General features: G+C 43.8%; 1 protein-coding gene and 1 long non-coding RNA gene across 2 annotated transcripts; both read right to left on the reverse strand.

Moving 5' to 3' along the window:
- Nucleotides 1-23,818: 23,818 nt before the first annotated feature.
- On the reverse strand, nt 23,819-256,854 carry XPR1 (xenotropic and polytropic retrovirus receptor 1). Its single transcript, XM_068239712.1, has 15 exons — nt 256,461-256,854; nt 190,595-190,646; nt 81,205-81,306; nt 80,778-80,995; nt 68,382-68,531; nt 65,465-65,548; nt 60,315-60,396; nt 57,967-58,154; nt 54,495-54,674; nt 51,877-52,039; nt 50,318-50,515; nt 43,936-44,102; nt 43,711-43,850; nt 30,952-31,173; nt 23,819-26,782 (listed from the first exon to the last, which is right to left on the reverse strand). Exons 1-15 carry the CDS (start codon nt 256,527-256,529, stop codon nt 26,722-26,724), a joined length of 2,076 nt encoding a protein of 691 aa, XP_068095813.1. The 5' UTR covers nt 256,530-256,854; the 3' UTR covers nt 23,819-26,721.
- A 47,465-nt stretch (nt 256,855-304,319) lies between these two features.
- Nucleotides 304,320-309,249, reverse strand: LOC137521014 (uncharacterized). The gene is made up of 2 exons (XR_011021992.1): nt 308,976-309,249; nt 304,320-304,854 (listed from the first exon to the last, which is right to left on the reverse strand). It is a non-coding gene; the product is annotated as an uncharacterized lncRNA (long non-coding RNA).
- Between the last annotated feature and the right edge of the window lie 109,594 nt (nt 309,250-418,843).

Below are 418,843 nucleotides of genomic sequence, written 5' to 3' on the forward strand. Positions count from 1 at the left end.
CTTCAAGAAGCTCTGTAGTGACATATAGTAGAATGCAGTAACCTTTTCAGGATACCCACTTATACAGTAATTTTTCTTGTTTCAGCATCAGAAACACTTCCTATATCTATACATAGCTGCATATTGGCATGCAGCCCTGCCAACCAAATGATGTTCAGCCTAGGCTTTTTATCTATGTGAAGTCTTCTCCCAGTGCATTCTGGGAGACCAGGCATTTTCACAAGCCTCAGAATTCTCAGTAAACAAACATTCCGCAGAGCTGCACCTGACAGGACTAAAGATGTCACCATCAGTGAGAAATTTCAGAATGCAAGTCAGGGTTAGAAGATTTTACAATGGGCAACCACTATATAAAATATTTATAAATGAATATTGTATAGCAATAAGCAATTTTATACATTGTTATTTTCACTACTTATCCTTATTAAAGGATAACTGCACTTTTGTATTTCTTAATAAGACCGTTTTTAATAGTCCCTGATCAGCATTTCATATAGACTGGATTTTGATTGTGCTTCTGTGACAACATACATAAAGACAGCAGCAGCTGCTCACTGTTGGCATGGGGCTAGCTGCTAAACCGTGTACCTAACTCAACTCCCATCCACACTCCTCCTACAGTTGTCTTGTATAGATGCGCTCCCTGATATATAATTGCTTCCCACTGGAATAACTCACGTGTTCATGTGTGCCAGAAGCTAAAGTCCTCCAGCTCCAGGTCTTCATTGAGGAGTCAGCTGCTGCAGCAGTGTGCTGGCCCAGAGCGAGGGGGGTCAGCCATGGAAGGAGAGAGCTGTGGTCTCACGCATACTAAATATCATGCTGCCTTCTTAAAAACAGAAAGTATCTGCAATGATTCAGCTTTACATGAGTAAGGTGTTCCCATGATGTCTCACTTCAGCTCAGTGAGTGAATATGCAGTCTTTCTTTTATGACCCTGGAAAGCCAGTCACACATCTAGAGGTGTTGGTGTATAGTATGCTTATAGCTATTAATTTTTGCAGCATATAATCTAGCTTGCAGAAAGCTATTTCAGGCTTAGGCTGGCCTTCATCAGTGTGAAGCATGGATAAAAATAGTTCTATGGGGAGTACTTGGGAATTAGGAATTCCAGAGTACCCATTAAAAGGACACCTCAAGTGAGAGGGATATGGAGGCGGCCATTTTTATTTCCTTGTAACCAGTAACAGTTTCCTGGCATGCTACCAATATTTCATGCATTAATAGTGTCTGAATCACACACCTGGAACAAGCATTCAGCAAACACAGTAAAACATCTGATCTGCATGCTTGTAAATGATGTATGTCTAAGTATTAGAGGCAGTGGATCAGCAAGCCAGCCAGGCAATGCGTATTGTTTAAAAGGTAATAAATATGGCAGCCTCCATATCCTCACTTCAGTTCTTTAAAGGGAACCTGATGTGAGAAGATTACGGAGGGCTGCCATCTTCATTTCCTTATTAACAATACCAGTTGCCTGGCTGTCTTGCTGAGCTTTTATCTTTGGTCGTTTTTGAGTCACACACCAGCAAAAAGCATGCAGCCAGAGGAGTCAGACCCCAAGTCAAAGTATCTGATCTGCAGAAGGAAGAGACACCGAGAGCCCAATATAGTGCAGCAAGTTCTGGATAGGGATGTACAATGTAGGTAAGTCAAATAATGCTCACAAACCAGGGTTACCCTCTAGGCAACCACTGTGAATGCAGGTGGGGAGATTTGTGACCTGTCCCCACTCAGGATTAAGAAGTCGCTCTGTAGATCGGAAAGAAGGCGGTATATCACCCCTCCACCAGGTGTGGACACAAGTATAGTTGAGAATAAACAAAGGCAATCAGCAAGATAAAAAAAAATACTAGTATCTTTAAAATTGCTGTGGAGGCAATGGTGGACTTACCTCCCCTAAGCAGACATGAAACTGTCAGTTTTCAAAAAACCGATTAACATACTCCAAACAGTGCTGCAACGCATTTCACAGGTATATTCCTGCTTCATCAGGCAATAAACAACAGAGTATTTATTAGTCAGCTGTCTTAATAACACCAAGCACCTCAACACAGAGGCGCTTGGTGATGACAGCTGACTGTTAACCACTTCGCATCCAGACCTTGTTTTCAACATATTGACCAGAGCAGTTTTGACAGTTTAGCTATGTCCCTATTTAATCAGAAATAACTTTGTCCCTACTTATGACACAGAAATGAAATATATATTGTTTTTTTCAAGACAAACTAGGCTTTCATAGTATGCCATTTTTTTCCTCAAACAATTTTGTTTTCTATGAATTTTAATGGTAAAACAAAGAAAAAAATAGAAAAAACATGTATTTCTCAGTTTTACCAATTCCCGTTTAAAAATAAAAAGTGCTACTGTAGATAAAAAACACACATTTTGTTTGGCTGTTTCTACTGTTTATCACAAAACTTAGATTATGTTCCTGTCACAATTTATGGTGAAGATATTTGATTCTGAAATAATGCTACAAAGTGTGTTTTTCACTATGAATGAGAAAATAAAAGTATTTTTAATGGTAAAAATCAATCTCATTAGCTCAGGAAACTTATATTCCCGTTCACCAATTAGTCCTGCATCAGATAGTGCCAGAAATGTGCACAGGAGCAAGCCCAATCCTGCACAGCACTGCTTCAATACACGTCAGTAGATTCTACTGACCTGTGGCTTAGATGAAGTCCCAGAGGACGTATATCTACTGACCTGTGGACGAAGTGGTTAAATACCCCGTTGTTTATTGCCCTATGAAGCAGGAATATACCTGTTGCAGCACTGTTTTTCGGAGTATATTAATAAATCTATGTTTTTGAAAACTGACAGTTTCATGTCTGCTTCGGGGAGGTAAGTCCACCATTGCCTCCATAGCAATTTTTATCCTGCTGGCGTCTCTGTTTATTCTCTACAATATCTGATCTCCAGGCTCATTCTGGGCCAGTGACTTCTTTAGAGCATCAACACAGAAATCAGGCAACTAGCATTGTTAATAAGACAATGAAGATGGCAGCCTCCATATTCCTCTCACTTCAGGTTTCCTTTAAGCCATGGTGAACCATAACCACTACAATTGAATGAAGTCCTACCAGAAGGCTGGAGATAACAAGAGAAAATCCAAAGACATAACGGCAAAAGTTGTTTAGGTGATACCTTTAATACTAACTATACACTATTCCTTTGGAAGCTTTCAAAACTTGAAGATTCTTCAGGCATGTTTCAGAACTGGATCAGAACCATACAAAGTACTGTCACATACACAGGCTTTATATATGATTTTGTATGAGTCTCCTGCAATCCCTCTTTTTTGAGAAAAAAGAGGGATTGCAGGAGACTCTACAAAATCATATATAAAGCCTGTGTATGTGACAGTATTTTGTATGGTTCTGATCCAGTTCTGTCACTTCTGTGTCCACGCTTCGATCCTGGCACTTTGACTGGGTCTTTATGTCCTTGGCTGGGGACGTGTGCATGCGTTCACATGCAGACACAACAAGGCCTCACAATCAAATGACTGCAGCTCCCTATTTAAAGCCCCCTTGATCAGCACACCGTGATTGTACTGTCAGCATGTGGTAAGCCTGCCCTAGGTGGTTCACAGACCTCACTTGTTTGACCATTGTTGATGTGACCTCAATACTGCTTGTTAGCTTCCTACCCTAAACCAGCTTATGACCTTGACTCTTCTTGTCGTCTGCCTACCCAATCTCAGCTTGTAACCTCAATTATGAATGTCTGCTTCCTTCCCAGGTTTCTGGACTGTTCACCAATTATGATTAATCTGCTGCTAGCTCCGATTTTACCACCTTCTATCAAATCATCTTGTCTAACCATCAGAGCCTCTTTGACATTGCAGCATCATCGGTTTTCTTTTGTGAATGGGTGGGGCAATCTCAGGGGTTGGGACCTTGTGGCTACTAGGCAGCACATTAGTCAGTCTAGAAGTAAGGATTGCTGCCCATCATCCCTAGCTGGGTGCACTGGTGAAGACCTGTAGCCACTTAATGACTTAATGCATTGAGAGAGCCTGCACTTAATACTAGTGAGTCAACAGAGGGCTTCCATCTCACAACACTGCAGCTTTGTGACCCAGATCACTTATTTGTAGACATTCTCAGATCATACATGTGCAGTGTAACATGAGCTACCCATAGCAATTAAAGGCCCTATGTTTCATGCCTCCTAGAGCTCTGCTTATGTACAGTATGTGCTATCGGTACCTCTAGGTCAGGTATGTATAAAGTCTGAAAGCTCTGTACAGTTAATTCCTCGTAGCCTGCAGGGCGTAGCTGTGGTACTGCATGCAGGGGCCACCTTACGTGGCAGTTCTGCCTCTTTCCTTTACTCACCTGTAGGTTATCAGTCACCACTGTAGCAGCAGCAGCCGCCGCCATTCTGCCAGTAGCACTATGCCTGCTTTCAGCAAGGAACATGTTAACTGCACATGGTATACAATAGAGTGACCAGACGTCCCAGGTTGTCCAGGACGCGTCCCGGATTCAGGGTCCGCTGTCCCAGGCTGCATGAGGTCCCGGGAAACGTCCCGCTTTCAGCAGCGGGACGTCCCGGCCTCGGGACTCTGGCCACTCTATCCCTCATGAACTGGCAGCGGCGTCTATAGACGCCGTGCCAGTTCATTGCCCACAGCCCCGCTCCAGCCTCCTTCTTCCGGTGTCTGTTCCGACACCGGCAGGCGAGCAGGGCTACGGCAAGATGGCTGCCGAAGCCCTGTACTGGAGACTATTTGTGTCTCCAGTACAGGGCTTCGGGCGCCATCTTGCCGTAGCCCTGTCAGTGCGGGAGACGAGCAGGAGGAAGGTGGTCCCGGGAGCAGCGCGCCAGAGGCCAGAGACTTCTGCCAGGTGAGTAAATGCTTTCTTTTCCCGGTGAAAAGTTTGCCCGCATTGCGCTTCTTTTCCAGGTGAAATGTTTACCCGCATTGCATTTCATTTCTGGGGAAATGTTTGCCCGCATTGCGTTTCTTTTCTGGTGAAATTTTTGCCCGCATTGCGTTTCTTTTCTGGTGAAATGTTTGCCCGCATTGCGTTTCTTTTCTGGGGAAATGTTTGCCCGCATGGTGTTTACTTTCTAGTGAAATGTTTGCCCGCATTGCGTTTATGTTCTGGTGAAATGTTTGCCCGCATTACGTTTCTTTTCTGGGGAAATGTTTGCCCGCATTGCGTTTCTTTTCTAGGGAAATGTTTGCCCGCATGGCGTTTCTTTTCTGGGGAAATGTTTGCCCGCATGGCGTTAATTTTCTGGTGAAATGTTTGCCCGCATTACGTTTCTTTTCTGGTGAAATGTTTGCCCGTATTGCGTTTACTTTCTAGTGAAATGTTTGCCCGCATTGCGTTTACTTTCTGGGGAAATGTTTGCCCGCATTGCGTTTACGTTCTGGTGAAATGTTTGCCCGCATTGCGTTTCTTTTCTGGGGAAAGGTTTGCCCGCATTGCGTTTCTTTTCTGGTGAAATGTTTGCCCGCATTGCGTTTCTTTTCTGGTGAAATGTTTGCCCGCATTGCGTTTACTTTCTAGTGAAATGTTTGCCCGCATTGCGTTTACTTTCTGGGGAAATGTTTGCCTGCATTGCGTTTACTTTCTGGTGAAATGTTTGCCCGCATTGCGTTTCTTTTCTGGGGAAATGTTTGCCCGCATGGCGTTTCTTTTCTGGTGAAATGTTTGCCCGCATTACGTTAATTTTCTGGTGAAATGTTTGCTCGCATTGCGTTAATTTTCTGGTGAAATGTTTGCTCGCATTGCAGTAATTTTCTGGTGAAATGTTTGCCCGCATTGCAGTAATTTTCTGGTGAAATGTTTGCCCGCATTGCATTAATTTTATGGTGAAATGTTTGCCTGCACTGCGTTTATTTTGTACTGACATGTTGCCCGCATTGCATTTATTTTGTACTGACATGTTGCCCGCATTGCGTTTATTTCGTACTGACCTGTTTGCCCGCATTGCATTTATTTTCTGGTGTCCGGGGTAACTGTTACTGCATTTATTATTTAATGGTCATAGATGGCTATGTTTTACTGCTTTGTGGTTACGGTATACTATTAGCATCACACAGTTTCTGCACACCCATGATGCAAAGTCTCGTTTGTCCACATCATGGCGTAAACACTGCTTTCTTATGCCTCGCTGTTACATCATTACGTTAGCTCTGCCCATACAATGTCATGGCCACGCCCATTTTTCACCACGGCACGCTCCCCCCGGTCTTCATCGCTGCGCGCTCCTCAGTCCTCCCCACTTTTCGCCGCGGCGCACTGCACGCCCCCCCCCCTCCTTGTCCCAGGTTGGACCCACAAAAATCTGGTCACTCTATATACAATAGAGGCCTGCGCGGGTCTAATTTTCAGACTCGCAGCCCCACTACCTGCACCCGACCCGCAACCTGCTTTCTGGAGAATCTGATAACCGTACCCAACCCGATTAACCACTTGAAGACTGCAGTGCTAAACCCCCCCCCCCCCCCTCCTAAAGACCAAGCCATTTTTTACAATTCAGACCACTGCAGTTATAACTGTTTATTACTCGGTCATACAACTTATGACCCAAACAAATTTTACGTCCTTTTCTTCTCACTAACACAGCTTTCTTTTGGTGCTATTTGATTGCTGCTGCGATTTTTAGTGTTTATTATATTCATCCAAAAAGCCATGAATTGTCAAAAAAAATGTTTTTTTTTTAACTTTCTGTGCTGACATTTTTAAAATAAAGTAAAATTTCTATATACATTTTTGTCCAAATTTATTGTGCTACATGTTTTTGATTAAAAAAAAAAATCCAATAAGTGTATATTTATTGGTTTGGGTAAAAGTTATAGCGTTTACAAACTATGGTGCCAAAAGTGAATTTTCCCATTTTGAAGCATCTCTGACTTTTCTGAAGACCTGTCCGGTTTCATAAGGTGCTAAAATTCCAGGATGTTATAAATACCCCTAAAATGACCCCATTTTGGAAAGAAGACACCCCAATGTATTTGCTATGGGGCATGGTGAGTTCATAACAGATTTTATTTTTTGTCACTAGTTAGCAGAAAATGACTTTGTGACAAATTTTGTTTTTTAACCACTTCAGGACCACAGTCTTTTCGCCCCTTAAAGAGGATCTGTAACATAAAAAGATCCCCTGGGGGGTACTCACCTCGGGTGGGGGAAGCCTCCGGATCCTAATGAGGCTTCCCACGCCGTCCTCCATCCGTCAGGGGTCTCGCTGCAGCCCTCCGTGGAGTCCGGGCAGCGGTGACGTCATTATTTACCTTCCTGGCTCCAGCGCAGGCGCTCTGACGGCTGTCGGCTCCGAACTACACGGAAATACCCGATCGCCGTCGGGTCTGCTCTACTGCGCAGGCGCAAGTTTCCGGCGCCTGCGCAGTAGAGCGGACCCGACTGAGATCGGGTATTTCCGTGTAGTTCGGAACGGAAAGCCTCCACAGCGCCCCCCGCTGGAGCCAGCAAAGGTAAATATGAAACTAACAGTCGGCACAGTCGCCGGCTGTTCGGAGGGCTGCGGAGAGACCCCCGTGGGACAGAGGACGGCGTGGGAAGCCTCATTAGGATCCGGAGGCTTCCCCCACCCGAGGTGAGTACCCCCCAGGGGATCTTTTTAATGTTACAGAGTCTCTTTAAGGACCAGAGCCTTTTTCTCCATTCAGACCACTGCAGCTTTCACGGTTTATTGCTCGGTCATACAACCTACCACCTAAATGAATTTTACCTCCTTTTCTTGTCACTAATACAGCTTTCTTTTGATGCTATTTGATTGCTGCTGCGAGTTTTACTTTTTATTATATTCATCAAAAAAGACATGAATTTTGTCAAAAAAATGACTTTTTTAACTTTCTGTGCTGACATTTTTCAAATAAAGTAAAATTTCCTATACATTTGAGCGCGAAAGTTATTCTGCTACATGTCTTTGATAAAAAAAAAACCATTCAGTGTATATTTATTGGATTGGGTAAAAGTTATAGCGTTTACAAACTATGGTGCCAAAAGTGAATTTTCCCATTTTCAAGCATCTCTGACTTTTCTGCGCACCTGTCATGTTTCATGAGGGGCTAAAATTCCAGGATAGTACAAATACCCCCCAAATGACCCCATTTTGGAAAGAAGACATCCCAAAGTATTCAGTGAGAGGCATGGTGAGTTCATAGAAGATTTTATTTTTTGTCACAAGTTAGCGGAAAATGACAGTTTGTGACAAAAAAAAAAAAAAAAAAAGTTTCCATTTCTTCTAACTTGCGACAAAAAAAAAATGAAATCTGCCACAGACTCACTATGCTCCTCTCTGAATACCTTGAAGTGTCTACTTTCCAGAATGGGGTCATTTGTGGGGTGTGTTTACTGTCCTGGCATTTGGGGGGTGCCTAATTGTAAGCACCCCTGTAAAGCCTAAAGATGCTCATTGGACTTTGGGCCCCTTAGCGCAGTTAGGCCGCAAAAAAGTGCCACACATGTGGTATTGCCGTACTCAGGAAAAGTAGTATAATGTGTTTTGGGGTGTATTTTTACACATACACATGCTGGGTGGGAGAAATATCTCCGTAAATGACAATTTTTTTATTTTTTTTACACACAATTGTCTATTTATAGAGATATTTCTCCCACTCAGCATGGGTATGTGGAAAAATACACCCCAAAACACATTATACTACTTCTCCTGAGTACGGCGATACCACATGTGTGGCACTTTTTTGCACCCTAACTGCGCTAAGGGGCCCAAAGTCCAATGAGTACCTTTAGGATTTCACAGGTCATTTTGAGAAATTTCGTTTCAAGACTACTCCTCACGGTTTAGGGCCCCTAAAATGCCAGGACAGTATAGGAACCCCACAAATTACCCCATTTTAGAAAGAAGACACCCCAAGGTATTCCGTTAGATGTATGGTGAGTTCATAGAAGATTTTTTTTTTTTGTCACAAGTTAGCGGAAATTGATTTTAATTGTTTTTTTTTCACAAAGTGTCATTTTCCGCTAACTTGTGACAAAAAATAAAATCTTCTATGAACTCGCCATTCTCCTAACGGAATACCTTGGGGTGTCTTCTTTCTAAAATGGAGTCATTTGTGGGGTTCCTATACTGCCCTGGTATTTTAGGGGCCCTAAACCGTGAGGAGTAGTCTTGAAACCAAATGTGGCAAAATGACCTGTGAAATCCTAAAGGTACTCATTGGACTTTGGGCCCCTTAGCGCACTTAGGGTGCAAAAAAGTGCCACACATGTGGTACCGCCGTACTCAGGAGAAGTAGTATAATGTGTTTTGGGGTGTATTTTTACACATACCCATGCTGGGTGGGAGAAATATCTCTGTAAATGACAATTATTTGATTTTTTTTACACACAATTGTCCATTTACAGAGAGATTTCTCCCACCCAGCATGGGTATGTATAAAAATACACCCCAAAACACATTATACTACTTCTTCTGAGTACGGCGATACCACATGTGTGACACTTTTTTGCAACCTAGGTGCGCTAAGGGGCCTAACGTCCTATTCACAGGTCATTTTGAGGCATTTGGATTCTAGACTACTCCTCACGGTTTAGGGCCCCTAAAATGCCAGGGCAGTATAGGAACCCCACAAGTGACCCCATTTTAGAAAGAAGACACCCCAAGGTATTCTGTTAGGAGTATGGTGAGTTCATAGAAGATTTTTTTTTTGTCACAAGTTAGCGGAAAATGACACTTTGTGAAAAAAAAAAACAATACATATCAATTTCCGCTAACTTGTGACAAAAAATAAAATCTTCTATGAACTCATCATACACCTAAAAGAATACCTTGGGGTGTCTTCTTTCTAAAATGGGGTCACTTGTGGGGTTCCTATACTGCCCTGGCATTTTAGGGGCCCTAAACCGTGAGGAGTAGTCTTGAACCCAAATGTCTCAAAATGACCTGTGAAATCCTAAAGGTACTCATTGGACTTTGGGCCCCTTAGCACAGTTAGGCTGCAAAAAAGTGTCACACATGTGGTATCGCCGTACTCAGAAGAAGTAGTATAATGTGTTTTGTGGTGTATTTTTACATATAACCATGCTGGGTGGGAGAAATATCTCTGTAAATGACACATTTTTTTATTTGTTTTACACACAATTGTCCATTTACAGAGAGATTTCTCCCACCCAGCATGGGTATGTGTAAAAATACACCACAAAACACATTATACTACTTCTCCTGAGTATGGCGATACCACATGTGTGACACTTTTTTGCAGCCTAGGTGCGCTAAGGGGCCCAACGTCCTATTCACAGGTCATTTTGAGGCATTTGTTTTCTAGACTACTCCTCACGGTTTAGGGCCCCTAAAATGCCAGGGCAGTATAGGAACCCCACAAGTGACCCCATTTTAGAAAGAAGACACCCCAAGGTATTCCGTTAGGGGTATGGTGAGTTCATAGAAGATTTTATTTTTTCTCACAAGTTAGTGAAAAATGACACTTTGTGAAAAAAACAATAACAATCCAATTTCCGCTAACTTGACAAAAAATAAAATATTCTATGAACCCATCATACACCTAACAGAATACCTTGGGGTGTCTTCTTTCTAAAATGGGGTCACTTGTGGGGTTCCTATACTGCCCTGGCATTTTACGGGCCCAAAACTGTGAGTAGTCTGGAAACCAAATTTCTCAAAATGACTGTTCAGGGGTATAAGCATCTGCAAATTTTGATGACAGGTGGTCTATGAGGGGGCAAATTTTGTGGAATCGGTCATAAGCAGGGTGGCCTCTTAGATGACAGGATGTATTGGGCCTGATCTGATGGATAGGAGTGCTAGGGGGGTGACAGGAGGTGATTGATGGGTGTCTCAGGGGGCGGTTAGAGGGGAAAATAGATGCAATCAATGCACTGGGGAGGTGATCGGAAGGGGGTCTGAGGGGGATCTGAGGGTTTGGCCGAGTGATCAGGAGCCCACACGGGGCAAATTAGGGCCTGATCTGATGGGTAGGTGTGCTAGGGGGTGACAGGAGGTGATTGATGGGTGTCTCAAGGTGTGATTAGAGGGGGGAAATAGATGCAAGCAATGCACTGGCGAGGTGATCAGGGCTGGGGTCTGAGGGCGTTCTGAGGTGTGGGCGGGTGATTGGGTGCCCGCAAGGGGCAGATTAGGGTCTAATCTGATGGGTAACAGTGACAGGTGGTGATAGGGGGTGATTGATGGGTAATTAGTGGGTGTTTAGAGGAGAGAATAGATGTAAACAATGGATTTGGGAGGTGATCTGATGTCGGATCTGCGGGCGATCTATTGGTGTGGGTGGGTGATCAGATTGCCCGCAAGGGGCAGGTTAGGGGCTGATTGATGGGTGGCAGTGACAGGGGGTGATTGATGGGTGGCAGTGACAGGGGGTGATTGATGGGTGATTGACAGGTGATCAGTGGGTTATTACCCGGAATAACAGATGTAAATATTGCACGGGCGAATTGATAAGGGGGGGGGGTCTGAGGGCAAACTGAGCGTGTGGGCAGGTGATTGGGTGCCCGCAAGGGGCAGATTAGGGTCTAATCTGATGGGTAACAGTGACAGGTGGTGATAGGGGGTGATTGATGGGTAATTAGTGGGTGTTTAGAGGAGAGAATAGATGTAAACAATGGATTTGGGAGGTGATCTGATGTCGGATCTGCGGGCGATCTATTGGTGTGGGGGGGTGATCAGATTGCCCGCAAGGGGCAGGTTAGGGGCTGATTGATGGGTGGCAGTGACAGGGGGTGATTGATGGGTGGCAGTGACAGGGGGTGATTGATGGGTGATTGACAGGTGATCAGTGGGTTATTACCCGGAATAACAGATGTAAATATTGCACGGGCGAATTGATAAGGGGGGGGTCTGAGGGCAATCTGAGCGTGTGGGCAGGTGATTGGGTGCCCGCAAGGGGCAGATTAGGGTCTAATCTGATGGGTAACAGTGACAGGTGGTGATAGGGGGTGATTGATGGGTAATTAGTGGGTGTTTAGAGGAGAGAATAGATGTAAACAATGGATTTGGGAGGTGATCTGATGTCGGATCTGCGGGCGATCTATTGGTGTGGGGGGGTGATCAGATTGCCCGCAAGGGGCAGATCAGGGGCTGATTGATGGGTGGCAGTGACAGGGGGTGATTGACGGGTGATTGACAGGTGATTGACAGGTGATTGACAGGTGATCAGGGGGGATAGATGCATACAGTACACGGGGGGGGGGGTCTGGGGGGGGTCTGGGGAGAATCTGAGGGGTGGGGGGGTGATCAGGAGGGAGTAGGGGGCAGATTAGGGACTTAAAAAAAAAATAGCGTTGACAGATAGTGACAGGGAGTGATTGATGGGTGATTAGGAGGGTGACTGGGTGCAAACAGTGGTCTGGGGGGTGGGCAGGGGGGGGTCTGAGGGGTGCTGTGGGCGATCAGGGGGCAGGGGGGGGGGAAATCAGTGTGTTTGGTGCAGACTAGGGTGGCTGCAGCCTGCCCTGGTGGTCCCTCGGACACTGGGACCACCAGGGCAGGAGGCAGCCAGTATAATAGGCTTTGTATACATTACAAAGCCTATTATACACTGTTGCAGCGGCGATCCGGATGCCAGTAACCCGCCGGCGCTTCCGAACGGCCGGCGGGTTACGGCGAACGGGGGGCGGAGCCAGTCCCCGGCGGCTGATCGCGTCACGAATGACGCGATCGCCGCATAGCCACTCCCGCAGCCGCCCCCGCCGATGGGCGTATTGCGGTCGTTTGGGCCCGGACTTTGCCGCCGCCCATCGGCTGGGGGCGGTCGTTAAGTGGTTAAAAAGTGTTTCCATTTCTGCTAACTTGTGACAAAATAAAATCTTCCACGGACTCACCATGCCCCTCAGTAAATACCTTGGGTTGTCTTCTTTCCAAAATGGGGTCACATGTGGGGTACTTATACTGCCCTGGCATTTTGGGAGGGGGGGCTAAATTGTTCATTGGACTTTGGGCCCCTGTGCGCAGCTAGGTAGCAAAAAAAAGTGTCACACTTGTGGTATCGCCGTACTCAGGAGGCATAGTATAATGTGTTTTGGGGTGTCTTGTCACACATACCCATGCTGGGTGGGAGAAATATCTCTGTAAATGACAACTTTTCCCATTTTTTTACACTAAATTATCCATTTACAGAGATCTTTCTCCCACCCAGCATGGATATGTGTGGAAAGACACCCCAAAAACACATTATACTACTTCTCCTGAGTATGGTGATACCACGTGACACTTTTTTTCAGCCTAGCTGTGCAAAGGGGCCCAAAGTCCAAGGAGTCCAATGAGCTGCAAAAAAAAGTGTCACACGTGGTATCACTGTACTCAGGAGAAGTAATATAATGTATTTTAAGGTGTCTTTCCACACATATCCATGCTGGGTGGGAGAAAGATCTCTGTAAAGGACAACTTTTTCCATTTCTTTACACTAAATTGTCAATTTACAGAGATATTTCTCCCACCCCGCATGGCTATGTGTAAAAATACACCCCAAAACACATTGTACTACTTCTCCCGAGCACGGGAATACCACACGTGTGACCCTTTTTTGTAGCCCAGCTGTGCAAAGTGGCCCAAAGTCCAATGAGTACCTTCAGGATTTCACAGGTCAATTTTACTCATTTGGTTTTTAGACTACGCCACACGGTTTAGGGCCCCTAAAATGCCAGGGCAGTATAGGAACCCCACAAATGACCCCATTTTGGAAAGAAGACACCCCAAGGTATTCTGTGAGGGGTATGGTAAGTTCATAAAATATTTTATTTTTTGTCACAAGTTAGGGGGGATTGATTTTTTTTAGTGTTTTCTCAAAGTGTCATTTTCCACTGACTTGTGAAAAAAATAAAATCTTCTATGAACTCACCATACCCCTCATGGAATACCCTTGGGAGTCATCTTTCTAGAATGGGGTCACTTGTGGGGTTCCTATACTGCCCTGGCATTTTAGGGGCCCTAAACCGCGAGGAGTAGTCTGGGGGGGGGGGGAGTAAAATTGACCTGTGAAATCCTAAAGGTACTCATTGGACTTTGGGCCCCTTTGCACAGCTAGGCTGCAAAAAAGTGTCACACGTGTGGTATCGCTGTACTCAGGAAAAGTAGTATAATGTGTTTTGGGGTGTATTTTCACACATAACCAATCATGTGTGTGAGAAATATCTCTGTAAATGACAATTTTTTTTACACTAAATTGTCATTTACAGAGATATTTCTCCCACCCAGCATGGGTATGTGTGGAAAGACACCCCAAAACACATTATACTACTACTCCTGAGAATGGCAATACCACATATGTGACACTTTTTGCAGGCTAGCTGCGCAAACTTGCCCAAAGTCCAATGAACACCTTTAGGCTTTACAGGGGTGCTCACAATTTAGGCCCCCACCAAACAATTCCAGGACAGTAAAACACCCCAGAAATTACCCCATTTTGGAAAGAAGAGACCCCAAGGTATTCCACGAGGGGCATAGTGAGTTCATATAAAATTTTATTTTTTGTCACAAGTTAGCGGAAAATGACACACTGTGGGAATAAAATCAATTTCTGCTAACTTATGACAAAAAATAAAATCTTCTATGAACTCACCATGCCCCTCAGTGAATACCTTGGGGTGTCTTCTTTCCAAAATGGGGTCACTTGTGGGGGTCTGTCCTGGCATTTTAGCGTCTCCACAATCATTACATGTATGGCCAGTATTAGGAGTTTCTGCTATACTCCTTATATTTGGCATACGGGTGATGCACTTTTTTCTCCATAAAAGGAAAAATGAACAGCAAAGATTCTCACATTCGCATTGATCAATGTGGATGAAAAAATATCTGCCGAAATATGTGAAAAAAGATGGCCAGGACATAGGAGCACCGCCCACAAAATTTTCCAAACCCACTTTGCTCCTATGCCCTGGCAAACCCGATTAATCCATTCACATCGATCGATGTGGATAAAAAAACCTTTGCCAGTTTTGATACAAAGTGCTTGCCAAAGCATAGGAGCTCCAACACCACCCCTCAGCTCATATGCCTTGGCAAACGTATCTTACTGCGGAGGAGAAATCTCGTCCTGCAGCGCTGTATGCACCGACTTGTGTGTAATCTGACAGACGCGCAATGCTTCTGTCAGGATGCACCATCAGTGCTGCAGCTGGTTGGTCAATCAGTCGTTTGCTCGATCCACCTGGAAGGGTAAAGGATGGAAAAAGAGAGAGAGGAAAAAAACATACAAAAAAAAAACAAGCAAGCAGCAATGCAAGAAATTCATTAACATTAACTCTCGTAAACGTTATTAAACCTTTTTAACCAAACAATAACATTTGGAACTTTTGCTTACCTGTTTTTTTTGTTTGTTTTTTTTTAACTTACCTTCCGAGGACAAACTTCTCCTTCCCCATGGGACAGTGTGCAAAGCGCAAATCGCACAGAGATGTAGCAAAGTACACTATGCACTTTGTCCCAAGTGAAAGGAGAGGTTTCTGGCAGCCCTGTGTATTTGGGTCTCTCAAAAGCAGATGTCTGGTTTCACACACAGGAGCCGTGCAGTAGCGTAGGTATGCACTAGCTTTAAGTCGAACACTTCCGGCGTAAGGGGGGACCGCAAAGTGGGACTTTCGCTAGGCAATATGCTGCAACACATCGCTCCAGTGTGAAAGAGCCTTAAGAGACTACTACCGTGTCTCACGTTCCCTACTCCAATAGCGAATGTGTTCGTGGAACTTTTCAAAACACTCCCCTATGCATAGGGCAGGCTGGTCAGGACAGTAGGGACAATAAAAAGTGGTGTCACGCCTCATTCTATCCCTCTTACAGACACGACAATGTTTTCTTGGGGTGCGTTGACCTGGGGTACTCGGAAAGACATAAGCATATTGTCTTTCATGTAGCCGGCTAACTACATTAGGGGGATAGGCCACGGCCCCTCCTGGATACAGGAGTCTCGAAATGACCTCTTCCTGAAATTTAAGGAAGGATCCTGTTCTCCCAGTCTTACTGTAGAGAACAAAGCTGTTGGTACATTGCCAATTGAATCAAGTAAATAGCCACTTTCTTATACCAGCGGATGGTCCTTCGGGAAACTAAATAGGGAGCCAACATCTGGTCATTGAAGTCCACCCCTCCCATGTTTAAATTATAGTCGTGGACGGCGAGGGGTTTTTCAACAACCTCAGTTGCTCGCTGAATTTGGACTGTCATGTATCCGTAAATGGTCGACAGAAAGTAAATGTCCCTCTTGTCCTTCCATTTCACTGCAAGAAGGTCGTCATTACACAAGGCAGCCCTCTCCCCCCGTGCAAGTCGGGTAGCAATGAGCCATTGGGGGAAGCCCCGGCGACTAGGCCGCACAGTGCCACAGCAGGGAATTCCGAGTATCTTCAAATGCTGATAGAGGGCCACACTTGTGTAGTAGTTGTCCACATAGAGATGGTACCCCTTGTGGAATAAGGGTGACACCAAGTCCCACACAATCTTGCCACTGCACCCCAGGTAGTCAGGGCATCCGACCGTCTCTAATTTTGTGTCTTTTCCCTCATAGACCCTAAAGCGATATGTATAGCCTGTGGCCCTTTCACAGAGCTTATACAGCTTGACCCCGGGCGCGCTTGGTTGGGATGTACTGCTTAATGCCAAGGCGCCCGGTAAAATGTACGAGGGACTCGTCTATACAGATGTTCTGTTCAGGGGTGTAAGCATCTGCAAATTTGGATGACAGGTGGTCTATGAGGGGCCGAAATTTGTGGAGCCGGTCCTAGTCAGCGTGGCCTTTTTCATGACAGGTTGTATCATCACTTAAGTGCAGGAAGCGCAGGATGTCCTCAAACGTGACCTGGACATGGCAGCAGAGTACATGGGCATGTGATGTATTGGGTGCGTAGACCAATAGGACCACAATACATTTTTTTTAGTTAGACCCATGTTACGGAGAAGGCCGAAAAATATTTTAAATTCGGAAACTGTGACCTGTTTCCACCGAAAAGGCTGGGCATGGGAGCTGTTCGGATTGGCGGTGATAAATTGTGTGGCCTTACGGTTGGTCTCTGCCACGACTAAGTCGTAGAGATCCTCGGTGAAGATCAGATGAAAAGCGTCTAGGGCCGATCCTAGATGATCTGTCTCCACCTGGACTCCAGACTGGGCAGTAAAAGGGGGCACTACGGGTGCGGCGGAATTAGGGAACTTCCAATGAGGGTTTGCCAGCACCTCTGGTAGCCTAGGGGTACTACGGGCCCGTGTTTCTGGTGGCTGCGACTGGGGTCTTACTGCACGTACCACTGAACCAGTTTCAACTGCCATGCTGGTGCTCGCCACTTCACCAGGGTCTACGGCAGTACTGGTTTCAAGTCCAGGATGTGCTGCGCTGTTGGTGCATGCCTCACCATCAAAATCTGGATCAGCGCTAGCACCACTCTGCTGCCCTTGAGGTTGATCCTGCGCAACCTGTGGTCCACTGACATGGGGTCGGGTACGGCTGGCGCTAGCAGGGACCACAACCTCGTCATCAGAACTATCGGTCAGAAAGTCACTGTCCTCTACAGGTTCATATTCTGAGCCGGATGATTCGTCGGATGAGAAGTCCCAATCACTCTCACCCGACTCGGCCATAATACTGTAGGACTCTTGCAGGGAATACATCCTTTTTGCCATTTTGGGCTGCTAAATTTAGGGGGTATTCCTCTGAGACTACCAAGGAAAAAAAATGCACCTGTCTAGCAAATGGGAGTATTTGTTAAGTAAACAGCTGCAATCACTCAGTTTTGAGCATCGCAGCTATGGTGTTGGTTTTTTGCAGTGATCAGAAAACAAAAATTTCTTTCACTTGGGGCGGGCTGAACGCAAGTGCGGCAGAACGATCAGGCCTGATCGGGCAAACACTGCGTTTTTAGTGGAGCCTACTCTAAGGTGACCCTAACGTACTTATATAGATCTGACTGCGATCAGTACTGATCACTTACAGATACTATATAGTACCAATGCTGATTAGCGACAGTGATGATGCTAATCAGCGACTTATTAGTGATTGCGGTGTAGTGGGCTGGGCGCTAACTACCTAACAAAGGGGCCTAGCTAACTCACTGGCCAAAATTCAGTGCACAGGCAATAGATGTCACTCAGACCTCGATCAGAGCTGTGACAGGTGACCAGATATCAATCACAGCGCCGCTGTCAGATGCCAACCAATGTAAACCAATGTGGCGTGACGCGGGCGGCAGCTGGTTAAATCAAAGCAGGTACCCGAATCCGACCCGCATTTCGTGTAACCCGCGAGTACCCCGACCCGATGCCCTGTGTGGGTCTAATTTTTCAAACCCGCACCCCCGCTATCCACACCAAAACCCACTTTCTGGTTAATCTGGTACTTGTACCCGACCTGCTACCGGATTAAAATCAAAACAGGTACCTGAACCTGACCTGCATTTCGGGTAACCCGCGGGGACCAGGCCTCTAGTACATGGGTTATTTTACATGGAAAGGTTTCATTTGACAAAATGTCACAGGCTTAGTGTACCTAATTGCAATCACAAAAACTGTTTTTTTTGCTAGTTAAGCACCTTAGCACTCTCAAGAACGTCGATATGGCCCCTTGGCCTAAAAAGTTTGAGCACCCCTGCTCTAGGTAGAGTCAGAATTGTTACTTTAAAGCCAATACAGGTTAATTTTAATGGAAGTGACAGTATTTTCTTGATAAAAACAAAGCAAAACTATGTATGAAGATTTTAGGTTTGATTTTGTGTTTAGAAGGTTCTTTAAATGCATATAAATGCCTGCCTCGTGCTTGCTTTTATATGACTGCAAGGCCACTTCCCAGAGAGAACACAAAGTAATCCAGTCCTGACCCCAACATGGTAGGCCCAACATTTTACCTTGAGTAAATCTTTCAAGTGGAGACCTAAAGAATACCTTTTATGGGCGCTACAACATTTTTATGCATGTTAATGAAAGTTTTACTTGGATAAGTGCCCTGTGTTGACAGTGTAAAGGAACAAAGGGCCAGATTTATCAAAGCATTAACAACAGCTTTTTTCTTCTAAACCGTTCTAACAAACAGGGTATACAGTACTGGAAGGAAAAAACAAAGACAAACAGGAGCCAAAATGGTGCAGTATGTCACGAGTATTGAGTATTAAAAATTACTTCTATAGAAATGTACTCACAAAGGTGGGTTGCACCAGGGGGCAACTGACCACTTCAGGCAAGTGTAGTGTTTTAAAACCTGACTCCACTCAGGTTTCCCAGAAGTCCTGGACTCGGTCGCTCTCTTAGCAAAAAACTTGCGCTCCTCGGAAAGTGCGCAAAGCCCCCCTCCAAGGAGGACGGGGGGAATTGAGGAACAGTAGAGGGTAAAGAGGCGCCCAATGTATATAAAACACTTTTTAACCATTTACCGCCATCCTAACGTATTAAAACGTCATGCTTACCGCTATTAACAGCAACATGACGTTTTAATACGTCGCGCATTCCCGCCGCTGCTACCGCCGTGTGTCCGCCGCTACCGCCGCCATTATCGTCGGGATCCCGTGCTGGGTGATTGGGGAAGAGGACCGAACAGTCCTCTACCCAATCGCAGTGCCTGGAGTGAATGGACGTGACCGCGAACAGCGGCTACGTCCATTCACATAAACAGGAAATGTAACAGTTTAACCAGTTCACCCCCAAGGGTTTTTATCCTAACGGACCAGAGCAATTTTCAGTTGTCAGCGCTCCTCCCTTTTATTCCCTAATAACTTTATTACTACTTATCACAAGAAAATGATCTATACCTCGTTTTTTTCGCCACCAATTAGGCTTTCTGTGGATAGTACATTTTGCTAAGAATTATTTTATTCTAAATGCATTTTAATGAGAAAAACAGAAAAAAAAAGAAAAAAAATCATTATTTCTCAGTGTTCAGCCTTTATAGTTTTAAAATTAAACATTCTCCTGTGGATAAAACAAACACGTTTTATTTGCCCAGTGGTCCCGATAATTAAACCGTTTAGATTATGTCCCTACCACAATGTATGGCGACAGTATATTATTTTGAAATATAAGTGGTTATTTTTCTGTTTGTTCTGGCCATAATTACAAGCCCCTATGTAATAAATTAAAATTAATTTTCCCCCATAAAATATAGAATAAAAAAAGCTGAGTCCCTAAGGCAACTATTTTTTTTTTTTTTAAGCTGATTTTTTTTTTTTTACAAGTGTTTTTTTTGGGGGGGAGGGTTGGAAGTGTAATTTTATTAATGATGTGTATATACTTGAAAATGTATGTATTTTGTAAGTGTAATATACTTTTTGGCCACAAGATGGCGCTGGTGAACACTCATAGGACGTGTTCATTTTTTTTTTTTTTTTTTACACACTTTATTAAACTGTTACATTTCCTGTTTATGTGAATGGACGTAGCCGCTGTTCGCGGTCACATCCATTCACTCCAGGCACTGCGATTGGGTAGAGGACTGTTCAGTCCTCTTCCCCAATCGCCCAGCACGGGATCCCGACGGTAATGGCGGCGGTAGCGGCGGACACACGGCGGTAGCAGCGGCGGGAATGCGCGACGTATTAAAACGTCATGTTGCTGTTAATAGCGGTAAGCATGACGTTTTAATACGTTAGGATGGCGGTAAATGGTTAATAAAGTGTAAAAAAAAAAAAAAAAAAAATGAACACGTCCTATGAGTGTTCACTAGCGCCATCTTGTGGCCAAAAAGTATATTACACCTGCAAAATACATACATTTTCAAGTATATACACATCATTAATAAAATTACACTTCCAACCCTCCCCCCCAAAAAAACCACTTGTAAAAGAAAAAAATCAGCTTAAAAAAAAAAAATAGTTGCCTTAGGGACTCAGCTTTTTTTTATTCTATATTTTATGGGGGAAAATTAATTTTAATTTATTACATAGGGGCTTGTAATTATGGCCAGAACAAACAGAAAAATAACCACTTATATTTCAAAATAATATACTGTCGCCATACATTGTGGTAGGGACATAATCTAAACGGTTTAATTATCGGGACCACTGGGAAAATAAAACGTGTTTGTTTTATCCACAGGAGAATGTTTAATTTTAAAACTATAAAGGCTGAACACTGAGAAATAATGATTTTTTTTTTCTTTTTTTTCTGTTTTTCTCATTAAAATGCATTTAGAATAAAAAAATTCTTAGCAAAATGTACTATCCACAGAAAGCCTAATTGGTGGCGAAAAAAACGAGGTATAGATCTTTTTCTTGTGATAAGTAGTAATAAAGTTATTAGGGAATAAAAGGGAGGAGCGCTGACAACTGAAAATTGCTCTGGTCCGTTAGGATAAAAACCCTTGGGGGTGAACTGGTTAAAATAGAAAAATTTAAACGATTGAGGTGACCCACCTCAGACGACAAACCCACTTTAGGTAAGGAAGTTGAATGATAAGCACAGGCAACGCGCCTCATGGGTCCACGCCCACCTCCCCAGGCCAAATATAGTGCCTTAGCAGTCTATATGCCGCACTTGGGGCGCCCCAAGTGCGGCATATAGACTGCTAAGGCACTATATTTGGCCTGGGGAGGTGGGCGTGGACCCATGATGCGCGTTGCTTGTGCTTATCATTCTATTAAACTTCCTTACCTAAAGTGGGTTTGTCGTCTATGAGGTGGGCCACCTCAATCTTTTTCATTTTTTTTAATTTAAAAAGTGTTTTATATACATTGGGCGCCTCTTTACCCTCTACTGTTCCTAACAAAGAGGGGGCAATAGTTCTGTATAATTAGACAATTCTTAAATCCTACTTAACGGCAGTTTAGCATGAATTTGTAGATCCGCACTACAGTTAAGTAAACAGAAAATCCATCCCTAAACTGCTGCAGATTAAGAAGTGCTCAATAACTTCTACACAGCTTGTGCAGTGCAAGCTAGACATGATTTGTGAAGCGTTCCTTCCCCCTGCTGAATCCTGTGAAGCTGTTCTGTGCTTAGCCCTTCCAGTGCTGGGCATTGATGCAATACAGCAGAGTATTGGTTACCTCACCAACAGCAATTTCCCTCACATACTGTAATGTCTGATAAACCCTCCTAACTCCTCCTATTTAAGAACTGTTTAAGAAGGAAACTCTACTATTTGGTGATTTCTTAATACATCTGAGACAGTTCTGCACGGATTTCTAAAAACCTACCAATATTTTATCTCAGACACTCTTGACAAATGTCCCCCAAAGAAACAGTGATCTAATTCTAGCAGGCCTAAAGTGTAAGAATAAACTCCACTGTCAGTACAGTCCACGGAATTTATGAGTAGCATGAATAAATGTTTTAAAAGTGACATTTCGTGCCAGAAAATACAGGTTTTGCTGTTTAGCTACACCCTTGCCTGAAAACCTGCCCTTGCCGTAGAGGACAGGAAGTACCAACTCTCTTACAGCAGCCAAGGTATGCCCTGTGCCAATCAAAGAGGAGGGTGAAGAGAAAAAAGTTTACTGCCAATGTAAGTATTCCAAGTGACAGATGCACTATGGCACATACCAGAGCTGCCCAAGAGCTCCCCTCCTGCTTTAAACAGAAACAGGGGCGTAGCAATAGGGGGTGCAGAGGTAGCGACCGCATCGGGGCCCTTGGGCCAGAGGGGCCCCGAAGTGTCCACCATCTATCACAGTATTAGCTCTCTGTTGGTCCTGTGCTGGTAATAATCACTTCTATAGATGCTTTGAATAGTAGTAATTATTAACAAACTGTTCCCCATTCCCTTCTTGCAACTCTGACACTGTGGTTGTCCTTAGCAGGTTTTGGTGCGCCGTATCAATTGTTATGTATAGAGTGCTTGGGGGGGCCCCATGTAAAACTTGCACCGGGGCCCACAGCTCCTTAGCTACGCCACTAAACAGAAATCAACTGCTGCTGCATTGCATATAAAAAAAAAAGGGGGGGGGGGGGGGAGTCATAGTCACACTTTTTACCTATTACACTTAAAGAGAAATTGTAACCAAGAATTTAACTTTATCCCGATCATTAGCTGATGCCCCTTTATCCTCAAGAAATCTTTACCTTTTCTCAAATGGACCATCAGGCGGGTCTGTACGCCTAATATTGTGGTGAAACCCCTCCCACAGTGTGATGTCAGGACTATGGTCCTGACAGTTTCCTGCCTGAACTTCATTGCATTGTGGGAAATAACAGCTGTTTACAGCTGCCAACTGCCAAAAAAGGTAGCAGCATCTCCTTCCACTATCACCACCTGCCAGCAGTAAAAATTTCACCAAGTGATGTCAGAATGTAAGTCAGGGAGAGGAAAGATTTTACAATGGGCAAACACTGACTAAATCATTTATACACAATTATTGAACAAATGAAGCACTTTACAAAAAACGTAAATATTTCTCAAAAAAAAAAAAAAAAAAAATTAAGCACTTTTGTTCATTCTGTTATTTTCACTGGATCTCCTCTAATCAGTTGCTCTCTGTTATAACTGAAAGACAACTGATTTTCAGAGTAATGCCCATATTTTCCTATGACTCAGTTCCCATTATACACGTTTTAACAAAGCTTTTTCACAATGCTCTGCTATGGAGAAAAAAATAAAACGCATACTAATGCAGTGTAAAAGGGCCCTAAGTATCATTATGGCTGTTTGGAGTCCACTTGCTCCTGGGCCACTAGCAGATGCTATGGCTATTATTATGCCACTGGAAGCATCCAGATTTCGAACTTACCCAAGAGAATTCATTGGTTGTTCCTGCAAAATACCCAAAATAAGAAAATCTTGTTGGTATCCAAGACGGTGCAGTATTTTACCTTACCCATACATGTGTCCTACATAAAATCGCCAATATAGTTTTCTTCATCTTCTGAGTAGCACCTCATTTCCATGACTAGGTAGTTTAAAAATAAACAAGCAGACACATGGTAAGTTTTCTTTTTTTCTTTTACGAAAAAAGACAAACAAAAAAAATAATAAACACATAAAGCCACATAAATTTGTTTTTATACAATCTACAAAGCACTTTGTGCCAAATGTTTCCTACTGACCAGAAAGTACTCCACAGTATTAAAAAAAAGAATTACGCTTATATTCATCGAAAGGGAACGAAAATCTATTAGCACAGCCACAGAGAAGAGCAAGCAAGAAGGAGCCTCTGCTCTCTGTTATCAGAGAGGACAGACTCTAGAAGTGGAGGGGAAGGAGCAAGCATTGGGTGTAGGGGAGATAAAGAAAAGTAAGGTAAGAAAAGAAGTAAGACTAGATTGTGGGGTGCAGGGACACGAGATAGGAATGCACCAACAAGTCACAGTGCTGATACTGAAGACATCTAGCAGAAAGAGAGTTTCACAGTGGGGACAGATAGCTGGAGAGGGGAGCAGGGCGGGACGGAGTGTGCTTTAATTCCCCTTTATTCCCTGGCGTTTCATGTCCCTCATCCAGGCACGATTCCCTTGCTGTACAGACTTACATCACATCTTACACAAGAAGAACACGTTGGTTACATCACAGCTACCAAGCTTGAGCCGGTTCTGAGGCAGGGAGAGAGCTCCTGTTAGCCGTGTCCTTCAACAATATGAGTCCGTTCTCTCTTCTATGGTGAGCATTCCCTTCCGCCACCATCCAGATAACCAAGATTGTCCACAGCGGCACCAGCAAAAGACCGGAGTTACAGCTGCATACTCTCAAAGCGCCTTAAGAGCTCACCTTGTATACACCAGCTATTCCTCCCATAAGAACAGTGTTTGCCAAGTAAACAACTGAGACATATTTAGGGAATGTGAGTATCAAAGCCTGAACTGGCTAGATTACTAACTATATACAAGTTCGGCAGTAAAGTAGATGGCTCCTAAACCCTGTAAAAAGTGTAACAATATGCCTTGAAGCTGACCATTTAGTGGGCTATGCCAAAATTCCATCGGTTCGCTTTGGACTAGCTACGCTGTTGTAGCAATATCGCTGTCACAGGTGCCAATGATACTAACCCCTGTAAACAGATATGTTTAACCCTAGTGAACAGATTGGTTGTGTTCTCTGAAACAGTAGTCAATGCTTCAAAATGGCAAATGTCACAACACACCTGATTAGCTCCTTCTCGGAAATCCATTTCATATATTTCTAAGGAGCACATGTGATTCAGGCCGACACAGGAATGACCAGTTCCCACTGGAGATATATGATAAGATTCTCAGTGTCGATAAGTGGTTCACATCCCAGCCTATCAGGCTTTAGAATTGCAACTGGTGCCCACTCCCTATACTCAGCATTTGAGCTCTGTTCTAAAAAAACACTAATGATTCTTCCCATAACGTGGAAGAAAGGAACACGGCATGCACACAGACAAGAGAAGCTAAGCCGAACGGCAATGCACATATACAGCAACAGCGAAGACAAAGCAGCGGTCACGAACCTCATAATCTCTTAGCATGGCCCCTTCACTTAAGCCAGTTCTAGAACTGGAGGAGGGAACCATGCTGAGAAAGGCAGACTCCTGTAGAGGTATATTGTCACCAAGCAGAGGTCTAGTTTATAAGATTGTCCTTGCACTATCTGGAGAAAGCAAACCGGTGGGAAAGGAGGGGGCAGCCCCATTAAACATCTAGACCTGTCTCATGGAGAAGGTGAGGATGGAATCTTCAAAGCCAACATTGTCTTTCGAGTGTAGATGACGGTAGTACTGTGCTGCCCCCTTCCCAATTACTGCATTGTGCATCTGCTGCAGTGCTGGGTAAGGAGGGAGATTAAGACTGGTTCCCTATTGGTCAGCCCTTGTGGGAAGGTCTGCTGGCAAATGCGGGTAGAACCCAGAAAGGCAGCAATGAGACAGTTGACAGCCATGTATGAACCTGCAATTGTAGAAGTCACAGAAAATACTTGAGACATACATTGCACCTCAATATGCAATGTCCACATGTCTTTTATCTGGCAGTAAAAGGGAAAAAAGCTTCAACCTTACCTGCTCTGTTACAGGAGGCCAGTGAACCATTCAATTCCCCTAAAGCTACCAGTGCTCAGCAGCCAAATGGTTCACTATAGCTCTCTCAGTGCAGGCTGTTGAGGCTATGGAAAGGAAGGAGTGCTCAGCTCTTACAAAGAGCAGAATACAGGCCCTTGGCAGGACTGGCTTTTATCAGATGCCAAAGTGGCTGCACACACTCAGATGAGCATAGAGGATTAAATATGCCCAGCAAGACGATTGGAGAGAATAGGGAGAAAATAGGTTAGATAAGAGAAAACAAAACTTTGGTTTAAAACAATGGATAGATGAAGGTTTAAATAGAGGGAGGTTAATCCCTCAAAGCTCGGTCACTCCCCCAGCCCCTTTTTCATTGGGACCCCTTCCAGCACTGCTGGGGGGTGGGAACACAAAATGTCTATAATGCTCTGCAAACAAACATATGAACGGAGGTCAAAGTACGGGCAGTAACCAGATGGGCTTGTAGGGCAACAAAAAGATCAGCTGTGAGCAGAACAATGGCCCTAGCACAGGGTGTTATGTCTGGCAACACAGCACGAGAAATCAATATTTAAATCAAGTCTGTTTGTTGTCAAGCAGGCAGAAGGGTGGGGAAATTGATGGTAGTGGGGTGGAATTGCCAATAAACTTCATGCCAGTCCTTTTTCATCCCAACAGCCTTGCATGTAGAGAGGTCTTTCCTTGGCTTCTTTGCCTCTGTCTGTGAACTGGGCAGGGAAGGGTGATCACGTAGAGAGGGGTTGGCAGGCGTGCAGAAGGCCTGCCCTGTGTGTGGACAGATAGAGGCCTGGAGTGGGGATGAAGGCTGGAAAGAGATGGTTGAAGAAAGTGGACTTTGGAAGCAGCAAGTGCCTCAAGTGTTGGCTTCATCATCAGTGTCATCAATCAGGACCTTCGATTCACGAGTCTTGCTCCTACAGGATGAAGAGAAAACAGGCATTAATCACACAATGCTACAATCAATGTCCCTATAACATTCAATCATTCAGTTCATCCTATATCTGTTTAGCGGGCATTTAGAAAAGGTAAAAGTGTGTCTCAGAGTTATAGTAAAACAAAACCCTTAAAGGAAACCTGTAGAAAGAGGAATAGAGACGGTAAATACTGTAAGATGCAATTTTTTTTTAAGTTTATGCAAATCTATAGTTTTGAATCAGGCTAAATCCTCATGAGCACACACCTCCTTTGTGTCACCTGTTGCAGTCATCAGTTACTGCATTTAATTGGTCTAATACAAATCTTGCACAACATTAATTGGTCTAATTCAAAACTTAAAATTAAATATAACCCCCTTGGGTGGTAATCCCGAGTGTTGCTCAAGGTTACTTTTAGCAGGAATTAGCGGTAACCCCAAGCTACACTCGTGCATACTGCTGGGAGGCCCCCTGCAGAGTTCACAGCAAAGCTCTCGATCACTCACCCTGCGATCCAGCCGCAGCAGTCCATCTTCTCAGTGGCTTCCATCTCTAAGCTGAGATCACTTGTCTGTCACATGACAACAAGGCATCTCATCTTAGAGTTAGAGCACCAACTGGATGACAGGAGGAAGTCTGTCAGCATGTGGCCAGCCAATCAGCTAATTTTGGCACAGCTCCGATCATTTGGGTGCTGCCATAGGCCATAATGAGAATGACAGTATTTCATGCCGTATAAGACGCTCTGGAATATAAGACGCACCTAGGTTTAGAGGGAAAAAACAGGGAAAAAAATATATAAACTAAACCTGGTGCGTCCATATTTCAGGAGCGTCTTGTACATGACCTCCCCCAAATGGTGCCCTCCTGCGTCCCCATGTCTCCCCCAGGTGTCCCCCTGTCACCCCCAGGTGCCAGTGCTGTACCCCCAGGTGTCAGTGCTGTACCCCCATGTGTCCTGTCATGTCCATGTGTCCTGTCCCCCTCTAAGTGTCCCCCTGTCTCCCCCAAGGGGCCCCCCTGTCTCCCCCAAGTGTCTTCCTGTCTCCCCCAAGTGTCCTCCTCTCTCCTCCAAGTGTCCTCCTCTCTCCTCCAAGTGTCCTCCTCTCTCCTCCAAGTGTCCTCCTCTCTCCTCCAAGTGTCCTCCTCTCTCCTCCAAGTGTCCTCCTCTCTCCTCCAAGTGTCCTCCTCTCTCCTCCAAGTGTCCTCCTCTCTCCTCCAAGTGTCCTCCTCCACTCTGTCCCGCTGTGAGTCATCTCACCCCGCTTGTCTATACCCCCTCCTGTGTCGCCGCCGCCCCCCCCCCCCCCCCCCCCCCCCCCGCGTGAGAAGCGGCAGCGGCAGAAGCTTACCTCCTCCATCTTGCCCGCGGTGATTGAAGACATCCGGCTCCTGTGTGCGGCTTCCTCTAGTGCCGGCTTGTAATGACACATAACTGATGACGCGTCGTTACAAGCCAGCACTAGAGAAAGCCGCACATAGGAGCTGGATGTCTTCAATCGCCGCGGGCAAGATGGAGGAGGTAAGCTTCTGCCGCTTCTCACTCGGGGGGGGGGGGGGGGGGGGGGGGGGGGGGACCCGGCGACACAGGAGGAGGTATAGACAAGCGGGCGCAAGGGGGAACGCAGCCACAGCAGACACACAGGCAAGGCAGGGAATTCCCGATGATGGCGGGTCGGCGGTTCGTATCGGCGGGCGTCCATAAGTCGGGGATTCCCTACCTTTGCCGTATAAGACGCAGGGACTTTTTCTCCCCATTTTTGGGGGAGAAAAAGTGCGTCTTATACGGCGGAAAATACGGTACATCTATTGCAGTGCTCAGTCACCAACTTGCAGGGGGAAAAGTATTTGAAGCAGGCAGGAGATTTAGGAGGGGTAGGGTGAGCGTTTCAGATTAACCGTGCACACAAATGTGCCCACGCAATTTTTAAATGTATGCGTGGCAGGATCCCGAGGAGGTGAGTAATGTGCATTCTTTACTAGGGGGTTGGGAGGGCACTTGGGAGACCTATACTAGGGAAGGGGGAACCCTCTGGCTATATACTCTGAAGGGATGGGGAGGGGGAAGGATCACTCCTGGGCTACCTATAAAATTGACCTGAACTCTTGCACAAGACAGAAGAAAAACAGAGAAAAGCACCCTGTATGTGTATAGAGAGTTTAGCCAGTCTAAGGCTCCCTTGCACACTGCAAATCCGTTTTCAGATTCGGATTTTCAATTCCGATTTTCCCCGAATACATTTAACAGAAAAACGGATCAAAAAATGCAGCATGCAGTAAAGATTAAAAATCAGAATCGGATGTAAAAACAGATTAAAAAGCGGAATCGGAAATGCATGCAGTGTGCAGGGAGCCTAAAGCCTCATTCAATTCTGATTTTTTATTCTGATTAAAAAAACATAGCAGCATGCAGTACTTTTTAAAATCGGAATCACAAATCGTATAAAACAAAAAATCAAAATCGCACGTAGTGTGCAAGAGGCATAATTCCCCCTCATCTGTGACTAATAACATGTGTAATTTGATCTGTCAGCTGTCTGCCTCGGCAGAACAGCCAATTTATAAACACAGGATGTTAACCCTATGTTTACTTCTATGAAAGCAGGAAGTAGACACACTGGAGATTTATAGCAGAAGTTCTGTAAGCTGTAACAAAGAAATGTCTAACTACCTGGAGACTGCTCCACGCCCATGGGCGTGGCGACAGCCCCACGACCGCCTAACGCCGATTGGCGTCAAGTCCTGGGGCTGCATTTTGCAGATCGCGCGCAGGCTGCTTGCGCATCTCCTGCTCGGGGAGCAGAGCTCCGCCCCGCCTTCAGTCTCCGAGCGGCTATTGCCGCTCGGGAGACTGTTAGACTGCTTTACTGTTAGTACAGCGCTGCGATCAGCAGCAGCGCTGTACTGGGGACAGCCGTGTGACACGGTTGTCCCCCTGCGGGACAAGAGAGCGATCGGCTCTCATAGTCAGAAGCCTATGACAGCCGATCGGCTCTCATAGTCAGAAGCCTATGACAGCCGATCGCCGTGATTGGCTGGCTGGGGGGGAGGGGATTGAAAAATAAATAAATAAAAAAAAAATGTCAAAAACAGTAAAAAAAACCAAACAAATATTTATAAAAAAAAATAAAAAAAATTAACTTGGGGGCGATTAGACCCCACCAACAGAGAGCTGTTCGTGGGGGGAAAAGAGGGGCGGGAGGTTTGGGGGGGGGGGGGGAAGAATCACTCGTGTGATGTGGCCATTTTAAGCTGCAGTGGCCATTTTAGAGAAAATGTGCCTGTTCTTTAGGGGGGTTACCACTGTGGTCCTCAAGTGGTTAAAGATGATACTGTTTATCTTTTAGAGCAGAGGAAGTTCTGAATTCATATCTGCTTTAACAAGGGGAGCAATTTCTGGCTACCTAAACTGGGGGGGGACCTCTCTGGCTGTCTATACTTGGGGAGGGGAGAACTCCCTAGCTACGCATAACGGGAGGCAAACTATGTAACTGTACAGGGGTCACTCTCTGGCTACCTACACTCAAGGGTCACTCTCTGACTGACTAAACGGGAGGCCTCTCTGGCTGCCAAAAGTTAGCAGTATGATTCTCTCCAGAGAAATCATTGTACCGCTTTTTTAAACAAAAAACCTGGAAAGAATCATACTGCTAAGGAGGTTAATGAGGTGGTACCAATTTTAAGTTGATGCAATTTTTCAAGTCAGATAGTCTGATTATTCGATAATTTCCAGCACGTCCGATGTGCTTCCAATTGAGAAAGGGATCACATTTTTTGCAGTGCTGATCTCAAAATCAAACTCTTTTTTGATTGAAAATGCTGGAAATTATCATACAATCAATCTATCTGACGTGAAAATTACATTGTGTGTATCCAGCATAAAGGTAGCCATACAAAGTTATTTGGCAAAATCAATCACTTTTACTGAATCTACCAGTGATGTGTTTTAGATCATCTTGGTAATTGATAAACTATCGAGTGGCTTGCATCTGCACAGTCTCTGCCCTGTAATGTTGCCCAAAGGATTGGGTTCTAATCGTCATCGGGTAACTTTGAGCATGTGTACAGGCCTTAACGTATTTCTCAAATCAGGTTGCCATTGACTCATACATCAGTTTCCCATCACTGAGGTGTGTTAATAAGGTTTCTGGTCCTGTCAGGCCACTCACTGGGAGGACAGGCGTGGTCTGCGGAGAGAAATACTCTGGGAGCGTTTCCAAGTCTTGCTCTTGGCTCGGTTCTTGACTCCGTCGTCCTGATCCATCATCTGCTCCAGCAGTGTTTGGTCGTCGGCATTCATTGGTGCCACAGAGATGTCGCGTACGGCACGGAATTCACCACAGTTATTCAGATGCTCGTTCTCCAGACGGAAGAAGTTCCACACAAAGCGGCTGTGGGGTGAGAAGAGGGACATTCAGAGCAGGTGCATAAAGACACAGGTGGAATAGCAAAGTGTAATGAAACATGAAAGGTCTTATTTTAATTGTCTCATATGAAAGTAAAATGTAGAGGTTATGGCAAAACTAAGACAAAGTTTTTGTACTTGAGCCCATCACTGCCATGTTATTCCTACATGAATAACATTGCTTTACTAGTACACAATGACTTCTTGTCTTGCTGGCCAGGGCTGCAGAATCTGTTTTTTATGTTTTATGGGATGTTATGTTGCTTTTTGGAGATCCCCTTTTGTGCAGAGCTGATATTCATGAGTGATATTCGAAAACTGCTCTTCGGTTATCTACCTGTCAGACGTTTGTTTACACTAGAAAGGCAATGTTGACTCCACAGAGAATAACAGAGCGACTGGGCAGTGAAAGAATAATTTCTCATGAACAAGGCTGCTGTTGTGCAATCAGATTTATAAGGGGTGCTAAAGAGCATCTGTTTATTAACATGTACCTGTGCTCAGGATATCTATTGCAAAGACAGTCTTGTCTTACTTGTTTCATTTTTGTATTTTTAATAATGGCAGTACAGAGGAGGAGCAGCAGTCCACTGTAATGATATCAGCGTTAGAGTGGGTAAAAAAAAGTAATAATTTCAAGTTGATGTATATTTCATGCAAATTCATGGAGCTTGGATTTAGATCAATCGAAATCATTAACTACTGCACATGATTGGTAATATTTCAAGCTGTATGAATTTGAATAAAATGAACATTAAATTTGAAATATCTTCAGTTTGCAGTGATTGCCTTACAGATCTGCACAATTGGTGTTGTGCTACTAAAGGCCTGTGTATGTGATTTCTACAATGATTTTTCCAACTGCCGATTTTTTTTTTTAGTGTCTAGCAGAAATGGGCTTCTGAGTCGCTACGAGTTCATAGCTACTTTGATTCAAAATCTTTCTTAATGAATGCAGGTGTGACCGTGGGAGACCGGGATGGGGGGTTAATTTACCCAGAAGTCCATGGGATCCTACGCATATCATTCCCATCACATGCGACGTATGTGACGTGTTCCACCACTCACTGCCGCACTTCCTCCTTCCGGCTTGAAGAAGGAAGTGTAGTAGCGAGTCGTGGAACGCGTCACATATGTTGCATGTGACGGGAATGATACGCGTAGGAACCCACAGACCTCTGTGTGTAAGATAACCCCAGTCTCTAGCGGTCACACCTGCATTCATTAGGATTAATTACCATTTTATATCAGAGTATCTACGAACTTGTAGCTACTCGGAAGTCCATCCCTGGTGTTGAGCGATCGTTTCTGCAATCTCGTGACTTGGGTACAGGCTTGCAGTTACACGGACAATTGGCGACGCGTGGTGTTAACGACAGTCAAGGCAGATCAGATCTTTAAGGTCCCTGATGACTCCGTGCAAAGTACCGGGATCAATTGACTTCCCGTTTGCACCCGTTGTGTGCCATCGCGTATACCCGCCGGCAGGAGGATGGATTGGGGAACGTTTGTTGGACGGGGGACGTTGCTGGGATCCATCTTACTACATCGTCAGGTGGGTATTCAGCTTGAGAGGAGAGAGGAACAGGAAGCATCCTGCTGTGAGTAAATGTAATAGCCATGGACTTAAGCCTCATCTACACGATACAATTTTCCATCAGATCCGGATCTATTAGATGGAACTATTAGATAATTTCCAACCGGTCCAATCAGATTGCATTAGATTTTGCAATAGATTTTGGGTACTTATGAAAGCAAAATCTATCGCAAAATTGATCTGAAACAAATTGGATGTCTACACACAATGCAATTTCTTATTAGATCTATCCAATAGATCCATCTATCTGATGGAAAAATTATATTGCGTAGATGAGGCTTAAAACAGCCAGTGTAGTAAACAGATATTCCCTCTGGGAGGGTCAGGCACAGGTTACCTGTTCAGACACTAAACTGTCAGCTGAAACTATCACAAACAAATGTTGCTGGCAATAAAAGACTAATAAAATTAATCTTGGATATGACCGTTGTGAGAGGAAAAACACAGGGAAATGGAGAGAGAGACAGAAAATGAGAGAGAGAGAGAAAGAGGAGAGGGAATGTCTGGAATTGACCTGAGCAGTGTTGTTTTGGTCTGCAGTTCTTTACAGAGTTCCTTTACACACCCTGATAAAGGTCAGAGGACTAAATGTAGTTCTTACAGCTGGCACAGCACAGTGATGTTCCACAATAAAACTGTTCTTTTATTAGGTGTTCAGGAACATCACAAACAAATAGCTGCTCTTCTCTGCACAGCTATTTCGGGTGAGAAAACCCAAACAGATAATGCCATACCCAAGCATGAAGTGTCCAATTATTGTATCTGGTGTCTGTGACATTCAGGCCCGAATCTACCTCACAGGAGCCTATAGGCACAGATGTCCTGGTGCCTAATGGCCCATACACACGGGCTACAACTGTTGCTGGAAACACATGGCGTGCGCATGTTGCAGGAGACAGGTCCTCCGTGTGTATGAGGCGCGTGCAAGGAAATGTTGCTAATCAGAGCTGTCGCCAGGCGATTGACTTGGCCAATCGCCGGTAACAGCTGTTGCAGGAACCGTCGCTAGTCTCAAGTCGGTGCGGTCGTGTGTATGCTAGTCTCTAGCAACTCTTATGAGTCCGACAGTTCAATGAACCTGTGACAGAAGCTGCTGAGCAACAGTTTCCGCTATGTTGCAGACAGGTTGTTTCTGCGTGTATACAATCGTCGCTTGTATACAACTGTCGTTGCTGGAGACTTTCAACTGTTGCTTGTCTCCATGCAACTGCAGACATCCGTGCCTCGTGTGTATGTAGCATTAGACTTCACCCTCCATGAACAAACCCCTGCTGAACCACACCGCAAGTGTGCTCGCTAGCCCAGCTGTCACTTCTCCCTTATGGCCCCATACTCAAGGGCTACATTTGTGGCCTGTCGCTAGCACACAGGAGCGTGTGCACGACAGGCCGACGACAGCTCGTCGCCAGGTCCCTCCGCATACACACGGCGGAGGGACCTGGCAACTGATGCGGCGCAAGCGGTCGTTGTTGTTCCTCCCCCCGCCGGAAGCTCAAGGTATTCCCTGTTTGTTGCTGTCGCTAGTCCGCATACCCACGCGGACTAGCGACAGTTGCAGCGGAATTGCGGCGGCAACTGTCGCCAGGCGATTGACCGCGCCAATCGCCTGGCGACAGCAGCGACGAGCGACAGTTCGGGGTGCACGCCCGTGTTGCGCCTCATACTCACGGGCGACCTGTTGCCGCAACGCGCGCGCCGCGGCGACAATTGTAGCCCGTGGGTATGGGCCATTACTTCCCTTGCCTGTCATAGTTAGCTACAGGTATCTCTTAGCATTAGGTAGCCAGAGGTACCCTCAATATTAAGTAGATAGAGGTGTACCCAACTAAAGGGAGATCTTGTCAGTGGAATGCCAAGACCTGGGTGAGTAGCCTCACATTTACGATCTGCTTGGGACTTTGCATTGGGAAGGAGGGAGGTAGTCGCTAAGGGAGGAGTGTGAGACGCCTTTCTATCATGAGGCGCCTGTAGGCACGTGCCTTATGGTAAATTCGGCCCTGGTGACATTCCCAGTCATTTATAGTGGATGACCTCTGCCTTTGCTTGAATTGGTAAATCTGCACTGTTTTATTTCATTAGTGCAGTACTAGGAAGCGATATAGGTAAAAAGCAAGGTGTCTGGTGGTATTTAACTACCTCATTAACGTGAGATACAAGGTAACTAGTGTTGGTCCACTAATGTCATGGTTTGAGTCCAACACTGCCGAGAACTTTTGTACTTGCCATCTAGTGTAATGCATCGTCAGAGCATTTCCTTTAGGGAGATAAATGCACTTAAAGCCAATGGGTACCACTTTAAAAATAAAAAAGTCAGATACTCACCTAAGGAGAGGGAAGGCTCGGTCCTAATGAGCCTTCCCTCTCCTCTCCCAATGCCCTCGGTGCTGCGCTGGCTCCCCCGCCGCAGGGACTTCGGAGGTCTTCGGGAGCACTCGGGCTTATAGTGCTTATAGCTTATAGTGCGTCATAGATAACGCTCGCGCATGCATAGTATGGAGCGGCCCGTCTTCGGAAGCCCGAGTGCTCCCGAAAGCTCCCTTCGGCTGCGGAAGTGGCAGTATTTGACCGAACTGGTCGAATACTGCTACGGGGGATCGTGCGCGGGACCGGGCACCGGGAGAGGAGAGGGAAGAAGGCTCATTAGGACCGAGCCTTCCCTCTCCTCAGGTGAGTATCTGACTTTTTGATTTTTAAAGTGGTAAACATTCACTTTAATAGGTGACAAGTAATTCTCATGACAGACTACACTATCAGCCATTACTCTGTTTGCAATTTATTAGTAGACTTTTTTCGAAATAACACAACAGAATAAACAAGACATGCTACGCATTGGTTATTTAAGAGACCAAGAGCAGTTTGCAAAGGAAGAGTGGTACAAAATTCCAGGTGAGCGTTGTAAGAAGCTTCTGATGCTTATAGGAAGCGACTGATTTCAGCTATTTTTTCCAAAGGGCGTGCAACCAAATATTACGGTAAAGGTGTCAATAACTTTGTCCAGCCCATTTTTGGTGTTTTGCGTGGCATTATGTCCAATTTGCTTCTTTTGCCCTCCGTTTTTTTGTTTTGTTCCAATACACAAAAAGAGAAAAAACGTGTGTAGCAGAACAAGTTACTGAAATACTTTTCTGTGAGAAAAACGTATTACCTGGAAAAATGTCTGGGGTTCCAACAATTTCGGCCATGACAAGATCACCTCACCAGTGTAATCCAGCAAACATGGGAAAATATCCAAAAACTGTAAAAGTTGTCCTCTGCAATATTTTATAATCTATCTATATTGTCACCCAAATAAAGATAAGTGCAGCACAAACAAACACAGCTTCAATCAAAAGCATGACATGTTTGCAAAAAAGTGACGGCACCTGTCCATTTCAGGTCCTTTATCAAAGCTCATTACAAAAGGGTAGTTCATAGTTTAGAAAGCAAAGTTACTGTATGATGCAAGTTAACAGAGGCTTATACAGACACTAGAGGTTTTTACACTTTCCTACTGAGGGTTTTTTTTTTTATAGTTCAGCGTGGCTCTGGTTACTGTAATAACCTGATCACTAATTACCACAACTAAATGATCTATATATTGTTTTTTTCAGGACAAATTAGGCTTTTTGTGGCTGATATTCGTTTTTTAATTACTTTATTTTCTATGCATTTTAAAAGAAAATAAGGAAAAAAGTGAAAGAAATACTCAATTTATCCACTTTCATACATTATATCTTTAATGTAAACAGTTCTATTGCACATTAAACCCACACATTTTATTTGTCTATCTCTCCTGTTTATTTTAACAGTTCATTTGTTTTCATCATGCATTAGGAACAGATTCTATACCCTGCTCACTTGTTGCATCTGTCTTCTCCTGCAATGTTTATTTTACACTTGTTTACTCACTAGTCCTGTCATTGAATTCCCTGGGGGAAGGAGGGGGTTTGCGGTCATTCCTTTTCAATTCTGTAGACTTTTTATCAGCTCAGAGATAAACAGTGTTATCTAGGATTTTGTAGAGAGGAGAGTGCAGTAACTTATTTTTACTTCCTCTGGCAGGAAGCGGTTAAGCCGAGGTGGTTGGTTAGGGACAACTCTGCCCAGAATCTAGAGTGTAGGAAATCTCCAACCAGCCTCAGCCGAGAACCCTTTAGTGTGTTTATGAAACTTTTGAGTGGAACCATAGTACTGTCTGACTACAAATTCAAATGTATGTTGAACTGACACGACTCATGCCAAATCGGGTCTTCAGTCAAAATTGCTATAAGAAAAATATTTCATAAGTAGAACCAAAGCGCTTTCTCAGCCAAAACCTGATGTTCCCAGATGGATATTTATGGCTGAGAGCTGGATAGCACTGTATTTCTGTAGCGATGCTGTCTGGTTGTAAAATTATGACTGTTTACAGCTACATGGACAAACCATTCAACCCAAATGTTTTATCTTTAACAGGGAATACAGGCCCTCAATTGTCAGACTATGCTCTGCAATGCCTTTGGGCCAGATGGCAGACAGTAATCTGAGGGCAGCTGCTTGTCTGCCTTCTATCTGTAGACTAAAATGTCATGTCCATGGCCAGCTGAGGTCAGCAGCATGCATGGACCAATTGTGTTAGCGGACTTCACTGCCTGACTTAGAAAGGAAGGAAGGCTTTTTGGTAGGTGGGATAAAACATTATGGGTGGGTAAGGTATAGGAAGCACATGGTTCAGGCTGCGTCATACAAGGTTCGGCCCTGAGGCCACCTATCCAGCTCTCGGGTACACAGACATTGCAGAGCTAGGCTTTGGGGGTCTAGGAACAAGACTCACCTAGTACCATGCATGCATCAAGTTAGAGTACTGTAAATACGTGGCAAGGAACTCCTTCGGGTGACCAGCAGAGGGCATAATTGTCATGCAATAACACTACATTCCAGTGAAAAATCAATACAGTGCAGAAGCAAAACACAACAGTTCACTAAGGTCATAATTAGGTTCCTAATTTGATCAGAAATACACACCGAAATATTTCAAGAGTTTGGGGTTGCAAAATAATGCATTTATTAGAAGATCGCTGTCAAGTAAATTGTATTTAAAGATGTGAAGGTCAAATCAATGTCCTTGGAAGACAAAAAGCAGACTCCGCAAAAGGAAACCTCAGACAAGAGGCAAAAAAACACACGTGACAGGGGAGGATGGAAAAACTATGTGTTCCAAGCCAGTCATTTTAAAGTAGACCTGAACTCTTGCACTGAACAGAAGGAAAACATATAGACATGTACCCTATATAGAGAGTTTAGCCTAATTTCCCCTCATCTGTGTCTAAGCACACTTTGTAATTTGATCCCTTAGCTGAGTCAGCTGACAGCCACGGCAGAGAGGCACTTGGTAAACAGAGGATACCTGCTTCCATGAAAGCAGGAAGTAGAAACTCTGCAGATTTATTTCGGGATTTGTATCAGCTGTAACGAAGAAATGTTTTTCGTTAAAGGTTATTATGCTGTTGCGTATCTTATAGAGCAGAGAAGACGTTCTGAGTTCAAGTCAGCTTTACAGCATTGGATAGGATGGGAAAGTGTTAAAACTGTTGTCCTCAAAAACATGACCATACCAGCACTGATGGCATTTAGCAATAATAAAAAAGAAACAGTACTGAGGACCAAAATGTTCAAGGCTTTTTATAGATTGCTGCAAACTTATGGCTGGAAAAAGCAACTTCATCTACTGCTTACTATAGTTTGCACTAAAGCTCACCAAAGGGTATTGGACAAGTCTCTGTCATCAAAATCAAGAACAAAGGATGTATTATCTTTGCAACAGAAGACAAGTATTTTACAGCAACAACTATAGTCAGAGTTTATGACAATTATGGATTATTGATCTCTGTGGGCAAGCTAACTACGGTATCTTTCTCAGCCTGCGGAATGAACAGCCTACGTAAGCAGTAATTTCTCTTTTCCACAGGTGGCTGAACTGCTCATTTGTTGTGGGCAGTTCAGACTCCTGGCTGCCAGGTACAAGTGGCATTTGGCTGCAATTACATGGAATGGCAGCGTTTGGCAACACTGCATGTCACGCGGTGGTGTTAGCCAGCGGTGAAAAGCCTCACAGCTCATGTCACGTCTCAACGGCAACTTCATAAGGGCGCCACCTGTCCACCTTCCGCATGGGGGTAAGCAAGCCCCTGGACAGTGGACAGCAGCAGCTGACAGGCAGTGAATTCACTGCCTTCAGCTCACCATAGAAAATAGGCCTTAAAATTAGAGACTACTGCCGATACGTTAACGTGCATTCAATTGTAATTTATTGAACACATTACCGAGCTTACAGTGGCTTGCAAAAGTATTCGGCCCCCTTGAAGTTTTCCACATTTTGTCACATTACTGCCTCAAACATGAATCAATTTTATTGGAATTCCACGTGAAAGAATGCCTCTGCGATTTGTAAACTGATCTTTTTTTATACTTCGTGTTAATGTTGGCGATGTATGCTGTGCTGCCTTATCTCCTCACAGGAATAGAATCAACAGTGTCATATACTGTATTTATCTACTTTCCTGTGGAGTTACAGTGGCTTGCAAAAGTATTTGGCCCCCTTGAAGTTTTTCACATTTTGTCACATTACTGCCACAAACATGAATCAATTTTATTGAAATTTCAAGTGAAAGACCAATACAAAGTGGTGTACACGTGAGAAGTGGAACGAAAATCATACATTATTCCAAACATTTTTTTACAAATCAATAACTGCAAAGTGGGGTGTGCGTAATTATTTAGCCCCCTGAGTCAATACTTTGTAGAACCACCTTTTGCTGCAATTACTGCTGCCAGTCTTTTAGGGTATGTCTCTACCAGCTTTGCACATCTAGAGACTGAAATCCTTGCCCATTCTTCTTTGCCAAACAGCTCCAGCTCAGTCAGATTAGATAGACAGCATTTGTGAACAGCAGTTTTCAGATCTTGCCACAGATTCTCGATTGGATTTAGATCTGGACTTTGACTGGGCCATTCTAACACATGGATATGTTTTGTTTTAAACCATTCCATTGTTGCCCTGGCTTTATGTTTAGGGTCGTTGTCCTGCTGGAAGGTGAACCTCCGCCCCAGTGTCAAGTCTTTTGCAGACTCCTAGAGGTTTTCTTCCAAGATTGCCCTGTATTTGGCTCCATCCATCTTCCTATCAACTTTGACCAGCCTCCCTGTCCCTGCTAAAGAGAAGCAACCCCAGAGCATGATGCTGCCACCACCATATTTGACAGTCGGGATGGTGTGTTCAGAGTGATGTGCAGTGTTAGTTTTCTGCCATACATAGAGTTTTGCATTTTGGCCAAAAAGTTCCATTTTGGTCTCATCTGACCAGAGCACCTTCTTCCACATGTTTGCTGTGTCCCCCACATGGCTTGTGGCAAACTGCAAACGGGACTTCTTACGCTTTTCTGCTAATAATGGCTTACTTCTTGTCACTCTTCCATAAAAGCCAACTTTGTGTAGTGCACGACTAATAGTTGTCCTATGGACAGATTCCCCCACCTGAGCTGTAGATCTCTGCAGCTCGTCCAGAGTCACCATGGGCCTCTTGACTGCATTTCTGATTAGCGCTCTCCTTGTTCGGCCTGTGAGTTTAAGTGGACGGCCTTGTCTTGGTAGGTTTACAGCTGTGCCATACTCCTTCCATTTCTGAATGATCGCTTGAACAGTGCTCCGTGGGATGTTCAAGGATTTGGAAATCTTTTTGTAGCCTAAGCCTGCTTTAAATTTCTCAATAACTTTATCCCTGACCTGTCTGGTGTGTTCTTTGGACTTCATGGTGTTGTTGCTCCCAATATTCTCTTAGACAACCTCTGAGGCCCTCACAGAGCAGCTGTATTTGTACTGACATTAGATTACACACAGGTGCACTCTATTTAGTCATTAGCACTCATCAGTCAATGTCTATGGGCAACTGAATGCACTCAGACCAAAGGGGGCTGAATAATTACGCACACCCCACTTTGCAGTTATTGATTTGTAAAAAATGTTTGGAATTATGTATGATTTTCGTTCCACTTCTCACATGTACACCACTTTGTATTGGTCTTTCCCGTGAAATTCCAATAAAATTGATTCAGGTTTGTGGCAGTAATGTGACAAAATGTGGAAAACTTTAAGGGGGCCGAATACTTTTGCAAGCCACTGTAACTCCACAGAAAAGTAGATAAATACAGTATATGACACTGTTGATTCTATTCCTGTGAGGCGATAAGGCAGCACAGCATACATCGCCAACATTAACACGAAGTATAAAAAAAGATCAGTTTACAAATCGCAGAGGCATTCTTTCACGTGGAATTCCAATAAAATTGATTCATGTTTGAGGCAGTAATGTGACAAAATGTGGAAAACTTCAAGGGGGCCGAATACTTTTGCAAGCCACTGTAAGCTCGGTAAAAAAGATCAGTTTACAAATCACAGAGGCATTCTAGAAGCGCTACTGCTGCTTCAACTATTCTGTGTGCTCAGAGAAACATTCTATACTAATAACTATAGAATATGTAAAGCTATTAAATATAGGTGGTCACCTGAATCCAGAGCCGGGACAAGGTTCTCCAGCACCCAAGGCTGAGACACCAAAGTGCGTCCCTCCATCCCTCCCACTTCAGCCATCACACACTGATTGCTATTAGACTAAGAGGTGCCCCAAGGCCCCCAACACCTCAGTCTCTAGTTATCTGGCTTGTAGTCACTGCCATGCATCCCCTTTTCTTATTTCTCTCTGCTTCAAACACAAGAGGGGAATGATAGCTGAGTGAGTTGTGTGCCCCCTTCTACACTGCGCCCTGAGGCTAGTGCCTCTCTTGCCTCTGCCTCGGCCCGGCCCTGCCTGAATCTATCATTCATGATGATCTTGGTCAAAAATCTTCAATAAATGTAGATGTCCAATGAGTCATTAGTGGTCCATCAAGTTGGAAACCTAAAAACCAACCTTCTACTTCTGAAATTCTATTGAAATTCCCACAGTGGGTAATGTAGGCAGACATAACTTCCTTATAAACAATACCAGTTACCTGGCAGTCCTGACGATCATTCTGCTGTGTAGTGTCTGAATCACACACTAAAAACAAGCACGAGGCTCATCCAGTCAGAAACACCTGATCTGCATACTTGTTCAGGGTCTATGGTTAAAAGGTATTAGAGGCATAGGACCAGCAGGACAGCCAGGCCATCTGCATTGTTTAACCCTTTAGTAGCCAATTTATTTAGAGTCTTACAGGTGCTCCAGGCCAATTTTAGCCTTTTTTTTTTTTTTTTAATTTCTCATTTGTTACATAACTCCCTGCTTCTAAATAATGCTGCTGCAACGTGTATTTAATGGCCACTAGTCACTGGGGGCAGTGTGAAACAATAAAGACTTCTGCTTTCAGATTCTTTATTTTCTGCTAGTAAAGAGAGATCAAAGCATTCCAAGAATTTACAGCATGACGCGTTCTGCCAACTGAGGTTAAAAGCAGTGCACTATCTCAAACGAGATAACTATTGAAGTTGCTAATGGGTTAAAAGGAATTAAATATCTCAGCCTCCATAGCCTAACTTCAGGTGTACTTATAATGCTGTGAGTAATTTGTATTGCTTATCAATGTAAATTCTTACATAGTTACATAGTTATTTGGGTTGAAAAAAAGACATATGTCCATCGACTTCAACCAGATGATAAAGTACAACACCAGCCTGCTCCCTCATATATCATTGTTGATCCAGAGGAAGGCGAAAAAACCCTCACAAGGCATGGTCCAATTAGCCCCAAAAGGGAAAAAATTCCTTCCCAACTCTAGATGGCAATCAGATAAAATCCCTGGATCAACATCACTGAGCATTACCTAGTAATTACAGCCATGGATGTCTTTCAACGCAAGGAAAGGATCTAAAGCCACCTTTAAATGCAGGTATAGAATTTGCCATAACGACTTCCTGTGGCAATGCATTCCACATCTTAATCACTCTTACTGTAAAGAACCCTTTCCTAAATAAATGGCTAAACCGTTTTTCCTCCATGCGCAGATCATGTCCTCCAGTCCTTTGAGAAGACCTAGAGACAAAAAGCTCATCCAACAAGCTTTTATATTGCCCTCTGATGTATTTATACATGTTAATTAGATCCCCTCTAAGGGGTCTTTTCTCTAGACTAAAACAACCCAGTTTATCTAACCTTTCTTGGTGAGACCTTCCATCCCACGTATCAATTTTGCTGCTCTAAAACTGCAATATCTTTTTTTGTAATGTGGTGCCCAGAACTGAATTCCATATTCCAGATGTGGCCTTACTAGAGAGTTAAACAGGGGCAATATTATGCTAGTATCTCGAGTTTTTATTTCCCTTTTAATGCTTCCCAACATTTTATTAGCTTTAGTTGCAGCAGATTGGTATTGAATACGATTATTTAACTTGTTGTCGATGAGTACTCCTAAGTCCTTATCCAAGTTTGATGTCCCCATCTGTATCCCATTTATTTTGTATGGTGCTAGACCATTGGTACGACCAAAATGCATGACTTTACATTTTTCCACATTGAATTTCCTCTGCCATGTATGTGCCCATATAGCCATCCTATCCAGATCCTGTTGCAATATGACACTATCTTCCTGAGAGTTGATGATTCTCACAAGAAAGAATAAATCATGCACATTATTTTAAAGGGTGATGCTGCTTCCCTAGTATCAAGGTCTCCTATGAGGCTGAAAAGGCTTTGGAGTTCTACTGCTGACAGACTGGACATTTTGACTCCAGTTATCTGTTAATATTTACATATGTAACCTGCTTTTTCTTTTAACTTTGTTTTGCCCTCCATTAGTTTAGCAGTCAGCTGGGATGCTTGCATCCAAATTATTTTTTGTTGTTGAAAACAATGAACTGTTAAAATTATATAGAACAGACTAGTCATCTCTGACAAATTTACGATGGGTTTGGCTAGGAATTACTACATGTACTTACCGGAACACTTCCAGTGGAGCGAGGACAGTGGATATTATATCTGAAATATTGTTATGCAGTTGCAGTGTTGTGAGAGAGATCTGGATGGTCCAGGCAAAGCGTAGAATGACATCCTGTATAATCGCACAATAGTAATAGGCCTGGAAGAGGAGAGGGGGAGATGGCGTCAGAAAACGTGCTGCCACAATGAACACTAGCCAAGCAGAAGACAATCAGAGCTCTCACCTTCTGGGGGTAGACAATCTCTTCTCGCAGGAAAGTATTCTCCCCGGCATTCTTGTCAAACAACCCCCAGTCCATCTTCAAGTCCCAGATAAGAGTATACATTGAACTGACCACATAACTAACGATCCACAGGTAGAAGAATACTTGAGCGTCTGTATGTTTCTGGGCTAGAGACAAAAGGTGGAACGAACTCAATGTACTTGGATGAAATTATACTTTCTAACGCAGACATAATATTTTAATTATTATTTAGTATTTATATACTGCCGACATCTTCCACAGCGCTGTACAGACTATATAATCTTGTCACTAACTGTCCTTCAGAGGGGCTCACAATCTAACCCCTACCATAGTCAAATATCTATGCATGTATGGTGCAGTGTATGTATCCTAGTCTAGGGCCAATTTTAGGGGGAAGCCAATTAACTTATCTGTATGTTTTTGAGATGTGGGAGGAAACTGGAGTGCCCAGAGGAAACCCACACAGAAACAGGGATAACATACTAACTCTGTGCAGATAGTGACCTGGCTGGGAAACAAACTGGGTCCTGTCCACTGTGTATAATCTCTCTAGACTGTAAAATCACAAGGGCCGGGACATCCTCTTATTGTTTCTTATTTTGCTGTATTTTATCATATGAACGTGCACCAATTTTAGTGATATCTCAATTCACATGTTAACGATGTATGTATTTGTAGTTGTATTGCTGGATGTCATGATTGTACAGTGTCTTGAACGTCTCATGTATATATGTTCCCCAATATTTGTTTTGCACTATGTACAGTACTACAGAAGATACTGGCATTATAAAAATAAAAAATAAACTCCATTTTCTACAGAGATAACCAGAAGAAATATATATGAACAGGTACCCTCCACCTAAATAGATCACATAAAGAGTCTGCTCCTCTCAAAGTTGTCCTGGAAAGGTTGGGAAATGATTCTCTTGTGCGAACAATAATCTGATTACTGAAGAATAGCAGTTCCTAATAACTTTAAAGGGAACCTGAAGCAAGAAGTATATGGACACAGCCATATTTGTTTCTATTTTAAACAATACCGGTTGCCTGGCAGCCCTGCTGATCTCTTTGGTAGCAGTAGTGTCTGAATCACAGCAGAAACAAGCATGCAGCTAATCGTCAGATCTGACAATAATGTCTGAAACGCCTGATCTGCTGAATGCTTGTTCAGGGTCTGTGGCTAAAAGTATTAAGAGTCAGAGAACCAGCAGGATAGCCAGGCAACTGGCATTGTTTAAAAGTAAATAAAAATGGCAGCCTCCATATACCTCTTGCTTCAGGTTCCCTTTAATGTGATGGCTGCACCAGCTCATCAAATTCTACCAGGAGTTGGGTTATGGGGGAAATGTGTAGCATTCTATCCAGAGAAAAGCTGCGCCTTCCAGCACATAACTACAATGATAACCCAGCAGGTGAATGTTATGTACCCGCCCAGCACAAGGACTCTACACTGACAAGCTTAATCTGAGCAGTAACTGCAGTTAGCAAATGAGCTTCAAAAACGGATGCACCTGCCATGAAAGCAACAGGTTATGCTATAGTGTTTTCTAAGGGTTTAAGCTGAACTTGTCACTGATGTAGAGGTTGTGAGGCTGGGGAGCTGCAATAAGCTTACCCCTACAACTGGAGCTGCAGGAAATTGCCATTTACTAGAACACATACAAATCAGTGGTTTTCACATTCTGTAGAACCATTTTTTTTTTTTTGGGTGCTAAAAGAAGAAATTCTGATACTCTGATACATTCTGGATAAACTCTGGCAGGCTAACAAATCGCCCTGAATGACTGGTAGTTATGGCAACACAGGCACTTATCATTCTGCACTTTGCAGCAATCAGAACAAGATGACAAGTGCTACTGTATTGAATTCCAAACGGCAGACTTTTTATACACTAATTCATGTGCATTACAAACACCAGACAGCAAAAAGGAAAGGATAGCTGAATGATTAAGTGGAAAACTTAACTGCTCCTCTTACCAGTAATGCAAATGCAAAGTCTTATTGATTGATGTGACCTTGTGATGAGGCACACCCAGGCATCACAGCTCTATGTACATGCAGCACTGCATAGAGTAGAAAGGAGTGGAGGAGAAGAGGAGTGTGCAAGTTAAGTCATACTTGACCATTATTAAAAATACGCCTTCCGAAAAGCACAATTTCAGGCCTTTTAAATTACCTTCTAGTGCAGAGGACTGATGTGCTGTATAATAGCAGTGTAATCACTCATAGGCTTTCATGGGGATGAGTGCTTCTAGGACACACTGCACAGCAGTGCTCTGAGACTGGTAGGACACAGTGGATTAGAGGCTGATAGTGTCACAAGGGTGATTTTTCGTAAAGGCTGCTGCAGAGGTCAGAGTACCCCCATAAGTACCACACTATAATAATGCACTTACTCCAAAGAGGTGTAAATGCAGGGGCGGGACTACAAATGATGGGTCCCCCCAGCAAAACAGCGCTTTGAAAAGAACTGGCGATCTTAAACCCTATGAGGGTGTTCCCACAGCAAGGTTGTCATTTTTCGAAAAATCGCAAACATGGTGCATGTAGCCTTTTTTGGAGTGATTCAGGTAGAATGATCAAAACAGCTCATTCATTGAAAAATCGCCCTGAAAATTGCTTCACAAAATTGCTATCACAAAATCGCTAGCGATTGCAATTGCGAGTTTGGTGTGCACTAGCCCTCAATGGTAGATACCATATCTCTGTATTAGCATTAGCATCGGAGGCACTCACACCTGTCTGGACTTTTTACAAGCTCCTTGTATTGCCTGATGAAGTTGGATGTTACATGTGAAATGCGTTGCATATTTGTGGGATATCCTTGAATACTTTTTTTCAGTGAAAACTGACTGTTGAGACTAGTTGGGGGAAGGTAAGTCCACCACCTCCCTTTTTAAACTGTTTTAAATAATTTTATCCTTACGTGGCGCCTCTGTTTAAAGTGAACCAGAGACTAAACACCCTCATGTATTTTATCATATATATATATCAGTGGGAACATTAGAGAAAACACCCACCCTGCTCTCTGTTTCATTGTTAACTGTTCAGCTTGCTTCTTATCAGCCCTGATAAAATCCCTGACTGAGCATTTGCTCAGGAATCATTATAGCCAAGTCTGTTTTCTCTTATGTCTTTTCAAGCCCAAGCCTGCCCCCTTGTGGGTCTGCTATAATGACTCAGCTATAAAGATTCCTGAGCAAAGCCAGACAATGCTCAGTCTGGGATTTTATCAGGGCTGATAAGAAGAGAGCTGAACAGTTAAAGATGAAACAGAGCAGGGTAGGTATTTTCTCTAATGTTCCCACTGATATATATGGTAAAATACATGAGGGTGCTTAGTCTCTGGTTCACGTTAAAAATGTGTTTATCTACAGTATATTAGCATGCTCACTTCATTTTAAACCTCATGTTGCCAGCCATACTCTGTGACCACTTGAGGGCAGCAAATAGCTAATTCACACTGTACAACACCAGACTGCAGTGTTCTTGTTTACATTTTCTTTGCATTGTGAATGATGACCATCTTTACAAGACACAGTAATAACACAATAGTGGTAAGGTTTAATATAAAAGAACCACTAACAAGAAAACTTTGGGGGAACTGATTCAGTGCTGAAAACTGTGAATCTAGAAGCCATGCCCTTCCAGTTTATAGCAATGTCATACCCACAGGTAGAGCTACAGACAAATTGATGAGCAGAGATAGGAGTAGGAATGAGTGAGAACGGTCACGAAAAGCCATAGCGTCCTGCAGTGTGGGAGGGAAGAGCAGGATATGCAGGGTTAACTTACCTGGCTATCATCTGCATTCCAGCGTTCCATTCACGCACGCTTCCATATTCAAAGCCAAAACTTCCGGAGTGTATGCCGAAGGAACGCATCGGAATGCAGGTGAAAGCCCGGTGAGTTAACGCTGCATGTCCTGCTCTCGCCTCCCACACTCTGCAAGACATTATTTTCGCAGGAGTGTTCTTGCTCATCCCTGATAACGAGAGGCTATTTTTTTTTTTAACGTGATGCTAATTTTGTTGCTGTTGGAATTGGACCAATTCACTCTGGAGGCAAATGCTTCGGATTGGCCTAATTTCAAGCTGCATGCAGTTCGCAAAAAAATCTGAATCAGCTCGGAAAATTTGTATCTCACTGATCATCTCTAATGAGGATTTAAGAAGAATCTTCAAAAAAAATGGGAGGGGTACAGAAATAAAGTTAAGTCCAATCTGGTGAGGTATACTAGATTCCAAATCAGACATGTTATGAGATATCAGATGCCATGGAGATCCCGGATGCTACTAATTCCTTTCAGGTAGCCCCTAAAAGGAAGTCACTGTATGTACTGAAGGAGAATATGGAATTGTCCGATCTTAGATCTGTCACTGGCATCTGTACTGACAACATCAAGGTGTGGTCACACTTGTAAAATGTTCTGCGGACATCCTATGGTGCCTTGAAGTGGAGGTTAAGATAAGGAATACTAGACAGAATGAGGTGTCATAATGACACACATTCTCCTAGTGGTTCTGGGTCACCCTGAGCTACCTGAGTACTCTGTAAAGATTAAAAATAAGACTCCATTCCAGCTAAAAGTTTTTCTGCTCAACTGGCCCCCGTTTAGAACAAAAATGTTGTGTGCCAGCTGCCAACATATCAGAACTCCATTCCATGCCTGGCTCCCATATCTTTCTACCTGCAGCACAATCCATGCTGATTAGCTGTACAGGATCTTCTCAAAAAATTTGCATATTGTGATAAAGTTCATTATTTTGCTGAAAAGCTTTATGAAGATGAAGATTTCATTTTTTAGCACGACCTGGCACCTGCTCACAGTGCCAAAACCACTGGTAAATGGTTTACTGACCATGGTATTACTGTGCTCAATTGGCCTGCCAACTCTCCTGACCTGAACCCCATAGAGAATTTGTGGGATATTGAGAAGAGAAAGTTGAGAGACGCAAGACCCAACACTCTGGATGAGCTTAAGGCCGCTATTGAAGCATCCTGGGCCTCCATAACACCTGAGCAGTGCCACAGGCCGATTGCCTCCATGCCACGCCGCATTGAAGCAGTCATTTCTGCAAAAGGATTCCCGACCAAGTATTGAGTGCATAACTAAAAATAATTATTTGAAGGTTGACTTTTTGTTTTAAAAACACCTTTCTTTTATTGGTTGGATGAAATATGCTAATTTTTTTAGATAGGAAATTTGGGTTTTCATGAGCTGTATGCCAAAATCATCAATATTAAAACAATAAAAGGCTTGAATTACTTCAGTTGTGTGTATTTGAATCTAAAATATATGAAAGTCTAATGTTTATCAGTACATTACAGAAAATAATGAACTTTATCACAATATGCTAATTTTTTGATAAGATCCTGTATATGACGTAAGCATGCAACTCCTTCTAGGGCCAGATCTATACACAAATGGCTATATGTATAGAACAAGAGCCAGGAAATTCTGTGTTTATTTACACACTGCCCACACAACAGCCAGAAGATTCAGCACGTTAGGCTTCCAGCCACCAAATGTTTGGAAGGACATAGGAGTGGATACATTTCCACTTTTTCTCTCCCCCAGAGCTGCTACAACTTATGCCAAAATGTCTATCACCTGCGGGTTGAAATAGACACTGCATACAATTGCAATAAAGCTTGCATCCGCTGGGAAAATCACCATCACATTAATCATTTACTTCTGATACCTACAGAGAGAATGTAAGAATCTTGTTACCAGTCCTATGAACCCACAGTATTATTGCCATTTCAATTTCTAAATTTCAACAAGCAACTTGTTACAGCTCTTATAAAAGTCATCATCAAGAGGGGAAGAGAAAGGCACTGATTAGTACAATGAAAAGCTGTAGCTTCAGGAGGTGAGGCAGCTTATCCATCATGGAGACATCGGAATACATGTCGTGAATCCCAGCACTGACATTTCACAGTTATTCAACCACACAGATGTCTAGTCCTACAGACACTAAAGGTGCCCAAACACTCGTCAAGATTGGCAGCAGATAGATAAGAAATGCATCTGATGATCTATCTGATGCGTTTTTAGAACATTTTTTACCAGGATAGAATTCCAATAGATTTCAGTTTGAAATCTATTGAAATTCGATCTGATGGCATTTTTTTGCCATCAGATTTCCATTAAGGCCAATGCAAACTGATAAGCAATCTCATCAGATCGACCTAAATTTTCCACCCTGCAAGTTCGATGGAAATCCATCGAAATCGATCGAAATCGGCCATCGATCGGTCGATTGGCCAACCGATTTGCAATCGATCGATCGATCGGCCAGAAAATCGGCTGAGTGTATGGGCTGCTTAACACTCACACAGCATGCAGGACTCTTACCTTTGTGGGTTTGGTAAAGAGCTGCAAACGTAACCATGAAGAACGTAGTGGAGTATTTGCCGGCATTCACCAGGTGAGGAAAAGCTCGCTTAGTGTCTCGGTATCGTCTCAGGCACTGGATAAACCGCAGCCAGGCAGGAATACACTGTACCACAGCTCGCACCCCATAGGAATACGTATTGCAACTTCCATCAGTTGCTATTTAAAGAGTAAAGGAAGACAAAAAAAATCAAGAGTCAATGAGGCAGATTTATGAAACAGCCTAGTCATATCTACCAATACATGATGACACCTTTACATGTTCATATACTAAACTAACTAGACAATGGCCCCGATTCATAAAGCATTACCGCATGCGGTAATGCTGAAAACAGCTGACTTTTCCGTCAAAAAGTTAGAACGTGATAACAAGCCGAAAAATTACCGGCTGGCGATAGGAGAGTGATAGGAGAGCGGTAACACTGTGGAAGCCACAAGCAGAGGGATATAAGCTGTGACTGACAGGAGCAGAGCTAATAGACACCGCTCCTGTCTGCTTCAGGTCCTGCTGATCGGATTCTGATAGGAAGCGCAGGCTACGTGGGTGGAACAAAAGTTTCTACCACCCACTAGTGAGTAGAGAGAAAGGAACAAATAAAGTTTCCCTTGCAGCCCTTCAGAAGTGTTTAACCTCTTCCGTTTCTGTTAGAAGCCGCTGTATCCTGTAGAGGCTTCGCACAGCGTCTTCCAGTCCCCTGTTGCCGCTTGGGGATCCTCCAAAGCAAGGGCGCCCAATTGCGTCAATCGCGATCTACCAGTAGATCACAAAGTACTTTTAAAAATAGTGCACCGGATGCTGACTGTGCAGCACCGGCGTACCATCTAATGGAGCTGCTTCGCTGCCCTATGCAGAGTAGCACGCAGCCAGCCAGAGGAGGTGCGGCAAGAGAGCCACGGGCGGACCTTTAACCTCTTCCTTCCCGGCCCACCCATCTTTCTTCATGGATGCTGCACAGCTGCCCTCCTCCACCACATTGGGAACCCCTTCGTTGGCGCAACATGCTCGCGCACAGACTTTATATCAGCGGCGATCCACAGTGGAGAGGAGAGTGGTGTAAAAGTAGCTTGTGAGTTGAAAAAGTGTGGGCACCTCTGCTCCAAAGACTTCCAACAAGGGCTAGTGGGTCTAGAGGCTTCCTTATCCTTAGGCAAGTATGATTTCTCACCCAAGCTTCAGCTCAGATTTGCTTTAACATGGGTGCCCTGGGGCAAAGCTCTTCATAGCTGTATTCAGTTCATCAGTTTTTCACCACCTTATCAGATAATGTTAAGTTAAAGCAGAGGAAAATATCCGCTTAGCTGAATATGGGTGTGAAAAGTTTAGTCTCATCTGTTCCCATGTTATCCTCTTCTAGGCAGTCATTCAATACAGTTACACAATGATACAGCTATCTTATAGAGATGGGCATTATCCATGTCCTTAGTTTTCAGATTGGATTACTGGCTATAATCTCACAATGGGGTGGGGACGTCCTCCTGGCATTTTGAGAACACTGGAAAATGAATCTTGTTGTTCTTACCTCCAGTGATTAGCCCATTTTGACTTGTCCAGTCGAGTTCAAAGCTGTAGAAGCAGATCATGAACTCCAGGTCCATGAGGATCACTGCCAGACTGTTCAGTTGGTCAGCCAGCCAGAAGTCTGCAAAGCCCACCTTATGGAAGGGAGCAGTGAAAACTCGAAACTAGGTACAAAGAACAAAAAAAAAAAAAAAAAGTAAAAAAATCAACAGTGCAAAAGAAAGTGGTGAGTGAACTACACATGATTAAATGTACAAATAGAATAATTAAGCCGGTAACACTTAAGCTCTATACACATGCCAGATGAAACTTGGCCGAGGTGGTCAATAACGACAGTCTCTGCTGAGAATCCGGCGTGTGTACAGCAGCCCCAGACACCTCAACTGCTTCAGCTGGGCTACGACTGAGAACATTGTTCTCTCCACTCACCCTGCCGCCCCATCGTCCCTTCCCCCGTATAGCAATAGAACACGCCTCTAACTTGCAAGCTAGTGATATGTCTGTCAGACTTGACCAGGTGGCATTGATTTCACAGGGCTTTAGATGTGAGGTCTGCAAATCAAATCAGAGAACAGGTGTGGCCTGAAGATGTTTAGTGTACAGCACTTTCTTTTACAACCGAAGTCTGGTATCGTGGATAACCGGAAATGTTTTTATAAGTAGAGCTGATTAAGAGCTGAAGGGAGAAGAATATGAAAGCGGCCATATTAATTTTCTTTCAAACAATGCCAGTTGCCTGGCAACCCTGCTGCTCTATTTGGCAGCAGTAGTGTCTGAATAACATCAGAAACAAGCATGCAGCTAATCCAGTCAGATCTGACAATGTCAGAAACGCCTGATCTGTGTGTGCTTGTTCAGGGTCTATGGCTAAAAGTATTAAAGGCAGAGGATCAGCAGGACAGACAGGCAATTTGCATTATTATAAGGAAATAAATATAGCAGCCTCCATATCCCTCTCACTTCAGTTGTCCTTTAAACATGTCCCACCACTTCATTGTTACACTGTGCCAACAGTCTGCATGACCAACACACAGAAGACTATGGGAAGCTTCAACAACCAGGGGAGGCGTGTTCATACAAAATATCTATTTTTTTTTTTTAAAGGTAGAGAAAGGGGGATACCATTTATGGAAAATGTTTTATTCTGGAGTCACTTCTACCCAGTACTGGGTTATCCACTTCCATAAGGTGCTGAAGTTAGATTTTAGTTAAAGTGGAATATAACCCTGCATTTCAACTTTGCTCTAAAACATTATTTACAGCATATTATATGCAAAAAGCATTTTTTTTTTACTAGACCAGCATTGGAAGGAGGTTTAAGGTTCCGGGAGAGATATGCAGAAGTTCAGATTGTTACATTCTATTTAGTTATATGTATCTATTGAGAAATGTTACACACTCTTTGGCTGTCCTCCAGCTCCTTCTCAGTCAGAGAGATGAGTCACTTAGATACATTTATGTAAACAAAATGTATCTATGTCAGCTTCGGATGCGTCTGCAGAAATCTCCAGGAACTTTAAAGCTGTGTGTAACCCTTTCAATGCTGGTCTAGTAAAAAAAAAATGCTGGTTGCATGTAATATACTGTAAATAATGTTTTAGAGCAAAGTTGAAATGCAGGGTTATATTCCACTTTAAGGATAATCTTTAAATTGCAAGCCAGTTATCTATTGCTCCCCACAGAGCCACGAAATTCTCAATGGCACTCCCTACCTCGGAGGTATCAACTGTTAGATAACAGCATGGCCATTGGATCCCCAGTAATCTGGCATGTGAGCACATACTGAGATTCTGTAATGGCATTTGCAAAGATACGGTAAAGTGTGGCCAGGAACATTATGTGAGTCACATGACAGTTCTGAATAAATGGCGCTTGAGACGCAAAAAAATAGCACACAGATGGTGTACCTGTCTGGTAAGCACATACCAACCTAATAATACAATACGTGCAGTATTCATTTCATTTCCTTTTAAGTAATACCAGTTGCCTGGATATTCTGCTGAACCTCTGCCTGTAACACTTTTAGCCACAGACCCCGAACAAGCATGCAGCAGATCACATATTTCTGACAGTGTCAGATCTGACAAGATTAGCTGCATGCTTGTTTCTGGTGTGATTCACACACTACTGCAGCCAAATAGACCAGCAGGGCTGCCAGGCAACTGGTATTTTTTAAAAGGAAATAAATATGGCAGTCTCCATATTCTTTTCACTTCAGTCAGAGCCGGGACAAGGTCCTCCAGCACCCAAGTCTGAGACACCAAAGTGCCCCCCCCCATTCATCACACACTGATTACTATTAGAGTAAGAGGTGTCCCAGGGCCCCCAAAACCCTAATCTCTAGTTATCTGGCTTGCAGTCACTGCCATGTATCTCCTTTTCTTATTTCTCTCTGCTACAAACACAATAGGGGAATAATAGCTGAGTGAGTTGTGCGTCCCCTCCTACACATCGCCCTGAGGCTGGAGCCTTTCCTGCCTCTGCCCGGCCCTGACTTCAGTTGTCCATTAAAAGCAAACCTGTGAATGTCATAGCTAGCAAGCACAAAAGAACACATACTGTCAGAAGACTGGAACGGGAAGAATCATGGGAGGTGAAGAAAGTAGCAATATCACTTACCAATAGCTTAAGAAGCCAGAATCGAGACTTGTAGTAGAAAGTCTTAGTGGGATTGATGAGGAAAAGCAGCATGAAGCCATACAAGACCAGTGGATTCACCTGCATTGGCAAATAGATATGATGTCCGAAGACACAGGCAAATAGACTGAGGCACCAGAGCATGCCAAGGAATCCTGCAAGCTAAAGAAACCGCATTCTGTTATTCAATAAATCATATACCAGACAATCTGACACCAGAATATAATGCCTGTTTGCTTCTATATGAATAATAGTCACTGCTGAATGGCTACAGTACATTCTGTATTTTAGCTAATTATATATACAGTCACACACTGAACATGAAGGAATGCAAGGAGTACAATACAGTGCCAGTACAGTGATGATATACGAGCAAGGGCATCCTAAGGTAAAACATTTTCTAAATTTTTGGTTGTGCATGAGAAAAAATATTTTTATATTAAAACATTAAAGTCTAGACAGCAGTCAGTCAGCTGTACAAACTCCTCCCCCTACTGGTATCCTTTTGAACGGGAATCACAAGCGCAAATCACGCTGAATCGCAAGATCTTGCCCGCTGAAATTCAGTCGTGGACCTGAACGCGATCGCTGGGAAGCGGCCCTCACCCACACAACAACCATGCCAACATCAGCTGGAATATGTCACCACAACGTCTGTCAGATTACCCAAATACAAGTCATGATTCACAGTTCTGGCCAGGGCTGTGGAGTTGGTACAAAAATCTTCCGACTCAGACTCCTCAGTTTATGAAACCACGACTCCGACTCCAACTCCGGGTACCCAAAATGACTCAGACTCCTTAGTCTAATACTTAACAGGGCTGTGGATTTTGTACAAAATCATCCGACTCCAACTCCTCAGTTTATGAAATCAACGACTACGACTCCAACTCCGGGTGCCCAAAATTGCTCCGACTCCACAGCCCTGGTTCTGGCTATGCCATCCCTCTCCGTCTACATCACTGAAGCGCCCAAGTAAGAGCAGTGATGCAGCCATCTGCTGGCACACTAGCATGGTATTACTTACTAATCTTTGTGCACACATGAAGTTGCAGTGGTGCTATCCACTCTCCAGTTTCGTGCACCCCAGACGCAGGCACTGTGCTATAAGGTTTGCAAAAGTCTACTTAACCTTTTAATGTGAAAAAGTGCAAGTCATACATTTGAAGTTGGAAGAGTTTGCAACACACCAAGTGGGAAAGAAGATCCACGTTTATCGAGACATTAATGAGGTAGATAAAATCTGCCATTTCATCTACTTTTTTAATGCCTCAAATTTTGATTTTACTTCCAACTACAAACTTTGCTGCACTACCCCCAACACCGCTGTCTGGGAGGGAGAGGCATCATAGTACATTCCCACTTTTTAATCCTAAATTTAGAAAAAAAATATCCCTTAAAATGATTAAAGATTCAAACCTGACATTAGTAATCTGAAGAAAATGATTAAACAAAAAGGTAACTTTCATCATTAAATTACAAACAGGCTTGCACAGCACAGAAACATAATGCATCAATATTCTACGAAGAGTGATGTTACAATCGAAAATGATCAACCGTGTGACAATCTTCTCCTAAAGAAGGGAGGAAAGCGCCAGAAGTCCTTATATTATATACAGTATGTATAGAGGAGGAGTCAGAAATTACATTTTATAAATTGTGTGTTTTTATATATTGTTGTGCTCAAGCACTGAGCTCCTTGTGATTGATGTTTCTAGGGACTTTTATTTGGGCTGATGAAGTGGGTGCAGACCGAAAAAATGCGTTGCCTGTTATTAAAATTCATATTTACATGAATTTATTATTGAGGTAAGCCATCACTTTTTTCTATTTTTAGTTTTTAACCCAGTTTTTTCTACCACTGGGAGCCTCTTACCACCTTTGTCCTTCCCTTTACAAAGTACCAAGTCAGAAAACTATTTGGCAACTTCAGAAGTCCTCTTGAAGCATATCTGGAGACTGTTAGTTCAGAAATTCAGTATATTGAAAAGATATATCTAACTATGCAACATTTTTTTTTCTCTTTTGCTTGCTTGCTAAACTACACTACAAATTCTGTGTAATGTGTCTACAGAAAATAAAAGCTGTATGGTCAGCGTTGCATATGTAAATCTAAAACTGCAAACACGCCATTTAATAAATACAATCTGAAATGGCAATATAAGGCAGAATGATAAAGCACAGCAAAGCAGCCAGGCTGAAAAAAATGGCAATATGTGTATTCTAATGCAGCCATTAATCATACAGAGAGACACTTTAATGTATATATATGGAAGTAGACACTGTATTATACCTGGAGCAGTCAGTGTGTGACCAAGTGAAACCGTACATTTCAGAAACAAGCTTCAGCCATCACTCACATGTTTTATTACAAATTTAGAGAAGCAACCAAACAGAACAGGGTTTAAGGCCTCATCTGCTTTGAAATTTGGTCCAAGGCATACCCACCTTTATCCCCTTCCAATAAAAAAAACCCCACCCTCCACTGGTGGAGATACCAGCTGCCACATAAGGCATTTAACCTGGTGGCATACCTAAAAGTTTTCTTTTTTGTGGCACTCTCTTGCTCCAGCTGTCAATACTAAAGGACATCAGACTAAATATAACAGCAAAAAGACTGTCACACTTTCAGCCTATCTACTGCAGCAATATCAGTCACTACAAAAGGTATTCTAGGCAACTATAACTTGGGAACTGGTATACTAAGGCTATCGGGGAAACACTGGACAACACAAGTGATGAGGAAAACCCAGGCTTGATGTATTAAAAGACTGCTATTAGGCAGCAAACTATTGCAGACTCCAACTGTGTCATATTAGACTGCTGAAAAGTAAGTGGGCTAGTTGTAGAAGTTATATTGTACAACAAAGCAGCAAGAACTGTTCTTAAATAAACAAAGTCTTCAATCTGTCCTTGATCTATATAATAATAAAGATTTCAAAAAGAATCCCAAATGCCAATTCATTACACTTTCAACCATGGTTGTGGAGTCGGAGTAATGCAATTTTTGGGTAGGTGGAGTAGGAGTCTGTTTCATAAAATGAGGAGTCGGAATCAGTTGAATGTTGTGCCAACTTCACAGCCCCGGTAGGTATTAGACTAAGGGGGCAGAGTTAGTGAGTTGGAGTAATTTTGGGTACCAGGAGTCAGAGACTGAGTCAATGAATTTATTTTATTTTTTTTATAACTGAGAAGAGTCTGATGACTTTTGTACTGACTCCACATACCTGCTTTCAATTGTGCTTATTTTCCTACATGACTCGAGTAGGGTTGTAAACAGCTGCCACCTGACAAAAAATCCAGACCAGGCAGGATTACGTATCTTCAGCAAAGCTTGGGAGACCCACAGTGAATCTGTTCCTTTCTGAAGGAGGCAGAATAGACTCACTGTACACAGGACATGTGTGGTGTGTTATTTCTACTCTCTGAAGCCAGTACAAGGACTAACTCTTACCTCAAAGAGATGCTGATGTGACAAGTTGTTCCGGGGGTTAAGTTCAAATATAAGGACATGATTGACTCCAGCTTGTCTCCAGCCATACGTATTGATTCCCAAAAGAAAGAGGAATTCCACCAATAGGAAACCACCCCTGTAAATTCGCACCAAAGGCCAGACATCCCCAATGTTGTATCTCTCGTAACCTGTATGAAGACAGAAGGGTAATTTTAAGAGCTTGTTACTGCACACATTGAACTAGTTATACAATATCTGTGCTAGGGTGGCAGGAAAGGAGTGGTGGAGGATCGATGGACCATAATGTTCCAATGCATTGAGCAGTACAATGTTTGCAATTTAAAGTGAACCTCCAGACTAAAAATCTACTCAGCAGCACTGAAAAGGCTTGGTGTTTCTTTAACAGTTTCACAGCATCAGAAATTAGTTTTTCTTATCCAAAACTCATTTTTAAAAACTGCCCGGGCATTTATCCCGATGCTGTGCAAAGCATGATGACATTTCTGATATTAATGTTCTCGTTCTGCTGTTTTGGTGCAATTTTTTTAATTTTAGATTTGAAGCCTAGCGCCGCAGCTGGGAGGGGTGATCAGGACACAAGACAGTTGGAACTGTGTCTCAGCTCCCTGTCACCTCCTTTCAACCAAAAATATGGCTGCCCTCATGAGCAAGATGGCTGCCCCCATGAAATCACAAACATTTGCCTGTTCTTTTAAAACAGGGTGTGTAAGAGATTATATTACCTATCTATTTTAATGAATATAGCTAATGTAACTTAATGACAATATGTTTGTTAAGGCTGAAGTTCCCCTTTAATCAGTGCTTGACAGAGCTCAGCTGATATGGAAAGGAAGGGGTCAAGGGCGAAGTTGGTTATTGCATCCCCCCATGCAGCTGGTGGCACTTTCAGCAATGCTTTATACATCTTTTTAGAAGCTAAAAGAGAATGATTCAAACTGTATTATTATTAAAGCTTCTTGTAAAGAGAACCAAAGTTTTTCTATGGATGTTTCTTCTCCCGTGAAGAGTTCAGATCTAAGAAAAACAGGTGAAATCCACAAAGAATGCTTTTATGTCCTTGTTGACCACATTTTGATTGAGATCATTTAAAAGTATTTAAGACTTAATAAAATGATCAAACCTACGCAAAACTGATCTGACAAGTACCACTGATCAAGTGTACCGTAATCATTATCGATCAAATCAAATAAAATGTTATTAAATGTGGGAGATGGAAAGTTCTGGTAGAGGTGAATCAAACTGAACTTTATAAAGCAATTATTTTACTACCGAAAGTATAAGATATTAAGGTAAAAATCTGTTTTCAGTTCAAAAGATGCCAGTATTGAGGTCTCAATCCATAATTCTTTATCATGTTAGTAGCAAGAATCTGATCTAATATTGATTGCACTCAGAGCTATGATTTGCAGCAATGGGAGTGTATTAGGCGCCTCCCTTCACCCAAATTTCCTTCCATTGATTTGATGCAAATCACGGCTTTTACAATGGGAGCCTATGGTGGCGCCCTTTTTTCCGGTTTCGGTCTTCACTCTATCTCATCTATGATCTAAAGTGGTCTCCTGCAGATTCTTTTTTTCAGCGATGGATTCATTAAAATTTAGACTGGTATACATTTTCAGGTTAAATTCAGGGCGACATCAGTTCAGGTCACAGCTATACAAGGGAATGGAAAACTTGAGTCAACCAGAGGTCTGCATGACCTATGCCTGAAAGTGAACTGAAGATAAACTAATACAGCTGCAACAATACTGACATCAAACTGAACTCAAAGGCCTGTGAACACTAGCCCTAAAGCTGTATAAGCCTATGTATGTAGATCAAGCTTCCCAAAACAACAACTCAGACCTTTCCCAGCAGATTAACGCCCTGAGTGTGAACATGACTGTGTAGGGATTTTTTACACAGAAAAGGATCAGTATATGGAATTGAATTAGGTTACGTTGCTCCTAGTAATATATATTATTCAGCAGTGTTCTTTAACAATCTAGTGTGGTTGAACACTATAATTATCCATACATCTTTATGCAATGCTGCAGCATGAAATAATACATATCTATAAAGCTGCTAATAAAAACACAGTACTTTCCACAGCAACCAATAGGATCCGATCATTCTTTTTCACATACAAAAATGACAGATGGAACGTGGTTCATTGCCATGGAAACGTCAATTTTCCTTTGTGGCAGGATTCAAACACATGATTTTCTGCCCTAATGTGGTTCACATCTCATCTGCAACTGAATGCGGCATCACGTAGCGAGATATACAGGTTACCATTCTCACATGTGAAGAAATGTAGGAGCGGGAGATAGAACATGTCTGCTTACCAGTATACACAACCGCACAGTTCAACACAATAAATATCCCACAGTACAAGCCCACTCTGAAAGTCGTCCAGGCTGGTGCAGGCTGCAATGCAAAGAGAAACGAGTCAATCGCACTGAGAAGAACTGAGATACAATCTGCTTCACATGGAAATAATAAGTCTCGTATATGAAAGCGCTCAATCTTGTGGCCCCGGATCATTACAGACAACATACAGGACACCATCCCCAGAAACCAATATAAGGTCTTATCTGTGATATCTGCAGCAAATTAAAATAAGGGGACAACTGGCAGCAGATAGGTGTTGGCTTCCATCTTCTAATCTTATCACAGCACAGCGGATAGTGGAAGGCTTTGACAGCATATTTTACTGAGACCTTTATAAATGAAGTCCTATTGTGCCACTGGTAACAAAGACATACAAGAGCAAACTTTAATAAAAGGTGCTTCCAGTTACAAATCATTCTGTAGTGCAGGGAAACTTTATGCTGCAAATAAGAGTAAGAGAGGAAGCCAGTGTCCTTTTGTTTTCTGTTAGCAGTACATTTTGTTTTTCAGGTACAAATACATTTAAAAAAGTGAAGTGAGAGGTATATGGAAACTGCTAACTACCTTTAAAAATGGTTGGTTCTAGCCTGGCTTCAGGTCCAATCCTCTTCCTTTCCCAGTCACTGAATCAGGACATCCATGCAGATCTGCTCACGTTAAACTTTAGGACTGCTTCGACATTTGTTGTACTTTAAAGAGGAACTGTAACTAAGGACTGAACTTCATCCTAATCAGTACCTGATACCTCTTTTCCAACGAGAAAACTTTTCTTATCTCAAATTGATCAGCAGGGGGGAGTGTATGGCTGACATTGTGGAGAAACCCCTCCCACAGTGTGATGTCAGGACCCAGGGCATGACAGTTTCCAGTCTGTAAGCCTTGCTGCATTGTGGGAAATAAAGGCTATTTCCAGCTGCCAAGCAACCAGTATCTCCCTCTGTGCATATATGCATTATATATATATACACATATTATATATATATATATATATATATATATATATATATATATATATATATATATATATATATATATATATATATATATATACATACATACATACATATATATATATATATATACACATATATATATATATATATACACATATACATATATACATATATATATATACACATATATATATATATACACATATACATATATACATATATATATATATATATATATATATACACATATACATATATACATATATACACATATATATATATATATATATATATATATATATATATATATATATATATATATATATATATATATATATATACATATACATATACATATATACATATATACATATATATATATATATATATATATATATATATATATATATATATATATATATATATATATATATATATATATATATACATACATATATATCTCAAAACAAACATTTAGCAAACATTTAGCAAATCGCATTGTTGGGGATGTGGTTCTAGATAATGGCAGTTGGTGCTGTATATCAAATAATATGAACAAAGTACACATAGAATATCAATTTCTGATGTCTTCTATTTTTTAACTTCTCACTCTGCAATGCATTTTTTTCCCCCTTTTCGCTAAAGTTCCTCTTTAAAGGATACCCGAAGTGACATGTGACATGATGAGATACACGTGTATGTACAGTGCCTAGCATACAAATAACTATGCTTTGTTCCTTTTTTTCTTTCTCTGCCTGAAAGAGTTAAATATCAGGTATGTAAGTGGCTGACTCAGTCCTGACTCAGACAGGAAGTGATTAGTGTGACCCTTACTGATAAGAAATGCCAACTATAAAACACTTTCCTAGCAGAAAATGGCTTCTGAGAGTAAAAAAGAGGTAAAAAGGGGAATTTCTTATCAGTGAGGGTCACACTGTAGTCACATCAGTCAGGACTGAGTCAGCCACATACATACCTTCATATTTCACTCTTTCAGGCAGACAAAGAAAAAAAAGGAACACAGCATCATTATTTGTGTGCTAGGCACTGTACAAACACATGTCTATCTCATCATGTCACTTGCCACTTCGGGTATCCTTTAACATTTAGAAATAAGGTTAAATTCCACCCATTTATACTTTGTTTGACTAAAAACAACAACTTGCATGCTTGCTTGTTGTGTTATTCAGAAACTACTGCAGCCAAACAGAACAGGGCTGCCAGGCAACTCGTATTGTTTAAAAGGAAAAAAATATGGCAGCCTCCATATACCTATTGGTTCAGTTGTCCTTTAAAAGGCTTTTCCCTGAGTAAATTGTGCTATAAATTACTTATCTCCTATGTTACGGGTTTTTACAGAAGGTAAAAAGTTGAAAGATCTGACAGATTTTGAGGTAGTCCATCTCATGGGAGACTTTCAGTATTATCTTTCTTCTTCACAAAAGGAATGCCTGGAAAGGATCTATACACAGATGTCAGCCAGTTCCTCTACTACATTGCACACTATTTAGGCAAGCAGTTGGACTGAGCAACTCAGTTAGTGCTTTTGTAAATAAAGAAATAATGGAGAATCCCCCATTAGGAGACTGACTAGGCCAAAATCAGATTTTCACTACCTACTGTAACAGGGATATAGAAAAAAATATATATACCGGTAAATGCATCTAAATCTGCAAGGAATGTACATTTATGTGCACAATATGCATTTTAAATTTTACCATTTTCACGATAGATGTTCTTTAAAGAACCACCCACTGTACTCTAGATATATTGCTACCCTAATGTTTTGCAATGTAACATGTCTGTCACCAGAAAATTCAGGGGCCATTAACAGTTGGTGTCGAAAGTGTGAAAGTGTGGATCAGGTTAAATTTTACATTTTGGTAAATCTTGATGAAATTATTTAGATCTTTATAAGCCAAAAAAAATGACGCTGTTGACAATAAAAAACATACATTTCATATTTGACATTTTCTTTTTGCCTTGTATTGGTTTTAAAGGGAACCTTAACTTAGAGGGATATGGATGTTTCCTTTTAAACAATACCAGTTGCTTGTCAGTCCTGTTGATCTCTTTAGCTGCAGTAATGGATGAATCACACACAACTAAAACAAGCATGCAGCTAATCCAGTCTGACTACAGTCAGAGCACCTGATCTGCATGCTTGTTGAGGGGCTGTGGCTAAAAGTATTAGAGACACAGGATCAGCAGGAGAGTCAGGCAACTGGTATTATTTTAAAAGGAAAAATCCATATCCTTCTCAGTTTAGGTTCCCTTTAAGTAATATGTTTCCCAGTTCCACGGCAATTTACTCAGCATTTGGGAATACAAACCATTGCAAAGCTTATCAAAAGACATTTTAAAGCATTCAATCAATGCACGAACCCATAAACAGATTTAATACTGATTAGAACTACTGATAAGAAGTTTCAGCGCTGGGTAAGGTTTCTGAGGAGCATTAATTGCATTTTTCTCTTATCTGCATATTTTCTCCCATGATTAATTGTGTTTTATTACATTTCTTAATACATTTTTCTTTCTTGTCGCTGGAGTACGGGAATTATTTTTTCTACATTACTAACATTTAGAGATAACAGCGGGTACAGTGTAAAAATAGAAACCATATTTTAATATTAATAAATGAAGAGCTATATATTTAGATGATCTAGGTGAATACTGTAACATGTAGTATATGCTTTATCATCCACAGCCAGGTCAATACATTTTCATTGAAATCCCCTTCAGGGATCTGTCAGGTCTGATCGCCTTGCCCAATGACTCTTTTGGCCCTGCAGGAGTTTTCAAAGAAGTTCTGGCAGGCTGGTACCAGCTGCACGTGTGCCTCCTTCCAAAGCAGGATATGATGTAAGCTGGGAGCCAAGCAACGTGTCTTTATGCACTCATTCTAAAACTGCTGTCCAAAAAGATCTGTAAACAGTTGTTCTGGGGCCACAAACATTTAAAAGTGTGTAGCAGGTTTTTGTTTTTTTCATTTTCAGAAAAATATTATGTAGTTGGTGGAAACGGTCTAAATGTTGCTAATGCCAGCTTACATGCTGTATGTACCTTGGGTTTGTGTCAAACTAATGCATTTCCTGCAGATCTGGAAAGGCCTAATTTCACGTTACATGCAAATTGCATTAAAGAGGTTCTATGGGGTGTTACAAAAACCAAAAAGCGTCACTTACTTTGGGCTTCTACCAGCCCCCTGCAGCTTTACACCAGCGGCACGGTGACCTGCTAATTATTCGTCTAACTAGATAGTACTGTGGCAGCGCATGTCCTCAGGACCTTAATGCGCAGTACAAGAAAACTTCGTACTGCGCCTGCGCAGTAAGCTCCCGATGAAACATGCAGCCACAGTGCTATTCATCTATTTAGACAATAATTAGCAGGTCACCGGCAGCGGCGAATGGCGGAGGCTTCTGTGACGGTGTGGGACTTAATAGCTGCAGGGGGCCGGTAGAAGCCCCAGGTGACGCCTTTTGTTTTTCGTAACATCCCACCGAACCCCTTTAAGCCTCTCATTTACGTTATCTACTATCTGATAAAACATATAGTAACAACAAATGAGTAATGGTCCAAAAACTACTAACAATACAAAAATTCATGGTGAACTAAACAGGTATTCACAGAGAAAATAAGATGCACTTCCTCCAGCCAACATAAGAGGCAACGCGCTTTTTACATAAGGTACCAGCTTTTCCTGTTTGCGTAAATGTGTTTGATTCCGCTGTCTAATGCAGCATCCAGGTTTGGCTAAGGTTGGGTACTTTCATGCCCCCCTCTAGGGAGCTCAAGATGTGACGCAACAACTCAACGACATTTGGCCATCGGCTAAATGAGATGTCCCCAAATGCCAAATGAACTGGCCATAAATCTAATTTCAAATATTAACCTAGAGATCACAAAAAGTAAAAGAGGAAGTCGCTTAATGCACTGCATCTGTACTTCATGCATCAAGCAGATTTTTCATTCGGGTTTACTCAAAGCAGCTTGGAAACAAGCACTGAAAACAGTAGAATTGGCTGAAAGAAGTCCGGCACCTGCTGTGATTTCTAGGTACAAATGGCTCCCTGGTTCTGGGGATATATTTAACCCACACATTGCATACAGGTAGGAATGCATAAAGTGGAACCCTAATTCATCACCTGAGCAGCTCCAAGCGGCGGCACACGCAGGCGCTTCATGGCTTTCTGTCTGTCCCCATCTTCTAGTTCATTCGTCACTACAGCCTGGTGACAAGAGAAATAAAGTAAGAGTTACTTGACAAATAGTTCTCAATATAGCAATGAAGCCAGATCTCCTTATTACACTAACTGACAGACATATGTAGAATTAAAGTGAATCCGAGGTGAGAGTAACATGGAGGCTGCCATATTTATTTCCTTTTAAAGAATACCAGTTGCCTGGCAGCCCTGATGATCTATTTGGCTGCAGTAGTGTCTGAATAACACCAAAAACAAGCATGCAGCTAATCTTGTCAGTTCTAACAATATTGTTAGAAACACCTGATCTACATGCTTGTTCAGTGGCTATGGTTGAAAGTATTAGAGGCAGAGGATCAGCAGAATGCCAAGCAACTGGTATTGCTTAAAAGGAAATAAATATGTCAGCCTACATATAATTCTCACCTCGGGTTCACTTAATGAGAAGTTACCGCTGCCGCCGTCAGTCTTCCCGCAGCTCCGATACTGGGTCCCATCACTTCAGCCAGTCGGGGCCAGTCTACGCATGACAAGTGCGCTCTTTGCATCTCTCTCCAGCAGCCACTAGAGAGATACGCAAAGAGCGCACTTCTCTTATGTCAGACTGGCTCCGACTGTCGGAAGTGACGGGACCAGATATCGGAGCTGTGGGAAGACTGAGGACGGCGGCGTGGGAGCGATCCCTGGGTATGGGGCTGGAGGAAGCCCCAGGTATGTATAAAACGTTTCCTATACACCAGCTCTGGTTTCCTTTAAATGAGCCAGCTGGGTGCAACAATGGAAGAGGCAGATGGGTGGTATTTTAAAATGTCAGATGGTTTGTAATCAGCTATAACTTGTCTCTATTCTGAATGGTGCACCCAGTTGTTTTTTAGCGTGAGGAAATGATCTCTTGGTTATTTTGCATCAGATTAACCCTGGCCAAAAAATCTCTTCCAATGTGCCCACTGCTGGTGTGTAATGTTAAGCAGGTCTTACCTACTGCTGACGCTTTTTTAACTTAAAGGATACCCGAACTGACATGTGACATGATGAGATAGACATATGTATGTACAGTGCCTAGCACACAAATAACTATGCTGTGTTCCTTTTTTTCTGATAGAGTTCAATATCAGGTATGTAAGTGGCTGATTCCATCCTGACTCGGACAGGAAGTGACTACAGTGTGACCCTCACTGATAAGCAATTCCAACTATAAAACACGTTCCTAGCAGTAAATGGCTTCTGAGAGCAAGAAAGATAAAAAGAGGAATTTCTTATCAGTGAGAGTCACACTGTAGTCACTTCCTATCTAAGTCAGGACTGAGTCAGCCACTTACATACCTGAATATTAACTCTTTCAGGCAGAGAAAGAAAAAAAGGAACACAGCATAGTTATTTGTGTGCTAGGCACTGTACAAATACATGTCTATCTCATCATGTCACATGTCAGTTCAGGTATCCTTTAACACCACAGCTGGTGGCAAACCATGGCAGAAATTTTGACGACAGGGATTAATGGAGCTTTAAAAATTACACTACAGCAACCATTTAACAACATTTTTCTTAACATGTAAGTAAAGTCAAGAACACTTAGGAAGGATAAAAGCTATAGGTAAGTCACCCTTACAAAGATCATTCCACACATCAGTATTATTTGCATATCTCAAGCTGTTTTAAGAATCACTGTTGACTTCAGTAAAGAGCTGCAGTAAAGAGCTGTGGATGCAGATAGTACTAACTGCTTGCTTCACCTTGCTTTGCCCTTCTAGTAAAAGGACTCTCCTCTGAGAGGAGCTTAAAGGCAGGGATCATCCTTTAGTGTCTGAACCAAGTGTCAAAAATAATGGAGAATAAGCAGCTCAGCAGGTAATATCTCCAGAATTTGCAGAAAATAAGATGGAAACACACCATGAAGCAGCAAACACATCCTGCAGCTCCTGGTTGGACAATTTAGTCTCCAGGGTTATTATAAAGCAAATCTAGCACATGAATAAACAGGGAAACTAACGAGATCCTGCTGTGCTCACAATAACCAAACTGACTTCTGTGCACCTGGTAACCATTTACAAGCTATAGAAGATGCCATTGATTTTCATGATTCCCAGCTTTGCAGTCCAATAGCAAGATGAGGTACTGGCCTAGAAAGTGGCATGAAAATAGAGTTTATTCTGAGGAGACTAAGATGGGATGCAGAGACCCCAGTTCGAATCCCAGCCAGGGAACTACTTTCACTGAGTTTGTATGTTCTCCCCATGTCTGTGAGGGTTTCCCCCATGCACTCAAGATTTCCTCCCACACCCCAAAAACATACAGATAACTTAATTGGCTTCCCCCTAAAATTGGCCCTAAACTATAATAGACATAACTATGGCAGGGGTTACATTGCAAGTCCCTTTTAGTAACAGTTAGTGCCAAGACTGTAAAGCGCCGTGGAAGATGTCGGCGCTATATAAATACTAAATAATAATAAACCCCCCTAGAACTTGCGGGAAGCACCACTGTGAATTAGGTAGTATTTTGTGATATGACAGGTTTTAATATGGTAAACTAAGCGAGTAACCAGAATGAAGTTTTCAGCCGATTTCTAAAGGTTTTTTTAATTTCTTTTTAAAGAATGCCTGATGTTGCTTTGTCCAACGCTCCCCACTGGCTCTTCCATAGTGAGGAACAAGCATGCTAGGCTGCACTGAAATGTCAGTTCAAACCTGACTCATCGACAGTAGCTGCAGGCCTGACCAATCAAGTATGTATGACCGTCCACGTTTGTATAAGGCTTTACACAGTCTATGACCTTCCAAATATAGTGGCATGATCACACAAGCCAGAGGCCTCAATTCTTTACAGCAAATGAGAAAAAGAAAAAAGTGCATAGCAATACCTCAGTCTCAGAAATCAGCTGATTAATTTTCTTGCAGGTGTAGAATGGTGCCACTTCCACATGCGCCACCCTCCAGTCCGCACCACGGCTCGTTTCCAAGATCTTGTCATGTTTCTTTAGGATCTTACGGAACCCTGTGAAGTTCAGATTCTAACAAAATAGGAAAAAAGGGTATTGAACAAAAATTAAAACCATCACAGTCCAACATCACTTCTTATTACATTATATTTCTATCCTGGCATGCAGCAGTTTCATGATAGCTAGTGTAAAAACAAAGATTAGTATTTAAGTCATCTTGTTCATCAGTTTGATGAGGACATCTCTAGTCTTTTGCACTTGCCAAAAATGTCTACATCCAAAGCAAACTCCTTCCTCAGAGCCAGCTAGCTTGTTTCCCTTCAACAAAGAAAAGAGCTGGCACATCCAAAGTTAATCTTTATTGGTTCCATGTAAAAGAATATGGCCAATGTTTCGGAGCCACGTAGGACCCCTTTATCAAGGCAATGCTTGCTCGGAGGCAAATATCTGTCTGCCGCTGTACAAAAGTTCCTGTAGAGGAAGTGGGAGTCTCTCTCTCCTGTAGACACTTGCAGGGAAGCAATGTGTATTCATCTGGGATCAGCAGCAGCCTGTTTCTCGTTTGAAACAAGCAAAACTATCACGACTGAAGCCTCATCTACACGGTACAATTTTCCATCAGATAAGGAATCTATTAGATAGATCTAATAAGAAATTGCATCGTGTGTAGACGTCGAAATTGTTCCAGATCAATTTTGCTTTGATAAGTACCCCAAATCTAGGGTATAAAAGAGGGACTCAACTCACTAGTAGATAAACTCCTCACAAACTGTTTAATCTATGAATAACAGAGGGTCAATGACCCTTACACTGATTATTGGACAGCTCACACAGAGTTTTTGGGAAAGCGGGGTCTGTCAAACCTTTACAGAGTACACCCAACAGATTCTCAGATGTATCAAAACTGATCAATAATTGGAGGCAGTAAAATGTTTCTCCAGGTTGGTAGCATTATAGGACTTGTTTCAATGTTAAAGATTCTTACTTTGAAAAAGGCCAGATGTAAGTAGGAAATGTAGACAGGGCTGTGGAGTCGAAGTTGGAAAAATTTGGGAGTACTTTGAGTCGGAGATTTCATAAACTGAGGAGTCGGATGATTTTTGTACACACTCCATAAGCCATATAAGTGCTGTGGTGTAGGAGTTGGAGCAATTTTGGGTTAAGTTAAGGTCAGTGGTGTTATAAACTGAGGAGTCCGAGTCGGATGATTTTTGTACCAACTCTACAGGCCTGAATGTAGATTCAATTTTTCAGACGCAGAAAGCAACCCAACGTGTCTGCCAATACAAGGCAGGTCTGGTCACATCTAGAGTCTGGGTCATGTCACAGCTAGTAATGCAAAGCATGAATGCCAGCTGCAATAGCATATTTTGAAATCAAAAAGGTAAATAGGCCAGTAGCTGAGAGGTTAGCAAAGGAAGATGGATTAAAAAGGAAAAGCAAATGCTAAGCTACCTGCAGGAAACTTTTATTAAAAAGTAATTACATTAATTCATGGAGTCTACGTACCTTACTCCAATCACCCCTATCAACACATTAACACCCATACGCAGCCACACGTAACCCATGCATGCCGAGTGCCTGCAGAGTGCAGATAATACTCGAGTTGTAGGAAGGTTTTACGCAACAGCAAGCTACAGCTGGCCACGAGAAAGGAATTGTCCAGAGAAAGGAGGAGACTTGCCGCATGAGCCATCCCCGCCTAGTGAGACAAAGCGATTCTGCTGACACACCTAAAAGGGTTATCCAGTCAACACTTAAGGTGAAATTATTCCATGACCGGCCTCATTTCCTTAACATTTAGTGCGCTCTCTCCTGTCTCCCTATCTTGTAGTTTTAATTTGTGAGCAAGGCTAGGGTCAGAGGTAAGTTAACCAGGAGGTTAAAGGCCCATGACAAGAAACCCCTCGCCAACCATGTGCTGTTATACTATTTGGGACGTTAGGAGTAAGCAAAGTTTCAAGACAAAGTTAGGGATAAGTTTACTGGATAGGTGATGGTTAATGCTAGGCATAAGGTTGTGTTAAAGGGAAGGTTCAAGCAAAATAAAAAAATGAGTTTCACTTACCTGGGGCTTCTACCAGCCTCATGCAGCCATCCTGTGCCCTCCTAGTCACTCACTGCTGCTCCAGTCCCCTGCTGGCAGCTTGCCGACCTTGGAGGTCGGCGGGCCGCATTGCGTACATTTTTACGCATTCCCGCTAGTGCAGGAACATTAACACATACAATTTTACGCGTTACTGGTTCAATGCGTAAATTTTTACGCATTAAACCAGTAATGCGTAAACTTTTTTGTGTTAATGTTCCTGCACTAGCAGGAATGCGTAAAAATGTACGCAATGCGGCCCGCCGACTTCCGAGGTCGGCAAGCTGCCAGCAGGGGACTGGAGCAGGTGTGAGTGACTAGGAGGGCACAGGATGGCTGCATGGGGCTGGTAGAAGCCCCAGGTAAGTGAAACTCATTTTATTTTGCTTGGACATTCCCTTTAAAGCTGTTATACACGTAGCTATCCGATTGTTCAATCAATCTTCTCATTGAGCAAAGAAAGTCAGATCTGGCAACCATCGCCTGAAATTTAAAATGTCATTCCACAGCTAATGATCGATGCATTTAATTATTATTTGGTCGAGGTTAGTTTCATGCAGAAGTCGACAACCTAATTAGTGTCATACCTACGAAACTGTGATGGATTATGTGCCGTGTCAGTTCAGGTATGCTTTAAAGAGACTGTGCAGTGCGTCACCATTTCCCTATCTGGCTGTAGGGCTGTATAGTATGCAGCCTGAAAACTTACGCATCCCAGGCTTCTTTCATCACCGAACTCAGTTCAGAATCGGACTATGAATGATGCATTGTATTTCTTCCACTTCCCCATATCATCGCTGCCTGGCATCAGTATTCCTGCCAAGGCCAGGTGATTACATCAACAGAGGTCCAGAGGGTGTGTGGCCAGCATGAGAAGTGTGTGACAGGAAGATACCGTATATGGCATGGGTGGAATGGACATGGCTGTATTTCAAATTCAGAAAGTGTAGGTGACTCCAGGAACTCATTAATTAGGGATGGTAAGTTTGGCACGGTGAGCTTCAATCCTGTATTGCCCAGCGCCACACTCTAGCCCAGTGGTCCCCAAACGTTTTGGGTCAAGGGCCGGGTCAACATACTTCAGACTGCTGGGGGGTCGGAGTATACATAAAATGATGTGGAAGTCTTTGTGGGCCAGACAGTGAAGCATACCCAGGTGACAACCTACAATCCAATTGGACAGCAGTGTCACCTGATGTGGAATTTGACTGGAAGCCAGCAAATTACTGCTTTCTGGCTTCCATGTGAATGGGTGGTGCCAGCACTGCTATTCTAAATGCAGACCACCAATATTTAAAGGTGTAGCTGACCACATCTATAAGTAATCTATAAGTAATACATTTTGCGTGTGGGGGGCAGTAAAAAAGCCTCAAAGGGCAACATTCGGCCCGCGGGCCTTAGTTTGAGGACCACTGCTCTAGCCTGAAGTCAGTCAGCCAGCAGGGATGGACTTCTCCGTGGTGAATGCAATTGTGTGTCTGAGCACGGTCACCGTAACCAACTCCATGTCTATCGGCCAGCTGACTTCAAGCAAAAAGCTATGCAGGGCATTAAGGAATGGAACCATGCTACGGTGAGCTACCATCTCCATTTACAAGGGATAATCAGAGCTTCATTAGGCTGAGGTAACATTGCAACCATGGATGGTGATGGCGAATACACTCCTCTCACCTCTCCGCAGGACAGAATGAGCAGTTCATCTGAAAGCCATCTTGAATGATTACTACAAGTGCCAGGCATTGTACAGGTGTGAGGCTTTAGGGTACAAATATTAACGGGCTGCAATACAGTTGCAATAATCTTGAAATTACACAGGCCATATGATTAAGAACCAGGCTCCAGCCTGAAACATGTAAGCCTGTTATGTCAGTTATTTGCATTTTTGCACAATAAGAAGAATTTTTGGCATTAACAGTGTGTTGTGGACTTCTCTCGTTTATGGACAGGGCATGCAAAAATAAAATAAAATTATTGTCAGAACCTATAGTGAATACTGTATATACTCCTGTTATAATACCACTTATGCTTGAAGAATTTTTTTAAACCTATATTACCCCTTTAAGATAAAGCTATATGATAATCCCTTGTGAAGTCAGTGACCCCACAGCACGAGGACACAATACTGCGCAGATCACCATTTCCACAAAGGTTTACATGAATAAGCATTTTCCACTTCCATAATTAGTCACATGTTTATGATGTGAGCTCCTTTCCTACAGCATTAAATGTAGCATATATATGCCTCTTTATCATTGGGATGACAGTGCTGATGCAAGATTTTTGCTTAACAAGTACGGTAACCAGAATGATTTTCAAACATTATTAGAAAGGTGTGTCGCACACTCACAACAGGTAATCCCCGGTTAACAAACGAGATAGGGACTGTAGGTTCGTTCTTAACCTGAATCTGTTCTTAAGTCAGAACACTGTGCTATCTCTGTCCCCTGTGCCTCCTCTGTGCCTCCAGTGCCCCCCCTCTGTGTCACCTCTGCCCTCTGTACCTACTTATACAAGTTTAAAAGGAATTTTTTCTTAGAATTTTTTAAAATCGATTTTCTCAAAAACTACAAGTCCAATTTGGGAAAAAAATGTTTGACTTGTTCCCATGGAAACACAGAATCCATGCCGTTCGTATCGGCGGGTCGTTCGTAATTCGGGGACTACCTGTATTGGTAAGGCCACAGTACATACTGCATGTAAGAGTACTCAGGAAAACCAGGAGGAAGGATGTCTTAAACCATCAACAATTTGAATGAGGACTGGCATTTCCTTCCAAATGTTAATTGTATTTCAAACAAACCAAGAAGCCAATGTTTCAAGACCACGCCCAGTTTCTTTATCAAGGCACAATGCTGTAAAGCCTGGTACACACCATACAATTTCCTGTCAGATAGATGGGTCTAATAGATAATTTCCGATCTGATTTCCGATAGTTTTTCTTATGGATTTGCATAAAAGTAATCAGAAAAACTATTGAAAATCCGATCAGATCTGTCGGAAATTATCTATCGACCAATCTATCTGATGGGAAATTGCATGGTGTGTACCAGGCATAATGGCACAGTCTGTCCACTGCTCTAATGGCACATCAGACCTACAGAAGTCAGGGGTGGGTAAAGTCACCTTTTCATTCTCACTCTTTAGTGATGTGTGGCAGAGGCGCAAATTCACCACAGACTTTTTAGGTCTGAGGATTTTAACGCGACTTTAGCAGCAAAAACACACTTTAATAGAGCTAAGAACAGTTAGAATCTCTGTCACATTTTTACTGTATAGATATAGGAAAAAAAACTGTGCAGGCGCTCAACATAAACAAATAGTCCACAGTCTCAAAAAAGTCTATGTTCACAGGGACAACAATGGCATCAGAAAAGTTCATAAAAATGGATAAATCCACCAGGTACTCTCACCAGATCAGGTGGCTGACTGAATCACAGATCAGCTAAAACAGCATGTACATAAACTCCAGCGATTTCCTACAAACATCCACACAGCAACACACAGCAGAAGTTATCATAACTTCTGCTGTGTGTTGCTGTGTGGATGTTTGTAGGAAATCTGAGTCCTGACACCCACACTATGGTGTGGGGGAAACAAGGACAAGTGACAGAATAGCATTAGCTAGAAAAAAAGCTAGACAAATTCATTTGTGTATGGCCAAGGGGGAGTGTTTCAAGTTGTCTGGATGAGAGATGCGACATATGTCCAGCACCAGTCTCAAAGTTCTGTGCCCCCAGGGTCCCCGTTCTAGTCAGGGCTGTGGATTTTGTACAAAAATCATCAGACTCCGACTCCTCAGTTTATAAAACCACAACTCCGACCAACTCATACTCCGGGTGCCCAAAATTGCCCCAACTCCTCGACTCCGACTCCACAGCCCTGGTTCTAGTCAGCTGAAATTTTCGACTGGACTAAAACGTCGAATATGGATGGGGAAGACATGGCAGCTATCCTGCCAGATAATGCTCCTTTGTGCTGTCCTTTAAAGACCTGTTACATAGTTATTTTGGTTGAAAAAAGACATAAGTCCATCGAGTTCAACCAGAGAATAAAGTGCAACACCAGCCTGCTCCCTCACATATCCCTGTTGATCCAGAGGAAGGCGAAAAAACCCATACAAGGCATGGTCCAATTAGCCCCAAAAGGGAAAAAAATTCCTTCCCGACTCCAGATGGCAATCAGATAAAATCCCTGGATCAACATCATTAGGCATTACCTAGTAATTGTAGCCATGGATGTCTTTCAACGCAAGGAAAGCATCTAAGCCCCCTTTAAATGCAGGCATAGAGTTTGCCATAACGACTTCCTGTGGCAATGCATTCCACATCTTAATCACTCTTACTGTAAAGAACCCTTTCCTAAATAAATAGCTAAAACGTTTTTCCTCCATGCGCAGATCATGTCCTCTAGTCCTTTGAGAAGGCCTAGGGACAAAAAGCTCATCCGCCAAGCTTTTATATTGCCCTCTGATGTATTTATACATGTTAATTAGATCCCCTCTAAGGCGTCTTTCCTCTAGACTAAATAAACCCAGTTTATCTAACCTTTCTTGGTAAGTGAGACCTTCCATCCCACGTATCAATTTTGTTGCTAGTCTCTGCACCTGCTTTAAAACTGCAATATCTTTTTTTTGTAATGTGGTGCCCAGAACTGAATTCCATATTCCAGATGTGGCCTTACTAGAGAGTTAAACAGGGGCAATATTATGCTAGCATCTCAAGTTTTTATTTCTCTTTTAATGCATCCCAAAATTTTGTTAGCTTTAGCTGCAGCGGCTTGGCATTGAGTACGATTATTTAACTTGTTGTCGATGAGTACTCCTAAGTCCTTCTCCAAGTTTGATGTCCCCAACTGTATCCCATTTATTTTGTATGGTGCTAGACCATTGGTACAACCAAAATGCATGACTTTACATTTTTCAACATTGAATTTCATCTGCCATGTATGTGCCCATATAGCCATCCTATCCAGATCCTGTTGCAATAGGACACTATCTTCCTGAGAGTTAATGATTCTGCACAATTTTGTATCATCTGCAAAAATAGCAACATTGCTCACTACTGCATCTACTAGGTCATTAATAAATAAATTGAAGCGCACTGGACCCAGTACAGACCCCTGTGGGACCCCACTGCTAACAGTCTCCCATTTTGAGTATGAACCATTGACCACAACTCTTTGTTTTCTGTCCATTAGCCAGTTCCCTATCCATGCACACAGACTCTTCCCCAGTCCTTGAATTCTCAACTTTTGCACCAGACTTTTGCGGGGAACAGTGTCGAAAGGCCTTTGCAAAGTCCAAGTATATCACATCTACAGCATTCCCAATATCCATATTAGCATTCACTACCTCATAAAAGCTGAGCATGTTAGTCAAACAGGACCTGTCTTTAGTAAACCCATGTTGATGCTGAGAAATAGGATTATTTTCTACTATGAAGTCATGTTGGGGAAAAAAAAAAAGAAAGCGCCACCACAAAACTAACCTACTCCTGGATCCGATCACTGCCTTTTGCGCTTTGTCAGCTCTACCGTTCTGCCGCCGTGTCCCCTGTATCTGACGGCATCTTCACTGTAATGACGCTGACCTGGAAGTACTTTCAGGTTACTTCTGGGTCAGCGCGAAGAAGATGCCAACAGATACGGGGGACAAATCGGCAGACCAGGAGAGCTGACAAGGTGCAAAAGGCAGCGATCGGATCCAAGAGTAAGGGAGTTGTGCTTTTTTTTTTTTTTTTAACAGGTCCAAAACAAAGTACAGGTTCCCTTTAACCACTTGCCGACCGGCAAGTGGATCCCGAAAGGACCGCCGCATGCAGAGGCGGCGGTCCTTGTACGGGCATTGGCGGAGCGATCGCGTCATTCGTGACGCGATCCTCCGCCGGGGACTGGCTCCGCCCCCCCCCTCGCGCTGTAACCCGCCGGCCGCTCGGAAGCGCCGGCGGGTTACTAGCACCCGGATCGCCGCATACAAAGTGTATAATACACTTTGTAATGTTTACAAAGTGTATTATACAAGCTGCCCCCTGCCCTGGTGGTCCCAGTGTCCGAGGGACCACCAGGGTAGGCTGCAGCCACCCTAGTCTGCACCCAAGCACACTGATTTCCCCCCCCTGCCCCCTGATAGCCCACAGCACCCTCAGGCACTCCCCCCCCCCCCGCCCACCCCCCAGACCACTGTTTGCACCTAATCACCCATCAATCACTCCCTGTCACTATCTGTAAACTCTATTTTTTTTTTATGCCCTAAACTGCCCCCTGCTCCCTCCTGATCACCCCCCCCCACCCCTCAGATTCTCCCCAGACCCCCCCCCCCCCCCCCCCCCGTGTACTGTATACATCTATCCCCCTGATCACCTGTCATTCACCTATCAATCACTCATCAATCAACCATCAATCACCCCCTGTCACTGCCACCCATCAATCAGCCCCTAACCTGCCCCTTGCGGGCAATCTGATCACCCACACCAATAGATCGCCCGCAGATCCGACGTCAGATCACCTCCCAAGTGCAGTGTTTACATCTGTTCTCTACCCTAAACACCCACTAATTACCCATCAATCACCCCCTTTCACCACCTGTCACTGTTACCCATCAGATCAGACCCTAATCTGCCCCTTGCGGGAACCCAATCACCCGCCTACACGCTCAGATTTCCCTCAGAACCCCCCCCTTATCAATTCGCCAGTGCAATATTTACATCTTTTCTTCCCTGTAATAACCCACTGATCACCTGTCAATCACCCATCAATCACCCCCTGTCACTGCCACCCATCAATCAGCCCCTAACCTGCCCCTTGCGGGCAATCTGATCACCCACCCACAACAATAGATCGCCCGCAGATCCGACGTCAGATCACCTCCCAAGTGCATTGTTTACATCTGTTCTCTACCCTAAACACCCACTAATTACCCATCAATCACCCCCTGTCACTGCTACCCATCAGATTAGACCCCTATCTGCCCCTAGTGCACTCAATCACCCGCCCACACCCTCAGAACGCCCTCAGACCCCAGCCCTGATCACCTCGCCAGTGCATTGCTTGCATCTATTCCCCCCTCTAATCACACCTTGAGACACCCATCAATCACCTCCTGTCACCCCCTAGCACACCTACCCATCAAATCAGGCCCTAATTTGCCCCGTGTGGGCTCCTGATCACTCGGCCAAAAACCCTCAGATCCCCCTCAGACCCCCTTCCGATCACCTCCCCAGTGCATTGATTGCATCTATTTTCCCCTCTAACCACCCCCTGAGACACCCATCAATCACCTCCTGTCACCCCCCTAGCACTCCTATCCATCAGATCAGGCCCAATACAACCTGTCATCTAAAAGGCCATCCTGCTTATGACCGGTTCCACAAAATTCGCCCCCTCATAGACCACTGGTCATCAAAATTTGCAGATGCTTATACCCCTGAACAGTCATTTTGAGACATTTGGTTTCCAGACTACTCAAGGTTTTAGGCCCGTAAAATGCCAGGGCGGTATAGGAACCCCACAAGTGACCCCATTTTAGAAAAAAGACACCCCAAGGTATTCTGTTAGGTGTATGACGAGTTCAGAGAAGATTTTATTTTTTCTCAAAAGTTAGTGGAAATTGATTTTTATTGTTTTTTTTTCAAAGTGTCATTTTTCACTAACTTGTGACAAAAAATAAAATCTTCTATGAACTCGCCATACACCTAACGGAATACCTTGGGGTGTCTTCTTTCTAAAATGGGGTCACTTGTTGGGTTCCTATACTGTCCTGGCATTTTAGGGGCCCTAAACCGTGAGGAGTAGTCTAGAAAACAAATGCCTCAAAATGACCGGTGAATAGGACGTTGGGCCCCTTAGCGCACCTAGGCTGCAAAAAAAGTGTCACACATGTGGTACCGCCATACTCAGAAGAAGTAGTATAATGTGTTTTGGGGTGTATTTTTACACATACCCATGCTGGGTGGGAGAAATTTCTCTGTAAATGGACAATTGTGTGTAAAAAAAATATTCAAACAATTGTCATTTACAGAGATATTTCTCCCACCCAGCATGGGTATGTGTAAAAATACTCCCCAAAACACATTATACTACTTCTCCTGAGTACGGCGGTACCACGTGTGGCACTTTCTTACACCCTAAGTGCGCTAAGGGGCCCAAAGTCCAATGAGTACCTTTAGGATTTCACAGGTCATTTTGCGACATTTGGTTTCAAGACTACTCCTCGCGGTTTAGGGCCCCTAAAATGCCAGGGCAGTATAGGAACCCCACAAATGACCCCATTCCTAGAAAGAAGACACCCAAAGGTATTCCGTTAGGAGTATAGGGAGTTCATAGAAGATTTTATTTTTTGTCACAAGTTAGCGGAAAATGACACTTTGTGAAAAAAAAAACAATTAAAATCAATTTCCGCTAACTTGTGACAAAAAATAAAATCTTCTATGAACTCACCATACTCCTAACGGAATACCTTGGGGTGTCTTCTTTCTAAATGGGGTCATTAGTGGGGTTCCTATACTGCCCTGGCATTTTAGGGGTCCTAAACCGTGAGGAGTAGTCTTGATACAAAAATGACCTGTGAAATCCTAAAGGTACTCATTGGACTTTGGGCCCTTAGCGCAGTAAGGGTGCAAAAAAAGTGCCACACATGTGGCATCGCCGTACTCAGGAGAAATAGTATAATGTGTTTTGGTGTGTATTTTTACACATACCCATGCTGAGTGGGAGAAATCTCTCTGTAAATGGACAATTCTGTGTAAAAAAAAACAAAACAAAACAATTGTCATTTAGAGATATTTCTCCCACCCAGCATGGGTATGTGTAAAAATACACCCCAAAACACATTATACTACTTCTCCTGAGTACGGCAATACCAATGTGGCACTTTTTTGCAGCCTAACTGCGCTAAGGGGCCCAAAGTCCAACGAGCACCTTTAGGCTTTACAGGGGTGCTTACAATTAGGCACCCCTCAAAATGCCAGGACAGTAAACACACCCCACAAATTACCCCATTTTGAAAAGTAGACACTTCAAGGTATTCAGAGAGGAGCATAGTGAGTCCGTGCCGGATTTCATTTTTTTTTTTTGTCGCAAGTTAGCAGAAATGGAAACTTTTTTTTTTTTTCTTTTTTGTCACAAAGTGTCATTTTCCGCTAACTTGTGACAAAAAATAAAATCTATGAACTCACCATGCCTCTCAGTGAATACTTTGGGATGTCTTCTTTCCAAAATGGGGTCATTTGGGGGGGTATTTATACTATCCTGGAATTCTAGCCCCTCATGAAACATGACAGGTGGTCAGAAAAGTCATAGATGCTTCAAAATGGGAAAAATCACTTTTTGCACCATAGTTTGTAAACGCTATAACTTTTACCCAAACCAATCAATATAGGCTGAATGGGTTTTTTTTAATGAAAAACATGTTTGTACACATTTTTCGTGCTGCATGTATACAGAAATTTTACTTTATTTGAAAAATGTCAGCACAGAAAGTTAAAAAACATTTTTTTGACAAAATTCATGTCTTTTTTGATGAATATAATAAAAAGTAAAAATCGCAGCAGCAATCAAATAGCACCAAAAGAAAGCTTTATTAGTGACAAGAAAAGGAGCCAAAATTCATTTAGGTGGTAGGTTGTATGAGCGAGCAATAAACCGTGAAACCTGCAGTGGTCTGAATGGAAAAAAAGGGTCTGGTCCTTAAGGGGGTAAAGCCCACGGTCCTCAAGTGGTTAAGCACGGTGCCTGCGGTAACGGGCTGCAGCCCTTACGCCGCAATGGAAACTTCCGGTGCACAGCAACTGACCACAATTAGTGAGCAAGGCTCCATATACTTGTGTTGCTTTTGCGGATCTTTGTGGTAAAAACAAAAAGGGTAAGGCAAGCAGGTTTACCCTGCAAGTATAAAAGGGGCCTCAAGCATAATTTAAAAGATTGTTCTACTAAGGCCATATTAAAGATTTGTGCTTTAACTGGGGCATAAAGGTAAAAATTGCCCCATCCAACGCCTAATTCTGACTTGTATTCTATAAACATTGAATGTTCAACTGAACTTTAAATCAACCTCAATGCTATGCAGTTAAGTACAGATCTGTTCTTACCTACAATTCTCTGTACACTTCCACATACATTACCAAAAATATGAATGTGCCATTTTTCTTATAAGTACATAAAGTTTTTGATTATGTCTTGATAAAAAAAAGGCAAATGCATAACAGCTATTATAATATTCTACACTTGGCAGGACGTACCTGGTAGTTCTGCAGCAGAATCAGGCTGAGATAGAACTCGCTGAATGCCAGTTTCAAGTCCCTAATATTTCTGTGCTGGACGCGCTCCTCGTGTGACAGAGTGAACACCGCTTTTCTACGTTGCCGGATGGTTGGCACATTTTCCTTTTGTGCATCCAATGAGGACTGCAACTCATTTTGTAGAGTGGCTGAGCGTCGCTGAGCTTCTGCTAACTTTTCTGCAATGAAAGACAGGAGAGTCAGTAATTGAGCGATACAGCTGAGGCAATTAAGCTTTGCTGCCGAGATCAGACACAGACGATGGTTGGCTGCGGCAGTTGTGAAGACACCATAGCCTGCAGGCTGGGACTGGAGGTTTCAGAACAGCTGGAGAGCCACAGGTTGCCCGTGTCTGATCCAGATCTCTTGGTATTCACCGTTCAATTACCTGAATAAAATGTGTTGATTTTGGCAAGTTCTTTCTCGCACGTCTGAAAGAATTTTTCTTCAAACTTGGCATAATATCGTTTTACGTTGTCCTCATCTGTGACTGCAAGACAAAAAAGGGAAAGAGGCTGTCAGATGACACAGCGTGTTCACACATTTTACAGATTATACACATTAAAGGACAGTTCCAGAAAAATTATTCTCAGCTTTGGAGAGGGTGAAGAAAGATAAAAATCACTGTCTATTTTTTTTCTGTGGACTACGTACCCAATGTGGAAGTCTAACTTAACTTCCTGTTTTTGTGAACCAGACAGGAAGTTGAAAAAAAATCCCTCAAACAGTGCATCTCTAGAGACAAATTTAAATATACCATCTAATAACCTAATATTTCTTTTGGTGTGAAATTGGGTTTTGACAACTTCGTAGCCTGTTGTAAAAAATGTGGTCACATGATATATAAGCAGGCTAAGGATTAATTCCCACTATAAGAGCTTTTCTATGTGCTTTGTGATTTTAAAAGCTCTTGTGGATTTCCTATGTGTGTGTTCACACTGGAGCGATGTGATGTAAAAATCCCCCATAGCATTGCATTAGCAAGAGCTTTTAAAATCTCTAACGCTTAAACAGCTTTTGTAGTGTGAATCAGCCCTAAGTCAAAGCTATGTGGGAGTGGTTACCTCAGTATTGCGAGGGTGTAGTACAGACTGAACTCTCTGAAAAGACTGCAGGCTGCAGCAATGGAGGTCTGGCTAGGGACGTAGGAATTAGCTGGTGAAAGAGCTTCTGACCGGTATTTGCGTAAAAAAATAATATATTCCAAATAAGATAAACAAGGAACCACAGAAATTAAAACAAGCTTTATGTGAGGGTGTACACAGGGCTAGGAAAAACACTGCCAGGAGTTGAGCATCCTAGTTCTCTTACCTACAGTGGCTATGTGGCCCCTATGTGCTTCAGTTACCTATCATCAAGGACAGCACTTTTACATCTATAATGTAGAGGGTACCTGGCATCCACCCAAAGCTGGTTCTAATGTGTGTGCACATTTATGATGGTGGTAAGGACATAAAGATGTGACACTTTCCACAGCGACTGAACAGTAATGTCTTATGTAAATATCAGTGTTTGAAAATACGTTCTGTCTGGACTCCAAGCAAATATTTAAACTCAAAAGGTGTTTTGTTACGTATTGCTTATTCAGGAAAAAAAATGAGTCAGCAACCAGCACCCCACACAGTTCCATTTCAACTGTGCTATATTAAGTAATGCACCGCACACACCATTACTTTCAGCCAGGAAGAGCAAGTGCGTGATGATCACAGCTTCACCAAAACCCCTGGTACCAGTACCAGCTAAAGAAAAACAGTCACCAGAAGCCTTAGTGCTGAGCATCAGCATACATAAACTGTGTCTCCTGTACAGACTGTAATGCAACAGCTACCTGATTTCATGAAAGCAATTACCATCCATACACAAATTTTGTGGAATCAGCACCATCTGCCACTGTTTTGAAGTCTTGGGACTAGTTCACAGTGCTCGTTTGTGTTGCAGATACATACTGCATGTCAACTCACTGCCCATGCAATTCCATTGACCTGCTCTCGGTACTACATTGTAATGGATCGCGTTATTCTAACTCGCTTTATGCAGGCTTTGGATTTGTATTAAAATCTACATCCAGTCTGCATTGCAGTTCACACTCATAATGTGTGCTTTATGCAACTCTGACCTAGGAGACCAGAGTCTGAATCTCGGCTATACCTATTCAGTAAGCCAGCACCTATTCAGTAGGGAGTCCTTGGGCAAGATTCTTTAACACTGCTACTGCGCCCCTAGTGGCTGCCTCACAGGTTCTTAGAGTCCGATAGGAGAAAACGTGATACAAATGTTTTTGTTTGTTTGGTTTTTTAACAAAATATGTCGACAATAAAAGACCAAAGGCCTGTACATAGTTGCAATGTCACCTTAAACGATCATTTCCGTTAACAAATGATTGCAATGTGTGGAGGCTCCATAGTGTAGGGAATAGGGATAGTGTCAGGAAGCCAAACACAAACTATGAACAAGTATCTTTATAACCCTCATATGTTCAGCTTATAAGTGCATAAGCATAAGGTTTTAGTCCTTATTACACAGCCCAGCGCCATCTCGCACATTGCATGTGTGAGTCTCACTTGCCTAATGTGTCTATTATCACAACTGGCCATGCCCATAGCCTTGCCAAAAGACGTCAACGTTTTCACATTCGTTGGAGACGCACAGCCTGCAACCCCCATCTAGCGCTAAACAAGCCAACTCTTCAAAGCTGCCACACAATATCGCAAAACAGTATACTAAAGCAATGTATTAGCTGAATATGTGTATTTTGACTGCTTTGTGCTGTTTGCAGCAATCGCTATGACAACCCCCAAGCCGAACAAAGAGCTTGAGTGTGCCAGTAATATCCCAAGGCCAGTCATTCGTAAAGGTAAGAACAGGTGCAGGGACCATGGGTGGCCTTGGTTATACATATACCATGACAACAGAATGTAGATGGGGTACCTATAGAAATGATGGTGTTGCCAGGGGAAGACAGAAAAATCTTGTTCACATAGAAACCGAATCAATTCACTAAAAACATAATGTATGAATACACACAGCGCTTTACAATGCATGAAGTATATATCAATCCAGAGACTACTTAAGAGTCAAAAAAGAGAACAAAGAGCACATTAAGAACCTCAACAGAGAACTGCATTATAATCCCGTAAGATTTAGTATGAATACATTAAAAAGAAATAAGAAAAAAATAATTACAGTTTAAACTACAAAGGTCGTGCTTCTCAAATACTTAGGATAATAACTGCGCATAGCTTTTCATCAAACTGAGAAGACAGGCCGACAATCACCTCTATTCTGAAATTAGAAATTTTTGACGAACAATTTTAAACACAAACTTAATTTTACAAAAAAAAAAAAAAAAAAGAAGAAGCTATTTTGCAGTGTATTTTCCACTGGAGAGATTTCCCCAGAAAACTGGTAGCATCAGGGACAGAATATGTGGCACAGCCCTATTATCTAGCTGGGGATTCTAACTCCCCCAGTCTACAAAAAAGAAAAAAAATGCTTTGTTTTTCTTGGAGAGATTATTATTATTTAGTATTTACATATAACTAACATCTTACGCAGCGCTGTACAGAGTATCTCGTCTTATCACTTAACTGTCCCTCAGAGGGGTTTTACAATCGAATGTCTACCAGAGTCATACATCAATGTATGTATCGTGTTGTGTATGTATTGCAGTTTAGGGCCAATTTTAGGGGAAATCCAATTAACTGATTGACATTTTTGGGATGTGGGAGGAAACCGGAGTGCCAGGAGGAACCCACACAGACACGGGAAGAACATACAAACTCAGCGCAGATAGGGTCCTGGCTGGGATTCAAATCGGGGACCCAGCGCTGCAAGGCAAGAGTTCTAACCAATATGCCACCGTGCCTCACTACCTCTGGGCCAAAAATGATAAAAATTCTCCCTGAAATGCACACAGGAGGGCAATAAAAATAAAAAAAAGAGGTTCTAGAAGCCATGTACAAACACTATAGCTTTTCCTCAGCAGAAATCACTTGTGTAAAAAATGTAGAGTGCGCAGGTGTCCGCCAGTGTTGCTGGCCTCCTCTGCAGTGCTCTATAAGGACACATTATTCTCACCTGTTGTCCTGTGTACATATAGGAACTTCAAATGAAGATCCCTTAGCAGGGTGTTATTCACACACATCTCTCTCCATAGAACAGTACATGTTTAGACACACTGTTTGGCTACCATACACCATTTGCAACTAAACTGCAGCCCAAAACAATGCCTTTTATTTCAAGTGAGAACTAGAATAAAACTGTCTACTTCCCAAACCCTTTATTTCACCATCTAAAGCCCCATCTACACGATACGATTCTATTACAATTCAATTACGATTCTATTTACGATCCAATTAAATCCGACATGTCCGATTGGGATTCGATTCGATTCAATTTGATTTTCCATTGTTTTGCAATGACAAATCGAATCGAATCCCGGTCGGACATGTCGGATTTAATCGGATCGTAAATAGAATCATAATCGAATCGCACAAAGAATCGTATCATGTAGATTGGGCTTAAAGTCATGGAATTGGGCTTTTACTTAATTATAGTTACAGAAGATGGAGAAACCACTTTACATTTTTCTGGGCAGGACAGCAAACACTTTGTGTATTATTCTCCTGCTAGTTGACCTCCATTCTCCCCATAAATGTGGGTGGGGCTGAGGCAGGCTCAATGGTTTTTCAGGCACAGATCCAAATCGCTACAAATTCTATTCAAGGAAAACCCTGGTCAAAAGATGGATATGAGGATGGAAATATGACCCACTTAGCAGGTAGGCCACGTCCCCTGAGTCGCCACACAGAAGCGTTTCACGTCTAGCTGCAGTTGTTTTCCTAAGCATTGTTCCACATGAGCGGATAAACGTACTCGCGCAGCCACTACAGCAATAGGCATAGCTGTTCTGCATTCGGGTAATCCTCACCCTCCACTTGCTGCTAGCACTGCACATACACCTGCCAATCTTGTATTGCCTTTTTTAATATCCGGACGAGCCCGTGGCTGCTCAGGATAATAAAATACTGAAACAACAAGTGTACTCACAGGAAGACTATCTGATAATTGGTCAGCTATCTCCCGTGGCTCTGACAGCTCCTGGTATAGCAAGTGTGACCTCTATTACAGCTCTCACTGGGGGTTCTGTGTACTGACGGTCTGTTATAAAAGAATACTGAGTGCTGCTTCCTCTGAAACAATGTGATGCTCCATTGGGGCTGCATTGTAGAGGTTAAAACCCACATAAAATATGCAGCTACTCGCCTCAAAATAAATGCACGTTGCAAATCATATCCTAGTGTGGAGCTGCAGACGAGACGTATGGCTGATCTTCAGTGAGAAATATAGCATGTTTAAAAACGTCTGTGGAGCACGCCGTGTCTACAAGTGGCGAGCACAGTGTGGATCGCATTCATTTTTATTGCCTTAAATGTAATGGTTATAAAGCTGCCACATAAAGCGGGCTTTCTATTAAACAACAATAATATTTACAGTTCTCAGGAGTCAAGCGGTCACCACAAACGGCATTCTCGTCATGGAGCTGGCTGCAGGCAAAACGGAGAGCCGTAACGCTATACATTCATTCTGCTTCACAGAGGTGAGCCGCAGCTTGGAACAAGCAATTTTCAAAGTGTTACACAAGTGACAAAGCTACCATTTGGTGAAATATATTTTGTTAAAGCACACAGTGACCTGGCTTCCACGCATGTTTTAGAGCAGGGGTCTCAAACTCGCAGCCCGCGGGCCATTTGCGGCCCTCGGTACAATATTTTATGGCCCGCGCCAGCAAAAGAGACACAGAAGCTAACTATTTTACCTTATAGTTCGCTTTAGTGCTCCCAAGTAATCCGCAGCATCCCGCCGCTAAACGAGGGCTGCAGAGCCTCCAAATCCCCCGGGCAAACATCCACGACTGCGCTGAGGGGCAGAGCTTCCAGCTGTAGCTCTGCCCCTCCTGACGTCAATCTTCGCACGGATCGCCACCTCTCCCCGCCCCTCTCTGTGAAGGAAGAGTGAGAGGGGCGGGCAGAGGCGGCGATCCGCCGCGATTGATGTCAGGAGGGGCAGAGCTGAAGCTGAAAGCTCTGCCCCTTCCAGAAAATGCCGGCGGATTGCCCCCCGGGCGATTTGGGGGCTCTGCAGCCCTCGTTTTGCGGCGGGGACACGGCGGATTACTTGTAATGGGAGCACTGAAGCTATAAGGTAGGACACTTCATGTTCAGAAGAAATAATTAAAACTGTTAATAATAATATTTGAGGACTTTGTGAAATCCCTTATGCGGCCCAGCCTCCTCCTGACTTTGCCTCCTGCGGCCCCCAGGTAAATTGAGTTTGAGAACCGTTTTAGAGGGTGTTAACCAGTGGCGTTTCAAAATCCTCTAAAAGTGTTCTGTTGGCCTATGGAAACCGCCTGACTCCTACCCACATATGCAGTGTAGGGCCTTCCTAAAGGTACTGCATGCTCACTTTGAGGATCCTGGGTTGGCCTCAGCCATGGTGCGAGTACAGTATCCCAGTGGTTTAGTCACTTAAGTCACTGTATAGAGGGCTGCTATTATAGCTAACATATAAAGTAAAAATTTGTGCTGCCTCACAGTCCACTAACGGATGGGAACAAACAACAGTTCTTGGCCGGGTAGCCACCAAAAGCAAAGCTGTTCGTCTTCAGTCAACCTCAAACAGAAAAACACAGGAAAAATGTCATCGCATAGACCAGCAGTTCAAACTTGATCCTCCACCAGCTAGGACCCGTGTGATATTTAGGGGCAACACCTTTCTCCTGTGCTCCACCACCCACAGGGATTGCCCTCACCTTTGGCTATAGCTGCCCAGACCTTACAGACAGCAATCAGCACATATAGGTAATCACCAAATCCTGGCTTCTCCTTGCTTCAGACCAGTAGGATTGCTCACAACTATTCCAGATTAAAAAAGATAAATACATATCATTGCGTAGGCTGCTAAAAGAATCTTCTGGGGGGAAACAGACCCCCAGACTCAGGGGCTGATCAGGGGCTGATGAGTCGTAAGACGAAACGCGTAGGGCGTGGCTAAGCGGACTGGAGGTGGCAGTGCACGGAGGAGACGTCCTCAAGAGTTTTATGATAAGCCTGAATCTTTTTTTATGTTTGTGAGTAGTACTCTTATTACTGTTCTTAATAAATGATTTTACACTATATCAAGATTGTTTAGTTGCAGTGGGCTGCATTTTTTCTGTTGTGGAAGAAGTATACACCAAGCAACTTTATCGTGTGGAGGACCGCTCATCAATACGCTGAGTAGCTGTCTGTGATTGGGGCAGCATACACTATAGGTGAGCGCGGTCCTGCTGGGTGTTGGGACACTTGTTGGTGTGGAGAGGTGGCCCCCATAGATCCATAGGCACGGTGCCATAGTGGACAGTGGGTCTGTTTCCCCCCAGAAGATTCTTTTAGCACCCTACGCAATGATATGTATTTATCTTTTTTAATCTGGAATCGTTGTGAGCAATCCTACTGGTCTGAAGCAAGGAGAAGCCAGGATTTGATGATTACCTATATGTGCTGATTGCTGTCTGTAAGGTCTGGGCAGCTATAGCCAAAAGGTGAGGGCAATCCCTGTGGGTGGTGGAGCACAGGAGAAAGGTGTTGCCCCTAAATATCACACGGGTCCTAGCTGGTGGAGGATCAAGTTTGAACTGCTGGTCTATGCGATGAAATTTTTCCTGTGTTTTTCTGTTTGAGGTTGACTGAAGACGAACAGCTTCGCTTTTGGTGGCTACCCGGCCAAGAACTGTTGTTTGTTCCCATCCGTTAGTGGACTGTGAGGCAGCGCAAATTTTTACTTTATATATTGTATATGTTGGTGTGACATTTGAATTTGCAGCATACCCACGGTAAATGTTAGGTGCACTAGGGGTGAAGCTCGCTAAGATACTACTACTATAACAATAATTATAGCTAACAGCAGGGTGTAAGCAGGTGCATGTTGCAATAGCCACTAAAACGCCTTAGAGCTGCCTGCAAACAAGGTTTAAAACTCAAAACTGAAAGCAGATCTGCCTGCACGTATCAAATGCAATAGCATAAGTTTTAGTAGTTCTGACCGCATAATTATCCTAAATGGGCATCAAAATAATTCCCATTGCTTTACACAGCGGTACTCTGCACTTCATGTTTAACACTATTTAGTTATGCATATGCTCAGGCAAGCCCTAAATGGGCTTTATATTGGGAGTTATACCCCAAAATCACCTTCGATGGTACCGTACTCCAGATATACTTGACAGATTTGATCATTCAAGGTCTAATTTTTTTGATGTTGGGAGACCAACAAACAGGATCACTTAGACATTTGGTGGGACTACCCTAAAAGTGGCCAATAATGATGCAATATTTTCATCAGATGCGATCCTTTGACTAGATTTGCATGATCAAAAGTGATTGGAAAGTAAATATGGACTGCTTGCATAAACCGGACTGTCTCTTCAGATACAATCACAAAATCAGACAATCGGATTGACTAAATTTTCTATTCCAAACGACTATAGAATTATTTTTCATTGATTTTCTCCACATACAGTTTGTCCATCTGTAAATTATAGCATTATTAATCAGGAGGCAACATGTCAGAATGTTTCACAATTACACTATTAAACAATTTATCCAGCTTGAGGCTTTCCTTTTTGTTTTGTTTTTTTTGGCCAAAATTATTACACTTTTATATTAGTAGTCGCAGAGGAAAACATAATAGCCGTCGAAAAAGTGAACCAAAAATCTCATCAGCAGATAAATGTCTGCACAGATCTCTCTGATTTGAGACACCATTTCACATTACAGAAATAATATATTGTGTGACCAGATGATTGGCACCTACAAAGCTTCTCTGCAAAATACAATCTGCTGCCCAACTTTTAAGCTCCAGTGCTTAGCGGGCAATGAGATGGAGTCAGCTTGGCAAAAACAGTAGCCTGGTCTGGCAGCTGCCTAGAGACAGATTCCAGGCCTCCCGCTTTCCCCGTCAGAGATTTCTGGGCTCCGTCTCAAAGGAATAGCAGGATGAGAAATCAGCTCAGAACAAAGCGCTCATTGGATTAAGCCCATAGAGATGATGGGCAGTACTCCATTAACAGATCAGACAGGTAATGGGACGGTTCAAAGGCGGAAGCACTTCCTGAGTCTTGGAGAGCCTTGGCGGTCTGCCTGTCAAATTAGATTTCGTTACAACGTTTCTAAAAGGATATTAGCAAAATGAATACACTTAAGAACAGAAAAAGACAGAAATCTGAGAGCAAGTCAATATTAAACAGGCACCATAAAAGATGGTTACCTAAGCCATTGCATTACAAGCATAGCGATGTGAGGGTTGGGCAACACTTGGATTTATTTGCTTGTACTGAGAGCCTCCGTTGTACAGCAGGTTTTTAAGCAGGTCACATGGCCGGATCTGCGCTAGTCATACATGAACACATTTTGAAGTAATTGTTTCATGCAATTACATTTACAGGAAACACACAAAAAAACAATCAAAATTAAATTATTATAGATTCATCTGGCTGGCAGGTCTGCAGTTTAAAATTACTTTGGCAAACAAACAAACTAGAGAGACAATTACATGATTGTAATTCGGGTAACAGCAATAGTACACAAAATACCAGGTAGGAGATACATTGCAGCAAGTCAAGACAATAGCAATACTATAACACAATCTAAGGAGCAGCACTGTCTATAACTGCCTACAGTCTAACGCAGGGGTCCCTAAACTTTTTCGGTCAAGGGCCGGGTCAACATACTTCAGACTGCTGGAGGGGCCAGAACATACAAAAATGTTGAACATTCCATTGAATCTAGGTATTGACAGCCATTCAGTTATGTGGCGTCCGAAGAACGACATTGTGCACCAGACAGTGAAGCATACTCAGTGACAACCTGCTGTCCAGTTGGACAGCAGTGTCTCCTGATGCAGAATTGGATTGGAAGCCAGCAAATTACTGCTCGCTGGCTTCTACAGTATGTGGATGGGTTGGGCCAGCACTGCTATCCTATATGTGGGCCACCGATATTTCAAATTGCAGTGGGCCACATCTATAAGTTATACATTGTGTTTGGGGGCCAGTGGTAAAGCCTTGGGGGCCTCACTCGGCCCACGGGCCGTAGTTTGAAGATCACTGGTCTACAGGAAGGAGGGGTTAAAAACAGGGCAAAGGGAGTAGGTAGGATGTGGTGCTCTGACTACATAGACAATGAAACTGAAGGTGCCCATACATCTAGTGATGTATGGGCAGATCGACCAAGAGACAGATTTCTCCCTTATGGATTCTGATCAAAGAGAGATCTGTTGGCAGCCCATACACCGCAGGCCAATAAAAGCTCTCTGGAATCGGCCTTGTAGCACCACATACGCCACCTCAGTGGCTGTCCCCTAAATGTTATTTCCCCCAACCAACACACCCCCCTTAAGCCCTCCACCACAGGTGCCTGTGCATTAAAATTTCTCACCTGTCCAACTTGCTATGCATTGCAGCCACGTGGGACAGGAATGAGGAAGAAGCAGCAGCAGGACTCGTGGCAGCCGGGCAGGTGAGAGATTGCAATTAACGGTCACAACATTTGAGGGGACAGCGGAGGGGAGATCCGTTGCATGTCCCGATATTGTGCACCACTACCGCTGTGCACTCGATCAACAAAGTCGGCTCTAGTTTCTAGCTTTCTTGATTGATACACTCGACTGATTTTGTAACAAAAAATGTGGCCATCAGGCATGCTTCTTGCGGCACAGATTTTCATCCAATTCCGTAATCTAGTCAGATAGTTGAGCAGCTGCAAAATCGCTAGATGTATGGCCATCTTAATAGAGTCCACTAATGTTACAATCTTGTTTGTCTAAGCTTATCAAATTTATGTAGTAGAGAGGTAAACTGAGTGAATATATTTTGAATGTATATTTTAGGTAGTGTCCCATATCACCAAAAAAAAAAAAAAAAATGGCATCTTTGGTGTACACCTTAAAACCAAGCCCATTTTTACACAGATCTCAAGCAATTTTTAGTCCAACAAACAGCTTTTTTTTTTTTTTTTGTACAAAATACTATTTTACAAATAGGTCACTTTTTTATACCATTTAATCACAACTAATCTGGAGTTTGCCTGTGTTTGTAAGAAAAAGCATACTTTAATACCACTTCACCTCCAAGGGGCGTAGATATTCGTCCATGCAAGTTAATGAGAAATGAATGGCCGGATAAAATTGCTCTGTTGCTTAACTGTTTAAAAGGCAACTGAAGAGAGAGGTATGTGGAGGCTGCCATGTTTATTTCCTTTTAGGCTCCCTGCACACTGCAAATCCGTTTTCCGATTCCGATTCCGTTTCCGATTTTCCTTGAATACATTCAACAGAAAAACGGATCAAAAAACGCAGCATGCAGTTAAGATTAAAAATCTGAATCGGAATCGGATGTAAAAACAGATTAAAAATCTGAATCTGATTTGCTTGCAGTGTGCAAGAGGCCTTAAGCAATACCCGTTGCCTGGCAGCCCTGCTGACCCTCTGCCTCTAATACTTTCAGCCATAGACCCCGAACAAGCATGCAGCAGATCAGGTGTTTCTGACATTATTGTCAGATCTGACAGATTAGCTGCATGCTTGTTTCTGGTGTTAAACACTTCTGCACCCAGACCAGCAAGGCTGCAACTGGTATTGTGTAAAAGGAAATAAACATGGCAGCCTCCATAGTCTTCTTACTTCAGTTGCCCTTTAAAGTAAACCTGAGTAAACTCATCAGTCCCTCCCCATCCTCCCAGGCCGCATGGATCCTCCAGAAATTCAGCAAGTTGGGGGAACTGTGCATGAGTGTCTCAGCTGCGCGCACCCCATCGCCAGAAGCATTCGGCGCCAACTGGCTTAACTACAGAGCCAAAATAACAAATAAATATGTGAATATCTCAAATTGCAGCAGTAAAACTTTCAGAAACGGATTATTCTATAGGTTTTCAATGCAGAGATGTGAAAATAATGCACTCACAAAACAGGTGGAAATTAAGATTTCACTATGATTTACCTTAAAAGCAGGGTTAAGTTGGAGAAACATTACTAAATTGGGAGTCTGCGTGTACTAATGGCTGATGGTCCAGGCTGGCAACTGGGAGGGTTGGGGAACTTAGAAAATATTGATTCAAGCTGTATTTATGGCTTATAACACTATATTGTGTGTTTCTGGTGGCATTACAGAGCAATACAAAACTGGGCATCAAAATAATTCCCATTGCTTTACACAGCGGTATTCTGCAGTTCATGTTTAACACTATTTAGTTATCCATATGTTCAGGCAATTTCATACACTGTATCTGTAAAGACAATTTAACCATGTATGAAAGATATGTACAAAGCCGTTTCATAGATACTTAGGGTAGAGTGTAACGAAGGCTATTTATATAGCTCAAGCTGGAAATACTTCTATTACAGAATAAGAATGTTAATTTGTCCCTCTAATCTCAGCAGAGGATTAGTATAGTCTCCAGTATTAAAAAGGTTATAAAGCATGCTTGGTATGTCAGAAGCTACTGATGCCATTAAGAGGAGTTGCATGCTTTCCAAAATGTTGTCTTTGTCTTGATTGGTGGCTCAGAAAAGAAAATACTGATGGCTAATAAAAAGTAAGGTATGTAAACCAATGGAGAGACCCGGGCAATACAGAAATGTACAGTGGGATGCGAAAGTTTGGGCAACCTTGTTAAAAGTCATGATTTTCCTGTACAAATCGTTGGTTATTATGATAAAAATGTCAGTTAAATATATCATATAGGAGACACACACAGTGATATTTGAGAAGTGAAATGAAGTTTATTGGATTTACAGAAAGTGTGCAGTAATTGTTTAAACAAAATTAGGCAGGTGCATAAATTTGGGCACCACAAAAAAGAAATGAAATCAATATTTTGTAGATCCTCCTTTTGCAGAAATTACAGCCTCTAAACGCTTCCTGTATGTTCCAATGAGAGTCTGGATCCTGCTTGAAGGTATTTTGGACCATTCCTCTTTACAAAACACCTCTAGTTCCATCAGGTTTGATGGCTTCCGAGCATGGACAGCTCTCTAACTCACACCACAGATTTTCAATTATATTCTGGTCAGGGGATGAGATGGCCATTCCAGAATATTGTACTTGTTCCTCTGCATAAATGCCTTAGTGGATTTTGAGCAGTGTTTAGGGTCATTGTCTTGTTGAAAGAAGCAGCCCCGGGGCAGCTTTAGCTTTGTCACTGATTCCTGGACATTGGTCTCCAGAATCTGCTGATACTGAGTGGAATCCATGCATCCCTCAACTTTGACAAGTTTCTCAGTCCCTGCACTGCCCACAGTCCCACAGCATGATGGAACCCAGGGCTGTGGAGTCAGAGTTGGAGTCGGGTGATTTTTGAACAAAATCCACAGTTCTGTTAAATATTAGACTAAGGAGTCGGCGTTGAGGAGTCGGGGCCATTTTTGTTACTCGGAGTCGGAGTCGTGGTTTCATAACCTGAGGAGTCGGAAGATTTTTGTACCGACTCCACAGCACTGATGGAACCACCACCATATTTTACTGTAGGTAGCAGGTGTTTTTCTTGGAATGCGGTGTTTTTCCTCCATGCATAACGCCTCTTGTTATGCCCAAATAATTAAATTTTACTTTCATCAGTCCACAGCACCTTATTCCAAAATTAAGCTGGCTTGTTCAAATGTGCTTTAGCATACCTTAAGTGGCTCTGTTTGTGCTGTGGGTGGAGAAAAGGCTGCCTCTGCATCAATCTCGCATACAGCATCTCTTTGTGTAAAGTGCACCGAATGGTTAAACGATGCACAGGGACTCCATCTGCAGCAAAATTATGTTGTAGGTCTTTGGTGCTGGTCTGTGGGTTGACTGACTGTTCTCACCATTCGTCGCTTCTGTCTAGCCGAGATTTTTCTTGGTCTGCCACTTCGAGCCTCAACTTGAGCTTGAACTTAACTGAGCCTGTGGACAGTCTTCCATTTCCTCAATATGTTCCTAACTGTGGAAACAGACAGCTGAAATCTCCGAGACAGCTTTCTGTATCCTTCCCCTAAACCATGATGGTGAACAATCTTTCTCTTCAGGTCATTTGATAGTTTTGAGAACCCCATGTTGCTACTCTTCAGAGAAAATTAAAGGAGGAGGGAAACTTACAACTGACCCCCTTAAATACTCTTTCTCATAACTGGATTCACCTATGTATGCAGGTCAGGGGTCACTGAGCTTACAAAGCCAATTTAAGTTCCAATAATTAGTTCTAAAGGTTTTGGAATCAATACAATGACAATAGTGGCAACATTTATGCACCTGCCTAATTTTATTTAAACAATTAATAATATACTGTAAATCCAATAAACTTAAAGAGATACTGTAGGGGGGGGGGGGGGGGGGGGTCGGGGGAAAATGAGCTGAACTTACCCGGGGCTTCTAATGGTCCCCAGAGACATCCTGTGTCCGCGCAGCCGCTCACCGATGCTCCGGCCCCCCGCCTCCGATTCACTTCTGGAATTTCAGACTTTAAAGTTTGAAAACCAGTGCGCCTGCATTGCCGTGACCTTGCTCCCGCTGATGTCACCAGGAGCGTACTGCGCAGGCCCAGTATGGTCTGTGCCTGCGCAGTACGCTCCTGGTGACATCAGCGGGAGCGAGGAAGCAGTGACATCAGCGGGCGCAACAAAGGCGCAGTGGTTTTCAGACTTTAAAGTCTGACATTCCAGAGGTGAACCAGAGGCGGGGCCGGAGCATCGGTAAGTGGCTGTGTGGGCACAGGATGTCTGCGGGGGACCATTAGAAGCCCCGGGTAAGTTCAACTCATTTTCCCCCGACCCCCCTACAGTATCCCTTTAATTTCACTTCTCAAATATCACTGTGTGTGTCTCCTATACGATATATTTAACTGACATTTTTTTACCCTAACAACCAACGATTTATACAGGAAAATCATCACAATTAAAGGTTGCCCAAACTTTCGCATCCCACTGTATTTGCAGTTAGCTCAAGAGCTATTTGTGTACAGATTTCCAAGTAGGTAGACTTGTTTATTTACAGGCTAATATTCAAGATACTGTTTACATGAATACTTTTTCTAAAGAGCAATTAACTACCTAATGCTATGTAGTATGGCCAGGCACAAACGCGAGAACAGTCAGGCGCAATACAATAGCCCTTGGGGGGAGAAAACCCAAGGACATCTGATAATTGAGCTATGAAAATGTACATGTTTATTCCTGTGGAGGCAGGAGGGAGAGTGCCGAGCAGACAGTACCCGAATGTCTTCAGAAAAACAACAGCAACAGGATATGAAGAACCAAGCTGACTTTTTTCACTCATGGCATAGCAACAAGATCAAGAATTTCGGGTATATCCATACAGTCATCACACAGGTGACCTGTAAATAGTAAAGACTATCCGATGATGGGTGATACATTTGTTTACAGCCTACCAAAGAAAAAAACATTTTGGTAGTGTGGAAACTTATCTGAACACATTTGAGGATTTTACTGCTGTCTGAATGACAACTAAAAAGATGTTCCTCATTTCCTCCTCCAGTTTAAGGGTCACCTAGAACAGAAGCCAAGGGAAAACGTCCTCAAGCTCCACAAAGCAAGTAATAAAATCTGACATTCTAATTTTTTTTTATATTCAAACCAAAAATATAAAATGTACATAAGCTACTTTCACTAAAACAAAAAACTGCATACGTATAGTATGTAATATATACATATACTGTGTACACTACAAACTATAAACCTACTTATTTATCAGTAAACGTGTATTTCGCACAGATTTCAAAAATGTATTACTATCTGCATCTTGAAGATGCTGACCACACACTAACTCCACCATAGCCATTTTCCCATAGTGGAGATCGCTCCTTGCCTACACCCAGATCCTGCTCGGGATGCCAGCACTTCGCACAGTAGCTTGGGAAATCCTGTACACGTTCTGTGTACCAGAGAAAGGGGAAAGGAGGCCTGTGCAAATGAAGAGGACTACTTCAGCACATGATGGGGCTGCAGATGGAGGATGGAAAAAGTTGGCATAAAGTATAAGTCTTACCTGCTTATACGCTTCTCTACATTTACTACACAAGATGAAAACACATAGTACCTATTGGACTTTTCTGCAAACAAGCAGCGAAGCATTTGCCATTGGCTCCTGCCATTTGGTTGTCATGTTTTGAGACCCCTAGAGGGGCAGGGAAAGGGCAAATTTAGACAATCCTGGGGGCAACATGTAGAGTTCAGGTCAAGACAGGGGATTGAAAGTAGCGTTTACAATAAGTACAGGAAAAGCAATGTACATTCATTTGAATGCAGTGACAGCGCGTTTAACATCCGCGTGAACCGACCCTAGGTCAGTAGCTCAGAATGGCCATGCAGATCAGATGCTTTGTCTGGTCTGACTGTACTGGCTACATGCTTGTAGCAGGTGTGTGACTCAAACACACCTGAAGCCAAAAGCTCAGCATGACAGCTAGGCAACAGGCATTGTGTATAAGGGAATTAAGATGGTAGCCTCCGTATTTCACTCACTTCCAGTTCCCTTTAAATAAAAAGCAATTAGGTTTACAAATTGCTAGCAATTTAAAGTGGATATTGGGCTTTATTCACTAACCATGATCTAATAACTCTACTCCTATTATGGACTGTACAATACAGATTAAACACTTATTATGAGTATCTGATGAAAAACTGAGATTTCTCCGTGCTTTGCTCATGGCTTGCGGCTCCGACATTTCACTCTAACACAGGTAGCAGCGATCCAAGCGCTCTGCACAGCCGGCAGCCCCAGGCCACGTAGGTAATTATCAACAGAGCAGATGTGGTCTCAGAAATATTGGAAAATGAAAATGTGCTCTTTATATTAAAGAAACAGAAGCTATTAGTGACTACCGTGGGACTACCGACGGAAGACTGAGACGGGTGATTTGCTGAAGCAAGGGCATCAAGTAAAGCAGACATTTGATGGGGGCAAAGTGAGGAATCATTAGCACTACTGAGGTCCCCTGGGATAATATTTAGATGTGGAACAGCTCAGATTTATTCTACAATTTACGTGGTGTTAGCTGCACAGACCAAGCATGTCTAATGGTGGAGAGAGGAATAATAGAAGCAAAACATTTCAGAGTTAGAGCAAGTGCACACCAAAAAGCGCTAGTGTAATCGCAAACGCTCAGCGTTTTGAAGCGATTTTTAAGAGCGATTCTACGCATGTGCCTAGCAATTTTCTAATCATGCCTAGCGATTTTTGGAGCATTTTACTTTGCCTTTTTTTTATTTTTTGTTACAGTAGAGCTGGAAGTGTACAGCTTCTGTAACACAAAAGCTTGGAAAATCGCTCTGATCTAGTGCTTTTCAGAGCGATTTTCCGCTTTCCTATACTTATCATTGAGGGTCAATTGCCTCAGAAAAGTGCAGGATTGCTGCAGGACCAGAGTTTGTGTTTGGGAGAAAAATCACATTGCTCTGGTGTGATCCATCCCATTCAAATACATTAGCCGAACGCTTTTCAAAGCACTGGCATTTTTTTAAATTGCTCGGAAGAGCTCTTGGTGTGCACCAGCCCTGAAATGTGGGCAGCTTCAGCTCTGCTTCCACTGAGGATACTCATTACCTTCCGGGTACTGGATAATCTGACTTGGTACTCAGTAACACAACAAATCATCAGGTTCAAAGTCTATCCAAGAGCGTGGATTGTTTAGAACCATTGCCAGGTTTCTATCACTTTATGCGCCCTCATCCCAGAGACATTCTTTCACTTCCTGTTTTCAGCAACCCTATTACTGTATCTATGCGCTTTTCACCAAGGACACAGATACCAATAAAAACCAATCAAGTAAAAACAAGAGGGATTCTAAATCTTTCCCACACTACAGAAAATTATGTTTTGCTGCTAGCCTTGTTGTCATATCCAGCCTCCTGTTCTTGGTGACCAGATTACTTAAATATAGAATCCTGGTTCGTTTACATCTAAGCGGGAATTGCGCGATTCCCGCTAACCTCAAACCGCTAGCGTTTTTTAAAACCACTAGTCCTATTATACTTTATGGCAGTGTTCTCACTGCCACAAACGCGGGCGTTTTGCGATTAGCGATAATTGCAAACGTGTAACATGCAGCTTTTTGGCAGCGATTCTGGAGCGATCACTATTAGCATGTATAGAACCTCTAATCGTGATCGCTCCCAAAATGCTACTTTGTCCAGTTCTTATTCTGTGTTAATCGCGGAAAAATCACTCCGGCAAAACGCTAGCGGTGATCGCTAGCGTTTTGCGATTTTAGGTGTGAGCGGGACCTAAGAACTATTCCTAAAAAGATGAAAAGGGGGGGGAGGTTGCGCATCCCTAAAAACATGCTGCAATTGACTGGTTAATCGCTCAGGCATGCACCACCTCTATTAGGCTGAAAATGCATGCCCTGCGTCCAAAACAAATGCTACATTTATTATACTATGGAGGAACTTTGGCTTCCACTATAGTCTGCATGCAAAGTATAATATACTGGACACTTGCACCACGGTGAGGCAGAACTCCGGGCAAGTGGCCTAACCTAACTTCCGTTTGCATGGTAAGTAATAGTAGTTATGCATATGATCTGCATCTGAATTGAATGTGAAGTGTGCAGATTGCTTATTATAGGTGCTGCACATGTGAGCTGTTGGTCATTTCAGATAGAGACTTTGTGGTATGCGCTGGCCCTCTCCTTGCTATTTCTAAAAAAGACCTGCAAAGCAAAAATAAATTTCACCCTTTACACCATGCAGGAATAAAAATAAACTTTGGCCTGAATTAAGGTGTGTACGTAACTAGAAGTGTAGTCAAATTCATGTCACCCACCCATCCTGTAGATGACACTTTTGGGCCGAAGTGCCATACAGACACGCAACTAGGCAAAAGCATAGTAATGCACTCCCTATGGAGAAGGAGGAGGGAGAGCGCATAATAGACTACCTTTTAATGGGTGGGCTAAACAGGAGAATGAAGGACAAACACTTTGAAAAATGCAGTCCACATTTGTGGAATCACTTAGGTTCTCCAATAGAGGATTGTCAAGAAGATGCAAATAATTCCAAGCTGATGCATAACTAGTCAATTAGTCCGCTTATTTACATTGTAATAGATCATCTATATGGCTGCAGTTTAAGGTGGCCATACACTTATCAATTTTCTTGTTTTATTCTTAAAAGCCAGCCATTCTGATCGAATTTGGAGGCAGTGTTGGTGGGTTTTCTGGATGTGAGAGGTCCAGAGCCTGGGTGTGAGAGGTCCAGGCCCACCTGCACTCCCCTCCAGGTATCGCGCATTGGCCTTGGGGCCCCGGCCAGTGAGAGAGGTCCGGGGCCCCTGGCCATCGTGCGAACCAATCATGTGTTTTTAAACGTTTTTTTTCAGCTCTAGGACATGGCGGACAGGTGAGTGGTTAGGGAGGGACCCCTGTGGGAGGGATGCCTGCACGGGGCGGTCCTGCTAGCGACGCAATCTTGCGATTTGCGTCCAACTGAAGCCTCCCACCTGAATGCTAATGGCTGCTAGATGTGGTATGGCAGGTAAAGGGTGTATGACAGTGCATCCTGATTGGCTGACGAGCACCTGCTGACGACTCAAATGTAGCTGCATGCATGTATTGCTGTGTTCTATTGCTTGTGTGTGTCGAATTTAGCATTCAGTATGGAGGCAGTGTTGGTGGGTTTTCTGGATGGGAGAGGTCCAGAGCCTGGGTGTGAGAGGTCCAGGCCCACCTGCACTCCCCTCCAGGTATCGCGCATTGGCCTTGGGGCCCCGGCCAGTGAGAGAGGTCCGGGGCCCCTGGCCATCGTGCGAACCAATCGTGTTATTAAACGTTTTTTTTCAGCTCTAGGACATGGCGGACAGGTGAGCGGTTAGGGAGGGACCCCTGTGGGAGGGATGCCTGCACGGGGCGGTCCTGCTAGCGACGCAATCTTGCGATTTGCGTCCAACTGAAGCCTCCCACCTGAATGCTAATGGCTGCTAGATGTGGTATGGCAGGTAAAGAGTGTATGACATTGCATCCTGATTGGCTGACGAGCACCTGCTGACGACTCAAATGTAGCTGCATGCATGTATTGCTGTGTTCTATTGCTTGTGTGTGTCGAATTTAGCATTCAGTATGGAGGCAGTGTTGGTGGGTTTTCTGGATGTGAGAGGTCCAGAGCATGGGTGTGAGAGGTCCAGGCCCACCTGCACTCCCCTCCAGGTATCGCGCATTGGCCTTGGGGCCCCGGCCAGTGAGAGAGGTCCGGGGCCCCTGGCCATCGTGCGAACCAATCATGTGTTTTTATTAGTAATCTATTGCCCCAAGATGTTTGATCGATCAATCATCGATTTTGACCTAAAGTTGATCAATCGGATAGGATGAAAAAATCTCTGTTGATCGGTAGCTGGGCGCAACGCTGCTGTTCCATCAATTTTCAATAGTCTTCATATTGTGCACATAATTTCTGGGCAGTTGGAGCAGTGTAGTCACAGCATCAGTGGGACTCGTTTGCTGCATTGTATCGTGCACTGAGCAGTTATCCAATCAAAGAGCATTTTGCTTGCAGTTTCCATGTCACCCCAGAAACCATCTGATTTTCACACAAAGGAAACCGCCTCCCATCCACATTACATTCTGTGCCAGCCTCTGCTCCCCCATCACAGTGCAACCACCTCCAGCCTCAGTGTGACCACTTGCAGCTACCTGCTGTCACCCAAGTGTAAGTATAGGGCTGTGAAGCTATCCAAGCAGGAAGGTGTTGATGGACTGGCGCTTAGCAAGAGACACGTGTCAAATGAAGAACTCCGCAGGTCTTCAAACCTACACAGATTAAAAAGACACACTCGACAAGGTCAAGAGCTTCATGCAGAAATCTCTGTTGAAGCCGGTGACAAATTGACAATTACAGATATGCAAAGGGTGAGATAATTGTTTGTAAAATGAGGAGGGAAAAAAGGAAGTATTTAGTACCGTAATTAAGCAAGAGATTCCAAGCCGTTACATATTTAATTCTTGAGCCGTAGCTGACTTTAAGGGATTTTGACGCTCTTTCTAAAACTGTCCCAGATTTTAAGCTTAGACTAGATGTACTGTACATTTCATATATTTGCAGCACATTAGACTAAAAATGCAAAAAAAAAAAAAAAATGTGAACGTGCAATAAGAGTTCGATGGCACTTTAAGGCATTTCTGAAAACGGCTAATGAGGACATTACACGGTGCAATGCTTAGCGTTGATGCTACAGACTCAAGGGCACCATACGACAATGTGTCTAGGATAAACCTATGCAGGGCCTCACATTTTGACTTTCCTAGAAAATGTATAAATCATGTCTCAATTCTTCGGTTTTCTTTAAAGGTTATAAAAAATACATATGAGCTGATGGAGAGCACTAGGAATTTCTGGGAGAAGATTGAGACACTGACACTGAGTCCAGAATGGACAAACCCTTTGGGTACAAAGACAGAGTATGGTCACTCATACATAAATACTAAATAGTTAAAAAAGAGTCCGAATACAGTCCTCTTAACAATGGAAGCGGTATATTGAATCATAAGTGGAGGTCTTCGCTTATCCCCCACAATGGCAATTGTGCCAGGGTGGTGTAGCTATTCCACATATGTGTTGTACATATATATACGCCGCTCCCACAGATACAGGGAAGGTTGCAGTGGTCATGCAAGGTCAATGTATTGTAGTAACTGTGACCCGCATGAGACCAAGTGGAACCGCAACCAACACTGTAAACGCTGGGGTGGTATAGAAATGTGCTCAGGTGCTATTTACAAAGTGATTGTATATTGTTAATCTGACATGTTTCACCCCATCGGCTTTCTCAAAGATTGCTATACATATATACAATGAAATCAGTGCACCCTCCACCCAACAAAATTCCCCCCAGCAGCAATAGCCCCAGTCAGAGCTGAAGCACCAGTTCTGGTGCGTGTTTAAATACTACTGAGGATGTGCGGAACACCCCTGTGGGGTGTGTCCGTTATGTATTGCTCATACCTGTTACATGGTGGCACAGCAGAAAACGGTGCGCTTTCATACGCGCTGGGGGGAGTAGCTATGTGCCCCCGAACAAGCGCCGTCTATTCAGAGCGGCATCCTTAGTGACGCCGCCGCACTTCCGGTTGGCGGCGACGTCACTTCCGGTAATCATGTTACCTTGGTTACTAGGGACGCCCGTATAGTAAACAGAACGTCCTATTCACAGGCAGCGGCGGCGGAAACGATAAGTGATCGGCTGGTGGAATTTGTGAACAAACCCACATGCGCTCGTATATCAGCAAATAAATTTGATGCAGACACATGGCGGGGGAATTATTATGCACAGTAGCCGCAGATGGTATTAACCACCTCCCCACAGGCATAGTTGCGACCTCCTGTATGTAGGCAAGACCACTCGTGCATTAAAGGAGAGGGTCCTTGAACATATAGGTGACATTAAGCACATAAATGATACAGCGGTGGCTAGACACATGAATCTAGTTCACCCTCAATCGCGTTTTGACATTTCATTTTGGGGGATCCAACATTGGCAGAGAAGTATTAGGGGAGGTAATCTGGACAAGAGATTGACGCAAATCGAATCCCAGTGGATATACCGCCTGGACACGATTGCTCCAGGCGGTCTGAATGAGGATTTTAATTTGGCGTGTTTTCTGTAATCATCATGTCCCTGCACCAATGGTGTAATTTACCAACGTTTATTATTAGGCGCAGCATGTACTTACCTAGGAGCGGCGGGTCAACAAGCTGACCTAATTTAGGGCTGACAACTTACAACACAGGACGTCAATTAATGTGTCTATACGAATGCGGCACTGCAGCAGTTGGCAGGCGTTTGTGCGCAGTCCCTGATGCGGTCTCCCATGCATCTGCATAACTGTCCCGATGGAGGGGCATCGCCGGACGCATGATGGCATGCGACATTTAGATGGCTAATGAGCCAGGTGTCCTATATATACTCAAGCCTATGTATGGGGGTAGGTTGCTCTAGAACACTAGTCACACAGGTGACCTGGAGATTGCCCCTATAGACCGCATCATTTGGATGCCTGTGGGGAGGTGGTTAATACCATCTGCGGCTACTGTGCATAATAATTCCCCCGCCATGTGTCTGCATCAAATTTATTTGCTGATATACGAGCGCATGTGGGTTTGTTCACAAATTCCACCAGCCGATCACTTATCGTTTCCGCCGCCGCTGCCTGTGAATAGGACGTTCTGTTTACTATACGGGCGTCCCTAGTAACCAAGGTAACATGATTACCGGAAGTGACGTCGCCGCCAACCGGAAGTGCGGCGGCGTCACTAAGGATGCCGCTCTGAATAGACGGCGCTTGTTCGGGGGCACATAGCTACTCCCCCCAGCGCGTATGAAAGCGCACCGTTTTCTGCTGTGCCACCATGTAACAGGTATGAGCAATACATAACGGACACACCCCACAGGGGTGTTCCGCACATCCTCAGTAGTATTTAAACACGCACCAGAACTGGTGCTTCAGCTCTGACTGGGGCTATTGCTGCTGGGGGGAATTTTGTTGGGTGGAGGGTGCACTGATTTCATTGTATATATGTATAGCAATCTTTGAGAAAGCCGATGGGGTGAAACATGTCAGATTAACAATATACAATCACTTTGTAAATAGCACCTGAGCACATTTCTATACCACCCCAGCGTTTACAGTGTTGGTTGCGGTTCCACTTGGGTCTCATGCGGGTCACAGTTACTACAATACATTGACCTTGCATGACCACTGCAACCTTCCCTGTATCTGTGGGAGCGGCGTATATGTATGTACAACACATATGTGGAATAGCTACACCACCCTGGCACAATTGCCATTGTGGGGGATAAGCGAAGACCTCCACTTATGATTCAATATACCGCTTCCATTGTTAAGAGGACTGTATTCGGACTCTTTTTTAACTATTTAGTATTTATGTATGAGTGACCATACTCTGTCTTTGTACCCAAAGGGTTTGTCCATTCTGGACTCAGTGTCAGTGATTCATTTCCCTGGTACACATTTCTCGGCAAGTGTTTGGCATTTTTGTATGTTAGGTGTTACCGAGCACCTCCCAACTGGGTATGGCCTATCTATCTGAGGGTCTCCCAACCATTGAATCCCTGACTAGTGCAGCGAGGGATGCCTTCATAACCAATCCTACTGATGATGATGATGACAGCACTTATAGTGCAGACACGGACGTAGAACCTGTTTTTAGGGACATATTCAAAACGTACAAAGAGTTCACACGATCCACATGGGAAGTGGCCAGTTATAGTGTTTACCTCAAGGAACAAATTACAGTGCGTGGTTTACGCATTCTAACCAAACTCCATTCACACAATCAAGATCCCGATTTCATGCAAGGGTGGGATGAACTAAAAACGAAACAGACGTTAGAACAAATGAAATACTTACATGATTACGAATTAAAATATTCTGAAAAATTACGTAACAAATTGCAAAGTGAACAAAAAATACTACTTGAATTGTCTGGACACCCAGAATTTGAAAAATTTGAGGATAAACTGCAAAGAAAGGTCAATCTATACACTGAGGAAATTAAAAATAGAAAACAAAGGAAGTTTCTACGTGACAGCCTTGATTTTAAAAATAATAAGGTTTACACCTGGTCTGAGAAACCAAGGGGTGAGGGTGAACAGGGGAGCCCACGAGTCAGCGCTTCTGATACAGAAACACAATCAGAAAGCGAAGCGGGATCTGGAACACAAGGACCCCAACCACATAAATATAAGAATAAAAATAGAAATAAAAAGAAACCTTATATCCCGAGGCGACAACAACCCCCCAATCGTCATCCTAACCCAGAAAACCCACAAGGGAGTGGTTTTTTAGACAAGCCACCCAGTATACCCAACCCACAATGTGTAAACACGCCAAATATCGCACCGACCCCTCAACAACTGGGATTACGAGACAGAAAGAAATGGGGGTATACAGGCCAAAAGAGAGGCAGGCGGAATCACCAGTGGTAAATGATACACCGTCTGTGGAGAATATAAACAGCTCCATGAGGGTTGTGAATCTCTCCACTTATCCGTTATCTATCACACAAATAACACTACTTACCAAAGGCCTTTCATATGTACCGACAGCACGTTACAATGCCTTTGAGTGGGTAAAAGATATAAACATGTTTGCACGCAAACTTGCCCTTATTAAAGTCTTTGAATCAAAGGAGGCAAAAGATAGAAAGAGTAAAAAGTCTGAAAGGGAAGCCCTAGAGGCCTTAGAGCAGTTACTCCAGGAGAATAATGAAGGGACAGTGGAACTTATACCACCAAGTGGTGACAAGAAAAAGAGTACATTCTGCCCGTCCTTATCACAATATCCTCAAATTAGCACCTTTGTTGAGATGGTTACGCGAGCACTCAGACAGTTGGAAGTTGACACCTACCGCTTCCCTATACGAGACAATTTGGACAAAAAGGAAAGACAGGCCTTAGATGATCTCAGAAGAAACGATCATATAGTGATCAAACCCGCTGATAAGGGGGGCAATATTGTGGTGATGGATGTAGCATCTTATGAAAATATGTGTATGGAGTTGCTCGGTGACCAATCACAATATGAAAAACTACCTAAAAACCCACTGTCTGAGCATCAGAAAGAACTACAGGAGCTATTAAAGGATAGATATGACAATGGAGGGTTAGACATTGATGATTATGAACGTCTCAAAAAATCTACAGAACACCCGGTAATGGCTGTTTTTTATGCCCTCCCCAAGATACATAAAAAGAGATTCCCACCACCAGGGAGACCTATTGTATCAGGACGGGAGAGTCTGACTGATGCAACTAGCCAGTATGTTGATAAATTCCTCCGTCCTTTTGTAGAAACTTTACCTTCCTATCTCAAAGACACGAAGGACGTACTGACCAATCTACAAGATCTTGTAGTGGCCCCACACACTTTACTGGCTAGTATCGATGTTGAGGCCCTCTATAGTAACATTCAGCATGATCTGGGTCTTAGAGCAGTACAGCACTTCCTGTCGACCAGGGGCACGCACCTACAACAGCACAATGTGACCATTATAAGTCTATTGTCATTCATACTGACTCACAATATATTCTGGTTTGGAGGTAAGACCTACCACCAGCTCAGGGGCAGTGCTATGGGGACGGCGTGTGCCCCCTCATTTGCAAATCTGTTCCTGGGCTGGTGGGAGGACACCATTGTCTTTGTTGAAGATCTCGAGTTTTATACAGCACACATCACCTACTGGGGGCGTTTTATTGATGACATCTTGATCCTCTGGGAGGGCCCTCGTGATCTGTTCATCGACTTTGTGACTATACTCAACACAAATAAAATTGGGATGAGATTCACTTATGAAGTGAGCGACACGCAAATCAATTTTTTAGATTTAAACATTAGGAAAGATGCACAGGGTCAGATAGAGACATGCATTTTCCGAAAACCCACCGCAACAAACTCTTTACTCAAATGGGACAGTTCACATCCTAGGTCCCTGAGAAAAAGCATCCCAATTGGACAGTTCCTGCGAGCCCGCAGGAATTGTTCCCATGAACAAGCATTTGAGGAGGAAAGTAAGCTATTGACTGACAGATTTTTACAAAGAGGTTTCCCAGAATCAGTGATCAGAAATGCATATGATCGGGCTAAACGTACCCCCAGACAAGAGACTCTAACGAATACCCCAGCCAGAAACCGTTCGGATCTATTAAGTAGGATGCCACAACGTTCACCACCAAGGCTTGTGGGTACCTACACTGAACACTCACATACGGTGTTCGAAATAGTAAAACACTATTGGCCAATCCTCACAAAAGACAAAGATCTGTCCAGATTTCTGACCCCCTACCCGTCCATCACGTATAGAAGGGCGTTGAACCTTAAGGATATATTAGTTCACAGCACATTCTCCAAAACCCCTACACCAGTGCAAACATGGCTACCTACCAAACCTAATGGGTCCTTTCACTGTGGCAGGTGTAAAGCGTGTAAGTACATGCCCACGGTGAAAAGTTTTGTAGCCCCAAGAATCGGTAGATCATTTGAAATCAGGTCATTTATCACCTGTAACACTAAGGCGGTAGTCTATGCAGCAAGATGTAGTTGCGACCTCCTGTATGTAGGCAAGACCACTCGTGCATTAAAGGAGAGGGTCCTTGAACATATAGGTGACATTAAGCACAAAAATGATACAGCGGTGGCTAGACACATGAATCTAGTTCACCCTCAATCGCGTTTTGACATTTCATTTTGGGGGATCCAACATTGGCAGAGAAGTATTAGGGGAGGTAATCTGGACAAGAGATTGACGCAAATCGAATCCCAGTGGATATACCGCCTGGACACGATTGCTCCAGGCGGTCTGAATGAGGATTTTAATTTGGCGTGTTTTCTGTAATCATCATGTCCCTGCACCAATGGTGTAATTTACCAACGTTTATTATTAGGCGCAGCATGTACTTACCTAGGAGCGGCGGGTCAACAAGCTGACCTAATTTAGGGCTGACAACTTACAACACAGGACGTCAATTAATGTGTCTATACGAATGCGGCACTGCAGCAGTTGGCAGGCGTTTGTGCGCAGTCCCTGATGCGGTCTCCCATGCATCTGCATAACTGTCCCGATGGAGGGGCATCGCCGGACGCATGATGGCATGCGACATTTAGATGGCTATTGAGCCAGGTGTCCTATATATACTCAAGCCTATGTATGGGGGTAGGTTGCTCTAGAACACTAGTCACACAGGTGACCTGGAGATTGCCCCTATAGACCGCATCATTTGGATGCCTGTGGGGAGGTGGTTAATACCATCTGCGGCTACTGTGCATAATAATTCCCCCCGCCATGTGTCTGCATCAAATTTATTTGCTGATATACGAGCGCATGTGGGTTTGTTCACAAATTCCACCAGCCGATCACTTATCGTTTCCGCCGCCGCTGCCTGTGAATAGGACGTTCTGTTTACTATACGGGCGTCCCTAGTAACCAAGGTAACATGATTACCGGAAGTGACGTCGCCGCCAACCGGAAGTGCGGCGGCGTCACTAAGGATGCCGCTCTGAATAGACGGCGCTTGTTCGGGGGCACATAGCTACTCCCCCCAGCGCGTATGAAAGCGCACCGTTTTCTGCTGTGCCACCATGTAACAGGTATGAGCAATACATAACGGACACACCCCACAGGGGTGTTCCGCACATCCTCAGTAGTATTTAAACACGCACCAGAACTGGTGCTTCAGCTCTGACTGGGGCTATTGCTGCTGGGGGGAATTTTGTTGGGTGGAGGGTGCACTGATTTCATTGTATATATGTATAGCAATCTTTGAGAAAGCCGATGGGGTGAAACATGTCAGATTAACAATATACAATCACTTTGTAAATAGCACCTGAGCACATTTCTATACCACCCCAGCGTTTACAGTGTTGGTTGCGGTTCCACTTGGTCTCATGCGGGTCACAGTTACTACAATACATTGACCTTGCATGACCACTGCAACCTTCCCTGTATCTGTGGGAGCGGCGTATATATATGTACAACACATATGTGGAATAGCTACACCACCCTGGCACAATTGCCATTGTGGGGGATAAGCGAAGACCTCCACTTATGATTCAATATACCGCTTCCATTGTTAAGAGGACTGTATTCGGACTCTTTTTTAACTATTTAGTATTTATGTATGAGTGACCATACTCTGTCTTTGTACCCAAAGGGTTTGTCCATTCTGGACTCAGTGTCAGTGATTCATTTCCCTGGTACACATTTCTCGGCAAGTGTTTAGAAGATTGAGACACTCAGAGAATGTCCGAGGGACCGGCTGAATCCTCTTTTGCACTCAGCACTTTGACAGCCAGTCGGGGCTTCAGCCTTATTATATTGTACATTGAAGGTGGGACATAGCTACAAGTAAGGAGGAAGCTGGTGTTCTTTGTCTGGCATGCATACAGGATCCAAGACTTTCCAAGACACAAAAAATCAATTTGAAGAACAACAGATACAAGCACCACAAACTACTTCACTGTTGGTAACATTTTTATTTTGGTCACTGGAGACCTAATCAGATCAATTTAGTATCATGTTATACAACACATAGCCAAAATATACAACCACTTTAACCATCTCTGTTCATCAAAATGGTACATGGACACTGTTGTTAACGTAAAGAACTGTACTAGGCTGCAAGCACAAACCCCCCAGTGCCGGTGTACTGGTGCAGTTGTGCACTGTGTGTCTATTAGATAAACACTGTGCTGTAAGTGAGCAGCGATTTCACATCGCTGCAAAAGTGTAATGGGGTGCTCCAACAAATAACCTACACCGTCAAACTAACCTACATCCCATAGACTTTACTATCCCCTCCCTAACCCTCCTGCCTATACGTGTGTCAGTGAATGAAGGAAGATTTCATGGGCAGGTTATTTTGTCGGGGCAGGGGGACCTATTTGGCACTGATGGACTGAGTGTCTAAGATTAATGTGTTCAACACTAGACGCCGAAGGCTACTTTTATGCTATATCCAGTGTGCATGAAGTTAAGTAGGATTGCAATGCAAAGATGATGGGAAGTCACATTGCACATATTCAATGCGACACATACAGTGCAGCATACAGTCCATAAGCTTATGCATGCACCACACCCAGAACCGTGCATATTGCCCAGTAACGTACTGCATGCAGTAAATAATCCCAACAGAACGTGTCTCCCCACACAAACATGCCAGTTAATTTCACGCTTCGATGCGCTTATATTGTCTGTTGCACTGTGACGCAGCACGGAACATAGTGTGAAAGGAGCATAACACAAATGTAAATGGACACTGAAAATAAACATTTTCACAGACCATGAAAATCCCTCCTTATGAATCTGGTGCAGCACAGAAAAGGGTTCTGTGGATGCAGAGGCATTGGACCTGTGACCCGCATGCCATACTGTAGGAGGGGGAAGAGTTTAAAGAGGAAATGTTGGATTGCGATCTACAGGTTCCACTCGGGGAGGAGGGTACACAGGAGAAATGACTGCCTATGTAAGAGTTAGAGGGTTAATGCACAGAAGCCATCTCAAGCTGAGAAGAGGTTAATGAAGTTGTAAGAAAAATTGATAAAGAGCATGCGACCTCCCCCCTCCCTGGAGTGCGCAGCAATCAGAGTTCTTATGCACATAATATGCAGCCGGGAGGGAAGGCTGGTGGGGGGAGACTGAAAGAGATGGAATCTGTGACCCCACTGACACATTTCAAGCGTGTTTAAAATGGCAGCAAATAGCTGCTTTAGAGAAAATTGTATTTTTTGTTCCAGAGAACGAGGAAGGAAAGGGGGGGGGGGGGGGGGTGCTGGGAGTGGGGGGAGGGGTTGTTGTGCGTTGGAGTGAGTGGAAGCGATAATGCACAGTCGCTAATCCTACAGCAGCACCTGCCAAGCCCATCATGTCTTCTGTCTTTACAGAAACCATTATACCATTCCCAGGAGGGCTCATTTCACAAAAAAAACAGAATAAAAGGAGGCCATAAAGTCAGATCCCTGAAAATAATTCTTATTGACAAACACGTGGTGGTGTACGCCCTAAAAAAAATTAAAAAAACACACGTTAACGAACGAGATAGGGACTGTAGGTTCGTTCTTAGCCTGAATCTTTTCTTAAGTCGGACAATGTGCCATCTCTGCCCCCCGTACCGCCTCTGTGCCCCCTGTGCCTTCAGTGTCCCCCCTCTGTCACCTCTACCCTTTGTGCCTTCTTATACAAGTTCAAAAGCCATTTTTTCTTAGAATTTTTTTTAAATCAATTTTATCAAAAACTACAAGTCCAATTTGAAAATTTTGGGGGGGGGCTTGTTCCCATGGAAACACTGAATCCACGACGTTCGTATCGGCAGGACGTTCGTAAGTCGGAGACGATAGAGATAGAGATATATATATTGCATAATATCTATATCTATCTATCTATCTATCTATCTATCTATCTATCTATCTATCTATCTATATCTAAGGTCCTGAGTAGCTCCACTTTTTACTGAACACCAAGGAACGTAAGCCTGAACTTTCCAACCCAGTTTCTGCAGAGCTTTACAGGGAATGGTAAATGGACCCCATTGCATTCTGGACCAGTGCAGCTTCCATACACCAGAGTTTTCCTGAACAACCTTTTCACACCTGATGGAAACAGACTCTTCCCAGTGCCAGATTGCTTGCCACACTAAAGACCAACTAGCTGATCGCAAATCTCCAGAGACAAAGAATGAAGTAGACAAATGTTCCAATTTGTCTAATGAATCAAAAGCTTTTTCACCACAAACACACAGATTGTTAAGCGGTTGTTCTGAAACAATATCACATACTAGGCCTGGTCTTTTGATGTTCACCCAGGCTTGATATCAATGCAGAACATGAATGATCCTGGATTTATTAGAATAGGTCTGCTATTAGGTAGGGAAGGTTGACAATCATTATGGATCATAGCAAGGATTGCTGAAAGGATACTTCATCAGCATTTGTGCTGTACAATTACATGCAGCAACAAGTAGAAAACAAATAGCCAACAAAACCCCGGCCCCCATTTATGAAGAAATGGTGTTTCAGCTCAGGAATACCAGTAATTTACTGTTTTTGCCTTCCTCCCATTACTTCCCTGAATACCACTACAGTAATACCTTGGATTGCAAGTAACTTTGTTTAAGTGCTTTGCAAGGATTTTAAGTAAATGTTGACTTTATAAGCAAGCAACATCTTGATATACAAACACAGAACATTCACACGCGTGACATCACAACTGAGCCGATGGTTCTTCTCCCTTTGATGCGGCAGGATTGTACTTAATCTGTAGGGATTATATACGTCACATTTCTGTGAAAAGCTCAAAAGTAGGCAAAAGCAACAGTCACTGGATAAATACCTTGTTGAAGCCACACACAAAAAAAGTTGGGGTGAGCCAACAGATGGCAATGGTTCTGATACACAGTAGTGAAAGTCTATTTTTGCATTTACACTTTATACATTACGTTACATTGCATTAATTATTTTCCTATAAAAGTTTTTGGATTGTAGAACAAATCATCTGAATTTCCATTAATCCTTATCGGGTAATTAGCTTTGATAAGAGTACCAAAAATGAGAAAAAGTATGATGCACTCCTCCACATCAGCGTACAGTACTTCCATATTAGACACAGACAGTGCAGCCCCCAGATTCCATGAATTGCAGTCCAGTACACATAACAAAAGAGTGATAAAGACAGTCATGAGAAAGCCCTACAGGCAAAATGATCATCGACCATCCTCCACACCTCTTCATCATACTCCATGTGCCTGATAAGCATCATTGGTTTTTTTATCCACTGTCTATTGCAATATGCATTTTTTACCTTAAGTGGATTGATTAAAGTGTTGGAACTTTGCACGTGTGTTCGTGGATTCACCACTCTCTTGTTATTTGATATGAGTGCTTTGGATAACAAGCATGTTTCTGGAATGAATTATGCTCACAAATAAAGGTTCCACTGTATTACAGAAATTAAGAGATTAGGTGTTATTACTAAGGATCGGCTTTATTACTAGGTAACTAGCTGTTTCAAAGAGATCAGTAGCTTCTACAGTATCCTCAGTTCTGGATGAGACCTAAGCGAGTACGGAATGCATACAGACCATGAGATGGAATGGATAGGGGTCATACAGCCAGGACATCTCCCATAGCCGTAGCAACAGAAGCTGATCATGTGATCATTTTAAGCAACTGTCTAGACTAAAATGTTTTGCTTCCTTTAACAGATGTATGCTATTTTTTATTGTACACTTTCTAAGAACACGGAGACAGAATAAACACTCTGCCTGCTAGCTAGAGAGCGTCGAGGAAACTGAAGCAGAGCATTATCATCAGTTTATTGAGCAGACAAGGAAAATGGCACTCTGTAGAAAATTACGTTGCCCAATCACTGGAAAATAAATGAACACGGTATGAAACATGTACACAGTTATAAGTACAAGGTATCTCCTAACAGATATCCTATATAAATAATAATAATAACAGCTGCAACCATGATGTGTTGTGCTGGACATGAGCGAAGTACAAATGCCAATAATCCTTGATATGGTGGCGCTGCAACAACATTATCTTTATGACACGAGAATTCAAGACTGGAAGAATAGAACCTGCAAGAAAGGACATTAAAAGAGCCTCCCTGCTCACTGTACACTATTTTGGCAGTTGGGCGGAGCAACTGCCATTCACTAAGTGCTTTTAAAAATAAAGAAAACCCTGAGAACCCCTCTCCACCCCCATGAGAAGATGGGTTAGTCCAAAATCTGTCGGTAATGTCAGATTTCTACTAATTACTGTAAGTGACAGCAACATAGAAGAAAAGTCATTTATGGCTAATTTTACTCTGGGAGAAATGTACTTATTTGTATATGTTTACATGTATTTAATATTTTAAGATTTGCGCGACAGATGTCCTTAAAACGAATGCTGTTGACAAAAGCGATCTATGACAAGATTACTACAAGCATATAGTAGCTGGATGTGTCAAACTGTCGTTATATACCAGCTATTAATTCACTATCTTACCCTACAAGATATTAGATCAATTCTCAGCAGAGAGGCAATCTTACAATCCCCTCCCAGGCACATAATCTTTGATCAAGAAAACTATTGATTGAGCGGGACGGCTTTTTTGATACATCTTTCATTAGATCAAATATTTATATTGAAACTAAGATCTGATCTACTAACAATATCTTATATAGTATCTGCCTCCTCCACCCAATAATAATAAAAATGAGAAATTTGTATTTTCCTGCCATCTTACCAGCAGTAATATGATCATATAGTCACTTGGATCCGCAGCTTTATTATTGTTGCTGAGAAGTCATTCTAACACTACAATCTTTACCTTATTTTGCCCAGTGACTCACGCTTTCCTACACTCGTTCTTCAGCATTGACAATTAATTTGGGAGGATAATTACACACCTACAGAAGGTGTTCCAGACAGCCGTGCTAAATCATCCTATGCACGTGTCACCGTCATTTCATAGGTGTCTTGGTTAAATCGCTGCATTGTCAAACTCGCACTCCCATTTCAGCACCAGCACAAAGCACTGAAACACTGTGGTGCGCACAGCTCATCGGCAGAGAGTTATGTATATATTACTACAGTAATCAACAGCAGGGGGAAAAATGCAAATTTCTGCTGGCCCAGTAAAGGAGAAAAAATAAAAGACTACAGCATCAGCTACCAATTAAATAACTGCTAATCTGATGATCAACAGTTTTGTTAAAAACAGCTGAATTACTCATCTGACTCGATCAATGAAGATTTGCATATTTTATTTTCTAACTCTGTATTGCAGAAGTTTTTGAAAGATATACAAAACAAAAACTCAATATGCCATAATGTATTTAAAGTAAAACAAACACAAAAACGCACAGCATGTAAAGCAGTGTGACGCCACTAGTTGTTTAGATTATGCATGCTCTGCATTAAAGTGGCCACACACAATACAATAAAATTATCCAATTTTACAGCAATTTGATAAAAATGATGTTAACCCGAAAAATCAAAAGCTTTTTTTGTTTTTGTTTTAAGTTTATACGAGCGAGAAATCCGAAAGTATTCACTTAGAGCGTAGCAGTTATCAGTTGCCAGTGACAACCCAGCCGAAAAGTGCCCCCTAATGATAAAATCCCGACTGTACCATCTTACCACAACTTACGCAGCGCTGTAGAGTGTGAGAGTGTGTGTGTGTGTGAGAGTGTGTGTGTGTGAGAGTGTGAGAGTGTGTGTGTGTGTGAGAGTGTGAGAGTGTGAGAGTGTGTGTGTGTGTGTGAGAGTGTGAGAGTGTGTGTGTGTGTGAGTGTGTGAGAGTGTGAGAGTGTGTGTGTGTGTGAGAGTGTGAGAGTGTGTGTGTGTGTGAGAGTGTGTGTGTGTGAGAGTGTGTGTGTGTGTGTGTGTGTGTGAGAGTGTGTGTGTGTGTGTGTGTGTGTGTGTGAGAGTGTGTGTGTGTGTGAGAGTGTGTGTGTGAGAGTGTGTGTGTGTGTGTGTGTGTGTGTGTGTGTGTGTGTGTGAGAGAGAGAGAGAGAGTGTGAGAGAGAGAGTGTGAGAGTGTGAGAGTGTGTGTGTGTGTGAGAGAGAGTGTGAGAGTGAGAGAGTGTGAGAGTGAGAGAGAGAGAGAGAGTGTGAGAGAGAGAGTGTGAGAGTGTGTGTGTGTGAGAGAGAGTGTGAGAGTGAGAGAGTGTGAGAGTGAGAGAGTGAGAGAGTGAGAGAGTGAGAGAGTGAGAGAGTGAGAGAGTGAGAGAGTGAGAGAGTGAGAGAGTGAGAGAGTGAGAGAGTGAGAGAGTGAGAGAGTGTGAGTGTGTGTGTGTGTGTGTGTGTATTTAGTCTGGTCACTAACTGTCCCTCAAAGGAGCGCACAATCTAATCCCTTCCATAGTCATATGTCTATATCATGTAGTGTATGTATTGTAGTCTAGGGCCAATTTAGGGAGGAGCAAAGTAACTTATCTGTATGTTTTTGGGATGTGAGAGGAAACCGGAGTGCCAGGAGGAACCCAGGAACCCACACAGGCACGGGAAGTACATACAAACTCTTTCATATAGTGCCCTGGTTGGGATTCGACCCGGGAACCAGCGCTGCAAGGCGAGAGTGCTAACCACTGCGCCACCGTGCCGCCCATAACCATTGAAGTGGAAAGTATTTTTGTACCTCATGTTACAAAGAAACGGCGATCTATAAAACGTATATTTGCTGTCCAGCCAATTCATACATTTTCTATGATTATGTTACAATATATTACCACACACTCCCATCTTGGCAACATACAGATTAATCTAAAAAATAAGCGTGATCATCATCACAGTCTATGTCCAGTCTCCATTGCAGTTCACATACATTTTAACACCAGTATTATGCAGCTGACCACTGTGAATCCAGCCTTAAGGCCATAAAAGTAGAGAATGCAATACATGGCTATTTCAGCAAATTCACCACAAAGTCACCACAGCAGATATGGACCATGTATTACATTTTTCTTATATTACATTTTCTAGATATAATTTTGGGAATTCAACTTTTAACGTATACACACACACACAAATACTTTTAGAGCCTGTACACACTGCTGTGCTTGAGCTGCGCTTATAAAATCACACAAGTTTTTTAATTACAAAATCATAAAAATCACAAAGACCTGTACACACTGGTGTGATGCGTTTTTTCTATTTTCATGAAGGCTTTGCGATTTAAAAATCGCATGCAATTTTAAAAGCGCAGCAGTGTGTACAGGTCCTTCGTTGTTTCTGATTATTTGACTCAGAAAAGAAAAGACAACACATTTTTACCAGCTTGTAACCACAAAGCTGAACATGCTGAGCTACCATTAATAGCTAATGCTGGCTGTACATTGTCAGATAGCAGTCAGAAGAATAGAATTTATAAACACGTGTGACCCTTGAAATAAACCTACAGTTAAGATCTGTAGTCATGTGCACTAAACATTGTTTTATTTTACTATTTGTTGTTGTTGAAGTTCCAAGAAGATGACTGGATGTTTAAAATCAACACAGTGAAACTTCATTCATTACATTTTTTCAACCAGTTTCATCACATTGAGGAGTGGCAGATAACAATACACTGCACTAAATGGTAAAATCTTGGCGGTTTAATCGATGCTCAAAATCAGGTGTGTGGTTATTAGGCTCCCTGCACACTGCATGCGATTCTGATTTTTAATTGGTTTTTACATCAGATTCCGATTTTTAATCGTTACTGCATGCTGGGTTTTTTTCCTCCATTTTTCTGTTGATTGTATCAGGGAAAATTGGAATAGTAAGTCGGAATCACAAAATGAATTTGCAGTGTGCAGGGAGCCTAAATTGGGGAGGCGGTCATATTCATTCTCTTATAAAACAATGCCATTACCAACAAGCATGAAACAGAGTCAGACCACAGTCAAACCATCTCATCTGCATGCGCATTCTGGGCCAGTGACTTAAAGGGCACCTGAAATAAGAGGGATACCAGTTGCCTGACGTCCTGATCTCTTTGTCTGCAGCAGTATCTGGATCACACATCTGAAACAAGCATGTAGCTCTCAACTGAAGTACGACTAGATTAAATTGGACTTCAGTCAGTCAGAAACCTCTGATTTCCATGCTTGTTCTAGGTCTGTGGCTAAAAGTTTTAAAGGCAGAGGCTGACCAGGAAAGCCAGGCAACTGGCATTGTTCCAAATGAAATATCGGTAAACATAGCAGCCTCTATATCCCTCTCAGTTCAGGTGAACCTTAAGGGCCCGTTTCTACTAGAGTGAATCTGCATGCGTTTCCTGCATGCAGATTCGCATAGACAATACAAGTGGATGGGACTGTTTCCACTTGTGCGGGATTCTGTGCGGTTTGTCGTGCAGAAAAAAATCTGCACGGCAGACCCATCAGAATTCGCACGCCGCACGTGATTTGTCGGTAATGCAACTAAATAGAAAAAACGCAAGCGTTTTAGTCTTGCGTTTTTTTTCCGGCGTTAACTCTTAAAAATCCATGGCATCATTGACATGGTTAAAATCACATTGTGCAAACCGCTGGCGATTCCGCGTGAAAATCCGCATAGAAAGGCCAACGAAACCGCAACCGCATGTGGATTTGTTGCCGCGATTTTCCCATCGAAATTGCGCTGCAGTAGTGGAAACGGGCCCTTAGCCTTGAACACATGGCAGATAAAAGTTGTTAAAACCTCATATACCTTTTGTTGGACAATTGGTATGAAAAAGTTAACTAAACAACAACGAATGATCAATATTGCGTATCCATCCCATCCAACTGGCGGGTCAATTCTGACGAGTATTGAGCAGATAACATTTAGTCTGACAGTGTGGTCAATGTCGTTGAAACATTTCATTGTACTAGTTTCAAGCATGTGTGCACATGTCATGTGCAATGTCACTTTCGGCTGCACCCACAGTAGTCAAACATGTTTTGGAATATTGGTGTGCGTATGTATACAAAGTCCTCTAATGGACTTATTTCCTTTTGCTAAATCACATCATTTGGTTGACGTTGCCCTTTTGTGAGTGATGATTTAAATATAGAGTGTGTATGGACCTTCAGGCTAGGATCACAGTGCTACGTTGCATAACCCCGGTACGTATTAGAATGAGTGTGAACGGCAAAGGGGACTGCACATAGACTTTACAACAAAGCCTGTATGCAGCAAGTTAGGATAATACAATCAGTTACAACACAGTACTGCGAACAGGCCCATAGAAATGTATGGGCAGTGAGTTGACATGCAGAATTGTTCTGCAATGCAACTGAGCACTGTAAACTAGCCCTCAAAGTATTGGAGGAAAATTATCAGCATAGAAGTCAGGCAACTGGCATTATTTATTAGCAAATGAAGTTGGCAGTCTCTATATTCTTCTTACTCCAGACTGTCTTTCAGCTAATGCTACTATAATAAAAAAAAAAAAAAACTTGCCCAAACACATTACAATAAGCACGGGAAATGTCTGGTAGAAAATCGTGGATTTGCTCATTTGAAACAGGATTTACAATCAGATCAGTGATCTTAAACCCACTAACGAGAGAGAAGATGGTAAATAATATGCAAATAATTCTTAGTTGATGCAGGACGATGCAAATTTAGGCACCTTGAAAATGGACCAATCAAATTCAATCTTTATTTTTAAGCTGCATACATTTGCATACAAAATTTGTAAAAAAAAAAAAAAAACCTGCAGCAACTGAATTATTGCATCTACTTGACTATCCCTCAAAAGATCCATTCAGTTAAGTGCTAAGACGACCTTCAATATCTTTTCTAAGGCAAGGTTCACAATTATTACATTTTACATGGGAATTGGGGAATTGAAAAAGTGCAAAAACGCATCCAATGAAAGCTATGGAAAAATTGCACTTCTACTAAAAGTCACAAAATTGCGTTTGCATCAGGGCTGTGAAGTCAGAGTTGGAGTAATCCTCAGTTTATGAAACCGCCAACTCAGACTCCAGGTCCCCAAAATTTCTCTGACTCAGACTCCCCGACTCCTTAGTCTAATTTTTACAAAGGCTATGGATTTGGTACAAAAATCATCTGACTCAGACTGCGAAGTTTACTGAAACTACTGACTGACTCCAGGTACATAAACGTTGATCTGACTCCACAGCTCTGCTCGAAAATTTGCATATGAACAGGACCACAAAAAAAGGCATACAAAAACAATTTTTTTCCTAAGTGTGAACCCTTCTTAAAGGGAACCTAAAGTAATAAAAAAAAAAGCCAGTTTAACTTACCTGGGGCTTCTACTGGCCCCCTGCAGCCATTCTGTGTTTGCGCCATGACAAACCAATCCTGCAGTGCCTCCCTTTTGTTTCTGGTGACTCAGCAAGTCAATAGCCACTGCGACTGGATCGCGTTCGAGGACGCCCATGGCCATCGACTCGCTGAGTCGCTGGAAACAAATGTGAAGTTTCAGGTGACCGGAGGATCGGATTGTCATGGTGCGGGCACAGGGCGGCTGCAGGAAGGAGGGGAATGGGGGTTGGATGGGCCAGTAGTAGAAGCCCCAGGTAAGTTAAACTGGCTTTTTTATTTTTTTTCATTAAATTACTTTAGGTTCCCTTTAAGTTAAATTCTCAGCTGGCCAATGGAAGTGTAAATCTAGCAACATCCAATATGCCAGCATTACACCCACTGTGATGTTTAAGACTGTTCACCTCTTTTCATCCCAGAATGATCTAACAGGATGCAGAAAATTTAAAAAAAGAGAGAGAGGGGACAGTATTAACATAAGATTAAATACAAATTGAGATAATGATATTCAAGCAAAAAAAAGGGGGTAATATAAATAAATAAAATCACAGCTCAGCCTGGATATCAAAGCAATAAAGGCTGGAACAATATGATAAATAATTAAAAGGATGAAAAAACAATCTTGTTCTCAGAAACAGAGCGGCTGTTTGCTTTGATGGACATTTGCAGCTCCATCGCTGGCTAGGTGAGCAGAATTCTAATTAATTTCATTCATTTGATAAAAAGTGATAAATGAGAGGAGATTGCACCAGCTGTGCCCAGGTTAAATGTTACCATTAGAAATAGATATTGTTAAATGGATTGCAACAGTAAATACCAAACGCTAATTAGGAGGATAAAGGAAAATGGTAGTAAAACATGAAGGCTATAATGACACTTTATGGGGAACAGTAGAACGCTGGGTGAATTAACTCTTATGTACTTTTTAAGACTGTACAACACAAAGGCAAGATCAAAGAATGAATGAAATGAAATGGTTCGTTATAAATGTCTTTGCATATTTCCAGCATTTAACAGTCTGCAGGAAACATACAGCAAGGTTTCTCATCATTACTAGAGTTTGTACCCCTATATTAAAGAGAATGTTAGCCAAGTATTCTGTACTATGGTAGCAGCAGCATCTCACTTAAAGTGGATCCGAGATAAACTTTTACTCATTGCATAATTGTGTTCCTTTCATATAGTTTATAGGGCATTCCTCAAGCCAAATACTTTTTTTGTTTTGTTTTAAAACTAATTCCCTAAAACCCGGCAGATTTTTTCGAAAGATAATCGTTCAATCGTTGCAGTGTGTACAAAGATCTTCCGATAATGATTATCTGTGGAGTAGTACGCATGTTCTTATTGCCTGTCATAACGTCACTTCCGATTGCGCACGCATTTTTTTATCGTTCGTCGTTCAGTACTTTATACTTATATCGTTCACGTGTGTACACAACCGTTCATTACGAACAATCTTTTCGGTCTAATTTGAATATCGTGTAAACGTCACGAATCGTTCGTAACGAACGATCTTTATCGGACGTGTATACGAACCTTTAGTGGTACTCCATAATTGTGTAGGAATGTTGTTCACACATTCCTTTTAACCAACAATAGCTTATTTAGAATTATTTATATGATTCAGGCTAGGTTCACAGTAGGAAGTTGCAGTACTGCGTTATAAAGTCTTAGAACTTATTAAAACTCTATGCGACATTCACAGTGCGACAGAGCTGGCGAATATAACCTGTAGCGTTATGGTAACACACTACTGCTGCAGTGCATTACCTCTAAACATACACGTTACCAGGTACAGGAAAGCATACTTTAATTGCCTGTATGCTTTACTGTACCTACTTTATGCGGCGGGTAACGCGGCGTTAATCTACATTACCACTTTTTTGTTGTGTTGCGTTGCAATGCTGCATTGCAACTTTACAACGCAATGTCCCACTGTGAACCTAGCCTCACACTTTTTAAGCACATATATATACCCCAATAGGATTGGCTGTGACAACAAAGTATTTCATGAGAGCAAACAAGAGCTGTGTAGCTGACGACATGCTATATAGCTATGCAGGGTGGCTGAGGAGCGCATCACGTTAAGTGGTGGGCAGGTGTGCGGCACGAACTAGGAAGTTGCTGGAGGTGAGTCGATCCGCCGGTTGGGCACCTCTGTACACACCCTTGATTATGGTCGATATCAGTCGACTTGCGTCAGGCATGTATACGGGCCTTGAGGAACTTAGGTTACAAAGACTTGGCCATCAATTGCTCATATGGCAGGTGAAACCTGGGTACAAGTGAGCAACTAAATAGTGTTGCACACTATAAGCAATTAACAGTATCAGTTACAAAAATACACAGAGAAAAAATAAACAAAAATGTTCTCAAGTTTAAAGTCCCGTGATTAGTACTGCTACAATCCTAGGAACAATACACATACATAACTAAAAGCCATACACAACCAGTTAATGTATCAAACAGCGGTGCAGGACATGGACACAGATTGCATTGAAAATGTAGAAAGTGTATACTGAAGTTACACAGACCAGCTGACTGGCACAAAACTGGAAAGCATAATGTTAGATACTTACCTCAGGACTGGGAAGCCTTAGGACCCTCAACAGGTTTCCCCAGTCTCCCGCTACCGTGCCATTCCAGCTCTGGGTCCTCCCAGTGCTCATAGCTATGCTACAATACAAGAACAAGCGCGGCCGCAAAGCGCTTGCACAGTAGCACGGATGCGCTATCGTAAAGTAATCCAACTTTGGTTGATTGTGTGAGGGGGAGAAAAAACTTGCTAGTCAATTTTTTGATCGATATTAGCTCTTAATATTAAAAAGGCGCGATTTATCAATAACAAGAGTTATTCACTCCACTTCAATTTACAATCAGACATTTTGTCTAATCAGGTACAAAATTGTACAATGTACCTTTAGACAATGGTAGGGATATTAGACTAAAGGTGGCATACACTTATAGATTTTCAGCAGATTCGACCAGATAGATTTCTGTCAGATGCCTGTCAAGTCGAATCTGACATGAATCTGTGTGATGTGTGCCACACACCAGGAACAGATTTCCAATAGATTTCAGAATTAAATCTATTGGAAATCGATCTACAGTAGATGCATTGTTGGACCATTAGATCCAATGCAACTCTATAGGCCATCGAAATGCTGCAAGCAGCAGATCGACCTAGATTTTCCATGGAAATCGGCCGCAAATTGATCGATCGATTTGATAGAATCGATTTCCGATCGATTCTGTAGAAATCGATCTATCAATCGATGGCTGAAACCAACCAGTGTATGGGACCCTTATGACAATGGTGGGGATTATAATGCAAGTTCCTCCGAAGGACAGTTCGTGACATGACTATGTACATTGTACAATGATGTAGATGTCAGAGCAATTTAAATGCAGAACTGCGCACAACCAATGTCCCTTTAAAATTTGCTCTATATGTGAAATACCAACAATAAAATAACACTGCAAGCCAGTAGAAAATGTAAGTGATATAAGAAAAAATAAAATACCTATAGGTAACTTAATATAACAAAATCTACACCAAAAAAAACATTTTTGCATAAAAACCCTGCTTGCCAATCACCTCCTATTTACTTATGTACAGGGCAACAATGTATTAGGAAGATATTTAAAGTCTGAAAACAGCTGTACAGATATGAAGCCTACAGAACTACCTCGGTAAGGAATGTGTATTTGTAGAGTGATCTGCCTTTCACTTGTTGCTATAGTTATATCTGATGGACAGAGCAGATCACCAGGTGTCTCTGCAGCTACATTATGTTTCGGTTCAGAGCTTCAGAAGATTCAACCCATCTTCACTGAAAATCATATCCAGCTCATTGGGCAAGCCATTCCAGCACAGACCCCGCAGACAGCTTGGACAAAGGAAGACACAACAGGCTGTACAGACCCCCTCCTTTCGCCACACAAGAGAATGCTTAATTGCCACGATCAATGCTGGGGTGTTTGCTGCAGTCTGCCAGCGCGTGCTTCTGCATTTCAAAATGGGTTTTATATTGACCAGCATCCTGCCCAATAACTGATTATAGCTGTGTGAATACAGGCAACTGTGTTACCCAGATGTGTGCCAGCTATGTAAACATCTTTAGGACGTGCAGAATTACCAGGAAATGCTGGTCACACAAGCAAAATGGTTTTGTTGATTTATTATGCCAATGAATTTAATGCAACAATTAAAACCCTAGGTCAGGCTCCTGTGTTAGGGCATACTGTGTGGAATATATTATAATTTGCAATGCAAAAAGTTGTTTAGTGTGGTTTCAATTCATGGGGTTGCACATGTCAAACCTGAATACATAACAAAACAAAAAATATTCTATAATACAGGATAAGTGGGGAACCCTGCTCAATCCAGCTTACAGTCACAGAGAGAGAGAGAGAGAGAGAGAGAGAGAGTGCGCGGGCATGTTGGAGCTTTAACACGTAACTGTCAGGCATATAGTTAAAATCAATTTTTTTTTTTTTTTTTTATTTTTTAGCGGGTAAACAATAAGGATGCTAACCAGTCCATCCAAAAGTTAAATTCACTATTACTTTTCTTCTCCATGAAATATTCCCCAGTTTCCCTGGCTCTTTTTTGGTACATCTGCCACACAAAGGAAGTTGCAGGGCATGCTGGGTTTTCTTTTTTCATCTGTATTTCTCCCTCAGACATCACATAACTAATTCAGCCTGATTGGCTGAAGCCTCTTTCCCTCATGTTTTCCCCTCCCACACCTCTGTTCCTCTCTGATTGGCCAATATGTCTCATGCTGAAAAACTGGGTGGGAGTGTCTGAAGACTGGGAGGAGGGTGGACAATGATAGACAGAGTAAGGGAGGAAATGATGTCAGGATTGGCTTCAAGATAGACAGTCAAAATAGAAGATCCTAAGAAAGATTTTCTCTCTTTTTACTATAGAAAAGTAACTAAAATCAAAATGTGGACAGTGCAATACATATGTTATGTAAGTAGAGAAAGTATTTATCTACTTATATATGTTGTTGTTTTTTTCTGAGATAGGATGGCTGGCAGTTCTTTAAAAATAAAGCACACCTGAAGGTGGGGGCTGCCATATTTATTTCATTTTGAACAATGCAAATGGTCTGTCCTGCTGATCATCTGCCTCTAATACTTTGAGGCTACGTTACCGCTATAATGTGAAATTTTCACTTCCCAAAAATCATATAAGATTTTTCTGATTGGTGAAAATTCACACGTAAATTTGTACACATTTTTATGCAAATTTTCGTATGACAAAATTTGAATTGGTAAAATTTAACATACTCTGCCTAGTAACAGCTTAGTCTTGACTGCTCCCTGTAACCATGCATTTAATGTGAATTTCAGCGCAAATAACATGAACATTCGTGTTGCCTATGCAAAGCATTGTACACGAATTGTACGCAATGTACGAAAAATGCTAAAGGATCTCAGATTTTTTTCACGCATACGAAAATTCGGTTGCATCGAAACAGCCCCATTCACTACCATTAGTTGCCAAATCAATGCAAACTTTCTGAGAAAAAAATCTGACACAAAACGCAACAAGTGGAAACTTAGCCTTAGGGATTATTTCCACTAGGGGTGATTCTCCCCAATTTCACACGCACAAATCCAGAATCGTAGGCCATTGAACTAAATAGGCTGCTACTGAATTTGCATGTGTAAAAAAAAATTAAAGCGCTGCTTTAAAACTTCAGACAGCACATCTGAATCCATATAGCCATGCGTTTAGGATGCATAATCGTGCTGCACAAGACGGTATCCGTCTCAAAGACCGACGCTTCGCCTTAGACCCTGAACAAGCATGCAGAATTGTAAATCAGGCGCTCTAACTAAAGTCGACTAAAGTCCGGACCTTAATCCAATAGAAAACCTATGGAGGGAGCTCAAGCTCAGAGTTGCACAGAGACAGCCTCGAAACCTTAGGGATTTAGAGATGATCTGCAAAGAGGAGTGGACCAACATTCCTCCTAAAACGTGTGCAAACAAGGGTTTTTCCACTAAGTATTAAGTCTTTTATTGTTAGAGGGTTCAAAAACTTATTTCACTCAATGAAATGCAAATCAGTTGCTATCTTTTATTTAAGGTTATTTTTTCGATTTTCCTTTTGATGTGCTATCTGCCACTGTTAAAATAAACCTACCATTGAAATGATACTGTTCTGAGACTTCATTTCTTTGTCATTGGACAAATCTACAAAATCAGTGAGGGGTCAAATAATTATTTCCTCCACTGTGTGTGTATGTATATGTATATATATGTGTGTGTGTGTGTGTGTGTGTATGTATATGTATATATATGTGTGTGTGTGTGTGTGTGTGTATGTATATGTATATATATGTGTGTGTGTGTGTGTGTGTGTATGTATATGTATATATATGTGTGTGTGTGTGTGTGTGTGTATGTATATGTATATATATGTGTGTGTGTGTGTGTGTGTGTATGTATATGTATATATATGTGTGTGTGTGTGTGTGTGTGTATGTATATGTATATATATGTGTGTGTGTGTGTGTGTGTATGTATATGTGTGTGTGTGTGTGTGTGTGTGTGTGTGTGTGTGTGTGTGTGTGTGTGTGTGTGTGTGTGTGTGTGTGTGTGTGTGTGTGTGTGTGTGTGTGTGTGTGTGTGTGTGTGTGTGTGTGTGTGTGTGTGTGTGTGTGTGTGTGTGTGTGTGTGTGTGTGTGTGTGTGTGTGTGTGTGTGTGTGTGTGTGTGTGTGTGTGTGTGTGTGTATATACACACACTTGTTCTATGTACATATTTATATACATATACTTGTTCTATGTACATATTTATTGCACTGTCCACGTTTTGGTTTTAGTGATTTTCTACAGTAAAAAGAAAAAAAAAAAAGAAAAAAAGAAAATCCTTAGCAGTTCACATTTTAAGTGTGGCTATACTGAAGCCAATCCTGATGTCATTTCCTCCCTTACGCTCCTCTGCCTGATTGTGTTTGCATTGCTCACCCTCCACTATAGAAAGTGCATTGTCTCAGCGTGAGAAATATTGGCCAATCAGAGAGGAACAAAGGTGTGGGAGGGGAAACCGGAGGTAAAGAGGCTTCAGCCAATCAGGCTGCATTAGTTAAGTCTGAGGGGGGAGTAGAGAAGCAAAACAGGACAACCCAGCATGCCCTGCAACTTCCTTTTTGCGTACCAAATTTTGTGTGTACCAAATAAGAGTCAGGTAAACTGGGGAATGATCATTTATCAACAAGAAAAGTAATAGTGATTTTAACGTTTGGATTACCTGGATAGCATCCTTATTACTTGTTTACCAGATACAAATAAAGAACAGATTTCTGATTTTATGCCGGACAGTTACAATTAAAAAATATATAAATGTATGTCTAGCTTTGCAAAGCCTCTTGCCTCTGGTTCACACTAGGTCCAGAAACATATCGGTGGCTCCGTTTTTCATCCCTGATTAAAAAACGGAGCCGCGGATAGCAATATTAAAAATAGTAGCTACCTTCACCCAATAAAAAAAAAAAAAGGATCCGTCTGCGTTTGCAGGGATCCGTTTTCAAAACCTGAACGGAAGGTCCGGATCAGCTGCATTTTCATGCAACGGATCTGGACCCTGATACACACAGGGGTAGTTGCAAGCAATGGGAAAACGGATTTCCCTCTACAAAGGCAAATTTTGACACAAAAACTGATCTGTTTCTGTGTCAAAGCCTGGGGGGGTGGGAAAGGGGGCCGCCATGCTGGAGGGAGCTAGCAGGCAGGACAGGGGTGGCAGCAATCAGCAGGGAGGGGGGGACGTACCCACCTCCCTAACCTGGGTCCCCCCGTCCCCACTATCCCTCAAGCTAGTTTTGCAAAATTTGTTGCAATGTATAGTGGGGCGCTTATCTACTCCTTCGGTTCACGATCCAGTTCTTTTTAATGAATCGATTCAAATGAATCCATTCATTGAAAAGAGCCAAACTTCCCATCACTACCAGCCACTGCCTGCTATTCCGCCCTCTGAAGTAGTGACTCGTAGTGATGGGAAGGTTGGCTATTTTCAAGGAATCAATTCATTAAAAAGAGCCGAATCGTGAACTCGAAGAAGTAGGTAAGTAGGTAAGCTCCCTGCTCCACATTGTAACAAGTTTTGCGGAAACTAGCTGGAGGGGTAGCGGGGACAAGGGACCCAAGTGCGGGAAGGGGGGGGGGGGGACAGACGTCCCTCCTCCCTGCTGACCGCTGCCACCCCATCCTGCCTGCTATACCCCTCCAGCATGGCGGCTGCCTCTCCCCCATGGCTGGGCATACGTTTCCACGGACTGGAAACGTATGCTGCAAAAGTATAATTTTTAGGAAACCAGGGGGGGGGGGGGGGGGTAAAACGAGTGTGGACCTAGCCCTAATCTAATTAGTCCGGCAAGGTGGAGATCTCTACACAGCCTTATAGCAACAGTGCTCCTAATAGAGTACACAAATTAGTGCTGCTAAAGGCTAGTACACACTAGCAATTTTGATTGACCAATGATTGCTCAATTTTACCACCTCCATGTAGTATGAGGGCCAAACAGATTTTCAATTCTATGCAGATTATATAGGTAAATGGTCATACTACATGGAAGTGGTAAAATTGAGCAATCATTGGTCAATCAAAATTGCTAGTGTGTACTAGCCTTAAGTCTGCCAGTGAGGAGCAATTTACTGTCTGATTTTGGAAATTCGTTAGCTGCACACTGAAATGGAAAGGTCATTTTGAAGTTGCTTGTGCAGCACCCATTTATGTTTATGTCAATACTTGAAAAGTAGAATTTCCCTTTAAATCATGCAAGAGTTATCTGAGGAGGTTCTGGATGTGAAATGACAGTATCATTACAGGGTGACAATCATAGGGAAGTAGCAGCGGCAAAGTGCTCAGTTTATCATAGTGTGCTTATTTCTAGTTGCCAACATTGCGGCTGCCATGGCAACATTTAAAGAGATGTTGGGCTATGCTTTACTAGCTGGGGTTAGTGGATGGAACTCATTGGGAAGGGCACCGTCACAGTGTGCATTTCACACTGGTGCAATTAGATGCAAAAGATACCGTAGCACTTGCTGCAATTCTTCCTTCATTTCTGTTTTGGTTAAGTCACTATGGGAGCAAGAAAATTGCAAATGCTTTTTTCTAGCCATATTCAATTTTAACATTCTGCCAGCATATTTTAAATACCATCAGAAATCACAGTGAAAGCCTATGAGATTGCACAATAATTGTGCAGAAAACAAAGAAAAAAAATTGGAAATGGCACAAATGCAGTGCTGACCACAAATTTGTAGTGTGAAGAGCCCCAAAAGCCTGTACACACAGTACAGTGATGTTACCAGTCACAGATTACTGGGCCGAGGCTGTACAGATGCAGAGTAGGCTGTAAAGCTGCCGACACTTTCTCTTGCTATGTTGGGGGCGACAGAGCAGAGCAGATGTGTCATGCAGCAGGGCGAGCTGCATCACAAAGACACTGGCCATTACTTGGCCAAGTTCATCCATTTGGCAGATCACTTGAAGGGGGTTGGTTGGGGGCTACTGTACACACGCCAGATTTATCAGTCATTATCTCAACAGACTTTAATCAGGCATGTGTACTGAAGCTCAATGCTAGGTACACACGATGGAATTTTCTGACAGACTTACTGTCAGTTTAACTATTTCCAACATGGCCGATTCGATTTCTAATCCATTTTCCGTTCACTTCTATGGAAAATTGATCAGAAATCAGATTGGACCTGTTGGAAATAATCGATCTGACTGTAAATATGTCAGAAAGTTGTATCATGTGTACCTAGCATTACAGTCCAAAGCTGATAAATACATATTTTTCTCCTATTAAACCAGGCACAAGGCTTGGCTGTCCTGCTGATCCTCTGCTTCTAATACGGTGGGGGTGGGGGGGCTTTGGCATTTAGGAGGAGCTGCCCTGATTGTCACCGCTCCCCCGTTCTCCACAGACACCACTCTTTCTCACCTAAAGACACCCCCCCCCCCCGCCCCCTTCACAGATCTACTTTTTAAGTTTTAACTTTATTGTTTTTCCTCAATGACACATTCATTGAAGTATGCCAGAGCTACAATCTATGAAGTATTGACACCTTTGTATCTCTTCCCTGCTCTCAAAAGCCATTTTCTGCTAGGAAAGTGTTTTATAGTTGGAATTTCTTATCAGTGAGGGTCCCACTGTAGTCACTTCCTGTCTGAGTCAGGACTGAGTCAGCCACTTACATACCTGATATTTCTCTTTCAGGCACAGAGAAAAAAAAAAAGAACAATAGTTATTTGTGTACTAGGCACTGTGCATACCTATGTCTATCTCATCATGTTACCTCGGGTACCCTTTAAGCATCAATTATGGTACTATCAAACTCCCCAATGTCTTCCACTCATTCGGCCCTCCTTAATTTAAAATTTTGTTTCATTTTATTTTCCCTAACCTGAAGCAGTTTATCTGCTTGTTATTATTTGTAATGACAGAACCCGTGCCACATTTAAAAAATATAACAAATAAATAACAGTAATCAGAACTGATAGAAACTTCATTGTTCTGCCATTCAAGAGAGACTTAATTGATCAAAGCAAGCCTTTCAACTCCAGACCCGTAAATAAAATTGTATTAGCACAAGCTGTGCCTCATTTTATCTCAGGTAATGTTTCTTGATACTGCTGAGTCGCCCCATAGACAACTGACAGCGGGATCTCGTAATTTAGAAGCTCAGGTAATTGAATTAGGTTTTCTACCCGTGTAAACCGCTTGCAATTCTTCCCATTACAACCACTTTAACAGACAGAGGTGATCCAAGTTCAAGCAGTTAATCTGCAATGTTTCCTGGGTCTGATATCTCTGCTTATTGTGATCTATCTACCCTCTGGTAAGGCAGTGTGTTTCAGCAGTAATCTGGGAGCATAATTCAGCTGCTTGTTCATGTCATATTGTCCCAAGGCCTTTCCCTCCCAGCACTGGCTGCCCTAAATATCCTGATAAGCTGTGATGAGAAATATACATTTCGTGGCACAAGCTGGGAAGGGAAATCAGGCCTTCCAAGGGCACCAATTAAACCCATTTGATGTTTACTCATTTCAGAATTCCCTTTTGTATGTGATTACGATGTGGAAAACTATTACTCACAAAGGGAAAATTCCTTGAATGAATCACATTTCTTACTGGTAAGAAGTCGCAAACTAAAGGAAAAACCTTTTGAAATGAAATGTTAACTCAATTTTTTGGTGATAAATTTTAATAAACGACCATTGTTAAGAATACCAAATTCTTCTCTATCCGTCAGAGATTTTGAGACAGGCAATCTGAGTAAACCCCTCAAAAGAAATAGTTTGTGGGAGCGGCTGCATATAATCAGACCAGGTTTATAAAAACAAAATACCTTGCCAACATTCTAACACCTCTTTAGATGCGTTTCCTCAATTCTCGTTTTAGCCAAGTACTTAAAAGTACCACAAAAAAACCTACCTGCCCGAGGATTCTAACATTTCTTGGTCTCTGCTCTAATGTACAGACTAGTATAAATCACACATGAATATGGGAATCTGAGTCTTTTCTGAGCACCAAACATGGCTGCAAAGTAACAAAATTTGGGCTAACTGGCAGTTGTAAAACCAGTTGCTTTCCTTTCTGATACTGTCCTTTAATTACTTCAGCATCAACACAGCAGCAAAGTGACTCCCCGATGTTCAGAAGGATTTTAAGCGCCAGTTCTGTGATCAACGTTAAGATTTTGGTGTGTTTTAGGTTGTTAGTGGATAAATGGACAAACAATGAATACCAGATTCTGTAAAAAGCAGCTGTAACAACACCATTACGTCCTTTGGTCTTCTAAGTCAGTCTACGAATAATGTATTTGCATTATTGACCAGGCATCGTTAGAATTTTCCAAATATCCAGTAAAAGCTGAGTGGCACGGTTTCCTATTCTGTTCTTGGTCTAATCTCATTTTCTGTCTGGTTAATGAAGTGAACACATGTGTAGGCTGCATAAAGCCCATGCACAGACCTAAAAAAAATTTTTTTTTAAAAATCCATGCGACCAACAATTTTTTTTCAGCGTCGAGCAGTTTTTTTCCGCGATATCGCGACGTGGGTACAGTCACACGACCACGCAAACGTTGCTTGCCGTTGTGCCGCAATAATGACCATTACGGCAGATCGAATCACTAAGATTCGACAAATCCAACGCAAAGTACCGCGATCACATGAAGTTTTGTTCGCTGCCGTCATGTAGCGTCGCGTGACGTCGTGCATACCCGCCGGCAGGAAGAAGAGTCGCTTGACAACCGTCATCAAGGGGACATCGCAAGACCCATCAGGCGGTGAGCTTTAGACTTTAGAGGCCCCAAATGTTCCTTTTATTGCGTGAAATGGGGCTTCTGGCAAATGAAAATCAAGCCCTAAAAATGTTATTACCTGATCAGAAGCTTTTGAGCTAAAGGATGAGCTTCAGATTCTAATGGGATGCTGCCTGCCTGGACTGCATTCATACTGTTCTTCAGAATTCCAAGGTTGTGAAGCACAGACTGAACCTCTCTGAGGAGATTGAAGCATATAGCTATCACAATCTGTGATGCAGGAAGACATTCCAGATTTCCATTTTAAGTGTTATATGAAGAAAATACAAAGGAAAGTGTAAAAGATGACCTAGTAAAGTGTTCTGCTTTTATCAGTGTAATTAATGCTAGAAAATATGGCTAGGCAAAATTTCAATTCTCAACTGAAAGAGATAATAGTGTTTCATATCTACCTGGAGGAGAATATGCGTGGACAATGCCTTTAGGCTTATAACATGTCCAACTGCAAGTCAGTGGAAATTACAAAAATATTTAGGAACTGTGGTCCATAAGCATATTAACTACTTCTCCTAGGAGATAATTTTCCATATTCTCTTTAAAATAAAATAACTTTTCAGCATTTTGTTTCAAAAACTGTGTTTTATTACAGTTCTCTTGTGGTCAACTATACATTTTTAAGCAATTTGTTTTAAATTAATTTTCTGTGAAATAAGAAACAAGACTAGACAGGCTAGCCTTGACTCCCTATGTGCCTCAGCAGGCTTTGGACCCCTATTACCCTATCACTAGTGGTCATTACTTTGGCTTCGTTGGTAGGTACTAACCATTTAATAATGGGAGCATGCCACAAGACCCATTATTTTGGATATCCTAGGTATCTACTTTTCACAATTTAGTCCTTGCCAAAGCTGCACAGATTCTTAAAGAGAACCCGAGCCGAAGTATGGGTGCAGAAACACATACTTACCTAAGGGGAGGGAAGCCTCTGGATCCTAATGAGGCTTTCCTTGCTGTACTCCGGTCTCATGTTGCCGCTTGCAGACCCTCCAGCTGAGGAAGGCTTTGCTGTAGCTGCATGAGCAATTCAGGCTTTCTACGCAAGCACAAACATGCTTACGCCAGAAGAGGAGCACAGCCCCGATCACATTACAGACAAGTCTTTGTCAGTAATCTTTGGCGAGTCCGGGCTCTGTGATGAAGGACCAAAGGACAGTGAGGAAAGCCTCATTAGGATCCAGAGGCCTCCCTTACTAACCACCCAACACATTCCACCTCTTGGCAGGCACTGCTTTGGTACTGCCACTTCATAACTATTCCTACAGCAACCCATAAGCCAGAGTCAAGATGCACTCTGAATCCAACCACTACTGTGTGTGTGTGTGTGTGTGTGTGTGTGTGTGTGTGTGTGTGTGTGTGTGTGTGTGTGTGTGTGTGTGTGTGTGTGTGTGTGGTGTGTGGTGTGTGGTGTGTGGTGTGTGGTGTGTGGTGTGTGGTGTGTGGTGTGTGGTGTGTGGTGTGTGGTGTGTGGTGTGTGGTGTGTGTGTGTGTGTGTGTGTGTGTGTGCGTGCCTTATTCTGCTGGCAAAAATTCTTGCTATAAAATGTCAGCATATTAGATAAGCAGAAAAAAGCTAAGGAAATATATGAAAAGGTTAAATGTCAATAGCAGCAGGACCCCAAGAGTAGCAAGGGATCTGTAAAGCAGAAATGGATATAGTAGCACAAGACTACAGAGTAGAATATCCTGGCAATTTGCTGTTCATTTTCCATCCCACTCTAATTGATTTTTCTGGGAGTGTTTTCAGCCAAGAGCAGCTGCGCCAGAATAAAAATACAAATCAATGCTAAGCAGATACAGGTCTCCGACCCAGAAATAGCAGATCGAAGTGCTGGGCAAAACCTGCATTGGTAATGAAGAGCCAAGTCCAATGTGATGTGAGACTGTTGCCAGCACTGAGGGCACAGACATTGGCACGTAGTACTGAGGGGGAAAAGGTGCTGGGTTGTTTATATATAAAAGGCTACTGATCCAAAAGGCACATCAGCTGACATACATGGACAGCTGGACTAGGAATTATTAGCTGCTCACTCCTGTTATAAAACAATTCCAGGTTATAAGTGAAATCAATCAGGGATCTGATAATAGTAACCAAGAAACATTGCAACTCTGCAACTCATTGTGGCCAGACTGATCATGCTTCTCACTGAACTGCCAGAAATAACTTTACTAAAGCAATACACAACCAAACAAACTCATTTTTTCCTATGAAGGGAACTCCTTAATTCACTTAACTATCATAAAGTAATAGCTTGCCAGCCATTAGCACAGTAGCCAATAAGACTTTGTCAAGCGTGCTAATATGCACAGTATTATAAACTATGCAAATAGACTGCGGAGCCTCAAGCGACATAATGATACAAGCACAAGTTTTCAGTTGCCTGAAAGGAACGATAGTTCATCTCCATTGGCATTAATTTTTCACAAAACGCCTAAGAAAATCAAACAGGATTTATTAGACATTTATACAGCATTACAAAATACCAAACACTTGCAAGAGGCTCAAGTAAGGCTGGGATATGCAAGTTAACCTATTGTGAACACCAGTGCTTACCAAATGCTAGACCATCTGCCATTAAATGCTACCCTAAAGACGAGTAGGCAGTTATTTAGCATTTCAAGTCAAAGCCGTGTAAGACTACGGCTCAATAACTGACTATTGAACATATAGACATCGTATTTGTAAGCAATTTATTGATCAGTAAGGGAAGTCTGACAGAGTCTGGTACATCCAGGGATACTGCTGCCTTACAACTAAAGGCCAGTAAACATGTTGGGGAGCTCTTGGCCAAGGTGGCCAGTCAGGCCATCTCTGCAAAGAATCTAGCAAATGTACAAACTGATAGATCGATGAAAAGGTGCTGTATAACCTTAGCGCATTGTTTCCCTCTTTACCCCACTTGCAGGAAGCCGGGCTCTTGTGCAATGTGCTTCATCCTTATTCCTCCTTCCCATAGCAAGAGAGCATGTCACAAGGCTGCAGCCTCATGATGCATTTGTACAGCACCTGGGAACTAAACTGTCACACAAAAGGCATTGAGTCCAGAACCCTGTGGAGAACAAACATGTGTATGTAGGTACCATTGGACTGGCAAAAATAATAATACAAAATTATAGTTTCAATTTTATTTTTAATAATTCAAAAATGTATACAAAATACAGTTGCCTTCAAATTTTATATTTAAAGGTTTTAAAAAAGGTTGATTATAAAACCCTGCCCTGCTTTCTTAAAGGGGAACTGAAGAGAGAGGTATATGGAGGCTGTCATGTTTATTTCCTTTTAGACAATACCAGTTGCCTGGCAGCCCTGCTGATCCTCTGCCTCTAATACTATTAGCCATAGCCCCTGAACAAGCATGCAGCAGATCAGGTGTTTCAGTGGTTCAGACTTATAAGTCTGATCTGACAAGACTAGCTGCATGCTTGTTTCTGGTTTTAATCAGATACTACTGCAGAGAAGTAGACCAGCAGGGCTGCCAGGCAACTGGTATTGATTAAAAGGAAATAAACATGACAGCCTCCATATACCTCTCTCTTCAGTTCCCCTTTAAGCTATCGTTTCTTACATGGTTTTGAAATTGATAAAAACTGGCATGCTGCCTATATGTCCCAGCTACAAAGTAGTTTATGTGCACAGTGCCAATTATCCGTGCTTCAGTATGTCAAAACTTCTATATGGTAAATGCTTTCCATTTCTATGGGCTGCACTGCAGAGGAGCATGGATTCACTGCTACCAGTGAGATTGCTGACCTTTGATAAACCCCAGTGCCAATTGCAGCCACATATTTAATAACTAAGCAAGACCGTCTCTCTCGCCATCACTGGCAAATAGTTCACCTGATAAGCCAACATTACATGACAAAGAGTCAATACAGAGCTGGCAGTCATAGGATAAGCATCATCATTGCTCACGACAGCAATACTCCATTGGAAAAGACCTTGAAACAGGGAATGTTTTTTTCTTGTAAACCACAACAAACCAAGGTTGAGATTCAGAAACTAAAGGACATTATAAATCTATCCTCAGTCATGTTTCTCTACAATGCTGGATTATAGCATTGGGCCAATAAAATCTATAATACATTCAAGCTTTCTAGCTCAGGTTGGCCAGTGGATTCAGAAGCTAGAACATATTTTTAGGCGCAAGCTCCAATGAGAACAGCGGAGGGAATGTTAAAGGACCACTATCGAGAAAAAAGTAGGCAGTTAAAAAATGTGACAGATGACAGGTTTTGGGCCAGTCCATCTTTTTAAGGGGGATTCTCAGGGCTTTCTTTGTTTTCAACAGCATATCCTGAACAGCAGTTTAACTGCCAAAATAGCAAGATACCAGCCGGCCTCCCTAATCACTTTCACACAATTATGTCAGTTAGATTTTGCAACAGTTGTTCAGGAAATGCTGTTGAAAACAAAGAAAGCCCTGAGAATCCCCCTTAAAAAGATGGACTGGCCCAAAACCTGTCATCTGTCACATTTTTTAACTGCCTACTTTTTTCGCAATAGTGGTCCTTTAAGCGTCAGTTGGGAACAGAGTTGAAAATAAATCTTTGGGGAGAAAACAGTAACTTCCCCAGGGAGGCTTCCACTTCTACTTGGCTTCACTGATTGAGAGTCCTCTCCAAGAATGCTGCTGTGTTCCTGCAAAGATCATCAGGCTGTCACCTCCAAGATGGCTGCCCTGCCCCACCTCTTATAGGCACTTTGGTAAAGCAATGGGTAGGGCCTTGAATGATACGGGGGTTTCCCCAATTACACTGTGGTGTCCAGCAGATGCAAGGTGGACAGTGAAGAAAACAGGGTGCAGGAATGAAAGCAGTACACATCAAAAAAGGAAGATCAGGGACCAAAGGGATGCTCACGGGGCGGGAAGTATAACATTTCCTCCCCAAGGATTACATTTCATATGTTGCCCAGAGATAGCTAGGGGCTCCTGGAATTTATTCAGCCCCATTCCATACTATATGTGTCTTCTAAGAACTTTTCTTGCCTCCGTGTGTTCTTTGTTTCACATTGGCAGACTTTGATCTCACTTTGCAGAAGTTCCTCAGTTTGTTGCACTTTTGTCAGCACAGGATTACTGTTGCTTGCTTAGATTCCTTCACCCTCCCCTACTCATGATTCCCGCTTCCCAAGAGCGCCTGTGTGTGTTTATCTCTCTTCACAGCCAGCTCCTTCTAAAGCCTTTTCCCCAGTATGATCTTCAAAAGTGCCTGCTCCTTTTACGGATGTTATCTCCTTGTGCCAGCTGTAGGGGACAGGTTCTCTGGGGTCAGCATCTTTTGGGTGGTATGGAAGTACAGACACTTCCTTATAATCACTTACTTAGATTGTTTGCATGCGACAGGGAGGTCAAACAGATGGAAAAGCAACCCTTTTGAGCTTGTTGTACCACAGAAGGTACCAAGCAATCATACAGCTCTGGTGTGCGCTGCTTATCCTCTGCATGCATGCGCTATTAGACACAGCAGAGGATTATGGGGATCAGCCTGTACTGGGAAATTCTCCTTTTGTTTTAGTGTTCTTTCATAAAATCCCTGATGTCTGTGTGAAAATACACCAAGACAGAGTTCTTGGCGGTGTTTTGAGTACGATGTATTTTCTGTCTCAAGGGAGCCTCCTTTTCCATAATAATCCTCATAAAGTAAGGCAGTGTCCTCATTTCCTTATTTGTTCTTATTTATAAACTGTTTTTTCGATAGAAACTATGAATACAGAAACAATGTATACAAGGTCACGGAGAGAGACAAGTTCACGAGTACCATCGCAAAGGTGTGTGTTATAAATGTCCCTGAACACTGTTTAATAAAAGGAATTTGCATGCTTTTCCTCTGAAGCAAGATGCATACTTTAGATTGTCTTGGGCTATCGTTGTGGATATCTGAGGATCTGGAACTATAGCTGCCCTATCCAATCTAATAGCACCAAGAAACGCCACCACCCTCCACAGACCCTCTGCAAGAGAGGTTGAATAGCATTGCTGTCCATGTCTCCCTCACATTCCCTGAGAGAAACAGGCAGGCATATACTACGGTATCACCTGACCTGATGCACACCGCTCCCCCTGTTCTCCTGTCTAGCCCCCCATCATAACTAAGAGCCCCCTGGACCCTCTTCCGAGTCGCCGGAGTCTGGCTTTGCTATGCAGGCGCTGGCCAGGTTTTGTGCGTCTAACACCGTGCCCACGGCCAGGAGCGCACTGCGCATGCATATGACGTCATGTGCATGATGTAGTGACATCATACGCATGCATAGAGCACTCCCGGCCATGGGTGCGCACTGTGTGACAGTAAAGTAGTAGTAGAGTCCAATTCTGGTAAGGGGGGGGGGGGGGTACAGAGAACGGGAAATCGGTGGACATCAGGTCAGGTGATAGTATATGCCTGCTGCCCCTGTTTCTCTATCATTCCTTGCATCTGGTATCCTTTAAGGAAAACCTCTACTATTAGAACTATAGTCTTTCATAAAGGATGCCAGAGTCATACTTCTTATGCTTGCCTGGGGCTTCTTCCATCCCCAGTAGATTTGTAGGTCTGTTGCTGTTCTCCCGGTCCCTTTCCTTGATCTGCTGTGTGGGCCGGTAAAGTCCGCACCACTGCACATGCGCTGACCCAGCAGCTCAACTCCTAGATTCCCCCTGTTGCCTGGGAGCATTATGCAGTTTGCTTTAGACTCGTAACTGTGCATGCGCAGAGCAATCAAAAAGGTGCGCCGCAGGGTGCAGTAGTACATGATTTGGCTACATTGCAAACTTAAGTGGGCCGCACAGCGTATTGAAGAAGGGGATCAGGAGGACACAGAGGGACCTACAAGTCTATGGGGACTGGAAAAAGTTGCAGTTCAGTAAAAGAACACTCTAAGTATTTCTCTGGTATCCTTTAATTTTTTTACAAATATTCTTGACTCCAGTTTATAAACCTAATATTGATGCAGGAACAAGTTATTATTTTAGTATAGTTATTTAGTATTATAGATCTAGTTGCACGGTTACTCCGCTTAGTCGGAATATAGTGAAGTCAGATCAGGCTGACCGACTTGGTACTATTTACAAAAATGGCAGCTTCATTAATTCTCCAGAGTACAATATTCCTTTAATATGAATGCAGTTCTCATAAAGTACACTGCATATTAAGGCTTATTAGTCATGGCTAACCCAGCCTGTTTTCTTCTCAACCAAACAAGTCTCAAATTTCCCATTGCAGCACTAACGTCAAACAGATGGGATTTATGATAAATGAGATATCGGTAGAACACTTGGCTGGTTACAGTACAGATGAATTGTGCTTCTGTAAGCTCATTGGGGTATGATATATTGTGCACATTTTTGTTTTTATTACTTTGGGAACATTTCTAAATTCTCATGTCCTGCATTATCAGTCTTTTGTGCCTTAGTAAAGTTTTGTGCATTTCTAGACACTTTACCTCATCTTTACTGATCATCGCCTAGACTAGGGGACACACAGAAAGAACGTTTATATCGTGTTTTTCTCCTGGCAGACTCAAAACACCAGAGCTGCAGCCACTAGGACGCGCTCTATAGGCAGTAGCAGTGTAAGGGAATCTTGCCCAGGGTCTCCCACTGAATAGGTGCTGGCTTACTAAACGGGAAGAGCCGAGATTTGAACTCTGGTCTCCTCTGTCAGAGCCCTTAACCAGTACACTTTCCAGCCACTCTGGATAGCGTTCCAAGTGTAGGCGCCAAAATCTAAACGCTAGTCTAAGTTGCGGGCTAAATTGTTTATTAAGATTTAACATTTATTGAACACTTATTTAAACTTAGTGGCGTAAATATAGCAAACATGGGGGTTGGCTCTTCCCCCATCTGCAGAGTAGCGCAGAGGAAAAGTTTAATATTTATCTGACCCAGTGCTGCTTCGATAGAAAACCTTCAAGATAACATGTGGCCCAAGGCAAGATACTAGCCCCATGAGGGGGGTTGGATGCCAAGAAGGGGCTCTATGGTAATTTTGCTGAGGGGATCCGTGGGTTGTTGCTACACCCCACCTCAAACTGACAACGTTTCATCCAGAAACACTGTCACTGGTGTGCACCTCTGCATGGGAAGGCAGTGCGCTGTCATTTTACTGCTTACAATGATGCACATTGGAAGGTCTGGAGGGCCATACAAAATGGCAAGGAGGGCCACATTTGGCCCACGGGCCTGGTGTTTGACATCTGTGGCCTGGACCTTCTCTGCACTGCTGGATGAGTCCTGTTTCTAGAAATCACACCTGGCATTGTATAATGAGTAGATGCAGTTTGGAATGGAGTGTAGAGCAATCAGGCTGAAGTATCAATTTATTGTGAGGTTGGAAGTTATAAAAGCAAACTAGACAGATTGAAAACTGAATTTCCAGCAACTAACATGTGTGAGTTTAAAAAGTCAAAAGATAGGAAGGCAGTTAACGTAAAGCAGACATACCAGACACACAGATTGCCATATCGTTTAAACCATCAGCCTCTGATTGCTCGTTCTTAAGAGTAATAATAAAACCTAAGCCCCATCTACACACTACAATTCTTTGCGCGATACGATTAAATCCGACATGTCCGTTCGGGATTAGATTTGCCATTGTTTTGCAATGGCAAATCGAATTGAATCGAATCCCGATCGGACATGTTTGATTTAATCAGATCTTAAATAGAATCATAATCGAATCGCACAAAGAATCTTATCGTGTAGATGGGGCTTAAGGTAGCTTCAGCTGGTTTCCTCACTGCATCAAATAACAGCTTTGTGATCTAATCAGTGAAAGCAGAGCCGGATTTACCACCAAGGCACTGTAGGCTCGTGCCTACAGGCACCTGATAATGGAAAGGCGACTCACTCCACTCCCCTTATACCACCCTCCCTCCTTCCCTATGCAGAGTCCTGATGAGAAAGTGTAAATGAGAGGTTACTCGCCCTGCTCTCTGCATTCCCTTTGGTCAAGGGCACCTCTAGCTATTTAATACTGAGGTTCATCTAGCTAATACTTCGGGCACCTCTAGCTACTTAACCTGTTGACGACTGCTCCACGCCGATCGGCGTGAGCAGTGTGGCAGCCCCAGGACGACTCCACGCCAATTAGCGTGAAGTGCTAGGGGCGGAGATTGCAGGGGGATCGTACACGCCGAGGCGTGCGCATCCCCGCTGGAATGACGGAGCTCCGCTCCGCCATCAGTCTCCCAGCAGTGATCGCCACTAGGACACTGTTAGCTGGCATTTGCGATCTACGGCAGCGTTGGACTGGGTACAGCCTATGACAGCCTATGACAGCCAAATGCACTGATTGGCTAAAGCCTATGACAGCCAAATGCACTGATTGGCTGTCGGGGGGGAGGGAGGGATAATTAAATTTTAAAAAAAATGTTATTTTAATAAAATAAATTTATGTAAAAAAAACCATCTGGGGAGAAATCAGACCCCACCAACAGAAAGCCCTGTTGGTGTGCAGAAAGGTGGGGATGGGGGGATCACTTGTGTGCAAGTTGTATGGCCCTGCAGCGAGCCCTTAAAGCTGCAGTGGCCTATTTTGTAAAACATGGTCTGGTCACTAGGGGGTTTAACACCACGGTCCTTAAGTGGTTAATACTAGGGGTACCTCTGGTTACCTAATACTAAGGGACACCTGTAGCTACCTATGACAGGCATGGGAAGTAGAAGAGAGGTAATAGCTGGGAAAGCCAACACACTTAAGGTGCAGTTTAGTGGAGGTTTGTAGGTTCATGGAGGACAAAGTCTAAGGTGCCAGGACATCTGTGCCTATAGGCTCCTGTGAGGTAAATGCGGTGGGCACAGGGCAAGTGATAAGACAACAGTGCAGTTGACACATTAAGTGACAAGACAACTTACTCAGTACAGCGCTGCGGAAGAGGTCAGCACTATATAAATACTATGAATAATTATAAAAGTAATGTGTATGTAACATAAAAAATATTTGTATGACAGACACTGATGATGGAGTGTAAAGTATAACTGCAATTAACACTGCAATGTCTTGTAGTATGAAAGCTTCAATGACAGGCTGAGGTCTCTCCATCGGTCAATCGCCAGAACATCTCCTTCCCTCTGTGTTGGATTAAACAGCCATCTACAAACAGCACTGTAGACTTAGCTTATCTCAATATATGTAGTGCTGCTTTTCTGAAGCTTGGTTAGTCATGGATTGTTTGCAGTTAGCGATAAGGTTGGTGCTTGAACAATGGCCTCTATCGAAACCTCATAACGTACTGTTGACACTTAAAAGTTTTCAGATTGATTAGTAATGGTTTAAATCTCTAGCGAGAAAAAGTGCCGTCTCCTGCCAGAAATATCCTGTCCTGCCCTGTAGCAGACAGTAATGTGCTGAGTGTACCAAGGCTTGTATGATTATTTGCAGAGGAAGAAAGAGTAAGAGCAGAAATATTCTCTATTCAGCAGAGTTTTATGTAAACAAGAATGCTTTTTTATGTGGACCTTTTCTGAGTGACATTTTCATGCTCATATCATGCAGTTAGCGGTTACTGCAGGCCACGTTCCCTGGGAAAAAAAGTCAGCTCTCTGTAAACAGATAAAAGTTTAGCAGACATCATAAAAACATTTTTTTTTTTTAAATTACAGCTGTAGGTGAAAGCAGCTTGGTCAAGATGATCATGCTCTAACATTTATTAAACCTGAGACGATCGGTTATGCATAGCTTCTTATTCTTTATGTCAGACAAATAGTGGCCTTTTGAAGCTCATACATACAGAGAGAAAAAAAAATAGTTAAAAATAAGATAGCCATACATCAGGTAATGATGGGCAGATTCAGCCAAGAGACAAATCGCTCTCTAACGGAATCTGATTAGAGATAGATCTGTCGACTGGCCGATTCCCGATCAATTTCATGCTAAGATCGGCCTTGTGACGCTGCCCGACGCTGTCCCCATAACGTCCAATGTGCGCCCCCTCCAGTGCCCAGTGCAGTATACATTACCTGTCCGTGTTCGCTGCTGGCTCCAGGCTCTATGCTCCGCCCATACATGCGTCCCACGTGGTTGTGGAAGTAACATGGGCGCATGTGTGACCTCAGCCAGCAACGGACAGGTAATGTATACTGCACTGGGCATGATTAGGGAGGGGGGTTCATGCACATTGGACATTATGGGGGGCGCGTCAGGGGTTTCGTTGCTCGCCCCAATATGGCTTGACCTTACCGCCGTGCACCCGTTCAACCACGACGGCCCGACATCTTGCAGCATGTCCGATCGACATGCTCGGCGACATTCGCCGATCAGGCATGTACTTGGCGGCACAGTTTTTCGCCTGATTCGATAACTATCGGATGGTCAATCAGCAAAGTTGATGTATGGGTACCTTAATGAACGACTCATCTTTCAGATATCATTTAAAAATTCAAAGCACAAATGATGGCTTAAGGGAAGGATAAACATGATGTTTGGGCATTCTGAACAACTGACATGACAGATCACTCCGGCAGATAGTTGCTCACTGTCAGCAAGGTGTACAGAACTACAAACAATTTTTAAATGATACGTCAACGAAGTCTTAACATCTTCTAAATTTATCGTGAACCAGCCGTTCCACACGATTTTACCTTGCAGTGTGTATGTAGCTTTAAAGGAAACCTAAACCCCCCAAAAAATGAGTTTCACTTACCTGGGGCATCTACCAGCCCCCTGCAGCCATCCTGTGCCCTCGCAGCCACTCATGGCTCCTCTGGTCCCCCGCTGCCAGCTAATTTCGTTTTTGCCGACTGGGAGTCAGCCGGCCGCCATGCGTACCTTTTTACGCATTCCCGCTGGTGCAGGAAGCTATCGTAGACATTTTACGCGTTACGGGTGCAATGCATAAAATTTTACGCATTGCACCCGTAACGCATAAAAATGTACGTGTTAATGTCCACGATAGCTTCCTGCACCAATGGGAATGCGTAAAAAGGTACGCATGGCGGTGGCTGACTCCCAGTCGGCAAAAACAAAACCAGCTGGCAGCGGGGAACCAGAGGAGCCATGAATGACTGCAAAGGGCACAGGATGGCTGCAGGAGGCTGGTAGATGCCCCAGGTAAGTGAAACTCAATTTTTTTTTTCGGTTTAGGTTTCCTTTAACGTGCCCAGCATCCAAACCCTGACTAGAATTAACAGAAAAATGTAATTTTCTAAAATACATATAAAAATTCCTATCTCGCAGAGTGAAACGCACTATAATTCACACATACTATTTTCCTATGTCAGTGTCCCTTACAGCAAGTAGTAAAAATCTTGCAGATTTGGCAGGTTTTGGACTAATTCATCTCCTCATAGGGGATTTCTCAAAGTACCGTATTTATTTACAAAAGCACTTACTGAACTGCAGCTGCTCAGTCCAACTGGCAAAATAGTACGCAGATGAGTAAGGAAGCTAACTGACATCTTTTTTTAGATCTTCACCAGGGAGTGCTTTAGTAAAGGTAATACTAATAGTCCCCATGAAGAGATGGACTAGTCCAAAGTCATTTTTTAACTACCTACTGTAGGTGACAGCAACATAGGAAACAATTTATAGCGCATTCTGCTCTGGGAGAAATTGAATTTTTAAATTTTAACTTTTTGTGATAATGCTCCTTTAAAAGGTCTGTTACAACTATTTAATCTTTAGCACAGTATTAGCTTTAGTTGGTTAGAGCTCTTCCACTGAGAGCTTTTACTACTGGATTTTCAGAATATCTTTGTACTTACAATCTTCTGACTAGTTCAATACAATGTTTTATTATTTATATATTGGCTTTCTCATACATGTATTTTTTTCTTTGATATGTTTGTATTTGCAATTATTTATTTATTGGAGTTGCCAGATATCTAGTCTTTGACTAGAGTCTGATCTCTTTTAGGCACGATATTGAACTGATGAAGTGGGATATTTCCCCTGAGACGTATGGTCTCTTTTTTTTTTTTACTAATAAACGTTACAGACTTTCATGGATGTAAGCCAATAGTTGCCTCTTTAAATTTTTTTATATCATTTTACACATAGTGGGTGCCTCTTACTGCTTTCAGTTGTACAAACCTCTGCTGCAAGGTTGACCTTTTACGTCCTCATAAATCAGTTTCCTTTGGAGCGTAACTTTCTGGCCCCTACCAAGGGATTCCCATATACTCTGGGACAGGCATTCACCAAGAACATTTTTAAACGTTATGCATACCTGACTGCATAATTTGTAAGGTTAAAAAACACTACATGACCCATTGTTGTGCTTCACATCCCTTCTATGCTGCTGCTATAGCCCTGGTTCTCAGCTCCAGCAGAAGCTCAAGGGTCTGCCCACTCTGCACTCCCTCTATGGGTGCAATCCCACACAGCCGTGTGCAGCAGCTGCAGTCTGGTGCTGTTCTGGGCATTTACACTGCCAAATGTTCCCAAACAATGCATACACAGGACACTCTTGGCCATGGCTGCCTAGCACAGACTGTCAGGAGCCCAGAGTGGACAGTGCAAGTGCCCTGTTGTGACGGGAACTAGTATGAGCGGAGAATGGGCCTACAGCGGCAGCTCGGAGGGATGGCCATGTCAGAGAGTCTGGGGACCTTACAAATTATGCAGTTATCCATAACGTTTACAATTCTAAACTCAGACACACTATACTAGACTCCCCAGTGCTGTTCCTCCAGAAGGATCAAAACAGTCTGGGTCCTTTTTCAATTAGCTTTTCAAGACCAATATGTGTGGGGGAAAAAAACTGCAGATGTGTAGTTTAATCGCTTAATGTAAAATAGACATTTATAAACGTCCCATTTGTGCACCAATTAGTGCAAGTAGGACATTTAAACGCCCATTTTGCCGAAATGCACTGCTGCACCCAATTTAACGCCTCAATAGCTGTGGTTAAATTGCACCTGTATAGTGTTGGAGAAGCCAGTGACAATGCAGGTGCTTACAGCTGAAATGCTCTCTTCACATAGGTTACTGTATACTAATGCTGGGAATACACCATACAAGGCACATAACATTTATATCGCGCTTTTCTCCTGGCGGACTCAAAGCGCCAGAGCTGCAGCCACGAGGACGCGCTCTATAGGCAGTAGCAGTGTTAGGGAGACTTGCCTAAGGTCTCCTACTGAATAGGTGCTGACTTACTGAACTTCCAGCCACTGTAGATGGTTCGATAGATAATTTCTGACATGTCCAATCTTATTTTCGATTGTTTTTCTGATCGATTTCTCATAGAAGGGAATGAAAATAGATAAGAAAAGATGAGAATCGAGTGGGAAATTTAGAGGAAAAGCATCAAAAATCGATCGGACGGATAAATCAATCGAAAAATGCATTGTGTATTCCCAGCATAAGGGACTACAGAGCAAAACACTTCAAAACCAGCAATTCCACTACAACCTACAGGATACTATAGTACGCAAGCCATGGCTAACATTATAATCCAGGACTCTTAGCATGTCGAGCTCTATCTTCCCACTTCACATAATCACTTTCCTCAAGTATGGCTTTTCCACAACCAGAATACACTATAACAGTCTGTCTTCCTGCAGAATGTTCCGGTGCTCTGTGAAAAGCACGGTGCACACATGACTGCATGATTGACTGCATGACTCACAGGTGGAGACTTTCAGGTGGGCATAGATTGATAGATGTGTGGTCAAACTGGGATGCTTGTGATATTTCCCTGATTAAAAAACTGATGGACCTTACATGGATTTAATCAGAAATTGATAACTGATCAGACCACCACTATTGATAAGTTTTGTAGTGCTTGATACATTACAAACCTATGCAGAAGCTGACTGGAAGCTACCGCCATACGGACAAAAATGCAAATGTGAGATTTTTCTTTTTTTACTATTATTAAAAATAGATTGATAAAGATTGCTTTTATTCATTAAGATTATTTATTGTAATCTATGAACAATACTGCACAGTGTATGCCTACCGGCGCCCAACTGCAGACTACAATCACCTGAAAGTAGGAGGGTTCAGACACTACTGCAGCCAAGGTGATCAGCAGGATACCAGGCAACTTGCATAGTTTAAAAGGAAATAAATATGGCAGCCTCCATATCCCTCACAGTTCAGGTGTGCTTTATTCAGTCTCCTCATTTCCCCAAAAGAGATGTTTTCTCATCCAATGTACTTTTTCAGCACCTAGAAACTGAGCAGGGGTCCCCAACCCCTGGCCAGTGGGCCTGGCATCTCTGTAGTTTTATTCATGCACAGCAGTGTGCAGCACAGCATCATCAGGTGACACCATCCTCTTCTCACAGCTGTATGCAGCATTATGCCATCCGAAGTATGGTGCTCGATGCGAACATGCATCAGAACCGCACGAAGTACCCTGCAACACAATTGACACAGTAAGAAGAACAATGCTACCTGGTGACTCTGTGCTGCACGCTGCTGTGCATGCCTAAAACTACAAAGGCGCCAGACCCATGGAGCAGCACACCTTATATTAGGACTTCTCTGTTTGCTGCTTGTTGTCCGTACCTAAATACAGCGCACAGTGTTTTTTTTTGTTTTTTTTTTTTTTTAGGGGGGGGGGGGGAGAAGCAGGAGAGACCCTGGCTCAGTAAGGGCTTGTTCACACTATAAGAGCTTTTCTAAGCACTTTGTGGTTTTAAAAGTTCTTGCTAATGTTATCCTATGTGTGTTCACACTGTAGTGATATGATTTTGTACAAATCCTCCATAGCATTGCATTAGCAAGAGCTTTTCAAAATCACTAGCGTTTAAAAAGCTCTTGTAGTGTGAACACGCCCTTAAACTGGCAGCTGTGTGGCAGAACAGTGGCGTAGTGGTTAGCGCTCTCGCCTTGCAGCGCTGAGTCCCCGGTTAGAATCCCAGCCAGGTCAACATCTGCAAGGAGTTTGTATGTTCTCACCGTGTCTGTGAGCATCCTCCGGGCACTCCGGCTTCCTCCCACATTCCAAAAAACATACAGATAAGTTAATTGGCTTCCTCCTAAAAATTGGCCCTAAACTACGATACATACACTACACAATACATGCATAGATATATGACTATAGTAAGGACTAAATTGTGAGCTTCTCCGAGGGACAATAATAATAATAATAATAATAATAATGTGTTTGTGTGAGGTGGGGGCCCTATTCTATGCACCTGCACCCAACTAGCATGGCCCCAGAGACTAAAAGGCCATTTAAACCACCTGCAGCCCACTCCCAGCAAAATGTCTCATCAACCCCAAACCACCACCCCCAAAGCAGGCCAAAAAAACAAAGGTTTGGGACCCCTGCCATAGAGTAAACATTTGTAAAATAGGAAGCGCGAGTAATGGGGATGTACATGAAATCAGCCAGGAGTCTTTCAAACTCTACAGGGGGACAAAACTAATGATACTTTACACTTGCATTACTAGGGGTCAATCTGTTAGTGATTCTCAATATTTGAGTTGAATTATTATTTTTGCTGGGTTCATTTCAATAAAAACTACAGTATATGTTTATGCTTTGGAATGATAGCAGGCAGGTTTACCTTGGCAGAAGTTTGAACCTGCTGACCCATATAGTCATTGTTATTAATAGTATTCAGCATGTTGCAAAACGTGCTCCCAGGAACATAATCCAGACAGAAGAAGGTAATCTGCTGACTCAGGCTGTGACCTGCAGCTGCTATCGCTACATTGTGGACTTTGTAGCAGAGAAAGTAAAAGGTTAGCTAAACCTACTGCCTTCCCTACATGTGGAGTCTGTCAACACCGCTTTATTTGCTTGTAATACATAACCAAAATGCTAATTCATTCCTGGTAAGGTCACTGATTTTTTTTTGTGTGTGTGAATTACCTGTCTGACTGAATGACTACTTGAAAGCAGAGGTAAAATTAAATAAACCTCTAAATCTAGAGGCGACTACACTTTATCCCCTATGCTATCAAGGCATTTTGCATTGACCTGAGGAAGTAGGCCATGACCCGTGAAACATATTGTCAGATTGCTTTTTGAATAAAAACATTTTTCCAGTTGAACTGGTGTCTATATAATGTCTGAATAGCGTTCTGGTTAAGGGTTAGTGTGTATATAGTGGGTGAATAGAATACTGGTTAAGGACTCTGCCTCTGGCACAAGTGACCATGACCCATTTTCTCCTAAGTGATATTTTCACAACTTATCATAAAATGCATTTGAACCAACAAAAATAAATTTGGTAGTACTTATTCATACATTTTTTGGGTACTTTTTAATTTTTAAAATGTTGAAAAGTTAGTTTAAAGAGAAGATGAAAATTATCTCCTAGGAGATAACTCAGGTGAAAAAGTTAATTGCATATGGGCCCATGGTTCGAATCTCGGCTCTGCCTCTTCAGTAAGCGGCACCTATTCAGCAAGGAGTTTCTTGGGCAAGTCTCCCTAACCCTGCTACTGCCTACTGTGTGCGCTCTTGTGGCTGCCTTACAAGCGCTTCGAATCCGATTGGAGAAAATCGCTATACAAATACTGGAATAATATCTTCTGGAGAGGTAAGCAATTATCTCTTCTTTTTTAAAAGACTAAAATAAAACACACATTGGGTGCCTCCATGCTACCCATTACCAAGCTGAAAACGCTGGATATGCATAACCTAGAATATTCAAATCTCACCGATCATCGTTTACTGGTAAACTATAGAAAAATGTAGGTGTAAAGCAAGACCCCACTATCTGGTGATAGATTTATTTGGAACAAGATATTGCTTTGCATTCGCTTTTCAGCACCTACGCTCAACTTCCAGATTGGAGAACATTTACTGCTGCACTGCTAATCCTGGACCACCTGCAGTGGCATTCGTGTATACAAACTGAGCTAGGAGAACAGTATGCTCTAATGGTTTTCTTTGCCTATCGCCATCTGATGTTACATGACATCTCATTTCTGCATAGTGTCTTCTACAGCTGTCCCAGGCCTGATCCTTCCCAGCTTATATAGCCCTGCTACCCTATCTGCTGTGAGCTAGTTATCTGGTATCTTGGGCCAACACTTCTAGATGAGCTAATGAGGTAGCAGTTTCAACGCCTCGGTATAATTACCAGTAATGTGACGGGCATATTTTCGCTCAATAAAATTGAAAAAAATAAATAAATCAGTTGCATCGAGGAGTATACTGCTGACAAAGTTCCAACAGACTTGATGTATAAGCACTTGATGAAGGGGGAGTGTCAGTTTCTATGGCAACCAGTCTGATATTGCCTTCTATTTTCTAACCTGCACTAATAAGCGACAGCTGAAGTCTGGTTGCTAGGTGAAAACACCTACACTTCGATTTTCTTTTATGGGTCATCGCCATTACTTTTACTCAAGTGCTGTGCGTATTTTCTCTGTTCTCTTAATTATTTGGCCATATTCTAGGGGTTGCTGCAAAATTCACCCTTGGTGCAGATTTAAGTTTGACGGCAGAAAGAAATGTAAAGGGAATAACCAGAATCAAGAGCTTGCAATCAAATAAATGGCAGGTAATAAAATGACGCAGCTGCTGGTTAACCGAACAATAGTTACTGATTTTGATTAGCCCTTGTACATTTCTGTTTCCTATCAAAAGAGATTGGCACCAAAGGGGGATTCTTCACCAATCTCTAGAGAAGTGCCTGCTGAGGCCATTACTATCTTAGGTGATTTGATGGCAGGGTCTCTGAACTTCACTGAGGATCTTCAATATGACTGTGCTATAATCAGCTTCTAGCAGTGGAACATATGATTACATTCAGACATGTTTGCTATGTCCATCCCATGTGCTTGATGGATACCTGCCAACGCCAAACACAGGATACGAGATACAGGTATAACTTTTCTGGCCAATAAGCCAACCGACACTCAAGTGCTGGAATTCCAAGACTCCTGCATGACGCCTGTTCTGTGGTCATTTCTAATTCTGGGCACCGATGGGGGTTGGAACAGCCAAACCTGATCGCAATATCTAAGTCACTGTAAAAGTTTCTCGCATAATAAAAGTTAACCCTAGGGATGACGCCTTCACAAGACTCCCCTTATGCTGGGAATAAACAGTGAGGTTTGATTTTTTTATTTTTTTTTTTGTTGGGGGGGGGGGGGGGGGGGGGGCAGATTTACTGGCGATCGATTTTTTGATCGATTTCCATTTACTTCTATGAGAAAATCGATTAAAAAATTATCATCATCAGGTTGGACCTGTCGGAAATCATCTATCGAGCTGTGTCTCTGCCCAAAAAAAAACTCATGTTGTATTCCCAGCATTACTGTGGTCTAGTATGGTATCATCAAGCCATGTGCGGCACAACTGGATAAGACAGTTGGTGGACTACAGTTGTGGATGGTTTTATCCACCTCCATGATGACTGTTAGATATGAATAAGATCCTGTTTCTAGTCAACAGCTAAATGTTTTATATGTCAACTTCAACCATGTTTAAGTCCCTAGCCACCTTTAAATGTGTTTATACTAATCTTTAGCCTCCCTTTCCTATTATTAATGCTTAAAAATCCTGCCTTAAAGGGTACCTAAAGTGAAATATAGGTAACGAGTTTAACTTACCTGGGGGTTCTTCCAGCCCCTGCAGTCCTACAGGTTACTCACAGTCATTCCACTCGGCTTCATTCAGCAGTTGTGATCCTCTGAAAGCTGGCCAAGTGAGCCAGTTGTAGGCTATTGCGCATGCGTGGCTCTGGACGCGTGCCTTTCTTATTCACACTTCCGTGGCCGAGTAAGTTCCACGCATGCAAAATCAGGAGGCATGTGGCCCAGGGCTGCGCATGCAGTTATCGGAGGGGCACAGTTGCTAATTGGAGTAGAGCAGAATAACTTCAAGGGACCACAATGACTGCAGGGGCTGGAAGACGCCTCCGGAAAGTTAAACTCACCACCTATATTTCACTTTAGGACTCCTTTAAGAGACAGAAGCAGATATGTGACTGCTGCTGCACCATGACAGAGATACTTTGTGTCCAAGCTGCACTGTTTACTGGGAAAGGAGGATTAGCCGAGTTGCTGCCCCCCCTAATTGGTTTGCAGGAGGGAGCGTGGCCAACATACCACTGACTTTAACCTATCTCTCATAGGAAGGTAAACAAGGAAGGGGTAGGGGAGAGCAAGGTTGTGTCATGGCCAGCTGGGGCAGGAGCTTGGATAGCTCAGCTCTGATTAAGATTTCCAATCCAGAGCTGAGCTGACCCTGAGGGACGATCAGGGGTGGTCTAATGACTGCATCTGTGCAATTACCACTTCAAATTAAAGTTAGTTATTACCACAGAATTTTCTTATGAGACTAGTGGTGATGTGTGTTAAATATATGAGGTTGACCATGTGATTTAAAAAGAAATTCTTTAGTCCTTAATATAAATGTAGTTAACAGTACAAAGTTGAAGTTTGAAATGAAAGAAAAGACTTCCACTGACCCCCACTAAATGTGCATCTACACTACAGAGAATGATCATGCACTGAGAATGTGGACAGCGAGACACCCTTCCAGAATGTACTACATCATTTAACACAACATACTTCAGAGTCTATGGAGTGTGCAGAAGGGCTTATTGATGCATGCTTAAGCTTTGTAATACAGCAACACATTTACCTTAAAAGTAGGGTCAGCTGAAAGCTCCCATCCCCTGATCAAAGGCACAACATTTATAATAGATGGGTTAAGAAAGGGGTCCCTTTAATCAGGTCTAAAGAAGTAGCAGTTTTCCTTTAGGGATTTTCATCTTCAAACTAAGTGCCCAAAAGCCTATAACTGTAGTACAATAAAATAACTATACTTTGATCACCTCTTAAGTCAGATGGAGACATTATGAATAAGGAGAGAATACCAGTGCCCAGAGCAATCAATTGGAATTCTTGAATCATCTTCAAGCCTGGACTGTAAGTGCCCATTAATGGCACAATCTTTTCATCAGATGTGATCTTTCGACCATATTCTTATGATCTAATTGTACAGAAAACTGCAGTGTGTGGCGAAAATCAATGTAAAACTATTGTATAGTTGGTTGGATTAGAAATCGAATTGGAAGAGAAAAATGCCCTAATCGACCCATTATGGAAACTATCGATAATTACCTCCCGGTTACTTTCAATTGTAAAAACTGCTTCGAAAGATAGCATCAGATGAAAAAACTGTAGCAATAATGGCCACCTTAAAACTGTGACCAACAGATGGGAGCCGATTAGTAGATATTAAGAATTTAAAATGTCAGACAGACCATTTATATCGAGCTTTTTTCCTGGCAGACTCAAATCACCAGAGCTGCAGCCACTAGGATGCGCTCTATAGGCAGTAGCAGTGTTAGGGAGTTTTGCCCAACGTCTCCTACTGAATAGATTCTGGCTCACTGAACAGGAAGAGCTGAGATTCGAACCCAGATCTTCTGTGTCAGAGGCAGAGCCCTTAACTCCGTACCCTATCCAGCCACTGCTGGATATTATATCATGCAGAATATTATTATTAATATAAAATGTCCTGACTACACTCCAATCAGTTTATACCCAGAGCTACTTCTGGGAAGATGAGGAAAAGATCCTGTTAACATTTATAGAAATACTAAGATAATTTCAAAAGAAAATATTCAAAGACTTCTTAGTGTGCTTATTTGAGGTCCTGTAATCCTGGTGTAAGACACTGCAGGTAGCCTGAAATACACGAGATGATAAAGTAAAATAGACTTCAGGCAAATTAAACAGCATATGCTGAGCTGCCAACACTAAAGCACATGCCCTACACATGTCCCAATGTGTTCATACCGGCTTTATGTGGCTGCCAGGCATGGGCTCACAAGTAGTTACGAGTCCCTAAGGACTCGAATTCGTGATTTAAATGAGGCTTATTTGCCTCAGGTGTGCGGATGGATGAGAAGGGGTTAGTTACCCATAAGTCCATCATCCTCCCTGCGCTCCAAACAGCTTGCACGCGTCCTATTGGATGCGTTGCACGCCTCACCACCGCGCACTTCCTCTTTCTGGCTTGTCCTTTCTAGCCCTTTCCCTTGACTTTCTGCATAAGTCCAGAAAATGCAACGTTCTCAAACGCTACACACTGAAAGCCATTACAATCCTTAAAAAAAAAAAAAAAAAAAAAAAAACACAAATCTTAGCTTTTAAACGCTGGTGTTCTGGAAAAAAACATGGCTTTTTAACGAGACGCTGAGCAGAAGCTCGACAGAAGCCCATGCGAACCAGCCCTTAGTTCAGTGTGCCTTTAACAGCAGCAGGCACGTGGCTGACACAGGAAAAGCCAATTTATGTAGCAATGTTCTTGGCTTTTGTGCCGTTTCCAAGTCTCCCTCCCATTCCTGTGTTTAAATAACGGGAGGTCACAGCACATTTGCAGCAGCTTTGTTTGGTTAGCAACAGCCCCCCTCCTGCCATTAATGGTAATCGGGAAATAATTTCTGTCATTAATCACTTTAATGATTTGATGGGAGCAAATTATTGCAATGAACTCTTCACAGCTCTCACACTGCTTGACAAGCTTTGCCGCGGCTCACCTCCCGATAAGGTCACAAAACAACCATGCAAAGGTGAAGAATCAAAACAACTTGTATAACAAACATGCCAAAAGTGCTGGGCTGATTGCGTTACCAAGGCACAGACAGGTCATTACTAAAGTGAGCCAGCTCCAGCCAAGAGACACAACACATCGGAGTGTTACATATCTCTGCAATGAATCAGCTGGTATTTTTAAAAGAGGAACTTGAAGCTCCAAGTTAGTTTCTACAGGACTGCTTCTAAAATAAGTTATGCCACAGAATATGCCACCATTTAAAGCCTAAACATTTACCAAAGTTACAAGAGAGGTTAGAAACGCTTTGACTGCTGGGGTTGGGTAATTCTGCGTTTGTCAGTGGCTTGATTAAGGCTCAGTCCATACTTGTCCGGTTGCAGATTAGAATGCGTTTTAATAGGATCCATTTTGCAAAATAGCAGCATCAGTTTCTGCTCTGTTTTTTACTCACCCTGCCCCCCCCGCATCCGAATGCCCGGGAGCAGTCAGAGTAGCGTGGCCCGCAGTAATGATGAGGGAGGTGGGTGGTGTATACAGTATACTTCCTGTATACGCGCCATCACCGCTCGCCTCCCTCATCACTGCCGACCACGCTAATCTAAATGCAGAGTATTCCGGGCACTGGGAAGTAGAGCGGGGGAACCAGCCTGATGATCTGCAAGTGCTGGGCGCTGGGAAGCGGAGCAGGTCTACAGACAGCAAGCTAGCGGGCAGCACACCTGGCGGGGTCCAGCAGTGGCGGCGGGGATCTGGGTACCTGAAGGGGTGTGGGGTGTTTAATGCAGCAATTTTTGGCCAATAGGATGGAAGCAGGAAGTTTAGGCATTCCATTTTGGAATCGGTGCCCTGCGCAAAGTTCTGTGTGGAAACGGCAGTCCGTTTGTGTGTTGCCTTTTATTGCCTCCGTGGGGATCCACGCCGCAGGAAAAAGTGCAAAATCCGTTCAGTTTTCATGAACCGATCCCATGGATCCATTTTTTGACCAGAGTGAAGATGGCCGCTATTAAACATTGGGATCCGTGGCTCATTTTTGTTCATTTCAAAAAAAACGTGCAACATGGATACAGTTCCTGAACAAGTGTAAACCGGCCCTTAAAGGACACCTAAGTGAAATGGAGGCTGACATTTATTTCCTTTTAAACAATGTAACTTGCCTGGCTGACCTGCTTATCCTCTGCATCTAATGCTGGGAACACACCATGAGGTTATTTTTTTGCCAGATTGATGGTTCGATAGATCATTTCTGACACGTCCGATCTGATTTGGATAGTTTTTCTGATGGATTTTCACATAGAAATAAATGGAAATTGTTGGGATAAGCTGGAAAAAGCCCCAGGTAAGTAAAAATGTATTAAATTTCATTCACCTCGATTGTCCTTTACGAAGTGTTTCTGGCACTGAAACCTGGAAAATATGGGAGTAAAAATTGTTATTTTGAATAATTACATTCTACTATATGTCATTACTGAATATTGGCACAGCTGTTTCTTTTGTTGTGCCAATATTCAGCTGAAGAATAAAATACCGCATAGATAACAATGCCAAGCATTCCCACAAAGCATTGCAGGAACACTGTGGACTTTATACTGTCAAACACTAAGGGAACAGGATCAACAACAGGTGCTCCTCTGTCCACTTCCTCCAGTTCTAAAAGTCACTGCCATTTGTCCTTGCCAATCCACAATGGCTGCCTCCTTGGACTCTGGCAATCACAGAAGACATAATGTTCTTGATGAGAGAACTAATTTGCATTTATTGTAAACAGGGATTATCTACAGCCCAGTTACGCTAACAATTTACATGTTGAGCGTTGCTAATGAAATCTAATGGATGTCTAGAAATAACAGTCCATCTACCGAATTAAACAAGGTACTTGCTGCAGCGGATGGTGTTTACTGAGAAATCTGCTCTAGAATAATGACCTTACCAAATAACCTGGTCTGTGGTGGCTGCAACAGCTATAGCGCCTAGTGAAAGAAACATCCTCAAGAGACACAATCATTGCAGATCATACAGTAGCTGGGACGCTCTACAAACAAGTCATTAAGGCGATACAGAAAAGGAAACCCTTGTTTCTTTTTATAACCCTAACAACCCCCACTTTACTTCAGATATATTACAAAATAACTGACCAGGCAGAAAAATGTCAAAATATTTGAAGAGTTACATTTAGTCAAGTGACTGAAAATCAGCTCAGAGTCAAAGCGGAGCTCTTTCATTTAGGCACAGTTATTGACCAGCAGAAGTGAAAGCAAACCCTCAAAACATGTTACAGTTTGAGCTAATGTTATAATTTGAGCAAATTGAGCTAACAAACGTATTTTCCAGCTTATACTGTTATAGTGTGAAAGGCTCCGACATCTACATCAGTTGCTGTCTAATAATTGAAAGGACAACTGACGTGTGGGCCAGGTGAAGGTAATGTCCTGGTTTCCTTTTAGCTCAGTTCACATTATACACATTTTAACTCGATGCTTTTTTACAATGCACAGCTATGAAACAACTGATCAGTTAAAATGCACCAGTTTTTCAGCATACGGTGTTAAAGAGGCCTAAGTCAACATCATCTCATTTTAATGTTATTTTAAGCACCTCCTCCACCAATACTTTTTACAATGGAAACTCATTTAAATGATGCTTGAAACCATGGTAAAAGTTAGCTTGTTGCACAGAAGGAACTCAAGTTCTCATTTCCGTGTTTGCATTTAGAAAAACTCTGCTCTTTTTGAGTGGAAGAGCCTAATATGTCTGGAGAAGAAGCGTGTAGTATGTCAAAAATCTATCAATTTATCTACAACTCTATATAGATAAAAAGAGAGAGAGGCAGTTGCTTACCTCTCTAGATTTGACACCAATTCAACTGGAAAAAATGTCTATCCAAGCATAAATTAGGACAGACAATGCATTTCGCGGGGACTCGGACGCTTCCTCAGGTCATGTAAACAGGACTGTGCCTAAGGATTCACTGGTTAAGAGCCTGAGCGCCTCTTTTTCAAACTATCAGAGCAGGGCTTTACATGGAAATAAGTCATCACTGTAAGAAAGGGCATAATGCTGATAGCTTGCATCAGCCCCCTAGATGTCTGCATCATGTGAGTCAATAACCACTGTATAATCACCAGTATGTTCACAAGGACAACACATGAGCACTGGGGCCTCTTGTCATCTATAAAAATAAGAAGATTTAGATGGTTGTTAAGAAAGTAGCTCTCAAACCAATCACATAAACAAGGACATAGGATTAGGAGGAGTGTCTTGACCTTCAGTATTTTCACAAAAATCCACAAAAAATACTTGGGGAACAGGTCATTACTTTAATCAGTACACCAACAACCCCGAAGCAAGCCTGCCTGTGCTTAAGATCCATTTCGGTTGCTTTATAGAGGCATTTTTTAAAAGCAATTCTCATCTTCATAAACATCGCTCAACATTGCGCTGACCTTTCTTAAAGTGGTAATCATGATGCAAATGTTTCTGCCTGGTGCAGTTTGGAAATTAATGAGCTCAGCTCACAAAGCAGCCCCCATGCAAGCCTGAGAGGGAGCAGGGCTGCCTGCAAGCTACGATGGGGGATGTCGGCACCGGGAGTTGTTAATAGCGTGGAGCAATTAATCAGAACAGGGGATAATGGTGTGGAATTAAAACACGGCTTCCTTGATCCTCCTGTGCCGCTCACCTGGGAATCCCTCATTATCCGTCAGGTTTTTTTGGCTTGCGCACATCTTATCCCAAGCATCACTAATTTGCCCTATTTTACAGGAAATCGTATTTAACGGAGGAGAAGATTTTACACCTAATTTTCTTCTAAAGCCACATATATTAATATCGTCAAAATGAAATAACAGGCCACAGCGATTACAACTGGACAATCCTCAGCCAAGACCACTTCCTAAACACTACACAAGAGTCATGTTGCATTTGCACAGGTGTCTGGTTTAGAATGGATTTAATATAGAGGCTGCAGCTACCCCCTCCATACAGGGATTATAGCATAATATTTCACACAACTGTATGATAAAAAAAAATGCATAGAACCTGAATAACCAGAACATGACTAATGTCTGCGATGATAAAGATTAGTTAGGTTTGTGCAGTATCTTCTTCACTTCCACTAACAGCGGCAAACTAAATCATCCAGAGAAAATGCACAGAAACATAACTCAATAAAATTAGGCTCGCTTCACAGTAAGAGTAGCAACGTGTTAATAAATTACGAATACGTGGTACCAATAAAAAGCATCACGGCAATGTGTTGCACTCGATAGCCATTGCATGGGATGAATGGCAAAGTATCTGATATCTCAAGAAGCTCTGCAGCTCAGATTCGAGTGTTGCAGAAACGTCATGGATAAGCCTGGACATAACAGAGGAACAAGTGTGAACAGATTCATAATTTGCTACAGAACAAAGAAACAAAGAAAGCATCCATACTGTATGTGGTCTGCTGCCATCCACTCTGGGAAGCAGTTTGGTTGAGGACCTAGTATGAACAGGCCCCTTATGTCAGGAATACACGGGTCGACCGGCGGCTCGATTAGCCGCCGGATGGACCCCAGCTGCGTACCCGCTCATTGATTACCATTCACCCCCGTCGGCGCTTCCTTATCAGCGCTCGATTCCCTGCCATTGTGAGCGGGCAGGGATCGAGCGGCTTGATCGGGCCAGCTGAATATTATCAGCTGGCCGGATCAGCTGGTCGATACACGGTACAGAAACGTACAGTGTATCCCAAGCATTAGGCTTTGTTCACATCTTAAATCGAAATGGCTGACGCCAGCGATTTTCACTTTTTTTTTGCGTGTTTTTCCCCTCCCGGCGCTCCACTGTGAGCTACGATTTTGTACAAAGCGTTTTGTAAGCGCTTTTGCAGAGCGATTGCAGTAACGTCAGGAAGTGAACCCTTTCACCCGGAAATGAATACAATGTATTTATTCATAAAAGCGCGATCGCCAGATAAAGGGATTTGTGAGCATTGTGCAGTTTTCCTATACTTTCCATTGTGCGAAATCGCCCCGAAAATGGTACATGCAGCGCTTTGCTGAGCGGAAAGCAGACAAAATGCACTGATATGAACTATCCCATAAGGATTCATTGCACTAGCGATTTCAGGGCGTTTTTAAAAATCGCTGGCCCTCAAAAAAAAAAAAAAACACAAAACGCCCTAGGTGTGAACAAGCCCTCAGTGTCACAGGCAGATATCAGGCTCATCACTGACAAAGCAAAGTATTTTGTCTGATATTTTGGTAAAACCTCTCCCATAGTGTGATGTCATAACAGTTTCCTATCTGTGAACGTAGTTGCTCTTTCCAAATGCCAAACAACCAGTATCTCCCTCTGTGCATACATATATGTAAGTAAAAAAGAAACTTTAACCTATCGCATTGTTATTGGGTGTGGTTATACATACTGTAACTGCAGTTGGTGCTGTCTAGTTTTTTTTCCTGGTCTGCCAGTACTAAAGATGATGATGTATACACTCATTGTGGATCAAACAATACAGCAAATATCAATCATTTTTTATCCCTCTTCTATTTTTCAACTTCTCACTTTGCAATGTATTCATTTTTTTTCCTCCCTTACTACTATTTTTTGGTACGGTTTCTCTTTAAATGCATTTCAATCCGTACAGGTTTACTATCAAATCAACATACATGACTTCTACAACATCCATTACTTTCTAAATCAACAGAGTAAAGGTTCGTATACACGTCCGATAAAGATCGTTCGTTACGAACGATTCGTGACGTTTACACGATATTCAAATTAGACCGAAAAGATCGTTCGTAATGAACGATTGTGTACACACGTGAACGATATAAGTATAAAGTACTGAACGGCGAACGATTAAAAAATGCGTGCGCAAACGGAAGTGACGTTATGACAGGCAATAAGAACATGCGTTATCGGACGATCTTTGTACACACTGCAACGATTGAACGATTATCTTTCGAAAAAATCCGCCGGGTTGGATCGGTCCGATTGAACGATAACGATCGTTATCGTTCACAAAAACGTTCGTTCACACTTTTTGAACGCACGATTATCGTTCCGATTGTCGTTATCGTTCGTTTTTGAACGATCGTTATCGTACGTGTGTACTCAGCTTAACCAACCAGCTCAGGGTGACCCAAACCACAAGGAATGTATAGGGGGATAAGAGACCGAAAAGGCCTCCTGCTAATAAGCAAAGCTTGGTGAAAGCATAAAATGATAGGGGAGAAAGAAGCAGAGAAGGTGCACTAAGACCCTTTGTGTACATATTCTGTTAGCTGCAGGCGTGTATACCTGCTTTTTAATAAGGCAGCCCAAGGACAAGCAGATCAATCATGAAGAATGACAGGCACTGAGAACGCTGTCAGTCATTCTTCAAACTGCATGCCGGTGAGACCCTCCACAACTAGTCTCACTTGCATACGATTGTGACAGATGATATGTGAAAGGACATGCCCTCTTCATTTTATTCATTGATTGATCACATAGACTTTCCAAAATATTGGAAATCTTTTGGTAATCAGCCATTTTTGCAGCTTGCTGATGGTCTGAGGCTTTTCCACTTTTCTGATCTCTCTGTATATAAATTCCTCCTAAGAACCCCCACCACTGCACCAGGGTTATCCATATAAACCAAGAATATATCCCTACCCTAAATGGTTTGATGACAGTGGAGGGGTCACATGCAGGCTGACATATTTTATATCTCAAATCCTTCAGACCACAATACTGATGTAGACTAAATACAATTTGCATTTGCTAATTTTAACTACTGAAAAAAGGACAGAAACTTAACCGGTGATTAAATCTATTGAAAATCTGTGATTAGTGTGAATAAGGAATAGATCCCTCTCTGATTAGATTTTAATCAGAAAGGGATCTGATGGTCAGTCTGGTGGCCATCTATAATTGTATGGCCACCTTTCTTATTCTTCTTTGATACTAACAACAGTAACATCTGCAGCTCTTTGATGGTTAAAACTTCCATACCCTAAATTTGGTCCTCTGCTAAACTTATCGGCTCCTCTCCCCTTGGCTTTGTCACTAAGGATAGGTGTTTTGAGAGCATTCCCGCTACTGCTCCCATCTACAGAGCGATCATTCATGTCTTTTGCCAAACCTTTTGCTTATAGCCCTTATGAAGCATCACTAAAACTGACTACCACTGTACAATATCCACAGTACTTATTCTGCCTGCCTTAAGCCTCCCCATGTTCTCCAGTCTGCCAGCTTCTACACCCTCCTGCTTGCTTTTGCCGAACTTTCAGCCAACCCAGGTCTTTGTCATAGCACCTCTATCTGTCTCTCCTTTTACCAAGACTTCCAAAGCATCTAACCTCATACCAATCTACTCAACCTACAAAAAGTTACAATTGTATCATGTGCTCTGTGGAAGGCCAGATTTGTCGCTAAAATTGCATTCATAACCTTATCTTAGCTAATTCTTAATACCTTGGCTCTCATTAAAACCTTGCTTTCAGTTCAAAGGAAGCCAACTGGTGGTGTACGTGTCTCTGCTTCTTCAGTCATTGTGCCTCCAAAGGTCTTTCTCCCCTTCTCTGCTCTTGAGCTATACTCAGGGCTGGATTTACCATAAGGCACTGGCACCTGATGATGGAATAGAGGCTCACTATGCTGCTTGAGTGCCTTCCTCCCTCCTTCCCTATGTAGCGTAATAATGAGGGTACCTCTGGCTACCTAATACTTGGGGGCACTTCTAGCTACTTAATATTGAGGTTCTTTTAGCTAATATTTGAGGCACCTCTAGCTCTAAATATTGAGCATACCTCTGGCTACCTAATACTAAGGGGCACTTGTAGATACAAAACATGTAGATAGTAGATGAGGCAACTGTTGATGCAATTAGGATTTATTGTGGAACATGCAGTATAGGTACAAGATAAACGTTAGGTGCAAGACACCAGCCTTACAGCTGTTTTGCGGAGAGTCTGCTTCCTCAGAGACCAATCAGTGTGCCACCTGTACACTGTTGCACCTGTAGCTAACTATGATGGGCAAGGGAAGTAAGGGAGATAAGAGCAGCTGGGCCAGCCAGCACACTTGCTGCCTGTGTTCGGCGTGTGTTTGTAGGTTCATGGAGAGCAAAGCTCAGGGTGTCAGGACATCAGTACCTATAGGCTCCTGTGAGGTAAATCTGGGCCTGGCTATACTACAAGTAATCAGTCACCTTTTCTTTTTTGCCCCATCCATTCATACTTGCTGCTATTGTCTTTTTGACCCACGCTTCCTCTCGGACAGGACCAGGCTCGTCACAATGGCGAGCTTGGTCCCGCCCGAGAGATGTTCGGCTGCAATCACAAACGGAGCAGCAGGAGGATCAAATACAAGCCTGGAAGGAGGGGACAGCGGAAACAGCATTTTGCTTCATGAGGTATCTTGCTGTAGTGCATAGTGGAAACCGGGGGACACGGAGAGGACACAGGGAAAGACGTGACAGAGGAGGACAGGGTAAGCCGGGGGACAGAGGAGCTGGACACAGATGAAGACTGAGACAAACTTTTCCATGCTGCTCTGCTCCCTCTCCGCAGCATTGTCCCAGGCGCTGGTCCGAATTGTAGTATTCTTTCCATAAGACACTGACTTTCTTCCCACTTTTGGGGGAGATAAAGTGCATCTTATGGTCTGAAAAAATACAGTATTTTAAGTGATGTTCAACTCAATCGCATCCCTGGTAAGGCAATGTATTTCTGACCTTATGCTCTGTACAAAACCTTGATTTCCCCCACACAAGACACGAAAGTTGACAGTATTGTTAGCCTCACCTTCAGTAATCTGGTACAGTAGAGCACACTCACCTCTTATCCCAATTTTGTAGTGCCCACAGCTAGGAACTCACAAGTAATACTCCCAAGGCTCTACAGAAACTGTTCCCAAACAGTCATCCCAAATCATGATAATGATCATTTCGGGCAACAGCAACTAAGTGTTTGTACAGAGCTTTAGGCTAGATATATTTCAAAAGCAAAGTTCTTTTCAAAGCACACTGTTCCCATTTACAAAAATACATAAAAGAAAATAAACCCTTAATTCCCAACCAGCTTTAATGCTAGTTCTACTGCAGTCACTTGGGAGGTATGTTGACATAAGAAAGCTTCATTTATTATTAACAAAAATGTAATGCCACTAGAACATAAAAAATTTTAAATTGTGCTCATGCTTTAAAGTTTTGTCTAAAAATGAAGTATACTGGCTTTATGCTGTCCTATTAAACAATAGTCTACAGCTAGTAATTCTAAAGAACAGCAGGAGATAATGTAAAACGGCTTGTTCAACCACCTACAAGCAGTATAAATTCCTGGCACACACCATGCAATTTCTCGTCACGTCGACGGGTCAAATCAATAATTTCCGACAGGTCTGATCGATTTTCTGATCACTTCTGCACAAAATCAATTAGAAAATCAATCGGAAACCTGATCAGACCTGTCAAAAATTATCTATTTGACCTGTCGATCTGACAGGAAGTTGCATGGGGTGCACCAGGCATAAGACTTCCAGGTGTTTATGTGGATATACTGGGGGGATAAGACTCTACTTCAGCTTCTTAATGCCTCAGTGTCATCTGACCAAGACGCAAAATTCATCAGTAAATGGTTAACACTATCCAGGTAAGAAATGGTAGCAGTCTTGGAACCAGATTTACTAAAGTGAGGTATTGCACGTCACAATCCATTGCCTTAATGCTGTTGCTGGCGAATCCGGCAAAACTGGTGTCAGAACTGTTGGTGCCACCATAGGCTGTAATGTGAATTACAGTCATAGCAGCACTTGATCAGTAATCTGGGCACGGTCAAAAGACAGAGGCTAAACTACGATAAAAACAGTGGAATTCTACAGTCAGAAATAACTGGAAACCGAATTACAAATTTTACCAGTGTCAATGGCGGCCTGGAGGGGGAAGGGGGAGGGGGGCTAAGTAATGCCTGTCACTTCTCACCCTAAACAGCACACACTAATAAAGCTACATACACATGGGTCACAATTGTCCCCCGTTGCATGGCTACAAGAGACCAGGGAGCGACAGTTCCCTGGCGGCGACAGCTATCTACACGTCTCGCCAGAAGCGGTCTGTGAATGGAGCATCCCCCAGCCGGATGCTCCATTCACTTGCATTGGGTCTCCTGTCGCTAGTCCGCATACACACGCGGACTAGCGTCAGTTGCGGAGAAGTTGCGGCGACAGCTGTTGCCGGCAATTGAACAAGTCAATCGCCTGGCGACAGCTCTGAGAAACGACGGTTCGGGGCGCGCGTCATACACAAGGGCGACCTGTCACCGCAACACGCGCGTGCCACATGGTTGCAGCGACAGCCGTACCAAGTGTGTATAAGCCATTAATCAGGCATACAGGTTGACCATTTAAAATGGTCCATAAGATATTTCTGAAGTATTCCCTCCAGCCATAAAGATACATAATCAATGCAAGGTATTTATTTCAACTGCTTACTAAATGCCAAAAGCATTTCCCATGGTCAGTTTTGATTGCACTTACCCACTCAAAAGCTGGATTTAAAGAAGAAAGAAAGCACAGCGTGCAGATGTTCCAAGCACATTTATCCTATCAAAAAGTATTTGGCCACAGTATTTGCTTCTACAGGCTGCTTATATTCACAACTGTACTGCTGTAAGATCTAGTAAATGTCATTAGTCTTATTAGATAGATAGATAGATAGATAGATAGATAGATAGATAGATAGATAGATAGATAGGATGGATAGATATTAGTCTTATATTGGCAGATCCATTGGAGTCTCTTGTATAACGATCACACAGTCTCTTGTATAGCGATCATACAGCACCCTAACTTTCCAGAGTACGATTCAGAGTAAACTGGTGCTGGGCAGTGACCAGAAGCTGTAGCACAATCAATACATAGGAAACTCCGGCTGTCAGCAATATGGGGCAGAGTGTCCATTTACTAGCATGTAGACTGCAGCCATCTCCCTGACAGATGCTTATTTTTAACTGGGATCCACTATAAAAGCTCAGAGACTGACATTTTCCATATAAAACTAGTTGTAAGTAGATAATTTAATAAATGACTCATACAGCACAGCATGTTTAATTATTTCTACACACAGACGGGTGGCCATGTGCCATTCTTGTTACCAGGTCAATAGGGAGACTTCTAATTATCATGTACTGAGCACATCCTGAGCTTCCTGCTCCACTTTGTCACATAGCAGAAATCTTGTGATGGTTGAGATGGAAACGGCTTAATGGCAGTGAAAGAGAAGCTGCCACCTCTACAGCCCCGGAGACAGAGGTCAAAGAGACGTGGTGCCAGCAAACTATGGAGGCCGGACGCAGTCACTGGCACTCTGACAATCCGTGAACACCCTCCCCCCTCGCGTATCTAGCAGCCTATTGATTTGGTATCATTTCTGAGGACTTTGGCTTTCTAAGCATGACATTTGCAGCACCCTCAAGGGACAGTCACATAAAGGACACCCCCGAAGCAGGAGCTTGGCAGGTTTTAATTAAACAGTAGGTACGATAAATGGAAATGACTCAAATATAAGATATAACAGAGAGAAAAAAAAGACTGCAATATCTTCTGGACACAAGGAAACAATCAGCTGTAACCTACTTTACAGAGACAATTTAAGCAACACCTGTCATAGATGAGGGGCTTCAAAAATGATCACTGAGCTTTGTGGGCTCTCTGCTCTGCTAGAAAGCTTGATATCCCCTTGACTGCTCAATAATTGTGTGAAATCAGGAGCCCTAACAAGACACATGGTTAATGATTCCACATTAGGAGTTGAAAGACTGACTAAGCCTCATATAATCCAAGTAGAGGCAAGGTACAAGGAATGGAATGAAATCTACAGCTAGCATCCCTTAACACATTAATTATACATGCAGTGTCCTAACAGGGAGCAAGGTCCAGGAGAAAGAGGCACACAGAATACACAAATAACCCTCCAACAGCTGGTTATAGTGAAATGCAACAAGCCAAGAACAAGATCTATGAAATGTATTGTGCATTAAAAGTTGTAGCATAAATACACAAGCAATATATAATAAACACCAAAACTTCTGATATTACTTTAAGTAGATCTATTCCAGAAACGCATCTAAATATAGAACTTGGTTTGGTGAGCACAGCGCCCACGTGTGAAGTGCTGTGTCTAAGCAACCTTTTGTAGGTAGAAATCCTTCACAGAAAATGTAACGAAAGGACCTCAAGCAGTCCATCTACTGAAGTTGGAATGAAAAGTACAAGTTGCAATTTTGGACAGTGGCATGGAGGGGCTTAGGGGGTAACATTCATTGGGGGGTCATATTTAGATGTAATGAATTTTCTTTTCTTTGTGGCTCCTGCCCCTCCTTTCCTGGTCCTGCATGTTTACCTTCAAAAATGACCCCATTACCTGCCCAGCCCCTCCCAACAGCTACAACATGCACGTGCCCTCTCCTGGAAAGATAAGGACTGAGTGGTGGCAGTTCTAAGCTGTCCTCCCTATGCTGGGAGTGTGACAAATGACAGATGGGAATTGCAAGAGGATGAAGCACAGGCAGATCTCTTTGCAGAGAATCCCGACTTCCAGCTGTGTAAGGCTGGGAAGCAGGACATGGATGGCTGAGGATATACTTATGGCCCATACTCACGGGCTACAAATGTCGCCGCAACATTCGGCGCGCGTGTTGCGGCGACAGGTCGCCCGTGAGTATGGGCCGTTAAACGGGCGCGCACCCTGAACTGTCGCCCGTCGCTAATGTCGCCAGGCGATTGAAATGTTCAATCGCCTGGCGACAGTCGCCGCCGCAACTCCGCCACAGCTGTCGCTAGTCCGCGTGAGTACGCGGACTAGCGACAGCAACCTCCATTGAGGTATGCAGAGCTTCCGGCGGGGGGAGGAGGAACGTCGGCGACAGCTTCCGTCGAGCCCCTGGTCCCTCTTCCGCGTTTGTACGCGGAGGGACCTGGCGAGGTGCTGTCGCCGGCCTGTCGCCCGCACGCTCACGTGTGCTGGCGACGGGCCACTTTTGCTGCCCGTGAGTATGGGCCATTACAGTGGGGTACTTTTAAAGTTACTCACTTGAAAAACTAATCAAGGAGATCCTACACAGAAAAAAATCTGCCTTTGAGTATCTACACCTGGGCTAAAATAAAAAGGCCGCCACCACCACCAAAAGGCATGCACAGTTGTGGGTGGTGCCTCCTAAATAATAAAAAAAAAAAAAAAAAAAAAAAGAGGTCGCATATATTTATTTATTGTATTTATAAAGCGCCAACATATTACGCAGCGCTGAACATTAATTTAGGTTACAGACAATATTTAGGGGTGACATACAGCAATATGACAATACAGGAATACAAGAAAACTAGATCACACAGCACAGTATGAGTACAAGGTAATGCTTAGTCAGTCACTGGATGGAGCATGGAGAATAGGCAAGTTATGTTCACTCAGATGCATAGCATGGGTTCACAGTAATGGAGGTGCATGATCAGATAGGACACAAAAGGAGGAGGACCCTGCCCAAAGGCTTACAATCTAGAGGGAGAGGTAAGGACACGAATGGTAGGGGACCAGGGTTCAGCTGTAGGTTTAGAGCACTTGTGAGGGGTAGTAGGCCAGAGTGAAAAGGTGAGTTTTGAGGGCTTTCTTGAAGATGTTGAAGGAGGGGGCTGCCCTAATGGGTGGAGGTAGGGAGTTCCATAGTGTTGGAGCAGCTCTTGAGAAGTCCTGGAGGCGTGCATGGGACTGGGTGATGCGGGGGCGGTTAGGCGAAGTTCATTGGAAGAGCGGAGTGAGCGGCTAGGTGTGTTACTTGGGGGACTGAGCCCCTTGTTCTTTCATCTCCCATATAACTATATCTCATGGACCTTTGCACTAGCCTAGGCATATTTAAAAAGCCAGGAAAATATTAAATATCAAAGTATGTAAAAGATGATACAGAAAACTTGTCTTGTTCCAGACAAAATCTGCAAAAGCAGATTCATGACATGATTGTGTCAGCTTTCCGGCATATACTGAAATCCTGGCCAAGTATGACTTACTGTGGCCTCTGTATGTGTGTGCAGTAGTGACAGTTTATACACTGTATTGTCTGCATGAAGTAGAGGTATGAATAGGAAGGAATGGGGTGATGCAGGAAAGGCATATGCCTTCACTTTAACATGACTCACTCAGAATACGAAATTATCAGTCACGACAAAAAGCAGTCCTGGAGCTGCACAGAGGAGTGCACAAGAACGCAGAGTCCTAGGACACTTCCTTCATTATCCTGCATCTGAACTAGCCTCAAACACTGGAAAACTGGGTCAGAACACCTGGCACGTCCATAAATCAGGCTGAATAAAACTGGGACCTATAAAGCAACCTTCACAAAATGTTAATGCAAACCTACCTACCTCCAGTCACAGTTCCAAACATTCCCTCTAAGAAGAGGTCTAAATATGTGTCTTTTGTTTCTGCGTTTGTAGCAAGCAAATTTAGTCCTGTCCAGTCTCCAGGTGCCCATTCACAGTACAATTTATCAGATATCCCCATAAATCAGTCGATTCAGGAAAGTTCTCTCTCCCAATTTGATCCTAAAATCCAACCTTATGTTTGATTACATTTACTAATCCAATCAACCATAGAATTGTTTTATTTTGATTTTCGACCCACACTCTGCAGCTTTTTGTACAATTTAATCGTAAAAACTACATCGAAAGATCGCATTTGATGAAAAAACCTGTAGCCTTAATGGGCACCTTAACACAGTCCTGCCAAATATAGGAACAGCAGGCTCTACCAGCAGGACCGATGGTTCAGGATTAATAATGGTGTTCAAATTCAGAAACCCAAATTCGCTCATCACCACACTTTAGCACCCAAACATGTGGACAGGGTCATGGGGGAGGTTGCGCTTCACGCGAGTCACTTGAAGTGCAAACAAGTTAAGTCCCCCGGACCCTGTCCTCATGCCTCGGTGCTCAAGTGTGGTGACGGGGGAATTCAGGTTTTGTCGAATTTCAACACAATATCCACATAGCACAGCAGCTTTTCTTTTTTTTTTTTGGTCCTTCGAACTTCCGGTTCCAGTTGCACACACAGACTTGCAGTTTCACAGCAAGAGCATTTTTCAGCATTTGTCCAATAGATAGCGGTTTGAAAAGTGCTTGGATAATGTATTCCTGTGGCTTTCCTGTGATTCGATTTTGTAGAGATCACAAAACCGATGCATGTAGAATTTGTGAATCGATTGATATTCTGTAGAGAGTATAGAAAAGCATAAGCACGATAAAAAACACTTTGAAATCACTTGCTAAAAAATCTCTATAAAATCACGCCAAAATTGCTAGTGCTTTTTATGTGAAACAACCCTAAAAACAAGCTGAAACACAGAGTGCCTAGAAAAGACTAGGGAGGGCCTGGAGTGGGGCTTTAATCTTCTCCGCAGGGACTACTGCAGCATTTTTATTTAAAAGAGAAAAAAAAGCAGGCGTGTATAACCTGATATTATGCAAATTAACAGGCATTTTTTCCTGAAACAATTTTTTCTTTGATATACAAATCTGCATTTCTCATTTCAGTACCTGAAACGTATGAACAGATTTCTCACCAAGCTACCCATTACAAAATGACAGGGTTCAGGTCATTACAAATGCAGATTATAAATCCTCGGAATATACCAGGGCAACTGGTTTGCTGTGCACCAACAGCCAATCAGCCATAAATACGGCCCTACACAGCCTGTACTGCAACAGAACGTCCAATCTGTCACTAGGCACAATGCGACACATCAATACACTCGTAAATACATGGCTTGTACACTGCCAGCAAGCTTCAATAACTCCAACAGCGTAATGAAATTAGTCGGAGATTCAGACAGGGAGAGACCAGGAGAGATGAAGAACTGTCAACAGAACGGGAGAAAGGGGCAGCAGGAAAGAGAACAAATGTTTATAGGCACCAATAAAAATGGCTTTTTTCCATACAGGGGGAATGTGACTCTTGTGCTGTCTGCAGCAGTTCCCTGGTCTCTCATTCATACTTTGTGCTTATTACAGTGCAAAGGAAGGAAATGCACATTAATAGGATTAGGTTTGTACTCTTGCTTCTATTACTCTTGGTGTTTGTCAGAGGATGACAGGCATCTGGGATCTCGCCATTACTGACCCTAGATTGGTCTGCTAGCGAGGCTAAAGGGAGCATCATCAGGATTAATGTATACACTACCTCTCTCAAGAGAGGAACAGGACTGCAAAGCAAATCAGGTAATGAGGACAATGGTAATGTGGTTAATAATGATTCTCTATAAATGCCAGCATTTCCAAATGTCACTGTAACCATCTATCTGTATCCATGCCAAAGGTAAACTTTTTGTGCAAAGCATCTCCAGAGTTCCATTGCCCTGACTTTCTGTCAAGAGCTCACTGGAACCACCAGCTCCTTAAAGTGAGTCTGAAGCCACGGAAAAAAATAAAGTAAACCAGATACTCACCTAAGGAGAGGGAAGACTCTAGGTCCTATAGAGCTTTCCTATTCCTCTCACAGTCCGCTTGTTCCAGCGTAGGATTCCCCATTCAAATCCGCTGCAGGAGGCAGGAATGTGTGCTTGGGCAGGCGCAGCATGGAGCGGCCCATCTTCAGTAGTACTCGGGCTCCAGAAGCCCCCCGCAGTGGCAGAGAACATTCTGCGACCCATCAGTCAGAGACTGCTAATAGGGGGTCCAGCGCTGGAACGCGGGGACCGCGAGAGGAGCGGGAAGGCTCTATAGGACCCAGAGCCTTCCCTCTCCTTAGGTGGAGTATTTGTTTTTTTTAATGGTGTCAGACTCCCTTTAGGGAATGTGCTGAAAGCTTTGCAATAAATATAGTTTAGGCCCCTAGCGCACTAAAACATAACTTTTATTAGTTCTATTAAAATCAGGTATATCAGAAGTACAGCATTTATAAAACAAAAAACAGCTGCGTTGATGTTTGACACTCTTGTATCATATATGTATCATATCACTGGGATGGATCACTTTCAGGCAGATAACGATTGTACATCTATGTGCATGTGTCGTGGAGAGGAAAGGGATCTCCTCTCCAGCACCTATGCACAGCTAGTACATGCACAAATAGGACCTGCTGATCACACCCTCTTGCACCAAACACAGGTCTAACGGACAGTAGGGGATCACACCATGCAAACCGTGTACAAAATTACAAATAACTCGACATGTTTCGGCTAAACGCCTTCGTCCAGAGTGAATACATATATACAGTGCTGTGCATTAAACATATACAGTGCCCCACATAACTGTCAGCATATTTAGCCCCCATCAGAGCTGTGAACACGTATCCTATACAAATCCCCCGAGTACTCTATTAAGTATTTGCTAATAAATATAGTTTCTCAAGGCTTGATTTAGTTAGAGTATAAAAAAAGGGGGGGGGGGGGGGGGAAGACCCATTGGGCCATACTGCATACATGTAACTGGCTAACTGAATTGCAAATTTAACTCTTGAGATGATAATGCTGCAATTAGAGAGTTAAAATATTCAGCTCAAGCATTACAGAAGGTTTTGCTTTCTTCTCCTTATGGACCAAGTGGGGTTTCATCTTTGGAGGTTCTCAATTCCACCAGTAAATACCAGCATGCATAAGAAAGAAGGTTTTAAAGGCTGAGGGTCTGAAGGTGGGCACTTTTTTTTTTAAGTTAGTAATAACTAATATCTTTGCTGACCTCATTTTTTAACTAATTTTTGAGGATGAAGAAAGCCTTCAGCACTTCCAGACCAGGTTAATTGAAATCTACACCGTTTGAGACCCGTTATCCCTTCCAGGGCATAGACTTCAATTAGCGTGCCGCACAGACCAGAGAATCATGCCGCTCCCCCACCGCTGCAGCCCACTCAGGGCGAGTGTCGCTGTCGCTATGACAGCAAAGCTCCGTGAGTCGGTCAGGAGGTGATTTCACTGGCTCCTGACCCTGTGGTCACTGCAAGTCAATCACATTGGCTCATAGTGATCACAGGGTCAGGAGCCAATGAAACTGACTCTTTACCGGCTCACGGAGCTCTGCTGCCATAGTGACGGCAGGGTGAGTGGGCTTCAGTGACAGGTGAAGGGCGTGGACGGCGAGGGATCCGTGCGGCGAGATGTTGGTGAGAACAATTTTTTTTCACCAGCAGTCTTTGGTCTTTAAGGGGCCAGAGACTGCTGGTACTTAAGTGGTTAAAGCAAACCCTGTCACAAGTAAGAGGACAGGGAAGGGGAACCATATAGGCCTGGGCCCCAATGGCAGCAGTTCTGCTGTAACAGTGAAATCCTATGGGAGTGGACCTATGGGCGTTGCGATCGCAAAGTGCTGTATGCAGCATTACGGAAGAAATACCAATTATATCACATTAAACAGCTACAGAGCCAGCTGCCAGCAGGTCCCAGGCCTAAGGGACAAGAAGGCTCCTGAGATGCAGCTTTACAGTCCCTGGAAGTTCTTTCCGGGGAGGGAGTAGCGAAACCAAAACAAAAAAAAGTTGGATACTTACCTAAGAAAAGGAAAGGCTCTGGATCCTCAAGAGGCTTCCCACATCCTCCTGGAGACCACCGTTGCCATGCAAACCCCCAGAACATAAGTGGTGGCACACGAGATTGGGAGGCCTGCACAATAAACAAGCGGCTGGCAGAACCGTACTCACTCAGGCACAGTTCAGAGGAGCTGGTGCACGAAGGGGAGCAGAGTAACAATATATAAGACAGTCCCAGAAGCGGTAGTGTTGAGGGGGACACAGGAGGCCTCTGAAGGATCCAGAAACATCCCTCTTCATAGGTTTAAAAAAAAAAAAAAAATGTAAAAATTGTAACACGACCAAAAAGCAAATCTTATATCGACCAATCTTTCCACTGCCTATTTGTGCTTTGGACAAAGATTTTTGCTGGTAGTACAAGAAGCCTTCAAAGGCTGCTTCATGTTTCAACAACCAACAATAGACTACACAAACGCACACGAAAAACTATAATATATAATAAATTAGTCTGTTTCCAACTGCTAAAAACGGCCATCTCTGGCAGGAATGTGAGGGGGCCTGTCTGCCCAGCTCCTCAGCACATTACTACTGATGGCACAAGTCCTGGGTGTAATGCACGCATCACTTCTCATACCATGTCAAATTGATCATGCATGAAGATTACCTTTAATGTATATCAGCATGGTAACATCAAAGTGGTTTCTATTCATAGTTTCATGCATAATGGGGCTAACTGCCATCATACTGCAAGAACCATATATTTCATTAACCCTTTCTCATCCGGATCAGACATTATTCCACAGAGGACTTTCATTCCCTCCAGCTTCTTTACCAAAGTGTCATAAAGACAACAGGCAGAGCATTCAAACTTGGATAGGTTTCACACCTTGAGGATTAAAGCGGAATATAACCCTGCATTTCAACTTTGCTCTAAAACATTATTTACAGCATATTATATGCAAAAAGCATTTTTTTTTTTACTAGACCAGCATTGGAAGGGTTAAACACAGAGGTTTTAAGTTCCGTGCAGACATTCAGATAGTTACATTCTATTTAGTTAGTGTGTAACTGTTTATCAATAGATACATCTCTTTGGCTGTCCTCCAAGCTCCTTCTCAGTGAGAGAGATGAGTCATAATAAACACATATTTGTAAACAAAAAGTATCTAACTCAAGTTCGGATTCGTCTGCAGAAATCTCTAGGGACTTTAAAGCCCTGTGTAACCCTTCCAATGCTGGTCTAGTAAAAAAAAAAATGCTGGTTGCATATAATATACTGTAAATAATGTTTTAGAGCAAAGTTGAAATGCAGGGTTATATTCCGCTTTAAAGAGACTCCGTAACAAAAATTGCATCCTGTTTTTTATCATCCTACAAGTTCCAAAAGCTATTCTAATCTGTTCTGGCTTACTGCAGCACTTTCTGCTATCACAGTCTCTGTAATAAATCAACTTATCTCTCTCTTGTCAGACTTGTCAGCCTGTGTCTGGAAGGCTGCCAAGTTCTTCAGTGTTGTGGTTCTGCTATGAACTCCCCCTTCCAGGCCTCTCTATGCACACTGCCTGTGTATTATTTATTTAGGGCAGCTTCTCTCTTCTCTCTTATCTTTTACAAGCTGTATAAATCATCCTCTGAGCTGGCTGGGCTTTCACATACTGAAGAATTACAGACAAGGGCAAAGCTGTTTGCAGGAAGAAAAGAGCAGCCTGAAACTTCAGTGCATGAGAACAGGGGGAAAGAAACACACAAATGATCTCTTGAGATTCAAAAGGAAGGGTGTATACAGCCTGCATGTGTATGGATGTATTTTCTATGTGTGGACATACTGTACATCAACCTACTTCCTGTTTTGGTGGCCATTTTGTTTGTTTATAAACAAACTTTTTAAAACTGTTTTTAACCACTTTTAATGCGGCGAGGAGCGGCGAAATTGTGTCAGAGGGTAATAGGAGATGTCCCCTAACACACTGGTATGTTTACTTTTGTGCGATTTTAACAATACAGATTCTCTTTAAGTTGCCTATACACAACTCAGTTACTGCACACTGAACAGTGTAATCAATAGTAATCAATAACATGAAAACTTTGTATACACACCAAAAAGCCCCCCATGTAAAACACTCCTTCAGTCCTGATTATTCAGCTGGACTCAGATGGCCATTAGATTCGACTATCAGATAAAATCTGATCAGACCGGGATCTACCGCAATTCTTCCCCATACTAGGCATGGATTTTAATAGATTTCAGCCTGAAATCTATTAAAAATGTATTGAACCATAGCATTGCACTGTTTGAGGTAATGCAACACTATGTGCTCCCGATCTGCCTCCGATAGAGAACTTCCATTGGGTGCAATCGACCTATTCTATTTAGGACATTTATTTGATTGGTTGGGCATCATTTGGGGCATCAATTTTTAGCAGATTTGATGTGAACGACTGAATCAACCATATTTCAACAGGAGAAAACTAATAAGTGTATGACCACCTTAAGGGATGACCTATTCCAATGTTTTATAGCCTAGATGGTGGCTGGATAGTGTATTGGTTAAGGGCTCTGCCTCTGACGCCGGAGACCAGGGTTTGAATCTCGGCTCTGCCTGTTTAGTAAGCCAGCACCTATTCAGCAGGAGACCTTAGGCAAGTCTTCCTAACACTGCTACAGCCTATAGAGCGCGTCCTAGTGGCTGCTGCTCTGGTGTTTTGAGTCCGCCAGGAGAAAAGCGCTATATAAGTGTTTGTCTTTGTCTTTAGATCTAACGCAAAATCGCAAAAAGGAACATTGCATGGTACAATTCAAATAACAGAAACAGGAAAATGATCTAAGAGTAGTATAATATAAAAGAGTAAATTATAGATGGCTCTATAAAATGAAATAAGATAATACCGTATGACTCTCTAGGCCAGTGATGGCTAACCTTGGCACTCCAGCTGTGGTGGAACTACAAGTCCCATGAGGCATTGCAATACTCTGACAGTTCTAAGCATAACTTAGGGAGGCAGAGGCATGATGGGATTTGTATGTTTGTCACAGCTGGAGTGCCAAGGTTAGCCATCACTGCTCTAGGCCTATGCAGATACAGACTTGTTGAAGGACAGCAGACAGTAGGGTATTGTCCTCCTTCCCATATAATTCCAAGAAGAAGGACTGGTTATGCAGGTATGCTGACCGAAATTCCAAACCACTACAAAAAGGAAGCAAGCATTTGTATTGGTACAGGATGCGCAAAAATCTCCATCCCTTTTGTGTATAGGAGAGCATTTGTCCACAGTTTCTGCTTCTTTATCTTATGCTGGGAATACACAATGAGATTTTTCAGCAGATTTACTGTCCGTTTGTTTTTTTATATCTGTTTCCATTCAGTTCTATGAGAAATCGATCAGAAAAACGATCGAAAATAAGATTGGACCTGTCGGAAATTATCTATCGAACCAGCTATCTGCCAAAATATCTCATGGTGTATTCCCAGCATCAACCAACAACCATCACCACACAGTCAAATGACGATGTAATATAAATGATTGTAAAAATGCAGTCGTAATGCATGTTCACTTCATTGCATAAAATTGCCTTGAAAAGTGTAGCTGAGTACAGAGCCACAGTATTGGACGCCTGAAACAAGAGCTCCTGATAGTTTTGTGAGACCTTTCCTATACAAACATGGTACTCAACTATTTGTAAAACAATGGGCCTGAAAACAAATCACTATTTCTCCTAAAGACGGCAATAGATCTAACGCTGTATGGGCAGATCGACCAAGAGACACATTTCTCCCTGACCGAGAGAGATCTGTTGGCTGCCCAAACACTGCAGGCCGATTGTCAATCGATTTCAGCATGAAATCTCTATGCTCATGCGCCAACCCCATTGTCCCCAAATGTTGATGGGCCCTTCCAGTACCAGTGTATTAAAATCTCTCACCTGTCCGGCCAGCTGCTCCTTCAATCATGGTCTACATAGCTGCCATGCATAGCATGTGACTCATGAGTGACACCACATACAACGCAACAGTGCGGCAGCCACATGGGACACAAATATGCGTAAGGAGGAAGAGCTGGACTCGCGGTGGCCGGAAAGGTGAGAGATTTTAATGCACTGGTACCGGGGGGCACATTAACATTTGGGATGACAGCAGTGGGAGTTCCTTCACAAATGTCCAGATATCCCACGGCATTACTGCCACATAACTGATCGACCACATTAGCCCGAGATTTTCCAGCTTGCTAAGTCAATTGAAGTGCTGAAGAGTTATTTTAAACAGAAACTTAAAAATGATCTCCTAGGAGAAAACTTAAAAGAAAAAGCAAATTGGATCGGGTCCTAGGAGTCCTAGCCTTTGAAGAGAGAAGAGGGGAGTATGAGTAGACTATAACAATGATGGTTGGAAAAACAGTTTTCTAGCATTGCCGATTGCTAATGATGTGTCTGCAGATATGATGGGATTGGGGGGAGGGGGGGGGGCTGTAGAATCGTCACAGAAATCATCCAACAACTCAGTTTATGGAGCTACCAACTCCAACTTCAGGTACCCAAAAAGTCGACTCCTCGACTTTGACTCCACAACTCTGCTATGCAAACTTTGTTTGCTTCGACTTTTAGATTATTATTATTATTATTATTATTATTTAGTATTTATATAGCGCCGACATATTACGCAGCACTGTACTGTGTATATATATATATATATATATATATATATATATATATATATATATATATATATATATATATATATATATATATATATATATATATATATATATATATATATATATATATATATATATATCGTCACTAACTGTCCCTCAAAGGAGCTCACACACAATCTAATCCCTACCATTGCCATATGTCTCTATTATGTAGTGTAAGTACTGTAGTCTAGGGCCAATTTTTTTTAGGGGGAGCCAATTAACTTATCTGTATGTTTTTGGAATGTGGGAGGAAACCGGAGTGCCCGGAGGAAACCCACGCAGACACGGAGAGAACATACAAACTCTTTGCAGATAGTGCCCTGGCCGGGATTCGAACCAGGGACCCAGCGCTGCAAGGCGAGAGAGCTAACCACTACGCCACCGTGCTGCCCCACTTAAAGAGTACCTCCAGTGAAAATAATGTAATAAAGTGCCTCATTATTACAATAATTATGTATAAAGGATTTAGTCAGTGTTTGCCCATTGTAAAATCTTTTAAATCCCTGATTTACATTCTGACATTACATGGTGACATTTTTAATCTTGGCAGGTGATGTAGCTGCTGCATGCTTTTTTGGCAGTTGGAAACAGCTGTAAACAGCTATTTCCCACAATGCAATAAGGTTCACAGACAGGAAACTGCCATGAGTACCACGATCCTCAGAGTTTCTTGTGGGAGGGGTTTCACCACAATATCAGTCATACAGCGCCACCTGATGGTCTGTTTGTGAAAAATAATAGATATCTCATGTAAAAGGGAGCATCAGCTACTGATTGGGATAAAGTTCAATTCTTGGTCGGAGTTTCTCTAAGTACTTTTCCTACCCATTTATACAGAGGGAGCCCACAAATCTAAAACTTAAGCACGTCTTGAAATGTTCTAGTATGGCATTTTGACGGAGAAGCCAGCAAGTGCAATCCTTTATTCCCAACCACATTGCTCAGCATTAGATGAAAGATTCTACAGCAGCTTATCAGTTCTCGCTCTCTTGTTTGCGTCTGTCTTTTTTTTTTTTAATAAAGCAGCTGTACTACTTTATCTTTAGGAATGATGCATGGCCCTTGGACAGACGTAATACATTTATGTTTGGCATCAAAGCAATTGCCATACTCTCTGCACTTTATAACCTCATTCTATATGCAGAAAGAGTTCTAACCAGAAACGTTTTAGTGAAGAAAGCACACAAACAGGCACACACCTACTAAGAGCCCTTTTCAGACCTGAAAATTAGACTGCATGTGATTTGCCAGCACATCACCGATCACAAGGCTTTGGGATTATCAATGTAATTGCAGGGCTCCATTCCCACTGAAGTGATTTGATTTTTACACAAACATACTGCATGCTGCCATTCTGCATTTTCATTTACTGTAAGCCAATGGGAGAGTCAGGAAATTGCATAGAAAAAAAAATGTTCCTATGCCATTTTCTTGCCGTTTCCTTAATTTTTGTTTTCCATTAATCATCAAATGGCAGAGGGAGGACGAGTGGCACGTACGCGACGCCACGCATTGAGCAGGGGAGCGGTCATGAACAGTGGGATCGGCATCGCTGGAGGCGAGTTGATCCGTGTGTATGGGCCTTTAGGCAATTACACGCCCACATTCAGGCATGTCTATGTGACCAACTACAGATACAATAATACAGGCATACCTTTACAGTTTTACATACTGTCTCACTATAGCTAGTAAAGAGACAAACAACAAAAATAATTTCACAAGTACATTTAGCGCTGAAGCAAAAATGATCACCTTCAACCACTCAGGGGCTCAGTTACGCTGGACAGAACAATTCACCCAACTATTTTCTAGTGACACCAATTACGCTAGTAAACTGCAAGCACTCATATGATGTCTTTTACTGCTATTTGTTGCATAGTCTATATGTATGTTGTATACTTTTACACGGCGTAATTGTTGTCAGACTTTCATCTATTTATAGAACACTAAAATATTATGCAAAGATGTAAACAGTATTTAAGCCTTGTACACATTCTAGAGGATTCTTGGCCTAGGGATGGCCAGTTGAGGCAATCTCTGTCCATCTAATGCGGGTACAGAAGCCCCAAATCACCACCAAGAGATCCGTTGTTCTGGATGGTCTCAGTCATGTGACTTGTTCTCCTCACACCTCCCACTCAAAGGCATCATCCCTCCTTCCCACCTCATAGCATGAGAACGCATCTCAAGGAGCTTACAGATTGACTATAATCGCAATCCTACCCCGTCAAACATTAAGTGTGTGTGTATCGATACCACTACATCAAGGAGCTTACAGAATGACTAAAACTGCAATCCCACCCAGTCATCGTGGGTGTGCGTGGTGTGTGTGTGGTGTGTGTGTGGTGTGTGTGGTGTGTGTGGTGTGTGGTGTGTGTGTGGTGTGTGTGGTGTGTGTGGTGTGTGTGGTGTGTGTGGTGTGTGTGGTGTGTGTGTGTGTGTGGTGTGTGTGTGTGTGTGTGTGTGTGTGTGTGTGTGTGTGTGTGTGTGTGTGTGTGTGTGTGTGTGGTGTGTGTGTGTGGTGTGTGTGTGTGTGTGTGGTGTGTGTGTGTGGTGTGTGTGTGTGTGTGGTGTGTGTGTGTGGTGTGTGGTGTGTGTGTGTGGTGTGTGTGTGGTGTGTGTGTGGTGTGTGTGTGGTGTGTGTGTGGTGTGTGTGTGGTGTGTGTGTGGTGTGTGTGTGGTGTGTGTGTGGTGTGTGTGTGGTGTGTGTGTGGTGTGTGTGTGGTGTGTGTTGTGGTGTGTGTGTGGTGTGTGTGTGGTGTGTGTGTGGTGTGTGTGTGTGGTGTGTGTGTGGTGTGTGGCCCCACCCTGTCAGTGTGTGTGTGTGCGCGTGTTTGTGTCATATACACATAGCACTACAACAATCGATCGACTATCGCCTGCGGTTTAAAGATAACTGGCAATTAAATGCCAATTAAAGAGTGCCTTCCGGAATGGATTTGCAACTCACACCTTTCGTTCACAAATCTCACGCTGTTTTTTTGTTGTGGTTTTGTTTTTTTTTAGAAAATAACGACTTAATGACTTGCAAGCATCACAGTGCTGACAGACTGCTTGACCTTGCTGTGCCAACACTTTCACTCTCAGGTGACCCTAGAGGCAGAAATAAAGGGTTTAAGCGTTAGTTGGAATAGACACAAGAATTCTCATTTACAGAATTTGCGGAAGGAAAGATAGTGGTGCTATGAAAGAGAAACAGTACATTCTGCAGTTCTGTCCAGCAAAATGAGATGACCCTGTACATTGAACAATACCGTTTAGGTATGCAGAATATGGAAACAGCAAGATAAAGGGAAATGACGTTTAGTTGACATTTGCTTTACCCATTAGCTTCTGGGTTTTGAAAGAAAACCCATTACACAGCAAAATGCAATCTCAGCACAGATGAAGTCCCCATCGGGATCCGAATACAGAGGGAAAATCTTACCTCTGTCTCAATAACTCAGCCTGCAATAAGCAATAAATACATTATATTCCCATAAAAGATGATAACATCTTTATCAACAGCCTGAAGAATGCAGGTTTTATTGCTTCTGCTGGTCAATTCATTCCACACAATCAACAGATAAAAGACTCTTAAGAAAAAACGCTACACAGCGATCCATTCTAATAAAAACAAAGCTCATTTCAGTATATCAAATCTTTCTTCACTCCTCAATGGTTTAATTTAGCTGGTGGTGTAAATTCCAGCAGCAAATAGAATTACACCATTTCCCTTTCTATAAAACAACATTAGCTGACCCCTTTGTTCAAACCAGTGTCAACCATCTAGGAATGGTCACATGACCATCCCGTCAATCTTTTTTGGGCAATTTTTTTTTGTTTGTTTTCCTGTGTGGTACCTTGGAGAGTGGAGATGGGAAGAATGGGGGGCTGGGGGCAAAAAAAAAAAATGTAGAAGACCGAAATCGCCAGTGGACCCCGGGCAGTGAGGCGGATAATCGCAATGAATAATTTACAGTCACGCTTTCATCCTGGACGCCCTGAATCCTAAGGAGTCTGGGGAGAAGGCTGTGCACATCTGCTAAATGAGCGGAAGAATCTAGGAGGAGGGGAACACAAGGACCTGCATGTGGCACCTATTTAATTTATATACATAGCAAACAATATACCGGTACTATATGAAAGAGCAGAGCACAAGCTCAGCAATGAAGGAGATAAAAAATTGCCACACTGGTGTATGATTCAGGATTTTAACCTTGAAGAACATGTAGTAATCAAACCTGCAGAAAGAATAAAAAACACACAAAGGGGTTATTATTTCAACTCAGATTCTGCTCTTCAATCATCACTGAGGGGGGCAGACATGAAAGAACTACTGCTATAAAAAGCAAGCGCAGATGGAAAAAGGACCAGCAGAAGAAAATAAATATTGCAAAAAAAAAGTCTCGTCTTTAACACATCAGATAGGGGTGGATAGTGCTCCAGTGATGCATTGACTTCGCACCATGGGATCTATAATGAAAATAACCACGTGGTTTCAACCCGGCAGACATAGACAAACAATCCCATTGACTGTTTATAAATGGCACAAAGGATGTGTAAGCCTTCATCTCTGTACAGTTTATACAAGCACATATAGTCTGTAAGGGGTTTAACTTCACATAAAGTCTTAAAAAGAAAACCTCTGGGAGCAAAGAACAATTATAAATCTGGAGAAACACAGCCTATTGAATACATATAGACACATAAATACACACATGTATATGGATGGAAAAGCAATAAGCCCGAAGCAGTCTAACAGATTTGTAACTGGCAACCGGCAGCAATAGTGCCAGCTCCACCCAGTGCTACATAGCATGTGAAGTTGTGGCTTTCGGAGCTGGGACAGCTTGTGCTCATGGCGAGATATTTCTCACATGCCTAGGAACCTGCCGCTAGGAGAGTACAGCTGTGATCTACCGTCTGCCGTTCCACTGCTAACAAGAGGAATGAGCCAGACTGCAGCTCAGCAGCACAGAGAAGGGCTATCAATGACAGCAGGACAGATTCTCTAGAATGTTGAGGACAAAAGTCTGCTTAACGGTCATCAGCTCATTTACACCCTCGGTATTTGTTACACCTCTGGAAGTGGTCAATAGGAAAACCTTTTCTCCAAACCTGCATCAAGGAACAAACCTGTTACCAGGAAAAGCTTAGCGAGGCTCAAAGAGGTGGAAGCTCCTCTTTTAAACCCTCAGTCCCTCTTTCCTAAATAACTATCAGTTTTTAAATGCTAACTACCGGTACATGCTGGGATAAAGCACACAATCATCAGTTGCTACAGGAATCCCATTCCTTGAATTGTGCAGGATCTTTATTGAACAAAGGGAAAACATTACTTGCTCACAAGTGGGAGCTTTTCAAAATCAATGATAACAGGTAGACTTCTATGGGGGTGTTTCTGGCACCTGTAGTAGTTCCTATGCTCTTGAGAGGTTGAACGCTCTCATTTTGCAATTCATTCAAGGCAGGGGCTTACATTGTAGCAGTTTTAATGCAAGTCTGTAGCAGGGTCTAGCAACAATCAGCAGCAGTGCGCCGCTCCCTTGAGAGGTTACATTTGGTGACCTGCATCCTCCATCATTATGTTGCTTCCACTTAGACAGGACACGCACTTGCCCTATTTGCATGCATCTGCAATGGGAAGACGTATTCAATCTGACTGCCCATGTAAATCAATGGGCTTGCTCACATCTAATGTGATTTTCTATTTGCAAAAAAAAAAACACATGGTTCTCCCTTTATAAAATTATTGTTTAGCAGCCATGGACTGGCAAATTTTATCAAAAACAAATGCACAATGTACACTTTGGAAACACACTTTAGAGTAGACAGTGTGATACCTTCCTTGCAATGCAGATCTACTCATGGCTACTCCTCATCCTATCCATACCTGCAGCCAACAGAGGACTCCTATAAACATGTATATCCTGTACAGCCTATAGAGGAAGCTACACAGTACAATAATACATCAGCAGTGCACAATTTATCACAGCTACATGGTCTTGTGCAGTGTACAAAACAGGGAAGACAATGTTCCATCTGCTAGCAATAAATCTGAAGTCTTGAGTAATTAATCACAAGTGATTTTACAAGAGTGCCTGAGCTATAAACAAAATTGCTTGGTGTGCTTTAGCTCATAATCTGTCCAAAACATGAGAAAAGGGAGAGACTGGTGATACATTCATTTATAGTTAGAAGAACAGGTAATGATTTCAAATTCTACAGTACAGCAGCTTCCATTCTGCTACACTTCAATGTACTGTGCATGCGAGAGGCCAGCGAGATCAGATAAACTGCAGTAGAAGGGTTCCTCAGATATTACAATACAGGTTTACTACATCTACCAGTTGACGACCGACTAACTCAGATTGGCTTCATCTCCAGAGGAGCGCGATTTGACGGAAGCTCACATTTACACAACATTCAGTCACTGTAAACAAGGGGGCCGCAGCGATTAGCCTGCCAGTCAATGATCGGCGCTGGCAGGCTGATTTTTTTTTATTCACTTGATAAAATACATTTATATAGTGCTGACATCTTGCGCAACGCTGCACAGAGGATAGCTTTGTCACTTAACTGTCCCTTGGGAGGCGCTCACAATTTAATCCCCATCATAGGCTATGTATGTTTAGCGTAGTGTATGTATTTTTTGTCTAGGGCCAATTTAGGGGCAAAAAATAGCAACAGCAATCAGAGACCACCAAAAGAAAGCTCTATTAGTGAGAAGAAAAGGAGGAAAAATTTGGGAGCTAAGTTGTATGACTGAGCAATAAACTGTTAACAATGTAAATTGCTAAATTGTCTAAAAAAAATGGCCTGGTCACTAGGGGGGTTTAACCCTCCTGACGGTATATTAAAAACCGCCAGGGGGCAGCGCAGCCGTTTTTTTTTTTTTAAATCATGTAGCGAGCCTTGGGCTCGCTACATGATAGCCGCTGCTCAGCGGCATCCCCCCAGCCCCGCCGATCGCCTCCGGCGATACGCGATCAGGAAATCCCGTTCAAAGAACGGGATTTCCTGGAGGGCTTCCCCCGTCGCCATGGCGACGGGGCGGGATGACGTCACCGACGTCATGGACGTCGTGACGTCTAAGGGAGTCCCGATCCACCCCTTGCCGCTGCCTGGCGCTGATAGGCCAGGCAGCGCAGGGGTCTAGGGGGGGGCTGTGTTGCGACGCGGATAGCAGCGATCAAGCGCGGGGCGGCGGCGATCGAAGTGCTGACGCAGCTAGCAAAGTGCTAGCTGTGTTCAGCAAAAAAAAATTACTCAAATCGGCCCAGCAGGGCCTGAGAAAACCTACTGCGCGGCTTACCCCGAACTATGTTCGGGGTTACCGCCAGGAAGGTTAAACCTAGTCTGGTCCTCAAGTGGTTAAAGGGTGTTGTAACATCCAAGAAAAATAAATTTGCAAAAAATAGCGAGTGCCCCAAAAATGTATGTAAATTTCTTCTGATTCTAAAATAGGTCCCTATATGTCCTCCCCAGTTTATTTTTACCTGGTCAGGGTGCTTTTGCCCAACTGCAGGGACTGTGCAGTGCCGGTAGGATTGTGGGAAGTTTTTTTTTGTTTGTGTTTTTTTTTAAGCTGCAGCAACAAGCTTATCACAGCAAGCAACCAGGAAGCTTCCAATTTCAGATACGATAAGGACACTATGACCAGAAGGTAATGGAATGCTTCCCTCCCTTTGAAGATTTTACAAATTGAAGTAATGCTAGGTACACACGATGAGATTTTTAAGGCCGATTTACTGTCCAATCGCTTTTATCTTTTCTTATCCATTTCCATTCACTTCTATGAGAAATCGATCAGAAATAAGATCGGACATGACGGAATTATCTATCGAACCATCTATCTGCCAAACTATCTTATGGTGTGTACCAAGCATAAGACTTTTGTCTAGGTGAGGTTTGCTGTGGGAGGGACAGTAACCCGTGGTGGTAGGGAGGGGATAATTAACACCAAGCTGGGTTTGAAAAAACAAAAAAAGAAGTGATGTCACTTATGGCATCACAAGGAAACAGTAAAGATGGAAACCAGCAGAAAAATTTTTTTCATATCACATTTCTCCTAAATTTTACAGTGAAAACTAGCAACAACAGAGCAAGTAATCTAAATAAGTCATTTATTATCTGATTTTTTTTTTCAGTTAATACTTTCCTCACATCACACTTGAAGTGGCTACAGCAGCAGATAAGACCACAATGATATTCTATGTATGAACTCCTATTTATCATTTTTGTCTGTAGTGTTCAAATTTGGATAGAGAGAGAACATACGTGAGAGCACAATATTACAAGTATCATTTCTTAAAAAAATGCCCAAACAATTCTTAAATGTGGAAGACATAATAGTTGAGTTTTAGGAGTTCCCAGCATTGCATGACAAGGCTCACCCCAATTATAAAAGCCCTCACTGCACAAAACTCAAAATTACCAACAGCTTCAACACCACACTACTAACCAACCTCTAAAACCACAAAGAAACTCCACCCTCACAGGAGCTGCTCCTATTATGCTGTCATCAAAACAGTCATCACTAGTACATAACAATAGACAGAAAATCAATTGCAACTTACAGAAACCAATGGATGGAAATGGATAAAGTAATGCTCTGCTACACTGTGAACATCACAATGCATGGCATCGGCATTGCTCTCTGCCCGTTGCGGTGATGATCTCATTCACTGACAATGAAAGGGACAGTGCTGCATTTGGACAAAAATGCACAGTGCGTAAGTGCAGTCTATACCCTTCTGATGTCCTAGCATTTCATACACTATACGTGCTGCTGAAATAGAGCCAAGGAAGAGCCAAGATTCAAACCCTGGTCTCCTGTGTCAGAGGCAGAGCCCTTAACCAGTACACTACCCAGCTTCCATAAGTCTAACAACAAGGCTCACTTTAAACTATGCGAGAACTTGTGAAAACCACATCCTGCTTCAACAAATGCAATGACGTCATAAGCCAGAATCGGCCAAGAAAAAAGTACATTATGTGACAGGTATGGAGGCAACCACTACATGCACTGAACAGATGTACTGTACAGAAAATGCCGCTTATCACAACACAGTTTTGTAAGGACACTATATTTGAAGGTGGACTGATAACTAATGAGAAAAGCAGAGAATCTGACAATTTGCCAGAAAGCAGTTAAAGCATATGAACGTTATGCTTGGCCAAGCAGAATGTATCTTCGTATGGGGGAGGAGGAAGAGAAAAGGGAGGCTCCCCACAGTGAACGCAGTCAAAGCAATTGGCTGAAAATATGTGGCCTGGCCCATTGCCCGGGTTAATTTGAGTGCAGAAGATGGTGAAGTCTGTACAGAAGAAACACGCTAATGGTTGAACCGATGACAATTATTTTAGCCGTCAAAAGCATTGTGTCTGTATTTACCAACAGACTGGCTATGAACTAACAAATGTTGGTAGACAAAGATCTGGCTATTACACTAAAGGTCGGGTTTCACTTGGCAAAGAAATAACCATATGCCGGTTCCACTTGAACAAATAATGACTGCAGGTGGTGCTGTCTAGGATCATTTCCTATTCCTATGATCAAACAATGTTTAGTCACAAGAGAATCAAAGGGATGATTTTTTTGCATAATCAGCAGAGATGCATTGTGGGACACCTCACATGCTCACTCCAAAATTAATAATCACAAATACTTTCCGTTTTTAGAAGGTACATTTCTGTTTTGCATAGCAGTAAGAGGTATTTTTGGTCCTTTGTAGCCCCTTACACTTGCATAGGAGTTCTGGTTCGCCATGAGCTTGCTGAGCAATCTGTAACTCTAGTTGCTTCAAGTCCTTCCACATACCGCAATACTAATCCATGCCATGAACGGATGAAGACCAATCAGTCTGAAACAGTCTGTGTGCATGTTGGATTATTGTGGCTCTGTACAATTAAGACATCATTGCATTCCAGTGTTTCTGGAGGTGTGTCTGGCTTTAAGGGACAATGGCTTCACTTCAAGCATTACCGCATTTGGTAATGTTGAAAACAGCTGGTTTTATCGAGCACTTAGGAAAATGTCAATTCATCAAAGTTGTTACCACATAGCAAGCGGATATTACCGAGCAGTGAGGTAAATTACTGACTTGTGCTGTAAATACCTTAACATGTCATAAATGTCAATTCATTAAGGTTACAGCATGCGGTAAAACACTGACATGTTTGATTAGCACCAGCAGTTCGCCTATGTCGGAAACCAGCTTCAAATGCCTTCTGTGTGGATAGCCCCATGATTGACAGGAGCAGGGAGCCAACAGAAACACCCCGTCTCCTGCAAGTCCCATTGATAGGACCCACAGGCTTCTAGGAAGGGACAATTTTTTTACCACCCAGACAGTGAGCAGAGAGAACACGTAACAAGTTTCCCCTGAAGCCCTTTGGCAGATTAAACCATTAGGCTCCTGTTTGAAGATGCGAAGGAACTAGTGGGGAAATCACCTAAGCGGGACATGTTTAAAGTCTCCTGAAAGTTCATCTAAGCTGTAACAATTAAATAAAATGCTAATAAAGACTAACAGACAGATTTAGAGCGAGCAGAGGAAGTATAATGAACAGTATAACAAACATGCACATCTAAAGGGGTGTTGGAATGCCTCTTACTATTGTAATGCTGTCTCTGCACAGAGAACAGATGTAACAACAGAGACTCTTCTGCTGTTACGAACAAGCTTTTGTCAGTGGGCTTCGGTAAATTACCCAACTTCTACCGCACCTGTGAAAATATTGATGAAAGTCTAAAATACCAAATGCGGTATTTTTTCGACTTATTTTTTTTTCTTTTTTTATTTAACAGCCTTTGATGAATTGAAGCAAATTTGTATATTCAGCAGTGATGTATTGTGGACAACAGTTTGCTCATTCCAACCTGACTAATCGCAAATATCTTCTGTTTTAAGAAGGCAAATTCTTGTTTTGCGAGAGAATTGTAACTTAATAATGTTCATTAAGCCAGTCTCTGGTGCAGGCGAGACCTGTCCTACATACAGTCAGAAAGCACAGTTTTCCAAACGTACTCAAGCATGATAACAGGATTATTATTTATAAACTTGATTTATAAGGTGCCTATATATTATGCAGTGCTGAAAGACATTACAACATTACACAATGTTAACACAGGGGCATTACAACATTAAACAATGGTACACAAAATAGAGAGTAAACTGTCTGCCTAACAAGTACCAGAGAGCTGAAAAATAGCAAACATTCTAAACAAAGGTAAGCATTTCTCATCTCTATAGCCACAGCATCTTACCATACCCCAAGGAGGAGAGGATTTTTTTTTTTTTATTTTTTATTTTTTTTTTTAAGTATAAGTAGTAGAATAGGTCATACTGTGCAGACTGCAATCAAATGGTCAAATGATGATCACACAGATCAGGGGTGTCAAACTCAAATGCACGGTGGGCCCAAAATGAAAACTAGGACCAAGTTGCAGATCAAACTCAATGGCCTCAATTCACTAAGATCATGCTGGAGATAATAAGGCAAGAGAAAACTTACCTCCACACAGTAAGAGAGTTATCTTATCTCTTCATTCCTTACGTTACCTCCTCTGTAGTTAAGTTACCTCCTCTGTAGTTATTTTCACACGCAGTTAATTAACAGCCTGTCTTTAACGCTGGAGTTATTTTAAGGATTAAAGAGAAATTAGAGACAGAAGAGTTAACTTTAGGTTTGCCTGAGGTAAAAGGTTTCCTGGATACTACATGCCTTATCACCTTGGTAACAACTCTAGAAGAGTTATTAAAGACAGGAGATAAGCTTAGTGAATTGAGGCCAATGTCTAGTGGCCCCCTCCCTGCCTTATACAGTTCCCTAGTGTCTAATGCCCCCCCCCTCCCCTATACAGTTCTCTGGTGTCTTCCCTTCCCTATAGAGTTCTCTGGTGTCTAGTGCCCCCCTTTTCCTATACAGTTCCCGGGTGTTTAGTGCCCCCCTTTCCATATGCAGTTCCCTTGTGTCTAATGGATCCCCTCACTCCCTATACAGTTCTCTGGCGTCTAATGACCCTCTTCCCTATACAGTTCACTAGTGTCTAGTGGCCCCTATCCCTTCATCATGTGGCTTCATAGTTTCTCCACTTAGCCATATAGGTTTAGCAAAATCTGATGGCACTGCAGGCCAGAGTTTGACATGTATGACAGATGCAGGAAAAGGTCGCAATTTAATTGCCGATCATGCACTCCAATTTACATTCATTAAAACTCATTGCATAGCGCAATGGTGTACAGGAATTATGGCGAGTCCGAGGCAAATTATATGACCTGACTTTAGTTGAATTGGTAACTAAACACACTTGTGAATTGACAATTCAAGCGTAAAGTTCACTGCTACTATTGAACGTAAATGCAATTTCATGCCTAAATAAGGATCTCTTTTTGGTAGAACTGTTGAAAAAAGTTTGTTAATTTATGATGACAGCTCAAGTTTACACATTAATTATGTATTGTGTTTTTGTCAGCAGAACTATTTTTAATTTTTTTCTACAACATCAATCTCTTTCCAGTCCATGAAATCAAACATGTTTCGTCTTACCTTCAATAGACGGGGCCTGGTCTTGGGCTGCATACAGCATCTCCTTGAAAGCCTGGGGGAGAAGAGTGCAAATCATAAGTTAGTTCATTCAAACAAACCGTGTAATCCGCTGAATAAAGAGTTGTGTGTTTAGTTGGGGGTGAAAAAGTGTGACAGAGTGATATTCCTTTAAACCTTACACACAAATCAGAACTTACTAAACCTAGGTTGCATGCACAGATACTTCAAGTAAACTTGTATCCAGTTTTAAAGAGACTCCGTAACAAAAATTGCATCCTGTTTTTAATCATCCTACATGTTCCAAAAGCTATTCTAATGTGTTCTGGCTAACTGCAGCACTTTCTACTATGACAGTCTCTGTAATAAATCAATGTATCTTTCCCCTGTCAGACTTGTCGGCCTGTGTCTGGAAGGGTGCCAAGTTCTTCAGTGTTGTGGTTCTGCTATGAACTCACCCTTCCTGGCCCCTCTATGCATACTGCCTGTGTGTTATTTAGATAAGAGAGAAGCTGCTCTAATCAGCTGGATAAATCGTCCTCTGAGCTGGCTGGGCTTTCACATACTGAGGAATTACAAACAAGGGCAAAGCTGTTTGCTGGAAGAAAAGAGCAGCCTGAAACTTCAGTGCAGTGCATGGGGGAAAGAAACACACAAATGATCTCTTGAGATTCAAAAGGAATGCTGTATACAGCCTGCTTATGTATGGATGTATTTTCTATGTGTAGACATACTGTACATCAACCTACTTCCTGTTTTGGTGGCCATTTTGTTTGTTTACAAACAAACTTTTTAAAACTGTTTTTAACCACTTTTAATGCGGCGAGGAGCTGCGAAATTGTGACAGAGGGTAATAGGAGATGTCCCCTAACGCACTGGTATGTTTACTTTTGAGCGATTTTAACAATACAGATTCTCTTTAAAGCAGTAGGATTAGCCATACTATGCCAGGGGAAAAACACATATATATAAGTAGATAAATACTTGATCTATTTGCATAACACATGTATTGTACTGTCCACGTTTCAGTGAATTTTATATAGTAAATGAAGAGAATTCTGTTCCTGATGGGAACCATGTCTTTTGCCCACAGTTTGAGGCTAAATCCTGATGTCATTTCTGCCCTTAACTTGTCTTTTCTTTTTTCCTCCAATCGCTGAGTCACCTCAGCCTTGCTTGCAAACACAAGTGAGCAGAGGATCCTTTTTCAGATAGGCAGCTAGGCAGGAAAATAAATGGAAGAGGAGGAATATATTATTGATTAAAAAAAAACAGCATGCAACTGTTTGGCACTGACTACTAAAGGGCCAGTGCTCCTAAAGTATGTGATAACTCCAAACCAAGAGAAAAAGTTTTGAAAGTTTTGAATGCAGGATAGGCATCTTTATCACTCAATACACTCAGATCAGTTGCTGTCGAAATTTGATTTTTATGGTGACAATCCCGCTTTAAGAATTAAGGTAGCCATACACTGGTCGATTTGCCATCAGATTCGACCAACAGATAGATCCCTCTCTGATCGAATCTGATCAGAGAGGGATCGTATGGCTACCTTACTGCAAACAGATTGTGAACCGATTTCAGCCTGAAACCGTTCACAATCTGTTGTGGTGGTGAGGGTGGTGCTGCCGCCGCTCCCCCCCCCCCCGCATACATTACCTGCTCCGCCAGCGCGACTGCCCCCGGTCACCGCTGCTCCGTCTCCGCTCTGGTCTCCAGGACCGGCATGCTTTACTTCTTCCTGCCCGGCAGGAAGTTTAAACAGTAGAGCGCCCTCTACTGTTTAAACTTCCTGCCGGGCTAGAAGAAGTGAAGCATGCCGGACCCGGAGACCAGACCAGAGCGGAGACGGAGCAGCGGTGACCGGGGGCAGTCGTGCCAGCGGAGCAGGTAATGTATGCGGGCTCTATTGCGTCGGTCGTCGGGTACTCGAACGCCGCTAGCGACGCACTCCCTACCCGCGGGCGATCGACGGTAATTTTCCACACGGAGCAATCGACAGGATCGGACGGGATGGATCGAAATTCGGCGTGTTGCGGGAACGATGTGACAGCAGATTCGATCCCAGTGATCGAATAGTGATCGAATCTGCTGTCGATCTGGCGGGAATCGGCCTAGTGTATGGCCAGCTTTAGACTCTGGTCACAAAGTGCTCGCCACTTCCTCCACCAGTAAAAGCTACATTCACGCTTTGAAACATTTCACGTTACAGTGAGCAATGCACTCTAATGCAGTGGATAGCAAAGGAGGTACAATGGTGCAGTGCTTGAGGAAGCCACTTATGGAGAAGAACAATAGCTTGCCATGCAAGGTCTTTAAACACTGACACACCCCCAAACTGTAGATACTTACCAAAGTAGAGGTAAGCCCCTGGACAATTAACAAGCTTTCCATCTCCTCCTTGACCCCACCATTGCTGTGAAGGGAACATCTGAACTTATCAGACTAGAGCTTTTCAGATAGGTTCTTGTGGCCGTCTTTCCCTTTGTGTACAAGCATGGTCGTACTGCACAATCGCGAGTAGGGCTGCACCTGCGCAGTAAGCCAAAGCCAGCTGTTCACAAGTGAAGCAGTTCACAGCTGTACTTCCGTTAGTGCACGAGCGCAGCTTTACGGAGCATTAAAAAGTACGGCCATATTTGTGCAGAAATGGGAGTGCAGCCGTGAACTAGAAGAGTGTCCCGCGCAGTGGTGGTGAGGTCGAGCACAACGTGGGAAGCCTCTGGTGCCTCGAGAGGCTTTCCTCTACTTAGGGCAGTATACATACTTTCATTTTTTAAATATAGGTTTGCTTTAAGTCGCCTGCACAGTGTTCCTCGTCTTGTATATACAAAGCTTTAGGGTCTACCACTGGCCAGGTGCTCTCATCCCTAGGCATGCAATACTGGTGACAGGATAAGTGGGTAATGGTCTAAAGAGAAAGTTGGTTTAGTACAGAAAAAAAAAACTCACAACAGATCCAGGTCCACTTCAACAATAAATTACAGACAATTTGCTTTTTTTTTGTTAACATGTATACATATTATACATATTAGTAATTATTTTCAGTGGAACTATTGTTGAATACTTAATACAGGGTAAAGCTGTTACACAAGGTGGAAAACTGATTATACCTCTTTCCCCCGAATATAAGACACTGATATTCTTTTTGGGGTGGAAATTAGTGCTAGGGCTTATTTTCGGGGGTGGGAGGGGCTAGACGCTGTGTGTATGGGGAGGCTCTTACCGCACCTCCCTTGTGGCTGCGTCCCCCTCCGTTCCTAGTAATTCCTCCGGTGGCGGCGGCGGCGTTGTAATCAATCTGTGAGGGCGCCCTTTGACCCTCACGCAAGTACGCTAGTTCGGGCTCTGCGCTGGCGCTCTCTTCCTGTCATCATGTGCGCCCGGCTGATGCGTCCCAGGCTGATGCGTCCTAGGAGACCACACACCTCCCCATACACAAAGCGTCCCCACAGCTAGGTCTTAATTTCGGAGTAGGGCTTATATTTCAAGCACGCTTGAAATATAAGGGAGGCCTTACTTTCGGGGTAGGTCTAACTTTAGGGGAAACACGGTACTACAGAATTAGTGCAGTCAATAAAAGCAGCTGTTTATCAGTGAAGTAAATGGAGAAGAACATGTTGCTGAAAGAATGAGTAGAATGTTTACCTACTCAGCCACCAGCTCCAAGAGCTACATACTAAATAAAATAACCATATGAGAAAGATTATGTACCTGATCAGTGTGCAGAGCAATTAGAAAGTCTTAGAAAGGGTTTTACTGCCTACAAATATGAACTAGTTCATTTTAGCCAGTTGCCAAGTTTTCTAACCTAGTATGCAGTTATGCACGTCGCATATATTACAATGTTATATATAACTTACCATCTGCGCTCAGCTCCTATTCTCCCAATATTTCTCTGTACACAGTAAAGTCATAGAAGCAGATTATCTTCTAACGCTGTTAAGCTCATACGGACAGGGCTTTATCTCCTACTGTATACTGGTAACTATGTTCAGTCTCCATTGCAGTTTACACTCATTTTAATGTGTGCATTATGCAACTGATCACTATGAATCCAGCCTGAGCACTTCAGTGAAATTAACCTCTGAGCAGCATCAAGTAGAAGCCATTGATCTACTGTAAGCGCATTGTCCTGAGTGATACTATGAAGGAACACCTTATGGAAAGCATTCATAAAAGTAAGCAGAAACGTATGTAAGATGCTGACCCCCTACACCATGGGTAGGGAACCTATGGCTTGGGAGCCAGATGTGGCTCCTTTGATGGCTACATCTGGCTCACAAACAAATCAGTAGGAGTTGATTCACTAAGTTACAGTGCTCAAGCAGCGCAGGTTAGTGTGGCAGCGCAAGTAACATTTTTCAAAGTAGGCACGCTACTGCTATAGCTTACTCAGGCTCCGTCCAAAACTAACGGTCGCTCCAATTGTTCCACCCTGGACCTCGTCAGGTCCAGTGACTTTGTAGGACGAGGTCACTTGACAAGCAGCCTATAGGGCCAAAGTGCCGGGCTCTCGTCCTACAAAGTGAATCAATCCCCAAGTCAGCTAATTGCACAAGCTGTTAGTCGATATGTCTCCTGTCTTGCTCTTGGTGAAATTCCTGATGTTGCTGAAGCCCAAGAGAAACTGAAGGCGTGTCTGACACTTCCACTGCCCAGAGGATGAACTCTATACTCATCACCATGGCAACTGGGACGTGAGCAATCTGCTGTGCATGCGCACTGTCCCAGTTTGAAGAACATGGTATGGCTCTCACGAAAATGTGGCATTTATGGCTCTCAGTCAAAAAGGTTCCTGACCCATGCCCTACACACACACACACACCTTCAAACTTGAACAACCTTAATGCCACTAGCACAGGAAACAAGGGGTAACCTCTGGATCGGGGCAAGAGGCAGTGATGAAAACCTTCCAAGGCTTCTATTCCTGCACCCGATCAAAAATAGATTCTGACTGAAGTTACACTTTAACAAGTGCCAAAATCCGACAACACTAATTTTCTGTATCTCAAAACACCTGCTGTTCTTTATTACCCATGAAGATCACATTTACTGCAAAGCAGTGCAACTGTAGCATGAAATGAGAAATTTCACACAGTGTAAACTAAGTGGACGGCACAAACTCAAGCATATTTCACGTTGCATTTGCCTGTAAAATATACCACTGGGTATAGAACAATAGCGAGATAACGAAATACATTATATTCATTACATAGCGTGCGTAGCACTAACATTCCCTACATCTGCTCTCCTGCCAATCAAAACCTGTAACCACGAATAGCAATATAGAAAGAGCAAGAGGCAGCAAGGTGAAGAAAATGGAATTAATTGATGAAATGAAGGGAAAGTGGGGCTGATGCCTGAGGTGACATCTGTTTCCATTTCCCTGACCAAGGAAAATTAAAAAAAAAATAAAAAAATGGACCATTTCCTTGGGGGCATAAGCACCAGATCTAATCAATTCCAGTCAATAAGCTCCAGTTTTAGCAGGATAAAACACATAGTGAAACAAAAAACAAAGTTAAATGCAAAACCCTACGAGGCAGTACCCAGTCAGATCATATCATGAGAGCAACAGGAACACACTAGCTGCAATTGTGAGTGTTTTGCCTCGGACAGCAAAGTGCGCACAATTCCACAGGCTATTGTAGGCAATAGCCTCGCTCAGGAAATGCATGTCGTGACTGTTCGTTCACATTTTGCATGTATGAACTGGTGCCTGCAAAGATTGATTCGGCATGTTGAATCTTCCAGCAAGTAAACGCAGTATTCCCCTCCTAAGCCCATCCCCAGAAGTCACTTCATTGAGCACCGTCTCCATAGAAAAAACAGATGCCACTAGGGTACACCTGAGCAATATGTGTAACGCTCGGTTCCAGTGTGTTGCTGCCCACAGGCTAAAGCTCAGACCTGATGAGAATCACTAAGGGCCCGTTCTCACTTGGGCGATTAACGGGTGATTCCCGCAAATTGCCAATGCACTTGCGCTTTTTAAAGCGCTAGCGCAGTATAAACTCATGGCAGTGATCTCACTGCCGCGATTGCCGACGATCTCGGGTGATTCGCTATTAGTGGCAATCGCAAAACATGTTGCATGTAGCATTTTGCTGCGATTCTGGAGCGATTGTGTTACAGTGCTTAAAAAAGCGCTGATCACTATCAGGGAATCGCAAGAGCGTACAGTGATTTTACCACCCTAATTGGGTAAAATTACCCGTGCAAAACGCTAGCGCTAAGCACTAGCGCTGCAAGTGTGAATGGGCCCTAAAAGTGCTCCTGTATGCACCATAACCTGACCTTACAGCAACTGAAAACCCTTGCGGATTCTCCTACTACCAAGAATTTGTGCAGGTTATTTTACGATTGAGACAACCAAAATATTGCTTTGAGCACCCAAACGAATCACTGCCAAAATAAACCACTTCATCATGTGCTGCCCAGGTAAATCTGAATGTCATACAGTCAACCTATGTGGACCAGAAGAGCCATGGAGCTTATAATACACATCAAACTCACATTTACAACACTGATAAATCTGCTTCTTCCTGTTTGGAAAGACGTTCAATCCTTGTTAAAGTTCCTCTTCAAATCAGTAGCTAATACCCCATTTCCCAGGGAAATCTTTACCTTTTCTCAAATAGATCACCGGTATGTATGACTGATATTATGGTGAAACCCGTCCCACAGTACGATGCCATGACCATGGTCTTGACAGTTTGCTCTCTGTGAGCCTCGTTGCATTGAGGGAAATAACGCTTTGCCAACTGCCAAGCAAGCAGCATCTCCCTCTTCGCATACAACTCTCAGTAACGAACATTCTGTAGAGATCACCTGACAGAACTGAAGAAGTCACCACCAGCGATACATTTCAGTATGTAAACCACAGAGATGAAAGATTTTACAAACATTGACTTTATAATATATCAGTAAATGTAAAAAACAAAAAGCAATTTTTATTGTTGTATTTTCACTACAGTTCATCTTTAAGTCCCATTGGGGGGGCTTGGCATGAAACAGGAGGTGAGAAGTTTGAGTAGTGTGTGCCAGAATTATGAGAATCTCATTGACCAGCTTCTAGCATCTCCCTATGGGTGCAGAAATGTGAAGAGTATTGTTCATATGCAGACACATGTGGTGCATACTCACAAACAGTGCATGCTTCTGTTTTGCTTGCTCTGTGATGTCACGGGTTCATTTTGACTGCAGATCAATGTTTTCTTATGCTAGATACACAAGGGATAAAAGTCTTTGGAAAATGAAAGATCTAAGGCCAATTTAACCACCTCCACGTAGCATGAGAACATACCTACACAGCCTATTCTCAAGCTGAGTACACCCCATCAGATGAAAATCTTTGCAAACTCGGGAATAAATCTGTCGCAGAGATTTGTCAGTTAGAAAGACTGATGTGTCTAAAGATGCTGTGCACATGCAAAAGATCAGTATCTGCAAAATGCTTTTATAGTCCATTTACTTCCTTCTGTTTCACGCATGTGTGCATACAAAAGTTAAAGGCCCATACCCACCACGCGATTTTCCCGATGACCTGTGATTTTTTTTTTTTAAAAACGAATGGCATTTTCCGCGATCTTGCGAAGGACATTTAGCGGAGCACGCCAGTAACGACAATCAAGGCGGATCGGACCTTTAAAGTTGACCTGTAATGAGAAAAACTTCCCCTGGGGGGCACTCACCTTGGGTGGTGGAAGCCTCCGGATCCTATCGAGGCTTCCCAGTCCTCCCGTGTCCCGCGGCGGCAGCGAAAAAGCTCCTGGAATGGCGGGGATGTAAATATTTACCTTTCCGGCTCGACCGCAGGCGCAGTATCGGCTCTCCGCTCGGAGATAGGCGGAAATAGCCGATCGCTGTCGGGCCACTCTACTGCGCAGGCGCAAGTCGCCTGCGTACTAGAGCAGACTTGACAGAGATCGGCTATTTCCATGCTGAGAGGCGCAATAGCGCCCCCACTGGAGCCAGGGAAGGTAAATATATTAGCCTTGTCGAGCTCGGATTGCGGGACACTTCGGGGGAGCCAGCGCTGGATTGCCTGCAGCTACAGCGGAGAGGGAAGCCCCATTGGGACCCTGAGGCTTCCCCCTACCGAAATGAGTACCCCCTCAGGGGACTCTTGTTACAGGTTCTCCAACATCCCGACGACTCTGTGCAAAGTGCCATGATCACTCAATTTCCCATCCGTGCCGGTCATGTGCAGTCATGTAACTTCCCGTGCAGGAAGATGAATCGCTGAATGCTCATCGTCAAGGGGACGCCACTTAAGAAATATCTGCAGATCTCATACACACTTTGTTTAATGAACAATCGTTCGCAGAACAGATCCCCGGGATGGATCTGAAAGATTGAGAGGCAAAATTATTTTGTTGCCATCTTTGAAGGTGTTTTGTAAACCTTTTTTTTTTTTTTTTACACACACAAAGATTACCTTCAGATTATCTTTGATCTTTCATTTTTCAAAGACTTATCTTGTGTATACTCAGCCTCAGTATTCAAAATCTGCTGGCCTTCATAGTACATGGAGGTGGTAAAATTGGTCAGTGATTGGCCAATTATAATTGAAAGTGTGTACTTAGCTTTAGGCTTAGTTTACAGTGGAAATGTGCACATTTTATCGGAGGTGTTGCCATGCGCGGTCTATGGATGAAGTCACTTTACATTGGGCATGTTTACCATTCTTCCTAAAGTGGTAGTTTAAAATAAGGAGTCCTATTCAGAGCTATGGTAGTTCCTTTACAATCCACTACCAGGAAGTCTTGGCTGCAACCTCAGAAATACCAATCATCACCACACCCAACTGGTTGGAGCCAATCAGTCTTCCCAAAATGCTGCTACTGCTGCATACCTAGCAACCTCATTCAAGCAAGATCTTTAGGATCAGTTTTAGCAAGAAAACAACTGAAATTACAGGGCAGCCATGTTGCGGCATGGATCGACAATTTACCTTTGATTGTATTAACTATTAAATGGACATATTTATTAGTTGGTAATCAAAGATAACGGTTTACCAAAACCTGGAACCTGTGAAAAGCATAATAGTGAGTAAGAAACGTGAAGCATTTACAGCACTCACACAGGATTAAAGTGTAACGGTCGGGCATAAAATCAAAAACAATTATTTATTTGTATCTGGTAAACAAGTAATAAGGATGCTAACCAGGCAATCCAAAAGTTAAAATCACTATTACTTTTCTTGTTGATAAATGATCATTCCCCTGTTTACCTGACTTATTTGCGGCACGCAAAATTTGGTACACAAAAAGGAAGTTGCAGGGTATGCTGGGTTGTCCTTTTTTGCTTCTCTACTTCCCCTCAGACTTAACTAATGCAGCTACTTGTGTCAAGCAGGTCCTGCGATTCTGATGGCTTTAACCAGCCCATTCAGGGAGCAGGAACATTAAACTGACCAAATTCAGCCCATTGAGGGAACATGAGCAGTAAACTGACCTAATCCAGCCCATTCAGAGAGCATGAGCAGTAAACTGACCAAATCCAGCCCAGTTAGGAAGCATGAGCAGCAAACTGACCAAATACACTGAATTCCAGAAAAGACCGATCATAAAGAAGGTATATTTGGTGCTCCCTCCCGAAAAAAGTTTTGGGGTTATAGGTTTGGACCTAAGTGTGGTTTGCCTTCTTAAAACATAAGGAATTTGCGATACTTCATCTTAAAGTAAACATCTGTGGCTACCCACAATGCGCCGCTACTGAATATGCAAATTATCTCTTTATGCCCCAGAAGCCAAGCCTGCATCCACAGCCTTTCCTTTCTTTTCCTACTAATCATCCCTTCCCTTTTCCCCTCTTTCTCATCTCATCCTTTTGGGGGCTTTTCTGGACCCATGGTCTCCCTGGTTGCGTTCTCCCATATTTATCTTGAGCTCCCTGATCAAAAACTTCACAACAATCCCCATGGATTTCTCATCTCTAGTAAGTTTATATCTTGGGGTGAGTGGACAGATGGGGGGCCCTTTCCCCCTCCCTCTGTTTTGTTTGTTTTGTTGAGGTTATGTTCCCTTCCTTGCCCCCCCCCCCCCATGAGGTAATGCTATATATTTAGAGAAAAATATGTATTGGAGAAGATAGGGGACACAGGGTCCCATAATCTCTCTTTATATAACTTTGCTTGCTTATGTAATCATGGAAAATTGTTGTAAAAGTAGGATTTATTTGATTCGAATAAATTGTGCTGGTTTGTGGTGCCGCTGCTATGCCCCCCCCCCCCCCCCACCCCACCTTTGGTCTATGTGATGTGTGTTTCTCTTCCCTTTCTTTTGTCTATAAAATTGTTAGTATAGGGTCTTGGATCCAGGGAAGTATATTGGTATATATGATATACCAGACCTAGGTGTGTAAAAAAAATTGCATCCAGAACCGTTGATGTCTAGCGAGCCTTTAGCTTTACATTTTACAGAGCCACATCTACCCCACATGCAGACAGCCTGTTTCCCTCTAACTGAGATGAGGAGGGTTAGCAGCGTTAGGGTACAGAGTAGGAGGAGGTTAACATTACTTGTCAGGTGTAAAGGTGGTCACACACCATACAATTTTTTAAATATCTGTTCAATTTAAGAATTGTAATCAATGTTTCTGACTGATTGGTCATATTTTTAAAATGTTACAATGTACCACACACCTTCAATTTTGTCCCCAATTATGATAAAAATGATTGGAAAAATCAGAGAAAATTGCTAGGGTGTGTATATTAATAAATTGACAATCTAACACAATCTTTAGAAAAATTAAAAAAAAAAAAATATCTGGCATTCCAGTTCGATTAAAATCGAAAAAAAAAAAATGGGAAATCCGCTCGGATTTTTCAGTCGAATGAAAAAAAAGCTTTCAATTTTTTGGGACGATCGGATCGTTAACGAATTGCTGTAAAATCGGATCATTTTATTGTATGGTGTGTGGCCACCTTAAGTGTGGAAAGGGAAGATTTTTTTTTTCTTAGGGGGGGGGGGGGGGGGGAGGGGGGGGGGGGGGAGAGGAGAGAGAGAGAGAGGAAGGGGGCAAGAGAATAAGACCAAATTATATACACACAGTTTACATCTAGAGGTTGTTGGACAGCAGCAATTTTGCCATTTCAGCTATGGGGCAGCACGGTGGCGTAGTGGTTAGCTCTCTCGCCTTGCAGCGCTGGGTCCCTGGTTCGAATCCCCAGCCAGGGCACTATCTGCAAAGAGTTTGTATGTTCTCTCCGTGTCTGCGTGGGTTTCCTCCCGGCACTCCGGTTTCCTCCCACATTCCAAAAACATACAAATAAGTTAATTGGCTCCCGCTAAAAAAAAAAATTGGCCCTAGACTACAGTACTTACACTACATAATATAGACATATGGCAATGGTAGGGATTAGATTGTGAGCTCCTTTGAGGGACAGTTAGTGACAAGAAGTGACAAGATAGATAGATAGATATATATATAGATATATATATAGATATATATATATATAGATAGATAGATAGATAGATAGATAGAGAGAGAGAGAGAGAGAGAGAGAGAGAGAGAGAGAGAGAGAGAGAGAGATGAGAGAGAGAGAGAGAGAGAGAGGAGAGAGAGAGAGAGAGAGAGAGAGAGAGATATATATATATATATATATACACACACACACTGTACAGCGCTGCGTAATATGTCGGCGCTATATAAATACTAAATAATAATAAAATAATAATGTCCCTATTGATTCAGCAACGACATCACTACGTCTAACACCAACGTGAATCACTTGATTTTCTATGCATTTTAAAGTGTCGGCTTTTCCCCCGATTCACTCATTGTAGATAAAACCGCAGATTGTATTCAGCCATTTATCCCATTTGTCACATTTGGAACACATGAGGAAGGAAATGGTCATGTTATTTTTTCTATACGAGTATGTGTTAAAAGTGTGTGTGGCCGTAAGAGGTGTGTTAACAGTGTTTTCATTGTAATACACATATTTCGCTTCCCTTTAATGGCCATATTACAGCATCCCTCTTCCATGCCCCATTCTATGTGCTTCCCTTTCGTACTCCCGTTATAATATGCTCCCATCGAAGTGCTTCTCCATTTTTTCGGGAATTACTTCTTTTACTAATCCTCTATTCATCCTAAGGGGTAATAGGCAAAAGCGCGTACCAGCATATGCCCTTCATTCATGGCCAGCTGAACATTTATACTTACATCCCTGTGCCACGGCAAAGGGGACATAAGAATATGATCTTGCTATTACTAAGTGGATAACCAGTCCATCTCTTTGTTACCAGTCTGTCTGGAGTCAGACAGACTGAGGTGAAAGGAGCACAGTAAATAGTTTTTGTTTTATTTGTTGTCCTATATACATAAGAAATCTACAGACACTTCTCTAGAGGTCAACCATATTTAAAAATACACCTGAAATTTGCGTTCACTAAAAAAAGCTCTAGGATCCTTGGCAGCACACCAGAGCTGTGCAGATGGATGCTGCCTGCAGAACAGCATCCAGGCCTTGCATGGTTCTCAGCAGAGAGAACGTAAACAAGTCTGAATCAACACACAACCAGCGTGATGCCTATAGCTATGCCACAGTGCAGAACAAGACATGGGCCCTACATCTTTAACACTAATGTGCAAAGAGACTAAATTTAATATTTTATCATTTCTCCTAGGACAAAACAAAAACATGATGCAGGAGTAACTAGAGGCCTCTTTCAGGTACTGTTCATGCCACTTAACTTGCACAGCAACTGCAAATACTTACCTAAGAGGGAAACCTCTAGATCCTATAGGCTTCCCACGCCATCCTCCAGTCACCCATTGCCAAGCACGGACCCCCTGAAGATTACTGACAAGGGATTGGTCAGTAGGAACATCAGGCATGTGCTCGCTTGGGTTAAGGAAGGTCCTAGCGAGTGGTGGGAGGCTGGAGTACAGTGTGGGAAGCCCCTGGATAGGTTTTTTTTTTTAGTTAACCAAGAAAGTTTATTGCATGAGAAACATAACATGGGATAGTTGCAAGAAAAACAACAACATATCAAAGCAGTATAAAAGATATCCATAAGGAGATAGAATTTATACCATAGGAAGTACTTTCTTTTCCATATCACAAAGTTAATAACCAATAGTCTGCCCATGTCACAAGTGAACACTAACCAACTTCATGTGCAAAAGCAAACAGAACCAGAACAACATTCACCACAAAGCATCAAGTGTATTTATAAGATGCCTGAACTGCTCATACGTCGAAGAGCAAACCTGATATTGAACTCCTAAAGGGGGATGTCTATATTCCAACCACTCTTTCCAGTCAAAATAACATTTTGGAAAGGTACCCGAGATACTATGGGCCAACCAACCATTTCCATGATGGTATCCATTCTATTCTCAAATTGTTTTAAATTGGAAGTATAGGGATCTATACTGCAACAGACCACCTGGCGGCTAGTAAAAAGGCAACGTAAATCCTCTTAAAGTGAATCCGAGATGAAACAGAAAAAGTATGCATACATACCTGGGGCTTCCTCCGGCCCCCTTCAGGCTGCTAGCACCCTCACCGTCCTCGATCCTCTACTGCCCCTCCCGGGAAAATCTGTCAGTCCCTGCATAGTGCACATGCGCGGACTGGCTACACGCGCTCCCTTCATTGGGAGCATTCTGTGAAGGTGAGAGACACTGCTGGTGACAGGAGGGTGAGGTGGGCCAGGAAACACATGGGCAGCGCGCAACAGGCGCCGACTGTTACTATTCCATTAAAGAGCAGAAATTCTCTAGCTAAACAATACATACAGTACATCTCCTGAATACTATACTACTTTATTGCTGGCCTAAATAGAAATCATGTTCTGTTGGTACTATACGGAGTGAAAAAGAAAAGTAAGAACACAAAAATACAAACACTAGTACTGTATCTGTATTGTAATGAAAGTCCTTACTTTGCAAGTTTAGCGCAGGTAAGACTATTTCTGGACAAAGTAGAGCATATAGAATTCCAAAAGTGAACCCAGTTGCAACAAATTAGATTAAAGTGCATAAGATGTTAATAGAGGCTCAAATTGCAGTTCTAACATTCAAAGAGGAAACAACAAGTTCATTGTGTACTTATCAAGAAACTTTACTTTCTACGCTGAAAGTACACTTTCTAGAGAAGTACACTTATGCACTTCAAGCCACGGTATTTTTGGAATGGGTTTCATTTTGGAATCAGACAAAGCCTATGCCTTTAGGCTGGTTTCACAGTGGGACGTTAAAGTCCCACGTTACAGCAGCCAGTAACGCAGCCTTATGCTGGATACACACCATGCGTTTCCGCGTTCGATGCGTCCGTCGATACGCATCGATTCGATTATTACCGACATGTCCGATTCAAGCTTCGATGGATCATTAGGTCGATGTGCCATACTTTACATGGCAATCGACCTAAAAATCATCGAAATTCGTTTGGAAATGCTCGGAAATAATCGAAGCGTATCGACGGACGCATTCGACGCGGAAACGCGTGGTGTGTATCCAGCATAACTCACAGCACTGTAAAATCAATTGTGCTGTTCACAGTGCCCACGTTGCGTTACATAGTAACGCAGCACGTTTAAACACAGTGCTGCATGCTGTACGTTATACTGGGCTAAGCAGCGTTAAACTGCTTGCACATGCTCAGTAATGTTGGAGGAGGAGGTCTCCCCTCCTCATCAGGCCAGCCACATGGCTAATTAATATTCACTGCACTGCAGAGACTGGTGGTAGGACTGTAGTGTTGTCCGGATCATGAATAAATCGTTCATTTGATCCGGATCTTTTTTGAGAGTCGAATCATCCGGATCATCACAATGAAAGATTCGGTTCACAGTGGATGTCTGTCTGGAGGAAACAGGAACATCCAGAATGTACAGTGCAGGGAAAGTCCTGTGTCTGCTAGTCTTGTCACCCAGTCTGCTTCCCCTAGTAAAATGATTCAAATGATTTGCTTCAAAGATCCGGATCTTTTCAATGATCCGATTCAAATGATCCGAATCCTTAAAAAGATCCGGACTTCCCATCACTAACCTGGAGCGGCTGCTTTGAGAGCTGCATAACGCAGCTCAATCTGACGTCTAACTTCAACACCACCATACGTTGCGTTAGGGGCACGTTATGCGACCATAACGTCCCCTAAAACGCAATGTCTTGGTGTGTAAGTAGCCTTACAGTATGAAACTATTTTTCAGAGCTAAGGCATATGCACAAGAAGGTACAGTCCAGTTTACAAGAAACATATGAATTTTGCACACAGAGAATGTGTGACTAAAGAGGAACTACAGTGAAAATAATGAATAAAATTGCTTATTTTTGACAACATTCTGCCCCTGTCCCAACAACTGCCCGCGTGCTACACATGTGCAGTAATGCAAAGACATGGACACAGGGACATGTGAGGAAGCAGGGACACAGGGGGTTTATTGTATAGGATTTAGCCAGTGTTTGCCCATTGTGATATACCTGATTTAAGCCCCATCTACACGATGCAATTCTTTGTGCGGTTCGATTACGATTCTATTTACGATCCGAATAAATCCAACATATCCGATCGGGATTCAATTTAATTTGATTTGCCATTGCAAAACAATGGCAAATCGAGCTGAATCGAATTCCGATCGGACATGTCAGATTTAATCGGATCGTAAATAGAATCGTAATGAAATTGCACAAAGAATCGTATCGTGTAGATGGGGCTTTACAGCCTGAAATTTATCCCAGGTGGTGACTTTAGTTCTGCCAGGAATGTTCGTTACTGAGAGTTCTGTGCACAGAGGCAGATAATGGTTGCACCAGCACCAACTGCCATTATTTATAACCACACCCACTCACAATACAATAGGCTAAAAGGTTGTTTGTTTTTTATAGATATATATATATGCACAGAGAGAGATACTAGTTGCTTAGCAGTTGGAAAAAGTTATTTCCCAAAATACAAGGAGGTTCACACAGACAGCGAACTGTCACGACATCACACTGTAGGAGGGGTTTGGCCGCAATATCAGCCATACAGACACCAATACACCCAAATTATTAAAAATTACACATAAGCAGTATATGTGTAATTCCTCATTCATGTTACATGCACTAATAAAGCTTGGACATTCAGCTGTATTGTATTTGTTTATATTTTACATTGTGCAGATGTGGACAAGCGTGCATGTATTTTTTGCATTTAAACCAGGGCTGTGGAGTCGGAGTCAGAGTCGAGGAGTCGAGGCAATTTTGGGCACCTGGAGTCGGAGTCGTGGTTTCAGAAACTGAGGAGTCGGAGTCGCATGATATTTGTACAAAATCCACAGCACTGTTAAAGAGACACTGAAGCGAAAAAAAAAAAATGATGATATTATGATTTGTATGTGTAGTACAGCTGAGAAATAAAACATTAAGATCATATATATCAGTCTAATTGTTTCCAGTACTGGAAGAGTTAAGAAACTCTAGTTGTTATCTCTATGCAAAAAAAGCCATTTATCTCTACGACTTTCAAAGTGGTGGAGAGGGCTGTTATCTGACTTTTATTAACTCAACTGTAAGTGAACTAATTACTTTTTCTCTGCCAGAGGAGAGATCATTAGTTCACAGACTGCTCTGAAAGAATCATTTTGAATGCTGAGTGTTGTGTAATCTGCACATATTAGGGAATGATGCAATGTTAGAAAAAACACTGTATATCTGAAAATAAAAATATGAGTATATTTTCTTTGCTGCTAATCTTCTAGTAATTATTCATAGTACACAACCAATTCACTATATCATATATATTTTTTTCGCTTCAGTGTCTCTTTAAGTATTAGACTAAGGAGTCGGAGTCGAGGAGTCGGAGTCTGAGCAATTTTGGGTACCCGGAGTCGGAGTTGGAGTCGGAGTCGTGGTTTCAGAAACTGAGGAGTCGGAAGATTTTTGTACCGACTCCACAGCCCCGATTTTAAACAAGCATCTTTAGTGATATTTTAATACACTGGTTTTCCAGTTAGCTGCTCTTGTATGTATAATAATGTTTTGTTTTACGTTTATGAGTTACTTTTAACTTGGAATTCATAAATTTTTAACTTTTAAAATGAACTTGTGACCAAAGAGGGTGTAAGATTTTGATACTTAACTAAGCAGTGGGAAGCCTCTGGACCCCACATCCTCCTTGACGCCACAGCTGCCGCTAAGCAACCTCTTCTTCGTGGCCATGCTCCCTACCATGTGCGACTTCATCTATACCGCAAATGCATGTGTACACTTTGTGCAGGACCAGCAGAACAAAGTGCTCATGTACAGGAAAGACCTGTGTCTGAGCAGCTTGGTTCTACTCCACACGTGCGGACCGCACTCCTACATCCCTAGTAGGGATATTGTTCACACATGGATGGGAGTGCGGCCGTGAGAGCATATTCAACAAGCCATTTGTAAAAAGTGCTGGCTTGTCTTAAAGAGACACTGTAAAAAGAAAACGTCCCCTGGGGGGTACTTACCTCGGGAGGGGGAAACCTCCGGATCCTAATGAGGCTTCCCCCGACCTCCTCTGTCCCACGGGGGTCTCGCTGCAGCCCTCCGAACAGCCGCCTGACAGACCCAACAGCTTGTTCAATATTTATCTTTCCATGCTCCAGCGGGGGCGCTGTTGCGGCTCTTCTGACGGAGATAGGTGGAAATAGCCGATCTCCATTTGGTCCGCTCTACTGCGCAGGCGACTTGCGCCTGCGCAGTAGAGCGGTCCAACGGAGATCGGCTATTTCCACCTATCTCCGTGGGAAAGGTAAATATTTACATCGCCGCCGCTCCTGGAGGATTTTCGACGCCACCGTGGGACCAAGGAGGACGGGGGAAGCCTCAATAGGATCCGGATGCTTTCCCCACCTGAGGTGAGTACCCCCCCCCCCCCCCCCCCCCCACACACACCTAGGGGAGTTTTTTTGTTACAGATTTTCAATAAAGGGAACCAGAGACGGCAGGAAAATGTTATACTTACCCGGGGGTTCCTCCGTAAGCCCGCGAGTCCCTCGCCATCCTCTCACGGTCTGCCATTCAGCCGCAATCAGCCCGGTAACTAGCTCAGTCTCATGCACAGGAGTTCCACGCATGTGACGGAGCCCCTAACTGACGCGACTGAGCTAGTTACCAGGGCTGATCGCGGCTGAACAGCAAACTGCGGGAGGACGGCAAGGGACTCATGTGCTTATGGGGCTGGAGGAAGCCCTGAGTAAGTATCAAATCTTTTTTTTCCTGCCATCTCTGGTACACTTTATAATGGCCATTAATGATACAACTTTTCAGACTATCGATTCTCCGATGTAACTGTAATAATTAGAAACTATCATTTAGGCCCACTGATGGAAGGAAAGTTGCTATCCAATTCGATCAGATTAATGAAATCGATCCATTTTACTTCTGTTAGTGGGCCCAAACAATGTTACGGTTGCATTGGAGAATTTATTGTCTGAAGAATCCTATCATTAACTGCCACCTTCAGGGTTCATACACATCCAATTTTGAATGGCCAATTTTACCACTTTAATGTAGTATGAGGCTCATTAGATTTTGAATACTATGAACAGATGATGTTGGGAGGCCCAGAATGGATTCACCATACAAATGGAGGCACTGGAAGTTTGCCATACTAAATATGTAATGCTGCAGAGTGGCCCATTGAGCGCACCCTTAACCACATAACGACCGCCCCCAGCCGATGGGCGGCGGCAAAGTCTGGGCCCAAACGACCGCAATACGCCCATCGGCGGGGGCGGCTGCGGGAGTGGCTATGCGGCGATCGCGTCATTCGTGACGCGATCAGCCGCCGGGGACTGGCTCCGCCCCCCGTTCGCCGTAACCCGCCGGCCGTTCGGAAGCGCCGGCGGGTTACTGGCATCCGGATCGCCGCTGCAACAGTGTATAATAGGCTTTGTAATGTATACAAAGCCTATTATACTGGCTGCCTCCTGCCCTGGTGGTCCCAGTGTCCGAGGGACCACCAGGGCAGGCTGCAGCCACCCTAGTCTGCACCAAACACACTGATTTCCCCCCCCCCTGCCCCCTGATCGCCCACAGCACCCCTCAGACCCCCCCCTGCCCACCCCCCAGACCACTGTTTGCACCCAGTCACCCTCCTAATCACCCATCAATCACTCCCTGTCACTATCTGTCAACGCTATTTTTTTTTTAAGTCCCTAATCTGCCCCCTACTCCCTCCTGATCACCCCCCCACCCCTCAGATTCTCCCCAGACCCCCCCCAGACCCCCCCCCCCCGTGTACTGTATGCATCTATCCCCCCTGATCACCTGTCAATCACCTGTCAATCACCTGTCAATCACCCGTCAATCACCCCCTGTCACTGCCACCCATCAATCAGCCCCTGATCTGCCCCTTGCGGGCAATCTGATCACCCCCCCACACCAATAGATCGCCCGCAGATCCGACATCAGATCACCTCCCAAATCCATTGTTTACATCTATTCTCTCCTCTAAACACCCACTAATTACCCATCAATCACCCCCTATCACCACCTGTCACTGTTACCCATCAGATTAGACCCTAATCTGCCCCTTGCGGGCACCCAATCACCTGCCCACACGCTCAGATTGCCCTCAGACCCCCCCCTTATCAATTCGCCCGTGCAATATTTACATCTGTTCTCCCCTGTAATAACCCACTGATTACCTGTCAATCACCCATCAATCACCCCCTGTCACTGCCACCCATCAATCACCCCCTGTCACTGCCACCCATCAATCAGCCCCTAACCTGCCCCTTGCGGGCAATCTGATCACCCACCCACACCAATAGATCGCCCGCAGATCCGACATCAGATCACCTCCCAAATCCATTGTTTACATCTATTCTCTCCTCTAAACACCCACTAATTACCCATCAATCACCCCCTATCACCACCTGTCACTGTTACCCATCAGATTAGACCCTAATCTGCCCCTTGCGGGCACCCAATCACCTGCCCACACGCTCAGATTGCCCTCAGACCCCCCCCTTATCAATTCGCCCGTGCAATATTTACATCTGTTCTCCCCTGTAATAACCCACTGATTACCTGTCAATCACCCATCAATCACCCCCTGTCACTGCCACCCATCAATCACCCCCTGTCACTGCCACCCATCAATCAGCCCCTAACCTGCCCCTTGCGGGCAATCTGATCACCCACCCACACCAATAGATCGCCCGCAGATCCGACATCAGATCACCTCCCAAATCCATTGTTTACATCTATTCTCTCCTCTAAACACCCACTAATTACCCATCAATCACCCCCTATCACCACCTGTCACTGTTACCCATCAGATTAGACCCTAATCTGCCCCTTGCGGGCACCCAATCACCCGCCCACACCTCAGAACGCCCTCAGACCCCAGCCCTGATCACCTCGCCAGTGCATTGCTTGCATCTATTTCCCCCCTCTAATCACACCTTGAGACACCCATCAATCACCTCCTGTCACCCCCTAGCACACCTACCCATCAGATCAGGCCCTAATTTGCCCCGTGTGGGCTCCTGATCACTCGGCCAAACCCTCAGATCCCCCTCAGACCCCCTTCCGATCACCTCCCCAGTGCATTGATTGCATCTATTTTCCCCTCTAACCGCCCCCTGAGACACCCATCAATCACCTCCTGTCACCCCCCTAGCACTCCTATCCATCAGATCAGGCCCAATACATCCTGTCATCTAAGAGGCCACCCTGCTTATGACCGATTCCACAAAATTTGCCCCCTCATAGACCACCTGTCATCAAAATTTGCAGATGCTTATACCCCTGAACAGTCATTTTGAGAAATTTGGTTTCCAGACTACTCACAGTTTTGGGCCCGTAAAATGCCAGGGCAGTATAGGAACCCCACAAGTGACCCCATTTTAGAAAGAAGACACCCCAAGGTATTCTGTTAGGTGTATGATGAGTTCATAGAATATTTTATTTTTTGTCAAAAGTTAGCGGAAATTGGATTGTTATTGTTTTTTTCACAAAGTGTCATTTTTCACTAACTTGTGAGAAAAAATAAAATCTATGAACTCACCATACCCCTAACGGAATACCTTGGGGTGTCTTCTTTCTAAAATGGGGTCACTTGTGGGGTTCCTATACTGCCCTGGCATTTTAGGGGCCCTAAACCGTGAGGAGTAGTCTAGAAAACAAATGCCTCAAAATGACCTGTGAATAGGACGTTGGGCCCCTTAGCGCACCTAGGCTGCAAAAAAGTGTCACACATGTGGTATCGCCATACTCAGGAGAAGTAGTATAATGTGTTTTGTGGTGTATTTTTACACATACCCATGCTGGGTGGGAGAAATCTCTCTGTAAATGGACAATTGTGTGTAAAAAAAATCAAAAATGTGTCATTTACAGAGATATTTCTCCCACCCAGCATGGTTATATGTAAAAATACACCACAAAACACATTATACTACTTCTTCTGAGTACGGCGATACCACATGTGTGACACTTTTTTGCAGCCTAACTGTGCTAAGGGGCCCAAAGTCCAATGAGTACCTTTAGGATTTCACAGGTCATTTTGAGACATTTGGGTTCAAGACTACTCCTCACGGTTTAGGGCCCCTAAAATGCCAGGGCAGTATAGGAACCCCACAAGTGACCCCATTTTAGAAAGAAGACACCCCAAGGTATTCTTTTAGGTGTATGATGAGTTCATAGAAGATTTTATTTTTTGTCACAAGTTAGCGGAAATTGATATGTATTGTTTTTTTTTTCACAAAGTGTCATTTTCCGCTAACTTGTGACAAAAAAAAAATCTTCTATGAACTCACCATACTCCTAACAGAATACCTTGGGGTGTCTTCTTTCTAAAATGGGGTCACTTGTGGGGTTCCTATACTGCCCTGGCATTTTAGGGGCCCTAAACCGTGAGGAGTAGTCTAGAATCCAAATGCCTCAAAATGACCTGTGAATAGGACGTTAGGCCCCTTAGCGCACCTAGGTTGCAAAAAAGTGTCACACATGTGGTATCGCCGTACTCAGAAGAAGTAGTATAATGTGTTTTGGGGTGTATTTTTATACATACCCATGCTGGGTGGGAGAAATCTCTCTGTAAATGGACAATTGTGTGTAAAAAAAATCAAATAATTGTCATTTACAGAGATATTTCTCCCACCCAGCATGGGTATGTGTAAAAATACACCCCAAAACACATTATACTACTTCTCCTGAGTACGGCGGTACCACATGTGTGGCACTTTTTTGCACCCTAAGTGCGCTAAGGGGCCCAAAGTCCAATGAGTACCTTTAGGATTTCACAGGTCATTTTGCCACATTTGGTTTCAAGACTACTCCTCACGGTTTAGGGCCCCTAAAATGCCAGGGCAGTATAGGAACCCCACAAATGACTCCATTTTAGAAAGAAGACACCCCAAGGTATTCCGTTAGGAGAATGGCGAGTTCATAGAAGATTTTATTTTTTGTCACAAGTTAGCGGAAAATGACACTTTGTGAAAAAAAACAATTACAATCAATTTCCGCTAACTTGTGACAAAAAAAAAAAATCTTCTATGAACTCACCATACATCTAACGGAATACCTTGGGGTGTCTTCTTTCTAAAATGGGGTAATTTGTGGGGTTCCTATACTGTCCTGGCATTTTAGGGGCCCTAAACCGTGAGGAGTAGTCTTGAAACGAAATTTCTCAAAATGACCTGTGAAATCCTAAAGGTACTCATTGGACTTTGGGCCCCTTAGCGCAGTTAGGGTGCAAAAAAGTGCCACACATGTGGTATCGCCGTACTCAGGAGAAGTAGTATAATGTGTTTTGGGGTGTATTTTTCCACATACCCATGCTGAGTGGGAGAAATATCTCTATAAATAGACAATTGTGTGTAAAAAAAATAAAAAAATTGTCATTTACGGAGATATTTCTCCCACCCAGCATGTGTATGTGTAAAAATACACCCCAAAACACATTATACTACTTTTCCTGAGTACGGCAATACCACATGTGTGGCACTTTTTTGCGGCCTAACTGCGCTAAGGGGCCCAAAGTCCAATGAGCATCTTTAGGCTTTACAGGGGTGCTTACAATTAGGCACCCCCCAAATGCCAGGACAGTAAACACACCCCACAAATGACCCCATTCTGGAAAGTAGACACTTCAAGGTATTCAGAGAGGAGCATAGTGAGTCCGTGGCAGATTTCATTTTTTTTTGTCGCAAGTTAGAAGAAATGGAAACTTTTTTTTTTTTTTTTTTTTGTCACAAACTGTCATTTTCCGCTAACTTGTGACAAAAAATAAAATCTTCTATGAACTCACCATGCCTCTCACTGAATACTTTGGGATGTCTTCTTTCCAAAATGGGGTCATTTGGGGGGTATTTGTACTATCCTGGAATTTTAGCCCCTCATGAAACATGACAGGTGCGCAGAAAAGTCAGAGATGCTTGAAAATGGGAAAATTCACTTTTGGCACCATAGTTTGTAAACGCTATAACTTTTACCCAATCCAATAAATATACACTGAATGTTTTTTTTTTTATCAAAGACATGTAGCAGAATAACTTTCGCGCTCAAATGTATAGGAAATTTTACTTTATTTGAAAAATGTCAGCACAGAAAGTTAAAAAAGTCATTTTTTTGACAAAATTCATGTCTTTTTTGATGAATATAATAAAAAGTAAAACTCGCAGCAGCAATCAAATAGCATCAAAAGAAAGCTGTATTAGTGACAAGAAAAGGAGGTAAAATTCATTTAGGTGGTAGGTTTTATGACCGAGCAATAAACCGTGAAAGCTGCAGTGGTCTGAATGGAGAAAAAGGCTCTGGTCCTTAAGGGGCGAAAAGACTGTGGTCCCGAAGTGGTTAAAGGCTGCAGCACTCAAGCACTTTGAATCTGATAGGAGAAAATTACTATATAAATGTCAATATTTATGTTGCGTGTGCTACTTCTAATTTTTAGCCACACCCAGTTCTTGACTGCCCAATATCTGCAGAATTTATTATAATAAGGAAATGACTTATTGTCTCACACAGTATGCAAAATATTAAAACAAAGCACTAAACCTTTGGGCTGTGCTGTCAGCTTGCAGTGTCCTTCATGTAACAACAATACTATGTTCACCAACAGGTAAAAATGCCCTGAGGCTATGAGGAGAAATATTTACCAGAATCACCAAAAGTACTAAACAAGAAAAACAAAAAAAATGTTACTGTTCGCATTAGGTTGTGTGTGAACACGCTTCATTGCATGATTAAGACAATAACTGCATTTTATGAGGCACAACAGTTCAAATATATATTACTCACCCCCCCCTTCTGCCAGTTATCTTCGGCAACTCTTACTTTCATCCTCTCTATTTAAATAAACCTGCATGCTTGGTCAAATTAAGCTTATGTGTTTATGGAGTTCTCTGGCACAGCATCTTCTGTTATTGACAGGCACTATACATACAGTCATTATACACAGAATGCTATATGGAAGTAGAGATGCCCATCCTCCAACTTGGTGAACCTGCATAATTAACATTAATCTAGCTCCTCTGTCAAGAGAATTCTAATGTATTGTAGAGAAGCATCTGATGGCTGAAATATTTATCATCACATTTGGGCAACCATAAATCTCCCATGTAGTGCAAGACCAAGTCAGGATTAAAGTAGTAGTAGCTGTAACAAATCACTTTATATTATGTGTTTGCATATTGTTCCCATTGTCTGTAGGGCTCCACACAGTACAAAGGCATGCCACTAACTGTCCCTTGGAAGAGTGAATGGTCCATGTCTCCATGCTATGGCCAGTTGTTTGGGTGGAAGGACTTAGTCGTGGTGGAGGGTAACTAGTTAACGTCTCAATAATCTTGGGGGGGAGACAAGTGCTAACCACTTTAAAAAAATGCCCAATAATAGTGCGAGTTTTTGTGAATTATTGTGTTATTGATCAGATCATTCAGGTAGAGTAAAAGTTTGTATTTTATCTATATACAGCATTAGAGGATCCAAACTATTCCCAATATCGAAAACCATTGTGACCAGATGTATGAAAAAAATGCATCACGCTGTTCAACCAGTTCTTTAATAAAACAAACAATCAATAATTTGATTGATTAGGCACACCATCTTATCAGTTTTCATACAATATGATCTGAATAATCAGATTGAGAAAACAATCACTCACCTAAACTGTACCATTAAGTGTCATCTTAAAACTAAAAATAAGTTGGTTAGAGTTGGGCTTTAAAGGATACCCCAACTGACATGTGACATGATGAGATAGACATGTGTATGTACAGTGCCTAGCACACAAATAACTAGGCTGTTTTCCTTTTTTTCTTTCTCTCCCTGAAAGAGTTAAATATCAGGTATGTAAGTGGCTGACTCAGTCCTGACTTAGACAGGAAGTGACTACAGTGTGACCCTCACTGATAAGATTTTCCCCTTTTTATCTCTTTCTTGCTCTCAGAAGCTTATTTTCTGCTAGGAAAGTGTTTTATTATTGGAATTTCTTATCAGCGTGGGTCACACTGTAGTCACTTCCTGTCTGAGTCAGGACTGAGTCAGCCACTTACATACCTGATATTTAACTCTTTCAGGCAGAGAAAGAAAAAAGGAACACAGCATAGTTATTTGTGTGCTTGGCACTGTACATACACATGTCTATCTCATCATGTCACATGTCACTTCGGGTATCCTTTAAGTAATAAAGGGCAGTACACACTCACCTTGCAGCACTAGAGACTCTCTGCAACGTGTATGGGCTCTTCTTCACTAGCCATATTTTGCAATGCGGTTCCAACTGCTATCAGATTGCAGAACGCTAGGCACTCACTTTACTAATGAAAACCGTGTGCAATTGTTTACATTAATGTGATGCATTTGCGATTCAATTTTTCCTATTCGCAATGGTCGCCCCTGCTGCATTTTTGTGCACTTGAGGTTTTGTATAGGTGAACAGAAAAATTGCACAGCTACTGCACTGCTGTGCGATTTTTTTTCCCAACTCTGTAAACCAACATATTTTCCCACTCTATGGGCCAGTACACACCAAAAACCTCTAGCAGATCTGCTAACACTAGAGGATTTTGAAGCAGATTTCAGAGCTATTCTAGGCATGTTTTAAGACGTTTTGTAAACATGCCTAGCGTTTTTTGGAATGTTTTTGTGTAGCATATTTCATATATTTATCGAAACAAACTGCGCTCAGTGTCCTTTTTCCACTAATCACTGCAGGCAGCACGCTATAAGATGAGAGTACATTTCCCACAGTAAATGCAGTCACAATAGCAGCGCCAACTGAGTCCAAACTGGCGAGCAATGCCTTACCACAACACCCATGTGCTCAAAAAGGGTTCTAAGGTGAATAGGCTGTCACCAATAGGAAAAGGAAGATGACCCCCCCCCCCCCCCCCCAATAAGTCAGCGTCTAAAAGTATAGGGGATACAACTCCTCACAGTGTAAAACAGTTTAATAGAGCGCCCAAATGAGCCCCTGATGAGTCACAACCTGTGACAAAACGCGTAGGCTGGAGCTTAGGGAAACGCACACTGCCGAGTAAGGAGACAAGCCAGGGACGCGCAGGAGGTGACCGGAGCTGCAGACGAGATTGTAACTATGATGCGCTGTTTTACAAGTTTTTTATGTACGTGGATTTTAATTGGGGCAATTTGGGCGCTCTATTAAACTGTTTTACACTATGAGGAGTTGTATCCCCTATACTTTTAGATGCTGACTTATGGGATATGATACATTGTATGCAAAGACATTGATCTGGTGAGCAGGGCTGTGGAGTCGGTACAAAAATCTTCTGACTCCAACTCAGACTCCTCAGTTTATGAAACCACGACTCCAACTCAGGGTAACCAAAGTGGCCCCAACTCCAACTCCACAGCCCTGCTGGTGAGGTGAAAAGGGGGGGGGGCCTGGGGGGAGTGTGTCATCTCCCTTTCTCATCTCCCTTTCCTATTGGTGACAGCCTATTCACCTCAGAACCCTCTTTGAGCATATGAGTGTTGTGGTAAGGCATTGCTCGCCATGAGGGAACCCCTCTGTCTGCTTATATTTAAGGTTCTGGATCTGACAAGTTTGGACTCAGTTGGCGCTGCTATTGTGACTGGATATTTCATATATTGTTACAGTAAAGCTGTTACTGAACAGCGTCTGTAACAAAAACACCTGGCAAACCACTCTGATCTAGCGTTTTTCAGAGCGGTTTTCCACTTTCCTATACTTTAACATTGAGGCAGAAACGCCTCAGAAATCTAAAAAAATGCTGCAGCCCCCGAATTTGCATTTGTGGAAAAAAACGAACCGCTCTGGTGTGCACCAGCCCATTGAAATACATTACCCAAGCGGTTTTCTATCCCCAAGCGTTTTTAAAAATGCTCATGAACCGCTCTGGTGTGCACCAGCCCTCTATGTTCGTTTGCATTTTTCTCTCCCACAACCCAAAAAAAACAAGTTTGCTTTCTTAAAACATGGCTCACTGGCTCCAGCCTGCTGATCACCTGACATCTAACTGCTAAACAGCAACCAGTACAACTGCCATCTTCATGCAGCTTCCCTGCATCAGTGTTTTACTACAGCTAACATCTAGAAATATGCCTGAAGAAGGGGACTAGATCCCAGAAAGCTTGCATTATTTAACTTTATCAGTTAGCCATTAAAAGGTATTACTTTTACAAGACTTTGTTTTTTTCTACCTACATACTTTCTTAAAACAGAAAGAATTTGCGATAATTCAGGTTGGAGTGAGCTTGAGAGGTCTCCCAACCTGAATTACAGATAAAACAACCCAACCCAAAAACAAACAGATAAAACTCTACAAATAATAGCCATAGGACATTTACTGTATAAACTCAGATATACCATTGGATATCACTGCTATACTGCACAATTGTACAACAACATTTTCAGTTCTTCCCCCTAATATATTCTGCAGACAGATCTATGCAGTCCCTCTGAACAACCACTGCTATGAACCAAAAATCAAGAAACCTTTGAAACAGGCTTCCTTGGTTTCTATCATGCTGACTTGAAGAACACACGTTCTCGGATCAGCCCTACAAATTAACCTGTCATTTCCTTCCTGCTATCTCACGGCACGGAGCCGCTCCTGGCTGACAGAGCAGCGCAGAAACAAAAATGATTAAAACCACTAGTAAGTGAGCCGCTTTGGTGAACAAACAAAGATCTTCATCGCAGGACAGAAAATCCCTGGAAGACAACATGAACGTGTTATTGGATACAGCAGAGCCATTAACTCCAGAACTGGGTTAATCGGCACAATGAATAATAATAAGTTATATTCATGACTTTCCGAATTTGGATATCCAAAACAAAATGTACTACAGTTAAATACAAAACAGTTTAACTCAAGAGAAGCATCCCCACTGATGCCACACACTGTAAATAGCTATAACACATCTATAAACATAGTTTGTCTTATTAAACACAGCTATTGGACCTTGTTGAAGAAAAAGACAACAAAAACGCTAGATGCAAAAAAAAAAAAATTAACAAAAACATTTGCTCGCCATTTACCACACTATATATTGAAATTATTAAGTTTGAAATAAAATAATTTAAAAAGGTTCTAGTTAAAATTTATAAACAATGCAAAAAAAAACAAACAAAAAAACCACACTGCATAAACTTCATAGGTTTGAATGTAACCACAGGTTTATACCCGCCTAGTGACCAGGCCATTTTTATTACAATTCAGCACTTCATAGATAATAGTTTATTGCTCGCCCAAACAACCTGTCACCCAAATGAATTTTACCTCCTTTTCTTCCCACTAATAGAGCTTTCTTTTGGTGGTCTCTGATTGCTGCTGCAATCTTTTTTTTTTTTTTAAATCCCTATTTCTTTGATTTCCCCATCCCCCCACTATATTAGCCCTAGACTGCGATACATACACTACCCATACATAGGCATCAGCCTATGTATGGGATTACATTGTGAGCCATTGGGAGGGTCAGTTAAGTGACAAGGCTGGCCCCTGTACAAGCGCTCGTTCCCTGCTAATCTCGCGAGGAGCGAGATGATGCCAATCGGCGTTAGGAGCACAACTCTCCCACCGCCCATCGGTGTGAGGTAGTCAGGAGAAGGTTAAAGAGGAACTTTAGTGAAAAGAGAAAAAAAAAATCAATTCCATTGCAAAGTAAGAAGTAAAATAAAATAGAAGAGAGATCAAGAAATTGATATTCGCCATGTAATTTGTTCATATTGTTTGATCCACAATCAGCTTATACGTAATCACCTTTACCACTGGCAGGAAATGGGGAAAAAAAACAAACAAACACAAAAAGCACCAACTGCCATTATCTATAACCACACCCCCTAACTACTTGATAGGCTAAACGTTTTTTGGGGTTTTTTTTTTTAATATACATATGCACAGAGAGAAATACTGGTTGCTAGGCAGTTGAAAACAGCAGTTATTTACCACGAAACAACAATGCTTTCACAGGGTCCTGATATCACACTGTGGGAGGGATTTCACCACAATATCAGCTATACAGATGATCTATTCAAGAAAAGGTAAAGGTTTCTCATGGAAAATGGGGTTATCAGCTACTGATAGGGATCAGTTCAATCCTTGGTTATGGTTCCTCTTTATTAAGACAAAAGTAAAGTCCTGTATAAATGTACTTTAAGGGTTATCTATTTTTAAATTGTTGTGCATAATTGTATAATATGCTTTCTATAATCCTGGCCAGCAGCAGTGTGATGAGCAGTTACATTTGCTGCACATATTGTACTACATCTGGAGCCTGGCCCACCACCAGTACCGAGCCTTCCGGTCTGCTATCAGTAGGCAACAGTATAGGCTTACACAATGAGCAAAGTAAGTCTTTTGGGCTAGGGCCCACCAGAAATCGCAATACGCATTTTAGCAGCAATTTTAGCAGAGTTTTCCAGAGAGGTTTCTAATCATCTTAAAGGATACCCGAAGTGACATGTGACATGATGAGATAGACATGGGTATGTACAGTGCCTAGCATACAAATAACTATGCTGTGTTACTTTTTTTCTTTCTCTGCCTGAAAGAGTTAAATATCAGGTATGTAAGTGGCTGACTCAGTCCTGACTCAGACATGAAGTGACTATAGTGTGACCCTCACCAATAAGAAATTCCAACTATAAAACACTTTCCTAGCAGAAATTTACCTAAAGAGGGCGGAAGCCTCAGGGTCCCCGTCCTCTGTAGCGTGAAGGAATCCAGCACTGGCTTCCCCAAAACGTCCTCGACAAAGCCTGACAATTTCTGCGCAGACATGCCAATATTTACCTGCTGCGATCCAGCCCAGGCAAAATAGTGGCTCTTCGTTCGAACTAAGGTGGAAATAGCAGAGCCTGATCATATTGGTTTTACTGTCCAGATGCAAAGGACTCACGTCTGCGCAGTAGAGCGGATACGATCGGGGTCGGCTATTTCCACCTTGCCCGAATGAAGAGCCGCTAGTGTGCCTGCGCTGGATCACGGTAGGTAAAGGTTTAACCACTTCCGGATTCTCGGAGCGTATATACACGCCCCTGAATCCTAAAGTGTATACCATGGAAACGGCCGCTCGTAGGAGCAGCCGTTCCATGTCAGTTCACGGAGGGTGTCTCCGTGAACACCCTGCGAGCCGATCGGCGGCTCGCAGGGTAAATGTAAACACACGGGGAAGATCTTCCCCGGTGTTTACATGTATACGGCGCTGCTGCGCAGCAGCGCCGTAGAGGAGGCCGGGGATCACCGGCATCTGATAGGCTAAAGCCTATCCCATCAGGCGCAGGACGGAAATCCGTCCTGCGCCGCTCACAGGGGGAGGGAGAGGGAGGGAAGGGGAAGGAGGCCAGGAAGCGCTGCGGAGGGGGGCTTTGAAGAGCCCCCCCCGCAAGCGCAAGCAGCCGGCGGCGATCAGACCCCCCCAGCAGGACATCCCCCTAGTGGGGAAAAAAAGGGGGGGGGAAGTCTGATCGCCCTGGCTGCTAGCTGATCTGTGCTGTGGGCTGGAGAGCCCACGCTGCACAGATCAGCATAAAATTTCATGGTGTGGAAGTGGTTAAGTTGCCACTGTTCGGGGTGTTGCAGGGCTGGATTGCCGAGATGGGGGAGGACGTGGAAATCCTCATTAGGATCCAGAGGCTTACCCCTCCCCAGGCAAGTATCCTCCAGAGGGTTTTTTTGTTTGTTATAGGTGTAGTGCTTTTGAATTCAATGCTAGCGATTTGTACAGCGATTAAGATTTCCTTTTTGGGAGGGGGTTCTGGGTAACAAAATCACTGAGTCAATGAAATGGGATTATGTAGTTATCCTATACTTTGTATTGGAGAACAATCACTCAAAAAAAAATGCTGCAGGACTTACATTTAAATTTTGTGGAAAATTGCAATCACTTCTGTGAATCCCCTCTGTTGACTTTCATTTGCCTAGCGCTTTTGGGATCACCGGAGATTCCAAAGCGTGCCTGAAACAGCTCTGGTGGGTCCCAGCCCTTACTACACTGGCACATCAGACACATAGTTTTGTAATTGGATATTAGAAGATGCATGCAAGGCACAGGCCATGCTGATGACCTCTGCCCTCCAGACAAGCACACAGCACATTCCCCATTTGCCCTCCACTTGTGTCCAGACTCTAAAGTCACATTTTTGGGAACCTCCCCTTGGCAATCCAGTCAGTACTAAACGGCGCAAAGAGCCTTAATTGACATCTTGTTTTTTAAGCTCCCCTAATTCCAAATCTCCTGTATTCATTAATCCATACAGTATATAACAGAGATATTCAAGGTGCAGCCAACAATAAATGCTCATAGATTAATATAAAAATATGCAACAACATATAGACAGTCGTAAAGAGATTAGAAACTGTTCTGAAAAAAGCAGTACGGAGCTAGTGTGTGCCCCTTAAATGCGATCTGGCCCCCACAATCTGGACTCGGCTGCTCCCGATAAAACCACTGAAATAAAAAGAAAAAGAGGGGCGCTCTGAGTCCGTTGCACCGCTGTACCGTGCACCAATAGGACAGGTCTCACCTGTTTACGGTGGGGCTTGCACAGCGTACAGAGCCCGGATCCGCCTTGTCCCTCTTAGCCGAGTCGGGGACTAAGCTCTGACGCGGGGCGGAAGTGACGTCACTCGCTCCAGGAAGTAGTAGGTCGGTTGCCGGGTAACGCCAGACAGCTCTGTACGGAGCTTCTGGCCCTGCACAATGTGTATTGCTGAGCTGGAAACTTCACGGAAGTTAAGATAGATAAACTTGGATGTAATAAGGATATAAAATTTTACTAATCCAACGCGTTTCGCGGAGATACGGTCTCCGCTTTCATTAACTTGAAAAAGCGGACTGTATCTCCGCGAAACGCGTTGGTTTAATAAAATTTTATATCCTTATTACATCCAAGTTTATCTATCTTCACTTCCGTGAAGTTTCCAGCTCAGCAATACACATTGTGCAGGGCCAGAAGCTCCGTACAGAGCTGTCTGGCGTTACCCGGCAACCGACCTACTACTTCCTGGAGCGAGTGACGTCACTTCCGCCCCGCGTCAGAGCTTAGTCCCCGGCTCGGCTAAGAGGGACAAGGCGGATCGGGGCTGTGTATGCTGTGCAAGCCCCACCGTAAACAGGTGAGACCTGTCCTATTGGTGCACGGTACAGCGGTGCAACGGACTCAGAGCGCCCCTCTTTTTCTTCTTTTTAGAAACTGTTCTGGGCACGCTTTTCCTTATTCCTGTATTGTGCGTATTATGTTACAGTTATAGCTGTTTGTGAAATTCAGGGATGCAGAAAATGTTTGTAATATATCTATAACATAAGGATAAATCATTAAGGCTGAATGTCACACTATTAAAAAAAACAAAAAAAAAAAACAATCTTACATTTGACATCAGAATCAGGGCTTTAAACATTACTTGAGGCACCCTTGGCCTTTACAAGCTACATTTGACAGGGGCTGAGCGACCTGTCCAAGGTCATGTGGATCAGAGCTGTGGGCTGGTGACACAATGCAGAGCAGTACAGATCCATCTTCTATTCTGTTATGAGAAGAATCTGACAGGAAGGGATGTGAATACCACAAGGTTTTGGAATGCGTGTCTGCTGGACAATTTGCTGAATCTGACACTTGCTTTGCTATTAAACATTGCACACCACTTGAACTTAGGCTTTTAAAAATCGATATTTCTTCAAAAGCAAAAGGTTAGCTTCTGTCATGGGAAGTCTGACCTAAGCTACACCAGTCCCTGAATGCTGTTTTACGCGAGTAGATCACAGGCAGTTTTACAGATGCCGATTCCAGCCATAATGTGTTTTCTAACTTGATGCGTCGTGGCTGTCATGCTGCAATGGATTGTTCATTTACCCAACTGCTGTGGGTTAATCTTGGATGTATACAGGTTTTCTCTCCGCTGACATCAGTCTGTCCCCTGTGCCACTTTTTTTTTTACTCCCACATATCAACATGCAAATACATCATAAAACAGGAGGTTTTCACGCTCCATCCCACACACTCAGATTTTACAGGGATAGACGATATCAATTAGCCTCCGCTGCCTATTAGTGCTTCACCTCAACCACTGAGGCGGGATGGTGTAAAGGAAGGGGGGGGAGGTGTAATACAATTCATGGTATTTGAAGACAGATATATCTGTCTAATTTGGCTGACAATTTCCTTGTAAATGAGCCATAGCACTGTCCCCAAGTACCACGGGACCCATTCTGCACCAAGGATAAGACCATGCAGGATCTTTCAGCATTCTGCACTTTGAAAGGTACTAATAAAGCTACACCATTTGTCAATTACTAGCATTCTGTGTTGCATTAAATTCTCATTTAAGAATGCAAAGAACAATTAGTAAAATGCAGGAAGCCATAGCAACCAATCGGCAATCAGCTTTCATTGTTCTTTCTCAAGAATCACCCAAGTTTAAAACTGAAGCCTATTACAGAAGGCAGCATTGTTTTTAGCTCTGTTCCTAGTGCGTCACAGCATGACTAGCTTTTCTGTTTCTCAAGATTACTAAGGATTGCCACCAGAAAATGTCCATGTCAAAGTATAAGGGTCCATTGACACCTGAGCGGGAATCGCGCGATTCCCGCTCAGGGCAAACAGCTAGCGGTTTTGTAAAAACCCCTACACATTGTAGCCATCGGCAGTGTTCTTACTTCCGCGTTTACGGTTAGGGTTAACCGCAAACGCTCTGCATGCAGCGGTTTGCCGGCGATTAGTGTTACGAGATTAGCGATCGTAATTAGCGTGCAAAACCGCCACAGTGTCCAGTGATATTTCCGCGTTAATTGCGAGAAAAGCACTCCCGCAAAACGCCGGCGTTCTGCAGTTTCAGATGTGAACGGGCCCTTAATAAAGGTGTAGTATGAAAAAAGTCCAAAAAGCAAGAGGAATTTGATGGAAAAAGATGCAAGTGAACCAGAGATCAAAAGAAGTAGAGATTTGATACTTACCCGGGGCTTCCTCCAGCCCCATAAGCTCTTCTGAGTCCCGTGCCATCCTCCCGCTGTCTGCCATTCAGCCGCGTCCAGCCTGGGTCTACTGCACATGCACAGGATGCTTATGCGCAGAAGACCCAGACTGACCGCGACTGAGCTGTTACCGGGGCTGATCACGGCTGAATGCCGGAGGACAGCGTGGGATTCAGACAAGCTTATGGGGCTGGAGGAAGCCCCGGGTAAGTATCAAATCTTTTGATCGCTGCTTCACTGAAGGTTCTTTCACACCAGAGCCCATTTGCTGCGTTTTAACACAAATTCAAAACTTTGCGATAACCAAGGTAAAATGAAAGCCCATAGATTTTCATTTTTACCTTTCACACCCGACGCTGCGTTTCGATGCGTTGCGGTACGACACACCCTGGAGCGTTTAATCGGGAGCCGGCGTTTTCCTATTGGGTTGAATACTACCGCCGCTGATTGTGGCGCACCGCAGCATCCCGCCGACACGCCGCAGGCATATAACGCGTGCAGGAGAACGGCTCCTGCACACTTTCTAAATGTGAAAGAGCCCCAAGTACTCTTTAGGGTCTCATAGAAACAAAATTATTTAGGTTAAGTAATTCTGGATATGTTTTTTTAAAAAAAAGAAAATTTCTATTACTCAGCTGAAGCTTAGAAAATAAGGCCCGAGGCCCACTGGCAGCAATTTTACAACACTTGCCGATAGCCAAAACGCTGCAACAGTAGAACCCTATGGGGGATAGTCCCAACAACATTAACAACACTGCGATTTTGCAGAATTTTGGGAGAATCCTGGAGGGATCACATTCAACAGCTACAGAACCATATCGCGATCGCTCCAGGAATCACGTTTAAAAAACTTTTTTGTGGTTATTGGTGTCGCAGTTTCTGGTTTCATAAACTGAGTACATATAGCACTAAGCCTACTTAGAACCTGCCTGTGTTCACTTTTTACTTTTTTGCTTTGTAAGCGTTAACAGAGCAGTGTCATCTACAAGCAAATGAAGCATGAACAGCAAGTGGAATGCAGGCCCCGCTCTCCTGAACAGTAAACAAGAGCACATTTGTTTTACGTGCCTGACCAAATATTAAAAAAATGTACCCCTTGAAAATATGAATAGGAGACTGAAGGGAGGTTGTACACACCGTTATTACATATACAATGAAATTATTTATTTTGTTTTCAGTTAAGCAATTAAGGAACATAGTACCGTATCGACACTTTTCCAAGTGCAGGTTATAATTGTCAGGAAAAATAAGGGATATGGCGCCTGTGTAACATGTAATGGTCCCTTGTCACTGCTATGGGCCTGCAGCCACAGTTGCTACTACCTTTGTTTAGTACTGCAGAGTCTTGCATTGTGTCCAGCTACAAATCTCACAACAAATCCATTATGCTGGGAATACAATACGATGAGTATTTTCAGCAGATTTACTGGCCGATCGATTTTCCAATCAATTTCGATTCACTTCTATGAGAAAAATCTATCAAGAAAATGATCAAAATAAGATCAGACCTGTTGGAAATTATCTATTGGCCATCTATCTGCCGAAAAACACTCATCTTGTATTCCCGGCATTAGACTCATATTGCCATTACTATCATATTTTTTGGACACAATACATAAAAAAAAAATTCTTCAGTCAATTCTAATATTCCTTTCTTGTAAGTTGTTTGGATTGTTTTACATTAAGGCTGCTTTCACAGTGGGACGTTAAAGTCCCACGTTACAGCAGCCTGTAACGCAGCCCAACTCACAGTAATGAAAAATTAATGTGCTGTTCACAGTGCCCACGTTGCGTTACATTGTAACGCTACAGGTTGAATAAAAGTGCAGCATGCTGTGCGTTATACTGGGCTTTAGCTGCGTTAGACTGTCTGCACATGCTCATTGACCAGCCATATGGCTAAATAATATTCACTGCACTGTGGTGATGTATCCTGGACTTGTAGTGTTGTCCGGATCATGAATGAATCGTTCATTTGATCCTGATCTTTTTTGTGAGTCGAATCATCCGGATCATCACAATGAACGATTCGGTTCACAATGGAAGTCTGTCTAAAAGAAACAAGAACATACAGAATGTACAGTGCAGGGAAAGTCGTGTCCTGCTAGTCATTTCACCCCCAGTCTGATTCCCTAGTAAAATGATTCAAATGATTTGGTTCAAAGATCCGGATCTTTTCAATGATCCGATTCGAATCATCCGAATCCTTGAAAAGATCCGGACTTCCCATCACTATCCTGGAGTGGCTGTTCTATCAGTATAGATAGAACGAAAACAGCGCACCAAGAGCTGCATAACGCGGCTCAATCTGACATCCAATTTCAACACCACCATGCGTTGCATTAGGGGCACGTTATGCGACCTTAACATCCCCTAAAACGCAACGTCTTGGTGTGAAAGAGGCCTAAGACTTCAAGCACCAACACTTATCAAAACTATTCAGTATCAGACGTACATCTTTGTTGTGACTCCTCTTTATTTTCTGAGTCGTTTTGTAGGAATGAAGTATTTGCTGTTCCATAGGCTAATCAATACACTAAATAATTAAGCCGTTATTTTTGATAACAGAGCCAAATTAATGTTTTTCCATCCTTCCACGATGATCAGGAATGACTTCAGCACTCCTCGCACACGGATAAACAGGCACATCTGGAGAGAAGCAACCTGCATTGTTATTTCACACAAACAAAGCCAGTGATTGAGAAGTAAGCCTTTATGCTAAGCATAAAACCCATCACCTCAAATCAATATCTGCTCCTCTGGAGAACGCAGGCTTTTACACAGCATCATTGCCGACTTCTCAGGTACATTGACTATGAATGTGTCTGTCAATCCCTTGTATCACCAGTGCTTCTATTCAGCCACACCTTTCTCAAACTACATTCCACTTGCACTGATGCCCAGTTCAAAACAATCACCACCATTATGTCTTTATTTCAAGTCCTAAGTGTAATTAAATATTAATATATTTTACTTCTCATCGTGCAAAGTCCAGAAAATAATGCTGGGCCGACAAGCAACAAAATAATTAATGAATAATGTTTATCATTAAACATTTTCGCTTTTCTTCTGAATTACATGGAACAAGTTAATAGCTACAATTGGATGGACTTTAAAATGGGCCTGAACTCTTTCTCAGGCCAGAAGGAAAACAGAGAAATACACCCAGTTTGCATTTAAAGAGTTTAGCCTGTCTAATTCCCCCTCATTTGAGTTTAATCACGTTATTTGATCTAACCTATGCCACATGACTGCCACGGCAGAGATGGCAGATAAGCTCATTTCAAAGCACAGGATGTTATGTCTGCTTCCCTGAATCAGGAAGTAGAAACAGTGCAGATTTTAGTATTTAGTTCAGCTGTAACAAACAAATGTTTATTTTGTAAAGGTTATTGTGCTGTTGCGTATCTTTTAGAGCAGAGAGGACGTTCTGAATTCAGAACCACTTTAAGTACCCCTGAACTGGGGTAAAATATATGAAATAAAGTGCATGGTTGCCTAGGTTACTTCTGCAGAAGTGTGCTGCTGCTACTCGTCCTTGGAGTACCCCCTTTTACCGGTCCTTATATGGTGCTACCCGGAAGTTACTCAGAAAGGCGCAAAGCTATTCTGAACAGCGCAGGCACGAGTTTCGGGCTTGTTCTGGGCAGTGAAAGAAAGTGCTGGCTTTCTCTGTGCTTGTACTGATTAGAACGTGCGCCTGCCCAGCTCTGATTCACGCGCCGTCACTAGGGAGAGCTTTCTGGTTTTCATTGAACTGGATGATTCCATCTAATATATAGACCATTGGGAATAGGGGGACCTAGGGGCAATAAGCAGCGGCAGCACATTTCAGCAAAGGTAATCTAGCCCACCATGGGCTTCATTAGTTTTTTGGGGCTCAGTTCAGGGGTGCTTTTAGTCTCGTATGCACAAGAGTTTTTGGCCGAGGTGGCCAGTTGGCGTCATCTTAGCCAAGAATCTAGTGTGCCTACAGGTATCCCCTGAGGTCGCTCAAAGATCTGGCACACTGGGTCATTTGTCCCCCTCCATACTTGAGCCACAGGAAATGCTCCACAGTTTCTGATGCTGTCACCTCTGCTCTTCTGTTCATAGACAAAGAGCATGTCTATACTGCATTGGGACACACAGGCACAATAACAAATGAAAGTAGTCTGGCAATTAGGTAGTGGAGGTAAATAATTAGTGATAGAAAATAAAAATACTTCCATATATCTGAGGTAGTTGGCCTCTTTCTTAAAGCACTAGATACCTGGCTGCTTTGCAGATCCTCTGGATAGATTACTTCATGTGAAACCTAAAACAAGTATGTTGACAGAAGTGTCAAAATTAGGGATGGGAGGGCAAAATTCTTCCGACGCCATGGCTCTTTTTAACCAGTGTTTCCCACCTACTTTCACCATTTCCAAAGATGAGAAAATTAATTAGTCCATGGAAGCCAACAGCAACCAATATCCAATTTTGATTGGCCTGGTTTACCACCTCCATGTAGTAATAGAGCGTACCTACACAATGTATTCATAGTATTCATAATCTGTTGGCCTTCATACAACATGGAGATGGTAAAATTGATTTGGATGGGTGGCAGGACAGTGGTTTTATGTTTCACTAAGCAGTACAAAACCATGCATTGCATCAAATGTTCTTAAAATTACAATCAGAAAATGGAATATATATGATTAGAATGATCTTTTATATCAATCACTGATTAAATCGCTCAGGTACCGGGTAGTATTTGGCCAGCTTAAAGTTACTCAGTGATAAAATTTGAAAACCATCTAATCAAAACACTCAGAAGTTCCTCTCCACTCTAAAAGATACACAACAACATAATAACCTTAAGAGGAGCTGTTAGGTATAAGGTCTCAGAGAAAATAAACACATATCAGTAGCTAAAGATTGGCTGTACTTACATTACATATGCATTTCACTGTCCACGTTTGTACTTCACAGAATTTGTATATAGTATATGCAGAGATTGATGCTCCTGACAGCTCATGGCAGGTTCCATGTTTGTCTGTCTCCTATGAAGCCAAATGTGTCGTCATGTCCTGCCTGCTTCCTGATCACAGAAAAGCTCGTACTGAATAACACTAGTGTGCAGTGAATATTAATTAGCCATGTGGCTAGGAACAATAGCGGACTCCTGCAGTGTACTCTGCCCAGAGATTTTTCAGTGCTGTGCGCTGGACTGAGTTACAAGCTGCTGAAACTTGATCCTGTAACTTCTCCTTAGCAGCCGAGGGGAGGGCCCCAGAATGCTTTGCAGTATGGTATGCGGCTTGCGTCCTCTTAAAGGGGAACTGAAGAGAGAGGTCTATGGAGGCTGTCATGTTTATTTCCTTTTAATCAATACCAGTTGCCTGGCAGCCCTGCTGGTCTATTTCTCTGCAGTAGTATCTGATGAAAACCAGAAACAAGCATGCAGCTAGTCTTGTCAGATCAGACTTATAAGTCTGAACCACTGAAACACCTGATCTGCTGCATGCTTGTTCAGGGGCTATGGCTAATAGTATTAGAGGCAGAGGATCAGCAGGGCTGCCAGGCAACTGGTGTTGTCTAAAAGGAAATAAACATGACAGCCTCCATATACCTCTCTTTTCAGTTCCCCTTTAAGAGCTTGGGTCTAACAGCTTTGCTGATAAGCACACATCAAATGAAAGAGAGATTTTTATCTTCACTATTGCCTTTTTGGCTTCCGTCTAAACTGTTTAACACAGGAGAATAGAGGTTTAAATTAGCTTCTGCAGCCTGACAGTTACTCTTTAAAGAAAAAAAATTGTTACAGAGGATATAAGTCCTGCAATAAATATGCAGTTTTTGGCTACTTCCTGTTTTCATGGAAACATATATTGTTCCCACCCTGTGTTTACCAATTTGATCTTTGCCGTGGCAGTTAGCAGATATAGCTGAGGGATCAAAATACAATTTGTGCTTAGTCACAGATGAGGGGGAATTAGACGAGCTAAACTCTCTATTCAGCTTGTGCCTGGATAGTGTACTAGTTAAAGGTTCGGCCAGGGTTCGAATCTTGGCTCTTCCTGTTCAGTGAGCCAGCACCTATTCAGTAGGAGACCTTGGGCAAGTCTCCCTCACACTGCTACGGCCTATGGAGGGTGTCCTAGCAGTTGCAACTCTGGCGCTTTGAGTCCGCCAGGAGAAAAGCACAATATAAATGTTCCGTCTGTCTCTAAATACATACAGGGTGTGTTTCTATAGGTTTTCCTTCTGTCCTATACAAGAGTTCAGGTCCACTTTATGCCACAATGGGATAGAATTCCATGCATCTTAATTCTATGCCAACATTACAAGTTATGCAAGGTAAAAGCGATTCAAATGGCTGGCTGTTCTTGCAGCACAATATACACTGACCAGCCAAAACAATAAAATTAGTAGTCGGGATTATTAGATGGCCCAGGGATTGACTGCTGCAGAAATTTCCCCTGTAACCCAGAAACTGAACCCTACCAGCCAGTGAAGGCTTCCTGCTCTTTTTACTCCCCTGAGAGGCACGGGGCAGTGCTGCTGACTGAACGTGGATAAGGTTTGGCTCCTAGGTTACAGCTGAGCTTCTTTCCTGGTAGATGAAACTCTTTCCTCACCTCGATTTATATTCTAAAATTGATCACAGGCGGTGACATCTTAAAGCGGATCCCAGATGAAAAACTAACTATAACAAGTAACTTGTCTATGTATCTTATCTAAAGTTTACACAGCATATCTAGCTGCAAACGGCTTCAGAAGTTTATGATTATTTATTCATGTGATACAATGAGGGCAGCCATGTTCTTTTTGTCACATTGTCACAGACTGAGGGCTGGAGATACTATCAGCTTGCCTGTGTGTAAATTCAGTCCCCTTTTCTCCTCGCCTCTGAAATCAATGGCTAATAACACCTCCCCCTCCTCCTCCTCCTGCGCAGACTGAGCTCCCATAAGCCCTTGCTACAGTGCCAAGGCACTGTGAAAAGCTGTGGGCGAGGCTTGTTTAGTTTATAGGGAATTACAGTATTAAAAACAAAAAAAGTATTTGGCTTGAGGAATGCCCTATAAACTATATGAAAGGAACACAATTATGCAACGAGTAAAAGATTATCCCGGATCCACTTTAAGTGTTGGTGTTAGAGTTCTGATTTCCAAATGCAGGATTCCGAATTCAGCTAAACACTGCACTTCAGCACCCAAGCTAGTGCACGGGGTCACAGGGTGGTCACTCACGTCGACTTGGAAGAAGGATTTGGAAGGAGAACGCATCAGTGTCATGTGGCGGGTGACTTGGAATGACAACCCGCTGTCTATTATATGTTCAGTGGCACTTAAACCAATCCTAGGAGGGGATGGAATGGCACAATTTATAAGATTTCTTAATGTCTGTTTTCTAATCTAAATACTTTAAATTTAGTCGTAAATTTAACTTGGTATTTTATATTAAATTGATATAAATTTGAAATTTCTACACCCTTGTATAAACGGAACCCATTATGATCCCAAAACGAAAGATGGGATAGGCCCGGTTCACACTAGAGTTACAAAGCGCTCAGTTTATGGATTGGAAGGGAACGAATGGTAATGAATCCAATGTTAACCTATGGACCTGTTCACATTCATCTGTTCGAACACATCCGCTCCGCTGAACAAGTTTGCTGCTGGACCAATTTTTCTGGACCACTGAGCCCAGCAGAAGGGAAACAGAAGCTGAAGAGCTGCATTGGGGGCAATAAGAGAATGGAACGTTTACGGACCGTTCTAGGAGGCAAAATTCACTTTGATGGTGGTGGTGGGGGGGGGGGGGGATATGTGGAAACTAGTAACTGATAGTGGAAGGGTAACTGAGTGGCAATGTGATCAACTGTTAATCAGATCTGTTTTCACGGATCCGTTTGCAACTTAATTGCCACCAGATTTACTAAGTTTTATCAAAATCAATTCCCCTATTACCTGTTTTACATTTGTACTGTATAATATCCAGTATTCACAGCCAGCCAGTCCCTGAGAGGTCTGAATATCCTGTTCAAGCCTTAAAATCTCACATTTGGGAGATCAAGGCTCCAACTGGTATACTGCTATGCTGCAATTCTAGGTCTGCTGCCTCTACAGACACACACACAGTTTCACTGAAGAGTGCGGAGAGGGTCATCCTTTCCTTCTCCACACCAGAAAGTGGAGCACTGAGCCAAACTTTCTGTTTTCATGGCAGGAAAATCAAGAGCCCTGTAAGTAGCAGGATTATGTTTGCACATCCAACCACCCCCTGTTGTCCATGGGCAACTTACTGCTAGCTGCACTGGCTGTATTGTACAGATAGGCTGCTTGCCAGGTAGCTTGCTTCATTGACCAGAGCCCTCAATGGCATATTACTAATGAGGTAAAATCTGGCTATCTGGTGCATCGTTCAACTGAACAACAAGTGGCATGCACTAGGGGCCTTCAGCTCCAACAATGGGAGGTAGCATTTAGTTATCTGTAAGCAGCAAGCACAGCTCAATAATACACAATCCCCTGATGTTAGGAAGGGGAGTGTCCTGCTTTGGGTCTGGCAGCCTGGACCTGAATAGTCAACCCAACTTTACAGAGCTAGATTAGGGAATAGTTTACCATTTATGCACAGGCAGTATTTTAACACCTTTTTTTTCTGTAAGGGGCACTTCTTCACTGCTCCTGGCCGCAATAGCAGCATAGGGGGCGATATACAGGCTGGGAACGCAAACAATCACTCGCGTTCCCATGCCTGTCGGCCGGTGACGGCGAAACCGGAAGTCGTCGCCAGCGGGTCCAGAGGCATCGGAGCGGAGCTGCGATGGCACCGATCGGCTGCAGGGGGCTGAGGGAAGCCCCAGGTGAGTTCATCTCATTTTTTTTATACCTTTAGGTTCACTTTAACCACTTGCCGACCGCCCACAGCCCATGGGCGGCGGCAAAGTGGACGCCTAAAGGACCGCAATACGCCTTCAGGCGGCGCGTCCTTTAGGCATGCCGGGGGAGCGATCGCGTCATTGATGACGCGCGCTTCCCCCGGCAACTGGCTCCGCCCACCCGCCGTAACATCCCGCCGGCCATACGGAAGCGCCGGCGGGATGTTAACCCCGCGATCGCCGCATACAAAGTGTATAATACACTTTGTAATGTATACAAAGTGTATTATACAGGCTGCCTCCTGCCCTGGTGGTCCCAGTGTCCGAGGGATCACCAGGGCAGGCTGCAGCCACCCTAGTCTGCACCCAAACACACTGATCTGCCCCCCCCCCCGCCCACTGATCGCCCACAGCACCCCTCAGACCCCCCCCCTGCCCACCCCCCAGACCCCTGTTTGCACCCAATCACCCCCCTAATAACCCATCAATCACTCCCTGTCACTATCTGTCAACGCTATTTTTTTTTTTATCCCCCCCCCCTGCCCCCTCCTGATCACCCCCCCACCCCTCAGATTCTCCCCAGACCCCCCCCCCCCCCCCCCTGTGTACTGTATGCATCTATCTTCCCTGATAACCTGTCAATCACCCATCAATCACCCATCAATCACCCCCTGTCACTGCCACCCAACAATCAGCCCCTAACCTGCCCCTTGCGGGCAATCTGATCACCCACCCACACCAATAGATCGCCCGCAGATCCGACATCAGATCACCTCCCAAATCCATTGTTTACATCTATTCTCTCCTCTAAACACCCACTAATTACCCATCAATCACCCATCAATCACCCCCTATCACCACCTGTCACTTTTACCTATCAGATCAGACCCTAATCTGCCCCTTGCGGGCACCCAATCACCCGCCAACACGCTCAGATTGCCCTCTGACCCCCCCTTATCAATTCGCCAGTGCATTAATTACATCTGTTCTTCCCTGTAATAACCCACTGATCACCTGTCAATCACCTGCCAATCACCTATCACCCATCAATCACCCCCTGTCACTGCCACCCATCAATCAGCCCCTAACCTGCCCCTTGCGGGCAATCTGATCACCCACCCACACCATTAGATCGCCCGCAAACCCGCCGTCAGATTACCTCCCAAATGTATTGTTTACATCTGTTATCTTCTCTAAACACCCACTAATTACCCATCAATCACCCATCAATCACCCCCTATCACCACCTGTCACTGTTACCTATCAGATCAGACCCTAAGCTGCCCCTTGCGGGCACCCAATCACCCGCCCACACGCTCAGATTGCCCTCAGACCCCCCCCCCCCCCTTATCAATTCACCAGTGCATTAATTACATCTGTCCTTCCCTGTAATAACCCACTGATCACCTGTCAATCACCTGCCAATCACCTATCACCCATCAATCACCCCCTGTCACTGCCACCCAACAATCAGCCCCTAACCTGCCCCTTGCGGGCAAACTGATCACCCACCCACACCAATAGATCGCCCGCAGATCCGACATCAGATCACCACCCAAGCGCAGTGTTTCCATCTATTCTCTCCTCTAAACACCCACTAATTACCCATCAATCACCCCCTATCACCACCTGTCACTGTTACCCATCAGATCAGACCCTAATCTGCCCCTTGCGGGCACCCAATCACCCGCCTACACGCTCAGATTGCCCTCAGACCCCCCCTTATCAATTCGCCAGGGCATTATTTACATCTGTCCTTCCCTGTAATAACCCACTGATCACCTGTCAATCACCTATCAATCACCCATCAATCACCCCGTCACTGCCACCCATCACCCGCTGTCACTGCCACCCATCAATCAGCCCCTAACCTGCCCCTTGCGGGCAATCTGATCACCCACACCAATAGATCGCCCGCAGATCCGACGTCCGATCACCTCCCAAGTGCAGTGTTCACATCTGTTCTCTACCCTAAACACCCACTAATTACCCATCAATCACCCCCTGTCACTGCTACCTATCAGATTAGACCCCTATCTGCCCCTAGGGCACTCAATCACCCGCCCACACCCTCAGAATGCCCTCAGACCCCAGCCCTGATCACCTCGCCAGTGCATTGCTTGCATCTATTCCCCCCTCTAATCACACCTTGAGACACCCATCAATCACCTCCTGTCACCCCCTAGCACACCTACCCATCAGATCAGGCCCTAATTTGCCCCGTGTGGGCTCCTGATCACTCGGCCAAACCCTCAGATCCCCCTCAGACCCCCTTCCGATCACCTCCCCAGTGCATTGATTGCATCTATTTTCCCCTCTAACCACCCCCTGAGACACCCATCAATCACCTCCTTTCACCCCCCTAGCACTCCTATCCATCAGATCAGGCCCAATACAACCTGTCATCTAAAAGGCCACCCTGCTTATGACCGGTTCCACAAAATTCGCCCCCTCATAGACCACCTGTCATCAAAATTTGCAGATGCTTATACCCCTGAACAGTCATTTTGAGACATTTGGTTTCCAGACTACTCACGGTTTTGGGCCTGTAAAATGCCAGGGCGGTATAGGAACCCCACAAGTGACCCCATTTTAGAAAAAAAGACACCCCAAGGTATTCTGTTAGGTGTATGACGAGTTCATAGAAGATTTTATTTTTTGTCAAAAGTTAGCGGAAATTGATTTTTATTGGGTTTTTTTTCACAAAGTGTCATTTTTCACTAACTTGTGACCAAAAATAAAATCTTCTATGAACTCGCCATACACCTAACGGAATACCTTGGGGTGTCTTTCTAAAATGGGGTCACTTGTGGGGTTCCTATACTGCCCTTGCATTTTAGGGGCCCTAAACCGCGAGGAGTAGTCTAGAAAACAAATGCCTCAAAATGACCCGTGAATAGGACGTTGGGCCCCTTAGCGCACCTAGGCTGCAAAAAAGTGTCACACATGTGGTACCGCCGTACTCAGGAAAAGTAGTATAATGTGTTTTGGGGTGTATTTTTACACATACCCATGCTGGGTGGGAGAAATTTCTATGTAAATGGTCAATTGTGTGTAAAACAAATCAAACAATTGTCATTTACAGAGATATTTCTCCCACTTAGCATGGGTATGTGTAAAAATACACCCCAAAACACATTATACTACTTCTCCTGAGTACGGCGGTACCACATGTGTGGCACTTTTTTACACCCTAAGTACGCTAAGGGGCCCAAAGTCCAATGAGTACCTTTAGGATTTCACAGGTCATTTTGCGACATTTGGTTTCAAGACTACTCCTCACGGTTTAGGGCCCCTAAAATGCCAGGGCAGTATAGTAACCCCACAAATGACCCCATTCTAGAAAGAAGACACCCCAAGGTATTCTGTTAGGTGTATGACGAGTTCATAGAAGATTTTATTTTTTGTCAAAAGTTAGCGGAAAATTGATTTTTATTGTTTTTTTCACAAAGTGTCATTTTCCACTAACTTGTGACAAAAAATAAAATCTTCTATGAACTCACCATACTCCTAACGGAATACCTTGGGGTGTCTTCTTTCTAAAATGGGGTCATTTGTGGGGTTCCTATACTGCCCTGGCATTTTAGGGGCCCTAAACCGTGAGGAGTAGTCTGGAAATCAAATTCCGCAAAATGACTTGTGAAATCCTAAAGGTACTCATTGGACTTTGGGCCCTTTAGCGCAGTTAGGGTGCAAAAAAGTGCCACACATGTGGTATTGCCATACTCGGGAGAAGTAGTACAATGTGTTTTGGGGTGTATTTTTACACATACCCATGCTAAGTGGGAGAAATATCTCTGTAAATGACAATTTTTTCATTTTTTTTACACACAATTGTCCATTTACAGAGTGATTTCTTCCAACCAACATGGGTATGTGTAAAAATACACCCCAAAACACATTGTACTACTTCTCCCGAGTACGGCGATACCACATGTGTGGCACTTTTTTGCACCCTAACTGCGCTAAAGGGCCCAAAGTCCAATGAGTACCTTTAGGATTTCACAGGTCATTTTGCGGAATTTGATTTCCAGACTACTCCTCACGGTTTAGGGCCCCTAAAATGCCAGGGCAGTATAGGAACCCCACAAATGACCCCATTTTAGAAAGAATACACCCCAAGGTATTCCGTTAGGAGTATGGTGAGTTCATAGAAGATTTTATTTTTTGTCACAAGTTAGTGGAAAATGACACTTTGTGAAAAAAACAATAAAAATCAATTTTCCGCTAACTTTTGACAAAAAATAAAATCTTCTATGAACTCACCATACTCCTAACGGAATACCTTGGGGTGTCTTCTTTCTAAAATGGGGTCATTTGTGGGGTTCCTATACTGCCCTGGCATTTTAGGGGCCCTAAACCGTGAGGAGTAGTCTGGAAATCAAATTCCGTAAAATGACTTGTGAAATCCTAAAGGTACTCATTGGACTTTGGGCCCTTTAGCGCAGTTAGGGTGCAAAAAAGTGCCACACATGTGGTATCACCGTACTCGGGAGAAGTAGTACAATGTGTTTTGGGGTGTATTTTTTACACATACCCATGTTGGTTGGAAGAAATCACTCTGTAAATGGACAACTGTGTGTAAAAAAAATGAAAAAATTGTCATTTACAGAGATATTTCTCCCACCCAGCATGGGTATGTGTAAAAATACACCCCAAAACACATTCTACTACTTCTCTTGAGTACGGCAATACCACATGTGTGGCACTTTTTTGCAGCCTAACTGCGCTAAGGGGCCCAAAGTCCAATGAGCACCTTTAGGCTTTACAGGGGTGCTTACAAATTAGCACCCCCCAAAATGCGAGGACAGTAAACACACCCCACAAATGACCCCATTTTGGAAAGTAGACACTTCAAGGTATTCAGAGAGGGGCATGGTGAGTCCGTGGCAGATTTCATTTTTTTTTGTCGCAAGTTAGAAGAAATGGATTCTTTTTTTTTTTCTTTTTTTTGTCACAAAGTGTCATTTTCCGCTTACTTGTGACAAAAAATAATATCTTCTATGAACTCACTATGCCTCTCAGTGAATACTTTGGGATGTCTTCTTTCCAAAATGGGGTCATTTGGGGGGTATTTATACTATCCTGGAATTCTAGCCCCTCATGAAACATGACAGGGGGTCAGAAAAGTCATAGATGCTTGAAAATGGCAAAATTCACTTTTTGCACCATAGTTTGTAAACGCTATAACTTTTACCCAAACCAATAAATATACACTGAATGGTTTTTTTTTTATCAAAAACATGTTTGTCCACATTTTTGGCGCTGCATGTATACAGAAATTTTACTTTATTTGAAAATTGTCAGCACAGAAAGTTAAAAAAATCATTTTTTTGCCAAAATTCATGTCTTTTTTGATGAATATAATAAAAAGTAAAAATCGCAGGAGCAATCAAATAGCACCAAAAGAAAGCTTTATTAGTGACAAGAAAAGGAGCCAAAATTCATTTAGGTGGTAGGTTGTATGAGCGAGCAATAAACCGTGAAAGCTGCAGTGGTCTGAATGGAAAAAAAGTGGCCGGTCCTTAAGGGGTAGAAAGACTGTGGTCCTCAAGTGGTTAAGGTGGCCATACATGGTACAATTTTTAATTTTTTTCGATTAGATAATTTAGTTCGATTATTCCATTAGATCGATTATAAAGATTTTTCCAGCATGTCCGATCAGATTTTTCTCAAAAAAACGGGATAATCTTTCGAATTTCTTGATCGAAAACAAAAAAATATTTTCAACTTTCATTCGATTCGACCATTTAGATCGAATAAACGGGAAAAAGCGAACTTTTTTTATTGTACCATGTATGGCCATCATTAGTCTTTCTTAATCTATTTAACTGCCACAGTGTAGAAGAACTTCAAGAAACTTTACACATGCCATGCTTTCTGATGTGAAATACACATCTTAAAAGCAGGAACCCAAGAGGTTAAACACACAGCCTTAGGTATTCAGTGGAAGCCTTTTTTGTTCGGCTCTCACTGCTTCTGTCTGGGGGAGATCTCACTGCTTCTGCTTGTGAGTCTCCATTAACTTTGCTCTCATCAACAACAACAACACACAACATTTGTAAAGCACTTTTCTCCCGTAGGACTCAAAGCACATAAGCATGGCTCAGACCATCGTAGTACAGAGGAAGAATTTTATAAGTCCGGAAATGCCAGGCTAAACAGGTGGCTTTTCAGTCTGGATTTGAATAGCTCCAATGATGGTGCTGTTTTTATTGGGTGTGGCAGAGAGTTCCAAAGAGTAGGGGCAGCATGACAGAAGGCTCTATCTCCAGATTTTTTGAGGTGCACTCTGGGAGTGACCAAGTTTATAGAACTCTCTTATCACCTCTTCAACGCAGGCGGTATTCTTCGTGCCATTACCGCCTGCTCCAATCTTTATGAATTTACATTTACTGACATGTGTTAAGGTTATTACTACACAAGTCGGTAATTTACCTCACTGCTCGGGAATCTCAGCTTTTCATGCGGTAACTGCTTTTATGAATTGACATTTTGCTAAGTGCTCGGTAAAGTCAGCTGTTTTCTGCATTACTGCATGTGGTAATGCTTTATGAATGATAGCCAATATAGGAAAACAAGGTGATGCAATGACTTGGCTTCAAAAGAAATGACTCAGTTGACTGGCACCTGCTTCAAACATTTACGTATTTTATGTACTTGGCCACCCTCTAAAATGTCACCATCTATAAATGAAGGGTAAAGTATTCAGCTTCAAGGTCAATGAACAAAAACATCTCCTGTATTTACACTGTACATCCCTCACATTGATAAGCGTGCTCAGTAATGTTATTTACAATGCTAAAATTAAATATTATTTGTACTGTTTTCTCACATGGTTCAGACAGGCAATTTGCTCACATTCAAGGATATTGTTCATCATTGAGATCAGCCGACGCCCGCATTGAAATGAAAGAGTGTTCATCTCAATGCCTTTACCGCCATTTGCCAGTGACTGCGCAAATGTTGCAGTCAATCGAAATGTCTTGGACGCTGCATGTAGCGCCCCGCAGTGGTTGAGGCTTTAAACAAGATGTGACAGCGGGACGGGAACCAGATTTTTACTCGGTTGCAGAAAAGAGTTTAGCATTGGCTAAACCCGCGGGCCGCAGAAGCCAGTGTAAACCGGATATTAGACTGAGTTTGGCTTGCAATTTAAAAATGTAAACTGAAAAGGCTGCTAGAGGATGTACGGTATATTGTATTGGACAAGGTTAAAGCCATGCTTGTTAAATAAACAATTAATTCAAATGATAGGCTGTGGAAAGGTAGGTGTAGGTGTGTGTGTGTGTGTGTGTGCGTGCGTGCGTGCGTGCGTGCGTGCGTGCGTGCGTGCCACACAGACTTAGGGCTCGTCCACATTAGAACGTGCAGATGGCCGTGTGATTGAAATGCAACTCGTACGATCGCACGCCATCTGCACCGCTATGCTCTGCGCTGCTGATCGCATTCACTTCAGTGAAAGGGTCATTGCTACGCAGAACGCAATGCAGCAGCATGCAAGCGCCTCTTACTGCTGCGCAGCGCATATGATGTGAATGGCAAAAGGGCCATCTATGCCTATCTGGCGTTCTTGCGTGTTGTACATCATATGTGCTTCGAAAAGCGCACGGAAGTGCATCATGATGTGGACGAGCCCTAAGAAAGCAGAGGGGTTTCCAGGATACCTGCAACAGCTCGGGCTCATAAGGAATCACCTTGCCGTTTATATGATGTGCTCCCATCATGCTTTGCAATGCAACATGCACCACTGTGCCACTCTCCCTACCACTGTCAGAGCTGCCCCTTAAAAGGATATGTTTAAGGAAAACTGTAGTGAGAAGAATATGGAGCCTGCCATATTTATTTCCTTTTAAACAATACAGTTGCCTGGCAGCCCTGTTGATCTATTTGGCTGCGGTAATGCCTGAATAAAACCAGAAACAAGGATGCAGCTTATCTTGTCAGATCTGACAATGTCAGAAACACCTGATCTGCTGCATGCTTGTTCAGGGTCAATGGCTAAAAGTATTAGAGATAGGGGATCAGCAGGACTGCCAGGCAACTGGTATTGCTTCAGGTGTCCTTTCAGTGAAAAGCTAACCCCCCCCCCCCCCCCCCCGCAGTTTAACTTACCTAGGGCATCTTCTAGCCCCCTGCACTCATTCTAGTCCCTCTCTTTCATTCTGCTCCCAACCCTGTAGCAGCTGTAGCCATCGGAAAGCTGGCCACTGCGCATGCGTGGCTCCGGTTGTGCGATTCCTTGAACTCTCTCCCATGGCCACGAGTGTTCGCCGCATGCACAGCTGCAATCTACATGAACTACGCAAGTGTAAACCGGTACCGGCTATGGGAGTGTGCTTGAGGCGGCGCCCAGGGACAAGCAAGTAGCTTTCCAAGGGCAACAGCTGATGCAGGGATGAGAGCAGAACAATGGTGAGGGAACAGAACAACTACAGTGGGCTAGAAGAAGCCATATGCAAGTTAGAGGACAACTGAAGTGAGAAGAATATGGTAGTAAAGTACAGTTGGGCCCCAATCAATTAAAGTGGCTGGGGCTCCCCAACTTCACTGCTTCAAAATACTCTTGGATGTGCAGTGTGAATGGCACCATAATGTAAAGTGAAAATTTCTGTTTATACATGTTGTGGCAAGAAGGCAAAAAAGCGCAATTACAGTGTTGCATTCTAAAGGCAAGGGAGTTTTGAATCAGGACGATACCATTTATTGGCTAACTTAGAGATGAACAAACGGTAAGCTTTCAGCTTATAATAAGCCGATAGCTTACTGTTTATTCATCTCTAAGTTAATAAATGGTATTGTCCTGATTCAAAAGTCCTGGGAGAGACAGTGTCAGGGATTTCATCATGTTTGTCGTTCCTCCCGATATTGCTTGCTGTTACTGATGTGCAATCAACCATGATAGCCCTACATCTTGCAGCATGTCCAAATGGTAACATCGTTGATCGGAAAATGCACTTGGTGGTACCGATTCAATAATTATCAAATTGGATGATCGGCCGGCAACTCGATAGATGTATGGGCCCCTTAATACTTTTTTTTCCCATTAAAAAAAAATTCAAAATATTGCAGTTAACATTAAAACATGAATACAAACCCAGTTGCAAATATAAATGTTTTTCTACCGATGACAGATGCTTAAAGCGGACCTGAACTCTTACACAGGACAGAAGGAAAACAGAGAAATGCACCCTGTATGTATTGAGAGAGTTTTGCCTGTTTAATTCCCCATCATTTGCGCCTAATCATAAGTTGTAATTTGATTTCTCCCCTGTGTCACCTGACTGCCATGGCAGAGATGGCAGATAAGCTAATTTTAAAGAACAGGATGTTAACATGTCTGCTTCCATGACTCAGGAAGTAGAAACAGTGCAGATTTATTTTAGAATTTCTATCAGCTGTAACAAAGAAATGTTTTTTCGTTAAAGGTCATTATGCTGTTGGGAATCTTTTAGACCAGAGGGGACGTTCTAAGTTCAGGTCCGCTTTAAAAAGCATGAAACCTGGGAATCAAAACAGACAATGGCTGCAAAGCATAATGGGCCAGTGGCCTTCACATTAAATGCGAGAGCAACATAAGGACAGGCACTCCCTTTAAATGAAGCATTGAGCCAAGAGTGCACAAGTATAACACTTGATTCCTGGCAGTGCCCCAGCAATTAAAATAAAGTGTCCAATCATTCAGTATGTGCCCATTAAAGCCGCACCTTTCTGAATAAAATCCAACCAGAGACAAAGCCTATTTCACCCTTAAGCTCATTAGTTTTGAAATGAACAGATAAAACAATGCCTGTCAAGGCCAGTTAGAAGCAGGAAACTCTTTCCTGGGTAAACAGGGAGTGCGTGAATATGCCAGCAGTGCCATGAACAATCGCTCGCTGCTTCTTGCAAGTCACACCGTGCCCTGCTATTCCAGAGCAAAGATCATTACTTTGCCAAAAGACTGGGGGAAGCCTGATTATTATCTCTGACCCTGAGGACGGTCTGATTACATTAATGGCTCCTGTATATGGAAGAGGCACACCATGCATGCTGAATGGTATGCTGCTCTCCCTCTCACTTTGACATAGATCTCATTAACTAAACATGACAGCAATGATGAAGAACCAGGAAGAGCCGAGCAATATGGAAAGAACACAGCTCCCGTTTATGTGATGCCACAGAATTAATAGCTTGGGTTCTTTCATTCTGCCACGGGGGAATGAAAATGACTACTTTTATGTGAATCCCATGTGTACAATAAATAAATATTTGGAGAAGAGTTTCTTCGATAATGTGATGCCACAGAAGGGCAGCACAGCAGTCAGTGATCCTGCTCTGCATATATATTCCTGCATCAGAGCGCTATCACAAGCCACATCTGCTGATACATACGGATTCATTACAGATTATCACTGCCACAAAGGGAAGAGCCTGTTGCTCTTTTTTCCAATTCAGAATGCTCAGGCAGCATAACATGTGAAATGCTGTAACTGAGCTGTAGGGATCATTCTGTGGTTGGGCAGGCAAGTCCTTGGGATTTCAATGTAAAGCAACGTGCGCTGTCAACAACTTTGCAGAAAGGGATCGGATTCCAATCCCTAAGGCAACAGTTCCATGCACAAGCGCAGCTACAGCTGAGCGATGCATTCTGTTGCTATGGAGGGTGAATTTATAATAGCAAATGATATAGCGGCTTTTGGCAGGCAGGATAACAGCGGCAACAATATACAGACCTCTTGCCGCCGCTAGTGTCCGGTCTGCACTCGCATCTTGGAGACTGAGCCCATAGTAAGATGACAACGGGTCCTGAAAGGTGAGTTCTTTACTCTCCCATTGAGCACTCTCCAAGGGGATGAAGGAGTACTCGCTGGCTCCCCATACTGGGGAGGGGTTATATGGCTACTACCTATACAGGGTGGGGCCATCTGGCTACCTATACAGTGGGGTTGACAAACTACCTACAGCATATGGAGGGGCCATATGGCTGTGCCTGCATCATAGAGACAGAGTGCCTAGTAGGATGAGGACGGTTCCTGGAGAGTTGAGTGCTTTACTACCTCGCTGTGTAATCTGCATAGGGTTATGAATGGGGGAATCTTTGCAGAGAAGAAGTCCTTGGATAGAAAGGGGAGAGGGGTAACAATGAGTTGCCGCACCACCACCACTGCTGAGCTAAAAATACACCAAATCTATACTTGGCAAGATCTGGAAATTTGCATGTGTGGACCTGGATGTGTGTGGGAAAATCAGGTTTGGAAAGCTCCCCATTTCTGCATACGTTATTGCAAATCTCTGGTTCCCGTCCAAAGACAATTTGCATGTTTGGAGAATTTTTAGCTCATCACCAAAAAGTGTTGAAGGGGCAAAAAAGAGAGACATCAGCTTTTAAAGGAAATAAGAACTCTCTTCATCAGTTTAACAGAGTACCTAAGCAGCTCGGGGTGACCCAAAGCCACTAGGAAAGTATAGGGGACTAAAACAGACCGAAAAGCCCTCCTACTAAAAAAGCAATGCTTAGTGAGATTTGCCTTTTTAAAACAAAAAGGTATTTGTGATAATTCAACTTTAACCACCTGGGCAATACGGACGAGCTCAGCTCGTCCAGTAACGCCGCGGTGGATTGCTCAGGCCCTGGTGGGCCGATTTGAATATTTGTTTTTGTGCTTTTTTTTTTTTTTAAACACGCAGCTAGCACTTTGCTAGCTGCGTGTTTCTTCAATCGCCGCAGCTCACCGCCGATCCACCAGTACCCGCCGCGAAAGAGCCCCCCCCAAGACCCCGTGCGCAGCCTGGCCAATCACCGCCAGGCTGCTCTATGGCGTGGATCGGGACTACCTCTGACGTCACGACGTTGATGACGTCATTCCATTCGTCGCCATGTCGACGGGGGAAGCCCTGAAGGAAATCCCGTTCAGAACGTTTTTTCTTGATGGGCATGATCGCCGGCGGCGATCGGAAGGGTGGTAGGGATTCGCCAGGGAGGGGGGAATCATGTAGCTAGCGCTAGGCTAGCTACAGGATAAAAAAAAAATTAGGTTAAAAGAAAAAAAAAAAAAAAACACCCGCATCTGTGTGGCTGCGGGGATTCAGAACTCCGGGGAGGTTAAGGGCTCAGACACACTATAAGCGCTTTTCTGAGCACTTTTTGGTCTCCAGAGCTTTTTAACTATGTACACACCTTAGTAATTGAAATCTAACCCCTGTCTTGATGGCTATCTGGCTGCCAGGGCGTAGATTTCAATTCACAGCCGCTGTGCGCATCCGCCATTTTCATCACTCCCGACGATGTCGCCGCAGCTCACTCGGCTCTGAAGTCTCTATGACTGCAGAGTTCCTGTGAGTGGGTCAGGAGCCAATTTTATTGGCTCCTGACCCTGTCTTTCAATGTAAGAAACCCCCATTGGCTTACAATGAAAGACAGGGCCAGGAGCCAATGAAAGCGTCTCCTGGCCGGCTCACAGGAATCTCTATGACGGCAGAGTGGGTGGCCCAAGTTCCCGATGCACGGCGGTTGTGGCGGGTATGTGCGACGATTCAACGGGATACCACCATTTCTGTACCAGCGGTTTCTGGTCCTAAAAGGGGCAAAGACCGCTGGTGCTTAAGTGGTTAAAAAAACGCTCCCATTGATTTACATTAAAATCATGACCGTGGTAAAAATCGCACGATTTTACTACAATTTTAATTTAAGCCAATAAGAGCATTTTTTAGAAAAGCTCTCAGAAAGCTCAGGAGGCCAAAGAGCACTCAGAAAAGTGCTTATAGTGTATCTGAGCCCTAAGTGCACATCTGTGGTTACATCAGTTTAGAGCAGGGCTTTTCAACCTGTGGTACGCGTACCACCAGTGGTATTTTGCTGTTGGCCAGGTGGTACGCACCAGATTTGTCTGCCACTTAATGGCCGCCTGCTGCTGGTTCTTGTCCCGTCCTGCCACCACAAAGTTTGGCTTCTCTTCACTGGCTCCTCACTGTGCTGTCCTGTTGCATACTTCAGACCTCAACTCAGCAGTGAGGAGACAGCCAGGGGAATGGTGCACAGTGATGGCGTGTATACTTCTAATACAGGTGACATCACTGCTCACTGCCTGTATTTAAAGTATACGCATCTTTACAGTGCACCGTATACCTGACTGTCTCTACACTGTGGTCGGGCTATCGACGATCTGAGGTTTAAACTAATTCACAGGATAGCACAGCGAGGTGCGAGCAAAGGGGTCCAGAACTTTGTGGGGAGTCACTGCCCAGCTCTATTATGGTGGGGGGAAGCTACCTATGTTGGCAATCTGTAGGCTAGTAATCTAATTTTAATCCTTTTCCCCACCAATGCCTCCTTTTCCCATCCCATATGCCCCCTTTTCTTAAAGTGCGCCTGTAAGAAAAAAAAATGCGCCTGGGGATACTTACCTCTGGATCCTAAAGAGGCTTCCCCCTTCCTCCTCTGTAGAGGAGATCCAGTGCTGGGACCCCCAAAGATCTCCTTGTTGGCGTGCACGCATGCACAGTAGCATTTTTTTGCTCGGTCTCCGGCAGAAACAGCCGAGCCCAATCGGGTACTCTCTACTGCGCAGGCACACTGGTGGTACTTGAAAATGTTTAGGCGATAAAAGTGGTACATTTAAGGAAAAGGTTGAAAAGCCCTGGTTTAGAGCACTCAAGTAGTAAAACATGATTGCTGATTGGTTGCCAGACTGCACATTACTCACTGAAGTCACAACAGTTTGCATATGGGGTATGATGAAACCAGAACCTGCTTTAACAGAAACCAATGACTGAACTTGAGGGCCCGTTTCCACTTGTGCGGTGCGAATCGCCGCGGTTAAAATTCGCATGCGGATGCGAATTTCTCATGCGGCTGTATGCGAATTTAACCATGGCAGTGCCGGTGTGTTTTTCCATTGATTTCCATGCAAATTCGCATTAAAATTCGCATGCCAAAGCCGCAGGCGATTTCCCTATTAAATACATTAGAGGCGATTTGCATGCATTTCACACGCAGGCGAATTCTGAGGGCTCTGCCGTGCAGAAAAATCCTGCACAGAAAACCGCTCAGGAAAACTGACAAGTGGAAACAGGCACATCCACTTGTATTGGCTGTGCGAATCTGCATGCAGGAAACGCATGCAGATTCGCGATAGTGGAAATGGGCCCTCATGCTAATCAGTAGCAGATACCATGAGAAAACTTTACCTTTTCTCTAATAGATCAGGGACTGATATTGTGGTGAAACCCCTTCCACAGTGTGATGTCAGCACCAAGGTCCTGACAGTTTGCAGTCTGTGAACCTTGTTGCATTGTAGAAAATAATAGCCCATACTCACGGGCTACAATTGTCACCGCAACACGCGGCGCGTGCGTGTTGCGGCGACAGGTCGCCCGTGAGTATGAGGCGCAACGCGGGCGCGCACCCCGAACCGTCGCTCGTCACTGCTGTCCCCAGGCGATTGGCGCAGTCAATTGCCCGGCGACAGCTGCCGCAACTGTCGCTAGTCCGTGTGAGTATGCGGACTAGCGACAGCAACATAATTGAAAATAGACGGCGCTTCCGGCGAGGTGGAGGAACATCGGCGACAGCTTCCGTCGCACAGCTGATCCCTCTTCCGCGTGTGTACGCGCAGGGACCTGGCGACGAGCTGTCGCCGGCCTGTCGCGCACACGCTCACATGTGCTGGCGACAGGCCACTTATGTAGCCCGTGAGTGCAGGGCCATAACAGTTGTTTCCAACCGCCAAGCAACCATTATCTTCCTCTGTGCATATGTATACAAAAAAAAAAAAAAACCTTTTAGCCTACCCCATTGTTAGTGGGCATTAGGCCTGAAAGATAAATCGAATTTAAACCGAAATCGCGATCACCAAGATCAAAATTTCAGAATCGTTAAAGTGGTGATTATCGTGATCACGTCATTTCCACATGGGGAAGTTAGAAGAAGTGGCTTTAAACTTCCCTAAAGTCCCAGCGCGTGTGGCCCGCATCGTTAGACATAAATTCCGCATGAGTCCAACGCTGTCCGTCCTCGATTGCCGGCTCTTGTGCTTGGCAAAACTCCAGGTTCCTGTATGTCACATGACATACAGGAAGTATTCCATGCATTTGAGCCTGCAGGAGGCGAAGTGCATCGCTGGACTCGTGCTGGAAAGCTATGTCCAGAACTGATGCAGCTTGGGGGACAGAGGAGGCACAGAGAGAGACAGAGGGCAAGAGAGACCCAGAGGAGGCATTAAGAAGCAAAAGGGGCACAAAGAGAGACGGGGACAGAGGGGGAACAAACAGGCACAGAGGGGTTGCAAAGCTTGATTTGAAGGAAATCGTGAATCGAAATTGCTTAATTCAATGTTTTCCTAAAATCGTTCAGGCCTAGTGGGCATAGCTATAAATAATTGTAGTTGGTGCTGTCTAGTTTTTTTTCTTGTCTTCCAGTGGTAAACATTAAGACATGCAGGCTCATCATGGATCAAACAATTTGAACAAATGACATGACGAATATAAATCATTTCTTGATCTCTCTCCTATTTAACTTCTCACTTTGCAATGTATGGAATTTTTTTTTCTCCCCTTTCACTAAACTTCTTCTTTAAAACAGGAGTATCAGCTCCAGAACTCAGCATAACATTTGCTGAAACCCAGACATGTTTCTATTTCTTAAGGGCTGTTGCTCTGGACACCACATATAAACACACAGTTTAAAACAGCAGCAATTTTAACATTTCCTGTATTTGAGATTCAAGGGTAAACGTTTATATAAATAGACGTTGCACAAAGTAATCTTTGCCTGTGCAAACGTATTACCAAATATCATGCTCTGATTATTGCATTACACAGCATTGTGTGTTCTACAAGCACAATGACACATGTGCATGTATGTATTTTACACATAAATCAATGTACAGTGGTTTGAAAGAGTATTTGGGCTGGTTTTCCTCATTATTGCATGTTTTGCCACACTGAACAGTTTCTAAAACCTAAAACAACTGTAGAAAATTAAGATGTTGGAGGCTGCAAAACACAGCAATTACATAATTTGATGCTCCATCAAGCTGCAACAGGTCCGGCCTGCTGCACCACTTTCTGGCTGTGTGCGGCAGGCTCTGCACTCACCAGATTTGGTATGTTCTTCGCAGGCAACTGCTTTCAATAACCAGCTGGGCACTTGCTTGTGCTCAGCACGGACGGTGGACAGGCAGCTACCCCAAACAGTGGCATCTGACCATGGCAGATCCAGTCCTCAGACACAACATGAGACCATTTTTTGGCCACTGGGTAAAGCAGTGTGCCAAATGTGACACGTGGTGGTACCAAACGCCACCATGTAATGGCAGACAAATGGCACTTGTGGCCATCAGCTGTGGGGGGGGGGGGGGGGGGGGAGAAAGGGTACCTGCCCAATAAGCAAGCAGTTCAGCTGCCCATGAAAAAGGAGGTCTACACTAATACAACCACAAGGAAAACATATTGCCACATGGTAAGCATATGCACGCCACCCCCTAAATAAAGAATCAGGACCTGCACTCATGGGTTGGACATCAAATTAGGAGTCACCGCCAAAACTTTATAGCGATTTCTGTATTATGCAAATTATTTTAGTTTGTTTTTTTTTTTTTTTTACTTTTTAAGGCCCTGTTCACATCAAACGTGCATAGATTTTACTATCCCAACATTCCCACTTATGTGCTGTGCAGCAGGTGCGACATCACAACGCACCGCTGCATGCATTTTTGTTCAAATGCAGCACTGCCACAGCATAGTGGTTAGCACTCTCGCCTTGCAGTGCTGGGTCCCCGGTTCGAATCCCAGCCAGAGAACTATCTGCACAGAGTTTGTATGTTCGCCCCGTGTCTGCGAGGGTTTCCTCTGGGCACTCCAGTTTCCTCTCACTTCCCCAAAAAAAGCATACAAATAAGTTCATTGGCTTCCCGTTAATTTGGCATTAGACTATGATACATACAGACATGACTATGGCAGGGATTAGTTTGTGAGCCCCTCTGATGGACAGTTAAGTGACAAGACTATATACTCTGTACAGCACTGCGGACGAGGTCAGCACTATAAATACTAAATAGTAATAATAATTCAGTGTCAGTGAATGGGATCAGCACTGCAACATACAGCAACAGAGCGTAACTCAAGAGGGATGTGCAGCAATGTAAACGCACAGTCAGCTGCATTGCATAGCATGAACGAGGCCTAAATCGCAGCCCCATTTTCTCCTTCCTATGGACACATAGTAAATTAACGTTTTCACAGTACATTCCCTATGTTGGGAGAACGTTAACTGACTGATCTAGCCAAGAATACCCTTGCATTTTTGTAGGGCTGTGGATTTGGTACAAAAATCATCCAACTCCTAAGTTCATGAAACCACCGACTCCAGGTACCCCAAATTGCTTTAGCTCAAACTACAAAGCCCTGCATTTTTCTGGTGCAAAAGTGCAACTGGCAGCCTTAAGCTGGCACTAAACTAAACAATATATTTGACAAATTAGTCATTTGATTTAATAAAAGCCTCTCATAAGTCAAAAATTGCCAAAAATTGTGGTTCCCCGCTGCACCATGACCGTTCTGTGGACAATATTACATGATCAGAAATGACAGTTCCTTGCCAATATCAATCACGATGTCAATTGCAATGTGGACTGCGGGCCATTTAACTGTGTGGTTGAATAGTGTATAACCAGTTCTAAAGTACAGACATCGATCCAAAACCAATCACTGTTATGTGACCAGCACAAAGTTTACAGAAAAAAAAAAAAGTCTTTGTGGACTTTTTCATTTAAAGTGCAAGAGGATTGCGATTTGCTGGTGGATATTCATCATTGTGAACTATATAATATCCTGTAATCTCTGTAACCTTCACAGTTAATATTTTTTTTATTTTTGTTGTATGCTAACAGTGCATGTTGCACTGCACAATTTCAATAAAAAGTCTCTTAAAGTAAATTGGACCTAAACTCTTGCTCAGCACAGAATGAAAAAGAAATGCACCCCGTATGTATTTAGAGAATTTAATTTTTTCCCCCTCATCTATGAATAATCACCACCGTAATTTGATCTCTCGGCTGTGTCAGTTCAGGAATCTCCTTTGCCCCAGCAGAGCAGCTAAATTGTAAACACAGGATACAAACAATATGTCCGCTTCCATGAAAGCAGAAAGTATACACTGTAGATTTATTGCAGGATTTGTATCAGTTGTAACAAAGATGTTTTTTCTTTAAAGGTTATTATGCTGTTGCGTATCTTTTAGAGCAGAGTGAATGTTCTGAGTTCAGGCCCGCTGTAACAGCAGGAATGGGTTGGGCTATGTTCACATCACATTTAATTGCGCATTTTCTAACATGTACCATGAATGCTTGTATGCTTCAAGATGCGCTCTTTTGCAGCAACAATAGAGTACATTTCAACATGAATTATCAGTTATGTGGGGGGAAAAAATTAACAAAAAACACACCTGGGCATACACTATTAGATTAGCTAAACAGATCAACCTGATATTTGCTGGTGGTCACCCTCCACCACACGATATTAGATCTCAGTAAGGTGCGTACACACGCACTACTGAATGCGACAGGTCCGCCGGACCCTCCCGCTGAGCGGTCTTTAGCCGACAGTTTGCACGTGTGTACGCGCTGTCAGCAGACTGATGAGGCGGTTTCTGAACGATCCACTCAGCTCAGATCTCAGTAGAGATCTGAGCAATTATCGATACCCCCATATTCCCACCCATGGTATTACAAAAAGAACTGCCTTTCTACAAATGCAAGCATGCAGTACGGTATAAAACGCAATGCATTAGTGGGAATAGCAAACAGAGTTTAATATGAGAAACAACATGTCAATACAAATCACAAAATGCTAAGTCCTGAAAGTCAAACTAAAACACGTGTGAATGGGCATTAAGATAAAATGCTCTTACAGGGGTTGGCTACCAGCTATTAACATGTAACAGGGCCTTTTTTTCATATGGAATAGAGCCATTTGATAACCTTGTTCTTGAGGCTAGGTACACACATAGCAGAAACGCTAGCGTTGTGGAAAAAGCTGCTTTTTTGCCGCTAATGGAACTCTATGGGCTGCAGGAAAAAAACACAAAAACACATATGCGTTTTCTATGAGTTTTCAAAAACGCAGGTTTTGTTGCATAATATTCATAAACACATTAAAAACGCACATAATGAAAGTCAATGGGAACGCAATAGTATGCGTTTTTCCCGCCCAAAAAAAAAAATGTATGCTGTATTTCCACTTCCTGTGGTCTTCCAAGTGATTTGCATAAATGGAAATATAAAAATGCATGAAAAGCTTATATGCGAAACGCAAATGCATTAAAACGTACGCAAAACACAGCAAAAGACGCAGTAAAATTGCACACACCTTTAACATAAAACATGACACAGAACGCAGCCTTTCAGGTTATGTTATGTGTGCACCCAGCCTGAAGTAGGAGCTTCAACATTATGTATGCAGTGTGAAAATTTGGGGGCAGGTTAAAAGCAGGGAGGAGAGACATTTTACCACAAAAGCAACACACTTGTCTGACAAAGAAATCCCCATACTGATTCAGTGCAAGGAAGGGGCTAACATAGATGACAAGGCGCAGAATGTCTAGTTATGACCCTTCCCCGAACAGCTACTGTTTTTATCAAACCATGCTCCTTTGCTTGCCTCATTGCTCAAGCCAATGGTAATTCTGGTAGAAATATTACCCGACACAGGATGATATCTTAATCCTATTCATAAATCTCACATATAGTGTCATTATCTCTTCTTTCTTAACAATATGATAATAAGCAATGCCATCTCCTCAGGCTTCTGAACAGCTATCTTCCTACTACTACCTCTGAGTACAAATAAGGAAAAACACTGAAACTACATTAGCCTGAGATTCAATCTAACAACGATTATATCAGTTTGAAGGAAGGAGCAAAAGAAATGGCTAAAATGTATTTATTTCCGAAGCCAAACACCCAGTGACACTCGGACAGCCTCTAACACAGAAAGACAATAACATAGTCAAGGCGGTTGTTTCACTTCCTCCTTATATACCATTTGGTCTGTGTACTCAGCATAAATCTAGCAGGCTGAAAATGTAATACAAAATATATATTCCATCCTCTAGTAACCATATGTAGTATTAGTACATAACTGGTATTATTTCTATTCATAAAAGCTATTGTAGTTATATATGGCATTATAAGCCACCCCTGATGTTTTTATTAAAAACCTCATGTACTGAACACATATGCAACTTCATGTTTTAAAGGATTTGTGTAAATATATAGACAATTTAACATATCGGAACTCAGGTTATTTTAATTACTTATTGTTAACTATCCCTAGTTCTACATACTTTCCTTTGTAACTTAAAGAAAACCCCATTCATCTTTATGCAATGCCTTGTATAACTATGTTGATTTGCAGCCATGCCATAAAATGTGTATCAAACATTAATTAGATTTTATGAACAAAGACCCCGCAAGCTCACTTAAGTGCAGTACCATTCAATCCATCTCCCGTAACCATTATTCCAAGGCGTTTAAGAAATAGCTGATTCAGCTACACAAATGCAAAGGAAATGTCCTTAGCAGAAGGCCTCAGTAGGTTTCAAGCTGTCACACTTCTTCTCCCCACCTTGTCCACACTGTCCGATTAGGTGCTCTCATAATCGGATTGAGACTAATCTCAACGTGCCCTTCTCAGACTGAATAATTACATTACACCTCTACTAGGGGCCATATTCAAGCAAGACTGAAGTTAGAAAAAAATAAATAAATGGTAAGTGTATTTTATATTTCTATTTGTCCTCAAGAAAAAAGGAGGCAAAGTGTTCTCTGGGAAACTCTGAAAAGTGGTAGACAATAAAGCTGTAAATGCTAATGATTAGCTTGATGTACACCAAGTCACTGACGGATTCACATAGTGCTTAGGGTGGAGATGGGCAAGATGTATGTACAGTACATGCTGCAGATCCGATTCTTAAACTATGAGAAAGTCTTTCTAGAAAACACTGAAATGCATATATAGAAGGGGTGTTCATAGTGATTTTAGAATTATGGATGTTTTTAATTATACGTATAAAATGTAAACAATAATTGGATTTCCTGAAGAACATTACATTTAGCTTGAGTGACATGCAAGTAAACAGGTGTCTGAATGGTCTACTCAGGAAAGCAGTTCACAACTGATTTTTTTTTACTCAAGATAAACAGACTGGCATATGCCCATCCGTCTGTATGTGCTTCAGCATACAAAAACCATGACCGAAGTAAAGAAATATTACACAATCTCAGCATCGCCTTTCAGTGAAGGACAACAAATTAGACAAAGCACATGTATATAATGGATCTATACAAACTGCAGGAACAAGGACAAATGTTGTCCATGGCAACTAGAATTTACTGCCTGGTATAATTTATAATTAACATACTCATGTCTTAACACTGATCTATGTGGCACCAACATGTTCTATAGCACAGTACCAAACAAAGAGTGAATCTCAAAGTTATGTGATTCAAAGGTTATGTTAACATGTCAAAGATGGCGAGGACTACTGATGTTGACGTCTTAAATGGAAAGATAATTCACCTCTTAGTCTACAAACACTTACATAATAAGAAAAATATCCAAACATCTGTACATTTTTGTTTTGTTTAGTCTTTGTCATAAGCCTGTTTCACACAAAATTAAGAATATTAGGTACATGGCAAAACTTATACCTATAGGTCACCCCCTAGCCCACAGAAACATTACAGAATATATGATACAATCCAATTAAATAATAGTCGAAAAAAAGATGAGGCCAAATATGGAGAAATCTGATCATGCAATAGGTCAATCCAACATAAACTGGATAAAGCAACTGCAGACTGTGATCTCAATAACAGACGAATATATCGGCCAGTGACAGAAAACAAAACTGATTAGTTTGTATCTACTGTTAATTGATTATTGTTGTCATAATAGAGTAACTGATTTACCAACTGAGCAACTAAATACACATATGCCTATAATTACACGTGAATTGAATTCTTACGGGAGGCATACACCATAAGATAGTGTTCATAGATTACATGTTTGATTTGACAAAAACTTCAGCATGAAGGAAAAGCGATAAAAAGCTAGAGCACTATTGGCTCATTTCAAACTGATACTGGCGACCGCGGATCGCAAATATCCATGCTCTCACTGACTGAAAGCAGGTGATCAACATTTGGATAGTTTGATATGAGCAGCATAAAGCAGTACAAAACTATTAGTGGCAGCATAACAACCCATATTTGATCAGATTTCTGTTGAGATTAGAATTGAGTGTCCCAAAAGAGAAAAACTATTGACATTCCCAAATTGTTTTCTAATCTGAGAAATATCGATGACCAAAACATGTAAATGTCACATTATCTATGCCAAGGTTTAGATTTTAGAGCCTTGGCCTCAAGAGCTTACAATCTACAACTGACCACTACACAGTTTACATCATTTTCAGTAACATTTATTGTAATCGGTTGCCAAGAGAAACAGCGGCAGACGTCATCAGTGCTGACACCGATGTCCCAGTAGCAGTTGGATGCTATTTAGATGGGTATGCTGAAATGATGGCACACCGGCCAGGCAGTGGTGACCAGCAGTACAGTATAAGGCAGCCTGCGTCCTCCCCAATCTCACCTCATACTGGATGTACTGCTTCCTCCACTCCGGGGTGATGTGAGCGGAGAGATGTTCTGCGAACTTCATCCTGAGCCTGGACCCTCAGGGGCCCCGCTCCCGGCCCTCAGGGGCCCCCGACTACCTCTTGTTCCGCCGCCGCTGGATCCCCGGGAGCGCTCGGGCTCATGTGTCCCGCACTGTCCGGCGCTCTCCCCGGGTGCGACGTATGCTGAGTGTCCCGGGATGTCCCGCCGTGTCGGCCCCGGGTAGCGGTCCTGCTGTCTATGACGCCGCTGTCCGCTCCTCTGGCTGCCTCACAGCATCCCCCAGCTCTGCCTCCTCACTGGCCCCGCCGCCATCTTGACAAAACTCCCACCGCGTCTGCGCACTCTCCGCCCACACACAACGTCAGTGTCATGGTAACCGCCTCCACCTGGCCTGCGCTGAAGAGATGTGGGCGTGGCCTTCACAGCGACACACAAGATAAGGCGTGGTTAGAGCCGGCAAATTATGCATAGGGCGGTTTTGTAACTGGTTGATACGCCCACTTTATGAAACGCCGGGTGTTTGCGGCAACATTTGAAGAGGAGTGGCTAGCGAATCCACGCCCGGTTGTTTTGAAACCGCAGTGTGAGCTGAGCTGGACAGTGGAAGGCAGGCAAGCGAGGGGGGCGGTGCCAGTCAGCTGGGGACACGCTCAGCCACGCACATTACAGGCGCTTATCATGCCGATTTTTCATAATAGGCTTGTTTTATTATGAGCTGATGGAACTGAGAGCAAAGAATAAGCTATGATCTAAGTGCATTTATAACTATCTAAATGTGTGTAATAATTCTTAAAATGAGGCCTTGTTTTACTTTACCTGAAATTATTCAGATAGTGAATGTGAACTTTAAATATGAAATTATGTATGGCATGCTAACCAGGGACGGATCTAGACCAAGTTTCGCCTGGGGCAAGGTCAGATTTTGGCGCCTAAAGGTCAGGTTTTGGTGCCTAAACTGCCATTCATTTTGCCGCCTTTTTAAGAATTCAACAAACTGCGCCTGGGGCAAGAGACCCGCTTGCCCCCCCCTAGATCCGTCCCTGATGCTAACTACTGGCGAAATCGAAAAGGGTTGGGAATGTTGACCCTCAAAGGCTACAAGAACTTATAAGCTTACAGGGCACACTATTATAACTTATCTAAACAACCACCTGGAGGTCTGGACTGGGAAGAGTAGTAAAGGCAGTGGAGAGTAATATTGTTCAAACACGCATATGGCAAGTTGTTTAATTTTGGTTAGTTTTTTTTTTTTATATTCCACTTTTTTTTTCTTTTTATTGTTGTAGCACAGCAAATTGCATGACCATGCTCATTGTTTCAATGTTAGCGTTAGCTATTATATGCTTTGTTACAAAGGACTGATGTGTAGACTGACTACTATGTTATTTTTATAAAAAGTGGCTGTATTTGTAAAGTTGTGATCTTGCAACAGGCTGTTTTTCTATCTTGACACAAGAAAAAGATTTAAAACAAACAAAGTTTTTGAATCCAGTGGTGCAGCAATAGGGGATGTATGCAGAGGTTGAGATCGCCCTGAGGGGCTCATCGGATGACACCAGTTGTCTGGCCGAGCGCTCCATTCCGCATAGCGCCTGACTTGACTGCCACCATAGACATAATGTTATCCTGGCGCAGCTGAACTTAAAGTGCACCTGAGACGACGGTATCAAATTAATATACATTCCTGGGGCTTCCTCCATCCCATCCACGCCAATCTCCCCCTCGCCACTGACCTCTGCATCCTGGATTATTCAGTAGATGCCCAATTAGATTGGCCAATAAGTGCAATCCGCCAGCTCGCGCCTCCTTGTCGCACAGACTCGCGCTGGGAGCGTTGTAGGGGTGGGGTGCGTGGCCGGGCCACGCGTACACAGTACGCCACGACTGGCAAAACTAACGCCATTTACCGAAGAATCCAGTAGGCAGAGGACAGCAGGGAGAGAGCGATCAGGATGGAAAGCACTGGAGGAAGCCCCAGGTATGTATAAAACTTTTGTAACGTCATCTCAGGTACACTTTAAATCCAGCTGCGCCGAGATAATGTTATGTATAAAACTTTTGTACCTTGTCCTCTCAGGTTTACTTGAAATGTAATTCGGGTGCCGGCGATAACCAGACCCCAAAATACTTCTCCCCCCGAGTTGCTATGACTCAGAGGGGGAATGGTATTTCAGCTCACTCTGTGCCCAACTGACCGGGTGGACGTATGATACATACTCCTCATATATGGCCCTCTTCCAGTCACTGCATTGGGGCTTTATTGGAGGTGTAGTTGTAATAATTGCTTCTACATGTGCTTTGAATATTGTTGATTGTTAACAAACCATTCCTTTACATGTACTAAAATCTCTCTCACACTGTGGGGGGCGTACGTTAAAAAGGGGCGCTGGGAAAAAAGGGCGCCGGGTTTTTAACGATAAGCATGGATAACGTTTAAAATTGTATTGTACTGTATTTCGTTTAAAATTAATGTTTTTTAAAGTTATAAATCATTAAATAATGTGCATTAAATCGGCAATTGTAAAAACGTTAATCTTTCGTTTAAATAGTGAAACGTATAATAACGTTTAAAAAAAAAAATTACTAAGTAACCCTCCCTGTACCTACCCCTAACCCCTAGACCCCCCTGTTAGTGCCTAAACCTAAGACCCCCCTGTTGGTGCCTAAACCTAAGGCCCCCCTGTTAGTGCCTAAACCTAAGACCCCCCTGTTAGTGCCTAAACCTAAGACCCCCCTGTTGGTGCCTAAACCTAAAACCCCCTGTTGGTGCCTAAACCTAAGACCCCCCTGTTGGTGCTTAAACCTAAGACCCCCCTGTTGGTTTTTTTCGTTTAAAAATAATGTAAAAAAAAAAAAAAGTACTGTTTTTCGTTTAAAAATAATGTTTGGTAAAAAATATTGTACTGTTTTTCGTTTAAAAATAATATTTAAAAATGTATAAATCATTAAATAATGTGTAATCATGAGAAACAGTAATAAAACATTAAGTCTCCGGGCGCCGCTTTTAAAACGTTAGTTTTCTCCGGCGCCCTTTTTTCCTATCGGGCGCCCATTAAACGATATTTATTATAGGAGTGAATGGCGGCGCCCGATTTGTCCACTAGCCTCAGGCGCCCGAATTTACTGTTTCCTCGTGGGGGTCTGTATTATGTGGTTATAGTAAACTGTGATATAGTAAATCTCTGGCTATAGTAATCTCTGTCCTCAGGTCCCAGATAATGCATCTGTTTAACTGCCTAATGAGTGCTCAACGGTGTGAGCAGCGCGGCAGCCCCAGGACCACTCCACACCAATTGGCGTGAAGTGCTAGGGGCGAAGATTGCAGGGGATTGCGCATGCCAATGCGCGCACATCCTCGCTTGAATGAGCTGTGTCATCAGCCTCCCAGCGGCGATCGCCGCTAGGGACTGTTAGATGGCGAAACCGCCATCTAATAACACTGTACAATGCTGCAATCTAAGGCAGCACTGTACTGGGGACAGCCGGGTGACACGGCTGTCCCCCTAGGCAGCAAGGAAGCGATTTACTGTCATGGGCTGAAGCCTATGACAGCCGATCGTGCTGATTGGCTGGTGGGTGGAGGAAGGGATGGAGGGTAACAAACATGTTTAAAAAGATGCAGAAATTTATTAAAAAATAAAAGAAATTAATATTTAGAAAAAAATAAATAAGCATCCTGGGAGCGATCAAAACCCACCAACAGAAAACTCTGTTGGTGGGCAGAAAAGGGGGGTGGGAATCACTTGTGTGCTGAGTTGTATGGCCCTGCAGCGAGCCCATAAAGTTGCAGCGGCCTATTTTGTAAAAAATTGCCTGGTCACTAGGGGGGTTTAAGACCGCGGTACTCAAGAGGTTAAATATACAATGTATGACCAATTCTTATATAGTAATCTTCTGCTATAGTAAACAACTTGGTCAGGTCCCTTGAAGTTTACTATAAAGGGATTCTGCTGTATTTAGTGTTGGAAAAGGGGACTCGGTGTAAAATTTGCACTGGGGCGCATGGCTCTGTAGCTATGCAGCTGCTTGCATCTGTAGCTAAGCAATTGCTTGAATCTTTTATTATACACCAATCTTAGGGCCGTTTCCACTAGTGTGGAAACCGGGCCGAATCCGCAGAGCAGGCAAATTGCTCGGGGAAACTCTGCCATAGGAAGTAATGGCACCGCCGGCCGAATCGCTTGCCCTAGCGATTCAGCCGGCATTGCCCACAGTTTTCGCACAGGAGGCAGCAAATCCCATAGCCGTGCATGGCACAGCTTCAGGGATTCGTCTGCGTTCCCGCAGACCCGGCAGTGCCGCTGCGCATCTTGCAGCCGCGCGCGGTGGCCAGTGGAAACGGGCCCTCAGGCCTCTTTTCCAGGGACTGTTGAGCTGTGTGCTCAGCAAGCAGTTGCCAGGCAACATTGAGCAGTTACCAGACAGAAATCAGCAGTTACCAGACAGCAGTGAGCAGTTTTGAAAGTTTCAGAGGCATTTCACTGCCTATCAACAGTCTGTGGAAAAGAGGCCTAAGTTAGGGCTGAGACAAATTGCAGAGCACTTTTCGATTTATTTTCATTGCGGTAAAAGCTGAAATCACAACTTTTCAAAAAATCATGATTTTCACAGCTATTTTAATGCAAGTCAATGGAAGCGTGTTTTTAAAAATGAAAAGTGATCAAGCCCTCTGCAGTATGTCTCAGCCCGTACAGGTATGATGGCATTAGCATGAGTACATACAAGCTTAGGGCTGGTGCACACTAGAGCGGTTCTGGAGCGTTTTTTAAAACGCTTGCAGGGGGAAAACCGCTTGGCTAATGAAAGTGAATGGGATGGTGCACACCAGAGCGGGTCGTTTTTTCCACAAACGCAAACTCTGGGGCTGCAGCATTTTTTTAGATTTCTGACGCGTTTCTGCCTCAATGTTAAAGTATAGGGCTCATTTCCATGGGCAGTTGTACTGTGTGCTCAGCAAGCAGTTACCAAGCAGCAGTGAACAGTTACCAGGCTGTAGCAAACAGTTGGGCAGCAGCAAGCAGTTGTGAGAGTTTGGCCTCTTTTCCATGGGCAGTTGATAAGCAGTGAAATGCCTCTCAAAATCTCACAACTGCTCGCTGCTGCCTGGCAACTGCTACCTGCTGCCTGGTAATTGTTTGCTGAGCACTTAGGCCTCTTTTCCACGGACAGTTAAACTGTGTGCTAAGCAAGCAGTTACCAGGCATCAGTGAGCAGCTTCCAGGCAGCAGCAAGCAGTTGTAAGAGTTTGAGAGGCTTTTCACTGCCTATCAACTGCTCATGGAAAAGGGGCCTTAACCATTTTCACCTTTTGGACGTGACTTTTGCGTCCAAAAGGCTGCTGCGCGCATCTGTGCGCTCTCGCACGTCCCGGCGCAATCCCGTGCCGCGCCCCGGTAGCCCGGAGATCAATGAATGGGAACATTGTTCCCATTCATTGATCTAAGTCCCCGGTAGAAAAACCGATGGCTTCTTCTCAGAGGCAGCAGTCTTTCTGACCCCCCCCCCCCCCAAAAAAAACAAAAAAACCAAATCACGTCCTCCTTGTACTTCCTGTAAGCGAGCACTCACGCTTACAGTATGGGAATTAAACAAAATCACTGTGGCCATCTTGTGGCCAAATAGTAAAACTACATGCACATACATTTTTTTCACACATAACACAATAAATTACATTTAAAATTAACTGTTTACCTCCCACACCCAAAAAATACCCAAATACAATTTTTAACTAAAAAAAAAAATTACAATTTCAAAACAAAACAAAACATAAATAGTTACCTAAGGGTCTGAACTTTTTAACCACTTCACAACGGAGGGGTTTTACCCCTGAAGCACCAGCGCAATTTGTACATTGCAGCGCTGCTTCCATTCATTTTTTACTGTGATATGATTGGTTATTGGGGACTGGGGTCCCCATAACCAATCATTGCACTGCAGAGCGGGGGTGTGTGCGCGCGCGCGCGGGTCGCGGGGGCGCGCGATCGCGCGCTACACGTTTGTTTACATTAATGTGTTATCAATGGAGACTGCTTCTGTTTGAAGCAGCCTCCATTGTGTCCGCAATCGGCGCGTCTAATTGGATTTAGGAACGCTTGTTCCTAACATCCAATTAGTCACCTGCTGTGCTGGCTGGCTGGAGTGTGCGCGCGAGGTCCCCGCCCACTCCCAGCCAGTAAACAAATAAGTGCGCCTTTCTCCGTCCCTGGGGGTGAAGCAGTGCGCAGAGGGACGGAGAAATTTAGCACTGGGGGGTCAAGTGGTTAAATATGCATGTCAAGAGGGTAAATTACTAATATTTTTTTCAATTATAAGCTTGTAAATAGTGATGAACACAAAACTGAAAAAATGCACCTATATTTCCAAATAAAATATTGGCACCATACATTGTGATAGGGACATAATTTAAATGGTGTAATAACCAGTACAAATGGGCAAATAAAATGTGTGGGTTTTAATTATGGTAGCATGTATTATTTTAAAGCTATAATGGCCGAAAAATGAGAAATAATGCATTTTTTCCATTTTTTTCTTAATATGCCTGTTAAAATGCATTTAGAAAAAAATAATTCTTAGCAAAATGTACTACCCAAAGAAATCCTAATTGGTGGTGGAAAAAACTAGATATAGATCAGTTAATTATTATAAGTAGTGATAAAGTTATTGGCGAATGAATGGGAGGAGAAAATTGCTCGGATGCATAAGGTGAAGCAAGACAGATTGCAGTGATGCACCCAGCTCTTTGCAGAAAAATAAAAAAGAGGGGACAACACTTTTGTGACCATGTGAATACTGTGTTATGTATGGATTACACAACTTGTTTTGTTGCCTCAAAGGAGCAATCATGGATTATGTGCAGCTTTAATAATTTATTGAAATGTTGTTTGGCTAATGAGGTTATATGTAAATGAATCTCCATCTGGGCCACTGAGGAAGCTGCATCATGTGCTGCGAAACATGTCAGGCATTTTTGATTGATGCACTAATATTTTGAAATTCAGCCAAGTTATACAATTGTACTATATAGAAGCTTTATTATTGTACTTTTAAAACATACACCCTGCCACTAAACATGTATGTATATTAAAGTGAAACTTAAGCCTGCGGGGGGAAACCAGTTTTACTTACCTGGGGCTTCTACCGCCTCCCTTCACTCGACCTGTGCCTGCGGCGGTACTAAACGAAACTCGAGTCCCCGTCGCAGCTTAGTTTCGGTTTCGGCGACTGGCTCTTTCAGCAGACACTACCTGTGCGGCCCTGGCCGCACACCTCAACGATTGCGCTCCCGTCATTGGGAGCGTCCTGCGCAGGCGCAGTAGAGATTTTCTCGTACTACACCGGCACAGGATGCTGCCAACTGAGAGCCTGAACAAGGATGCGCAGGTGCAGTGTCCGGCGAGAGAACCAGTCGCAGAAAGTAAGCTGCAGCGGGGGACCTGAGGCTCGTTTAGTAACAGCACGGGCTCAGGTCGAGTGCAGGGGGCAGGTAGAAGCCCCAGGTAAGTAAAACTGCCCCCCCCCCCAGTCTTAAGTTTCCCTTTAACCACTTGAGGACAACAGTGTTAAACCCCCTAAAGACCAGGCCTTTTTTTGGTGAAATAGGCCACTGCAGCTTAAGGCCAAGCTGCAGGGCCGCACAGCACACAAGTGATTCCCCCCCCCCTTTTCTCCCCACCAACAGAGCTTTCTGTTGGTGGGGTCTGATTGCACCCCAGGTGTTGTTTTTTTATATGAATAGTTATTTGTTTTATTTTTTATTAAAATTGTCTTTTTTATTATGTGTGCAGTGGCCACTCCCTCCCTCCCCCCCGCCAGTCTATCACTGTGATCGGCTGTCAAAGGCTTCAGCCTATGACAGTGGATCACCTCTGAGCCAATGGAGGGGACAGCCATGTAGATGCTGTAGATCGCAGCCCTGTACGGGTAATTAGACGGTGGTTTCGTCGTCTAACAGTCTCCCGAGCTGCGATCACTGCTCAGAGACTGAAGGCGGAGCCGAGCTCCGCCCACCAAGCAGGAGATGCGTGCGCAGCCTGCGCACGATCTCCTGCAATACAGAGCCCCAAGACTTTACGCCGACGGCGTTAGGTGGTCCTGGGGCTGCCGCCGCGGCCACGCCTATTGGTGTGACGCCGTCCGCTAGTAGTTAACCACTTGAGGACTGCGGTGTTAACCCCCCCTAGTGACCAGGCTATTTTTACTTAATTGGGCCACTGCAGCTTTAAGGCAAAGCTGCAGGCCTGTACAACTCAGCTCACAAGTGATTCCCCCCTCCTTTTCTCCCCACCAACAGAGCTCTCTGTTGGTGGGGTCTGATCGCCCCCACATTGTTTATTTATTTTTTAATAAACATTTATGTATTTTATTTTTCAATAAACGTTACTATTTTTTATTTTTATTTTTACTTTCCCTCCCTCCCTCCCTCTCCCCTGCCAGCCAATAACGCGATCGGCTGTCATAGGCTCCTGCCTATGAGAGTCGATCGCTCTCTTGTCCTCCAGGGGGACAGCTGTGTCACACGGCTGTCCCCAGTACAGCGCTGCTGCTAAACGCAGCGCTGCACAAAGCAGTTAGACGGCGAATCCGCCGTCTAATAGTCTCCCGAGCGGCGATCGCCGCACGGAGACTGAAGGCGGGGCGGAGCTCCGCCCCCCGAGCAGGAGATGCGCACGCAATCTCCTGCTAGCCCCATAGAGGACAGTTTACACCAATGGGCGTGGAGTGGTCCTGGGGCTGCCGCACTGCTCACGCCAATTGGCATGGAGCAGTCGGCAAGTGGTTAAGGACCCTTTCACATGGGCAGTTGAACTGTGTGCTCAGCAAGCAGTTACCAGGCAGCAGTAAGCAGTTACCAGGCAGCAGCAAGCAGTTGTGAGAGTCTGAGAGGCTTTTTCACTGCCTATTAACTGCTTGTGTGAAAGGGCCCTTAAAGGGAACCTAAACTGAGAGGTATATGGATGGTTCCTTTTAAACAATACCAGTTGCCTGGAAGTCCTGCTGACCTCTTTAGATGCAGTAGTGACTGAATCACAGACCTGAAACAAACATGCAGCTCATCCATACTGCTCAGGAGGTTAAGCATTACCAGTTGCCTGGCTGTCCTGCTGATCTTTTTGGCTGCAGTAATGGCTGAATCACACACCTGAAATGAGCATGCAGCTTATCCAGTCTGACTTCAGTCAGAGCACCTGATCTGCATGCTTCTTCAGGGGCTGTGGCTGAAAGTATTAGAAACACAGGATCAGCAGGACAGTCAGGCAACTGGCATTATTTTAAAAGGAAAAATCCATATCCTTCTCAGTTTAGGTTCCCTTTAACCTCCCTGGCCGTATTGACGGATTTACATGTCAATACAAAATATGCTGTGAACAGTATTGACGTACATACACATCAATACTCTCCTGCACTGTATACTAGACCCTTGCTTGACACATTTAGGCAAGTTACAGGAAAAAAAGGTTATGGAAATGAACTAGATCACTTTTTGCACAGAAATCCTGGGGAAATTGAACGCCAGGGAGGTTAAGGTGATTGTTTTTAATCTTTGCTATACTGTGCTCAGTGAACTTGTATGCAGCCTTCCTAATATTGTCTGAAGGTTTTGGGTAGGTCTTTTCAATATACACGAACCCCCCTCCGCCTTCCTTATTGAGTATGAGTGACCCCCTACTTTTTTTATTATATTATTTATTGAGAGTCTTTGCCATTTGAACAAAGTGCCTTTGTTGGTGATATACAGTAGGTGGTTTGTATTAGTGGCATATGAAAAAAGACATATCAGAATACAGAAATTCATAAAGCTTAGTGATATAGAGTTTGCGCTAGTATAGACAATTGCATACACCAACAGGAAGATCTTATCTTTAATAATAATGAATCCAGCAGTGGCGTAGCAATAGAGGGTGCAGAGGTTGCGACCGCTCCGGGGCTCTCCCTCAACTGCAGTATTAGCTCTTTATTGGTCCTGTGCTTAAAATGATCACTTCTATAAATGCTTTGAATGATAATAATCATTAACAAACTGTCCCCATCCCCTTCCTGCACTTCTGACACTGTTGTCCTTGGCAGGTTTTTGTGCGCTGTATCAATTTCTGTGTATGGAGTGCTTGGGGAGCCCAATGTTAAACTCGCACCGGGGTCCATAGCTCCTTGGCTACGCCACTGGAATATAGGATAGTCTCGATTTTTTAAAGGACAACTGTAACGAGAGGGATATGGAGGCTGCCATATTTATTTCCTTTTAATCAATACCAGTTGCCTGGCATTCCTGCTGATTCTCTGCCTCTAATACTTTTAGCCATAGACCCTGAACAAGCATACAGCAGATCAGATGTTTCTGACATTATTGGCAGATCTGACCAGATTAGCTGCATGCTTGTTTCTGGTGTTATTCACACTCTACTGCAGCCAAATAGATCAGCAGGGCTGCCAGGCAACTGGTATTGTTTAAAACAAAATAAATATGGCAGCCGCCATATTCTTCTCACTTCAGTTGTCCTTAAAGCTCTCACTCCGGTTGCTTCACATGACTTCAGTCATACAAGTGCTAGTTTCCTAACCTTTCGTATTGATATTTTTAACTCTTTGTGTGGCAGTACTGTCTATGCATTTTTAATATCTTTCTGTAGTGCATATTGTTGCAATCTGTGCTATGTGATCTTTGCACCTGTTTTCATTAAAGACCATTTTGACACACTGCATTTGAGACCATACCGCATCCATTCTTCCTTCCCCTTTCCTATCTCCCTATTTTTCCCTGAATCATTCGATGCGTGGTCTTAGCACCCAAAGTGGTGAGTCAGTGACATATTTATTAAGACATGAGCATACCTTGGGTTCTTTTTCCCTAATTTTATATCCCCACAGTATTTACAGTATATACTAATGTTTTTTATGTGATTGTAGGAAGATTTAACAACAATGCAGATGTAATTTCTAAGGTTTAATTCCCCATCATTATGAAAGTATGCTAAACACAGGGTCAGAGCTATGTACATTTCAGCTCTTTGTTACTAATGGTGATAATTGGGGAATGAGGTAGTTTGGTGCTAGGTGATGACCTCCGTTGTCCACTAACAAGAACTCCAGTTATGTCAGCATTTGTTTTGGCCAATTGTTATTCATCCAGTCCTGAAGCTCAGCTAAGCAGGCATTTGGTCGATTGGAGTTGCATCTGCCACACCAGGTTTGAAAGATAAATATAGCTGGTTGTCGTCAACATACCAGCGCTATGTCAGACCATGTTTTTGCATGAACCTACTAAGTGGTAGCGTGTATGTTAATTCCTGACACCCACTTGTAGCACTTTTTGGGAGATTGCAAATTGCTCAGGATTCCTAAATCGTGGAAGTCCCATAACTTTAAATGCCATTCTTGAAGTGAATTTGGCTCTGCAGCCACTAATATGATCATTAACAAAATGCTGCATGTAGCACTTTGTGATCGCTTTGCCATCGCAATGCTGCAAGTGGAACAACACCCATAGAGTTCACCTGTTGCAGTGCTATTCTGATCTCCAGCAATTGGCAAGTGCTACAAAAGCCCTGCCAGTGGGCCCCAGGACTAAGAATGGCAATGGGGACAGGATGCAGCTCTGGGACACACCATGCCTTGAAGAGAAAACCCTAAACCCATGTGTGGGGGAAGCCAACACAGACACAGGGAGACATACAAACTGTGTGCAGATAGCGCTGGGATTCGAACCGGGGACCCGTGGGAAGTTGGAAGATAAGAAAGCTGATGAAATTCCATTTTATTCAGTTGAACTTTGATGAAGGTCTGTAAACTGATAGCTGTTTTCAGAAAACATGTTGCGCTTCCTTAACTTCAAATTTATGTTTTCACTCAAGTACCGTGTTTAGGGGGCATCTCCACCCTGCAGAACTTGTTGTAAGTAAATATTAAAGGGCCATAACATGTCAAAATTAGAAAGCCTATCTACATAGCCAAGATCTATTCAGAGTCACAGAAATTCCCAATGCTCTAAAAAAATACTGATACGAAATTAAAGGAAAAAAATCATGCTCACTTATGGAGAGAGAAAGGCTCTGGATCCTGTAGAGCCTTCTCCCTCCTCTCGGTGGAATATTTCCAGAGCTGTCACCCCTATTCCAGGTATTCAACTAACTGGTCGAATACGCCTTTGAGAACCCTTAGGAGCTCTCAGAAGCACTTGTGCCCCCGAGTGCTTGGGCAGCTTTGTAATGAGCATTTGTGGGCCCGCATTTGCTCACGCATGCACAGTACAGAACCACTAGTCTTTGGAAGCACTCCCAAGTGTCCCAAATGTTCCGAGAGCTCCCGGAGGTGGCACATTTGAACAGGGGACAGAGCTGGAACGATTCCACCGAGCGAGGAGAGGGAAGGCTCTATACTATAGAGTCTATAGATCTATAGATCCTGTAGACTATAGAGTCTATAGGATCCAGACAGAAAACATAAATAAGGATGCACACCTATAGTCAATTAGGGCTAATGAGCTAATGAGCCACTTAAATTGCAACAATATTGGGTGCTGTGCAACACAATACAACACAATACAACATCTGAAGTAAACAACAAAGGCTGGAAGGTGACTGCTGCAGTGAGGAGAGCGGCGATGTTCCACCACATCAATCCGTTTGCTTCTAGGACTCTTGTTGCTGGATTGCATTTTGATTATATTGAACTCCAGTACAGGTCTTGTTGTAGACCGGCTCCCAGGACTTTGAGGGTACATATGGACTATGCTTGGTGTATTATTGTGGAATTCCCCGTTTACAACTGATTATGCTGTTGATCATAATAGATGTACATAGACCCATGTTCCCATCATACACATATTATCAATATTAATCTGTTTACTGTGCAGTCATGCTTTATACATAAAGTATAATTTTTGTGTATATGATGCCTTGATATTTTTGTCTGATTTGTCAGAACTTGTCAGCCTTTCCTCTCTATAGATATCTGACCCTTTTAATATGGCTACAAATTTGCTTTAAAGGTTGCTCCATTTTTCTTTTTTGTTTTTATTAACGGGGTGAGATGAAGGGGATAACCATTTTTTACAGATTACACAACTACTGCTGCTTCAATCTCCCAGTTACATTGAACATAAGGAAGTTATGTCACTTATAGAGATTCCAGTGCTGCTCCGCATTGGCTAGTATGATCAATGTCATATTAGACCACAACAAAATATCTAGAACTAGAAGGAAGGACTTTCAGGGTACACTTGTATGATGTACTTGAAGGAAGTGACAACCCCCTTCAGCTCTGGACATTGTTTGGCCAGAGCTTAGATAACCCTGGCCTTGGCACCAGTGCTGTAAATCCACCTCCACCACACACAGAAGAGGAGGGGTGCACACTCCTTAGAGCTCCGGGAACAGCAGTAACAGACACAGCGGAAGAGGACAGGGTTGCTGCTGGATAGTGCGGAAGGTGAGTTCAGTCTTGTAATCTTGTCATGCTGATTGAAGCCGGTGTTCTCTGGTGCTTCCTTATCTTGCCTGTTTTCTTCTATGTTGATTTAAGAGATTTGTCAAATAAGATCTGGTGGAAACAGAATTCAATAAAGGGAAAAGGGTGAAATAAACACCAACAAAAAAACAGTAATATTGGATCCGTAGCATACATTCTGATAAGCTGTATTGGTTGAACCATTTGAAGACAAATCAGTATCAACGCCAGGCAAGTAGCATTTTGAAAAGAAAAGAAAATGAGCAATACTGCTGTCAGGCCTGTAGGAATATCCACCCACGAATCAGCTCCAATGCCCGAATCTACCACCACACGCTTCACCCGATGTGGCCGCTTGAATGGGAGGTGAGGAGACAACACTTACCCAACTTCGGTTACACCCAGGCCTTTAGTGTGCAAGGTATTGGAGCTGAATGCAGGGTGAGCAAATAAACTTCCAGGCCAAACAAGGATTCAGTTAGCAAAGTCCAGTAACAGTCCAGGGTCATACACAGGTGATCAGATATATTGCAGTACAGGATGGCTCGGCAAAGAGAGGTCAAAAACGTATCCGAGGTCAAACCAGGCAGCAAACAGTCGTAACGATAATCCAGGCAAGAGGTCAGTTCAGGCAGCAGGCAAGGAAAGCATTGCTCCGTAATGATGACTTTGTCCCAAGCCCTATGCCAAACAGCAATAAAAACTGACAGAAGTTCCAACTATTTATTTATTTATTGTACTTATAAACATATTACGCAGCACTGAACATTAATTTAGGTTACAGACAATATTTAGGGGTGACATACAGCAATATGACAATACAGGAATACATGCAAACCAGATCACGCAGCACAGTATGAGTACAAGGTAATGCTTAGTCTGGTCAGTCACTGGATGGGAGCATGGAGAGTAGGCAAGTCGAGGTCACTCAGATCCATAGGATTGGTGTACGGTAATGGAGGTGCATGATCAGGTAGCACACAAAAGGAGGAGGACCCTGCCCAAAGGCTTACAATCTAGAGGGAGAGGTAAGGACACGAAAGGTAGGGGACCAGAGTTCAGCTGTGGGTTTAGAGCACTTGTGAGGGGTAGTAGGCCAGAGTGAAACGGTGAGTTTTGATTGCCTTCTCAAAGATGTTGAAGAAGGGGGCTGCCCTAATGGGTGGACGTAGGGAGTTCCATAGTGCTGGAGCAGCTCTTGAGAAGTCCTGGAGGCGTGCATGGGACTGGGCGATGCGGGGGGCGGTTAGGCGAAGTTCATTGGAAGAGCGGAGTGAGCGGCTAGGTGTGTACCTCTGAGTAAGATCGGAAATGTAGGTTGGGCAGGTTTTGTGTACAGATTTGTAGGTCAGACACAGTATCTTGAATCTGATTCTGGACTGGATAGGAAGCCAGTGGAGGGATTCACGGAGGGGAGGCGCCCTAGTGGAGCGATGGGAGGAGTGGATAATTCTGGCTGCCGCATTCATGATGGACTGCAGTGGGGCTGTTCGGGTCATAGGGAGACCAGACAGCAGGGCATTGCAGTAGTCAAGGCGGGAAATTATGAGGGCATGGATGAGGAGTTTGGTGGTGCAGAGGTCAGGAAAGGGCGAATCTTACAGATGTTACGAAGGTGGAAGTTGCAGGACTTTGTGAGGTTTTCGATGTGGGGAGTGAAGGAGAGTGCGGAGGCCAGGGTGACACCCAGACAGCTCGCATGAGAGGTAGGGTGAATGGTAGTGTGGTTAACAGTGACATGCACATCTGGGAGGTTCATGGATGGCCGGGGTAGGAAGATCATAAATTCCGTTTTGTCTAGATTTAGTTTCAGGAACCTAGCGGACATCCAGGACGAGATGGCTGATAGGCAGGAGGAGACCTTGTCCATGGTAGTGGTGGATATGTCAGGAGTGTGGAGGTAGATCTGGGTATCATCTGCATACAGATGATAGTTAAAACCCATGGAGGAGATAACCTTGCCAATGGAGGATGTGTATAGGGTGAACAGTAGGGGGCCAAGGACCGAGCCTTGGGGGACTCCCACTGAGAGGTGGTTGGGGGTGGACGAGGACTCATTGAAGGCGGTCTTGAAGGAGCGGTTGGAGAGGTAGGATGAAAGCCAGGACAGGGAGAGATCGTGAATGCCCATGGACTGGAGGAGTAGGGGATGATCTACTGTGTCAAAAGCTGCTGAAAGGTCAAGGAGGAGGAGAATGGAGTATTTACCTTCAGCTTTAGCTAAGGCAAGGTCATTGACCACTTTGGTGAGAGCAGTTTCGGTTGAGTGGGCAGGCCGAAATCCAGATTGCAGTGGGTCTAGCAGTGAGTTGGCATTGAGGTACTGGGTCAGACGTTTGTGAACCAGACGCTCAAGGAGTTTTGAGGCAAAGGGGAGGAGGGAGATAGGACGGTAGTTGGAGGGTGGCGAGGGGTCAAGGGAGGGTTTCTTGAGCAGGGGTAGTAAAGTGGCCTGCTTGAAGTCTGAGGAGAAGGTGCCTGTGGATAGGGAGAGGTTGAACAGGGTAGTGAGGACTAGGGCCAATTCCGTGAAGTGAGGCTAGAGTAAATCAGAAGGGATGGGGTCAAGGGGGGGAAGTAGTGGTATGGGAAGTCTGCAGTAGGTGGTTGACTTCCTTGGTGGTACTTGGAGTGAAGGATGTGAGGGGAGGATAGGGTGGAGGATGAGCTGGTTTGGAGGGGTTGGGAGGTGAAGATTGGAGATTGGATATTTCCTGGCAGATGGAGACAATTTTTTTTGGTGAAGTGGGTGGCTAAATCTGTGGCAGAGAGGGAGGAATCGGAGGGTGGGTTTAAGCAGGGAGCTGAACGTGGCAAAAAGACGCCGGGGGCTGGAAGCTTGTGCTCCGATGAGCTTGGTAAAGTATTCCTGCTTTGCATGATCAAGGGAAGTGTGGAACTGCAGCAGGTTGGTCTTGTACTGTAGGAAATCCTGGTTAAGTCTATTTTTCCTCCATTTCCATTCAGTGGCGCGTGTTTTCCTCTGGAGGTTGCGAGTATGGGTAGTGCGCCAGGGCTGGGGGTTAGGAGGTCGGTCGCGGCGAAATATTGGTGGAGCAGCTTTCTCTAGGGCTGATGAGAGAGTTTGGCGATACTGAGCTGCAACAAGATTAGGACGGGTTAGGGTGGGGAGAGTGGAGGAGAGGGCATGGAGGGGGTCAGCAAGGATGCTAGGGTTGAGCTTGCGTAGGTCTCGCTGCCATTGACCAGGTAGGTGGGCGAGTAGTTTGGAGGTGCCTTCCGTGAGGAGGGAGAAGGTGATGGTCTGAGGGTGGAAAGGGTGCAATGTCAAGGTCTGCAATTGTGGTGGATTTAGTGAATATAAGGTCGAGAATGTGACCTGCAGTGTGAGTGGGGGTGTTGGTGTGTTGTACTGGTCCAAGTGAGTTGGCAATGTTGAGTAGGCGAGTCACAGTGGCGTTCTTGGCTTCATCGATGGGAATATTGAAATCCCCAAGGATGATGGTGGGGAGGTCAGACGAGAGGATGTGAGGGAGCCAGGAGGCAAGGTCATCGAGAAATTGTGGGGTGGAGCCCGGAGGGCGGTATAAGACCGCAACAATGGCAGGGAGGGGGTGGTAGAGGCGAATAGTGTGGGCCTCGAATGATGTGAATTGTAGGGAGGTAGGTGGGGTGAGGACACGGAAGGTGCAGGATGGGGAGAGGAGCAGACCCACCCCTCCCCCGGTCCTGTTGTCTGGTCTGGGGGAGTCACTGAGGTGAAGCCCCCCGTAGGAGAGGGCAGCCTCTGCGGCAGAGTCAGAGGGGGTGAGCCATGTCTCAGTGAGTGCGAGGATGGTGAGGGATTTGGAGAGGAAGAGGTCATGGACTGCTGTAAGTTTATTGCGGACGGATCTGGCATTCCAGAGACCGCAGGCTATGGGGAGCATGTGTTTGTGGGTGGGATGGATGGAAATAAGGTTGGAGCGAGGATGGATGTTGAGGTTATTTGTGGGCAGATGGCTGTAAAGTGTGTGAAACAGGTCAGCAGGGGATGTTTGTCTGGCAGCAGGCTGTGACCCAGGATTGGGTGATATATCACCAGCTGCAAATAAGAGTAGGAGGGAGAGAGTAAGCAAACTGCTTGGTTTGCTTACTAGACATGAATGATCAATGAGATGCAATTTTTTTCACTTTGATGCAAATTTTGATGTATTTTGTATGCCAGTAAAATTAGCAGCAATTGTATTCGACTGGCCGGATTCTGTGCTGTACACAAATAGCAATAAAATTTGCAGCAGTTCATTAATTTCATTCATCATTTCTCTTGTTCCAACCTTTCCCTACTCTTTACTTTGTTCATACTGCTTATTTGTGTGTCCCCAGCCCACAGCTAACTGTTGCTGCAGGCTGCAGCCATTTAATAAAGCTCAAAGGGGGGCCAAATATCCAATGCACCAGAATGCCACTGAGTGAAATTATCTGTTGTGTGCTGTACTACACTGTATTTGTGTAAACTGGCGCATCTTTAAGTAAGAAGCATGACCAGCATCGCTGCTTCTAGTGCAGAGTTCCCCAACCCTGTCCTCAAAGCCCACCAACAGTACATGTTTTGCAGAAAACCACAAACATTCACAGGTGGGGTAATTAGTGTCTCGGCAGAGTTGAATAACGATCTCTGTGGATTTCCACAAAACATGCACTGTTGGTGGGCCTTGAGGAAAGGGTTGGGAAACACTGCTCTAATGTGAATGAGCCCTTAGGCTGCTTACACACCAAGACGTTACAGGCGCACGTTAGTGCGCCTGTAACGCTCCCCCAACGCACAGCAATGTAACACAAGTGGGCTGTTCACACAGCCCACGTTGCGTTACATGTAACGCTGCACGTTCCCCGCAAAGTGCAGCATGCTACGGCGTTGGAGCGGCTATAGCCGCGTTAGACTGTTTGCACATGCGCAGTGGGGGGCGGACAGGAGGCGGGGAGAGCCAGCTACAGTAGCCGTACACATGGCTACTTAATATTCACTGCACTGGCGGGCGCTGATTGGCCGGCGGGACCACGTGATGCGGAGTGTCTCGCTCCGCATCACGTGGTCCCGCTGGCCAATCAGCGCCACTCTGGGAGACATTATAGGAATCGAGCCGCCTAACGCGGCTCACTCTACCGTCGGCTCTTGCAGCACCATACGTTGTGTTAGGTGCACGTTATGCGACCTTAACGTGGCACCTAACGCAACGTCTTGGTGTGCAAGAAGCCTTAAAGCACAACTGACACAAGAGGGATATGGAGGCTGCCATATTTATTTCCTTCTAAGCAATACCAGTTGCCTGATAGCCCTGCTGATCCTCTGCCTCTAATACTTTTAGTCATACACCCTGAACAAGCATGCAGCAGATCAGGTGTTTCTGACATTACTGTCAGATCTGACAAGATTAGCTGCATGCTTGTTTCAGGTGTTATTCAGACACTACTGCAGCCAAAGAGATCAGCAGGGCGGCCAGGCAACTGGTATTGTTTAAAAAGGAAATAAATATGGCCTCCATATTATTCTCACTTCAGCTGCCCTTTAAAGTTATGTTCTGCTTTCAGTAGAAATATCACTTGAGCACCAACCCCTCCCCACAGATCTTGATAAAATGTGGAAAAATCGCCTGCCCTTTCTCCTGCAATCAATGTGCTCAACTGCCCAAACTTGCCTCCAGTCTATACATCTGCCCCCTTCCCCCTATGTTTCTTCTAGCAGGTCAATGGGAAAAGCATACATCAGTAAAACCCTCACAGGCACCAGGTCCAGGGCCGGGTTACCCACCAGGCAACAAAAGCAGTCGCTTGGGGCCCCATTCAGAGTCAAAGGGGCCCCATCAGCACATAAAGCAGCCCTCGCCATCCGGTCAGTGGTGGCTGGATGGTATAATGGTTAAAGGGACTCTGAGCAGTGCAGTAACTATGGAAAGATGCATAGCATTTTAACCTGCTGAGCGGTCTGGACGAGCTCAGCTCGTCCAACACCGCCAGAGGCTGCCGCTCAGGCCCTGCTGGGCCGATTTTCGTCAAATAAAAAGCAGCACACGCAGCCGGCACTTTGCCAGCCGCGTGTGCTGCCTGATCGCCGCCGCTCTGCGGCAATCCGCCGCGAGTAGCGGCGAAAGAGGGTCCCCCCAGCCGCCTGAGCCCAGCGTAGCCGGAACAAAAAGTTCCAGCCAGCGCTAAGGGCTGGATCGGAGGCGGCTGACGTCAGGACGTCGGCTGACGTCGATGACGTCACTCCGCTCGTCGCTATGGCGACGATTTAAGCAAAACAAGGAAGGCCGCTCATTGCGGCCTTCCTTGTTTATTCTGGGCGCCGGAGGCGATCGGAAGAACGCCTCCGGAGCGCCCTCTAGTGGGCTTTCATGCAGCCAACTTTCAGTTGGCTGCATGAAATAGTTTTTTTTTTATTTAAAAAAAACCCTCCCGCAGCCACCCTGGCGATTTAATCAGAACAACAGGGTGGTTAAAGCTCTCTTTCTCCTCTTTCCAATGATATATAAACCACCACCCTACGCCTTTTAGTTTTTGCAATTTTTTCGTGATCGAAATCATAGCCACAGCAATTTCGATTGCGAAAATAGCGAAAACTAAAAGGCGTAGGGCAGCGGTTTATGTAGTGTTGGAAAGAGGAGAAAGAGACAGTGGCATAGCTAAGGAGCTGTGGGCCCCGATGCAAGTTTTTACAATGGGGCCCCCCAAGCACTCTATACATAACAATTGATATGGCGCACAAAAACCTGCCAATGGCATCTACAGTGTCAGAGGTACAAGAAGGGGATGGGGAACAGTTTGTTAATGATTATGAGCACAGGACCAATAGAGAGTTAATACTGTAGGCGAGGGAGGACCCTTCTGGGCCCCTATGGCCCAAGGGCCCCGATGCGGTCGCTACCTCTGCAACCCCTATTGCTACGCCCCTGGAAAGAGAGCTTCAAAATGATATGCATCTTTCCATAGTTACATTGTATTACACAGGACGACTTTTCTCCAAAGTTGGCAGCTCGATTCAGCACAATGCAATGAAATATAAGGAACCCAGGGGGATATAATTACATACATCATGCTGGTAGGTGTGAGGATGTAATTAATTAGTTGTGGGTATGCTTAAAGGCATACCCACAGGCACTGCTCGGAGTCCCTTTAAGGGCTCTGCCTCTGACACAGGAGACCAGGGTTCGAATCTTGGCTCTGCCTATTCAGTAAGCCAGCACCTATTCAGTAGGAAACCTTAGGCAAGTCTCTCTAACACTGCTTTTGCCTATAGGGCGCGTCCTAGTGGCTGCAGCTCTGGCGCTTTGAGTCTACCAGGAGAAAAGCGCGATATAAATGTTATTTGTCTTGTCTTGTCAAATGATGCCGTGCGCTGCTGATTGTCTTCAGAGCCAGGCTCTCTTTCTAGGTCCCCCTCCTGCTACTGTGCGCTCTGCCACTGCCCACTCCTCCCTCCCTTCCCACAGAGAACCACAGCTGCAGCAAGAATGATAGCAGCAGATGGAAAATGCTCACTCTCCTATCCATGATCCAAGCGATAGAGATCCCGTCATCTGAAATCCATCTGTCTCTTCTACAGTGCAGCCGCTCGCTCAGAACTTCCTGATTCTCAGATCAGACAGGAAGTAGGAAGTAGTAATAGTAGTAGTAACAGAGCGGCAGCACTCTAGAGGAGACAGATGGGCTCCGGATGATGGGACCTCTATTTCTTGGATCGCAAAAGGTGAATGTGAGTCATCTGGTGCTGTCATTCTCCCCCGCTGCGGCTGCCTTCTCTGCTGGACTATCATATTCACTGGGATGGAGGCTTCACGGTGGCTGTCTAGTTTAGGAGGAAATCGGTTCGATCGGTGGTGGGGGTGGTTATGTAATTCTGTCTGGGGAACGGCTTCCGGTTTGGCGGTGTCCAGAGCTTTCTGCTTTTGCCAGGCTGGAGATGCAGGGGGAAAGTGCTGCTGCTGTGATATCTGGCGCTCTCTTCACAAGGGTGCCCCAGCCCGTGTGCAAATGCCCCAGCCATTCATCTCTCACTCTGCATTTTGCCGCTGCTATTCCGTGCATCGTGCACTCACAGAGGAAAGCGGGCTGTTGCCCATAGCAACCAGTAGCTCGGCTGCCCCAGTGTGTGCAGCATGTTGCTGTGCAGCTGCATCTTCTGATTCTATTACGACATGATGAGGGGGGCCCAAATCAGTTACTTTGCTTAGGGCCCCATTTAGCCTTAATCCGGCTCTGACCAGATCCATTGGGTATAGCTCCAGCTCCAGGCAGCTGGGCATAATTATGATGCTCCCCACTCTTTGTTTTGACTCCACCCATAGAAGAGAGACGAGACATGAAGGCTGATGGGCGTCTACCTTGGGGTAGACCAAGCACTTTACAGAAAGTAATTCTGGGGGCGGGGCTTGGTATACAGTGGTAATTCCAGTTGTAAAAGAAAATAACTTTAATAGTAAAGATACTGTATAATGAGCAACAATTAGAGTATTATTTCAGTCAAACATCCGGTATGAAACAAAATAATTGTATTCTTCCTCGTAACGGATGGATGCTTTATAAGAATGGATAGTTTAATTTATTCTATTAAATCTTGTGAATATTTCTTGGCACTGCTTATTATGATGTGAATTATTAAAATCTTATTAGATTTGGTAACAGAGGTGACTGAATAACTTAATAGAATGCTTAATAATCCTTTCTTTGAGAGCAGCTGTGTATAGCCTAGGTTTTCAACAGACAGACAGACAGACAGATAGATAGATAGATAGATAGATAGATAGATAGATAGATAGATAGATAGATAGATAGATAGATAGATAGATAGATAGATGTGGCATTAGATACTTTACTTACAAGAGGGTGTACTGACATAAAGGCAACCATGTTTTATTACAGAATGAATGGATTTTGCATTATGGCAATTTTGGCTACATAAAGGAGAATCCTACATAAGAAGTGGCTGAATGCAGGGGTTAAGATATATCTCCAAGGATAGAAAATATTTTCATTTTGGATAGTGTGTGGGTTTATGCCACATGGTTGCAAAGTCATTTGTGACATGAACAGTGAACACTGGAACAACTAAAATGCCTAGTTAAGCCTTATAGGCTGTCTACATGTGGGTTTGATATGGCTGTGTAAATCTTAAAGCAATAGGCTGCTATGCACCAGAGGTTCTGGATGCTTGCTTTGCTTAACAAGGGCGAAAAGGGATAATTTGCATATTTAGTGGTAGTACATTGTGGGTAACCACAAATGTTCACTTATAGCTGAATTATTGCAAATTTCCTTCTGTTTTAAGAAGGCAATTACACCAAGCTTTGCTTTTTTAGTAGGAGGGCTTTTTGGTTCCTTTTATCCCCCTATACATTCCTAGTAGTTTGGGTCACCCTGAGCTGCTTGGTTACTCTGTTGTACTGGTCCAAGCCCTATTTCATACAGCCTTATCAATCCCTGCCATGTACTGATGAGGACCAAAAGTCCGAAACAGGCTGTCTACATGTGGGTTTGATATGGCTGTGTAAATCTTAAAGCTATAGGCTTGCTATACACCAGCGGTTCTGGATGCTTGCTTGGCTTAACAAGGGCGAAAAGGGATAATTTGCATATTTAGTGGTAGTACATTGTGGGTAACCACAAATGTTCACTTATAGCTGAATTATTGCAAATTTCCTTCTGTTTTAAGAAGGCAATTACACCAAGCCAAGCCTTATATAACAGAGAAATCCAATTAACACCTGCCCAGGTCAATAGTCATTCAGAGTGGGCAGTCCTAGAACTGGCCTCCTCCACACTTGAATCCAGCTCTTCACTTCATAAGGAAAGCCACAGCTGTTGAACTCTCCATCACTTGTGGCTTGAGATTTTGTCAGCAGGAAACAAGACCTGGGAATTAGCACCCTTTGCTTTCCTCTTGCCGCTGGCACAGAAGCAGCATTTTTAGCCTTATGTATGCCAGTTTGAGGACCTACAATTAATCGCAGGTCCTTACTATGGATGATTGGAAAAAATTCTTCAAACATGCAATTCTCAAAGATTTAAAATAAGCGAATCAAAGGGCCCAGCTGCTGGTTATTCATCCAGCTGCCAGTTCATTGGCAGCTGGCGAATTTGAGTTGCTTGATCAATTACTTACATCTCTATCACTCATAACTAGTGATGGTCATGTCTAGGAAAACTCATGAAAAAGCATGTGATTTGTTTGATCAACTGATACATTTGCAAATCTGTAATTTGCTGTGATCATATCCTGCTTTAGCACAAGATCCTGACTAGCAAATCAGAGACTTGTATATCTATCACCTGTTCAAACTGATCACATGATTCTTCATGAGTTCTCCAAGACTTGGCCATCACTGTTCATTTCATTAATAAGGTTTGAAAACACCTCCTTGGAGAAAACTCAGAAAAAAAGCTAATAGGTTACATCACAGGAGCCTATAGGCACAGATGTCCTGGCACCCTAGACTTTGCCCTCCATGAACCTACAAACCCTCCTCGAACTGCACAAGTGTGCTGGCTGTCCCAGCTGTCACTTCTCCCTTACTTCCCTTGCCCGTCATAGGTAGCTATAGCGCCTTAGCATTAAGTAACCAGAGATACCCTCAGTATTAAGCAGCTAGTGGTGCCCCCAACTGAAGGGAGATCTTGTCAGTGGAATGCCGAGGGCTGGTGAGTAATCTCACTCGGGACTCTGCATAGGGATGGAGTGAGGGAGGCACTCGGGGAGGGGAATGAGCTGCCTTTCCATCATCAAGCGCCTGTAGGCACATGCCTACAGTGCCTTATGGTAAATCCAGCCCAGGTTTCTGTAGAAAATGGAAAATGAACGTACAAGGCTCACATGCAATTTAATGTCTAGTCGCACATTAAAGGAGGTGAAAGGTAAAAAGTTAAGGTGCAGTGGGTAGGGGGGTATAAGCAAATATTTACTGCACCTCCTGTTCCCCTCCATCACTCGGCGTTATCCTACACTGATGCTAGGTACACATGAAACAATTTTCTGGCAGATTTACCTGCCAGATCGATTTTTTCCAACATGTCCCATCAGAATTTCGACCAATTTTCTGATCAACTTTTCCGCTCGATTTCTGTTCACTTCTGTGGAAATCGATGGGAAAATAAATTGGAAAATCGATTGAAATTCAGATTGGACATGTTGGCAGGTAAATCTGCCAGAAAATTGTATGGTGTGTACCTCGCATCAGACTCGTTATTCTCGCCGACTCCAAACCCAGACATACTGTACCGCGCATGCGCATTATGTCCGTTCTGCTCTCCTCTGGCTGCGCAGAGTGATGTCACAGACAGGAGCACGCTTGCTCCACCTGCGTCTCCACTCAGTCTGTGAAGCTCACTGCAGTGGAGCGCACACGCCGGGACGCAGAAACAGGGGGAGCGAGCGCGCTCCTGTCCTGGGATATCACTGTGTGGCCACAGGGAAACAGAACGGCCATATTGCACATGAACGGACAGTATGTCCTGATTTGGAGCGCGACTAAAGGTGGCCACTCACGGTCCAATGTCTAGCGAAAAATCGTTCAAGCGATCAGAAATTCTGATCGGATTGGTTGTAAATAATCTCTGTTGATGGGCACAATCGATTACGAACAATTATTAAAACAGTCATCCAATTGGATTTTCATCAAACCAAATTTTGAATTTTCTTGTTGGTGGTGATGGATAGGAAGCAAAGATTGGTTCGTTGATGGTGTAGTGAACGATTTTTCTGTCGATCAGAATTTCTGATTGTTCTAACGATTTTTCGCTAGAAATTGGACCTTTAGTGGCCACCTTAAGTGTAGGAGAAAAGCAAGTGATGAAGTGGAACGGAAGGCGCGGTAATTGCGTATACCCCCTACTCATTGCACCGTCACTTTCTTTTGGCTCTGGACTGGTATCCTTTAATCTGGAGTCTTCATATCCGATAACAGTCATTAGCCAAATGAATGCCATGTTTTGCCTAATATTTATAAAGTTTCAGAAACAAATAGAGGCCTACGGATGTATTGTGAGATAATTTTAGGTCTTCTATCCGGGCTGCTGTTGTATAAATTGCCATTGCATAAAACTGACTAGTTTAACTTGATTGTGATTTCACTAAGTAAACTTGCTGCTATTTATACAAAACAAGTCTTGCTGATGCTGAAATCTATGTTTTCCATCTTATACCATTCTTGGCAAAAGTCACCAATGGCCACACCCTGCGCGATTTCTTGTGAGCAAATATTAAAAGGTCATAACATTCCAGAGTGAATAATTCAGTTATACTATCATTCAATTATCAATTCATTTCTAAACTGTATATAATACAAGGGTCTTTAGGTAGTGTTTTAGGGAAATAGCTGCAAAAGTCATCAAAACACAGTCATTTTCTCCTTCTAGTATCTTCCAAAAATTGTTTAGAAATTACTGCCTCCCACTAAATTCCGAAGAGCAGATTGTGGGACTCCACTTACAAAGCCAGTTCTTTTAAATTGGAAAGTCTGTTCTTAGGCATTTGCCCATAGCTGTGCTCTCAGGGCATTGTACAAGTACACAGGGATCAGGGCTCAGTTCCTTGGGCGACATTTTGGGGATGAGTGCTGTACAGACACATTGCTAGCCTACGGGCTAGCAATGTGTCTGCTGCTATGGAGGAAAAGAAGGAACCACGCGTTGCACATGACAGGCAGGGCGATAAAGGGAACAATGTGCTTGTGGTTGGTTTGGCATTGTTTTGCAAGATGACATGGGGGATAATTACCTACATAGAGGGAAGGGTCTGGCCAGTATAGAGCTTACCTATTCCTCTGCCCAACCCGTTGTTCCAGCATTGTCCGCTGGTAGACCCATGTGACCTGCTCGGTCAAACCGTTTCTTCTACATGCGTTCCTGAGTGGTTACGAGGATGAGTGGATACATGCACAGTAGCAATGCACCTATCCTTGGAACTATTCAGAGACATGAGAGCTATTAGACCAAGCAGCTTAATCAGTGGACAATGCTGGAACAACAGGCCACATTAGGTTTTCTTTAGTGGCCATCTTTCAGGGCTGTGGAGTCGTAATCGGAGCAATTTTGGGTACCTGGAGTCGGAGTCAGAGGTTTCATAAACTGTGGAGTCGGAGTCGGAATATTTTTGTACCGACTCCACAGCCCTGCCTTCTTTCACTCAAGTGTCATTTAGTGTGTGTAACCAGCTTAATGCAACCCTAAAGCGGAAAAAAAATAGGCTCTGAATAACATAGAGCCTTCCCTGTCATCTCTGTCCCCCCCCATTCTCCCGCTGTCCTCGTGGAAGTTATTAGACCGGCAGTTTGAATACCTCTTTAGGGGCTTGATCGTGACTGTGATTAGAGATGTAGCGAACGGTTCGCCGGCGAACGGTTCCAGGCGAACTTTGGGGGTTCGCGTTCGCCTGGACCAAGCAAACTTTTGCGGAAGTTCGATTCGCCCCATAATGCACTATGAGGGTCAACTTTGACCCTCTGCATCACAGTCAGCAGGCACATTGTAGCCATTCAGGCTACACTAAGCCCTAGAGCCCCCCCCCCCCCCTTATATAAGGCAGGTTTGCTGGCCCTTACACCCACTCGTGTGCCTGCTAGAGACAGAAAGAAAGGGAAAGATTAGTTAGGCTCTTGGCTTGCTCCTGGCTGATTGTTATTGCTAAAATAGCACCCCTCGATAGCTCTTTTGAGAGCTCTAATGGTTTCCTGATGTGTTTTTTTGTGTGTGTGTTGCTCACTGAATTATACAGCCCTATCTGTTGCAGCTGGACCTTGGTAATTGTTATTACTGTGCCAGCCAGGCCCTGCCTAACTATCTATACTGGGACACCTACCTATGCCTACCTAACTACTGGGGCACCTACTTACCTATACGGGACACCTACCTACCTACCTATACTAGGGGACCTACCGATGCCTACCTACCTATACTGGGTCTCCTACCTATGCCTAGCTAACTACTGGGTCTCCTACCTATGTCTAGCTAACTACTGAGGCACCTACCTATGCCTACCTACCTATACTGGGACTTCTACCTATGCCTACCTACCTATACTGGGACTCCTTCCTATGCCTAGCTAACTACTGGGACACCTACCTATGCCTACCTACCTATACTGGGTCTCCTACCTATGCCTAGTTACTGGGACACCTACCTATGCCTACCTACCTATACTGGGACTCCTACCTATGCCTACCTACCTATACTGGGACTCCTACCTATGCCTAGCTAACTACTGGGACACCTACCTATGCCTACCTACATACAAGAAGATAATAAGGTCGTTGCTTCATTGTGGACAGACCAAATTTGATCAGCTGGACAGTCACTGTTGTTCTATCATTGAGCTACCACAGCCCGGCCACCATATGGGCTTGAAAACCGCCACTGCCTACACTCTCGCCACAGTGCGCACCAGTCCAGCATGGCCGTCACAATGCAAACAGCTGTTTGCGGTGCGTTATACAGTGATTTTGGTGTGTCAGTGTGAAGCAGAACTCTAATTACACTCCCTGATTGATGTATACCTATGCAAGATGTTTGAAAGCACGTTAGGCCTGCAATTTAGCATTCAATGTGATTTCTGCCCTTAAAACGCTGCTTTGCGTCAAATCCAGATTTTTCCCCGGGACTTTGGGCATGTATCCCACTCCGCCATGCCCCCCTCCAGGTGTTAGACCCCTTGAAACATCTTTTCCATCACTTTTGTGGCTAGCATAATTTTTTCTATTTTTCAAAGTTCGCATCCCCATTGAAGTCTATTGCGGTTCGCGAACTTTTCGGCGAACCGAACCTTCCACGAAGGTTCGCGAACGGGGTTCGCGAACCGAAAATCGGAGGTTTGCGACATCTCTAACATATTGACTGTAACTATGATAATGAACATAGTAGTAGCCGCTAGTGAAGTGTTGTGATACTTCAAGGGACCACCCGCATTGAAAGTTATGCATGCTGCTATGTAAGCAACGCGCATAACTAAGGAAGGCACGCCCCTTACGTAGCAGCGAGCGATGCTATGCAAGCCGTGCATAGCGGGCGCTTTTTCCCATTAAGATTCAGCAACGAAGCTTAATGAATAAAGCCCAAGGTCTCTTTGGAAGGTTTCGGAAGCACTCATATCCCCAAATAAGTCTGAAGACAAACAGACTTGCGCATGCGCTGTACGGATGCTCCTATCTTCGAAAACACTCTGGGATGCAAGTGCTTCCAAAGCCTTCCAAGAAGTCTCATAGGCATAAAATTTGAACAGGAGACAACAGTGGAGTGAGGGAACATAATGAGGACTGTGAAGGCTCTATGGGGGTCCAGAGCCTTCCTCTTCCCTTTTTTTCATTGCTTAACCACTCTACCCCCGCCCGTACGAATTTCTCCGTCCCTTTTTCCATCCTTTAACCCCCAGGGACGGAGAAATCCGTACTTTGCGCACTCCCGCCGCTGCCCGCGCTCCCGCTCATAAACACGCCGCCCGCCGCTCGTAAACACGCCGCCGCCCGCTCGCCCGGAGATCAATGAACGGGAAAATCCATTCCCGTTCGTTGATCTAAGCCCCGCAATGATCCGCTGCTCTCCGATGGGCAGCGCGATCATTGTGAAAAAAAAACTCACGTGTCCAGCCTCCTTATACTTCCTCTGAGCGTCCGGAAGGACGCTTGGAGGTCGCATTAGACAAAAAGTTACTGTTGCCATCTTGTGGCCAAATAGTAAAACTACGCCCTAAAAAATTTTCAAACACAAATGAATTAGTTATACACAAAAAATTAACTCATTACCTCCCACACTCCCCATTTTTTTTTTTTGTAATGAAAAAAAAATTAAAAAATTTTGGTTTCACAATGATCGCGCTGCCCATCGGAGAGCTCCTTGAACGCCAGGGAAAATCGGGACCCGAACGCCGCGTTCGTGTAAACGTGCGTGAAAGCTTGGTACAAACGCTCCCATTCACTTGAATGGGAGCGTTTAACGCCAAGCCCCGAACGCTGGCAGTAAACGCTCTGCAAGCGTCCGTCTGAACCAGCCCTCACAAACATCATGCTGGTAGGTGTGAGGATTTAATTAGTTGTGGGTATGTTCAAAGGCATACCCACAGGCACTGCTCGGAGTCCCTTTAAGGGCTCTGCCTCTGACACAGGAGACCAGGGTTCGAATCTCGGCTCTGCCTGTTCAGTAAGCCAGCACCTATTCAGTAGGAGACCTTAGGCAAGTCTCTCTAACACTGCTACTGCCTGTAGGGCGCGTCCTACTGGCTGCAGCTCTGGCGCTTTGAGTCCGCCAGGAGAAAAGCGCGATATAAATGTTATTTGTCTTGTCTTGTCAAATGATGCCGTGCGCTGCTGATTGTCTTCAGAGCCAGGCTCTCCTCCTAGGTCCCCCTCCTGCTACTGTGCGCTCTGCTGCTGCCCACCCCTCCCTCCCTTCCCACAGAGAACCAGAGCTGCAGCAAGAATGATAGCAGCAGATGGCAAACGCTCACTCACCTATCCATGATCCAAGCGATAGAGATCCCGTCATCTGAAAGCCATCTGTCTCTTCTACAGTGCAGCCGCTCGCCCTGAACTTCCTGATTCTCGGATCAGACAGGAAGTAGGAAGTAGTAATAGTAGTAGTAACAGAGTGGCAGCCCTCTAGAGGAGACAGATGGGCTCCGGGCGACAGGACCTCTATTGCTTGGATCGCAATAGGTGAATGTGAGTCATCTGGTACTGTCATTCTCCCCCGCTGCGGCTGCCTTCTCTGCTGGACTATCGTATTCACTGGGATGGAGGCTGCATGGTGGCTGTCTAGTTTGGGAGGAAATCGGTTGTTCAATGGTGGGGGTGGTTATGCAATTCTGTCTGGGCAACGGCTTCCGGTTTGGTGGTGTCCAGAGCTTTCTGCTATTGCCAGGCTGGAGATGCAGGGGGAAAGTGCTGCTGCTGTGATATCTGGTGCCCTCTTCACATGGGTGCCCCAGCCCGTGTGCAAATGTCCCAGCCATTCATCTCTCACTCTGCATTTTGCCGCTGCTATTCCCTGCATTGTGCACTCACAGAGGAAAGCGGGCTGTTGCCCATAGCAACCAGTAGCTCGGCTGACCCGGTGTGTGCGGCATGTTGCTGTGCAGCTGCATCTTCTGATTCTATTACGACATGATGGGGGAGCCCAAATCAGTTACTTTGCTTAGGGCCCCATTTAGCCTTAATCCGGCTCTGGCCACTAGTAAGAACCATTATCAAATTACTTTACAGAGCCTTGTAAAATGTCTGTGGCACTTTCCTGCTTGATATGTGACATTGTGGAGATGTCCTCTGTGAAATATACTGCTTCCCTCTGTTGCTTGTAAATACAAGTCTAGCTCTCTAATTCTCTGATGTGGGGGTGGAACATACTATGTCATGGCTAAATGGAACAATGGCTAGCACATACCTCAGACCTGGAGCATGTGCCCAGGCCTGTATCTACCAGTGCTATGCTAGAGAAATCATTTCCACCTTCCTTTGTGGATTTTCTTTCTTCTGGATTGAGGTGCAGTGAGGCTCAAGTGGTTGACCCTGACAAGCACGTCTTTTTTCAAAATAGATAACTATATTCTGTGTTGCAAAGGGAACAGTAGTCTCAAAATGATAAATCTAATTTGCTAAGTGGCATTGACTTTTTTTTTTTAGTAGGGCTCTGGAGAGATTTTCTTGTAAAAAAAAATACTGTAAATACATAAAATAATAATTAAATAAATAAAACACAATCCTTAACCTGCAAATATCCAGGGGAAGGAACTGTGGGAGGACATTTTACCACCACACAATATAAGTTTCAAGGAGAGAAAGGGGCATCCTGCAGTCTCTTAGACACAGGAAAAACAACACACTACCAGTCTAGGCTGTTCAACCACCTGCTATTTATTAATATAAAATTCTTTCTTAGGAAAGGTTGTAAAAAGCTATTTAACAATAGATGTTACATATATTTATATGCACATAGGCTATCCCTTAAGGGCAAGTACGCTCTAACTTTGTCTCAGCTGTGGACATTCAAGGCAACCATACACAATACAAACGTATACAGGGAGTGCAGAATTATTAGGCAAATGAGTATTTTGACCACATCATCCTCTTTATGCATGTTGTCTTACTCCAAGCTGTATAGGCTCGAAAGCCTACTACCAGTTTAAGCATATTAGGTGATGTGCATCTCTGTAATGAGAATGGGTGTGGTCTAATGACATCAATACCCTATATCAGGTGTGCATAATTATTAGGCAACTTCCTTTCCTTTGGCAAAATGGGTCAAAAGAAGGACTTGACAGGCTCAGAAAAGTCAAAAATAGTGAGATATCTTGCAAAGGGATGCAGCACTCTTAAAATTGCAAAGCTTCTGAAGCATGATCATCCAAAAATCAAGCGTTTCATTCAAAATAGTCAACAGGGTCGCAAGAAGCGTGTGGAAAAACCAAGGCGCAAAATAACTGCCCATGAACTGAGAAAAGTCAAGCGTGCAGCTGCCAAGATGCCACTTGCCACCAGTTTGGCCATATTTCAGAGCTGCAACATCACTGGAGTGCCCGAAAGCACAAGGTGTGCAATACTCAGAGACATGGCCAAGATAAGAAAGGCTGAAAGACGACCACCACTGAACAAGACACACAAGCTGAAACGTCAAGACTGATTTTTCTATGGTTTTATGGACTGATGAAATGAGAGTGAGTCTTGATGGGCCAGATGGATGGGCACGTGGCTGGATTGGTAAAGGGCAGAGAGCTCCAGTCTGATTCAGACGCCAGCAAGGTGGAGGTGGAGTACTGGTTTGGGCTGGTATCATCAAAGATGAGCTTGTGGGGCCTTTTCGGGTTGAGGATGGAGTCAAGCTCAACTCCCAGTCCTACTGCCAGTTTCTGGAAGACACCTTCTTCAAGCAGTGGTACAGGAAGAAGTCTGCATCCTTCAAGAAAAACATGATTTTCATGCAGGACAATGCTCCATCACACGCGTCCAAGTACTCCACAGCGTGGCTGGCAAGAAAGGGTATAAAAGAAGAAAAACTAATGACATGGCCTCCTTGTTCCCCATGATCTGAACCCCATTGAGAACCTGTGGTCCATCATAAAATGTGAGATTTACAAGGAGGGAAAACAGTACACCTCTCTGAACAGTGTCTGGGAGGCTGTGGTTACTGCTGCACGCAATGTTGATGGTGAACAGATCAAAACACTGACAGAATCCATGGATGGCAGGCTTTTGAGTGTCCTTGCAAAGAAAGGTGGCTATATTGGTCACTGATTTGTTTTTGTTTTGTTTTTGAATGTCAAAAATGTATATTTGTGAATGTTGAGATGTTATATTGGTTTCACTGGTAAAAATAAATAATTGAAATGGGTATATATTTGTTTTTCGTGAAGTTGCCTAATAATTATGCACAGTAATAGTCACCTGCACACACAGATATCCCCCTAAAATAGCTAAAACTAAAAACAAACTAAAAACTACTTTCAAAAATATTCAGCTTTGATCAGGGGCGTAACTAGGCCCCACCGGGCCCCCCTGCAGATTTTCTGAGCGGGCCCCCCCCCCCCGGGGCCCGCTCGCGGCCGTTTTGTGGGTGCTGGAGGGGTGGCAGCATGAGGGGAAAGCCTTGCCCACAGTCGGCGGGGAGAGGGGTAGTTCCCCCCTCTCCCTCACCTCGGGGCTCTCCCCTCTGCGCTCCCCTCCAGCTCGTAAGTGTCTGTGGGGCTGTGGTGGGCAGCGAGCGGCGGGCAGATACATACCTGCTTCCGTGCGTTCCATCGGAGACTTCTCCCTCTAGCGGCTGACGTCACTTCCGGAAGTGACGTCAGCCGCTAGAGGGAGAAGTCTCCGATGGAACGCACGGAAGCAGGTATGTATCTGCCCGCCGCTCGCTGCCCACCACAGCCCCACAGACACTTACGAGCTGGAGGGGAGCGCAGAGGGGAGAGCCCCGAGGTGAGGGAGAGGGGGGAACTACCCCTCTCCCCGCCGACTGTGGGCAAGGCTTTCCCCTCATGCTGCCACCCCTCCAGCACCCACAAAACGGCCCCGAGCGGGCCCCAGGGGGGGGGCCGGGCCCCCCCGTGGGCGCAGGGGCTGCAGGGCTTATTCCTACGCCCCTGGCTTTGATATTAAAGAGTTTTTTGGGTTCATTGAGAACATGGTTATATTAGTACACCCAACACGCGCTAGCTAAAATTACTAATAATTTTATTCAAATTGCACAAATGGCAAAAAATTGCATATACACCATTTTTGTTAGCACTCAATTCCTCCTACATTCATACCACATTCAAACATACACCCTAGAAGGGCCCTTCTAAAAGTAGAATTAAAACATAGAACATAAATTATGTAAAAAATATAGAAAAATATATATAGGACCAGGTGATCCAATAAATTGAATGGGAGTGATTGGAGGTATAGGATCCTGTTAGAACCTCATTGCAAATAGTCCCATATAGAAACTCACATTAGGCGATTTCCGCCTTACTGAAACTTTCAAGACAACGTTCCGCAATCCGGAAGTTCAAGAGAGAGAGCCCAATCCTGTGCCAAGGATAAGTTTTACTCACAGTCCGCTGCAGCTGCCTCCGTGTAGTCTTTTGATGTTCCTACCGGTAATCCACCACAACAGCAAGACCTTGTGTTGCCAACCGCTCACTTGATCAACTTACGCTGGCTCCCCAGTACGGCGCGTGTCACTTCCGCACACACGTTACAGTGACTCACTAGCCGCACTTCCGCTCAGCCTGCTCAGTTCCGGACTGGTTTAGTATAGGTGACGTCACCACTTCAAAGGACCTCTGGATCTTTGCTTACAGGTGCCCGCTAGGCGCCTTTACGGTACACCTTTCGTCCACGGTCCCCACCATATGCCGATACTCAATTAAAGAAGAGAAACCTCAACGCGTTTCTGCCATTAAACGATGGCCTTCTTCAGGAGGGTTTTTGTTGCTGATCTAGTGCTGCAATTTCAGTCACTTCCTTTATACTCATCATAGAGCGTTCATCCCCCTCATTAGAGGGGTCATGGGTCATGGTTCATAGGGCCATCTCTCGTTCTAGTTCAAATTGGGGCTATATATTGGTAATATTCACTCAGTGTTCCTGTTTAAAATCCATATAAGAACAGGCAATGCAAAGGGTGGGGTAAAATTAGTAATAAAACCAAAATTAAGAAATCAATGGCAATATTGAGCGTATCACGTCAAACTTACATACATACATACTCCGCTCACATCATTTTAATCAAGAGGAATTCCATTCCGACACCCACAGTTTTGAAGAGGGGTGCAATCACTCTCCACATACTCGTAGTATTACACTCCATTCCCCAATACCTGACTGTTACAATCCTCATACACTATCTAGACCTCCAGTTTCATTTTTTTAAAAAAAAGGCAAACACCCCCATTTCACTATTCAGACCCTTTGGCATAATTGTGTCCAACTGGAAGATCCACTTCGATTCATTACGTGACATTTTCTTTATATAGTCCCCCCCTCTTCCACACTGCTTAATAACCTCAAGACCAAAGAATATTGTCCCTCTTATACTCCCCCCATGTTCCTCTCTATAATGCTTGGATAGCGGATGTCCCATACACCTCTTTTTTATGTTGTTAAAGTGCTCCCCCACCCTACTTTGGAGAGATCTCTTCGTTCTCCCTACATATCTCTTCTGGCAGGGGCACTGGATGCAGTAAATGACCCCCTTCGTAGTACATGTTATAGGGTCCTTAATTCTGTATTTCACCCCATCCAGTGCCTCAACCTCTATTATTCTACCCGGATTGCTAGTCCTCCTGCAATTTAGACAAATCCCACATCTGATAAATCCTGTTGTTCCTCTCCCTCCCCCACCATTGGTACCCTTATTCTCATTCGCTGCCGTTGCAATCGAGAGCCCCAAGTTGGGTGCCTTTTTAAAGACAACTTTAGGGATACATGGTAATTTATCACCTAGAACCTTGTCCTCTTTCAACACGTCCCAATGTTTACGTATTATATTTGTAACTTTATTTGATTGGGACGTGTATTGCAGGACAACACTAAAATCATTGTGTTCCCATTTTTGTTCCAATCTCGGTCCCAATAAACTGTCCCTCTCTTTCTGTCTAATTAATGTCCTTGATTCATCAACATATTTCTCTGGGTATCCCTTTTCTAAGAGACTGTTCACGAGTTGTTCCGCCTCCCGGTCATATTCTGCTATATTAGTGCAATTACGGCGGAGTCTCGTGAACTGTCCCTTGGGGATATTGTTTAACCATCTTGGTAAGTGGCAGCTGGTATATAATATATAACTATTGACATCCACCGGTTTGTGGAATGTTCTGGTTTTCAAGATGCCATCCTCTACATATAATTCTAAATCCAGAAAATTTACAGTGTGTACACTAGTTTCCACAGTGAATGAAATTCTCCAATCGTTCCTATTTATACTCTCGATGAACCTGTGCAATGACGGGGCATCACCCTTCCATATCATCAGCACATCGTCAATGAAACGGCGCCATAGGACCAGGTCCGCACCCGGGCCATGCTCCCCATAAACATAGCTCTCCTCCCACTGTGACATGAATAAATTTGCATAGGCGGGTGCGAACTTGGTCCCCATCGCCGTTCCACCGACCTGTAGATACCAATTCTCATCAAATTGAAAGTAATTGTGTTGTAGTATGAATTGTATCGATTTTAAAATGTACTCCTTCTGGATAACATCCAGGGTTTCATCTTTCTCCAGATAAAAACCCACCGCCCCCAATCCTCTTTCATGATCAATTATAGTGTATAGGGATGCCACATCCAATGTGCACATGATCCATCCCTCTTCCCACTGCAAGTCTCCCAAAATATTGATAACTTGTTTGGTGTCCGCAATGTAGGCTCTTGTACTCTTCACAGATCTCTGTAGGAACGTATCCACGTATCTGGAGAGGTTCGCTGTCAGCGAGTCCACCCCAGACACTATGGGTCTACCAGGCGGATTGTTCAGACCCTTGTGGATCTTTGGCAGATGATAGAACAATGGTCTCCGTGGGAATTCTATGTTTAGAAAATCATATTCCTTTATGGTCAGGATTCCATAGCTCAATCCTTCATCCAATATTATTTTCAGTTGTTTTGCAAAATCGACTGTTGGATCGTGGCCCAAGACGCGGTAAGTCTCTGGGTCATTCAACAGTCTATAGGCTTCAGCCTTATAAACTTCTGTATCCTGTATCACAATCCCCCCACCCTTGTCCGCCGGCCATATAGTGATGTTCGGATCACCCTGTAACTCCTTCAAGGCTCTCCTTTCGGCATTTGTTAAATTATCATTCGCAAATCTGTTGGTTTTTATACGTCTGATATCTTTCTCTACCAGATTCTCAAATGCCGTCATTGCATCACTATACTCCGTTTGTGGAAAAAAGTGGAGGGGTTTCTTAATGAGGTATGTGTAAACCTTAAGTCTTCACTCTCCCTCTGCATGGGGTTTTTTAGAAAAAATTTCTTTAGACAGAGTTTCCTCATAAACTTCTTTATGTTTATGAAGGAATCAAATTTGTTGATTCTATTGCTAGGAGCAAACTTTAACCCTTTCGACAAAAGTTCTATCTAATTTTTCTCAAGCTTTCGTTTACTTAAATTGAACACCCCCCTCCCCCCCTCCTCAGTAGTTTGGTTGTCAACCCCCGTTACCTTTTTACCCCCTTTCCGACCCCCCCTACATCCCCTTTTCCGTTTCCCACCCTTGGTGTCCGTAAAAAATATTGACTTATGGAGTTTCGTGGTTCCTCTACCACTATATTATTCCTACTCCTTCGATCCCCCAACTCACTCCTTGGTCCCCTCCTGTTGGTGGGTTGTGGGGTCCTAGATTGCTGACGTGGGGTTCTATTTGGTGTCAATACCATTCTATTAAGTCTCTTCTTCTTAAAATCTTCCTTTCCCCTCAGTGGATACCTTCTTGGTGTTCTACTGTTGGCCAAATTCCCCTCTATCTGTCTCTGATTAGTTGCCGGGCTCCGCAAAACTGAATATCTATTGGAAGTGGGGATACTATATCCTTTTGGGCTCACGTGCGGGGACTTTGTTTTGCTTCTACTCTTCCCATCACGTGCAGTCCTATTTTCTTTATTAGTGTATACCCCACTATTCCTCTCTACTCTTGGTGTCTCCACTATGGATTTCGGTATACTCACCTGCATCTCCCCATCACTGATATCCCCAAATCCTTCCTCATCACTCCCCACCTCAAAATCCTGTATAGTGGAGCACCTCGCTCCCTCCCCATCCCCTTCATAATCCTCCCCGATCTCATCGATAGTTTCAAGTGTACCCATCATGGTGGTGCCCTGGGGGCATTCTTCTCCTATACTTTCCTCTACCATTATTCTTAAATCCTCAATATTATTCATAGGGATTGCGTCCCTGGCAAATTTCTTCAATTTTTTGTTTATTATATCCTTTTCGAATGCTTCTAATCTATTATATATACTCACCTCCAGATTGTGGTACTCCTTCGTTGATTTAAATGGGGCCAAGGTTTGTTTGAGGCCCTTTATTTCTTCCCCTAAACTCTTAGATTGGGCCTTCCTAGCATCCATCACAAATTGGACCGTCTCCATTGAGAATACATGAAACATATACTCCCACTTCTCCAAAGTCTCCTCATCCGCCAAATCCTCAGATAGAACTTTAGACACTGCCAAACCTACGGGTGCTATTTCCCACTCCAAGTACTTCTCAAGGGACGCTACCTCCCAAATATTCTTCGTTTCTTTTACTAATAGTTTCTCCAATTCCTTCACTCTTTGTGTGCCATCCATCCTGTGTATTCCTTGATTGCTTTCACTCTCATTGAAAAAATTCCTAATCCGATCATTCTGACGGTTTCTAAATTCCCATAATCCATTTCCTGCAGCCATGGTATAAGGGACTGTTTTATAAATCAAATTATTTTCGTCACCAGGCGCTAGGTCTGATCCCTTGCCTATTGAGCAGCGTGTGGGGTTGAGCTGTCCCTTAAACACTCAAAAATTTTGGGCAAAGTTATATTAGTACACCCAACACGCGCTAGCTAAAATTACTAATAATTTTATTCAAAGTGCACAAATGGCAAAAAATTGCATATACACCGTTTTGGTTAGCACTCAATTCCTCCTACATTCATACCACATTCAAACATACACCCTAGAAGGGCCCTTCTAAAAGTAGAATTAAAACATAGAACATAAATTATGTAAAAAATATAGAAAAATATATATAGGACCAGGTGATCCAATAAATTGAATGGGAGTGATTGGAGGTATAGGATCCTGTTAGAACCTCATTGCAAATAGTCCCATATAGAAACTCACATTAGGCGATTTCCGCCTTACTGAAACTTTCAAGACAACGTTCCGCAATCCGGAAGTTCAAGAGAGAGAGCCCAATCCTGTGCCAAGGATAAGTTTTACTCACAGTCCGCTGCAGCTGCCTCCGTGTAGTCTTTTGATGTTCCTACCGGTAATCCACCACAACAGCAAGACCTTGTGTTGCCAACCGCTCACTTGATCAACTTACGCTGGCTCCCCAGTACGGCGCGTGTCACTTCCGCACACACGTTACAGTGACTCACTAGCCGCACTTCCGCTCAGCCTGCTCAGTTCCGGACTGGTTTAGTATAGGTGACGTCACCACTTCAAAGGACCTCTGGATCTTTGCTTACAGGTGCCCGCTAGGCGCCTTTACGGTACACCTTTCGTCCACGGTCCCCACCATATGCCGATACTCAATTAAAGAAGAGAAACCTCAACGCGTTTCTGCCATTAAACGATGGCCTTCTTCAGGAGGGTTTTTGTTGCTGATCTAGTGCTGCAATTTCAGTCACTTCCTTTATACTCATCATAGAGCGTTCATCCCCCTCATTAGAGGGGTCATGGTTCATAGGGCCATCTCTCGTTCTAGTTCAAATTGGGGCTATATATTGGTAATATTCACTCAGTGTTCCTGTTTAAAACGGTGTATATGCAATTTTTTGCCATTTGTGCAATTTGAATAAAATTATTAGTAATTTTAGCTAGCGCGTGTTGGGTGTACTAATATAACTTTGCCCAAAATTTTTGAGTGTTTAAGGGACAGCTCAACCCCACACGCTGCTCATTGAGAACATGGTTGTTGTTCAATAATACAATTATTTCTCAAAAATACCACTTGCCTAATAATTCTGCACTCCCTGTACATTCCATAAATATATCCATCTACCAATATTGCATAAAGGGCAAATGGGCATGGATCACGTACTAAAGAACCATAAGGGTATAATTATACCACTTAATACTCCATGCTCCTAATTTCCCCAATGTGCAAGTGGTAGCAGTGGTCCACAGCCACTTAAAAGTGTAACCCCGCCCACTATGAGCCCCCCCCTCCTCGCAATCACAACCCCGTGCCCCAGACACACAAAAACTTCTCAACTAATGGGTCGTCGCCCCTATGCTGTAAAACAATACAAGATAGGTGGTACTCAAAAAAATTAGAAATAATTTATTTATATGAATGTATTCATATACATTCATAAAAATGGCAGTCCTGTATGCAGTTGTCAGAAAAAAGGAGAGACATAAAGTTCCAAAAAAGAGATAAATTCACTCCTTCTCAGTTATCCTTAACTAATTCCAACAACCAGGAACAAGGATGGAAGTTCATACATTTTCCTTATTTATTAGCAGCTGCTTGTCTTGCGTATATAAACCCGCTCAGCACAGCCCACCTCTGACTGGGCTCTGTATCACGATACTGCAGATTCACTGTATGGATCATTCAATGCAAAGTCCCATCTCTAGGCCTACGTTTGTACTGTGTATGGTTGCCTTGAATGTCCACAGCTGAGACAGGGCAGGACAAGTTAGGGCGTACTTGCCCTTAAGGGATAGCCTATGTGCATATAAATATATGTAACATCTATTGTTAAATAATAGCTTTTTGCCATCTTTCCTAAAAAAAAGAATTTTATATGAATAAATAGCAGGTGGTTGAACAGCCTAGACTGGTAGTGTGTTGATTTTCCTGTTTTGGTTTTTGACCAGTGCTTGTGCCCACCTGGGTTGCATATGCTTGCTTGTACAATAAAGTTATAGTTTTTGTCAGTCTCTTAGACTCACTTGTAGTAGCTATGTACTGTACATAGGCATCTTATCAAAAGAAAGAATAATTGGCTACAGCATACCTTCCCTAGAGGATCTTTATGCTAACAGGTGCAGAAACAGAGTGACCAAGATTGCCTCTGACCCCTCTCTCACCCTGCTCATTCCATCTTCCAGCTTCTGCCTACAGGAGTGAGATACTGGTCAGTCACAACAAAAACTTCCAGGCACAGGAACAGCTTCTTTACTCAGGCAGTAGCAATGCTTAAAGAGACACTGAAGTGAAGAAAAAAAATGATGATATAATGAATTGGTTGTGTAGTACGGATAATTAATAGAACATTAGAAGTAAAGAAAATAGTCTCATATTTTTATTTTCAGTTATATTGTTTTTTTTTTTTAATATTGCATCATTCTCTAATATTTGCAGTTTACACACTACTTGGCATTCTAAATGATTTGACAGAGCAGGCCAGTGAACTTTTGAACCCTTCTCTGCAGAGAAAAAGAAAAAGCATTTACAGACACTTGAGATAATAAGCTTCAGAAGACAGAGCTCTCTGTGACTTTGAAACTCGTGGAGCTCAATAGCTCTTTTGCATAGATAACAACTGAAGTTTCTTAACTCTTTCTGTACTGGAAACAATATTATACTTATGTCTCTGCTCCTAATGTTTTATTTCTTAGCTGTACTATACATACAAATCATTATATTATAAAATAAAATTAGCTTCAGTGTCTCTTTAATGCTGAACCATACTAGAACTGCTAGGACTTGAAAGCATTACAGCACAGAACTGAAAATGAACCCAGGCCCGGGCCGCCCATGATACCAAGTGAGGCGCCTTCCTCAGGCGGCAGAACAGGAAGTGAAGAGAGTGCCTGGCCAACTTTTACTGGGGGCAACTGTACCTGGCTAACCTATACTGGGGGCAACTGTACCTAGCTACCAATACTGGGGGCACCTATGCCTGGCTACCTACCTATACTGAGGGTGTTTTGGGGGGACTCACTGCAGCTATAATGTGTAGTGCAAATTGTCAGGTGCTGTGCGATCATTCCAATTTGGGGTGGGGGGAGGCCCCCAACCTCACAAGCTTGCCTCAGGCAGCAAAAAGTGTAGAACCTGCCCTGGTTTCACCATGTTTGCTACCACTTTAACTCATATGCTGTCCTTGACTTGTAATATCTATACTGTCTGTCCGTGTATTGCATCATGTGTGTCCATTAAGCAACTGCCAAGTCAAATTCCTGTAAGTGCAAATATAATTGGCCAAATAAAATTAATTCTGATTCTGGTTTACCAAAGATAAACACAGGCCACATGCCGAATATTTGGGGGTAGAAAAGGGGTGTTTTGGCCTCATGAAAGCTGAATGATATGCTCTGTTTAACGTTTGCCCGGGGTAGGGTAGCAGATGTAGTTGATGTACAAATAATCTTGGAAACTGTCTAGAAACTGTTAAGTTGTCATTAGCATTTTTTTCCATCCATTAATTTTTCATTTGCTCTTACCATATGCTCCATTACAAAGAAACCCACAAACGGATTTGGATTTGTTGTTGAGTGCGGATGACTTATTGTGACCGATGTAAGAACTACATGACTTCCAACTACGCTCAGGTTACTGTGTGATGCTGGGAAAGATTACAGTAATACATAAATAAGGCATATAAATAACAAGTGCTGAAAACTTCATAGACGGAGTTTGCTGATGAAGCTTCAGCCTTGCACAACTGCTGGCCTTGGTGTGACACTGATAATGAATGATCCCACACAGATTACAAAATGACTTCTTCGCCTAAAACTACATTCAAACAACACTTCCATTACCATTCCAGAAGGCTAATCATACCATACAGGACCATGAAGAATACTCCAACGTATTCAAAGAATCAGTCCACCACAATTTGTATTCCAGTTCATTGCAGCCATTAGTGACTACTGCTGTGGGCAGTGACAAATACAACATTGAATATAAAATGCTAAGTATAAGTAATAAGACACTAGACACATAAACAAAAAAAGAACATAAAGAACAATAAAACAACTTGCAATGTTCTCTCGTCTCTCAAGGATAATAAAGCTGAAAACCTTTTAATAGGTGTTTATCTGGTCACTGATCCCTGAATGGGTGGTATAAGGTGCTCTATTGAGCATACTGTGTGGATATAAGAAAGTAAGGGAAGACTAACTGATTGTAATAGATTGCGGAAAAGCCGCCGCGCGGACTGGCAGTGAGGCGGCTGGTTCCGCATTCAGCTCAGCGGGTTACACGCGGCGGCGTGCATCTGATGTGGCTGGGCCTTCTAGTGCACACAGATTGAGGAATACGCGCACACGTGCTGAGAGGCAGAACCTTTATGGCAAACGGAGAGGGATCAGCTGACCAGGTGGGGCGGCTATTGGTTGATCAGCGCTGGGTGGCGCCAGGGAGCGCCGCTCTATATATAGTCATTGCTGGTCAGTCTCAAGTTGTCTGCCGTTGCGAACACTTACGTGAATGCACTCAGACCATAGTCAGATCCCACAGTGTGTTAGAACCAGGAGGACCTGGGAATTCACACTGAGCCAGATTACTTCTGTGTTACTATTGTGTTATACTTCAGACCAGTTCCAGGGTCTTTGGCAACAGACTGTAAGGAGTTTGTGAGAGAGTGTGCAGTGTGTGCTAGGAGCAAACCCTCCCATCAGGCACCTGTTGGAACGTTGCAGCCTTTACCAGTTCCGAGTGAACCTTGGACCCATTTGTCCATGGATTTTGTGGGAGAACTCCCCAGGTCTGAGGGCATGATGGTCATTTGGGTGGTAGTAGATAGATTCAGTAAGATGGCTCATTTTGTCCCCCTGAAAGGACTCCCCTCGGCCCAGGAATTGGCTGATCTCTTCATCCAGCACATTTTCCGGCTGCGTGGCATTCCGGAAAATGTAGTGTCAGATCGGGGAGTCCAATTCGTATCTAAGTTTTGGAGGGCATTTTGCCATCAGTTGGACATGGATCTTTCTTTTTAATCAGGCTACCACCCACAGACCATAGGCCAGACCGAAAGAGTCAACCAGTCTCTGGAACAGTTTCTTAGATGTTATGTTGCAGACGCACAAAGCGACTGGGTAAAGTTTTTGCCGTTTGCAGAATTTGCACACAACAATCTGAAAAGTTCCTCTTCAGGATTTTCCCCATTTCAGGTGGTGTCGGGAAGGTCACCCAAGTTTGCCCCATTGCCAGTAGCGTCTACTCCATTTCCAGCCTTGGAGGATTGGCACAGGGCCTTGAAACAAATTTGGGGAATGGTTAAGAGAAATTTAGGGAAGGCTTTTCAGAACTAGAAGAAACAGGCTGACAAGAGACGTTCCATAGAATGGGAATTCTCCAGGGGATTTGGTCTGGGTGTCCACACGACATTTGGCTCTGAAACAACTGTCACCCAAACTGGGCCCTAGATTCATAGGTCCTTTTCCAGTGACCAGAAAAATTAATAATGTCACTTATGCTATTGATCTCCCTACCAGCATGCGAGGTGTAAGATCATTCCATGTGTCGTTGCTCAAGCCGGCAGAACACATGGATTCCGCTCCCCCCCCCCCATGTTGATTGATGATAAACCTGAGTATGAGATAGAAAAGATTCTGGACTCCCGGCTAGTGCAGAACTCCGTGCAGTATCTGGTTCACTGGAAGGGATATGGCATAGAGGAGAGAACTTGGGTGCCAGATTGTCGCATGCATGCAGAGGAATTAAAGAAGGAGTTTCATGACTCACATTCTGGGAAGCCTGGTGGGAAGTGTCCGGAGTCCACTCCTCAGGGGGGGGGAGGTACTGTAATAGATTGCGGAGAAGCCGCCGCGTGGACTGGCAGCGAGGCAACTAGTTCCGCATTCAGCTTAGCGGTTTACACACGGCGGCGTGCGTCTGATGTGGCTGGGCCTTCTAGTGCACACAGATTGAGAAATACGCGCGTGCGCGCTGAGAGGCAGAACCTTTATGGCAAACGAAGAGGGATCAGCTGACCAGGTTGATCAGCTGATCTCAGAGCGGGCGGCTATTGGTTGATCAGCGCTGGGTGGCGCCAGGGAGCGCCGCTCTATATATAGTCATTGCTGGTCAGTCTCAAGTTGTCTGCCGTTGCGAACACTTACGTGAAAGCACTCAGACCATAGTCAGATCCCACAGTGTGTTAGAACCAGGAGGACCTGGGAATTCACACTGAGCCAGATTACTTCTATGTTACTATTGTGTTATACTTCAGACTAGTTCCAGGGTGTTGAGACCACGGACCTCACACCCAAGACTAGGGATACTGTGTTACTATTGTGTTATACTTCAGACTAGTTCCAGTGTGTTGAGACCACGGACCTCACACCCAAGACTAGGGATACTGTGTTACCATTGTGTTATACTTCAGACTAGTTCCAGGGTGTTGAGACCACGGACCTCACACCCACGACTAGGGATACTGTGTTACCATTGTATTATACTTCAGACTAGTTCCAGGGTGTTGAGACCACAGACCTCACACCCAAGACTAGGGATACTGCGTTACCATTGTATTATACTTCAGACTAGTTCCAGGGTGTTGAGACCACGGACCTCACACCCAAGACTAGGGATACTGTGTTACCATTGTGTTATACTTCAGACTAGTTCCAGGGTGTTGAGACCACGGACCTCATACCCAAGACTAGGCATTGTTTGATATCTGTTATGACCTATTGCATTCCTGACTATCCTTCTGCTTTCTGATTTGGTACCTACGCATATCTGACTACTTGTTGCCAACCCTGCCTGTCCCTGGTTACCGAATCAGCCTTCTGTCTCTGTACCTTATCTGCCCGTGTGTTGCCGACCTAGCCTGCCCGACCTTGCGAGCTATCCCTCTCCATTGAGAGAGTAGTCTCCAGTCCTGCTTGTGACGCCCACCTTCTAGGTGTCACTAAGCCACAGGGCCTTCCTGCTATTCAGCCTGGGGCTCCACCCCTTTGGAAGTCTCAGGCTGTTGGAAGGTCTCCGCACTTCCCAGAGGGAGGTATTTCTCATACTGCCAAGGACCACCTGCTCCTCGGGTGGTCCCACTCAAAGTCATTACTGTTGCACCAAACACTCACACTATATAGGTGTACAGAGGTTAGTTATACTTGTATTATTGGTGATTCTGCAGATCATCAATAATCAGATTCTCTCTGTGTGCTGACACCGATCGTTACACTGATGTCCTAATTCACTGTTGAGAGCCCCCCTAAGACATATTTTCAGACCTCGCCAGCCTCAGGTGAGGTTTTGTATTGATCGAATGGCATCACCAACTTTTAATAGGAAGAAGGTTCATACTGGCCTGTAATGATCCTTTGTGTGCCTCATAAAAGTTTGGTTCCATTTTGATAACCTTCTTTCTTTGATCTCGATCTCTTCGATCTCCACTTGATCTCCAAGACTGGCTGTCCATTGCTTCCATGGAGTTTTATTATAGCGACTTTTTTGTAAATGTATTGATCTGCAGAAATAGTAGCCCTTTTCTGGAGATCTGAAGAAGATTGCTTTGCTTATAAAAGTGGCAAATAGGTTACGCAAACACTACTTTTATTACAAATCTCTATAGTGTAAACCACATACAGTAAGTGCAAAATCCAAATCTCTGTATTTATGAGGTACAATAGGCCTGACAGTCACTTTATAGATTGCCAAATAGGTATCACCATTTTGAAAGTGGAGAATGCCATTGATTTCAGTGGAGCAAAGTAGAGAATGTTTTGATTGGGGCAATAGAATATAGAATATAGTGACCTTAAGGGGGCAATCTTATTTTTCAAAAAGGCAAACAAAAAAGTGGCAATCTTTTCACAGTTCATATCTTCTTTATAAACAGTCCTTTAATGCATATTAATTCATTTAAGTGCAACTCTGCTTTGGTTTAAGGAAAACTGAGATAAGGTAAGCAATTAGATTTATACTTACCTAGAGCTTACTCCAGCCCCCTGTAGTCTGTCTACTCGATCACTGTTCTCCCGATCCCCTCCATTCTACCGCAGTAGTCTCCGCGATCTAGTCCATTCATGCTCTCATAGCCGGGACTGCAGTGCAGTTACAGTCTTGGGGAACTGCGCATGTGCAGAACGCGTGATCGGGGTCATGACCTTGCATGCGCAGTGGAGTGCGTCGGGCCAGTTGGGGAATTTGCCGGGCCACACTGTAGAACGTAGGGGATCAGGAGAATGGCATTCAAGCAGATGGACTACAGGAGTAAACATTTCACACGCCAGGCACGGACTGGCCAGGGGGGAAGGGGGGCCCCCCAGGCCGCCTTTCATTCAGTTATTTAGGGCCGTTCCAATGCCTGGTGTATTCAGGTTTGTTGTTGTAAGGCAATGTGAAACATTAGACTAGCTGATAAAAGTGCAATTAGAGGGCAGGCCAGGCATGCAGGTAAATATACACAGCATGATGCAGAGCTTGCCTGGAGGGTCCGTGGTCAAAAATCTGTCTGGTCTCTCCCCATTATTATAATGACTGCATGTGTGGATAAGGTGTTAAATAAGTTGAAACGTTTTTGACAGTCCCTAGACTCCAGGAGGGCTACTTTCTTACTTGCGTGTGAGACTGGCAGGGACAGGAGTCCGATTACAGGCAAGTAGTCTCTTTGTCTGATGTGGGACTGCAATACAGATAAGCTTTTTGTTCCATCTCAGGCTATTCTCATTTTCTCTCCACTCCTCCTCTCTCTGGGCTAGTGCATGCCAAAATCGCAATAGCAATCACTAGCATTTTGCGAGTGCGATTTTGTGAAGCGATTTTCAAAGCGATTTTTGAATGAATCGCTCTGAAAAATGCTTCATGCAGCGTGTTTGCGATTCTGAAAAAAATCACAATGCTGCTGTGAGAACACCCTCATAAAGTAACATTAGCCAAGCGCTTTTCAAATCGCTCTTGGTGTGCACCAGCCCTCCCTCATTCACCTTTGTTTCCCTCTTCCCCTAGTGCTGGGTGTCTGTGTCTTCTTGTCATACAGGAAAGCTAAATAAAAGTGCAATCCTGGTGAGGCAAATATCTTCTTCCCTCTCTTTCAGCTTTTCTCTCACTGTTTCTTCCCTTCTCTGCATAAGGGCTCAGAAACACTATACAGGGAGTGCAGAATTATTAGGCAAGTTGTATTTTTGAGGAATAATTTTATTATTGAACAACAACCATGTTCTCAATGAACCCAAAAAACTCATTAATATCAAAGCTGAATATTTTTGAAAGTAGTTTTTAGTTTGTTTTTAGTTTTAGCTATTTTAGGGGGATATCTGTGTGTGCAGGTGACTATTACTGTGCATAATTATTAGGCAACTTAACAAAAAACAAATATATACCTATTTCAATTATTTATTTTTACCAGTGAAACCAATATAACATCTCAACATTCACAAATATACATTTTTGACATTCAAAAACAAAACAAAAACAAATCAGTGACCAATATAGCCACCCTTCTTTGCAAGGACACTCAAAAGCCTGCCATCCATGGATTCTGTCAGTGTTTTGATCTGTTCACCATCAACATTACGTGCAGCAGCAACCACAGCCTCCCAGACACTGTTCAGAGAGGTGTACTGTTTTCCCTCCTTGTAAATCTCACATTTTATGATGGACCACAGGTTCTCAATGGGGTTCAGATCTGATGAACAAGGAGACCATGTCATTAGTTTTTCTTCTTTTATACCCTTTCTTGCCAGCCACGCTGTGGAGTACTTGGACGCGTGTGATGGTGCATTGTCCTGCATGAAAATCATGTTTTTCTTGAAGGATGCAGACTTCTTCCTGTACCACTGCTTGAAGAAGGTGTCTTCAGTTCAGTTCAGTATTTCAGTTCTGACAAAATCTTGTCAGAACTGGAAGGGATCACTGTAAGAAGAAAATGGTGAGCTTCTGAGAGAAACTGATGGCGAGGTAAGTACTGTATGTAATATTCATTTGCAGCTACATCATGTGTTTATTTTAAATAATTTTACTCAGTTCAGGTTACCTTTAAAGGAAAAATACATTTTAAGATATATAAGCTGCAAATATTATTCCTATCCAACATTTAATCCAGTGAAACATTGTGGCGTTCTCCTTGAAATGATGTTCAAACGTCTATGAAATGCAGTACGTCTATTACTAGTACAAAATACTGACAGTTCTGAGACATCGTGGCCCTGATGCTATGAGAAAAAAAAAGAAAATTACATTTTGCCTGTCTTCACTTCAAATACCCAGTTATGTTCATGAATACAGATTTTTTGGGTGTGTGAAAATGATGGAGTATTTGAAGTAAAACATGTACAGTATATTTAAAAAGGTTCCTGTTATAGCATCAGCACCGTGACAACAGTACTGTGGTCAAGCTTACTATAGAGTTGTGGAACAATTTTCGAAGCAGGAAGAAAGGGCGCCCCAGCTGCCATGGAAAGAAGGGCGCCACCATCAGTGGCAATGATTAGTGGTAATAGGTAGAAATTTGGACACCCGGAGGCTCCCAATAAAATAGCAGGCACACAGGCTACCCCATATGCAAATTGCGGCTATAAATATGGGTAGCCCTGACGCTTGATGAATTAGGACCTGCGGATGCCCACATTTCCACCTAGTGACGCTAATCGCAGTTTTGCGACAGGCGTTTTGGAGTATGTGGGGTCCTTAGGGCCCTTTCACACCAGAGGGATTTTTCGGCGTTTTAACGCCACGGCCGAAGTTGGCGTTTTGCTAGGTAAAAGAAAGTCCATAGACTTTCATTTTACCTTTCACATCTAACTCTGCGTTTTGGAGCGTTGCGTTTCAACGCTCCCAGGAGCTTTTTCAGGGCTGTTAACAGCCGAAGTTGGCTGTTGGCGTTTCAATGATAGTCAATGGAAAACGCCAACTTCAGCGTTTTCAAAGCCTTTTCAAAGCGTTTTACAGCTATCTTGTTCACTTATTTTTATAGAACAAAAAAAAAGGACGTTTTCATATGGGCTGTAAAACTCTTTCAAAAGGCTTTGAAAACGCTTTGAAAATGCTATGTATTGGCGTTAAGCAAAAGGCTGACTTTCAGCCTTTTCTACCGCAGCCTCTAGTGTGAAAGAGCCCTTAGGGGTTAAGGGCTAGGCACCACCTGGGGGGGGGGTTAATGTTTAGGCATCACAGGGAGGGGTGGGTTATTAAGGGTTACGCACCACCGGGGGGGGGGGGGGGGGGATTAGGGATAGGATCTGTGTGAGAATAGGGTTAGGTCAGTAAAATATCAGTAAAGATTACTAATATTTAATACCAGAATGAAGTGGTAGAATAACAGTAATTTGTAATTTTACCGATATTCTACTAGTGGCAATATCCAGCACCTTTTTTTTTTTCCAAACGCCTTTTTTACACACTATTTGTCAGTTATTACTTTATCTGGACACAAACTGAAATGTAAAGCTTACAATATTTTGAATATAACCAGTATGCAAATAAATGCATGAGTATGTCAAAGATTTCTACATTATAAAAAAAAAGTCAAATTTCAGATTTGTCAGATTTATTTAAAGTGAATCTAAACTGAGAAATAAAAAAAAGAGTTTCACTTACCTGGGCTTCTACTAGCCCCCTGCAGCCGCCCTGTGCCCACATCGGGACAAACCGATCCTCCGGGCCCCCACCACCCACCAGCTTCGTTTTTGCATGACTGGCCAGTTGATGGTCACTGCGCCTGCGCATGTCCTCGATCACGCTCCCGTCGCCGGGAACTTCATGTGCATTCGCAGTAGAAAAAATTCTCGTGCTGCGGGGGACTCAGTTTAGATTCACTTTAAGGCCTTATTCACATTATATGTGTTGTGTTGCGATGTTACACAATGCATGCATTCTGTGTTCTGCAAGCACAGACAGCAACGTCTGGCATTTCCAGTAATGTGTGGCACACTGTGTGTTCTGATCGCACACTGCTGCATGCTCTTTTTACCCGTTACAGTGCTGTACCGCTGTAATGGGTAAAATTTTGCAGCACTCCAGACATCGCAGGGGCACTGTGGTTACCACTGTAATCTCTCTGCCCATTTCCCCCTGTGGCATTGAGCACAGTGCAGTTTTCGTACTGCTTGCTGCAGGCTTTCTGGAATTGCTTTTAATTTATAGTCCATGGAAGCGAACAAAAATTGCATAGCAAAGATGGCACTTTGCGATTTTCATGCAATTTACCTATGCAACATGAAGCCCCGCCTCAAATCTCCCAAAAATTGCTATCACACGTATTTAATAATGGATGAATGAAAAATCGCATTGCAATTTATGAGAAATCTTGTTCGAAAAAACTGCAAATAGCAATCAGAACCACACAATCACAATTTGCAGAGAAAGACTGTGATTAAATGGGGGCTGTAATGCAGAAGAGATAAAGACTTTAGCTGTGTGTTACAGTAAAACTAATGGTCATCTATGTTTCATAGTATTAATGAAGTCTTATGTTAGCCATACACACAGTGGCATAGTGATTAGTATAACAGCCACAGCGGCTGTGGGACACATCTGGCTACCTAATGTCTAGGGGAACACCTGGCAACTTAATACTACTAACTATGGTGGGGTGGCAAAAACCTCCTAATAGAACTAATTTGGGGAAGCGGTGACAGGGCACAAAGGCTACCTAAGGGCCTGTTTCCACTACATGCAGATTGGATGCAGAACGGATTCAGAAAAGCTGACTCCAGTGAATGCCTATGGGAAAATCTGCATCAGAAAAATCACGTTTAGTGGAAACAGGCCCATAGGCATTCATTGGAGCCAGTTTTTCTGCATCCATTCTGCATCCAATCTGCGTGTAGTGGAAACAGGCCCTAATACAACAAAACAATACTATGCAGCCACTGATTTTCTGCCACCTCCTACCCTCTTTATGCTTGATGGCGATATTCAATCATGCCAATGCACCCCTTCCATCTATGCCCAACTGCCCAACTCAAAAGCATGTTGTGGGATAATCAATGTGGTTGAATCATCTAGGAGAAGAATCACTATGGCTATCATTCATAAAGCATTTCCGCATGCGGAAATGCTTAAAACAGCTGACTTTACCGCACACGTAGCAAAGTCGGCATTCATAAAGGCTCTTTCCGCATGAAAAAATGACACTACCGAGCAGAGTGATAAATCACCGCCTTGTGCTGTGATTATCGGAACAAATGTAGCAAAATGTTAATTCATGAAGATCACCGCAAGCGGTGTGAGGTCGGGAAGTACCGCTCCCTCCGATGTGGCGATACCAATGTAAGTGAATGGAGACACACAGACCTCCCAGGCAGCTGCAGCAGAGCAGAACACGGAGAAATGTATCAACTCGCCAGCTTCCGTGTCTCCGCAAGCCTACCGCCTGCCTACCTCCAGCTTAGTTCGGGGAATCTCCGCACTGCTTCCGCACATGGATACTTTTTTAGGAATGCCCACCCAGAAGTCTAAAATACCGGAAGCGGTGTTTTCCCGCATTGATTCCCCTTACCGACAGCTCCTTTATGAATGATAGCCTATGTGTAGTAATGCCAGCCTGAGGGATTTCCAGAAGCATACGATGGTTGTTGTCTATGAATTAGTCCTGATCGCTTTGTGTGTGAAGTAATGGAGACAAACACATCCAAGGGAGACATCCATCTTGGATGGACACCAAATATAGCCTAGCCAAATATAGTCTAGCATGGTAAATTTGGTGCAGTTTTCGATGCGGAACTAAAATACATATAGTTATGTAGAAACTTAATAGATTTCTGTCACCCAAAGTGATAATTTGTGGATAGGCCTCGCCTAACACTTGCAGCCTTCTCATCAAGATAAAGAATCCTTAGCAACTGCCTCTCTGGCTGAGGCTGCAAGCTGCTTCGCCTGTTCATTTTTCTCCCTCCCCTCTTCACAGGACAGAATGCTTGGCAGAGCGGAACAGCTCACCTGTATGCTAATGGTAGGTGAACTGTCACCTGAAACAATCGTAAAACACTGTTTGGGGTGACATTTGTGCTAAGGCTTTCCTGTCGCCTGCTCACCTGCTCATCTTCTCCCAAATGTACTTGTGCTGAAAGTCCAGTGTCCGTAACTAGCAGCTCCTCCTCTTGTTTTGGTGATTAGCTAGGCTGAATTATTGTTTTCATGTGTCCTAGCAGTGTCCCTCCAGTGTGTGGGCGGCATTGGGCCATGTCTATTGCACAGAGACATGTCAAATTATTGGTTACTCTAATGCCGCTGCGTGATTCTCTCTTCTGAACAGATTGTTCTGCTCTACTTGAAAAAAAGGTAAACAGCACATATCTAGTCCACAGACATTCCCTGCACTGCAAACACTACAGAGGTCTGTGTCAGCCTGTGGCTATACCCAAAAACAAACAACGCAGCTCTGAAAACACTGTGATCTGATATTCAGTCTCTCTGCTGGTAGTTGGGGTTGAATGTTTCTGCAGTGCTTGAGTCAATAATTTAAGCTGTACTCTGTCTCTCTGGATTTAATGCTCAAAGCATGTTATGCCACACATATGATACAATGCAGATGCTGGGACTGGAAGATTGGCCTTTTTCAGTGTACTAAACAGCCAGGCAGTGTAGCTTGTGAATTTTTCGCCACAGTCATTTTGGTATCAAAAAATGGCATTTTCGATTTTGAGAATATGGGGAATAATAATCCTAACATTTGTATAGCGCTTTTCTCCTGTTGGACTCAAAGCACTCAAGAGCTGCAGCCACTAAGGGCGCGCTCAAGGGGCCACTGCAGCGTTAGGAAGTCTTGCCCAAGGACTTCTTACTGAATAAGTACTGACCCTAGCCAGGATTTGAACCCTGGTCTCCCATGTCAAAGTCAAAGCCCTTAACCAGTACACTATCTAGCAACTTCCTAACACTGCAGGATAGTTCCTCAATCCTCGAGCACGCCCTTAGTGGCTGCAGCTCTTGAGCGCTTGCCTTTGAGTCCAACAGGAGAAAAACGCTATATAAATGTTAGGATTATTTATATACAGTATGAAGCATCAGTTTTTAATTCTCAGATTAACTGTAATAGAATTGCTTTGAGAAGTTCAATTACCCCCTGGACCCAATCCAAGTACCCCTTGGGGAAGCTGTACCATGTGTTTGGAGCTCATGAGATATTGAGAGGTTAAGTATGGCTGTTTTTTCTGGCCTGCAGTGCTTTTGTGGAATGTTCCTTGCCTTCTTAAAATTAAACATACCAGTTTTAGATTATTCTCCAGGTATTCTGACAGATGCGGTTGTAAAAACATTACACATTTTGCAGTAGAAATGCTTATTGAAGATTTATTTTACATTCTCAGAAACTTGAAATTAATCCATGATTACATATGGCTAGGGAGAATCCCTAGACAGTGCAATAGCTTTCCAGAGATAGATTACAGTTGGGACTTGGGGAACAATAAAAACCCTAATGGTGGCCATACATGGTACAATAAAAACGTTCGATTATCCCGTTTATTCGATCTAAATGATCGAATCGAATGAAAGTTGAAAATATTTTTTTCTTCGATCAAGAAATTTGAACGATTATCCCGTTTTTTTCGAGAAAAATATGATTGGACATGCTGAAAAAATCTTTATATTCGATCTAACGGAGTTATCAAACTAATGGTGCCCATACACGATACAATAAAAACGTTAGATTTTCCCGTTTTTTCCATCTAAATGATTGAATTGAATGAAAGTAGAAAATATTTTTTTTTTTCAATCAAGAAATTCGAACGATTATCCCGATTTTTCTAAAAAAATCTGATCAGACATGCTGGAAAAATCTTTATATTCGATCTAACGGAATAATCGAACTAAATTATCTAATAAAAAAAAATGATAAATTGTACCATGTATGGCCACCTGAAGATATAAATGATTCTTATTTACTGTACCTCAGTTAAGATATTTAGGCAGAGAAAGTTCAAAGTGGCACTCCCTATGCTGGCTTGTGTGGAGACAGTGTGAGTATAGTAGAGTTTAAACAGTTCTCACCAGATCACCGACGTCTTCCAGAATCCTTACTGCTGGAGCGTGTGCACAACGGATGTTATGAAGAAAGATCATGCGTACCATGGATTGGGAGAAAAAAGAAACAAAATTCCGGGCACCTTCCGTCCAATCTTGTTTATTGGCAGTAGCATCAAATTAGATGGCTTGTATGTGATACATCCATACGGTGGATACTCAGGTGATGGTGAGTATCACCTCACCATCACCTGAGTATCCACTGTATGGATGTATCACATACAAGCCATCTAATTTGATGCTACTGCCAATAAACAAGATTGGACGGAAGGTGCCCGGAATTTTGTTTCTTTTTTCTCCCAATCCACTGTACATCAGTTAAGGCCTGTACACATGCTTGACTAAGGCGGCTGATTACGACCACCTTAACTGATATGCAGGCGTGTGTACAGCGGCCAATGACCCCCGACCTGTGAGCGTCACCCCTTGTTGTCTGCTCTGCCCCCTCCTCTCCCTGTGCATAGCAACAGAACGCATGTTCAGCTACATAGCAGACACACGTCTGTACAGGCTGGCCAGCAATGTCGCCCTTAGCTCCCTATCCCCAATGGGTGACGTGTGTATGCACTTTAAGGGCTTGTTCACAGTACTGCAGGGCATTTATGGCGTAGCACACAACCCACCATTGTTCTGTCTGTTGGCACATTGGCCCCACTTGATTACACTGAGTGGGACTGCACTCCACACCAAAATGAGGACCATTGTCTGATAACATATAACACTGCTGCTGACTGCTTAAATGCGAACATTGAAATGGCAGTCTGTGACCTTTTCAATGGCTCTGGAGATATTTGCGGTGTGTAGTGTAAACAAGTTTTAACAGAGAGAGGCTTAGATAGGTCTGTAAGCATTAAATAGTGACTGCAACTGCTATACTCATCAGTAGTGTTATTAATGCTGTTTAAAACAATATAAAAATATCACTAGAAAATTATCTATACAGTTACCTAAAATAATATGAACACAGACAGGACATCTCAAATCTCTTCAAATCACATATTCCAGACACTGAAAAGAAATTTGTGTTTAAATTCTGTAGAAATTATCTTAAAGTAAACCTGAGACATTCGTAACAAAAGGATTTATACTTACCTGGGGCTTCCTCCACGTATGTATAGGTACGCCGCCGATGAGTTGATCGCAGGGTGAGCCGAATGATGGCACACCCTGCTGCCACTGAAATTCCTGCCAATGTTAAATACTATTCTCCTTCTGAGTCGTAGAACTTGGAGGGAGATGTAATTCGGGGTCTGGTGATTGCCTTTTCAGTCCTTATGCCCACTGCTCCCCCATTCACCTCCGACCCCTCTGTTCACGTGCAAAAGCCTCTATTAGTCGCCCCGGGTTGGCCAAGTCGTGCACTACTTTGCAAGCACTGTCCTAGCAGTACAGGTCCTTGATTGTGGCTGGGAACGATCTGTGCATGAGTATTACAAGTCGTTACATAGTGTGTGTGTGTGTGTGTGTGCAGAGTGCTCCTGGCAACGGCCAGGCCAGTGCTTGCCCAGTAGTGCGAGACTTGGCCAACCTGGCACGACTTACAGGGGCTTTTGCAAGGACTGCTGCCCATACATACAAAACCGGACCAGTGAGGAAAGACAAATCGGGCTGTGCATTACAGTCACTGCCACACTTACCTCCCTCTGCTTCTTCCAAGAAAGCATCTATTTATTTATTTATGTTTATATAGCACCGACATATTACACAGCTCTGTACAGATATATTGCCTTGTCACTAACTGTCCCTCAGAGGGGCTCACAATCTAGTCCCTACTAAGGGGCAAACGCAGGATTTTTAAGGGGGGGGGGGGGGGGTTCCTGAAAGATCCAGAAGCACGTATGTCCCCAAGTGCTTCTGAATACAGGTGGCTCCATACTGCCCATGCACAAAAGTGCGCTGGCATATTACGGAGCTGCCTATCTTTGGAAGTACTCAAGGACACAAGTGTTTCTGAGGGCTTCTGGTAGCAGCAAATGTGAACGGGGTACAGCGTTGGAACAACTCCCCAAGAGAGGAACAGGAGATAGACTTAGTTTGGACAATTCAGTGGAATATGCCACATAGTGTCACATAGCGCAAGCGATACCCATATGATGCAGGGATATATGCATCTGCGGAAGATGGCGGCGCTATATAAATACTAAATAATAATATTTTGCCTCACCAGGATTGCACTTTTATTTAGCTTTCCTGTATGACAAGAACACACAGCCAGCTCTAGGGGAAGAGGGAAACAAAGGTGAATGAAGGAGGCTGGTGCACACCAAGAGTGCTTCTGAGCGTTTTTCAAATCAACAGTGATTTGAAAAGCGCTTGGCTAATGTTACCCTATGTGGGTGTTCCCACAGCAGCGTTGTGATTTTTTCAAAATCGCAGGTATACTGCATGTAGCATGTTTTTGAGCAATTCATTCAAAAATCGCTCTGAAAATCACTTCACAAAATCACACTCACAAATTGCTAGCGATTGCTATTGTCATTTTGGCGTGCACTAGCCCAGAGAGAGGAGTGGAGAAATTGAGAATAGCCTGAGATGGAGCAGAGAACGTATCTGTATTGCAGTCCCACATCACACAGGCTACTTGCCTGTAATCGGACTCCTGTCCCTGTCAGTCTCTCACACAAGTCAGAAAGAAGCCCTCCTGGAGTCTAGGGACTGTCAAAAACTTTTCAGCTTGTTAACCTCCTTGCCGGTCTAAAAAATCCGGCAAGGAGGCAGCGCCGCACATTTTTTATTTTTTTTTATTTTTTAAATCATGTATACATGATAGCCGCTAAGCGGCGGCATCCCCCCACCCACTCCGATCGCCTTCGGCGATCAGAGTATGCAGGGAATCCCGTTGAGAACGGGATTTCCTGCAGGGCTTCCCCGGTCACCATGGCGACGGGGCGGGATGACGTCACCGACGTCATGGACGTCGGGACGTCATAGGGAATCCCGATCCGCCCCTCAACGCTGCCTGGCACTGACTGGCCAGGCAGCGCAGGGCTCTGGGGCGGGGGGAGCGACTCGGCGCGGCGGATTGCGGCGGATCGGCGGCGAGCGGCGGCGATCGGAAGTTACAAGCAGCTAGCAAAGTGCTAGCTGCTTGTAACAAAAAAAAAATTATGCAAATCGGCCCAGCGGGGCCTGAGATATCCTCCTGCGCAGGTTACCCCGAGCTGAGCTCGGGATAACCGGCAAGGAGGTTAAACACCTTACCCACACATGCAGTCATTATAACAATGGCAGGGGCGTAGCTAGGGGTGGGCGGGGTGGGACATGTGCCCCCGGGCGCTGACTCACTAAGGGCGCCCAGCCGCATTTATTTTTTGTGTAAATCTCCTCTCTGTGCCGGAGTCTTCTGCTGCTGCTGCCTTGCTCGGGGCTTTTCCTGTGAGACGTCACAAGCCGGATAGTGAGTGAGGAGGAGTGCCGGAGGCAGGCAGGGAAGTGGAGTGCAACTGTGGAGAGGGGGGCGGAGACGGATGAGTAGAGTGAGCGGAGCCAGCATCCAGCCAAGCCCAATTTGTCTCTGCACTGGCTGAGACCTACCTCCTGGCTCCTGCAATCTACATTATGTGGCTGCTGTGGAAGAGGTTCTGCCCCCTGCAGAGCGAACAACCAATGAGGAGAGAGTAGCGGCGGTGCCAGCTCACGTCATTAAGTGCTGTGCACCCACGTGCAGGATGCTGTCACTGAAGCCCCGGGATGTTTGAGTGCTGGAGGTCTGGCTGATTGGACTGTGCTGCTTGGTATAGCCGTGTGCGGCATCCACATGGACCAGAAGGAGCCATGTATGGTGCCCAGATGAAGCCACGTGTGGTCACATGGATCGGAGGGAGCCCTGGATGCTGTTGTATGGAGCAGAGGGAGCCGCGCACTGGAGACCAGTTGAAGCCGGGTGAAGAGGGAGAGACAAGAGGAGCTGACTTTTTGGAAAGTGCTGTGCACATGCTGGATGCAGCATCTGTAACCCCGTAAGTGTGTTGAGGGAGGCCCGGCTGACTGGAGCAAGGATGGACATGTGTGAAGTGCTGGACAGACTGCTGCTGCTGGGGCTGGCCGTGTGTAGTGGTGAAAAAGCAGAGACCAGCGGATGGACTTAGCCAGGGGCTGAAGGAGCGTAAGTGAAGTCTCCACTGTACTGTACTGTATCTTAAGTGGGGCAGCAGTTATGGAAGCGTAGATTATTGTTACTGGGGGGTGGGAGAGGAGAATTACTGTTACTGGGAGGGTTATTGTTACTGAGGGGTTTGAGGAGATTGCTGGGGGTGGAATTACTGTTACTGGAGGGTTACTGTTACTGAGCGGGTGGAGGAGATTACTGGGTGTGGAATTACTGTTTCTGGGAGGGATTCATGGTCCATAAAATAGGGTACTTGTGTGATAAAATGCTAAATGCTTGAAGAAGCCTGCAGAGTCCGGGACAGGGTCAGGCAGTCAGGGAAGGAATCACAGAATGTATGTATGTCATACATACATACTGTACATACATTCCCTTTCGCTGACTGACTGACCCTGTCCCTGACCCTTTAGGCTTAAAGCTTTTAGCATTTTATCACACATTCATCCAGCCATTATCACAGTATCTGGGGGAAGAAAAGATAGAAGCCAAGCTCCTGCTAGCCCAGCCCACCCAACCCAGATCTAGGCAGTACTATCCAGTTTCAGGCAGCGCACATGTAGCAGTAGGCTGCAACCTGGCTGGCTGTTTTCTGTAAGTTTTCTGTCTGCCTACTGGCTGCTGCGACCCCTCACTCCCAGACATACCAGCCTCCCCAGGTACCCACCCCCATTCACTGCTGACCATGGTCTCCAGCCCACTAGGGTCCAGCCCACTACACGCCTGCCTGGTGGTGCCCACCACACCACCAGGCAGGCCTGAGGCCTCTAGCCATAGAACCCACTGGGCCAGAGCCCAGCACACACCACCACTATGCCTGAGCCAGAGGCCTCCAGCCGCCAGACCTGACCCACCAGACTGTAGTCATGTTGCTGACTGTCCTTGGAGGAGCTCACAATCTAATCCCTATCCCTACCATGGTCATAGTCTAATGTCTTACCATATCATTATGTATTTATATAGCGCTAACATCTTCTGCAGCAGCACTTTACAGAGTACATCTAATACTGCCATAGTCATAGTGTAATGTCCTACCATATTATTATGTATTTGTATAGCGGCACCGATGACCACGCTCACATTCTGAAGCGGGGCCACGCCCCCTTTTTGCGCTTTGCCACTATGGGGGGGGGGGGGGGCATAAACTGTCTTTGTCCCCGGGCGCTGAAAGCTCTAGCTACGCCTCTGAACAATGGGGAGAGACCAGACAGATGTTTGCCCACAGACCCTGAGTCCAGGCAAGCTCTGCATCATGCTGTGCATATTTACCAGCTTGCCTGCACTCTAATTTCATCATGTCTGACACTTCTGTGCTGTGGAGAGTCCAGGACTCCATAATCAACATTCTCTCACTGCAGGCTGCATCTTCTTGTGAGGGAAGCTGGGCTGCCTCTCTCATTCTATTAGCTGGAGGGAGGCACCAGAAGTAAGAAGGGAGGGAGAATGAGGCTGTTTATATTATGCGGGCTTCCCTGGCTGAATACACAGCTCAGTGCAGGGGGGAGGTTCCAGACACCCGGAATAGCCCCCTCAGTTCGCCAGTGCTACTGTAGACATATGTCTATGTATGTATTGTGTAGAGCATGTATCATAGTCTAGGGCCAATTTAGGGGGAAGCCAATTAACTTATCAGTATGTTTTTGGGATGTTGAAGGAAACCGGAGTGCCCAGAGGAAACCCCCGCAGACACGGGGAGAACATACGAACTCCTTGCAGATGTTGACCTAGCTGGGATTCGAACCAGGGACCCAGCACTGCAAGGTTAGAGTGTTAAACACTACACCACCTTGCTGCCCAACGTCTGTGATGTTGTATATGATATAGCAGCCATTTTGGTTTAACTCTTATCTTGTGGGAGCCTCCATTTTCTGTATGACCGTCATTTTGTGCAGACCTGTGCAGTGTGGTTCATTTGGAAAGAGTGCAGACTCTCCATCTCCAATGAAAAGGGGCGAGCGTTTGCCCTCTCTCAAGTCTGCATATGATGACATGTAAATATTGCAGCCAACCAGCAGCCGACCCGTAGGCATTGTTAAGCTAGGGTCAAGGTAAACACCTTATTGTCACCTGTAAACACCTTGATAGAAAACTGCCAACACATCTGAATACGGCTGTCTGGGTTGTCAGAGCCAGAAAATGTTGGGTGTCTGACTATAATTACCAAGATGTTGTTCGATAAATTAAAAAAGGGATTTCCACAGAAAATTGGTTTTCAAGCCTAGTGCTACATTCTAGGCTATAAAGCAGATGCTCACATGAGGAATGATGTACTTCTCAGGGGCTAGCAACACGCTAGGGGTGCCCTGACTTCTGGTCAGAACTGCGTGCTCCCGCAAACAATGCTCAGACCTTTACACTTGTAAAGTTTGATTTCCATTGTATTCCCTTCTTATTTGTATAAGCAAGTCTTGTGTGTGTCTTTGTACTTTGTTTTTGCAAATATATTTCTATATATTTCTATCTGCACTGTTCCACTTTTTTGGAATATTAAAGAGAACCCGAGTTGGGGTTCTGACATAGCAATCCATAGACAGAGGCTGGGTCTGCCTATACAGCCCAGCCTCTGTTGCTATCCCAATTCCCCCTAAGTTCCCCCTGCGCTCTGCAATCCACCATAAATCACAGCCGCGCTGTGCAGGCTGTGTTTACATCTGTACTGTCAATCTGCGTGCTTCCCTCGCCTCCTGCATAGCTCCGGTCCCGCCCGCGTCCCTTCCCTCCAATCAGCGGGGAGGGAAGGGACGCGAGCGGGGACCGGAGCTCTGCAGGAGGCAGGAGAAGCATCAGACTGACAGTACAGAGATAACCACCGCCCGCTGCGACACGCTGTGTGTCGACAGCGCGGCTGTGATTTATGGGGGATAGCAGAGCGGGGGGGGGGGGGGGGGGGTTGAGATTGATTGAAATAGCAACAGAGGCTGGGCAGTATAGGCAGACCCAGCCTCTGTATGTGGATAGCATTGTCAGAACCCCGCCTCGGGTTCTCTTTAAAAAATTTTTTTTAATAAGGTAGTTTTCTGAGTACTAAGCAGAGCTTTACATCTCCTAGAGAGAGACTGCAGTGTAATTGTATTACAAGTTCAGTGCCTGATTGAATGCTCGGATTGTTCATTGCTACTGTGTGAGATTGCATTGTATGGGGTGGCACTCTCGTACTTTGGCCTGAAGCCCGTGGCTGACCCAAAATAGTAAAACGCCAACCTGAGTGAGCAGCTCAACAGCAGTGTATGAGATACTTGGGGTGTCTAGTAGTATCCTCCCGGATGACTGCTAGTGGTGGTTGAGGGGCAACAGTCTTGAGTTAGCTTGAAGAAGGCGGCTCCCCCTCTTGATCTGGGCAAAACCCCCTTCAGGAGTTGTCTCTGCAGGCTTGCCATGGGGCCGGTTCTTGACAGCATCTCCTCCCTAATGGATCGCAGCATCTGATCCCCAGAATACCGGGTATGTGCTGCACTGGTGCCGCCTCACTCACCCCCTCTCAGCAGATTAGCAATGGAATCGACAGACACACATGAAGTCCTGCTTCCTCTCCGACTACAGAGTCACTCATGTGACCCCGCAGCACGTAACAGGTCACATGAGGCACCGCTGTGGCCCTGAATACAGGACGCTCGATTGGCAGATGCAGATTCCATGGATGGAATGCTGAGAGCAGGTGAGTGAAGCGGCACTGTGCATCTAGGGAGGGGGAGACGTGGAGTGCGAGGAGGGGAACATTTGGAGAGAGGAGCCACCTCTTGCCGCCCTCTAATTGTTGCAAGCCTGAAGCATGTGATTCACGTTGCTTCATGGAAGCACCGCACCTGCCTTTAAGGTTTGGAAGCATTAATGTTTGGGGAGGTTAAACGGGATTACGTGTATAGGAGGGGTTTTATCTACAGTGATGTTTAGAATTAAGATTTAGGTTAGTTATATGGTAAAGGTTCTTGCAGGTTTGATATAGAACTGCACTCAATGCTAAAAAAACAAAACAGGGCATCAGATCTAAAGTATAATGCCTTGTGGAGTTCTTCTTTAAGGTGTACCTCTAGTGATATTAAAAGGAAAACAAACCTGATGGGTAATGCTGCATATCACTGTATCGCCACGCTCAGCCCTGGAGTTCAGGACTGCAGTACATCCCAGCAGCTCTCAGAAGCCGGATGAAAATCTGACTGGGATCTAAATAAAGGCCAATGTGAGCAACATCCAGCCTCTGCACTCGTTTATTTTAGAGCCTGCTAGAACTCCATAGAGCAGTGGTGTAGCTAAGGAGTTATGGGCCCTGGTGCAAGTTTTACATGGGGCCTCCCAAGCACTCTATACATAACAATTGATACGGCGCACCAAAACCTGCCAAGGATTTCCACAGTGTCAGAGGTGCAAGTAGAGAATGGGAAACAGTTTGGTAATGATTACTACTGTTTAAAGCATCTATACACGTGATTATTAACAACACAGGGCCAATAGAGAGCTAATATTGTGCTGGAGGGAGGGCCCCTTGGGGCCCCTCTGACCCGAGGGCCCCAATGCGGTCACTACCTCTGCAACCCCTATTGCTACGCCACTGCCATAGAGACTATTTCTACAGAGCTGACTATGCTGCCTAATATGTAGTCTTACTTGAAGCTCTTTGTGGTGTGTGTTCTTTGTTTTTTAGCTTTATTGGTGTACAGCAATATTTGTATTGGGCATGAGAGAAGCACATTTACATATGGAAGGTGGATATCTTCTGAGCCAGCATTAGCAACTGTTCCATAAACGACACATTCAAATGCAGGCAGAGAAATAACAGTGGGCTCATTATTCCCACAGCAACCAGTCAGGTGTTAGCTTTCAGTCTGGGGTATTCTCACATTCATTCAGAGTGATTGTGCTGCACTCAAAATGCTTTCCGTGAAGTTCAGGTGTTTTGTTGCATCCAAATGACATTGGGTGACTTTGGAAAGAATTACGCCAGAATTGCGCTAATCTGGCCTTCCTTTTTGCCAACACAGGGTCATCCTGTCTCCCTTCAATTGCCTTTCAATCTTCCTCCTCTCACCCTAGGGGCTTGATTCACTAAACCGTGATAACTGATATCACGGTCACGGTAGCGTTTTGCGCATGTTATAACGTGCGTAACAGTTTTCACGTGCAATCACGAATTTTTGTGCGCAATTGAGAATTTTTAAAAGGAAGACCCAGGTAAGTTCAGATTTTCATTTTATTCCTCTGCTCTGTCCTTTTAAAGAAGAAGAAAAAATAGGTGCCCTAACTTCCATACAAACAGCCATATGAGGTGTAATATTATAGACAGTAGCACACTTTTCAGTTTTGGCGGCTGAGCATTCAGCTATTACAAAGTCACAACACATAGTCAGCCTAAGGTGAGTATGGTCTAGGTTTATCATTTAGGGTTAGGCATAGATTAGGAGGGTTGAAATTAGGGAATATGGTTAAGAGAGATTCACTTTAGTTAGTCAGGCTAGAAGGTTAAGATTAGGTATCAAAAGGGTGCTAATGTTATTGGTAGAGGTTAAGGTTAGGTGTTAGGAAAGAGTTAATGTTAAGGCGGGAGGTTAAATGAAGTTACACATCAAGGGGAGAAAAAGGGGATTAACATTAAGCAGAGTGTTACAAAGTGAGCAGAAACAACATCTGGTCTGCCAGAATGCTATGGGACAGAATGCTGCATAATTAAATAGCCTAGGTTAAACATTACTGGTGGGGTTACATACCAATATACAGCAATATATACTGTAATATAAGACGTGTTTCTGATATTATTATTTATGTAGCACCGACATCTTCTGCAGCGCGTTACATAATATATGTCCTGTCACTAACTGTCCCTCAGAGGAGCTCACAATCTAGTCCCTACCATAGTCATATGTGTTTGTATCGTGTAGTGTACATATCATAGTCTAGAGCCAATTTTTTAGAGGGAAGCCAATTAACTTATCTGTATGTTTTTGGGATGTGGGAGGAAACCAGAGTGCCCAGAGAAAACCCATGTAGACACGGGGAGAACATACAAACTCTTTGCAGATGTTGACCTGGCTGGGATTCCAACCAGGGACCCAGTGCTGCAAGGCGAAAGCGCTAACCACTATGCCACCGTGTTGCCCAGATACTGAAATCAGTATAATTATCAGATACTGTAATTGGGTAACCTGGATTTAGTTTGGTTGATTGAGTTCAGTTGATTTCTTCGATGTGTGATTGGGGTACCGCTTTTATATAGCTCTTTAATAATACATGCTGACATGTATCACAATAATAATTATAATGTTGATAGAAATAATACAGTTTTTCATGTAGCATCTTTTCACCATGCTACTTTTTTGGTGCATTTACTTTTTTCCCTATATTTATTGTATGTAGTAAAATGTTTTGAGCCAATAGAAATCCCCTTCTGTCCTTAAAAAAATTATACTAAGATTGTTTATGTCAGGTGACCTATGCAAGAGCTGCGATCAGTGTACAGTGAACAACAAAGCCTTGGTACTAAGAGGTAGGTGCAGGTAGTGAAATGGTTAAGTTCCCAGCCTAGAATTCTGAACCTCTAGATAAATGTTGTTTTCCATTTTTAATTTCACCCTCTGTGATTTAAAATCCCACATCAGTAATACAACTTGAAGGTCATTTCAAGGATGTCCTCTGCTGCAGAAGCAGGCTGCCATAGGAACGTCAGTCTGGCTAGTGTTAATTCTGGACCTGTGTAAGTTCATCCATTGATGCAGAATGTCTAGTTTCTCCTTTTCAATGTCCTGCGGTACATTTAACCCCATGATCAGGTTTGCCAGGTTGGTGGAACTGCAGGAAAATGTATCCTGGACTAGCCTCCTGACCGGGAATAAGCCTGATGTTGTCATCCTGTAAGTGGCATAAATTCATGTGCAAATCTCATGCCTTTTTTGTCAGCAGGGAGGTGTCACGTTCTTTACTGCCCTGCTCAGGTAACTTCTCACAATTTGCTGTTTCAGGATGAGTGGCTGGCTGTTGCTATGTTAGGAGAGGGGTTTCTGGGAAAATCTCCCCTATTGTATCATCCCTCTATAGCATAGACTGGAGCCTAATTGGAATTATTCTTAAGACCTCTAAATGAGACGTGCAGTTAACACCCAGTGGCAGGCCCAGATTATATCACAGGAGCCTATAGGCACAGATGTGCTGGCACCCTAGACTTCACCCTCCATGAACCTACAAACCCCTGCTTGCTGAACCACACTGTAAGTGTGCTGGCTGCTTGGCCCAGCTGTTACTTCTCCCTTACTTCCCTAGCCTGTCATAGGTAGCTAAAGGTGTCCCTTAGCATTAGGTAGCTAGAGGTACCATCAGTATTAAGTAGCTAGTGGTGCCGCCGAATGAAGGGAGATCTCGTCAGTGAAATGCTGAAAGCAGGACTCTACATAGGGAAGAACGGAGGGAGGCGCTTGGGGAGGGGAGTGAGCTGCCTTTCCATCATCAGGCACCTGTAGGCACTTGCCTAAAGGCCCATACACACGTCGGATTTTCCCGAACGATGGGTCGTTTGAACATCCTGTCGTTCAGTCGTCCGCACGCCAAATCGGGCATGTGTACAGTCCGTCGTTCGGGTGATAAGACTGGTCTTGAGCGATCCGCCCTGTATGTATTTAGAGAGTTTAGCCTGTCTAATCCCCCCTCATCTGTGACTAAGCACAAGTTGTAACATGAGGCAAGGGAAAAAACTTTTACTTACCTGGGGCTTCTTCAAACCCCCATAGTCTTTGAGGTCCCTCTGTTTTCACCCAGGTCCCCTCTGTTGTGCCACTGTCACCCCAACTACACAGTGCACATGGAGATGTGACACTGGGAGCCTATGGAGGAATGCTGACACATGCTGACAGGCTGCATTGAAGAGAGGATCCAGCGCTACTCTTGCTGGTACGAGTCTGCAGGTTCAGATGGGAATGGGAGAGAGAGGCGGGCTTTTAATCCCCAGGCTTCCCTTCTGTGGTTGGGGCAATAGTTATGCCAATAGTGACTCTCACAGCCTGGGAACACATCTGTCAGGAGTCATAAAACAAGTGTGGCCATTATGATCTCCCCAACCACAACAAGCATAGAAACAACACCTGATCTGGAGGGTGGACCCCCCTGTATTCGAGGCAGGTCTGGGGCCCCACTGCAGCTACAGGGGCTTCTATTCCTATTGTTATGCCTCTGCATAAGCCCATAAAAATACAGAAAGTATGTCCATAAAAACAGAGACTGTTACATGCTGAACTGAACCACTTCTTGCTGTCTTTTCCTCTAACAGTATTAAAATTTACAGGCAATTACCATGCCTATGCAAAAGGTTAATAGAAGTGGATGAGTCACATATGAGGCACCACTTAGTTAGCTGGCAAATCATGCGAAAGACAGGAACATCAGACTGTGTATTTTTCCATTTGCGGCTGCGAAAGAGGAAGTCTTGTGATACCTGTCTGTCTTCTGTTTGCAGTGTGGTAAATACTCGCAGTTGACATCAGTCTGCAAACTGCAGTGACCAGCGCAGAGCTGTTAAATTAAATTTAGCTCTGTTGGATACTGTATCTCATATGTCCTCTATTTCCATCAAGCTTTTGTGACCTCATTCATCATGTGGTCATGAGAGTAGAATGACATCACTCACTTCCCAACACTGGGATATGAGATGGCCAAGTCTGCTAAGTGCTTTATTAAGTATGCTAAAATTAATACATTTATTAACTGGACCTTGCTAGTTGAAATCTACGCACTGTTTGGGAGCTGTCATCCCTGCCAGGGCGTAGATTTCAATTACCCCATCTCCCATTGCAGCAGCCCACTTGCTCTGCTGTCGGTATGACTGCAGAGCTCAGTGAGCCTGTCAGGAGTCAATTTAATTGCTTCCTGACCCTGTGATCACTATGTTTGGCTGTGATTGGCTCACAATGATCACAGGGTCAGGAACCAATGATATCGGCTCCTGACTGGCTCATGGAGCTCTGCTATCATACTAACAGCAGAGCGAGTGGTATTCAGTGACGGGAGAGTGGCGCGAACGGCGAGAAAGATGGGTCTGTGAGGCGTGATGTCGGTAAGCCCCGTTTTCAGACCGAAATGTCTCTGGTCCTTAAGGGGTGAGAGACTGCTGGTCCAGAGGCGGTTAAACAAATGGAGCCAAAGAAAGAATATAGTCTGACTACTGCAGTGTGAAGTGGTATGTGATAATATTTGCACCAATACCTGTACATTTAACGAATAGTGTTGATGTTCAAATGCGGCATAACGAATTCAGAAAACACATGATTTTTGCTGAACACCACAAATCAGTACCATTTCAGTACTGAACAAGCGGACAGGGTTTGGGGAGTTCACTAATTGCACTTGACGGCGCGTTTTACACGACTGTGATGCTTCCTCCTTCACAGCTGGAAGGAAGACATACCAGAGTCACTTGAAACGCGCAGTGAAGCACAAACTGTGAACTCCCCCTGACCCTGTCTGCTTGTTCAATACTGAACTGGTGCTGAACTGGTACTGTTCAGCAGTATTCATGTGTCCCGAATTCACTATGCTAGATTAGAACACCAACACTATTAATGAAGTCTACAACACATTAAAAATTGAATGCAGGTAATTGTGATGCTATTAAACTGGTCACAAAGCAGTGGCCTAGATACAAAGCCACTGTGTAAATTTTAGACTAGGCCCTTCCCTCCAGGACTGTAAATATACCTACAGTATAATACGGAGCACCAAAACATGCTCTGGCAATTGCAGTCTGGCACAGGTGATAGTAGTGGGAGTGGAAGAGTTTTTCAATGATTACCACTATTCAACGCATATATAGAGGAGATCATTACTACCATAGCACCAATGTATAGCTAGTACAGTGGCTAACATCTACATGAGCCCTCTGGTACCTCTCTTCTGTGGGGTCCGTTAAAAATGGCGCCAGTTATCGTATTTAAAAAACGGCGCCCCATAGAGAACCACTATCGCTAGTTATTTTTCGTTTTTGACAGCTAAAAAATGGCGCCGGCTTTAAAAACGATATTTATCGTTTATATTTATATTGCTCCCAAACGATATTTATCGTTTTAACCCTTGCTTTGCTGCCGTTTGGAAAATATCTGCCCGCCGGCTTTAATGTTTAATAGCAAAGCCCCCTTATGCTAAAAAAAAAACGACGTGGGGTCCCCCCTCCCGAGCCTCTGTAACCCCTTGTCCCCCATGCAGGCTGAGATAGCCAGAATGCGGAGCCCCGGCCGACTGGGGCTTCGCACCCTGAGCTATACCAGCCCGCATGGTCCATGGTGTGGGGGGGCTCCGGGGGGGAGGGGCGGCCAAGCCTCCCCCTCCCCCCCGGAGCCCCTTGTCCAATCCATGGACAAGGGGCTCTTCCCCGCCTCCCTTGCCCCAGGTGGAGGCGGGGGGCGAAGACTCCCTGGGGGGGTTCATGGTGGCATCTGGGAGTCCCCTTTAAGAAGGGTACCCCCAGATGCCCACCCCCCTCCCAGGAGAAATGAGTATAGAGGTACAAAGTGCCCCTTACCCATTTCCACAAAGGGTTAAATGAAATAAAAACACAACCACGAGAAAAGTCCTTTAATGCTCTAAATTAACCACAAATACTTACCTGTACCTTTAAGAAAAAAATCCCACGCCAATCAGGTCCCACGACAGTATCCTCCATCTTGCGATCTTCTGATACATCTTGATTGAAGATCTCCGCCGCCCCGACGCCACACACGCCGCCTCCGCCGCACTGCTCTTAGCTATACTTAGTATAGCTGAGAGTTGCGTCTATGCGTCTATATAGACGCATTAGCGCTAGCTGCGGCTGCCCTCCCTGCCTCCCCCCACCTGTCACCCTCACCCATGCTGTCACCCAATGCACCCATGGGTGCCAGCATGGGTGAGGGTGACAGGTGGGGGGAGGCAGGGAGGGCAGCGGCAGCTAGCGCCAATGCGTCTATATAGATGCATAGACGCAACTCTCAGCTATACTAGGTATAGCTGAGAACAAAAAGCATCTTTAAATTTTGGCTCCAAGGCTCCCCATTGGTTCCTTATCGACCAATGGGGATCCTCCTGATCCCCATTGGTCTGTTAAGGAACCAATGGGGACCATTGGAGCTAAAATTTAAAGATGCTTTTTGCTCTTAGCTATACTAAGTATAGCTAAGAGCAGTGCGGCGGAGGTGGCGTGTGTGACGGCGGGGCGGCGGAGATCTTCAATCAAGATGTAATAGAAGGTCGCAAGACAGAGGATACTGTCGTGGGACCTAATTGACGTGGGATTTTTTTCTTAAAGGTACAGGTAAGTATTTCTGGTTAATTTAGAACATTAAAGGACTTTTCTCGTTGTTGTGTTTTTATTTCATTTAACCCTATACTCATTTCTCCTGGGAGGGGGTGGGCATCTGGGGGTCCCCTTCTTAAAGGGGACTCCCAGATGCCACCATGAACCCCCCCCCCCCCAGGGAGTCGTCGCCCCCCGCCTCCTCCTGGGGCACCGGAGGTGGGGAAGAGCCCCTTGTCCATGGAAGGCCAAGCCTTCCCCTCCCCCCCGAAGCCCCCCCATACCATGGACCATGCGGGCTGGTATAGCTCAGGGTGCGAAGCCCCAGTCGGCCGGGGCTCCGCATTCTGGCTATCCCAGCCTGCATGGGAGACAAGGGGTTACAGAGGCTCGGGAGGGGGGACCCCACGTCATTTTTTTCAAAACATTTCCCACACTCTGAACATAACCCACAAATTTTAATTTAAAAAAATAAATAAATAAATTTTTTCAATTTTTTTTTAAATATTGTTTCCCAGTATCTTTTTAACATATCATGCAAATTTGGTGTTGCTAGGATGTAAGGGGAGGGGACTTTGCTATTAACTGCTAAAGTCGGCGGAAAAAGTTTCCACGGAAATGTCAGTACGCGATTTAAATAGATACATTTCCTCTTTGAAGATTTAAAATCGATTTTCTCAAAAACTATAAGGTCTTTTTGAACAATTTTTTTTCTTCGTGTTCCCACTATTCTTCTTAACATTCCCTACACATTTGGTGTTTCTGGCATTTAAAGGGGCTTTGCTATTAACCGCTAAAGTCGGCGGGCGTTTAATTTTCCCACGGTCAGAAGAAGAATATTCAAAATCGATTTTCTCAAAAACTATAAGGTCTTTTTGAAAAAAAAATTTTTCCTCTTGTTCACAATTTTCTTCTTAACATTCCCTGCAAATTTGGTGTTTGTAGCTGTTAAGGGGGCTTTGCTAATAAACATTAAAGCCGGCGGGCAGATATTTTCCAAACGGCAGCAAAGCAAGGGTTAAAACGATAAATATAGTTCAGGCAGGACAAAAAAAAAAAGTTTTAAAACGATAAATTTCGTTCAAAAGGTCTACACTATTTTAACCTTTAAAACGATAAATATCGTTTTAAACATATATCGGGCAGAAGGGGGCGCCATTTTTTTGCCGGCGCCATTTTTAACTAGACGCTTCTTTTGTTACTATGCCGTTATTATTATTGTTAATTAGCATTTATATAGTACTGACATCTTCTGCAGCACTGTACAGAGTATATTGTCTTGTCACTTAAAGGGGAACTGAAGAGAGAGGTATATGGAGGCTGTCATGTTTATTTCCTTTTAATCAATACCAGTTGCCTGGCAGCCCTGCTGGTCTATTTCTCTGCAGTAGTATCTGAATAACACCAGAAACAAGCATGCAGCTAGTCTTGTCAGATCTGACTTATAAGTCTGAACCACTGAAACACCTGGTCTGCTGCATGCTTGTTCAGGGTCTATGGCTAATAGTATTAGAGGCAGAGGATCAGCAGGGCTGCCAGGCAACTGGTATTGTCTAAAAGGAAATAAACATGACAGCCTCCATATACCTCTCTCTTCAGTTCCCCTTTAACTCTGTCCCTCAGAGGGGTTCACAATCTAATCCCTACCATAGTCTTACATCTATGTATGTATTGTGCAATGTATGTATCATAGTCTAGGGCCAATTTTAGAGGGAAGTCAATTAACTTATCTGTATGTTTTTTGGGGGGATGTGGGAGGAAACCAGAGTACCCGACGGAAACCCACGTCGACACAGGAGAACATACAAACTCCTTGGACATGTTGAACTGACTGGGATTCAAACCAGGGACCTAGCGTTGCACGGTGAGACTGAGAGCACTCACCACTACGCCACCTTGCTGCCCATAGTCCTGACAATTGCTTTAAATGCTCTCTGTGTCAGAGCGTTTAAAGCAATTATGGGTACGATCCAACACCAATAGGTATTACTAGTACTGAGGGACTCGATAGTCAGGAAAGATTAGGGTTGAGGAAGTGTGGTTATTGTCAGGGTTCAGGTTAGGATAGGTATCATGTTGGGTTTGGGTGGCATTATCAGTTAGGTTAGTTCACCTACTTTTTGGTATTTCTTCTAATTGCAGTGTGGAAAAGTTATTTTAAACAGAAAATGAAAAATGAACTCCTAGCAGAAAGTGAATTGGATCAGGCCTTGTGTGTCTAAGGCTACATTCTCAGTGGAAGCTGTATTGCGTTCCTGTAAAAACACAAACACAATGGAACCAAAAAGCCGCACCACATGTTATGCTGTTACCGCACACGTTATACGATGCATTGGGATACTGTAGTGCATTGGATTACAAAGCACCGCATGCACTCTGAACGTTGCATAAACATATTGCAGTATGACTTTCTGCGTTAACATGCCCCCATAGAATTGCACCACTGTGAACATAGCCTATAATGAAATGTTTCCTTAATTTATTAATAGAAACCTGTGCTGTTACTTTACGGATGATGGTTGTAGGTTTGGGTTAGTGTTAAGTATCTCTAAGGAAAATATTTAAAGTTATTTGCAAGGTCAATACTTAACCACTTGAGGACCACAGTCTTTTCGCCCCTTAAGGACCAGAGCCTTTTTCTCCATTCAGACCACTGCAGCTTTCACGGTTTATTGCTCGGTCATACAACCTACCACCTAAATGAATTTTACCTCCTTTTCTTGTCACTAATACAGCTTTCTTTTGCTGCTATTTGATTGCTGCTGCGAGTTTTAGTTTTTATTATATTCATCAAAAAAGACATGAATTTTGGCCAAAAAAATGACTTTTTTAACTTGCTGTGCTGACATTTTTCAAATAAAGTAAAATTTCCTATACATTTGAGCGCGAAAGTTATTCTGCTACATGTCTTTGATAAAAAAAAAAACCATTCAGTGTATATTTATTGGATTGGGTAAAAGTTATAGCGTTTACAAACTATGGTGCCAAAAGTGAATTTTCCCATTTTCAAGCATCTCTGACTTTTCTGCGCACCTGTCAGGTTTCATGAGGGGCTAAAATTCCAGGATAGTACAAATACCCCCCAAATGACCCCATTTTGGAAAGAAGACATCCCAAAGTATTCAGTGAGAGGCATGGTGAGTTCATAGAAGATTTTATTTTTTGTCACAAGTTAGCGGAAAATGACACTTTCTGACAAAAAAAAGAAAAAAAAAAAGTTTCCATTTCTTCTAACTTGCGACAAAAAAAAATGAAATCTGCCACGGACTCACTATGCTCCTCTCTGAATACCTTGAAGTGTCTACTTTCCAAAATGGGGTCATTTGTGGGGTGTGTTCACTGTCCTGGCATTTTGGAGGGTGCCTAATTGTAAGCACCCCTGTAAAGCCTAAAGATGCTCATTGGACTTTTGGCCCCTTAGCGCAGTTAGGCTGCAAAAAAGTGCCACACATGTGGTATTGCCGTACTCAGGAGAAGTAGTATAATGTGTTTTGGGGTGTATTTTTACACATACCCATGCTGGGTGGGAGAAATATCTCCGTAAATGACAATTGTTTTATTTTTTTTACACACAATTGTCTATTTATAGAGATATTTCTCCCACTCAGCATGGGTATGTGGAAAAATACACCCCAAAACACATTATACTACTTCTCCTGAGTACGGCGATACCACATGTGTGGCACTTTTTTGCACCCTAACTGCGCTAAGGGGCCCAAAGTTCAATGAGTACCTTTAGGATTTCACAGGTCATTTTGAGAAATTTCGTTTCAAGACTACTCCTCACGCTTTAGGGCCCCTAAAATGCCAGGACAGTATAGGAACCCCACAAATTACCCCATTTTAGAAAGAAGACACCCCAAGGTATTCCGTTAGGAGGATGGTGAGTTCATAGAAGATTTTTTTTTTTTTTGTCACAAGTTAGCAGAAATTGATTTTAATTGTTTTTTTTCACAAAGTGTCATTTTCCGCTAACTTGTGACAAAAAATAAAATCTTCTATGAACTCACCATACTCCTAACGGAATACCTTGGGGTGTCTTCTTTCTAAAATGGGATCATTTGTGGGGTTCCTATACTGCCCTGGCATTTTAGGTTCCCTAAACCGTGAGGAGTAGTCTTGAAACCAAATGTCGCAAAATGACCTGTGAAATCCTAAAGGTACTCATTGGACTTTGGGCCTCTTAGCGCACTTAGGGTGCAAAAAAGTGCCACACATGTGGTACCGCCGTACTCAGGAGAAGTAGTATAATGTGTTTTGGGGTGTATTTTTACACATACCCATGCTGGGTGGGAGAAATATCTCTGTAAATGACAATTGTTTGATTTTTTTTACACACAATTGTCCTTTTACAGAGATATTTCTCCCACCCAGCATGGGTATGTGTAAAAATACACCCCAAAACACAATATACTACTTCTTCTGAGTACGGCGATACCACGTGTGACACTTTTTTGCAACCTAGGTGCGCTAAGGGGCCTAACGTCCTATTCACAGGTCATTTTGAGGCATTTGGATTCTAGACTACTGCTCACGGTTTAGGGCCCCTAAAATGCCAGGGCAGTATAGGAACCCCACAAGTGACCCCATTTTAGAAAGAAGACACCCCAAGGTATTCTGTTAGGAGTATGGTGAGTTCATAGAAGATTTTTTTTTTGTCACAAGTTAGCGGAAAATGACACTTTGTGAAAAAAAAAAACAATACATATCAATTTCCGCTAACTTGTGACAAAAAATAAAATCTTCTATGAACTCATCATACACCTAACAGAATACCTTGGGGTGTCTTCTTTCTAAAATGGGGTCACTTCTGGGGTTCCTATACTGCCCTGGCATTTTAGGGGCCCTAAACCGTGAGGAGTAGTCTTGAACCCAAATGTCTCAAAATGACCTGTGAAATCCTAAAGGTACTCATTGGACTTTGGGCCCCTTAGCACAGTTAGGCTGCAAAAAAGTGTCACACATGTGGTATCGCCATACTCAAAAGAAGTAGTATAATGTGTTTTGTGGTGTATTTTTACATATAACCATGCTGGGTGGGAGAAATATCTCTGTAAATGACACATTTTTGATTTTTTTTACACACAATTGTCCATTTACAGAGAGATTTCTCCCACCCAGCATGGGTATGTGTAAAAATACACCACAAAACACATTATACTACTTCTCCTGAGTATGGCGATACCACATGTGTGACACTTTTTTGCAGCCTAGGTGCGCTAAGGGGCCCAACGTCCTATTCACAGGTCATTTTGAGGCATTTGTTTTCTAGACTACTCCTCACGGTTTAGGGCCCCTAAAATGCCAGGGCAGTATAGGAACACCACAAGTGACCCCATTTTAGAAAGAAGACACCCCAAGGTATTCCGTTAGCGGTATGGTGAGTTCATAGAAGATTTTATTTTTTGTCACAAGTTAGTGAAAAATGACACTTTTTGAAAAAAACAATAAAAATCCAATTTCCACTAACTTTTGACAAAAAATAAAATCTTCTATGAACTCATCATACACCTAACAGAATACCTTGTGGTGTCTTCTTTCTAAAATGGGGTCACTTGTGGTGTTCCTATACTGCCCTGGCATTTTACGGGCCCAAAACTGTGAGTAGTCTGGAAACCAAATTTCTCAAAATGACTGATCAGGGGTATAAGCATCTGCAAATTTTGATGACAGGTGGTCTATGAGGGGGCAAATTTTGTGGAACCGGTCATAAGCAGGGTGGCCTCTTAGATGACAGGATGTTTTGGGCCTGATCTGATGGATAGGAGTGCTAGGGGGGTGACAGGAGGTGATTGATGGGTGTCTCAGGGGGCGGTTAGAGGGGAAAATAGATGCAATCAATGCACTGGGGAGGTGATCGGAAGGGGGTCTGAGGGGGATCTGAGGGTTTGGCCGAGTGATCAGGAGCCCACACGGGGCAAATTAGGGCCTGATCTGATGGGTAGGTGTGCTAGGGGGTGACAGGAGGTGATTGATGGGTGTCTCAAGGTGTGATTAGAGGGGGAAAATAGATGCAAGCAATGCACTAGCGAGGTGATCAGGGCTGGGGTCTGAGGACGTTCTGAGGTGTGGGCGGGTGATTGGGTGCCCGCAAGGGGCAGATTAGGGTCTAATCTGATGGGTAACCGTGACAGGTGGTGATAGGGGGTGATTGATGGGTAATTAGTGGGTGTTTAGAGGAGAGAAGAGATGTAAACACTGCACTTGGGAGGTGATCTGATGTCGGATCTGCAGGCGATCTATTGGTGTGGGTGGGTGATCAGATTGCCCGCAAGGGGCAAGTTAGGGGCTGATTGATGGGTGGCAGTGACAGGGGGTGATTGATGGGTGGCAGTGACAGGGGGTGATTGATAGGTGATTGACAGATGATCAGTGGGTTATTACAGGGAATAACAGATGTAAATATTGCACTGGCGAATTGATAAGGGGTGGTCTGAGGGCAATCTGAGTGTGTGGGCGGGTGATTTGGTGCCCGCAAGGGGCAGATTAGGGTCTAATCTGATGGGTAACAGTGACAGGTGGTGATAGGGGGTGATTGATGGGTAATTAGTGGGTGTTTAGAGGAGAGAATAGATGTAAACGATGGATTTGGGAGGTGATCTGATGTCGGATCTGCGGGCGATCTATTGGTGTGGGTGGGTGATCAGATTGCCCGCAAGGGGCAGGTTAGGGGCTGATTGATGGGTGGCAGTGACAGGGGGTGATTGATGGGTGGCAGTGACAGGAGGTGATTGATAGGTGATTGACAGGTGATCAGTGGGTTATTACAGGGAATAACAGATGTAAATATTGCACTGGCGAATTGATAAAGGGGGGTCTGAGGGCAATCTGAGCGTGTGGGCGGGTGATTGGGTGCCTGCAAGGGGTAGATTAGGGTCTAATCTGATGGGTAACAGTGACAGGTGGTAAAAGGGGGTGATTGATGGGTGATTGATGGGTAATTAGTGGGTGTTTAGAGGAGAGAAGAGATGTAAACACTGCACTTGGGAGGTGATCTGATGTCGGATCTGCGGGCGATCTATTGGTGTGGGTGGGTGATCAGATTGCCCGCAAGGGGCAGGTTAGGGGCTGATTGATGGGTAGCAGTGACAGGGGGTGATTGACGGGTGATTGACGGGTGATTGACGGGTGATTGACAGGTGATCAGGGGGGATAGATGCATACAGTACACGGGAGGGGGGGGGGGGGTCTGGGGAGAATCTGAGGGATGGGGGGTGATCAGGAGGGGGCAGTGGGCAGGGGGGGGGGATAAAAAAAAAATAGCGTTGACAGATAGTGACAGGGAGTGATTGATGGGTGATTAGGGGGGTGACTGGGTGCAAACAGTGGTCTGGGGGGTGGGCAGGGGGGGGTCTGAGGGGTGCTGTGGGCGATCAGGGGGCAGGGGGGGGGGGGGAATCAGTGTGCTTTGGTGCAGACTAGGGTGGCTGCAGCCTGCCCTGGTGGTCCCTCGGACACTGGGACCACCAGGGCAGGAGGCAGCCAGTATAATAGGCTTTGTATACATTACAAAGCCTATTATACTATGCACATGCGGCGATCCGGGTGCTAGTAACCCGCCGGCGCTTCCGAACGGCCGGCGGGTTACTACGAGCGGTGGGCAGAGCCAGTCCCCAGCGGCTGATCGCGTCACGAATGACGCGATCGCCGCATAGCCACTCCCGCAGCCGCCCCCGCCGATGGGCGTATTGCGGTCGTTTGGGCCCAGTCTTTGCCGCCGCCCATCGGCTGGGGGCGGTCGGCAAGTGGTTAAAGAGGAACTGTCACGAAAATCTTTAAATTTAAACGTATACAAATAAGAAGTACATTTCTCCCAGAGTAAAATGAGCCATAAATTACTTCTCTCCTATGTTGCTGTCACTTACAGTAAGTACTAGAACTCTGACATTACCGACAGATTTTGGACTAGCCCATCTTCTCATAGGGGGATTCTCAGGGTTTTCTGTATTTTTAAAAGCACTTAGTGAATGGCAATTGCTCTGTCCAACTGCCAAAATAGTGTGCAGCGAGCAGGGAGGCTGGCCGGCATCTTTGTATTATTCATTTTCAGGGAATGTCTAAAATGGCTCATTTTACTCAGGAGGAAATGTACTTCTTATTTGTTTATGTTTTAAATTTTATGATTTTCGCGACAGTTCCTCTTTAACCACTTAATGGCAAGCTGACTTATAAAAACGTCCTGCTAGAGCCTCTTAATGGCTTCAGACGTTTTTATAAGTCAGACAGTGCTGCTGCCACTGTGCGCGTCCACGTGCGCGCTCCCGCACGTGCACATGCATTCCTGTACATGTGAAAATAGTTAAAAAAAAATCAACAAAAAAAAATACACCTTTATTTCCAAATACTATATTGTCAATTTGTCACCATACTTTGTACTAGGGACATAATTCAAATCTTGTGATAACCAGGACAAATAGGCAGATACAATGTGTGGGTTTTATGCACAGTAGCAGTGTTTATATTAAAAATATATGGGATTAAATTGGAGAAATAGTGTATTTTTTCATTTTTTTCCCTTGTTTTTCCCTTTAAAATGCATAGAAAATAAAGTAATTACTGAAAACAAATATCAACCCCAAAAAGCTCAATTGGTGGTTAAAAAGATATAGATCATTTCATTGTGATTAGTAGTGATTATGCTATTGGCAAATGAAAGGGATGAGCACTGAAAGGTTAAAATCGCTCTTGTCTGGTAGGGTAAAAACACCTTTGGGGTGAAGTAAAAATAGAAAAGCAAAAACTGGCACTGCGGCAGGGATGGATCCCAGGTCACACTGGGCTTACCTGCAGCGTGCTCCAATGCAGTGCAAAGTCCAAATCGTTCAAAGAAGAAAGAAGGGCACTGCTGCATAAAATGCCCTTTATTGTGACCGGGTCGACACACAGGTTACAGCAGTGGGGGGAGGAAAGTTGTCTGACAGCTGTTTCGCAAGGGTTAACCTTGCTTTATCAGAGACCCTCCAGAGACTGATGAAGCAAGGTTAACCCTTGCGAAACAGCTGTCAGACAACTTTCCTCCCCCCACTGCTGTAACCTGTGTGTCGACCCGGTCACAATAAAGGGCATTTTATGCAGCAGTGCCCTTCTTTCTTCTTTGAACCTTTGGGGTGAAGTGGTTAAGTAAATCTGAACTGAAAATTAAAAGTCAAAATAAATTCATACACTTCATACTTACCTGCTGTGTAGTCTGCTCATCAGTCCCTTTCTCCCCTCCTGCATCCTGTTTGTCCACTGTGATTAATGGAATTATCCGTCCTCCGTTTTGAAAATGGCCATCACTCCAGCTTCCTGGTCAGCACACTGTTAAACTGTGATAACTGTGCTTTCCCCACTGCTGTACTCACTTTACACCAATGACTGCATCTCCACAGATCCATCTGTTAAGGTTCTGAAGTTTGCAGACGACACAACAGTTGTTGGTCTCATTCAAAACGAGGATGAGTCTGCATACAGGCATGTGGTGGGACAGCTTTCCTCCTGGTGCAGCAGCAACAACTTAGAACTAAATGCTCTCAAAACCATGGAGATGATAATAGACTTTAGGAGATCTCCCCCCCAGCACCTTCCCTTAACCATAAATGGATCCACAATAACCCAAGTAGAGTCATTCAAGTTTCTTGGGTCCATGATCTCAAACGACTTAAAATGGGACAACAACACTGCCACTATTGTCAAGAAAGCACAACAGAGAATGTACCATCTACGGCAGCTGAAAAAGTTTGGCCTACCTCAAAATCTAATGGTGCAGTTCTACACTGCAATCATCGAATCAACCATAACATCCTCTATGACTGTATGGTTCAGCTCCTGCTCAGCATTAGAAAAGGGGAGGCTGCAGCGCATCATCCGATCAGCGGAAAGGATAATTGGCTGTAGCTTACCTTCCCTGCAGGATCTTTACACTAGCAGGTGCAGAAAGAGAGCGACCAAAATTGCCTCTGACCCCTCCCACCCTGCTCACTCCATCTTCCAGCGCATGCCTTCAGGAGTAAGATTCCGGTCAATCGCTACCAAAACCTCTAGACACAGGAACAGTTTTTTTCCTCAAGCGGTAGCCATACTTAATGCTGAACCACGTTAGAGCTGCTAGGACTGAAAGTAATCAGCACAGAACTAAACATGAACAATTCTCACATTGCTTACTGCCACTATACTTATAATGTCCTTAACTTGTAATATTCACACATTCTGTCCTTGTATTGTTTGTGTTTGTTAAGCAACTGCCAAGACAAATTCCTTGTAGGTGCAAACTTACTTGGCGAAAATAAATTGATTCTGATTCTGATTCTGATTCTGATATCACCCTCTTGAGCCAAAGGGAAACATGGACATTACCTTGCTCATCAGTTGTCAGTTATAACTGACAACACATCTAATATATAACTGACAGCAACTGATATATATCTTGTCAGAACTGGAAGGAATCGTTGATAGAAGAAAATGGTGAGTTTCTGAGAGTAACTGATGGCGAGGTAAGTATGTAATATTCATTTGCAGGTACATCATGTGTACAGTATATTTTAAATAATTTTACTCAGTTCAGGTTCGTTTTAAAGCTCAACTAATCCCTGGCAGGAAAATCACCACCTGGATTTGCCCTCCTTAAATTGTACTTACTAAAGCAGATATTTCCTCCTAAAGATTGTACTTTATGGTGTAAATTTCAGCTTCATAGCTGTCTGGCACCCATTCACTCATATTAGAATCCAGCCTCAGTGCTGCTCAACTCATGTAATCCCACCATCTACACATATTGCTGAACATGCGGCAGCGTTACATAAGCTCAACTGTCCACTGGCTACAGGAAAAGGGCGATATTAAACAAAGCAAATTCTTAAAAACGTCATGTGTAATTTATAAATATTACTTTTGGAACTGAACTTTCCAAACTGAAAAATCCATTCTGTAACAGTGTTGACTATCTACAAAGATTTAAAGAGAACCTGAACTGAAAATAAAAAGTTAAAATAACCATACACAGGTCATACTTACCTCTTGTGTAGTCCACTCCTCGAACTCTTTCTCCTCTCTTTCTTCCTATTTGTCCACTGTGATCAATGGAATTCTCCATCCTCTATTTTAAATATAGCCATTACCACATAACAGCTTCCTGGTCAGCTCACTGTTAAACTGTAATATCACCCACTTGAGCCATAGGGAAACATGGACATTACCTTGAACATTCAGTTGTAACTGACAGCTGCTTATATATAACTGACAGCAACTGGTATATTTCAGTTCTGACAAAATATTGTCAGAACTGGAAGGGATCACTGTAAGAAGAAAATGTTGAGCTTCTGAGAGGAACTGACGGTGAGGTTAGTATGTAACATTCATTTGCAGCTACGTCATGTGTTTATTTTAAATAAGTTTACTCACTTCAGGTTCCCGTTAAGACCTCTAGGACCAGTTATATCGTGTTAACAGAGTTGAGGTCTTAAAACTGGCTACACCCAATTTCTGTGAACTACAATTGTCTCCCCTCGTCATGTAGACAGACAATTGGGGCCTGATGGTACTATAAATCTGAGAAAGCACTGCTGAAGCTTTAAAACTTGTGTCTATTTAGCATGTTGATGCACACTTGGGGCCTGATGTGATAAACTTCAATCAGGTTGTAGTAGCCAACTTCAGTCAGGCTGCAGTAGCCAGTGCATACATTACCGCTGGCCACTGCACTTTACTGCAGTCTGTATGCAGGCTTCATTCACTAATGTAAGCTCTTGAAGATAAACAATGCATAAAAAAGTGCGCTTCCTCACAAATCCAGGTGTTGATTAATAGTCCATTTGGGATCCAATGAGTTTCTGTACAGTTCTCTGGCATAGTGTCAACAGTACCTCAAACAGTAATTGTACAAGCAACCTTCCACCGGATGAAGCTCATGGTGAACTCACAATTCCTCAAGAAATAGATATAGAGAAACAAGAAACATTTATACCGCAGGCTGCTTGATCATATTCAAGGAATTATCACCAGTTTGTATAAACCTCCATGTTTTCTTGGGGTTCACCAAACCTGCAACCTTTTCCCCCACCACCAGTGGGAAACATGCTCACCCTTTGTGGTAGCTGCACCAACCAACCAACAGACAGCACCACTAATGTTTACTTTGTCCCACTGGGATGAGCTCCAGGCCATTGACTTCCCGCAAGAAATAACAAACACAACACTTTCATAGCACAGAATGCTTTACTATATTTGGAGACCCATCATCGTTTGTATATAGCTCCGTGCTATCTACGGGGTCACCATACCTGTGCACCTACCACCAGCAGGAAATGTGCTCAACTTATGTGGTAGATGCCCTGACCAACAGACAGAACCAAAAGTGTTTATATTAACTCACTGGCAACTGCTCCACTCTGTTTTGTCTACCAGGAAGCTGCTCAAATAATTCCCATTTGTCAGCAAGTCCAGACCACTCACAATGTCTTCCAACAGTAATCTAATAGGCCATGATCCATAGTGTAAAACCAAACGCTTTAATATAATACTACAGTAGTACTACTCACAAACATTGATAAAAAACAAGCATGTAAAAATTGAGGCCGTCTCCTACACTGTGCAATGCTGATAACTTCCTGTCTGTTAAGCCACTTCCTACAAATGTCATCATCTGACTAATCAGTGGCTGTCTATTATGTGCTGTTCCTGTAGACTCAGTTCTCATTGCCGCACAGCCTGGCTGGGTCTATAAATAGAGGAGGAGCCAGCAACAGGCTATTAGTTGATCAGCAGAACTATAAGAGGGCAGACCTCCTCCAAAGACTCTTCAAGCAAGCTGAAGACTGCACACAACATGAAGAGAAAGATTTTTGTCACCCATAGAGGAGTCTTACTGCAATCAATTCTGTAGCTGAAGACAGAGCCCCCAGAGAAGGACCCTGAAGACTTTAAAATAAAATATTGCATTCCCATGAGTGGTTCATTGACACTCAACGTTTACAGACTAGACCAATGTGTATGTAATCTCAGGGTATGGAGTTATTTATCTGATCGCTCTGATCTTGGGGTGATCAGATCATACCATAAACCATGTTTCTATGAACAGATACCCGACAAGGCACATGGAATTGCCTATAGAAGTCCCGTGCCCATCAGTAGTGAAGATGAAGATCTTGAAATGGAAGTAGTATGTTTTGGCTCCTCTATTTTAAGGGCCACACCCCCTCTGCTGTGGGGGCGGAGCACTTGAAGTGGATGGGGGGGCTATGACATTCCTCCATGTTAGAGCCCTGGCCAATCGGCTGGTGGGTATAGGAGTATTTTAGTGGGAGGAGCCGTGCTATTTTTCTTTTACTCATTTCAGGACTGCAGGCAGGTCTACTGGTATTTTATATAATAAAAGCTCAGCTCTTCTGTGCCTTATCATCCAACATGTGCTGTGTGTAGGTCCTATACTAGCCATTAAATCAGCCTTGCAAGACAGGGAGAAAGCCTTCAAAATCACTTGTTAAATTGAGTTCACTCTTGCATAGTTTTTGCATATGCATTAAGGTATTCACATAAATAGCCACAAATTAACTCAAGACTTTGTCCACCCCTTTTTAGGGCTCTTTCACACCAGAGCCCTTTTTCAGCGTTTTAACGCAAAGTCTATACTTTGCGTTAACCAAGGTAAAAGGAAAGTCCATAGACTTTAATTTTACCTTTCACACCCAATGCTGCGTTTCGATGCGTTGCGGTACGACGCATCCCGGCACATTTTATCGTCGGGAATCGGCGTTTCCCCATCGGGTTAATTGATACTACCGCCGCCACTCAGTGTCGCACCGCAGGTTCCCAACGACAGCCGCAGGTTAGTAAAACACGTGCAGGAGAATGGCTCCTGCACGCGTTGTAGGTGTGTAACAGGCCTTATTAATAGTGAATCAGTGTCATCAGAAGAAAAAGATTGAGGCACTGTAACTTGCAAAAGGTATGGCCAAAGGTATGTGGCCTCTGAGGAAGCTTATTCTAAGCGAAACAGCTGTCAGGCCCCGTCACCCCCACCGCAATTCCGCTGTCTGTATACTGTGAGTAAAAGTACCTTTTGCAAGTTACAGTGCCTAAATCTTTTTCTTCTGATGACACAGTAAGCAATCTATATGTTGTGCACGTAACTATAGGTTATACTCCAGTACTAGCCATCCTCCTCTGATCTTCATCTAGTGCCACCAGCCTTTTTCTCCTTTACACATATTAATAGTGAATCATAAGGTAATATGAGACCAGGAAAATCCTTAAAAAAATAAAAAAGTCAGATGGTCACACCTAACTGTGACTGACTGACCCAGCAGCTGAATCTAAAATGGCAGAAAGTAAGCAAGTTGCACTGCAATTCCAAGCACATTTGGACCACAAAACTTTTTCTATTCACTTATCATCCCGATTGCTTTAGAATTTAGGGTTTTTCAATTCTGCATTTAGTTCAAATTTAAAAATTCATTTCAAAAAAAGAAATACAGTGCATTACTACCCCTCCCCACTGATTATACAAAACTAGCTTCAGAGATCTGATTGATAACTTTATAACTTCATATTCAAAATGGTAGCAGTGACTGCTGGAGACGTAACAAGTGCCGTTTCCATAGTGATGATACAACAGAATGTGAAAAAATGATTAACTGTCTTGTCCTATTAACCTTATAATTAAAGCTGAAAAGGAAGATTTGTGAGACTCGTAGATGAAAACCAATTTGTAACGTGTTTTTTTCTCTCACTTTTTTACACAATGCTGTAAAATGGATTATAAAGTCTGTAAATGAAAAGAACACGACATCAAATGATGCTGCTAAATGGTAAAAGCACGCATGCAACAAAGTGATGTGCAAGAACAGCCAAATGGATCGAAGAGTATGATATTTCTCGAAAGCTGCTTCAGAACCCTCCCTTGTCTAATAGCTTGTGGAAGCTAATGAGCTGAGGACTGGATGTCTCTAAAGCACAATATAAAGTGATTTTTTAGGGGTTTGTTTTTTCATTTTAGTTATTATGCATTTATTAAATTTTGTAGTAAAATATCAATTTTAGAAGTATTTTTGTTACCTTTTTACAAATGACCTTTTTCAGAAGCTCCATCTACTAGTTCCACTGGCAAATTTTGAATCTTAAAAACAGTTCAGTTTAAAGGGACTCCGAGCAGTGCAGAAACTATGGAAAGATGCATATCATTTTAAAGCTCTCTTTCTCCTCTTTCCAATGATATATAAACCGCCGCCCTACGCCTTTTACTTTTCGCTATTTCCGCGATTGAAATTGCCGCAACCGCGATTTCAACCGCGAAAATAAAGAAAACTAAAAGGCGTAGAGCGACGATTTAGGTCTCGCCAGAAAGAGGAGAAAGAGAGCTTTAAAATGATATCCATCTTTCCATAGTTACATTGTATTACACAGGCCGACTTTTTCTGCTGAATGGAGCTGCTGACACTGGGGAAACTGTCGTCCTGTGTAATACAAGTAACTATGGAAAGATGGATATCATTTTAAAGCTCTCTTTCTCCTTTTTCTGGCGACACCTAAATCGTCACTCTATGCCTTTTAGTTTTCTTTATTTTCGCGATTGAAATCGCGGTCGCGGCAATTTCAATCGCGAAAATAGCGAAAACTACCGTATTCTCCGCCGTATAAGACGCACTTTTTCTCCCCAAAAAATGGGGAGAAAAAGTCCCTGCGTCTTATACGGCAAAGGCAGGGAATCCCCGACTTACGGACGCCCGCCGATACAAACCGCCGACCCGACGCCATCGGGTATTCCCTGCCTTGCCGCTGTGAGTCCTCCCCGCTTGTCTCCACCTCCCCCTGTGTCGCCGGGTCACCCCCCCTGTGTCGCCGGGTCCCCCTCTGTGAGAAGCGGCAGCGTCAGAAGCTTACCTCCTCCATCTTGCCCACGGCGATTGAATACCTCCGGCTCCTGTGGGCGGCTTCCTCTAGTGCCGGCTTGTAATGACGCGTCATCAATGATGCGTCATTACAAGCCGGCACTAGAGGAAGCCGCCCACAGGTGCCGGAGGCCTTCAGTCGCCGCGGGCAAGATGGAGGAGGTAAGCTTCTGACGCTGCCGCTTCTCACAGAGGGGGGGACCCGGCGACACAGGGGGGGACCCAGCGACAGAGGGGGGGACCCAGCGACAGAGGGGGGGGACCTGGCAACAGGGGGGGGGACTCACAGTGGGATACACAGTGAGGAGGGCACTCGGGAGGACACTCGGGGGGCCAGGAGCACTTTGGGAAGACACTTGGGGGGGACAGGAGGACACTTGGGGGGGGACAGGAGCACATTTGGGAGGACACTGGGGGACACTTGGGGGGCAGGAGGACACTTGGGGGTACAGGAGGACACTTGGGGGGGACAGGAGGACACTTGGGTAGACAGGACACTTGGGGGGACAGGACACTTTGGGGGACAGGAGGACACTTGGGGGAGACAGGAGCACATTTGGGAGGACACTGGGGGACACTTGGGGGGGCAGGAGGACACTTGGGGGTACAGGAGGACACTTGGGGGGACAGGATACTTGGGGGGACAGGACACTTGGGGGGACAGGAGGACACTTGGGAGGACACTTGGGGGGGACAGGAGGACACTTGGGAGGGACAGGAGGACACTTGGGGGTACAGCACTGACACATGGGGGTACAGCACTGACACATGAGGGTACAGGAGGACAACTGGGGGTGACAGGAGGACACCTGGGGGAGACATGGGGACACAGGAGGGCACCATTTGGGGGAGGTCATGTACAAGACGCTCCTGAAATATGGACGCACCAGGTTTAGTTTATATTTTTTTCCCTGGTTTTCGCCCTCTAAACCTGGGTGCGTCTTATATGCCGGAGCGTCTTATACGGCGCGAAATACGGTAAAAGGCGTAGGGCGGCGGTTTATATATCATTGGAAAGAGGAGAAGGAGAGCTTTGAAATGATATGCATCTTTCCATAGTTTCTGCACTGCTCGGAGTCCCTTTAAAGCCTGGTACACACGCGTTCAATTATGATTAGCCTATCATTGGCCAATTTTACCACCTCCATGGAGTATAAGGGTTTTCCTACACAGTCTGCTAATAGAAGTCATATAGTATTCAATATCTGTTGATCCTCATATGACATGGAGGTGGTAAAAGTGGTCAGTGATTAACCAATCCTAATTGAAAGTGTCTACCAGGCTTCAGGGCTCATTCACACTACAGCGTATTGCCGTCAATTTCAGCAAAACACTCAAGCACTAGCGCTAGTGCTATAATAAACTATGGGCCCGTTCTTACTTGGGCGATTTGCGTTAATCGCCGGCAATTAATGCAAATCGGCAAACGCAAACATGTAGCCTGCACCATTTTCAAGCGATTTCCCGGCGATCGCATTTCAGTGCTATAGAAGCACTAAACGCGATAGCGTAAAAATCACTCCCACAAAGTTTTGCGCTTTTAAGTGTGAATGGGTCCTTAGGGTGCAAACATACATCCAATTTTGACTAGCCAATTTTACCACTTCCATGTAGTATGAGAGCTTACCTAATATATTTCCCCGAAAATAAGACAGCGTCATATTAATTTTTGCTCTAAAAGATGTGTGTCTTATATTTATATCAGGAAGTGTCTCTAAGCAGAACATTTCTTGTTCCTTTGTACTGTGCTGTTCCTGGATTTGAAGGCATGCTACTGTACTGATCAGGTAGCTATTTGAAGGCATGCTACTGTACTGATCAAGCACCTGCCCTGTCATCCCTGCACACAACTGATAACCTTGCTGTCTGCTGGGATGACAGAACTGGTGCTCAATCGGCACTGCACTGCTGTGTCCCGCTTGCTGCCCGCCTCTTCCTTCCTCCTCGGCTAGGGCTTATTTTCGAGGTAGGGCTAATATTCAGAGATGCTCTCCACGGCCTCGTGATCATGGGTAACCCGTGATCACGAGCTGTTTTTCCTGATCACGAGGTCGGATTCAGAATTCGTGATCGCCTCTCGATCACGGATTCAGTTCCGAATGCACCTGTGATCGTGGTCCAAATCTGGCTCTTGATCACTGATTCAGCCGTGATCACGGGCTGTGATTATTAACTGAAAACCCGCCAACTTTAGCGGTTAATAGCAAAGCTCCCTTACATGCTAGAAACACCAAATTTTCAGGATATGTTAAGGAGAACAGTGGGAACAAGAGGAAAAAAAATGATTTTAAAGTTTTAAAGGAAAAAAAGCATACATGTAAATGCGGTTAATACATTAACTGTCATTTACCGCATTTATATGTATACTTTTTTCCTTTGAAACTTTAAAATCGATTTTCTCAAAAACTATAAGGTCTTTTTGAAAATGTTTTCCTCTTGTTCCCACTGTTCTTCTTAACATATCTGGCAAATTTGGTGTTTCTAGCATGTAAGGGGGTGCTAAAGTTGGCGGGTTTTGGTGGGTTTTTAATCACGAATACTTTTTTCCTTTGAAACTTTAAAATCGATTTTCTCAAAATCGGCCAATAAATGGGCAATCAAAATTGGATCTGCGCACCAAGTTTTAAGCACAAGAGGGTAGCATGAGAGATGTTTTGGGTAGACAATGGGTGGTAGATAGAGAGCAGTGGCAGGCACAGAGCAGAAGCAGACAGGTTTTGATGATAAGAGATCATGGGGGAGTTGCACAGTGGTGTAGAGGTTAGCACTCTCGCCTAGCAGCGATGGGTCACCAGGGTGAATCCCAGCCACGGCAGATAATGGGTAGCCGGAGTGAGGTGGTTGCAGACAGACACTTAGCAGCAACATAGATTAAACCCACTGTGGTTGGTTTATTCGCCAAGGACAGAGGGTTTGTACATGGAATTATTTTTGGCGCAGACAATCGCTGGTGGTCTTGGTGGGTAAATACCTGTAGAGGTGGCCTGAAAGGAGAAGATTAATCACTTAAGGACCATGGTCTTAAACCACAGCAGGACCGCACGGCTCAGCACACAAGTGAATCCCCCCCTTTTCTGCTTTCTGTTGGTGGGCTGTGATCGCTCCCAGTATTTAAAACAAAATTCTAAATATTTATTTCTTTTATTTTTTAATTAATCTTTGCATTTTTTAAATTAATATTTGTTTCCCTGCCCCCGCCAGCCAATCAGCGCAATTGGCTGTCATAGGCTTCAGCCTATGACAGCGGATCGCTTCCTTGCCGCCCATAGGGACAGCGTTGTCACACCGCTGTCCCCACTACAGCGCTGACGTAGATCGCAGCGCTGTACAGAGTAAACAGACAGTGGTTTCGCTGTCTATCAGTCTCCTTGCGGCAATCGCCGCTAGGAGACCGCTCTGTCATTCAACCGGAGACGTGCACGTATCGGCACGATCTGCAAAACCCTGCCCCAGGACTTTACGCCAATTGGCATGGAGTGGTCCTGGGGCTGACGCTGCGTTCACCCCAATCGGCGTGGAACGGTCGGCAAGGGGTTAAGATAAAAGTTGCTAGGGTGAGAGGGGTCTTTTGCTATCCTGATGGCCCTGGAACGCTGTCTGGAGGACTAGAGAGGGTTGAGTGGTAGGAGGGGGTACTGATGATCTTTTCCACTGCATTTTATGACTCTCTGTAGTTTATACCTGTCACTCACCGAGGCCCCAGCTTGCCATGCAATGAGGGAAGAGCTCAGTATTGACTCGATGGTGGCAGAGTAGAAGTAGGTCATACATATTAGCTATTAGTTTTGTTTGTATAGTATTTGTATAGTAATGTTAGGATGAGCATCACCCCTTCTTGACAGATAGTAAAAGACATGCATGGCTGTTTTACCAGCACACAGAATGCTCAGCATAAATTGCCAGTCTCTGTTACTATTTGTTGTTGAGAGCATAATGATTACCATTTCTTTTTGACGATCGATCTGAACCTCTCTTGTGCAGAGACTGCAGTATGAGGAACGCTTGAATCAGAAATATGTCTCTCACATGGGAAGTCAGGCTCAGGCAGGGGCCCAAAGGGTATCGAATAATAAGACGTTATCCAGAAAGATTCTAGTGAATCTTTCTTTACTGTGCATATTGTTTATTCCATGAATTATTGAATTATTTAATATAATCGGCTTCTGCTATTAAGCTGGAATATGTGTCTATGTTGCTGCTGGAATTGCCCCAATGACCTTATTTTAGAGCTGAGAGGTATGTAGCATTATTAGTATACCACAGGTCAAGACTACCAAATGTCTATGGTGATACTTGTGCTGCTATTGCAAACCTTAAAGGGGTACTGTAGTTACATATAGTAGAATACAGTAAATTATTCAGGATACCCACTTTTGGGTAGGTCATCATCGTGAACGGAGGGACCCTGGGCCACTGGCTGGAAGCGGAACTGTGGCAAGGGACATATCGGGTGCCAGGGGCTGGAGGAAGCCCCGGGTAGGTAGATGTCATTTTCTTTAGGGGAGCTCGGACATTTTCCTTTAAGGCCTGGTTCACATTAGCGTTTTTTTGGGGAGCCGGTCATACTGATCTGGCCAGAGCTGGGACAAGATCCTCCAGCACCCAAGGCTGAGACACCAAAATGCGCCCCTCCATCCCTCCACCCTAGCCGTCACACACTGATTGCTATTAGACTAAGAGGCACCCCAGGGCCCCCAACACCTTAATCTCTAGTTATCTGGCTTGTAGTCACTACCATGCATCTCCTTTTCTTATTTCTTTCTGCTTCAAACACAATTAGGAATGACAGCTGAATGAATTGTGCGCCCCCTCCTACACTGCGCCCTTAGGCTGGAGCCTCTCCAGCCTATGCCTCGGCCCGGCCCTGGATCTGGCCATCAGGATCAGGAAAAACTCAGTTTTTACAGCCAGTGTGCTGTAAACTGTCAGTTTTCTATTTGTTACTATGTAGCTGCAAAACCTTCCGTTTCCGTTCCGTTGAGCAAAACGGTCCAGAAAACCTGCAGCACTTTTTTGTCCGTTCAGAGGAACGGACCACAGAACCCTACAGCCGGTTCCGTTGGCAAATGCAGATGTGAACCTGGCCTTAGTGTAGCCCTGGCTAGTTAGCTATATGGAATGCAGCTTCCCCCCCCCCCCCCCAATCATTCTGGGAGACAGGTATATTTTCTACTGGCTTTAAACATACATACTGCAGATATCACCTGTCGGGCTTTCACCATCTGTGAGAAAATTGAAATGAATGTATATAAGGCGAGTTAAGATCTTACAATGAGCAAACACTGATTTAATCATTTATAAATTCATATTGTAAAAAAATAAGTAATTTTATGTCATTTTATTAATTAATTACATTTAAATTCTTGCTGGATAGGGAAAGGTGAATTTAGTTTCTTATATCAAGGAACTTGTAAACAATAGCAGCCCATCAGATATTTCAATATATTTCAGTTCAAATTTTTTGTACTGTAGGTACATATAATACTATCCCTAAAAATATTTTTTCAGAAGTTACTTTATGTTTTTCAGTAGAGTTGTTATCTATGAAGCTTGTTGACAGCTTGTTAAATTTGGTCAGGTTTCATGAAAAGTAAATAGAGGATAAAACAGTGGGCTAAGGCTTCTCTTTCAGCTTCACAAGGCAGAGTGTGGATTCTAAACAGCAACTGTGACAGTCTGATGCAATCATAAAAATCAAGCTATTAACCCATTCAGGTTCCGTCGTTTTCACGTGAGAAATGTTCACCTCCCATTCATTAGCCTATAACTTTATCACTACTTATCACAATGCACTGATCTATATCTTGTTTTTTCCGCCACCAATTAGGCTTTCTTTGGGGGGTACATTTTGCTAAGAGCCACTTTACTGTAAATGCATTTTAACAGGAAGAATAAGAAAAAAATGGAAAAATTCATTATTTCTCAGTTTTTAGCCATTATAGTTTTAAAATAATACATGCCTCCATAATTAAAACTCACGTATTGTATTTGCCCATATGTCCCGGTTATTACACCATTAAAATTATGTCCCTATCACAATGTATGGCGACAATATTTTATTTGGAAATAAAGGTGCATTTTTTCCATTTTGCATCTATCACTATTTACAAGTTTAAAATAAAAAAATATAGAAATATTTCATCTTTACATTGATATTTAAAAAGTTTAGACCCTTAGGTAAATATTTACATGTTTTTTTTATTGTAATGGTTTTTTTTTTTTATAGTAAACATTTTATTTGGGTAGTTTTGGGAGGGTGGGAGGTAAACAATAGATTTATAATGTAAATGTGTGTTAATTTGTATTTTTTTTTTCTTACAGGTGTAGTATTACTTTTTGGCCACAAGATGGCGGCCATGAGTTTGTTTACATGACGTCACTCTAAGCGTAACACACGCTTAGAGTGACTCATCAGAGAGGGAACGGCCAGAAAAGGCGCAGCTTCCGAGAGAAGCTGTCGCTTTTTCAGCGGGGGAGAGGAATCAATGATCGGGCACCATAGCCCGATACATTGATTCCCTGGCTACCGAATCCGCGGCCGGGAGTGCGCGTGCACGCGCGCGATCGGCCGCAGAAGCGCGCGGAAGCGCGCATGGTTCCTGGACGTAGAAACTACGTCCAGGAACCAAAATAGGTTAAAGAGACTCTGTAACATGAAAAAGATTCCCTGGGGGGTACTCACCTCGGGTGGGGGAAGCCTCCGGATCCTAATGAGGCTTCCCACGCCGTCCTCTGTCCCACGGGGGTCTCGCTGCAGCCCTCTGAACAGCCGGCGACAGGCCCGACTGTAATTTCAATATTTACCTTTGCTGGCTCCAGCGGGGGCGCTGTGGCTGCTTTCCTCTCCGAACTACACAGAAATACCTGATCTTAGTCGGATCCGCTCTACTGCGCAGGCGCCGGAAACTTGCGCCTGCGCAGTAGAGCAGACCCGACGGCGATCGGGTATTTCCGTGTAGTTCGGAGCCGACAGCCGTCAGAGCGCCTGCGCAGGAGCCAGGAAGGTAAATATTACGTCACGGCTGCACGGAGGACTGCAGCGAGACCCCCGTGGGAAGCCTCATTAGGATCCGGAGGCTTCCCCTACCCGAGGTGAGTATCCCCCAGGGGATTTTTTGTGGTTACAGATCCTCTTTAAGCAGAAAATAAAAATATTAGAATCATTTCCATGTTACTAATACTCCGAGCCGGGACAAAGTCCTCCAGTACCCAAGGCTAAGACACCAAAGTGCACCCCTCAATCCCTCCCACCCCAGCTGTCACACATTAGACTAAGAGGCGCCCCAGGGCCCCCAACACCTTAATCTCTAGTTATTTGGCTGGCAGTCACTGCTATGTATCCCCTTTTCTTATTTCTCTCTGCTTCAAACACAATAAGGGAAAGATAGCTGAGTGAGTTATGCGCCCCCTCCTACACTGCACCCTGAGGCTGGAGCCTCTATCGCCTCTGCCTCGGCCCGGCCCTGCACTCTATTTATTATGCACATTACACATAGAAATAGTTATCACATAAGTGTAACGATCGGTGTCAACACGCAGAGAGAATCTGATTATTGGTGGGCTGCAGACCCACCAATAATGCAGATATACACCGGATTATGAATGATCTGCAGAATCACTAATAATCCAGGTATGTCTAACCTCTGGACACCTGAGACGTGAGTGTACAGTATCACAGTAACACTTTGAGAGGGAACTGCCAGGAAGACTGGAGGCAGTGAGGAGAAGGGAATTCACCCCTAGAAGTGGGTGAATTCCCTTAGGCCAAAGGCTCCCTAGGAGAGGGACCTAGGCCCGGTTGCAGGAAGCCCTGCTGCTAATATGAACAGATTTGCCCTATCTGGTTGTGAGATCCTATCTCACTACAGCCTAGAGGCGAACCATGGAAGTACAGGTATACAGTGCTAGTCTTGGGTGTGTGTGGTCCGTAGTTACAGCACCCCGGAACTAGTCTAAAGCATAACATAGAACTGACACAGTATCCTAGTCTTGGGTGTGAGGTCCGTAGTCACAACACCCTGGAACTGGTCTAAAGCATAAAATAGAACTGACACAGTATCCTAGTCTTGGGTGTGAGGTCCGTAGTCACAACACCCTGGAATTTGTCTAAAGCATAACATAGAACTGACACAGTATCCTAGTCTTGGGTGTGAGGTCCGTAGTCACAACACCCTGGAACTGGTCTAAAACATAACATAGAACTGACACAGTATCCTAGTCTTGGGTGTGAGGTCCGTAGTCACAACACCCTGGCACTGGTCTAAAGCATAACATAGAACTGACACAGTATCCTAGTCTTGGGTGTGAGGTCCGTAGTCACAACACCCTGGAACTGGTCTAAAGCATAACATAGAACTGACACAGTATCCTAGTCTTGGGTGTGAGGTCCGTAGTCACAACACCCGGGAACTGGTCTAAGCATAACATAGAATAACATAACATGAGAAGGTAATCTAGCTCAGTGTGGATTCCCAGGTCCGTCCTGGTTCAACCACACTGTAGGATCTGACTGAGGTCTGTGTGCTAACATGTTAAGCATTTGCAACGGCAGACGATGTGAAACGGAGGGACAAGTGGTTATATAGTGCAGCGCTGGCCAGCGCCGCCCAGTCCCTTCCAGCCAATCCGCATCCATCCTTGGATCAGCTGACCGGTGGGGTCAGCTGATCCCTCTCTGCTTCCCGTAAAGCTTCTGTCTAGCCGCGCGCGTGTATTCCGCAGCCTATGTGCACAGGAAGGCTGTATAGCATCAGACACAAATGCTGCCGCGTGTAAACCGCTGGAGCAGACGCGGAAACGGCCGCCATGCCGCCAGAGCACGCGGCGGCCATTCCGCAATCCTTCACAATAAGTGTATTTTCACCTCAGGTTCACTTGCATGTTGATGCCGATACATACAGAATGTTTTATGAAGAAGTGGGAGCGGATCGCTGCAACCACCAATGCAACCAACGGGAGCCTGGGACTCAGGGCATCCAGCAGCAGCAGCAGAAAAAGGAATGTCCCGCTACACCGTTGTAGGGTAAAAGGATCTCTCCGACTTTATTGAACACATCAGCAAAAACACAGACAATGGCTCACGCGTATCGGAGCTCTACATGGCTCCTTAATGATCATAGCTATGAATGTTTTATAGAATGCCCAATTAATTTCAAGCAAATACAAAATATTTCACTATTTTCATAGGCATTCTATAGAACAGGCAAAGTATATGATAAGGGAAAAGCAAACAATCATTAATTGATTCTTGTGGTACCACTTATGACATTGACATTCCTGGATTTCTGCTGATTTTAGCAGTATCTGTTACTCCACCTGTGACCATATGAACGAATCGATCCACATTTACATGACAATCGAATAGCTCAGAGATGATATGTTATAACGGTCAGTCTGAACTGTAGTGAAATCAATTGATCAATAAGAACCCGATGATGGAAGTGTAACCAGAGATGGATTAAGATGTAATGGGGCTCTAGACAAGGTAATCGATTTGGGGCCCCTTGTGGTCCTTTTGGTAAACTGAAGTGGAGAGAGGTTAAAGCGGACCCAAACCAAAAAATTTTTTAATGAAAAATATTTAGTTGCACCACTCTGACACATATAAAGATAAATAAACGCTCCTTCAAGCCTATGAGCATTTCAGTGCATGCTTTTCACCCTTCTCTTTTCATAGCTAGGGTTATACTGATGGCAGTTATTAGCAATTCCTCCATTGCCAGACACCATCTACTCCACCAGTTTGCCGGAAAAATCCCGGCAATTTGAAAGGAAGGGAGGGGTTCCTCCAATAAATGTAAAATATTTTATATTTGTCATCATGCAGCTGAAAAAAGGCTGCTATTTATTATTCTAATTTAGAAAATAGATTTTATTTCTGAAATCTTGTATTTTTAATTTGGGTCCACTTTAATTAAAGTGGCAGGTGGGCCCCTTGGTGCCCTCTGCGCCCCAAGCACCTGCCTAGGTTGCCTGGTGGATGATCCTGCTCTGATTGTAACTGATAGCCTTATGAAACCAAACATGGCAAGCGGAAATTAGTAACCATGTGAAAATACCGATCCACATAAACTATAGGATTAGTCAGAAACCGGTGCTGAACATGGCAGGAATGTGACTGATCATTAGTCTCACCACCTCTGGGTGGATGAGAAGAACAGCTGCTTGCTATGGTTATCCCTTAGAATGCCTACCTGTGATAGTAACTGTCACATGACTCCTGTAACCCATTGCAGGGTGCATTGTTAGGATCCTGGCAGAGGAGGCGCAGTGTTAGACATGGTATAGAAAAGCATCAGGTTGCCTTTGTACTTTCAATTTAAAGAACAAACAAAAAAAAAACAGCTAATGTGTCTGTAGTTTCACTTTTTATGGACAAAGAGCAGCTACTCTTTGAGGGGCGCATTACATGTAATTATATCTGAATATCCACACTGGAACGAGATGTGAAAAATTATGTTAATTGATGCAGAAAAAAATATATTTTTGCACTTCTTATAATAAAGAAAAAATAATATTATACCCCTGTTGGCAGCAAAGTAAAGTGACATGTTTTGAGTGTTTCTTTGTTTCCATAGTAACTCAAATCATTAACATTCCTGGTCCTTATGCTGCTTCATTAAAATCCAACATTGTATGGCACATCAACAGTAGTTCAAATTATAAACATATACTGTATATAGGAAGTCAATTCAAAACAAGTTATTTAATGGTACTGTAAGAAAATGGGGGTAGCACAGTATTTATAATTAATGGGTAGATGTGGGAGCTCTTATGCTGTTTTTTTTCTATGAACTCTGCAGAGGCACCTACAGGCCCGAGCAAATGGCCATACTTGACCATCAGGTATTTTCATTTGCAGCCAGGAACATAAACATTAAAATTCACCTTAGCCAACCGATAACAATCACTTCAGCCAATAGTCAGGCATGTGTATAGTGGCCTCTGACCGCCGATCCGCAAGCGATCTGCCCGGCGGATCAAATTGCCCATGCTCAGTCACCTCTCCCCCCTCCTCCCCATATAGCAACAGAATGTGTCCACTACAAAGTTGACTCTGCGTCTGTACAGGCTGGCCCAGCCATGTCACCCAGGGGATCATTTGCTACTGGAACTACTCATTTGAGTATTGGAGACTGGAGGATAACATGCTCAGCTTTTATGAGGTAGTGAATGCTAATATGGATATTGGGAATGCTGTAGATGTGATATACTTGGACTTTGTAAAGGCCTTCGACACTGTTCCCCACAAAAGTCTGGTGCAAAAGTTGAGGATGCAAGGACTGGGGAAGAATCTGTGTTCATGGATAGGGAACTGGCTAATGGACAGAAAACAAAGAGTTGTGGTCAATGGATCGTACTCAAAATGGGAGACTGTTGGCAGTGGGGTCCCACAGGGGTCTGTTCTGGGTCCAGTGCTCTTCAATTTATTTATTAATGACCTAGTAGATGCAGTAGTGAGCAATGTTGCTAATTTTGCAGATGATACACAATTGTGCAGAATCATCAACTCTCAGGAAGATAGTGTCATATTGCAACAGGATCTGGATAGGATGGCTATATGGGCACATACATGGCAGATGAAATTCAACGTTGACAAATGTAAAGTCATGCATTTTGGACGTACTAATGGACTAGCACCATACAAAATAAATAGGATACAGTTGGGGACATCAAACTTGGAGAAGGACTTAGGAGTACTCATTGACAACAAGTTAAATAATCATACTCAATGCCAAGCAGCTGCAGCTAAAGCTAACAAAATTTTGGGATGCATTAAAAGGGAAATAAAAACTCGAGATGCGAGCATAATATTGCCCCTGTTTAACTCTCTAGTAAGGCCACATCTGGAATATGGAATTCAGTTCTGGGCACCACATTACAAAAAAGATATTGCAGTTTTAGAGCAGGTGCAGAGACGAGCAACAAAATTGATACGTGGGATGGAAGGTCTCACTTATCAAGAAAGGTTAGATAAACTGGGTTTATTTAGTATAGAGAAAAGACGCCTTAGAGGGGATCTAATTAACATGTATAAATACATCAGAGGGCAATATAATAGCTTGGCGGATGAGCTTTTTGTCCCTAGGCCTTCTCAAAGGACTAGAGGACATGATCTGCGCATGGAGGAAAAAATGTTTTAGCCATTTATTTAGGAAAGGGTTCTTTACAGTTAGAGTGATTAAGATGTGGAATGCATTGCCACAGGAAGTCGTTATGGCAAACTCTATGCCTGCATTTAAAGGGGGCTTAGATGCTTTCCTTGCGTTGAAAGACATCCATGGCTACAATTACTAGGTAATGCCTAATGATGGTGATCCAGGGATTTTATCTGATTGCCATCTGGAGTCGGGAAGGAATTTTTCCCTTTAGGGGCTAATTGGACCATGCCTTGTAAGGGTTTTTTCGCCTTCCTCTGGATCAACAGGGATATGTGAGGGAGCAGGCTGGTGTTGTACTTTATACCGGTTGAACTCGATGGACGTATGTCTTTTTTCAACCAAAATAACTATGTAACTATGCAATGGCAACAGCCAACAGGTACTGCAATGGTCTGTTGCCCTCAAGGGGTGTATTAATTACTTTATACTTATATATATATATATTTGCAATTACTTTATCCTCAATGCATTTCACAGGGAACAAAAGAGTAAAAAAAAAAAGAAAAGAAAGAAAAAAATACACTATTTCGCTATTTCCATTTACTATAGTTTTATAATAAGCAATCCTACTGTAGATAAAACCCACACATATTATTTGCTTGTTTATCCTGGTTATACCAACATTTAAGTTATGTCCCTAGTGCAATGTATGGGGATAATATATTATTTGGAGATAAAGGTGTATTTTTTCTATATTGTCATTTGTACCCTAGCAATAATTGCAAGCACTTATTTGCAAAAAAAAAAAAAAATAATGGTAATATACCCTCATGGCATACATATTTAAAAAGCCCCTAAGGTAACAATTTATACTGTACATTCTATTTTAAATGCTGTCACTTGTTTTAGTTTCCTTTTACAAGCTTTTTATTTTGATACTTAACATATGAAAATAAACATTTTATTGCTTTTGATTCAGTTTGTCACTAAAAAGAATTCATAAGACATAGGCTTCAATACTAAAACATCCTAATATCTGTTCTGCAACTTATTGTGGTAAAATAATGCCACAAATCTCTTAGCTGATGACTAGTTGAGCATCTAACAGGCCATTAACTCAGAAGTATGAAAGTGGCTTTATACAGGCCAAAGTATTTTAATGCCATACTTTGTTTGCAAAGCCCCAGACGAGCCTGGACATCAAAAAGGCGAACAACCAGAGCTATTGAAAAGTGGGTGTTTTATAAGCTACTGACTCATGCAGTTTTTCTGAAACTTTCCCAAGTTTGATCATAATTTGGAAAATTACATTTTTTGAATGATAGATTGAGTTTGTCCCTGCCTGTGTTTATGTGTCAGGTGTCTAAGCTATAAGACACATCGAAATATATTATTAAAATTAGGTCACATATACGTCATGCCATATTCGTTGATAACACACTGGATGCACAACAATCCATTATTCGCAAGCTGCGTCCATGGCTTTTTTGCAGGCCTTTTCTTTCACTATTTTTTCAGCACCATTCTTTGTTTGCACAACCCCAGAAGAGCCAGGACATCAGAAAAATGCCACAAATGTCACCATTATGGAAAGCTAATAACCAGGGCTATTCAAAAGTCATGTTTTGTAAGTTACCGATTCGTGTAGTTTTATAGAAACTTTCCCAAGTTGGATCATAATTTTGAAAATAACATTTTTTTGAATGATGGATTGAGTTTGTCCCTACCTTATTTTCATGCAACAGGGGTCCAAGCTAAAAGACACATCAAAATGTAGCCTATAACTCATTACGATTAAAATGAGGTCACATATATGTCATTTGATGACAAACTGGTGCACAGCAATCAATTATTCTCAAGATGTGCCTATGGCTTTTTTTTTGCAGTTCATTTAGATAGGGGCTGGTGAGTGTTAGGAGTAGGTGGTAAGTGGTTAGGGTTAGCTAGCGAAGAGTTCAGGTGAGAGTTCGGGCACAGTGGGTGATAGTAGAAAATCAGTTAAATTGCCGATATTCTACTATTGTTGATAATAGAATTTCGGTAAAATGACCGGCAAAACAAAAAATTTTCTTCTTAAAACAAAAGGAATTTGTGATAATTCAGGTTGGAGTGAGCGTATGATGTCTCCCATGATGCATCACAGCTGAATATGCAACTTAGCCCTTGTTGTCCCTGTAAGCTAGCCACACCTCCAGAACCGCTGGAATGCAATCATGTGTTAACCATAGGACCTAATCACACCTGTCCTTTATCAGCAGATCTGTTGGATGAGCTCCAGTACATAAAGCTTTGTTTCCATGTCCGCACTGTGGGCTACACAGGTGGCTGTCACTAGTGTTGGGCGAACATCTGGATGTTCGGGTTCGGTGTGGTTCGGCCGAACATGCCCCTGATGTTCGGCATGTTCGAGCCGAACCCCGAACCCAACCTGAACATGTCCCTTTGGGGCCCCTATAGGGTCCCAGCATAAAGGGAGAGCATGCCCCGAGCGCGGGGGGGGGGGGTTCGGAAATGCCCCCCACCCCTCCCCGCTAAGCTCCCCTTTTGCCGCTTCCCTATAATGTTAAATTTAAGCCCCCCAAAAGTACCTGAGGAGGAGGGCAGGAAGCGGGCAGCCGGAGATGCTAGGCGCTAGTACGATCTGGTACTTCCGCCCTCTCTTGACGCACTTCCTGTTTACATTTGAAGTTGCGTCAAGAGAGCGCAGAAGTACCGCGATGACGCGTACGAGGGTACGCGTCATCTACATGTCTACATGATGACACGTACCCTCGTACGCGTCATCGCGGTACTTCTGCGCTCTCTTGACGCAACTTCAAATGTAAACAGGAAGTGCGTCAAGAGAGGGCGGAAGTACCAGATCGTACTAGCGCCTAGCATCTCCGGCTGCCCGCTTCCTGCCCTCCTCCTCAGGTACTTTTGGGGGGCTTAAATTTAACATCATAGGGAACCGGCAAAAGGGAGAGCTTAGCGGGGAGGGGTGGGGGGCATTTCCGACCCCCCCCCCCCCGCGCTCGGGGCATGCTCTCCCTTTATGCTGGGACCCTATAGGGGGCTATGTTCTGCCGGACACGGCTGTGTTCGGCCGAACAAAGAAGGCCTGTTCGGGTTCGGGCAGCGTTCCCGAACACCCTCCCGAACACCATGAGGTGTTCGGGGGGTGCCAGACCGAACCCGAACAGGCCAAAATCCGGGCGAACCTGAACAGTGGCGAACACTGTTCGCCCATCACTAGCTGTCACGACACATGGCACTGAGTCTATGGCAGCGCCCGATTTGCCTGATACTGTCTAAAAGTGTGTACACGCACAAGACTGGCTTTAGACATTTTCCATCCATAGACCAATTTTCTTGTAGTTCAGCAGCCCCTCTCTGTTATGTACAGCTCCTTTGGACAGCAGTTCCCGTTATATGTGTTACACCCCATATGTAGCCTCCCTTTTCTATTTGCAGCCTCCTTTTCCATAGGCAGCAACCCCTCCTCCTTGTCCAGCAGCACCTTGGATAGCAGATTTCCAGGACCTGAGTCTTTGGGGCCTTTCCCGAAATACAGCCCTGTACACATGCACAATTACTGTCAGCTCGGACTCCAGCCGTTTGGCAACAGTTCACAGCCGAGGGTTGCACAGACACGTCGCTAGCCTATACGCTCGTGACATGCTCTGTTGCTATGGAGTGTGGAGAAAGGACAATGCATGGCATACGCTATGGCTAGGGGCGGGAGTATGGAGGAGAGCCATTTGTTCGACAGAGATGATCCAGCACTCCAAATGCACTCTGGCCGAGAATAATCTAGCATGTGCAATAGTAAGGGTGACCATGCATTACTTGATTTTTGGCATAGATATACATGGATTCGATCATAATGGTTAAATCTGGCAAAGATCAATGACACAACATGGCCACCCAATCAATCATTTTGATCAATTTACATCTGAAACAATCGATCGGGCATGCTAGAAAAACTAGGTCAAAAGGGCTTGATCGAGTGCACAGCAGTAACGGCATTCTGCTGTTCACAAACGATGTCCATCTAATCTGACTGAGCTGGAGCTGTTTTGCAAAGAAGAATGGGCAAGGATTTCAGTCTCTAGATGTGCAAAGCTGGTAGAGACATACCCTAACAGACTGGCAGCTGTAATTGCAGCAAAAGGTGGTTCTACAAAGTATTGACTCAGGGGGCTGAATAATTACGCACACCCAACTTTGCAGTTATTTTTTTTTTTAATGTTTGGAATCATGTTTGATTTTCGTTCCACTTCTTCTCACATGTACACCACTTTGTATTGGTCTTTCACGTGGAATTCCAATAAAATTGATTCATGTTTGTGGCACTAATATGACAAAATGTGGAAAACTTTAAGGGGGCCGAATACTTTTGCAAACCACTGTATAGCCTAATAGGTAACCAATCTTATTGTTTCTTACAGAAAGACTGGCATTGAGGATGGTTAATGCTGTGAAAAGATAAACTCAGGGTTTAATTTTAGCCAGTAATCCAAAGACAGCAACAGCACACTAATAAATCGATTGCAGAAACACAATTACAGCAACACTGATAACTTTCTTATGATGAGCATCCACCAACATAGCTCAGCAGTGACATGAATACATTGATGACCTTTTGCTGGATGCCAGATATTGGGGTTAACTGAAAAATCTAAATGTCCACAGACATTCTGGCCCCTCCATGACCTCTGCAAATCTAGAGAGCATGTGTGTATCTTCACTGCATGTGTGTGCTTGTGTGTATGTGTGTGTGTGTGCTTGTATCTATGTGTGTGTGTGTATATGTGCGTGTGGATTTTTCTTTTTAAAATAATACCAGTTGCCTGACTCTCCTGCTGATCCTGTGTCTCTAATACTTTCAGCCACAGCCCCTCAACAAGCATGCAGATCAGGTGCTCTGACTAGGGATGCTCATTCGGATTCCGCGGAAATGCAATTTCCGAAATTCCGATCGGAAATTGCATTTCCGCATCGGAATGCGGAAATCAGTAATGCAAGTGCCATAGGCGGATTTCCGCCGGAAATAGCGGAAATTCCAACCGACTTTAACATCGATTTTCTCAAAAACTATAAGGTCTTTTTGAAAACTTTTTTTTGCATCTTGTTCACAAGATTCGGTTTAATAAACCCTGAAAATTTGGTGTTTCTAGGACTTATGGTGGCTTTGCTATCAACTGCTAAAGTCGGCGGAGTTTTACTGTAATGTAAAATGCAGAAAATAGGCAGATGCGGTTTCTATTTGTTTGAATGCCTCTATGACATTCGGGACTCTTGTGTTTAGACAGGATGTTATTTTTCTTTTCTCTTTTTTGTTTTTTGTTTTTATTTTGGGGTTGGTTTTAGTTTAGAGGTTTTTCTTTCAGTCAAGAAGAGCATCGTACTATAGAACTTATTAGATTGGACTGATCCCTAGGATCTCAGTAGGATCTCAGTTGGTGTTTCTAGGACTTAAGGGGACTTAAAGAGAATCTGTATTGTTAAAATCGCACAAAAGTAAACATACCAGTGCGTTAGGGGACATCTCCTATTACCCTCTGTCACAATTTCGCTGCTCCCCGCCGCATTAAAAGTGGTTAAAAACAGTTTTAAAAAGTTTGTTTATAAACAAACAAAATGGCCACCAAAACAGGAAGTAGGTTGATGTACAGTATGTCCACACATAGAAAATACATCCATACACAAGCAGGCTGTATACAGCCTTACTTTTTAATCTCAAGAGATCATTTGTGTGTTTCTTTCCCCCTGCAGCTATCTTCCACTGAAGTGTCAGGCTGTTTCTTCCTGCAGAGTGCAGACAGCTGTGCCTGTATGTAATTCCTCAGTATGTGAAAGCCCAGCCAGCTCAGAGGAGGATTTATCCAGCTTGTAAAAGATAATAGAGCAGAGAGAAGCTGCACTTATCTAAATAACACACAGGCAGTATGCAGAGAGGGGCCTGGAGGGGGGAGATGCATCACAGAACCACAACACTGAAGAACTTGGCAGCCTTCCAGACACAGGCTGACAAGTCTGACAAGAGAGAGATAAGTTGATTTATTACAGAGATGGTGATAGTAGAACGTGCTGCAGTAAGCCAGAGCACATTAGAATAGATTTTGGAACTTGTAGGATGGAAGAAAACCGGATGAAATTTTTGTTACGTTGTCTCTTTAAGGGGGCTTTGCTATTAACCGCTAAAGTCGGCGGATTTCTACTGTAATGTAAAATGCAGAAAATCTGCATCTGCCTATTTTTTTTTATTTATTTATTTTTTTATAAAGAGCTTTATTGTACAATAAGGCAAATACAACAACAAGCTAGAGATAGCAGAACAAATAGAAAAAAAAAAGAATAATATCAAACATGGATACACATCCTACGCATATATATATATATATTGAAGAACTACATACCAATGTCCATACCGTTCAACCTAGGAAATGGGGCACAAGAGTGGCTCCTACTGAGATCCTAGGGATCAGTCCAATCTAATAAGTTCTATAGTACGATGCTCTTCTTGACTGAAAGAAAAACCTCTAAACTAAAACCAACCTCAAAATAAAAATAAAAAACAAAAAAACAAAAAAGGGAAAAGAAAAATAACATCCTGTCTAAACACAAGAGTCCCGAATGTCATAGAGGCATTCAAACAAATAGAAACCGCATCTGCCTATTTTCTGCATTTTACATTACAGTAAAAATCCGCCGACTTTAGCAGTTGATAGCAAAGCCACCGTAAGTCCTAGAAACACCAAATTTTCAGGGTTTATTAAACAGAATCTTATGAACAAGATGCAAAAAAAAAGTTTTCAAAAAGACCTTATAGTTTTTGAGAAAATCGATGTTAAAATTGGGCGGAATTTCCGCGATTTCCGGCGGAAATTCCGCATTGGAATGCGGAAATTGGTAGCGGAAGGCGAAATCGGTAATCGGTACATGACGGAATGCGGATTTACTACGGAATCGGAAATTGGCATTCCGACCATCCCTAGCTCTGACTGAAGTCAGACTGGATAAGCTGCATGCTCATTTCAGGTGTGTGATTCAGCCATTACTGCAGCCAAAAAGATCAGCAGGACAGCCAGGCAACTGGTAATGCTTAACCTCCTGAGCAGTATGGATGAGCTCAGCTAGTCCATTACTGCCGGAGGGGATAGCATGGCCCAGGGAGATTTTTATTAAAAAAAACAAAACTTTTTGTACATCATGTGGCTAGCACCTGGCTAGCTATATGTGTTGTCTGATTGCCGCCGCCCCCCCCCTCGATCGCCGTGATCGGCGGCGTTATATGTACCCCCCTGCCGGAGCCCGCGCTGGTGCAGCCTCTTCCATCACCACCAGGCGTCGCTATGGCAAGGATCGGGACTGTTCATAACGTCAATGACGTCAGATGTTATGTCCGATCGTCGCCATAGCGACGACCGAAGCTGAATGAAGAAGTTACGGCTCTCGTGGGATCCCGGAGCGGTAAATATACCTGCAACAATCGGCAGCGGGAAACTGCACCAGGGCAATCAAGGGGCACGTGTAGCTAGCCTAGGGCTAGCTACATGATTTTAAACAAGTTTTTTAAAAAAAATAGCCCTCCCAAGAATTGAACGCCAGGGAGATTAAAGATTAAAAGGAAACATCCATATCCCTCTCCCTTCTCTTTAGTGTGTGTGTGTGTGTGTGTGTGTATATGTGTGTGTGTGTGTGTTATTACTGTGTGTGTGTGTGTGTGTGTGTGTGTGTGTGTGTGTGTGTGTGTGTGTGCGTGCGTGCGTGCGTGCGTGCGTGCGTGCGTGCGTGCGTGTGTGTGTGTGTGTTATTACTGTGTATTTACTGTGTGTGTGTGTGTGTGTGTGTGTGTGTGTGTGTGTGTGTGTTATTACTGTGTATTTACTGTGTGTGTGTGTGTGTGTGTGTGTGTGTGTGTGTGTGTGTTATTACTGTGTATTTACTGTGTGTGTGTGTGTTATTACTGTGTATTTACTGTGTGTGTGTGTGTGTGTGTGTGTGTGTGTGTGTGTGTGTGTGTGTGTGTATGTGTGTGTGTGTGTGTGTGTGTTATTACTGTGTATTTACTGTGTGTGTGTGTGTGTGTGTGTGTGTGTGTGTGTGTGTGTGTGTGTGTGTGTGTGTGTGTGTGTGTGTGTGTGTGTGTGTGTGTGTTTTTCAGATGTGATTTTAGACGTTTGGAAGAAGATACCTATTAATTTTCTACAAGGTCTATGCCCATAAAGCACCAGAGACAGCTGTGTACAGAAATTCTAGATGCAATAAAGCATCATACAGAGCGGAATTATCCAGCTGAGGCCATTTCCATCTACATCACCCCAACCTTCAGCTTTTGTATTCCAGGCACAGTCCATCTTGATGCTTTGACAAGAAGCCTGGCTGGCAATCTGTACGCTCCATACAGCTAAGGCAGTGCAGTATGATTTTGGCCCATTGTTCAGTGAATGTTCCATACAGTAATGTTGCTTTTCTCAAGCTGTCAGATAATAGCGCACAAAACGTTTGCGGGGGAGTTGAGAGGAACAGATTGTTAACCTGTTCAGAGCTGAATAGCTGCAATTAGATTGGAGAGAGTGGATGAGATTGAAAGCCTGCAGAGGTATTTTTCTTCCATGGAGGTGACATCACCACCAGCTCCTCTGTGCTACATTCGTATGGAGGACCACATGCACACAGCCAATGATAGAGGGGCGCTAGAACATTTTCAGTATGTTAAATGAGAAGCCGTTTATTTAAATTTAAACGGATTAATCTTTCTTCCATTCATGTTTTGGTCACTTACTGGCAGTGGCATATCTAGAATAATATATTACCTTGGATGAGTGCTGAAACTGCCCCCCCTAGGGACTGGTTACATGGCAGGGGGAGGGGGACGGGCGCAGGGGAGTGTGCACTGCAAGAGAAAGGAGGCATGCACAGCATACAGTATTTATTTGTAAGTATTGTAGTACTTCTAGTTATCTAGATATTCAAGTTCTCAAACCTTTTTAAACTGGTTGAAGAGGGATAACTGTGCCCCTAGTGATATGGCGCCCAGGGCACAAGCCATTTCTGCCTTACCTTACATACGCTTCTGCTTACTGGTCTGGATTTCTAAGAAGATCTCCGATTGAATAGCTTTCTTGTTTCATGTTGCATTCTTCCATGTTTTAAATGCAGGAATGACCTAACTTTGAGGTACAAGTACAACTTTATCAACTCTGCGTCTTAACAAATATTATCACTGGAAGGGTATATGGAGACGTACAAGTTGCATTATGGTGATTTCTGTATAATGAAAGTTAGAAGAAAGAAAAAATATTTTTGTAGGTTCTTGCATTATTTGACATTTACATAAAAGAGATTCAATCAGATGCTAGTAATTTTGAGTTGATGCAAATGTTATGTTAAAATTGGGTTAATCAAATGCAGTAGCTAATGATTGTAATTAGTCCAATTCCAAGCTGAATAAATCTGCCTAATTTAACATATAATAATTTGCATAAACTGGTATTGTTTAGAAGGAAATAAATATGACAGCCTCCATATTCTTCTCACTTCAGTTAACCTTTAAACTTTAAAGTTTAAAGCAAGTCTGATGCCTAAATCAAAATAAAAAAACAGATGTTCACCTAAGGAGAGGGAAGGTTCTGGGTCCTATAGAGTCTACCCGTTCTCCTCCCGGGATCCTCTTTCCCTTGCAGGCTCCTCCGTTTGAATCTCCCACTGCGGGAGACATCAGCAATCTTTCGGGCTCCCAAAGACGGGCGGCTCTGTACTGCGCAAGTGCAAGTGTGGGAGAGATGGCACTCGTACGTATGCAGTACGAAGCAGCCAGCCTTTGGAAGCCGAAGGGCATCCGAAGACTACTGAAGGCCATCCATCGCGGAAGAGAGCAGGGAGCCTGCGGGGGAAGGCAGAAACTGAAAGGAGAACGGGAAGGCTCTGTAGCAGGGGTCCCCAAACGTTTTGGGTCGAGGGCCGGGTCAACATACTTCAGACTGCTGGGAGGGCCGGAGTATACATAAAATGATGTAGAAGTCTTTGCGGGCCAGACAGTGAAGCATACCCAGGTGACAACCTGCAGTCCAATTGGACAACAGTGTCACCTGATGTGGAATTTGATTGGAAACCAGCGAATTACTGCTTTCTGGCTTCCATGTGGATGGGTGGTGCCAGCACTGCTATTCTATATGCGGACCACCAATATTTAAACAGTAGTAATCATTAGCAAACTGTTTCCCATTCTCTACTTGCACCTCTGACACTGTGGAAATCCTTGGCAGGTTTTGGTGCGCCGTATCAATTGTTATGTATAGAGTGCTTGGGAGGCCCCATGTAAAACTTGCACCAGGGCCCATAACTCCTTAGCTACACCACTGCTCTATGGAGTTCTAGCAGGCTCTAAAATAAACTAGATGTTTGTGCATTTGTGCAGAGGCTGGATGTTGCTCACATTGGCCTTTATTTAGATCCCAGTCAGATTTTCATCCGGCTTCTGAGAGCTGCTGGGATGTACTACAGTCCTAAACTCCAGGGCTGAGCGTGTCGATACAGTGGTATGCAGCATTACCCTCAGGTTTGTTTTCCTCTTAACCACTTTACCTCCGCAGTGCTAAATTTCTCCGTCCCTCTGCGCACTGCTTCTCCCCCAGGGACGGAGAAAGGCGTATGTTTCTGTTTACATGCCGGGAGTGGGCGGGGCAACACGCTCGCACACTCTAGCCAGCCCGCACAGCAGTTGACTAATTGGACATTAGGAACGAGTGTTCCTAAATCCAATTAGAGTCCCCGATTGATGTATGAAGGCTGCTTCAAAGAGAAGCAGTCTTCATAACAAACCGCCGGCACATTGTTATTGTGTCCGTGTGCGCGCGATCACGCGATCGCGCGTGCACACACCCACCCGCACAGCCCCTGCAGTCCAATGATTGGTTATTGGGGACCTCAGTCCCCAATAACCAATCATACCACATGACAAATAAATGAATGGAGACTGCCTCTGCTTGAGGCAGTCTTCATTCATAACAACAGTTGTAAACAAAGGTGCAGCGCGCGATCGCGCGCCCCCGCGCCGCGCGCACGCACGTGCACACCAGCTCCACAGTCCAATGATTGGTTTTGGGGACCCCAGTCCCCAATAACCAATCATATTGCCTAATAAATAAATGAATGATGACTGCCTGGGAGGAGTGAAAAATGCTCTGGTTTTTAAGGGGAAAACCCCTCAGTTGTGAAGTGGTTAAAGATGTAGCTGACTGCATCTATAAGCATTACATTTTGTATGCGGAGGGCCGGTAAAAAAGCCTCAGGGGGCCACATTCGGCCCGCGGGCCTTAATTTGAGGACCACTGCTCTATAGCAGTGTTTCTCAACATTTTATTGGTATGTACCACTTTTAAAACCCTGTGCTCACCAAGTATCCCCTAGTATAGTCAAAATTATCACAAGTACCCCTTGACAAATATATATTTGATGGTAGCACTTGATAATTGGTCCTAAACAATTTCCAAGCATTTACTATTGTTTTTAATTAGATAAAATACTGATTTGGTGTTGTTTAAGTTAGATTTATCATTTTCTAAAACTCTAAATTTGTTATTCTTGGTTAAGTATGTCAAGCCTGAGTACCCCCTGGAACCATCAGAAGTACCCCCTGGGGTATGCGTACCACACGTTGAGAACCTAGGCTCTATAGGACCCAGTGCCTTCCCTCTCCTTAGGTGAGTAGAGATGACTCGAACCTCCGATTTTAGGTTCACAAACCTTGAACGCGAACTTCCGCAAAAGTATGGGTTCATGCGAACTTCGCGAACCGCAATGGACTTCAATGGGGAGGCGAACTTTGAAAACTACAAACATTTATGCTGGCCACAAAAGTGATGGAAAAGATGTTTCAAGGGGTCTAACACCTGGAGGGGGCATGGATGAGTGGGATAAACGCCAAAAGTCCCAGATTTGACGCACAGCAGCGTTTTAAGGGCAGAAATCACATTGCATGCTAAATTGGAGGCCTAAAGTGCTTTAAAACATCTTGCATGTGTATACATCAATAAGGGAGTGTAATTAGAGTACTGCTTCACACTGACACACCAAACTCACTGTGTAACGCACCGCAAACAGCTGTTTGTGTAGTGACGGCCGTGCTGGACTAGTGCGCACCATGGCCATAGTGCAGGCCGTGGCGGTTTTCAAGCCCATATGGTCGCCGGGCTGTGGTAGCTCAATGATAGAACAACAGTGACTGTCCAGTTGATCAAATTTGGTCTGTCCACAATGAAGCAACGACCTTATTATCTTGGGTGTGCCCCCCTGACATACTCATATAGCCGGCGATCATTGCTTCATTGTGATATGCAATCCCCTTCTCCGCGGCAAGGTAATGATCACGAAGGGGAATTGACACATGTACATGCCTTTTGTTTTGTTGTTGCAGCCGCAGTGCAGCCAGAAAAATTAGGCAGGCATGTACACGCACCAGAAAAATTATTATAGCAGCCGCTGCTAGCAGCGGCTTTAAAAATTCAGGAATCCACCTGGAGTCCTGGACCCTTTTGGTGGTGGCGGAGAAGGCAGTCAAGCGGCCTGCAGGCAGAGATGCTGTGTGGGGACCGACTTAGTCTTGGGGCAGGCATTCACACGGCGTGCAGGCAGAGATGCTGTGTGTTGGGACTGACTTAGTCTTCGGGCAGGCCTGACTGTGCTTTGCAGACCATGTGGTCAGATGGACCCTTGACCCAACGCTGTGTGCCAGAGATGACACCACTTGCCTTACAACATCACGGTACAGTTTGGGTATCACCTTTTTTGAGAAATAATTGCGACCTGGTATCTTCGACTGCGGTGTGTGGCTTTGCTTTTGTGTGCTGCTTTTCCTCAGTTGGTCATCCCATTGCAGTTTGTGCTTTGTCATCATGTGCCTTCGTAAGGAAGTTTTCCCTACGCGGGTCTTAGTCTTTCCATGGCTCAATTTTTGGTGGCAGAGAGTACAGATGGCATTGCTCTTATCTGAGGCAGACACACAAAAAATGTCCACACTGCTGAGCCCTGGGGTGATGGCACTTTGGTGGTGACGGCTGAATGAGTGTTAAGTGGGGTGCCAGAATCAAGGCAGGAGGAGGAAGATATGTCATGGTTCCGTGTGGAAGCTGAGGAAGATGAGGTGTTCTGTGTTAAATAGTCAACTACGTTTTGACAATCTTGGGGGTTGATGGCACGTGCCTTCTGAACACTGTACTTTGGTCCAGGGCCGCACGAAATCACGACAGCACAACCTCGAACAGACCCTCCGGGTGGCCTGCCTCTGCCTGTTTTGCCCATATTGGGGGGGATGATGTGAAAGGTATGCACTAACTTGCAGTCACACAGGTGCACTGAACAGGTATGCAGTGGTATCAATACAATGTGCAGCTGTCACACACACAGGTACCAAGAACAGGTGCAGTGACTGGTATATAACACTGCATGCTTCTGTCACGCATCTGCAGTAAACATGAACAGGTATGCAGTGATTGGTATTACAAATGTGCAGCTGTCACAAACACAGGTACCGTGAACAGGGGCAGTGACTGGTATATAACACTGCGTGCTTCTGTCACGCAGCTGCAGTAAACATGAACAGGTATACAGTGATTGGTATTACAAATGTGCAGCTGTCTCACACACACAGGTGCCGTGAACAGGTGCAGTGACTGGTATATAACACTGCGTACTTCTGTCACGCAGCTGCAGTAAACATGAACAGGTATGCAGTGATTGGTAAGACAAATGTGCAGCTGTCTCACACACACACAGGTACTGTGAACAGGTGCAGTGACTGGTATATAACACTGTGTGCTTCTGTCACGCAGGTGCAGTAAACATTAACAGGTATGCAGTGACTGGTATTACAAATGTTCAGCTGTCACACACACAGGTACCGTGAACAGGTGCAGTGACTGGTACATAACACTGCGTGCTTCTGTCACGCAGGTGCAGTAAACATGAACAGGTATGCAGTGATTTGTATTACAAATGTGCAGCTGTCACACACACAGGTACCATGAACAGGGGCAGTGACTGGTATATAACACTGCGTGCTTCTGTCACGCAGCTGCAGTAAACATTAACAGGTATACAGTGATTGGTATTACAAATGTGCAGCTGTCTCACACACACAGGTACCGTGAACAGGTGCAGTGACTGGTATATAACACTGCGTACTTCTGTCACGCAGGTGCAGTAAACATGAACAGGTATGCAGTGATTGGTATTACAAATGTGCAGCTGTCACACACGTGCAGTGAAAAGGTAGACACTGAATGTGCTGGGCCTGGCAGTGGCACGGTAGGAATTAGCAAGGGGCCAAGGGTCAGCTGCGACTGACTGACAGGGCTGTATATGCAAGTGTCATTGGGACACACACACACACAAAAAAAATAGATCACAAGAACAACATTAGCTCTCAAAAGAGCTGTTGAGGGTGCTTTTTAGCAATAAGTATCAGCAAGGAGCAAGCTAACAAGCCTAACAAGAGCCTAACTAAGCTTTCCCTATGTCTCTGCAGCAACTCTCCCTTCTCTAATTACTGCAGCCTCACGAGTGAGGGAAATGGCCGACGCTGCCTGCCTTTTATAAGGGGGGGGGGGGCTCCCTGGAGGGAGTGTAGCCTGTTTGGCTACCCTGTGTCTGCTGACTGTGATGTAGAGGGTCAAAGTTGAGCCTAATGATGTAGTATAGGGGGTGGGTCGAACTCAGATATAGTTCGTGGTTCATCGCGAACGCGAACCACCGAAGTTCGCGTGTTCGTGTTCGAATGCGAACTGTTCGGGCTATCTCTATAGGTGATTATCTCTTTTTTATTTAGATTTTTCCTTCAGACTCCCTTAAAGTCAGGCATGTGTACAAGGTAAAGCCCTGGACAAAACTTGCATGGGGGCCCCCTAAGTGAGTTTTGCCCCAGGGCTCCCAAATAATCTAGGAGACCCTCTAAGTCTCCCCACCCTAGTGAATAGTGGTCCCCAGGGTCTATACAGAGTAGGGGGCCCAGGTCGATTGCTCGGATTGCCTCTATGGAAGCGCCGGCCCTGATCGCAAGACTTTCTAGCTTCCTCATGTCAGTAATTTGCCTAAAACCAGCTAAAACTAGACTCTGCTATCATACTTGCATAAAAATATTATTTGAAAAAAAATGCCCATCAAGAGAGAACTACCTTGTGCTTAGTTTGTTTGCTGCTTTGTTTATATATTCCTAGACTGACGCTGCACTACAGACACAGTTTATTCAACCATCTTAGGCACAACCAAGAAGACCACATCCTTCAGAGTCACATGGACTGAGTCAGGCTCATCTGTGGTGGCCAATTGTATCCCCTCTACATAAACAATTACAACCTGCTCCTCACCATGCCACCCTTATTTCCAGAAGTAGCCATCAAAGTTGTTGGTCGCCTTTGCAGCTACCGGCAGAAGCTGTTTTGGCTTGCTGCAGCCTGCTGTGAAGGACATCCGCCTCAGGGATTGTTTGCGTTTTAGATTCTCTACTGTCTATTGCTGAACCACTGAGACTCAGGGGCGTAGCAATAGGGGGTGCAGAGGTAGCGACCGCATCGGGGCCCTTGGGCCAGAGGGGCCCCAAAGGGCCCTCTTTCAACCACAGTATTAGCTCTCTATTGGTCCTATGCTGGTAATAAACACTTCTATAGGTGCTTTTATTAGTAGTATTCATTAACAAACTGTTCCCCATCCCATTCTTGCACCTCTGACACTGTGGCTGTCCTTGGCAGGTTTTGGTGTGCCGTATCAATTGTTATGTATAGAGCGTTTGGGGGGCCCCATGTAAACCTTGCACCAGGGCCCATAGCTCCTTAGCTACGCCACTGCTGAGACTTACACAGTATAATCTTCAGTGTCGAAGATACAGAAAGAGATTTATTTTATCAGCTCACAGAGCCTTTTTCCTGAACGCAAAGTAGTCGTAGACTGCTAAAAGTACCATTGTCCATGGCAGCACTAACATGTGTTGAAAGTACTATACCATAGCATAATGCCACAAAGGACACACAGGTACCTATACAAATGAGTGTTACGCAAAACAGGAAACTTCATTAAAGTGCCCCTGTAACTCTAAAGTAAACTTTAACAAAGCAATAAAGAAACCGTTCCCTAATTTATATCAGTTACTGCAATTCATGTTTATACCTGTCATTTATGATTAGGGATTGTTGTGTGTGTGCAGAGGTGCTGCTTTAAATGCAGAGGGGCTCAGGGCTGTAGGACCTCCCTGCTACCTACCCTCCCTCTCTCCAGCAGAGTCCATCCACCAGATGGTGAATTTTTTTTCTTGGACTCTCTTACTATGGGTGTGTGGTTCATGATGTCTACTTGTTATATGACAGTTTGGCTCCGAGGCTGTGAGGGCTACCAAAGGGGCTTGGATAGGGTAATGCAACACAGGTTTTACCTGCAAGTCTAAAAAGGGCCTCAAACATTATTATAAATATCTTTTTCTGTTCATGAAAAGTTTGTGTATCTTGACCTCAGCTTAAAGAAAAGCTAAACTTTTACTGAAAAAAAAATACTAAAAGTATCAGTGCTAGAGAAACTGTTTGGTAATGCAATGTTACACAGTTGGGTGCCCAAAATCCTACAGCTGGGTTCATACTCAGTGGTATTCTGTGGATGGTCACAAACTATCCACTGTTGGATCTACTTTGTCTGCTCCCATCCAGTGGTGTACCTAACATAAGGCTGCAGGTAAGCGACTGATTAATATGGTCTTACCACTATATAAACTTACATGCCAAGCGAGAAATCAATTTAAAAAAATTGACAAAGTTTAGAGTAAATAGGTAGATGCCACAGACTCCACGATTTCCCAAACTCGATATAAATACGATATAAATATCTCGGTTCAGGATTATAACTGAATCTGACTCCAGGCATCAAAAGATCTACTAACTGATTATGTATACTATCATTCAGATCTACTCCAATTCCAGAAATCATATGTAAACAACTAGCAATGTTCAAGGATACAGTATGTGTATACTGCTTACCTCCTCTGATCTCAAATGGTCATTAACCGGACGTTCTCTTTTTTTTTTTTTTAAACCCTTTCTTTTTCTTTTTTTTTCTTTGTTTACAACTGCATTGCTTGTTGTACTGTATACTGTGTTTTCAGTGAAATTTCAATAAAAATTCTCGTTTAAAAAAATAACACGAGGCTGTAGGTGCTTACAGCACTGGGTGTAGCATGGCAAGGGGTGCCACTGTGGTGCTCCGCCACTGTGTTCTTCCACCTGGGACCTTTTTCCATAGCTTGGGCAACTTTCTGAAAGATAGCAGCAGGCAGTGCAGGGGACTGTACTACTTCCTGCACTAGATGTAGCACCCCTCCCCCTTCCTGACCCATGGCCAATGTGTCTCCTCCCTCTCTACACACAGCCTGCAGTAAGTGAATGTGCAGAGCAACAGAGGGAGTAGAGAGAATGATTGCTGTGCTGCTGCAGCTGCAGGGAGAGGTGGCAGGATGTTTTTAGTGCTTCAGAAGTTGCCTGTCATTAGTAGCCATGTGCACTGGCTGATGTAATACCAGAGTGCCCTGGACTATTGATTATTTATCCTGAGTAATTATTCAATAATGATAAGAGTAATTAATCAATAATTCAGAGCAGTCTGCTGTTGCAGATGCCCGTGTTACAGGTGCTGACAGCCAACTTCTGTAGTGAGCAGAGAAGCAAGCTCCAGGCAATTTAGATTAGCTTGATTGCAGGTAATCTTATCTCTTTTCCCAGCTCCCCCTCCTACCCTTTTGTCTTCCCCCATGACCCTTTCCTCTTTTCAGACTTTAGTGGCTTCTTTTAACAGAATGCCCCTGCCAAACAGCATCAATGATGCCTGCAGTCTTGTGAGAGGTCTGCCTGCCATTTCTCCTCTCCCACCAGGCTCTCTGTCTTGTGCCTCTACCTCTTTATCCCCCCTCTTCCTCCTATGCATCCCCACTTTCGTATGTCTTCCTTTTCTGACTGTCCTCAGAGGAACTCACAATCTAATCATACCATAGCCATAGTCTAATGTCACACCATATTATTGTGGTGTATTTATATAATACCCAACCAGTATTTTTTTTGTTGGGGGGGGGGTCTGTAAATAATCAGCACCAGTAGTCAAATTCCCTAGGTACGCCACTGCTCCCATCCATTGATGCCTTTTGTAACAGGCATGTCATAGATAGCATTGCTATCTATGAAATGTCCGTGTCCCATCTGGTGTCCTGAAAAGTGGTGCACTGTCTGAACTTTTATGCTTTCTGTCACCACAATGGACACAACATGTGAATGGATCCTATAGTTAACTCAGGATCTGTTAACATGTTTGTTGGCCTGTGGTGCTCCACTACAGAAAATGGATTGGTTTGGAGGTTGGTATGAACCAAGCCTTATGCTGGGTACACACTATGAGATTTTCTGGCTGATTTACTGTCAGATCGATTATTTCCAACATGTTCAATTTACTTTCTGATCGATTTCCGAGCATTTTCAATCGGAAAGCAAATCAGACATGTTGGAAATAATCGATCTGACAGTAAATCAGCCAGAAAATCTCATAGTGTGTACCCAGCATTAGACACATAAACAAGGAAAGCTATTCTCTTCCTGTTGAGGGCCCAGGATTAAAAGGGCAAAGAAGGTTCAGAGCAGAGTGGTCAATTTACATACAAAGAAAATTCAACCCTATGAATGCTAACACGCACAACAAGCTGGAATTCTAGTAATGATAAAAATAACTTGAACAGTAGAAGAACAGAAATCCTGTCAAATATCTGGCTGCACCGCCATTATGAATCAGTACAAAAGTTTATTGAATACCATAACACACATATTAAAAACATTGAAAACATTGCATATAAACACGAACAGCCTGCACAACGGTCATATGTGGGGAAATAACATTGACTCACAAAGCGTCTTGTGTGCCTCCCTCCACCCTCCCCATTTGGCTTCTTTTATCTCCATCTATGGACCCTATCCTGGATTATGGAACGTATACCATTCACTCTGTAATATTGCCCTATTTCCCCATATTTTTGTCCACTTTATGCACTTTATCCATTATTTAACTGACATGTTCTTTGAGCATAATTGCACTATTTTTATCACTTATTCACTGTTTGGGATTTACAGATACTATTTAGGTCACCCATTTTTAATTGGACCTGGGTCCTTAGATTCCATACTGGATTCAAATCTTGAATCCAGGTGGTTTATTGCCCATAGGGCCCATAGGGTTACTGTTATTAAGTTGGTGAGACATTTGTGATTCAATGTTATTTCCCCACATATGACCATTGTGGAGGATGTTTGTATTTATATGTGATGTTTTAAATGTTTTTAATATGTGTGTTATAGTATTCAATATACTTTTGTACTGATTCATAATGGTGGTGCAGCCCAATATTTGACAGGATTTCTGTTCTTCCACTGTTTGGGCTTTTCTCTGATCCTGGTGCTAGCACAACGCAGAGTTGGGTAGTGCGGATCACTCCACATTGATAAAAACAACTTGAATGGAAGTTGTATTGGGCTGTAATGTTGAGGTTCTCTCCAGGTCGATAGGGTCCCTACTCTGTTCACACCAGTCAGCATGCAAACAAACATTTCATGCTCTCGAACGTGAGATTTATGCTAAGGCCTTTCTGGTTCTACCATTCTAGGGAACGAATGCATGCACATGAATCAGTCTAAGATCTCCAGGAAGTGAGAAACTGCACTACTCATACCATTGTAGATATCATGTTCCATTCATAAAATGTTTTCTTGCTTGCTGACTGGTGTGGGGAGAGTAGGGGCCCTTTCGACCTGGAGGGAACCTCAACACTGGTGAAAGGATTAGTACAGAATCATTAAGAAGATAATGGGATATTTCCACTTTAAAATGCTACATTAGAGAACCTTGGGGCTTGAGGGAACGGATAGTCACAGCAGAACATCTACACACAGAGCAATTTATTAAAATTTGGAAGGAAGAATGTATCAAAAGAGGGATAAGCATTATGAATATGATAGCTAAGGAGGAGCAATTACAATTGGAGGAGTTGGGAGAGGAAATGGAGTTAAGTAAGGAGAAGTTAAATACTTTCCAAAAACATCAGAGGTTTGAAAAACTGAATAGACAACTGAAGGGGGAAATTGAGAGAAGTCAAACAAAAATGAAAAAGGAAAAAATTACAAAAGTTTCAGGAGGACGTCAAATCATGGAATGATGGGGAGTTTTTTGACTGTCAGAGAGGTAGTCCAAGGAGTAGATCTAGAAGTAGACAGTGGAATAGGGGGAGACGTGGGGAGTCAGTAGGAAAGGAGGAGGAGAGATCGGGAAAAGGTGGGGTGGCTTTTTTAGAGCTAGGAGAGGACGAAAGAGAAGATGGGTTAGAAGAAGACAAGAGGAAGCAAGGGAGACAGAGGTGATGAAGAAGAGCAGTCTAAAAACACAGAAGGACAATCAAAAGAAAGTAGAGAGGAGGGTACAGTCAGCCAGGCGACAGAAATGAAGGAGGAATGTGTAAATAATGTAATTAACTTGACTGACCTCAAATTGGACGATGATTGTTATATATTGTTGCAGAGAGGCCTCTCACTTGCCCCCTTCTCGGGAGGAGACGAGTTTGAAGTTTTTAAAGATCTCACGTTCTTCCTGAGAAGAGTGGCATTAAAATTAATGTTTGAGAACCAGGAGGGAACAATTGACAACAAGGTAGCTGATCAGGAGCCCCGAGGGGTGGTGGGACAGATGACAGCAGAGGAGAGAGCTTCCCTAAAGGATCTTGAATTGTTGTTTGATGAAGGTAGGATTGATAGACAGGAGGAGGTCGGTGATAATCTGGAGCTTTTGAATCCAACCCCGTTGAAGGTACGTAAGAAATCAAGATATATGCCCCAACTGAATTATAAATTGAAGGCTTTTCGTGACCTAGTCCAAAGAGATCTAAGGAAGTTAGATTGGAACCCAAAGAAAGATCGAAAAACCGATAACCTCACCCCTGGGGAAAGTCAAGCCCTCCAATTTTTGAAAGATCGAGATGATATTGTCATCCGGGGGAGTGATAAGGGGGTAATGTTGTGATCCTTACCACTGAGTACTACAAAAAGGAATGCCTGAGACTGTTGGGAGACGAAGGTACTTATTTGAGACTGAGAGAAGATCCATTTTTGGCTATTAAGACGAGAGTGAATGGATTGGTGGATAAGGGGAAAGTGTTGGGGCCGCTCACAAAAAAATGAGGCCGAATTTTGTAGCGTTTCTACTTTTAGGGCCCCTATATTCTACACTATTCCTAAAATCCACAAGGACATGGAACAACCCCCAGGCCGCCCAATCGTATCAGGGATTGGGGGGGCTCTTGAAAAACTGGGGAAGTACCTAGATGGTAAATTGAAACCAATGGTGGAGTTGTTACCCTCATTTGTGAGGGACACAGGAGATGTTTTGAGGGTCCTGGAGGATTTCCCAGTTTGTGGTGAGGAAAATGGTGACCCAATTAGATTTGTTACCGCTTATGGGGCACACTGGTATGGCCTACAGAATGTGTTACAGAGGCATTGGAATGTCCTAATGTTGGATAGAAGGTTTGCTAATATAATAGGTTATAGGCCATACATGACAGCAAGGAGGGCCCCTAATTTAAACAACATGCTAGTAAGGTCAGAGTTTAATAGTGTACAGAATGAAACCTGGTTGGGAAAATTTCCCCAAAAATGTGGGATGTTCAGTTGTGGAAATTGCAATGTGTGTGGATTAGTGGAAAGAACAAAAATGGTTTCCAATGCAAAAGGAACAAAGATTTTTGAGATCAGAGATAATATCAATTGTAATTCAGAGAGAATTGTGTATTGTATTACTTGTCCCTGTAATCTACTATACATTGGGAAAACAAAGAGGCGATTGGGAAAGAGGATTGGTGAACATGTAAAAAATATTGAGAAAGCAGAAAGGGACAGTCCTTTGGGGTTGCATTTTGAGAAGTTTCATAAAAAATCCATCCATCAGGTTTACGGTTTAAAGGCAGTATTAAACAAAAAATACCGAGGAGAGGGGGTTATATAGAAAATGACCTGTATAAGATTGAAATGACTTGGATCTATAGATTGGGAACAAGGATCCCATATGGACTGAATTCAGATATAAATATGGTTTATTTTCTTGAGTGAGATTTATTTGAAAAAGAATATCTATCCAGAAAGTTGAAGAGAATTTGAAAAAGTGGAAAGATGGATGTAAATCTCTCTGTGTGTGACTATCTGGTACCAGGTTTGGTGGATTGTGAACTGATACATTGAAAGTAGAATATAAGCTGTCCTGGTGACGTTATAAAGCCGCCTTGAGTACCTCTCTACGTACTTCTGAAGGGGAGGGCTGAGTTTTGATATGAATCGGATAAAAGGATAGGGAAAACAGAATGCCTTAATCCATTTACGCTTTGGGGCAAAACGCGTCAGCGGGAGGGCGTGGTCCAAATGGAGTGAGCGCTCTAGGAAGCCAGAACGCCGAGCTGCACCCGCTGATTTCCCCTGAAAAGATACAGCGATGGACACAGAGAGCGAGGTGAAGCATAGCGTTGGGCGAGAAGAGTTACTACACGCCCTGAGAAGTTCCCTCGCAAGAAGTCGATGTAGGTGAAGAAGCCGTGAGTATTGGGAGAATCTTCCTACTACATGAGACATGCGGTGAGGCAATTTCATGCTGCTGTTATAGAAGTTCCAGTCGGGAGATTGGTGATTTAAATACAAGCTATGTGCATGGGTTGATGAGGCGGAGTAACAAGTCTGGAGGCTCTTATCCAGTACCCAATATAAGATCTATACGGACATTGGAGCAGTCACACATACCAGAGGCAACGCTACAGGATGTTATGCATGAAGCTTCGTTATAGCAAGTGTCCTATGGAGATTTGAGGTCACTATCAGGGGGACTTTATCAACATAGCAGTGTTGTATAGCCATACATTGATTTGTGTGTGTGTGGAGGCCTTGCGGTGTGTGCCGGTAGTGGGTCCACATACATGTCAGATTGCGATTGGTGGACCAATTCTATTTGCAATCTGTAGTTGGTTGTTAACCTCGCAGTGACAGTGGGGAGAAATATATGAGCGCTCATACTGTTTGTACCAGTGTTTTTATGGTTTTAGAGGGGAAGGTTGATGCATTGCATTTGCTGGGAAATTTTGTATTCCACTAATAAAGTACTATTCATAAGCACATGCAGAGATGGTGGTTGTTATTGTTTTAGAAAGGTAAGTACAGAATGCTTTTGCTTCCAAAACCATTTTGGAAGCAAATATCCTTCATTAGTGCAGCCAAATACAACTTGCATTAAAGTTGTTTCTATTGTTACTAGAGTTTTAATCTCGTTCCGACCCTTAGGCCTGGAACCCACTAGAAAGCACAAAGCGCTATTGCAATTGCTAGCGATTTGTGATAGTGTTTTGCAAGCAATTTTGAGAGCGATTTCCCTGCTCCTATACAATTCTTTAGAATGAAAACACTCCCAAAATGCTGTATGTCCTGCGATTGTGATATTTTTTAATCGCAATCGCTCTAGTGGAATCTGTCCAATCCATTTACATTGGCAGAGCGTTTAGGGAAATCACTAGCGATTTAAAAAAAAAAATGCTCTAGTGGGTTCCAGGCCTCAGACAGTCTGGAAAGCTAAGAGCTTATGAATTTGCACCGTTAGTGGAACCTACTTTATGTTCCTGTTTTCCATAAATTATATAACACTGACCTACTGAATGACTTACATTAGTCACTGACCTTGAGAAGATGCAATTTTTTTGCCACCATAGCCATACTGTATATACACACATGCTGTATTCTGTACATATTAGGGAAAATCTGCCCTGAACTATGCCAACCTAGTCATAAAAAATAAAGGTGGCTAACTTCAAATTCAGTGCCGAGTGTAGCAACATTTTGGTTTTGAGCGCCCAATACCCAAATTTGTCTACAGAAGTGGGACGTTTTGAGGCCACGAAATGCGTCGTTTTGTTCTAATAAACATTTTCACTGCAACCCACTTATTATTGAGGTAAACCACCTCTATTTATTATTATTATTTTAGTATTTTAAGCTTTTTATCCTATCTGGGTGCCTCTTATCCCCATGTTGATTACACCCTGTCTCCTGGGGGGTGACCTCCCTTAGCTTCGACTCACTGGGTTCCTGTTTTCTGAGAGAGTGACCAACGTATGGGTGAGGTCCTGTACCCGTGTGGAAACGGTTACTCTCCAGAAGCACTTAATTGGATGGATGCCCAGCTTTTGTAACCTAGACTTGTGAGGATGACATTCTTCGATTACGATCTGTTGTGTATCTCCCCAAAACATATGACACTATCCGGGCTCCCGGTGTCTCTGTGTTTACTTTTGCAAGGTCTGCCCTTGCCTGTTGTCCACCTAGAATGTTTTTAGCAGGAAATCATAGTGCCAGGGGGGACTCGCATGAAGCCCATGCAGATGCATGCTGGGAAATTAACTCAGATTCCAGAGGTAGCAAGACCAGATTGCTCATCCTATAGCCTCGGTGCTGCTGCTGTATTTTCCAGGCACTTCTCATTAGCAGGCTGACTCTGAGAATGAATCACGGAATATTTTATCATTTACAGCACTTGTTTTTCAGCCCACCTGCCATGCACGTCAAATCTAATTCACTTCAGAAGCTAGAACTTGCTGCATGTCAATTGTCATTACCGGAAGGCAGCATTACTAATTCCGCAATCAATAGCTTTTACTAATTTTATAGTCAATAATTCTACGGAGGAAAAAGGCGCCTTTATTTGTTTGCATATAATTAATCGTGAACCAGTTGCCTGCAGTAAATCAAGGATTCAGGACACGATGAACTTCTTATTACCCTACATATGGTTGTGTTCTGTACTGTAGCACAAGATCCCCAGTTAACCATATTCAATAAGTGACTAGCTAGATATGAAAATAATAAGCTGAACAAACATACCCTTTAGCATGATTTCAGGCTACTAGGTCTTACTTATCTGATATGGTAAGGGTCACATTGCCTGACTTTATGTTATGATATATAAGCGGCACTATATATACCATACAGTATATTACTACTACCTAGTAGGATGTAAGACCTACAGGCAGCTAGACCAGATATTGCTTTAGGCATAGCAAGCATGTCCCTCATGTATAGCTTATCCCACACAGTTATCAGATAAAGCTTTTCTTTACATCAGTGTAAAAATCCAAATAACGTTGCAGGAAGTGGCCTAATCTTCTTCTATAGCTTGCAAGGGTGATCATAGCTTTAAAGCATATTTCAGTTGCTAAACAAAACACTACCTAAGTGATGCTGGTTAGTTCAGCACTAAAGCTGTGTACACACGCCAGATGAAACTCAGCCGAGATAGCCGATAACGTCCGCCTCTGCCAAGAATCCAGGATGTGTACAGCAGCCCACGACCCCTCTCCAGCTTTCGGCCAAAAATCCGTCCTGACAGATCACTTCGGCCAAGCGGCGGGCGAGAGCTTCATTCTCCCCACTTCCCACATCACGTAACATGCTGCCCTCCCCACATAGAGAAGATTACGTTGTCTGTACAGCCTCGGCCCCCGGGTAATTCCTCCCCTCAACATTTATTGCGCATGTATACAAGACTTAAATCTGGGCATAATCTGTACAAAAAACTCAGCAGAAAACGTACTTGAATAGGATGTGATCCGTTTCTGTGGGGGTGGGCCGAGGGACAATGGTGCTGCTGGGCACGATGTAGCCGGATAGAGCAAGTGGGGAGAGCAGGAGAATAATAGGATCGGCCTATCTAGATCTCTCTGTTACGCATCAAGGAAGATCGAGCACTGCAGTACACATACTAGATTCTCTGCCAGCCAAGACCAATTGCCTTGGATGTGAACCATCTAGCATGTGTGCAAGGCTTTTATACAGTGCTGCCCATAATTATTCATGCCCCTGGCAAATTTTGACTTAAAGTTACTTTTATTCAACAGGCAAGCAATTTTTTGATGGGAAAGGACATAGGTGTCCCCCAAAAGATAATAGGATGAGGTACAAGAGGCATTATCATGGAAAAATACATTTCTCAGCTTTTATTTACATTAGAGCAAAAAGTGTCCAGTCCAAAATTATTTATACTCAATAACCAATAGAAAAGCCTTGATTGGCTATTACAGCAATCAAATACTTCCTATAATTGCAGACCAGCTTTTTGCATGTCTCCATAGGTATTTTTGCCCATTAATCTTTGACAATGAGCTCCAAATCTTTCAGGTTGGAGGGTCTTCTTGCCATCACACCTGATCTTTAGCTCCTTGCACAGATTCTCAATTGGATTCAAGTCAGGACTCTGGCTGGGCCACTCCAAAACATTAATGTTGTTGTCTGCTAACAATTTCTTCACCACTTTTGCTGTGTGTTTTGGGTCATTGTCATGCTGAAATTTCCACTGGTGCCCAAAGCCAAGTTTCTCTGAAGACTGCCTGATGTTGTCGTGGAGAATCATCATGTATTGCTCTTTTTTATGGTGCCATTTACTGTGATTAGGTTCCCTGGTTCATTGGCTGAATAACACCTCCAAAGCATTAGGTTCCCACCACCATGTTTGACAGTGGTAATTAGGTCCTTGCCTCATTGTGGACACACCAAATTTGATCTGCACTCTGGCCATCGTGCGCACCAGTCCAGCATGGCCGTCACTACACAGCCAGCTGTGTGCAGTGCATTACACAGCGAGTTTGGTCTGTCAGTGTGAATCAGTACTCTAATTACACTCCCTGATTGATGTATACATGTAAGGAAACGCGGAAAGGCCGCCGTCTCTCGAGGTGAGGCGGCTGTTTCCGCGTCCAGCATGGCGTCACAACGCGGAAAAAACGCTGCATGCCACATAGGCAGTGCGGCGGAATCCACATTAGTAACGGCGGAATCCGCATTGGTAACGGCGGAATCCGCATCAGAGGCGGCCCCCGCACTAGATACATTGCATGACAGTACTGGTGTGGCTGGGACAGATAGTCCACCAAGATTCAGACTTACATGCGCGCGAGCACAGAGGCAGAGTTTAAATAGCAGTTAGAAGGGAGTCGACTGACCAGCTGGGTCAGCTGACAAATTCCACTGCTCCCATTGGACCAGCAATTAGGGAGGTCCTGGAAAGGTCCTAGAGTATATATATTGCTGGTTGTTCACTTGCTCTTTGTCTGGCGTGCGATCACATATGTGGGAGCACCCAGATCCGTAGTCAGATCCGCAAGTGTGCCGGGACCAGCTGGAGCTGTAATCCTACACTTAGCTAGATTCTGTTGATAGCTAAAGTACTAGTTTGATTGTGATTATCTGTTATGACTTTTGCCTGCCTTGACTACCCTTCTGAACTCTGATCTTGTACCTCGATATTTCTGATACTCTGTTGCCGAACCCCGGCTCGTTCCTTGACTCTGCTTCTGCCTCCTGATTTTGTACCCCGATATATCTGATACCCCGTTGCTGAACCCTGCCTGTACTTTGACTCCGCCTTTGCCTCCTGATCTTGTACTTTATCTGTCCGTGTGTGTACGACCTGGCTTGTCCGACCTCGAGAACCGACCTTACTGTTAGAGGCGGTTCCTCGCTCTGTTAGTAATCCTTCCTCCTGAAGGTTACTTCCAGTCTGTCCTTCCTACTGTCTGTCTGACTCCTCCCGTCTTGGAGAGCTCAGGTCTGCGGAAGGAATCTGTGCAGTACTCCTTGCTGCACTGAGGCCTAGTCCCCTAAGTGTTACTGTTACACCTAACACTACACTCTACTCAGGTGAACAGAGGTTAGTTAGTATATCGGATTATCAGTGATACTGCAGATCACGTATAATCTGGTATACATCTGTATTCCCAGTGATTCTGCAGATCACTGGTAATCAGATCCTCTCTGTGCTTCACCGATCGTTACAATACACATGCAAGATGTTTTAAAGCACTTTAGGCCTCCAATTTAGCATGCAATGTGATTTCTGCCCTTAAAACGCTGCTTTGCGTCAAATCCAGATTTTTCCCTGGGACTTTTGGCGTGTATCGCACTCCCCCATGCAAAAACTCAGATGTTAGACCCCTTGAAACATCTTTTCCATCACTTTTGTGGCCAGCATAAATGTTTCTAATTTTCGAAGTTCGCCTCCCCATTGAAGTCTATTGCGGTTCGTGGAAGTTTGCGAGAACCAAACTTTATGCGGAGGTTCGCATTCAAGGTTCGCAAACCAAAAATCGGAGGTTCGAGTCATCTCTATTTAGAACCGCTTGGACTATTTGGAATGGTGTGGAACTTTGGATTTTCCCACAGACTGTGACAGTTTGTGAAGGGTATGAATAATTATGGACTGGACACTTTTTGCTCAAATGTAAATAAAAGCTGAGAAATGTTCTTTTTCCATAATAATGCCTCTTATACATCGTCTTATTATCTTTTGGGAGACACCTATGTCGTTTCCCGTCAAAAAATTACTTGCTGGTTGAATAAAAGTAACTTTAAGTCAAAATTTTCCAGGGGTATGAATAATTATGGTGCTGTACGTAAGGTCGTAAAATGTATGAGATAACTTTTGTGAATCAACCTCAATGTTCTTGTTCTAAGCCACATCCATTTTATTCCATTTTTTATTTCATACTGTGCTATTATTTGTCTCTATAATTGTTGATTTTAACGATTTTCTGTATATATTAATTATTTATATTGCATATTTAATAAACTACGCTAACGTCCTTTATTTGTTCAGCTACCCTATTATTTAGCCGCACAAACTGAACCCTGGTTTCTGAAGAGTCGCTTCTATTGTTGATAGCTAGATAAAATAGAGTGTGTTTAACCGTCTTCTATTTGCAGGTCTAGAGTCAGTCAGTCAGTAGGTTCATTTGTCCCATGATAGCAGAGGTGGTGGCAGTTATACCCTGAAATAGTGTGTAATTTGTATTACCGTAACTCACAGGCTCCCTTCTAGTCGGTCTGCTGCCAAAATCCCAGCGGTTTCTGCGCACCGATTGCGACCACAGATTGCATGGTCTGTGTGCTGAAACCGATTGGGAGGCATTGTGCTTCTCCATGAGTTCTCCTAGACATGGCTATCACTATTTACAGACCCCTACCTGACCCACCACGGCGTTTACTAATCTTTCAAACTGTTGTGGGATTGTGACATCACTTCTGCTCAGTGCTGAATAGGGTTGGAATCAATACTGTTTCACTTCACATCCTTGTAGACCGAGCTCCATGGAAGTTGCAGGTTGGGTATGTCTGGGGTGGCAACAACAGGAAGGACCTGTCACAGGTTTCCTCCTGCATTTGAGCCTCTTTGTGGCTCGATATAGCGGCACTCATGTTCCAAGCTCTATAGACATTGCTATTAACTCATACTTTTGGACCCTCAGAACGCGTATCACAAAGCCTGGATGACTTTCTATAATGATCCATCTCAAACACACTGTGTAAAATACTGGTCTCCAGCCACTTCTATCTCTGCCCCAGTACTAATGTCCCTCTTCAATCACACTGGGAATCTTTAGCTTGCTCCCTCATGAGGCCCAGTGCCTGTGATTGATTTCCCACAGGGTACAACAGCTAATGCAAGCCGATGGAGCTGCCTTCTGACACGTTTGATAATAAACATTCACAGCAGGACTCATGGCACAGCAGTGAGGGGTATTTATACATGGCACCCCAGTCTAATGATCCACTTTTAGTGGAGCTGCCCTTTAAATGGAACACTGAAGTGAGCAGCATGGACATCAAAGTTTTTCTTTTGTGTGTTTTTCCTTCTTTGCTCCATTAAATGAGAGCCTAACAAGTGGCCAAGATCTGCTGAAGACAGATGATGTGTCTGTTACTAAGCAGCGTTACGTTATGCTGGAGCATGTTCTCTATAGGGAGGGGTCCTGCTCAGCATAAATTGCCATTTAAAAGACCTAATTTCTGCTAAAGTCTTGCCAGTAAACATTGGTCTTCTCTTGTTTCTTGTATCAGCGCCATGGCAGCTAGTAATAGAGGCATATAAAACGCACATTGCCTTGGCCTTTGATTGTTCTATTGAACATAATTATGTTAGCATTACTGCTTCCCCCTCTTGCTTTCACTGACAGATACATGGCTAATAGAAGCGATTTTCGTTGTTGTGCCTTTAGTGCGCCTGTTGCTGACACGTGGAGGTGGATCATGAATCTATTGTCTTGTATGCAGCTAACACACACTGCATAAATCTCCAGCACAATGGAAATGCTTTATGACAATAACTAGTGACATTGACAGGCTGCACAGATTAAGTCTGACAGATCTGAAATGGGAAAATCAGAGGAAATAATCTTTCAGATCATGAAGTTCATAAGTAAAAAAACTTAGGAAAGAGAGAGACATTTCACTAGTGCTGGTTGTTGGGGTGATGCATTAAGACAGAGAAGGAAAACGGATGATAAAGCCTGGGACGTTGGTACGGGCCGTGGTAGTTCGGGGCCTGGAGTTTTTCCTCCTTGCTGCTGCCTTGGTCCGTTGTCTATGCGAGTACATAACATGCCTGTGGAGTCCACTGCTGCCACCCAGGAGGTCGGGGCTCCACTAAAGTTGGAAGACACCGAGCCGATCGGGACACCTTTGGCCTCGCTGGATACCGGCTCCATCCATCGGCTTCCACTGCAGCAGGGACACCTTTGGTTGAGCTTTTCCAAATTGCTAGCCACTAATCCGGAAGTAAGGGCCGCTGCAGCCAGATGCTTCTGTGACAGCCAGATTATCTTGACCAGCCCTGCTGAATGCTGCCCAGGAGTCAGAACCCACCACAGAAATTAACACTATTGCACCTTTTGAATTGGAACAACCAGGGGTCTAGTCCTGTGAAAAGAGGTGACCACCTGGAAAACCCCTGCGCCGCGCGTAGCATGGGGCGCCAAAAATGGGCATGGTCAAGCATAATGTGGGCGTGGTCATGGGAGGGGCCAAATATACATGAGCTTAGCAGTGATGTAAAAGGTCTGCCGGGGAAGTTTGAGCTCTGCCGTAGTGTATCTCCCCAAAATAGATGTAATCTGACAGCATTTCACCGAAAAGACACATAATCTGGTAGAAGTTCCTCCAAAATACAGATAATATGGCAGTGGTTCCCCCAAAATAGACAATGTGGCAGCAGCAGTTCCCCCAACATACACATCATTTGGAAGCAGTTCCCCAAAATACGCGAAAACCTGGCAGCGGATCACCCAAAATACACGTAACACCCAAAATACATGTAATCTAGCAGCAGTGGTCCCCGAACATACACAATCTGGCAGCAGTTCCCCAAAATGCGTGTAATCTGGCAGCAGCCGTTCCCCTAACATACACATAATCTGGCAGCTGTTCCCCAAAATACATAACAGCGGTTCCACAAAAATGCAGATAATCTGACAGCAGTTCACCCCAAAATAGGTACCCCCAGCATAGGTAGCCAGGTCTATAGGTGTCCCCAGTATAAGTAGCCATGAGTAAATTAGTCCCCAGTATATGTAGCCAGAGGTATATGTGCCCAGTATATGTAGCCAGGGGTATATGTGCCAGTATATGTAGTCAGGGGTATATGTCCCAGTATACTGTATGTAGCCAGGGGTATATGTGCCCAGTATATGTAGCCAGGGGTATGTGTCCCCAGTATATGTAGCCAGGGGGTATGTGTCCCCAGTATGTGTAGCCAGGGGTATACGTGCCCAGTATATGTAGGCAGGGGTATATGTGCCAGTATATGTAGTCAGGGGTATATGTCCCAGTATATGTAGCCAGCGGTATATGTGCCCAGTATATGTAGCCAGGGGTATGTGTCACCAGTATATATAGCCAGGGGGTATGTGTCCCCAGTATATGTAGCCAGGGATATACGTGCCCAGTATATGTAGGCAGGGGTATACGTGCCCAGTATATGTAGTCAGGGGGTATATGTGCCCAGTATATATAGCCAGGGATATATGTGCCCTGTATATGTAGCCAGGGGTATATATGTCCCAGTATATGTAGTCAGGGGTATATGTCCCCAGTATATGTAGTCAGGGGGTATATGTGCCCAGTATATGTAGTCAGGGGGTATATGTGCCCAGTATATGTAGCCAGGGGTGTATGTCCCAGTATATGTAGGCCGAGGTATATGTCCCCAGTATATGTAGTCAGGGGGTATATGTGCCCAGTATATATAGCCAGGAGTATATGTCCCCAGTATATGTAGGCAGGGGTATATGTGCCCAGTATATGTAGTCAGGGGTATATGTGCCAAGTATATGTAGGCAGGGGTATATGTCCCAGTATATGTAGGCAGGGGTATATGTGCCCAGTATATGTAGCCAGGGGTATATGTGCCCAGTATATGTAGCCAGGTGTATATGTGCCCAGTATATGTAGTCAGGGGTATATGTGCCCAGTATATGTAGGCAGGGTTATATGTGCCCAGTATATGTAGCCAGGGATATATGTCCCAGTATATGTAGGCAGGTGTATATGTCCCAGTATATGTAGTCAGGGGTATATGTGCCCAGTATATGTAGCGAGGTGTGAGAAAACGCGGAAAAGCCGCCGCGTGTGCTCAGAACAAGGCGGCTGATTCCGCATCTAACGCGGCGGTTTGCACGCATAGGCCTACATCTGCTAGTATGGCTGAACGCGGAGAAACCGCCGCATGCCCTGATAGCGGTGCGGCTGGTTCCGCGTCCAGTGCGGCGGGTGGTACACAACACATGTCTGGTGTGGCTGGGACTGATAGTCCACACAGGTTCAGAAGGACGCGCGCGCGCGCTGGGAGGCAGAACTTTTATGACAGCCAGAAGGGAGTCAGCTGACCAAGCCGGTCAGCTGACGAATTTATCAGTTCCCATTGGTCCAGCACTTAGGGGAGGCGCTGGTGAGCGCTGTGCTATTTATACTGGGTGCTGGTCATTCACTGGTTGTCTGCCATTGCAAACACTTACGTGGAAGCATTCAGACCATAGTCAGATCCTTACAGTGTGTTTGAATCAGGGCTCCCTGGGAATTCACACTGAGCCAGATTTCCTTGTACTGTTATTATCATTTGTGTTATATTCCAGACTAGTTCCAGGGTGTTGATGATCACGGAACTCACACCCAAGACTAGGGAATTGTATTGTCATTTGTGTTATGCTCCAAACTAGTTCCAGGGTGTTGATGATCACGGAACTCACACCCAAGACTAGGGAATTGTATTATCATTTGTGTTATGCATCAGACTAGTTCCTGGGTGTAGAGACCACGGACCTCACACCAAGACTAAGCATTGTTTGATATCTGTTACTACCTTGGGAACTATCTCCCTTAAGAGATAGTCTCCTGACCTGCTAGTGACATCCACCCTTCAGGTTTCGCTCCGGTGCAGGTTCCTCCTACCTTCAGCCTGACTCCACCCCTTGGAGATTCTCAGGTTGTTGGAAGGTTCCTGTGTCAGCATAAGCAGTATTCCAGGCTGCTTCTTATCACCTGCTCAGCAGGTGCATTACTCAAAGTATTACTGTTACACCAAACACTCATATACCTATAGGTGTCCAGAGGTTAGCAATATATCTGATTATCGGTGATACTGCAGATCATCAATAATCGGGTATATATCTGCATTCTTGGTGATACTGCAGATCACCAATAATCAGATTCTCTCTGCGTGCTGACACCAATCGTTACACGAGGGATATATGTCACCAGAATAGGTAGTCAGGTGTCCCTCCAGCATGAGGGGAGCAGCAGAGTGGAAGGAGAGCTGTGAGAAGCGGTGGAGAAGGGTGGGCCATCTTCCCCCCCTTCCCCCACCTTAGGGTGCTCTCCCTCCCTCGCTGTCCCCTCCAGAAGTAACGTGTGGGCAGCCGGCGGGACTTACCTCTCCTCGTTCCAGCGCGAGCATTCCACTGCCGCTAGACTGGTCTCGTCCAAACCAGAGCAGCGGCACGCAGATCCGGCGCCGGAACGAGGAGAGGTAAGTCCCGCCCGCTGCTGGCTGCCCACACGTTACTTCTGGAGGGGACAGCGATGGAGGGAAAGCACCCTAAGGTGAGGGAAGGGGGGGGGGAGATGGCCCCCCTTCTCCACCACTGCTCACAGCTCTCCTTCCACTGCGCTGCTCCCCTCCAAACATGCCAGGGTGGACGGCATCCACCCTCGGGAAATAGTAAGTGGACGCCGTCCACCCGCGTCCACGAACCACTCGACCCCTGGGAACAACTTGGCCACCCCTGCCAGATACCAAATGTCAGCTTCAGCCATCACCGCCGGTTTCTTTCATAAAGAACTGGGCCATCATTACTGAACCTTCACCTTCCTCTGCCCCCCCCCCCCCCCCCCATGTCTCCTTAGAGATAACAGATGATTGCAAAGTGCAACTGGTGGTGTCTTAGTATGGCAGCCTCGGCTCTTGGCTTTCAGACATTTTCCCCCTTTACTTTCACCATTTAACCCCCCCCCCCCCTTCCAGAGCCTGTATGAGCCAAAACCAATTCAGGCAGGGGCAAACGCAGGATTTTTAAGGGGGGAATTCCTGAAAGGTCCAGAAGCACTTATGTCCTCGAGTGCTTCCGAATACAGGTGGCTCCATACTGCCCATGCACAAAAGTGCGCTGGCGTATTACGGATCTGCCTATCTTTGGAAGTACTCAAGGACACGAGTGTTTCTGAGGGCTTCTGGTAGCAGCAAATTTGAACGGGGTACAGCGCTGGAACAACTCTGAGAGAGGAACGGAAGTTAGACTTAGTTTGGACAATTCAGTGGAATATGCCACATAGTGTCACATAGCGCAAGCGATACCCATATGATGCAGGGATATATGCATCTGCGGAAGATGGCGGCGCTATATAAATACTAAATAATAATATTTTGCCTCACCAGAATTGCACTTTTATTTAGCTTTCCTGTATGACAAGAAGACACAGCCAGCACAAGGGGAAGAGGGAAACAAAGGTGAATGAAGGAGGCTGGTGCACACCAAGAGTGCTTCTGAGTGTTTTTCAAATCAACAGTGGCTAATGTTACCCTATGACAGTGTTCTCACAGCAGCGTTGTGACTTTTTCAAAATCGCATGTATACTGCATGTAGCATGTTTTTGAGCGATTCATTTAAAAATCGCTCTGAAAATTGCTTCACAAAATCACACTCACAAATTGCTAGCGATTGCTATTGTCATTTTGGCGTTGCACTAGCCCAGAGAGAGGAGTGGAGAAATTGAGAATAGCCTGAGATGGAGCAGAGAACTTATCTGTATTGCAGTCCCACATCAGACAGGTTACTTGCCTGTAATCGGACTCCTGTCCCTGCCAGTCTCCCACACAAGTCAGAAAGAAGCCCTCCTGGAGTCTACGGACTGTCAAAAAATGTTCAACTTGTTTAACACCTTATCCACACATGCAGTCATTATAACAATGGGGAGAGACCAGACAGATGTTTGCCCACGGACCCTGAGTCCAGGCAAGCTCTGCATCATGCTGTGGATATTTACCAGCTTGCCTGCCCTCTAATTGCATCATGTCTGACACTTCTGTGCTGTGGAGAGTCCGGGACTCCAGAATCAACATTCTGTTAGCTGGAGGGAGGCACCAGAAGTAAGAAGGGAGGGAGAATGAGGCTGTTTATATTATGCGGGCTTCCCTGGCTGAATACACAGCTCAGTGCAGGGGGGGGGGGGGGTGTTCCAGACACCCGGAATAGCCCCCTCCGTTCGCCAGTGTCAGGGTACAATTCCTTTATATTTGGTGAAATAAATGATTCTGATTCTGGTTTAACCGCCGAGTACTAAACAGGCAGGTGCTACATTTTATCTGCAGTTTTCTTTGCAACTGTCTTATTAAATTGGCCCTTGGAATTATGGCTGCTATAATTTGTACGTTAAACCCCATGTCCAACCTTTTTACACCAATGCAAACTTTCAGGAGTCCTCCACTGTGGGGTCACGTGATGTTACCACACCATCACTCAAAAGAATTTCAGCCCCATTTGCACCATCCTGACTTCACCAAAACCCCCATGATGCATCTGAATAAAAACCCTGCACTGATCCTACACTGTCACCTCACCACTAGAAAGAAAATGATATAGCGCCACAGTTCCAGACACAGACAAATTCTTTATTACTTAAAATGTTCATAACTTCTAAATGTACACATATTTCTCATGTTTTACTTTAACCTTTAGCCGAATTAGCAGTCAGTTTGTAGTACTTTGTTGGGTAGGTATTCACCACCTCTGCGGTTCAGGACCCAAAAACAAAAAAAAGACCCAACGGTGAGATATAGAGACAGGGCAAGACCAAGTGGCCAGTCACAACATACTTACTATGATGACCACAGACATATAAATGATTCATCAAATCCGCCCAAAATCTTATTCTCCCCCATGAAAGCAAATGACAAAGCATAACTAGTTTTAAGAGAAAATCAATTGGAACAGCAATCCCACCAGCTGGGAAACTGAGCTCTGTTGGTGGGTGGGCAGATGGAACAGTGGAATAAATACATATAGATGAGATGTTTTCTAGGAAATCAGGCCAGAATCTATTTACAATGTAAAGTGTCTGCGGTACATCTACTGACATTGCTTGATCAGCATATAGGTATCTATCCAATTAGCATCGCAAGGACATTCTCGAGTTGTCGATCAGCAGCTTAAAATGTAATTGGAAATGAATTAGGAATAATACCTGTCCTTTATACCTATTACTTCTTATTTCCTTCAAAAGTGATCAACAGCAACACTTATGGTTCCCATACATGTCCGATCGGATTTTTATTGAAAAAAATGGTATAATCCTTTGTTTTTCTTGATCGAAAAAAAGATTATTTTTGACTTTCATTCAATTCGATCCTTTTGGTTGAATAAGTAGGAAAATCGAACGTTTTTATTGTACCGTGTATGGGCACCATTAGTAGTGTTTAGAGTTGTGTCTTTGGTAAGAAATAGGCTTACAAATTGATTGGAGAGATTATGGCCCTTATTAAATTCACCTTTTCTCCAAAATGTTCTCCTAGGAGCTAATTTTTTATCTTCTGTTTACATTATTTTTTTTAACACTCTGCAATTGAAAAAAGTACTAAAAAGTAGGTGAAGAAGTACTGTCAGAATTATTCTGAATATTTTCTTGCTTACCAGTGGCTTAAAAAGCATTTGATTGATAAAATGTGAAATATCACCTAGGAGAAAAACGTGAATTTTATTGAGCCAATAAGAGAAACAGCTTAATAGAGTCATCATTAGGAACAGTTATCCACCAGTATACAGTGCACCTATCTGGCTGTGGCATAATTCAGTGATGGTGGTGCCAATGGTTCACCTCACTAAATTTCACAAAGTGATGCCTCCTAACTGAGCTAGCGGTTTGACACATTTTCATATGTTGATAGGTGCCCTGATTCATTCATATGGCATGTGGCCATGCCACATAGGAATGATCGGAAAGGGCGATTTCCGATTCCGCGGAAATTCAGAATTCCATCACAACGAAATTCCGTAACCGCTACATTCTGGCAGTATTTCACGGAATTCCGCCTTCTGGTGGTACAGTTTCAGTAATCTCATTTGAAACCTCGTTTATGAAACATCGTAGGCCATGGGACCTAGTGGCTGTTCCACCAGTCATTTTTTTGGGGGGGAGCAGCAGGAGTTGTTGTAGGCCATGGGACCTAGAGGTGGTTCCATGGCGGTCATCACAATTTTTGTTTGAAGCAGCAGGAGTTGTTGTAGACCATGGGACCTAGAGGTGGTTCCACGGCGGTCATCACCATTTTTGTTTGGAGCAGCAGGAGTTGTCGTAGGCCATGGGACCTAGAGGTGGTTTCACTACAGTCATTATAATTTTTTTTGCAAAGCAGCAGGAGTAGCCGTTGCTGAGGGTTAGTGATATTACGTCGGTTTGCTGCAAAAACAGAATTTTTTTTATCTTAAAATGCAAAAATATGCGATGGTAGTGATAGGCAGCAGAGTTTGAGAGGGAGAGCCTTTGAGGCTTTAAAAACAGCACATTGTAATTTAGTCAGTAAGAGGGGCCCTGTAATTGTCACTGATCCATGACTCGTTCCTTTTTATGAACGTTAGTATGTCCACATTGTCTGTGGACAGACGGATCCGTTGGTCGGTGACCACCCCACCTGCAGCACTAAATACTCGCTCCGAAAGAAATCGTTCATTTTTATGAACGTTAGTATGTCCACATTGTCTGTGGACAGACGGGTCCGTTGGTCGGTGACCACCCCACCTGCAGCACTAAATACACGCTCCGAAATAACACTGGCGGCGGGGCATGTCAGAACCTCCAGTGCATACTGAAGGAGTTCAGGCCAGGTATCCAGTTGTTTTGTCTTATAGTCCATGGGGTCATCATTACTCTCCGTATTGTCTGCCGACCCCAAGTAATCATTCCCCATACAGGCCAGCCGCTGGCAGTGACCATTTTGTCCGCTGATGGTGCTGCTGCTAGAAGAAGTATCTGGCATTGGCTGATAAAAAACCTTCAACATACTCAGCAGGTTCACAGATTAGCTATTGGTGCTGCTGCTGGGAGTGGGACCACAAGACCTTTGCTGAGTACGATGAGGCTTGGTAGCTTGGGCCCGGGATACAGGTGCAGGAAACGCATCTTCTACCCAACGAAGAAGGGCATTCCGGATCTGGCTCATCCTGGCGTCTGCTTGGGAGGGGGGTATGAACTGCTGCATTTTCCCCTTGCACCGGGGATCTAAGATGGTGGCCACCCACATGTTGAGCCTTGATTTTAGAGTTTTAATCCGGGGGTCCTTACAGAGGCACTGGAGCATATGGGCAGCCATAGGGAAGAGATGTCTGCCATTAATCATCTCTTCCTGGTCTTCCTGGCTGTCAGAAATGTCGTCATGCTCCAGCTCCACATCATCAGAATCTTCTTCCCACCCCCGGACAATGGGCTCTTCCACTTCCACAAGCTCTGCCTCCTCATTCAGGACTTAAGCATGCTCACTCACTCCCCCACTTGACTCGTCATCACCACTGTTCAGTAGGGCTAGGGCTGCCTCCCCCTGTTCGAGCAGTTTGTCAAGAGCCTTGTCCAGCATGAAGGCAAGAGGGAGCACTTCTGATATGCTGCAGTGCTCCTCACTGACCACTTTTGTTGCCTGCTCAAATGGCTCCAACACTTTGCACACCTGTCCAATCAGCTGCCACTGGTCCCCAGTAATGTAGTCCATTGGCCGTGTTCTGGAAGAAGATGTCTGAGACAGGTATAGCCTGACCGCCATTCGCTGCTCCCACAACCTCTCCAGCATGTGGAGGGTGGAGTCCCACCGCGTTGGACAATCGGAAATAAGCCTGTGCTGCGGCAGGCTATGGCGGCGCTGCAGCAGTTTCAAGGCTGCGGTGGCGGTTGCGGAGCGACGGATGTGGGCTGACACTTTTAGTGCTAAGGCCACAGCGTCCTTCAATCCATCAAAAGTGCGTAAACATTTCTGCACTACAAGGTTGAAGACGTAGGCCAATCAAGGTAAGTGAGTGTAGTCACCTTGCGAAATGGCACCATTATCAGACACCACCACGCCTGTCTCCAGTTTTCGGGGGGTAAGCCACTGCCGAATCTAATCTTACAGGTCCGGTTTGCCTGTTCTCGTCCATGGATTTCAGTTTCAGCACTTCTTGGCATCGATGGTGCTGCAGACCAGTGTAGAAGCGAGTCCACTTGCTGGAAGGCTCAGCAATGGCGGACTGGCCTTGGACAGGACAGATAGCAGAGGGAAGTAAAACAGGCCTCCCCTTCAACCCACGTGGCGGCACCACCAGCTGAGATGCCCCAGATCTTGCACCCTCCTCAGCAGCACCATGGAGGGTGACCCAATGGGCGGTAAATATTTTACTGTAGGTAGCAGGTGTTTTTCTTGGAATGCTGTGTGGTTTTTCCTCCATGCATAACGCCCCTTGTTATGCCCAAATAACTCAATTTTAGTTTCATCAGTCCACAGCACCTTATTCCAAAATGAAGCTGGCTTGTCCAAATGTGCTTTAGAATACCTTAAGTGGCTCTGTTTGTGCTGTGGGCGGAGAAAAGGCTTCCTCTGCATCACTCTCGCATACAGCATCTCCTTGTGTAAAGTGCGCCGAATGGTTGAACGATGCACAGTGACTCCATCTGCAGCTAAATGATGTTGTAGGTCTTTGGTGCTGGTCTGTGGGTTGACTGAGTGTTCTCACCATTCGTCGCTTCTGTCTATCCAAGATTTTTCTTGGTCTGCCACTTTGAGCCTTAACTTGAACTGAGCCTGTGGTCTTCCATTTTCTCAATATGTTCCTAACTGTGGAAACAGACAGCTGAAATATCTGAGACAGCTTTCTGTATCCTTCCCCTACACCATGATGGTGAACAATCTTTGTCTTCAGGTCTTTTGAGAGTTGTTTTGAGACCCCCATGTTGCTACTCTTCAGAGACAATTAAGAGGAGGGAAACTTACAGTTGACCCCCTTAAATACTCTTTCTCATAATTGGATTCACTTGTGTATGTAGGTCAGGGGTCACAGCTTACCAAGCCAATTTGAGTTCCAATAATTAGTTCCAAAGGTTTTGGAATCAATAAAATGCTAATTTATGCACCTGCCTAATTTTATTTAAATAATTATTGCACACTTTTTGTAAATCCAATAAACTTAATTTCACTTCTCAAATATCACTGTGTGTGTCGCCTATATGATATATTTAACTGACATTTTTTTATCGTAACAACCACCGTTTTATACAGGAAAATCATGACGATTAATAAAGTTGTCCAAACTTTCGCATCCCACTGTACATATTAAAAAGTCCATAAGGTAAAAGGTAAATAATATATATATATATATATATATATTTTTTTTTTTTAAATGGTGTCTTTTTTGTTTTGTTTCTTACAAGTATTTTATTTTGGTAACCATAAGGTAGGGGTGTAAGGGGTTAAAAATTAATAAAAATGCATGTAATTATTTATATAAAAGTGTACGTGGGTGCATTTGTACTTTTTGGTGCTATATTTAATTGTCGAGTACTGTAAACAGTACACAGGAGTGTTAAGGCTGATACACACGGGGCACCGTTGTTGCTGTTGCTAGCACACAGGAGACGTGTGCGCAACAGCTCGGCGACAGCTCCACCTGAGCGATAGCTGTCTACACGTCTCTGCCCAACAGGCAGAGACGCGGTGGAAGCTGTCGCCGAAAGTTTCGTCCCCCTGCCGGAAGCTCCCTTCTGGCTATGGGTAGCTGTCGCTAGTCCGCACATACACACGCAGTACGCGTGGCGGACTAGCGACGGTTGCTGCGACAGTTGTTGCCGGCGATTGGCCAAGTCGATCGCCTGGCGACAGCTCTAAATAGCGACAGTTCGTGGCACGCGCCTTATACACACGGAGGACCTGTCGTCGCAACATGCGCGTGCCACGTGTTTGTGGCGACAGTTGTGCCCCGAGTGTATGGGCCTTAACAGTGTTTACTTTCACTTTGTTAATGAAAGCCGAAGTCTCGCTGCTGCCGGCTCTCATTCATCACAGGCATAGCGATCAGGTTTGGGAACATGCTGTTCTCCTTCACTTATCACTGAATGGCGGTACTGCGACAGAAACGAACAACAGCGGCGCGACAATTGGGAACGGCGAGGTAAACAAACGAGTACGAATATTTACGCTCCTGGTTGTTAAGTGAAGTTTCCAGGGGCGTAAATATACGTACCAGCAGTGGGGAAATGGTGAGCTTAGTACACTTATTTCAAATATATATGGAAAAATAAATAAACAAAAACCAAATACATGGGAAATATTCAAATCATCACTATTCATCATTCTTCGCACTTCCAGTCGTCTCTCCCCTGTGGGGGGTTCAGTGGCAGCAAGCTGAACAGGCCATTTCAGACTTTCATTGCCAAGTAATGAACTCAGGCTTTTCACGGAGGGCTCCAAGGCATTTTTGGGCCTACCAGATAATGTATTCCATCTGATGTGTTTCAGGGCCATATGAGTGTAATGAGCTGAATGCCTCAGTACACACAGACACTTAGCAAAACACTGGGTAAGCTACATGCTGCGCCATGCTAAAATGAAAATGTGCTTCAATATATTTCAGCATTGATGCTGTAGCGGTTTTCTCTATAATGCCTCCTGGATGGCAATATCAGATACTGTATTTAAAAGTTTACATGCCAATAGCACAGTGAGTGCACGCTGTACACTGTATGTATACAGAAGTCTTATGCAGCACACCACTGTCCAATCACATCTTTACTTTGTCACCAGACAGTACTGTGCTAATAAACTCCAGCTGTCATATTTGATTGATGTACATTTTGTAGTCTTGTTAGCACTTAACTGTCTGAGCCAGGCACTGCAGTGTCAGGCTCAGTGGAGTGGCATGGTGATTAGGGTAATGGAGTGGGAAGGGCTCCTAGTGGGAAAAGTGAAACCCAAGCAGCTTTCTAGGTGATCTTCTCTAGTTTCTTGGCTCCAGGAACTGAGACTCCAGGTAGAATTGTGCAGATCCTCTTACGGTAATTCACTACACTTATATAGTCTTAGGGCTCGTTTCCACTATCGCGAATCTGCATGCGTCCAACGCATGCAGATTCGCACATGTAATGCAAGTGGATGGGCCTGTTTCCACTGTAGCGTTGTTGAGGTGCGTTTTTTTCAGCGGTAAAAAAACGCACAAAAGAGCCAACGAATTCGCCTGCGAGTGGAATGCATGCGAATCGCCGCTAATGTATTTAATAGTAAAAACGCATGCGTTTGTTACATGCGTTTTTACCCGCGATTTCGCACCTTTTTCAATTTTATTTTGCCCTGGCAGTGTCATGGTTAATGTGCCATGCGAAATCGCATGCGAAATCGCGAGTAAAAACGCATGCGGAAACGCATCCGCATGCGTTTTTACAAGCGTCGGAATGCCGGCGAAATCGCGTCGCAACAGTGGAAACAAGCCCTGAAAGGAGTCTCTTTGTGGATTAAGACAATGCCAGTGTTTGTGTGAGTAATGGAAAGCCCAGCTATTGCTACCTTCCATTATTCCTCTGTATTTATAGGAGGTGGGAGTACTATATTTAAAGTAAGATGATGTTCATACCAAAAATACTAAAAAACAAATATCAGAATGTGAGCCACTCAACAGTGACCTATAAGGGTGCCCTATATGGGGGCCTCCCAGAAATCTTATTTGTGCACTTATGTAACTACAGAATATCGTGCCACATATCATGGTCATGCTCTGTTACTATGTTCTCTGTATTTTCCCAGGAGATCATCCGATCTAGAATGAGCATGTTGCTTGCCATGATTTATTAATTCTAATAGCAATGTACAACATTTTGGTGTAGTATATAAATCAAGTTGGGAGTTTACTGTATATTAAAAATGTATTATATTTACCAGTAGTGGAACCAAAAAGCAGAAGCTCGTACTCCAAGAAAAAAGGTATACACATAGATTGGCAACAAGGTGCTCATAAACGGTACAATTTCTTTACTAAATGCGATCTTTCGATGTAATTTGAATGATCGAATCTAATCTGAAGGTAATTATCGATTGTTTGCATTTACTGAATGATTCTTTCTTCAAATATGATTATAAAATCCAACTGTATACAAGTTGATCATTTAAATCGCATCGAAAGATCTCATTTGGTGAAAAAAATGGTACTGTTAAGGGGCACCTTTTGAATAAAATATTAAAAATGTAAAAAAGAACCAAATTTTACTTCCTGCAAGAATCACATAGGCTGAAATATAACTAAATCTTTACTTATAACAGCCTATTTCGTGGGCTACTTATGCACTTCTACAGGCATAATGCGCCCAGCAGCACCTTTGGTTAGCACTAAATTTAAACTGCACAGCTGGCTGACTCATTAAACCTCAAGAAATGGGTGAATATGTCAGAAAAAGTGTTGTTGTGAGTACTAAATAAAGATTTGGCTGTGTGATTCTTTTGGTTTGGCTTACGCTCCTTTTTATATTTCAGTTATTTTAGTTATTATTATTCTTGGGACTATAGGAATGAGTTTTCTATTTTTTTTTATTTCCAATGTGTTTTAACTATGTAACAGATAACAAACATGTAACACATAAACAAAAAAAGTGGTACCTGCGGACTCATATGGTAACATTAGTTCTTTAATATGGCTAGCAGGTTGAGTGATGGTGATATACAGTATATTGATAAGGATTCTTTATTTTTTTTATAGTGGGAGCCCTTTGATTTTTCCCTTGTTTTGTTTCATACTTATCCCCTTGTGTTTTATTTTATGAGAATAAAATAAAGTTGAGCAGACTATCGCATAGATTCAGCATTCCTCCAGCAGCTATCTACTTTACCTCCTATGGCTTTCAGGCTTCAGGGCATAATTTTCCATAATGTAGACGCATTTCTATTCCTCTGTGAAAGGGTTAAGTGAGACTTAAGATAAATCATGTATTTTTCAGAGGAGAATCTTTCCTTCCCCTGATTACTATTATTATCATTATAATAATGATAAGGATGGCTGTGTGTTAAGGAGCAGCCAGAGAGCCTGTGTCATTACACTGCAGCTCTGACTCCCACTAACTGCTTGGCAGTGCTCACTCTATACATGAGGCTTAGGCATGCTCTGTTAGCCATCACCAGTCTCTGCCAGTTCCAGCATGTACTGTACTCCAAGCCACATCGGTGCACTATTCAAACAGCACAGCTATTCAAGTAACTGGGTAAAATGTGCCTTATGGCGGCAATGTGGGCTGGTAGACTTTTAGCTGCTGTAAACCACCGTTTTTTTAATGGATTTTTCTTCTGCCTCAAACATATTTGCTTTCCTTTTTCATAAACTGGATTAAGGTTAGTCTCTGTCAGATTTTTATTGCTGCTTGTATCCTATACCTTTACCTTCCTCGGTTCTCAGATCATTTGAAATGGAGATTGTAGCCATGAAATATAACATCGGAAAACCTTTGGCAGAAACGCAATGTTAAGCATGATCCAAGTAAAGACTTTAGCATTACGATTTACGACCAAAGGTAGACTGATTCATGCCATCGTGTTTCCCATAAACATGTATGACTGCAAAAGTTGGACCCTAAGAGAAGTAGGCAGAAGATCTATTTTCTAATAATGATTCCTTTCAGTTCTGACAATATTTTGAACTATTTCCTTTAAAAAGTCCAAGGGAGGAAGTTGTGAAAACAAGTGCTGACAACGCACACTGGAGGATGTAAAGTGTGGCAGTAAACTAATAATTTCAGAAAAGACCGATTCTTTTTAGGGGATCTATTTCTTTTATGCTAGGAGAATACACAATGAGTTTTTCTGGCAGATTTACTGGCCGGTCGATTTTCCGGTTTTCTGTTCATTTTTCAGAGCGATTTTCATTCACTTCTATGTGAAAATTGATTGGAAAAACTATTGAAATGAGATCGGACCTGTTGGAAATTATCTATGTAGCCATCTATCTGCCAAAAAAACCTGACTCTACTTTTACTATTTTAAAGACCGTAATTCATTGTAGATAGTACCAAGGACAAGACAAGACAAGACAAATAACATTTATATTGCGCTTTTCTCCTTGCGGACTCAAAGCGCCAGAGCAGAGCAGCAGCCACTACGGCGTGCTCTATTGGCAGTAGCAATGTAAGGGGACAAAGAAGGTCAAAGCAAAGCAACAATGCTGTCACTCAGATGCAATCTTTGTTCTGCTAAATGACAATGACACAAAAAAAAAAGAAGAAAAAAAAGATGACTCATGGGAACCGTGAAAGGTTCCTATAAAGCTGCTGGTGAGTCAGGTTATAGTTTTCCTGAAGTACAAGCACTTATTAGATGAGCCACAACTGTATGCCTGGAGGTCTTTTCTTTATTATGTGGGATTCTTCACGTAGAAAATAGACGGTACAAAACCAGAATCTTTTCTTTTTTTTTTTCAGTATTATTACTATATAACTGTTTAATTTTTCAGTGTTGACTACATTATCAAAGGCTGATTCTCAAGACAGGTCCAAAAATAACCACACAAAAACTGTGTGGATAAAAAGAAGAAATCTGACTGCAACTATGCTACTTTTACTTTAGATTTCTCTGTGTCTGTCTTAATACAAACCCCTCTGTGAACTATGATATATTTCAAGTAATAAAAAGTAAACAATATAATTGCTAAGTTCTATAAAAATATGTTGTAATGTTCATGCAGAGTTATATATATTTCTGGTGTCTCCCTAGTCATTTAGCATACTTGCCCCCCTAAATATACCGGTAGTATATGGAGTAACTCTGGAGAAAATTTAGGGTGGGGATATGAGATAGCAACAATAGTACAAACCAACAGTGGACAACCATGTTTTAGTGCTAGAATTCGTATTGGTGGAAAAGAGACTAGGTGATAGGAGAGATCCTAAATTAGGTGCTCAACTGGAGAAGAACATTGGAAGGTAATAGCACGAACCATGCAGATTGAGTGGCCAGAAGAGCAAGTCTGCAGGTGTGAGGTTTCATCTCCTAACTAAATACCAGACCAGACCACATAGCTTTCAACTTTGGAGGGGTAAGGGTACCTTGCATGGGGGAGGTGTGGGGTGAAACCTAACCCTTGCAAATCACTCTGGTCACCGTGTTGAAACAACGGTACTCTGCCCCATCTCCATATCTCAAAGAAAAAAGGGTGATTGAATAGGGGACTAATTATTATCATGATTATTTTTATTTATATAGCACCAGCGAATTCTAAAGCGCTTTACAAAGCACAATAAGACGACAAGGAGAACATAGGTACAACCAAAAAATGTACAGCAGAGTCTCATGCAGCACAAGTATTGCAACAAAAACAGTAAACATTAGGAGGATGACCCTGCCCTTGTGGGCTTACAATCTAAAGGGTAGCGGGAGGACACATTAGGTTAGGAGACATGGATGGGGTGGCGGGGATGGATGAGACAGTGAGCCTTTGCCTCTGATTACATTGTGAACAGATATGTAAATAGGGGTTATAAAATGTTATAAGCTTGTCTGAAAAGGTGTGTTTTAAGAGTGCCATGGAAGATGTCCAGGTTTGGAGCATGATGTACAGGCTGTGGAAGAAAGTTCCAAATGAGGGATGATGCTCGTGTGAAGTCCTGGATGCGAGCAAGAGAGGAGGTGATCAGCTTAGAGGCCAGGAGAATTTCTTGGGAGGAGTGAAGGTTGCAGGAGGGACAGTATCTAGAGATTAATGAGGAGATGTATGTAAGGGGAAAACTCGTGAAGAGGTTTGTATGTTAGAGTCAGGAGTTTGATCTGGATCCTCTGGTTAATAGGCAACCAGTGGAGAGCCCGGCACAGTGGTGCTGCATCAGAGGAGCTGGTGGAGAGGTGAATGAGGTGGGCATCTGAGTTTAGAAGGGATTGGAGAGGTGCCAGCCTGTTCTTTGGTAGACCACAGAGCAGGGTGTTGCAGTAGTGCAGTGCAGGCGGGAGATGATTAAGGCGTGTACAAGCATTTTGGTGGTCTCTCGTGTAAGGAAGGGATGAATACGGAATATATTTTTGAGCTGGAAATAGCAGGTGGTAGTTAATGAGGCAATGTGAGGTTTAAAGGAGTGCGCTGAGTCAAATATAACCCTCAAGCAGTAGGCCTTAGAGGTCGAGGTTATTAGGGTGTTGTCTACAATTATGGTTGTAATTGGTGGGGGTGTAGATAGCGATGGTGGAAAAATCACAATTTCTGTTTTACTCATGTTGAGTTTGAGGAAGCGGGAGATGATGCACCATATAGCCACTATCAGCCAGGAAAATAATATTTGAATTCAATGAAAACAAACCCCACCCAACCACCCTCACCCATCACTTACCTGGTGCAAACTGACTTGAGCCTCAGGCCTCTTTCACACAGGAGACTGAAGGCAATGAATCCAGCACCTGTCAGCTGCTCCCCTGCACCAACCGGGCGCCTTGTTGGCAGTGGGGAGGTATCCGCCACATTCAGTCACATTTGAATGTGACCACAGCTGTAGATACGACATGATGCAGTTTTCTACTGCCGGGTAACCGCATTGTGTGTCATATGCTGATACACATGAGATTACAAATGCTGCCATTTGGCTGCATTAAATTTGCAAATAAGGCTTGCCATTGGTCCCTTCATTTAGATGATCCAGAGTTACAGATTACCCAGCAAGCACATGGTGAACAAGAACTCCTAGGAGTGTGTAAGGGGCTACAAAGGACCAAAACACCCTCTTACTAAAATGTTATGCAAAACAAAAGTTTTCCTTCTGTTTTAAAGGGAATCATAGAGGAAAAAATAAAGCAGTTATACATACCTGGGGCTTCCTCCAGCCCCATACGTGCTGATCGATCCCACGCCGCCGTCCTCCTCTGCCCGCAGCTACGAGAACCAGCTCCGCGCTGATCCGTCAGTTGGAGCCAGTCTAAGCGTAGCAGAGGTGCGCCCTTTGCGTATCTCTGCAGGAGTGTATGGAGAGATACGTAGAGGGCGCACTTCTCCTGCGTAGCCCGGCTCCGATGACGTCAGCGACGAGAGCCCTTTCTCGTAGTTGCGTGTAGCGGTGGACGGCGGCGTGGGATCGATCAGCGCGTATGGGGCTGGAGGAAGCCCCAGGTATGTATAACTGCTTTTTCATTTTTTTAGATAAGGTTCCTCTCTGGTTCCCTTTAAGAAGGTAAACTTCTGTGTTGCATCTACATGACGTGTGGGATGGCTTGCATAAATTTGCCACCGAGGTTATTGTGACCAGCATTTTCTGGTTTCTTAATTGCATGATTAAGATGAAACATGATCATAGGACATTGCTGCTTAACATGCCCATTATTGATCAGATTCTATATGTATCACAATCTTCCTTATTTTGACACCTTGAGTCTGGGGGAGTCAACTTTTTTAGTGTCTTTAACACCTGTTTTACCACAAATATTACAATTTCCAGTTTTCAATGGACTTAAAGTAAACCCAAGATCAAAATAAACTGATGAAATAAACAATTGTATGTATCCTCCTACTCCTAAAAATGATCAAAATAGATATTCCATGGTTTTATTTTATGTTTAAACATTTACAGTAGATTGAATGTTTTATTTTCTCTGCTCAAAGTCAGCATAATAAGTATCCCAGAGTTAAGATACGTGAACTATTGTTCTTTTTCTATTTCTTCCCTGTCCCCGGAAGTTGTATTCTGCCAGGAAAACTTTTATGGCTGTAATGCTTATCAGCGAGGCTTACTGTATGCCCGAAAGAGTACCAACAAGACAAAAGCTGTCACTTGCATGTATGAAAATTAACTTTTTCAGGCAGCAGAATAAAAAAAAGAAAACAGACGGGTTATTAAAATGTTTTGCATTGTACATACACGTTTATTTCATCATGTCACTTGTTGCCTCGGGTACACTTTAAATACAGATGTGTTTATCACTACAACTTGTACAGTCTTTGCAGCCCCCAAAATGCCAAATGCTGCAACAATAATCCCAAAGTAGCAAATGCAGTCTCTATGACCATCAAATAATAACTGCAGCAACTGTTACATCTGACACATGAATTACAATAACCGTTACCTCCGACAAATGAAATGCAACTACCATTTCCTCTGACACATGAAATGCAGCAGAAAATGATTACTTCAACTCCGCAAACGGTAAATGAGGCAAAAATTACCTCATGCGGCCACAGAGTCCCATGCCTGGGACATCCGGCAGCCAAGAGTGGGACATAACCTGGGACACATTGCAGCCTCGGACAGGGGACCCTGAACCTGGGATGTGTCCCAGGTAAAACGGGACGATTGGTCAGGGTATATGAGAAGAAAGGGGAACCAAAGTTGGTACCATGCCTAGGTCCCCATTTCTCATGAATTCGCTTCTTCTCTATTGTAAATATCATCTGAAAATCCTTTGAATTATTTTCAAACATTGTTAAACATGCATAAACGTCATTATTTATTCAAATACAGCCACAATTGGATATCCATGCTAACACTGTTTAATTTTCTTGCTGCAGACAAGGAGAGCTGGATCTATAGAAGGGCTGACAGTTTTATTGCAAGGGGCTGGCATGCCTTCATCTGAGTGTTTCAGATACCAGGTCATCAATAGTCCTTACACATCTTCTGTAAACAAGCTTGAACTAGCCTGCCAAGTCAATCCTGCAGAGATTCCAGTCTCTGTAGCAAAACAGACCTTCTTGGAACAGAGCTACGCTCCTGCTGGTTAAATACGCTCTACAGCCTTGTTTACTGCGCTGTCAATACATTTCCTTGCAGGTGCTGTCATAAAAATAGCAAGCATGGGCCGGGGAGGTTAAATACAAACAAGAAGCGATTCACTTGTTTACTGCATTGCTGCTTATTAGAGTTTCTTTCTTGTTTAGTTACAGCAGATTGCTTATTGAGTATGTAATAGAAGGGGAGGGAATCAGACACTTGCCAAGCAGTGACAGGTTATTTGGGGACGCCATGTCTTTAAATGCCCAAGGGGCCTCTATTACCCTGGCTGAGCAATCCAGACGCCAGAAAACTTCTGCGCTTCCATGCACTTTTTTTTCCTGTGCTTTATTCTGTATGGTCTGCTATCAATGGATTGGTGGCTGCTGACATGATTGTGATCCCACTGAGACAATCAAGGCCAATCTAGGATAATCAAGAAGCTGGGTAATTCAATGGCACTAACACAAAACAATCGCTAGCAGGGTTTTCTTTTCCTTTTAACGCCAGTAAATATCAGTCCCAGCACTGCTGTCTTATGTTCAGCAGCAGGAAAGTCCAGCTTGTATATAAATTCACTTACTATACATGCAAGCATTTATTATAGCAGTGCTATTGTTAGGCCTGTCACAGGCTGACGTCATTCTAGACGCAACCATGAAAGTTGCTGATCCTCAAATAAATGACTACAAAGGTCTGCATCAGTTCATGAGCTGTTTTACCTCCCTGTGAGAATGGAACGCACTGCGGGCATTTACAGCGACGCTTTATGCCATCATTTGAAGGACTGCATATTGCCATTTCCCAGGCATTTGCAAGCTAGCTGTCAGTGGTTACAGTGGTGTAATTACAATTCATGGAGCCCCCCTGCAAAGCTTTGATGCCCCCCCCCAATGTTCACACCCCTTCCAGTGGTGTAGCAATAGGGGTTGCAGAGGTCTCGACCACACTGGGGCCCTTGGGGCAGAGGAGCTCAGTAGGACCCTCCCTCAACCGCAGTTTTAGCGCTTTATTGGTCCTGTGCTTGCAATGATTACTTAGATGCTTTAAATGAATTCCCCATCCCCTTCTTTCACTTCTGACACTGTGGTTGTGCTTGACAGGTTTTGGTGCGCTTATCAATTGTTCTGTATGCTTGGGAGGGCCCAATGTAAAACAAGCAACAGGGCCATAGCGCCTTAGCTACACCACTGACCCCTTCCCTTGCCTCCTCTTGGTGCCCTCCACGGCCTTGGGGACCCATCTTATAAAACAAGTGAAGCCATTATGATCTTCACACGCAGAACAAGCGTAGCCACAAAAACAGCCGATTTGAAATATAGTACCCTGTACCGGAGAAAGGGAAGGTTGGTGGTTGGGGCCCCCTCCCCAGCCCCCCCACCCCTGCGATTGCAGGTGCCCTCTAGTTATGCCCCTGAGTGGTTACAAGCCGAATAAACCAGGTTTCTCTCCATTTTCCTAACCCCCCCATTAGAAATGCCGCCATGGCCTGTACACACACATACGTGGTGGAGGGTGGTTCCTACTACCCAAACTCTGCAGGTTGTGCTTTTTCAACCTGAACCATGTCACCCCTAGGCATGTGCATTTTTACAGACCAAAAGTTAAAGAGTGTGCATTTTACAGATCATTAAAATGCTGACATTTTTCTGCCTCAAAACCAGCTACGTAAACAAGGCTTAATAATTGAAAGGTTGCATTTAAAACATGTATTTTGTATTTTGGAAGTTGCTGAAAGAAAGAATCTAGCAACATAGTCAATGGTGTGTATATATGTCCCAGATTTCTCTCATTTTCACTGCTGTTTTAATCCATTCTTGGATTTTGTGCCTTCCCTGACACAGGTGCTCAGGTGAGCAAAGAGATCCAAACCAGGTTTTGCTTTACCTCTAGTGAGGCGTTATCAGGCCGGACATAAAAGGCTAATCAGCCCAGCCTGACCTGGGAGAGTACACAGGCTTGCTGGTAAAACTACAGAAGGTATTTGTACTGTTATAATTAAGTTGTTTCAGGATAAGCATTAGGTTTGTTCTGTATACAGAGGATTTCTCAGCGTCTAAGTTTACTTAGTAGTATATTCAGTGGTTCAGGGTTTTGTATGGTTTGTTTCCTGCTTTCTGTAAATACTGTAAATACTGTGTAAATAGTTTGTACAGCACAAATAAAGCCCAGCATTAGTGAACCACAAAGTCCTTGCAGACTTGCTTGCACTGTGCCTGACAAAGGAGGCAAAAGCTTTTACCATTTAACCCATGTTTTTAAAAATGCATTATTTGGCTGTAGGTAAAATACTTTTCATGGCCTAAAACCCTGGTTTACCCTTCCAAATGTTTCAAAGGTGCATAAGGGACTATGCAATTACTCACACAGTTTTTACATTTGAGGCAGCTATTCCAGAAAAAAATCCCTTCGGAAGGGATTTTCATCCTTGGCATACAAGCATCACCTAGCTCCAACCATCCCCTTCCTCATCTTCCTCCTGGGAAACATAGAGGTCATGGACATTGTTAGGGTTGTCTTTACAGGAAAAGAGCAGCCGCTGCCACCTCCAAGAAAATCCTTAACCACCTGCTGTCTGACATGATTGGATATTGGAGGAGTTTGGGCAGAACACAGACTGCTATTCACTCTAACAAAGCTGCATCTGACACTGGCACAGGAAGATAGCATTTCCAACCTACCCAGCCACATAATGTAAATATGAATAAATGCAGACATGGTCTAAGCGCAGTGCAAAACCTGTTGTACTTTGCAAGTTATGATATATTCCACGCAACAAACATTAAAATAAAACATGAGACTGATCTACAACCTAAAGGGCTTTTTTCAGATGGACGTCCAAATCTGCCGCTCGTGGCAGCCCGGTGTCTCATTGCAAATGCTTTTCTCCCCCCCAGCACCTCCCCTTAACCATAAATGGATCCGCAATAACCCAGGTAGAGTCATTCAAGTTTCTTGGGTCCACGATCTCACACAACCTAAAATGGGAAAACAATACGGCCACTATTGTCAAGAAAGCGCAACAGAGGATGTACCATCTACGGCAGCTGAAAAAGTTTGGCCTACCTCAAAATTTAATGGTGCAGTTCTACACTGCAATTATTGAATCCACCATAACATCATCTATGACTGTATGGTTCAGCTCCTGCTCAGCATTAGAAAAGGGGAGTCTGCAGCGCATCATCCGAACAGCGGAAAGGATAATTGGCTGTAGCTTACCTTCCCTGCAGGATCTTTACGCTAGCAGGTGCAGAAAAAGAGCAACCAAAATTGCCTCTGACCCCTCTCACCCAGCTCACTCCATCTTCCAGCGCATGCCTTCAGGAGTAAGATTCCCGTCAATCGCTACCAAAACCTCCAGACACAGGAACAGCTTTTTTCCTCAAGCGGTAGCCATACTTAATGCTAAACCATGTTAGAGCTGCTAGGACTTGATAGTAATCAGCACAGAACTGTAAATGAACAATTCTCACATTGCTTACTGCCACTATACTTATAATGTCCTTGACTTGTAATATACACACTGTCTGCCCTTGTATTGTTTTTGTTTGTGTTTGTTAAGCAACTGCCAAGACAAATTCCTTGTAGGTGCAAACTTACTTGGCGAAATAAAATTGATTCTGATTCTGATTAGCCTAGAGTAATTCCTGGGACTGCACTAGGCAGGTTCCCTAGTGCAGTTAGGATTGCATATCTGTTTTGTTTGTCTGTTGCGATTGTCCTGTCCCAGCGGTGGTCGACAGGAAGTCGTTCTGATCTTTGTTCTTGGAGTATAGCTGGAGCAGCGGTTGCTACCAGCTATCTCATCTGATCTGTCTTGTCTGCTACGAACGCTTGCAGGAGGCTCGGTGAGGTAACCGTTAAGCAAGCGCTCGCGTCCTCTGTTTCATGTTTGTCTGTCGGTGGTTAGTTAGGTGTGCTTGTCTCTGTTGTGCTTAACACGCGGAGAGCACGCAGAAAACGCGTTCGCTGTTGCGAATGAGTGCGGTGTTCGCATTTAGTTAGCGTTTGTTATTTTCCTTATCTTCTCATTGTATTATTTGCTGTGCCTTTGCTACTCTCGTGCTCTGCCTTGCTGTAGCCTTGTGTCACCTCTGGCAATCGCCTCTCTCGCGATTGCGTTCCTACTTCTTATCTGCTGTTGTGTATGCACTGTCGCGGGTTGGCGACTAGATTGGTGCACACACTTACCCTCTGTCGCTTTGCTCTCTCTCTTTCAGGGCTATCTTGCCCTGCGTTTCTTCCCTTCGTACAATTCCTGTCTGGCGTCTGTGGCAGGGCAGAGGATCTGTTCCTCTGCACTCCACAGCTCCACCTGCCGACAGGAATTTCCCTCTACAGGTGCATTGCACCTTTTGCTGGGTTCCCTCAAATTATACGCTTGTGGAGGATTTCCGCAGTGTCAGCGCACGTCTTGTGCGCTGATCACTGAGAGAATTCCACAATCGTTACACCTGGAAGCAGCATGTTGCTTCCAAGATTGGCCTAGTGCCGGACAGACAACTGCAAAAATCGGGAGCAATGTGCTGCGTTTGTGAAAGCGCCGCAGAATGGCGGTATGCAATCGTACTGATGGCTGTCAATTCATCTGAATGGACAGTGTTTACACTACAAGCGTCAGGGCCATTGTTTACCTTTTCAGAACCATCCCTGTGAACAAGCCCTTAAAGGGAACCTGAAGATAGTTAAACAAAAGTCTTACTTACCTGGGGCTTCTTCAGCCCCCTGCAGCCGCCCTGTGCTCACCCAATGATCCTCCAGCCCGCCGCTGCAGCGCAGTTTAGTTTTCTCAGGAGACGGCCACTGTGCCTGCGTGGCCCTGGTCACGCGTGTCCTCGTTTGCATTGCTGCTCCTGTGCAGGATGAACCTGGCGATGTGAGCGAGAACGCACGGGGCCAGGGCCGCACTGGCCCGCCAACTGAGAAAAGGAAACTGCGCCACGGTGGGGGGCCGGAGGATAATTGAGGACCGCCTCGGGCACAGAGCGGCTGCAGGGGGCTGGAAGAAGTCTCAGGTAGGTGAAACTTTTTTTTTTTTTAACTTCAGGTTCCCTTTAATTTTGCCTCTAGGCAACACAGAATGGTACTTCAAGTAGAAGATTAGGGGACTGTGTAGGAAGACTGCAGATTTAAGGACTTGTTGGAAATAAAGGATATGTTAATTTTTTCACATTTGCAATGTACCATTTTTTTGAAGAATAGGCCACTGATGGGCAGGAGATCCCAGAGATCAGGAAAGACACAACATACATGTAAGAGCAAAGGAAAAAGTTGGATTTTTGTTGTGTTGGTTCTGTGGTTACTGAAGGAAAAAATTGGCAACAGCTGGCAGGCCCATAATTCTTCTTCAGGTGCACCAGGACGGTCTATGTGTCTTTTGGGCAATGCCATGTTGAAAATCTTTATTCTACTTAAATCAGTGATTTGGATATGTAACAGTTGTATTCTAATGTACTGCATGCTTCAGCTTTGATGTTTAATATTGAATATTTTATTCAGCATGTATAAATGGCATACAATTGCATTTGTAAATTGATAAAAAAAAACCTGGTGAATAACAATGACCATTTCAGGATTATTTTTGACACCTGCTAAGTCAGTTTTCATTTATTTTGAATCCTAACAAATTAACTATTATTCTTAATTAACTATACACTATATCATACACCCTGTATAACATATTTCAGCACATCCAGTGCATGTCAATGGCATTATTCCCATCATATGCCACAGTATTAGTGAGCTATTGAAAAGCACTGTAGGAGAAATGTTGTGGTGCAGTAACACATATAGCACCATTAACTGTAGGGAAAGAGCTGTATAGAGCATATGTACAAGAATTACATACAAACCACGTATGTGTTTGCAATTTGGATTATTTGTTCACATAAATAAGGCTTGAAAGGGTATTTAAAACTGACTTGTGACATGATGAGATGAGCATGTGTATGTTCAGTGCCATTCCTGCGTAGAACTAGGCTGTGCTCCATTTTTCTTTTTCTCACTGTATGAGTTAACCACTTGAGGACCTAGGGCTTTCTACCCCTTAAGGACCGGCCACTTTTTTTCCATTCAGACCACTGCAGCTTTCACGGTTTATTGCTCGCTCATACAACCTACCACCTAAATGAATTTTGGCTCCTTTTCTTGTCACTAATAAAGCTTTCTTTTGGTGCTATTTGATTGCTCCTGCGATTTTTACTTTTTATTATATTCATCAAAAAAGACATGAATTTTGGCAAAAAAATGATTTTTTTAACTTTCTGTGCTGACATTTTTCAAATAAAGTAAAATTTCTGTATACATGCAGCGCGAAAAATGTGGACAAACATGTTTTTGATAAAAAAAAAACCATTCAGTGTATATTTATTGGTTTGGGTAAAAGTTATAGCGTTTACAAACTATGGTGCAAAAAGTGAATTTTCCCATTTTCAAGCATCTCTGACTTTTCTGACCCCCTGTCATGTTTCATGAGGGGCTAGAATTCCAGGATAGTATAAATACCCCCCAAATGACCCCATTTTGGAAAGAAGACATCCCAAAGTATTCACTGAGAGGCATAGTGAGTTCATAGAAGATATTATTTTTTGTCACAAGTAAGCGGAAAATGACACTTTGTGAGAAAAAAAAAAAAAAGTTTCCATTTCTTCTAACTTGCGACAAAAAAAAATGAAATCTGCCACGGACTCACCATGCCCCTCTCTGAATACCTTGAAGGGTCTACTTTCCAAAATGGGGTCATTTGTGGGGTGTGTTTACTGTCCTGACATTTTGGGGGGTGCTAAATTGTAAGCACCCCTGTAAAGCCTAAAGGTGCTCATTGGACTTTGGACCCCTTAGCGCAGTTAGGCTGCAAAAAAGTGCCACACATGTGGTATTGCCGTACTCAGGAGAAGTAGTATAATGTGTTTTGGGGTGTATTTTTACACATACCCATGCTGGGTGGGAGAAATATCTCTGTAAATGACAATTTGTTAATTTTTTTTACACACAATTGTCCATTTACAGAGAGATTTCTCCCACTCAGCATGGGTATGTGTAAAAATACACCCCAAAACACATTATACTACTTCTCCCGAGTACGGCGATACCACATGTGTGGCACTTTTTTGCACCCTAACCGCGCTAAGGGGCCCAAAGTCCAATGAGCACTTTTAGGATTTCACAGGTCATTTTGCGACATTTGCTTTCAAGACGACTCCTCACGGTTTAGGGCCCCTAAAATGCCAGGGCAGTATAGGAACCCCACAAATGACCCCATTTTAGAAAGAAGACACCCCAAGGTATTCCGTTAGGAGTATGGTGAGTTCATAGAAGATTTTATTTTTTTGTCACAAGTTAGCGGAAATTGACAAAAAATAAAATCTTCTATGAACTCACCATAGTCCTAACAGAATACCTTGGGGTGTCTTCTTTCTAAAATGGGGTCATTTGTGGGGTTCCTATACTGCCCTGGCATTTTAGGGGCCCTAAACCGTGAGGAGTAGTCTTGAAAGCAAATGTCGCAAAATGACCTGTGAAATCCTAAAGGTACTCATTGGACTTTGGGCCCCTTAGCGCACTTAGGATGTAAAAAAGTGCCACACATGTGGTACCGCCGTACTCAGGAGAAGTAGTATAATGTGTTTTGGGGTGTATTTTTACACATACCCATGCTGGGTGGAAGAAATATCTCTGTAAATGACAATCTTTTGATTTTTTTTACACACAATTGTCCATTTACAGAGAGATTTCTCCCACCCAGCATGGATATGTGTAAAAATACACCCCAAAACACATTATACTACTTCTCCTGAGTACGGCGATACCACATGTGTGACACTTTTTTGCAGCCTAGGTGCGCTAAGGGGCCCAACGTCCTATTCACAGGTCATTTTGAGGCATTTGTTTTCTAGACTACTCCTCGCGGTTTAGGGTCCCTAAAATGCCAGGGCAGTATAGGAACCCCACAAGTGACCCCATTTTAGAAAGAAGACACCCCAAGGTATTCTGTTAGGTGTATGACGAGTTCATAGAAGATTTTATTTTTTGTCAAAAGTTAGCGGAAAGTGACACTTTGTGGAAAAAAACCAATAAAAATCAATTTCCGCTAACTTTTGACAAAAAATAAAATCTTCTATGAACTTGTCATACACCTAACAGAATACCTTGGGGTGTCTTTTTTTCTAAAATGGGGACACTTGTGGGGTTCCTATACCGCCCTGGCATTTTACGGGCCCAAAACCGTGAGTAGTCTGGAAACCAAATGTCTCAAAATGACTGTTCAGGGGTATAAGCATCTGCAAATTTTGATGACAGGTGGTCTATGAGGGGGCGAATTTTGTGGAACCGGTCATAAGCAGGGTGGCCTTTTAGATGACAGGTTGTATTGGGCCTGATCTGATGGATAGGAGTGCTAGGGGGGGTGACATGAGGTGATTGATGGGTGTCTCAGGGGGTGGTTAGAGGGGAAAATAGATGCAATCAATGCACTGGGGAGGTGATCGGAAGGGGGTCTGAGGGGGATCTGAGGGTTTGGCCGAGTGATCAGGAGCCCACACGGGGCAAATTAGGGCCTGATCTGATGGGTAGGTGTGCTAGGGGGTGACAGGAGGTGATTGATGGGTGTCTCAAGGTGTGATTAGAGGGGGGAATAGATGCAAGCAATGCACTGGCGAGGTGATCAGGGCTGGGGTCTGAGGGCATTCTGAGGGTGTGGGCGGGTGATTGAGTGCCCTAGGGGCAGATAGGGGTCTAATCTGATAGGTAGCAGTGACAGGGGGTGATTGATGGGTAATTAGTGGGTGTTTAGGGTAGAGAACAGATGTAAACACTGCACTTGGGAGGTGATCGGACGTCGGATCTGCGGGCGATCTATTGGTGTGGGTGGGTAATCAGATTGCCCGCAAGGGGCAGGTTAGGGGCTGATTGATGGGTGGCAGTGACAGCGGGTGATTGATGGGTGGCAGTGACAGGGGGTGATTGATGGGTGATAGGTGATTGACAGGTGATTGACAGGTAATCAGTGGGTTATTACAGGGGAGAACAGAAATATTGCACTGGCGAATTGATAAGGGGGGGTCTGAGGGCAATCTGAGCGTGTAGGCGGGTGATTGGGTGCCCGCAAGGGGCAGATTAGGGTCTGATCTGATGGGTAACAGTGACAGGTGGTGATAGGGGGTGATTGATGGGTAATTAGTGGGTGTTTAGAGGAGAGAATAGATGTAAACGCTGCGCTTGGGTGGTGATCTGATGTCGGATCTGCGGGCGATCTATTGGTGTGGGTGGGTAATCAGATTGCCCGCAAGGGGCAGGTTAGGGGCTGATTGTTGGGTGGCAGTGACAGGGGGTGATTGATGGGTGATAGGTGATTGGCAGGTGATTGACAGGTGATCAGTGGGTTATTACAGGGAAGGATAGATGTAAATAATGCCCTGGCGAATTGATAAGGGGGGGTCTGAGGGTAATCTGAGCGTGTAGGCGGGTGATTGGGTACCCGCAAGGGGCAGATTAGGGTCTGATCTGATAGGTAAAAGTGACAGGTGGTGATGGGGGTGATTGATGGGTGATTGATGGGTAATTAGTGGGTGTTTAGAGGAGAGAATAGATGTAAACAATGGATTTGGGAGGTGATCTGATGTCGGATCTGCGGGCGATCTATTGGTGTGGGGGGGTGATCAGATTGCCCGCAAGGGGCAGGTTAGGGGCTGATTGATGGGTGGCAGTGACAGGGGGTGATTGATGGGTGATTGACAGGTGATCAGGGGGGATAGATGCATACAGTACATGGGGGGGGTCTGGGGAGAATCTGAGGGGTGGGGGGGTGATCAGGAGGGAGCAGGGGGCAGGGGGGGGTATAAAAAAAAAATAGCGTTGACAGATAGTGACAGGGAGTGATTGATGGGTGATTAGGGGGGTGATTGGGTGCAAACAGGGGTCTGGGGGGTGGGCAGGGGGGGTCTGATGGGTGCTGTGGGCGATCTGGGACGGGGGGGGGGGGGGAGAAAAATCAGTGTGCTTGGTGCAGACTAGGGTGGCTGCAGCCTGCCCTGGTGGTCCCTCGGACACTGGGACCACCAGGGCAGGAGGCAGCCTGTATAATACACTTTGTAAACATTACAAAGTGTATTATACACTTTGTATGCGGCGATCGTCGGGTTAACATCCCGCCGGCGCTTCCGTATGGCCGGCGGGATGTTGCGGCGAGTGAGCGGCGACAGGCGGAGGATCGCGTCACGGATGACGCGATCGCTCCGCCCATGCCCAAACAAGGACCGCCGCATTTTATCAATACGGCGGTCCTTGCGGCGTCTACTTCCCGGCCGCCATTTGTCTATACGGCGGTCGGGAAGTAGTTAATAATATAGGTATGCAATTGACAGTTTCTATCCATTTCACCTAGACCAGTGGTGGCTAACCTTGGCACTCCATCTGTGGTGGAACTACAAGTCCCATTAGGCATTGCAATACTCTGACAGCTCCAAGCATAACTGGGGGAGGCCTAGGCATGATGGGATTTGTAGTTTTGTCACAGCTGGAGTGCCAAGGTTTGTCATCACTGACCTAGACAGACTATAGAAGCTCTCAATGATCTTCAAGCACACCTTTATTATACCACCTGTCACACCTTCATCATACCATCAGTCACACCTTCACCACATCTCCAGTAACACCTGTATAATACCTTCAGTAACACCTTTATCACACTTCCAGTCATGCCTTCATTACAACTCCAGTCCATTTTCATCAGATCTTCAAGCACACCTTCATAATACCACCTGTCTCACCTTTATCAAGCCTCCAGCCACACCTTCATAAGACCACCAGTCACACTTCTATCACACTTTTATCAGAGCTCCAGTCACACCTTTAACACACTTTTAGTTACCCCTTTATTACACCTCCAGTCACACCTTCAGTAACACTGCTCACGTTTATCATACCTCCTATCACGATTAACCTCCTTAGCGGTATGGACGAGCTCAGCTCGTCCATTACCGCCGGAGGGCGCCTCTCAGGCCCCGCTGGGCCGATTTAGTTAATTTTTTTTTTAAATCATGCAGCTAGCACTTTGCTAGTTGCATGGGGGATTCAATCGCCGCTGCTCGCCGCCGATCCGCTGCTACCTGATGCGAAAGGAGCCCCCCCCCCGCATACCCCGTGCGCAGCCTGGCCAATCAGTGCCAGGCAGCGCTGCGGGGTGGATCGGGACTCCAGATGATGTCACAACGTCAATGACGTCATCACGATCGTCGCCATGGCGACGGGGGAAGCCCTAAAGGAAATCCTGTTCAGAACGGGTTTTCCGGACGGGCTAATTCGCCGACGACGATCGAAGGGTAGGGAGGGATGCCGCAGGGAGGGGAAAATCATGTAGCTAGCGCTAGGCTAGCTACATGATTTAAAAAAAACAACAACAAAAAATAGTGCTGCGCTGCCACCCTGGCGATGTTGATAAAACGCCAGGGTGGTTAATCACATCTCCAGCCATTTCTTCATCATACTTCCAGCACCACCTTCACCATGCCTCATGTCTAACCTTCATCACATCTCCAGTCACACTTTCATCACATCTCCAGTCACACCATGACATCCCCAGTCACACCTTCATGATACTTCTAGCCACACCTTCATCACTCCTCGAGCCACACGATCACATTTCCAGTCAAGGTGGATGGATAGTGTACTGGTTAAGGGCTCTGCCTATGACCTGGGAGACCAGGGTTTGAATCCTGGCTAGAGTCAGTCCCTACTAAGTAAGAAGTCCTTGAGCAAGACTCCCTAACACACATAACGCCCCTTGAGCGCACCCTTAGTGGCTGCAGCTCTTGAACACTTTGGGGTTGATTCACTAAAACGTGCTATGCATTTAGCGCGAGTTAAAATCACCAAACTCTATCTACATAACGCACGCTGTGCTATCGGCGTTACGTTGTACGCACGTAATAATTAACACGGCGTGCTATTTCCTAACAAGCGTGCTATAAACGATTTAGTGACTCAACCCCTTTGAGTCCAACAGGAGGAAAGTGCTATACAAATGTTAGGATTATTATTATTATTATTTTTATACCTTCATCACCTCTCCAGTCACAGCTCTAGTTACATCTTCCTTACAGTATCAATTTAACATAATGTAACCACTTTTTAGAAGTTAAATACATTTATTCATATAGATCTGTAAACAGGTCAAAAAGAGGGACAATAGAGGAGAAATGACGGAGAGAGACTTTGCTTTTCAAAGAGGGACAGTTGTAGTAAGCTATGCACATTCAGAGATGAGGGAAAGCATGGAGCTCACAGCTCATCTGGCTAAGTTTAATGACAGCAGACATTTGTGGTAGCACCCCTGTATGAGGTGTTACCCACAAAGCACTCCCTTCTCCCCAGCTTAATGCCTGTGGGCAAGCAGAAACCAATAATAAGCATGTACTGGAGCACAAAGTCATTTCGTGGCGAGCCATAATCATTGCTGGCGTGTGCTGGGAGACAGAGTGTTAGAGGCCTTGTCTATTCTCAGCATGCTCAGGGTCTGAGTCCCTTCTGGGGCATAGTTAATAGTTGCTAGTGGGTCTTAACTTAATTCAAGTGAGAGCTGGTTAATGGTAGCCGAAAGCTTTGATTTCAACTTCTAAAGCAGTAGTATTAAATTATGCATTAGTGTCAAAGTGCATAACAAAGTGCACATTACATTGTCGAATTGGCTATTTTGTTGGGTTAACCCCACTTGTGCTTGCAAGGTACGCAGTAACAACTCATATATTTTTAAAGCACATACTTTGGCCTTGTCACCTATTTTACTATTAACATCGCGTCATTCTTTATGCTGATGATCTGCAGAAGATTTATGGCATAGGTTAGTAACGATATGTTCATATTCGTGCATGTTTTTCATTGCGAATAAGTGAAAATTTCAATATGATTAAAGGATGTGTCATACTATAAAAAAAGCCTGACACCACAGACACTCACCACCACCCCCCCCCCCCCCCCCCCCCGAACTCTGAGGTTTTAGCCTGAACAAAATCCAAATTACAGAGAGTAGGAATTAATGCATGCACAAGCATATCACATCTGATAAAGCAATATACTGCAGTTAACTGCTACTGCTAATTAAAGCAGAATTAAAACTATATAGTGAACACCTATCAGGAAGGTCACCCATGCATCCTGCCTGTTAAAGATTTAAACATACGGTACATCCCTGTCACTAAGAAAAAAAAACCAGAATGCAGTAATCTGCAAATTATGTATGCTGTTGAATTCAGTACAAAGACAATGTAGTGCAGGAAGTACTACGGTACATTCCCACGCACTGCCTACTGCTATTTTCCCAAATGTTGCCCAAACTATGAAAAAAGTTCTCAGGTGGAAGAACACAGTGACTGAGCACCACCGCGGCACCCCTAGCCATGGCTGCACCCGGTGCTGTGAGCACCTGCAGCCTTATGATAGATACGCCACTGAACCAGCCTAAATGTTGCTCGTCTTATTTATTGTAGTTATGGAAATGCACTCTCCTGGCCACCCCACAATGAGCTTAGGTGTGCTGGGCTACTTCCTAGGTATCACCGGAACCTTTAAGTACAATGTGCATAGAAGTCTGCACCACCCTCTAGTGAAAATCTTAAGTTTATTTAATAAAAAGACATAAAAAGAACTGTAGGGCCACGACAGTTGTTTTTATGTCTTTTCATTAAATAAACTTAAACATTTCACTGGAAGGTGGTGCGGACTGCTGTACACATTGTGCTCTTGTCTTACCTTACATTGCATTTCAGCTGCTTAACAGTTCGGAGGTCTCATTTGTTGTATTGTTCATTCCTCAATGCACAGAACGTCTTCAATGGGCGGCAGATGTTGACCAGGCACCTGGACTCTTTTACTGCAAAGACATGCTGCTGTTATACGTGCAGGATGCAGGCAGGCATTGTCAAGGCCTGTATGTTGCTGCAAAACTTATATTTATCAAACCATGGACAGTTTTCCACTATGTCTTAAATATGTAACCTGCATTTATGGATACAGTGATGACTGTGTTACCTGACAATGGTTTTTGGAAGTGTTCCGGAGCCAAATGCAGTGTTTTTCACTACATTATTATTATTTATTGTATTTATAAAGCGCCAACATATTACGCAGCGCTGAACATTAATTCAGGTTACAGACAATATTTAGGGGTGACATACAGCAAAATGACAATACAGGAATACAAGAAAACCAGATCACACAGCACATCACATAATTGTGTTTGTTTTGATCAATCTATAGGTGTGAATATTACACGCAGATTCTAAGAAGTCCTCAACACCAAACCCTTTCCACTTAATAAGATACAGTTTCAGTACTCATTCAACACGGTTGAAAACAATGACCACACACATTAATTGATCAGATGACTGATAGGAATGGCAACTACTCAATGAGATTATAATGATTTTAAAGGGAAGGTGCGAGAAAATAAAAAAAATGAAATCCAC

This window comes from Hyperolius riggenbachi, chromosome 6, assembly GCF_040937935.1.
Source record: "Hyperolius riggenbachi isolate aHypRig1 chromosome 6, aHypRig1.pri, whole genome shotgun sequence".
Lineage (NCBI taxonomy): Eukaryota > Metazoa > Chordata > Amphibia > Anura > Hyperoliidae > Hyperolius > Hyperolius riggenbachi.

Excerpts from the sequence above, each read along its gene's own strand:
- XPR1 (XM_068239712.1), bottom strand. The coding sequence starts at position 256,529 with ATGAAGTTCGCAGAACATCTCTCCGCTCACATCACCCCGGAGTGGAGG. Across the intron at positions 58,155-60,314 it reads CTGTGCGGTTGTGTATACTG|GTTACGAGAGATACAACATT; the intron begins GTAAGCAGACAT and ends GTCTTCATACAG. Across the intron at positions 44,103-50,317 it reads TCTTTACCAAACCCACAAAG|CCCAGAAACATACAGACGCT; the intron begins GTAAGAGTCCTG and ends TTTTGTCTCTAG.